Genomic DNA, 575,532 nt, shown 5'->3' on the forward strand with positions numbered 1-575,532 from the left:
GTGGCTAGCTGATAGAAATCCACCGTGCCCTTCTCCATGGTGTGGGGTCACTATCTAGAACAGTTAAGGACATGACCTTTGAGTGCCACTGCCAGGATTTGAAGCTCAGCTCAGCCCATAACTAGCATGTGGCCTGGGCAAATTACTTGGCCTCCCGGAGCCTCAGTCTCCTCTTCTCTAGCATGGGGACCTGATAATACTCTGTATCTCACAGACCGGTGGTGAGGACAAACGTAGTTACGTGAAACACGAGGTCTATAGTAAATGCTAATAAGGGCTACGGATCGGTGTCATTTATGACATGGTGCTCTTGATACGAAATGGACGAGCGAGGTGCACCATCATGTCTGTGTAATTAGTTAATGCTGCCAGGGGAGGAGCGGGTGTGTTTAAGGCGCTGTCTGGGACGACTTGTATAATGTCATCTTCAAGCAAAATGCCTTGTAATTGGCGCAGCTCCGAAAATACACGTCTGCTGGGGCGTGCACACCGGGCGGGGCTGTGGTCCGTGTCTGGTCTGCAAACACCCGCGGGCGAGCCCACGCTGCGCGTCCACTCGGACCGCTGGGTGTGAGGCTGTGTCTCTGCGTGTCACCGACACACACACACACACGCTGATATGAGCCCTGCTTCGACGTGCGTGTCATGGCTTAAAAATAGAGGCTAATCCGTCAGCCGGTCTCGCAGCGGCGGCGGGGGCGGCGGCGGCGGCGGCGGCGGCGGCGGGAGAGTCATGGCCGTGGGGCTGGCTGCGCCTGCGATCTGCCTCCGGGACTGAGACCCCGCGCCGCGCTCGCACCGAGGTACCGGACTGCGGGGGGGTGGTCGCCTCCCCGGCGCCGAGAGGCTAACGGCTCGAGGCTGGGGGCGGGGTGCGGGGCAGGGAGCGCCCAGGCAGGGGACGCTGGAGCAGAGGTGGCTAAGCACCCCCCCCACCCCACCCCCCACCCCCGGGCTGCCTCCCTGCTCCCTCAGCGCCTGGCTGTCTGGGCTGGCCGGGGCTCGGGCGACAGCCATGAACCTGTTACAACCGCCACGGCGGACGTGGGGGGAGGGGTGCCGCGGGCGAGGGCCCCTGGAAGCGGCTGATGGGATTGGAGAAGGCGGAGGGGCGTCCCCCCTCCCCGGGATGGAACGGGGCTTCTCCAGCCCCGGGGAGAATTCGAGTCCCACCGAGCTCTTCCCTACACCTGGTCTCCTTCCCGCTTCCTTTTTACCATTCAGCATCACACAGGCAGCAGAACCTGTTTGGAGAAACCGAGAAACCGTGGTTTGGGAATAAATTGATGGGGTCTTTAGGCCTAAGGAGACAAGGCAGATGATGATGATGGTGGTGGCGGTGGTTGTGGCTATAGTCCCATATTTCTGTGCTTCTTCAGCCCCAACCATTGCAAAATTCTCTCTCCCTGAACACCCTAAGATCCAGGCTCCCCTCAGCGGTCGTGATCCTAATGCCCCTGCTTCCTAAGGCCTGTAGGTACATTGTCTCCCCTGGCCTGGGGGAAAGGAGAGCTGGGGGGGGGGGGGGGGAGGGGGGGCCTGGCTGGCCATGAAGGATGGGTTCCCAGAGTGTATGCATGTCAAAGATGGCCTCTCCCTACCAGACTTTTGGTTGAGGTGTAGGGGGCAGAAGATCAAGAAGGGGGACCCTTGGGACCAGCCCACCATCACAGTGGGAGAGAAGGAGGAGGAAGAGGAGACGGGGTTTTGCCAAGTGGTCTCTCTGCCTGAAGGGCCCAGGAAGAGTCTCCAAGGCTGGCTCTCTCCCCCACGCTGCGCAGGCTTCCCCTTTCAGAAGGGCCAGCTGGCCAGAAGGGCCCTTTCAGAAGGGACAGAGCCCGAGGCACACATGCTAAGCCCCTCACTGCCAATCCCATGCCCTTCCTAGGGGTCACTTGACTCCAACAGCAACACAGATGGTCACTGCAGCCTCTGAGCTCCTGGGCCTGGCAGGATCCCTCATCCTTTCCCTGCCTCCCCCTTCTTCAACCCCCCAGCCTCCACCTCTCCCCAACACACCCAGACACACTACTCCAGCCTCGCTTGACTCAGAAATCCTCACATTAGAGATGAGGTTTAATCAATAATTTCTGTACGCTGATCGAAGGAGGGTGGTTTGTCTGTCGTGCACATAGATCGGCACCTTCTTCCATTAGCTCATGCATCCAGCAAGTGTTTTTCAAAAATGTACACTTCCTCTTCTTTGCTAATCCCCACTCACCCCGTCCCCCAACAGACACTTCCCATAGCACGCTTAGCTCTGAGGCAGTGATAGGGCAGCAGTGGGTTAAAGCAGCCCATCTCTCTGGCGCTGAGGAGACAGGCTTGGCATATGTCATGGCCCCAGCTGCTGCTGCCTTCCTGCTAATTCTCTCTGGGTGGGTCCAAAGCCACCCCTCATTCCCATCCCAGCTCCCTAAGCTCTCTGCCTGTGGCCCCAGGCAGATGAGACCCAGATTCAGGCTGGCAGGAGCTCCAGCAGTGGGCATGGCCACCCAAATATCAAATGTGTGTGTGTGTGTGTGTGTGTGTGTGTGTGTGTGTGTGTGTGTGTTTGTGTACGTGTGTTGGGCGTGGGGGTGGAGTGGCGGAGCAGAAAGCCAGCAGCTGGGCATCTCCCTTTCCCCGTAAACAAGGACATGTGACTCTCCCACCTCCTTGTGCGGCTGAGCCAAAGAGCAGAAAGGAGCTGCGGCAGCTTGAAGGAGAGAATAATTGTGGAGGTCCCCCTGCTAGGGCCAGGCTTCCCTTCCCTCCCTGAGGATCCTCTCCCCGGGGCCCAGTCCAGTTGGCAAGAAGGGGAGCCTCTGCCCTAGGCTCACTCAGGTGTGCCTCCCATCCGTTCCTCCTCCAGCAACAGCCACCTGGAGACGGACGCATCCTCACGGCAGCCGCCCCTGCAGCTGCCGCACGGTTTCTGCCACCTCTAAGATGTGCCCCGGTAACTGGCTCTGGGCGTCTATGACTTTTATGGCCCGCTTCTCCCGGAGTAGCTCAAGGTCTCCTGTTCGCACTAGAGGGGTCCTGGAAGAGATGCCGGCTGTTCAACATCCCTTCCTCAATGTCTTTGAGTTGGAGAGGCTCCTCTACACAGGCAAGACAGCCTGTAACCATGCCGATGAGGTCTGGCCAGGCCTCTACCTCGGAGACCAGTATGTACCTGGCAGCCCTGGGGTCACTGCTGAGCGTGTGTGTGTGTGTGTGTGTGTGTGTGTGTGTGTGTGTCTGTGTGTGTGCGCGCGCGCATATGCATGCAAGAAGGAAGGAGAAGGGTGGAGGGGAGGCGCTGACTCGTGTTGTGGGTTCCAGGTTGAGGACTGAGGGGTAGGGGTGCATGGACAGAGAGTGGAGGATTATGAAGATACCCAACTCTGGACAGAAAGTCTCTGTTCACATGATAATGTCATTGATTTAGCAAAATTAATTATTGAGTGCCAGTGCTACAAACCGGACATAATAGATGACTTCTCTGACCTTCCATCTATTGTGCTGTGATTCTGGGGGAAAAAAAAAAGGCAGGCAGTGGGAGCCAGGAAGTCGGTAGTAAGCTGAAGGGTTGACCAGACAAAGCCACGATGTGTGCAGAGGTTCTGGAAGATGGGGCCCATGGAGAGAAGAGCATCACGGGAAGAGTAGTCCTCCCCTCTCTCTCTCAAGGGCGTTACAGTGTACAAGGAGTTTTTCACATGCATTTTCTCTCTTGATCTTCACAACAGCCTTGTGAGGTAGGTACCACTATCCCCAGGTTACAGATGAGGAAACTGAAGCTCAGAGAAGTGGTGACTGGCCCAAGGTCACACGGGGCGTAAGTAGCAGAGCCAGGACTTGCAGGTTCAAGTTCAGTGCTCTTTCTACTTGAGGAGTTTGCACTGGACAGGGCATTTGCCCTGAGATATGGCCATGGTGCCTGAGAGGTGTCTACCACTGAGCTGAGGGGTGTGGGCCAGACGGACACCTGAAGGTGACATCATAAAACGGTAAATGTGGGCGTGGAGTAACTGGTGAAACATGAGAAGGTTCTGGGTGTCAAAGAGAGCGTAAGGTAACAGGGGAGCTAGGTGTGGGAGCAAGGGCCAGAATCACAGCACCTCAAGGTTACCAGGGAGGTTAAATGTGAGCTGGCCCAACAGCCCACCTGATGTCCAAATTCCCTCTGCCACATCCATGCCTCCACACTGACCTCCTCCCTCTGCTTGAATACCCCGGTGGCAGGAAAATCATTCTCTGCCAATGATTGAAAACCATTCAATCTTTCTTCAGCGTGATTCCATGGCTGGGACAGACTTCCTTACACAAAGTACAGATCCGGTGAATTCTTCCCATAGATCAAGTCAAACCCTGCCGCCTCAGAGCGCTCAATATTTTATCATGTTTGTTGTTCACCCACCCCGTAGTCTTCTCTTCCCCAGGCAGAACCTCCCCAGTGCTCTCAACCCTTGCTCAAGGACAAGACTCCGGGTCATTGCCCATCTTGGGTCCCCGCTCTGGGTCATCAGTAAGTAAGGCAGACGCATGGAGCCAATGACATTAGCTAGGCAGCAGCCAGGGGGGAGACGAGGGCTCCTCGCTCCAGAGCCTCGCTTCCCCACCCTCCCTTTAACCTCTACCCAATGCAGGGACATAGCTAACAACCGCCGGGAGCTCCGCCGCCTGGGCATCACCCACATCCTCAATGCCTCGCACAGCAGGTGGCGAGGGACGCCGGAGGCCTACGAGGGGCTGGGCATCCGCTACCTGGGTGTCGAGGCCCACGACTCGCCAGCCTTTGACATGAGCATCCACTTCCAGACGGCTGCTGATTTCATCCACCGGGCACTGAACCAGCCAGGAGGTAGGAGGGAAGAGAAGGGAGGAAAGAAACAATGGACATTAAGTTAGGGGAAAGCCCGAGGGTTCAAGTATGGAAGAGATTTTAATGACATGACCAAATGCTTAGCGTATAGTATCAAGAAAAGAAAAATGCCCTCAACTGTTTGCAAAAGGCAATGCATGAAAAGGAAGGAAGGAGATAATCCAAAATGTTAACAGAGTGGCGATGATAACGCACTCAGGAAATATCCCCTGGGTCCCCATTCTGGGCTAGACCCAGGCTTCCATCGGTGATGAGTGTCTCCCTGTGAGTTGCTGAGCTGAGCTGCTGTGTTGTCCATCTTATTCTGTCTGGGCCTCCCGGGGGGTCTTCGTTCTTCCCACCGCTAGTCTGCACCCCATCCCGTCTCCCCGCACCCCTCCTTACCTGTCTTCCTCCTCACCTGTCCCTGCAGCTCTCTCCCTAGCCTTCTCCACCCCCCACCAACAGCCCCACAGCTGCCTCGTGTGTATGTCCTCGCAGGGAGGATCCTGGTGCACTGTGCCGTGGGCGTGAGCCGGTCCGCCACACTGGTCCTGGCCTACCTCATGCTGTACCACCACCTGACCCTCGTGGAGGCCATCAAGAAAGTCAAGGACCACCGAGGCATCATCCCCAACCGGGGCTTCTTGAGGCAGCTCCTGGCCCTGGACCGCAGGCTGCGGCAGGGTCTGGAGGCATGAGGGGAGAGGAAAGGAAGTCAGGCCAGGTGCATGGGTCCCTGGCTTCCAGCTGGAGGGAGGAGGCCCAGATGTCCCACCGTCCCCTGTAGGCGGGAGAGCGACAGGGCTGAGGCTGCCACCACTGCTGCTATTTGCTGGGAGGGAATGGGGAGTGAGGTCGGGTGATGTGCTGGGCGCCCAGGAGGGAGCTGACCAGAGAAGGAAGCAGCTATGGTGTAGGTAGATGGCAGTCCTGGGATTCAGACACCCTGGATTCCAGCCAGGCTGCTCGCAGTGACCCAGAGCCCCTTCCCCCCATTGTGCCCAAGTGTCCCCCCTCACTCCCTTATCGAAACAAAAGTGCCATCTCTGCCCCATGCCTGCGCAGGGAGTCGGGGATGCCACAGGCACGAACGTGATGGTGTCCCCTTGTGTGTAGATGGTGGTGTAGAGACAGACGGTGCAGAGAGGGTGTGAAAAGCTGTGAGACCAGAGGGAGAAACCCACAGACGTGTTACTCCAAGCACAGGAAGAGGAAGTGTGGGAGGATTGGCGCTGTGCCCGTGGGCGCTGGCTGCGGCCAGAAGCTGCAGAAGGGCATGGCTGGGAGTCTTTAGAGTGTCGCTCACTTGCTGGCTGCAGGTGTCTCCGGGAGAAATAAAGACGGTGGACAAGAGAAGAGCCTTGTGAAGTCATTGACAGCTCGTAGGGGCTCCCCACCTCCCTTCTGGGAGCCCCCGTCTTGCTGGAGATAGCCACAGTTCCTGACTCCCTCACAGTGGTCATAAACCCCCAGTAGTTCTTAGGGATGGTTTCTTTTCTCTCAAGTCCCATTTTACGTGGGCCACAAGCGAAATCTTGAATTGTTATTTCCCTCCATGTCCACACAGGGGCAGCAGAGGACCAAAAACTTCAGGCTTGCAACCAGTTGGTGTAGCTGCTGGCCGGGCATGCCCTCCTCCGACTGCCAAGCTTAACATAGGTCCCTATTCCCAAACTCAGGGGTGTGGGAAATAATACCTTCGTTTTCAAACATTTCTCATTTCTCTATCAAGTCCCCATCGTGATGGGATCGAATACCCATGTTAAATCAACCCCAGCCTTAAATCCTACATTCAGGGGTTCGGGTTTTGCCTGGTTACCAAGGAGTTGGAGGAGAGGGAAGGAGGCTTGAGGTGATTGCTTCTTCTTGTAATCTTTCCAGGTTTGCCTCATTAGAGTGTAACAACGTCTCCTTAGTAAACTGATAAAAATATAGACTCACCCACCAGAGAGAATAGTATGGTCTTTCTGTTCTCCCAGCTGCCAAACTGCCAGCTCCCACGTCCCTCCTTTTAAAAAAGACAAGTTCCCAGAGCAGAATATCTGCATGAGTAGAAGGAGACAGAAGAGAAAGTGAAAAATGCAGGGAAGAGAAATCGCTCAATATGCCTGAAGAGCATATCTTACCCCAAAGTATAGAAACAGAATCTCAAAGCTGGAAGGTACCTTCCTAAATACTCCATTTCCAGCCTCCAACAAGGCATAAATAAATCGCCTGTTTAAAGTCTTTCGTGATCATCATCAGGCACTTGCTTCGACACCTTGGACACCTTTGATAGCTTCCACCCCATTTTACTAGCTCTCGACATGAAAAGGCTCTGATACTGTGCCTGCGTCACACAGTCCTGCTACAGTGGTAGTGAGATGAAGCCAAAAGTTCTGGCAGCCTGGGCTCCGTGGCTCGGAGGGCCTTTGGGCAAGTCGCTTTGTCTCTTCCCCACCTACTCACAGGCCATAGTTCTGTCTGCTTCCACGGAGTTGCTCCGGGCATTTGATTAGATATGCAATACAAAGCTTGGAGCCCAGTCAGCATTTAATAAGTGTTCTTTCTCTTGCTGCGTCCCTCCCCGCGATTTGAAGCCAGCTCTCTGGTTCTCCTGTGTCCTCTTACTTTCCACCGAGCAGCTCTGATTGTTTCCAAGAGTGCATTTGTCATGAGTTTCCTCCCCAGCCTTGCCACCGGAGGCATCTGATTGTGGCAACCAGCGCTGGTCTCTGTGCGTGAAGCTACACCTAGACGACAGGAGACCAGCAGGACCTAGTAGCTGGGACCTCAAATTTCTATTACCGTTGAGGGTCAAATTATTCTAAGGGGCAGAGTGAGGTCTTCCTTAGGAATGTGGATTCTAATCCAAATGCATCGAATCCCTGTCAGAACTAGGTGCAGGAGGACTCAAGAGTAAGTACAAATAACCCAGAAGTAACGCAGGCTCTCAGAAGGACTGTCAGTGTGACCTGACCAGTACAAAGTACGGTAGAGCTGGGACACCCCCCCCCCCGTTTTAGTCTAGTAGATAGATTACTCTTGAGGTAACCGCAGCCTCGGCTGTATTCCTGCAGGCTGAATCTGCCTCCCGTAAATCCCCTGGAATTTTTTCAAGCTGAACAACTTGAGAATTTATTTCTAACTTCTGGTAGAAAAGGATAGTTACTAAAGTATATTTGACCAAAGATGATCTTCACAGAGGAGGTGGCATATTTTTATCATTTAACAAAGCCATGCTTTGCTTTGCTTAGGGAGTCTTCTGCCTTTGCAGATATTAAGACACCAGCTCATTTAATCCCCATAAAACCCCTGCGAAAGGTGTCATTGGCATTGCTGAAGAACAGGGAAATTGAGGTGAAATACTGTTCCCAAGGGCACACAAGCAGTAAATGTAAGCGTTAGGATTCAAACCTGGCGCTCTGGCCCCAGAAGCTGTGTGTGTGATCATCCTGCTTCTACGCCTTTGGTCCCTAACTCCACCATTTAAGGTGTGTGTGTGTGTGTGTGTGTGTGTGTGTGTGTGTGTGTGTGTGTGTGTGTTGTGGGCCTATATGGTTGCAGGGAGAGAAGAGGCTGGCTACAGCCTGGCTGTTACACAGAAAGAATCAGTGCTCTCTTCCCAAGGGGCTGGCGATGTCTGCTGTCACAGCTGGGTCTTGTGCCACCTGCCAGAACCGACGTTGAACGTCCAGTCTCCCTAATCCTCTTCTTGGAAGAAGTTGACCATTTGAACCCAAGCAAAGGGGAAATGCACAGGAATAAGTGAGCCCTTGTTAGATTCAGCCTGTGCTTCCAGCCGGCTGGGCCTCGCCCCTCGGGAGCTGCGGCCCCAGTCAATCGTGTAATCCTGCTGCGCTCCTGCCCTTGCCGCCTCCAGCCTTGGCCTGTGCGATGTTGACTCAAGCCCTTGTGGCGAGCCCCAGAGCCTGGGCTGCCTCTGGAGAGAAGGAGGAATGTTTGCCCAGTCCGTCACCCCTGTAACTAATCCCAGTTGAGAAGCTCCACAGGGAGAGGAGCTAAGAGAGAACGGCTGCTCTGAGCCCCTACGTAGCAGATGGATCTGCAACCAGACAGGCGGCTGAGAACTGTGTCTGCCGCATGGAGAGGGCTGGGCCCGGCTGGCTGCGCAGAAAGGCCTCCGCCAGAACAGGGTCTTACACAGAAGGAAGCCTGGCCGGGGAGAACGAATCTGGTTGAGAAGAAAGACAAACCCGAGGCGCCTGGGTGGCTCAGTCCCTTAGGCGTCCGGCTTCGGCTCAGGTCATGATCTCACAGTTTGTGGGTTCGAGCCCCGCGTCGGGCTCTGTGCTGACAGCTCAGTGCCTGGAGCTTGCATCCGATTCTGTGTTGTCCCTCTCTCTCTGCCCCTCTCCTGCTCATGCTCTGTCTCTGTCTCTGTCTGTCTCTCTCTCTCTCTCTCTCTCTCTCTCAAAACTGAATAAACGGTAAAAAAAAAAATAATAATAATAAATAAACAAATAAATAAAAACAAAAGGGAAGGAAGGGAGAAAGAGAGAGGAAAGGAAGGAAGAAAGAAGGAAGGAGGGAGGGAGGGATCCAGTTCATCATAGATTCCTCTCCCTAGAGCTTTTTTTGAAGATGGAGCAAAGATCCAAACGTTTAGGGAAGAGCCATGTTCATACCCTAATCCCTGGATCCTATGAAAATGTTACCTCATGTGGCAAAAGGGATTTTGCAGAGGTGATTAAAATACAACTTTGGGGGTGCCTGGCACAGTTGATGGAGGACGCAACTCTTGCTCTTGGGGTGGTGAGTTTGATCCCCATGTCGGGTGTAGAAATTACTTAAATAAATTTAAAAAAAAAACCCAAAACTTTAAACTATAACCTTGCATGGGGAAATAACACTGGACTGTCTGGTGGGCCCCATGAACCCTGAAAATCAGAGAACCTCTTCACACTGTGGTGAGAGATTTGACATGGGGGCTGAACCTTCATTGCTGGCTTAGAAGACAAGGAAGGAGGCTGTGAACAAAGGAAGGCAGCTGGCTTCTAGAAGTGGGAAAAGGCAAGAAAACAGATTCTCCCCTGATCCTCCAGAAGAGAACACCGCCCTGCTGACAGGGCTTGATTTTAGCCCAGCGAGACCCATGCCAGACTTCTGATCTACAAAACTATAAGATAATAAATTCTCATTGGTTAAGCCATTCACTTTGTGGTGATTTGTTACAACAGCAATGAGAAACGAATATCAGCCCCTCAATTCTCCATGAAGACCTTTCCACGTGAGCATCTAACCACTGGTTCCAAATGCTGAGACTAATCTCCAGTATGTTTTTTTGTTGTTGTTTTGTTTTGTTTCAGCTGAGAGCTGGTGACACACTGTAGGGGGAGAAAGATTCATTTGGGAAGGGCTTTACATCAGGGGTAGCAAACTGGCAGCCTGACACATAAATTTACTAGCAGAGGGTATCTCATGATCTGTGCAACGGTTCCACGCCTGGGATTTCTAGTTCCTCCTAAACTTTTGAAAGGAACAGTGAACCTACATTTTCACATGACAATGGTGAGTAGGGGCTGTCCCGTTGGGATGAAGTAATACCTGCTCTCCAGGTCCTCACTCCCCATCACTATGTTCTTACACTGAGCCTGCTTCATTCAAGATCATTTGCCTACACACATGCGCCCCCAATATTTAGAGCAGCGCTTTCAACAATAACCAAATTATGGAAAGAGCCCAAATGTCCACCAACTGAGGAATGGATAAAGAAGAAGTGGTATATTACTCGGCAATCAAAAAGAATGAAATCTTGGCCATTTGCAACAACGTGGATGGAACTGGAGGATATTATGCCAAGCGAAATAAGTCAGTCAGAGAAACACAGATATCATATGTTTTCACTCATATGTGGAATTTGAGAAACTTAACAGAAGACCATGGGGGAAGGGAAGGGGAAAAAACAGTTTCAAACAGAGAGGGAGGCAAACCATAAGGGACTGTTATACAGAGAACAAACTGAGTGTTGATGGGGGCAGGTGGGGGAGAGAAGAAAATGGGTGATGGGCATTGAGGAGGGCACTTGTTGGGATGGGCACCGGCTGTTGTGTGCAAGCGATGAATCATGGGAATCTACTCCTAAAGCCAAGAGCACGTTAGCTAACTTGATAATAAATCATATTTAAAAAAAAAAAAAAAAAAGATCATTTGCCTACAGCCCCTGTGGTAAATCAACCCTATCATGGTGTCTTAATATCTTACCAAGAAATGTGAGATATTCCTTATCCTAAGAAGCCCAGAGAAGTCCATTTTGCCTCATTTTTTCCCAATCTCCACCTCGACCCCTGCCATTCTTGGACTGTTCTGCTCGTGGGCAGTGGTCACTAGCCTGCGAAATGGCCTAGGATTGTTCCCTTGATTTGGCAGACATTTAAGTCCTCTGCCAAACTCTCATTTAAGCGTCTGGAAGCAGCCTGGGAGAACGTGGCTAGTACAGCCCGTCCCTCAGGAAGATCCCTTGGAAGCCAGTGGGGAGAATTTGAAAGTGACCTCGGGAAGCAAGGAGAGGAATGTTTATCAGCGACGTTCTGATGGTCTGCAGACTAAAAGAAAAGGACTCTTGTCCTCCTAGGCGACTTTCCTGGAGGCGGTTTGTACAGTTGAGAATTGAGGGGAGAGGCCTCTCCCTGCTAGTCTCTGGAGTTCCCTCACAAACTCGGTCAGGGCTGGGCAAGTCCACATTCACCACCTATGACCTTGGCAGAGCCTGAGTTCTTAATCCCAGTTGAAGCCAAAAATAGCCCAAAAAAGGCCGAGGCGAGAGGGGTGGTAGAAATATTAACCTGGGAGGAAGACAGGGTCAGCTTCAAGAATTTCCACATCCCCACCTGTGGGACTGAACACAAGGGTAAGGTGTATCGGCAACTTAGAGCACTCCTTCCCAGCTGCACAGCACCTTGGCCCCCGGCCCAGGGATGGGAGGACGCTCACTCACATTAGGAGAAAGGAGAGATGCGCCACGAGATCAGGAAAGGGTTAAAAGGAAGTGAGGAGAGGCCGGACACCTGGAGCAAAGGCTCAGGTAACCTCTGCCAAAAACACATGCATGTACAGCAAACTCCCAGCTGCCAAACAAGACAAGGCTGTGCGATCCGGCCCAGCTCAGGACACACAGGTGAATGATCACAACCTCAAAAATACCAGAAGTGGAGGGAATCCAGGAGAATCTCTCATTCTGTGACTTTTCTGACCCTGCCTCACAGAGCCCTGGCATTTCAAATAGCTTTTCATGGGGCCATCGATGGGGAGCAGGTGCAGGAAGAGAAACCCTATGGTGATTCAAACAGAGCAGATCTGTTTTTATTTCCTTATGTATGCAGTTTCCATTTTTAAATATTATTTAATAGGGCTGTCTGGGTGGCTCGATCAGTTGAATGTCCGACTCTTGATTTCTGCTTGGGTCATGATCCCAAGATGACGGGATCTAGCCCTGCATGGGGCTCCATGCTGAGCATGAAGCCTGCTTAAGATTCTCTCTCTGCTCCTCTTCCCTGCTTTCATGATCTCTCTCTCTCGGAAAAAAAAAAAAAAAAAAAAAAAAAAAAAATATATATATATATATATATATATATATACACACACACACATATATATGTAATAAAAAGATTCTGCTCAAAAAAAAGGTTTGTAATCCACCAATCACTTTATTTTTTGTTTTTATTTTTTGATGTCTAGTTATTTTTGAGACAGAGTGCAAGCAGGGGAGGGGCAGAGGGAGAGGGAGACACAGAATACAAAGCAGGCTCCAGGCTCCAGGCTCTGAGCTGTCAGCACAGAGCCTGACCCCAGGCTCAGATTCACAAACCAGGAGATCATGATCTGAGTCGAAGTCAGATGCTTAACCAACTGATTCTTCATTTTATAAAGGAGAAAGCAGCCCTGGAGAGGTAACTAACCGAAGTCTCAGAGAGGACACAAACACCAGGACTTGGGTAGGGAGACACTACTCACAGACCATTCTCCACCTCTTCCTGTTATTAACAGAACCATCCTGAGCTTCAGCAGGACTCATGACTGTCCATCTAGAGACTCCATTTCCCAACATCCTTTGCAGATAGCTGGAACCATGTGACTAAGTTCTCACCAATGGAATGGGAACAAGAGTAATGCTCCATTTCTTACAGAGAAGACTCCGTCCCCCCACTCTTTCATACCTTCCCTTGGGGTTGAAACATAAGACACGTAGCTGGCAAGCCAGCCTCTAATGTATGAACAAGGAACACATCTCAGGATGAGCCAAGTAGCAAGAGAAAAGAGCCTGAGTCTCTGGATGGCTTTGTGAAGCAGAACTACCTCCTTGCCTTGTACCTCCTTTTCTTGGAATATTTACAAGACAGAAATAAACTAGAGTCTTTTGAGGCTCTGCATTTTTATGTCTCATTGTTACAATAACTGGCCGATTTATCTTTTGTTAAATAGCACGTTACCTCCCCCAAACTCAGTGGCTTCAAACAACAAACGTTTGTTGTCTCATCATTTCTGCGGGTCAGGAATTCAGGGGCAGTTTAACTGTGTGGTTTTGTCCCAGGGTCTCTCCTGCGGTTTGCAGCCAGGGTGCTGGCAAGCCCTGCAGTCACTTGACGTTTGACTAAAGCAAAAATATCTCCTTCCAAGTTCATTCCCATGGCTGTTATCAGAGACCTTCATTCCTTACCACACCGCTTTTGCATAGGTGACTGTCTTTTTGTTTGTTTGTTTTAGTTTATTTATTTTGAGAGAGAGTGTGGGGTGGGGGGAAAAGAGAGAGAATCCCAAGCAGACTCTGCGCTGTCAGACGCGGGGCTCAAACTCACAAACCGTGAGATCATGACCTGAGCCCAAGTGGGACACTTAACCGACCGGGCCACCCAGGCACCCTGAGTGTCTTTGAAGGAAACTGCAGTACACTATTACGACCCAATCTCCAAAGTCAAGGGTGGTCACTTGTGCTTCATTCTACTTGTTAGAAGGTCCACAAGCCCAGCACCATCTCAAGAGAGTGGTAACCAGGCCCCACCTCTTCCGGGGAGGAGCATTCAAGAATTTGGGGACATACTTTGGAAACCACCACAAAGACCCAGCGTGTGTCCTAATTAATACACGAGACGTACTGGCTGTTTGGTCCAATGCTGCTCCTCAGCCATGATACTTCATGATGTAGTTTGGTGGTGATAAGAATGAGCATTTACCGGGGGCTTGAGAATTGAGGGGAGAGGCCTCTCCCTGCTAGTCTCTGGAGTTATTTTGTTCTGTCATATGCCAAGCATTTATCGAATGTTGTTACTCATGTGACCCTCTGTGGTAGATTCTGCTACAAGGTGAGGAATTGAGGTGAGGAACTGAGGTGAGAGCTAAACCTTCTCTCTCTCTCTCCCTCTCTCTCTCTCTCAACAATAAATAAACATTAAAAATTTTTTTTAATTTTTTAACGTTTATTATTGAGAGACAGAGAGAGACAGAGCATGAGCATGGGAAGGGCAGAGAGAGAGGGGGACACAGAATCCGAAGCAGGCTCCAGGCTCTGAGCTGTCAGCACAGAGCCCGACGTGGGGCTCGAACTCACAAACCTCGAGATCATGACCTGAGCCGAAGTCGGGCGCTTAACCAACTGAGCCACCCAGGCGCCCCAACATTAAAAAAATTTTTTTGAAAGAAATAAAAGTTTGGGGAAATGTGGGGTGCCTGGGTGGCTCAATCGGTTGAGCAACAAACTCTTAATTTTCACTCAGGTCATAATCTCACAGTTGTGGGATGGAGCCCTGCCTGGGGCCCTGAGTCAGGCTCTGAGCTAGGCATGGAGGCTGCTTAGGATTCTCTCTCTCCCTCTCCCTCTCTCTTCCACTCTCTCTCAAGAAAAGAAAAATTGGGGGAAATGTCTAACTTTGCCTAATTTTGAAGTATGTTGTGTTCATTTGGGCTGAATTATCACTTTTTAAATTTGTATTTATTTATGTATTTTGAGAGAGAAAAAGAGTGAGTGAGAGCACAGGGGAGGGGCAGAGAGAGATGGAGAGAGAAAATCTCAAGCAGGCTTTGCATCGTCAGTGCAGAGCCTGACACAGGGCTCAGTCTCATGAACTGAGAGATCACGACCTGAGCCGAAATCAAGAGTCAGGTGCCCAACCCACCAAGCCACACAGGTGACCCAATGATCACTTTTTAATTATCAGCATGGTTAGTGTTCTCTTCCAGACCTTAGGGCTGGATCAGGAGGACCACAGAAGAGAGACTCCCTTACTGAAGGCGAAATGGGACGGTCAAGTTTTCTGGCCCCATGCTCCTCCATAGAATGAGCTGTCTCTCCCCGAAGTGGTTCTGTAATGCTTGCAAGGCCTTAAAATAGGGGAACATGGGGTGTCTAAGAGGATGCTGGGGTAGGGAGGTAGGAATGAAGAGAATCTCCGGCTCCTTAAACGTTTTCCTGGAGGCTTAGTATTACCTTTCCCTCTTTCCACGGGAGATTTAGAAACATAATTCTACTTCAGCTTTCTCAAGTAACTTTGAATATATAATCCATCATCTTCTTTACTGTTTCAGTGTCTTCCTCCATAAAGTAACCAGATATATCTTCCTGACTCACAAGAGGCTAGGGGTCTGAATGCTCTGGATGGGGAAGTAGGGGTAAGTTACCTAAATTGTATTCACATGATGTGGGAAATCAGCTTGTCTTTGGTAAGACCTTCAGTCTAGAAAATGCTGGGAGACTGAACTAATCTTTTCAAGGATGTGTAAGACCAAAGCCTTTCAACCTGTATCTCTCAATCTAAGCCATCATCCGAGGCACAGCCCTCCTGGCCATCCCCAGGAGGGGTGAGGGTGAGAGGAGACTGGGAAGGGATGCATTGGGCTTCCCAAATTTGAGTCCTTTAGTGCCTCTGGAGATCTTACTGAATGCTTAAAATATCAGGCTTAAAACATAAGTTGTTATAGAACATTCTGATGACTGTAATCATGGCCCTTATAGGTGTGACCTCAGATGGTCACTGTCCTGATAGACCAGGTCTTTCCCCATGAGAACTTGTGCTGTTCCTACCTTCAAGGTGTCTTCCCACTTTGGGGCTCTTTAAGAAGGGTGGGGAGAGGAGACATTCCTCACTTCTTGTCAATTTTTCCGTCAAAGTTGGAAAATCTGTGCCCTACAGGGACCAACACATAGCAGGAACTCAATGCAGTCAGGCTCACCTATCGACACCTTCCCCTTGAGCCAATGTATAGAAAGAATTCTTGCATAATAATTATACACATTTTTAAATCATCAACACTGTCTGGAACATAGCTTAAATTGTATGGTAATTGATACACATGCTCGCACATACATCTATTCCAAAAGTACTTAGTGAACCAGACACTGGTCCTACAAAAGTGGTTCCTGCCCTTGAAAAATCTCTTTCAAGGAGGGCTCCCGTGAAGGGCTCAAATTTAGGAAATCACTGGAATTATCCCAATAATCCCACAATAGACCACATTTTACATGAGGTGAAAGAAATGCAGAGAGGGACAATGACAGTGGTGAGCCACCGAAGAGATGTATTTTCAGCTGAATCTTACAAAATGTCAGGCACAGAAAGAAAAAGGGCATTCAAACATAAGTGATGCCGTGTACAAAATCACAGTCAAGAAAGAATGTCCTATGTTTAGGGGACAACAGCAATAGCTTTGTGGCTGATGAATAGCATGTGAGCAAGAGAGTATTTGGCATTAGGAAGACAGGCAAAGGCCGGACTGAAACCATCTGAATGCCATACTCTACAATTTGACTTTACCCAGTAAGTAATGGGTACCAATAAAGGTTATCAAGCAAGAGAAGTAAAGGAGCAGATTTACATTTTAGGAAGATAACTCTGGGCCCAGCAGAGAGGACAGATTTGAGAGTGAGATCAGAGCATTATTTCTTTCAGCATAATTGCTTGAGAATTTGGCTGAGGAGGGCTGGGGGAAGGTGGAGACAAAGCATTCTGGAGCCCACCCTTTAACTACTGAATCAGAATCTCTGGGCTCCAGGCCTGGGAGTCTGTATATGTAACATCTCTAACATAAGTGATTCCTGTGGGCTCTAAAGTCTGGGGCAGAGACTGGAGTCAAAGAGGTCAGTTAGGAAGCTTTTGCAATTGCCCAATTAAGAGATGAAATGAGTTGGATCCGTACATGATTCCAATCCCCCAGACCAGCTCTTAAAGAAAAACAATTGTTATAAGACAATTACGTAATTAAGTGCTAAACTGTTTGTTGCATACTGCTGTGTGATCTCAGCCAAGTTATTTAATACCTTAACCATCATGCTTTTAAATGACAAAGCACTCATATGCATAATCTTATTTGAGTGTCACAAATTCCCAAGCGTTAGGGAAAGTGTTTATCACCTTCAATTAACAGATTAAGCTTAATTGGAAGATGAGATTGAGTCATTCTTATTTGTTTGCTTTCGTGTTTACTGTCTGTCTCCTCAGGCACTAAGAATCTCAGGAAGAGTAGAATCCTTCCGTCCCTAGGGACCTAGATGGGTCTCCGGTGTAAACAGCGCTGGGCACTAAGTAGGTTCACGGTGAACACATTCTGTATAAATGAAAGACAGAATGACAGACAGAAAAAAACAAGCGATGCAATGTCAGATAAAAAGAAATTATTTTGGACGGGGAATTAAAACAGTCTTTCTTCCAAGTGCTATTCAATACCTAGGTGGTTCTAGATGCTGAAGATACTGCCCTTAACGTATTGCCCACGTGGATTTCTGGATTTGATTCTGCTACTCTGGAGCATGGAGGCCTTGACAGATCTACCTTAAGCTTACTCTTTGGCTCCTTGTTTGTAAAATGAGGGGCTGACCAAACATGAGAGGACAAACCGACCTCTTTCCAGATCTCATTTTTGCAATTCATCTGCTTTACCCTCTTGCTTCAGTTCCCCCTTTAGCAGTGAGCGAAGGAACGTGCTGCTAGCCACCAGCCAGGACCGAGTCCTGGACCTCGGAGCAGAAATGTAACCCCTCCCTAGAACTGGCTTCTCAAAGAGCTATAGAAATACTAAACAGTAACAGCTCTGGAGGCGGAAAACAATGTGGTACTAATCCTTCGGTTTCCTCCAGGTCCCGGCGGAGGAGGCTGGCCCCCGCCTGCGCCAAGCTTCGCACCGCGCAGCTTGCTTGTCTTTAGAGTTAAGTTTCCCGAGGACCGGGAAGGCGAAAGGGGAGGCGCCCACTGTGCAAAGATGCTCTCCCTTTGGACGGGGGCGGGCCTGCAAATAATACCCGGGGCCAGCAGAAAGACTCTCATTGGCCCGAGGGCGGGTGACGGGCGGGGGGCGGAGTTTGCGGGGTGGGGGGAGTAAAAGGGAGGGGGGTGTGCGCAGCCCGTGTCAGTTTCGGAGTCCTGGCGGCTCACCTTCGCGCCAAGGATCCTGAGCCGAGGCTCCCGGTGAAGCTTTTCCCTCCTCTGCGAACCTGGCCCCCACCCTGTTCTGTAGCGCCCTGCATCTCCCCCAGCTCGGGGGCCCTTCCTGCATTTCCTCGGCGGTGCGTTGATTCTGGGGACTTTCTGTTTGTTTGTTTTCCCCTTTTCCCTCTTTGTTGCTCCGAAACCATTCAAGCCGAACCCCCCCCCCCACCCCGGAGGGCGTTCGACTTGTGAAGAAAGGCGGCTGCCGCGGACAGCACCGGCCCCTCCTGCGGACCCGAAAGCCGGTGCGCCCACCCCGTCTGCCCTACCCGCCGGCCGCCTGCGTTCGTTCGCCGGAGGAAGCCAGCCGAGAATTCATTGATGCACCCATTCCAGTGGTGTAACGGTGAGTTCCCGGGGCGGGAGGGCGAGCGGACGCCCGGCCGGCCGCAGACGCGGAGGGGCGCAAGGCTTATGATCAGACGGAGGGCTCGTTCTTCCTCTTCAGCTAAGTTTGTCATGAAATGGGACGGGCGAGCAGGCGTCCTGGCGCCCAACGAGGCTCTGCACAGCGCGGAATTTGAAACAAAAAAATCAGGTTTAATTCCAGGGGCGGAACGTCTCTGAACGTGCGGGGGGCGTGGGAGCCGAGGGGTTCGCGGCCTTTGTGTGGCGCCTTCGCTCTTCTACCCCCTTCCCTTGCCTTTGTGCGCTCAAACTCTGGTCTTTGTTGTGGTTGTCGGAGGAGAATTAAATCCGCGCTCGGGCTGGGATCTCCTAGAGGGAGCTCAAGTTCCCGGCCTGGAACTTTGCAGGCTATTTTAAATATGTATACAATGCAGCGTGCGGGACGGGGCGCGGAGGCGGCTTCCTCTGTGCCTTTGTTGGCTTCTCACTGGCTGCTAGGGGGCTTTGTGCTTGAGGAAGATGCCGGATTAAAGAGCGTGCCTTTATTGTATTGATAAAGCCTTGCAGATGTCTCAGCGCCCGGGTACCTTTGGGTGCAGAGTTAGGCCAGCAGGAGTCGTGCTCTCTGGCCCCAAGGCCACACTGTGGTACTAGCTTCTGAGCTGTGGTGGTGGCCGCACCCCCTTACCTAAGTCACCCCTCCACCCCATTCCCTACCCACCCGCCCTGGAATGATGCTAAATTCATCTCACCTGAGGCTTTTTTTTCCTTCTTTTTTTTTTTTTTTTTTTGGTATTTCAGGTGATACAGGTTGGTTCTGACTCCTCACCCAAGCTATCTTAAAGGAGGGTCTTTCTGAGCGACTCAGTTAAAAGGTATTGGTGTTAGATACTAACGTTCCAATGGTTTTGGTGTTTTGACTGCGTAGTCCCAAGGCTTGGAGTTTCTGGAGGAGGTGTGTGGGGGCAGGGGGCCTTATCTCTGAGTGTGGTAGGCTGGGTAGTTACAAAAAGAAAAAAAAAAATCCATTCTTGAGGGCAGACCCCAGCCAGATCTTGGATTAATTATTTCAAGTGGCTTTTGTTTTAAGGCAGGGTTTGGACAGCATGTGTATGAACGTCCCCCAACCCCCTCTTCCTCTTGCTGGTAGGATCTAATTTCCTGAAAATGAACCAAGCTGTGTGTGATAGGCGGGCATTGAGGGACGGGGGGTGGGGAAGGACGGTGCATCCCGGCATCTGGGAAAGATTCCCGGCGGCTGGGAGGGGGAAGCATTTCCCAGACCCACCGATCTTTCTTGGCCAGCCTTCTCTTGACGTCATTCCAACTCCCAGCCTGCACACCACCGAGATGAGACATTCTGATGTCAAGGCTTTCATAGGTCAGCTGAGACAATGGAACAGAGACTTCGCAAGAACCAAGGTGGCTGGCACTTTATTCTGGCGCTCCTATTTTCATATCGGGTTTTTAGACCAGCAGAAGACTTGCTCTTTTTCTTTTCACTTCTTAAAGTGGCTGATAGATCCTCTGTTTTGACTCCAGTGAGGAAGCACTCCCTTCCCCCAGCCCCTTTGTGGAAAAATATCTGGAGGCTCTCTTTTCTGGGGTTGGTATTCTGCCCTTACAAGTGTTTCTCACCTACAACTCTTTCTCACATAAAGTTCCAAGCTCACTGACTCCATCCTGGAAGCCCAGGGAAAGTCTGTTAGGAGAGGTAAGATGGTCAAGGTAAACTGATCAGAGGACCACTTGAGACCAGAGTGCAGATACATATCCTCTGTAATAGCCAGTGCTCTACAATTCCCCAGGACAGGAAACCAAATGGGGTTCTCTGGGACCCTAAAGGTAACCAGGATTCATCTCCTAAAAGGTGCATGGAGAGCCAAGACAGATCGGAGGTTAGACCTGCTTAGTGCATCAGTTGTTAGTGAGGTAGGGAGCGGAGCCCAGAAGCAAGGGCTTCTTGTTGAGGATAATAAGGGTAGGAGCTAATTATTTAATCTTTCCAACAAAGTCTTTCAGGACAAGAACTACTTCTACGTTTTGTTTTCCCACAATGTCTAGGTCAGTGCATAAATCAGCCCTCGATTAATACTTGTTGGTTGGCTGGCCATTCATTAGCTGAGGGCAGTTTCTGGGCAACTTTCCCAAATATCACTCTCCTTACTTTGGGATGGGAGCTTTTGCCAAGGGTACCAGGTTGTCTTGAAAAATCAGGAGTTACTTATCTGCTAACTAATTAAGTGAAAGCAAGCCAAACACCAGGCTAGGCACTGGAGGAGCTACAAAAGTCCAAGTTGCTGTCCTGAGACTTGGGAGTATTCGAGCTTATTAGGACTTTGTCATTTCTGATCCCAGTATTCTAGTTGCGTCTCTATTGCCATGCCTCCCTTTGTATGGCAGAAGCCTTTGTGTTCTCTTCATCCCTACACTGTAAAATCACCCCGTGATTCCTTTTTTAATTTTTTTTTATCTTACGCGTCTATCATGGTACTTGTCATATAATCGATGTTTGAGTTAAATTAAGTTGATGCTTGGAATATTTGGGCAACATAACACAATACTAAGTATTCAAGAGCCAGAATGTGTGGTAGAGGCTGTGAGTACTGTAGAATTCAGGGAAGAGAGGGGTCACTGGAATATCATGAGGACCAGGCTTGGTGGGCGTCCAGAAGGGAGGGGGAGTTTCAGGCAGGGAAAGTTGCATGAACAAAGGTATGGAGGCAGGTGAGGACAGGTTGGACAAGAAATAGGAGACTGGTCTATGTTGATGCTGGAAAACTATGAGCAGTGGAGGTTGAGGCGACCCAGTGCGTGCATGTTTAGCAGCACTTAAAACCAGTCATGAGCCTGGGAAATACATAATGGAAACTGAGTGGGAGGATATGTCACACACATGGGCTAAAGTAGAGGAAGGACTTGACATCAATGAGGGTCTGGGGTGGGGACTTGGAATAGAACTGGTCCCGACATCTGAAAGAGGTTTGAAGGGAGGCTCATTATATGATCACTAGATTGATCTAGGGGATGACTGAGGCATGAGATGTAGGATGTCAAAATCGACTTCCGGTCCTTTCAGCCAGTCTTCTGCTGAATTGTAGCACTGGTAATTTTAATCTAGAATTCCCAAGTATATTAATGGGTCCTGGCTTCTAACCAAGCTGTCAGGCAGGTACTTAAAACCCATGTTGAAGACTTGGGTACAGAGGTCTTTGGAAACAAGCCTTCTTAGCTGTTTGACGTTAGACAATTTATTTAATGATTGAGTCTTTTTTTCCTGTAGAAGGGGTAAGTAAATTTCTCAGTGGCATTACAAAGATTAAATTGGTAGCGTGAGAATGTGCTTGGGATATTGCAAGATTCTAGTTTTCTCGTCGCCTCACTTTCTGAAATCTAAGAATTTTATTCTTGCCTTTTGGATCACGATAATATTTTGTCCTGGTTGCAGGACTAAACACTCCACCAGCTTATTGTTTCTATCCTATATTTTTTTCTTACTGTTAAACAGTACAGAACATTTACTAATTCTCAGAACGAGTACTCCCAAAATAGAGAGTGGCCCCAGGACTGGTTAATCCAGCAATTTCACGGACATAAATCATTTCTTTCCCTCTCCCTTCCGCCACCCTCGGCCATTGGCTTTATATTGAACTGCTTTCTTTCCAGCTCTAACTTGGCCGCCACCATTCCAATCTTTCCTGCTCCGGCAGAAGTTGTCTTTGTTTCCTTGGCCAGAACCCTGTCACATACTTACCTCAACACCAAACTCTGGCAAGAGGCAGGTGACAACGATGATTGATAAGCCAATCAGGATTTACCCTCTGAGGATGCTTGGTCAGCCAATCAGGATTTACCCTCCGAGTCACGTGAGAAGGGGAAGCATCTGGTGGCTGGTCAGTGCTTCCCTGCTGCAGGTATAGGAATCTGATGAGGACCTTGTTAAAATGTAGATTCTGATTCATTCTGTCCAGGGTGGGCCGGAGATTTTGCATTTCTAACAAGCTCCAGGGGCTGCCAGTACTACTGTGGCACTGCTTTGAGTAGGAAAGGGAAGGGTGCCCAAAGTAAGCTGCACCCCCCCCCCCCATCTCTTTCTGGAACACTGGCCCAGCCTCAGGGTGAACAGTTTCTATTCTGGTCCTGGTGCAGCCTGTCTCCTGGAGCAGGTGGCTTAATAATGACAGATGACCTTTGCAACTGCACCTTGGCAATTTACAAAGTACATGTCTTACACCAGTTTGGGTCCTCTCTGCATTTTGCTTGTTTTTAAATGACAAAGTGAAGCTTAGATAAGTAAGTTCTTAAAGGTCACCTCTCTAGGGAGAGGCAGTGTTGGAACCCAAGTACCCATTTTCTCACCTACAGCTCTTCATTCTGCTACTGCACTAAATGAGCTTCTACGCGATGGAGTCGAGTTTCCCATTTGCTGAATCCTTGATCCCCTGGATGGGGATGCAGTTTTAAGTACTGTGTGTAGTATCCCATTTCACGGATCGCTGAGTGACCCAAGATAACGTAGCTAGTCAGTATCAGAGCTGGGTTATAAACTTAAGTGTTGGCATCAGAGAGGTTTAGGACCCCAGAGCCTGCCATTTCTCTGTCCGTCCTGCCTGACCTGAGTACCATCAGCCCCAGTGGTCAATTTCCAACTATAATGCTTTCCCTCTCCCTTTCTTTTCAGGGTGTTTTTGTGGCCTGGGACTGGTTAGCACCAACAAGTCCTGCTCAATGCCACCCATCAGTTTCCAAGACCTTCCCCTCAACATCTACATGGTCATCTTTGGCACAGGCATCTTCGTCTTCATGCTCAGTCTCATCTTCTGCTGCTATTTTATCAGGTGGGTGGCACCCTGGGTGACCTGGGGCAGGAAGTCCAGGAAGAGGAGGCTGGGGGGTAGGGTGGGCCAAGTGAGATTACCACAGCAGTCCCTAACTTCCCACTGGGGCCCCTGCTTTGAGGACAAGGCTCAGCCTGTCCTTCCTTGGGCCCCTAAGGCCTGGTGTTTCTATTTTCAGCAGCCTCTGGAGTTGTCCCAGAGCATATAAGGTCACCACTGGTTGGGCTACATCGCATCTCTTGGCCAGTTATTCTAGGGTGGCCTAGAATTACTATCTGACCAAGTAATATCATTGGTCATCCCTTAACCGTGTCTCCACTCCCCACGCGTAACCTCTGGGTGGCCGGGGATAGGTGGGCATCGGTTACACCAACGGCATGTTCCTCTGCCCTCCTGGGAAATCCTGCCGTCAGCCATCCAGATGCTAATATTAGCAAGCTGATGTCTGGAGAGCCGCTTGGTCTGCCTCGTAAGCTCTTCTTTTTTGATAGTGAGAAAAACCCTAAAAACGCCCCTTATTCTTACTGCGTGGAGATCCAGGGGAGGACTTGAGCATGGCAGGGCTAGCCAGGGAGGTGTTTCTTCACCTCCTGTTGAAAGACATGGGAATTGGTGGCTGGTTTTCTACCAAAAATTTAGGGCATGACTGGCATTTAGAGTTGAAATGAAAGTAGTGTTTCTGGCAAGGGCATGCTGTTGGGATTGCCAGTTCCTCATTGTATGGGACTGTCCTGCACACTGGGGGATGTTGAGCATCCCTGAACATGCTAATGGTCTTTAGGGCCATTGTGATAACCACCCCCTACCCCCACCACACCTTACGAAATCTCTACGTAGCCAGCAGCTGGAGTCTTAAATCGTTTAAATTAAAAGGAGGGACAGAGGAGTTCTGGCTTCCTCCTGAGATGTCTTGGTGGGTCTGAATGCTTTGCCCAGAGAAGGGGCTAGGGGGAGGCAGACACTCAGTCTCTATTCCTAAGGCTAGCAAGAGTTTCCTCTAAAAAAGGGGAAGGGCCCTCAGTGCCCCCAGTCAGCTACTTTAGGCCTCTTCTTTCTCAGAACTTTAAAAAAGTTCCTGGGACTGGAGTTTTCCACTTAAAAGTTGATGCAGAGAAGATCGTGGTGTATTTTCCCTCTTGTACAACCGAGCCTAACATTTGCATAAGTGGGAGTGAGGGCAGTTTTCTAGCATCTCCCCACCCCTTCCCCTTTCCCCAAGCCTACGTTTTCTTCCTCAAACATTCTGCCTTCCTGAGCACCAGCCACCCCCATCTCCCCATACCGAGCAATTCATGCAGTTCCCCAGGGACTAAAGATGGAGACATACCAAATACCAAAGGTTTATATATGATACTGGGGGAGGGGTCTCCAAAAGCAGCTCTGGTATACACACACACACACACACACACACACACACACACATAAGCTGCAAAGGCAGTCAAGTGAAGAAAAATCTAGAAAATCACTCTGGGCCAGGATGTGGGTGACCAGGGTTCATTTCCTAACTCTGCCACTAATACGTGCGACCTTGGGTTTTAGTTCTTCTTTACCAAGTGCCTTCTTTGTGCCACACTATGGTTGGCATTTTGTGAAACACCCCTCCAGTTTCTATATTAGCCCACGTTGTAAATGAGGAAATTCATGCTCTGGCAGTTAAGAATTTGCCCAAGGTCCTATATCGAGGAAGATCCAGGGGTGGGCTAGCCCAGTGGTCATTAGCTAGAGTCTTTCAGATTCCATATGTTCACCTTCCCTGTCGGGTTCCCACTCCTTGAATGGAAATAAAAGGAACAGCTGCAGCATCCCTTAGCACCCCCATACGGCCCGAGATGGGGGTCCTGCAGAAGGACAGGCTGGGGAGCTAGATAGGGCTGATTTATTTTTGTCTGGCTGGAGTGGAAGAACAGAGCCATAACCACATGATACCCAAAGCTTTCCTGACTGCGGGCCGCTTGGCGCCACCTGTCCCTTCCGCAGTAATCTGCCCCTTCTGTCACCCCCACCTTCTGTCCTGCAGCCTGCCCAGAGTCAGCTGACCCCAGACTTTCATGGTTCCAGAGGCTTGCTGCTGTGTGGCAGCCTGTGGGTGTCTATATATAGAAAGACACACAGGCACAGAAGCCACTTCCTCTCCCCGCTTCTCAGTTTCCTCCATAGCCAAAATAGGCCCATGACCCCTACTCTCCACCTGGTGAGCTCATTGGCCAACGCCAGCCTCTTCTCCCCTGCTCCCCTCACCCGTTCTTCCCTGTTCCCCAGGAGCTGACCTCTGCCCTACACAGGATGGAGGGGCCAGTGAAGTACAAATAGGCAGGAAAGGAGCAATTATTTTCAGGACCTGGTGGCATTGTTTGCTCCAAAAGGGAAAAGCAGTGAGGGAGAGCCCGCTGGCAGTGGCTAGAAATGGTCTCATTGAAATCGGAGTATTTTTAGTAGCTTTGCTCACCCAACAGCTGAGAGGGCCACCTGTCCAAAGTAGCCGGCACTGCCTCCTCTGCTGGGATGTCCCAGGGGCTTTGCTTTTCTGCTTTGTTTCCCTTGCAACCTTATTGGGTCTCATCACAATGTATACCTTCCTGTTCTGGAAAGTCTGCATGCAGGGCGAAGGGGGTGGGTCTGCAGCCTTTCACTCTTCTGGTGGTACTGGGCTCTGAGACCCAGGCTGCTGGAGGATCCTTGACTGCGACCATCAAGTGGAGCCAGGCAGACACTGGGGGTGAGGGTGGGCAGGGGGCGCCCTGCGCATCCCAGGACATAGCGAGCAGAAAGGCACGGCACACCCTACCTGCGTAGAGCCATGTTGCAGGTGAGGTGGTTGAGATCCCAAGGATGTGTGGCATCCTCTCATTCTCAGGGTTAAAAAGCAGGCCCCTCACCACTTCCTTATTTACTCTTCGGCATCCCCGCGACAGCGACAGTGACTGCCTGAGAATGCGGCTGTGAGCGCTTTGACCGTGAGAACACTTTTTTGCTTCCCCAGCTTCATTCGGTGTCAGCCAGGTGACAGTTGTTCGTTGAAGCTTTGCATGCACCCTGCACCGCCCGTCTTGTTTGGAAGCGGGCACAGAGATGCATGCATCTGAAAAGCTTTCCCGGACTGAGGAGTTCTCTGAGTAAAGGACGGAACAGTGGGAGTCCTGGCTAGGTCTTTGGCCCAACCCTCCAATGACCAGAGACCCTCCAGTGGATGTGCTGCCCTGGGACTTAGCCCTATGGTACAGGAGTCAACCTGGACTGGAGTTCTTTTTTAAGATTTTATTTATTTATTTTTTAAGTTTATTTATTTTGAGGAAGACAGAGACAGCATGAGCGGGGGAGGGGCAGAGAGAGAGAGGGAGAGAGAATCCCAAGCAGGCTCCGCACTGTCAGCACAGAGCCGAATGAGGGGCTCAAACTAACCAAACCGTGATCATGACCTGAGCTGAAACCAAGAGTCAGACGCTTAACGGACTGAGCCACCCAGAGGCCCCTTAAGATTTTTTTCAAGTCCTCTCTACATCCAACATGGGGCTCAAACTCCCAATCCTGAGATCGAGAGTCACATGCTCCACCACTGAGCCAGCCAGGTGACCCTGGACTGGAGTTCTTAAGAGTCTCCAGGCACCCGGCCTCCCAGGGCCCTGACTTGTGCTAGGAACAGTGGAGATAGCTGGGAGCCAGATCCAGATCTGCCCCCCGACTGTGCTTGGGGCATGGCTCTGCTCTGCCCCTCATTGCGCACCTTCCGCTGTTCTATTCAGCTTCTCCACAGTGCCTGTGGCGCAGGCACCTTCTTACCTTCTCGTTGAGGCTCCTGATTTGAGATTCTCTTCCTCTGACTCCTGTCAGCCTTCTTGTTCTGCAAAAGGACAAACATTTGGGGCTTTGGAAGTCACACAGTCTCTTTCTTAATTACCCCCACTCTACTGTGCAAAAGCCGCCACAGATAATATGTAATATTTAATTATTATCACGTGCACACATGCGCGCACTCTCTCTCTCTCTCTCTCTCTCAAAAATAAACATTTAAAAAGTTAAGAATAAAAATCAGTCTTAGCTCATAGGCTCTATTGAACAAGTGGCCCTTAGGCCATCGTCCGCCACATCTATTCTAACTTGACGGGTTTCTGATGTTTCCTTCCAATAACGCAGATCTGGCAGAAGTGCTCAGTGGAGAGAAAGCCCCATGTGGTTCCCAAGTATAGGAGGACACAGAGCCACCTGCTTAATTTGGACAGTTTCTCTCCCTGCAAATAAAGAAGCAGCAATACTGCGTAATCGTGATCCTAGCCGTTCGCTGTAGGCTTGTTGATGAAGATCGGGTGTTTCCCAAGGGATGTGGTCTCCTTCTCAGGACGATGGTGTGTCCCACCTAATAGGCGAAAACAGGCCACACTGTTAAAGCGCTCAGGCCCTATGCTCTGATAGACTGATTCAAATCCGCCTCTTGCTGCCAACTAGCGGGAGGTTTGGGCGAGTTACTTCTTTGGACTCCATTTTCCTCATCTGTAAAAAGGAGGGTTTCTCACAAAGTATGTGAAAATGGTAACACAGGGATGGGTGCACATCAAGTCCTCGATACAACCGCTGCGTTATTGCCGTTAGTAACAACGCACTGGGTTTTGGCTATTGAGTTAGGTTGTGTGCAGGCCACCAGCTGGAAACTGAAGAGAAGAAAACAAAGAGGGCATCCTCAGTGTTTGCCTAGGTGCTGTGAAGGGGAGAGTGTGCTTTGGTTCAGAATATTAGTGTTCCCCTGGGTGGAAAATTCCCCAGAGTCAACAGAGACTCACTTACACTGCTACCCTGGCTTAATGGCAAGATCCCTTGTAAGAATATCTAACTTCTGTATACTCAGGAAGCGGAGTGTTGACCTCTCGACTTGGGGGGCCTGAGGAGACTGACTTTCTGGGAAACAGCAGGGAGTACGAATGAATAATTCTGCCAGAATGTGCTCTGCCAGAATTCCCCGATCTGTGGGACCGGATGGTAAGTTTTGAGGCTGTTGTGGCTGAGTAAGAGTCTGAGTCCTTAATCAACTCTGGGCGACCTGCACAGGTCCAACCACACCATACTCCATGGCTTCTCCAGGACAAGACGCCCCTCTGAGGAGCAGCCTCTCCGCCCCCAGAAGAGGGCCCACGCAACCTGCCTGCCTCTCTCACTCTGAATGGCTCTAATTTGTACAAAGGCATGGTAACCTCTCCTTTCTCTCTCCCCTAGCAAACTCCGGAACCAGGCACAGAGTGAGCGATACGGCTATAAAGAGGTAAAGTGCTACATCTTTCTTTCTTTTAAAAACATTTTTTTCAATGTTTATTTTTGAGAGACAGAGACAGAGGGTGAGTGGGGGAGGGAGACACAATCCGAAGCAGGCTCCAGGCTCCCAGCTGTCAGCATAGAGCCCGACGCGGGGCTTGAACCCACGGACTGTGAGATTATGACCTGAGATGAAGTCAGACGCTTAACCGACTGAGCCACCCAGGCGCCCCAAGTGCTACATCTTCCTGTGAGACTTCCTCTCTGCTACCTGCCCTGCTAGAGAGAGGATAGGCAGCAAGCAAGCTGAACCCCCTCGGCCTCCCTGCTGGCTCCCCCTGGCCAGTGCTTTGTACCGTCCTCGAGTCTGGCCTGGCCCGGCCCAGGCAGTGGCCAAGCCCTCCCCCTTCACCAGAGGAAGAGGAAGACACGCCTGTGCGGGGCTGGGGATTCCCTTGGCTGGATGATAGCACCTGGCCCCTGTGCTTGGCTTCTTCTGACGCCATGCCTCCTCTCTCCTTTTCAGGTGGTGCTTAAAGGTGATGCCAAGAAGTTGCAGTTATATGGGGTAAGTGTCCTGGGCCAGGGTGCAGGAGGGCCCTGGCTGGCAAGGCAGACAGCACCCTCTCCAGCTCTCAGCCAGGGCCTTTCAGGAACTTATCTCCTTGGGCCAAATAAATGTGACTCATTCCAGTAGGTAATCCGTGTATGGAATTCATTATGTCTGGAACCGGCGCAGGCAGAAAACATAACAGGATCGCGGAAGGGTTGGAATGAGCGAGGACACGTGGCCCCGGAAAGGCTGCTGTGCATCATGTTTAAGGGGAGGATGGGTCTACCTCTCCACGCCAGATCCCAGCTACCCTTCCCTGCTTCTAGGTCTCCCGTCTTGGTTTTTCACTAAAGAAGGCCCTTTTTACCCTTACACATATACTCTGTCCTGGCAGACTGTGGACCTGACCAGTGCATCTAGCCCTGCCATTCTTGCCTGTTTGCTCTCCAGTCCCCTGCCCCAAGCAATACTGCCACTCTTTGGGTCCCATCAACACAGACTCTTTAGGAGTGGGCTGTTGCCTCTTCCTTCCCTACTTGTGCCCATGAGATCATCTAACTTTCTCAAGACTTCTGTCCATAACCACAGACACTTGTGCACAGGATGTTTGTGGTGGTTGGGCACCAGGCGGACCCACGGGGATCGCGAGACATGAGACAGCCTAGGAATGCTTCATTTTATCCCTCTTTGATGTGTGCTATCACATCTCAGCAAATTCAGTGTTCCCTGAGCCCTCCTTGAGAGGGAGAATTCAGCTGTGATCAAGAAGTTAGTCCAGAATTACAGAAAGCTAGAGTCCAAGAATATGAACTGAACATTATACCCCCATTTTTACCTTTAGATATAGATGCATGCCTCCTTGCAAAATGTACTAGGCTAGAAAGGTTTAAAAAATACTCCTCTAGAACACTTAACGGTCAATGGAAATTTCTGTGATAGAAATGTTCTATATCTGCCCTGTCCAGTATGGGAGCCACCATGGCCACATTGTGGTTACCGAGCCGCTGAAATGTACCTAGTGCAACTGAGGAACTAAACCTTTAATTTCATCTTCCTTTGGTCTTGTGAACAGTCTGGTGTGGTTAGTGGCTACCCTATGACTCAAGTTTCCGTGGCTAATCAGGAAACTGGGCTAGAGCTTTGTTTTCTTGGATGGGGATGAGCTGATGGGTGAATGCGGTTCTTCCCCAATCTCCTCTCACACCTTCCCTTTCTTCCCACAGCAGACCTGTGCAGTCTGTCTGGAAGACTTCAAGGGGAAGGACGAGCTAGGTGTGCTCCCATGCCAACATGCCTTTCACCGGAAGTAAGTATCCACCGTGGGGGACGTGTGTCCAGGGGATACCTTTTGAAAGGAATAAGTAGGGAGCGTCTTCGAGAACCTGTAATCCCTACCCCCTCCCATCTGTCCCTTGCCAGCGATGCCTGACATCCTGTCTGGACACCAGGCAAGCCGGAGGGGTTGGACCGGGGCAAGGATGGAGGTGTTGCTGTTCGGAGAAGCAGCTGGGCTCTCTGAGTGAGAGACACATGGAACGGGTTGGGGGTCTTAGGGGAAAACTGGTCTTCTTCCGCCCACAGGTGTCTGGTGAAGTGGCTAGAAGTACGCTGTGTCTGCCCTATGTGTAACAAGCCCATTGCTGGGCCCTCAGAGGCCACTCAGAGCATTGGAATCCTATTGGACGAGCTGGTGTGAATGCTGCCTCTACACCAAGGCCTGGAGAAGACCGCTTGCCTCATGGGTGCCTGGCCCCTCCGCACAGCTACGGGTGAACAAGACTGGTGGGTGGTGACTGATGTGCTTACCTGAAGGGGCAGTAATGCAGGGCTGGGCTCCCACCATCAGGGGGAGACCTGAGTCGCCCCACCTTTCTGCCTCCTGAAGCCTTCTTCAGCTACTCAGCACTGCTGCTGAGCACTTCAGCTACTCAGCACCTGCTACTCAGCACTGGCGGTGTCACCCATCAAGAACGCTGTATCCTGGTACCGGACTGTCTACCTGCCTGTCCCTGTGGGGGAAGCTGGGGAAGGCAATCCACCCCTATCTGGCCGAGAACTTGGAGTTCACCCCTTAGGAGGACTGGCTGCCCTGACCTAGAAGAAGGGAGGAGATGGGCCCTGCCCCACCTGTAACCTGCCTCCCCTCTTCGCTCCTTCCACAGGAAGGGGAGAAGGGGAGGAAGGAACCATCAAGGAACCAAGTGCCTCCAGTGCAAGCAAGGGAGGCTCTGTAGGAAATCAGGAAGAACAGGGACACGGAAAAAGGAAAGTCAATGTTTACATGGGGCCTATGGAAATAAAGGCTTGGCCTGTAGGCCTGCTGACCACAGGGTAATGGGGGGCAGATGCCTTCCCTCTGCTAGGATCTGAGGTGCTATCCATTCACTGTCTTCCTCAGCTGATCTCAGAGCGTCCTATTCCGTTTTGGGGTTATAGTACCCCTCCAGAGGAAGGGCTTATTTTACACTCAAATGAATTCCCAGGGGCTTTTTCTAAAGGAGCAAAAGGGGCCTGGGGATGGGGGTGTCTGAAGGTTAAGGTGGCAACAGATACCTTCTTCCCCTTTGTAAATAGTATTTTTATACTTCATCCTCACCATCTCAGGCTTTATACATGGAATCCCCTGAATGGAGGGGGTGGGGTTTCCTCTCTCCTCCTCCCCCCACAGAATAGGTGAGGGTGGGAGAAAGGTATGTATTTAAAGAAAATTAAATTTAATAACAAGTTTCTCTTTTTGCGTGTGGTTGTGGCCTGTGTCTCTTGGCCCTTTTCTGCCAGCAGAGGAAACAAGTTCTCTACCCGCCTCTCGCTTCTCCATACTCAGGGCACACTATGTGCACAAAGGTTCCTAATTCTTAAAAAAAAAAAAAAAACTGATATCAGGTTATTACCCATATAACATAGGGCTCACATCAGTGTACTTTAAGACCAGATTAAAAATATTCTAAAGGCAGGCTTAAAGAAAGTTGATGTATGTCACCCAAGTGTGTGACAGGATGCTGAAATTCCAAAGACTTGAATAGCATCCTATGTTTAATTCAAGCAATTGTGCTCTTAGCACAACTAAAGGTCAAGGTTGCTACCATAGAGGCTTGATCTCTTTCCCTTATTAAGCTTTTCTCTTGCCTACTTGCTGACCATTATGGACACATGCTACCCACTGAACCCACATCTAGAAGTGTTGGCATTAACGAATGTATGCCCCTCTGTGCGCTCAGATCTTGTACCCACACCCTCCAGCTTTGCTCTCAGTGTCTCAAGGGAGCGTGGAACCAATAACGGATACGCAAAATGGATTATGAGGGCCGGGAACAATGTTCTTGGGCATCACAGCATGGAGCCGGTGGGCCGCGGTTGACCCTTGTCGGTGGAACACGGCAGTGGCCAATGGTCGTCCCAGGGGAGCAGGCCCTGGGCACAGTAGGAATATTTGTTGAGTGAAGTCTAATGTAGCCGTGGGTCATGGATGTGCAAGAGCCGCCCATGCACCCAGAGGAGCCAGGCCTAAAGGGCAGGCGTGACCCCCTCCCTCCCCCGCAGTTGTGCCATGGAGGCTGTCGGCACACCGGGTGCTCGTGCTTGACAGACCCGAGGCGATCCTCGTGAGGTTGTCAGCACCTCTCCTTTGCCCAAGGACCTCCTCCACACTGGGCATAACCCCTGCTCCCTGCCTCTGCCCCCTCCTTGTTGTTGCCAACCCTACAAAGTCTGGTCTTTTCCTCATCGGGCACCCGTTCTAGTCCTGCCAGTTTCAGTGTGCAGAATAAATGTATTTCCTTAGCAAAACAGACCCTCCCTCTAGCTCCTGCTGCAGCCTTATGGTGGAGGCAGGTCTGGGACGAGGGGGGAAAGGTGGTCTAACAGGTTGGCTTCACCATCTACATGCTCCTACCTTGCCGTCTCCCCTCCTCTTAGGGAGAATTTACCAGTGCTGGCATATTCTGATTAGAATGTTGGGACTAAAATGTGTTTACAAAATTGAATGGCATTGTCCTGACGTCAAAATGACGGGGTAAAAATGCCTCGGAGCTAGGTAGGTGGTACTACGGTGCGCAGCGGCGAACACGCACTATGTTCTCACTGATCAGACGGGAATGGCAGTAACCAGTCACAGTCCCAGCCCCAAATTCATGGTCATTAGTGTGGTCTTGTTTCTCAGCGCAATGTGTCCAGATCACCTGGGCTAGACACTGCCACGTGCTGGAAGGCAAGACATTCCTTGCGTTGGGAAAGCAACGGTGTGTTTTGGGTGAGCAAGCTCACCCGTGGGGAGGGGATACATGAGCTGAATCCTGAGGGACTATCCTGGATAAAAGCACCCCAGGGATTAACCAGCCTTGTGGGGGTCAGAGAGTGCACGCGAGTCAGTGTGAAGCTGAGGTGGGGAAAGGCTGGGAGAGAGACAGTCCCAGGTGGGACTGGAACCTGAGACTTGATAGAGTAAGAATCCTGAAGTTCCTTGGATCAGGCTTTTAAAAGATCAGAGCACCATTTGGAAGCTAAGCCAATGCTTTTCTTCCTTGCACAAAATGTTCACAGGAAACTACAGTGTAGATAGCACTGCTCCCACTGCTGAAAAAGAATTTGAATCTTAAACGTGTTTCAAAGAGCAAAAAGGGGTGCCTGGGTGGCTCAGTCGGTTGAGCATCTGACTCTTGATTTTAGCAGGCTTGCGCTCTCTAAGGAAAGGAAGGAAGGAAGAGAAAGAAAGTAAAAACCATGGGTTTTTAAAAACGTGGCTGACTCAGTTGATAGAGCATGCAACTCTTGATTTTGGGGTTATAAATTTGAGCCCCACGTTGGGCATAGGGATTACTTAAACCCAAACAAACAAAAAACAAAGTAAAAAACTGAAGGAAGCTGAGCGATAATCACATATACCAGGATCCCAACTCCAATGATCTGTGGCAAAGCAAACACCAATCAATCGAAAGATAACGAGCACTTACCCCTCAGTGTGTTCTTTTATAAAATACATTTTGCTTTCCTTTCTGTATATACCCCCTCTGAGTTTGGGATTAGGAAAAGAGTGTTGAGAAAAGCACCTAAGTAGCCTACTCATACTTACACAGATTGTGCACAGCTAAGTTCAGCGTTGGATTTGCTGACCAAAAACAGCTTTGGAGGCAGACTGCTCTCCATGAAGATTCTGAAAGTAGCAGGTGCTATGAGCTCCTGGGCGGACGCCCTCATGGAAAACACAAACCCCAGATTAGTGTCAAGTGATTTGTGTGATTACCATTATCTAGGACTGGATTTTTTTTTTTAACTCCACGGTAGATTACTTCTTTTAAGGAATCATACGTCGATCCACCATTCACAAAATGGGTAATTGAAATAGGAATGAGAAACTCAGAGCAGAATTTGAACATCCCAGACTTTGACAGATTGGGACAATGGATGCCTTGAAGAATGGAGGCTTACTGTTCCTGTTTCTCTCCCGTCAAGTCTTCTATTCCAACTCAAAGTCACCCTCTACCCACTGGGGCTTTGCCCATTCTCATTAGGGCCTTTTCTGCCTCCCCATTTTGGCCATTCCCCCCCCCCCCCAACAGCCTGTATCTTCCATTCTACCCTCTTCTTCTGTCTCTGGGTGTCAGAATAACATCATGGATGCCCTTGACCACACCACTTACTCACTACAGGTGAATCTTCTGTCAAAGCCATATGGACAGATCCAGAGCAACTGATGTGACCAAATTAGAGACAGGAAGGTCAAATGATGACCAGTCGTGTGGGCTGATATATAGCCAATGTCCCCCAGACCCAAGACCATCAACAGCACTGGATTCCTACTGGTCCTACTCTAAGAAATTATGCCCATTTAATTCTTCCTTTGATAGACTGACAATACTATGTAAACAGGGGGATATGGCCAATGTCACCTTTGTGCTTTGAAGTAGCTTCTGTTCTTATCTCTATGTGACAGCCTCAACGATCCAGGGCATGTGCTCTGTAGACAAAAGGGAAGCTGCCAGCACCAGGAAGGAGCACAAGAAGACGTTTTTGGTGGCTCCTGGTGTTCTTCCCAGTCTTTGTCACTTTCCACCACTGCTATCCATCAGCCCATTTTTCTTATCCTTCTTCTCTCTCATTCCTTTTTTCTCCCTCTTCCTTTTTTTCTTCATCCCAGCCTATTCTCTGATATTACTGAGCACACCAAAGCCACTGCAGACCCCTCCTGATGGCCCATGATTGTCATGAATGGTTCAAAAGATACCACCAATTACTAAAGATTTATACCAAGATGATGGTGTGAGGTCCCCCAGGGACCAGCTCTGAATTTCTAAATGTTTAATATTTATATATGCTCATTAAGTCCCAGGAAGGTAGTTGATATCTTTGTATAAAAACTGAAATCAGAGGCACCTGAGGTAGTTCAGTCGGTTAAGCATCTGACTCTTGATTTTGGCTCAGGTCGTGATCCCAGGGTCGTGCAATCGAGCCCCGCATTGGGCGCCACGCCAACGGCATGGAGCCTGCTTGAGATTCTCTCTCTCCCTCTCTCCCTCTTTCTGCCCCTCCCCAGCTGTTCTCTCTCTCTCTCTTTCAAAATAAATAAATAAACAACAAAAAAACCCTGAAATCATCCTGTTTACTTAATCGTGTGTTTTCGTATCCCTATAGGGATCAACCAGGAAATTCAAAAGCGCCTTTTTTGTACCTTTTCCTTCTTTGAGTTCCCCATTCTAATTAATAGGTAAAACAGTGTTATTTGCTTGTACCTGGAGTCTTTGCTTTTGGTGCTCTGGTGCTGAGGCAAGAAGTGGGCACTCAGGTGGTCCTGGTGGTAAGTTTCACACTGTATATACAAAGGGCATGTATCTCACCTGCACTCCACTGGGTTATAGGATCTCTGGAGACATTTGTATCTACCTGATGAATGGCATTAATTACTTTTCATTTACAAGACAGTATCTTTTCTTGCCACAGTTAATTTGCCAGAGAGGCAATTCATAAGGCCAAGTTATGTTCTTAGTAGGAATTGCTCTTTTCAATTCCCCTGCATTTTTAGTAACTCCCTTGTCTATTTGGTGTCTCAAAAGAAGAACCTAGCAACGGTGACTTTTTAAAAAATACAGTCATAAGTTATCATCTCTTTCCGCAAATAACTGATCTAGTCTGGTTTCTAGATGAAAAGTTGCAAGACCCAGATGCAGAAAACCATGAAGCCATATTTCAACTCTGAAGAAAAATCTACTTCCTGCATCAGTTGAGAAATACTATAATTACAATTGCTCATAAATGCCATACTTTATCTTTCTTTTGACAAATTGCAGAATTCTTGCCAAAATAAATGCCATTATCTGTATGCTTCAGGAAATTCTCCCAATTTGATGAGCGTGTGTGTGTGTGTGTGTCTGTCTGTTTGTCTATGTGTCTGTGTGTTGGGAGTAGAGGTAGGGAGGGAGTAGGTGGGGGATGGAGAGATGGTGAAACATTTCCAATGAAATGAGAGTCCTTGGATGGCATGGATATGCATTCCTTCCTGGTAATAATTAGGTATTCAAGGAAATACAGTGTCATCATGGAAATAAAATTTCCTGTTTTAAAACTTTTCCAAGGAGCAATCCTTGAGATTCTCCCTAGAGTTGATGTGGGTCTATTTCCATTTCATAAAACCTTTCTTCGTTTCAAAGCTTTGGTTGTAAGTCAGAAATATACTGGGGTGCCTGGGTGTCTCAGTTGGTTGAGCATCTGACCCTTGATTTGGGCTCAGGTCATGATCCTGGGGTTGTGGGACTGAGTCCCAGGTTGGGCTCTGTGCTGAGCATGAAGCCTGCTTGGGACTGGGATCCTCTCTCTCACTCCCTCTGCCCCCTCCCCTGCTCTCTCTCTCTCTCTCTTAAAAAAAAAAATGTACTAAATAAAAACAAACTGTTTTGTATTTAATTTATTCATTTTGTTTTTTTTAAATTTTTTAAATGTTTATTTATTTTTGAGAGAGAGTGTGAACAGGGGAGGGGCAGAGAGAGAGGGAGACACAGAATTCGAAACAGGCTCCAGGCTCTGAGCTGTCAGCACAGAGCCTGACGTGGGGCTTGAACTCATGAACTGCGAGATCATGACCTGAGCCACCCAGGTGCCCCTTGCTTTTTATTTGTTTGAAGATTTTTTTTAAGTTTACCTATTAAAAAAAATTTTTAACATTTATTTATTATTGAGAGACAGAGCATGAGCAGGGGAGGGGCCGAGAGACAGGGAGACACAGAATCTGAAGCAGGCTCCAGGCTCTGAGCTGTCAGCACAGAGCCCAACACGGGGCTTGAACTCACAAACTGCAAGATCATGACCTGAGCTGAAGTCGGACACTTAACCGAAGGAGCCACCCAGGCACCCCATAAGCTTACTTATTGTTAGAAAGAGTGTGTGAGTGGGGGAGGGGCAGAGAAAGGAAAAGGAAGAGAGAATCCTAAGCAGGCTCCACACTGTCAGTGGAGAACCAGACGCGGGCTCGAACCCACAAACCATGAGATCATGATCTGAGCTGAAATCAAGAGCTGGATACTTAACTGACTTAGCCGCTCAGGTGCCCCTGTTTTGTATTTAATTTAGAGAAGAGTAAAGGGAAGGGGAAAAAAAAAAAAAACAGTCTTTATGTAATCTCCAAAGTGTTAGGGCTTAGAGGGATTTTCTAGTTTTATGAGAATTTGTAGTACTGATTTTCATATATCCCTGTTTTATTATTTTTCTTAATTTTCTTTTAAGTTTATTAATTTATTTTTGAGGGAGAGAACAAGTGGAGGAGGGGCAGGGAGAGAGGGGAACAGAGGATCTGAAGTGGGCTCTCAGCAGAGATCCTGATGTGGAGATCAAACACACAAGGTGTGAGACCACGACCTGAGCCAAAGTCAGATGCTTAACCAACTGAGCTACCCAGGTGCCCCATATATACCCCTGTTTTAGAGATGAACAGATCTCTGGGGACACTGGTGCATTACAATGATGTTTCACTGTGACCCCTTTCATGTTCAAATCTGTTCTCTAAGCCAAGTGACAGTTTGTCGCTTTGGTTTGCTGTCCTGCGAAAAGTCAGCTCCAGTTTCCCATAAGTTGTGTGTTCATGATGAATCACTGCTTTTCCTCAGTGCAAAAGTTGTCAGCCCTCTTGATTTGGTTATACATGCTTAATGCAAAGTATCTAAATCTGTAGTCTAATCTGTACATGCTCTCCTGTTCATTGTTATTGACTGTTTTGATTATCTTGCTTGAAGAATGTTTCCTACTTTTTAAATTGATAGAAATGAAGGGTTTTTTCCCTGCTTTAAAAAAAAAAAAGAAGAAGAAGGTGGCTGAGTGGCTGATATTCTCTAAGACACAAAGAGAATCTATGATGACTTTAAATGTACGATACAGGGGTGTGTGTGTGGCTCAGTCTGTTGAGCATCTGACTCTTGATTTTGGCTCAGGTCATAATCCCAGGGTCATGAGATCGAGCCCCACATCAGGGGGCTTAAGATTCTCTCTCTTAAGATTCTCTCTCTCCCTCTCCCCTGCTCATGCCCTCCCTCTCCCTCCTTCTCCACCCCCCCCAAATAAAAAAGATAAATTTAAAAAATGAATTAAAAAAATAAAGGCATGATGCAATATGAGAGGGGCCACTACACCCAAAACCAAAAGAAGGAAACAACAGGTTTACTTCAGCTGATAGAAACTGATCTGGAAGCACAGTGGATGTCAAGTTGGGCATAAGTTAGTAAAAATCCCAATAAATCCAAAATGCAATAGCGTGTCTATACTCAGCATCCTCTCCACTTTCTTCAATGTTCTTCAGTATTGACCAAACCTCTATTGAATAACTTTATTCAGATTTTTATGTCTGCGAAAAAACAGAGAGGCTATAAAAAGTCCCATGAGGAAGAAACTGGCGTATCTTAAATCTGCATGGGTAAAGATATAGGGGCAAGCAACTTAATGGTGGTCTTCAAAATTATGTTGTAAGCATGAATCTCCATGACAAACTCAGTCACTCCGGAAATATATTGTTTTCTTCCCTTCAAATTGCCTTCGACCCTGAGCCACCAACTTTCTCCTCATCTTTCCGTACACACCGTGCTTGTCTTCCTCCCCGAATTATTCGGGAGTCTTAGAGTCTTATGCAGATCAACCCTCTAACCCCATCCTCTGTACACCCAATGAAACCACTGATTCGTCTGTTTTCTGGGTTCTGAGACTCCATATCTATCATTCCCGGTGCCCAGTTTGCAGTCTGAGAGGTCTGCTGAGGCGTTAAGGGCCCAACCCACACAGCTTCCTCCACTGACACCATCTCAGGCTAAGGTGCCAGCCCCCATTAACCTCGGGACCTGCCACCATTTTCCTTTTCAGGTTGAAGAATTACAGCGTGAACCACCTGTATTCCACAATCAACATTTTGTTATATTTGTTTTTATCCTATATCTATCCATTTATCCACAATCCATGTATTGTTTTCAATGCATTTGAAAGCAAACTTCAGATTCCAGTACACTTCTTATATTACACTTGACAGTTAGCTTCTCTGTTTCCAACTGAATGGAGAATGACCAGAAATCTGCCTTGAATATGATGAGATGCACTTTTTGATAACTTGCAGATAAATTTTGAAGGGAAGCTCTGACTTCAGGGTGGTTTTAGAAGCGACTCAGGTCATTTTATATTTAAAATGGGGTGAGTAAAGAATTTTTCACTGCCCCTGGTAACTTTTAACCCTGCTCAACGTTATGCTGGTGTCGAGGAAAAAAGAAGGGGCAAGGGAGGGGAGAAATACATCCAGAGTGTAGGACATCCTCCTCTTACTGCTCATACTAACATTTCTTGCACAATTACCCCCGGAATATTCTCATTTTGGACTTTTTCCACACCCTAAATTTAGCAAGCTAGAATTATCTTTTAAGTACTACTTTAAGCAACCTTTTTGAAAAGAAAAATGGCAAAGAGGGGGAAATCTGCATTTCTTTGTGCTTAGAATTAGAATATAATGTCCTCAAACTATTCTGCAAAGCAGCAGATTATTCCTTTATTACATGCTGAAGAGAGAGTAAAGACAGTAACCCCAGCAAATTCATTACAGGTCTGTAAGAGCAGAATCTTCTACATTCAGACTCAGAACAAGGCAATGCATGACAGGCATCTTGTATGTTCTGGTGAGGGTGCCCACAGGATTGAATAGTTGCCTTGAATGTGTCAAGCCTATTTCATTACTTAAGGGAATTCTACCTTTGAGTCTACTGAGGACTAAAAAAAGTCTTTAAAAAGATGTTTAAGGACTTTTTCACTTTTTAATTCCTGAAATTTGAAACACTAAAATCTTCATGTAAAATCAGGTTTTCTTAAAGCAAGGGCTACCCATAGAATGCAACAGAATTTCCTTAAGTCTGGTTTGCAAAGAGAAATGCATGAAGTCAGCACAAATGAAGAGAGCAAAGTTTTGAATGAATGCTTTTTGTTCATTATAGTTTTACAGTGGGGGAAGGGCTCAGTATTGGAGAAGCAAAAGGTTTACAGCAATGAACTGTGGCTTTTTAGGAGATCAGGGGCACCTTCTGTGCTGCTTCTCATTAGGAGGCTACATACATTGTGTAGTGGAACAAAAAATGGGTTTTAAACCCAGCTCTGTCTCTAATTAGCTGGGAGACCTGGCTAATCTAAGTAATCTAAGCGTTACTTTTCTCCTCTGTAAGATGGAGATAATCATACCGCCTCCAGACTGTGGTTAAGAAGAATACATAAAAGAATGTATAACACAGGCTCAAAGTCAGATTCAAATATAAGCTATTTTTGTTTCTAAAGTAATAGGGATTTAGACCCCCAAGTAAGGGGACTAAATGAAAAGTCTGCAAGAAATAAGAAAGCTTCTGTATTTCCTCCAACAATCCAGTAGTCCTTCATCAAGCGTTTACGATGTCACAGGTGCCACACCCAGGATTTGCTTTACTTGACTGGGCATAGCTGATAGACAATGAATCTGCTGTTTGTAGAGAAGTCTGATATGGATCCTTGTACTTAGAGCCAAATATTGAGGAATATGTATTCGAAACTCTTAAATTTATTCATCGGCCAACATATATTAACTGATAAACAAAAACCAAATGGCCCCTACTCCCAAGATGTTTATGGTCTTATGGGAGAGACAGATACTAAATATAATGTATACATGTGCCAAACGTGATAAAGTATGCAGCGCCCACATAAATTAAACGTAGGGTAGGTGTTAGCGCAGGCAGGAAAGACCTCTCAGAGCAAGAGGTATTTAAGCAGAAACAGGAAGAATGACAAGAACGGAGGAAAGACCAGACAGGAGAGCATACGTGAGAACGTGGTGGCAAGACAGAGCCCGGATGACTGGGGAACGAATCCAGTGTGGCTGGAGCTCAGCAAGAGAAGAAGAGAGGTACAAGATGAGATTTAAGGGACACTGGGGCACATCATGTAGGTCCAAGCAGCGACAGTAAGGGGTTTTAAGTTATGATAACAGGGTTTAAAGAGAAGTGACATTATTTGAGTTGAGTTTTTAAAGGAGATGGGATGGTGGACAAGAATGGAAGCAAGAGGCCAACTGGAAGGCTACCAAAATGGATCAGGTGAGGTAAACCTGGACTGAGATGGGGCTAGCAGCAGCAAAGAAAAATTGATGAATTCAACGTACATTTTTGGAGATAAAATCAACAGAATTGCCAACAGATTGCGTGTGGGGAGGGAGGGAATAGGAAGGGTGACAGGTTTCTGGCTAAACGACTTGGTGAATGGAAGGGTCATTCAATCAGAATGAGAATATAGAAAGAAAAGTTTTCGAGGGGAAGATTCTAATTTCGGTTTAGAAATATTAAATTTACTCATGAGACATACCAATGGAAATGCTAGATAGGAATCTGAATGCATGATTTTGTTTGTTTATGTCTTTTTTAAAGTTTATTTTTTGGAGAGAGAGAGTGATCAGGGGCAGAGAGACAAAGAGACACAGAATCTCAAGCAGGCTCCAGGCTCTGAGCTATCAGCACAGAGCCCAACACAGAGCCCGACATGGGGCTCGAACTCACAAACTGAGATCATGACCTGAGTTGAAGTCGGAAGCTTAACTGACTGAGCCACTGAGGAGCTCCTGTTTGTTTGTTTTTTAAAGTTTATTTATTTATTTTGAGAGAGGGAGAGAGAGAGAGAGAGAGAGAGAGAGAGAGAGAGAGAGAAGCCCAAGCAGGCCCCACTCGGGACTTGATCTCACAACTGTGAGATCATGACCTGAGCCGAAATCAATCGGACACTTAACTGACTGAGCCCCCCAGGTGTCCCCTGAATGCACAATTCCGAAGCTCAGTGGCGAGAGTGGGCTACATGTCCACAGTGGGGATTGAACTTACAGGTGGAACTGAAGGCTGCAGGAAGCATGGGCTCACCTCAGGAGAGAAGGCTGGCAATGAGGAAGGGGTCTGTGACAAGCCCTGAGGCACTACAGCCTTTCAAGACCAGGAGGAGGCAGAGGATCCAGGAAAGGAGGAGTGACAGAAGGGGAAGGAGAACCAGGAGAGGTGAGCTCTGCACAAGCTGGAGAAGAGAAGGCTTTAAAGAGAGAAAGATCAAGAGTCAAATGTTCCTTAGCCATCAAACAAGAGATGTATGAAAGCGGCCGCTGGCTTTGGCAACGAGGGGACCATCGGTGGCCCGAGAGCAGTTTTGCTAGATTCGGGGTGGGTGGGTAGTGAAGGTGGAGTTGAGGGTGTCGAAAAGTCAATGAGGAGAAAGAAGCCATTCCTACAAAACTGAAAAGAAACAAAAGTAAGTGAATCGAGTACATGTATATCAGGTTGGTCCCAGAGCCATAAAGACAGGAAAAACATTTTTCAGGTGGCTTGACACACATTTGATTGTGATTATTCACTGGCATATCCTAAACACAAAAAAGAACAGCAAAGAAATCTTAAATCATGTTCAATAACCTTATGTTTAGTGATAACACTTTTTAAATATCTTTATGTGTATATTTAGGATAAAGCAAATAATTGTTAATGTTTTTAGAAAATAAGATTTTCAGTGAAAGAGAAATATGTCTTATACTTCGAAAGCATAAACCTAATACCTTATTTTGAATTGGGATATCAATATGAATTCGTGATTTATTTTCTTTTTCTGAGAAGAAATATTTCAGACGTGCTGAAATATTTCCTAGATGTGTCTGCTGAGGCTGGAAACCTAAAGTCAGTGTTTATTTCTTTATTTTGAGAAAGAGAGAGAGAGAGTAAGGAGGGGAGGGAAAGAGAGACAGGGAGAGAGAATCCCAAGCAGGCTCTGCACTGTTGGCACAGAGCCTGACGTGGGGCTGGAACTCACTAACGGTGAGATCATAACCTGAGTTGAAATAAGTGTCAGACACTTAGCTGACTGAGCCACCCAGGCATCCCCTGGAAACCTAAAATCAATAAAAACTCAGGAGGAATGGTATCCCACTGTTTGGATTATAGCCTTTATTTATTTTAAAGCTTATTTATTTTGAGGGAGAAGGAGAGTGTGCAAGCGGGAGAGGGGCAGAGAGAGAGGGGGAGAGAGAGAATCCCAAGCAGGTTCTGTGCTGTCAGAGCAGAGCCTGATGCAGGGCTCGATCTCACAAACCGGGAGATATGACCTGAGCTGAAATCAAGAGTCAGACACTCAACTGACTAAGCCACGCAGGAGACCCTGGATTATAGCCTTTAAATAACATTTCCTTTTAGAAAGAGCCCAGGCTCCCGAATGGTTAATTCAATCTTACTATTCTAGAAAGCAAGGAAGAAATCCAAGATTTCTGGTCATGTCAAAAAGACACAGGAGCCAACATGAAAAGACTCCCATTGGCCTCAAAAGTGTGTGTGTGTGTGTGTATGTGTGTGAGTGGGGGTGGGGTGGGGGAGTATACAGGAAATCTGTACATTTCCCTCCGTTTTGGTGTGAATCTAAAACTGCTCGAAAAATTACTGTATTTTTAAAGATATTTTCAAGACTCCCTTTGGCAAGAGATAGGATAATGTGAGTATGAAAAGAATAATGACAATGGAATAAAACTCATCAAATATATAAAATTCCTTGAGATCATATGAAACTAACAACAGCAAAATATCAGGTATTCACTGAAGGCTGGTAGGACGCTGGACTCATCCTTAAACTTGGTAAGTAAAGGAGAAGAACCAAGCATTTGCCATGCTTTTCCTGTACAAACTGTATTGAAATATCAAGGGAAAGGTTGATGGGGAACTTTATACCAGATAGATCTCTCATCAATGTAAAGGGGAAGTCACGTGCCTCCAGTGATACAATCAGAAGTACACAACCCTGCCCCTGAGGCTGACCCTGCATTTAATTGTGCCTCTAGATCTAACAATCACTCTATAGGAAATGGGGGAGATAAAGGGGAAAAGTCAATGACACCAAGAAGCAGCAATCTGCTAAATCCAGAGTTTCAGTCCTTTTACAAGACAAATAGCCTTGTTTCTTCAATGGCATTTTTTTAAAAATTTATTTATTTTGAGAGAGAGAGAAAGCACTCTCTCAGAGAGAAGGGCAGAGAGGAGAGACAGAATCCCAAGCAGGCTGGACACCATCATCAGCACAGAGCCCGATTTGGGGCTCGAACTCATGTACTGTGAGATCATGATCTGAGCTAGGACCAAGAGTCTGACACTAACCCAACGGTGCCACCCAGGCGCCCCTTCGATGGCACTTTTTAAAAAATAGGGAAGCTATTATACAGATTTCAAAACTCAAGAGAGATAACCAGGAGGAAAATTTCCATGATAAAAAAAATTCTAGGGGTGCCTGGGTAGCTCAGTCAGTTGGTCATCTGACTCTTGGTTTCAGCTCAGGTTTGTGGGTTCAAGCCCCACATCAGGGTCTGCGCTGACGACATGGGGCCTGCTTGGGATTCTCTCTCCCTCTCTCTCTGCCCCTCCCCTGCTCTGGCTCTAAATCTCTCCCTCTCTCTTTCTCTCTCTCAGAATAAATAAACATTCGAAAAAAATTTTTCTAAGCGAATGACAGAGACGGGGAGTGGGTTTGCTATTTTGTTTTCTGTTTTGAGACGTTTCGCTGAGCAGACAAATAAGGTGGTGGCCGCAGAGGGGCTTGGCATCAGGAAGAACATTTGAACGGTGGAATGGAGGGAGCCCTTTGGGGCACTAAGGGGAATGATTAGAACACAGGAAGGGAATGCCGTTGGAATGAAGTCCTCAAGGAAACACAAGTGAGCAGGATCCCAGCCCCCATAGAAGGAGCAGCCCCTGGGTAAGGTGTTCTTAGAGCCTACGCCACCTTAAAAAGAAACGCGTGTAGAAATATTAAGCTGACGGCACAGATCTGAAAAAGGAGCTAAGCAAACCTAGCGTTTAGGAGGGAGAAAGGCATATTGGAGATGCAGTGGATTTATAGCACAGCGAAAGCGGGCTCATGTAGTCAAATTTTCAACACAGGTATGGCTTTTGTTATTCTGGTGGATATTCGGTGTTTACGGGATTCTTTTGTTTTATAGCTCTCTTGACACTGTTTCAAAGAATTCTGGCTCATTAAAAGCCATTTGGTGCTTACCCTACAAATCTTATGCACGTGTGAACCTTCGAAATAATTCGTATACTCTTTACACCCAAGCCAGCCTTCATTAGGTTAAAAATTTTGTAGCCTCATATGCAAAACGATATAGTGGCCGCCTCGCTCTCCACAGGCATTCAAGGGCTGTAAATTGTCCTCTCCTTTTCCCATTTGGCCGGCAATCAGAAAAGTGGCTCTGCCACGAGCAGTAATGACCTTCAGTGTGTTCCAAACCCTATTATTAACCACACTGAGACCGCGGGAACCCTGAGAGGCGTAGCTGCAATGCTGTCACGCTCTGAACACATCAGCTTTTACTCTTTGTAGCATGCAGGGGAGCGGACCCTTGTCTGTTTGACTTTCTCTCATTTTTGTTTCTCCTTAGGAAGAAGTCTTCTCCTCAAATCGTTAATTATATGGCCTTGGAGAAACTGAGAGGCATTGCTAAATGTTCAGCCACCAAATCTCTGGAATTTATTGCATTCTTCCATGTCTCCTTAAAGGAAATATTTAACAATTTAATCCCTTTACATATAACCACATCCATATGTAATTTTCCGGAAGTCACCTATATGCTTTGTGAAGCGGTGTGGCCAGTCTTTCCTCTCCGTGTTTTTGGTTTGCTGTTGCTCTAGCAGCTTCCTCTCTTCCTCCTTTGCCCTACCAGAACGTCCAAGGCCATCTGTGCCAAGAACCTGGGATGTATCCTTCCGTGTTTTCTCACCCGGGTATTCTTCGACCCTGACACATATTCATGTATCTTACTTACAGAAGCATGCATTTTTTTTTTTTTTTAGGTTATACTCAGTTTTATTTTTTCTTTTTTATTTTTTTTAATATATGAAATCTATTGTCAAATTGGTTTCCATACAACACCCAGTGTTCATCCCAAAAGACGCCCTCTTCAATACCCATCACCTACCCTCCCCTCCCTCCCACCCCCCATCAACCCTCAGTTTGTTCTCAGTTTTTAACAGTCTCTTATGCTTTGGCTCTCTCCCACTCTAACCTCTTTTTTTTTTTTCCTTCCCCTCCTCCATGGGTTTCTGTTAAGTTTCTCAGGATCCACATAAAAATGAAAACATATGGTATCTGTCTTTCTCTGTATGGCTTATTTCACTTAGCATCACACTCTCCTGTTCCATCCACATTGCTACGAAGGGCCATATTTCATTCTTTTTCATTGCCACGTAGTACTCCATTGTGTATATAAACCACAATTTCTTTATCCATTCATCAGTTGATGGACATTTAGGTTCTTTTCATAATTTGGCTATTGTTGAGAGTGCTGCTATAAACATTGGGGTACAGGTGCCCCTATGCATCAGTACTCCTGTATCCCTTGGGTAAATTCCTAGCAGTGCTACTGCTGGGTCATAGGGTAGGTCTATTTTTAATTTTTTGAGGAACCTCCACACTGTTTTCCAGAGTGGCTGCACCAGTTTGCATTCCCACCAACAGTGCAAGAGGGCTCCCATTTCTCCACATCCTCTCCTGATTTGTTCATTTTGGCCACTCTGACTGGAGTAAGGTGATATCTGAGTGTGGTTTTGTATTTCCCTGATGAGGAGCGATGTTGAGCATCTTTTCATGTGCCTGTTGGCCATCTGGATGTCTTCTTTAGAGAAGTGTCAATTCATGTTTTCTGCCCATTTCTTCACTGGGTTATTTGTTTTTTGGGTGTGGAGTTTGGTGAGCTCTTTATAGATTTTGGATACTAGCCCTTTGTCCGATATGTCATTTGCAAATATCTTTTCCCATTCCGTTGGTTGCCTTTTAGTTTTGTTGGTTGTTTCTTTTGCTGGGCAGAAGCTTTTTATCTTCATGAGGTCCCAATAGTTCATTTTTGCTTTTAATTCCCTTGCCTTTGGGGATGTGTCAAGTAAGAAATTGCTGCGGCTGAGGTCAGAGAGGTCTTTTCCTGCAGAAGCATGCATTTTTAAAAGCATTGTTTTATAAAACGGTGGTCATAGTGTCTCTCTTGCATCCTGTGATCACCACTGCACAACACCTTATGGAGAACCCTCCCAGTATTCTGGTTGAGCTCCACTTCATTCTTTTAGTAAATGGTGGAAGAATTCCCCAGTGCCGAGGTGCCACTGATGAGCCTTCACTTTGTGTTCAGCTTTTTGCCCTGTGAAGTCACACAATGAACCTACTTGTTTACCCTTGTGGTCTTAAACCCATATCCTTACATATGGATGTCTGTACCTGACAGGGTCTCAGGAGTCCAGCTACCAGTGAATTCATTCATTCTTTTTTTTTAAATTTCTTTTAATGTTTATTTATTTTTGAGAGAGACAGAGAGAGAGAAAACATAAGCAAAGGAGGGGCAGAGAGAGAGGGGGACACAGAATCTGAAGCAGGCTCCAGGCTCCAAGCTGTCAGCACAGAGCCCGACGTGGGGCTCGAACCCACAAAATGTGAGATCATGACCTAAGCCAAAGTCGGATGCTTAAATGAGCCACCCAGGTTCCCCTACTCATTCATTCTTTTAAGAGGTGTGGCCAGATTTCTTTCCAAAAAACTGGAAGAGGAAGGAAGAGTCAAGGAGAGGACAGCAAGTGTGGACAAGATGCTTACCCTGTGAATTTAAATTGTGTGGGTTGTTGGGACCTCATCAAAACAAAAAGCTTCTGCACAGTGAAGGAAACAATCAGCAAAACTAAAAGGCAACTGATGGAATGGGAGAAGATATTTGCAAACGACATATCAGATAAAGGGCTAGTATCCTAAATCTATAAAGAACTTATCAAACTCAACACCCAAAAAACCAAATAATCCAGTGAGGAAATGGGCAAATGACATGAATAGACACTTCTCCAAAGAAGACATCCAGATGGCCAACCGACACATGAAAAAAAATGCTCAACATCACTCATCATCAGGGAAATACAAACAAGACCACAATAAGATATCACGTCACACCTGTCAGAATGGCTAACATTAACAAGCAACAACTGATGTTGGTGAGGATGCAGAGAAAGAGGATCTCTTTTGCATTGCTGGTGGGAATGCAAACTGGTGCAGCCACTCTGGAAAACAGTATGGAGGTTTCTCAAAAAACTAAAAATAGAACTACCCTACGACCCAGCAATTACACTACTAGGCATTTACCCACGGGATACAGGTGTGCTGTTTCAAAGGGACTCATGCACCCCCATGTTTATAGCAGCAATATCAACAATAGCCAAAGTATGGAAAGAGCCCAAATGTCCATCAATGGATGAATGGATAAAGAAGATGTAGTATACACACACAGTAGAGTATTACTCAGCAATCAAAAAGAATGAAATCTTGCCATTGGCAACTACATGGATGGAACTAGAGGGTATTATGCTAAGTGAAATTAGTCAGAGACAGACAAATATCATATGACTTCACTCATATGAGGACTTTAAGACACAGAACAGATGAACACAAGGGAAGGGAAGCAAAAATAATATAAAAACAGGGAGGGGGACAAAACATAGGAGACTCTTAAATATGGAGAACAAACAGAGGGTTACTGGAGGGGTTGTAGGAGGGGGGATGGGCTAAATGGGGAAGGGGCATTAAGGAATCTACCCCTGAAATCATTGTTGCACTATCTGCTAACTAACTTGGATGTAAAATAAAATAAAATAAAATAAAATAAAATAAAATAAAATAAAATAAATTGTGTGGATTGAATGAGGGCACAGGTACAGGGTAATGACCAACCCAGTTTATATTATTATTACTTCTTCTAAAGACTGGAGGCACCCCAGGTGACCGTCTGGGCCTCTGTGGAGGGACTCTATTCACAAGGTGTGCAAAGTGATCCTCCATGATTGTGCATCTGGGGGTTTAGAAAGGAAGGTCAGAGCCGTGAATAGTACAGACTTAGGGGTCAAACCGACCTCACCTCAAGTCCCCACTTTACCCCTTCCACTGTGGGATCTTGGGCAAGTTACCCGACTTCTCAGCTTTAGTTCCCTCATCTGCAGAATGGAGATAATGGTGTCAGCCTCGGAGGGTGGCTGTGAGGAGGAAACATCTAGAAGGCCCTGAGCAGAGTGCCTGATGCTCGGTATAGGTGACACTCTTTCTCAAATGCCTTCCCCGCAGCCCCCTCTCCATATGTGCCCCCGTGGATGAAAGCCTGCTGAAGCAGGGATTGTATCGGACTCACCTTTGCATCTTTACATATCTAACCCCTAACTTGGTTTTCCTTCCTACCAATGACCACAAGGCCTTTTGCACAGTTAAACCAGCACTGATGAAAAGTAAGAGCAATGACAATTTGTTACTATGGAGAATTACGGGCTCACACCAAAGTAGAAAGACTAACAGAACAAATACCCATGGTCCACCACCAAAATTCAACGTTGTCACCACGGCCAAGATAACCTTTGGCCGTCCATCTCTCAATCACTCATTCTCTCCACCCCCTCCAGGGAGTGAATGTTAAAGTGAATCCCAGATATCGTATCATGTCAACTGCGAATATTTGTGTGTCCTCCAGATAGCAGTTCTCCAAGTGTGATCTGGAGACCCCTGAGGGTTTTCTTATCAGGAGGGTTTTCTTACCAGGTCAAAACTATTATTATAATAATATTAATACACTGTTCGTCTTTTCACTCTCATTTCCTCACGAAGGTACATTGGAGTTTTCTGACACGGACTGAACGCAGTGGCAGATCTGACAAGCCAGCTGTCTTGAACTAAACCCACATGAAAGAGAGTTGCAAATTTTGATGAATCTGTTCATAAAAATATAAGACAATGCCACTCTATTTTTTTTGTCTTCGAATATATACTTCTTTCCTATAAAAATAAGTTTGGAAACATATTTATTTAAACATGTATGCTTATGTTGTTGCTTTCTTAAAAGAATAAAATGGATATTTTAAAAATTTGTCAGTTTGGGGGCACCTGGGTGGCTCAGTCAGTTACGTGTCTGACTTTGGCTCAGGTCATGATCTCACGGTTCGTGAGTTTGAGCCCCATATTGGGCTCTCTGCTGTCAGCGTGGAGCCCGTTTTTGATCCTCTAACCTCTCTCTGCCTCTCCCTGCTCATGTGCTCTCTCTTTCTCTCTCTCTCTCTCAAAAACAAGTAAACATAAAAAAGTGATTTAAAAATCTTTTCAGTTTTAATTTCTACTATAGAGAAACATCTATTTCACATAAAGAAAAGCTCTGGGGGGGGTCCTCAATACTTTTTTAATGTTTTAATTGAGATTTAATCCACATACCAAAAGATTCACCTTTTTAAAGTATATAATTCAGTAGGTTTTAGTGTATTTATGAGGTTAGGCAATGGTCACCACTAGCTAATTCTAGAACATTCTTACCATGCTATAAAGAAACTCCATTAACTGTTACCAGTGAGCTTCCATTCTCCCCTCTCCCCATCATCCCCTTTCTGACTCCAACTTGTTTCTTCTAGACATTTGATATAAATGAAATCTTTTGTGTCTGGCTAATTTCACTTAGCATGTCTTCAAGGTTCATCCATATTGTAGCATGGGTGAGAACCTCATTCCTTTTTATACCTGAATAATATTCCACTGCACGTATATACCACATTTTGTTCATTTATTTATCAGTTTATGGACTTTCGGGTTGTTTCCTCTTCTGGCTATCAGGAATAATAATGCCACCGTGAACATCTGTGTCCAAGTTCTTGTAAGAATCCTTGTTGTTAGTTCTCCGGGCTCTACACCCAGGAACAGGATTGCTGAGTCATGTGTTGAACTCTGTGTTAACTCTACACTTAACTTTCTGAAAAACTGTCAAACTGCTTTCCACAGCAGCTGCATCATTTTACGTTTCAACCACCAATGTATAGGCGTTCCAATTCTCCACAGGTTTCCCCAAATTTGTTATTTCCAGCGTTCTTGATTCTAGACATCTTTGTGAGTATGACTCTCATTTTTAGAAGTGTAAAGAGTCCTGAGACTGAATTTTTTTTTAATTTTTTAATGTTTTTTATTTATTTTTGAGACAGAGAGAGAAAGAGCATAAGCTGGGGTGGGACAGAGAGAGAGAGCAAGACACAGAATCCAAAGCAGGCTCCAGGCTCCAAGCCATCAGCACAGAGCCCAATGCGGGGCTCACACCCACAAACTGAGATCTTGACCTGAGCCAAAGTCGGACGCTTAACCGACTGAGACACCCAGGTGCCCCAAGACTGAAAGTTTAAAGAATTGCTTTTCTAGCTTGGAATGCAAGCTGGTACAGCCACTCTGGAAAACAGTATGGAGGTTCCTCAAAAAACTAAAAATAGAACTACCCTGCAACCCAGCAATTGCACTACTAGACATTTATCCAAGGGATACAGGTGTGCTGTTTCGAAGGGACACATGCACCCCCATGTTTATAGCAGCAGCACTATCCACAATAGCCAAAGTATGGAAAGAGCCCAAATGTCCATCGATGGATGAATGGATAAAGAAGATGTGCTATATATAACACACACACACACACACACACACACACACACACACACACACTGGAGTATTACTCGGCCGTCAAAAAGAATGAAATTTTGCAATTTACAACTACATGGATGGAACTGGAGGGTATTATGCTAAGTGAAATTAGTCAGAGAAAGACAAAAATCATATGACTTCACTCATATGAGGACTTTAAGAGACAAAACAGATGAACATAAGGGAAGGGAAGCAAAAAATATATTAAAATGGGGAGGGGGACAAAACAGAAGAGACTCATAAATATGGAGAACAAACTGAGGGTTACTGGAGGGGTTGTGGGAGGGGGGATGGGCTAAATGGGTAAGGGGCACTAAGGAATCTACTCCTGACATCATTGTTGCACTATATGCTAATTAATTTGGATGTAAATTTTTAAAAATAAAAAATAAAACAAGTTAAAAAAAAGAATTGCTTTTCTAGCACAGAGCTTAAAAAAATAAATAGAATAACATGGTCAGCCTAAAAATTACCAACAATTCCATACAAATGAGTAATACCAGGGCAACCAAGTCTGCCGGACAGACCCAGTTTATACCTTCGGACCCTTTCATTTTCAACATTCCCTGTTCATATGACAACTTATGTGAACACCCTAATAACGAGTCTGTGTTCAAATTTCCCCAATTTCATATTATATACAATATTTCATATTATATACAATATTTCATATTATACATGATATTTCATATTATATACAATATTTCACATTATAGACAATATTTCATATTGTATATAATATTTCATATTCAAAAATGAAGGCTGTCTTTTGGCTCACTGGAAGCTTGGTAGGATTATAATTTTTAGGGTAATGTTTTCTAATTGTAGATGATTTAAATGTCAATCTTATAAATTGCTTTCTTTTGATTCTATTTAGAAGTGTGCTCTTGTTTTAATGTTTTTGTTATTGTTAACAAACCCATTTGAATAATCCAGAATGACCAAAGAATTTTTTTTTTTGTCTTTCTTCTTGGATTTGGTACAGTAATTTTGATTTCTTTTTCCCTTTTAGTTTTATTGCTATTTTCTTTTTTTTTTTATAAATTTTTTTTTAACGTTTATTTATTTTTGAGACAGAGAGAGACAGAGCATGAAGGGGGGAGGAGCAGAGAGAGAGGGAGACAAAGAATCAGAAGCAGGCTCCAGGCTCTGGGCCATCAGCCCAGAGCCCGACGCAGGGCTCAAACTCACATCGTGACCTGAGCTGAAGTCGGACCCTTAACCGACTGAACCACCCAAGCGCCCCTTATTGCTATTTTCAAAGTGACTCTACAATAGCTCTAATGGTAGTCTGAAAGAATTCTAAATCTTAGGATAGTGTTTTATAAATGTACATTTATATAAATGTGAATCCTGCTACTAAATTATATCCTCCTAATTTGATTTCTAGGGAGTCTAGACGTGTCATTGCTACTTCACAAATCTCTTCTGTTGTTCCAGAAACACTGCCAATTTTTTGTTTCTCCTCTAAAGTAATTTTGAATTGTCTTTCATTTGGTTTCACTGCTACAGTCAAGTGATCATACTCAGATGGAAATTGGATAGAATTATAATTCTTAAGATGGTGTTTTAGAAGTGTAATTTATTTGATAGTAAATTTCATGAGTAAACCGTTTCCTTTTCTTTACTTTCTAAGTAGTATAAGACTTGTATTTCATTTGTTGCCATGGAAAAACACCCATAACGTGAATTTGAGTAAGGGTTTTACTATGAAGTCCCACAATTGGAGATAATTGGAACTCAACATTTATCTCTGATACCAAGGGTTGAATTTACTCTGTGTATACGACCAATGTGTTTGACTAAATAAATCTTGATTAAAAAATACTAAGCTAACCCCACATGCAGACACTTTTGGAGGGGAAAAAAAGAAAGCAGACCTATCTAGGTGGTCAATTTGCAGGGTTAGTCTCTATCCAAGAAAAAGGATGAAGATTGTAAAACCCGCTGCCAACAGAGAGAGGTTTGAGTGTAAAGGGCAGGAAACAGATATAGAATAATTCCCAAACAGAGCAGAGTGGATGCTTTAGAAATATCTCATGGGGACCAGCAAGGGCTAGGAAGGGTCAGAAGAGGGGTCCCGTGAGGTTACTCCCTAACATAGGTAAGCCATTTAGGACTGGCCCAGCCCTTTCTTATTGCTAAGGACATCCATGGAATAGTTTAAATGTTAACTGGCATTTGAAAACATGGCTTCAAACACCCCACTCTCTGTTCCTCTTGTTTTGCTTTGCTTGGTATTAAATAATTCAGTTTCTGAATTCTTAACTATGTGACTTCAATTTTAATACTTAGCTTTGATGTCACTGAACTTGGTACATTTGACTCTCCTACATCCTCTTCTGCTCTCTGTGATGTTAAGCTAAACATACTGTTTTGGGGGCACCTGGGTGTTTCTGTCGGTTGAGCATCCGACTTCAAGTCAGGTCATGATCTCATGGTTTGGTTCGGGAGTTCAAGCCCTGCATCACGATCTCTATCAGCACAGAGCCTGCTTCAGATCCACTGTCCCCCTCTCTCTCTCTGCCCCTCCCCTGCTCTCACTCTCTCTCTCTGTCTCAAACATAAATAAATATCAAAAAATTTTAAACATACTGTTTTTGACTCCAACAAGACAAATCTTTGTTAGGTTCTTCCTGGGGAAGCCTACTTTTTTCTGACTGCCCACTTCCTTACTCAATACCCTTAATCCAGACTAAACACTCATTATGTCCTTTATTCTTTTCAGGTTAGGAGGGCTCCTCATGAAATAAAACATCCTATTATGACTACTGCTTGTATCATTTTCATGCATGGTTAATTCTTAGGATTTCATAATGACAAAGATTGTAGGACTACCATCAATGTAATATATTTTTTTCATGGTAGAAAAAAACACTACTTCATATTACACATAATATTTCATATCATATATAATATTACACATCATATATAATATTTCATATCATCTGTAATATTTCACTATATGTAATATTAATATTACCTATAACATTTCATATTATAAGTAATATTTCATATTACCTGTAATATTTCATATTATACATTATATATCATGTTATATGTAATATTTCATATTATATGTAATATTTCATATATATTTCATATGATATGTAATATTTCATATGATATATAATATTTCATGATATATAATATTTCATATCCTGGCATTGGTTCAGGACCTCTGGCATCAGGAGTACATGCAGGTCATAGGATACAGAGAAGGGCGTTGAAAGCTCTCCATGAAGCTTTGGGCTTTAATCTCATTGTTGTCTCTTTCTGTGAGAGCTACAGAGAAATCAGGAGGAAAGCAAAGGGCCACCGGTCTTGGGCACTGGTTTGAGGATATGTCTAGGATGCGGTGTCCAGTAAGATCTAAGAGTGACAGTGTCCGTCTAGAGTCTGTAGCTCAGGGGAGTTAGAAGGACCTAATGTAGAAAATTCAGAACACATCCAACTAAATATGGTTTTTAAACTGTGGGATTAGATGAAAACAGAACACAGGGTAGGTAAAGAGAGGAAGAAAAATGCGTGAAAATCTAGCTTTGGGCAAAACACCCTGTCTGAGAAAACATACATCTACATTGTCTCCTCTTATTTTGTGGTCGCTGTTGTTTGTATACTTAAGGACGTATACAACTGAAATATAACTGAATAACTTATGTGTTACATCTTCATATATAATATTTCATATCATCTGTAACATTTCGTATTATATGTAATATCTCATATCATCTACAATATTTCATATAATCTGCAATATTTCATATCATCTATATTGTTTCATGTCATCTCTAATATTTCATATCATCTATAATATTTCATAACCTCTGTAATATTCTCTATCACCTATAATATTTCATATGATATATAATATTTTTCATAGTATATATATGATTTCCTTTCCTGTCATTGGTTCAGGACCTCTGGCATCGGGAGCACATGCAGGTCATAGGATATAGAGAAGGGCGTAGAAGGCTTTCCATGAAGATTTGGGCTTTAATCTCATTGTTACTCTTTCTGTGAGAGCTACAGAGATATCAGGAGGAAAGAAAAGGGCTACCAGCCTTGGGGATTGGTGTGAGGATATGTCTAGGATGTGGTGTCCCATAAGATCTAAGTAACAGTGACAGTGTCCGTCTAGAGTCTGTAGCTCAGGGGAGTTAGAAGGACCCGATATAGAAAATTCAGAAGACATGCAACTAAACGGTGGGATTAGATGAAAACAGAACACAGGGTAGGTAAAGAGAGGAAGAGAAAATGCGTGAGAATCTAACTTTGGGCAAACCACTCTGTCTGTGAAAACATGCATCTACATTGTCTCCTCGTATTTTGTGGTCGCTGTTGTTTGTATACCTAAGGATAGGTATACAACAGAAATATAACTGAATAACTTACGTGTTATGTCTTCATATATAATATTTCATATAATATGTAATATTTCATATAATGTGTAATATTTCATATCTTATATAATATTTCATATCATCTATATTATTTCATATCTGCTGTACTATTTCATATCATATGTACTATTTAATATCATATGTCATATTTTATATGATTTGTAATATTTCATATTTTATATAGTGTTTCATATCATATGTAATATTTCATATCCTGGCATTGGTTCAGGACCTCTGGCATCGGGAGCACACGCAGATCATAGGACACAGAGAAGGGCGTTGAAGGCTTTCCGTGAAGACTTGGGCTTTAATCTCATTGTTGTCTCTTTCTGTGAGAGCTACAGAGAAATCAGGAGGAAAGCAAAGGGCCACCAGCCTTGGGGACTGGTTTGAGGATATGTCTAGGTTGCGGTGTCCAGTAAGATCTAAGTAAGAGCGACAGTGTCCGTCTAGAGGCTGTAGCTCAGGGGAGTTAGAAAGACCCGATATAGATGATTCAGAAGACATCCAACTAAACACGGTTTTTAAACCGTGGGATTAGATGAAATCAGAACACAGGGTAGGTCAAGAGAGGAAGAGAAAATGCGTGAGAATCTAGCTTTGGGCAAACCACTCTGTGAAAACATGCATCTACATTGTCTCCTCTTATTGTGTGGTCGCTGTTGGGTGTATACCTAAGGAGGTATACAACTGAAATATAACTGAATAACTTAGATCTTATGTGTTCATGTATATAATATTTCATATTATACATAATATTTCATTTTTGTAATATTTCATATTATTCATACATTTCATATTACACATATTTCATATTCATAATATTTCATGTTATACATAATATATCTTATCTATAATATTTCATGTTATATATAATATTTGTTTGTTATATATAATATTTCATGTTATATATAATATTTCATATATATATTTCATGTTATATATAATATTTCATATTATATATTCATGTTATATATAATATTTCATAGTATACATAATATTTCATGTTATATATAATATTTCATATTATACATAATATTCATATACATAATATTTCATATTATACATATATCTTATACATAATTCATTTTATACATAACAGTTCATATTATACATAATATATCTTATACATAATTCATATTATACATAATATATCTTCTACATAATATTTCATATTATACATATTTCTTATATATAATATTTCATATTACACATATTATTTCTCATACATATTTCATATTATACATAATATGTCATCTTATAGATAATATTTCACATTATACATAATATATCATATTCATAATATTTCATATAATATGTAATATTTCATATAGATAATATTTCATATACATATTTCATATTATATGTAAGATTTCTTATACATAAGATTTCATATTATACATATTTTTATGCATAATTCATATTATACATATTTCTTTTACAAAATATTTCGTATTCATATTTCATATTATACACAATATTTCATGTTTATAATATTTCATATTATACATAATATTTCATATAATATTTCATATTATACATAATGTTTCATATACATAATATTTCATGTTCATAATATTTCATATGGGTAGATCCATCCATATTGTGTAAATGGCAAGATCTCATTCTTTTTTATGCCTGAGTAGTATTACTCATAATACATTACATATGTATATGTGTGTGTGTGTGTGTGTATGTGTGTGTATGTACACCACATCTTCTTCATCCATTCATCTATCGATGAACACTTGGGCTGCTTCCATAATTTGGCTATTGTAATTAATGCTGCTATAAACTTACGGGTGCATATATCTTTTCAAATTAGTATTTTTTTATTCTTTGGGTAAATATCCAGTAGTGTGATTACTGGATCATAAGGTAGTTCGGGTGCCTGGGTTGCTTAGTCGGTTAAGTGTCCGTCTCTTGATTTTGGCTCAGGTCATGACCTCATGGTTTGTGAGATTGAGTCCCAAGTCGGGCTCTGTGATAAGCATGGAACCCGCTTCAGATTGTCTCTCTCTCCCTCTGCCCCTCCCTGGCTCGAACTCTATCTCTCTAAAAAGAAAAAAAAGAAAAAAATATATATATATAAAATCATTTAAACACGCCAGTTCAAAGGTAAAAATAGTTTGAGTAGAAAAACAGAACTCAGTTATATGCTGCCTATGAGAAAGCCAGACCAACTTTGTTTGGATTAGCGTTAGCATGTCTGTTTTTATTGTTTTTACTTTAAACTTCTTTATCTCTTTATATTTAAAATGTCTTGCTTCTAGGAGCGCCTAGGTGGCTCAGTCGGTTGAGTGTCTGACTTTGGCTCAGGTCATGATCTCGCGGTTTGTGGGTTCGAGCCCCGTGTTGGGGTCTGTGTTGCCAGCTCAGAGCCTGGAGCCTGCTTCAGATTCTGTGTCTCCTCCTCTCTCTGCCCTTTCCCTGCTCACGCTCTGTCTCTCTCTGTCTCTCAATAATATTTATAAGCATTAAGAAAAAAAAAGTAAAGTGTCTGGCTTCTAGGCAGCATACACGATTAAGAAATAATAATTGAAACTTTTCCAAAACTAATCAAGAAAAGTCAGGTAATCCCAGGTGTGAGGAAGCACAGGCATGTAAAAGAAGCTAATGATAAGATCTAACATTTTATTAAGTGTTTATTATATTTCCTGTACCACAGTAAAGCCTCAGACACTGCATCTGTGACTTGTCACAACTATATTACCGCCATCCCACAGATGAGCTATAGGCATCGCGATCACTGTCAGTCCTTCAGGGAAGCAGAGAGCTGCATGTCCTGGTATTTCTGAGACCAACAGAGCGCACCAGGTCTGTGGGCCAGACAACAGCAGAAAGCCAGCATCAAGAATCCTGAGGATCTGAAAGACAAACATCAGAGGACAGCGGTGGGCAATGTGCGAGCAAACAGAAGACTCTCAGGAAGTAGAGTGAGAAACACCAGGAAAAAAAAAAGGTGGAGAACAGAGCTGGGTCCCCGGGAGGTTTTGAGAGTGGAGCTGTACTTCCATTACCCGCCAGGCAGCGGAAAGGAGGGTTCCCCCAGGGGTGTGCCACCTGTCAGTTCTCCACCAGCATTTCCTAAGCAGCCCATTGAGTGCTGGCTAGGTTCTCAAATAATTTAATCAGAGGCAAATAAATAGATGAAGGAGAAGCACGAGGGAAGGAGGAGGGAGGCAGGAGGGAAGGCACAGAGTTGGAAATATGTATTTCATGATGGGCATGATGCCTGGAGGCCAGAGGGCTTTGCAAAAAAGAAACATTAAAAGCTAGGATTGGAAAGAGAAATGCCAGAATGTGTGAACTCTTGACGTCTGGTCTTTAGGGCAATACAAGGTGCTTGTATGTCTTCGACCATTTCCTGTCTCTGCATCAGGGTCCCACAGTCTGAAGACAGAGCTTTCGACCCATAAGACCATATTTCTACTTCCACATGTATGGCAATTCCATGAAATCACCATGGAGGAAAGGAAGTAAGAAAACTAAATGCACATTACCATGAGTGTTCGAATACCTCTCTTGAATTTTAGAAGTTAAAATAGATTAATATCCTGTTTGATTTTTGAGACATTCAAGACTTCTGAAGCAAACTGACTAAAAACAGCACATAACAAGGCATCCCCGTGTTCTTGAAGCTTCCCATATGAATCAAGAGCCTTACAGTCCTCACCTTTGAAAGAAGCATATGGTTTATAAGTGAAGAGATTAGGTGATTTAAGGTGGCTTAGGATTGTTCAGCTATCTCCCCTGTTTCGCTGAGGCCAGATCATTACAAGTGGCTTTAGAAGTCTTTTCTGCATAGATTCAAGGGACCCAAATAAAACTGCCAACAAGAAAAAATGGATGAGTGCTCTATTTCCTTCCCATGAGAAAATTAACCTGGAATCACTAGTGTGCCTCATTTCAAGGTACCCAGAGGTATCTCCTTTGGGAATTCAGAGCATAACTTAGTTCACCTCATTACAGCTGTATGACAAAGCCCTAATTCTCTCAGCCTGTGAAAGGCAGAGCCAGAATGTTCTTTGTGTTTCAAAAGAACATAGGTTCTACAGTCAAGCTGATTAGATTTCAAATCCTGTGGGGTTGGGGTGGGGGGGGGGGCCTGGGTGGCTCAGTGGATTAAGCATCCAACTCTTGGTTTCAGCTCAGGTCATGATCTCACAGTCGTGAGGTCAACCCCACCCTGGGTCGTGAGGTCAAACCCCATCCTGTCGGGTTCCATGCTAAGCAAGGAACTTCCTTAAGATTCTCTCTCTCCCTCCCTCTGCCCCTCCCCCCTCCTCCTCTCTCTCCCTGTCTCTCTCTCAAAAAAAAAAAAAAGAATTCAAATCTTGGTTCTTCCACTTAGAAAGAACCTGGGCACTATCCTCAATCTCTGAGACCATCGGCAACCTCTGTGAAATGGGTGCAATAATGTCTACCTCATAGGGTTATGGCGATGAGTAAACCAAATGAAGTGAGATGGTCTAAGGGCCATAGTGCATACAGGAGACATCTCAGGTCTGTTTTCTTCTCTGGTTCCCAGTGTAAAATTTAATTTTAAAATTATAAAATTTCCCTTGGGTATTTATAAAAAAATAAACCTGAAATTAAATAAATACCACATATAACATTTCTAGAAACCAAACTAAACAGACATTTAACCTCTATTACCATTCACCTGCAAAGAAGCCACAAAAATAGACCAAGGAAGAAAGTGTGAAGATCTCATTACAAATAAATTTAGACACAGTTTTCTCCTTCCCTAAGGCAAAAATCTCCCATGATCTTAATTAAACTTTTCAAAATTCATCTTGATCCTTCCTTCCATTCCTTGGAAATCTTTTCTTATTCAGGCTTCAGGCTTTCTTCTCTCCCTTATCTACCATCTGGAGCATCTATTAAATATGTCCAACGTACACATTCTGTGTGTGTGTGTGTGTGTGTGTGTGTGTCCCTCCCTCCCTCCTTTCCTTCTCTGAACTCCCACTTCTTGCCCAAAAAATTATTTGAGTCTCTGAAAAGAAATCGTAATTATATTGTATTTCTATAGGAAGTCCCTCCGCTAATTTGCTGCCAACAGATTGATGTTCTGAAAATGGAATTGTGTGATCATTGCCCTGGCAGGCTGGGACTACACTTCTTATCTTTGCAGATTATTAGATGGCTCTTAACTACCTGTAGATCAGGTGTGAATTACTTAGTTTGACATTGGGGCCCTTCCCTGGCTCATCTTCTGCCAGTCCCATTGCAAATGTCATTCTGGCCATTCTGGATAACACACTGTTCCCTAAACACACTAGTCTTCCAGAAAACATTCCTAGAAGTTGCACATAGCCATTGCCTTTATCCATGCTGTATGATCCTCAAAATGTCCTCTCCCCACACTCCTTCCATACCTGGTGACTGCCTCCTTACCCCGAGGATTCAGCTTAAATGTCATTCTCACTCAACCTGAGCTAATGACCCCCTCTTCTGTGCCTCCAGCAAATAACAGCAATGGAACTGATCACCGGTGGCTGTGTGGTTGGTGGTGAGTGATTCTTCCCCAAGAGAACGCAAGTTTTATAGTCCTTTTATTCATGTCCATGACCCCAGTGCTCCCACAGCATTATTACAGTGTCAGGGCACTGGGAAGACAACAATTTTATATTAATGTTACTAATGAAAACAGAAATTAAATTCAATATGATTAGATCCAATTGTTACACACACACACACACACACACAGTCACAAAAGGGTTTATTTTTCTTTCAAATGTCTGAAGTATGTTTGGTGCCTGTGCTGTTAGGGATCCAGGCTTCTGCCCCCATGTATACTTCTTTTCCTATTTTCACCTCAGGATCCAAGATCGTTGACCCAGCTCCAGCCATCCCACTAATGGTCAATCCAGCAGGAGATAGGAAATGGAAGAAAAAGGGCACACTTCTCCAATTAAAAACACTTCCGGGAGGGGCACCTGGGTGGCTCAGTCAGTGAAGTGGCCGACTCTTGATTTCAGCTCAGGTCATGATCTCATGGTTCCTGAGTTTGAGCCCCGCATCGGTCTCTGCCCTCACAGTGTGGAGCCTGCTTCAGATCTTCTGTCTCCCTTTCTCTGCCCCTCCCCCCTGCCAAATAAATAAATGTGAAAAAAATTAATTAAAAAAAAACCCTACTTCCTGAAAATCGTATTGTCCTAATTGCATTTCCTGGTCAAAAATTGGTAAACTGACACCTAGCAGTAAGGGACTTTGGGAAGTGTGGAGTCTTTATCCAAAGTTTCGGGATGCAAACTAAACACATACTTATGAAACAGACTCCCTGCGGCTGTAATGACTTATGATAATTTGAAGTTATGCTCAAGGCAAGTTAAAATGTGCACCACACTTAGCATTAATTAGTTACTCTACATTCAAGCATATATTTTCTCATGTATTTATAGCTAGGGCTGAAACTTCACTCAAGCATGTGAATATTGGGATATTACTGCGGTTCCTGCTTCTGAGATTGCTTATGTCTACTTGTTCCCCAGCTTTGGTTGTTAAGCACAGCACCCCACTACTCCCTAATAGTGTTAATGAGAAATGGCTCATCAGCAAATTATGTAACTTAATTGTAATCAAGAAATCAGCTCAATTATATTACTTAAAGAAATCACATCTCAAATTTCTCACACTCCAAACCGAATCTTTCTTCACGGAAACTTCCCCTCCTCCCATACTCTCATCTTGATGATGGCAGCACCATCTGCCCATCTGCTCAAGCCAGAAACGTGGAAATCTCTCTATTCAGTCACCAAGTTCTGTCGATTCCTCCTGTTTCAATCCCTCCCTCCACTCCCTCACCATCACGTTATTTTTGTTTATTTTGAGAGAGAGAGAGTGCAAGCAGGGGAGGCACAGAGAGAGGGACACAGAATCCCAAGCAGGCTTGGCACTGGTGGCATGGAGCCTGATGTGGGGCTCGAACTGATGAATTGTGAGATCATGATCTGAGTCAAAATCCAGAGTGGGACGCTTAACTGACTGAGCCACCCAGTGTCCCTTCTCACCATCACATTCTTAGTGCAGGCTCCTACCCTGCCTGGTCTTCTTCTGTATCCTCCCCACCAGACTCCTGCTTCTGGTCACAGCCCTTTCCTCGCTGCTAATGGCCTTCCAAATTACAAGTGTGTTGTTCTCTTGCCTTAAACGCCCCATAAGACTCACAGGACCACGCCCACACTGGTTAGTTCCCACCCCTCCAGGCCATGTGAAGAATCCTGCCAGTCCTTCCAGCTCCAGCTCTTGGCAATTCCACATATTAACATAAATCCTTGCTTTGGGGAGCCACTTGTCACTTCCAGAATGCCATGTGACATTCTCACCTTTGCACCTGCTCTTCTCTTGGTCTGGAAGGCTCTCCACTTCTGTCCCCCATTCTTTTCTTTCCATCCTCTGCTGGCCTTACCTTTTCCCAGTTATCCTCCAAAAGTTAGCTTAGACATGATTCCTCTGTGTACCCTTCTTGCCCCCGCCTCCTCCCCCTCCCCTGAAGAGTAAGGCCTGCCCTCTGCTCATGAAGCATATACTTACATTATAGGACTTATTACAATATTTTAAAACTCTGTCTTAGCTAGATTGCAAGACATTTCAGAATAGGAATTTTAATCGTGTTTATATGTGTGTCCTCAGAACCTTGCACAAGACCTAACCCATAATAGGATCTTAGTAAAATGAAAGACTTAGTGCATAAATTAGCATGTCGCTGTGTTTATGCCCATATAATTTTGTATGGTTGAGAATTATCTTGCTTTTTCTACTTAATATTATATAATTTTTTTATTTCATAGGGACTGCTGAATCACACTCCCTATAACATTAAAATTTTTAATAAATATTTATTATATAACTGTTCCCTACTTGTTTTGAGAGAGAGAGAGAGAGAGAGAGCAAGTGTGAGCAGAAGAGAGGGGCGGGTGGGTGGGAGGAGACAGAGAGAGAGAGAGAATCTCAAGCAGGCTCTACACTCAGCACAGAGCCTGATATGGGGACAGATCCCACTATCCTGGTATCATGACCTGAGCTAAAAAAGAGATGCTCAACCAACTGAGCCACCCAGGTGCCCCTTTGTTGTCTACTTTTTAAATTATTTCCCTATTGCTAAACATTTACATTATTTGCATGCTTATATTTAACACTTTGATGAACATTAGTGTTGATGCAGCTTTGTATTTCAGAATATTTCTTTAGATTAGATTTTTAGAAGGAATATACCTAAATAAATGGGTATGGGCATTTTTAAGTGTCATGTTAAATATTGCCAAATGGCTTGCTAAAATGGCCCAACCTATTAGGGTTTAGAAAAGCAGTACATGAGGGTGAGCATCACATTTTAAGAGATACAGGCCAACTAGAAAGCACCTATAGCAGAATGAAACAAATTTGAGGGATTTGTAAACATCACATGCAAGTAATTATTGGAGATACATGGAATAGAAGTAAGGGTGGAAATGATATTTTCAAATCATGAAGACAACATTATGATAACACTATCATTAGGAAGAGGAAACAGACTTTGGTGTCATTTATAGAAAACAACAATAGAATAGCACTAACTACTATTTATTGAACATTAGTCGTGTGCCAGACACTGTGTTAAGCATTGTAGCCATAGTAGTTACTGAATCTTCGTTTTACAGAGAGATAAAAAAGGCTTCCAAAGTTTAGTCACTTACCAAGATTCACAGAGGTAATTAATAAGAGATCGGTATGCATAAATCCAGGTTGCACTGGTTGTAAAGACCGTGTTTTTAACCACTACCCTGGGACTACCCAAACTTTTCCACCAAGTAAGCCTAATGGTAGAGAAGAGTGAAAATTGATCCTTAGGGTTTGTGGAATATAGTAGACAAAGCTAACCTTCTGTAATGTTCATATGCTCCCATCATCGTTATTCACATTAGCCAAAAAGAGGATGTCTACCAATGGATAAATGGATAAACAAAATGTGATGTATTCATACAACGGAATCCATACAATTCTTGAAAAGAAAGGAAATCATGTCCCATGTTACAATATGGCTGAACCTTAACGACTTGATGTTAACTGAAATAAGCCAGTCACAAAAATATAAATATTGTCTGCTTCCACTTATATGTGGTATCTAAAGCAATTAAACTCATAGCCACAGAAAGTAGAGTGGGGGTTACCAGAGGCTGAGGGGAGGGAGAAGGGTAGGGGAGTGGTTTAATGAGTGCAGAGTTTCAGTTTTGCAGGATGAAAAATTTCTGGAAATATGTTTCACAGCAATGTGAATATGTTTAACACTTACTAAACTGTACACTTAAAAATAGTTAAAATGGTAGCTTTTACATGATGTGCTTTTACTGCAATTTAAAAATCTAGGTACATTTTTGTATTGTATTTGATTTTCATATTTACCATAACAAGATTTTCTCCCAACTTTCCAATAAAAATAATCCTCTAAGAAGATGTGAAATTTTTATCTTGTAGCTTTGCATATCCCCATGTGTCACATGCCCAGTTTGAGACACATTACTCTGCATCACACTTGCAAGGAAACCAAACTCAACATTGTCCATGGGGTACTGTCATTTCTATATCTTCATCCAGAGAAATAATTGGCTATTATCTCTCTGGTTTTTTAAAATGTTTATTTATATATATATATATATATATATATATATATATATATAATTATATATATAATTATATATATAATCATTTATTTATATATATGTATATATATGTATATATACATATATATATAGTATATATACATATATATATAGAGAGAGAGAGAGAGAGTAGGGGAGGGACAGAGAGAGGGGGACAGAGAGAATCCCAAGCAAGCTCCATGCTGTCAGCACAGAGCCTGACGCAGGCTCGATCCCAAGAACCACGAGATCACGACCTGAGCCAAAACCAAGAGTTGGATGCCTAACTGACTGAGCCAACTTGGGTGCCCTGTTCTTATCTTTATGCGTTCCTTTCAGTTACTTTGGGGTTAATTTGTTCTTCCCTTTCTAAATTCTTAAGATGGACTTCAGATCTTCTTTTTCTAACATAGGCATTTAAAGATACAAATTTCTCCCTAAGCATTTCTATAGCTGCATCCTATAATTTTTCATATGTTTTTGTTTTCATTCAGTTCAAAATATTTCTAATTTTTCTTGTGATTTATGCTTTCACCCATGGATTAAAGTATGTTGTTTAATTCTTAGATATTTGGGGATTTCCACATATCTCTCTTGCTGATTTCTACTTCAGTTCCATCATGGTCAAAAAACTTATTTTGTATCATTTCCATCCTCCTAAATGTTTTGGAACTTGTTTTATGGCCCTGAATATAGTCCTTCTTGATGAATTCCATGTGAATTTGAAAAAGAATGTACATTCCGTTATTGTTGGATATAATGTTTTAGTTGGTCAAGTTGGTCAACTGATTTTCTTTTCAGTTCTATCAGGTTTTGTGTATTTTGAAGTTCTTGTTATTAGATGCCCATGTATCCATAATTATTATTTTCTTTTGATAAATCGACTCCTTTGTTGTTATATATTTTCTCCCTTTGTGCCTGGCAATAATCCTTGTTCTGAAATCTAATTTGTCTGATATGAATGTGGCCATTCCAGCTCGGTTTTCATTGCTACTTGCATGATAGATCTTAATTTATCCTTTTACTTTTAACCTACCTTTGTATTTATATTTAAAGTGGGTTATCTGTGTCTAACAAATAGCTGCATCTTGCTTTTTTGTCCAACGTGACAGTCTGTACATTTTAATTGGAGTGTTTAGACCCTTTAAATTTAATGGAATTATCAATATGGTATATGTGAAAGTTGTTAAGAGAGTAAATTCTGAGTTCTCATCACAGGAAAAATCCATTTTTTTCTTTTCTTTTTTTTTTGTATCTATATGAGATAATGGATGCTAACGTATTGTAATCATTTCACAATATACGTAAGTCAAGTCATTATGTTGTACACATTAAACTTTTACAGTGCTGTATGTCAATTATATCTCAATAAAACTCAAGGAAATAAATGAAAATATTATTAGTGTGGTTAGATGTAAATAAATCATCTTGCTATTTGCTTTACATTTGTCCCACTTGGCCTTTGTTTCTTTTCTCTTGTCTTGTTTTGGATTGGATTTTTTTTTTAATATTCTATTTTATCCCCAGTCTCGGCTTATTAGCTACACCTCTCTGTTTTCCTGGTTCTCATCTTTCTTGCTGGCGTTGTTGTTTTCATTGTTACTCTAAGGCTTATAACATACATCCTCAACTTACTTCAGTCTCTTGTTAAACATCATAACCCCTCTCCTATAGTATAAAAACCTTATAAATACCTCCATTTCAGACCTCCAATCTTTTGTTCCTTCTTGTAATACATTTCATTTTTATGTGTTAAAAAGCCCTCACTACACTGTCATTAATTTTGCTTTAAACATTTTTAAATAAGAAAACAAATGTGTTTATATCACCCACATATTTATGATTCCTGATACTATTTTACATAAATCTGATAGCATTTTCCTTCTCCTTGAGGAAAGTTTGTTATCATTTCTTTTAGTTCAGATCTGCTGGCAATGAATTCTCTCAGATATCGGTGATCTGAATCACCTTCATTCTCGAAGGATATTTTTGTTGCAGTTATAATTTTTAGTTGCCAGTTCTTTTTCCTTTCAGAACTTTAAAGATTTTGCTTCATTATTTTATTAGTTTGTTAGGGCTGCCATACAAACTACTGCAGACTAGGTGGCTTACCCAACAGACATTTATTTGCTCACAGTTCTGGAGGCTGGAAAGTCCAAGATCAAGGTCTCTGCAGGGTTGATTTCTTCGGAAGCTTGTCTCCTTGACTTGCAGATGGCCATCTTCTTGCTGTGTCTTTCCTTTGTCACATGGTCTTTCCTCTGTACACGTCCTTACCTCCTCCTCTTATGAAAACACCAGTCAGGGGTGCCTGGGTGGCTCAGTCGGCTGAGCGTCTGACTTCAGCTCAGGTCATGATCTCATGGTCCGTGAGTTCAAACCCTGTGTCGGGCTCTGTGCTGACAGCTCAGAGCCTGGAGCCTGCTTCGGATTCTGTGTCTCCCTCTCTCTGTGCCCCTCCCTCGCTCATTCTCTCTCTCTCTCTCTCTCTCTCTCTCTCTCTCTTGAAAATAAATAAACATTAAAAAAAAAGAATAGCAGTCCGATTGGATTAGGGACCACCATACAATCTCATTTTAACTGAATTACTTCTTTAAAGACCTATCTCCAAACACAATCACATTCTGAAGTACTGGGCGTTAGGGCTTCAGCATAGGAATTTGGGGAGTTCATGTTCAGCCCATAACAATTATTTTCTGACAAGAGTGAGCTATCACTCTTTGCTTTGATCCTCTGTATGTAAGGTATTTCTTCCGTAAGCTGTTTTCAAGCTTTTTCTCTTTATCATTTTTTTTTCAGCATTTTGGTTGGGGTGCGTCTTGGTATGATTTTTCTCTGTTTATCCTCCTTGGAGCTTGTTGGGATTTTTAAATCTGATGCTTATACTTGTTATGAAATCTCAAAGCTGTCAGCCATTATTTCTTCCTATGTTTTTCTGTTCCCTCGCCACCCGCAACGTTCTCCTCTCCTTCTGAGACTCTAATTACACATAAGATAAAGCATTTTATCTTGTTCCACAGGTCACTGCTGTCCTCTTCATTTCTTTAGTCCTTTTCATTCCTTGCTTAGTTTTAGATAGTTTTTATTTCTTTGTCTTTAACTTCAAGTTTCCCTTTGCTGTAACTAACCAGCCATTAATATCACCCCCTGTATTTTTTTCCAATATTGTATTTTTCATTCTAGAAAATGCATTTGGGTCTTTTTTTTTAATATCTTCTATTTCTTCTATCTATACTTTCCACTAGTTTCTTGAACATATGGAGCACATTTGTAGAAATCTTAAAATCTTGCTTAATTCCATCACAGCCACCATTTCTAGATTTGCATCCATAGATTTTTCTCCTGACTAAATGTTATAGTGTCTTACTTCTTTGTATGCCTGATGAAGTTTTTTTGAATGCCAGACATTTTGAATTCTACATTATTGGTCCTGGGTTTTGTTGGATTCCTTTAAATCAACTGGGACTTTTTTCTGGCATGCCTTTAATTTACTTGAAAGCAGTATGACTTGCTTTTCAGAGTGGGTTCAAATTAGCCTTTGTCTTTAAGAAGGTGCTGAGTGAGAGAAGAATTGAGTCCAAGGACAGAGTGAATGGACAGGAATAGGACTCAGGAGGCAGAAAAGAGCGGGAGGAATGAGATAGATCAGGGGGCAAATATCAGAGACCAGCAGACCTGAGAAGCTGTACTCCTGCAAAAGTCAGTGAATATTTAAATTGGTGTGGGGGTGGGAGAAGTTGTGTTTATATGTAAAACTGAGCTAGGCTCTGGGCTTCGATAATCATAAAAGGGTTTCTTATTTACATTCAGAAGTTGAATGCTATAGGTATGAGACATTCCCTTGGTTGCAGTCAGGCAGCCTTGGTCTCCATCCATTCAAAGGAAGTGCTCTAAGCCTGTCTTGTTTACCAAATCGCTGCTGCACATTTCCAAAATGCCCTCCAGGGGGCATTCCTGCCCCATTGAAAACCACTGATTTGGGATCTCAGGATTTAAAATACGCCTTTTATTCTGCTCTTCTTTAGCCCCCGTTCCTCATGTTGCACAACATCAGGGGCATCCCAAGGGCCCTTTTCTTTGTATACTCTTCCTGGGTGATGAATTCGTTCACTTCGGCAGCAGCTGCTTCCCAATGTTCATGATTACCAACTCACATATCCGGCTCACCCTTCCTAGGTCTGCCTCTTCCTCTCTGTTCAAAGTTTGCTCATCCTTAAAGTCTCAGCTCAAGTGCCGCCCACTTCATGAAGACTTCTCCCTTCCTCTTGCCTTTGGAAATACTACCTAAGGCTTAGCTCTAAGCTGTCCAGAATTCCTCACACTGTAGTCATGATTGGCACCTAAAAACCTGGAAAGTGGCTTTTCAAAATGTAGGTTCCCAGGCAACATCTTCAAAAAGGTAACATTTCAATAAGCTTGGTAAATTATTTTCACTTACAAACACCCAATGTTTGTAATGTACGTTGTAATATACATTTTAATAAGCTCTCAGAGGCATTTTGATATAAACTAAAAATTTAAGACCCACTGCCTTAGACATTTCATTTGCATCCCAACTGATGCGGAAACCCTTCCAATGTAGGAATCCTTCTTAATGCTTAGAAGCTAGTCCCATGCCGAGCACATAGTTGGAGTTTCCAGCTTTCAATGTCAGGCGCTGAGAATTGGTGGGACCCATCTGTCTTGTTGACAGATTTTACAGTCTTCTACATCATCTGGATCAGCCATATTCTTTGATATGTGCAATTGATAGTATTTTCTGGGTCTTATATACAGTGCTTTAGTAAAATGCTATACAAATGAAGCTTTGGGACAAGTACCCTGGTGTTTCTTTCATCCAGATTGCTGCCCATAATCCCATCCTATGCAGAAATTCTGGAGCGGCCACTGCCTGGGACACAAAGAGTAATAAAACTGGTTCCTGTTTCCAAACAACTTCAAATCTAATAGTTGAGAGACAGAGGTAAACAAATAATTACATAATAAACACAGCCTATAAGAGGTATAGAAATATTGGTGGAGGCAGGGAACTTAATATCTGAGCTGAGTTTTAAAGAATGAGCGAGAATTCATATTCAGCCATGCAGGGAAGAGCAACCCCAGCAAGAGAACAGCCTTTGCAAAGGATGGAGGGGTGGTTATTGGGTTTATCAGGGAATGAATGATAAGCGCAAGAGAGTTGGGGGAAAGACAATAGTGGGAATGAAGCTTCCTCTTGGCCTTGGGTTTTCCAGTGGGAGGATGGAGACGCTGATGGCGTAGATTTGTGGGAATAGACTCTTGAGGCCACTCTTGGTTCCTTCCACTTGGAAGCAGACAGTTCTAGATGGCATAGCCCCAGCTTCTCACTTTCTCAAGCTCAGCAGCTTTGGAGGCCCCTGGGGCTAACCTCTAGTCTCCACATTCACTGGAGAGCAGTGGCTTTCAAAGAGTTTAATTGCAACCCCCAGAAGAAGTGCATGTTATGCTAGAACACACATCAGCAAACATACAATTGAAACACAATTTCCACCAGTGTCCATTGTTTCCTGTGATCACTTTGATGCTTTGTTTCCTAGTCTATTCCATTAAAAAAAATTAAGGTTGGGTGGCACCCACTAAGTTGATTTCACAATCCAATAAGACACAACCCGACTTTGAGAAACCCTATTCTAGAACTCACATGTGAGTTTGGAAGTGTTGAGAAACAGCACAGTACAGTGGCTGAGAACTTATACTCTGGGAGCAAATGGCCAGAATTCAGTTCCCCCACTTATTACCTGTGTGGCTTGGGCAGGTTACTTAACCTTTCTGTACCTCAGTTTCCTTGTCTGCAAAATAGGATAACGTAGGTATAGATAGATACAGATATAGGTAAATATAGATATAGGTCTCCAGAAAATTGCCAGGCATCTAGTAAGTGCTGGTTAAGTGTTAACTGCCATTACCTTCCTCCTCTCCCTGCTCTTCATCATCATCAGTGATCCCTCCTGCTATCCCAACCTAAAATGGAGAAGCCAAATACAGTACCACTGGTGGGTGGGGGGCGGGGGCAATACCAAAAGATTTATTTACAAGGCTGTACAAAACTACACAGTGTGCAGGACAGGGTGGGGGCCCTGCTCTGCAGGCTGTGCCCTTATTTGCAGGGAAGAAGGGGAGGGAGACCCCTTTCTTGCTCATGGTTTAGTGTTCTGGATAAGGTGAATGCTGGCTCTGAAATGATCCCTCTGCTTTCCACTAACAGAGATTTAATTTTTTTGCTCACTTTTTGTGACCACCTAGAATCCCACACCCCCAAAGTGAGGAGAACTTCTTTCTTAGGATGATGTCAGGGACCATTCAAATGTCAACCCATAGCAGGCAAGATGGAATTTCTTTCCTCATCAATTCAGTGAATTCAATCCAAAAATGGACAATCCACAAAGGGGGAAGAAGAAGAAGAAGAAGAAGAAGAAGAAGAAGAAGAAGAAGAAAAAGATGGAGGAGGAGGAGGAGGAGGAGGAGGAGAGGAAGGAGAAGAAGAGGAAGGAGAAGAAGAGGAAGGAGAAGGAGGAGGAGAAGGAGGAGAAGGAGGAGGAGAAGAGGAGGAAGAAGTGGAGGAGGTGGTAGGAGAGGGAGAGGGAGGGAGGAGGGGAGGGGAGGGGGAGGAGAAAAGCAAAAAACGAACTCTTTAATTATGCCAAAGTCTGGCATGTTTAACCCACCTCCCCCAGCACCTCTCAGATGCTCTGATGGTCAAACTCAGGAACAAAAGAGGCAGCTGCCCCCTGATGGGTGGAAACCAAATTCAAGAATATTTTGTCAGTCACTGAAAGGACAAATTCAGGAAATAAAGAACGGGAGACCTGGAGTAAATATTTCGTTGGTCATGATGATCAAAAGATGATGGTTAATACACACACACTCGGACCTCATCCCACCTGTTGCAGGGCGGAAGCAACACGTCCGGGGGCCCCCCACCCTCTCCCTGGGCTTCCCCCGCAGGGGCCTGCAGCCGCTGCCCCACCCCGGACTCTGCCCCGTTTGCAGCCTCCCTCAACATGGTGCCTGGACATTCACCGCGAAGAAAAGCCAAGGACTTGACCTGAGTCTGCGGTGGGCAGGGTTGCAATGTCCGTGAGTCCTTCTCCATCTTCTTTCCCAAGTTCTCTCCTTCTCTCCCCTCTCCCACCCCATCATTGTTCCCCGGAAACAAATAGGATGGCTTCACTGGTCAATTCTTTACATGTACAAACACCAAAAGCAGAGGAAACACCCCTGGCCACCCCCCTCCCCCCCAAACCCCAGTGCTGGGAGAGCAGCCCGCGGCGGACAAGGCTGCCTCGGGAACTGCGGAGCTGCTGGAGCTGTCCGGCTGTTCTGGAAACTTCTTTGGCCTCTGGGCTTTACCTGGAGGCCTCTTCCTTCAGCTCCTTGTTTTTCCGCACCTCTTCCGCGTGCTTGTCCTGAGAAGGAAGGGAGCGAAAAGGGCAGGTCACACAGGCTTCCCCGGGGATAAGGGGATAAAGGGAAGCCAGGGGAAAGAGAACACAAAGTAAAGAATTGCGGCCACAGGAAGTGAAGAGCAAAGTCTGCAAAGACGTCCTGAGAAGGGGCAGAAGGTGGCAGGTGAGACCGGCAGGAGGCAGGTGGAGCAAGCCCACTGGTTCGGCCCCGGGGAGCTCGTTGACTGGGGCCAACCTCCCACGGGGAACCCACGTCCCAGCAACCCCAGAGCCCACCCACCTCTCCCTCCTTCACCTGGCCGTCCTGAGCTCGCACTCAGTGCATTGCTTGACTCAGTGTGAGAAGCAGCTCAGTGTCACTATGCGAGAGGAGCATGTGGCATTACGGCCAGGCCTCATGACAAGTGCCCCCCCGCCCAACACTTGCAACGTGACCACTGCCTTCACTTCTGTCCTTCCCCTCCCTCCATGCAAGTTGTTTTCTTAAGCCCTTTGGTGAAAGATGAGGGCTCTTAAGGTATGAATTGACGGAAGAATTTTTGGAAATGTCACCCAACTCCAGAAAGTGGACTCTCTCACAAGTGGGGTATGAGAACCCTCTTTGCCTCATAGCATAATAGCCAAAAGATGGGATCTGACTTCAAAGACCCATCAGCTATGTGACCTTGACCAATCACATCACCGATCAGGCCTCAGCAACCTGGTTTTTAAAGAGAGGGCCATGAACGGAAAGCTCCTTTTACCTCTAGAATTCTGTGACTTTAGTGTTCACCTCCAGGGCACCTCGTGGCCTGCCTTCTGTCACTGATCGTTGTACATATGCCTGGGTCCCCTATTGAACGGTATCTTTCTTGCAGGCAAGGAGCACACCTTTTTCTTCTTTGTATTTCCCCATTCTTCCTAGAGCACCTCGTACATGGCAGGTGCTCAGTAAATATTGTCTCTACCAGACCTTGGCAATCATCCAGATATCATCATATCCACATATCAAAAATCAGCCTGGAGTAGGCCCGTTAAGTCGGTCCAGGAGTTCAGGATATATCTTAAACTATGAAATCATCCCTGAAGAGGCCCTAGAAATTTCCGTGGCCCTAGGAAAAGTGTGGGTACTGGTGTGTCTAGGACAGTGGTTCTAAACCTCACCCCATAATCAGCATGACCTAAGGAATTTGTGACACCGCCGGGTCCTCGGGCACCATTCCTAGAGAGCCAGTGTCCGTAGGTCTGAAGTAGGGCCCAAGGATCTGTAGCTTTAAACTTAACACCAGGTGAATCTGTCGCAGATGGTCAGTGATCCACACAGAAACTGACACAAAGCATTGGCTTGGGGCAGGGCAGAAGTCATACATCTATCTCTCATTCCACCTCCTGCCTCCATCAGTGACCAAGAGTGAATGGGGTCATGATCCCAAAAGAGTGATGCCCACTCAGATTCTTACTCTGACATTTTGCTTCTTGAAGTCTTACCTCACCTCCGTAGCTATTACACCAGAGTGGGGACCTTCTCAATCTCTTCCCCTCAGAATCTACCTCCACTCAGGTGAGCTCTCTGGGGAGAACCCTAGATTTCTGGGCTCCTTTTCTTTGGCTTCCAATGGTCCCCTCTCTGGCCAAAGGGAAAACAGGATGATTGTGGACTGATCCCCCCGAAATAGGGGTTGAAAGAGTCCCCTAGGTTTATGGTACCCAGAGAACCGGGTTCTGGTCCCAGCTGCACTGCTTAGTGTCTGTGTGACCCTGGCCAAGTTATTTGACCTTCTCTGACATGGTTTGCCCATCAATTAAATAAGGATAACACTGTTGTGCTTACCTCATGGATTTGTTGTGGGGATAGGGGTATGAAAAGTAAATGTGTTTTTGCCATCGTTTAAATACCATATCGTGGCTCTAGCTTCAATGATTTCTTTTGGGTTTGGCCTGACAGCCCACGCCCCATTTTATCGCAATCCCAGGTTTTTGTTTTGTTTTGTTTTGTTTTCCTGCAAGAGTTTGTTCCTAGCCAGCCCTCAGTAACTGGGGAAGCCTAAAATCAGACCCAGATCGCTTCCCTCCCATCCGATACTTGGTGGAGGCCTTACTTCTCCTAGGAGGGTGGAGCGTGAGAGTGGAAGGGTTGCCACATGCTGGCCAGAGGCAGGGCCTACGCAACATTCAGATCCCCTGTGAAGAAACCGATCTTTCTAGTAGCTGTTGCCAAGGGCCTGAGACTCTAGGTGGATGGGCAGGAAAAGAGTGGGGACCACGCTGCTCACCATGGGACGAGGCCACCGATCGGGTCCCGGGAGTCACCGCGCAGCAGGCGGCTCCTGGAAATAAAACACAGAGCTGGAGCTCTCCCAGGAGCTGCAGGAGAAACTGGGGCAGCCTGGAGACTCAGGAAATGAGGCCAACATGTTCTCAGCAGAACGGGCTGTTACTCTGCTGACACGTGGGACAAATCCCAGTCTCTCACGTTTCTCCTATGTAGGTGACACCATTTGGTGTATTGACAAAAGGCAGAATATTGGAAAGACCCGTGACTCACTCAGTCCATATCAAGAGGTTTGGAGAGAATCAGGTTTCCTGCTCAATGGTCAACCCAGCTTATCATGCCCTTGGCTTAGAGCCAAGAGCCCAAATCATCATCTTGCATTAAATCGAATCAGTCCATTGAAGGATGAAGCCGGGAATGTACAACTGCTTATTTGTCCTTACTCCCTTGCATCACACAGGGTTCCTCTAGAAGATCAGAGGTCTCATCTCCCTAAGACAATGAGAAACTTCAATTGTGTAGCTGTGCATCATAGCCCCCACAGAATTCCAAAGCTTGCCTCATGTTTCTTGCCTACGACTTCCCAGAACATTCCTTGGAACTCTCTAAGGATCCAACCTAACAGAAACACCTCTTTCCTACCTGAGGCTGTTTGCTGCCTAAAATAATATGTAGGCCCTTTATACTTGCCATGGAAGGAAGAGAGTTTCCAGGAATCTCTTCTGTCTCCAAGACCACTTACCTTCTCTTGCAGCCGTTCCAACATGGCGGCAAGATGGGCCTCCCGGTTTTCCTTATTGGATTCCATCTTCTGGGCCAGTTTTTCCTTAGCCATCTTGATGAAATTGTTGTTTTCCTCAATGGCTTTTTGGATCACCTCCCGCTCGTGTTCTCGTTTCTCTGCTAGGTGTTTCAGGAGCTCAGCTTCCTGGTACTAAGGAAGCACAAAAGGGAGAGAGAGGCCCTTGAAAGTGAGCATACCAGGGTGAATTTTCACCACCATCACTTAAGATTTGCGCACCCAGAACAGATGCCTCCCTGAGCCTGGCACATTGGCAGGAAGCTGAGACACTCTGGATTCTCCCACCATACCCTCAGTTCTTTTTCTCATTGCCCTCTTGCCTTCCTTCCTTCCTTCCTTCCCTCCTTCTTTCCCTCCCTCCCTCCTTCCTTCACTCCTTCCTTCCCTCCCTCCTTCCTTCACAAATATTAAATGATGATATACCAAGTGCCAAGCACTATCCTAACAACTTGGGGAAGAAAAAAGTCTACTAGAGATAAGACATATACATAAGTCTAACCCAGACTAGCATGTGACATATGCCCTAAGAGGTAGAGAGGAAATGCTATAGGAATTCAAGGGAGAAGATTATTTTCTCCTTCAAAGACGAAAAGCTTATGGGGCACCTGGGTGGCTCAGTAGGTTGAGTGTCTGACTTCAGCTCAGGTCACGATTTCACAGTTCGTGAGTTTGTGCCTCACGTCAGGTTCTGTGCTGACAGCACAGAGCCCACTTCAGATCCTCTGTCCCCCTCGCTCTCCGCCCCTCCCCTGCTTGCACTCTCTCTCTCTCAAAAATAATAAATAAACATTTACCAAAAAAAAGATGAAGAGCTTCCATAAAGATGGGTCAGAGGAATCAATAGGAAACATGGAAGGCACACAAGGGGGTGAAAGTATACCACACCATGACCTTCTTACCCTTTCCCCAGTTAAGGATCCTTTTCCTTAATTGTTTAGCCTTTCCCTAAATCGATAGTGTTTGCCGATGTCTTCCTCTTGTCAGTGTGCATATAAGGCCATCTCTTGGGCATATGTAATTCAGTGCCTTATCCCTCTAACCAAACTGTAAGCTCCTAGAGACCAGTTACCTCACTTCTTTGCTTCCCTCAATGGTTGTTCCATTCTCTGCCCTATCCATGGGAGGCACTGCCGAAATATTTGTACGTTGGTGGTGACCTGACCTCAGCTCAGGGCCACCACCTGTCTTCTCTAAGTCCCTCCCCTCATGCTGAGATAGAGGAAAGAAAGGACAGCACTTGCCTTTCTTCGCTCCTCAGCTGCTTCTAGTTTCTTCTGGATCTCTTCCAGTGATGGGTCTCGCCGCCTGGGTAGGGAGGCATTGAACTCGGGGACCCCATCGAAGGAAGGTGGCTTCAGGATGACTTCAAAGGACTGGCCCGAGGTACATTTGTTCAGCTCAATGACTTCCATGTCGGAAATTACACACCAGTTCAGGTCTACTGTGTCTGCTAAAGAAAGCAATAAAAGGGGCTGCTCACCCCCTGTAAACTAGATTGGTGCCCCAAAAGCATGCACACATGCACACGTATATGGGAGCTCTAGGGTCCCCAAGGCAATCAGTTCTGGGTTGGTCCTGAACTAGGCACCTAAGGTGAATGGGGCTGAAGGGGCTGGTAGCCATGGCAAGGGCTCAGGCTCCAAGAGTAGAGGTCCCAGGCATCGCGGTTTCTAATAATGGCCGTAGCAACTGCTTTCACTTTTGTTTCTGCCACAGGCTCCTACCGTCGTTGAGCTCTTGCTCAAATTGTCCTCAGCGGCAGCCAGTGGCTCATTTGCCCACCACCCACCACCCGTCCACTCCTCGTCCCACTACCAATCTGATGGCTCAGCCTATTGCCACCTCTCCCCTGCTCCCTCCTACCCTGCTCTCTTCTTTCTCTCCAGTCAGCACTGTCTTTCCGCTGGCTTTGATCTTTCCTCCTACACTGTCTCCCACACCAGCCTAGACAGAAAAAACAATCTCAGGTAACCCAAGCAACTCCCATCTCTCGTTTCCAAAACAAACCTGTCCCTTCCTTTTAATCCCACGGAAATTAAGAGGTGACCTGCTCCCCACCCCTCCCTGAGCAGAATGTGGCCACTCAGTGCCCCCTGCCAGTGTCCTGGGACCCTGTCACAGGTCCCAGGCAACATGGCTACTGCACAACCTCCTTGGCTGGCTGCAGGGGGAAGTCCTCCTGTTCGCCCCCGCTCTGGACTCCGTCAGAGCATCTCCACCATTCACTAAGGAGACCTATCAACTGTGGAATCCAGTGATTTGCACTCATCTTCTATTCTAGGTGTTCCCCAAGGGCAGAATCTCTGACTGCCTCACCTCGGCATCTTCCACAGCGTCCGTTTGTTAAATGAATGAAGAAAAGATAAGATCAGGAGGCAGAGGGCCTGATTCACCTTCAGCTGCTACCTAGTCCCCCGGGCTGCAGCCCCACACCAGCCTTTGCCTGATGCTTAGACCCTCAGAATCAGCTGCAGTGGTTTTACTGGCTCTGGGAAAGAAAACTTGACACGGGGAGGAGAGTTTCATAAAATTGGGACAGGAGCGTGCTACTCGTGGATACGAGCCCAGGAATCCTCCACAAGCTACACCCTCAACTGTGGCCCTCACTTACCTTCGTATTTATAGGATGATTTATTCAGAGGATCGGCCAGAAAACAGGAGCAGAACAAGGACACCAGTGGGAGCTCCTTCATCTTCTCTTTGTAGGCTGCAGAAACACCGGCAGAAGGTGGTGACTCCCTCCGAGTCTCCAGAGTCAGCTCCGTGTGAGTCTGGGTGCCTGAGCAGCCAGGGGTCACCAGGCTCCACAGCGGCACCTAAACCACCCAAATCTACCCCTTGCCTGGGGATTCAGCCTCCTTTGCCCTGAGCGGCCCATTTTAGGATTCCTGTGTGTGATTCAGATCCACTTCTGTCCACCTTATTAGAACCTGACCCTTCCAGAGCACCCAGATGACCCCATCTTCTCCTGAGTACATTGTTTCCCTTCTTAGTACCGAATGCAGAATGCCCTCTGGTAAAGACCACAAACCCCAACCTGGCGTGCTGGACCTAGTTCTCTGTCTCCTCACACTTGCCCAGAATATTCCATTTACTTTGCTCCGAGATGCAGGAAATCCACGCTCCATTTTAGTCCAAGTACTCAGCAGTGCTTCTCTGAATGGTAAAGATGCACACCACCATCCCTCCGGTCTTGCCTCTCCCTGGGTGGCAAGGTCAGGCTGTGAGCCTTCTCTGACCTTCCCAGCACAGGTGCCGGTGCCCATAAAGGCACCCCCACCGTCTAGTCTCTTTGTGTCAGGAGAGGATTTGAAAGCCAAGAGGTCACAAGTTAGAGCTGATATGGTCAAGTCCAGCCCACTATTGCCCTGGCCCTGGCCTGTGATCCTGCCTGTCCCCCCACCACCCTGGGGCCAGTGCACCTTGTTTTAAGCTCCACATGCTCAGGCCCTCTCAGTTCTCGGCTAAACCCAGTGTGGTGCCCAGGCACTCTCCTTCTTCTTTCCTTTTACTTGTTGAAAACATAATCCAGTGTGAAAATAATATGTGTGCATTGTAAAAAGTTTTTAAAACACACACAGATGAGTAAAAGAAAAGCTCTGGGGCGCCTGGATGGCTCAGTCGGTTAAGTGTCCGACTTCAGCTCAGGTCATGATCTCTCGGTCTGTGAGTTCGAGCCTCATGTCGGGCTCTGTGCTGACCGCTCAGAGCCTGGAGCCCGTTTCAGATTCTGTGTCTCCCTCTCGCTGACCCTCCCCTGTTCATGCTCTGTCTCTCTCTGTCTCAAAAATAAATTTAAAAACGTTAAAAAAAATTAAAATAAAAAAAAAATTAAAAAAAAAAAAAGAAAGAAAAGCTCAGCTGTGATCCCACCCACCATCTAGAGATAACGCCTTTTAATCCTGGGGTATACTTTCTGTCAATCTTTTACCCTTCTCTGTGTCTATGTAAGCACATATATATGTGTACAGAAACACCCTGCCCTACGGTGCCCCGCTGCATAGACAGTTTTTGTACCTACCAGCGAGAGTCATGTTTTCAGGAATGTGAGGGCTCAATCTGGCTGAAAGTCACAGAGTAGGTCTGTCACCAGCTCAGGACGCTGTCACAAATCTGAGAAAGAGAGCATGTTACCAGTGACAGGTTATTCGCATAAGAAAGGTCTTTGCACAACTGGGGAGGGATTCCCAGGACGCACCTGGTCTGCCCCCACCTCCAGGACCTCTACACACCCACTCTCCCTTTCCCAAACACAGACCCCCCTCTTCCATATTACCGCAAGCAAGTTTAGTTTCCGGGCACTAAGGATAGCTTCATAATTGGCTTTCTAGTCTCAAGCCCCCCTGAGCATCAGACATGGATTTCCCAAAACTGTACATGTCAAGAGCTGTTCATTTGTCTCTGTGCGGCTCAGTGGCTGGGCCAAAGCAAAGGCTAAGGTGAGAGATAAATCTTAAGTCAGAATGGCTTGGGAGGTTTTCACAAAATAACTCTGTGTCCTGAATTTCTCCCTATTCCCCCTCCCAGCCCATTCTGATAGGGGGTGAGAGGGCATTGCACAGAGGCTGTCAAAATCCTAGTTCACATGGCATCTCACTCACTACCCACCAAACACTCCCTGACCCCGTTTAAGACCAACTATGAGAAGAGACAAATATTATTAAGGAATAATGTCATCACAATGCGGTTGGTACAGAGATGGAAATCTGCACGCAGGATTATTGTGGCAGCACAGAGATGGGGCTTCATGCTCAGCACGAGGCCTGGGGAGCCAGCAAGGGACCCCGGGTGTTAGCAGCACCTGCATTGAGTCTTAACTGATGAGTCGGAATTAAGCCTGGAGGGCACTGTGCTAAGGGAGCCATAAGCTGGAGGTGGGGGAGTGTGGTGAGAAATCTACGTCTATGGTTGACCAGAGAGTGCAAAAGAGGAGGGGGAGGTGAAACAAGAGAAGCAGGGAGGGAGAAGGTCAGGGACAGTAGGGGACAGACGTCTACTGAAGGCTGCTATGCAAGGGAATGAGGAGTAGCCAGCAGTAAGTAGCCATCATGGGGAACACTTGATCCTTGGCCGCTGTGGTGGTTAATTTTTGTGTCCACGTGACTGGACTAAGGGATGCCCAGATAGCTGGTGAGCATTATTTCTGGATGTCTCAGGGACACCCCCTCTCAGGGACAGGTTAGTATTTGAGTGGATAGGCCGAGTAAAGATGACCCTCCCCAGTGTGGGTGGGCCTTACTCAATCTGTTGAGGGCCTGAACGGAACAGAAGGCGGAGAAAGAGTGAATTCGCTCTCTCTGCTTAAGCTGGACATCCGTCTTCTCCTGCCCTCAGACGCGAGAGCTCCGGTTCCCTGACCTTCAGACTTGGGCTGGAGTTCTGCCCCCAGCTTTCCTGGGTCCCCAGCTTGTCGGCAGCTGATCGTGGGGTTTCTCAGCCTCCGTAACCGCGTGAGCAATCCGTCACAATAAATCTCTTTCTGTATGCATCCTATTGGTTCTGTTTCTCTGGAGAATGCCGACTAACACAGCCACCCTCAGTGGGCACTGTGCCAGGGTGGCATGAGCCAACAGCTTCCCTGCCTGCATCCTCACAAGGCAAAGGACTCTGAGATTGACTCAGAGTCACTTTCCTTCCTTAATGAGGCATATTCCCAATGGGGACCGGGGTCTGTACTGGCTGGGGGTGGGCAGGGGCGCCAACAGGAGCAGCGGGCTCAGCTTTAGGCCAGACCCATGTGGACTCCAACACAGACTTGACCTCAAATTGCACACGTTAAATGAGAAATGCATATATCCAGCATCCAGCAAAAAGGAGGTACTTAATAAACGTGTTTCCTCTCGTCTGCCTTTTCCATCAGGGTGGCCACCAGCCCCCACACACCTGCTTCGGAGTCACTACCTCTCTGGTCCTCACCATCCTTGCAGTTAAGGACTGTCATTGCCATTTGAAGATGAGGAAACAGAGGTTCAGAGGGTTTATGTGGATTGCTCGGTGTCATGCGGTTAGAGAGTTAAAAACACAGCAACTGGAAGCCAGGTCAACCGGCTCTGGTCAAAGCTCTGAAACGAGGTCAAAAGCACTAAGTTCCCTCCAGCAACTTCATGTTCTTTGGAGCCAGGGGCCCTGCCATGCACCGCCCCCTTCACTGTGCAGCACAATAGGCCTCTTTACTCAGAGTCAAGCTGATCCTGACAGTACCAGTGGGTCCCTGAACAGGGCCTGGAGGGGACATCCCTGGTCATGAGGCTCCATTCCACACAATCTCAGCCCACGACTGGGCTGATTGATGAGGTGACTGGGAGGGTGAGAGGGTCCTTGCCAGGAGAGGGAGCCTCATCAGATTTTAACCTAGGTAATGGATCTGACATAGGGGTCCAAATAAGTGAAGTAAGGCAGAGAAGGGACTCTGAGAAAGAAGGGGGACTGAACTGGGCTTTTTCTCTAGAGGTGGGTACCTGGAACCAGGGACTGCGCCCCTCAGCCTAAGCTGGGAATGATGATCAAGGCCCTCCACTCTTGGAGCACAGATAACAACTGCCGTCACCCACGTTATCCCAATTAATGTTCACTTGAGGCTGAGTTAACAAGACAGGACTCATCAGCTTCACTTTCAGATGAAGAACCTGAGGCTTGGAGAAACTGAGACTCTTGGCTAAGGTCACACAGCTACTTGGTGGTAGAACTGGCTCTGGGACCCAGCTCTTCTGACTTGTAAGCTCTTCCCTTTTGGCCAGACGAGGCCAAAAGGATGCTAGCGGCCAGGTCCTCCATGGTCCTGGAGACTCAGGGAAAGCCGATCTGGCCTGAAGGTACAGTTTAATTACAAATATGAGTGAGTGCTTTCCACACTTCTTGGGAAGATATTGTGCTGGGAGTTATAGAAGCATGAAGAACCAGGTAGAGAACAAAGGTCAGAGAGGCCAAGAAGGAAGACCAGGGCAGGGAACAGGAGACACTCCAAAGATGGGCAGAGGCATGCATAGCCAAGGGAGCTGTAACTGAAAACTGTTTCACAGGACTGGGGCCCACATAATCAAAAATGTGTATTTATAGAGCATCTACCATGTGGCAAATGCTTTCATTTTAATTTTCATAAGAGCCTTATGATGTAAAGATTATCGTCCCTGTTTTATAGGTGTGGAAATTGAGGCTCAGAAAGGGTAAGTGACATTTCCAAGGCTACTCAGTGGGGTGGGTTGAATGGTGTCTCCCGATAAGATACGTCCTCGTCCTAACCCCTGCAACTCGGGAACGTGGATTTATTTGGAAAGGGTCTCTGCGGATTTAATTAAGTGAAGGACTTCGAGGTCAGATCATCCTGTATTATCCAGGTGGCGTCAAATGTAATAACAAGAGTCCTTATAAGGGACACACAGAGGGGAGAAGCCATTCGAAGAGGGAGGCAGAGATTGGATTGATGCATACACAAGCCACCAGAAGCTGGAAGAGACACAAAAATTCCCTCCCCTAAGGTCTTATGGGAGAATGACACATTGATCTTGGACTTCTGCACACCAGAACGGTGAAAGAATTAATTTGTGTTGTTTCAAGTCATAAGTTTGTGGCAATTTGTTACGGCAACTGCAGGAAACTAATACATGCAGTAAGTGGCAGAACCAGGGCTCAAACCCATTCTTCCACCTTATCTCAACTACCAGTGTTTATACACAATTTGTTCCTTAAGATAATTTGTATATTTGCACCTACAGGTACACGGGGCCCTTAGAAATCCTCATGCCATAGTCGTGACATTTCTATTGCCTTCAAGACCCAAAAGATGTTGCTCCCCATGGGACATTCTGAGAAAGGATAGAAGGGGGCAGAGAGGAGGGCCTAGACTCTTCTAGAGAAGCCAGCGGCGCAAAGAGGTCCCAAGCCATTGGGTGGTGGCAGCCACAGGAGGGAGCCCGACTTTGCCCCTAATTAACAGGGAGCATCAGAGTCGAATGGGGTGGGTCTTACCTGCCTCCCCAGTACTTAGCCCGGCTACATGAGGTCTCCAAGTTGGCTGGTGGGTTAGACCCAGATTGGATGCACACCACTTGGAAGATCTGGTTATGCTAACCCGTAGCCTGGAGGCCCTTCAGAATGGCCCTTTGGCCTCTGTTCTCCCATCTTAGACACCAACATCTCAGGCCATTCTCCTGGATACATCCAATCAACCTGAGGGCCCACAAACCAGCCTTGGCCTGGTCCCTACAAGCTTCTCACAATGCTGGGAATCTGTTAAACGGCATGGTGGCTTGGGTTATGTTGTCAGGCCACAGCAAAACACCTGCACTGCAATGGGGCCACCAGGCCTGTCCTAGAACTGCCAGAGAAGGGTGTTAAGCGATGTTATTGCTCAAGTTTACAGAGGACAAAATGCCAGGAATTCAGGGAGGCAATATGAAGACTAAAAGACAATAGGGGCCAGGGGCACCTGGGTGGCTCAGTCAGTTGAGGGTCCGACTTCGGCTCAGGTCATGATCTCAAAGTATATGAGTTCTAGCCCCACATTAGGCTCTCTGCTGTCAGCACAGAGCCCGCTTTAGATCCTCTGTCTCCCTCTCTCTCTGCACCTCCCCAACTCCCTCTCTGTCTCTCAAAAATAAATAACATTTAAAAGAGAGACAACAGAGGCCAGAGTAGACATGAGTCAGTCCCATGGGGGGAAATCCTATCTGAAACATCACACATCAGAGCATCGTAAGGCAAAAAAAAATCTCTGCACTGAGGCAAACCTCTAGCCCTCCCAGAGGCTCTTTGTGTGTTTTCTGTTATGGCGGAGGCCAGTCCCAGGCCTCCCCAGTCCTAGGAAAGACCAGGACAATGACTGTATCCAGCCATAGCAAAGATCAAAGCGGTCCCCAACTGAAGGTAGATGACTCACACTCACTCAGCCAATAGCACAGAACCAGAACCCACGACAGTGGCCTTCTGACTCTTGCCCCGCGCTCACTCCCAAGCATTCTTGATGGGTGCAGACTGCTGGTCAAGAGTCAGGGTCTCCCTGGGCAGCCCCACCCTGGGGCTGTCAGTTATTGATCCAGCAAAGCCCGTAGTGAGGGGACTCAAGCTTCCAATGGCAAAAGTGAGAGTGTGCTGGGTTATGCTGCAATTCAGATTCTGCAGGTGCTTCTCTCGCTGCCATGGCTTCAGAACTTGACAGTGTGTGGGCGTGCAGACTGGATTTTGGGGGGAACACAGAGGACCTGCTGGGTTGCATGCAAGACTCATTGGGACCAGGAATAGCAGTGGGAAGATCAGCGACCTCCAGGCTAGACAAAGCATTTGTACTTTATATTCTATTCAGTAGGAAGGCACTGCCCTCATCGTTTGGATAAGAAGAGAGAGAGGAAATGGTAATGCTGATGATAATAGCAATAATAATAGCTACCCCATCTTGAACACCTGCTTGTACCAGAAAATTCACAAGCGTTATCTCAAGTTATTCCCTGAGGTTATTTGTAAGGAGGCACTTGAAGCTCGGCAGAGTCAGGTTAATGACACCAAGTCCTACAGGTAGTTAAGGGCAGAGCTGGGATTGTCATCCTAAAGCCCATCTCTGCCATTAGCTGCTACTCATGCAAAAATAGATTCTTCTGGCAACATCAGCTTGAGGGAAAGATTAGGAGAAGAAGTTTGGAAGCCAGGACTAGGCACAAAATGGTGAGGAACTGCCTAGAACCAGTAACACCTTGGACTGTTTGCATTCCACCCAGCACTGTTTTCTTATTTGCAAACTGACCTGTACATTTACTCCAGTGCCAGCATCTAAGCGTCTATGTATGAAGATGTGATCACACATTTTTGTTGATGGACTGAACCATTAACGTAACTGGTAGATAATTAGCAGTAACCCCATGGAGCAGAGACCCAGGCCATGAAGAGGTAAGACGCAGAATGAGTACATTTTGACTGGCAGTGAGGGTGGCTGAGAGAGAAGGTCTAGAAATTAAGGCTGTTGACTGAAGGGGATCTCATGTGGCAGAGTGGGGGGCAAGGTGTCCAAAGTGAAGAGATCAGAACCCCCAGTTTTTTCCTAGAATATCAGAATGTCAGCGATGGAGGGGACTGAACTGGTGATCACTAGCCAGAGGGTCTCAATGAGGGCAGCCCACTCCCAGGAATATATGTGGGACTTTTTGGTGGTCACTAGACTAGAGGTGTTCTTGGCTGTTAGTGGGCAGAGGCCACGTAAACCAACACCCTGAACTGCACATAAGATTCCCACACAACCAACAACTGTCCCTTCCAAAGTGCCCAGATGCTCCTCCCAGAGATCAGAGATTCTGAGGTCACACTGAGTTGATGGCCAAGATGGGACCAGGGTCCAAGTGTTTGCCCTCACCATTCATACTGATCCTTTCCCTCCTCCCAACCACGAGGATGTGAGGGAAAAGCTCACTTGGGGGCCACCAGAACAGCAGGGATAGGGAAGAGAAAGGGATGCAGAAGAACTTTTCTACATGACCAAAAATGGTGACCCCTGCTCCCAGGGTTTCTATAATGCAGTTGGTGACCAGGAGCTGATAGACAAGAACACCAAAGTCTCTAATGCCACATGGCTATTTATTGGGCACATGCCGGAACTCCCAAGGCAACTCTGACTGTCCACTGCCCAAGTGAGCCAGCATTTTGTTTGTCACTGCAAGGAATGCCCAGATAAGGCCTTCAGGATGTGTCAAATCTTATGAGGACTATTTTTGAAGCATAGGAAGCTAACACATCCAAGTGGTTTGAATAGAGTGGTCCGGGTCAGGGGTGTTCAGAGACAATAGAGGGACTGTGGAGTGGATGCAGTGAGCTCTGATCCAGGTCTTCTAACACAGGCAGGCCAGGGAGGTGGCTCTTTAGATCTGTGCCAATCACTAGTCCTACCGAAGTTATGCGTGTGCTGGAAATAAGCTGCACAAACTACCTCAATGTCACAAAATCATATCATCTCTGCACAGTGCCCCTGGTTATTTTGTGCTGATCAGAAGATTCTGATGGAAAGCCATATCTAGGTTAACAAAGAGAGAGAGAGAGAAATTATTTTTTTCATGAATGTGGTTCATTCTTTCCACATTATTTATTGACTATTTAATTCTGTGCCAAACACTCAGCCGGGTCCTAAAGTAACCACGGGGGTTTTTGGTGATGAAAATGTGAAACAGGTCCCCTGGGTTGAGAATTCGGGGCCTCTGGAAGTTCTGCAGATGCTCCGCGGGTCTTCAGCAATTCTCCAGCAGTTATAAAGGCAGAAGGAACGGATATTAGAGCACAGGTCAAGACTGGGCAAGTGAGATCCACAGGACACTGGACAGGCACAACAGTGTGTGATTAGCTGGCGTTGGGGAGCTGGCGCTTACCTGAACACCACCTTCACTCAGGTTGCTTCTAAGGGGTTCAAGAATAGGAGAGGTGGGAACCATGCTCAGGAGCAACTTCCAGACAGTACCTAACGGACTCAGAAATGTAGCTTCGGTTGCACTTCTAGGAAATAAGGAGGAGTCACCTGTTGACAAGTGCACACCTCTGGAGGCCTAAGTCGGAGGAACCCCTCCTAGTTGTAATAGCTACATTGGGAGGCAAGCCAGAGAAGGAAAATTAAGTCTGGGGAAATGAGTCCCAAATAATCTACAGCGATAGCACTTTCTGGGCTGCTTTTATTTTCCATTCAACATCTACAGAAGAATCAACATACTAGAAGCAAAGTTCCAATGGAAAGAGTCTCAATGTCCATCAACTGATAAATGGATAAAGAAGATGTGGTTTCTATGTACAATGGAATACTACTTGGCAAGGAGAAAGAATAAAATCCTGCCATTTGCAGCAACGTGGAACTAGAGGAACTAGATGGAATTCACTTGTGCTGAGATAAGTCAGTCAGAGAAAGACAGATACCATGTTTTCACTCATATGTAGAACCTGAGAAACTTAACAAAAGACCATGGGGGAAGGGAAGGGGAAAAAATAGTTTCAAACAGAGAGGGAGGGAGGCAAACCATAATACACTCTTAAATACAGAGAACAAACTGAGGGTTGATGGCAGGGGAGAGGGGAAAATGGGTGATGGGCATTGAGGAGGGCACTTGTTGGGATGAGCACTGGATGTTGTATGTTGGCGATGAATCAAGGGAAACTACCCCCAAAACGAAGAGCACACTGTATACACTGTATGTTAGCCAACTTGACAATAAATTATATTAAAAAGAAAAAAAAGGAAAGACAAAAAACAGAAGCAAAGTTCCAGGGCATGGACTTCCATTCAGGGTCTCTGGGTGGAGTGCAGAGCATTGCGACCCAGGTACAATGAGAGACCCTGGACTCAGATTACTTGGAAGCATCAGCATATGGAAGAAACCCTTGTAATTTGAGTCCTAGTGACACCAATAGCAATATTTTGGAGTACTTTACAGTTTATCAGACATTTTCAATTGCGTATATGTGTATATGTACATTTTATACGTAATGTTTTAATTATAAGCGTATTAATATCCTAGTTTGAAACATCTGTGTGACAGAGAAACGAAAAGAAATCCCTGCCAGGTTGCTACTTTTTCCTGTTGGCACTTCCTTCTAGTTTTTTTCTTTTTTCCTAATGTCCATTATTTTTACATGGTTGCAATCTGGACATATATATTTTATCATTGCATTCTCTCCAAATCCTATAAAATAGGTGCTATTATACCCATTTCACTGATGATCAGTTCAGGTGAATTACTTGATTTGCCTAAAGTCATACAAGCAGAAAATGATAAAGACGGGATTTGAACTAGTGTCTTCTTACATCAAAGCTCCATGGTACTTCCTCATATCCAAGGCCAAGAGAAAATGTAAGTAAGACAGATGATTGCCTAGGGCATGTGGATGAAGGGCACACAAAGGCTCCTGGGCCCCACATCTGCCTTCCCACCATGGGCAGCCCCAGGGCTTAAAATTCTCACTACTAAGTTCTCTCTTGCATCAGGCAATGGCTTCGAAAATCCTGTTAAATAGGGGATGAATCAACTGGAATCTACCCCTGAAATCATTATTACATTATATGCTAACTAACTTGGAAATAAATAAATAAATAAATAAATAAAACTTTTAAGAAATGTTCAAGCTAGAAAATGAAGGAATAAAAAGCCTTTTATGAGAAAAAAAAAGTCCTGTTAAAATGCATACACATGACCTACCAAGTGTAATAAATTAAATCATTTTCACATCAGCAGAGAACAAGCAATAGATTTGTAGACATTCCCAGGGGGCAAGCTCTCTGCCCTTAGATGGGAGGAGCCCTGGAGATCTCTAGCATTGCCCACCCTTTTCAGATGAAGAGACAGAAGCCCCAAGAGGTTCGGTGCCTTTCCCAAGATTAAGTAGGAGGAACAGAGTCAGGTTCCCAACCTACATTTAACCTATAATCAAGGGACAGTCTCACCTTTGGCAATATTATTCTTGTTTTCATTATTCTTTCATTCTTCCCCAATGCTTTGTATGTTTCACATCTTGTGTTTGATCTTTAAGTTAAAATCATTTCTATCTATATTTTATTACTTTAAGGAGAAAACAGTATCTAATGTTTTTCTTCATGAGAGATGAGAGTTTTGCATACTTTAATTTCCTTCCCTACAAAATTTCTGATTTTGTTACAGTGACTGTGTTTTCAGTTCTGGATTATTATTAATGATTTCCTTCTTAAATTATTCATTTAACAAACATTCATTGAGAACCTACTATATGCACTATGGGAGATGCTAAGACAATATACATGTATATATAACGATAAATTTAATAGACACATTCCTTGGCCTTAAGATATTCGACATTTGCATTCAGCTTTGTAAATGCGTTGATTATATTTAGACAAAGACTCTAAATTCTAGTGCTTTCTTTCTTGGTAACCATTAGCAATGTCATATCATTTTTGTATTTGAATTCTTTAATTTGATTAAAAAAAAATTTTGGCTACCTAGACTACTTCCGGGGTAATATATTTTTCAAGAAGGGTTTGTGGAATACCTACTGAGTCCTTGCATATCTGTTTGATGGCAGATGCAGAAGACAAACCTATCCCGGGATCAATAGTCAAGTTGTGTTAGTGTTTCCACATTCTGTGTTTCAACCTTGCTTTCTACCTGGTTCGCATTTCAGGGCACTGACACCCAAATGATCCACTGGAACTCTGCATCTGTCCCACCCCCTTGCCCGCTGGGTCTTTCACCCTGTCGCCTGCACTCAGCTCCTTTCTCTGGATTCACGGTCTCCGGTTTGTTCTCTGAACTCCCAGTTGCCTGTGCCTTGCCATAAATTAGGTCAACCACCCCAGACCCCTGTTCCTTTCAATCTGTTCTGTCCTCTTGCTTCCTACCACCTACCTCTGACAGAGGACCCTAAGGGAAAGGACGCACAGCGGCGATCAGTTTTAATGGATAGAAAAGACCAGTGAGCATGAGAGAAGGAAGGGGGAAAGGATAGATGTGTATGGGGAGGCAGGGGTAATGTACCCATTATCTGTGTATTTTCCTGTCTTCCTAGTGGAACTAAAATGTAAAAACCTAGAAAATGTTTTTTAAAATATCAGAAGAGATTTTCTTTGTCCTTACTCTTCCTCAAAGAAAAACACACAAAGTAACATTTTTCCAGTCTATCACATCTCTAAATATAGCAAATTCTAACTTAATAAGCAAATTCAGTCATACATGATGAATGTTTATTAGTCAAGCCAAAAAAAAAAAAAAAGCGGGGTAGAGTTTGTTTCTCTACAGAGCATTATAAAAATTACATTTTGCATGTTTTATCATTTTTCCCCAAATTCCCATCCCTCTCCCCAAATAAAGGTCTCAGCTCTACCTACCTGTCATTTCAAAATCTCTGGGAATTCTGTGTCTGCAAATGATAGTCTCCAGGTAAGTGGGAAATAAAACAAAGATATCAAGGGGTATGGAGAAAGGATCTTAAGGGTTCAGGAAAAATTAAGCTTTTCTTGGATTAGGAATTTGATTTTGAAAATATCCAATCATTTAAAATCAACAGCACAGGGACGCCTGGGTGGCTCAGTTGGTTGAGCATCCGATGCTTGGTTTCAGCTCAGATCATAATCTCACGGTTCGTGGGATCAAGCCTCATGTTAGAGCCTGCTTGGGATTCTCTCTGTCTCCCTCTCTCTGTGCCCCTTCCCCACTCTCACTCTCTCTCTCTCTCTCTCAAAATAAATATATAAACTTTAAAAAATAAAAGAAAATAAAATCAACAGCACAGAAGATCTGAATTTTCCTGTTCTTTCTATGTGATTGGTTTAATATAAACACTAGGTCCTTCTCTCTTCTCCTCTCTCTTCCCTTCCTTTTCTGCCTCCCTTTCTGTCACACCTTACTCTGGATCTCAGTTCATCAATCTTTATTGTCCTACTTTAAACCTCATCAGTCAGCCCACTCATGTCCCACAGGGCAAATGTGGTTTAAATGGCCTAGTCAGATGAGAGAAGCAGCAACTGTGCTTGGCCCTTGGATTTCTTTTACTGAGCCAAAAGGAAATCTAGATATTAAGCCAAAAAATGCAAGACACTCCCACCACCCCACCAGCCAATAGTATGTCTGTTCAACACTCTGCTCAGGAAGGACAGATTTTTCCATTTTTGATGGGTCCTTTAGAACACAGGATCTCCCTAAAGAGATAGTTTTTCCACTTAAACACAGTACTTGGATTTTGGACACTTGTCATAGGGACATGTTTGAACAAGATAGTTCTCCTTTCAAGAAGGTCACAGTTCTTCGGCTCAGATCGTGATCTCACAGTTCGTGGGTTCAAGCCTCCCGTCGGGCTCTGTGTTGACAGCTCAGAGCCTGGGGCCTTCTTTGGATTCTGTGTCTCCCTCTCTCTCTCTGCCTCTGCCCTGTTCACACTCTATCGCTCTCTCTTTATCTCTCTCAAAAATAAATAAACGTTAAAAAAAAATTTTTTTTTTAAATCAAGAAGTTCACAGTCTACAATATGGGTGAATCTTGAGGACATTATGCTAAGTGAAAGAAGCCAGTCATAAAAAGACAAATGCTGTGTGATTCCACTTATATAAAGTACCTAGAATGGTCAACTTCACAGAGACAGGAAGTAGAATGGGGGTTGCCAGGGGCTGGGGGGGAGGGGAGAATGAAGAGTTAGTGTTCAACGGGGACAGAGTTTCAATTTGGACAGATAAAAACAGTTTTAGGGATGGATGGTGGTGATGGCAGCATGACAATGGGAATATAGTCAACACGACTTAACTGTACACGTAAAAATGGCTAAAGTGGTAAATTTCATGTTATGTGTATTTTACCAAATTAAAAAAAAAATGTCCAAAAGAAGTTCATAGTCTAGTAAGAATTATCCATAGGCTTATAGTCTTAGAAAAGGTCATAAGGGTCCCTTAGCCAATGTTTTTTTTCTTACTGGGACCGACAATAAAGAACTTCATTTTATATCATGAGCCAGCATGTATATGTCCTAATACCGACACACACACACATATATAGTCATTGATACATCTACGTGGATACACATAAATATACACATAACTAAAATATAGGCATAAATATGGGTGTATTTATTTATAAATATGACATTTATTAAATATGTTTATAAACATAAACATAATTTATTTACAAATATTTATATAACTAAAAATACATAATTAAAAAATGGCATAGGAAATATTTACTCTACTATATGGAACGTGTTTTAACTTTTTTTCTACTCTAACTCCATTTTATTTGAAAAATATATATATCAGTTACAACCCCCAAATTTGATTTCACAGTCCACTAATGGATCCCAGTCGGCAGTTTGAAAAACACTAATCTAGCCCAGTCTCCAACACAATGCAGAAATCTCTATAACCGATCTCCTGGGTGATCATCCAACTTCTGTTTGAATGCCCTCAGTGATCGGGAGCTCACTCCCTACAATGCTCTGTGGTGGATCCATCTAGCAGTTAAAGATCCCCGTCCACTCCAAACTTGTTCCAGGAGTGGGCCAGGTGGAGCTGGGGATCGCAGAAGGTCTGGGACCTGCTGACAGGTGTTCTGGTGCTGGTGACAAGTGGGTTTCAAGGAGTTCCTAGCAGCAAGGTGGGGGCTTGGGGCATGCTTGAGAGGAGGGGGCTGGCTGGCCCTAGAGGACAGGGCAGAGTCTCTGGAGACTCTAGCTTTGCTCAGTGGAGCTGCTAATCAGACCTTGGCCCTCTGCTTCCTCACCACTCTCTCCAGCACTATGATTATCTCCTCAACAGAAGGATGATCTCATTCCCCCTAGCACCCTGACTCCCTGCCTGTGGGAGAGATTTCCTCCCCCTAGAGAGGGGCTCAGCGTCAGGAGAGACAGATTCTCCCACATTCTCTCTCAGTCTGCCACCCACCCCGCAGGACTCCAGCGGGCCACCGCTGGCCATCCCCGCCCACTGTTCTCTTGGTCTTGAGACACGAGGGTATTCCTGCCCAGGGTGTTTGGACTCAAGCTACCTCAATATTCTGAGCCCCTCAAGGGATTCCGGGCACCTGCCTTTTTTCAGGACAATGGGACCCCTCCACACCTGTGTCTTCCTGGGAGGAATGAAACAAAGCACCGCCACGTGGGGACAAGGCTGGCCACTGGACAGCAGATCCAGGTCCTGGTCCCCTGGATGAGAAGAGGGCAATGCCTAAACTCCAGGCAAGGGCGGTGGGCTGAGTGAGGAGTGGCCTGGCTCGGCCACCAGCGGGGACCAGGGCGTGGCACTTGTGGGTTCCCGCAGTTTGCAGCCCGACAGCCAGCCGGCCCTGCCCAGGTAGGATGGGTTGACCTCAGGGCGAGGCGGAGCCAGGAAGAGGTGGTGATCTCATTGCATCCTTAGAACCAAGAGCAAAAAGTAACCCAGTGCAGACAGAGGAGAAAGAAAAGGATGATACACAGGGGAAAGGGAGCCAAGAAAAACGGTGGCTGAGAAAGGAAATGTAAAACACAAAGCAGCTTCTAGCCTGAAACAAATCACGGGTCAGAGCCAGCTCCAAGGGAAACCGGACTCTGAACAAAACCTTTCTCCCAAAGCAACAAAACATTTTTATGCAGAAAGAACTCACCATGGACATCTGACCCAAAAGAAACCCTGGCAATTCGCACCTGTCCTCTGAGCTCTGGAACAGAAGGACTGCCTGTAGCCCACCCTTGCCCCTCGGGGTAGCCCCATTCTTTTTACCTCACCCCATTTCTGCCAGGATTTCACAAAGTTTCATTGATTGAATGAAACCAAAAGGCAACACAAAGGGCGCCAGGCCCCTCGCTCCTCCTCCCTGCGGCTGCTAATAATTTTTTCTTTTGTCTGAAAAGCCTCAAAGAATTTGCATTCCATTCCCACTTACCTGCGGTCCTGTTCAGGCGAGGTGCTTCCTTCCTCACTCCCTCAATTAGTGGTACCCTGGGCTTCTCTCCACATCAGCACCACTGCTCGCTCTCGCCATGACATCACCTCTGAGCTCTGTGATTGGCTGACAGGGGGTTGCTTGGCAATTGGACAGTCTCCGCTGGTGGAGCAGGGATTGCCTGAGTGAGTAACTCTTAGCAGGCCAGGGAGTGGAAGATGATGTCAGACAAACAACCTGCTTTCCATGCTGCCTGTGGCGCTGGGGGCCAGAGGGTAAGGGTAGGGATGCAGAAAGAAGGAGGGAGGGAACGGTACGAGAAGGTGGGGGCGAAGGCACCGCCTGCAAGTTCAGCTGTCCGGCCAGAGAGAGAGCACCTGGAGAGGGGGAGCGATGAATGATTTCCAGAATCTTTAGCTCTTTCAGATCTGGGGGTGGGAAAATATGGCATCTAGAGGAGAAATCAAAAAGAACAGATGAACCCTAAAAATAGCTTCCGGAGGGTTTGGTGCCTGTTTCCAGCTCTGTCAGAAGGGCTGGTGGGTTTGAACAGTGAGTCAGAAGGCAAGGAGGGGCTGCAGACACCCCAGGCTTTGGGGCTCGTGAGGGCCTGGCACGCGGGTTCCAAGAGAGCAGGGCTCCCCTCTTGCCACCTGGCTGTGATGTTGGCCACGCCTCTTCTGTGGCAACCTGACTAGAGCTGGTGGGCCCTCACAGCCCACCCAACTCCCCTGGGCCTTCCAGAAGGAAGGAGACCATGACTGAAGCTGAGGACCATCACTACCCTGGTGATGCCTCAAACAGATGGAACCCTGACCGGAGGTGACGGGTCACCCGTGGTGGTTCCCCTAGTTCCCTCAGGGAGGGGAGGCAGGGAGCCCTGAAGCCATCTTCTCAGCCTGCCAGTCAGCCGGAAGTGGCAGGGCCAGGCAGCCTGCCAGACTAGACCCCCTTCTCTAGAATGCTTCTCCCATCAAAGCCTCGCTGAGTGGGCTCTCCATCCCTGCACCCCCAAGGCAGCATCCCACCACCCCGCCTCACCTCACCTCCTTCTTTCCAGTGGGAGAGGGTGGATTTCTGCTGTGGCGATAAAATATACATAGCACGAAACTTACCACTTTAACCATCTCTCCGTATACACTTGGATGGCATTAAGCACCTTCACAGTGCTGTTCAGTCATCACCACCACCCATCCCTCGAACCCTTTCATCTTCCCGCCTTGAAATTCTGTTCCCATTAAACACTAACTCCTCTTTCCCCTCCCCTTGGCTCCTGGTGACCTCTAATCTACTCTTCGTCCTGATGAATTTGCCTCTTCTAGCAAATTCATTACCTCATGTATTACCTCATGCAACTGGGATCATACGCTGTATTTGTCCTTTTGTGTCTGGCTGATTTCACTTAGCATCATGTCCTCCAGGTTCATCCACATGGTGGCCTGTGTCAGAATCTCATCACCTCACCCTTTTTACGGAGGGTTTGTTCACCCACAGTCAATTTCACTGACTCTCACCCTCTACCACCACATCCCTGCTGACCGAGAACACACAAAAGTCACCTTCACTCAGCCCATGCCTTTAAATTGTTTTTAAATTGCGAGAGCACCGAAGAGCATTTGCACATCAGTTTGTGCAGGTGGAGGATGCCCTGTGTATCCACTCTGTAGGCGTGCTGGGGAGGAAGTAGGTTTTTAGGCCCTGGCATGGACCTCACAGCTGGGACCCAGGGTTGGCATCTCACTGTCCAGTGCCCTGTGCTGTCCTCCAGGGGCCCGTGTGGACATATATCTCCAAACCAGCCACTTCGCATCAAGAGAAGAAAGCACCCATTAGACTGCCCCACTCTGGGCCACCATACTGAGTAGGGGTGAGGGAGTGACCAGAATAACGAATGACCCCTGACAGCCTTTGGAGTTCACAATGCTTGCTCACACAGGTCCTGTCCTGTAACCCCCAGCGGCCCTGCAAAGGCACTCGGATGAAAACCCTTCTTTTGTTGGAACAACATGCTTATCACGCACGCCACACGCCATGAACCCAGACCCCCCTCCCCCAGGCCTGGGGCTGTCTCATTTCAAAAGGAATCAAGAGTGCCTATGGGTATCTAAATGGTTTCCTGGATGTGCAGAGATAATAGAGGCCATACTGCCTCCCAGGCTGGTATCAGGAATCCAAATAAACCAGAACCCCATGGCCGCCTTTGCAGGCAAGGCATCCTCTCTCCCCTCCCCCCTCCTCCCTTCCAGCGCTGAGAAGTCTGGAACTCCACAATCTGCTGCTCTGGAAAGGGGGGTGGGGTGCAGGGAGGAGACAGTGAGTTGCCATGGTGATGGCAGCCAATGAGAGATACTCTGCTACTAGGGGAGGGAAGTGCTCAGAGTCCCCCTTACTGACTGATAGGAGAAGGGGGCTGGGACCAGGCGGGGAGGACAGGACATCACAACCGGAGACCAAGGAGGGGGAGAAGGGAAATGCAGAAAGCTGCCTTGTTTCTAGAGTCACTTAGCTACCATTTGAGTACTACATTGTGATGGACTATATATATATATATATATATATATATATATATATATATATGTTTGTGTGTGTGTGTGTGTGTGTGTGTATATTTATATATATACACACCATGTTGTGATGGACCATATCTATATCTATATCTGTATTACCTTGTGATGGACCATATATATATACATATATATATATATATGGACCATATACACCATACACACACACACACACACACACATAATGTATATATACTATGTTGTGATGGACTATATATATATATTTATATACCACCATGTTGTGATGGACCGTATCTATATCTGTATTACCTTGTGAAGGACCATATATATATGGACTATACACACACACACACACACACACACACACACACATATATATATACTACATTGTGATGGACTATATATATATATATATATATACACACAGTACGTTGTGATGGACCAAATATATCATATATATATATAATCAGTAAATCTCACTACAGCTGGTGAGAAAGGGATTCGCCACCCCATTTATACAAGAAACAGAGTCAAATGGTCAAGGTAACTCGCACAGTCTCCCATAAAGTGGTGAGGCCTAGATTTGAATAGGGGGGCAGTAATATTGGAAGAGGGAGGGTGGGCAAGCCACATGGAGCCCCTCTACCAGCCTTACCAGATGGGAGAGTCCCAGAGCCTCCCCAAGATGGCATAAAGTACCCGGGTGGAAGAGAGAAAAAATCACAGTTATTGTAGAAAAGGTGACAAGCATCGAGTCCAAAGGATAAAAAGAGTGAGGAGAGAAATCAGCAAGGCCAAAGCTGGGAGGTTCAGAGGGGTGGGGTTGTCATCAGGGAAGAGACGGCAGGGAAGGAGCTGGACGGCGTGCTTCTTACACCCCAATGTCCGAAGGTGTCACGAGCTCCACTGAGGAAGGTGGGTGAGCAGAGGCCATCCCTGGGCCTGCTGCATCGGCTGCAGGCGAGCCAGCTGTCTGCGTTCAATCCATCTAAATGCAGCAGCTGGACATCAGTCAAAGGGACTAGGGGCCCATGAGGAGCGGATCAGCGACACTGCTCTGCTGTCACTTTTCACAGCTCGTGGTACACTGTGGCAATGACACTCAGATGGGCGCATGAGGCCATCCCCTGGACACACATGTGCGGCCTGGCTGCACTGTGGGACTCCATTCACCCGTCCCTTCCAAGGGTGGAAACGTGAGTGTCTAACGTGTGGGAAAGGGGGCTCCACATCTTCCGGTTGATGCTGAAGTGTGGAAAGAAGCAGCAGCAGAGATGACTGATTATCCAAAAGCCAGGCATATAAGGGCAGTCCCTGTTCAATGACCTGGCTCACCAGGTCACACTTAACACTTCCTGGGACCCAGAGGTCAGTGCCCAGGCCCCCAGGGGGCCCTGCCTGTCTCAGAGGTAGTTCTACTACGAGGCTAGCTGCACATTCGCCTGGGGGACCCTCAACAAACCTCTGGTCGCTTTCCAAACTTCAGGAAATATGGTTCTTGCCTCGTACAACAATTCAGACTATCTGATCACTGCACGTGCAGGCTGCTACACTCACACCGGTGCAATTTCTAAAAACTATACAACATAAAATGAATGAGCTTTTATTTTGTGCCCTTTTTTAGATGAAAGTTTGGGAGGTTTCTTCTATATAATTTATTGAATTGAACATTGTCAGATATTTACCTAAAATGAATAAAAATGTGCGTACTATATAATTTTTAAACAATGTCCGAGCAATGCTATTTCACTTGAGGAATGGCTATCATGACTCGTGCACTCTCATGACATCAGTGGCTTTGATTTTTCTTTTCTTTTTTCTTTCCTTTCCTTTCCTTTCCTTTCCTTCCTTTCTTCCTTTTTTTTTTTAAAGTCTGCTCCACGCCCAATGTGGGGCTTGAACTCACAATCCCAAGATCAAGAGTAGCATGCTGTACAGACTGAGCCAGCCAGGTGCATCTTAGATTTTTCAGTCAACTGAAATACAAATAAAACTTAGCCAGCTCAAATTTAGGCAATCCTGGATTGCCAAAGCTGTTTATGCTGGTAAGTAGTTGTAAACTAATTGTAATGGTGGTTAATGTTTGGAACAACAACATATGGTGTTTATAAAAACAACATTTATCAAGGGGGCTAAACCCTATGAGTCAGAACACTACCTGAGGGGTGCCTGGATGGCTCAGTCATTAAGCACCTGACTTGAGCTCAGGTCTTGATCTCATGGTTTGTGAGTTTGAGTCCCACATTGGGCAAACACAAGCCCCACTTCAGGTGAGCCACGCTTCTCTCTCTCTCTCTCTCTCTGTCCCTTGCTCACTTGCACCCTCTCTCAAAAAAGAGCAAAGAAAAGAAAAACGCAAAGAACAGTGCCTGATGCAAAGTATGTATTCAATAAATGTTAGCTATTATTATGGTTGAATTCAAAGTAGACTACCCACGAGTTTGCAAGTAACAGAAACCTGTTTCAAACTTAACAAAACAGGAGCATTTATATCAGAGCTTAACAGGGAGCGCGCGCGCACACACACACACACACACACACTCTTTAGAGAATGGGGAGGACATACATCTGACTCCCAGAGGAAGGTACTGTAGCTGGGACTATTTCAGGGACCTGAGCCAAACAGTCACCTTCAGAATATAGGCAAAGACCCAACAGACCTCTCCCTTGCCAATGGCACAGCCCTTCAGGAAGGCTTGATTAAAAGGAGCAAGGCAGGTAAAAACCTCCTGAAGAAACAGTCTGATGCCATAACTCCCTGATTTCGACAGACCCTCAAGAAGATAACAGAGACGAAAATGTGATGGGAGGAGCTGCCTCTCACTTGAGAAACAGCAGTGGCGTCAGAGCAAACGCATGGGCCAATGACCACTGGAGGACCCCTGGTTCCTGTCCGCTGGTCCCCGCCCCCCCCCATCCCTGTCCCGCACCATTGTCGGAGGCTGCTGTAGCCACGCCCGTGTGAGCATAGTACTTCTCTCTTCCAGCTTTACAAAAACCTTCACTTACTTTTCCCTGCATGACAGATCTCTGCCCTGTCTGTCCTGGGAGCAGTTCTGCCAACTAAAATGTGACTATGGTATAAACATAGTATGATTTAGAAATGCGTTCTTCCTTTTTTTTTTTTTATTAGCTTATTGCTAAGAATAACAGTCATGTGCTTATGCTCAGATCTGCACATGGGATTGTCATCCAAAAAAAGCTTTCTTTGCAGACATGGAGGAAGCAGGTAGCCTCTCCCGCCCCACCCCCACTTCATGTATCAGTGTTTTACAAATAAGTTTAATGAGATGAGTGTTGAATTTGGGGGTAGTAAGAAATATACGATTGCCAAGGGGAAAGAATGGGGCAAAAGATGTGAAGGGACATTTCATCAATGAGAATATACCAACAACAAATATACGCATGAAAACTAGCAATAAGAGAGATACAATTTAAGACCACAATGAGATTAGCACAAGTAAAATAAAAAAACGACAATATCAAATGCTGATAATGATGAGGAGAAACTGGAACTCTCATATAGATAGCTGGTGTGAATGTAAAATGGTGCAGCCACTCCAGAAAAGAGTCTATTAGTTCTTTGAAACAAAACAAAACAAAACATGAACTCACCATACAGCCCAGCAATTGCACTCCTGGGCATTATTCCCAGAGAAATGAAAACATGTTCACAAAAAAAGCGTAGTACACAAATGCTCACAGCAGCTTTATTTGTAATAACTCCAAACTGTAAAAAACCAGCGTGTCCCTTGAGAGGTGAATGGTTAAACAAATATGGTACCTCCGTACCACGGAACACTAGTCCGCGAGAACAGTGAATGGACGACTGAGACACATAACAAGTTGGATGCATCCCAAGGAATTATGCTAAGTAAAAAAAAGTCAGCCTCAAACTATATGATTCCACTTGTAGCATATTCTCAAATTATGGAGGTGAAAAACAGTTTGGTAGTTGCCAGGGATTAGGAACAGTGGGAGGAGGTGTGGCTACACAGAGATAACAAGAAGATGATTATGGGATGATGGATTAGTTCTGTATCTTGATTGCAAATCTACACATATGATAAAATGGCACACATCAGGAGCGCCTGAGTGGCTCAGCCAGTTAAGCGTCCGACTTTGATTCAGGTCATGATCTCACAGCTTGTGGGTTCGAGCCCTGAATCGGGCTCTGTGCTGACAGTGCAGAGCCTGGAGCCTGCTTCGGATCCTGGGTCTCCGTTTCTCTCTGCCCCTCCCCTGCTTGCACTCTGTTTCTCTAAGAAATAAATAAACATTTAAATTTTTTTATTAAAAAAAATGACACACGTTACACCAATGTCAATTTCCTGGTTTGATGTTGTACTATCATTATGTGAATTGCAACCATGGGGGAAACAGTGAGGGGTAAATGGGACTTCTCTATACTATCTTTGCAACTTCCTCCAGATCTAGAATTATTTCAAAACTAAAAGGTGGATTTTGGGGTTGCTTTGTTTTGTTTTGTTTGTTTGTTTGTTTGAAGGTAAGAGGAGTATCCGGGATATTTCATGGAACCCAAAGCAAAGAGTACCACACCTTCTCCCCAAAAACAAGAACCAGGAAAGCAGTCATGAATCAGAATGTGTCTCCCTGTCTCTGTCTATCTATCTGTCTGTCTGTCTCTCTGTTTCTCTCTCTGTCCCCATCTCTCTCTGCAAAGCCGCGCCCTTCTTTGTAGACTGCAGTCTCTGCTGCACCATGCATGTGGCTTTCTCACAGCCATCAAGGACCCCATTGCCTTCTGCTGGAGTTGGTATCCTTTGCTGTTGGGCCACACAGGGAAATCCATTAGCTCTCTCTCTGATTCAATGCAAAATCCCCAAGAAAACAAAATCAACCAGCCATATCAGGGCTGGGAGCCCCTGCCTCATGTCATGATGGTGTGGTCACATCACACAGCACAGACATGCCCGCCAAGGTGAATGCCTTCACCTCCTCTCATGGAGGCCCTGATCCTACACAGGGCCTCTTTCTCCTCCAACTCAGTCTCGAGCTGGTCCTGTCCATAGAGGAAATGATAAAAATCCACCATCATATCCTATCTGATAGAGAACACTGGGAGAGAGACTGGGTAATTAGCGTGAAGATCCCACTTAAATGTGGACAAGGAGGGAAAAATCCAGGGCGGCATGTGTCGGCGGCTGGGTATCTGACAAAGCTGTGGCCGTCGAGCGCTGACTCCTGCAGGTCCCTGGTTATTCGATGGAGCCACTCCATGCTCTGCCCGTTGGGGATGTGGCCTTGTCCAGGGCCCTCCAGAGCCACCCCTGGGAGAAGACTGGAGAGGAGCTGGCGAGGGGGTCGTGAAGATCTTCTGAATGGAGCCCTTAGCTTCTGAGCTTGGGTCTGGGCTTGACTCGGGGACTGAGAAGCCCTGCGCAGTGGATTTGTGTTGCTCTAAAAACCCTGTGCGGTTTCCCTGGCAGCGTAATGCCTATAAAACCTCACCTGGCAGCCCGCTGATTTAATTTAGGGAAGCTCGATTTGCTGGAAGCCTTTTCTAGACAGCTGGCTAAACTGGACAGCCAGAGGTGGGCCATGTCTGGGAGGCTTCAGTTTCTTAGACGGACACCTGAGGGCTGTGCCTGGCTTCTCCACTTCACGTGTTTCTCCTTAGGGTGGAGAGGGCAGTGGACACAGTCTGTTTCGCCTCATTAGCCCAGTGGAGCACCCCAAACTGGATCCTAAACTGTGCTTCACAGCACAGGCATCACCACTTCTGCCCAACACAAGGGCACAGCAGACGGACTTGGAGAAAGCATTAAAGGCTGAGGGTCCCCCCGTGCCCCCGGTGCGTCCCAGGTGACTTCTTTCCAAGCACCAGGACCTCCCTGTTTCATAAGTGGTGCACCGCATTCAGTTCTCAATGCAGGTTGCTGCACGTGTTATGTGTTGCCACTGGCTGAGTCCACTTTGAGAGTGGACCCGGGTGGTCTCAGCTCCTCTCCCATCAGCACAGAGGACACGCAGGAGCCCAGCAGCATAACCGCCCCGTTTCCCCCCTCCACAGTAAGCTGGGCAGCCGCAGACTGGTCCATGCCTCCATGCACCTCACTGAAGTCCCAGCAAAGAGCCGGCACAGTCAGACATCCTTCAACCTGGCCTTTTGGAGCCTGCTACGGCCTCTGGCTTGGGAGGAAGATTGTCCAAGTTCCCAAAACCCTGACACTGATTTCACCGGCTGGTGCGGTCTGTGCTCCACTCAACACTCCTCCCTGTTCCGGGATGGTGGAATCCTTACTGTTTCCAAGCCCTGAAATGGCCCACTTAGGTGGTTGTGTGCAACTTTCCTGAGGCCCGGGGTGCAACCTTTTCAGAATCTTTTGGATGCAAAATAGCAGGATACTACTCCAAGCTACCTCAAGCATAAACAGGAAGTTCATTCACGTTTACAGGAATATCACACAGAAACCAACACAAAGGGACAACTGGGCTGGAACTGGGTACGGAAGCCAACAGAATCCGAGCAGCCTCCCCCCATCCCCTCTCTCCCTCCCTCTGTGCCTCTGCCCCTCTCTCCCTGCCTCCCCTCTCCTTACATGGATGTGCCCCTCACACCGCCTGCTCACTGCTATCCACATCTGCATCTATATCCAAGGCTATTTCCTTCCATCTCCATGATAGACCCTGCTTCCTGAACCTTGGTCATCCCATGTTTCCTGAGATGAGAGACCTGTTAGCCCCTCTTTCAATCCCAGTTTCAAATATTCAAACAAGAGAATCCATCTGGCCCAGTTTCAATCAGGTGTGGGTATCTGATGTCAAGGATCTGGGCCAGGGCTGGGATGCATGGTATTAATCTGCACAGGTACCATTCTCAGAGTGCGGCCTTTGTGGAGACCTGAGCAGACATCCCACCCAGGTACTCCATCGGGGTCAGCCACCAGTCGTAACACAGCAACATTGTGCTCACTGCAAACAACGCCTTGGGACAAAATTTAATTGCCAATGGCAGAACACTTCCATTGGATTAGGTAAAAAATAAGAAAGCCTGGGACAGGAGAATATTTGCTTTTATGCACATCTTGGCCCCTAGCACTAGAGCTATTTCTCCTCCCGTGCAGAATTCCCAGGGGCTGAACCCCTCAGCGAGATTCCTCCTCTGGTGATTGTAGCAGCTAACAAAAGCACCTCTAACACAGGCAGTCAGAGGGCTGGGGGTTGGGAGAGGGGGGCTACCAGCCAGGCATCCAGTTCTTGTCTGTACATGGAAGTTGCTGGAACCAGGGAGATGGATTCATCTCTGGAGTCACCTGGCACACTGCCTCCTGATCCCACTCAGGAATGTATGGGGGGTGGGAGTTGGGAGAGGAGCAACCAGTACCTCCCTTACAGAATTTAGGTTAAAGGGACACTAGGGACGCAGAAGACTGTAAAGGTAGGTTACAAAGAAAGGCAGAAAAGGAAGAAATACATACAACCTTGCCACGATGACAAAAACCATGGTGAATTTCATTCATTTCGTTTGGAATCCACCTCGTGTCGCTTAACGTCTTTGAAAACATGTTAGATTGATGAGTAGTCCGAATGCAAGCAAAGCAATCTTGAAGATGTATGAGCCCATGCAAAATCAATTTGTATCCAAATCCAAGGAAATTAGACACACCCATAAACAGAATGCCAATAACATTTTTATATTCTAGAAAAATAAATAAGACATCAAAGGAAAATGGAAACAGATAGACTGGAGGAGGGGCGATGGAGAAGGAGGCAGAGATTTTCAGCTAATTGGAAAATATAATCAGAAAGATTATATTTCAGTGGGTTTACTTTCCAGGGAGAATAAATATTGGTTTGAGAACAACTCACATTTTAAACCGACTTTCTCATTTTCCAGAAAGAAATTGGCTTTTTCTTATCTAGACAGATTTTTTTTTCTTGATTAAACCTGAATTGTCATGTACAATTTCACTTACAAGAAGCTCTAGGAAAGACAGATCTCATCTGGAGTATTAGAAAGCAGATCGGAGAGGTGCCTGGGTGGCTCAGTCAGTTAAGCGTCTGACTTCGGCTCAGGTCATGATCTCATGGTTTGGGTGCTTGAGCCCTGCATCAGGATCTGAGCTGACAGCTCAGAGCCTTGAGCCTGCTTCGGATTCTGTGTCTCCCTTGCTCTCTGCCCCTCCCCCGTTCGTGCTCTGTCTCTCTCTGTCTCTCGAAACTGAATAAAAGTTTACCAAATTAAAAAAAAAATAGGAAGCAGATCGGGGTTTCCTGGGGCCGGGCAGGGGTGAGGATTATCTAGGGAAGGGACAAGGGAACGCTGAGGTGAGAGAAACATTCCATATCTTGATTGTGGTAGTGATGGCCATGGGTTTATATATTTGTTAAAACTCACTGAACTTAAAATGAGTTTATTTTATCGTTGGTAAATTACACTAAATAAATCTGATGAAACAACACTGTGTGGGAGTGGCAAAAAAAAAAAGAATTATTATAAAGAATAGTCTCTTCCCCCAAGGCTGGGGTATTGGGGAGCTTTTGTCCTCCTGGAATCAAACAGGTGTGCGGGTGTGGCCTTTCTCTCTCCTCAAAGGAAAGCAGGGGACAAGGAGAGTCAAGAGAGACTTTCTAAAGGAGACCGTGATGAGCTTGCATTTAGATGCAGGAACAGGGTGGGGGGTAGGGGTGAGGAGGACATTTCAGGCTGAGAGGTCAGCATGTGTAAGGCACTGGCTTTCTTAAATGGTGTATTCAGTGAACTAATAGTAAAATCAAAATGCAGTCGGGGTGCTTGGGTGGCTCCATCGCCTTAAGCCTCTGACTCTTGATCTTGGCTCAGGTCATGATCTCACGGTTCGTGAGTTTGAGCCCTGCATGGGGCTCTGCGCTGACAGTGAGGCTCTCGGGATTTTCTCTCTCTCTCTCTCTGACTCTCCCCCACTCATGCTCTCTCTCTTTCAAAATAAATAAATAAACATTTTTTTAAAATGCAAGTGAACAAATATATCTTGTGACAGACAGTCAATGTTCCGGGATGAAAATCCCAGCAAATCCCACAACTTTTCCGTGTACACTCTTCTCAGTTTCTAAAGCAGCCTCAGTTCTAGAATTAGTATGCTCCATAAAGATTTCCAACTTTGTTAGAAGTTACCACTTCTGTCTCCCTCCATCCTGGGGGTGTTTGGGGCCAGGGTCATCTCCTCTCCAGGTCTCTGCCTTGCTTTCTTTCCCCCCTGCCAGAGTTGCAGGGGGCGGGGGGGAGGAGAAGGGTCTTCTGAGGATGCCTCAGTCATGATAATGAATTGTCTTCTCTGGGCCTAGCAGGCGTCAGAACTGGTTTTTCCTTTGGAGCACTTGGGAGGGTTCTTCAAAGAGCGCCCACTCCCATTTCTGGCCATTCTCCCTTGCAGCTCCTTTCTGGTGGGTGGATGGGTGCCTCTGTAACTGATTGCTCTAGCAGCCTCTGGGTAAGGGAGATACATACCAGCTTCTGTATCTCGGGCCCCTCTCCCCTCCAGGCGGCCCCCTTGGATGGAATCTAAGGCAACCCTAGAAAGCTTGTCACGCTGACCACATCACATGTGAGATCCTCCCTTGTGCTTTGTTCTGACAAGCCATCCTGTCCCCCATGCAGCAGCCTCTCTCTGCCATCAGAGGCGCTGGCCAAGTGTGGACCCTCCTAGTCTGATTCCTCAGCAATACTGAGATGCCAGCCCACTGTGACCTCTGGGCTCATATAGGAAGTATTCTAGGGGGCCCCTGCAAAATTCCTTCCCTTGGTCTTGGGATAAGAGAAGGGCACACATAGCTCATTCTCAGTGGTGGTGGAAGCATGAGGGTAGGGGAGCTGGCGGGTTGGGAGGGAGGGTGGAACCCACAGGATCCCCACAACACTCCTCCAAGGAATCCTCCCTCTCACCTCAGCCCTACTTTTTGGTTTCCAGCTTCTCTCACAAGTTGAAAAAGGGCGGTCGGCTGAGGATGGCTAAACAAGGTATCAGTGCCCTTGCATCAGGGTCCCACCTCCTCACCTTAGAATGTGGGAGTGTTTGGGCCTATTGTCTTGGAATCCCAGCCTGAGAGAACACCAGCAACATTGCTACATACTGATTCCTGCGTGAGTCAGGTGCTCTGCTGGGTTCTTGACATAGATTATCTCATTTAACTTTCAGAACAAACCTATCTGGCAGGGATGGCAATTGTTGTTTTACAGATAAAGAAACTGAGTCCCAAGGGGGTTCACTAACTTGGCCAAGGTCACGTTGCTATGTACAGGAAAGAGCCAGACAACGAGCCAAGGCTTGCTGGCTCCAAGACTCCACGCTGCACCAATCCCAGGAGTAAATGTTTTGTGTAGGTTGATATTATAGAAACAAAATTCAGAAATCCAAAAGGCTTCAAGTAGTTTATAATCCAGATGGTGCAGGTCATGACCCCATTCTTCTTCCAGGCCACCCTCTCCTGCTCATTCTTTCTGCCCCCTTATAGGGTGCCCCCTGCCTTCCCCATTTCCCCTCCTCCTCTCTGGCCTCAAGCAGAATGTTGACACTAAACATTCACAATGTATTTTACCGTCTCTCCATTAGACTGTGAGCTTCTTGAGCCCAAGAACTTCTGAAATTTTTAAACTCTGTGAATCTCACTGCCTGGCAGAGTCTCAAACACTATGGGATTAAGGAAGGCATGAATAAACCACGAAGAAACACATGACAGGGAATGAACTGGCCTCAGAAATCCCAGTCTTTGCACAAGAATTTGGTCACAGCACTTGATGCACGGGATTCCTGGGAGTTCCCTCAGAGGGAGAAAGGTAGGAGGATTCAAGTTCCCAGCCTGTGAGATGAAAAGGTTGAGCTGGGTCACACCTAAGACCCCTGACCAGGGCTGTTGCTGTGACTCCTAAGGAGTCCAGAAAGAAGAAAGAAGGAAGACAGTGTATTGTTTCGTCTGCTCCCTTCTTTCCTTTGGGTGGTACATTTCAACAAAACACATGTTGGGGATTAATCCAGCAGGCTGTGAACTCAGAATGTACCAGAAACATCCTGGGAAGAGGGAAGAAGAGAAGAAGGAAACTTTTGGGGATAGAGGCAGTAGATGGATTCATTCTAAGGCAAGAGAAGCAAACTTTTACTACTTTATGGGTTATGTGTTTCAAGTTCTGAACAACTATTCCCCAGATGAGCTGCTAGAATCTGTCATAATTTAATGTCTGCCTTCATGGATTCTGAGGAAGACGAGAAAGGAGTGCACAGAGGAGCCCAACAGGCCAAAGGGAATAGGACCTATGTCAGAAGTCTGGCACAGAAGGACTTACTACCATTTTCCCTAGCAGAGCTGATCTGGAAATGGAGAGATTGGAAGCCACTGTCAACTTCATGTGAAACGTTCAACAAAACATCACAAGCCGCTTCTGGGCATTTACCTCAGCCTGTATCTCAGCTAGTCATCTTTGGCTTTCTTCAGCCTGTGGGCCTGCACTCTCCGCTACAGTGAGAGCTGTCCCTGGGGGAACGACTCAAGTCACATAAAGCATGACATCATCCTGGCTGCTGAGACTCTGAGGACTCCAATGATGCCCTCAGCTCCCCAGGGATGACACCAGGCCAGTCCTTCCAAGGACCATGAGTGACTGTGGTTCTTTAAGTAATGAGCATCATGGCTGTGGAAGCCAAGCCATTATGGCCATTTTTTCCTCACACAGAGAATAACCTCACTGGGCTAGGGGCTGGGGAAAGAGAAAAAGGGGAAACCTGCTCCTGATCATACCTTGACCTTCCTTAGAACCTTCAATGGCTCCCCAGCACCTACAGGAAAAAATCTAAACCTCTCTGTGTGTCCCCAGTGCCTTGCATGCACAGCACTCTGCCCTTCTGCACCTCACCCCTGACACACACACACACACACACACACACACACACACACACACACACTATACACTGAACACCTTTCAAGCTACAACAAAATACAGTTGGCTCCCCAAAGATGCCACACAATTTCCAGCCACTCACCTTTGCATATACTGTCCTTCCTCATGGCTGCAGTGACTTCCACCATCTCTGGCTGGCTGGCTCCTATTTATCTTTTAAATCCCAGCACAGTTGTCAACCCCTCTGAGAGGCTTTCTGTGACTCAGGAAACAATCGTTCTCACTCCTGTATTTCCTAAAGCACCTGATGGAGACAATGATTTAGAACGGCTAACACAAGAGCTGAATATGAATCTAGAATTTTTAAAGGGGAACCCACAGGGAGAGTGGAATTCTTGAACTGGAGGAAGCATATGGTAACATTTCAAATATGGAAGTATGAACCCAGGAAAGATATTTTGAAGGCGGATGGGGGTTTTACCGTAGTCGATATTTTACATCATTGTACCGCCACCCTGCTGCTTCGCACTTTGTTATTATAAGGCTTAGAATTTTGTTTTCTAATTTTAAAATACATGTTCATCGTAGCAATTTTTTTAAATATGGATTTGCAAAATTAGACTATTAACGTTGTTTATAATTCTTGCTCCTAGTTACCTTTGCATAAGGAGAGAACAGTGCACCACCCTAGACACTGTTGAGCGCCCAACTTGCCCCTAACGTAGTCAGCCGCACAAAATGCAGAGCAAAGACACTTCAGTGCAGAAGCAAATGCCCAGTTATGAATAATGAGGGTTCTGGTTCCCTCCTAATCATCCCACCCCAGGCTTTTGGTTCTCTGAACGGGGAAAGAATACATATAGCAAATGAAAACGTTTCTTTTCGTGTTCCATTTTGGTCTGGGTTTTAGAGAACTATACTAAAGCCCATCTTTACTTCTTCATGTATCCTAAATTCAAGCCCTTTGTTGGATTAGGTTTTGCAAATATCTTCTCCCACTCTGTTGCTTGTATGAATACTTTCTTAATGACTTCTTTTGGTGAACAAAACGTCTTAATCTTAACGTAGTCAAGTTCATCAGTCTTTTCATTATAAATATTTGTGTGTGCCTTGTTTATTTCCCTCCACCAAGGTTTTAAAAATACTCACTTATTTTATTTCACATTTGAAAGGACTTTTTGCTTTTTACATTTGACTCTAAAATCTACCCAGTATTATTTTTATAAATCATGTGAAATTTTGACTGGAATTGTGTTGCATCTATAGACCAATTGGGGTAGAACTGACATCTTATCAATTTTGATTGAATATTACAATCCATGAACATGGTATATTTGTCATTTATTTAGATCTTCTTCAATTTTTTCAAAAGCTTTTTTTAATCGGTGGGATTTTTATTTTTTTTAAGTTTCAAAACCTTTTATAATTTTGTGTAGAGTCATCAAAATATAATCAAAATAAATTATATTTATTCCTAAATATTTAATTTTTCAGTATTACTGAAAAAGTCTTTTGTTGAAATGCCTTTTGTTAAATTTCAAATTCTAGTTTCTTGCCAAGGTCATTTATTAATAATTTATATGTAAATTGTTTTGATTACATACACAAATAATTGTATCACCTACAAATACTGAGTTTTATTTTTTCCTTTTCAATCCTTATGCCGTTTATTTCTTTATCTTGCCTTATCCCATCGCCCAGGGCCTCCAAAAAGATACTGAAGAAAAGCAGTAATTGTGAACATCTTTGTCTTGCTCCTGACTTCAGGAAAAAAGCTTTCAACATTTCATCATTAAGCATGTGTTTTCTAGGTGCCTGGGTGGCTCAGTCAGTTAAGTGTCCAACTCTTGATTTTGGCTTAGGTCATGATCTCACGGTTTGTGAGTTCAAGCCACGCATTGGGCTCTGTGCTGACAGCTCAGAGCCTGAAGCCTGCTTCCAGTCCTGTGTCTCCCTCTCTCTCTGCCCCCCCCCCACTTGTACTCAGCCTCTCAAAAATGAATAAGTGTTAAAGAAAAAAATTTTAAAAATAAAAACAAAAGAAAGCAATTCACAGATTTGATAGTTACATGTAAGGATAGTTACTGTAGCATCATTTATAAAAGCAAATATTAGAAAAAAACCTTAATTTAAAAAAAATGATGTAGATAAGTAAATTATAAGTTCCATACAATGGGACAATATACAGTCTTAAAAAGAATGAGGTAACTCTTGCGTGTTATATAAGATAAAATCTTCAAAATATGTTTTTAGAAAGCAAAATGAAGATATTTAGAATCTGTGACTATTTTGTACTTAAAAGAAAGGATGTGCTTTTGTTATTTTAGTATATCTCTGGAAAGATTCATAATAAACCAGTAATGGTGCTTGCCTATGGGAAGAGGATATAGATGTTTGGGGACAGAGAAAAGAGAGGAACTTAACTTGTACTGTCTTCCTTTTGAATTTTGCATTTGTACCCAAGTGAATACTACTAATTTGCAAATGTTTGACAAAGAAATTTTTTTTTCATTTCCAAGATTTTTTTTATTTTAAATATGAAATTTATTGTCAAATTGGTTTCCATACAACACCCAGTGCTCATCCCAACAGGTGCCCTCCTCAATGCCCATCACCCACCCTCCCCTCCCTCCCACCCTCCATCAACCCTCAGTTTGTTCTCAGTTTTTATTTTTTTTAAATTTTTTTATTTTTTTTTAACGTTTATTTATTTTTGAGACAGAGAGAGACAGAGCATGAACAGGGGAGGGTCAGAGAGAGGGAGACACAGAATCTGAAACAGGCTCCAGGCTCTGAGCTGTCAGCACAGAGCCCGACGCGGGGCTCAAACTCACGAACCGCGAGATCATGACCTGAGCCGAAGTCGGCCGCTTAACCGACTGAGCCACCCAGGCGCCACTGTTCTCAGTTTTTAAAAGTCTCTTATGGTTTGGCTCCGTCCCTCTCTAACCTACCTACCTTTCTTTCTTTCTTTCTTTCTTTCTTTCTTTCTTTCTTTCTTTCTTTCTTCCTTCCTTCCTTCCTTCCCCTCCCCCATGGGTTTCTGTTAAGTTTCTCAGCATCCACATAACAGTGAAAACATATGGTATCTGTCTTTCTCTGTATGACTTACTTCACTTAGCATAACACTCTCCAGTTCCATCCACGTTGCTGCAAAAGGACATATTTCTTTCTTTCTCATTGCCAAGTAGTATTCCATTGTGTATATAAACCACAATTTCTTTATCCATTCATCAGTTGATGGACATTTAGGCTCTTTCCACAATTTGGCTATTGTTGAAAGTGCTGCTATAAACATTGGGGTACAGGTGCCCCTATGCATCAGTACTCCTGTATCCCTTGGGTAAATTCCTAGCAGTGCTATTGCTGGGTCATAGGGTAGACCTATTTTTAATTTTTTGAGGAACCTCCACACTGTTTTCCAGAGCGGCTGCACCAATTTGCATTCCCATCAACAGTGCAAGAGGGTTCCCATTTCTCCACATCCTCGCCAGCATCTATAGTCTCCTGATTTGTTCATTTCAGCCACTCTGACTAGCCTGAGGTGATATCTGAGTGTGGTTTTGATTTGTATTTCCCTGATGAGGAGTAACGTTGAGCATCTTTTCATGTGCCTATTGGCCATCTGGATGTCTTCTTTAGAGAAGTGTCTATTCATGTTTTCTGCCCATTTCTTCACTGGATTATTTGTTTTTCAGGTGTGGAGTTTGGTGAGCTCTTTATAGATTTTGGATACTAGCCCTTTTTGACAAAGAAATTTTTTTTTTAACGTTTATTTATTTTTGAGACAGAGAGAGACAGAGCATGAACGGGGGAGGGGCAGAGAGAGAGGGAGACACAGAATCGGAAATAGGATCCAGGCTCCGAGTCATCAGCCCAGAGCCCGACGCGGGGCTCGAACTCACGGACCGCGAGATCGTGACCTGAGCCAAAGTCGGATGCTTAACCGACTGAGCCACCCAGGCGCCCCGTTGACAAAGAAATTTTAATGACATTTTATTTAAAACTTTAACTGAACTAAAATAAAAATTTTAATTTAATAAAGAACAGAATAATTGAATTGAATTGACTAAAATTATGTCAGATAGTTTTTAAGTAGTCAAAGAATTACCTCCAATAATGTCTCTGGTTCTTTAAACTTTCCAGGAGCATACTACATAAACTATTGCACAGCACAGAAAAAACAGGACAGTTGTCCAGATGCACTACAAAAGTACCTGAACACAGAAACAAAAGACTGACAAAATAGCATAATAAAGGAAAACTATACACCTGCTATGCCCTAAAGAAAAAAAAGTCAAGAAAATATTGTCAAGTGGAAATTAGAGATCTTGCAAATGGATTAGAAAAAGACAAACCTCCTGATATAAAAATGGGCAAAGAAGATAATTCAGAAAAGAAACATAAAAGGCCATTGAATACATGAAAACATGGTCAACATCATTAATAACAAAAGAAATGAATTAAGAGATTCATGAGCTATCATTTTGTACTAGATTATCAAAGATGTAAGAGATTGAAAACATACAAGTTTGTTTAGGGTTTAAACAACTGGACATTCCCGTAGACTGTTTACATTTCTAGAGAGCAATCTGAGAACATGTATTGTAATGTTGACACAGGAATTTCACTTCTAGGAATTTCACTTCTAGGAATTTATCCTAATTAATTCATTGGACAAGTGTCCTACAATGCAATGTATATGCAATAGCTCACTGCAGCATTATTTTCAATAGTGGCCTGGGCACTTTTAAAATAAATTATTCTTTATACATACAATACGATTCCTTGCAGCCAGTAAAAATGATAGCATAGATTTATATACTGGTGCACTTATGGAATGTCCATTAAGTTGAAAAGTTTTGCAGCTATTAAATACTATGCATTGGGAGATTATTTAGTAACAAAGGAAAAGTCTTACAGCCAGTGAATTTAAAAAGCTACAAAACATAGCATGAGTTAATTTCCATAAAAATCTCACACTTTTGAGTTTCACTATCTGTCTTTACTGTTCATTTCCAATTCCAATTCCACTTCCTCACCCTCACCCTTCCCTACCCTGGTAAAGAATAGCCATAAGACATGAGTGGCACTGTTTTTGCAGGCTCCTTTGGTTTAGGAAGAGTTAATTATCTCTTTCATTAACTCCTTAGCCTGGGAGGCTCAACTGACTTCAGATTGGCGGATGGTGACATCATGCCAGTAGCAGGAGCCAATAGCAGCGTCCCTGCTTAGGATGTTTCTCCAAGACCCGGATGCCTTAATGAGGCGTCTGGGCCAGCTAGGCGGACGTTTCCCTGGTCGGCGCGGCTGGCACCGTGGCCCCGCCCTGCAAAACATGCCTTGCTCCGCGGTGATTGGTGTGCGGGCTCGCGCCACGCTGGGGTCTCCAAGTCCGCGGGTTCTGTCCCTTGTGGGTCAGCTCTTTGGAGTGCGCTGGCTTCACGTGTTTTGTTTTTTGTTTTTGTTTTTGTTCTTCCTGGACACCTATGCCCCTTGGATTCATTATGAATCTATGTGATTGCTTCCATTTGTCCCGATGTGTCACCCATCCTCTCTCTGGGGACCCAGTCCTGCCTTTGTGCTCCCTCTCTCGTCCGTTCAGGCTGCTCCCGCCTAGCCTTACAGTCCTGCAAATAAAACCCTGCGTCAGGGGCGCCAGTCACCATCTAATAGTCGCCTCTAACCGATTCTTGTTTCCTTAATGTCCCCCTTTCCGATTTTAGGTGCAATGTTTTCTTTCTTTAGAAAACAAGGGAGGAAGCACAATGAGGGAGGAGGAGGAAGAAAACAAAAGTCACATGTAAACACATCATCCAAAGATACCCATTGTTCACAATATCAGGTATTCGTATCAAAAATGTGATATATTTACAAATTTGGATTTGCACTCATTATAGTTTACTTTTTTTAACTTTGACTTTTGTCAGGTAGCATTTCTGCAGGTCTAAATCTAAATATTGTTGGGAGAATAATTTTTTTAGTTGGTTTGGTTTTTAGTGGCTTCATAGTATTCTAGCATATGGACTAATTTATTTTTATGCCCCTTCTTTTGTATATTTGGTTTATTTCCAACTGTCCCCTGTTTAAAATAATTCTGTGATGAAGAAGGAGACTCTGTACATAATTTCTTGTCCCAATAACTGAGTATTTCCTGAAGATGCAGTCCTAGGGATGTGATCACTTTAAAGATTTTTTTTTGCCCCCTTGGGATGCCTGGGTAGATCAGTGGGTTAAGTGTCTGACTCTTGATTTTGACTGAGGTCATTATCTCACAGTTCATGAGCCTCTCCCTGCCACAGCAGGCTCTGTGCTGACCGTGTGAAGCCTGCTTGGGATTCTCTCTCTCTCCCTCTCTCTCTCTCTGCCCCTCCCCTGCTTGCTCTCTCTCTCTCTCTCTCTCTCTCTTAAAATAAATAAATAAAATTTTTTTGAAAAAAGATTTTTTTTGCCCCCAAATATTTTGATTAACCTTGCTTGTTATTCCAAATTAAATTAAAAATCACTTTATTTAATTTCAAAACGAAATCATAGGTGCTTTTATTTATGATTGCTTATTCCTGTTGATTTTAAAAATTAAGTAGTTTTCTAGTTGTTTTAAAATTTAAATCAAGAGGTAGTTTTATACTGTAGTTAATTTTGTGAAATGGAATCATACTTCTATCATATTTCCTAGGTAGATATTGCTGGCAAAGAAAAAAGTGTTGGTTTTTATAAGCTAATGTCATTTGGATTCACTGCTTTTAGTTGATTTTCTTGGGTTTGTAAGTAATTATTACAGCAGCAAACTTGCAGTGTGTGTCCAACCTCTTGTAATAGATGTTGATGCTTTTGTTGGTGTGAAATATCCCTTTAAATCTCACTCTGTCCTTTTCCTCTGAATCTCTGTGTGCAATTAATTGTTGCCAGTCTTGTTTCCTTTCTGTTTGGGTATCTACTTAGAAACCAGACCCCTTACTACTGTGGTTCATTTTCTCATTTTGTCTGAGATGTGTTTTTAACAAGCAGTTGATTGCAGTTTTTACAATCTTATTTACAAATCTTAACTTTTTAATAGGAATATATTTGTTGACTTAGTGACTATTATGTTGAATTTTATGGTTCTTGTTAGCTTTGTTTGCATTTTTGCTGCGTGCACTATCTTTTTTTCTTTCCTGTTTGTTCGTGTGTTGGAAGGAATATATATGCTGTTTTAAAAGTCTCCTAGGGTTGGGGTGCCTGGGTGGCTCATTTGGTTGAGCATCCAACTTTAGCTCAGGGCATGATCTCTTGGTTCATGGGTTCAAGCTCCATACGGAGCCCCACACAGAGCCCCACCTTGGACTTGGTGCTGACAGCACAGAGCCTACTTTGAATTCTATGTCTCACTCTCTCTCTCAAATATAAATAAACATTAAAAAAAAGTCTCCTAGTGTTTTAGCAATCTTCGAATATACTATATTTGAAGTATACACTATACTTATTTCAATATCAAAAGTGCAGAATAAAACAATATATTATCTTAATTCTGTTCTTTCCCACTCCTTTTCCTCAAGTGAGGGATTTAGGAAATTTTACTTCTCTTGCCTCCAATTTTCTGGATTTGGTTAATAGAACCTGGAGTCATATAATCAGATTATTGTTGTTAAATTTCATTTAGCACTATATATTATCTCTTCCAGGAATATTTTTGACATTTGCAACCTAATCCATCTTCAACAAAATTACATAATCAATCAAGCAAGCAGGGTTTATGGGTCGTATATTTTCTGAATCCTTACATTTCGGAAAATGCCATTTTTTACCTTCGTGCAACGTGTGTGACTATAAAATTCTCAAACAATTCAGAATTTGCTCAAGATTCTATATATACTCCCCCGTTATTTTTCTTTTGGTAGCACGGGCTGGTTTTGATTTGTACATCACTGGGTGATTGTTGTGTTGTTTTCCTTGGGACTCATGGATATTTAGAAGAGTTTATTTTATATTCTACAACTCAAAGCGTTTGTCATGAATTTGTCCGGAATGTGATACACACTTTCAGCCTCCAGTTATGCCAGTAATTTAGTTTTATCATTCTTAAGCTGGATTTTTATTTTCTGTCCTCCATATCTTGATTTCTTTTTCTTTAAAAAAAAAAAAATCCCTCACCTCTGTCTTCTGGCATTGTTTCCAAGTCCATTTCCACATTTCTTGCTCAATCATACCCACCTTAGTTACACCTCGGGTCTTTGCTGTCTCTTCTATGGGCTTCAAGTCTGCAGTTACCTTTTCAGTTTTCCTGGGATTCTACCCTCCCTCCCACCTCCCCTCCCTCTGTCTCCACTGGAACGTGCTCCCCTCCTGCTCCCTCTGCTCCTATTGCTCACAAGACTCCTTGTTGAGGAAGACAGTTTTCTTCCGGATGTTGCAGATAGCCTTTTAAAGGGGCATGCGCTCCCACTGAGTCAGGATGATTCTTTTCCTTTGTTCTGTGGTATTTTGTCATGTCCTCTGTTGCTTCTGATCAATAAACTCATCCTCAGGAAGATGGTTTCTAACTGGACGCATGGATTCCCTCCACCCCACACAAGGTCGTCAGGTGACAATGTGTGCACAACGGAGGGCCATTCTGGTGCCCGGGTTCCCAGCACCTCCCACCTTCCCGCAGGTACCAGCAGAGGGCGTTCTGTTGTATGGAGGTGGGATCTTCTAGGCTTACAGCTCTCCTGAGACTACAAAAAAGTGGACTCATACAAACAGAAACACAGCAACGACAAACTACAAACCCGTGTGCACCCTGGTAGGGCCACCTCTTCCCCCCTTTTGTAGGGACACCTCCCTGGTCTCACGACGCTGCCATCACTTCCCCCTCCCTTCTGCCTGGTACTTTTTTGGGATGTGCGGTCAACCGATTGGGTATGGCAGGGTGAAGGACAGAAGAAACCAGTATTCCTGGCCACTTGAAAGAACAGCTTGGGAACGGTAGAGGGTTAGGACAGGTAAGGGAAGTCCCTTAGTTAAAAAAAATGTTGTGATCCTCAGTCTCAACAGTGAAAGCCATCACTTCCTGGTGAGGGGAATGGCTGGGTCTCACCACCTCAACTTTTGTTCACGAAATGCACTTTCCCCTTTGGGGTACTGATTCATTCCTTTACGCATTCGTCCACTCAACAAATATTGATCTCCATAAGCTCCCCAGTCGCTGCTGTGGTGTCACCCATGGCCCTGCAGTGTGGTTTTCCCCTTTTAATCCCCACAGCTGAGACCAGGTTCATGGAGAGCAAAAGGGAATAAAGCAAGGAGGGAGTCAGGGCCATGACCTTGTAGCACCAACAAGCCCACCTCATTTGAACCCCAGAGTCTAACACGAGAACCTTGGTAGGGTCTGGTCCTCACAGTGCAGATCCGGGAGAGACACAAGGAGAGACACAGCAGCTTTGAGATCTCTTGGGAGAGTGTTTCAAGAGGCAGTCAGGGTGGGTGCTAAAAATGCCACCACCACCCCCGGCTTCATAATTAGGGGGCATTCCTCCTAAGTTCTGCCAACAGGTTGGCTACCCATCACTTCCTGATAGTGTGAGTTTTCGTCTTTTCTTCTGTCTTCACTGATACCAGGAAAAGCTACTCCAGGCACCATGATTAAACTGGAGTTCAATCACTTTCTGTGCTCATGTTACGGACTCTCTGGGTCTTTCCACACTTGCCCACTCCCTTCAACACGTTCTTTTTCTTCTGTCACACCACTTTCCCCTGGTTCTGCTTGGGCATTCACTTGTGTCTCTCCCCGGAGACCTCAGCCCACCTCCGAATGTGTCAGTACTCCCCAGGATTCTGCGCCTGCCTCCTCCTCTCCTTCTAGACTCTCCCCACGCGGGAAGTCAGACTCCCGCAGCCTCCACGGGCCTCCACAAGGTGACTCCGTGATGACTCCTGACTCCAGTGTCTCCCATCCCGATCTAGAGTGCTCTCTGATGGCCCTCTCTCTACTTCCATCCCGCTGTCCCGCCACACAACACTGAACCCGGGCGCTCCCCTCGTCCACGCCTCACTGACCACACTCCATCAAGCCAGAAACTGGTGGCCATTGCCCCTGACTTGCCTGATGCTGCCTGGCCGATCTGCCTCCTCCGGTATTCCTGATGCCCATTTCTCCTTATCCCCACTGCTCCTCCTCTAGTTCAGGCCCTCACAAACTCAACGGGCTCAATTATGCCACCCTTACTGCTGCAAACCTGAGATATTTTGGGATTTGAGGACAGGAACCAGACCAGCATTGAGGTCTGGCTCAGTTATTGACTCGTCACGTGACCTGCCGGCTCTTGAGCACGTCTCACGTGGGAGTCAGGATTCAAATGAGCGGGCCTGTGTGAAATGTTCTGGAAGCACACTTGGGAGCTTCCCATGCTGGGTAGAAGTATTTAAGGACCCCTTCAGACAGTAGCTGAGATAAAGGGGGAGCCAAAGAGCAGGGACATTTTTTGAGCTCACAGTACAGACCGTGCCTGTGGCAGGGGCGCTGTGTATGCACAACCTCCATGCATCCTCGGGGCTCCCTGTTGCTTCCTCTCCGATAGGGGCGCAGGGGGTTGGATCCCAGACTCCTGTTCCTAAATGAGGGCTGAAATGGAGCCTGACTTTCTAGGCCCTCCAACTCGTTTCCATGTGCCTTTATGTTCCTCCTGGGTCCACATTGTTCCCAGACTGTTCTCTGAAATGCATTATGCAAATCCCAGCTAGCCCAGTATCCATAGAAACCAGAATCTCCCATCTTCCTCAGTCTGTTCCCTAGCAAAACTACCCCCCCCCCCCACCCAAGTGACACCCACAAACAAGGACAAAGAGCACCCAGAGCAGGGAAGCTTCCCTTTGCTGGGGCATCAGGCTTTAGCCATCACTGAATCCATCTTGCACGGGCCTCCAGTCAGGGCCGGAGGAAGGAGAGGGTGGCACAGGCCAGTGTGAGAAGCTGCATTTTCTGAGACCTTGAAGGCAGATGCTACAATCTCCACCACAGTCATCAAACTTTGCCGGATCCAAACAGCTCTGCTGCCACCAAAATCATCCCCACAGTGGATGTGGGTCAGCACTTGACGCCATCTTTAATCTCGCCCCTCCAAGCATACGAGCCATCTCTGGAACGTGACCATACGGTTTCATTGTGCGTAGCTGTTTACTATTTTTAGCAACATTTCTTCAAGACCCGCTCCCCTCTAGAATAAGCTTTGTTACACTTCAAACATTAGGACACTAGCCTTCGCTTTGTCTAGACTCAAAACATGGGCAAAGCTCTGGGTGGTGCCACACCCGGGTTCTTAAATACTGGTCAGCAGCAGCTGCTACCACGTGCAGGACCCTGGGCTTCTGCTAGTGACACAGATTGTGAATCACAGGATGTTAGAATTGCAAAAGACCTTGAAAACAATTACGCAAGTGTCCCAGTTTCCCTTTTTACAGAAGACAAGTTCAACGGTTTTCTCTAAAGCCTGTTATTTGGTAGCAGAACCAGGTAAAATAACAGTAAACTCTCAACCACAGAATATGTGCCAGACGTGTTCTAAGTGTTTTAAAGGTTAGCTCGTGTAGTCCCACAACCACACTTACGAGGTGGGTTATTATCTCCATTCATCTTAACATATCTTAGTTTTTTAAAGAAATTTTATTTTGGGGGGGTTTGGCGGGGGCTCAGTTGGTTAAGCATCTGACTCCTGGTTTTGGCTCAGAGCATGATCTCATAGTTTCATGAGTTCAAGTCCCACATTGGGCTCTGTGCTGTCAACGTGGAGCCTGCTTGGGATTCTCTCTCTCCCTCTCTCTCTGCCCCTCCCCTGCTCACACTGTCTCTGCCTCTCTTAAATTTAAAAACGTTTTTTCTAATTTTTTTTTTAAGCGATCACTACACCCAACATGGGGCTCGAACTCACAATCCCAGGATCAAGAGTCACAGGCTCCACTGAGCCAGCCAGGAGCCCTTTAGGTATCTTTATCTCCATTGTTCACATGATGAAGGTAAGGCACTAAGGTCAAGTAACTGTGCCCAAGTCACACAGTGGATGGGTCAGACTTTGAACCCAAGCTCTCCAATCCCACATCAAGACCTTGTGACCACTAGACTATTCAGGTCCTTGCCCTGTGAGAATTGAAATTTTAAAAACATGTTGAGGTCTCAGGTTAATTTTCTGATGTCAGGAACTAAATTCCATAGCTTTCCCTTTGCTTTAAAACCCTTGGGTGAGGAGCATCTGGGTGGCTCTGTTGGTTAAGCATCCGACTCTTGATTTCAGCTCAGGTCACAATCTCCCATTTCTTGAGATCAAGTCCCATGTCGGGCTCTATACTAACAGTGTGGAGCCTGCTTGGGATTCTCTCTCTCTGTCTCTGCCCCTCCCTGGCTCACATTCTCTCTCTCTCTCAAAAATAAATAAGTAAACCTAAAAAAAATGAAAATAAAAACCCTAGAGTGAAATATTTAAACAAGAATGGAAAGCTAAATAAATCCACCAGTTGAGCCGACTGCAAGAAAACATCCATGGCAAATCTTCCCCTTAAGGACAGGAAATTACTTTAAACAGCCTTTGAGTTTTCTCTTCTTGGTTGGGTTGCTTAGGGATACAGATCTGAGTATGTGCTCTTACATGACAGTGTATTTGGGGGAACCAGAATATACTCATGCTATGCATGAAATATCACTGGAATGAGTGTTTTAAAAAATGGTAATATGGATTGCTCACAGGAGGGGAGCTGAGTGGTCAGAAGTGGGAGACTGTTCTTAGTACCTTTTGTACCCTTAAAATGTACAGCCATGTAAATGGATTATCTACTCAAACACACACAAATTACAGACAAGATCCTACTGGTCTTTTTGTGTGTGTTGCATGTCTGTAACTCTGAACCCTATTTTTCTTGGTCACTACAACATAACCATTTTCCCGCTGTATGGAAATTTTTCATAAGCCTATATCCTGTATGTATATATCCTTGCTAAAAATCTCAAGAAATTGGAGTACTCCCAGGATAGATAACTTTAAATTTCTCGATTTCCTTTGGGATTCATTAATGTGAATCATGTCAGTATTCAGAATCTCTCATTTCCTGAAGAACCGGCCAACATGTGTTAAGGCTGTACTATGTTTCGAATACATGGCATTTGTACCAAAAAAAATTATCTCAATCCACATGACAATCTGAGGTAGGTACTATAATCCTCATTTTAGATGAGAGCATCATGGTTCCAAAGGCTCCGGTAGCTCATAAATCATACTTAGGATAGGGATCCCAGGAGTCTGGATTTCAGGTGCCAGGCTGCTTTCTCCTTACCAAAGATGCCACCAGTCATGTGAGGCTTTCAGGCACAGCTTGCCTGAACTCCAACGCACACGTCCAATGATCTTGCTTATGCCCCAGCAACAAGGACCCAGGAGTAGAAAGGTGAAGGTGATGTGGTTCCTGCACTCAAAAGTCCCCACGCAGAGAAGGCAGCAGAGGCACTCTGCACGCAGGCGCCCTTCCAGCAGAGTGGACAACGTGAGGTGGCAGCCAGGCAAGCCCTGGGCAGGTCTCAGGAGGCACCATGGAGCCCAGATGACTGAAGGCAAATAAAGGAGGGCAACAGGCCTTGCAGGCCAAGGAAGCAACAGGAAGCAGCTCCCAGGGGCACCCGCGTGGCTCAGTTGGTGAAGCATCCAGCTCTTGGTTTCGGCTCAAGTCATGATCTCATGGCTGGTGAGTTCGAGCACGGCGTTGGGCTCCATGCTGAGTGTGGAGCCTGCTTGGGATTCTTTCTCTTCCTCTCTCTCTGCCCCTCTCCCACTCACCTTCTCTCCCCCAAATAAATAACCACAATGAGGTAACACTTCACCCCCATTAGGATGGCTAAGACAATAACAAGTGTTGACAAGGATATGGAGCAACCAGAACCTTTGTGCACCTCTAATAATATAAAATGGTGCAGCTACATTGAAAAATAGCCTAGGGGCACCTGGGTGGCTCAGTCGATTAAGCGTCTGTCTTCGGCTCAGGTCGTGATCTCACAGTTGGTGGATTTGAGCCCTGCGTTGGGCTCTGTGCCGAGAGCTCAGAGCCTAGAGCCTGGAGCCTGCTTCTGATTCTGTGTCTCCCTCTCTCTCTGCCCCTCCCCTGCTCACATTCTGTCTCTCAAAAATAAATAAACATAAAAAAAAAAAAAAATAGCCTAGCAGTTTCCCAAAGGGTTAAACAGAGTTCATGTATGATCCATCAAAGAGAACAGAAAACCTACATCCACACAAAAACTTGTACAACCCATGTACAAGGCATGTTCACAGCAGCATTCTTTGTAATGGCAACAGATGAAAACGATCTGAATGTCCACTACCTGAAGAATAGATAAAATGGAGTATATCCACACAACAGAATGTGACTTGATCATGAAAGGGAACAAAGTCAAATACATGCTACAATATGGATGAACTTTTGCTTCCAAGGACACAAAAGGACAATGTCAAAAGAAAAAGTGGGTTTTAGCTCAAATATCATTTTTATTTTTTTAAAAAAGAGGTCTAGGCTATCCAAATTGCACTCTTTAAAAAACCCCTTTCACTATCTACGTTGGAAATAAAAAAACATTTTTAAAAGTTTATTATAACTTAAAATAATTTCAGGTCAAGATTTTTGCAGATTCTATTTGATGGGCTAAACACCAAGAGAATGCACACTGGTCTCAGGTGCTGGTCACCAAAGTGCCTTGAGCGTCAATGAGCGCAAGTGCCTTCCCGCCTGCACACGCCAGTCAGCCAACATTCCAACCCAGCCCCCTTCACCCAGTGGCATTTCCTACCACATCCCTCCCCATGGCCCCTACCGATTGTACACATCACATTGACAATGCTTCAGTTCTGAGTCATTTCTGTTTTAAAAGCCCATTTCTGTGAGGCGGGGGCACAGGGGGAAGAAAGAACTCGAGTCCTCGGTCGGGAACGTGCCCCCTGATTAGACCACCACCCCCACGGGACAGTATTTCCTCCTACCACGCCGTTTCCTGGGACAGGGCAAGCAGACAATCAACATTTATCTGCAGGCATGAGCAAGGAAGAAGATGGAGGTGCAAGTTTGTAGGCACGACAGGAATTGAAAGGGGGCAGAAGCAATCAGGATGACAACATGAAAGGCGACAGGGTGTAAGACAAGCAGCTGAGGCCAGGGAGGGCAGCAAAGGCCAAGCGAGGCCATCTCCTGCCCTTCTCACCCCAGACCTGAATGAAAGGGGTCCCTCATTACTTTATGAGGACGAATCAGAGCTGTTTCTTCCACAGCAATCACAGGACATAATTTCCCAGTCCTCCTATCTCATCCCCAGATGAGGAAACTGAAGCCCAGAGAAGGAACGGGTCTAAACTGTGCTTTTTAAAATGTGGGGTTTTTTTCCATTTGCATTGTATAAGTCACTTTTTAAGGCTAAAATGTAAAAAAAAAAAAAAAAAAAAAAAAAAAAAAAAAAGTTTTTTAAGTGAAATAGTCCAAGAAGTGCAAATAGATAAATCAGAGTTAATCTGATGGGCAGCCTTGCCTATTCCCCGGGGACCACAGGGGATCCTGGGGAGCAGTTTTAAAATACTGGTATAAAGTGATAGACAAGTTGAGCCCAGGTCCTGCCCCAAAGCCACAGCAGCAGCCCTGTATGAACTATATTTTCTTATTTTCTGTATTCTTGAGGCTCTGGCATCTGGGGCCTCACAGGCCTGGGGAACCTGTTCCTCCCAGGAGAAAGCAATCAACTCTCCGGTGAGCACGCCCTTCATATGCAAACCAACCCATCCTGAGCTACACCCCCAACCACTTCTTTTACCTGGCTCTCACACTGGGGGCCAAGGTTCCTCTCTGGATCATCCCTGACAACTGGGGACAGCCCCTATGTCCCAGAGCCTGCCAAAATGATTCAAACTAGAAGATCTCAAACCCGTCTACCCAGAGCCCTGCCCCACCTGTTCCTATCACCGAAACCACAATAAAGTCTCCAACCTGTGCTTCCTCAACTCCCCCTGCCTCCTCACAGACCCTGATGCTTCCCCTGACGCTGCCCTGTGTGGCTACTCCCAAAGGTGCGGTGGGGCCCTCGTCTTGGGAGCTGTAAATAACAAACTCTTTTCAACTGCGGCCCTCTCCAGGTCCACTGGCCTCGCCATACCTGGATAATAAAACCTACGTTTTAAAACAGGCCCATTCTAGGGGCGCCTGGGTGGCTCAGTCGGTTAAGCGTTTGACTTCAGCTCAGGTCATGATCTTGCGGGTTCGGTGCGTGGGTTTGGGCCCGCCCTGCGTCCGGCTCTGTGCGGACAGCTCAGAGCCTGGAGCCGGCTTGGATTCTGTGTCTCCCTCTCTCTCTGCCCCTCCCCCGCTCACGCTCTGTCTCAAAAATAAACATTAAAAAAAATTTTTTTTAAAAACAGGCCCATTCTAGAAGCAAATGTCATCCCCAGAAATCCTGGCATTAGGGTTTAGAAAATTCACATCCTGAAGGTGCCATGGCTCTGGGGAGTGAGGGGTCTCCTGGATGACTTTTAACCGTGGGCAGAGAAGGGACCAGAAATGAAGGAGAAGGTCTGGGGCCTGGAGCCATAGGAAAAGGACAAGACAGGTCAGCAGGAAGATGCTGGCAGAGGCAGTCGGTTCAGAGGTACTGAGGTAAACGTGGACTGAGGAAGGGCAGAAAGACAGCAGGACCACGGACCCGGTCCCAGGCGGCATCCATCTGGCTCAGGGCCAACCTCAGCCATCCAGCTCCTCCTTGACAGTGATCCGCAGGGGGCAGATGCGCAGAGGCTCGGCAGGCCCGTCCCGCCGCATGCCCCCCAGGTAGAAGTAGGGCCGCACCTCCCCGAAGCGGGCGTGGAAGGTGTAGAGGTGGCAGTGGCTCTCCGCGTCGTAGAAAGACAGCTCGCCCTCCTCACACTCCAGCTCTACGCGCAGGCGGCGGGGGATGGCCGGGACCAGGGCTGACGTGGCCGGGTCCGAGGTCACGCAGTGGTCTCCCTCCACGCCCTGCGTGCGGCACACGTACCAGAAGCCCGAGCGGGTGTCGTGGTAGCAGCTGTGCGAGTGGCCTTCGGCGCCGGCGTCCTGCTGCAGCCGCATCACACCCACCCGCCAGCTGGGCAGCCCCCCCAGGTCCACCTCCCAGGTGTGGGAGCCCTGCGAGAAGACGCGGGAGCCCAGCAGGCACGGCGCTGAGGAGAAGCGCTCCGGGTTCTCCACCTGCACGCGGTAGCCGTGGTTGGTGACGCTGGTGAGGTCATTGGACACCGAGAGCCAGCCGGCCGCGGTATTGGGATCGAAGCTGAAAGGCACTGAGAGCAGAGGGGGACAGCGGGGGCGAATCAGCAAACCTTAGGTGCTGCCTGCCTGCCACGCCAGCTGATGCCTCCATCCCCCCAAAGTGACCCGCTGTGTCCCAACTGGCCCCAGGGCGTGGAGGGAGCTGTCCAGGGCTGAGGGGCAGGGTTATGGGCTGAACTGTACCCCACCGAAAAAGATGGGGATGTCTTAACCGCCAGTATTTCAGAAGGCATCCTTATTTGGGAGTGGGGTCATGGCAGATGTGACTGAGATGACATCAGACAGGAGCCGAGTGGGACCTTAACCCAACATGACTGTTGTTCTTGCCAAAGAAAGGAGAAGGGACACAGACACAGGAGGGGACAAGGCCAGGTGATGACAAGGGCCGGGATCCAAGGGCTACAGCTGCCAGCCGAGGATTGCTGGCCAACACCGGAAGCCAGCGAGAGGCAAGGAAGACCCTCCCTATAGGTTTCAGAGGGAGTACGGCCCTGCCGACACCAGCACTCTGGACTTCTGGCCCCTGGAACTGCGAGAGCAAGTAAATCTGTCATTTTACGGCACCCAGTGTGCAGTCCTTTGTTAGAGCAGCCACAGGAAACCAACAGGAGCAGGGGCCCCGGGTGCTCACAAAACTCCATGACGATTTGGAGAAGCACGTAACATCCCTCTGGGTTACATTTCTCCCTACAAAATCATGTCTTAGCTTGGGTTGCTACACAAAAATACCCCGGGCTGCGTGGCTTCAACAACCAAAATGTCCCTCTCATGGTTCTGGAGACTGAAGTCTAAGGCTGGGCTGTAGTGTGGTTCGGTTTGGGTGAGGCCCTCCCTCCTCGTGGCTCACAGACGGCTGCCTCTTGAGAGGAAGCCGGCCCTCTGGTGCCTCTCCTTGTAAGGGCACTAACCCCATCCTGGGGCTCTATGCTCATGACCTCATGTAACCCAAATCACCTCCCAAAGGCCGCACCTCAGATGCCATCACATTGGAGGTTGGGGCTTCAACCTACGAATGTAAGGGGACACAAACACTCAGTCTGTAGCGCCCAACACAGTGACTCGCATGGCCTGGTGTCACCTTGGAAAGGCGATCCTGAAAGGAGGAGACCTTCCATTACCTACACGGTCCAGTTCCGAACAGAGAGGGCAGCCAGCTCCTCTTTCTGCAGAGGTGGCCGAGTGTCAGGACCCAAAGACAGGAGCTCTGCCAGAGGGTTTTGAGTGGTGGGGCTGGGGGTGGAGAGGGCACCAGGCACCTGTCTGAAAGACGCTGGAGAAGGTCCGACAGGATGGGCAGCTAAAAGAGAGGAGTGCAGCTGGCTCTGTGCCTCACGTAAAGTACCCCCCCCCCTTCCTGTAACCCTGCCCGCACCCCCACTCACCAGATTCAACGGACGTGACCATCTTCCTCCAGACGCGGTACTGCAGGGAATCCAGGTACTTGCAGACGTCGATGAGCATCCCGGGCTGGACGGGCTCTGGCTCCATGGTGCAGAAGAGGCTGGGAAGGGAGGGAAGGCCTGGTGGGCAGGGCTGGGGCCGTGCATCCTGGGCCTAACTGGGTCAGCCGGCCACGGGCAACAGGACTCATTCCCTGGCCATCCTACCCATGACAAACCTGGGCTGGGCTCTGATGGGAGACGAGCCAGTAGCCAATTAGGCTGCTCCTAGCTCTCTGCAGGATTCAGTATTTGGGCTCAACCTGCCCCAGCTGGGATAAATATATATAGGAGGTTCTCAGACACAGTTCCCCTTCTTGAGGGCACAAAGCATACTTACATATCTGCTCATGGGATGTCTGAGTCAGAAGAGACCATAAGGGTCCCCTAGTCCCAATGTCTGAACGTATCATTGGCCTTCGCTTTGAACACCTTCGGTGCCGGGAAACTCCCTACTCTCCAAAGCATTCTCTTTCATCTTTGTACAGCGGTGACTGGGATACAGTTCATCGCTGTGAGCCCAACAGACATCAACACAAACCAGTGTGTCCCTGAGGCTCTCAGAGGGAGGGGCTAACCAAGAAATAAGCTTAAACGTTGGGATGGCCTCCTGAGAAATACAAGCCATGTGCAAGATGACACATTCTCTCCCCACACAACGGACAGTGATTTTCCACACTCAGAAAAACAACACTTCACCAGCATAAATCGGAAGTGGAATGGCTCAAAGGAGGGCTCTGTCCACCTGGCCAGTCCCCACCACTCCCTCTGGGTCACACCCAGCTGGCTTCATTACCTGCCTGGCCCTGGAGCCACTGGCGCTGGCACCCCTGGTATTTCTGCCTGCTCTTCCCCTCCCCTCCATCAGCTTTGGCAACTTACCGGCGTTTTCGGCTTTTGTGTTTCTAAAAGAAAAAACAAACAAACGAGCAAACAAACAAAAAACAGAGCCATAAGCACAGGAAAAAAAAAAAAAAGTAAGTTTCTGATCTCAAAAGTAGCCCTACATCCCATGTTCATGGACCAGAAGACTTCACATTGTTGAGATGGCAATGTTCCCCCAACTGATTTACAGATTCAATACAGTTCCTATCAAAATTCTAGCTGGCTTCTTTACAGACACTGACAAGCTGATCCTAAAATTCATATGGAAATTCAAGGGAACCAGAAGAGCCAAAACAATCTTGGGCAAAAACAAAGTTGGTGGCTCACACATCCCGACTCCAACACTTACTAAAAGCAAGAGTAGTGAAAACAACGTGGTACTAACATAAGGACAGACATACAGAGCTAACGGACACTGAAAGTCGAGAAGTAAACCCTCATATTTACTGTCAGTTGGTTTTCTACAAGGGTGCCAAGGCCATTCATTGGGGAAAGAATGGTCTTCGGTAAATGGTCTTCAGTGGGACAACCGGACGTCCACATGCAACAGATTGAAGACAGATTCCCACCCTGCACCACACCCAAAATTTTCTGAATTAACTCAAAACTTAAATGTGGAGCTAAGCCTATAAAACTCATGACCCTGGATTATAGTTTCTTAGATATGACTCCAAAAGGATAAACAGCAAAGAAAACACAGACCAGCCAGACTCCATCAAAAGGAAAAGCTTCTGTACTTCAAAGGAAGTTACCAAGAAAGTGAACAAATGACCCACAAAATGGGAGAAAATATTTACAAATCACATACCTGCGAAGTGTGCATAATGCCTAAAAACTGTTACAATTCAACAACAAAAAGACAAGCAACCCACTTTAAAAAATGGACAAAGGATTTGAATGTGCAGTTCCCCCAAAGATATACAAATGACCAACAAGTACGTGAAAAGATGTTCAATATCATTAGCCACTGAAGAAATGCAAATTAAAACCACAGTGAGATACCATTTTGCACCCACGGCAATGGCTATTTTAAAAAACAGTCAGGAGGTGCCTAGGTGGTTCAGTCGGTTGAGTGTCCGACTTTGATTTTGGTTCAGGTCGTGATCCCAGGGTCACGGGATTGAGCCCCACACAGGGCTCCATGCTCAGCACGGAGCCTGCTTAGGGTTCTCTTTCTCTTTCTCCCTCTCTCTCCGTTTGCCCCTCTCTCTCCCCTGCTCACGCTCTCTCTCTAAAATAAAAATTTAAAAATAATAAGACATTTTAAAAGAAAGTTAGCGTTGGCAAGCAAGTGGAGAAGTTAGCCCTCGTACACTGCTGATGGGAATATAAAATCAGTGCAGTTGCTTAGAAAGCAACCTGGCAAACGGTTAAACTTACAAGTTACCGTATGATTCAGTAAATCTATTCCTAGGCACATACTCAAGAGAAATAAAAACATATGTCTACACAAAAACTTGCACATGAATGTTTATAGCAGTATGATTCATAATCGCTAAAAAGTGGAAGCAACCCAAATGTCCACCAATTGATGAATGGGTAAATAAATGTAGCATATCCATACAACGAGTATTATTCAGTCCTGTACTGATACATGCTGCAACAGATACAGTTTCAAAATGTGCAGAGTGAAAGAAGCTGGTCACAAAAGGCTACATGTTATGTGATTCCATTTATAGAAATCATTTATGGAAAATGTCCAGACTAGGCAAATCCTTAGAGATAGAAAGTAGATTAGCATTTGCTGAGGGCTGATGGTGGGGCGAGAGGGGGAGCATAGGAGGGTGACAGCTAAAGAGTACGGGGTTTCTGTTGGGGAGGTAAAACTAATTCTATGACTGATTATGGTGATGGCTGTATAACTCTGTGACTACAGTAAAAACCACTGAACTACACATTTTAAATGAGTGAATTATACAATATGTGAATTTTATCTCAATAAAACTGTTACATTAAAAAAGAAAAAATCAGGGCACCTGGCTGACTCAGTCAGTTAGGCATCTGACTCCTGATTTCGGCTCAGGTCACGATCTCACAGTTTTGTGGGTTCAAGCCCCGTTTTGGGGTCCGTGCTGATAGCACGGAGCCTGCTTGGGATTCTCTCTCTCCCTCTCTCTCTGGTCCTTTCTCACTTGCACTCTGTCTCTCTCAAAATAAATACATAAGCTTAAAAAAAAGGGTCATAAAAGCATCCCTGAAAGCACACTGGTCACTGGGCAAGACGACACTCCCAATTTCCTAAACAGAAACAGCGAGGAATCTAACTATTAGAATCCACCAAATGATTTTATTATCAGGGGCATTTTGGAGACAGGAGACATCAGGATTCAAAGCTTTGTATGAGGCAGAGAACCCCAACAGTCCCTGGTGGGGATGTGACACCCACCCAGCTTGAATGGAAGATGTCCCTGTCCCTTCTCAATCCACTCTACAAAGAGTCCCCTTTCCAGAGGGTTCGGCTGTTCTCTAAGTGGAGGAGATACCTCACCATCCTAATCGATTTCCAAACTAGCTTTCCATTATAGAAACATCTCTATAAAGACCTAGTGACTCATGGGGGGCAGGAGGCAGGGGATGAAAGCAATAAAAAGAAAAAAAATCAACTAAATAGATATTTTTTAAAGAGAGAAAGAGGTCACCCTTTTATTTAAAAAAAAATTTTTTTTTAATGTGTATTCTTTTTGCGAGAGAGACAGAGCGTGAGTGGGGGAGGAGCAGAGAGACAGGGAGACTCAGAATTCAAAGCAGGCTCCAGGCTCCGAGCTGTCAGCACAGCACAGAGCCTGACACGGAGCTCGAACTCAACAACTGTGAGATCATGACCTGAGCTGAAGTCTGACACCCAATTGCCTGAGCCAACCCTGGTGCCCCAAAGTCACCCTTTTCTTAAAACAATAGAGAATATCAAAATGTCATATTTACATTAAAAAGTTAAAATAATTGTATAACTCTAGAATATTCCATTTTGTCTTCTTTGTAAAATCCTATAACCCCTGTCTGATCATGAGAAAAACATCAGACAAACCCAGGTGGGAGAACAGGCCATCTGGCCAGAACTCCTCAGGACTGCCAAGGTCATGAAAAACAGAGAAAATAAGAAGCTGTCACAGACCAGGGGAGACTGGGAGAGGGGACAACTAAATGCACTGTGGGCCCCTGGATGGGACCCTAGAGCAGAAAGAGGATAGTAATGTAAAAAGTGGTGACTCCAAAGAAGTCTGGACATTAGTTAATTACAATGCACCCAGGTCAGCTTCCCGTGGACAAATGTGCCACAAGGTGATGTAAGGTGTCGACAATGGGACAAACGAGGAGAGGCGTATGGGGGCACTCAGGGCTATCCCTGCAACTTTTCCATACATCTAAAATTAATCCAAAATAAAAAGCTTATTTACCAAGTACTCCATTTGGAGCAGAGAGAGAAGAAAGGAAAAGAGAGCAAGAGTGAGTACAAGAGAGGAAGGGCCAGGGAGAAGGAAAGGAGACAGAGGCAGAGAGAAGTGAACTCTGATGAAAACCCTCTTGGCCTCCTGACGGTCAGAGAACTTCCTTCGAGGGCTCTGAGGGCCCAGCACCCCGAGACTATGGGAAGATGGGGTGGGCCAGGGCCGGGAGCCTGTGGCTCCCCACCGGCTCCTGAACACCTGGTCCCTGTCACTGAAGCCAGGCGGCAAGCCCCTCACCATGAGAAAGGAAACGTCATCCTCCTTCATTTCCACCTGCAGCCGCTCAATCTCATGGGCCAGAGCCTCTGTGTCCTCTGCCAGCCGCTTCATCTTCCCTTCAGCCAGACGCTGCTTCTCCCTCGCCTCCTCGGCCATGGCATCTAGGATGGCTTGCTCCTCCACTCTCAGGAACTCGCGAAGCTTGTCGAACTCCTGTCGGATTCGCCCTTCCAGCCAGGCAGCCTCCACCTGCGGCAGAGAGCAGGACGGAGCCACAGAGGGTCAGCCTCGGATGGAAGCCCTCGGCCGGCGCCTGGCCGCGTGACTCGGAGGTTTCTAGCAAAGGAGCTCTGTTTTCAAAGGAAACCATGAGCAGACCCCCCGACAGGTAAAATGCAGGTACAATTTTATCAGCACAGAGTTGTAAGTTGAAAGCACACGGCATAATGAGATTTTCTTGATAAACTGAAATCTCAAATCGAATCACTGCTTCTAGATGACGCCTATAGTCTGGATCCTCCTCAACACACACTAATCTGTATCTTGGTTAGGTGCACAACAGCAAGGGAAATACTGAATCGCAGAAATGAACTGTTGTTGTAAGAACCATTTTTTATTTTTTGAATGTATTTTTAAAATTTTTTGCATGTTAATTTATTTTTGAGAGAGAGAGTGCATAAACAAGGGAGGGGCAGAGAGAAAGGGAGACACAGAATCTGAAGCAGGCTCCAAGCTCTGAGCTGTCAGCACAGAGCCTGATGTGGGGCTCGAACTCACCAACCGTGAGATCATGACCTGAGCTGAAGTTGCACACTTAACCGACTGAGCCACCCAAGTGCCTTGCAAATAACAACGATGTTTAAAACTTATTTGTTGGGAATGCAAGCTGGTGCAGCCACTCTGGAAAACAGTATGGAGGTTCCCCAAAAAACTAAAAATAGAACTACCCTATGATCCAGCAATTGCACTACCAGGCATTTATCGACAGGATACAAGTGTGCTGTTTCGAAGGGACACATGCACCCCCATGTTTATAGCAGCACTATTGACAATAGCCAAAGTATGGAAAGAGCCCAAATGTCCATCGATGGATGAATGAAGAAAATGTGGTAGATATATACAATGAAGTATTACTTGGCAAAAAGAATGAAATCTTGCCATTTGCAACTACATGGATGGAACTGGAGGGTATTATGCTAAGTGAAATTAGTCAGAGAAAGACAAAAATCATATGACTTCACTCATATGAGGACTTTAAGAGACTAAAACAGACGAACATAATGGAAGGGAAACAAAAATTATATAAAAACAGGCAAGGGACAAAACAGAAGAGACTCATAAATATGGAGAACAAACTGAGGGTTTCGGGAGGGGCTGTGGGAGGGGGGATGGGCTAAATGGGTAAGGGGCACTAAGGAATCTACTCCTGATATCATTGTTGCACTATATGCTAACTAATTTGGATGTAGATTTTAAAAAATAAAACAAGTTAAAAAAAATAAATAAATAAAACTTATTTGCCTTCCAATCTTAAGACTTCAAATCTGTCTGATCCAGAGGCTTCCCAACAGAGTAGGAAGTATTTACTTTAAAACCAAATCACTGGGGCGCCTGGGTGGCTCAGTCGGTTAAGCATCCGACTTCGGCTTAGGTCATGATCTCGCGGTTCGTGAGTTTGAGCCCCGCGTCGGGCTCTGTGCTGACAGCTCAGAGCCTGGAGCCTGTTTCAGATTCTGTGTCTCCCTCTCTCTCTCTGACCCTCCCCCATTCATGCTCTGTCTCTCTCTGTCTCAAAAATAAATAAACATTAAAAAAAAAATTTAAAAAAAAAAACACCAAATCATTAACGATACGCACACTCCTAATCGTAACTACGAAAAGCTTTTTAAAAGTTAAAACAAACCCATAAATGCACTCAAAGAAAAAGCAGAGAAATATTTCTCACCTTGGAATGAAAAAGACCTTTTGTACAGCAGTAAAACACTGAGAAGCCTCAAAGGAGATCGTTGAATGGATATAAAAATAAGAAGTTGTTTTTTTTTTTTTTAAAGTAGGCTTCATGCCCAGCACAGAGCCCAACATGGGGCCTAAAGTCATTACCCTGACACCAAGACCTGAGCTGAGATCAAGAGTCAGATGCTTAACCACTGAGCCACCCAGGCGCCCTAAACATGAGAAGTTCTAAATGGCAAGAGACTACTTATAAAGTGAAGTACAAAAATAAAATTCCAAGATGACCACTGGAAAAACAACTCGAAATGTGTGTGGTAGCAATGGTAGAAATGTGTGTGTGTCACTATCTCATCTTGAGATTGAAAAGTTCAGTACATGATGAATAATATGCTCATGGCTCTGACAATATGTGACAAAATATTCACCGAAAAAGTGAAAATGACCCAGAAAAGGTAAAAGTGTTTTACTGAAAAAGAAATGACAAGTGAGGAAAAATATTTGCAACGGATAACAGACTGTTATTCTTAATATACAGAGCACTCCTATGAATCCACTAGAGAAAAGGGCAAATATTCCAAGGGAAAAAAAAAAGCATGTGAACTGGTGTTCACAGAAGAAACACAAATGGCTTTATACTCGTGAGCTGGTGTACAAACTAACTGTCAAAGGCATGCAAACGGGAGGGTACTGCTGAAATACCAGGCCCAAAAGATGGGTTGTGTGTGGTGGGAGAGACAGTGAAATGCAGGAGGATTTCTGTCCCACAGAAAGATAAAAAAGCAGGCAGGAAAACCCTGCCAGTGCAGAGTCAAGTCTAGCTACCCTGCCGGCTGGCAATCCGGAGCCTTGAAGGGGTAAACATCAAAGCCTTCACTTCCCTCATCAGCCTGCACAGACTGGACTCAGGGGGAAAGCATGAATCACATAGGAGTCCTGGAATCTCACACCTGGCCACGCGAGAGTTGCACAGCGCCTGGGACGGGCAGACAGGTGCTAGCACCTGGACCTACGGACATGCCCCAGGCACCTCCACTGTAGTCCCGACGAGGCCAGCCACGTGAATGGATGGGGCTGGCCACAAAGGAGCTCAAGCCACAGAGGCAGAGCTCCAGGATTCCACAGCGACCACAGGAAAAGCAACTCACTATGAGTGTTCTGACCACAGGGTGGGAGGTTCCAGTCACTTCCTGTCTGGATCGGAACAGGGTGGGAGGTTCCAGTCACTTCCTGTCTGGATCGGAAGCTCAACGTGTGTTCTGGCTCTGACGGTATGACAAAACGATTCACTGCAACAGTGAAAACACCTCTCAAATCCAGCTGGATGGTCTATAAGACACGAGAGTTGTTGGAAGGACTTTTCTGTTGGGCACTTCACATGCATCCTCTCAAGTGAACGTTTAACAACATTCTAGTAAGACGAGGCCGCTCTCTTTCCGCAGATGAGGGAATTAGCTTGCAGGGGGTGAGGGATGTGCCTGGAGGACAAGGCTTGGGTTTGGGAGTAGGTCGGCTTTGCGGTTACTGCCCTGGCCACCCACCTTTCACGATCCTTTCTTCTACCTTATTCCACCAGCTCTGCGGCTCGGGGAAACTCCTTGGCCAGATGTTAAGGAGGCTCTTTCTCAAGCCTAGTCCCCTCCCGTGGGCACATGGGCATGGGAGGGGAGTGCCAGGCAGCCCAAGCCAGGTAGGCCTCAGCTGAGCTGTACTTAGTAGAAGTACTCACCCAGGGGGTGACAGAGCAAAGCCAGGACAACCCATCAGAAACCCGGCTGCCAATCTGCACAGGACTCAGAGGAAGAGAGGGTGCCCAGGCATAAACAATGACAGTGGGGAGAGAGGGGAGACCATTCACTCATTCAACTTACAACCCCTTATTGATCACCTATTGTGTGCCAACAATCCTCTCAGATACTACTGCGCTTGCTTTTGTTACATTCTAATGGGAATAAATAAAAAAAAAAAAAAATAGGAAGTTAATTGCAGGTAACGTAGTGTTCCAAAGAACACAAAATGGGGACATACGAGAGCAACTAAAGGAGAAGGCTGCTTGGGTAGGGTAATCAGGGAACGATTCTCCGAAGGGACGTCTGAGCTGAGATACTAATGACAAACTGCACCTTATGGGAGATCCGGGAGGAGACAGCTCACGTGAGGGTCAGAAGGCAGGCCAATGTGGCTGGAGCCAAGCATGGGAGGAGACGAAACCGAGGAGCAGGGAAGGCCGTGAAGGCCACGGTGAGGAGTCTGGACTGTGTGATCTCAACAGTTTTAAGCAGAGGAGTGACGCAATCAACGTATTTTTCTAAAACATCAGTCAACTCCGTGGAGACGGACTGCAGAAGGGCAGAAGGGCAGAAGGCTGGGGCCCTGGTACGCGGCCAGGTGAGAAACAACGGAGATATGGCCAGGATGCTGGAAACAGAACGGCAGGTGGACATGATGTATCTTGCAGTTAGAGGAGACAGGACTGCTATGGAGTGGACCCGGGGAGTAACAGGGAAAGAGGAGGAGCTGAAGAGCCCTAGGTCATCGTTGGCTTGAGCAGCTGGGTTGGATGGTCAAGTGCAGCACGTGTTGAAGTTAGACTGAAAGCACAGTGCAGATGGCACAGGTAGTTTTTCAAGCCACTTCCGTGGCTGCTGGCGTGGCCTGTGCCCAGCTATTTAGAGAGGCCATGGCGGTGCAGCCATAATCAGCAACCTAGGACATGACTGTGCTAGACCCTCAGAGTTAGGGAAGGATGATTCTGTGTCCATACCCACAGCCAGGGTGGGCCCACCCTCACCTCTCCCCTCTCCCCTCCCCCCATATCCCAGGTGTCCCTAATCTCCCCACTCAGCCAGTGCACTCACCTGATTATGCTTGGCGATGGCCTCATAGGAGCGCCGCACAGCCCAGAAGGCCTTGGCTTTCTCCCGCAGCGCATGCTCCATGTTCCTGCACTTGGCCTACGTGAGATACAAGAAGGAGGTACATTAGGGCTGGAGGCCAGGCAGGGGGTGACACACCCCATTTACAACTGGAGTCCAACGTCAGTGTGGGCACAACTCAACCGTTTACTCAACCCAGTCTGTCCACATGCTGCAGGGCACAGCAGAAAGGGAAGTCCTATAGCCCTGACCTCCAATCCGGCATTTTTAGCATAAAGTGCTCTCAGATCCCTTCTAACCGGCCCCTTCGTTTCATACCTGGTACAGATGGGAAGACAGGGCCTGTTCCCTCGCAAGTTGGCCACAGTACAGCGTAGAAGGGCATCCCGCTCAGGCCTAAAGCTGGTCCAGGCAAGCCAAGAACCCCTGAGCTGTGTGCCAGTTCTATAGACCATGTGCTCACAGGCTCCCTTTCCCACTTTCTAAACCGGACTGGCCTGCAGTTAGAAATGAACAGATCTGATGGCAGGTTGGTCCAGTTATTCCTACAGGGCCCGATCTAAACACAGATCTCCCCACATCCCTACCTTGTGGCAATATTCTACGGGTACAGGAGCCATATGAAATACTTTCATCACTGCTTTCAGCAAATACTTTGGTTTTAGTAGTTTTGTTTTTTTAAACTTAACCATTCTTGCTCTGATCTCCTTGGACTTCACTACCAGTTTTAGGTTGGATTCCTACCTTTTGTATTCAAGGCCTATCCATTTCTTTCCATCGTTAACCTTTTCACTTATCATTCTGAGAAAGCTTACCAAGTTTTTTTCTTTAGAAAAATAGTAACAATTCTAATGGCATTAATTATAAATGGCCAGCATTTACTATTTGCCAGGGAAGGTGCTAATTACTTTATAGATTATGTTACTTAATCATAACATTATCTCTGTTAGGTGAATAATATTATTAGCCTCATTTTAGAAATTAAAAAACAAAAACAAAAGCACACAAAAGGGAAGTGACTAGCCCAAGAGCACACAGCTAGTATATGGCAGAATAGGGATGTGAATCTAGACAGTGGTGATAGCCAGCTTCTAAGATGGCCCCTGGTGATCCCTCCCTCCTGTGAGATAGGGCAATTTGTTGCTTTAAGCTTCCAGTTTTGGGGGTGATTTGCTATGCAGCAATAGAAGATACAGATTTGTCCTCAAAAGCCTCATCCCCACCTGGACCTGATTCGGATGATGAGATTCAGGAGCTGATGCTGTAACAAGATGTTTGGGGATCTTGGGAGCGGGTGAGTATATTATGAATGTGGCAGGGGTGGGGCGACAAGAATCATTGGGGACCAGAGGGCAGATTGAAGGAGGCAGCCTCTAAAGTGGTCCCAGCAGGGGCGCCTGCGTGGCTCAGTCGGTTAAGCGTCCAAATTCAGCTCAGGTCACGATCTCTCGGTCCGTGAGTCTGAGCCCCGCGTCGGGCTCTGGGCTGATGGCTCAGAGCCTGAAGCCTGCTTCCGATTCTGTGTCTCCCTCTCTCTGTGCCTCCCCCACTTGCACTGTGTGTCTCTCTCTCTCAAAAATAAACACTTCGAATGAATGAATGAATGAAATGGTCCCAGTAATCCCCACTTCTGGCATTCATGCCATGGTGGAATCTCCTCCCTGTGGGCTGGACCTAGCAACTTGCTTCTGATCAGCAGAATGTTGCAAAAGCAAAGGGAGATCACTTCCAAGATAGGGGACCAACAGCCTGTGCATACCCCTTCTCACCCTACATTGCTTGCTCACTTTGGATGGAAGCCAGCTGCCATGTTGTGATCTAGTCTACGGGGTGGCCCACGGGGCTAGGAACTGAGGATGGCGTCCACCCAACAGCCCGACAGGACCGGAATCCTGCCAGCAACCACACGAGCGGGCAAATAAGCAAGCTTGAATGGTGACCTTGGCCTACTCGAGCCTTCAGATGAGACTGCAGCATCATGAGAGACTGAGGGCAGACACCCCCAGCTAAGTCATGCCCAGATTACAGACCCAAAGAAACTGTGAGATAACATTTTCTGTTTTAAACCACTCTTTTTGGAGGTAATTTGTTATGCAGCAATAACTGGGCAGTCTCTTACTCCATAGCCCATTCTTCTAACTGCCGTAGTCCAAAAGTGATACCTCGTTTCATTTTCTGCAGATTTTGTTTTCTTTTCTATTCATTTTGGTCATTTTTATGATCTCCTTGAGAATATATAACAGACTTTTAAAAATTATTTTCTGTAGAATAACATCTCTAAGGTGAGCCTCCCAGTAGCAAAATAAAATCAGTATGAACCTCCCACAAGACCAGTGAAATATCACCCTAATGTTTTGTGGGACAAGAGGTCTTGTCACAAAGTCACGTAATAGTTCTGTGATGTGCCAAATACGCGTGGATGACAGGCGTGAAGGAACTGCCCACACGTTACCCAGGGGTGTGCTGGTCCCAAAACAACACAGCCCAGCCCTCTGCCTTCTATTACGGGCTAAAAAAGATGGCAGGGGGCGGGGCACAAAAGTCCCTTGTCCTTTCCCAAACTCTTCAACCACTATGAGAGTTCTGCTGTAATGCAGCAAAGAACAACCCCAAAATGACCCTTCTCTGAGGTGTGAGTTGATGAGATCCACCAATGGTTCTATTTGTAACAAGAGTTACTACTGACATGGACTGTGCATCATGCATCAGATTAAGCACTTTATAAATATCATGCTACTTAATTCTTACATTCCTGTGAGACAGGCACTACACTCCACTTACACAAAGGAGAAAAGAAGGCCCAGAGGAGTTGAGTAAGTTGTCAAAATTATTGAGTAAGTTGTTAAAATTTATGTGAAGCTCAAGAATGGTCAGCACTAATAGAAGGTGGCAGAAATCAGAAGGTGGTTGCCTCCGACTGGGAAGAAGAGGGCTCTCCAGGGTGACAGAAATGTTCTAGTTTGTTCGGGGTGGCAAGTATAGTGTGTGGATAATTGTCAGAACTCCTCAGATTCAACATTCAAGATCTATGCATCTTGTTGTATATAAACTCTACCTCGAAAATTTAAAAACCTATAAAATGAAAACATTTCTTGCCACTTACCGAGAGCTTTCCTCCCACAATGAAAGGAAATCCCGGCAATTTCTCCCAGGTTTAAAGAGTTGTTTTTTACCTTTCAATCTCTGTTGTTGACAACTTATTTGCTTTGGCATAAAACATATGTGTGCCTTAAATACACATACATGTGGTTAAGTACAGAAGGTTATAAAGTTATAAAGTGAACACCTCTGTAACCACACCCAGGATGTGTCCTTTCTGAATCGTATCCCCTTCTTGCTGCCACAGCAAACAAGGGTCCTTATTTGCATGTATTTCCCTGCTTCTCTTCATAGTTCTATCCACCCATGTATGCATCCTTAATCTAAACAATATACTTTAGTTTTTCCCGGTTCTGAACTTTGTATTAATGGAACCATTCTGTGTGCATTCTTTTGTGTCTTGTTTTCTTAACCTTAATGTAAGGTTTACAGGATTCAAATCTGTTACTGTATGTAAGTTTACTCATTCGTTGTTGCACTGTATTCCAGGGTATGAATACACATTTACCCATTCCGTGTTCATGGACAGTTGGGTCATTGACACTCTCCAAGTAATACAAATAGCACATATCTTCCTGCATACATCACATATACACATACACTTGTCTCTGTGCAAAATACTCCTGGAGGCAGAAACACTGGTGTGTGTATTTTCAGCTTTAGAAGATTAACGCCAAACCGTTTTCCAAAGCAGTTGTACCAGTTAATACCACACAAGCGATGTTAATGAAGTGTTCATTAACCATTGGACATTTATTTTTTAATATCTGTTCACGTCTTTCAACCATTTTTTAACGGAGTTGCCTGCCATTTTCCGACTGGTTTGTAGGGATTTACTGTAAATGTGCAACGTCTTTCATGGGTTAGATGTGTAATAAGTATCTTCTATTGTATCGCTTGTATTTCTTAACTTCAGTATGGTCAAATGTATCGGTCTTACCCTTTAGAATTAGTTTTAAAAATACTCCCATACCCTAGGGTCACAAAGTTAATTTGCTATATTATTATCATTTTTTAAGCTTTATGGCTTTCCTTTCTCATTTGGGTCCAACGTGGATACCTGGAGTTTATCCTGTGAATGGTATGACCTGAGAGCTCGCTTCCTCAGAACCATTATTTAAGAGTACTAGCCTGCCCCACTGATACACAGGCCACCTCTACCATACATGAAACGCAGATATGTTTCCAGTTCTCTAGTCTGTTTCCCTGGTCCACCTGTCTGTCCTCTGCCAATATCACACAGCCTTAATTTCTACAGCTGTAAAATAAACTTAGACCTAATAAATATCTCCTAAGAATGTTTTTGCAATCATTGTCCCTTAAAGTTTTCGTACGAATGTTAGAATTAGCTTGTCAAATTCCACAAAAGAATCGCATTGGGATTTTGATTAGGATAGTACTGACTCTACACTCAGTTTGGAGATAACTGGCATCTGTAAATAGTGAGTCTTCTCATCTATGAATATGGTATATCCTCCATTTAGTCTTTGATGTCTCTCAATGAAATTGTTCCCCACTTCTCCCTTCCCCCCCCCCCCACCCGGCCAGAGATCTGCATCTTTGTTACCTTTATTGTTATAAACTCAATTTTCTATACCACTGTATTTTTTATTTGATATTTGCTACTGATATACAGAAATATTTTAATCTTTTTGCAACTGGCATTCTGTCTAAACTTATTTATATTCATAATTTATCCATAGCATCTTTTTATTTCCTATGCAACAGAAATTTCTATACAGATACATGTAATCATGTCACCTACAGATCATGCTAGTGTAGTTTCCCTCTTTCCTAACCTTATACCTTTTATTTATGATTCCTGACTTATTTTATTAGCTACAATTTTCAATACAAAATTGAATAGAACTGGCCATAATGAGAAAACTTTCAGTGTTTCACCATTAAATATGGTATTAGCTCTAAGCTTTTCAGGAGTTATATTTCATCAGATTAGTGAGGTTCCTTCTGTTCCTAGTTTGCTAATTTTTTTTTAAGTACTAAAGTATACTGAACTTTATCAAATGTATTTTTTTTCTGTCCATTGTCATAATCCTATTTAAGTGGCACAAAACTAGGTTGTTTTCTTCTCTGACAACTTCTGTCATTTAACTGGAATATTTAACATAACCCAATATGTTTGTCATCCAACCTACCACCTATTTCTCCCACTTGTTCAGTATTTCCTTTTCTTCCTATTTGGGGACTTACTGTGCACGTTTTATTCCGCTTTTTCCCTTTCCGTGCACTTTGTGGTTCATCTAGGAAATATTGCATGTAAACAGTGTAAATTCAAATGAATCTAAACAATACACTTTTCACATTTGTTTTAGATATTCGGATTTTAACACCACACAACATACGTGTATCCAACTGGACTGACCATTCAGGGACCTGCATTATAGCCCAAACAGTGTGTTGAATGAGCAGAAGCTGCTGGCTTCCTAGTGGGGGCTCTGGTGTGAAGCCTGGTCGGGACTCATACGGGTCATCACTGCCCTGGATGGAGCTAAATGGCCTGTGACACATGTGGAGCATCGACCAGGCCCCAAGCCCAAAGGAGCAAATGAGCTCTGATTTTAGTTTCAAATTACAACACTCAAGGTTAGTTATAAACATGCAGAACGGAAAGCTTTTATTTACACTAAAAGGTTCAGAATGTGATTATAAGGTCTACGTCGTTGATTTTAAAAATTACAATTTGTTTCTTTAAGCAGCAATTTTCAATAATATATTTAATAATTAACTCTAAGGATTTTACAAAGTTATTTTGCCCAAATTATCCATTAACACAGGTGCTATGTGGTATAACAGAAAATGGGAAGGGTGCAGGTAAGAGAAAGAATAAATACTATTTCCCAAGATGGTCACAGCGCCCCTCAAGTACTTATCAAAGTGCTAGGGTCATGTCTGCAGCCAGGGATGTCTGCCCCAAGCCAGATTTTCTGTCCTCCGAGTCCCTATGTATGCTGCTGCATCTGACCGATTCCTGTCTGCACCGTCCAACAATCCCAACGCGGCGCTGAAAACTCAGCTCAGGTTCCCCTCACTTCCTCAGGGAGCCGCCTTGATCTCCCCAGCAGAGTTCAGGTACATCCCTTGGGCTCTCACAGCTCTCAGGTACAACCCTATGGTCCCATTTACTACCCTGGATAATCACCTCACTTTCCTGGAAAGGCTGCAGGCTTCCAGGAAAGGCCAGGTTCTCTCGCCCCACACATGGTGCTAAACAAACCTTTGCAGAAGGAATGGACGCTTGCCCTGCAAGGGTAGAAACTGTCTTGTCTCTGCATATCCCCAGGTCTCAGCACAAAGCGGATGTGCGTAACTACCTACCTGCCCAGTCAATGAGTGCATCCAACGTCCATGGTCTTTCCACTACTCCACACTGGCTCCTGGACTGAAAGTTAGGAGACCTGATTTATAAATAGTGTCTTTGTCACTAACCACTGGCGAGAACTTTGGCAAAGCTCTCTCACTGGCCGTCAGGCTCCATACCTTAGAGGGGCACCTGGGTGGCTCAGTCGGTTAAGCATCCAACTCTTAATTTCGGCTCAGGTCATGATCCTGTGGCCGTGAGACTGAGCCCCATGTTGGGCTCAGTGCTGGGTGTGGAGCCTGCTTAGGATCCTCTCTCTCCCTTTCTCTCTGCCCCTCCCCTCTCTCTCTCTCAAAAAAAAATTTTTTAATTAAGAAATAAGGCATGTCTCTGAAATTTCACTGTAAAAATGAAGAACAGTTCTTGGTCCATGTTTACCCAGCCCATTACCAGTGTCCTGGCATCTGCCTCTGGTTCCTGTTACTTTCCCTATTTCAAATGTTTGTTTCCAGGCAGACTGACACAGCAGCTAAGAGCTCTGGCACCCTGCCACCCAAGTTCAAATCCCAGCTCCCCCATTAGGAGCATTCATTTTCTTCTCTCTGCCCCATGGTTTTCTCATGTGGGTAAGAGGAATGAGACTGCCTAGCTCACAGGATTGCTGTGAGGTTCCCACTAGTCAATCCATGTAAAGTACTTAAAAGAGCACACCAGGCATGTGTTAACTCTCACTACTAAGTGCCACTTAGCACCAGGTGACTTAACTCTCCTTCCAGGTTATTTCCCAGGCCTCTTAAATGCATAGGATAAATGCATCCAAGACAACTCGATCTCGTCCAGATCCTTTTCCTATCCAACTCCAACCCAGTCTCCCATTTTTCCTTTCCCCTCGGTGTGCTTATGAAGATTTAGCCAGACTAACTGTAAGAAGGTAATCCCAGAAGGGGAACAGACTGGGGCTGGTGCAGAAGAAGCTGGAGGGCAGAGAATGGCTCTCAAGTCAGTCCCATGTGACGCATAAGAAAGTGATCTGGACAAGGCAGTTCGAGGCCTGGGACTTGGTGGGGGTTCTGCAAGGCAGAGTAAACACTGGACTGGGACTCAGGAAATCTGAGTTCTAATCCTGCGTGTACCCTTTTCATTCCCTGCGACTGTCACGAATTGCTGTATCTCTCCAAGTTTCTGTTTTCTCACTAGTAAAATGGAATCATCTCCTCACAGTGCCCTATGGCTCCGAGTCTGTATATTTGGGGATCTGCAAGTTTTCCAGGAAGAGTTTTCAATTAGTGTTTTCATTCAATAACCTACACAAACAAACAAACCAAAACCAAAACCAAAACACCTAACTAAGGTAAACCTTTTCTGAGTCACCTTATGAACACTGCCGACACACACTTTCAGTTCCTACAACTTCAGGACCAGTCTGTATTTGCTAACAATGTCCAAGCTATATGACTTTCATTGTCTCGGCCTAATAGGGAAAGAACAGAAATACACCTAATAGGTAAAGGATAGGCTAGATCTGATGAAGGCCAATTACATCACAGCCAAGTTTTGGTTCTTCGAAGAGGGAAACTGAGGCTGGCAAATCAAGTCATCACATAGAAGAGGGTAAAGGGGTATCACGAGTATTGCCAGACAAGCCTCAGAGCCACCGAAGGAGCAGCGCTTGAGTTTCAGCAAAATAAAGCCTTGTAATGAATATCTGAACTAGAAATGAATTGATTTTTGTTTTGTTTGTGCTTAATTTGTAAGTTTTGTGTGTCTGTTTTACTGCCTATGTGTGGAATAGGAGGAATTTACACTAGTTTAGTGTTTGTATATAAGGAATATATTTTATTTCACAGTGTTAGAACAGTTTCTCCCCGAAGAAGAACGGGTACGTTGTTCAGGTTTGAGAAACACGTGCCAGTGGATGTCCCTTCAAGCCCCAACATGTACTTTTAGTGATCTGGTTGAAACACTTATGTCATGTGTGGGGCACCTGGGTGGCCCCATCGGTTAAGCACCCACTTCAGCTCAGGTCATGAACTCGCAGTTTGTGAGTCTGAGCCTGGCGTCGGGCTCTGTGCTGACAGCTCGGAGCCTGGAGCCTGCTTCAGATCTTCTGTCTCTCTCTCTGCCCCTCCCCGGCTCGTGTGCACTCATTCCATCTCTCTCTCTCAAAAAAATAAATAAATAAATAAATAAACATTAGAAAAAAATCAAACACTTATGCCATGTTTGGGTATCTCAGCACTTCCTTCCTTCATGCCCCACGTATGTAGGTAGGACAAAATCTCAGATCTTTAACATGCCCTTCGTGCCCCTTGCGATCTGTCCTGGACTGGATGCCCTCATTCCCCGTCCAGACGTCTCTGGGTTACTCTGCATCCCTGCCCCACCACCGGGGCTTGCTGCCCCTCACTTAGCTAACTCCTCCTGAGCCTTCAGGTCTCTTGAAATCACTTCCCCAGAGACTCCTTTCCATGCCCCAGCAGACAAAAGCAGGCTGCCTTGTCACAGTGGGTCACATCCTGTACTGTCCTTCACAGGAATGTTACCCTGAAACTACGAGGGTGATTATATATACATATACTTTTTTAAGTTTATTTATTTATTTTTGAGAAAGACAGAGAGAGCGAGCAGGGGAGGGGCAGGGAGAGAGGGAGACAAAGAATCCTAAGCAGGCTCCGAGCGACTTGAATTCACGGACCATGAGATCATGATCTGAGCTGAAATCAAGGGTCGGACGCTCAACCGACTGAGCCACCCAGATGCCCCTAATTAGTGTGATTGTTATTCAGTTATGTCTGACTCCAAGAAGCCAAGGGCTAGGACTCCTCTGTCCTCTGCTGGACATACTGTGCCTGGCACACAGTAGGGACCCACTGATGGCAGTTCTTACTCACTCAAGCCTCTTAAACTTCTACACATAATCGGCTGCCCTCAGAGCTCCCAGAACAGAGAACCGGCAGGGAAAGTCTTCCCCAGGAACCAGAGAAGTTTCTCACAAAGTCCATGACCAGAGTAGGGGCTGAACAAGGCCCCAGGTGAACTGTATATAGTACTTGCCCTGTGACTTCAGACAAGTTACTTCACCTGAGACTCAGTGTCGCTGTCTGTAAAATGGGGAGAACAGTACCTACGTGTAGCAAGTTGAATAAAGATGTCCACATCCTAAAACTTAGAATTTGTGAATACATTATTTATATGACAAAAAGGACTTTGCAGGTAGGATGAAATTATGGATTTTAAGATGGACGATTATCCTGGATGGTCCAGGTGGGCCCAAGTCATCGAAGGGTCCTTTTAAAAGGAAGTTAGGGGAGTCAGTCAGAGAAGGCAATGAGACAACAGAAGCAGACGTTGGAATGATGGAGAAAGGGGCCTCTAAAAGCTGGACAGGGCAAGGAAATAAATTCTGTCCTGGCCTCCAAAAGGCACGTAGTGCTGCCAACACCTGGATTTCAGGACTTCTGACCTCCAGAACCATAAGAAAATACTTCTGTGCTGTGCTAAACTGCCGTGTTTGTGGCAATTTATTACAACAGCAATAGCAGACCAATATGCAACCTCATAGGGTTTTTGTGAGGATTAAATTGGTTGACATGTAAACACTCAAGAGCACCAGGCACATAGTAAGCGCTCAAAAAGCATCGGCTGGGGGCGCCTGGGTGGCTCAGTCGGTTAAGCGTCCGACTTCAGCTCAGGTCACGATCTTACCATTTGTGAATTTGAGCCCCGCATCGGGCTCTGTGCTGACAGCTCAGAGCATGGAGCCTGCTTTGGATTCTGTGTCTCCCTCTCTCTGCCCCTGCCCCACTTGTGCTCTGTCTCTCAAAGATAAACCAAAAAAATTTATAAAAAAATAATGTCGGCTGGTTCGATTACTATTTTTACCGAATTCCTCAGATGACTGCCCAAGTGATCTTTCTAAACACACAGCTCACCACAAAGTCCCTATTTAGAAGCTTTCAGGGCTGCCCACTGCACACAACAGAAGCCCCTCAGCCTGCTCTCCCCTCTCCAGCCTTCCCATGCTGCCCCCCGCCCAGTCACCCAGCACTTCCCCTACTACAGTGCGAGTTCCACAGGGCGAGGGCTCGGTCTTACCTCTGTGGCTTCAGCACCCCTAACAGGTCCCGAACACCACACAACAGGTCCTTGGGACACGGGTGCCTAACGCACGACTGAGTCCCACCCTGCGAAGGGCTGAGCACACATGGCTTGCATTCTCCTCACATCTTTCAGGACCGGACTCCCTCTGTCCTCATAGGTCACCCTAGGTGCCCATCAGTCTGACAGCATCATCCCTCTGCTTAAAACCCTCCTACTGCTCCCTAAAGTCTCTAAGATAAAGGCCAAGCCTCAAGGCCTCAAGGCCTCTTCTGCGCTCCATTCTCACTCGAACCACTCTGAAATCCTCTTACTGCCTGAAGAGTTAGGCCTCCCAGCTTCTGGACCCTTATGTATGCTGCTGCCTCTGCTGAAATACCCTCCCTCACCCCCTTCACCTGGCTAACACCTCCTCATCCCTCAGGTCTCTGCTTCAAGCTCCCTGAAGGTATGACATGTTGTTTATCTCATGTCTTGCAGTATCCCTGGGACCTAGCAGTACAAGGCATCTGCTGAATGAACAGGAAGTTGTCATTAGACCGTATGTGCTTCCTGGCACCTGACTCACTAACTGTGAATCCCGGCTTAGCCCAGACCTGGGGGTTCTGCCTTAGTGCTCTTGGCCTCGACCCCTGCCCATCTTCCTGCTCTGTACCTGTGCCAGTCCCATGGTGATGAGCCATGACTTGATCCATGGTGCCCCCCCCCCCACCTCAACCCCAGCACCCAGAATGCCCAGTATTTACTTTAGCTGTACCAAATCAGGACCTGGCACTTGTGCCAGAAGAGTATGGGAAAAAGCATTGTTGTGGACCACTGTTAAATACGGCAACAGGCGTTACAGGGTTATCCCTCTGGCAAGTTACTGTGGTATTCAAACATGCGTTCTGTTAACATTCCCCTTTACTTGAACTCTGTCAAAATGTGCAATGGAACTGTAACCAACTTTCAATATTTCTTAAGAAAGGCATTAGGGGTGCCCCGATGGCTCAGTCTGTTAAGCATCAGACTTTTGATTTGGGCTCAGGTTATGATCTCACAGTGTGAGTTCAAGCCCCGCATTGGGCTCTGCGCTGACAGTGTGGAGCCTGCTTGGGATTCTCCCTCTCTCTCTCTCTCTGCCCCTCCCTCCTTCATGCACACATGCTCTCTCTCAAAATAAATAAGCTTAAAAAAAAAAAAAACAAAGAAAAGAAAAAAAGGCATTGAAAAGAAAACAGGGTCTGGAGACCAGCGCACCTCCTTTTCAATACATTCAGCTTCCTACCAGCTTAACCAGTGGGTCTCACCCATGTGTTAATAGCTAAGGAAATAGTGTTTCACACCCTGGGCAATTTTTAAATCAATCAGTAAAAATAAAATAACAGCCAATGCCAGAGTACAATAGACGTTTTCACAGAACTTCTGTTTCAATTGGCACATACATATGAGTGCTCTGGATCACAATGGAAAAACCATGGGCTAAAGGTCAAAAATTGTGAAAACTCCTGAGATGGCTAATCCTTACTTTCTGATCATTTCCCCTTCCTATACCAAAGTATTCTCCATGTTACTTTTGCCCTGTACATTCCTCACTTTATTTACAGCCACTGGAACTCTAGGCATTGGGGCGCGGAGTGTGATCCAGAATAAACCAGTTGGCCAGGGCCAAAAGCCTCTCCACTCCTCCACGATACATAGGGCCAGCTCCGGGAAGTATGTGACCCACTTTGGAAGACCTTATCCCTGGCTCCCCAGGTCCTGGGCTCCCGCACCTCTAACCTGACTGCCCTAAGCTCCAAGATGCTTGGGCTTTACCCACTCCTGTGCTTCTCAAATGGGCCTGAGCCACACCCTGCTGGGGTAACTGGTGCAGGGGCTCGGCCCTTCAGAAGTGGGTGGGGCCGTCCTGAGAACAACGTGTAACCCCAGTTCCCACACTTCCTGTTTACTTTCCCTCTTCTCCCCTCGCAGGCCTCCTGGCCCGACCCCCCTGTAGGTTAGCGGAGTCCGAGGGGGCGAGATCTGGGCACACAGCTCTGACGGGAGCCGCGGGGTCAGGGGTGCCGAGGTCCGGTCGGGACGCGGCCGCCACGTGCGCTCTCGGCCACCTCCCGCACACTGCCGCTCTTACCCGAAAGTCGTGGGCAGTGTCTTTCACTGGCTGCACGCGGTGCCCCTGGTGCCGGGAGTCGGCCTGGCACGAGCAGCACAGCAGCTCCTTGTCGTCGAGGCAGAAGAGGCTGAACTGGGCGCGGTGCAGGCGGCAGAGGCGCGGGGATCGGTGGCCCGCCCAGCGCGCGCCCTCGGACTCCTCGCGCAGCAGTTTCTCTACCAGGTTGTTGAGGGTGTGGTTAGTGCGCAGGTCGGCGAGGGCCGCGCGGTCCTTGCACACCGGGCAGGTGGGCGTCACCTGCACCTCCCAGCAGCGGGTCACGCACCCGCGGCAGAAGTTGTGGCCGCAGCGCAGAGTCACGGCATCGCGGAAGGGATCGTAGCAGACGGCACAGAGCAGCTCCTCCTTGAAGGAGCGGGAAGGCCCGGGGGACACGGCGGGGCCCAGCTCCATAGCTGTGGCCACCGGTTCCCAAGCCGGTAACTTTGACTCCCACCCCTCCCACCCACCTCGAGGATTCGGGACCCGCGCGGGGCGGCTCCCGACCCCTTCCGTCCGGCGCGCTGAGCGACAGAGGCGCCGGCCAATCGCGAGGGACGCGCTCTGGAGGCTCCGCCCTAATTCCAGTCGGCGCAGGGAAACCCCGGAAGAGCGGGGCGGGACCCTGTACTTCGCGGTTCCCGCCGGTCCCGCGGGTGCTCGTCGGCCTCCGCCTGTCCTCTGCGGTCTGGCCCGGTTCAGGGAGAAAGAAGCTGCCCAGTTGTGCTGTAGGGCTTCCGTGTCATTGGAAACCTATTAACGGTTTGAAATGGGAATGAAATTTAAGATCCTTCCTCACCGAATCTCTGGAAATCTCAGGTCGGCGAGGTTGGAGAAGAGCGAGCCCTCCACTTCCTGGTTCTGGAATAATGGTTGAGTCTTAAGCATCTGTTTACCACTTTTGCTTTCGTTGTTTACTTATTTTGGCGAGACTTATTCCTGCTCCCTGGGATAAGGAGGAAACAGGTGAGAGAAGGGGGTAGTGGGAAGACCTCTAAAAAAGACACTTTTCCGGTCCGTGCTTGCATAAGTGGGTATGTCACAATCTTTCACGATTTATTTCGTCTTGAGCAAAATGATCACCATTTGCAGCTCTTTTCTGCATGAGATGAGCATTAAAGTGAAATGAATATGGAAAGTGCTTATGACATTAGGCAGACCCCCCCCCCCCCCCCCATTAAACCAGAGACATTTAAGGATTTCTGCAAAGTTAGCTATGGGAACTAGAATCCAGGCTGAATCTCTCCAACTCCCCATTCCTGCCTCAGTTTGATCACTTTACAGCCTTCAGATGTAGGATCCCTTTCCCCTGACACATTTCCATTTTCTTGGTTTGTGTTGGAAGACAGTTCACGTGTGTCATTTTTCTGTATTTGAGCAGAGGCCTTTTTTGGAAAATCTTTTCAGGGATTCTTCTGTGGTGAAGAGCTTTGGAAGATAGTGTCCCCCTCCAGGCAAAGATCCAGCAGATTTAATGTCCTTTATGCGACATTCATTTTCCCTAAGCTTCTAGTGCCTCTCCTATAATGAAGCCTACCATGGCCCTCATCACCTAGGTTTCTGGTAACTGGGGCTCAGAAAAGTGGCCCCAATGCTTATTCCCAGTAAGTTACCAGTAACTCATATCCCCAGTAAGTTATTCACAGTTACCAGTGTTAGTAACCCACTGCTCTTTGTCTCTGATCCAGGAGTCTCATCTACCAGCATTCTTGATTCTGTGACAGGCTAACTTGTTAATTTGCAAGAAGGCTAAAATCTCAGTCCTTTTATAGTTCTTGACAATTGTCTTCCAAGCTTTACCTCAGAACACCCTCCCCCCCCCCCCCGCCCCCCCGCCCTCCGCCACTTTCCCACGATGCCAAGGGGATGAATACCACTAATTACTGCCTTCTGCAGGGTTTCTTGTACATGGTTCCTGGTCCTCCTGCATTTCCTGGGGAGCTCTCTAAAAGCACAGATCCCTGGCCCACTTTGGTCTACTTGCCTCTCTGAGAGAAAGGCCCAGGAATTTGCATTTTCACATACTCTCCAGTTAATTCTCAGGTACAGTAAAGCTTGAGGCCCACTGTTCCAGAGCTTCTCACCTGAGGAGTCAGATCTGGAGTTTTAGTTATGGATTCAAAAATTAACCTCAGAGGCAATCTCTGGAAAGACCACAAGATGGAGCTAATAACCCTACCCTCCAGGCATCTCCCTGAAAATCTTGTTTTCTACTTCATTTTCTGTCACTGTGTTCTCTTATCTGTGTGTCCCAGTTACTCTGCCAATCTATGTGTTTTGCTATCTGTGTGTTTCACTTTGTTCCTACAGGGCTTTTTTCCCTGTTTATTGTGTCATTGGTTTTCTCAGACTCTCTGAGTGGGGCCACAAATCAAAACAGGTGAAGAGTAGAAATTGAATATATCTTATTTTCTCTAAGCGGCATTCAAAAGTTAGTATTCAACCAGTAAGGTTCTCCAGGTTTTCTGGAAATCCAGAAGACACTTGGTTCTATTCCAAGCCCCATTACTAGCCAGAGGCATGACCCAGGACATATTACTTCACTTTTCTGGCTTCCTTTTCCTGGACTATAAAAGGAAAGATGGAACTAAATGCCCCTAAGTTCTCAGCAGCGCAGACACTCTGAACTTTTTTATACTTTGCATAATTTCAGTAAAGAGGGTGACTAATACTTACCCAGAGACCAGAAAAGAGAAATCTTGGTGACTATAACCAATCTGTCACCAGCTTCTGTTCCTTCTTTCAGTAGAAAGGAACTTTTTCTTAGGACTTTGAAGTTCAGGTCCTCCCTTGTACCTACTAAACTAATGCAAAAGCCCACTGGCAGTTCTCGCTGTTGGTAATTTGCCCCATCTCATACCCCAGACATTCTTGCCAGGCACTGCCACATTCCAGGCCCTTGCTATAACCATGAAAATTAATGTAAGGAATGACAACTATCTTTTAAGTGTTGTGTGAGAAAAAAAATCCTACGTGCAGAAAGATAAGTATTCTTTTTTTTTTCCTTTTTAAATCAGTAGGCTTGAAAATGATTATTGCAAATAAAAGGCAGAGAGATTAACAAGATTAGATTTTTTTTTCTTTTAAAGGCAAAACCCAACTATACGCTGCCTAAAAGGAGCCCACTTTAAATATGAGCATACAAAGAAGTTAAAAGAATAGAAAAAAAGGTATACCATGCTAATAGGAGTCAAAGAAAGCTGGAGCGGCTCTGTTAATATCCTAAAAGCAGATTTCATTTCACAGAATATTACAGGGATAATATATAGGATGGCTGCTGAATGCAATAGTTGCAAAGCTGACAATTGCAAGAACCATTGCCAGACGTAGGCAACCAGACGTGCAGACATAACTGAGCTTATTCAACAGAATTACCAAGGAAATCTTTGAGAAAATCACTATAGTCTGATGCTTGATGTGGCACACAGTGATGGCTTAGGCCTTCTCTTAGGCCTAAACCATGGAAAAAAGGAAGGTAGGAGCTCTTATTTGGCTTGAATAATGCAGGGAGAACTTCCATAAGAAGTAGTGTTAATGCAAGTAGTTAGGAATACACTTAGGGTAGTAAATTGCCTGCCTCTGGGTCAGATTGGGTTGCAGACTTATTTGATCCACATGTTTTTTTTCCCCCTCTGTACCATTTATCATATATGATCTTGTAAGCCTCAACTTTTTTTTTGTTTGTTTCAAGTGTTGATTTAAATTCCAATTAGTTAACACATAAGGTAATATTAGTTTCAAGAGTAGAATTTCGTGATTCATCACTTACATATAACACCCAGTGCTCATCACAAGTGCCCTCCTTAATACCCATCACATCTAGCCGATCCTCCCCTGTTATCCCTCCAGTAACCCTCAGTTTGTTCTCTATAGTTAAGAATCTGTTTTGGAGCACCTGGGTGACTCAGTCGGTTAAGCATCCAACTCCTGATTTCAGCTCAGGTCATGATCCCACAGTTCATGACTTTAAGCCCTGCATCAGGCTTTGTGCTGATAGCATGGAGCCTGCTTGGGATTCTCTCTCTTCCTCTCTTTCTCTGTCTCTCCTCTGTGCTCTCTCTCTCAAAATAAATAAATAAACATAAAAAAATGAGAATCTGTTTTCTGGTTTGCCTCTCTTTTCCCCCCTATGTTCATCTGTTTTGTTTCTTAAATCCCACATATGAGTGAAATCAAATTGTATTTGTCTTTCTCTAAGTTATTTCACTTAGCCTAATACACTCTAGATCCATCCATGTTGTTACAAGTGGCAAGATTTCATTCTTTTCAATGGCTGAGTAATATTCTATTGTATATATATACACCACATCTTCTTTATCCACTCATTAGCTGATGAGCATTTAGTAAGCCTCAACTTTTATATTTTTAGAATCTTTTAAATGTTTATTTATGTTTGAGAGACAGAGAGCATGAGTGGGAGAGGAGCAGAGAGAGACGGAGACACAGAATCCAAAGCAGGCTCCAGGCTCTGAGCTCTGAGCTCTCAGCACAGAACCCGACTCGGGGCTCGAACTCACAAACCACGAGATCATGACCTGAGCCAAAGTCAGACGCCTAACTGACTGAGCCACCCAGGCGCCCCTATTTTTTTTTAAATGTTTGTTTATTTTTGAGAGAGAGAGAGAGAGACAGAATGCAAGTGGGGGAGGGTCAGAGGGAGGGAGACACAGAATCTGGAACAGGGTCCAGGCTCGGAGCTGTCAACACGGAGCCTGACGTGGGGCTGGAACCCAAGAAGGGCGAGATCATAACCTCAGCTGAAGTCGGATGCTTAACCGACTGAACCACGCAAGCGTACATGGCTGTAGACATGCTGAATAGCAGCTGCTCCCTGTGGGAGGGACATTTGTTCTCCAGTTTGCCACAGTCTCTATCCAGCTAGCTTCCCTCACATTCCCTGCCTTCCCTCTGTAGACACTCAAGCTTTCAACCCCTTGCCTGGATTTCCCCAGTGAAGGTTACATCTGGCTGCTAGTCATCGTGAAGGAGGCAGGGTGGTAAAATACTCTAGTATAGACAGGCAACTTGGTAACTTGGCAAAATGAAGTCTAAACTGATTTTCCATTTTTCAGAAATTTCTCTTTAAGCACCCAATTATTTTACTGCAAATATTTTGAGTAGACATTTTTTGAAATATATTGTATGATTTTTCTTTCTCTAAAACCTAGCATGCAGAACATCATTTGGACTTTCCTTCACGATTTACCAAAACAGACAATAATTACTGTGCTATGCTGGGTCATAAAGGGGTGCCCTCAGGAGCCAATGCAGTAGGTAGGGTTGTTTGTCCCTATTCTGTAAATGGCCACAGATGCCTATGTTTCAAGGGTTCTTAGAGTTGCTAGGCACTTTAGTTTTCTTTCTTTTTCAGAGGTTCTTCTTGCTACCAGCACCAATCTGCCTGTCACAGCCTGCTCTCGATCCCTAGTTAATGCTTCCAACCTAGTGTGGGCTAGGAACAGACAGCCACATTTGTTAGAATTGCGGATGTCCATAATGGCAAGACAAGGTTCATACAGTGACGCCTTTGCTTCAGAGCTTATCCATAGGTTGTGGGGACCTGGCAAGCTCACTCACAGGTGGGAGTAAAGGATTGAGGGCCGAGAAGGCCAAAGTCACAGAAGTCACGGAGCTGACTCGAAGTGGGCAGGGTGGAAGGGAAGGCTGCGTTTCCACACGGCAACTCTATGGGAGCACCCTCCAGCCCACTGCCCTGCAGCCACGTTGGGGAGCCACAAAAGTGCCAGACAGCAGTGCCCAGAGTTGTGGAAACTGCCTGGCCTCTGTGGCACTGAGGCTCTGCCTGTTGCTTTTAAAGGGAAAATAAAAACATGCTTCTGACTTCTCCAACTGCCCTCCCTCTTGGGTACCCAAATTAATTTCTCAGTGGATTTAATGTGGCTTTATTTTTCCCAAAGAGATTCACTTTGGCTTATGCCCAGGAATCTGTTTTTTTCCCTCTATGGAAAGATTTTATTTATTTTAACTTTTTCACTATAAACATTTCCAAACACACTATTAGAGAGAATGGTATAATTAACCCCCACATACCCATCATTCAGTTTATGTCAGTTATCAAATTTGCTATTTTTGTCTCACTTCTCCCCTCCACATTCAGGGGGATGGGTGTGGTGGAATATTTTATTTTATTTATTTATTTTTTTTTTTTTTTATTTTTTTTTTAAATTTTTTAACGTTTATTTATTTTTGAGACAGAGAGAGTCAGAGCATGAACAGGGGAGGGGCAGAGAAAGAGGGAGACACAGAATCTGAAACAGGCTCCAGGCTCTGAGCTGTCAGCACAGAGCCCGACGCGGGCCTTGAACTCACGGACCATGAGATCATGACCTGAGCTGAAGTTGGACGCTTAACCAACCAAGCCACCCAGGCGCCCCTGTGGTGGAATATTTTAAACCAACCATTATTTTTATTTCAGGAACACATTTTTTTAAGTTACAACAGTATATAATACCTGCCATTTATTGGTATCTATGAGCCATAGCACTAGCAGGGAAATTTACATGTATTATTTCTAGTCCTTAGACAACTGGGTCAAGTAAATTATTCCCATTTTATAGATGAGGAAATTGAGGTTCAGCCTTAATTTGTATAAAAAAAAATATGCTGAATGATAGTATATTAGGATGCATTTTTTAAAAACTTTTTTTTAATGTTTATTTATTGTTTTAGAGAGAGAGAACACTAGCAGGGGAGGGGCAGAGAGAGAGGGAGACACAGAATCTGAAGCAGACTCCAGGTTTGAGCACAGAGTCTGACACAGGGCTCTAACCCATGAACCATGAGATCATGACCTGAGTTGAAGTCAGACGCTCAACCAACTCAGCCACTCAGGTGCCCCTTAGTTAGGATGCATTTTAAGCTATGGTGACAGAAAAGCCCCCAGTGCAGTAACCTGCACAATTTAAGTGTCTCTTTCCTTCTCATGTAAAAGTTCAAGTAGGCCCAGTGGCACCTGGGTGGCTTAGGTGGTTAGGCGTCCAACTCTTGGTTTCAGCTCAGGTCATGATCTCATGGTTCATGAGTTCAAGCCCACATCAGGCTCCACACTAATAGCACAAAGTCTGCTTGGGATTCTCTCTCTCCCTGTCTCTCTGCCCCTCCCCTGCTCACGTGCATTCTCTCTCTCTCTCTCTCTCTCTCTCTCTCTCTCTCTCTCTCTCCCCTCTCTCTCTCTGTCTTTCAAAATAAATGAATAAACTTAAAAAAGTTCAAGTAGGCCCAGGCCATGTCTAGGGCTTGCTTGATGGCATCATGGACCCAGCCTTCGTTTCTCCACACCACACCAAGATGGCCACTCCAGTTTCCATCAGTAGGTGCAGGTGGAAAAGGAGGTAGTGGAGGCTGTGCCCATTCCTTTGAAATGCACAATCCTGAAGCTGCACACACAACCTCTACTCACCAGCCGTGGCCCAGACCTTCATCACATGGCCATACCTGCAAAGGAGACTGGAAAATGTAGTCTTTATTTTGGGCAGCTTATGACTACAAACCAGGGATTCTATTACAAGGGAAGAAAGGAGGACAACCAGCAGTGTCTTTATGACGGAATAAAGGGTCCTTTTGAAGTCTAGGGCATGGTTTTGAGGTTTGTTTGTTTTGTTTTTGTTCTGGTATCAGCGGTGGTCCATTTAGCAAACCCAGCAGTACCTGGTTTAATTAGAGGTAGATGTCCTTTGGTGATGAAGGATTTCAAGTATTTAATCCTTGTGCCCAGGAGTTGTTTTTTTTTTTTCTTTGCTCATTTTGTTGTTCTTGTTCAGAGCACTTATAACCAGACTATTCTTTTAACATGAAATTTATTCTGATAATAAAATTATAGTATTGATTTTATTCCACTATCCATAATGGAGAGACCCCAATTACTTACCATTACATGCCAATGACGGGTTTAGATTCAGTTCTGCTCTCTCCCACCTGGGTGGCTGTGGACAAATTATTTACCTTTTCCTCCTTTTCCTTTCTACCAAATAAGAATGCTACTATTTACCTCAATGAATTGTGGAGATCAGTTAGATGATGGATGAAAGTTCTAGTCACACAGCAAACACTTGACAGATTGTATCTGTTCGGATACATATGTAATCTCTCCCCACTGAACCTACCCTATTTAATTCCTATTCTTTTTCTTATTTAACTTTATTTTTTATTTTTTAAAATTTACACCCAAATTAGTGTATAGTGAAGCAATGATTTCAGTAGATTCCTTAATGCCCCTTACCCATTTAGCCCATCCTCCCCCTTTTTTTTAAGTAAGCTCCACGCCCAATGTGGGGCTTAAACTTACAACTCCGAGATCAAGAGTCACATGCTCTACTGACTCAGCCAGCCAGGAGCCCCTAATTCCTATTATTTCTAAAAATAAAATCATAGTATGTTATAGCACAATAGCATTTTAATCACCATAGGATGTATTTTTTCATACCAATCAATTTCATACCTATCATACCCATCAATTAAGTGGGGCATCACAATACCCTGTGAAATGGGTAGAAAAGATAGTACTTATTCCTCTACTCTCCTAGATTAGGAAATACAAGCTCAGAGAGATCGATCTGCTTGCCTAAAGTCACGCCTTTCCTCTTGACTGGATCCTTCCCATGTGCAGGTTAACCTGTTCCACTAGCTACCATCTTAAACAAATGACAAAACACACAATGAGACATAGGTAGAATCTTTTAAGAACACTTATACAGAATTCTAGGCTCTGGGAAGCATTTCTGATAGGTTTTTTACTAATACTGCATACAACACAGGCAGTGTATCCAACCCAGGGAGTTTCCCAAGGTCCTCTTTTTTTTTTTAATTTTTTTTTTAACATTTATTTATTTTTGAGACAGAGAGAGAGCATGAACAGGGGAGGGTCAGAGAAAGAGGGAGACACACAATCCAAAACAGGCTCCAGGCTCTGAGCTGTCAGCACAGAGCCCGACGCGGGGCTCGAACCCACAGACCGTGAGATCACTGACCTGAGCCGAAGTCGGACGCTTAACCGACTGAGCCACCCAGGCGCCCTTCCCAAGGTCCTCTTAATAAATAAAACCTATGATTGTACGGTGCTAGGAGCTAGGTTTCAGAGCTTAAAAAAACAAAAACAAAAACAAAAACAAAACAAAAAAACCTCTGAAGAATGCAACATGCTCCAAAAATTTTCTCAATTTTTGGGCTGAAAATTTCTCAAATTACAGCCCAGCCAGATTGTAGATTATGGATTTGGCCACATGATGGCAGCATACACAAACTCACTTTTTCTTAAACCTATTTGGATTAGTTTTGTTCCTTCGTTCCCATTGCCTCCAGCCCAACACAGACCCTCAACTGCTAATGCAAGTATCTAACCTTCACATCATTCAACATTCATCTCCTCATTCCTGTGCACAAGAAGACAGAAGGGCCCCCCATTTTCCGAAGCCCTCTGAGACCTGCAGTGGCGTCCAGGAGTCAGCTGATCACACTTTGAGAGACATTGACATTCTGGCTTTGTGGCCTTGGACAAGTTAAGGAATCTAAGCCTTGGTTTTCTTTTCAGAAAGTGGGGGAAATTAAATGAAATCACGTAAACTGAAAGCTTTCTTAGCAACAGTGGTTGGTGTTGAAACTTGCTCACCAAATGCTAGATTTTCCTTTTGTTCTCCTGGGGTGGCTAATCTATTGAGTTTGGGGTTACGGGTGAGGGAGTATCGGGGGTCATGACATGTGCCAGGCTGTCACCTATAGCTGCACAACTCTGGGGGCCACCATCTTCAGAGACGACCCTGTGAATAGTATCTTCTAGAACTCCGGGAGATCCTAATTCTTCACAGGACACAGGATGAAGAAGTTTGGGGCAGGGGCTCTGGAGAGGAGCTTTGAGGTTGTGGGGGACATTGAGGACACACCAGCTTTGCAACCTTATGCTAAGTCCAGTTCACCTCCTCCTACTCAAGGGAAGTCAGGAATTTTTCTAGCAATAGGGGAAAAGGGTTTCTAAGTGCCCTTGAGTCACTGTCTTGAATTTCACTGCCCTGTTGGCCTGAGTAAAGAGGTGAACCAGCTTCTTTGTTTGGGCAGCCAAGTTAGCTGATATGGAGATGGGGCCAGGTAAAGGCTGCCCAGCTTCTGTGACAATTCTTGTGCTGCCCCTGGTCCTGCCCTCTCACAGCACAAGCACCTGGGTCAGTTCTGCCAAAGCCCCTGGCAATATTCACCTGATCCCAGTGTCCCATCAAGGGGCTGGGGCCACTGTAGAAGTAGGGGGGAGAGGGGGAAGCCCCGGAGGGGCACAGATGCTGAGATTATGGGAGGCAGGTAACAGCCTCCCACTAGGAGGCTAGAGAGGAAACACCAACGTCTAAACGTGGCCTCCAAAAGCTGGCCTGTGGAGTAGGAAGAGGGAGGGGTGGTTGAAATTCAGAGGGGTCAGCCGCTCAAAGGGCACGCAACAGCAGAAGACCCCTTCTGGGGTTGGGAGAGGGCTGCCCAGGTGGGCACGTGCAGCTCAGGGAATTGGTGGTGGCGTCTACTTCAGGGTTTATGGTAAGAGGCTGGAGCAGGCACACACTCAGCACCACAGACAACACACCCCACCCTTTAAGGAAGTGAGGAGGAGAGCAGCAGGGGTGTGGTTAACTAGGAGGAGGAGAGGGGAAAACACAAACCTGTCAGCCCTGTTACTCAGCGGAGGCCTCCGGAGCCACCGCGGATCCCTTACCTGCCGCAGCCCCTGGACCCACCTGTACCTGCCGCTGCGCAACCCGCGCCTCACCTGGCGGAGCCGAGGAGCCGTCGGAGTCGGCGCTTCTCTCGGTGTGAGTCCCCTCCCGCGATCCGGGCTGAGCGCCCAGCCAGAAGTTGGAGGCTGGACGGGGTGGCAGGGGGTGATTCCGAGACTGGGGGTACCTGGACCGGCCTGAGAGTTCCTGGAAAAGGAACTCAGGAGTCGGAGCTGCTGGTGCACCGCATGCCCAGGCTCACTAGCCCTCCCCAGGGGTAGAGGGATTCTATTTTTGGAGTTAATTTGAGACAGAAGGGTGTTTCTCCCTCTTTGTCCTCGTTAAGTATTCGTGGAGGGGAGGCGTGGGATGGGGGGGCGGTGTGCAGATGATGAGAAGGCACCAAAGGGCCACCTGCCGCTAAAGGTTAGACCAGAGAGCAACAGACCAGGGCTTTCAGAATCCAGCCACAGGTGCTGCCTCAGAGCCCCTCCCTGCGTCCTGCCCTCTCCCCTCTCCCCATGCCCTTCAGCACCCCCACCCTGGTCCTATTCCCATGCCCTTCCCACTGCTCTGGCATGGACTTCCTGCCCCCCTAGAGGGCATCTGCTAAATCGAGCCCTGACTGGAAGCAAGCTGGGAGGGCTCTGAGAGGGGAATAGAGGCAGAACTCCAGGGTGTGTGTGTGTGTGTGTGTGTGTGTGTGTGTGTGTGTGTGTACTAAAGTTAGCACTCCCTGCACACTGGTTCTTTGTGAAACTACCTTCTAAAGGCCATGAAAGGGTTAAGTTCTGTGCTGCCTTCTCCTGCTGTCAGGCTGTGCGTGGGCAAAGCCTTGGGTGGGTGAACAAGGAACATATGGGTGATGTTCTGAGCCCACCGAGCCCCACCACCTGCCCTAACCCTCAGCCATCTGACACTGGCATCTCCCCACACCCCAAACGTGGGGCTTAATCCAATTAGACTCTTTTAAAGGGGCCAGGGGGAGAAGGGAAGCAGAGTTTGGACACAGAGGGGGCATGTGCCAGGAGGGTTTGGGAGCCCAGGAGGAAGTTTCTGCTGACCTGTAGCTAGACCTGAGCCCACAGGGACAGTTGGTCTGGACCGATCAGGTAAGGGACATGAGCAGGCGCTCTCTCCTCACCTGAGTCCCGGCCAGGAAATGCCATTGGGGAGCTAAGCCCCAGCTTTTCACAACTCTGAGGGAGGGAGAGGAGGCAGAGATGAAAAAGTGAGTAAAGATGGAAGGGAAGGAGGAAGCAGTCACATTCAAGAGATGCAGCTCTGCCTGAACATTCTTCATTCATTCATTCGTTCATTCAATAAGCATCTGCTGAACTTCCCACCTGAGGTCACATGCTGGTGCTGGGCGTGGGGAGACACGAGTGTATGTGACCCGCCCCTGCTCCCTGGGGCATGCTGCAATGGGAAGGGGCAGTGGTCACAGAGTCAGGGAAGACTTCCCGGCAGAAGTGACTCTAGGTGGAGACGCTAAGGATCCATAGGAATCAGCCAGATAGCGGGAGAGAGGGAAAAAGACCCACACAAAGCACAGTTAGGGCTAAGACCCGAGGCCAGAAGCAGCATGACACGTTCAGGAAACTGAAAGTAGTGCAGTGTGTTCTGAGCATGGAGAATGCAGGGGCGAGGTGAAGCTGGAGAGGTAAGTAGAGACAGCTCCAGAAGGGCCTGCTCAGGCTGCCATGGCAACTCGTGTTGGAGCAACGCTTGGGACCTAGAGCCAGGCGGGAGACTTCCCGGCATGCCTCTGACTCTAGGGTGGGGTTGCTAGATTTAGCAAATAAAAACACAGGACACTCAGATTTGAATTTCAGAGAAGCAATTAATCTTTTTCTAGGATAAGTATATCCCGTGCAATATTGGGACATACTTATACTCAGACGTTATTTATTGTTTCTCTGAAATTCAAATGTAACTGGGTATCTGGTGTTTTATCTGGCAACACTTCTCTACAAGAAGGCTGAAGATGCTACCATGCTGGGGATAGGCAGGTGCCAGGAGAACATATTTATCAGGGCATATTTATCTTGTAACCAATCCTCCTGGATTCCAGTTTGGGACTCCTTCACTGACTGACTGTGTTATTTCTTTTTCTGTTTTTTAAAATGTTTATTTATTTGGGAGGGGGACAGAGAGCGAGGGAGAGAGAGAGAATCCCAAGCAGGCTCCACACTGTCAGCACAGAGCCCGACACGGGGCTTGAACCATGAGATCATGACCTGAGCTGAAATCAGGAGTCAGAAGCTTAACCGATTGAACCACCCAGGTGCCCCTGACCATGTTATTTCTTTAAAACAAAAACAAAAACAAAAACAAAAACAAAAACAAAAACAACTTGGTCCACGTGTTTATCTACACAGCTGAAGGACAATGATGCCTCAGAAAGAAATTGGGCTTTGGAGCCTGACGGACCTGGATTCAAATCCAAACTTGGCTGCTTGCCCACTGTGAGGCTCCGCACAGACCACTTAGCCCCAGTATCTCTTTTCTGAAAGAATACAGGAATACTTGGTTGTCCAGGCTGTTGAGAGGATCAGTGATAATGCATGTAGTTGCCTAGTGAGTGCTAAGGAAAAAGTGGCAGATACTAATTTTTCTAACACCTCCATGGGGATGACCAAAGTGGTATCCACCAAGTTCTTGGGGCTCATTGATTTCTGTTTATATTTACCGAGCACTCCGAGATCCCAGGGGAAATAATGTGGTAGGGTCCTGCTTCTAGTGAGAGAGTGGGTTAGCTCCTGGGCAGAGAGGGAGAGCCCGAATTGGCTTTTGTTTTTCCAGCTTTGCCATTGCCTTCGAGTAGGCCTCCTCTTCGAGGAGAGCCCCAGCTCTCCTCTTGGAGGAAAGTGGGTGGGGGAGAGGCAGAATTAACTGAAGGGAAATGTGAATTAATTAAAAGAGAGAATCCACATAAAACACCTAGCACAGCGCCTGACACAAACAAATGCGCTATAAAATTTGGCTGCCCTTATTCCCATTTTTACAAGTAGCTTATTAGAAAAATAGCTTTCAGGGGTGGATGAAGAAAGGGTGCCTTGTGAACCATGTTTGGACTTTAACAGGAGCATTTGTGAAAGCAAACTAGGGGCCTCCTAAAAGGGAACCCAGAGGGAGTTAAGAATTTGTTAAGAGAAAGAGGAAATGGAAATTGTGTTCCCCTTGTGGGAACCGCTGAGTGAAAAATGGCCCCTCTTTCCAATGGCTAAGCCTCCCCATCTCCATGCCCAGTGATAGGCCTTTTGTCCCCAGCTCTTTAGAGCAGCATTTGCCAAACAGTGTTCAGAGAAACTCTATGCCATGAGATAGTTATGGGTGTTCCATTGGGGAAATGTTCAAATGAGCTGGCTCTCACAGATTTGTCATGCAAATTTACACAGTCAAGGTTATGATAAGTCCTGCAGAAAAAGACTCCTGTATCACTGGGCCTACTAGCATTCTGTAAATTTGACTATAGAACTCTGGCAGGGGTGTAGGGAAACCTATTATTGTTTCATAGGAAATAACATTTCATATCTAGTGACAGTTGATGTGGGTACAGTTCTGGGACCAAGCAGGTCTTTCAGAGGACATTATTCATCCCATAACTCTATCAGGGAGGGATCTAATTTATTGTAGACTCAGCGATGTCCAACTTACAGAAGATCTTCAGGGACTGAGCACTTATGTAGAGCTGTCCCTGTACCACATATCCCCCATGGACAGAAACCCCTACTCGTGTCAACCAAAATCTTACTGCAACTTACCCCCATTTCTCATTGTTCACAGAGAACCCTGGGGAAAGTATGGCTCTTAGCAAGTAGCCCTCCATTCTGATGGCAGTAGCTCAGTGCCCTGAATATGGCTAAGACAGGCACAGTTGGTGCGGGAAGGGAAGGAAGGGAGCATACCTGGGTAGACCCCAAGTGGTAGGTCTCCCAGCCTGTAAATTTCCCCCTGCCCAGGAGTGGCCTTGTGGCCTTGGCCTCCCAGAGGAATGGGGCTCTCGGGTGGTCACACATGGGTGGCTGGAAATACCCAACTGCTGGCATGTTCAGGGCTGCAAGGGTGGTGATTAAGAGAAGTCCTTGCTGGCTCAGTGACTGAGGGTTTCTCCTAGACTCTGGGCCATTTCTAGGGTAGAGGGGGAGGAGCAAGAATAGTGGCCTCCGCAATGCTAACATGGTTGATAGTCCTATGGTCAAGTGCAAAAGCTTGGAGTCAGTCAGCCAAGCTTCCAGCTCCAGTTCCTGGACTTGTCGCTTGACATTAGGCAAGTCACGTAGCCTTGTCCTCCTCATCTATAAGACAGGTGAGAAAGGAGGCAGGCAGTTGGAGGAGGGGGGCTGGGGTAATAGGCATTTATCAACTTACATGGCCTATTTCAATATTTTAACATCCCTTTTGCCTCAACTGCACATAAAAGAAATGCCGTCCTTCGGGGCGCCTGAGTGTCTCAGTCGGTTAAGCATCCGACTCTTGATTTCTGCTCAAGTTGTGATCTCACGGTTCGTGGGTTCAAGCCCCGCATTGGGCTCTGTGCTGACAGCATGGAGCCTGCTTGGGATTCTCTGTCTCTGTCTCTGCCCCTCCCCTCCTTGCTCTCTCTCAAAATAAAAATAAATAAATTTAAAAATAAAATTCAGCCCTTCAACAGGCACGCAGTAGGCATTGAATAAGTATGGCTCTCCTTATCATTCTACTTTTATACTTAGGGTTCACCTGAGCTGGTGGGGAAGCACCTGAGGGAAAAGGCCATCTTCTGAGGGCTGGCACCCATGGCTTCTTGCGTGTGCTGTCTCACCAACCTGCATCACATCTCCAACAGTTTTTGCGTCTTGCCCCCCACTGCACACCCAATTCCCCATGCTTGATGAACAGCCTGGGCCTATTTAACTATTTAACCATTAAAGAGACTTTCTACTACTGCCCGTCAGACAATGGAGTCTGAGTGGTCACTTGAGGTGTTGAACAAGCTGACAAGCTTCATGAGCTAGTGGCTTCACTCTCTTGGGGTTCTCAGCGTCCTGTGCAAAGCTCTGAGCTGTGTGAAGGCATGGCTGTGGGGGAGGGGACCGTTTTTTGAGTCACTCTGCTGTTTCCCAAGGTATAATTATTACTCATGATGACAGTTTGATTAAGAGAGCAGGCTGGAGGCTGCAAATTCTGATGCCCTTTTTATCTAGACACAACGGATGGATTGGTGGGAACACAGGGGTGGTTCCAGGTGGGCTATGGGTGGGCGGCAAGAAAGGACACTCCCCTGGTCAACGTGATTAGAACTAACACCAACTACCGCCAACATCCATGGAAGGGTGATCCCCATTTCTCTCTTGGGGACTGTTCACTAACATCTTCCTTCCAGTGCCCTTCTTGCCTTTTATGTCTTTAAATCCACCTACAAAGAATCTGGCCACATCACTCACTAGCTGGGGCCTCACAGGAACATACCTCTCCCAGTGTTTAGAACTTGACACTGGGTTTAATTGTTATCTCATGAGCCAGTCTCCCTTTCAGTTAGGCCAATTCTCCCAACACCTTTGAGGGCACAGGACCACCAGTCCCCTTTCCTGTGCCCCTTCTTTCTCTGAGGGTCTGCCCACTGCCTGGATCTCTCAGACTCTCCCAGCTGATGCATCCCCACTGGGACAACTGAGGACCCTGGAGGTTCCTTGCAAGCCTTCTGGGAATTCTCTCCCCCACCCCCTCCAAGAGTTTGGGCTTTGTTTGCTCTTGGGGGATGGGAAGGGGCAGGGATCTGTTTCTCACCAGTGAGAGAACAGCCGCTCTGGTCCTGGCCACTGGAACATCACATCTTCTGGTTTCTAAATGATGTAATTTGCCCCGCCCCCTACTTCTTCCCTAGCCTCAAGCACATCTCTGTTCTCCAGGAGCTTTTGCAATGGGAACCCAGCTCCTCTCTTGGGGTGTGGGTTTACACTCTCCCACACCTGTTCCTGCTCCAGGCAGGTTAGCAGAGATCTGACACTCCAGCATCTCAGAAGGCGCCCTTATCAGCAGCCGGTTACCTTCCCTCCTCTATTTTCACAAACACGGGCTACCAATGTACAGTGATGTGAACCTAGGCAGTCATAAGTGGCTTGAGTTCCCAAGCCCCTGGTGCAGGCAAGTTGGGAGGCTGGGTTAGCAGACAGCTGATCAGGAGTCAAAACAAGACATGGCTCCAGTTTAGATCCTGCCATTTGCTAGCAATGTAACTTCGGAGGGGGAGGGTGGTCTCTTCAGTCTTGCAGACCTCCCTTTTCTCACTTAAAAATGATGAAGTACAGCGTCCTTGATTAGATCCTTGAGAGAAATCCTTGACTTGTGTGAAAATGCCCTGGAAAGCACCATAGGCACTCTACCTAGAAAGATGAAGAGTTGTGGGTTAGAGCCTTGACTCTGTCACTTTCTACCTGTGTGTCATTGCTACACAGAGACTTAGTTTTCTCATTTGCAACTTGTTCTAGATATCTGTTTCCTTTTTCTACCCTCTTCACCTCCTCGACTCTCAGGGCCAGTCTTTCTTTCCTTTTCTTTTTTAAATGTTTATTTATTTTTGAGAGAGAGAGAGAGAGAGAGAGAATGCATGAGCAGGGGAGGAACAGAGAGAGAGGGGGGACAGAGGATCCGAAGCAAGCTCTGTGCTGACAGCAGTGAGCCCAATGCGGGGCTCATACTCATGAACCATAAGATCATGACCTGAGCCGAACTGACTGAGTCACTCGGGTGCCCCACGGTCAGTCTTTCTTTACAGGTGAGGGACTGTGTCTGTTCTCAGTGAGTTTACAGACTGGTGGAGGAGGTGGCAAATAAAGATACGTAACTGTAAGACAAGATGGGGACTTGCAGTGCCATAAAAGGCACCCATAAAGTGTGATGATGTCAGAGGATGGAGAGATTACTCTGTCTGGGGAGTCCAGGGATGCTTCCTGGAGGAAGTGGAATTGGAAATGCTCTGAAAGGATGGGTAGGGTCTGGCCGCAGAAACTTGGGATGGTGCTTGTGGATAAAGAAGAGAGTAAATAAAAGCAGGGAAGTGGGAAGGCCTAGTCTGAATGACTCACTTTGGGTGGAGCCGAGGCTGTCAAAGGGCAATAAAGATAAGGGCGGAAAGTAAGATAAGGCTTCAACCTGGTGGCTGAAAAGTTTGAACATTACTCTGAAGGCTGCAGGGAGCCTTTGGACTTTATGCTGAAGGCTGTAAAGAGCTGTGGAGATGTCAACTTGGGTGAAGGGGGCCCTGATCAAATTTGGGCAGTAGCAGGTAAAGGGGATCCGAGAAAAGAGAGCTTGACATTTCAGGAGGAGCAGCTATGATATGTTACAATAATTCATGTCTTAAGAGTCTGGATACATTCAGGATGATATGGGGGTCCTGGAGATATCTGCTAGTCAGTTGGAGGCTTCTCCATTCTCCGAGTTGAAATCGGTCCTTAGTTGAATGGGAAAGCTGTAGCGTTCATGGGAACATCAAATTGTTTACATTATACCCAGAATTTGCCATTCTCCTTAATCCCCTCCTTCTTCCACACTTTTGATTCACAGATAAGCCCTTTCCCACAGCCTTCATCTTTTGCTAGGTATGCGCTAAGTGTCAGCTTGTCTCCAGGTTTAATGGCAACCTCCTTGAGAGTCAGTGAGCAACTTGCACTTAGATCTGCTGCCCCTCCATCCACCCTCATCAGTTCACGTGACTCCAGGGCTCTACTTCCAGCCAGGCCCTCCTCCCTTCAGCCCCCCACTTCCAAGAGTCTATAAGACATTTCCACTTGAGTAATTCATCTTATTTTTTTTTTAATTTTTTTTTAACGTTTATTTATTTTTGAGACACAGAGAGAGAGAGAGCATGAACAGGGGAGGGTCAGAGAAAGAGGGAGACACAGAATCGGAAACAGGCTCCAGGCTCTGAGCGGTCAGCACAGAGCCTGACGTGGGGCTCGAACTCACGGACCGCGAGATCATGACCTGAGCCGAAGTCGGACGCTTAACCGACTGAGCCACCCAGGCGCCCCGAGTAATTCATCTTAAATGCTACATGTAGGAAACCAAGTTCATCAGTTTCTCAAACAAAACCATCTCTTCCTCCAGGCGTCTTTCCTGTTCATGTAGTGGTCTTTCTCCTAGAGTCCCAAGTAGGAAACCTTGAAGTTCTCTTCCCTTTCTCCTCTTTGCTTTTCTCTGCTCGTATCTTACCTATCCCTAATCCTGCAGATTCCTCCTTCATGACTCTCATTTCTGTCTTCTCTTCCCCCATCCCCCTGCAGCACTGCTCTAGTCCAGGCCACGCTGATTAGCTAATATCCCCTAATATTATCTAGGAGCCTCTCTCTTTCCTTCTTCCAGTTCCCTCAGAAGCTCCCATGACCCTAGACAAATCCAGATCCCTTAAATTTAGTCTTCAGTGCCATCAATTATCTGGCCTTTGTCTACCCTTCTAGCTCCCCCATACTTTCCATGCTAAGCTCTTCACCCTAACTAGCCTGATCTGCTCACTGGTCCCCATCAAACATTTGCTCAAGTCCTGGTCCTGCCCGAAGCCCTGCCCACCTTCCCAACTCTGACAGAGCTTCTTTGCCTCCTCTGATCTGCCAGAATTTATTAGCCCATCCCAGTGTGAAATTCTTTGGGGGCAGAGAGGTGCTTTTCACTTTGTTCTCCTTCTTAATTGCCTCAAGTCCCAAAGAGTGGAGATTCCATTTCCCTTCTTCCTTACACACTGATGCCTGGCTCACTGGGCCAGATGTGGATCTGCCTCATTCCCTGTGCTGGCATCTCAGCTGCCAATGGCAACAGAGCAGGAACCTCATTCCCCCCAGGTGTCAGGTTGTGCTCTTTGTCTCTTTGGATTTGTGGAGGTTTCCTCAAGCCCTGGGACAGGAAGTCAGAGATTTGGAGCAGAAGCTCCATAATCTCTTTATAAGCTACTCCTGTGTCCCTCTAATCCCTGGATCCTTGCCTTTGTCTTTTCCCTCATCCTCCTGCTTATTGAGCTCATTTGAACCAGACTGAAGGACAGGAGAAAGACAGGGTATAGGAAAAAATGCAGGGAACTTGGTAGAGGGGAAACTGCTTTGGGAATATGGAAGAGAGATTTGCAAGGCAGAGGCTGGCGGTTTTTAGTAACCCGGACTTAAGCCTGAATGTGCACAGGCATAGGGTTTGCCATGGTAACTGCACTCAGAGCTTTCTGGATCCTGCAGTCCCAAGATTTGAAAACCCTGAGTACACATTGGCTCCTTTATCTCCAGAGAGTGGCCCTCCGTTGGCCCCAGTGTACCTCTGAGCCCTCTCCCTCTTTCTCTTCCTGACTCTCTATGTAGAAAAACTCTTCCTGCTCCCGTTTGCTAAACACTTAGCCTCCAACCTGTGTTCACTCCCAGGGAAAGGCCTGAGGGGCAGAGAGAACCCCACCCTGAGAATGGGAGCCCTGGGTCTGGTCAGTGGCTGCTCTGTCACTGTCCCTCCACATGATCTTAGATGAGTCACCTGGGTAAGCCTGTTCAAGTTTCAGGGTTTTCATTTGTACATACAATAAGGTTTAGGGACTTGTTAACAAGTGGACAGTTTTCCTCAAAACGGATCTTAGGCAAAAGCCCAGTATGTAAACCAGGTAAAAACAGACCCTCCCAGGGTTGAGCAGGGAGGCAGGTGCCTGCTGGACCTTAAGCTCTTCCACAGTGGTCCCTGGGTGGTCTCTGGGCCCTCCATGCATCTCTTGGGGCCTGGGTCATCTTGGATCCTTTCCAGGCCTCCAGTTCTGGAGATCCTTATTGTTTGTGTGTGGTGGGGGCTGGAGAATGGGTCTGGATTCAAGTGGATTCTGTAAATAATGATCTCAAAGTAAGGAATCCAGCCTGGGGTAGGGCATGTGTATGTGTTGGGGTAGCAGGGTACTGTATGCAGAACTGCCTGACAGCAGATGCATAATTTCTCCCTCTGAGCCAATGCACATACATGATAATGGGAAGAAAGCACAGAATTTTCGTCTGAGCTCCCAGGAACCTACGGCACCCCCCAAATATTAGGAATGACCCACAAGGTTTTATGATGTGTTTTACCAACTCTTCACAGAAAGTACTTCAAAATTGAGCTCCATTGCGATTCAAGCAAACTAGGCTGTAAGCTCTGTCGAGGTCAGAGCCATGCACTGAGAGTCCGTGTTATATCCTAAGGATGCAGCTGGTGCCTGACAGTCAGTTGGCGTTTGATATGCACAATGTGTGCCTGAAACTGACCATCTGTGTACCTCCCAATAAGGAGGTTGTTAAAAAAAAAAAAAAAGCTGATGTGAATATGTAAATGTTTTAGAGTAATATTTAATACATTGTTTCAGTGACCGGTTTAAAATCACATACTGTGTAAAATAATACATTGAATTAAAATATGGCTTTTCTCCAATGCCCCCTGGTACAAAACCTTTAACACTCCCCTCACATCTTTGACATCGGTATCCTTCTCACCACTGGAACCAATTTTTTGAGTCAGCAATCCACGTTCTCGCCTGTATCATTGTCCCTACATTCTAAAGAGAGTTGGTTACCTCTTTTTGTTCCAGACTATGTTTGTTTATTTTTGAAGAGCAGCTTTTATGAGACCTAATTCACACACCATAAAATTCATCCTTTTAAAATGTACATTTGGTGAATTTTGATGTATTCCCAGAGTTGTGCAGTGGACACCACTGTCTGATTGCAAAACATTTTTATCACCCCGTAAGAAACCGCATACCAAAATCAGCTGTTCCTTAATTTTCTATCTTCTCTCCCCCTGCCAGCCCCTGCAACCACTCTCTGTTTTTATGGATTTGCCTATCCTGGACATTTCACATAAATGGAGTCATGCACTAACGTGACATTTTTTTTTTTTTTTTGACTGGCTTCTTTCACCTGGCATCACGTTTTCAAGGTTCATCCAGGTCACAGCATGTGTGCCGCCTTCACTCCTTTTTTATTGCCACAATATTCCAGTGTATGGATATACCACATTTTGTTTACCCATTCGTTAGCTGATACACATTTGAGTCGTTTCCATTGTTTTGACCACGTTGAATAATGCTGCTATGGAACATACACGTATCAGTTTTTATGTGGACGTACGTTTGCATTTCTCTTAGTTATCTACATAGGCGTGGAATTTCTGGGTTGTGTGATACCTCTGTGTTTAGCGTTTTGAGGAAGAATCGAACTGCTTTCCCCAGCAGCTGTAGCATGTTACATTCCCATCAGCAACGTGTCACGGCTCTAATTTTCCTGATTCTCATCAATGCTGGTTATTGTCTGTAATTTTGATTCTAGCTATTCTAGAGGGCATGAAGTGGTATATCATGTGGTTTTCACATGTATTTCCCTATAATGACAAATGATGTGGAGCATCTTTTCATGGACTATTGGCCCTTTGTATGCCTTCTTTGGAGAAAAGCTTAATCAAATCCTTTAGATGGTTTTTTTTGTGTTTGTTTTTGCTGTTCACAATAAAACCACTTCATGCATTGCTTTTAAAAAAATGATCTTTTAAATGTTTTCTTTTTAATAACAAAATTCACACTTATAATTGGGAGGCTATGCCCTCAAGAAAAGTTACTGAATTTATATTATAGTACCATGCTGCCTTAAAAAAAAAAAATCAGTTAGGTGACCTTTGTAAGCCTCCTTTGGGAGGCATTGATTGAAGTGGTATCAGGCTAATACTTTTTCTCAAAGAGTATATTTTTATTCAAAATAGAATAACTGAGAGGGCAGCCCATACTGTGAAATATTCTGTTAGGGCTAGAATATGTACTTCCTCTTTTCTGACAGCTAATTTGGGAAAGGGAAGAGCTTTACCTTATATTCAAGCATATACGATACAGAAAAATAGATATATAAAAACAGATGGATGGATGAATGGATGGATGGATGGATGAACAAATGACTTTAAGAATGAATGAATGAATGAATGAATTAAAGAAGGAAGAAGGAATGTAAGCTAGTGAGTCAGTCAATCAAGCAACCACACCAATCTATCCCTCTTGATTCTCTCTTAATTCCTGCTGAGAAAACCAGCACTGGTCTTAATTTACACTACATATAACCATATAGAAAATTATTTAAAAAACAAGTTTGCAGTTACAAGTTGGAAATACGACACTGTATTTTCTGTTGCCTGGAATATTGTTATCAACTTCCTTTAAAATGGGAGAACCTGGGGTGTCTGGTGGCTCAGTCGGTCAGACAACCGACTCTTGGCTTCTGTTTGGGTCATGATCTCATGGTTCTTGGGTTTGAGCCCCACATGGGGTTCTGTGCTCACAATGTGGAGCCTGCTCGGGATTCTCTCTCTCCCTCCCTCTCCCTCTACCTCTGCCCTTCCCCCGTCACTCTCTCTGTCTCTCAAAATAAATAAATAAACTTTAAAAATTTTTAAAAAATGGGAGACCCAGAGAGACAATATACTGGACATGGTGGAGAAACCCAAAGATACCGTAACATGATTGCAAGATTTGACTCAGGGTTGTACTACTGGAACAGTACCTTTAGGAATGTGATTTTGTTTTATTTAATATTTATTTATTTTTGAGGGAGAGAGAGAGAGAGAGAGAGAGAGAGAGAGCTAGTGGGGGAGGGGCAGAGAGAGGGAGACAGAGGGTCCGAAGTGGGTTCTGTAATGACAACAGAAAGTCCGACCCAGGGCTCAAACTCATGAACCATGAGATTATGACCTGAGCTGAAGTCAGATGCTTAACCAACTGAGCCCTCCAGGCACCCCTAGGGATATGATTTTATACCAGGATTTTCTTCAGGCCTGGAGTCCATCCCTACCCTTCGTGCCAGCATGAGGACTTCAGGGTTGCTGGTGTCTTAGGCATGGGCCTGAGGCTTTTCATTCTCCTTTCTCTGGAGAATAGACTGTTCTATCCCACAAACCACACTCACCAGTGATTCATCAGCCAGTTCTACAGAGAGAGACTGCCCCTTCCAGTCTTCATCTTTGGTCCTGTCTCGAGAAGACAATATGAGCTGGAGAGGAGTACTGTGGAGTTTGGGGTGAGAGTGAGGCAAGGAAAGAGGAAGGATTGCAGAAGAGAGCACAAGAATAGAAGTATGTAGTCAGACTTATGAAGAAGTGACAGAGACATGGGTGAAGGCAGGAAGGGTGGCTTTTAAAGACTCAGACCCTGGAGGGGGAATAAGTGACCGATAATACTACTCTTTAGAAAGAACTTCATGGCAGCCACAGAAGGGCAGGTTCCCATGGTGTTTACTCTGGAGTGTGTGTGCTTGGATTTGGGGTCGGGAAGCAAGGCGCAGTGAAGGCATTTGTTGCCATGTTGCCATGGCCTGAAGCTCCTGCTGCAGGGCTGGGGTGTAAAACTGCCCAGAGAGGGTGGTGGTGAGGGCTGGCCCCCAGGAAGAGCCCACTTCCTTCTCTTTTCCCTGTACATCTATGTGGGCTGGGGAGTAGGGCAGGGAGGATGGAGAGGGGCTTGGCCAGATGAGCAACAGCCATCTGTTGGGGGAAAGGTCAGAGGATGAGGCAGTGCTCAGGAATGGGGAATCTGTGAAGACAACACACACCTGGAAAGCAAGGGACACACGGGCATCTGGTTTGCCCCAATAGTACAAATAGGGTATTTCACAGGAATTATGGAACATATAGGATATTTAGGACTAGAAAAGTCTGGTGGAGGGAAAGGAACTGGGCATTGGACAGGAGCTCGCATTCCACCATCCCCAAGCACCCCTCCTCCAGAGCTCTTGGCTGTGCCATCCATCTATTGCCAGGCACATGTTATCTTGAGATAAACTTATTTTTCACAAGTACATGCCTTGCTAACGGAACGGTGGAAGGCAGAGGCCTTGTCTCATGGCTCTCGGTCTCCCAATCATATTCCAGCAAATGTCAGGATGTGAAACCTGTACTCAGGAAACATTTGTTCAGATCTGAGGAGGTTTTCAGGAGGGAAAGTGCTAATTTAGAGACGGTCTCCAAAACCTGTGGGAATGAGGGGCATCAGAGGGATTCACATAAAAACAAAATGTGCAAAATCTCATCAGCTGCTAAGGGATGATGAAGGAGAGATGAGTGGGCAGAGGACTTCCTGATCCCAGGATGAACACACTTGGGGGAACATTCCCAGTGGAAGCAACCTAGCTCGTCCAGGGCTGCACAGAACAGCGCTTCTCAAGTGTCAGCACCATCGGAATCACCTAGGGGGCTTTTGAAAACACAGGTTACTAGATTCCAATTCTACAGTTTCTGATGCAGCGTGCCTGGCTTGGGCCCTAAGAATTTGCATTTCAGACAGTTTCACAGGTGCTGTTAATGCTGCTGGCCCAGGGAGCACACTTTGAGAACCACTCATGTGAAGCCAATTCTGTTACTTAGGGGTGTGTATGAGAACCAACTTCTGTCTGCAGTCAGAGTCAGGCAGCTGTTTCTTCCTCTTTAAGTTTTGCTTTGCTTTGTTCTTAACTCTACAAAAATGTTTTCATGCTCACCGTGGTGGAAATACCTACCATGTCTCCATGGGCTCCGCCATGAAGCCCCAACTTTTATCTGCCCAAGAACGCCTGGGGGGCCTGGTGGACTTTTCTAGCCTCTGGCCTTTGTCCATGGTGTTCTCTGTCAGGATTGCGTCTCCTGGGCTTCCCAAACTCCCGTCTCTCAGACCCCTTCAGGCTCTAACCTGAGCACCACCTCTGCCAGGCCCTTCTCCCCAGAGCCCTCAGTCTGGCGTCACCTTACCATCTTCCCTGTTCCCATAACCTTCTTTCTGACTCTGATAGGACTTTCCTTCCGTCTTGCTTTACCATTGATTTTATGTGTGCCCTCTGCCTTTGTCAGTGCAAACTGCCACAACAAAATGCCATCGCTGGGTGGCTTACACAATAGACATTTATTTTCTCACAAGTCTTGGAGCCTGGAATTCTGAGATCGCGGTGCCATTTCTGGTGAGCGCCCTCTTCCTGGCTTGCAGACTGCCACCATCTTGCTGTGTCCTCTCATGGCCCTTCTTCTGCGTGTGTGTGTGTGTGTGTGTGTGTGTGCAAGGAGAGAAGAGCTCTGGTTGCTCTTCCTTTTCTCATAAGGACACTAAATCTCTCAGGTTAGGGTCCACCGTTACAACATCATTTAACCTTAATTACTTCCATAAAAACCCTATCTCTAGACACCATCATGTTACGGGCTAGGGCTCCAACATGTGGATTTGGGTGGGTGGGGGGGTGGCTGATACATACATTCAGTCCATAACATCATCTTTCCTGATTAGACTATGAATCTTGGAAGACGCCTGAGTGCCCCTCTCAGTGGGTATTGTGGAGGAGGTGTTCAATCAGTGTGTGCTGGATTGCAGTGAAGGTCTGAAAAACAAACAAAAACAAACCGAGACGTGGTTGCTTTGGCCCTTACTGGCCTCTAGTTCTTGAAATGTGTATACAAAGGCTGAGACGATGGAGAGGAGAAGGCATTTGCTGAACCCCATCCATGGGATGACATGGCTGGGTGCCAGAGCTGTCGGTGGGCTCATCAGCCTTGAAAATTATTTGATTACTAATCTGTATCACTCAGGGAACTGCCACCCCCAGAGCTGTATTAAGAATGTTTTCCTCAGGCAAAAATGTGCTGCCTTTGGCATCCATGTCAGGCTCAGGAATCTCATTCTATGATTGATCTCCCTTTTTTCTTCTCCTTCCTGTACTTCTTCCAGATTCTCTTCCTTCCAGATCTCTCAGTTGATACACAGCCAAGCCCTTACCCTGCCCTCTCCAACACTCAAATAACCTCCAAGCATAGTTTCTTTCTCCCAAGACCGCCTTTTAGTTCTTGCTTTTAACCTCATTTCTCTCCAATGAAGCCACCAGGCTAATTGTGTCCCCCGACTTTAGGACTTCACAGAATCATAGAAGCTCCAAGGAACTCAGGTATATCTCTGGGAACTCCGGTCCTTTGCCATTTATCTATAGCTATTTAATGACAAGGTCACCCTGGAGGAGACCCACAGCTCCCAGAATGTGCCTTGAACAGCTCATAGCTTATTTTCACAAAGGTGCTCTTGATAACCCCCTCTCCAACCTCTACCATATCCATTAATCTTGTTGCCTGCCTTCTGGCCTTCTGTGTGTGTGTGTGTGTGTGTGTGTGTGTGTGTGTGTGTTGCTCTGAGTCCTGTGACTCAGAAAGGAAAATGTCCTAAGGTTGGAGAGAGGACTCCAGGACTCAGTTCTTGATCCCACCTTTCACTTTCCAGGAAAATGACAAGCACCTCAGCTTACTATTTTGTGTGCGGTTCCCCAACTCCTTATTCTTCCCTCACCCTCTCCTCTCCTACCACCACAAGCTTGGGCCTGATATGATTGCTCCTTTGAATATGGAGCAATCCAGTCTCCCAGTGGAGGCAGAGGAACATCCGGCTTACACACAAACAATTCACAATCTATCAGCAGGCAGTGTAATGGTTAGGAGCCAGCACTCAAACTCAAGGTGTGGCTCCTTACTTCCCAGCCTCATGGCCTCGAGCACATTCTTAAACCCTCAAATCCTCAGCTTTCCTGCATGCCAAATGGCAATAATAATAGTGCTTTCCTTAAAGAGATACTGCAACGATTACAAGGAGATCACGTATTGATGTACAGAAAACACTCAGCATTTGTGTGTGGCACATAATAAGCATCAATACACTCACCAGGTATTATCAAGACAGAAATATGTGTAACTGCAGTTTCATACAGGGCCCCTGCCCCTTGTCTTCCAGTCAGGCTTAGGATGGAGACACTGCTCCATAGCCCGTGGCAGGTGGCCCAAGGTTCTGCCCCAAACTCTCTGCTGGACCAGTTCTGGACTCCCTGCCTTGTGCTTCTCATCACCTCTGTGCTGCCAGATCTTATTTGCTCACATCACCCCAAGGCACAGAACTCAGTGCCTTCACCAATCACCCTGAGAAGTCTAACCACACAGGACTGGCAGAATTGGAAAGAGAGGAAGAGTGTTCTGAAGAGGGTCCAATCCTGCAGCATTCCACTTTCTCTGGTCTCCTCCCAGTCCTCCTTCCTGTCCTTTTTCTCTCCTTTTCTGGAGCAATGACAAAATACCTGCCCAGACTCCTTAAGCCTCATTCCCTAATTGCAGTGAGTTAGTGGAGTGCTATCCTGGTTCATGTGGGCTGCTATAACAAAATACCACAGACCGGGTGATTTATAAACAACAGACATTTATTCCTTACAGTTCTAGAGGCTGAAAGTCCAAGATCAAGGCACCAATAGGTTCAGTGTCTGGTGAGGGCTCACTTCCTGGTTCATAGACAGTCTTCTTTGGCTGTGTCCTCACGTGGTAGAAGGAGTGAGGGAGCTGTCTGAGGTCCCTTTTATAAGGTGATAACCCCATTCATAAGGGCTCCACTGGCATGACCTAATCACCTTCTAAAGGCCCCACCTCTTAATACCACCCCCTTAGGGGTTAGAATTTTAACAGGAATTTAGGGGGAGCACAAACATTCAGACCATAGTGGGCATATTCCTAAATAAATACAGTTTTCTTCCTGGAGGAATTCTGTTACTCTCTCCTAAGGGAAAAGAAACTTCATCATCTTTGACACAGGTTAAAAGAAAGATGCTACATCCTTGGGACAGGACTGCCCATGTTGATATCTGAGTAAGCATGGTGAAAATGGGGAGCTGCCTACCACTGAGGGGACAGTGTGGCTATTCTGCATGAAGGTTTTAATGGCATGAAGAATAAGGATTGCAAAACAAATGCCTGTTTCCCTGCAAAGACAAACTAGCTCAGGGCTGGGTTTTAACTGCTTGTGAGGGAAGCCGTTGCTCTCCCCAAACTGCAGGCCTGACCTCCTGACAATGGGGTGTAGCCAGCACTACACTGACTTTCAGATCCAACCAAGAGAGGTGGATAAATTCTATTACACACAGTTGAATCAGCTTTGAAAAATAAGCAGAACCTATGATGCGTACATGGGAAGATGAGTCACGTGAAAACACATCCACAGCTCCCCAGGAGCTTGTGAGCCTGGGGGCACACTGAGAGTTCCGGGTTATGGTAGCCAACTTTGAGAACCAAGAGAGGCTCATACCAATGACTGTAGCATGACTGATCTGTCTCTCACCAAAGGTGTCCAAACTTGGTCCCCAAACTGAGGTTCACTTCTCACACCTTTGCCAGGAGAGCTGTGTACTCTCAGCCCTCAGTGGCTTGGGCAGTCTCTGGCATCCAGTAGGTTCTCCACATATCTTTAAAAATCCATTAAGCATGTCAAGGCACCTGGGTGGCTCAGTTGGTTAAGTGTCCGACTGATTTCAGCCCAGGTCATGATCTCATGGTCTGTTAGATCAAGCCCCGCGTCGGACTCTGAACTGACAGCGTGGACCATGCTTGAGATTCTCTCTCTCCCTCTCTCTATACCCCACCCCCCTCTCAAAATAAATAAATAAACATTAAAAAAAATTTAAGCCATAAAGCATGTCATTAAGTGCAGTTCACTGTGATCTGGAAGCTGGAGGACCTGATTCAGCTACAAGTCTAGTCACTCAAGATCATGGTAGGTGTTATAGGTAGTTTGCATTTCCCATTTACATAGAGGGAAGAAAGCCCAAGAAAGAGGTTCTGTGGATCCTTATCTTTGCTTTGTTCTCATAGAACTACTTGCTCTCTGTTGACCATGATGCTGTGTGTAATGGAAGAGTGATGGGGAGTCTCCTTTGATCACAGAAAAGTGGAGCATCCCAAAGGACCAGACATGCCTCCACGAACAGTGAATAGACAATGATTTGGGGAAGCAAGTGGACAGCTGAAGTGGTCTAGTCCAAATTCCTTATGGAGAAGGGTCTTCTTTTCTTTGGGCACCTGGGGACAATATCTCACACAGAGAACTCATCGTTGTTAGAAAACTCAGATTGCTAGAAGGCTCTTCCTTTCACTGAGCTGAGCTATGATCTCTGTCTAAAACTCACTCACTGGTGCTAGAACTGTCCTCTGCAACATCCCAGAATAATGACTGGTTTCCAGTATGATGGCCCTCAAAGAGAGGGACCACCTACCCATTATTTTCTGATCCAGGCTCAACATAAAGAGCGAGATTTCCTTCTATCTTGAATGACATGGGTTTCAGAGGCCCTGCCCTCTGGCTCTCCACTTCTGCATTAATGATTTTATCACCATCTTAAAATGTCATGGTCAGCAGTAGACATAACAATTCCACAAGAAACAAGACCCCTTAGCTATAATTCCTAGCCTCTTCATCACTGTGGGTTCCTATCTTTCCACTCTCCAAATGGGCCTTTTGTTTAGAAATATTTTGCTAATTAAACTGACTATATAGAACCCATCTACAAATAAGTTTGAATTCCTTGGCCTGGCTTTCATGGTCCCAAGATTCTTCTGCATTTTGTCTCTGGCCTCCTCTACTCCCAGCCTTGCTTCTCATCATTCTTGTGTTAGTCAGCTTGGGCTGTTATAACAAATACCACCAACTAGGTGGCTTCAACATCAGACATTTATTTTCTCACAGTTCTAGAGGCTGGAAGTCCAAGATCAAAGTGTTGACGAGGTAGGTTTCTTCTAAGGTCTCTCTCCTTGGTTTGTAGATGGCTGTCTTCTTCCTGTGTCCTCACATCATCTGTTCATTCATGTCTCTGCTAATTTCTTATAAGGGCACCAGTCATACTGGCTTAGGGTCCACCCTAATAACCTTATTTTACCTATCTTCAAATACAGTCACATTCTGAGGTACTGGGGGTTAGGACTTGTACTGTGTATGAATTTTGGCACAACAGAAATCAGTTCGTAACATTCTACCTTACCTTCGTATAGTTAAGCTGGTTTAACCTCATCTGCTCAGAACATACCTTTTATTTTCATCTCTCATGCCTTTGTTCTTGCTGCCTCTTGCCTTGTCTCTCCTCTTTCTCTTTCAAGGTCATTCTTCCAAGAGTCTCTCATGCCAAGTGGTTGTCCAGACTGCTTAGGTACCCACAGAGATGGAGAATCTCCCTTCTCCCAAACCAACCCATTCAGCTTGCTTCAGTAACATTCTACCCTAGCAATGCAGACCTCAAAAGGCCTCAGATTTCAAACACACCTAAGGTGCTTCTCCTTCCAATTCATATAAAATCATCTCCAGATAAATAAAATTATCTCTAGATAAAATGAGCACTGAGTAGCTTATGGGGGAAAAAGCCCTGAAATATCCTGGAAGTTGAAAACAAGTGAAACTAGATGCCTGAAACCTACATACTCTGAGGTACTGTTCTTAGGAACAGTTTTCAACAGAACTTGGTCCTCTTCCTATGTTGTGAATACTCAAGATGTTTCTTCATTTGCTTCATACTACAATTGAGTAGTATTGCAATTTCCTCCTTGTTCCCTCTGCAGGATAGGGCTCTTCTTAACCTCACCTGCCAAGATCTTGCAGTCACAACAAAATCAACAAGCCTACTTTTTTTCCACTCCACTCTGCAGCTCTTCCCCAGCATGCACACACTCTGCCACACACACCTCCTAGAGCTTCAGCCTTGCACATGGCTTAATGCTGTTGCTTAGCAACCAGTAAGGGAAGTGTGATCACACCTCCCAGCACTGTCCATGGAGCACTGCAGACAATACAAACAGTTCCCTGGCTTCTCTCTGCAACTGAGGAAGGTAACTTCAGAGGTGGCCAGCATTATGCTCCAGAGATATTGGCTCATCATCCGGGGGCCCAAATTGGTTGCTGCTTAGCTTTTACTTGGCATTGGGTAATGTCTTTGTGGGGGCGGCTGGGTAGGTGGTTCTTGAAGGGCCGGATCTCTCTGCTTGCACTTGTTCTCAGGATGCCTGTGATGCAGGCAGGGCAGCTTGCAGAATCCTCTCGGCTCCCACGCAGCCCTGCCCTGCACCAAGCCTGCATCCCCTCTCCCAGCCGCCGCGTTCCCTGCAGCCTCTTCCATTTGGAAGTTGTTCTTCAATGTTCTGGCACTGCCCTGCCCACCCTTTCCTACTTAGCCCTCTTGTTCTTCCAGTCCCTGGGCCCCTCTGCCTTTCAGATGCTCCTCCATGCTGCTGGATGGCCCAGCTCCTCCGATCAGCCATGTCCCTGCCCCACCTCTGTCCTTTCCATTCCTTCCACCCTAGCCATAAACTGCTAGGCCAGATGCCACATAAGTGCACTGAGGCCCATCTCTTGATCTTTATTGGTGTCCTGATCAGAAACTGGATGGTTGTGGCTTGGCATCCCCGGGTGTCATATAACATGAAACAGTCTGCAGTCTGTAGACATATATCCCAATTCCAGATCCCATCTTTTTTTCATTCTGTGATCCAGGTCAAGTTTCTTCAACCCAAGTGTTTTTTTCCTATGAAGACTAGAATATTTGCCTCACTGAGCTATTATGACAGTTACGTGAAGTAATCAATAGAAAGAACCCAGAAAAATGTGAAATGTGTATTTGGAGTGCTGAAGGCCTATGGTCGAACTCTTCATTCTTCCCTGGGACCTGCCTCTTTCTCAAGTAAAAACCAGCAAGTTGGCTTTGGATTCTCAAGAGGCAGTGCCATGCAACAACCAGAATGCTAGGTACTCAGTACCTCTGATCTTGGGTCCTGCACTCAACAACCTTGAAATTTCTTTTGTTCCCCTGTAAAATGGAGCAAAGAACTTGTCTAATGCACAGAGTTGTCTAATGCACAGAGTTGTAGTAAAGCTCCAAGGCTTAAAAATATGTGTCAGTATCTTTTACACATGTCAAAGTGTTTTACACATTATAGACATAGGAATGAATTATCTTGGACAAAACTGGTCCCATTTCTTCCCCTGTCAAATGGAGGAGTTAGATTCCAAAATGTCTAAAACACCCTTGAAGACCTAAAATTGTAGCAAACTGAGAGATGACAGTCACTTGCCCTCCAAAGACCTCAGTGGACAGAACTAAAGCCCTCTTCAAAGAGAATATGTGTCTTATGACTATAAGAATACATTGCCATAATACTTCTACTACCTTGTCCCTGGAGCCCCATGACCAAGATGGCTGATCATCTGTTAGTCAAAACCTCAGCCCAGGAATGTTCTAGAGGCTTCTTCTAGTTCTGGCTTGGGAATGCATATAGCTCTGTCCTTTCAATAAGGAAAACAAATGAGTCAGAACTTGCCCAAGCCGTGATAGAGGTACTGGGGAAGCAATCACTGGTGTAGGTGTTCGAAGTTTATGTCATGGATACTTCTATGGTGGTTACGTGTTTACAGGTGGCCTGGAAAAGAGCTGAATTTGCAAACAGGATAGCTGAAGCAAGCAATATTAGAGTGTGTAACATCAGTAATTTACGAGTAAGTTAAATGAAAGTGTGACCAACAAGTAGAATTTGGATATGATGGAAATCTTGAAGACTGGGAGTCTCACTGAGGATGAACAAGCATTTCAGGCACATTGGCATTCTCTTCAGTAAGGCTCTTCCAGGCCATCATAGGGGTCTCCTTATAAAGGGGGTGTCAACAGGAAAGATGGGTGATGCCAGCAGCTCTCGAGGCTCTGGCTTTGCTTGGAAGATCTATTTCCAAACCCTCTGGGGAGAGGTGTGCACTTTCATTCAGGGACTTCACTGTTACCCACCCTCGAATCCCATAAGTTCAAGGCAAAGATGACTAGAGCCTTCTATTATCTGTTAAAAAGTTGGAACTCCTGCTTCATAATGAAGTTGCAAGAGGTCAGATACAAGACAATGTTTAAACATATCACCACTAACGTCTTAAAAATATAAGTCTTTGATGGGGAAGCACTGGGGAGACAGTTTTGATCTATGTTATTTCTGGACCCATGGACTAATTAGTCACAGAATCAGAGAATGTTAAGCCAGTGGGACCTTGGCAATCACACAGTCTAACTGTTTTGTTAACAAATGAGAAAATAGTTCACAACATATTAATAGTGGTTAATTTGGGTTTGTGGAAATGTGGGTAATTGTTATTTTCTCAATTGTCCTTTTTTTTTTTTTTTTTTTACTTTTCGAATAAAAATATAGACATAAGAAAACAGGAAAGTGACTTGCCTAAGGTCCTGTAGCCATGTAGAGGCAGAACTTGCTTCACTCCCAAAACCATTGATTTTTTGTCCTCTGCTTGTCCCTGGGGCATTCTATCTGAGGCTAGGACTAAGTTTCCAAAAAGATCTTTGGCAATAAGAATACAATCATGCTGCTTGTCATCTTCACAGTTTAAACCTTAACTTTGAATTACCAATAGTTTACCTTTCCAGGATAATTTCATAAAGATTTTTCTCTTAATCAAACCTGGACTTATTCTAGGGGAAAGTTAAAAATAAAATGTTGGTTGTAGGGGAGCCCAGGGGGCCCAGTTGGCTGAGCATCCGACTCTTGATTGTGGCTCAGGTCGTGGGATCCAGCCCCACACCAAGCCCTGAGTCAGAGGTTCTCTCTCTCTCCCTCTGTCCCTCTCCCTGACTCTCTCTAAATTTTTTTTTTTTAAATGCTGGTTGTAAGCAAATCTCTCAAAACACACCTGGTTCTATAGAGTTAAAACCACCCACTAAAGGATAATGTGAAAATGGAACCTGTGTTTGATTTTCTTAACCCACATCCCACATAGCCCATCCACAGGAGGAAAGAGAAACACTGTTAATGGAGTGGTAAAAGCAGTGTGAATGCCATCCCCCGCAGAGGCTCCTGTGTACAGCTTTTGTTTTTGTGGTCTCTTCAATAAATATGACTCAGTGTGCTGTTTGGGCCCCACTTCCCCTGGGCAGGGAGCTGACAGCAGTGCTCTGCTGTGCCTGTCATGGGTGACTCAGGGGGCCTGCTTGAGGCCCCTCTGGTCCAGCCACCTACTTCCCCCCCGGCTGACCACGTTCCCTCTGCTCTTCTGAACACTGAGATTCCTCACCCTTCCCAGCTTGCAACATGCTCACCAATTAATATGGTTTGTGGCTTCCCACTGCTCCATTCTTTTTAAAAAGTGCCCTACGCTTATCTTGACAAATTGCCAAAGCGCCTTTTTCATGCACCCACTCAGCAATAGAATTCGTAGTCTCCACCATAGGCATAATACACAGAAGGCCAAGTAAAGGTCAGAATGTGTTCCTGTGAACAACAAATCGGAAGACGGGAAAGGCCTCTCTTCTTCTAAATGCTTGTTAGAGCAAGAATATTGTATACTTCATGTGTATAGGGGATGGATCTGGGCCAGCCCACACTTGTGAACTTGTTTTGACTGTAAAGCATCAAGATAGGAGCTTTAATTTATTTGGATGCACATTATTTTGATGCATGTTATTCAAGGGGATGGTAAAATGCCACAGCATTTTCTAGAACAAGAACAACAGAAAGCATTGAATAAGGAGCATGGGGTCTCCTTTCCTAAGCCAGTTGAGCCACTGTCACCTCAAGGAGATAGAGAAGCAGTGAACCGCATGCTCGTGGGATTACTGATCTAGTCTCAGGATTAAGTGGGATTTAATTCCACAAATAGTGACTTAGCATCCACTACAGAAGAGGCCTAGAGGTCTATAGCACAGAGTTGCCATGGCCTACACATCAATGGGGTTGTTGGTGTTGGAGGTTGTGTGCTATAAGATGCCAAAGATAAAGGCAGTGGGGCAGATGGAGAGCTACTGCATAAAGCCGGTGAGTCACCCTCAGTTTGGAGGATGGCGTGCCCTGTCCAAGAAAGTGGACTCCTTAGAAGCAGTGTCTGTTGCTTGCCAATCTGCTGTAGGATTTTTTTTCCCCCTCCTTGTCTTTTCATCTCATGGGATAGGAAGGGCCCAGTTTGGTCTAGTTGTACATGTTGACCTATGCATATGGGTAGGCAGAGCTCCTAACTCATTCACTCACAAGTGCTCTCTCTCCCTCACCCCCCCGTCCCAACACACACATATACACACGATCATACTTTGGTCACCACAACACATCCCTGTATCTACCCTATGATGGCAGTTCAGACCAAGACCCATGCTGAGACAAATGAGGCCCCTTAGTGATAGGATGGGCCTGAGGGGAGGAAAGGCTACTCTGAGGGGCATGATTTCCCTGCTATCCAGATGCTTAATGATCATTAAACCTTATCAGCCATTTAGATCTAAGAGTGGCTTAGTTAACAATATCAACAGGAAAGAGCCTGCTAGTGAGAATGAAATGAGAAGTGTCACCCACCTGTTATTGTCCTAGTGCATAGTCTTGTGGTTGCAGATGACAGAAACCCAGAGGGGATACACTGGCTCATGTCCCCATACTAAGCGAAGAATAAGGAAGCAGCTGCACTCAGGAACAACTGGAACTGGGAATTTAGACATGGCCAAGTGTCTCCAGGTCTGCCCTTTTGCCTTTCTGGCCCTTGCCTCATGTTGGCTTCATCTTTCAGAACAACTTCTGCAAAAGGCAGGAAGCAGAGCTGCTAATTGCTTCCAGGATCTCACCTACAGCCTTCTTACGCACCAGAGAAAGCCTGTTTCCGTAGGCTAATGTTTTAAAAAATGCAAAAGAAGAACTTGGATCAGTCTGGCTAAGATCTTGTGTCCATTTCTGGACCAATCTCCCCAACCCATGCCAAGAGGGTGGGGTGCCATGTTTGCCCCAGCTTGGGCAATGTGTCCCATGCTGTGATCCAGACCAGGGGGAAAAGATAAAAGAGATGGCCTACCATGATGGGCAGCCTGTAATAAATCACTTGGTTGCTGTAGAAGAAGGAATAGTTCCCTGCAAAGACAGTGAGTGAAATTCTCTGAGAAAGGGGGAGGAGGCATTGCAGGCTGACAGTGAAGGACACCTGCCGTCAGTTTGTGAGCTTTGGTCCTGTAGCAGCTTGTGCTCCGTGGCTAGCAGGTGTGCCTGTTAGGAGACCTGTTACACTTGAGAATTGGAGGGAAATGGTGACATCTATAGTGCTTGGGAACTGACAAGGTATGATTATATTATGGCTGGAACTAGATAAAACTTTGCAGAGAGAACAGGCAACAAGGTCATGAGTTACATGTCAATAAATCATTTCCATACTGCTGGACTGTTTGACAATAGTTATTATATGAAAGAGATAGCTGAGCTTGACTTCCTGGCCATGCTGTCCTGCTTGTAGAATTCAAAAGGAGAATTTGTGTGGGTACTGGTTTTTCTTTCTTGGGCTCGAGCGCAGTGTTAATATCAGTGACAGTCTTCCCACAGAATCATCCCTGATTTTCAAGAATGGTATTTTTATTGTACTGCATATACCTAAAATTGAAAACTCGCCTTGCTGTTCAGTCTTGAGTGAATGGTGTTCTTAGAGTAAATGGCTATTTTTTTATTCTGCCTCTTAACGCTTCAGATGCTACTTTTGTTCAAAAAGAGTCTCAGTGCTTTAATACTCAGCAGGTGGGTGCATACTAATGGCCCCCCAAAGATGTACCTGTCCCAGTCCAAAAGGCTGCGAATATGTTAACTTACATGGCAAAAGAGTCATTGCAGATGTGATTGAAGGTAAGGATCTTGAGAGAGGGAGATATCTGAGATTATCTGGGAAGGTGATGTGACACAGAAGGAAATGTGACAAGAGAAGCAGAAGTCACAGAGAGAGAGTTGAAGGTGATTTTCTGTTGAATTTGAAGGTGGAGGAAGGGGCCATGAGCTGGTGAATGCAAACAGTCTCTAGAAGCTGTAAAAGACAAGGAAAAGGATTCTTCCCTAGAGCCTCCAGAAGGAACACAGCCCTGCTGGTACCTTAATTTTAGGTCTCTGACCTCCTGAACTGTATGATAAATTTGTGTTATTTTTAGCCACTAAGCTTATGATAGTTTGTTACAGGAGCAGTAGGAGACTAATAGAACTACCTTTCTGGAAAGCAACTTGGCAACATGTCCTGGGAAATATAAAAGATTGCATATAAAAAATATGCCTTCTGACTCCATCATTCTCCTTCTAGGGCTGTCTCCTCTGAAACAATCAGATATGCAGAAATGCCCTTACTTATTAAGATGTCCTTTATGGTATTATCTCTGATAGCAAAATCTGGGAACCACCTGAGGGCCCTTCTGGTGGCCTTATCTTTATTAGAGTTACAACAGTGTTTGAGTAAGAAATATAGCCCTCTGGATGATGGCCATCCTCCTTTATGACATTGTTATAGGAACATGTTGTAACCACAGGAAGGGATGGCCTGTGTTAGAAAATGACCATGACTGTGAGAAAGAAAGAAAGAAAGAAAGAAAGAAAGAAAGAAAGAAAGAAAGATGCCATGGTGACAACCTTGCTGTTGATCTACTGATTCAATGATGTTTATTGAGCATACTGGTCCTGAGCCAGAGCTGAGGATATAGAAGCAAAAGACACACAAGGATTATGGAGAGCTGCGGGGGCTTGGCCCAGGAGATGGTTATCGATGCAAACACTTCTCAGAAAAGGTGATATTCTGCTTAAAACTTGAAGGATCAGTAGGAATGAGCCACAGCCAAAAAGTCAATTCATGGACTGCAGTTCTTTCCACATTCTGGGCATGCACATCCCTGAAAGTGGAGGTAGATCCTGGCTGCTCCCTGGGAATTCTAAAGACACTACTACTTCAAATAGGACTAGCCACCCTTTTGTGAAAGAGCTCCAATGAACAGTCAAAAACTGGAAACAACTCAGATGTTCTACAGTGGGTGACTGGTATATCCATACAATGAAATATTACTCGGCAATACAAAGGAATGGACTATGGATGGATGGATCTCAAGGGCATTGTGCGTGGTGAAAAAAGTCAGGCTTCCAAGGCTTCCATTTATGTAACATTATTAAAATGAAACTATAGAGATGAAGAACACATTAGTAGTTGCAGAGGTGGGGGGGCAAGTGTGACCATCAAGGGAATTCTTTCATGGTGGTGGAAACATTCTGTATCTTTAATGTGGAGGTAGTTACACAGCCATATACATGAAGTAAGATGGCATAGAACTATGCACACACACACACACACACACACACACACACACAAACGTGGTGAAAATGGAATTAGGTCTGTCATCTCATCCCAGTATTATAGCAATGTCAATTTCCTGGTTTTGATATTTTGCTGCAGCACGATGGGAAGATGGGTCAAGAGTACAGGGCACTCTGTGTGCTATTTTTCACAACTTCCTGTGAGTTTATAATTATTTCAAAATAGAGTTAAAAATAGCTGCAGACAAAAATTCCTCTGCCTGGTGACACTTTTGCTGTCCCCAAGAATTTTCTTACCACTCAATGGTTACAGGTCAGTTTCAAATGGTGTTTAAATACCTCAGTTTCCTCCAGCATTCTAGACACCAGCTAGCTAATGGCCACGTGGTGTAGGGAGGCGATGCTAGTCGCTGACCACAGAGGATGTCCCCCCAAATCTCCAGTGCATTGGACCACCCTGTGCCTGCCTTCTCCATCAGCAGCTATCAGAAGTATCACTGCCCAACCACAAGCCTGTGAGGAAATTGTCTGTGCTTGCAGGACATCCTGGATATGTTGTAAGAGCCTGGCTTTCTCCTTTCTCCTTTGCCAGCTCTGGATGAAGAAGGGGAAATGGCCAGTGGACAGGCTGGAGAACGGAGAAGGCTTTGTTGGAGGAGGGGAGTTTTGGGTGGAGTTAGGAGACAGATAGCCAAGATTGAGGGAGATGGTAGACTAGGTGGTCTGACATAATGGGGAAGCCCAGGCTGGGAGTATCTGAATTCATTCACCTAGTCAGTAAGTGTCTTTGTTTCTTCAGGCTGCTGTAACAAAAGTACCATACACATGGCTTAAACAGCAGACATTTATTTCTCACAGTTCTGGAGGCTGGAAGTCCAAGAACAAAGTGCCAGCAGATTCTGTCTGGTGAGAGATCGCTTCCTGGTTCATTGATAGTCTTCTTTGACTGTGTCCTTACACAGTGGAAGGGGTGAGGGAGCTGTCTGGGGTCTCCTTTAGGAGAACACTAACTTTATTCATGAGGGCTCCACCTTCATAACCTGATCAACTCCCAAAGGCCCCACTTCATAATACCAACCCCCTTGGGGGGTTAGGACTTCAACATATGAATTTTGGGGGAATTCAAACATTCAGTCTATAGCAGCAGGTATTTATGAAGTACCTCATCTCTGCTAGGCCTAGTTTTACATACTGGGGTTACAGGGTAAAAAAACAGTCCCTGGATTTATGGGGATTATATTAGAAGGTCTGAATTCAATCTCTATTGCTCACTAGTCTTGTGACCTCTGAAAAGTTACTAAACACCTTTGAATTTTGGTTTCTTCTCTGTGAATTGCAGTTACTAATCCAACCTCTTTGGATTTCTGAGGTTGCATAAGATGGTGCATAAGTGCCTAGCATGATGTCTTAAATGTAGTGGATGCTCAGTTTTTCCGTTAGTTCTTATTGTCCTCTCTCTTTGCTCACCATCTATGTAGAATGCTTATAACCATCTGGATCCTGTCAAGGCAGCATCGGGCTGTAGACATGGCTGAGTTTTGTAGGTTCTGTTGAATTGAATGTAGGGGTACCTGCATAGTTCTGTAGTGTTCAGTTCAAGTGACGTTGGGAAAGAAAGAATTCTTTTTATACTTCTGTTAATTTTTGCTTTATGTTTTGAATTCTTTGTGTTTGGGTGTACTTAGTATTATACCTCCTCAGTGAATTTTTCCCTTTTAAAAGTCATTTCCTTATTATCATATTTTTAACTTTTTTTCAAATTTAGTCTGTTACCTTATGTATCTATATCAACTCTCTTTCATTTAGTAATTGTCTGGTTTATACTTTTCTACCTACTTATTTTCAACTTTTCTATGTCCTAATGTTTTAGGTTTGTTTTTTTGTAAACTACATACAGCTGGATTAAAAAAAAAATGAGCCTAAAGGTGTTTGTCTTTTAATATGTCAATTTAAACTTTTTAAAATATATTAAGCCTCTAATGTTTAGCACATTTTTGCTATATTGTTTATAGTTGCCTTTTTCCTACCTTTTGCCCCTCATGAGATTATGTCCTTCTTTTTTACCCTCTGGATTTAGAAGTTATATATTACAATTTTATTATTTTAATTGTTTTACTCATTTTTAACATTCTTGAAAATTTCTCATTGATCACTGTTGTTACCCTTCTCCCCAAAGTGGAAAGACCTCATGACACTCTGACTGTAATCCTTTTCCTTCCATTTTCCAAACTACCTTCGACTCGTGTTTTAGTGTTAACAACTTTTCAATAGCCCCCTCCCCAACTTAGCCATTAGGATTATTATCTTGGACTTCTTGTGCTATTTTTTTTCTCTATTTAAGTATTTCAAATTTACTTTGTATGGTCCTGAATTATTCTACTAGCTTTGGTTCTTGATTTTCTAATCTATAATTTGCATCTGCTGAACCTCCCTCAGCATTGGTTATCTGCCTGCGTAGTTTGCAATTTTGAATTGTATGTATGTGTATGTGAGGGGGCAAGGGATCCCATGTATCTCTGATTAAGCAAGTGTCCTACAGAGTTTTGCTTTTTCAGAGGAAAAATCTGAATCATTTGTTACCATTTCTGGATTTGTTTTTATTTGAATTACTTGGATTGGAATTCACAGCCCACATATGTACAATGGCAAAGGTTTGGGTTTTCAGTTTCCTTCTTTTTTTAACTGGGCCCTGCTGGAAGTGAAACTTTCTCACCTCCGAGGGCCAGTGAGTGATATTTCTGGTGCCCTTCTCATAATCACATAATCAAGGCAGCTATTCATTCTCTGGGCTCAGCCCCTGCCTCTCAAGGATCTGAAGCTGGATGACATCACCCACACGAACATTAACCCCCAACCCCAGTTCCTGGGGTGTCCACAACTTTAGCTGCCACTCCATGTTCTGTACATGAGCCCCCTCTATTTCTGAGACCCAAGAATTTACTCTTTCCAGCTTGGGTGGAATTAAGATTATTTTTGTTATGTTTTATACAGCGTTTCTACACGTTTGGAGAAGGATGGACCTAGGCCACATTAGGTCAATTTCTCACCATTACCATAAACCACACACTCACACTTTCTTACACACAATAAGAAATGAAGGTCACTTTCATTTTATCAGTCAGTAAATGTCATTAAGTCAACTAGATTCTAGGGCTACAGTGCTCAGTAAAGAAACTCCATCTTCCCCGCCCTCCTAGAACTTAGCATCCAAAGAGAGAGGCCAACTTGAATCAGGTCGTCTAAAGAATAAATGTACATTTGCAACTCTGGCCAATGCTGCTAAGGAAGGGCACATTGTTCTAAGGCAGTGGATGTTCCAGATGGGGCCTGACTTAGCAGTAAGGAATGAAGAAGCCAAGATATCACAAAGGCCAGAGGACAGCCTAAAGAGGAGTTGATTGCAAGGGGCAGGCTTGTCACCAGGGCCCTCCCTGACCCCCGACCTTGGTCGTGTGAGCCTGGTGATCTGGGAGCCAACTTTCTCCCTGACCAGGTAGCAGGAGATCAGCATGATTAAAGCCTACAGACTACAGAGGCGGGGGGTAAATATGGGGGTGGGTGGAGGGGGCAGGATTTCCCCTGGCAGGATGCCCTAAAATGCTGTGAACCACCTCAAAAATGATGCCATGTATGCTATGAAATTAAAAAAAAAAAAAAAAAGGATGTGAGAAACTTGTGCGAAGGCCATTTTACCTTGTATATTTTGACTAGCAGGAAGGAGAAAACAAGGTCAGAAACAATGCCCTCTGGGGCATTTCTTCTTCTTCCAGATGATAATCAGGGAAAAAAATGGGGGGCCCTAGATTATTCTTGAAGCAAAACTTTTGGCCATTTAAATAGTGAGTGGAGTGATGAAGGGTGTGGAGGATTTGGCTTTTGAAAGGAAAGAGCTCCGGGCTGGGGGAGCCAGGGGGCCAGCTTTCCCTCAGACTGCCGGGTGAAAGCCAGGCCCCTGCTCTGTAAAATTAGGAGGTTGCACTAAGTGAACTAGAAGGACCCTTCCATCTCTGACATCCCAGATGGACTCCCTAGGAAAGATGGGGTACCCGTGAGGCCCCCATTGCCCTGCATTTCCAGAGTTCCCAATGAGCTACAGTCCCTTGTGCCTCTATACCCAGATTTCCCAGGCTTTGGAGCAACCCTCCTGCCACTGATAACACCCATGATCCAATGCCCTCCATCAGGAATTTCTCTCATCCTCACATCCATCTCTGCAGCCAGTTCTGCCCAGTTGTGCCAAGAAAATGCAGTCTCTGCTCACAAAAACAAGGAGCTGAGTGTGTGCCTATTTGGTGTTTACTAACTGCCTGGATCCGGGTAGTAAGAAGGGGAAGCCCTGTTCTCTGTTTGGAACTTCCTCTTATGGACACAGATTGTGGTCCAATCCCTGGCAGCCTGTTCTAATCCCGGTCAAGCCCTGAGCTTCTATCAATTTGCTGACCCAGTTCATCATCTTGGAGGCGGGACCAGTGGACTTGAAAAGTTAGAGCCTGTGGCTGTGCCTGGAGCTGGTCTGCCCAGGGGCTCATCCCTCCTCCCCTCTCTCACCCTCCTCTGAGCCAACCTGGTCTCTCTTCTCTACTTCCTGGGCGTGATTCACCCTGGGGCTCCCTGTCGGCAAGCATGGCAGGTATGTGTCATTTCCTTATGCTGGTGAGATCCAGTGCTCTCCTCTTCTCACCATGTGACTCCTCTAGTCTGATTGAAAAGAACTAAAAGTGCTGGATCCTCAAGCCCACAGCAGCATCCTAATGGGGGTTTATTGTTGGGGTGAATTTATTACCTGTGTAAGGCTTTCTGCATTTTCACAGAGAGATTTAGGAGGAGCTGGGGACTGGTACAGTCTGTCTCATCCTGTTTTCTGCCACCCCCGCTGCTGTCCCCCAGAACTGTTCTGCTCTCCCCTCACCTTCCCCCCATGGATGCTTCCTTGGGGGTGCTCTAGCCTTACAGGTAACCTCTTTGCAGCAGCCTGCCCTTCCCTGGGGAGACTGGTGGGAGGACACCAAGCCTGGGATTAGACAGGAGGGACCCCAACCTAAGGCCATCGCCGTCATCCTGGTCAGTGCCTCTCTGTCAGACCAGGATGAGAGTTAGCGGCAGGCATAGCCATTCCCATGTGAAATCTAGAACCACTAGGTGGAAATGAGGTTCAATAAGTGCTGGCATGTCACTGCTGTGCCAACACTGACACACTTTAGTGACAGAGCACACCCACGATGCTCACATGGCTGGAGTTTGGGAATCCTTATGATATCAGCCCCCAACACAGTTCACTGGAGGATAGCAGCCACTCCTGGTCCCCTCGGGGCAGAAAATGGGAAAAATTGCAGAGTATCCTACTGGCCCTGGGAAAATCTCCGTACTGGGGAAGGGACAAGGATAAGGGCCAGCGCATTCCATCAGGCCATGGTGCTTCTGTGGTCTTGGACCCTCAACTATGAGGTCCTGCTGGAACTAGTGGGACAGAGCTTGCTGGTTATGCCCAGGGGGGCGAGGGATCTGAAGATCTCATCTTGTGAGGACTGTGTGAAGGTCTGCAGCAGTTTAAAGTGGAAAAACCTGGAGGAGTTGATAAGCAGTTTCCTAACATTGAAGGGCCCTTAGCAAAGGAGAGATGTGTTTTATTACACATGTGTGTCTAGAAGACAGACCCAGGAAGTTACAGAAAAGTGTACTCGGGCTGAATATAAAAGAAGTCTTTCTTGGGACGCCTGGATGGCTCAGTCAGTTAAGCATCCGTCTTAGGTTTGGGTCATGATCTTACGGTTGGTGAGTTCAAGCCCCACATCCGACTCCGTGCTGACAGTGCAGAGCCTGCTTGGGATTCTCTCCCTCTGCCTCTCTCTCTCTCTCTCTCTCTCTCTCTCTCTCAAAATAAATAAATAAACTTAAAAAAGGATTTTTTAAAAAAAGACTTTCTTATCATTGGAGCTCTGAGCATTGGAGCAGGCTGCTAACATCTTGAGGAATTAAGTGCCTTATCCCTAGAAGAATTGAGGCAGAAAGTGGCCAGGAGGGCCTCCTGCATGGTGCTGAAGTCTGGACTGCCTGGCCTCTGACAACTCTTCCCTCGCTAACTAAGCCTAATTCAGGACAAGCACTGCTCTCTCTCCCATCTCCATGGTGCTCCTGGAGCACATCTTCATCTTTCTCATCATGGACCTTCCCTGGGCAAGACAGAGGTGAGGTCTGGCCTGTGCCTGTGTCTGGAGAAGGCTGTGTGATGGCTCTTGGCAGAAGCCCCAGAAAAGTCTGCCATGCGCTGAGCTGGTACAGCCCCTGGGGGAAGTGTCTCTGTTACATGTTTCTGTGGATTCTTACTGGTCATCTCACCCACCCCCAGTCCTGCGGGTCAAGATTACTCTCCCTCGTCCTGCAGAGGAGGAACGAAGGAAATGCCCAGGCCACTGCAGGGCTAAGATTAGACCCGGAGCCTGCCTTCCTGTTCCCATTCATGGAGTGCCTTGTGCCAGTCCCCCTGTGTCTGTACATCTTACATACGACCTCGAGTTGAATCCTTAAGTCAACTCAAATAGCTGCCCATCATTGTTTCATTTTACAAAGGACAAGTTTCAGAATAGCTGGAACTGGTGCCAGCAGGCAGGGTCTGAGGACCCCCAGGGGTTCCCACAGAAAAAGCCAAGAGGGTCCCCAGCTGTGCACAGGACGGATATCAAATGTGAGCCTGTAGGCGGTAAAAGCAGAGCTTATTGAAGGTAGAGAGTGTCTGAGAGACTCAGAAATGAAAGAAGGGAGCCTTGTCTTTGTTTGGGGTCTGGGATTTTTATTGAGGATCATGGGCTGGTATACGTGTCCTCTCCAGGAACCAGTTAGAACAAGGACAAGGGCCCAGGTGTTATCACTTGAGATGTCTAACGCTGGTGGTCTAGAATACACAGATGATGGCTTCCTTGGTCATTCTCACCTAGTCCTTCCTTAGATGTTGTCTATCCTAAAGAAATCATTAACTCCTTGTCCCTTACAAGAGGGCCTATCCCCTTTACATTATGAGGTGTGTATAAAGTGGAGGTGCAGGTCCCAGCAAGAACGGCAGCAGGAAAAGGAGCAAAAAAGCAGATTTTTATGGAGTCCTTCGGTTTCCCTATCTGAGAACTCTGTGTGTGACACGCTAGTAAGGGACAGAGCTGGGCTCCTCCACCATGAGTTGCAAGAGATATCCCATGGGCATGCAAGGAGGGGTCCCACATAGCTGCAGAGCACATACCCCAGGGGATTGGGCTGGGCCATTCAATTCCATACTCTTGACTAAATGATGGCCTACTCTATATATCCCAGTCCTGTGTGAAATATAACTGGGGGCAAAAAGTGTATATGGTACTATTCCCAGGTTACAAGAAACCTGTGGTCCAAAAGAGTGATCATAGCATGTTCACCATAAGACGTGCCTAACAGGGAGGAAGAGCTCATCTTATTGAGGGGTGGGGAGGAAGGCTTTATGACAGAGCTAGAACTGGAAGCAGGCTCTGCCAAGGAGACCTAGATAGGCAGGCACAGGGGACTGTAGAGATGAGGGTCATTGTGTTCAATGCCACAGGCATTAAACAGAATGGGGCCAATAAATTCTTGAGCCATTGTTAAGGAAGCTTGGTTGGCCCTCCCACTTTCTCTATCCATCCAGGAAGGCCCCAGTCTCAAACATAACTTTTCAGCCCAACCTTTTCATCCTCTGACTTGATGAATAGACTCACCAGGCTCCTATTGATTGAAGAATGTTGTAGGTAACATGGGCTCCCCTCCAGTGGCTACCAATTCCTGTGGATTCTACCTCGAACATTCTACCCTTTATCTCCTCCTTATTGTTACCTCCCATCCTGGGCAAGACTCTACTTTTTCTTGTCCTAATCAATGCATCGGCCTCCCAGTTGCAGTCCCTAGGTCTTTGCAAATCTGTCTTATGCAGTTGCCTTTATAAGCCTTGGCACACTGAATCAAGTGTGCCAAGCCTTTACTTTCTGGCTGTTTTGCCCACATTCCTTCTAAATTTTGCTGACAACCTCCCCACCCACCTCCTTTGTTGACAAACCTATCCATATGCCCATGCTGCCCTTCCGCATCAGGTGAGGGCACTCCCTTCTCTTTTGCTGCTTCTATGTGTAATTTGATTTGTGCCTCTCTTGTAGCACTCACCACACTCTGCCCTGTGGAATTCTGTGGAAGCCTCTGCCTGTCCAACTTGGTTGTTGAGTTTTTGCCTCACACTTTGCTTGCCTTTGTATTCTCTGTCCTGTCTGCCCATTCAGTGGGTACTCAATGATGCTTGTTGACTGATAATAATCACAGTCCCTGTGGCCCAGCCCCAGGCTGAAGGAGGACAGAAGGAGAACCTGGGAAAAAGGCTGCACACAGAACTTAACCTTGGCATGGTGAAGCACATGCTTTCTGTGGGGGAGGGAATCATTGTGCAAGAACAGGCACCTGCCAAAGCCATGGCTGCTTTCCTCCACAATGTGATGAAGTCCTATATATTTCCGTGAAAGATGGGGTGGTGCGCTGGTTAAGGAAGTAGGAGGATCTGCCATTTCCAAGCTCCATGACATTGAGAGAGTTATTTTAACCTCTGTGTGCTTCAGTTCCCCCACATGTAGCTTGGCAGGAGAATAATAGTACCAACCTTTTTGCTTTGTTTTGAGAATTGAGTTAATATTTGTGGCTGGCACATTAAAAGTTCCTAATATATGTCTATTAATTTGAAGTTATCATTACTGATAGTCTGTGCCTCCTGGAAGGCAAGAACCACACATCTAAACACAAGAGAGGACAGAGATGCCCCTCATGATGGGGATGGTGTTGAGCCTAGTGGTTGGAAACCCACCTTCCTGTCCAAAGGCCACAAAACGGACCCTTGGAGGGTTGAGATACAGGATAAGATAATGAGAGACTATAGATTTAGTAGTCCGGAGAGAATTCCAAACAACCACCCCAAACATGCCTTATGTTTTTATAGTATTTCCCGTTGATACTGCCCCAGTAATGCGAGAGTTCTCAAGGTCAGTTCTGGAAACGCCTCCCTCATCTCTTTACACTGCCACGTTCCAAACATTCCAATGAAGCTTCTCAGCTTCTTCTCCCCTAAGACAAAGACCCACCTGATAGACTCTTCCTGTGATGAACAGAAAATGGAAACCCAGGCAAGTCAAGACTAGGCACTTGAGCCTTAAGATGACCCAAATCAGAGTCTAGAAAATTTCAAGGTAGTCTGGCCCATTCCTGACCCTAGAATTAGTTCATCCTCCCTGAGGACACCTCCCTCTCAGCACTTCCCACCTCCTCAGTCTCTCAGTCTTCCAGAATCTGAATGCATACCCCCCATGAATTCATATGCTGAAACCCGAACCCCCCAGGTGATGGTGTTAGGAGGTGGGAGGGGATTAGGTCATAAAAACAAAGCCTTTGTGAGTGGGATCATGCTCTTATAAAAGAGACCCCCCCCCCCAGGGCTCCCTTCCATCCTGTAGGACACAGTGAAAAATCTGTGCCCTGGAAGAGCGCCTTCACCTGACCACACTGGCATTCTCATCTCAGACTTCCAGCCTTCAGACGATGAGAAAGAAATGTCTGTTCTTTCTAAGCATCCCGGCCAATGTAATTTTGTTATAGCAGACCTAAGAGACTAAGTCACCATCCCAGGTATTCCAGTGAGCATCACCTGCCCTTAGGGGGAGGCTGCCTACTTCGGCCAGGGCTTTGGACTAATTCCCACCCCTGCTCTTTTTATGCTAACCTAGTTTGTTCATAAGTAAACAGCACAGTCTCTACAGGCAACAACCAGCTTCTAGATTTGGGTGCCCAGGGTCTTGAGGTGGCAGGCCAGCCTTTGCCTAGTTAAGTTGAGGAAGTCTTTCAGCTGGCTGGACCAGGGTCTGCCAGAAATCCTGGTTCATTCTAGGCCAAGATCAGAGCAGGCAGTCTTCTACCCTGCATCCCCCTCTCCCCCCACCTAATCTCACTCCTGGGGAGGCAGGTCCAGAACAAAGTTCCTATGCAGGCCAGGCTTCGCTATATGCAAATAGCTTATGCAAATAGCTTGTGACCGAGCTGAGCTCGTATCCCCAAGGGAGGCAAGAAGTCGCTGAGCTCGTATCCCCAAGGGAGGCAAGAAGTCCCATTTGAAACTTCTGAGCTTGTAGAACACAGGCCGGGAGAGGATCCTGCCAGCTCAGAGGCTCCAGTTCCAGTTTGTCAGGAGGTGTTTGGGTTTGTGGGTCTGTGTGTATGGAGAGGAGAGGGTGCTGCTGGTCAGAAAGTGAGGTCAGGGACTGTGCAGAGGGGCCAGTGGGCGGCAACCTAAGAAATAACACTAGGTGCACAGGAGAAGGAAGGGGAGGCTGGACTCGGGCTTACTGGAATTTGAGTCCTCAGTTCAAAGAGGTAGAGGTTGTCTGAAAATGGGGTCTCTAAAATTCTAGGAAAGTCTAAAATTCTAGGAAAGTCTTTTCCATTTTTCGAGGCTCTCTGGGTTAACCAAGAAGAAATATCAATATAAGGCAACAAATATCATGATGTATTTTAAATGTTTACTTTCACTAATTAATAATTTTAAATACACACACACACACACACACACACACAGAGTGACTTCATGAATGACTCATTTAGAAATAATATCAGGGGCCCTTTGTCCTGTGAGGCCTGAGTCCAGAGGCCCTCTTGGCTTTGAGAGAAGTCCAGGCATCTCTGAGAGACCCTGCAGGGAGCATAGGGAGGCAGACAGAGGGCCTGTAATTCTGGGCAGTTAAACAACAAGTCCAGAGCATATGTCCTGGAAGAGGGAGATGGTGAATTGCTGAACAAACTGACCATGGCTTCTCCAGCTGTCCCTTCTCAGCCAAATATCCAGCTAGACAGAGATACTTGCCCCTGAAAGTGCGGTAGGCATTGATGGGGAATCTCTTGTCAGGGTCCTGTTGACACCTCATCTGGTGCTGGGGGACAAAGAGGGTCCTACCAAATGGGATGTGGTAGAGTCAGGACCAGACTGGGCCTACTTTGTGGGTAGGATTGGCCCTTCTGTGGACCCAAACCCATGCTGTTCTTGTTATTAGTTCCAGGTAGCTGGGGACCATCATTTCACTCAGGTGGTTCTTTTATTTTTTTAATTTTTTTTAATGTTATATTTATTTTTGAGAGGAGAGAGAGAGAGGACAGAGGATCCAAAGAAGGCTCTGTGTTGACAGCTGAGAGCCCGATGCAGGGCTCGAACTCATGAACCATGAGATCACGACCTGAGCCAAAGTTGGATGCTCAACCGACTGAGCCACCCAGATGCCCCCACTCTGTTGGTTCTTATGAGGGCTGATACCCATGTTGGCTTGTTTCCAAGGGAGGTAAGGGAGGGGAACAGCTTTTTCCCCAAATTACTGATCTCTCTGCTTCCTCTCCACTGAACCCTCTTCTCATCTGGGCTTCACCCTTAGCCTTTTATCCTCGGCCTTCCATGCTCAGTTCAGCAAGAGTCCTCCATCCTTGACAGCTAACCAAGTTCCTCTTAGTGATTTTCCAACCATTCCCTCACCTTGCCCATTGGCTATAAACCCCTGCTGGCTCTGCTATAGCTGGAGATGAGTTTAATCTCTCTCCCCTATTGCAATAGTACTGAATAAATTCTTCCTTGTTGGCTTAACTCCATTTGGTGCATTATTAATTTGTGCCTGTATACGAACTCTTAACACATCATGCCTAACAAAGTCTGGTTCTGTTGGGCTGTCTCATTGTCTCTCTTGTGCTCAGAAAGGCTGCGGGGAAAGGATATTCAGGTCTGGGGAGAGGAAAGCCATTTGTCACACCCAGCCATGGGACCATCTGTCAGGGAAGAGCTAAACACTGTCACTGGAGATGCCAGTGACTGAGGGGCCATGCTCTGCTCTGCAGCTGGTCAGCTAGTTGTTATGTCCTGGGGACCCTGCAAAGAGCCACTGCTGCCTCAGGCTGGGAGGAAGGAGGAGGGGAGCCAGCAAGGCGGGAGTAGAAAGGCCCCCAGGAGTGTCTCCCTTCTAGGCTCTTCTCTGCTCCCATGCCTTGAAAAGGGCTGTTCTAACCTTGGCTCCCACAGAAGTACTCTCTGTCATTAGAGGCGGTTCTCAGCATATCTATTTTGGAGCTGCAGCTGGTTGCTTCTCAGAATAAACAGAGCTGTGATATTGGGATAAAAGAAGAAAGGAATATCATCTCCTCTTTATGCCCTCGCTCTTCCCAATGTTTTCCAGCCTCCACTTCCCTCTTCTTAAAGGTCTTAACCTAAGACCCCTTCCCTCTCACCACCTGCCCTATAGCTCCCCTTATACCATCCTGTAATCATGGGATCCCCTCTGAAGCATTTAGGGGCCCCCACTCTGGCAAGTCCTTGTGCTAGGCTCAGGGACTCCAAGGCCTGCAAAGAACTCAATGTCAAGCAGCACAGAGTTCATATATGAAGGAATTCAGCCAAAGGATGTAAGAGCCGATCCAGCCCCCAGTGCTTCAATGGAGTAACTGAGGTTCCCACTGAGGATGTGTTGTGCTTGTGGTCTCAGAGCTCCTAGGGGTTAAGGAAGGAGCTGTAACACCCTGATTGCAAAGCTTTCCTCATACCTTACTATGTCATTATCAGAATGGTTGTGTTGTCCTGAAACCATTGAACTAGGATATTGATGCTTTGGGGGTAGAAAGAGCAATCAGACTGTTGGTAGTTTGGGGCAAAGCAGATGTGGGGACCCTATGTGTTTTTGGACTGAAATGGCTTCTGTGAGGGAGCAAAGCAATCAGGGAAGTTTTCCAGATACTTGGTTGTGGGAGGGTCTGGTTATTAAGGAGCAAATGAAGAAACTTGTGTTGGTGGCTCCATTCAAGATCAAGTTACAAATCATCCCTTGTTGTGCCTTCCACCCTATGTGGGTCTGACTGTGCCCCCATGACCATGCAAGTTCTCACCTTGTTTTGGTCTGTCTGGAGCCCTTCCTTCATCACCTTCACCCTTTTCTCTCTCCCACGTCTTCCGTATACTTGCTGTGTTGTCCCTTTTGTGAGCCATACCTAATTCTACTTACCACCTGTTTTCAGTTGCTGGCCTGCTGTGTGGTTTGACCCACATGGGGTTACAGAGACAGAATGTGAGGAGGTGGTAATTTTTGCAAATCGTGCACGTTTCCTCAGAACGTTCTTAGCAAGGGCCAAGAGAGGTCAGCCTCTGTGACTCTGGCCTCTCAGCTGAGACTCAGCCAGTGTCTCCTATTACCTGAAACAGCTCTGAGAAAAATGGGGTGAACCAAGACCCTGCAGTGGGTTTCCTCTCTTGCTTTTGTCTTTATTTTTAAAGATGAAACTGTGGTTAGACTCTCAAATTAGTCTTTAGAAACCTCAGTGGATGGCTTGGTCACAGACCTATCAGTGTGGGAGTGAGTGAGGGGCACTGGGCCATGAAGGAGCTACACTCAGGGCATCCTTGTTGGCTGAGAAAGCTGTAGGTGTAAATGCCAAGGTCAGGCAGTGGGGAGGGGCCAGGCTCTTCCATGTGCAGTGGGAACAAGCACAGGATCAGGAGTGTGGGTATTGAACTGAAATGAACTTGGGGTTGTGTCTCAGCTCCACCATTTCTTAGTCCTGTGACCTTGGGCTGGTATTTAGTGCCTTTGAGATTCCATTTCCTCATGTGTGATACAGGGATAGTAATAGTATCTATTTAAAAAAATAATTCATTCCTTAATTCAATGCAAAATTTATTGAGTATTTCCTCCTTATAAACACTGGTCCTGGCACAAGCATACAGTAGTGAGAAGGCCCCTGTCCTCATGACACTCATGTGTTCTGGTAAGGGGACAGGGTTTTATGTTGATCAAATAAGAATATATATATTTGATTGACTCAAATAAGAATGTATATATATTCTTATAAATACATATAAATTTATATAAAATATGTAAATTTATAATTATATATGTACATAAATTCTTATGTATATGTAAAACTTACCACCATGCTTATATATATGTAAAACACATATGTAAAACCTATATATATATATATATATATATATATATATATATATATATATGTAAAACTTAACACACAAAAAGTGCTTGACAAATGGTAGCTGTTATTGTTATTCTATTGTATTAAATACTGGAAATATGGTATAAATGATCAGGCAGAGAATAAGAAAAGATATCTTCATTTGGTACAATGTTTAATTTCTTCTTCATATTTATATCTCTCTTTTGGTTAAGGAGAGTGTGTTAGTCCCCCAAAGAAACAGGATCTAGTATATGCAGATCAGCAACAGCAAGCTGGAGACCCAGGGGAGCACATGGGATAGTTCCCTAATCTTGGCAGGCCCAACACTAAGGAAGAGCTGAAGTCTTAATTTGAGTCCAAAAGTCAGGAAACTGCCAATGCTACACTTGAAAGGATGTCAGGCCAGAAGAACTCTCTCAGGTTCAGGAGAAGGTGAGCCTTTTTGTTCTAGTAGGCCTTCATCTGCTTGGCCAAGGCCCACCCACATTAGAGAGAGCAATCTGCTTTACTCAGTCTACTGAGTCAAATGCTAATCTAATCCAAAAACTTTACAGAAACACCCAGAATAATCTTTGACCAAATAGCTGGGCATCCCATAGCCAAGTCTAGCTGACACATAAAATTAACCAGCACAGGGAGCTATGGTCAGAGAATACTATAGCTGAGAAAGCTCTTGGGGAAGAGCTGAGTGACCACTCTGTCCTGAAGTGGAAGGTAACCCTGGCTGGGACTTGGGACAGGATGCAAACTAGTTGTCCTGGGGCTCCATGCAATCCAAAGATGTGTTTTTGTTGGCTTACACTATATTTTGTCAATTTATGCCAACATTTAAAGATTAAAGAGTTCTGGGGCGCCTGGGTGGCTCAGTCGGTAAAGCAGCCAACTTCGGCTCAGGTCATGATCTCATGGTCCGTGAGTTCGAGCCCCGCGTCGGGCTCTGTGCTGACAGCTCAGAGCCTGGAGCCTGTTTCGGATGCTGTGTCTCCCTCTCTCTGACCCTCCCCCGTTCATGCTCTGTCTCTCTCTGTCTCAAAAATAAATAAACGTTAAAAAAAATAATTAAAAAAAAATAAAGATTAAAGAGTTCATGTTAAAAATCTGAATGTCCAGCTTCCCATGAAAATATAGCAGTGGGCATGTGGAGATTAGGCATCCACTCTCACATGACAACCATCAGTGGAGGCACTGCAAGCAGTGTTGGGAAAACTCCATCCCCTCCAACTGGGGAGTAGCCAAGCCATCCAGAGGAATTGGCCTTGGGCAAAGAGCTGGAAGAGGACCCACAGCTCCATGCAGCTACCATATTTCTTAAGTTTGTACCAACATTTAAAAACTAGGGATTTCACATTTGAAATCTCATGAAAAATTAGAGCTGGTCACATGGAGGTCAGGCATCTTTGTAGGTCAGGGTTCTGTCTTCTTCAAACTTAACCCTCAGAGATGGGCCTTAAGATGCAATCTTTTAGAGCCATAGAATCATGAAAAGCCTGATTCTCAACTTCTGGGGCACAATGAAGGAACTTGGGGATGTTTAGACAGGAGAAAAAATGCCTCAAGGGAACCAAGAACTTCTTTGAAATAGCAGAAGGGCTGTCCTATTGAAGTGGAATTCAGCTAATCCTGAATGTCCCCAGAGGTCAGGAGTCCAACCAGGGACCAACAGTTGGGAGGAGGCAAGTTTGTGGTGAGCATCATGCAGACTTTTCCAGCTCCTTAGAAGTAGAAAAGTCTGGTGCATAAGGCAGTAAGGCCCCATGGCTGAGGGGGCCATGGGGGCTAAGAGGGACATTCCATTGCTGGACTGGAAGTTGACTGGGTCAGGGCTTGCAAACCTTTTTCATGGGTGGTACACAGAGACAATGAAAATGTTTGTACATCATACAGGAGATAGACTGGAGGATATGTGAACCCCAAAAGGGGTCGCACACAGGCCCAGAGGGTCAGGCCATGGCAGGCCTGATATGAGGAGACTCAGGATTTGTTTTAGGCCGGTTTGCCAAGATACGCAAACACAGAGATGATTCACGAAGGAAGTTTACACTCGCAAGTCCCAAGAAACAGGAGGCAGAGCGTGCCGTGCAGGGGGACCACACAGAGCAGCACAGAGCAGGTCAGGAGACACAGACAGAGGGGGAAAATGTGGGCAAGAGCCTGTAATGTGGCTTCCTTGGGAAGGATGGACGAAGCAGGGAAAGCAGGTCTAGAATTAGCTAATTGGAATAATTCCAGCAGCTTCTGGGGCATAGAGGCTGTCCCCAGCTGTGTGGCACATGGCCCTGGAGTAATTAGAGTAGGAAGCTCATGCTCGAAGGGTGAGAGCCCAATAAACAAGGGGAATAGGGGTGGTAGGGGGGCTCCAGATTGGTTGGTTTGTGTATAAAGTCATACTCTCAAAAACTGGCTAACACTAGTCCTTCCAGGGTCAGCAAGGCCCTACAGGCCAAAGCGCCAAATGCAGAAACTAGAAAACATGGTTATGACAAGGCCCTGTCCACATGATCCAAGGGGATCGTTTCTCCAGGTGCACCAGGAAGATGTCTTCACGGCCTTCCAGCCCCAAGGTGCTATAATCAGACAGCACATCCAAGCCAGAAGGAACCTGAGAGTCCAGCCTTTCTCTCTCTCTGTACAGAGGGGACCCTAGGCCCAAAGAGGTGAACTGACTTGGTCACAGTCCCAGGGTTAGTTGTACCCATGAGGGTGGAAGGGGCTGGAAGGAACGGCCATTCTGAGAGTCCAGGACAAGATGATATGGACGAGGAAATGCCTCTAGCCTGCAGCATCCAGGGGCCCCGAGGGCAGTGGGAAAGGGGCGGTAGCTCAGTCCCTGCCAGGACAGATGTCCTGATTCCCCCTACTCTGCTCTGGACACACAAAGAAGGCCTAGAGCCAGATGCAGCCCAGGATAAGGAGACTTCACACAGGTCCCGGCTTTGCCCTGCTCCGAGCATCAGACGTGGGCAGCTCATTTCCCTCCCTGGAATCAGCCTCAGCCACTTGATCTGTTCATTCTCATTCTTAATTCCTGTTAAAATAAAAATTCCTACTGTCGCCCCACCCATTTATTCTGAAGGGTAGATCTAGAGTAGGCCTCCTATATTTGCATACACCTGAGAAGCATTCAGAGTTTGGAAGCCACTAGACTGGGTGATCTCCTGGACCCCCCTCCAATGCTAAATCCTACACCATTCTGATCATCTGGGCTGGTCCCTGCGGGTAAATTCTGAGCACCAAACATGGAGGCCATGGAGGACGAGAGTGGAAATGACTTCTCAAGTTTCCAGCCACTAGGTATAGAAGGGGTGGGAGACAGAACTCAGATCCCTTTCCTGTGTTAGTCCTGCTCAAGCTGCCTTAACAGGATACCATGGACTCAGTGACTTAAACAGCAGATATTTCGTTCTCACTGCTCTGGAAACTGGAAATTCAAGATCAATGTGTCAGCAGGCTTGGTTTCTTCTGGGGCCTCTCTCCTTGGCTTGTAGATGACAGTCTTCTTGCTGTGTCCTTACACGGTCTTTTCTCTGTACGCAGCTGGTGTTTCTTTGTGGGTCTAAATTTCCTCTTTTTAAGGACACCACATTGGATTAGGGCCCACCCTAATGGCCTCATTTTACCTTAATCACCTCTTTAAAGGTCCTATGTTCAAATATGGTCAATTCTGATGTCCTGAGCATTAGAACTTGAACATGGGAAGCCCTTACACCTGCCTCGTGGGGCTGTGTTCTTTCCTTTGTTCCACAGGCCTCACCCATGGTGAGCTTCTTCTCCCCACTCCAAGTTATGCACTCAGTGCTGCTTCTCACCTTTGGTGAGCCCTGTGTCTACCAAGTTTACCATGTCCATCCACATCTGGCTCAGTGCTCTGCCCATATGACCTGTTTGTTCCCAGCAGGGTCATGGGCCGTGGCAGCGTGCAGGGTAGCCTCTGTTCTAGGTTCTTTCTTCCCCTCACCTGGCACCCAGCCGTGGCAATTAGACACTTGACAAATGATGGCGATGCTGACAGCCAAGAATAGATTCCGAGAGTGGGAGGTTAGTCTGCTCAGCCAGTGCTGTGGGGACGAAGGGGGATGTGGTTGCCAACTCCGTGCAGGGATAAGCAGAGACCAGAGTTCAGAGTGGACTGAGAGTCCAGCAGAAGCCACATCTGTGATTGCAAAGCTATGGGAGAATATTTTGGGACATGTACCTTCCAAGCCTACATGTAGCTCTACAATCCTAAGAGCTTAAGACTAGACCCAGACAGCTTCAGGTGGACTCAGGCTAGTCAGGTCTAGGCAGGCCTGGGGAGGCTTGACTGTCCCCCCACCCCGCCCCCACCCAAGGCCTCTGCTGAAAGACTGAGTGGGCTCTGGATTATCCAGTTGCCATCACTGGTGTCAGCAAAGCTCATCCAGACTGATTTCTATGGGTTTCTTGAGGTGGGCATTAAAATGTGGTTAAGCACTCAACTCTTGATTTCAGCTCAGGTTGTGATCTCATGGTTGCTGACAGTGCAGAGCCTGCTTGGGATTCTCTCTCTCCCTCTCTTTCTGCCTCTCCCCTGCTCATGCACACTCTCTCTCTCTCTTTCAAAATAAAAAAATAAAAATAAAATGTGTCTGAACTACAGGTTGTCTTGGTATGGAATGATCTAGGAACACCCTACCCCAAATAGTCTTGTGTCTCTGAAGTCCTGTGTTTGGAACCAGGACTTGCTGGGCAAAGCAGGGGAGCGTGGTTCATGCCTGGCAACTCCCAAGGCAGAGCCCATACCCACCAGTAGCAGTTGTAGAAAAACTCCTTTAACACATCATAGGGAGGGACTCTCCAGTACTAAAAATGGTCCAAAACATGGAATGAATGGGTTGTCTTTGACAAGAATGAGTCCCTGTCATTGAAATGTTTGTGTACATGCTTGATGGAGCCAGAGGAACACAGACAATTTGTGATCATGACCAACACTTGACATTAAGGAGTTTACCAAGTGTTATTATATACATCATTTTTGTTCACCTTCATAACCCTTCTAGGGAATGGTATGAGCACATTCAACTTTTGTGAGTGAGCTCATTGAGGTTCAGGTCAGTAACAGGATTTGTCCTAGATGGGTTGAGTGGGCAGGATCGACCCGGAAGACGTGCTTCTTCCAAACCCACTATGATACCAACTCTTCTCTCCTAGAAGCCTCCTTTGGCTGCTAGTTGGGAGGCCTCAGTTCTGATCCTTTTTCTGCAGCCTGTTGAGTGTGGGCCTTTACCTTTTCTGAGCTAGCATCCCCTCCCCTGGAAAGGAAGAGGGAAGAGGGAGGAGACAGGGCAAGTGCTTTGTGAACTGTCACTTGCTACTTCATGTGTGAGGGATGAGTATTTCTACTTAAGGCCACCATTAAAATGTAGATGCCCTGTCTACATTCTGGGCACATAAGAACATAGGCTCAGGTTGGAAGAAGCCTCTCCCAAGAGGACAGTCCATGGTGGGCAGGGTGAAGTTAAGATCAGAGAGGGATTGTATGCAGGTGTGGAAGGTTCTAGAGGACAGGGGCCTCCTCCTGTGTTTAACTCTGTACCTGATTCGTGTTACCTGCATGGTCAGTCTTTATGGGATCACTTGGACTCTTGTACCCACAAGATGGTTTACCATGGGTAACAAGGGCCTCCTGAAAAAGCCTTCAGTCCTGTGGTTATACCCTTCAAAAGATCCCTGCTCTGTTCCCCACAACCAAGAGTTCAGCTCTGTGTGTTTGGGAAGGTCGCTTAACACCTCGGGCCTCATCTATAAAACAAAGGAGGTAAAAAACCAAACAGTTCATTTGTAAGCCCCCTTCAGTGTGATTCTCACCACCAATGAGTTTATAATTTTAGCTGCTCTGTTTTCCCTGATACCAATATCTCAAGTCATTCCCCGCCCCCAACTATTTTCCTGCCCCTCACATTTTGTTTCTCGGCCTCTCAGTTCTCCCTCAACAACCCAGGGGCTTCCCTGTGGCTAATGATTTTACCTCCCAAAATTTTAGATCCAAGAGGGCACTTCAGGAAGCATCTAATCTGGTCCTGCAGCTTTACCCTGGAATTCAGGGCCCCTGAAAAGTGTTTTGGGAGTTCTGTAAACATCGAAGCATTTTCTGCCAAACAAGGCAGAAATAAACCTCCTCCTGAAACCAGGGTATCACTTTTAACAGTTTGAAATATTCATGCTCAAGACTTTGTTGGAAACACATTCCTATCCCCTAATCTCTTCACTTTTTTGGATGAGAAAACTGAGGTCCCCACAGGTGAGGTGACTTGGCCAAGTTATCAAAGGATCATTGTGGCCTTTGAGTTAAATGTGATTCAAAAGAATTACATGCTATAGATTTTGTATGTATATGTAAGGAGTGAGAAAATTCTGGGTCGCCAGAAGGAAAGAGTAGAAGTGGGTGCCTCTGGAGGCTCTCGAGGCCCTGGCGGTGGACATAAGGCCCACACTGCCCTCCTGCCTGAGCCCTGTGGGAGGGGAAGGGCCCCAGGGCTCGCTCCCCTCACCTAGCCTGTTCTGGGCCACAGAGCACTTTCTGGGTTCTGCTGTACTCTCTCCCTTCTGCCTCAAGTCTGTGGTGAAGCTGTGGAGAAGGGGGTTGCTGTTCTTTTTTTCTGACTTCCTGTGTGCTTCAGAAACCAATGAAAGAAGAACAAAACGCAGAAAGGGTTGAGGACCGTTATGCCAAACATAGACTTATACCCGCCATGGGGGGAGCTGGATTCATGACTTTTATTAACGAGAGCCCAGGATTGTGACTTCTCCACTCCCTACTGGGCTGCTAGAGAACACGCTTGGGGCTGAAGTAGGTAGTGGGGACCTCGTTATTTTCAGGCTTGGGTCAAATATATCTATACAGGTAGCCAAAGCGATTTTTGAGAACTATTCATCCTTGAAGCCAAACCCATCAGAAAGGAAAACTTCATTACCTCTCTACTATGACTGTTTTAATTCCTCTGTGTCTCCTTTTCTGCATACAACCTAGTTACAACCACAGCAGTGTATTTGTGTAGTGAGGAGGCATATGATCTTTGGAGTTTTTACATTAAATTTGATTACATATGCCAAGTAGTCTCCTTAGCAATGACCTTTCCAGGCAGACAGGAACCAATGTATGAGTACAGCTCTGTAGCTCAGTGAGAAGGACAGAGCTATGGGAAAACACCCTACATTTCTTTTTCTTTTTTTTGAATCACTCATTGCTGAGCCCATAAACTCCGATTCACAGGGCCTCCTACTCAAATATTGCCCCACAGCAGACCCTACGTGTTCATTCTTTCCTGGCCTCGTCTGGCCACCTGGCTTAGTTTCTATGCCCCACTTTGGATCCATGAGAACTTTCCCTTCCATAGCTCTTTTAAAAGTGTCGAACAGTAACTTTGCCTCCCGTCAGGCTCAGACAATTTGGGGTTGGATTTTCCCTTTGTGTTTTGTTTTGTTGTTCTAACCAGGGAAGAAAAAGATCCTGCACCAGTTCGAGCAGGGGCTGGAAAGATTGTGGAAACAGGGCTCTAAGCTGGGGGGTTTCTCACCTCTGCGCTCAGGAGCCTGACCTCAGACCACCATGGCTGGCGTTTTTAAAAAGAGTTCCCCCCAATTTTCTGAGCTCTGAATAAATGAAACCACCTGCTTCTTCTCTTTCTGTCCATTTCCCAATAATGGGCTTGGGTAACAAAATACTGAAACAGAAACCACTACTGTGCTCTGAAATAAGATACTCAGAGTCACCCAGAAAGGGCCTGCGTGTGAGAATTGACTGCAATGCTGTGAGACCCATCGCTGTACTGAATATTTGTCAAACCCGTCCTGGTAGGGAGAGGCCTACAGCCAGGGAATCGAGAGATCTGGGTTCCAGCCAAGAATCCCCACACACTGTTGTTTCTCTGAAGCTTAGTTCTCACCAGAGAGACAGGGGCCAAACCGGCTGTCCCCCCCGCCCCCCACTGCCCTTGGGCTTGTATCAGAATCACCAGGGATGTCAGTTAAACATATAGAAGGCTGGACCCAGCCCTAGAGGTCTCCACTCACTAGGGTGGGACTGAGCTTTGCATTGTATGCATATACTTAGATCTAGATTGTTACAGAAAAATTATTCAGACACTTGTTACAGATGGTAAGGCAGACTTTATTCAGGAGGACTACAACAATGGGGTTTTGCAGTAGGGGAAAGAAATTGAAATAAAGCAAGAAAAAATAGGCATTTATAGCTAAGGAGCAGCGTAGGGATCAGTGGATGGAAAATTGTGAAGAGGGCAGAGTAATTTTTTTTTAAGTTTATTTATTTATTTTGAGAGAGAGCAGAGGAGAGGCAGAGAGAGAGAATTTCAAGTAGGCTCTGTGCTGTCAGTGTGGAGCCCCAAGCAGGTCTCAAATTCATGACCTGTGAGATCATGACCTGAGCCAAAACCAAGAGTCAGACGCTTAACCAACTGAGCCACCCAGGTGCCCCAGGGGTAGGGTGATTCTTTATGTAAATGGACCTAACAGGATTCCTGTTGAAGGCTGACCAGAGCCATCAAATATTACCTAGTGGATGGGGATGGGGTGGGGGGCAGGAGATTTGATCAGATATCAAGAGTAATCAGCTATAGAAGGTGGGGGAATACTGGCTAAGCCTACCTAGCAGTATTCTTGCTAAAGATGGACTCCTTGAGGATAGAGGTAGAAGCTGAAGCTCAGGTCTAGTCGAGCAGTGGACCCAAAGGAACCCAACTGAAATGTGATCAAGGAGAGAGTCTTTGTCAATATATATACTGACATATGTGCACACAGCCAGGGTGAGGAAGCCATGGGACCAGGTGCTATTTGAGACATGTTTCAGATCCAACAGTCTACTTTTTTAATAATTAGAATCCAGAATCTCAAAGCACAGTACCCTGGGAGTGTCTGGGGGCCAAGCAAGGCCTCCTTCACGGCCAGCCCTGGCCCCACATCACTGCAGGGTGTAGGGGTAAAGAGACCTCACCTGGCGCCCATCTGGGCTCTGCCTGAGCCACAGCTCTGCTCTCTACTTGCTGTATGACCTTCAGGAGGTCACTCTGCTCAGCCTCACCTCCTTCATCTGTAGGATGAATGAGAACAGTACCTACTACCTTTTAGGTGTGTTATTAGGGTTGATTGAACCGACTCAGTGTGCACATGAGGTGCTGGCCCAGGAAGGTCCAGGGAAGTGCTCTGCATTAACTGCTGTTAGTTCCCGGAAGTGAGCCCTTGGTGGGCATGCACAGGGGGAGGGAGGAAGAGGACACATACTCAGGGTCTCAGGGCTGGAGAGGGAATCGGGGTCTTAGGTACACAGGTGCTGCCAATGCTCTGCTCTCTTAAGAGGACTGTCTACGGTTGAAGGTAACATTCTGTAGTCCCGGGGTTCTCTTGGCAGGTATATTATCTCTCTACCCTATTCACCCCTAATCCTGATTGTGGAGAGGATCCAGAAATCTGGATTTCCGGGGACTGTCTGCCCTCTAGTCTAGCTTTGGGGCCGGGAGATTGGCCACTCTCTGAGCTATGCACAGAGCACAGAAAGGAGGACCGTGTTGCGGGGGGAGGTAGAGATGGACAATGGAAAGAGGGCTGCCTTCTATCTGTAGGGAAGCCACTGATTTTTTTTATACATATTTAACCAGTTTAACAGTAAAAGAACTTAATATCTTTTATCTATATGTCATTCTAAATGTAGATATATTTTTACGTCATTATAATCAGCATGTAAGCTTCATTCCCTGTCACTTAACATTTTTATACTAAGATTTTCATGCATCACCACTGCTTATACTTTAATCATAGAGTTTGTCATCATCGATATTGCCTAGAACCCCCCTAAGCATTGCTCTGAGGATTTCGTTCTGATTTTACTCTCTCACTGTTATAAATCACACAGGTATGAACATCTTTGTGCAAATGCTCTGTGATCTCCCCTTTTAGATATATGGGATGCGTTTCCCCAAGTTGGGTGACCAGGTCAGTACACTGAGTTGCTTTATATTTGACCAGCTTGGCTTCAGAAAGCCAGTTCTCAATCAACTCTGCCAGTTGTGACTGTTTCCTTTCAAGGCCATAAACATAAGACTTTATTATTTTTCTCCAGGTTTCTTGACTTAGTTAATAGATTTGTAGTGCTACCTCAAAGCTGTTTTTATTAGCATTTTTACCTGCCCAGGATTTCTCCAACTATTTTTAATTTCCTCAAGTATTTTCACACACAGGTGGCATCCTGCTTGCCTGACGGGGCATCTAAATAGCTCTTCTATCCAATTCGCAGGAAAATGAAAGCTGATTGCTACAGGGTACAGATGGGGGCCATGGTCATGTTTAATGGTTTTGATTTGTGTTTATATAAAGCAAATTTGTATACTGGATTTGTGAAGAGGAGCAGACTGGGGATTGGCAGGTGGAGAGGCTTGTTCGTGAAGATGTTTTAGCTGTTTTCAAGGTGGTCATAGACGAGGGGACAACTGTTGGAACTGGCTTTGTACTTTCTTGTGGGAAGAAAAGTGGGGGCGTTTTCTTTGTATTATTGATTTTTTTCCTGTTTATCAAATGTACCATAAGAGATGACAAAGAAATAAAAGTTTACATCGCCATCATCATTATGCATGTTAATATATCCAAGGCTGCTGTTCCTTGGCTGGTGTTCTAGTTCCTGGCTAGAAACTAATGAGCTTACGTGGAAGTTTTTGTTTGAGCAGAATACTGGGGCCACACAGAAAAGCAGTGTTCATCTGAGCTATCCTCTTTGCATGTGTGGAGACAAAGCCCAGAGTGGGGCGGTGGGGGGATGGGGGGGCTTGCTGAATGGATTTGAGCTGTAAGCACAAACTTGAATTTGTTGGGTTAAAGTGGGAAATCTGAGGGGCACCTGGGTGGCTCAGTTGGTTAAGCGTCCAACTCTTGGTTTCAGCTCAGGTCATGATCTCCTGGTTCCTGTGCTGACAGCACTGAGCCTGGTTGGGATTCTCTCATTCTCTCTGACCCTGCCCCCCTCTCTCTCTAAGTAAATAAATAAACTTTAAAAAAGATGGGAAATCTGAGTTCTGGTCCTGCCTGTGCCACTTAACAAAGGCAAGCTGCTCAGTCACTTTTTCTCCTCCTCCAAATGGGAAGGACACCTGCTTTGGGAAATAATCAACAAGATAGCAAGAGTGCAGATATTCTGGAAAGTGTGTGGTCCTGCAAATGTAAAGACCCTTTTCCCTCCTGTCTCTCCGTTGCAGTTTTTCAATCCTTGACTTGGATGAGCGAGTAGGGTCTGCCTGTTGCATGACCGGCCCTATAACCATTTGAAACCAGCAATTCTGTCCTCACTTCCCAGGACTCCACTCTCCCTTCTCTCCTGCATCATATGACAGAGCCCCCAGGGTCCCAGGGCTCTGCATATCCTCCCCCTAGAATGCATCCCCTCAAACCCCCCGGCTGCCTGGGCCAGCAGTGCTGTTGATGTGGTCATGTCTACGCAGAGCCCCGGGGAAAGTCACCACTCTTGTTTTAGGGATTTTCTAGTAGCCCCAAAATGCATTGATCTTTTTGGCAGCCATGTCACAGTGACTAACAGTGAGCTCACAGATAACTTAAACCCCATTTTTTTAACCCGTGCTGTTGCTAAACTACATCTTCCTCATCCCAGCTTGGGGAAGATTATTTTTTTATCTTCGTGAAGAACTTCACATTTATCCCATTTCACCAGTTGTGTTTCATTACACTTGGCATGTCTTACCAACCTATGCAGATTTCAGGGGTCCTTTGTGGCCTGAAATTAAAGTCCAAATGTCTCCCACTCCTGTGCTTAACTTGGAGCTTCTTGTTTGATAACCACAAACTCCTTAATGTCAAATTAAAAGGTGTGAACAAGGGCCAATTAAAATAGCAGTCGGTCCCCAAGTGAATATAGACACTGGATCCTCGGTCGGTGGAGAAACCATTTGACAGGTTATGAATTCACCTGCTTGTCATCTGCCCTCCTCATTAACCTCTTTTTTTTTTTTAACGTTTATTTATTTTTGAGACAGAGAGAGACAGAGCATGAATGGGGGAGGGTCAGAGAGAGGGAGACACAGAATCTGAAACAGGCTCCAGGCTCTGAGCCATCAGCACAGAGCCCGACGTGGGGCTCAAACTCACGAACCGCGAGATCGTGACCTGAGCTGAAGTCGGACGTTTAACCGACCGAGCCACCCAGATGCCCCCTCATTAACCTCTTAAGAAAATGGGGGAAACCCAGTCAAATACCTAACTGAAGCACTGACTGGTCACAGTGCCAAATTTCCCTGCTCAACAGCCAACTCTGTAACACACACAGACAGGGAAAGGAGATTCACTGGAGTGGAAGGCTGGGAGAAAAGGAAAAAGTTGAGATCATGCCTCAAAGTGGAGAAGCTGGAGAAGAATTTAGTTTCAGGTTAGAGATGACAAAGAATGTGGTTTTGAAAGCTACACCCTTTAAGAGGTTGGACAGTAACAGAAGCCCCTTGGAGGGAAACACACATCTGAAAACCCTGTGCTTCTGTGCACCTTGTATATTGCTATCTCCGGGTGCCAGTGGTGAGGCTGCAGGGTCAGACCCCGAGGGTCGAGGGTCAGAAGCAGCTGGAGGCAAGTCCTGTGAAGTCTGACTCTGAAATCTGCACACCCCTCACCCCCGCCGCGTCTGTCCGAACCACTGTCCAGGCAGTGGTGTGCCGGAACCAGCTCTCACAAGCTGACAGCACCCATTCCTCCCCTAATCCACTTTCAGCAAAGCCACATGGGCAACTGGCAATCAGCCATGGAAGCATTTACACCGGGGAAATTGGCAAATGCTACCAATCAGGTCACCTTTTCGCTGCATTACCAGTTCTGAAACGCTTACCCGGGCCTCATCCAGACTGCTCTGCTGCCTCCCAGCTCACACCTGTGCTTCGTCCTGTGAGCAGCATCATATAAATATACATATTTTAACGTGTATTTATTTGGGGGTGGGGGAGGGGGAGAGAGAGGAGGGCAGAGGATCCCGAAGCAGGCTCTGCACCGCCAGCAAGCAAGGCTCAAACCGACAAACCATGAGAGCATGACCTGAGCCAATGTCAGACGCCTAACCGACTGAGCCACCCGGGCGCCCCCAGAATTATATATTTTAAATAAAAATCTGCTTCTCCACAGGGCAAAGTTCAAATTCCTTAGCACGTTGCCGCCATCTCCTCTCATTTCCCAACACCCCTCACCACCCTCCTCACCAGCCCTGCGTTATGTAATGTGGTTTCCCGATCGTCCTGAGATCCTGGGGCCCCCATAGGCAAGTGGTCTTCTGGGCTCCTCAAGCGGACAAGCATGGACCCCTGTCAGATCCCATATCACGCTGTGCCTAGTTCGTGTTTATCTCTTTCCTCTTGACCAGATTATGAATCTCTGCTGGACAGGGACCCTCTTCCTTCTTCTGGAGCCTGGCATGGCCCCGAAAACATAGGAAGGCAGAAATGGGGGGAGGAGCAGACGGGAAGACCAGGAGAGGGGAGGGAGGAAGGAAGGAAAGGTGGGGGAGGGGGAAGGGAGGATGGGGAGGAGGGAAGGGGAAGGGAGGAAGGAGAGACAAAAGTAGCCACAGCCACTCATGAACTGGCCTACAAGGAGCAAGGTTGGGGAAAGCAGTGGAGCCCAGAGGCCACACAGGAGGTAAGCAGAATCTGCCTAGCTCTAGGGATCAAAGTCCTTGAACTAGTGAAAAGAACAGTAAGGGAGACAGGGTCATGAGTCTCTGTTGCACCCCTCCATCCCCCCGGCTGACAGCCAGCCCCATATCAGCGGGCCTCTGGGCTGGCAGGTGCTGGCAACAGAATGATCCCGAGTGGGTGATGTGTGGGGGGACGGCGAGCTGCAAATGTGTAGAGCCTCAAGAAATGCTTTTTGAATTACATTGAATTATAGTTGGGGATAATCACAACCTTTCTGGTTCCTTCCTTAGAGAGGTGATGGGGAGGGATGCTTGGAGCTGAGGGGAAGGGATTAACCAAGTAACTGATTGGGCGGTCCCAGAGTGGGCACGGCGCTGGCCCCTTGGGAACCGGGGCTGAAAGGGCCTAGGCTCGGAGGGGGGCAGTGTGCTGCGTGGCACCAGCGGGGCCCGACTTGCCCAGAAATGCAGGCCTGGCTCCCTGAGACTGCAAGGTCACTGCCAATTAGTTAAGCGGCTGCTCTCCGCAGGCCTTTGCAGAGGAAAGGCATGTGTTCCCCATTCCGTTGATGTGGAAACAGCAAGAGGAAGTGACTCAGAGACAGAGTGGAAATAAAGCGTGTGTCTCATGACATTCTGGCTTCTGCTAGATCCAAGGGGCTTATGTTGTGACTGTCTCCCATGAGGCTTCCTTCCATGCTTCTGTGGTGTTGTCAGGACAGACGATGGCCCTACGTGCGTGCAAAGAGTGGGAGGTAGGGGTGATCCCTTCAGGTGGGCAGGTGGCTGGAGGAAGGTGGGTGTTGGCGAAAAGGCAGCCTCAGAGCAGTGGAGACAGAAGGGGCTGATCCTGGACTCACTAGGCCAGGCTAATGTTTTACAAGGAGAGACTGGTATTGGGTTTCTGATCCTGTCTTCTGCCAAGTCACAGGCACTTAAAAAATACATGTGCCAGGGAGTTTACAGAGGTAACCTCTGATTCTCCAGAAAATTCTGCAGGATAGGTAGTGTCAGCCTCATAAAACAAGAGAGGAAACTGAAGCTTAGCAAGGTGACCTTGTTCAGATCACGCAGCTGGTAAATGGCAGAGACTTAAGGCCACCATGTTGCCCGACTCTGAAGTGCATTGTGAGTAATGCCCCAGACTTAAATGGCATGACAGCCTCAAGGACATGAGTTTTAAGCCTAGATCTGATGAGTCAGGTGAGTGTGCCTTCTCCCTGATATCATGCAATGGTCTCTCTCCATGCTCCCTCAGATCACGGGCAGAACTTTCAATCCTTGAGAGAAGGATTTTACCCTCAGGACTCCCAGCAGTCGCTCTGACATCTGGTTCTCTGAGAAGCCAAGCTCAATGTCATTCGCCAAAGACTATCCTTGTCACTTGATGAATAAACGAGCATTGGAAAACCAACAAAGGTAGAAAGGCATAATGTTAGAATAAAAGACAGCTCTTCAAAAATAATCCATTGGGCTTTATGATGGATTCTCTAGAGGGTCCTAATTTTTCCCATTTTGCCATGGGCACTGGCATCAAAGGCCATCATCCACCTACCTGCTCCTGCTTGGGAACTCCAACCCCTCTGGACTGATGTCTTCAGGCCTCAGAGCCAGTTGGTGGCAGAGCTGGCTACTACCCCCTAAGCATGGTGGTGGCAGGACGTGACGCCAGCCCTCTAGTCTTTGGCAGGTGACGTTGAAGCTTGGCCTCTCAGAGAACCAGACGTGAGAGTGGATGCTGAGAGTCCTGAGGGTAAAATGCATAGTCTTGAGGATTAGAAGTCCTGCCCATGATCTGAGGGAGCATGGAGTGGGGACCGTTAGTCGGAACAGTGGCATGATGTCAGAGAGAAGGTGCACACATCTGACTCATTTGACCCTGGGTTTAAAACTCATGTGCTTGGAGGCGCCTGGGTGGCTCAGTCGGTTGAGCGACCGACTTCGGCTCAGGTCATGATCTCACAGTTTGTGAGTTTGAGCCCCGTGTCGGGCTCTGTGCTGACAGCTCAGAGTCTAGACCCTGCTTCTGATTCTGTGTCTCCCTCTCTCTCTGCCCCTCCACCACTCATGCTCTGTCTCTCTCTGTCTCAAAATTAAATAAACATTAAAAAAAAAAACTCATGTGCTTGGAGCTGCCATGCCATGCAAGTCTGGGGCATTACTCACAATGGACTTCAGAGTGAGGCAACATGGTGGCCTTAAGTGTTTGCCGCTTACCAGCTGTGTGATCTGGACAAGGTCATCTCACTAGGCCTCAGTTTCCCTTTTGGGGGGTATGAAGCTATCATTACCCATCCTGCAGAATTTTCTGGAGAATCAGAGATCACTTACATAAATTCCTGGCACACAGTATGTGTCCAATAAAGACGTACGGTTCCACTCCAACGTCTTCAAGGGCAACGTTGTATTTTTCTGTGATGCTGATGCCTGTGACCCTGTCAGCTTCCCCTGCCAGGAACACAGCCCTGGGCACAGTGGTAACCCAGAGGCTCTGAAGGGATTTAAACCCTGCTTCAGGACCCCATCCTTTCAGCAGGTGAATGTTTTGCCATTCAGGAAGAGTATCATTAATTTTCTTCCTGACGACTTCAGGGACTCAGAGATTATGCAGGTTCCCGTACTACCCTTTACAGGTTTGGGCCAAGGCATTCTTTTAGCCAATCAAAACCTTTCCTGTTTTAATTTGAGCGCATTTCCTTGTGTTTGTTATTCTTTGACTTGGATTTGGGCAGATCTGGGTTGGGAGGCACGCTGGAGGCCGTGATGGCTCAGGTCCAGAGTTTCCGCGGGTGCCAGAGGACCTTCTCCCCTCTCACACTGCTCACAGGGGCTGGGGCAGGGATGAGATGCAGGGGGGGATTACCAGGCTGGGGGGAGGGGGCCAGGTCTTGACTGGAAGAAGGGATGGCACTTTTGGCTCACAGGTTGAGAGTCAAAGGATTTAAGGATCATCAAAACACAGAGACAAGCTAGTGATGAGAAATTCAAGTAATCAGGCAAGAGCTGGAGAAATAGACAAGTTCAGTTGTCAGAAACAGGGGAGCTACAGTCAGTGGGTTACTCTCATATCTCCCAACTCTGTGTTCAGTGACACATGTTGGTGACTTGAAATCAGCCATAGTGGGAATATTTACACCATGGAAATTGGCCAATGCTGCAAATCTGAATTTCCACACACACACACACACACACACACACACACACCTCTCCCCAAGAGCCTTTGGAAGGGGGAACAAGATATGGGGACTACAGATAGTCAGACAAGGTTTTGGGAAATAGGCAAGTGATAACCATGATGATAAAGCCTTTCATCTGCACTCAGCTTTATTGCTTATGATGAATTTTCATTTACATGTTTGCACTTTGTCCTCACAAACTTTCTATAAGGCAAACAGAGCAGGGAGCATTACCCCCATTTTATAGGTGAGGAAAAGGAGGCCAAGAGAGGTTAAGGAGCTTGCCCAGGGTTTTAGAACTGGCCAGAAAATGAGCTGGAACTGACAAGAAGAGAAACTCGCACGTGATGTTGAGAGCTATGTTCTCCAAGACCCTGAAGGCAGGTGGCTGACGATTCCTTACATCACACCTTTCAGTTACTCTGCTTCAGGGAGTTTTGGGGGGATCCCTTGGCAGTCCATTGCAGATCAGCGCTGACAGATGGGAGTTTGGGGTGCCCTTGAGGAAGTTTCCATGTGTCAGTGGAGATGTGGTACCACCTTTCCGGGCCTGCGTCTTTTGACCAAACACGTGAGTCCCCTCCGGGGACTCTCACAACTGAGACCAAGCTTGGGGAGGTGATGCTCCCTAAGCTGGAGGACATCAGGATCCTTCACAGACTGAGGATATTCAATGCCAAGTTGACACATTCCTCCTCACATGGAGTTTGTGCCAACGTCAGTAATATCAAGAGATACTACCTTTTTCAAAGGCAGATGGGAAAGTGCGAAAAACTTTGTACTTGAATTCAGATCTGCTCTGGGATCCAAGTTTGCTACTCAACAAGCAGGAATCCTTGACCAGATGGCTTAAAAATTTCTCATGTTTTCTCATCTCTAAAATGGGCATACTCATCCATGCCCATCTCCAAGGAGATGCTTAAGTATAAAGCACTTACATTCTTGGAAAAATATCTGGAGGATACTGCTGCAAAGGATTAAAGGCAGACCTGCAGGACTTAGCTCCAGCTGAAGGGAGAAGTAGATCCTGAGTGACTGAAATGGTTTTGCAGAAGCATTTCAACAAGAGCCATGTTGACCACTAGAAATGATGGCTCCTAAACCAAAGGCCTGGAAAAACTGATGAAGATAAGAAACCAGGGTCCTCGAGGCATGTTGGTGGTGGCCAATGCATCAGTCTGGGTGGGCTGTGTTCAGTCAGATGTAGACTATGAATGTTTCTCTTTGCTCAGGGCAGAGGTGGAGGCTGGCTCCTGAATGGGCTGGTCACTGCCCAGTCAGTCTGGGTAATGGGGGTCAACTATCAAGCTGTGGTTTCTCATCATTCCATTTTTTTCTGAATAGACTTTGTTATTTTTTTTTTTTTGGCACAGTTTTATGTTCATAGCAAAACTGAGAGGAAGGGGCAGAGATTTCCCATATACCCCCACCCACACTCATGCACAGCCTCCCCCACTATGGCTGTCCCCCCACCAGAGTGGTACGTTTACTACAACAGGCTTCACATCACCGCCACCCCCAGCATCCATAATTTACGTTAGGGTTCACTCTTGACGTTATACACTCCATGAGTTTGGACAAATGTATAATGGTAGATATCCATCATTATAATATCACACAGAGTATCTGCAGTGCCTTAAAAATCCTCTGTATTCCGCCTGTACATCTCTTCTTTCCCCCAGCCCCTGGCGGCCACTGATCTTTCTACTGTCTCTGTAGTTTTGCCTTTTGCAGAATGGCATATAGTGGAAATCAAACAGTGTGTACCCTTTTCAGATGGGCTTCTTTCAGTTAGATGCATTTAAGTTTCCTCCCCGTCTCCTTGTGGCTTGATAGAGCCTATCTTTTTAGCACTGAATAATATCCCATCGTCTGGATGTACCACAGATTATTTACCCATTCACCTACTGAAGGCCATCTTGGTTGCTTCTGAGTTTTGGTGTTATGAATAAAGCTGCTATAAACATCCATGTGTAGGTTTTTGTGTGGACATAAGTTTTCAACTCCTTTGGGTAAATACTAAGGAGCACTATTGCTGGATCGTATGGTAAGAATATGTTTAGTTTTGTAAGAAACCGTCCAACTGTCTTCCAAAGTTTGCACCAACAATGAATGAGAGTTCCTTTTGCTCCGTGTCCTGATCACATGCTTCCAGCCTCTTGGCTGCTCCAATTTAAAAGCACCACATTTCATTGACTGATGGTAGCTGCATACATTTGATTTTTTTTATGTTTATTTATTAGTTTTGAGAAAGAGAGAGACAGAGCACAAGCAGGGGAGGGGCAGAGGGAGCCGGAGACACAGAATGCGGAGCAGGCTCCAGACTCTGAGCTGTCACACAGAGCCCGAGGCGGGGCTCGAGCTCACAACCAAGGAGACCATGACCTGAGCCATGGCGGTCTAATCCCTTCCTCACCAAGCACCTCCCCCCCACCGCCCACCGCCAGACTTGCCCTGGCCTCTGTCCCATGCAAAGATTTCTAACTCACCTGCTCTATCTCTGCCCCTTGTTCTGCCTGTCAGAACCTCTCCTCTGCTTCACTCTTAACTTCAACCAATGGCTCACAGAATATGTGAAAATGGGGGTGCCCGGGTTGCACCAGATCTTTTGCATTTTACTGACATGCTATTTCTACTTGGCTATCCTCTCTCCAATTCTTCCCCCATGTTGCAGGGAGTCCCTGGGGCATCCCCTGTGTGCTCACTGGCACCAGCACCCTTTGGATGAGAGTGCTGTCTGGGCCAGGGGGCATCTCCTGAAAGGCAGCCCACCCCCTTCATCGTGGACGCCCGGAAGCCAGGCGTTGTGACCTACAGATGTGGGCATAGCCCTTCTCCCCAGCTCGGAATCCATGTCCCCACTAGGCAACATGACAGCACTGATTGTGCCCCTGGTTTCCAAATGGCTTCTGGAATACAGGCCCTTTGACTTCCATCCAGTCCACGGGGATGGATGCCGTGTGCCACTCCATTTCCTTCTTACCCCAACACCTATTTTACAAAACTGCATCATGAAGTCCCTACCTGAACACTAGTCTATACGAATAGATACCCAGTGGTCATGGGGCCCCTGGCTCAATAGACACAGCATTTCCTGAATCTGGGACCTGTTATGTGTATGCCTAGTGCTGTGTGTGTGTGTGTCTCCATGACTAGAGTGTATGCTCTTTAGGGGCACACCTTCCCTCCTCTTCATATCCTGTAGCAGATCTGTCATTGTCCCATCTAATAGCCCCTTGGGCCTTGACATTCCAGTATTGTCCTGCTTACTTCTGCCTACCAACATTTGCATCTTTTTGCCTGCGACTTTCTCTGGCTCCCGAGTCCGCTCTGCCCTTGTGTAGAACTGGCTGGCAATGCTAGGAATGACGTCTGTAAGAAAAGGTGTATAAAAAAAAAAAAAAAAGAGGTTAGAGTGGGAGAGAACCAAACCATAAGAGACTCTTAAAAACTGAGAACAAACTGAGGGTTGATGGGGGATGGGAGGGAGGGGAGGGTGGATGATGAGTATTGAAGAGGGCATCTTTTGGGATGAGCACTGGGTGTTGTATGGAAACCAATTTGACAATAAATTTCATATATTAAAAAAAAAAGAAAGAAAAGGTGTATAAATACCCCCAATCCTCCTCCCTGCCCCTCCGTTGGTGGAGCAGGTCCACAGCACATCTACGGCATGTCCCAGCTCCAAGAGTCCCCAGCAGGACTGCACTGCAGCTGCCTTAGTGACAACTCCATTGAAAACCCTCCTTTGGCTGTCTTCCCTTCCCTACCATGCATTTCCCACTCCCTCAAAGGGCTTCCCAGGGTTGCCTCTCAAGCTATTTCCTATGGACACTTTGTTGAGAGTATGGGGGAAATGGAGGTTCATGCACAGCACATACCAGAGTATTGGCACACAGGACATGTTCAGTGGGTATTTATTGAAAAATAGCACAGGGACACCTCGGTGGCTCAGTCGGTAAAGCATCTGACTTCAGCTCAGGTCATGATCTCATGGTTCATGAGTTTGAGCCTCGCGCTCTGTCCCACAGCTTCATATCCTCCATCCCCTGGCTCTCTGCCCACCCCCCTCATTCTCTCTCCCTCTCTCTCAAAATTATAAATAAATAAACATTTAAAAAAAGGAAAATGGCATGGATACTTCTAGAATATACATACTAGCCTCTAAAATAAAGGAGACTGGATATTCTTTTCTCCTTCTGTCTTGTCTCAAATTCTGGCTGCCCTTGAGGACTGAGACTGGTGTTCTGCCCATTGTCTGGCCACCCCTGATGGAAGGGACATGCCCTGCTTTTCCCTCATCCTCACAGCATCTCCTTTGTGCCCTCATGATACACACTGGCTACTTAAAAAAGGGACAAGTCCTTGAAGCCAATGACTGTCAACATCTTCCCTGCTAGTGTCCAGCACTGTGTGAATGGATTACCATGACTTTGGTTCCGCTTCTAAAATCTTGCCTCCACATTTGTGTTTTCACATTGCCAGTTCCATTCTTTTGCCCCCAACTGCTGGTCTAAAAACGTCCCCCTAGAATTACAGTGTCTTGTTAGAGGGGAGATAATTTTTCTGTAAGAATTAGTTCAGAATGAGAGCTAAGGTTAGTCGAGAAAGGTGGCTCCCGGCCCAGGCTAAATGTTAGAAAAATCCTTGGAAACTTAAAAATGCCAGGTCTCCCCACAGGCCAACTCAGTGGCCATCTCTGGGCACAGAGCCGGATTTAGGCTTTCTTAAAAGCTTCCCAGGGGATGCTAATGCGGAGCCAAGGTTGACACCACCAGCCTGCAGATAAAACTTGCATTGTTTCCTTGGGGTGTTCGTGCTTTAGAGCAATGAGAAGTAAACCCTATAGGGTTGTGTTGGATCAAGAGGACAGGACTATTTTGCAGGGACTCAGAGAGAGCTCAAGATTCCTAGGATTCTCACAGTCTATGGAAGTGTTGACCAAACTGTCATCCAAACGGGGCTGGATCTTCTAGGGTCCCAGCCCAGCCCTCTCCCACCTGGCAGAGGACCTCCCACATTGAGCTGTGGGAGTGCTATTCCTCTTGAATTCTCCTGTGTGCAATGAACCATGTGCTGTATGATGAGTTCCTGTGGGACTGAGGCCTCCTGCCCAGGAAGTTCGGGTTGGCAGCTGCGGGTGGGGGCAGACAATGCCATCAGCTCATGGACGGGCCCCCCACCTGGGCCCTTTCCTGCCTTCTCCATTGAGGCTCCCTCCGGGCCACCCATTCTCCGATTCTGCTTCTTCTCTTGTCCCTGTTTCTCTCCTGCTATTTTCTACTGTCTCGCTCTTTGCTTTTTCTGCTCAGCTGTGCCTTGGAACCATGCTGTGGCCGCCTCCTCCCGCAGCTGTGCTTGCAAAATGTGGGCCTCTTGCCTGGAGTCAGTGTGGGAGGAGAAATGTGATGGAGAGAGGGGCTTCTAGAAGAGAATGCTCTCAGCCCGGGAACTCAAGGTCCCGGGGTTTTATACCCGGATGTTGATGCAAACTGCTCCTTTGTGTTTCAGCTTCCCCCAGTCAATAAAGCTGGATGCCTTTAAGGCGAGTTTTTGAGAATGGGAGCAAGTGTGGTTTGCTGGGTCCTGGAGCTTGGTGGGTGCCCTCCCTGGGGCATGAGGCATGGGGGCCTACTCGGACTCATTTTGGGGCTGTCCCTCTGCTGTCTCCACAGGACTGAGATGTGCCGGTCCTAGCTGCCGCCTGAGAGAATGTCTGGGGTGTCCGAGCCCCTGAGCCGAGTGAAGGTGGGCACGTTACGTCGGCCTGAAGGCCCCCCAGAGCCCATGGTGGTGGTGCCAGTAGATGTGGAAAAGGAAGATGTGCGGATCCTCAAGGTGTGCTTCTATAGTAACAGCTTCAACACCGGGAAGAACTTCAAGTTGGTTAAATGCACTGTGCAGACAGAGATCCAGGTAAGTGTGGCGGGCTCTATCCAATTGTCTGCCTCTGGTCTCTCTGTCCCCTTCCAGGGCAGCTGAACAGCCCTCCTTCAGCCTAGCAGGCTCTCCTGTGTCCACTCTCTGGGATGGGGACACCAGGAGAGACACTCTCAGCCTGTAGCACCAGCTCCCCTCCCTGGGGGTCTGCAACCAAGTTCACTGGGGGGACAGATTTTATAGTCTTCATTTGAACCCAAGATCATTTGCCTTATCTTTAATTCATCTCATTTCAACTTATTGAAGATTTATCACATTTGAAGCCCTGCAAGGGACATAAGAGCCTCCACCCTCAAGGAGTATACACTCTGACAGAATTGGGGTTAGAGATACATGCAAGTGATGACATTGAAAATTGAACAAAAATGGTGTAAGACATATGCTTAGCGTTTAGAGAAAGGAGGTTGGAGGATGATAATGAACTACAGACGCCCTAGACCAGGTGGATGGTCGTCAGGCCCTTTCTAAGACAAGGCTTCAATTGGCTCATTCTCATCCAGGGTCATGGAGCCTGTTTTGCAGGTGTGGGTGCCCACCATCATCCAGGCACCTAGATGCCAGGAAGCCAGTTTACCTTAAGCAGATGTATAAGAACTTGTTGTCAAAGGCAGACCTACAGTACACTAATTTTAAACACATGCATTTATAGAACAATTACTTTGTACAGCCTATATCCATCCCTCAACACACATTATCTCATTGAATCCTCCCAAGAACCCCATGAGATAGATACACTGAGGATATCCCTTTTCACTGCCCAGTGTATCCCTTTCTGATGATGCAAAAGAAAGCCAGATTGGTTTTCAAAATGTGCCTTGGTGGGTTTGTCATTTGAACAAAGGAAACACAGGACTTTGGGGAAAACTAACCAGCTTTGAGAAAGCTGGATGAACTCTTTCCAATCCCTTCATCCCCGATCCTTCCCCTGTCCCAAAAGTCAGTATCCCCCAAACTCAGTGTCTCTTCTAGTTGGTGCTGGAAGCAGCCACTCCACATTTTTCTCCTTACCTGCCTTCTGTCTATTACAGCACAAGCTATGTTTCAACACACCAGAGCAGAATGTAATTGATTGAGTCACTGCCTTGGCCAGTTAGCACAGTTGATCACGGTTCAGTTATTCCCTGTGCTCCCTGTAACTGATTTGAAAGTGCCTTGTTTGCTCATCTTATGGTTCCAGAAATGTAGGTAGTGTTGTGTCCTCAGAATAAGCGCTGGGTACCTTCTTCCAGGGAGATGTTTTCATATCTCCTTAACTACCTGCTTCTTGAGACTTCCTTTGGGTATATTATCTTTGCAGTTGGTTGATGTCATCCACTGTGGGTTTTACTAGTTTAATTTTCAGAAGTTAACCTGCCCTCTGAGTTTGGAGGGGGTGGGGCACCTCCTTGCCCTTTACGCTGAAAACCTAAGAGCATCTGATTGGTCTAGATTAGGACTTGTTCTACGGAGTTATAGTGAAAAGGGACACCAAAAGATAGGTACTTTCCAACAGTAGGGAAGAGCAAGAACAAAAGCAGGAAGGCTGCTAAATAGTGAGTAGTTCAGTTGGGGTAATATGTGTAATATTTTGAAAAGTGTCAAAGTTAAGATCAGAAAGGAAGGTTGATGGCAGTTAAGGGAGGGCTTAGAATGTCAGGCTGAGAAATTTGGACTTGGACAGGCACTAGGGAGAAACACAAAGTTTTTAAGCAAGAGAGGAGCTATCCTGGAGCTGATGATGTGCTGAGTGCATAAGGAAAAAAAAAAAAAAAAAAAAAAAAAAAAAAAAAATATATATATATATATATATATATATATATATATATATATAGTGGGACTATAGAAAAGAAAATGGGACCCAAGCCTAAGAAGAATGGCTAGTACTCAAGGCATTATCTGGGTGTGAGAGCAAAGGTAAAGAAGAACAAAGAAAGAAGTGATGGCCTTCTAGGAATTTATGTCCAAGCCTTAGATTTGCCTATTTCCAATCTGCCCTGCAGGTAAAATGGCACCTGCTTATTGCAAACAGCCATGGCTTTAAAGCCAATTTGGGGCGCCTGGGAGGCTCAGTCGGTTGAGCATCCGACTTTGGCTCAGGTCATGATCTCGTGGTTTGTGAGTCGAGCCCCACGTTGAGCTCTGTGCTGATGCCTCAGAGCCTGGAGCTTGCTTTGGATTCTGTGTCTCCGTCTCTCTCTGTCCCTCCCCTGCTCATGCTCTGTTTCTCTCTGTCTCAAAAATAAATAAAACATTAAAAAAAAAATTTTTTTTTAAGCCAACTAGAGCCTGAGCCAGATACGAGTCCACCTTTATAGGTTATATGACCTTAGGCCCAATACTTAACCAACCTGACTTCAGTCTCCTCACTTGGGGATTATGCCCACCTTAGTCTTGTAAGAACTGAAGTGGTATATGAGAAAAACCTATCAGACAGTAGGAGCTCAATCATTGGAAGCTACTGATTAAGTGAATATTAGGTCATTTCCCCCACTCAGAAGTCCAAGGATTTTTAATTGCTCATAGAATAAAGTTCAAATTGTCTTCTTTTAATGTTTATCCACTTCCCTGTCCTATTTTCAAAGAGAGAAGTAAGATGGCCAGATTGGTGTTTTCGAACAGTATATAATATCCTGCAAGATGTTAAGAAGTATGTCCAGGAGAAGGGGTTTTATGGTCAAAGAAGTCTGGGAAATGCTTGGTTAAACAATTCCAAATAGATTCTTTGTGACAGGACTTTCCAGAACCTTAAATATGCTGATATGTGTGGTAAATCACTAAAAAAGGGCCACAGAGGAGATGTTTTCATAACTAAGTCATTTCTTATTTGCCTAAGAAACCCTTCCTTTAAAAGGTGGGCCACTAGTTCTCTGGAAAATAATTTGGGGATATGTTTTCCCTCAACTCTGATAGCAGCACAAAAAGGGCAGGAGAGAGGAAAGGCTGGGGACATGGATTAGGGAGCTGTGGCCATAGTGCAAGTGGGAAATGATGAGGGCCTGAACTAAGGGAGTGGCATTGGAGCAAAGACAAGTCAACACATCTGAGTACATCTAAGGAGGCAGAGTTAAGAGAATTTGATGATTAACTGGATGTAGGGAGGGAGAGAAAGGAAGGAGACAAGAATGACTCATGCGTTTGCTTGGTTAACTGAATAGGTGTCAGAGCCCTTCATTGAGATACCAACGGAGACAGGAAGGTTATGTTCTGAGATTTCAGCTTTATATGTGTTGTGTTTGAAGTGTTTATGAAACGCCCCCATGGAGGAACATGGGCCTGGAGCTGGGGAGGGAGGAAGGACCCAGAGAGAAGGATTTTGGAGTCATAATGCAATGGGTAGGTATGATGTGAATGGATGGGATCACCCACAGAGAGTGAGTAGAGCAAATGAGGAAGAGTTATAATCAGGAAACCCTGGGAAAGCAACTTCTAAGAGGCTGATAGAGAAAAAGGGTTAGATGAAGGAAAAAGAAGAATTATCCAGAGAAAGATGAAGAGAACCAAGAGATTAGGCAGGGGATACAAAGGTGGAGGAAACTTTGAGGAAAGAGTGGTTAGCAATCTCAGACACTCAGAAAGGTCAAGTCAGATAAGGCTAAAAATAAGTTTGTTGGCTTCAGTAACAGTGACCATGTTCTTTTGCTGGGCAATTTCAGTGGAAAGATGGAGGCAGAAGCCTTTGTGAAGTTAATGGGAGAGTGGAGACAGTGAGTATAACCAATATTTCAGAGGGGTTTTGACCGTGGAGGGAAGGAAAGAGGAGAAGGCAAGAGGAACAGTGTTATCGACAGAGGGAACAGCGTATTTCCAGCCCAGATATATCAGCAGAGGATAGGAGACGCAAGAATGAAGAAGAGGGAGGTGTCAAGAACGCCATCTCTGATTCAGGTAGACAGGACCTGGAAGGTCCTGAAGTAGGAAGGTATATGGCAGGTTTGAGGCTAAGAGATGTCCAAGGTTGGCTATTTAAACTATGCTAAAATTTTTTGGTTTCATCTCATCTTTTGTGTGAGGCCACTGATTTAGTAGTTTAAACATATGAATGGCATGAGATTGCATTTTTAAAAGATCACTTGAGTTACATAGTGGAAAATATGTTGGAAGAAGGCAAGAATGGTTGTGGGGGGATGTTAGGTGGCTATTGAAGTGACCCATAGGAGAGATGATGATAACTTAGATTAGGAGTATAGCCATGAAGGTAACGATGATGACAGTCATGGTGACGATATGTTGATGGTAATGGTGGTGGTGGTGATGGTGGTGGTGATGGTTGCGGTGATGATATTGAGGTGATGGTGGTGATGATGATAGTGTTGATGATGATGGTGATGATGGTGGTGATGATTATAATTGTGGTGATGATAGCAGCTAACACTTTTGAAAGGACATCATATGTATTATCTTACTGACTTCTCAAAGGAACACTATGAAGCACATACTATTATTATCTCCATTTTGTATATAATGAAACAAGGTGCCGAGTAGTTAAGCAAATTGCTAGCAAGTAGCAGACCTGTTTTCAAACCCAGTCACCACATCTCCTCAGCCTGCACTGTTAACCATCATGATCTATGGAGATAAATTATTACTATCTAGAGAATTTAGGAGATATGAATGAAAGGTTTTGCGGATGGACAGGAGATACAGGAATGAAGAAGATGAAGGTGGCAGCCCTCGTTCAGGTGAAGAGGGTCCCACTCCCTAAGATAAAAAACATTTGAAGAAAAACTGGTTGGAGAGGAAGCAGCTCACAAGTTCAGTTTGGGACCTGTGAAGTGCAGTTGAGATGCTCTAACATTTTCACATGAAAATGTGGAGCAGACTTTTTGATTCACGATTCTGGAGGAGAGAATGGGGCTGAAGATGAACAGTTGAGTGTTGTCAGCCTCTGGGTGGTGGTTGGAGACATGGCTATGGGCGAGATCATTAATGAAAGAGTCTTAAATAATGTCTTGGTTCATCCCACAAATATTTGTGGAATACCCCATGCACCTGGCACCATGCTAGTTACGGCCTGGGAGTATCATCATACTGTAAAACAGATGCACCCCCTGCTTTCATGGGGCTTCTAGGCCAAGGGTGAGCCTGACATCGACTCACACTAGTCAATGAACCTTGACAAATGGAGGCAAGTGCTCTGATAGGAAGAAAGAGGGTCTGTGAGAGCATTTTAAAATACAAAAGAGTTTGGTCTAAACATCAAGGAACAGCTCTGCTCTTCAGAACCCGTTTGTGGACACTGTGTACAGTTGCATACAGATCCAGACCCAGCTTTCCTGCCTGAGACTCTTGGGGAGTGCCCCCCCACCCTCTGCTCCCGACTTCTTCCTGCACTCTCCTTCCCTAGTGGGGCTTTGTGCTTTGACGGGTTTTTCTACTTCCAGCTCCTGTCTTCTTTCACCATCCTCCCCATGCTCAGTTAGCCAAGCACTTGTCCTTCCATAAGAACATACCTGAAACACTGACACCCCCACATAGCTGTGTCTGATCCAGTAGAAACAACAGAGCATCACCCTGGCATGGTTCATGTGGTAGCACATTTCCAAAACAGTTACCGCCATGTGCACTTGCTGATTTCATGTTTTCCTTCTTGTTCTCAACATCTTTCTATGCGAATGCAATAGCCTCCTGATGTTTTCTCTGGCCTGTTAAAAGCCATGTAAATAAGTGCTGGCCCTTGAGCCTAGGATCCAGCAGAAAGCAGACAGGTGTTGAAGGGAAGGGAGTGAGTGCCAAATGAGAAATGTATTTTGCTCTTCTTGAGTTTTGGTTTCCCTTCTGTTTGGTATTCATAAGAAATTCTGTTTGTTTGGAAGCTCTGACTCTCTGTTGCAAGTGGAGGCTTATATCATTATATATTTCTCTAACATGCTAATTTGCTTGTCTGGGAAAGAGGTTAAGATAACACTTTGTAAACAACTAGCAGAGTGCCACCCAGGCGTGCCCACACAGGGCGTCTCTCTTTGACTCTTACTAGCTTCTCTTTTATTCCCATTCTCCCTTCCTCTCCTCTCCTCTCTCTCTCTCCCTCTCTTGTTCTCTCCCTCCCTTCCCCTTTCTCCTCCCCCCACCCCATCTTCTTCTGCATAGATTGACCTTACATCCTGATTTATGTCAGATAGTCCTGGTTTACACACACTATCCAAGGATGATCATTAACAGTACCCCTGCCAATCTCAAGAACATCATGATTTGGAGGATAAATTATATGGTCACTACTCGTAAGTGCCATATTCACTCTTGTCTTTGCCGGGCATACTGACTTGCTGGCTCATGGTGTTTTCTCTCTCTGGCTGATGTCGGCTAACCCACTCTCTGCGTAGGCTTTTCTGCTCATCATGGGACTTCTGTGTCTCATACAGGAGGGCCTCAAGCAGAAAAGTAAGTACTTATCTGCAATATGGTGTGGTCACAAGAGTGCTGGGGGGGGCCCACACCTCTAAACTTCTCTCCCTTGGCCAGCCTCTGTCATGCTGAAAAGCCATGTTCAAGATTCATCCTTGTTTTGTCCTGAAACATCAGTCTACTAATAATCCACATTTACATCCCTAGGGAGAACAGAGACTAAGCCAGCAATTGCCCTTCTGCCTGGTCTAGCTGCATCCCGTCCCTCACAGCAAGACTTCTAGGCTACAGGGTTGGCCTGCAGCACGTCTTGCCTGGTGTGTGAGCAAGGCAGAATCTGGCCCCAATGTAACCTGCTCTGTACTCACTGACCTCCCCTATAAATCCAGTGGTCATTGTATATACAATACATTCAAGAATATTCCCAGAAGGATACATTTCAGATATTGAGACCCAGTGTCCCTGCCCTATACATGTTAGTTTCAAGTTTAAACCTGTCACTTAACCAGACACTGGGTACTATGGACTGAACGTTTGTGTCCCCCACAACCCCACAAATTCATGTGTTGAACCCCTAACCCCCAATGTGATGCTATTAGGAGGTGAGGCCTTGGGGAGGTGATTAGGACTAGATGAAATCATGAGGGTGGGACCCCCATGATGAGATTAGTGTCCTTTCAAGAAGAGGGAGAGACACCAGAGCTCTGTCTGCCATGTGAGGACCCAGAGAGAAACCAGCCATCTGTGAACCAGAGAGGGAGCTCTCACCAAAACCCGAATCTGCTGGCACCTTGATCTTGGACTACCAACATCTCGAACCATGAGATATAAACATTTGCAGTCTGCGGCACTCGGTTACATCAACCTGAATGGACTACGGCACAGGGTCAGCAACCCCATGTGGTCACAGGAGGTGTCTCCAGCCCCAAAGTTCATGGTCTCAGGTTCTTTGTTCCCAGAACGAGCCCCGCCGCCCTCCTTCAGATGTCCCTGAGGGTGAGACCACAAGGTTGAAGTGCAAGAGGAAATCCTTGTCCCAGAAAGTTGCCGTTTCTAAAAGAAAGGTTGCCCTAAGGAGAATACACAAAGCCATGCAAGGCTAGTGCACCATACTTAAGGACAGTCCCTGAAAACCTGAGAGGAAAGGGTTCAGCCAGGAGACCACAAAACATTACCACAGAGACTCTCACAGTGATATGAAAAAAGGCACATGAACAAGGACCTCCTCCTTTCTGCATCCCCTCCCCATTTCCTGCACTTGCTTACCAGGCCAGCCCACCCACCCACAGACGCCTGCAGAGGCGAGCGCCAGGCAAGCACGCAGAGTTCTGAGCCTCTCTGTATTTATCTGGATGCCTACATTCATTATATCGACAAATTAGCAGTCAGGTGCCTATGCTTACGTTTCTATTTTTAATCTGGCAGTTGCATTGCCGAGCGTCCCTGTTAGACAGAGGCTTTTGTCACATCAGAATGAATGCTCTCAGAGTGATAAGTTATGCTAACTTTTATTATTTTGTTCTTCGATCACTTTTTAAAAACTATCCCTTAGGTGTGTTGAGAACTCAGAACTTGTATAGCTGTTGTATTTGTTTCCTAGGGCTGCGGTAACAAATTACCACAGAACCAGGGGCTTATTAAACAGAAATGTGTACTCTCTCACCATTCTGGAGGCTGGAAGTCCCATATCAAAGGGCTGGCAGGACTCAAAGGCAGACTCTTCCCTGGCTTCTTCCAGCTTCTGTGGCTCCAGGCTTCCTTGGCTTAGGACTACAGGACTCCAATCTCTGCCTCTGTCTTCACATCCCCTCCTCTTCTCCCCTCTGTGCACCTCTTGTCTGTATGTCTTTTGGAAGGACACTTGTTACTGAATTTAGGTGCCACCCAGGGAGTCTAGAATGATCCCAGCTTGAGATCCTTAACTTAAGTACATCTGCAAAGACCCTTTTTCCAAATGAGGTTATATTCACAGATTCTGGACTGGACGTATCTCTTTGGGGTCATCATTCAACCTATTGCAGCCATCAGTTAGGATCACAGTGTCTGTTGGTGGTACCCCCTTCCAGCGTACACAGATTCATGTATATAGTACACAGGTGAGTGTGAGCACTTTGCACACATCTACACACCCACACTGAAGTGAAACCTAGGTGTTGGGAAATGACAACAGAGCATGGACTGATGCTACCTTTCCCCACTGCTGTCCAGGATGTCCTGTGGCCACCCTGTGCCCTGGAAGGATGTTTCTTATGACACTGTCACACTATGGGATGCCATAGGTTGGTTCCTTGACTGAATCTCACCCAGCCATATAGCTTGAAATTGGTGACCAAATTTATAGCACTGACTCCATGATCTCCTCCCATGCCTCCAGCTCAGGTGTCCACCTTGCTGTCTCCACTGGACATCTGACTTCGGCGTGAAGGATCATACCCAAAATCCCCTCCTCAAACTCTGCTTCTCTTCCGGTCTTTCCTAGCTCCAGTAACTGCAGCTCTGCTCTCTCCGTTGATCGTGTCTCAGGCTATAGACCTCAGAGGCATTTGTGAATTCTTTCTTCCTCTCACACACTGTATTTAGTCTTTCCGGAAATCCTGTCAACCCTACCATCAGAACACCCGAGTTCTGACCACTTCCTTCTCACGACCTGTCACCTGGAATGATGTGCTTGCCTGCTAACTGTTTCTGCCCATAGCCCACTATGGTCCATTCTTCAAGAAGCGACTATGGTGAATCTTTAAAATATCAGTCAGCTGTAGAGATGTATTTCAGATATAGGTTAGAACATTTCACTTCTCTCTGTTATTTATTTTTTGTTTGTTTATATTTATTTATTTTCACTACTCTCCTTTAAACTGTGCCATGGCTACTTTTCTCACTGAAAATAAAATCCAAAAGTCTTACCTTGGCTGACAACCAATGTTGGCAAGCCATGGCCTGCAGGCCAAATATGGCCCACCACCCATTTTTGTAAATAAAGTTTTATTGGGACACAGTCACACTCACTTGTTTACATATTGTCTATAGCTGCCTTTGAGCTGCAACAACAGAGTTGAGTAGTTGCAATAGAGACCACATAGCCCTCAAGCCTAAAATATTAATAACCGGGACCTTTACAGAAAAGGTTTGCCAAGCCCTGGCCTAGCCCTCTCTGCCTTTCCTCCTGTCACTTCACTCAGTCCTCTCTACCTCAACCCACAGGCCTCTTCAGAGTTGCAAAAACGCACCAAGCACACTGGGGCTGCACACTTTGGGACTCTGTATGATACGGTTTCTTTGCCTGGAAGGTTCTAGCCCCACAAAGAAAGCCACTCCTCCCTCCCTTACTTCCTTTGGGGATCATTCAAATTCCCCCTTATCGGAGAGGACTTGTGGGCCATCCCCATTCTGATGACTGTATCTGCTTTGTTTGTCTTAGTACTTATCAGAACCTGAGATATTAGTATATGTATTAACACCACCCTCGGTACAAAATAAGTTCCATGAGAGAGGGACTTGTTTTTGTTTCCCCAATTTGCTGAATGAATTAACGAGTAGTTGTTTAATGATGGATAGATGGATACATTCCATTTATAAAGCCAATAGAAATTTACTGGCTAGAATTCCATGTCTCAGTTCCAAATTCTAGTGGGGAAGAGAGAGCTTCTGATTGATCTGATGTGTACAGGGGGTAATGTCTTGGGTCTGTGGCAGTAAATGTCCAACAAGTGCTGTAAATAGGGCTGGCAGATTGGTTTATATATCCGCTACAATGATCTTCCTAGATGAGGCAGATGATATGAGTCACCAGGGAGTTTTTAAATACCAGGTTTCCAAGTCCCATCCCAAATTCATTGAATTAGAATCTCAGGGGCTGAGACTGGTCATTGCCTCAAAGGACTCAACCTCTGCCTGCAGAATACCCATCTGGCTCAACATTCCCTGGAAAAGGATGATCAGAATCACTTAGATGGTGGGAAGCCCCGGGGTATGAGGTAATGTTATAGGGTCTAGGAATTCACAAAATACTTTTAAAAGATCTATGAAGGGGTGACAGGAGAAGGCTGGATGAGGCAGAGGAGAAGAGGAAGTGTGTGGGTGGGCATCAGGTGGCTGGAGATGGCCATCTCCCATTGTCCCTATCTAAATTTGACAGTAACTGCCTCTTGTCCATCTCGAAACAGAGGTGGCCTCTGGGAGATAGGAGGCCTGTGTCTTACTCACCATTATATCCCCAGTGCCTACGTGGAGCCTAACACAGAGTGGGCAATTAATAGATGTTGTGAATGAATGAATGAATGAATGAATGGACTGATGCCTAGAGAGTACTCAAATGAGATCAGTAATCTTCCAGATCACTTGATATAAAGACCAAATAGGAAGTTGACTGGAAGGGAGATTGCCATTCATAAGTAATAACATGTAGGAGGGGTAATAGAATTTTAGCTGGCCCAAAGTAGAATTCCCTGGATATTCTTGGACAAGTCACTTGACCTCCCTGGGCCTCACTTTCTTCATTTAAAAACAGAGTCACATTAAGGAATCTCTAAATTTACTCAAGGCTCCAAAATTCCAGCCTAAGATTTACAAGCTTAATAAACATTTGAATATTTGAGTGTCTGTAGAATCAGAGATTATATTTTTGTGGCTACATCAGTGAGCTCTGCTTTCTAGGATCTAGAAAGCAAAATATCCGTTCAACTTCATTTTCATCATGTCTTCAGTGAATTTTGGCCATCCTTCTTCTCTCTGGCTCTGTGAAATTTACTGGCTAGCCAGCATTTTAATTTTAGAGTTTTATATTTTACAAGGAGTTTATTTGTCTCTTAAAAGTTGATCTTATACATAGGGTATGAGTTCTCCGCTTGGTAGCATATGAGCCAAACACACAGGCATATACTATGGCATTTGTCTCAAGCTGAAAGATGATGTCTGCTCCTACCATTCGAATACGATTTTTTTAATGCCTAATCTGCACAACCAAGCCTGTTTTAATAGCTGAACTAAAACAATAATTTTTGAAGAGTTTTTTTACAATTATAAAATGAATTTATGAATGATATACATGAAAGGGAAACTACAGACCAATATCTCTCATGAACATAGATGCAAAAATCTTCAGCACGATGTTAGCAAATGGTATCCAACGTTTATAAAATGAATGCATGTTCATCCAATACTACTAATAGCATTTTATTTAGCACTACTGTGCACAGGCACTACACTAAGCTCTCTCTCTACCTACATCATCTCATTTACTCCTCGAGAGAACTCCATGATATAGGAAAATGTTTACAGTTTACAAATGAAGCATCCAGAGCAGAGAAGTTAATTTGTCCAAATTCATAAAGCAAATCAGAAATAAAACAGTTTCTTACTCCTGAGGTCATCCTCTGAACTACCACATTGTATACAAAAGTTCAAACACAGGAAACCTGGAAGAATAAAAACATATGTGTGGCTATGCACCACCCCGAAACAGCACTGTTCACATTTTGATATATTTCATTCTGGATTTGTTTGTTTCAGCTCCTAGCACTATCATTCTTTGTATATGATTTCATATCCTATACCTCCCATTTATTACAATAGAACCATTTTCCAAAAGTTTTCCAATCTCTTTAGATAATTTTTAAAACTAGCATATAAACCTTGTGCTGCCCTCCCATTATTTTCATGGCCCTTTTCAAACTATTTAGATTGGCTTCTTGCTGTGAGGACTTTGCTATTTAAGAAATTTCTACAGTGAGTTTCTTTTTACACAGGGTATTTCTGTATTTTGAGTCATTTTTTTAAAGTTTATTTATTTTTGAGAGGGAGAGAGAGTGTGTGTGTGTGTGTGTGTGTGTGTGTGTGTGTGTGTGTGAAGGGGAGGGGCAGAGGGAAAGGGGGACAGAAGATCGTAAGTGGGCTCTGTGCTGAAAGCAGCAAGCCCAACAGGGGATTAGAACTCATGAACCGCAAGATCATGACCTGAGTTGGATGCTCAAGCCACCCTGGCGCCCCTCTGTATTTTGAGTCATTTCCGCAGTTTATGCTTTGTCCTAGTCTGCTCTGGCTGTTACAACAAAATACCACAGACTGGGGAGGCTTAAACAACGGAAATTTATTTATCACAGTTTTGGAGACTGGACATCCAAGATGGCAGTTGTGTTCTTGTGAAGGCCTCCTTCCAGACCTGGCCACTTTCTTGCTGTGTCTTTACATGGCAGAAAGAGATCTCATCTTTCTCTTGTTGCTCTTACAAGGGCACTAAACTCATTCATGAGGGCTTCTCCTTCATGACCTAATTACCTCCCAAAGTTTCCACCTCCAGATACCATCACATTGAGGATTAGGGCTTCAACATATGGATTTGGAGGTGACACAGACATTCAATCCAGAGCATGCTTCCAGGCATAGAACTCAAAGATATGAACATGTTTCCAATTCTTGATATAGAATGTATATCTCTTTGGTATCAAACTGGGATGAGAGCTCCTCTGGGCAAGGACTTTGTCTTGTCACTGCTATATCCACATATATCCATAGCACTTGGAATGGGGCCGATATGTGTCACAGGCTCAATGCATAATTGTTGAATGCAGGGAAAGGAATCACTGAGAGGCTCTCTTATGTAATGACTTCTCTGTGCAGAAGAAAACAGGTACTGAAGAGATGAGTCAGCAGTTCCCCCTGGGGGTTGTTCCACGCTTCCTGGAAGGTGTTTCAATGTAAGGGCCTCCTTTTTTGATTGTCACATTGTGACACTGGGGCATGAGGCAAAGTATTTTTCAGGCTGCAGCCATGGGTGTTGAATGGTACCACACAACCAAGAATCGTCTGGCCCCAAATGCCAGCTGCACCCATTGAGACTCACAGATGTGAGTTATGGAACATTATGGTGAAATGATCACCCCGAACCCATCACCCTGTGCAAGAAATAAAATTTCACCAATGTGTTGAAGTGACCCGTGTGACCAGCCCCTCCTGTTGAGGCACACACTACATCCTTACAAATGAATCACAAAAATCATCCCTTAGAGCACCCTGGGTGGCTCAGTTGGCTAAGCATCTAACCCTTGATCTCAGTTCAGGTCTTGATCTTAGGGTTGTGAGTTCAAGCCCCGGGTAGGGCTCTGTGCTGAGCATGAAGACTACTTAAAAAAAAAATCATTCCTTGAAGACTTATTTTAGTAGGGTGATTTTTCAAAAAAGTATGTGAAATCCACCTGATACTTTCCTGACTGATCTGTAGTGGTCTTCACTCCTCCCAAATTTCAATTGGACATCAAGAGCCCTTCCTTGTGGTTTATTAGTAAATCCAAACATTTGACAGAATGGTCTTATTTTAACAGAATATTTTTATTTCTCAGAGACACCTCTTATGTTCTATTTGAATCACTTAAAGAGAAATCCTTTCTCATCGCTTCTCGGCCTTTTGGCTAAGATCAAGTGTAGTATCTGTTCTTATCAGTTTAAAGAGAAGGTCTCTTGTTGCCTTTTTGACCTGATTTTTTGTACTTTCTCGGGGTTTTACTTCCTGGCTCTATGTGTGGCAGACAGGAAGAGGAAGGAAGGAGCCTGCTATAGTGAGCTTTTGCCCTGAGAACAGAACCTTTGATGGCTTGCTTGCTCCAAGCAGAAGGAAGTCACTTTTCTCTGCATTATTTCTTCCCAGCCAACTTCTTCATGGCCATGACCTGACATCCTACAAGGCTCATTCTACACTTTAGCCACCTGCTGCTGCTAGTACTGGCTTCGGTTTGGAAACACCATCAGATCCCTTTGCCAGAAACTATTTTCTTCAATCACCTGTGCTCCTTGTACACAGCTAAATGGCTGTTGGAATACCGGCAACCATGGTTCCCTCTTCTTACCTTAGCCACTACCATGGGGTGGGTCTCCGAAGGTGCCAGTTCCCTCTCAGGTACGGAGAATCTCAAGACCCTCTGGCCTAGGCATGCTTGGACTCCATTTTAGGCTCTGAAAAAAAATTTTTTTAATTCTTTTTTTTTAAAGTTTATTTATTTATTTATTTATTTATTTATTTATTGAGAGAGCGCACACACAAGCGAGGGAAGAGCGGACAGCAAGAGAGACAGAGAGAGAAACAGAGAGAGAGAGAGAGAGAGAGAGAGAGAGAACGCACGCACAAGTGGGAGAGGGGCAGAGAGAGAGGGAGACCACGGATTCAAAGCAGGCTCTGTGCTGACAGCACATGTGGGGCTCAAACTCACAAACCACAAGATCGTGACCTACAGGATCTCAAAATCTATATCTCAGTTATAGATTTCTTGAGTTAATTAATCCAGCTCCCCAAGTTGTCTTGACCCTTCTGATCCCATACCTATTTCTCCTCTGCCTGCCCATTATGATAATGGTCACCATTTATTGAGACCTACTCTGTGCCAACCACTGTGCTAAGCTCCTTATGTATCTGTAACCAGCATGAAGCTGACCAGCCTCCTTTTCCCTTGAAGCTATTCTCAGTACAGTGCCATATTGTCACAGTGTCACAAATGTAATTAGTATATCATCTAAAAAGAATTGAAAATCAATTTAAAATTTTATCCTCTTCAGGAGAAAAACAGTATTGGGGTTTCACTTTCAAGATAGCAAAATTTCTTAAAATTCTCATAATCATTTCTTAATATCCATTTAGGTTGGCTGCTATCCAGAAACATCTTTACTTGTACTTTTGGATTCCTGAATTCTGGCCCAGGCAGCCTCTTTTCTTTCTCCCCTCTATTGTTTATTTCAAGATCTGTTATTTTTCTCCCTTCAGTCATTGCTTCTTTCAGTGTAAGTCAAACCCAACTGGATTTAGACCTCTCCACTTTACCCTTCCCATCACCAAGTTTATGCTACAGAAGTCCAAGAATTGGTTGGTGCACATAAACCCCCTTAGAAGATGAAGGAGAAGACAGTTAACATGCTTATAACTTAATATATGCTCTATTTATTTACATCCTATACTACCTTATTTAGTCCCACCAAAAATCCCATAGTGGAAGAGATATGTTCCCATTTTACAGATGAGGAAATAAAGTTAGGTGACCGGGCCAAGACCACACAGCCATGGCCAGATCCAGTAGACACTAAAGCCTATGGTACTAATCACCACACTCCTGATCTCTTGAACATTTTTGACCATGAGTCTCTGTCCTTTGTAACTCCTATTTGTTAGCCAGAGAGCTGGCTCATATTCACTCATTCATTCATCCATTCTTCAAATATCTGTGCCAAGAACTGGGCTTGGGGTAGGGGATGATATCATATGTCAGATTTGGCTTCTGACCTTAGAGTTGAAAAGCTAGAAAGGTCAACGTGGACAAATGCCTTAGTCCTAATTAGTAAATGTCTGTATTGGTTTCTTAAGAGTGCCGTAACAAAATACCACAAGTGTGGTAATTTTAAACAACAAAAAGGCATTGTCTCACAGTTTTGGGGGCTAGGAGTCCAAGATCAAGGTGTTGGCAGGACCATGTTCCCTCTGAAACCTGAAGGAGAAAGATTCCTCCTTGCCTTTCTTTGGTTTCTAGTGGTTTGCCTGCCATCTTTTGGCATTCCTTGGCTTATAGACATGTCACCCACAGCCTTCACCTTCGTACGTGACAGCTTCTCCCTGGGTGCATGCCTCCCTCTACATAGAAACTTCCCCTTCTTATAACGACACCAGTCATATTGATTAGGGCCCACACTAATGACCTCATTTAACTTGATTAGTCTGTAAAGACCCTATTTCCAAACAAGGTCACGTTCTAAGGTACTGACGGTTAGGATTTCAGCATATCTTTTGTGGGGGAACACAGTTCCACCCATAACAGTATCTTACCAGATGTGTATGGAAAGTTCTTTGGGGACCCAGAGCAGGAAACAGACCCTATTAGTGTAGGTCAGGGAAGACCTCACCGTGCTGACTGGGCCCAGCAGCTCACCAGGAGGAGAGGAGAGAGACAGGAGCAAGGGGTCCTCCTGGCTGGGAGAGCATGGTCTGCTTGGCCAGGGAGCCTGGAGCTGACAGCACATTGAGGTGAGAGAGGGAGATGAGACTTTTATGCTTCAGGCTAAAGACTTTGCATCCTATCCTAGCACGTAGCAAATGAGAACCAATGCGGGTTTCAACAAAAGTCATCTGTTTAAATTTGCCCTCAATCTCAAAGTGGAGCCTTTATAAATAGAATTTAAACAGGATATTTTCAAACCAAAGCTTTAATTTATTAAAAGTGTAAATTCAGTCATCTTTAAAAAGAGGAGCATTTGAGGGCACCTGGGTGGCTCATTCAGTTAAGCACCTGACTTGGGCTCAGGTCATGATGTTGCGGTTTTTGGGTTTAAGCCCCACATCGGGCTCTGTGCTGACAGCTCAGAGCCTGGAACCTGCTTGGGATTCTGTGTCTCCCTCTCTTTCTGCCCCTTCCCTGCTCATACTCCATCTGTCTCTCTCTCAAAAATAAATAAATGTTCAAACAAATTTTTTCTTTAAAGAGGAACATTTTGCCTTCCTAGAACAAGGAGTAAGGAGAGAGATCAAGCCAGGAAAACAATGTGAATGTACCACAGGTGGGAGTCCTGTGAAGCAGACCCTGACCTGCAGGTTTGCACCCAAGAGCTGCGTCAGTGGGTCCTGTCATGAAACTCTCCTGGAGGCAGTGACCAAAGCTGGATCAGGCAGAGGGAGAAGGTTGGGTGTGTTATAGACCTACCACAGAGAGCTCCACAGACAGCTCTTGTGTTGGGATGAAAAGACAAGGCCTTTATTTTTTTTTTAAGTTTATTTATTTATTTTAGAGAAAGAGAGACTGTGGGGGAGGGGCAGAGAGCAAGAGGGAGAGAGAGAAACCCAGGTAGGATCTGCACTATCAGCATAAGCCCAAGGCAGGGCTCAAACTCACAAACTGTGAGATCATGAACTGAGCCAAAATCAAGGGTCGAACACTTAACCAGCTGAGCCATGCAATTACCCCAAAAGGACAAGGCCTTTAAGCCTGAAGTGACTGGGCCCTGATGCAGATTGCCCCCAGGAAAGGCTGTGACCTTAGGTAAGGCGTGGGCAATTTAAATGAAGGGCCATGAAGTCATCTCAGTTGTTTCTAAAAACTCAGCCACTACCATGAATGTGTTTAATAAGCTCAAACAATGACAACAAGATTAGGTATTTCATTTAAAAAAAAGAAAAGGTGAACCTGACAAAATCGTGAGCTTACAGAGATTATTAAAGAAGTGATAAAATGTGACTGAGGTACAAACATAGACCTTTAGATCAAAGGAACAGAAAAAGAGAGAAGAAAACAGCCCAATACACATAATCACTTACTGTTAGATACCCTTGTGAAAATAACTTTACTTTAGGCCATACCTCACAATAGATGCAAAAATCTATTTCATATAGAAAAAGAAAATGTGCCCGAATACCAATAAAGGAGTGAGAAGGTGGCCTGAGTCCTTAATTGCTTGGGTGACATTTTCTTTCGGGAAATAAATTATCCTGGATGTGGACAAGCTTTCAGTCCTATCTCTTCTTTGTTTCTGGCTTACAAGAGGAAATGCCCAAGAATAGAGAGGCAAAGGTGGTTTGAGGTCTTTACACTACTTGATAAAGCAAATAAATCAATGTTAGCCAAACAGGAAGAAAAGCCATAGAAATTCCCCTGTATACATGAAGGTGTGAGCCAGGGGCAGTGTGAGAGTTTGCTTTTCAGTAACACTCCCAAGGGCAGAAGTAAAGGTTTTCCTCTAGCAAAAGAAATAAAATAAAAAACATATCCTGGGGGGGGGGGTCCCTGGGTGACTCGGTCAGCTAAGTGTCTGACTCTTGATCTCAGCTCAGCTCTTGATCTCAGGGTCCTGAGTTCAAGCCCTGAATTGGGCTCCATGCTGGATGGGAAGCCTACTAGAAAGAAAAGAAAAGAAAGAAAAGAAAAGAAAAAAAGAAAAGAAAAGAGAGAGAAAAAGAGAAAGAAAAAGAGGGAGGGAGGAAGGAAGGAAGGAAGGAAGGAAGGAAGGAAGGAAGGAAGGAAGAAAGGAAGGAAGGATAACAACAAAAACCATCCTGGGCTTATCTAAATAACAAGTGATAAAATTAAGACAGTTTTTTTCTGTCATGTTACTTATGGCAATTTAGTGAATAGATAAACGATAAACGTCTTAAACTGTTGTTTTTAAAAAGTGATTTATTAATAGAGAAAGAAACATTGACTCACTAGTGGCAATTTATGAATCGTGGGCAGAGGGCTGGTTTTGCTGCTCCCACCATTTGCTTGAGAAGCTGTGAGAACATCAGAGAAGAGGCAGTGAAGTGAGAGGGGCAGGGCTGATACCAAAGCCCCCTTGGTGAGATCAAACTTGACTCTTCACGGAGAAAACCTCCACGTTCCTCTTCTTGTAAACTGATTCCCCTTCCCACAGTGGGCCCCCTCACGATAAGCCTCTGGTTTCCTCCTACCCACTGAACAGATGCTCCTTGAGTGGAGGCTCTGTGTGTGCATTGGAGCTCCCAACAGTGCTTTGCAACATGAGTACGTCAGAGGAAGTTGCAGCTGGTTTGAGAGAAGGAACTTCTGCGACTTCATATGACAAGGGTAGTGAACAGCAGGAAGGAGACTGGCTCTAGGAGCTTGTCAGCCTACTAAAGCATATGTCAGAACTGGGTTAATGTGACCCCAAAGTTAGTGCTCTGTGTTGCCCCTGGTGGGCAGCCTTGTTTCCCCCACAAGGAGCCTGAGGGATTCATTCACTTTGCAGTGCAGTTCTGACACAACACATTTCTGGAGCTCACATACACTTTGCAGGTTGAGGGCACGGTCCCCAGCAAGACACCTCTCCTCAAAACCCAGTCACAGGCTCCAGGGTTCCCAGACCACCCACACTTCTGACCCCCTGGCTGTAAATTTGGGAGTTCCTGCCACCCATCCCCCAGGTTTGTTAATTTGCTAGAATGACTCAGAGAACCGAAGATGATAACAGTTTTATTATAAAAGATGCAAATCAGGACCCACCAAATGAAGAGATGCATGGGATGAAGTAGAAGAGGTCCCCAAACACGAAGTTTCCATATCCTTAGGACATATCACCCTCCAGGCACATCAATGTACATCACAAACCAGGAAACTCACCTGAACTAGAGTTTTTATTGGGGTTTTATTATGTAGGCATCATTGATCAGCTGATTGATTGATTGGTTGACTCGTTGGCTGTGTAACTCTCCAGCTCTCCTCCTCTCCCTGGAGGCCAGGCTGATATCACATGGCTCAAAGTTCCGGAACTTCTAATCACATGGTTGGTCTCATCCTGACACTATCTAGGGGCCCACCATGACTCACCTCATGAGCATATATTCAAGTGTGGTCCAAGAGGCACACCATCAACAACAAAGACACTACCACTTAAGAAACCTCAAGGGTTCAGAGGCTCCCACCCCAGAAACAAGGACAAAGACCAGCCAAATTCTTTATTATACAACATGCTTTCATCAGTAACCAGTGAGGTGATGGTGGTAGTAGGTGGAGATGTCTGTCTCCAGGAACCTCTCTCTCAGGTTTGCCCCTCTGGGAAGAATGCTCCCCAGGTAAGAATCTTCCCAGCACCAGGCAGCCTCCCAAGTAATGCATTTTATACTTAGAAAGCACCAAACTTCTTCCTTATCTGGAGATGAAATCTATATTCCTGTGAAAATCTGTTGGATAGAGTCTCAGTGAATTTCTACTCCAAGGATCTGGAATGAGTCTTACCCTACCACCAATACAACAGAAATTGGTTACTTTTTAGAAAGAAACCTAGGGAAATGTTTCCACAAGCTGTGCCCTGGAGAGTTTCACCACCCACAGAGCAAAGAGGGGGATTCAGTATGGCCCTTCTCAGAGACTGAGTGGAAGAGAAGGGGCGAGGCTTTGTCTTGCCTGAAAGAAATCCTATTCATTCAATGTGGTACCTTTACTTCTCATGTGCCTGGGAATCTCCCTCACCAGAACCTCTCTTTTGATTTTGAAACTACTTTAAACATATAAAAATGTTGAAAGAATGGTACAAAGAACCCCCATAGTACTTTCACTCAGATACTCAGATTCCCCAATAGTTCTGTAGCCCTGTAGCTGGGATGCAAGAGCATCTGGCTCCAGGGAGCCCCAAACAGAGCAGGCTCAGCCACTCACTGCTGACAAAATCCAAAGGCAGAGAGATGGGTGGTGGCAAAACAAGAAAGGAATTGATTTCAGTGAGACCAACACGGGAAGGCAGGGGACTAGCATCTCAAAGACTCTCCACAGTGCTGAAAACACTTCCAGATTTATGTAAGGAGAATGTGGGACAAGTGTCGGTGGGTCCTCACTGGTGGCAGTGAAGGTCAGGTGGATCATTGCCTCAGGATCAGTCACATGGGGTCTGGCTAGCTCAGGGAAGGTCTTATTGCTTGAGGGGTAGTTTCCCACTCCCATCCTGGGATGCTTTGCCCACAGGGTCTTTTGCCTGAGTTAAGAGATAAGCTGGGAGGAAAAAGATAAGCTGGGAAGAAGGACTTAATAAGAAAGTTTGAGGTCAATGGGGCACCTGGGTGGCTCAGTGGGTTAAGTGCCAACTGTTGATCTCGGCTCAGGTCATGATCTCATGGTTCATGAGTTTGAGCCCCAAGTTGGGCTCTGCTCTGGAAGCTCGGATCCTGCTTAGGATTCTCTCTCTCCCTTTCTCTCTTCCTCCCCTGCTCTCTCTTGTGCTCTGTTTCAAAATAAATCAACTTGGGGGGGGGGGGGGAAGAAAGTTTGAGATCAAAATGGAGGTAGCTAAGTCCTCTTTCAGTTCAGATCTATCATGTGCCATATTTAGTAGCTCAGTCTCTTCATAAACACACACACATCCACTGTCATTATTCTTTTTCTTGCTTTCTTTTGAAAGCAAGTTGCAGCAATACCACTCACCCAAAATACTCCAGTGTTTATTCCCCCTGCAAGGGCACTCTCCTACAGAGCTAGCCTGCAACCACCCAAAGGAGAAAGCCCAAACTGCTGTAACACTACCTCTGAACCATTTGAATTTCACCAACTGTCCTTCCAGTGTCTATTTTATTCTATCTGGGCCAGGAACACACATTTACATTTAGTTGTCATGTCTCTGTGGTGTCCTCCAGTATAGAAGAAGTTCTTGGTCTGCAAGACCGAAGGCCTTTTCGAGGAGGTGGAGAAAGGGGAATCCTGTAAACTGTGGGCAGGAATGCAAACTGGTGCAGTCACTGTGGAAAACAGTGTGGAGGTTCCTCAAAAAGTTAAATATAGAACTACCCTACGATCCAGAATTTCCACCTCTGGGTATTTATCAGAAGGAAATGAAAACACTAATACAAAAAGATATATTCATCCCCATGTTCATGGCAGCATTATTTACAAGACCCAAGATATGGAAGCAGCCCAAGTGTCGATAGATGGATAAATGGATAAAGAAGGGTGGTATAGATACACAGTGGAATATTACTCAACCATAAAAAAAATGGAATCTTGCCATTCATGACAACGTGAAGAGGACTTGAGAGTATTATGCTAAGTGAAATAAGTCAGAGAGAGACAAATACTATATGGTTTCACTCATATGTAGAATCTAATGAATAAACAAACAGACAAATCAAAACAAAACAAAAAGCCAAGCTTATAGAGAACAGAATGATGGTTGCCAGAGGGGAGGTGTGACAGGAGGAGATGGGCAAAATGGATGAAGGGGGTCAAAACGTACAAACTTCTAGTTACAAAATAAATAAGTTATGGGATGTAGGTATAGCATGGTGACTGTAGTCAATACTACTGTGCTGTATATTTGAAAGTTGTTAAGAAATGAAATCTTAAAAATTCTCATCACAAGAGGGGCACCTGGGTGGCTCAGTTGGTCAAGCTTCTGACTCTTGATTTCAGCTCAGGTCATGATCTCATGGTTTGTGAGTTCAAGTGCTGACAGCACAGAGCCTGTTTGGGATTCTCTCTCTCTCTCTCTCTCTCTCTCTCTCTCTCTCTCTCTCTCCCTTCCCTGCTTGCTCTCCCTCTCTTAAAAGTTCTTATTACAAGAAAAAAAATTTGTAATGATGTGTGGTGATGGATGGTAATGAGCCTGTTGTGGTGATCATTTCTCAGTGTGCACAAATACTGAATCATGTTGTATGCCTGAACAATATAATGTTATGTGTTAATTATACCTCAATTAAAAAAAAAATGGTAACAGGGGCTCCTGGGTGGCTCAGTTGGTTAAGCACCCAACTTTTGATCTTGGCTCAAGTCATGATCTCCTGGTTTGTGGGCTTGAGCCTTGCATCCAGCTCTGCACTGACAACATGGAGCCTGCTTGGGATTCTTTCTCTCCTTCTCTCTCTCTGCCTCTCCCCCACTGGCACATATGATGTCTCTCTCAAAAATAAATAAACATTTAAGAAAATGGTAACGGTCTTAAAAAAAAAAAGAGTACAGACTTTTTATTCTATAGGTCTGTGAGGAGACCCCTCACTGGGTTATATAACTAGACTTGACCACGAACTCTTGGCAGGAATATCTCAGAAAAGATGCTGTGCTCTTCTCAGTACATCAAGGTGGGAGGTATGCTTTGTTTACCTGTTCTCCTACTGATGATGTTAACCTTGATAAACTGATCATTTGTGTCTGCCAGGTTAGTGTGTGTGTGTGTGTGTGTGTGTGTGTGTGTGTGTGTGTATGACTAGAGTCTGAGGGAAGATACACTGAAACTATGTCAATATCCTATTCATCATCAGATCTCCACCCTCCAGCCTTATCATCCATTGATGAATCATGCCTGAACCAACCAACACTGAGTTTGTTGCCAAATGGTGATTTCCTGTTTCCATCCTTTCTTCTACCATATTTGCTAGTTGGCATTCTATTGTAAGGAAGAATATTCCCTTCTCCCCAGTTTATTTATTTATCTATCTGCCTCAGATTATGTTTTATTCAGTGGGATGTAACCCATTCCTGTCATTATATATTTTTATACTTAAGTGTCTGTCCTATGCCAGCCCCTTTAAGCTAATACTGTTTCCTTGTTATATATCCCCAACATTCTCTAAATACTTCCCTTTTTTTCTAGGACAAAAAGATATTCCAGGCTTATTTTGTACTTTCTTTGCCCCAGACCTGTAATCAGGCATTTCTCCAAGGATCCCTGAACCCTTTTAGTGCAGGAGGGTATTTGGAAACTAAGACTCAGTGTTTGGTACGCAAATAACTATCTTGGTGTCATTGACCTCAGGCTCTTTCAATGTGCTCTCAGTTGCACATGCTCACTCCTCATGGGTACATGGCTTGCAGGAGTGCTCTCTCTCTCTCTCTCTCTCTCTCTCTGTCTCCCTCTCTCCAGCCCTCTAAAACTATGAGTTCTCACCAATACTTCAAATTCCAATGCCTCACCTAAGGGTCCACTCTAGCCTTCTTTCCTTATTTTGAGTACTTTCTCCAACATTAAGAAACCCATTTTCCATTATCTTTAATACATTTACTCCTTTGCTGGATCCCCCTGTAGGTAAATGTTGTCTTCACCACTACAGCATCTCTGCCCCTGGCCCCACCTCCTCCTTTACTCTGTTCCTGGCTTTGCAGCCACTGCCAACCCCTCAGCCTCAGGATTTTGACCTTGGCCATACCATGAGCTGCAAGGGGGCGGGGGAGGGGGGGAGATAAAAAGGTAGAAGAAGAGGACACCAGGATTTGATTTTGTTTTTCAGGGCTTTCTTTGTGTTTACAAAAGCATCAGAATCTCTGATGGAGCTCTAAAGGGAGCTCTCTGACTCCCAACCTTCTTCCATTTGCAGAAAGTACAGATTTATTCATTAAAATAGTACAGAGGTTTCAAAAATGGTGGAATCCCTGGCCTGGACTGATCTTCCTGCTGATAACAATGGCAAAATCTGGACAAGATAAAAAGGAAATGGTCTTGAAAGCCCTGGAGAGTGACCATAACCAGCAGAAACTAGAGGGAAACCTGCTCTTGAGAGTTGAACTGTAAGGAATGAGATTTGCAAATTTCTGGTTTTTTGCCTGAGGGCACTTTCCAATCTGGGAGGGCTGGGAGGGACAGAAAGCTGCAGCCTTACTGGTTTGAGGCATCAGAGGATAGAATTTAGGGCTGACTTGAGCAGCCAGAAGATTAAGAAAAATCCTGGGGAAGAGGGAGCCACCCAAGGGAGTGAACCCCAAAATAGAAAGAAAATTAATTTTAAATGTTTTTAATTTTCAGAAGCATCAATATACGTAAACTATTTAGGAATAAATTTAACAAAAGACCTGCAAAACTAGACACTGAAAGTACAAAACATTGTTGAGAAAAATTAAAAATAAAATTAAGTGGAGAGATATACCATGTTTGCAGACTGGAAGGTTCAATGTTGTTAAGATGTCGTCAATTCTCCCCCAACTAAGCTATAGATTTAACGCAGTCTCAATCATGAGTCAATAGGCATTTTAAATAGAAAAGTGACAAGCTAATTCAAAAAATGTATATGGAAATGCAGGACCTAGAATAACACAGCAATCTTAGAAGGAGATGGTAAAAGGCTTATGCTATTTGACTTCAAAATCTCCTCTAAAGCTACAGTAATGCAGACAGTGTGGTACTGGCAGAGTGTAGACAAAGATCAATAAATCAGAAAGTGAGAGTCCAGAAATAAATCTAAACTTATACCGCCAGTTGATTTTGACAAAGGCAGCAAAACAATTCAATTGGAAAATGAAAGTCAAAAACCAATGCTGAATAACCATAGATCTTTATGAGAAAAAAAAGTACATTTTAACCCCTACCTCACACCATACACAAAAATTAATTCAAGATGGATTACAGACCCTAAAAGGAAAAGTTAAAACTATAAAGCTTATAAAAGAAAACAGGATTGTATCTTCATGATTTGGTGGCAGGCAAAGATTTCTCAGACAGAATGCAGAAAGCACTAACCATAAAAGAAAATTTTGAATAAGAAGACTTTATCAAAAGAAACTGATAAGACAATTAATAATAGACATAGTACAGACCTGGAGAAAGTATTTATAAAACATATACATAGTACTTTTATCTAGAGTGTATAAGGATTGCCTACAACTCAATAATAAAAAGACAACACAGAAAAATGGAAAATTGGAACAAATATTTCACAAAGGAAATTACATGAATGGCCAGATAAAAATATGCTCAATATCATTAGTCATCAGGGAGATGCAAATTAAAAACACAATGAGATACTATATATAACCATTAAACTGACTAATATTAAAAAGACTTAGGGGATGCCTGGGTGGCTCCATCGGTTAAGCATCTGACTTTGGTTCAGGTCATGATCTCACGGTTTGTGGGTTCGAGCCCCACATTGGGCTCTGTGCGGACAGCTCAGAGCCTGGAGCCTGCTAAGGATTCTATGTCTCCCTCCCTCTCTGCCCGTTCCCCGCTCATGTTCTGTCTCTCTCTGTCTCAAAAAATAAATAAAATGGGGGCGCCTGGGTGGCGTAGTCGGTTAAGCGTCCGACTTCAGCCAGGTCATGATCTCGCGGTCCGTGAGTTCGAGCCCCGCGTCGGGCTCTGGGCTGATGGCTCAGAGCCTGGAGCCTGTTTCCGATTCTGTGTCTCCCTCTCTCTCTGCCCCTCCCCCGTTCATGCTCTGTCTCTCTCTGTCCCAAAAATAAATAAAAAACGTTGAAAAAAAAATTAAAAAATAAATAAATAAATAAATAAATAAATAAAATGTAAAAAAAAAGACTTATAACACCAAATGTTGGTGAGGATGTAGTGTAATGAATATCTCATACATCACAGTGGAAATATAAAGCAGAATAATCTTAGCAGCTTCTTATAAAGTTAAACATATATCTTACCTTTGACAAAGTAATTTTCACTCCTAAGTATTTGTCCACAGGAAATGACAACATATTTACATAAAAAGACCTGTATATTAATGTTCATAGTACTTTTATTCACAATAGCAAAAAAATAAGAAACAGCTCAGGTATCTAGAAACAGGAGAATGATTTATATATACTAAATGTTTCAATTTATATGAAGTTCTAGAACAGGTGAAACTAAGTAAAAATGGGAGGAAAAACTGGTTACCTGGAGTTGGGGTGAGCATGGGCTTGGTGGTTGACTGAGAATGGACATGAGGGCACTTTCTGGGTGTCTTAAAATGTCCTGTATCTTAATTTTTGGCATGTGGATTACATACAAACTGTATGCATAAAATGTATGCATTTTAATGTCTGTAAATCTTACCTTTAAACAACTGTAGGGGCACATGGGGGGTGGGGGGGGGTGGGAGGTGCTCAGTCAGTTAAGTGTCAAACTCTTGATTACGGCTCAGGTCTTGGTCTCACAGTTTGTGAGTTTGAGCCCCACATCAGGCTCTGCAGTGAGAGTGCAAAGCCTGCTTGGGATTCTCTCTATCCCTTTCTCTCTCTTTCCCCCTCCTCTGTTCACTCTCTCTTTCTCTCTCTCAAAAGATAAATAAACTAAAAAAAAAAAAAAACTGTCAAAAGTGGTGGTTGGGTGGTCAATGGCATAATAGATGAAGCAAAAATGGCAGAGTTTTGGTAATTGTCGAAGCTGGGTGATGTGTGTATCAGTGTTTATGATACTGTTTTTTTGACTTCAGTGTACTTCATGTATGTTTGAAATTTCCAATAATTACAAGGGTCCCAGCCCTGGAGAAATCAGACATAGGCCAAATAAGTTTCATTTGGGTCAGGGAAGACTCTATATTTAAAAATACCTGATAGCTGGGACTCCAGATGGGCTCAGTGATGACATGGGGTCTCTGGATAATATCATTGTATGAGTGGAAAGAGCAGTACAAGGGTCAGTAGCAGGAGAAATGGGTGGAAATAATGACAAAATGGTCAACTTCACAGCCTTGAGCTCTCCCTCTTGTCTGAGTCCCTTTCACTATAAGTACCATTGATCACAGCTTTCTTTCCCATCCCTGGATGGTAATTCTGATTCCTGAACTGATTTGTGACAACTGTTAATGGGTACTTTATATGCCTCAGTTTCGCTATTTGTCTCACAGAGCAAGAGTTGACTGCTCTGATGGGGATCTGCTTCCCTAATGGGGAAAGGATTTTTCAGGCTTAAGGTTTTTTAGCTTCACCACTCCATGGACTTGAAGACAGCTGGCAGGAGGCAGAGCTGGACAACACATGTGGGTGTCCAGGCAGACCAATAATTTGGTATTTCTTTAAAACATTACTATTTAAATATGGGTTTAATATTTTATTAGTGAAAATAAGAAGAGTTTTTAAAATTTGCCTTTGATGGTACTTTCTGCTCCACTGGGAGTTGGCTCAATTTACCCGTTATGTGTGCAACCATACGAGAAACATGAATTAAACTGAAAATAACGGGATTTCCGAACTAGGCAGGACCTTATAGATGGCTTCCAGGAAGCTGCCCAGTGGGCCTCTTTTTTTTTTTTTTTTTTTTTTTTAATTTTGAGCGAGAAGAGGGGAATGCATGCAGGGGTGGGGGGTGGGGGCAGAAAGACAGGGAGAGAGAGAATTCCAAGCAGGCTCCATGCTGTCAGCGTGGAGCCTGATGCAGGGCTCCATCTCACCAACTATGAGATCATGACCTGAGCCAAAATCAAGAGTTGGATGCTTAACCAACTGAGACACTCAGGTGCCCCTCAGTGGGCCTCTTCTTGATCCAGCTCTAGCTTGAGGCCAGGAAGCTATGGCATCAGGCTATAGGCAGGCTGACTTCTGATCAACAAGAAAGCAGGAATAAGGAGAGTTCCTAATCTCTTGTCAATACTCTATTACCTATGGCCATTCTTCTTATGTGGAAAGTGTGCCAATTAATCCATTAATGTGAATCCTATCCTTCTGCCTTGCCCAGCCCCAGCACCCCATGAAGCAGCTTGGCCCAGTAGAAATCCACAGAGTCCACTAGCCCAGGGTTTAAAACCCCAGCTTAATTCCATGAGCTGTGTAACCTACATCAGCCAAATGGAGATGTAACACCTACTTCCCTGTGTTGTATGGATTCAATGACATAATGTATGCAAGGTGCCTTGAGTGCCTACTATAGATGCTCAGTAATGCTGGCTAAATTGGGAGCCATTCAGAGAGTGCTTTTACATGGTGGATGCTCAGTGATTATTAATCCATTTGGTTGAAATGTGCTGCAGAAGCACAGAATCTGTGTTCTTTGCCTCATTGCATTTTCTCCTTTGCCTCTCCTCTCTCCTCTCAGTTTCTCTATCTCTGTCTCATTTTACCAAATTATTCATTCATCGGATAGAGCCCACTGTACACCAAAACTTGCACTAAGTGCTAGAGAATCAGAGATAAATGAAACATTGAGATGGAACCCCACCCTGGAGAATCACACTTCTGGGGGATGCATGAGGACTGTGGGAGCCTAGAAGGGGTATATCTGAATTGTGTCTCTCTATTCTCCTCCCCAGGAGGTCATTGCCTCCATTCTGCTGAGCGGACGGATAGGGCCCAACATCCAGCTGGGTGAGTGCTATGGCCTGAGGCTGAAGCACATGAAGTCGGATGAGATCCACTGGCTACACCCGCAGATGACAGTGGGTGAGGTTCAGGAAAAGTACGAGTGTCTGCACATGGAGGCTGAATGGAGGTAGGAGAAGAGCCCTGGGCTCTCAAATGGGGGGAGAGGAGTGTGGAGTGGGGAGGCCCAGGGAAGTAATTCCTGGGAGCACTTCCCAACCTCTGAGAATATTCTAGAAAATCTGAGTGGCATTTTAGGCTTAGTTCTCTTGCAGCATCCAATGCATCTATTGGCCAAGACTTAACATGAGCTCACAGTACACCCCCTCTCCCAGGGCAGATATCAGGAACATCCCCAGACAGGATGCTCTTGGTGCTACGGAGAAGGAGGAACAGTAGGGCAGGGAAAATAGAAAACCAGGTCAAGGGCTGATCTGCAAACCTAAAGAAAACAATTGCCATGAGGGGGACAAGGTGGAGAGTCAGGACTAGTATAGACCACCACTTGCTTGCCACCCCTCTGTCCTCCATGGTCTCCCCACAGTCCTCCACCTAACCACAGAGGAGGGAAAGAAGAAACAACTCCTGAATGGGTGGCCATGAGCCTTATGGGAAGACTCTTAAATGACAAGTTTCCCTAAGTCAACCAGAGAGTCTGAATTTCCTGTTGCAGGTATGACCTCCAAATCCGCTACTTACCAGAGGACTTCATGGAAAGCCTAAAAGAAGACAGGACAACGCTACTTTATTTTTACCAACAGGTAGAAGTATTTTTTTCTTCCTGTCCCCAGGGCCCTATTACTCATCCTTTCCTGGGGAGATAGAGAGACAAAGCCCAGATTTTGGAGGTCCCAATCTAGGAAACTTCTCTTGGGGACATGCCTTTGTCCCTAGGCAGCTGTTCCATCTTGGTTCTCTTATGGCTAATTAAGTGCTGGCTTACCCTGCCCCATATGTATAGCTACTTTTGGACTTTGCTGGTGGCTATTTACTTCTCAGGAGACCTGGTGATGGGCAGCCAGAGCAGGTACAAAGAGAATTGGTGGTCTTAGCACACAGACTCTGACATGCCTGGCTTCTGGCCAGTTTGCCAGCTACTAACCTAGTATCCTCCTGGGGCTTAATGTAACTGCCTGAAGCTATTTCCTTTTCTAGAAGATGGAGATGATAATAATAATATTTACTTTATAGGGTTGTTGTGAGGACCAAATGGTATCACTAGCAGGGTGCTGGTAAACCAGCTCTCTGAAGAAAAAAATCTCTGATTTATTGCACTTGCCAATTTCCATGGTGTAAATATTCCCCTATCATGGCATTTTTCAAGCTACCAATATGATATCATACAGCTTGCAAAACTTCATAAAATTTAATAACTGGCTTTCATGAGCTGTTTGGAGCTGCTCCAACACACCACTGGCTGTAATAAATGTAAAGTGCTTAGCACAGGACTTGACACAGAGGGCTGAGGATGTGTGAGAGGCCATCATTATTTTCTGTCTGGTCTCAGCTCTCACCTGTGTCTCCCTCTTGGTTTTCTGAAGACAAAGCCAGACTTTTATTGTGGAGTGAATGACATCTGTCACTAAGTACCAAAAAGACTTTGAATAAATGATTGACTCATCCCCAAATTCTATTTCTTTACCTCTAAAATGAAGAGTGGAAAGAGGAATCTGAACCCCAGCCTCATAAAGCCATAAGAAAATGTGTCTGAAAGTGCTTCAAAAAACCTGAAGGCCTTGGCCTGTGGAGGCATGATTCTAGAGAATTCTAGAGGAAGAGGCAGAGCAAAGGGAGAGTCTCCCCCTCTGCTCTTCATCCACTACACATTTGTGCATGGTGGGCTGTGTGAGAGAGATAGCTCAGGGCAGCAAGATTGTGTTCAAAGCACCCACCATCTCTTGGAGCCTAAGGTCAGGGAAACAGGGAAGGAGGGCATGACTCTCAACCTTGGTCTTTCTCCCCACCAGCTACGGAATGACTACATGCAACGCTATGCCAGCAAGGTCAGCGAGGGCATGGCCCTGCAGCTGGGCTGCCTGGAGCTCAGGTATGTGGCCTCAAGGACCCTCCAGGGACTGGAGCTCTTAGCCAGCTTGGACTTGCCTCCAGGGTGGGAAGCAAGAGTGGGTACATGAGAGCAATGGGGACAAGTGGTGGCTGACAGAGGGTAAGGCGCTCACTGTCTGGTCCTTAGAAAAAAGAGCCAGCCCCATTTCTGGTCAGTGTCCCCTGCCTCCTTTGGCTGCTCTTCCCTCCAGGCTGCCTTTTTCTTCCACCTATCTGCCATTCAAGTGATTCAGTAAATGTTTCTTTGAGCACTAGGCAAAGTCCTGGGAGATATTCGAATGTTGGGTTTCCACTGTGTTCTTCACTGTTGTGTCTTCAGCTCCAGTAGGAGCTGGGACACAGAGCCTGCTGTCTGGCATACTCTTCTCATTCTCTGTTCAACCTGGTAAACTCTTTTTTATTCTGGCAGCTTTAGAAAATTTACTGGGCCAGTGTTGCCTGTTCACCTTCTACATTCACAGAAAACCTCAGGACTTGCCTGTGAAAGGTCCATAACAAGCAGGATGGTGGCCATAGGTTCTTCCCACTGAGCCAACTCAAGGGCCTTTCCATCTTGAAGGCCCCTCTTCCTCATGCCCACCCCATCTACCTTACCCTGTATGGATCCTCTGTACTTAGGAATGAATGGCTCACATGCACTAGATTGTGAAATCCTGTCAAATCCTTGAAATCAGCATTGGTGCTGCCTTCGCCTGGCACCGAATGAGAGCACAGTACATATTTGAATGAATGGACAACCCTGAAAGATCTAAAATCCTCTTCTCTGATGGGCATTTGCCAATTAAATAGGTGCGTACAGCAAGCCAGTTTGTTCAGCTATCTAGGAGTACATTTTGCAGCTCCCTCAAGCCAACGGGAATTGCTGGAGGCCGTGTTGCCTGTAATCCTCACTTCACAGGCTTGCTCTGAGGTTTTCTGTGAATGTGGGGGTCAATCCCGTAACACTGGCTCAGAAAACCTTCTATTTATTTTATTTATTTATTTTTAATTTATTTTTGAGAGAGAGTGAACACAGATGGGGGAGGGGCAGAGAGTGAGGGGGAAAGAGGATCTGAAGCGGGCTCTGCGCCGACAGCAGCAAGTCAGATGCAGGGCTTGAACTCACAAACCAAATCTTGAGATCATGACCTGAGCAAAGTCGGCACCAGCTGAGCCATCCACTCACCCTTGACTCAGAAAACTTTCTAAAGCTGCCATGATTGGCTGTGTGGAAATTTGGGATCTTAATCACCAGCACCTTCAGGTAGAAGTAGGAGGAAAATGACCTTGCGTCCAGGGAAGAATCCTGGATAGGCTCTTCACGTCCTACAACTGAATATCATTGCTGTTTACCTGTTGTTTGGTTTCCAAAGTACAGGTCTACCTTAATCAGCTGGCATACTCCTCCAGGATCTGCTATCCCACTCTGTCAGATACTCTATAGAGAGAAGTGAGTCAGGAAAGAACATTTGTCCTAGATTCCTGAGTTCTCTCCTTGTATCAACCTCCCAGGTTTCTCCATCTCAGCAATAGGGACATTTGGTGCTAGATAATTTGTTTGGAGGGCCATCATGTGAATGGCAAGATACTTAACAGCGTTCCTGGCCTCTACACACTAGATGCTGGTGGGACCACCTTCCTCCCAACCAGATGTGACAACCAAAGATTTCCAGACATTGCCAAATGTTTCCAGGCTGGAGAGGGAGGTGTAAAATTGCCCCTGGTTGAGAACTACTGAATTAATTCATTAGAGGGTCATATATACACTCGGCCACTAAATGCTAGGCCCTCCAACAATCTGCGTTGGCTGCATTGGGTCATTTGTTTTTAGAGGCCAAAGATAGAACCACCATTTTTCTCTTCTGCCCAACAACTGGGAGGTCCCAGAGCTGGGCATCCCAAAGCACAGGGCTGGAGTCCTTCCTAGGAATGAAATTTGGGGGTTTTCTTTTTCTTCGTGGTTTTGTAAATATCAAATTTTTTCACTCTAATATTCTCCCTTCAATTGGTTACTACATTTGGCAGGGGAAAGGGAGCTTCTAGACCAATGTGTGGCTTTGGGTGACCCAACTCTGATGGCCTTGTTCTCCAACCATCAACCTCTCCATGACTTCTCTCTCTCCAGGCGGTTCTTCAAGGACATGCCCCACAATGCACTTGACAAAAAGTCCAACTTCGAGTTCCTGGAGTAAGTCCTGAAACTGGTCGTTGCCTCTCCTCCCTTCCTTCCTCACTGCCCTGCTTCTCCTACTTGCTCCCTACCTTGTTCATCTCCGTACCAAAGCCAGGCAGGACCCATCTTCCTGGTCCTCAGTCCATCATATCTCTTCCTGATTGGTCTGAAGTCCTGGGTTGGGGGTGAGGGGGAGTCAAATGCCACTTTTTCTCCTCTTCTTTCAGGAAAGAAGTAGGACTGGACCTGTTTTTCCCAAAGCAGATGCAGGAGAACTTAAAGGTGAGGAAACCACTGGGCAAGGGGTCCAGAGAGAACCCCTTTGTGCTGGTCTCTATGACTAGAGCCCAATGGCATTGGGTGGGGGATATTCAGGAAAACCAGGGTATCTCTAGTGTCTTGGGCCATCTGGACATAGAGCCACTAAAAATATCCAGTGGGCCCTTTCTGTGGCTGGGAATTAGGAAACCTGGCTCCAGTTCCACATCAGAGGCCAATTATCTTTGTGGCCTGGGGATGCTACCTCCCATGCCTCCATCCCAGGGCTCTGGTGAGCCTCGCTGGAGATAGTAGGTGTGTGGTTTAGTGAACAGATGGCTGCTGCTCTCGTGGCAAAGGCCTGAGGACCACCCTACAGTAGCAGACAGGCTTTTGGTGAGATCAGGGAAGGAATCAGAGCTTGGAGGAGCAGGACCGGCTCACCACTGACCATCTCCACCCCCAGCCTAAGCAGTTCCGGAAGATGATCCAGCAGACCTTCCAGCAGTACGCCTCGCTCAGGGAGGAGGAGTGTGTCATGAAGTTCTTCAACACCCTCGCGGGCTTTGCCAACATCGACCAGGAGACCTATCGCTGTGAACTCATTGTAATGACACATCCTCTTTATTCTCTCCCTGACCCAAATTCCAGGCCTCTCGGGAAAGGGGCCCCCAAGGGGCCCACAAGGCCGACTTGGGGGCAAGAAGAGGCGTGTTGGCTCGAAGTAACACACACAAGCAAAGGTCCTCGAGCAGCTGAGCCTCGCTGACATGCCCTAAAATGCAACTAATGTTAAACTGCTTGCCTGAGGAAGGGAACTGAAATCTTGGCTACAAATCTGGGAAGTGGGCAGAGTAGGCAGGGTATAGGGAGGAGGGGAGTCTGTACTGTAGGGTTATGAGATCGAAGGAGCTGGAGGGCACAGGAGATAGAGTGGCCTGTGTCTAAATTAGTGAACTTTTTGTTTTTCAACTTTCTGAAATATGAGGGAGACAAACCTGAAGCAATAGTCCTCTCTCCTCTTTTATTCCAGCAAGGATGGAACATTACTGTGGACCTGGTCATTGGCCCGAAGGGCATCCGTCAGCTGACAAGTCAAGATGCAAAGGTAGAGAGAGACGGGGGCACGTTGCACCCACCCCTAGGCTGAGCGATCTCCCACTCTCTGCTGCCTCCTACCTTGTCCTGATTACCAGTCGTCCCTGCCCCTTGCTGAGAGCAGAGAGGCCCTTGGTTTGAGTAGCTGTAGAGAGAGTGTTTGGGACATGGAGCAGACAGTTCTTTACTTCCCCATGACTATCTCCTGCACCCTGGGCGGCAGGGTGGTGTGGTGGGGAGGAGAGGAGGGAAGGGCACTATCACTGCTCTTCTGGCTTAGATAAAAAAGTTGATCTTGCAATGGCAAGATGGGACAATCATTCCCTGGGAGGCAGAAGACCTGGGTCCAGTCCCGGCTCTATCACCAATTTGGCATATGACCGTGAGCAACTCCTGGCTCCCTAGACTCCTCTTCTCTTCTGCAAAGTGAGGAGCTTAGACCAGATGATCCCTTCCGCCTTAATAGTCTTTGATTCTCTCTTCACACCATGAAGAGACCTCCTTGCAAGTCTCTCCTCCATGCAGGACCTCCTTGCAGCTCCTCCCCCCCCCCCCATACTGACCAATCTTCAAGGCTTGATCCCAGGAGTGGGATGGTCTGAAGGGACCCCTGCTTTCTTACAGCCCACCTGCCTAGCTGAATTCAAGCAGATCAAGTCCATCAGGTGCCTCCCACTGGAGGAAGGCCAGGCGGGTACTACAGTTGGGCATTGAAGGTGCCCCCCAGGTGAGCGTCTCTGGACACCTGGAAGCTCTAAAACAAGGGGATGCAGCTACAGGTTGGGATTTCTTGCCCAGGCCAGCCTGGTTTCTGGGATCTCACTAAGAAAACTGCACCCATTGCTCAGACGTTATACCAGGCTGACAATAAAATTATAAGGGAGATGTATCAGGAAGCAAAGCTGTTTAAAAATGTCAAGAAATAAGTTGGAGGAGTTTTTAGGGTGGATGAAGTGACCGGAAATCAAGTCACAAATCAGAGATCTAACTCTGAACAAGTGAATGATGACTCAGTAACAGTACCTCTGGGAACCTGGGCTTTTTGCGGGTGGAATAATCAGAGAGAACTCAAACTGCAAACAGATTGTCTATCTCTCCTTTCATCTGACTGTCCCCTATCCCATTCCCTCTTCTCCTAGTTTCTGCTCTTACCTATTGAGCACCTATTGAGTACAAGACATTATGCTACGCACTTAGAGACCAAAATAAGTCCTAGCAAAACTGGCCTTCCCAGGGTTTAATGTTGCCAGTGGGGAGGGGTGGCAGGAGCGCCCCCTGGTGGCTGTGGGGAATGCAATCCCTGGCAGAGGTGCTGAGGGACTCCCGGCAGGGGAAGGAAGGGTGGCATTGTCTGCTCCTTCTGAGCGTGCGGTTTCTTCTCCATTCCTGTGGGGCAGACTCTAGCCAAGGGTCTCAGGTCTCATACTTGGCTGGTCTCTTCTCTGCAGTCTTTGTCCATCAAAACCTCCTCTCTGGCAGAGGCCGAGAACATGGCTGACCTGGTGGATGGTTACTGCCGGCTTCAAGGGGAGCACAAAGGCTCTCTCATCATTCATCCCAAGAAAGGTGAGTTTCCATTTAAAGGCAAACTGGCCCAATGGGCAGATGTGGCACAAGCCCCCAGTGGCAGAGCGAGAGAAGCTAAGCCATTGACCAGTATATGAACAAAGAGGCTTTGGAAGTGTGAGGAGGTGCTCACCCAACCCTCCTGGATACCCCCTGTGGGTCCTTAGGTGCAGGCCCTGGCCAAAAGCAGCTTGAGGAGCTGGCATCAGGAGCAGAGATGTTTGTGGCCCCAGGAAGATCAAAGCTAGTGCTGGAACATGACTTGTCTCTCCTGTGAAGATGTGTCTATTTTGGGATCGGAAGCAGGGGTCCGAGCTGGAACACGTGGGTGGTGGCAGAAGGAAGGCTGAGAATTTCTTTTACTAAGAGCGTTCTAATTCAGGCCAAAGGCCTACTTAGCTTCCGCTCTGACTCTCAGAAGATACAGAATGGCGGGAAGGGGTCTCCCTTGTGTTGGCTCATAGGAGCAGTGAGGTCAGCCATCCATCTAGGACCCTGTGTCCCTGGCTCCAGCGCCCCCTCTTTCTGCCCTTTCCCCAGATGGTGAGAAGCGGAACAGCCTGCCCCAGATCCCCGTACTGTGAGTATAACAGAAAGGCAGCGAACAAGCCTTGCACTCAGCCTGTGTCTTCCTGGGAGAAGGCAGAACAAATAGGGAGCCCCCACCCATGGTTTCTGGTTTCCAGGACCCAGGGGAGAACACTGGAACCCCAGCACACCACAAGTGGCGATTTCTCGCCTGTAAACTTCACCCTGTAAGTTCTTGCTGGGGTAGTCCGGTGTCCTAATGCTACCGGCATCATCTTAGGGAGAATTGCTGCTGTCCTCCGGCAGCCTGGGCCATGCTCCCAGCCTGGTGTCATCAGGACAGCCTGCTCCTGCAGGCAGGCAGGGGGCACAGTGGGGCTGGCCTCTATGAGGGGTGGGCAGGAGAGGGTGGGCTTCCCGGGGGCTCGTTGCCAGGCTCTGAGTTCACCAGGCTCCTGCCCTCTCATCACCTCCTACAGAAACCTGGAGGCACAGCGGCCCCATCTCTCAGAGAGCTGCAGCATAGGTAAGCCGCCCGTCTGCCATTGTCCTCCTGTGCCGGAGCCTCCCTTCCACCTGCTCTTGTGACATGGTCAAAGATTCCCTCCAAGCTCCAGGAAAGCAGACTTCCCCTATGACTTCTCAATGATGGCTTCAAATGTCATGAATCCCAATAGCTAACATGTATTCAACAGTTAGTACGTGTGGCACCGTGTTTGTCTTGGCTTGGGCTGTCATACTAAACACCACAGCCTGGGGGCCTTCCCAGCAGACATGTGTTTCTCACAGTTCTGGAGACCGGAAGTCTAAGATCAAGGTGATAGCAGGGCTAGGTCCTGGTGAGAACTGTCTTCCCGGCATGTGGACGGCCACCTTCTCCGTGTCCCCATATGGTGGATAAATGGAGAGCTCTAGTCTCTCTTCTTCTTATCGGAGAAGTAATCTCACCATGGGGGTGCCATACTCCTGACCTCATCTCAACCTAGTCACCCCCATAAGCCCCACCTCCAAATACCTTCACACTGGTGGTCAGGACTTCAACATAGGAATGGGTGGGGGGGATACAAACATCCAGTCCCTAACCTTGTTAAATATATAATAAGTATTATTTTATTGATCTTTATGGCATTCCCCAGAAACATTCATTTCACAGAAAGAAAAACTGAGATTAAGGGAGACTAACTAACTTGCTTTAAATGATGCAATCTGGCAGCAGTGAACAGGGATTCAAGTCAAGGTGCCCTAGGTTCTGTGGCCATGCCGAAACCTGGGACAGAAGCCCCAGTTCTTGCCTGGCTCCCCTCCCCTCCCAGGGATGTCAGCCTTGGTTTTGCTGGCCTGCATGTGGGAGCCACGTGCCTGATTCCTGGCGGTGCCTGCTGAGGGTATCTTACCTGTAGGATGTTCTCTTTCTGTCATTCCAGAATCAGACATCTATGCAGAGATTCCCGATGAGACCCTGCGAAGGCCCGGAGGTAGATCTCTGACCCTACCACAATGGCCACAGCCAGGGTCCTATGAAGTGACATTGTGGGGACACCACAGGGGACTTTCTTTCCTTCCTGCATCTTCTCCCATGTGTGCTTCAGACAGAGACAAACCTGAGTGAAACACTTTGGATTTGAAAGCTGAGATTATTGTTTTATTCCCACACTATTGACCTTTTGCGTGCCTGTGATGTGTGTGGGGATCCTAAGAGTGTGGACATGGGACCTGGCCTGCAGAGGGAACAGGGTGATGATGGCTTTTCCCCAGGTCAGAGATGATGGAGCCTTCTAAAACTCCTTACCCAGGCCAACCACTGGATCTTAGCTGAGATGTTGTTGAGGGGTCTGGCAATGCCTGGGTGGAAACGGAGCAGAGCCTGGCCTTGGGGCCTGCAAATATTCAGATTCCCAGGGGCACCAGCGGTTTCTGTGCCCTGAGACCATCTGTTCTTTCCATCTGCCCAGGCCCACAGTATGGCATCACACGGGATGATGTAGTCCTGAATCGGATTCTTGGTGAAGGCTTTTTTGGGGAGGTCTACGAAGGTGTCTACACAAATCATGTAAGTTCCAGACTCTTCACTGACATTCCCTTCCCACTTTTCCATAGGACAAAGGGGAGGTCACGTATTGTGAGGTTGGATCGGCCACCATGATGTGTGGCTCTGCATTCACTTGGCATTTGCAGTATTCCTGAAATCCCCAAGGAGTGCTAGATGCAGAGTCATTTCCCAGAAGGATAGCAATCCCAGGGAGCAAAATGGAGGCAGGACCTGGTGAAGGGTTGGGCGAACCTTGGCAAGCAAGAACATGGGGAGGCGTGAGAAAACTCAGCTCTGAGAAGAGAAAGAGCAGGAGCTGAGGGAGGGGCTAGTCTTGAGGCTGCCAGTGGGGCGGAGCCCTGAAGAGAGTGGGGCCAAGGAAAAGAGGAAGCAGAAATGTAAAAGCCAACAACAAAGAGAGAGAAAGAGGCTTTGCATGCGATCTACACGCGACCACTACTGACATGGAGCAGAGCACAAGCCCTTAGCCTCAGTGTCCTCATCTAGACAGCCAGGGGCTCGGGTCTCAAAGGTTCTCTCTGGTCCTGACATACCCTGGTCAAGAAGCGAGGAAGTCAGGAGTGGAGAGAGGAGTGGAGAGAGGAGTGGGGGTGGGGGGGAGAAGGAGGAAGGGGAGGACTGCGCCTTGCAGAGCCCCAGAGGCCCAGATGCTGTCTGTCTTCCCTCGGCTGTCAATCAAGCTTGCGGGACGACCATGGCAATGCCAGGAAGGGGACACTTTCTTCTGGGCACTGGGCCGGCCCAGAAGTAGGGGGGCAGGGGCAACTCTGAACAGAATTTCATTGCAGAAAGGGGAGAAAATCAACGTAGCTGTAAAAACCTGCAAGAAAGACTGCACTCTGGACAACAAGGAGAAGTTCTTGAGTGAGGCAGGTAGGTATGCCCTCGAGAGTGACCCAGCCCTGTGCATGAGAAAAGACCCCTGGGACCACACAGACCTGCAGGATGGGAGAGGGGCCTGGAAGCTGGGATGGGGAGGGTATGAACAGTGCAGGGACCTCCATTGGGAGGAGGGGTCTCACTCCCTGTTTCTCCCAGTTGGGACAGCACAGTGTGTTTCTCATATTGGACCTTAGCACGCCTCTGGCCCCTCCCTCTCACCCCCAATTTCAGTGATCATGAAGAATCTTGACCACCCTCATATTGTGAAGCTGATCGGTATCATTGAAGAGGAACCCACCTGGATTATCATGGAATTGTATCCCTATGGTGAGGTAAGCTGCAGGTGGGGGAAGTGGAACCCTGTGGTGACAGCTGGGCCACAGTTGAGCAGGGCCTGTGGGTGGGATGCATTTAGAACACGGGCCCTAAGCTCCCAGCTGCTGCCCTCTGTATTCAGCTGAAACAACCCAGAGATCGTTTGTAGAGGAAGTTTCTGGAACATCTTAGCAACCTAGGTTTGCCTGGGAAGAGCTTGGAGGCTACCTGCCGAGGTCTTGACAGCACTTTCCCTCTTCCTACAGCTGGGCCACTACCTAGAGCGAAACAAGAACTCCCTGAAGGTGCTCACTCTCGTCTTGTACTCCCTGCAGATTTGCAAGGCCATGGCCTATCTGGAGAGCATCAACTGTGTCCACAGGTGGGCTTGGGGAGGAAGCTGGTCTCTTTCGTATGACCCAGGGAGGCTGGGGTAATGCAGGACTTCGGAGTCACAGAGACAGAGATTGAAAGCCCAGCTTTGGTCCTGCTCAATGGGACAACGTGAGCATCTTCTGGGAACCCATTGCCTCATCTGCAAAGTGAAATGGCGATATGTGTCTCACAGCGTTGTTATTAAGAGTAGTCTAAAGTGCTGGGCATCTGATTGTAACTCAGGGCATCTAGCCCACTTCCCTGTGGGTTCTAAGAAATCACTTCCCCACTTGCATGGAGCTTGCTTTCCTCAGGCTCACCTGCTTGGTGACACATGGCCCGGGCAGGGGACAGGACTTGGGCAGTGTCTGGAAGATCCTGAGGTCTGGGCCCTCCCCAGCCCAAGCAGCTGGCCCCGCACTGGTCCCCAGAACCCCTGAGCTGCCAAGTCCTAGTCTCCCTCTGGCTGTGAAGTGGCCCCTTCTCCACCCAGCTTTGTTCCTATTCCCTGAAAAGAAGGTCCCAGCCAGGAGGGATATGATCCCCTGGAGGAGACAAAGGGGGGTGCTCTCAAAGCATTGGGGCGAGCAGGTGAATTCTTCAATCCCACACCATGAACGTGGGATACGTGGCCCTGTGGGTGTTACTGTGCAAAGCAATGTGTGGGGATATAAACGTTCATTCATTCATTCATTCCATTCACTCATTCAACACATGTGGAACTTCTACCCTGTGCTTGCAGGCGCCGTCCTCGGCTCTGGGATGAAGTCGTAATTAAAACCGACAAAAATCCCTTTCCTTGTGGAGCTTACCTCATAGCATGAGGGGAAAATTCGAGATGTAAATAGTCATGGGGTGCAGGTGGTGGGGTAATGATTTGTTTCCTTTGTTTGTTTGGGTGAAGTCATCATGCTTTGGAATCAGCTTTACGGTAATAAAGACAAATGGTAGGGAACAGAGCCTGCCTGTGAGGAGCAAGCAGACAAGCCGATTTGGGGTTAGAAATGATGCCAGGAACATGAGGTAAACTGAGTCAGTGGGTTCTCCCTGGGGAGGAGTGAGAGCTCAGCTCTGGGGTTAGGCTGCCTGGGCTGACCCCTTTTCGCACAGGGAACCTACTGGGCCAGCTCCTTCCACTCTCTGTGCCCCTGTCTCCCCCTCTGTGCCAGGGAGGCCTGCGGTCTTCATGTCACAACACAGAGTGTTGTGTAAATGTGTAAAGCATTTGGGTGGTCTTGGCTGTCCTCGTGCTCCGTGAAGGGTATTTGCAAGCTGTTGCTTTCTGCCATGACAAAAGCCAACAGTCCTATGGAGTTGCAGAAATGGGAGAATAATTGTGATCAGGAAAGTTGCTTGAAGAACCAGCAGGGCGACTTCCTCCCTGGCAGGGGGCAGGATATAGCCAACAGGGCAAGTGTGTGGAGCAAGTCCTGGGACCTGAAATAAGCTTCACACTGGAGCCACGTGAGAAGGGGTGATAGGAGAGAAAGCTCAACAGGGAGATGGTGGAGGGCTTTGTGTGTGGCGGGACCTGAGGGCCAGTCTAGCCTCCTGCCCGAGCAGGGCTTCAGCAAGTCAACTCAGTGGGTCAGGGAAGGGCTGACCCATAGAAGTGGCCCTGTTCTGCTCCGGAGGCTGGGACTGTGGCCAGCACTCTTCCCCTTTATCTCTCTGTCCATCTGTCTGTCTCTGTCTCTCTGAAACATTCTGAACCTTCACACTTCTCTCCCAGGGACATCGCCGTGCGAAACATCCTGGTGGCCTCCCCTGAGTGTGTGAAGCTGGGGGACTTTGGCCTTTCCCGGTACATTGAGGATGAGGAATATTACAAAGGTGAGGGGAGTTTGGCCTCTGCTTTGTCCCTGGAGAGGTCTCTGCAGCCAAAATAAAAGAAGAGAAAAGAGAAAAGAAAAGAAAAGAAAAGAAAAGAAAAGAAAAGAAAAGAAAAAGACAGGCAAGAAAGAAAGAAAGAAAGAAAGAAAGAAAGAAAGAAAGAAAGAAAAGGGTAAAAAAGGAAAGGAAAGGGGAAAAAAAGGAAAGGAAAGGGAAGAGAAGAAAAAGAAAAAAGAAAAAAAAAAAGAGAAAGAAAGAAAGAAAGAGACTACAGTTGGTCAAGCCCAGGCAGGCCAAGGGTCTCTGGAGAATAGGCTGTATTTCCGGATAATTCTGGCTCTTTCTTCCCTAAATAATCCCTGTTAAACCTCTTTGCCCACCCAAAGCCTCTGTGACTCGTCTCCCGATCAAGTGGATGTCCCCTGAGTCCATCAATTTCCGCCGCTTTACGACAGCCAGTGACGTCTGGATGTTTGGTGAGTGGAGTTTCAGCAGAGTGTGGGAAAGGGTTCTGATTCTCCCCTCCATGACCAGGCTATGAGGGGGTGCTGGGGGCAGGGGTCGGGACCCCCACCCCTGGGTTGCAAGGGTTCTCTGTTGCTGTGGCCCCTGAGAAGTCTCAGAAGTCCCACCACTAGTGGTGGGTTGGAGGCAACATGGGCTAAGGGCCTGCCTGGGCAGTATTGGTTCATCTTCCCGAAAAAGCCTCGAGGGGAGCATGCACTCCACAAACCAGCCCCGGGGACTGATGTGGGGACGCTCTGGAGGGCATCCTCAAAGCCAAACTCTGAGGTTTGTTCTGAGAAGGAGGAAAAGGGAGAGGTAAGAACAAGACCAGGTGATAGATGGACAGACCCTTACAGAGCACACAGCCACATAGATTTTCCCTCTCAGTTCTCCACAGCCAGCCCAATAAATCTCATTATTATTATTCCCATTTTCCAGATAAGGAAACTGAGGCTCAGCAGGCCAGGGGTTGCCCATGATCGTGTAGGCAGCAAGTGTTGGTGCTAGGCTTCAAACACCAGCTTTCACATAGAGGCTTCACTCCCTCCTATGAGAAGGACTGGTGGAGTCCCAATGACATGCCTTTGACTACCCCCTCCTCCTGGCCCCACAAAACCTAATAGCTTCATGAGAACGGGGTGTAGGGAGGCGAGCCCTAGTTCACTTGCAGATGCAGGTGATTGGTCCCTCCATGGACCACCACAGTGAGCCCCCAGGGATGCTAGAGGGGGAAGCTAGGGAACACGGGAGGTCTGATTGCCACAGTTTTCCCTGAGGAGGGTGCACTGGCCTCTCCACGCATGAGTCCTCCCCAGAGCAGGTCCTGAGCCCTCTCCTCCTGCCCTCAGCTGTATGCATGTGGGAGATCCTGAGCTTTGGCAAGCAGCCCTTCTTCTGGCTGGAGAACAAGGACGTCATCGGGGTGCTCGAGAAGGGGGACCGGCTACCCAAGCCCGACCTCTGCCCACCTGTTCTCTACACCCTCATGACTCGCTGCTGGGACTACGACCCCAGTGAGCGGCCCCGCTTCACTGAGCTCGTGTGCAACCTCAGGTGACCATGGAGCAGGGGTGGGGGGCTGCAGGCACAGGGCCCCCAGAGAGCCAGTCTCCTCTAGAGCCCTTCTTACAATGTATTTCCTTAAACAACATGCAGTTGGCCACCTTATGGATGAGAGAATTCAGGTTCAGTGGCAGTGGCGGGTGGGGCTGGGACTTGTCACCAGGACCTCCCCTCTGACCAACACGGAGTCACGCATCCAAGTGGAAATGACTGGTGCTCCCAGCAGAAGCATGGTGCAGTACATGTTACAGAGACTCAGCAGCTTGCCAGAGGCCAGGGGAGGGAAACTGAGTTCACCATCAGACACAGTGAGCCTGGGTAAACCTCACCATCTCGATATGTCTCAACCTCAAGCTCCTAGTAAGTGCTCCAAAAATATTTTTTAGGTTAGAACCCAAAGTCTGAACCAGACTTTCACTGACATACCTGTGCTCTTTACAAAGACATGAGGTGTGCCCTACAGGAGGCCTAGCTCAGGCATGCGACCCGCACCCCCAGCAGCACCCTGTGCCTCTCCTCTGCATTTGATTGTTCCTCCCAGATAGTAGAGAAGGCAGTGATTGATTTTTGACTGTTAAGACAGTGACCCATGGGTCGCCTCTCCCTTCTAAATGGAGCACTGGCAGCCTGGAGGTCTGATCTCTCACCCAAGAGCCATTATTCTCTGGGTACTGGGAGGTCCCTGGTGAAGGGTGCTGTCAGAATACATTTTAGAGGGTCTCCCTGTTTTCTTGGTGGCCTCCCTGCCGACAACTCCTCCCTGGGTGGTCTGACTTTTTTTTTTTGGCATTCTTTAGGGCAGGGGTCAGCAAACTTTTTCTGTAAACAGCCAGATAGTAAATATTGTGGGCTTTGCAAGCCATATGGTCTCTGTTACAACTACTCAACTCTGCCATTATAGCTCAAAAGCAGCCATAGACAATACATAAATAAACGAGTGTAGCTGGATTTCAGTAAGACTATTTGGGGGAACTGAAATTTGAATTTTTATATAATTTTCACATGTCATGAAATTTCTTCTTTTTATTTTTTTCAATCGTTTAAAAATGTAAAAGCCATTCTTAGTTTGGGGCGTTCAAAAATAGGTGAGGGGGCTGGATTTGGCCTGTGGGCAATAGCTTCCTGGCCCCTGCATTAGGGAATCTAGTGTTTCATTAACATTAAAAACACCATGGCTTGAAACACTGCAGTCAACACATTGGCATTTTTTAGAGAAAGAAAATAGTTCCTGGCAACTACTTTTTAGGGAGTTACCCCAAGGGGCATGCTGGAACTGCCCAAGCTAAGGCAGTGGGAATGACACTGAATTTGTCTGCAGGGCATTCCAACACAGTCTGCAAGGCCTTCAGCTTAAAAGACCTCTCTGTACCTGTCTTTCCCTTCGTTGACACTCCTGATTAATTTTAGATTCATCTCTTTGGTCAAATTAGAGAAGCCAAAGTGTTCCAGGAAAAGTATTTGAAAGATGTAATTTGAAAGGGCCAAAGCTCTGGGGTGATGGGGGGGGGGGGGTGTCTTAATTCACCCTGGGGGCTTGAGAACCACGGGAAGCTACGACAGGTGCTTCTCCATGGGCTGAGAGGCATGCCCTATTAGAGGAACAAGGCCAGCCTCTTCCATGGATGGAGTTAGAAGCAGGCTTTCTGGTATAATTGGAAGGATATCTGAAGACCCCAAGGACCCCAGGATATCCCCCCCCCAACCGCCCCTGCTCAAGCTATAGCCTGGCAGTCCTCCATTAGAGTTAAGAAAGGATTTGATGAGTGTTTCCTAATTGGGGGAGAGGGGGCGGAAAGAAGAGCCCATTTAATGTCAAACTTTGAAAATTCCTTCCTGTAACAATAGTTATATTTTCAGAATTTATTGATTGGCAAAATGTATTAAGCTATATAATGAATTTTTAATATAATATATAACATAATGCTTGTACACTTGAAAATACAAAACCAAATAGTGTATATTCAGTGGCACATAATACTTGGTATACATATGAACATGTGGATTCATGGACTCCCTGTAATCACTCCAGAGTCCTCTAGGGTCTGTGACTCTCAAGTTGGGAACCACCAGATTGGGTAAGAAAGGCAAGAAGCATGCGCATAGCTAACCCAGGAATGAATCCATAGCCATTTCTCATTAATATATACCAGGAATGTGTTGATGGGTGATTTAATGAAAAATAGGAGATATAGGAGATATAGAACACAGGCCTTGGTTATGAAGTTGGCTGGGATATGAGAAATCTACATAGGGGGTTGGTGCCAATAATAAGCACAGGAAGGCAAGATGCAGGGGGAGGTGGGTGGGAGACATACTTGCACTACCCTGTTGGACTGGCTCTCCAAGGACTTTTTCCCCACCATAGATCCATTCACGTGATTTTCCCAACTTCACTGTTGGGGGAGCAGCCTCAGGATCCATCTTCCAGCCTTCTCAGAGGGGTCTTCCCTGGCCACTCTGCAGAGGAAACAGAAATGGGATCCAGTGGTCCTTCTTTGGGCCTCTCCGGGCTTCTAAGGAAGGCAGAGAAGAAGTCCCAGGAGCATCTTTAACTTTATTCCTCTTTCTTTATCTGACCTGATTCCTTGGCAGTGACATTTATCAGATGGAGAAGGACATCGCTATAGAGCAGGAAAGGAATGCTCGTTACCGACCTCCCAAAATCTTGGAGCCCACAGCCTACCAGGAACCCCCACCCAAGGTAAACAAAGCCCTGGTCTCATGGATCCTGTAAATCAAGCAGAACTGGGTCCCCATCTAGCCCATCTTGGCCTATGTACCATCCTCCCTTTTCCTCCAGCATAAGCAGGATGTACTCCAATAGTCCTCTTGGCCCTCAACTCAACTGTCCATCAGCACTGAACTCAGCACCCATCACATGGGTCCCCTGGCTGGTTTGATCTGAGACCCAAGACAGCAGACCTCTCAGAGAGAAGCTAGGACAGGGAACCACCCTGTAAACTCTGCCCTTGCAGGGCTGGAGCACTTTTCTTTCTGGTGTTTTTCAGGGACAAATTAGATGTCCCTGAGGGCACATGAATGGGGAGTGTCCCTTAATTCCTTATGTTCAGTTTCCATGTACATGCCCTACATGGTATCTCTAGGCTCAGAATCCAGTGCCCTGCTTGCCATGCCATTAGGTGGGTGGGTTTTGAGGGACCATGCCTATATTAGTCAGCTCAAGTTTCCATAACAATATACAGTAGACTGAGTATGGAGGCTGGGAAGTCCAAGATCAAGGTGATGGCAGATTCATTGTGTGGTGAGCACTCTCTTCTTGACTTACAGATGGCCACCTTCTCACTGTGCCTTCACACAGCAGAGGGACCAAGAGCCCCAACTCTTATGACCTCATCTAACCCTAATTATGTTGCAAAGGTCCTACCTCCAAATGCCATCACACTAAGAGTTGGGGCTTCAATATATGAATCTGGGGGTGGGGGACACAAACATTCAGTCCATAACAAAGTCCTATCTGGTCCAGGACCTTTTCTCACTGTCCCCCTTGCCTGGCATGCCCTGCCCCTTCCCTCAGTCAGGGCCCAGCTCAGTATTCATTTCTTCCATGAAGCCGCTGCAAGTGCCTGAGGCCTCGCTGACTTGTTACCTCTGAAAGTATGTGGCTTTTGATAGCTGATTTGACAGGTATTCCCATATCTAAAGAAGCTACACAACAGAGATTGGTAAACCCTTCAATTAGTGATGGCCCCCAGGAGGACAGGAAGACTGGTTTCTTTGTACCTTCTTATCACTCAGCATATAGTGTGTGCTCAATAAGTGAATGCAAATGGTTTTAATGATAATTTTGCCCCTCATGTCTCCTTCATTCTGAATAAGCCTGACCTGTGTCCAATCTAGTATTCCCTTTGATGAGCATGGTCACTCAGGGAGAGAGCCATGGACTGACTCATCTTTGTGATTTCTCTCCAGCCCAGCCGGCCCAAGTATAGACCCCCTCCACAAACCAACCTTCTGGCTCCCAAGCTGCAGTTCCAGGTAAACATGTAACCAGAGGGCCGGGAAAGTTTGGGGCCATTTCTTATCTCAAGCCATCCTGAAATTCCATTCTTGTGCCTTTGAGGAGTAGCCGTTACCTGCTTGGGTTATTAGGAGATGGCCTGCACTGACTCTTCTTTGGTACCCACAAGAGAATTTGAACTCAGAGTGCCAGATATCAAAATGCAATTCTACCAGGCTGTCCTCAGCTAAGACTTACCTCTGTCCATAGTGTTTGTTGCTCTGTGTGCCTGCCTACAGCTACCTCTCTATGCTGAAGGCCTCTTCGGCCCCCTACCCTGAAGAAAGCTTTCTGAGAAGGAATTTCAGGCAGTTGGGGACAGTTGGTATTCCCCAGGGAATGGAGTTGTTCCCTGGGGCTCCCCTCAGAGGCCCTGAGCAGAACCCAGGTGGGCAGAATCAGTCTCCATCTGAGCTTTCCTCACACCTCCATTATCACCAAACATGGGATCTTCCCAAGCTGTTGGTCCCTGTCTGAGAATGTCTGTCTTGTGTCTCAGTCCTGCATCTCAGTCATAGGGAGCCAAGGCCCATCTCTTTTCTTCTCTTACATCCCTCAGCTCAGAGTCACTGCTCAACAATGGAGCATCTCAACCAATGGAAACAATATCTATTTACCTGGTACTCCTTACAGAAATGTGCTGCCCCATGGTCCTATATTTCTCAAGGAAATGGTCCAGTACCAAAACAAGGCTAACCAAGAACTAGCAGATACATTTTTGTCCTGTAAAGAAAAAAAATCTTGATGCAGAAGACAGAAGCAATATTCCTAAAAAGCATCATACCTTTTTGTGTGATGTTTAAAATAATGATTAAACACACACACACACACACACACACACACACACACACACACATTTCTGTGGGCTAATCATATCTCTCAGTTTGCAACATGACTATGAAACAGAGCTCTTTTCTGAAGAGTCCTAAAGGCAGAGACATGGACTCAGTAGGTCAGTAACATAGGTGGACCCCATGGTATGCAGAGCATCATGGTGGTTGGATGCTAGATGAAAAAGAGGCCACAGCGGTGGTGCAGACGCTAGGCAAGAGCCACGTGTGTTGCCCTATCACAAGACCAACGAAGTGCCTACACCACATTCTTTATTAGCTCCTGAAGAGCAAGTCCTATTTCTCCAATGGTGTCCATTAATGTTTCTCTGTGCTCATGTTTGTAGCAGCTAATCGTCCACCTTCTTGCCTTGTCCTTGTGCCTGGTGCTTCTTTGCTTCTCCTGAATAGGTCCCTGAGGGTCTGTGTGCCAGCTCACCTACGCTCACCAGCCCTATGGAGTATCCATCTCCTGTAAACTCGCTGCACACCCCACCTCTCCATCGGCACAATGTCTTCAAGCGCCACAGCATGCGGGTAAGAGGGCTCTGCATGCTGGGTCCTAACCCGAACTGAGGAGGCTGCTAGAGGGAGGCGTCTGGGCCACCAGAAACCCTACATCCTCAGGGTCAGGAGGTGCCCTCCATGCTTTAATGCACCAGCCAACCCACCAAGGGGCTCTGTGATGCCCTCTCTTTTGCAAACACACTGGAAGCTGGGGGCCAAACCCGGCTCTGCTCTCAAGGACACCCAGCTGGCCTGGACCTGCCCCTGTCCATACTCTGGTGCTGTGGCAATCGTGTCAAATCTCCCCTTTCCTGAGCCCTGGGGTGGTGTGGAGGTTTGTGGGCAGATGGCAACCAAACCTGATGGTGCCGGAGATCCAGGAGGCTCTACCCAGTTCTGCCCTTCCTACATGATTGCTTAGGTTGCTAAATCTCTCCTCAGTCAATGGAAAGGCTTCCTTGTGGCTCTACTTCTGCTGCTTTTGTAAAAGTTGCTGCTGTGTGGGAAGGAGCTTGGGGGTTAGTGTGGGGCTAAGCCACCCTTCCCAGTCATGTCTTTGTTATAACTGCCAGTGAGGTCTTGTGGACTGGCTTCTGATTGCCAAGTCTCGCAAAAAAAAAAAAAAAAAAAAAAAAAAAAAAAAAAAAAGGCAGCTTTGCATATAAAAGTGACACCCACTTGCCCCTTCTCAGCACCCATCTTCTCCTTCAATGGAGCCATGGTCAGCTGGCATGAATATTTGATATACTTTACTAAACTGGGTCTTGATATGTGACAAAACAAACCAAATGCATTATTTTAGTTCTATCTCTGTATGCAAGAGTGATACTTCAGGCTCAGTATACTTGACTCTGAAAGTTTTTTGGGAAAACTACATGTTTATTCCAATAGATTTGAAAAATAGAGGAAAGTATGTTGACATGTTCTGTACTATTATTCTCAAATTAGGGAAATTTTTAAATGCATAAGATAACTTAGAATTCTAGGCAGCAAGATCTATTGTGGACTAAAATTTCCCCTGACCTCGCTCACTTTCCCCTTTTATGTTAATTTAACCAATTTATATCTTAACATATACTTAACAATAATAAAACTGAAGTTTTAAGCATGCACTATAATTTAGAATGTTCAGTTCCTCCACCTTCCTGTCCTTGACTCTATTTGTAGTTGAGTTTTAGCGAATTTTGCTTTAAAGTGTGTCCTTTTAGAAAAAACTACTTTGCACGTTTCCAGGGTGGCACTGCCTTTATCTAATCCCTGCTTCACCATAAGAACTTTGTTCAGTTCCATAAAGACAGACCGTGCAGCAGGAAAAAAAAAGGCCTTTGTGTCAGGGATTTGGAAGTATTTGCCATAAGGAATGTCTGCCTAAAAGAATATAATGAACATTTCTTTCAGTAAACAACAACAAAAAAACTAAAAAATACAAAATCCATTTTATGGTATACATCTAAAAGACTGAGAAAACCTCTTTCAGGTAAAATGCTGGAAAGGTATAACAGGCTTCCCATCAAGCATTTGAAAGCATTTAATAAAAATCAGAGACGGTTTTCCCACAAAAACTATTTTTTGTCCTGACTGACTCTTGCCTTACTCATCTGGGAATCTAGAATTCCACACCAGGGTCAGGATGGCAGCAATCCTTCTCTTGAAGGATTAAACCACAATTGAGGTTTAAATTAATAATAAAATTCAATAAACTACTACTTTGTGCAGGACCGGTTAGCCAGGCACTGTCCTAGGTGCTGAAGGGAGAACGAGAGACTTCAGCCCTCAGTGAGCTTCCAGGCGGCCAGAAGGAATAGGGCGGGTGCATGCACACTTACCTGTGATGCAAGCCATAAAGCTGGGAGTGGCGCACAGAGGTAACGCAAAGGTGCAGTGGGAGATCAAAGAGAAGAACAGCTTCCAGCTTCTTTTTTTTCAGGTGGGCCTTGAAGGATGGGGGAGATTTGGACAGGAAGAAACTGGGATATGGGGGATGAAAGAGTCATCAATCAGTAGGAGCCAAGACTGAGTGATGTGAAGCCACAGGGCAAGTGCGGGAGCTGTTTGGCTAGAACATAGAAGGATGCATTTGGATATGGAAATAAGACTGGCAAGATGGGAGGCAGGTAGCCAAAATATGGAAGGACTCACAGCTTTGCGAGAGTCACTTTAAGGTACCACCAGAACCCGATTCCTTTTAAAAGTGACCAGCAATGTAAGTATCCATTACCTGATAGGAATATCTGAGGTACCGTGTAGGCAAGTAAGCCCTAACGTAATTAATTGTTAAAAATCTAATGTTCACCTTGAGTTTTATTATGCAATTTTAAGTCATAGGAAAAAAATTTCCAATACATGTTAAAATATCTGATGAGATGGTGATCAGACTTGGGGCACCCTAGGTATTTGAGTATTGGGAATTTTCTTTTAATGCTTACAAAACTACACAGTGCTTTCTTGACTACTAACTTCTTCTACCAGCATTTAGTCTCCTCAGTCTAGCCTCGTCTTACCTTGAGATTCCTAGCTTGACAGTCACAATATTTTACACTTAGCTCCTGTGTTACTATTTGCCAATAGCCTGGGGCAGCCATACCATTGTGTTCGCAGGTGTTGACATTTAACCATGGGTATTTATAACCTTCAAATACCCTCATTCTGGAGCATCAGCCTCTGAAATAAATCTTACTTGTTTTATCAATTCTATGATTATAAAATACTCTTATGTCCTGAAACTTGTCTTAAAATAAAGTCTAACTCAATAGCCTCCAGCTGAGGTGATCTTACCTCAGAGGGGACATTTGGAGATGTCTGGAGGCATTTTTGTTACAACTGGGGAGATGCCAAAGGTATCTAGTGGGTGGAATTGCTGGTGAGCAACCTACAATTTACAGGAAATCTTCCTCAATAAATAATTATCTTGGGGCGCCTAGATGGCTCAGTCAGTTGAGCATCTGACTCTTGATTTTGGCTCAGGTCATGATCCCAAAGGTCATGGGATCGAGCTTCACATCAGGCTCCGGCTGATTGTGAAGCCTTCTTAAGAGAGATCTCTCTCTCTCTCTCTGCCCCTCTCCCCCCCCACCGCCTCTCTCTCTCTCTCTCTCTCTCTGTCTCTCTCTCTCTCTCTCACCTCTGTCTCTCTGTCTGCCTCTCTATGCCCCCCTACAAGAAAAAAAAATTATCTGGTCCCAAATGTTAATGGTACTGAGGTTGAGAAAGTCCTGGCTAACTATTCCTTAGTTCTCCCTATGAGAACAGGGACATTGCATATTCTACTACCACTGCCCTCCCAGCACCCAGCCCTATGCCTGCCACATAGTAGTTGCTTAATAAGTAGTTGTTGAATGGATTAACAAACAAAGAATATTTCAGCAAGAAATGTAACTTGCAGCGGAGTGGGGGTGGGGGTGGGGGAGAAGTATTGTTAGAAATTGAGAGCCGTGATTGAAACTCAGTGAGCACTAGGAAATATAATTTGAAACTGTGTTGTTATATTCAAGTGCATTTTAGAGGGTTTGGTTGGAAAAATCTTTTTTAGAGGCTTGGCAGAGATTATGGCTTGCTAAAGTAGATAGAGAATAATTTTTAGCAATTTATGCAAGTGACTTGTATGTAAAATGGCCACTTTAAAAGCAAGGATCTGAGGAGGCTGCTGGTCTGAATGCCATAGAAAGGTCCTGCCCCTGACAAAGCACACCCTGGGCTTTATGCAATCGAAAAAATGACATATAGCACTCATGAGTCCAAGAGGCCAAGGTAATCATGTACAGCAGAAAAAAGCAAAAGATGTAAATGAACCCTGGGGAAGATTAAGGGAAAAGAAGTACTAAGAAAACATGTAACACCTCCTGTTTAAAATGGGTTTTTTTTTAAGTTTACTTATTTGTTTTGAGACAGACCGAGACAGCATGAGCAGAGGAGGGGCAGAGAGAGGGGGAGAGAGAATCTCAAGTGAGAGAGAGAGAGAGAGAGAGAGAGAGAGAGAGAGAGAGAACTCACAACCCTTGAGATCATGACCCAAACCAAAACCCAGAGTCAGTAGCTTAACCAGCTGAGCTCCCCAGGTGCCCTTGTAATACCTTCTGTTTAAGAAATAGCAGGTAAAACTATTGCTCCGAAGCCCTTTAAACAAGTTAAGACGGAGATTAGATTGATGAAGCCAGGGAAAGGAAGCATTTATTGCATATCTATAGATCCATATTTCTTTAAATTTTGTTCTCCACTTTTTTTTAGTTCATACATTTCTTTTAGCCTTTGGTTAAATAACCCAAGCTACTAGCTTAAAAAAAGAGTACATTTTGGGGGCGCCTGGGTGGCTCAGTCAGTTGAGTGTCCAACTCTTGATTTTGGCCTCGGGTCATAATCTCACGGTTCATGAGATCAAGCTCCGAGTAGGGCTCTGCACTGATAGCATGGAGCCTGCTTGGGATTCTCTCTCTCTGCCCCTCCCCCACTCTGTGTCTCCTTCTCTCTCAAAATAAATAAATAAGTAGATGAGTAAGTAAATACATAAATGTTTAAAAAATAGTAAAGAGTATGTTTTCATAAAAAGACGCGGTCACACGGGCGCGGGCCGTTGCCCCTTCCCTCAGCCTGTACCCTGTATGGTACCCTGTATGGTGTAGCTTTGCAGCCACACCACAGCTCCTCAGGGCTTCCAGACCCACTGCCACGGTGTTCGGGTGACGATAAGCACCCAAGGCTTTCCATAAGACTGGCTTTGCATTTTTTAATTTATTAAGTGACAGCAGCCACGACAAGTGCCAACTGAGAAAATACCATTAAGGCGGTAATTTGAAAATAAAATTGTATTAGCAGATCGAGCCATTGTTTAAATACAATGCATGTTCAGTGCTGTGCTCTCGGCCTCCAAGTTACACTGCAGCAGGGGCACGTGCTCGGGGCTGACGGATCCAATAACTGTGTACATATACGGCTGCGGATTTAAGAACTGTCCAATGAGAAAGCAGCTGGCGAGGCCAAGGCTCGTGGCTCCCACAGGCTCTTCTGAGGATTGCCCTTCCTGGGCCTGGGCACGGGCTCACCGGGTCCTCTCCTCTCTCCCCACTGACCTCTCAGGAGGAGGACTTCATCCGACCCAGCAGTCGAGAAGAGGCCCAGCAGCTATGGGAGGCCGAGAGGCTCAAGATGCGGCAGATCCTGGACAAACAGCAGAAGGAGATGGTGGAAGATTACCAGTGGCTGAGGCAGGAGGAGAAATCCTTGGTGAGAAGCCACTGAGTCGTGGGGGGGAGAGACCCCCGCCCCCTCGGCCCCCCCTCCCCGCCCCCTCGGCCCCCTACCTTCTCCCCGCCCCCTCTCCCCCCCCCCCCCGCCCTCCAGCCCCCTCGGCCCCCCAACTTCCCCCCTCCCCCCAGCCCCTCCCCCCACCCCCCTCCCGCCCCCACCGGCAGCACTGCTGAGCACAATTTGATAAAGGCACTTGAATGGGAGCCGTGTTCACACCACCATGTCCATCTGTGTCCTCTTGCCACCCCGGATGATGAGAGTGAATGCCCTCCATGCATCCTTGGGGTTTTCAGTTCTAGAATCCTAAGAAGTCGTTTGCTTTGGTTTCCTCCTCTGCAGGACCCCATGGTGTACATGAACGATAAGTCCCCGCTGGTAAGTCACCGGGAGAGGGTTCTGCCTTAAAGCGAAGGCCTGGGAAGGCATGGGAGACAGCAGGACCCCCAGCCCCAGGCCCCCTGCCTGCCCATCCGTTCCCTTTTTGCCTCTCACCTCGGGGAGCCTGACTTCTCCCATTACTTGGATCTCCACGAACCTCCATTCCTGAGCTCCCTCTTGATCGACACCCACAGTGCATCCTTCCTCTGCCATAGGGCCCTCCCGGCCCCTGGGACAAGAGCTCGCCGGTGTCCCCCTGCAGCTATGACCTCCAAGAACACAGTTGAGGGCGTGGGGAACAGGTCAAGGTGGGGGGGGAGGTGTCCCACGAACCTCATTGGTGACACGTTCTCTCTCCTCCCTTCCAGACCCCAGAGAAGGAGGCCGGCTATAGTAAGTGTCTGCGCCCTTCCTTTTGGCAGGAACTTCTGCTTGACATCTTGCGTGGAGCCCCCATCCGCACTCGCTGCCCACTGCAGACAGCAGCAGAATCTGCTTGCCATTTTAAGAAACTCTGCCTGTTTCAGTTCAGAGTGCGCAGAGAGGGCCCGTCTGGGATTTGGTATTTAGTCCCAGCTCCATCTACCGCCCCCACTGTCTCCCTGCCCAGGCCTCTTCTTGTCTCCCTCTGTTGCCGGGGTCCTCAGCCCTCATTTCAGTGTATCTCCTTCTGCATTTATTTGGAGATGTTAGTGGTTCTTCCTATCTCCCCCTCACTGTGTTGGAGGCTGCCTGCAGGGATAGTAAAGTTGCTCTGCCCGCCTCTCCCAGCGGATGCCTCTCTTCCCTAGGCCCCTAGGATGAAAGAGAGAGAGGGCCCCAGGGATGGAAGAGAGGGGACAGGGGCAGCTAAGCCCACAGGGCCTTTCCAGAAGCTGCTGCTGAAGGGGGGTCAGGAAGAGTCAGCAGTGAGCCAGGCTCATCTTTGTCATTCTAGGGAGGGTGAGGCTGATGATCATGGTGATGGTGATGAGCAACCAGTGACAATGACAACAGTCACAGGAAACTCACCACTAGCCAAGCGCAGGCCCAAGTTGCTTGCAAATGTTAGCTCTGACCCCACAGCAACTCTATCAGATAGGCGTGATTCATCGTTACGCAGGGCGCCAGGCTGGCTCAGTCGGTTAAGTGGCTGACTTTTTAATATTTATTTATTTATCTTGAGTGAGAGAGAGAGAGAGAGAAAGCAGGGGAGGGACAGAGACAGGGAGAGAGAATCCCAAGCAGACTCTGCACTGTCAGCACAGAGCCCGACACAGGGATCAAACTCATAAACTGTGAGACCCTGACCAGAGTTGAAACCAAAAATCAGATGCTTAACCAGCTGAGCCACCCAGGCGCCCCAAGCGTCCAACTCTCCGTTTCATCTCAGATCTTGATCTCACAGTTTGTGAGATCCAGCCCCGCATCCGGCTCTGCTCAGGCAGCACAGGGCCTGCTTGGGATTCTCTCCCTCTCTCTCTGCCCCTCCCCTGCTCACGCTCTCTCTCACTCTCAAGAAACATAAATAAATAAACATTAAAAAAAAAAAAAAAGGTCCTTACGCCCATTTTACAAAGGACAGGAAACCGAGGCATAGGAAGGTCAAGTAACTTCGAATAGTGTGGGTCTTCTACTGTTTCACTTCCTTGAACCCCAAACACTCAAAGCAGACCATTAGGGAATCCTCACAAGTCTACCCCAGGAGCTGCTCTGGCACCAGATCAGGGGCTCCACAGCCACCTGTTACTTCACAGAGTGAAGTTTCTTCCCCGTGACCATCAAGGCCAGCATGTGTGCTGTTCCTCAGGGGCCAGTGTGTGTCCAGCAGGCGCTGGGACGTCTGTGCGAGGACTCCACCTCCGCTGCAACTTTGGCTTTTGCTTTCTATAAAATGGACAGTGGTGTTTGACTATGGGAGGACCAGGGGGACCAGAGCCCATTTACCCAGGCACCCTCCTGGAAACACCTTTGGGCTTAGTTTCCCTGGGGCTCCCGGTAGCAGAAGAGAGGAGGTTGGCTTGGTTGGCAGCAGGTATGAAGGGAAGGGCCAGGGTGCCGAGACCCTCCCCGCCCCCCCCCCCACTCACTCTCCCTCCTCCTTGCAGCGGAGTTCACGGGCCCCCCACAGAAGCCACCGCGGCTGGGTGCTCAGGTACGTGTTGGCTTTGCCGAAGCTGGTGATGAGTTTGAATCAGGGTTCCACGAGACGCAAGGCTATGAAGACTTCAGAAATAATCCAGTCCTGTATCCTCACATAGCTGAGGCCCAGAGCGAAGAAGTGTCTTGTCTAAGGCCACACAGCTAACTCATGAAAAAGCAAGGGGAAACCCAGTCTCCTTGCCTCCCGTGCTCGCTCCCTGATGTACGGGAAGGCTCACTGGCCCAGCCCTAAGAGCAGGACGTGTGGACCCCCTTCCTCTCTCAAGCTGCCCCCTTGGCTTCCCGCACCCACATGGTTCTTACTGTAGCTGATGTTCCTCTTTCTAGAACAGTGGGTGTGAGCCTTGGCTGCCCATTAGAATCATCCAAGGAGCTTTGAGAGCCACCTGGCCCCCAAACCTGGGTGATGGTTTCGTTGGTCTGGTGTGAGGCCAGCCAGCGGTATTTTTTTGCTTTAAGACTCCCTAGCAGACTCTAATCTGAGAACCCCTAAAAGCAGAAGGGAGGGGATGCATCCCCAGGACAGGGCACTGTTATGTCAGAGAAGAATCTTTTCAAACTGGGCTGGCGGCCACGTTGGCATCAATAGCGTCTGCGCAAGAAAGAAGAGCAGTGTCCTCCAGACTCATGACCCTCCCCTCTGGCCACTTACTTCCCCCCGCCCCCAGTCCATCCAGCCCACAGCCAACCTGGACCGGACCGACGACCTGGTGTACCTCAATGTCATGGAGCTCGTGCGGGCTGTGCTGGATCTCAAGAACGAGCTCTGTCAGCTGCCTCCCGAGGGCTATGTGGTGGTGGTGAAGGTGAGAGCCGTGGACGGGGCAGGTGGAGGCTGCTCATTCTGGCCCTGGGCGGAAGGGCGGTGGCGTCGAGCTCCCTCGTCTGCCCAGTAGGCGACTTTCTCAGAAAGACTCCCTTTAGCTCAGAGCGGTCAGAGGGAATTTAGTGCCCCGTAGACACGGAGGGCACATACCAGCCCGGGAGGACTCTTCCCCAGGGAAATACAGCTTTCTCAAAAAGCAAGAAGTGATAGTCCCCCTCCTCCCTCTCTCTTGCAGAACGTGGGCTTGACCCTGCGGAAGCTTATTGGGAGTGTGGATGATCTCCTGCCCTCCTTGCCATCATCCTCCCGGACCGAGGTGGGTGTCCTCATCCCAGACTGTGTCCTCTGCTGTGCTTCACGGAGGAGACTCAGAAGGACCATGTGGGCAGCCTCGTTTCCATCTGCAGGGCCTTCCGCACAGGACATGTGGCTCCACACAGCAAATCTGAGCAGGACCACTAGGGGGCTGTGTTTGCACCCAGGGACATGACCAGGCTCCCAGGGGGAGTCTCCTAGTTTAAGTCTTACAGAGTTGCGGTAATTTTGCATGAGGGCGTGCACAGGTGGACAGACCTTCCCTTTCCCTTTTCCCTTCTGGTGATCCTTTATCTAATCACCCACCACACTAAGGCTGAAGTGAATGTATCATCAAAATAGCAAAATAGTTAAGGTTTCTTCAGTTGATCATTTAAATAATTTCCTTTTTTTTTTTTTTTTTTTTGTAAGTGAGAAACAATTACTGAAAACCAAAATGAAAAGCTTGGTGTTCTATTCTTAGACTGTGCCTGGGGTGGCCAGAATAATGGCCCCCTAAAGTTGTCCCCAGCCTAATCGTCAGAACTGTGACTATGTCACCTTACCTGGCAAGAGGGATTTTGTAGGTGTAAGTTAAGGATCCTGAGGGGCGCCTGGGCGGCTCAGTTGGTTAAGCGTCCGACTCTTGATTTCAGCTCAGGTCATGATCTCACAGTTCATGTGTTCGAGCCCTTGCATTGGGCTCTGTGCTGACAGTGCAGAGCCTGCTTGGGATTCTGTGTCTCCTTCTCTCTCTCTCTGCCCCTCCCCCGCTCTCTTTCTCTCAAAAATAAATAAATAAAAACATTTTTTTTTTTTAAATTTAAGGGTCTCGACATGGGGAGATTATGCTGCATTACCCAAGTGGGTGCAGTGTAAGTCCTTGTAACAGGTTTGGCAGATGCAGACATCCTATGAGAGTCAGAGAAGGAGATGGGATGACAGAAGCAGAGATTGGAATATTGCCATTGCTGGAAAGATCCATAAGCCAAGGCGGGAAACAGCCTTTAGAAGCTGGAAAAGGCAGGGAACAGATTCTCCCCTAGAGCCCGTAGAAGGGGCATAGCCCAGCTGTCCCCTTGACTTTGGCCCCGTAGGGCACATTTCAGCCTTCTGACCTCCAGAAGCGTAAGAAACTAATCTGTGCTGTTTTAAGCCACCCCGTTTGTCTTGGGTTAGGACCACAGCCATAGGAAACTCTGAACGTAGTTGAACGCCGAACAATACCGCCTCTCAACATGTGTTGGTTGTCTGTCTGGAAACCAGCACGGAGCTCAGGAGCACCCCGGGCCCCCTGTCAGGCTGTAGTTTGATTCCCCATCTCGCATTAGTCAGCAACACAGCCTCCACTACCTGTGACTGTTCAAGACAAGACAACACAGGAGAGTTTGGTCATTTCCCGGCCTCCCTCTGGGTGGCGGCAGCAGCCCATAGAGGAGCCCCGCTGGAGCTGTCCCTTCTGATGTGAGAGCTCCTTACCTTCCCTCTGATGGCTCAGGTCATTCATTTCACTTGGTAAATATCTCTTGAGTGTGGAGTAGTGCTCAGCAGTGTGCTAGGCTCTGGGGATATGGCGGTGAAAACAAAACCCTACGGTTCAAAGCACGATCCCCGGTCTCTTGGTTTGACGGTAGACAGCTAACAAATGACTAAGTGCCCTTGTCCCCTGACCATTCACTCTAACCTTGGGCCAGCATGGGGGACGCTGAAGCGAAGGGAGGGTCTGCAGGGCTGCATCATACAGACCCAGCACGAGGTGGGCTGGGGGCTGGGGCATCTGTAATGTCCGTCCACGCCAACCTTGGACTCAGCCCACGCCTGGGCCAGACCTGCCCCCCAGCGAACTTCGGACTGCTTCAGCCAACACCAAAGGGGATGCGTGCATGGCTTAACCTTTGTGGCCCCTCAGGCTCCCAGCCTCTCTGTGCGCTTTTCTTACAGATTGAGGGGACCCAGAAGCTGCTCAACAAGGACCTGGCGGAGCTCATCAATAAGATGCGCCTGGCCCAGCAAAACGCCGTGACCTCCCTGAGTGAGGAGTGCAAGCGGCAGATGCTCACAGCCTCCCACACCCTGGCCGTGGACGCCAAGAACCTGCTCGATGCCGTAGACCAGGCCAAGGTTCTGGCCAATCTGGCCCACCCGCCTGCAGAGTGATGGAGGGTTGGCACCACCTGCCTGCGTCTTCTGCCCCTGCCTGTAGTGTACCTCCCCCGCCCCCACCCCCCGGCCCCTGCCTTGCCTTCGGTCACATGGGTCTTCTCAGGGGGAAGGCTGAGGGGAGTCCTCCCCTTGCCACTTTGCACGACCCCCTCTCCCCACCCCAACCCCCAGACTGTGCTGCTCAGGCTGCAGCTGGAAAGAGGGGACTCAGGGCTACAGATGCCAGGGGGTGACAAAGAGGGCTCAGAGGGAGCCCTGCTGCCACTGGCCACTCCCTCCGCACACCCGCCGGCCCCACTTTGGGGGGGAGAGGGGTCACACTGGTGCCCCTAGTGGCCACGATGGCTTTATGCATGGACACGGCAGGACCAGTGGAACCAAGCTATTCCTTCTTCTTCCGCTCACGGGGGTCCCCTGATGCAGAGGGACTGGGGAGGGGCTTTCCTTTGGGGGTGGGCGGCTGGCGAGATGAGGGACGGGCCTGGCTTCCTTGTACAGTGTATATTGGAATTTATTTAATGTGAGTGTGGTCTGGACTGACAGCCGTGTGCCCCCCTGAGGGGGGACCTGGGACACAGTCCAGGAACAAGCTATTGGGAGTCCGGGCACAAGACGCTGTGTTGACGACACGCCAAGCGTCAAGGAGAGGGGGAGAGATGAGGCCAAAACAGGACTTGGACCACAAGATTGTGCCTCTCTTCCCTGTGCCCTTTCTCTCCCTTCCCTGACTCTGCCCCTTCCTTCTCTCCCTCTTTTCTTACTTCTCCTTTTCTTCCCCTCCCCCACCGCCTTCCCAGCTGCCCCACCCCTCCCTTGTGTTGGTGCAGAATACTCTTTTACCTTCTTTCTAGTTGACTTGTGGATGAATTAAAATTGTACCATTTGCTTTGTGGTTTGATTGTTTTGTTTGCTTGACCTGCTCTTTGTGGGGAGGGGGACACTGGCCTCAGGCCACAACCCTGGAAGAAATCAACGGTGCTTTGTTGGGCGCAGCTCCAGAGCCAATACTGGGCTGCAGCACGGAGGGGTGCATGGTGACGCCAGGGCATGGGGTCAGGTGCGTGCTCCAGCCCCTTCACCCCTGCACCTGACCGAAGGGTGACTTTCCAGTGGGAACCCAGGGCAGCCCCCTCCAGGGCCACACGAGGACCACCGATGACCGTCTCCCAGCTGGGGCTCCAGCAGGGCATGGGTTGTCCTGCGGATGCTGAGGAGGGGGTCCCACAGCTGAAAGAGCAGTGGCCTCAGCCTCATATTTCATCTCTTTACTCACATGCAAGTTGGATGGGAGATGGGCTAGCATGAGGGTACATCACTGCACAGGAGATCGGGTCTGGGAGAGCCAGGAGGGAGAAGGGAGGCTGGGAGGCTGCCCCCACGGGAGCTAAGAGGAGCCAGAAACCAGATGCGTCACCAAGTCTTGGGAAGAACTGAGGAGTGGGGGCTGGGCCGAGGCATTGCAGATTTCCTCTGTGTCTGTCAGGGAGAGGTGAGTGGGGGTTTGGAAGGAGGGTACCCCAGAGCCCAAAGGGAAGCTGGAAGTTCGCCCTGCTCGGCCTCCTCTCCGGGGTCCCCAGGCTGTCTGGAGAGCCCAGTGTCCGTCTGCATCTGTCAGCGGCTGAGGTTCTGCCCTCCAGGGGCTGGACAGGCAGGGGTGAGGCCTGATCCTGGGGCAGGAGCTCTTCCAGGTTCCAGCACGTGGCCGAGGAGTGCAGATTGCCGGATCCCCAAGGTGTGAGGGTTCCATGGCTGCACAGAGCAGCTCAGAAGCCACTGCAGGGCTTCGGGAAGGACCAGAAGGCCAGGCTGGGAAAGGGAAGCAGGCCTGCAGCTTCTGCCTTTACACAGCAGTCTCGAGGTGCAAAGCGATCCAGCTCGTTCCCGTCAGTCACTGGGAGCAAAGGTCCCGAGCGCCGAGCACCACGTGCCCTGTAGAGGGGTGGGGGGAGCAAGCTGCGAGCTTGAGTTAGTCAAGAATGTCTCAGGATAGCTTCCTGGTTTGTTAACATGCATTCAAGGCCAGATGGCACCCCCAAAGACAGGGACTCTCAGCACTGCCAAACGTCTTGGGGCTGCTGGTGCTGAGCCAGTTTGTAGCAGGGGGTGTGGCTAAAGGTGAGGAGAAGCCAGGGGTTCCAATGAGCTTCCAGGAAGATGGGATGGCCCAGCTACCTGCATCCAACCACACATCCCTCCACCACCTAGAGGCCCTAATCTATACCGCCACCTGTGGCCCCACTTCCCCCTTTCTCTCCTTCCAGAAGAGTCTTTACCATCCTACTGTTAGACCTGCAGGATCAGACTGTGAACTTGTTTTTCTACATGGTTCAAAGACACCCTAACCTGCCTTTCCAACCTCCTCCCACTGCTCCCACTCCGGAACCTCATCTCAGCCTGCCCGTTCTCCTAGACACTTCGTGCTCATTCCTGAATCCAAAGTGCTGTTCACAGCCTTTCCACCCCCAGAAGCACCCTCTCCCCTCTTCCCCATGCACCCATCCTTTGAGGTCTGTGCCTCTCCCCGCTGGATCACTCCGCTTGGACCTCCTGTTAGTGTCTTCCTGGCCCCTGCCAGAGAATCTTATGTGGCTTCACACAGTCACCACCATATTGTAATCTTCTTCAAAGCAAGTTCCTTATTTCCTAGCTCGTCAGCATCCAAAGCAGGGCTCTGTGCCCAGCAGATTCTCAGCACATAATACAGTAACGTCAAGTGAATTGACCCAAGGAGTCTTTGATGATTAGGCCAGTGTAGGGACTCCACAGAGAGGCACCTGCAGGCAGATGGTGTTGACCCCAAAGGTGTTCTCTAGAGGAGACAGCGGTTAAAGATGGTCAAGCAGTGCCGCCTTTGGGCCAAAACAAGGAACAGGAAATCAGATCATTCCAGCCAGGAATGGAGGGAGAAAGAGTCCAATGGTCCCCAGGAAGCAGACGATGATAAACAACCAGAGGAATATCCTATCAATGACCATGGCCACATACTTCCAGTCTTCCTTCACCTGCAGGTAGAAAAGGAATCACTGTGACAGAGGTCAGGCCTCGGGAGAGGGGAAGTGTCCCACCCATTCACAGCCCTGTAGCGATGACACTGGGGGCAACAGGGGCCCCACTGAGACCTTGGGGAGCTAATGTTGTCTCAAGACTCAAACAAGCCTCTCCTAGTGATCCCTGTCCTATCCCACCCCTGTGACCTCACCCCAGAGCCTTCCCATAGACTCTCAAGTTCCAGCTAAGGGAGGCTAGAGGTTCTACAACCACCAAGGGGCATGGGTCTTCTCAGGGGCCTACAGTGATTTAAAGTCAACACTCAGCAGTTACAAAATGGTGAAGACTTTGCTGCCCCGACATCACCTCCCACCCAATTCCCCCATCCACTGCAGGAGTTGGAGAGGAGGAGGTAAGCGAGGGTAAGTGTGGCCCAGGGAAAGGAGTGGGGCCATGGGGGGGCGGGGCTATGTGGAATTTGTGCTCAAAGACCAAGCAAACAGTTCTGGATTTCTACCTGCTCCTAGATTAGGTAATGATTAATTTTCCTTATCTACTCAACAAGGCCACCCACTAATAACCTCCCGGCCTTTCATCCTTCCCTAGGTTGATAAGAAATCTGTGATTCTGAGCAGTGGCCTGCTGACCTAATAATACTGGGCACAGCAGGGACCGAGACGGGGAACCTGCCTGGTACAACCCAGGTTCCTCAGGGTTTGTGGGTGAATAGTGAATTCCACAAAATGCCCAGAGCCCACAAAGAGAACTGGGGGGAAACCCATCAGGACAGAGGAAGAAGGCTGACAAAGCAGCAGCCTGATTTATCTGATTTATCATCTCCTGATGATAGTCCCTCCACCTCCCTCTGCCCCCTTGCCTCACCACCTATAGGGTAATGGTGATAAAGGCTGGCGTGAGGATGGCACCGGGAATTTCAGCATCTGAGGACCCTCCTTCTCTGGCCTGCTGTCCCCCAGTGAGCCTTAACCAGAGCATCCTTGGCTGCTGTTCTGCCACCTGCCAATTAGTGTCTTAAGAGCTGCTAGCTAGAAGTTCTTTATCAGTTTAGTCCAGACTCCCAAGGGCCACACTGAGGGAAGTAGGTCCTCATGAAGGAGACCAGGTGGCCCAAACTAACACCTTGGGGTGAGGTGGTTCCCTACCAGGCTGGTGGAATCACCGAGGGGAAGAGCCCCTCTCCCGGCCCCCACTCACCGAAGAGTCAGCATCCTCAGATCGCAGGTGATCAGCAATATAGTGCACACCTTCAAGTGCCTTCTGTATGCGAGGTGACAGCAGAAGCCCGCCCTCCTGCAACTGGACCTCCACCCTGGGCCCTGAGGCCCCCTGATGTAGACCACCGTGGCCACGGAGGACACCCATGGAGGGGGATAAGTGAGCTGCCCACCCCCATCTGTCTTCCTCCTCCTTTTCCTCCTCCGCATCCACGTTGGTCTCCAGCCAGTAATGAGAGGAGCTGGGCTTCAGATCTGGGGGGTCACAGGGCTCCAGGGGGGGCACAGGCCGGTTCATCAGAAGCCACCGGGGCACACAGCCCAGAAAGACCACCCGCACCCAGTGGGGCATAGTGTGGGTGCGGGGGGGAGCGGTGGTGGACATTTAGTACAAAGACCGTGATGACGATGGAGAGCGTGACGAAGATCATGGTGAAGAGCAGGTACTCGCCGATGAGCGGGATGACCAGGGAGGTGGAGGGGATGATGTCCGTGATGAGCAGGAGGAAGACAGTGAGCGAGAGCAGCACGGAGATGCAGAGAGTGATCTTCTCGCCACAGTCGGAGGGCAGGTAGAAGACAAGCACCGTGAGGCAGGAGATGAGCAGGCAGGGGATGATGAGGTTGATGGTGTAGAAGAGGGGCAGGCGCCGGATGACGAAGTAGTAGGTGACGTCGGGGTAGATCTCGGCACAGCAGTCGTACTTCTTGGTGTTGTAGGTGCCCGTGGCATTGATGATGGCCCACTCGCCGCTCTCCCAGTAGTCCTTCAGGTCCACCGTCTGCTCTGTCTGCTCCAGGTCGATCTTGGCCTTGTCGTACGTCCAGGAGCCAAACTTCATCTTGCAGTTCTGCTGGTCGAAGGGGAAGAAGGTGACGTCGATGCTGCAGGAGCTCTTGTAGATGGCGGGGGGCACCCAGTGCACAGTGCCCGTGGAGAAGAGGTGAGCCTTGGTCATGTGGGTCACCGCAAACTCCCCATCTGCACTGGAGACAGGAGAGGAGCTGGAGGACCCGGCACAGCCTGCCTGCCCAAGCCAGGCTGCTCCAGACAGCCAACAGCAGGGGACCCCGAGAACAAAGCCGGACCTGGCCAAGTTGTGGGGATTTACGCAAGCGTGTGAGACTCTTCCCGCGCATATTCAGAGCGACCTGAAGGAGTGTCTTTCAAACGCTATCTTTTTAATTACAAAAGTAGGAATTTTGAGGAATATAGGAAAATACCAAGAATTTTAGGGATGCCTGGGTGGCTCAGTCGGTTAAGCGTCCCACTCTCGATCTTGGCTCAGGTCACGATCTCACGGTTCCTGAGATCGAGCCCCGTGTTGGGCTCTGAGCTGACAGCATGGAGCCTTCGTGGGATTCTCTCTCTCCCTCTCTTTCCCTCTCTCTGCCTCTCCCCTGCAAGTGTGCAAGAGCACACGCACACATGCGTGCACTCTCTCTCTTTCTCGAGATAAGTAAACATCTAAAAAGAGAATTTTTTAAATAACCACATTAACATTCTGATGCTATGTACATCATATATGTTTGACTGACATACAGATCGTGTATGTAATTTTTTACATGTTTATAAACCCATGGGGCATATAGTCTCATTGCCTGCTGGTATTCATTTAGTATGTTAGAGTGATTATGTATATTTCCTCCCCCAGCAGATGGTCAGCAAAGCCATCTGGTGTATTGCCTTCTCCACCTGGGATCCTTAGCTCCTTGCTCAGAAGAGACCCAGCACCTCTGCTGGTGTAGAAAGATACCTCCTTGACTCCATCAAGGAGTGCGTTTCTGCCTGGGCCTCATCCACTAGGGGCCGCACGGGAGCTGTGGGGGGATGGGATGTGGGACACGGGCCTGCCCTTCAGGAACCTCGAGGAAACGAGAGGCAGCCCTGCACACCTACACCACAAAGGAGGCAGTTTGGCAGCAGCACTCCAAGGGCAGTCCAAGTGCTCCCCAAGACACATTGGGGGCAGGGGTGGGAAGACCTCCCCAAGTGAGCAGGGTCACTCTGAAAGTAGTGGGATTGGCAGAGAGATGGGGTGAAGAGCCTACCAGCAGAGCCTGGGCTGGGAACAGAGGAAGAAGAGGGGAAAGACAGAACTCAGTGTGTGCTCAGGTTTGGGGGGCAGGGCATAAGAAGGGGTGGTAGAAGGGGCGCCTGGGTGGCGTAGTCGGTTGCGTTTCTGATTTTCATGATCTCACGGTCCGTGGGTTCGAGCCCCACCCCCGCACCCACCCATGTCGGGCTCTGTGCTGGCAGCTCAGAGCCTGGAGCCTGGATTCTGTGTCTCCCTCTCTCTCTGCCCCTCCCCTGCTGGTGCTCTCTCTCTCTCTCTCTTTCTCTCAAAAATAAATAAACATTAAAAAAATATTTTTTTAAAGAAGGGGTGGTGGGAGATGATGTTTGTGGTGTCATGGGGCTAAGCATCCAAGGACCCACAAAGGCTCAGGGAACACTGGAAGAACAGTGACCGTTCGCTGGGGGCTTCCTGATAGCCTGAGTCCCTGATTCCCTGGGGGGTAGAGGGGGCAGGCGGTGCGGTGGGCTCCACACCCCAGCATTTAAGGAGCCTTCCTTCTCCCTCCAATTCCCTATAAGGCAAGGGAACCAGAAGAACACACGGGAAGACAACCTTCTTTCCCATGGGGAAATTCCAGACCACAGATTGGAAAAACGGGATTGGAAACGGGAACTTCGATAGTAACAAATATCAGGGCAAACTTTAATTTTTTTTAAGGCATTTTTTTGTCACCACGCAGAATTACCACTAGATGGCAACATGTGCCCCATTCTGAGGAAGGAAAAGTGCAATTTCCTTGATCTGAAGGATTTCGCCTGGAGTGGAATGCCTCCATGGAGGAGACCTTTCTTTGAATGTCTGCAAGAATTTGGTTTGAACTTTCATCCTATCAAAAGACTTTCCTGTTATAATCAAGTAACACTGGCCAAAGCTTTATTGGCAATCCCAAACATCAGGTGTAGGATTTTGCTCCTGACTTCTGCCAGAAACAGCGACACGAAGGATCCTGGGTGCTGGCTCGGTGGGTGCGAGGGGAGGCGGGAGGGGGCGGCTCTGGGGCACAAAGGGGTCCGTGAGTCCAGTGACAGCAAACACTAGGCACCTGCAGTGTTAGACCTTCCAGAAATCCGTGCTGAATGTGTGTTTCCAGACGTTCAGGGCTTTGGGTCTGACCAGGGATGGGTGGTGTAAAGGAATCATTGTCGTTCCCCTTTGACCTATCTGAAGACACCAAGACTCCAAAAGTGGATCTGTCTCACTTTGTTTTATTGTTTAAAAATAGCTTTTCCAAATTCAGGCCAAATGAACAGGGAAATCCTAGGCTACATGGGGTTTCTTGGCTGTGCAACTTCTAACATTTAAAATGCTGTCTTGTCCTAACATTTTCCAAAAGACTGGGGCCAGGACAGGAGACTTAACGATATACAATGTTATCCAAAATTATTTGACCACAGGACTACTTTTCATACCTATTTATATTTCTGAGAACTAGCACCCTTTAGAGCCCCACTTTAGAAAACACTGTTAGACAAGCATAATGCCAAACAGCTTTTACGTTTTGATTTCTATAGAACAGTTTTTGTTTAATTTTTTTTAACGTGTATTCATTTCTGAAAGAGAGAGAGACAGAGCACAAGTGGGGGAGGGGCAGAGAGAGAGGGAGACACAGAATCCAAAGCAGGCTGCAGGCTCTGACCTGTCAGCACAGAGCCTGACGGGGGTCTCGAACCCACGAACTGTGAAATCATGACCTGAGCCCAGTCGGACGCTCAACCAACTGAGCCACCTAGGTGCCCCTTAAGTTTTGATTTCTAAATCAAGAATTACCTGACAGCAAACACACAAATGGAAGTATAGATCTCTATACCTTCTTTAAAAAAAAATTGTGGAGACGCCTGGGTGGCTCAGTCAGCTGAGCATCTGACTTTGGCTCGGGTCATGATCTCACCCTTGGTGAGTTCGAGCCCCGCATCGGGCTCTGCGCTGACAGCGCGGAACATGCTTGGGATTCTCTCTCTCTCCCTCTCTCTCTCTCTGCCCCTCCCCTGCTCCCTCTCTCTGTATCTCTTGAAATAAATAAAAATTAAAAACACTAAAAAAAAAATTGTGTTGGTGTTCTTGGTGCCGTCTTTAGACTCTCCTTGGCTTTTATTAGCTTCTCGTCATTATGCTCAAAGACGGCTCCCTTTTGGTCTTGAATACAAGACAACTGTCAATAATACGAGTTTTAAAAAATACCCATACCAAGTGAGTTTGCTCTCTGGAAGGTGTTCCCCACCCCCCACCCCCCGGGGGATGCTGCTTACCTGTTCCATACTGTCAGCCTATTCAGTACTGTCAGCCTGCAAACTGCCAACTCCTAGCCACTGTTTTCAGAGCCTGCACCAGCCACATGTTGCAAATACTACTCAATGTTGGCAAATCTGTGTCCCCCACCACCACCCAGCACAGCACCGTGCACCGATTTAGAGTGGATGCTCACTCAGTAAGTTTGGGTGTCTGAGTGCGAGAACACAAGGAAAGAAATAATGGAACCAAGAGGAAGGGGAAGGGGGTAAGGATGAGCAAAGCAGGAGTTGAGAGGAAAGCAAGGAAGCAGGGACACAAGAAGGTACCGCCCACGTCCAACCCAGCCGAGCCTCACTTTACCTGCCCCCCACCCCAGGGGCCTCCCAGGGGCCTCCAGGATCCCTGGCTTCCTACTTGTTGTAGAGGACAATGTCAGGGATCCAGATCATCTCGGAAGGGACCCGGAGGGATGTGATGTTGCCGAAATCGGCCGGGTTCCAGTGCAGCTTGTAATCATTCCACTCCTGTGCATGGGAGGGGGGGAGGGAGTTACATCACCGGCACCGCCCAGGGAGCCACCTGGGCACACCTAGGGCAGCCTGGGGATGCCCCAGCAGCTGGCGGGAACGTCCCAAGTGCCTCTCCTAGCCCCACAGAAGGGAAAAGTCTGGGAGGCTGGGCCAGGGCTCTGAGCTGGGGATCGGAAGTCCAGCCTAAGATCAGCATCCCCCAGCTTTGCCCCAACTCTAGTACGAGCACACCAAGACCATAGGTCACCCTAGTCCCGCTTTTAGTCCTCATTTTGCCTCCCTAGCAGGAAGACCCTGGAGAGCCACCTCACTCACTTATAAGAACATTTATTAGCGCCCCACAGTTTACGTATTTTTACACCCTCTGTCTGGGAAGACCCTTAGCCAGATAGCCGGGCAGGGAATGCTGAGCACGTGGCAGTATTTCCCCATTTTAATAGGTAAGGAAACTGAGGACCAGAGAGGTGAACACATCCTGCCAGGGTTATGCAGTGACTTCCTGACTGTGCTTCAGAGCGCCCCCTGGGAGTCCCAGCAGCAAGGGGATGTGGGGGGGCCCCCAGCCTTGCTCCCAGCAGCTGATCCAAGTGAATCTTTCCCCCCCAAACCGGGTTAGCATTACCCGCTCTCTGAAATTTCCCTCTTTGGCATGATCATAGTGGTGAGCAATGCGGATTTGCGTATGGGTTTATTGAATGCCTCTGTGAGTTCTATGAAGCCAGGGACATCTGTTTCTCACTCTGGCTCCCTAGCACCACACCCCTGGTGAATGCTCAGTAAACGTGTCTCTGAGCAATGAAAACAATGCCTCCTCCCTCTAAAGCTGTCTGGTCCTATCTCTGGGAGGGCTTCCCAGATCTCTTCTGGACCTGAAGGAAACAACCACCCCCAACAGATGATGACTGGGGTCGACACACAAGGCTGTCCTTTGCCTCCAAGGGCTTATCATAATTAAAATAATGACTACTACCATTTAGAAACCCACTTTTGTCACAGGCCCTCTAGATGGTTCTTTCTAATCTTCACAAGTAATCCTGTGGGTTAGGGTGAGGAAAGGGAAGTATGGAGGGTGCTTGAATCCTGGCCTCCCCTGGCCTCCAAGCCTGCCCTCATTCCAGGGACCATTTTGCTTCTGTACATCTGCACTAAAATAGCGCTGTGATGCACCCTTGCAAAGGGTCTCATGAATGATGCCTTTTCCCCTCTAAGGATAGTCATGTGACGTTTACACAAAGCATCCACCTGGGTAGAAATCCAGGAAGGAGAGAAGGGAAAGACAAGCATTTCCAGGAAGCAGGAGCATGAGCGGAAAAGCACTGGTCTAGCTCAGTGGTTCCCCAACCTCAAACTTCCAAGCCCCATTTTCATAATTTTTTCCAATATATGTGCACCACCTGTCTCATCATGTGCTTAGTATTTCCCTTTAAATTGGTTCGCCGTTTTTAAACTTACATAAATATTGAAATTTTATGTCACTGACGTAACTAGAAAACCAAGAGCATTTGAAAACATCCACTAGAATATAAATACACGACTATTACCAAAAGATTAGCGAGGCAAGTAAAATCATCTCACAAAACACTGCCGTTGGTACCCAAACCACGCTTGGGAAGACACTGACCTAGCTGTGGTATTGACCGCTCACCTGTAGGGGAAGGCTGAGGTGCTCAGAGGAGCCAGACTTGCAAAATAAGAAAGGTTGAAACGTTCGTAAAATTGTCAGGATTTCTCAGGACATTGAATAATTTTGAAAGGGACCGATCTTCAGAAACCTATCCCCTTGTCCCTAGACCATCATCTGTCTAGCTTTTGGGTTCAACCAACACGTGGAGGGCATCTACACCAATGGGTTATATTAATTGGCAATTGGTTGCCGATGCAGGCAACGGTTTATATAAACTATCCCCATTTCACAGATGAGGAAAGTGAGGTTCTGAGGCTGGTCAGAGGTGGTGCTGGTTGGCCTGACTTCTGCTCCAGTGCTCCTCCCTCTGCTTCCCACCCCAGCTCCCGAAGCCAAGGTGACGGGCTCATGGGGACAATTACGGCAGCCCAGGTTCTAGGTCTCCCCCTGAACTTCAGGACTATGTGGCTTCCCAAGTCTCTTATTATTCTGGGCCTCAGTGTGCACATCTGTAAAGATGAGCTGTGTGGCCCCTGACAGCCACAAGGTGAACATTGTCAGAGGGGCCTGCTCCACACCTCCAACCTAAGCATTCAACTATAAATTAAGTGGCCAGCATACCGCCCCAGGGCCTATGGAGACAGGAAGGACACCACTAGCCACTTACAGAAAGTAAGGCAGTCATTCAAAAGACTCAAAATGGAAATGCCAATCAAAATTCTGATTGTTGTGGTTTTCTGGGTTCGAGCCTCTGAGATAGGAGATGGTTAAGTTACCAATGGGGCAGAAAGATGGAGTATGGGGGGAAAGTAGACAGAAGGCTAGGTCCTCTTTCTCATGTGCTCTCACCATCTCCACTTCGGGGCCTGGGGAGGGGCCAGGCAGAGCGCGAGGGGGTGAAGAGGAAAGGAATATATTCAGGCTCTAATAAAGCCTGTGCCCCCCAAGTTCTGCCCCCAAGGACGGTACATCAAAAAGGGTCACACATTCTTTTCCAGGATGGATGCAGGCCAGTTTTCAGACCATAAGAAGCCAGCAGCTTCATCTCCTGACTCTGGGGACCCTGGCTCTGGGGTGTCTGAACCACCAGGTGAGGCGTCCAACTCCCCTGCGGGAGAGAACTCATGGAGAGAACCTAACTATGCCTGAAGAGAAAGAAGGGCCCTGTGGACCCAGCTTCCAGAACCTTCCCGAGCCTTCCAGACACTCCTCCTAAGGAATTGACATGAGTCAAGCGCTCTTAGACCCTCCAGAGCAGACCACAGGTTAAACAGCACCAAGTATCACCAGTAGTTGCCACGCAAAGCAGAAGACATCACCCAAACTCCTGGCCATAAAGCTATGAGATATGACAACTGTTACTTTGAGCCATTAAGTTTCGGGGTAGTTTGTTAGGCAGCATAGACGTGGAACACCCAGCATTCTCCCGCAGAAGGAGCCTGCGGTTCCGAATTGAGCACACCTGGGCCCCCCTTTTCTAGCTGAGTTGCACTCAGCTTCAGGCTTTCCTCAGCTGTAAAAGGGGCAGAATGAAACCTCCTTTGGGTTTTCAGTGACAACTCAATAAACTGATCTCCAAACAATAGGCGGGACGTAGGAAATGCCCATTCCCAGAAAGGGGGTGACTGGGTTCTTGTAGGTGACATTCTCAGGTACTGGACTTGGAGTCTCAGAGCACAGCCCCTACGAGGAGTATTCTGCAATCGGCTGGCTTTGGGAATGTCCCAAGTGGTAACTCTTGGGTGAAACATGAATTCAGAATCCCGCTGAGAGTGAGAGAGTCCTGGGTGGGTCTGGGGTCCGTGGCCTCCCTCCCTTATTCTCACCCCAACCAGTGGAGAGAATCTCACCTGCTTTAGCCAGACATTGGTGGTCATCATTTGGTTCTTCTCATCCTGACCGGTAGAGAGAATAAGAACAGGCAGTGATGGAACCAGCCCCCCAAAACAGGGTAGAGCGGGGTGGGATGATGCAGGCCCCCTACTCACCAGAGGAACCTCTTATGTGACAACCCCAAGCCCAGCCCAATTTACCATTCCCTCCCGATACTGCCACCCTTACTCAGATTCTTCAAGATCACACGGGCCACTTGGGTCCTCTGACTTTGTGTCCAGTGGAACAAGCAGGGCACCTAGAAAACCCACTGCTGCCAATCACTGCCCTCTCAGGAGGGGGTGCAGGGCTGGGAGAGTGGGAGGTAGGGAGGAAGGACCCCGGGAAAGGGACTTGTGGTCTGGGGGCTGATCCCGAGAGGGAGAAGTATGGGGGACAGGCGCACCACATCGATGAGCTGGGCAATGGACAGCCCAAAGCGCACGATCACCACATCTGAGGTGTTGGGTACTGGCCGTGCCCAGCGGTTGTAGCCCCTAAAGAGGTGTTTGAAGAGTCGGTCCTCGGCTTGGGTATGAGAGGCTTGCTGTGCTGACCCTGTGGACAGGAAGGAAGAGTGGGGTCTCCAGGAGTCCATGGTGGTGGGTGCTTGGGTCCCTCCCCCATCAAATCAGAACCACTGAACCTCAGTTTCCTCATCTGCAAAATGGGGACTCTATCCAGAGCTGGGCTCAAAACATTGTTTTGAGGATTCAACATAATAGTGTAAAGTAGAACTTAACAAAGCAACCAGCACATGGCTGGGAGCCCAAAGGGGCACCCAGGTGGCTCAGATGGTTAAACCTCTGACTCTTGATTTCAGCTCAGGTCATGATCTCCCACTTTGCGGGAGTGAGCTCCACGTTGGGCTTTGCACTGAGAGCACAGAGCCTGCTTGGGATTCTCTCTCTCTGTCTGTCTGTCTCTCTCTCTCCTTCTCTGCCCTGCCTCCTCAAGATAAACAAATAAACTTAAAGAAATGTCAGTTACTCTGTGACTATTAGATAAGAAGGCATGGAAATAAGTGCTGGACAGGGAGGCAGAGACAGAGGAATGGAGAAGAAGTCAGACCTACAGACAACATGCAGCCTAGAACTGAGGAGCCCCCAGGGACAGCGATATGGGGGAGACACCTGGTTGGCACGGCGTGAGCTGCAGGGAGAAGGGCTTCACCCATCACAGTGAGCCTTTCATTCCCACGCACCAGTCAACGAACCGCTAATGCTAATCACAAAATCCTCTGCTACTTCAGGCATCTCCCCCATTTTTGCTCCAACCACTGGCATTTGCTCCTTCTTATCAGCCAGGCAAAGTGTCCCAAAATTGTGGATGGAATCGCTCGTGTTTGTTTTCACCGCGCTCTGCACACAGCCTCACTCTTCAAGGTTCCGCCGCCCGAGCAAGCCAAGAATGCTGCGCTGAAATCCAGAAAAGCACATCAGTAACAGCAGTTGCCGTGTACTGAGTGCCCACTGTATCCCAGGGGCTCGTCCCAGACTTGCATCTCACGTGGTCCTCATGACAGCCTGGGACAGTTCGCAGAACGAGGGGCATTTTGCAGATGAGGAACGCTGACCTTCAGGACACTCGAGGTGCCACAGCTCCCAGCATGAAAGCCGCGAGTGCCCCGCCACCTTCCCGCTGTGGGATGAGCTACTCAAGTCCCCTGCAGCGCTGGCAGCCGCCGGGAGCCCACCTGCAGGAGTCTCCTCCATGCGGCACGGGAGCCTACAGGTGTGACATGATGTCCTAGTGATTACACCCACTCACCTGCTGGGCTCAGAAGGAGCCACCACAGACCGAGCCTCATCGCGGACAGGACTGCAGAGTGGGAAGGGCCCATGGCTTCAGAGGATGTGGTCTGGTTTCCCCTGGACATCAGAAGGAGGGCAGGCCAGGGCTTTGCTGTGGGCTGAGGCTCAGAACTGCTTCCCCAGTACAAGGTCCAGTTGCTGGCACGGCAGAGCTTCTGCTGGACGCCACACGGCCCTTCTCGCTATAGAACCTGAGCAGGCCACAGAAGGGGGCTTAGGGCTGTGCATCCCTGACACGGGTGTGTGTACCTGGGTTCCTCACACTTCACAGAGCTGTAAAAGGTGAGCACGCAGGCCTCCCCACGAGTAGAGGGCTCTCGGGCTCTCCCTGGCTTAAGTGAGGATCTAACACCTTCTTCTCTCTCTGGCATCAACCAGCGACTCTGGCCTGAGAGAAACCCTGACGCGCTGGACGGAGGGGGGGTGGGTACAAGATGGGATTGGAGTCCCCACTGCTCTGGCCTCAGTGTTGCACCTGTAAAATGGAGATAATCACGCCACAAGAGGTGGTCAGTGGAAGAACTTGGGTGCTGTTCACCATAGCCAAAATGGAAGCACCCAAATGCCGATGAGCTGATAAAGAAATACACGAGGGGTGGAATGTTGGTACCATGGAAGGGTGTGCTGACCTTCTACAGCATGGATGGACCTTGGAAACATGCGAAGTAAAAGATGCCAGACACACAAAACTACGTGTGATGTGACCCTACATATATGAAATATCCAGAATGGGTACATCTGTGGACACAGAGAGCAGATTAGCTGCTTTGGTGGGGAAAGCAGATTAGCTGCTTTGAGGGGAAAGGAGAAGAGGGAGTGACCGCTAAGGGTACAGGGTTTCTTTGGGGGATGGTCAAAATGTTCTACAAGTACTTAGCGGTGTCTGTTGTTCCGCTCTGCGAATGTACTACAATTCACCAAAATGCATATTTTAAATATTTATTTATTTTTGAGAGAGCACGTGTGCAAGCATGCACGTGTGAGCAGGGGAGGGGCAGAAAGAGAATAGAGAGAGAATCCCAAGCAGGCTCCGGGCTGTCAGCCCAGAGTCCGACATGGGGCTCAATTTACCAACCGTGAAATCATGACCTGAGCCAATATCAAGATGGGATACTTAACCCACTGAGCCACCTAGGCACCCCCAAACTGTACATTTTAAAAGGATGAATTTTATGATATGTTAATTATATGTCAAAAAGCTGTTATTAAAGAAATAAACATTTTCTGTATTAATAAAAAATAGCCAAGTCTCTTTAGACTGTAGGGACAATAATATAGGCTAGAATGTGGATCTCTGATTCACAACATGGTTCAGGGGCACCTGAGTGGCTCAGTTGGTTAAGCGTCTGACTCTTGATTTCGGCTCAGGTCATGATCTCAAGGTTTGTAAGATCGAGCCCTAAGTCAGTCTCTGAGCTGACAGTGTGGAGCCTGTTTGGAATTCCCTCTCTCTCTCTTTCTGTCTCTCTCTCAAAATAAATAAATAAATGTTAAAAAAATGATTCCAGTGGTGACAAGGACACTGATGTCAAAGATGTGAGTGAAGTGTTAAATATTTCACAACAGAGGGAGTTGGGGAAAAGCTGTATTTTTAAGTTAATGTGTTAATATATATAGTATGTGACTTAAAACGTTTGTTACTGGAAAAATTCAATATTACCCTAAAAAGTTTACATATTCAAATTAGCACTTTCTTCTTCTTCTTCTTCTTCTTCTTCTTCTTCTTCTTCTTCAACCACGCTTCTTATTGGCAGAATAAGGATGTCTACTGTTCAGGCACAGTCTGCTTGTGTCAAATGCCAACTCTGTCCGGCACCAGCTGTGTCCTTGGGACACAGTGCAGATAACAGGCATGGGGTTTCCCTTTGGGATGATGAGAATGTTCTAGAACTCGATACCGGTGATGTCTACACAACATTTTGAATGGCACTAATGGTAAATTTTGTGTCATGTATATTTTACTGCGATTTAAAAAGAAAAAAGAACATGAGTGAAAGGGATTTTAAAATGCAGCCCCCGGGTTCATCCTCTCCTGTGTGTTCCATTCTCATCTGCCAGGTGACTCTGCCCCTATTCTTGGAGCAGCGCTTCCATCATTGATGTCCCACCTCTCCTCAAGCCTGTCCCCCCACCCTGCCTGCTCTCCTGGAGTTCACGAATGTGGCTCTGAATCCTGGCCACCACACTCCTGACTCAGGACTTGGGCAGGGCACTCAAGCCTTCTGGGATTATCTGGTGCAAGGATAGCACAGTCTCTGCCTGCCTACCCCTCAGGACGGGTGCAGGGAGGGAGCACGAGGGATCATGACCACCACAGCGCCTGAGAAGTGCAGGGGGCTGGGTAGGAGAAGTGGAGGCATGGGGTCATGGGGACACAAAGAGCCCACAGCCTCCCGCGTTGATGGCTTGTGTCAGCTTGGAGGGAGAGCGCGTGTGGGAGGGGTTTCATGTGAATTTCAGTGTGCTGGCAGTTCTGAAATATATGTATTATAATCTGCTTTTCCAGAATGTGTTTGGGCAGAGAAGGTGCTCCTGTATTGATTTTCTTGGGTTTCAATTCAAAGAATTATTAGAAATTGACAATGACATTTATCTCCTGTTCCCTCAGGAGAATATGGCCCCTGACCACCAGCCACCCTTACCCTCATGCCACACTGCAACTCACCCTTGCCCCAGGTTTCCTCACTGAGCAGTCCTACCCCGCTCAGTTCTTGGATCCTTCCTGCCCCCCGCCAAAACCCCAGAGGGCAGGTGGAAAAAGCTGGAAACCCCCAGAAGGTGGCTTCTCTGAAACATCTAATGAGTATCAAGAGAACAGCGCACAGCTCTCCTGGTGGGACAGGGGGAGGGGTGGGGGGCTCCATGATCCAAGTAGGGTGAAGCAAGGGATCCTGTCAATGGGAAAATGGGAAGCTTCTTCCATAGATAGCTCCCCCAACACAGACTCCTTCTGGAGCCGCTTCTGTCCAAACCACAAATTCTGGAGCCTAATTATTAGGAGTTCTGTAATGGGAGCGCAGCTTTATATATACATGAACTAACATCTCACTACACATCATGCATAATGTTTGCGTGATGCCTGCCCCAGCCTGTGCGTCTATATATAGCTCCTGAGGCACAGATGAACTGCAGCGGCTGGGTCTGGGGGCTCAGGCCCTTGCAGGTACAGAGGTCAGCCTCCTGGAGGCTTCCCTACAGCAGACCCAGGCAGAAGAAAGCACAGCTAATTAATTTCCGGAGAAAGTTATTGTTACCAATACTATAGACTGAATGTTTGTGTCCCCTTCCCCCACTATATTCATAGCTTGAAGCCCTGACCCCCAGGGTGATGGTGTTAGGAGGTGGGGGGGGGGGATCTTTGAGAGGTGATTAGGTCACGAGGGTGGAGCCCTCATGAATAGAATCAGTGTTCTTAGCAAAGAGATCGAAGAGTGCTCCCTCTCCCCTCGGCCATGAGAGGACTCAGTGAGAAGGCATCATCTCTGAACCAGGAAGCAGGCTCCTATCAGCCACCAAATCTGCCAGCACCTTGATCTTGGACTTTCCAGCCTCCAGAACTCCGAGAGATAAATGTCCCTTGTTTATTTATGCCACCCAGTCTGTGGGATTTTTGTTATAGAAGCTCCAGGGGACTCAGACAACCGAATTGCTCTTTTCTAGTCTTTTTTTTCTCTGTACATACACATCATCTGTGTTATCTCTGGGTGCAGAAATTAGAGGCAATTTTTACTTCTTTTTGACACGTTGCTATATTTTCCAAATTTCCTACCATAAGGATGTATTAGCTACTAAATATTATAAAGTATTTTTAATTGGGTAGTGACATCTGCTGGGTGTTTTACATGCCCTCCCCCACAACTCGTGGCCGGGTGTGGGGGGAGCTGCTTTCATCCCCCAAGTAGGTGTCGATTAAAGACTCCATTCTTGGGGCACCTGGGTGGCTCAGTCGGTTGAGCGTCCGACTTCGGCTCGGGTCATGATCTCACAGTCTGTGAGTTCAAGCCCCGCATCAGGCTCTGTGCTGATGGCTCGTAGCCTGGACCCTGCTTCCAATTCTGTGTCTCCCTCTCTCTCTGCCCCTTCCCTGCTCATGCTCTGTCTCTCTCTGTCTCAAAAATAAATAAAAACATTAAAAAATAAATAAATAAAGACTCCATTCTTCCATCTGAATGGAGCACAAGTTTTCAAAGTCAACTGTGAAAAAAGCTGGAAGCAATCCAAAATGTGGACAAATAGATAAACAAGTGTGGTGTGCACATACAGTGCCGTATTACTTAACCTTAAAAAGGAAAAAAAAAAAATCTGACACGTCTATGGACAGAGAAGAACCCTGAAGACAGTGTGCTAAGTGACATAAGCCAAACAGCCTTAGGACAAATATTGTATAATGCAATGATCTGACTACCTAGAGTAATCAAATTCATAGAGTCAGAATGGGGACTGCCACCAGGGGCTGGGAAAAGGGGGGAGGGGAGAGTTAGTGTTTAATGGGGACAGACTTTCAGTTGGGGAAGACGCAAAGTTCTGGAGATGGACCGTGGTGATGGCTGCACAGCACTGTGAATGTACTTGATGCCACTGATCTATACACTTAAAAATGGTTAAAACAGTAAATTATGTATATTTTGCAACAATTAAAAAAGAAATACTTGGGAAAAAACTGGTAATAAATACTCAAAACTCATCCCCCCAAAATCAGCCATGTTCATGGGAATCACCTTAGGGCTGAGATAAAAGAGAGAACAGGAAATAAATCATAGCACTGAACTCCTCGCATGGGCTCCAAAGTTGAGACAAAAGTAGACAGTGGCAGGGCGCCTGGGTGGCTCAGTCGGTTAATCGTCCGACTTCGGCTCATGTCATGATCTCACGGTTTGTGAGTTGGAGCCCCACATCGGGCTCTGTGCTGACAGCTCAGAGCCTGGAGCCTGCTTCACATTCTGTGTTTCCTTCTCTCCCTGACCCTGCCCCACTCATTCTCTCTCTCTCTCTCTCAAAAATAAAATAAACATTAAAAAAAAAAGTTGTCAGGGGCTTTGGAATAGAAGCAAAAGTCACTACCATGAGCTCCTTGTGGATGGGGACTGTGTCTCATCTGCCTGTTATCTCAGCCCCAAGCACAGCCCTTGTAACAGGGGTTTGCCTGTGGGTTCCAGGTATATAGGGTCACCATGAATCGTGCCCAGGAGTGGAAGAGAGCTCGGGAAGAATCTGTGAGGGAGACCCAGGCTTATGGCTTAGTTTAGGGAGCAAGATGACATAGGACACTTGTTCCCATAATCTGATTCTTTAGTCTTTTCTTTACCCATTCACCTTTCCACTTCCTCTTCCATTATGGGGCCAACAGTGTGCCAGGCAGTAGGGGCAAAGAATTGAGAATGTATAGCCCTGAGGAGGACATATTAGAGAAGAAAGGATGGAAGAAAAGTTGTAGACTCTCCTCTGCTCATCCACCCCTGCTGTGAGGCATGACTTTGTTCATTTAGTCCCATTGGCTTCAAAGCCATGCAGAGAGGTCCCAAGTCCCCAGAGTGTTCCTTCTGAGCTTTTTACAACTCCTCACACTGGGAAGTTCTTCCCTGAGTCTGATGTCAGGTAAGCATCTGAGAGACTAGAGATGCTTGAGTTGAGTTGAGTTGAGTTGATTTTAGAGAGCCTGGTATTGCCCAACTAAGACAGATGTCATGAACATCCGGGGGAACTGCAGAACAGGTGAGTTTTTCGGTCTATCTATGCTCATTCAAAACCTGACAATCACAGCACTCCTTTTCTGGTTCCTTTTCTCTCTTTCGTCTTCCACCCCAGATGTCTTCAGATTCTTACGTATCCCATGCCTCCCTAATGGACCTGGAATGTCAGCGACAAATTATTACCTGACACCATCTCCACCATCTAGAAGTTTTATTTGCTTGTTTTAAAATGCAGAGGAGCTATAAAATTAAATTGTTTTTCTCCACCAGGACATAGCCATGAAGATTCACTGCTTTGTTTTCAGTTAGCTATGAGAAAACAGGGCAGGGCAAAGGGGAAAGGCAACAGGGAAAGAGGATGTCAGGGTCCCCTTTGATGTTAATGCCTAGATCTTTCTAAGAACAATCTACAAAGCTTGTGTAGTTTTAAGGTTTACGAGGCACTTTCACACTTTTCCTTCATTTGGGCCTCGGAGGGTAAGGGGAAGAGATTTTATTATCTTTTTTTATGGAACTAAAAGAATAATGATATTCAGAAAAGATTTTCTCAAGGATGTATAGTTCAAAATCAATATGGTCAGGACTCAAACTCGGGTCTTCAGCTTCTATTTTTTTTAAGTTTATTTATTTATTTATTTTGAAAGAGAGAGAGAATGAGCAAGGGAGGGGCAGAGAGAGGGTGAGGAAGGGAGAGAGTCCCAAGCAGGCTCCACACCATCAGCATGGAGCCCAACATGGGGCTCAAATCCCCAATGAACTCTCATGGTTCATCTGTAAGATAATGACCTGAGCCAAGACTAAGAGTCAGGCGTTTAACCCAGTGAGCCACCCCAGAGCCCCTCGAGTCTCCAACTTCTAAACCATAATGTGGTAAATGTCAGTGGCAGATGGGTGGTGAGAAGGAAAGATGTCCCACCTCAAATTCTGGTTCACCTGGATCCAGGGTTCTAGGAGTTTCCTCTATATGCAGACTCACTCATTCCCCCTTCCAACCCATATCATGGCCAAAAATCCCAAAGCTATGACCCGTTTCACCTTTCAATCCAGTGCACTAAATAAAAGATTTTTCTGACAGTAGGAGAAAAAGAAATGGAAATCCAGGCATGCTGAAATTGCAATCATATAAGGAACCAACCAGAGATGTGCTGGACCCTATGGAAGATGTGCAAATAGAAGTCAATCGATTCTAAAAAAAAAAAAAAAAAAAAAAAAAAAAAAAAAAAAAAAAAAAAAAAAGAAGTCAATCGATTCTAGAGGCTATATTCCTACAAGATGTCTCACATTTGCGTCCTTTGTAATTGGCCCCCAAAATTATCTCATTAATTTGTCACTGGAAACCAAAGGGGAAATTATCCCAAGTAATTGACAGTAATTAGAGATACCTTCCACCTAAGAAAGATATTAAAAGAGAAAGAGCCCTGGATTCTTTGATCCTTTAACAGGCTGGATTGGCAGGTTTGGGGAAGGAGGGGGTGGCTGTGGGGTGATGTCCCTGTTTATAGGGTGGGTCTGGGTAAAAGGTGCACGGGGAAATCTACACAAAAGAAATTGTGTATGGAAAGGGCTTGGACACCAACATCCGCATTACTGTTGCTGACACATGAGGGTGTCCAGACCACCCCCTATGCCCATGCCCACCTCCTGAGTCCTGGTCCCATGAAGTCAAGGTGATTTGGGCTCGCCTCTTTGTCCATCTTCCTACTGCAGCTGATTTTCAGCTTCCCACCCACCAGGCTGTATTCTATTCCTTTCGCAAGTATCACCTTCTCCAGAAAGCCTGCTTAGATCCCGACTGCCCCTCTCTGCCATCCAGCATCCCCTCACCTCCCCCACCACAAGAATCCCAGCTCTCTCCCAACTGTCACTACCCCCAAAGAAAGCCCCTCGCTTAGAGGAAATGATACTGTTTCTTCTTCCAAGTAATTTCCTTCCAGTCACTTAGGGGAGAGAGAGCATATTTCTAGCTTGTATATCTGCTCTGCTCAATAAATTGATCAACCACAGAAGCTTCGCATCTCAAGGTCAGGTGGAATCTTAAAGGTCATCTGGATTAGCACATCAGCTGATGTGGGAAGCTTCTCTCACAAATTCCAGCCTCCGTAAAACCTCAACAATGAAGAACTTGCTACCTTCCAAGTCAGTGATGTCTATTAGCCTTCACTAAAAGATATAGAATATTTACTTCACGAATAAATAAGTGACAAACGAAGGAGCAGTAGTCATCAAGACACAGAAGCAGATATTATATAGTACAGCCACTAACTCCCGAGACACAGCTACCCTCCGAGGAAGGGGTTGACCATCACTGGGCTCTGAGCAGCTCTAGCAGAGACAGCCAGAAGACCAACGTTTTTCTAGGGGCAGGCGGCTTCTAGTGGTCGGACATACTCTCCTCCTAAAGTACCCAGAAGCAGCGAATCTGCTAGAATCCCCTCGACCCCACCCCGACAATGTCCCCACACCTACCACCCCCAGAGGTGCTTTGGGGGGCACCCTCCTTACCCGTGGCCACAGAGGAAGAAAGTCCTTCGAAAGAACGCAGAACCAGCCTTGCTTGGAAGTCGTCCTGGTCAAAAGTCCCCCCAAAACGGAAAGGCGGGTGCAGAGCAGAGCTGGGTGGTTTCATCTCGTGGGCAAACAGATGCTGGGGCTGGACATCCCTTGGCGGAGGGCGACCTGATTCTGAGAGTCAAGGGGGCTTTCTAGGGAGGGCTGGACAAGTTCTGCAGGCAGGTCATTGCCTGGGGCTCCCAGCTCAGGCAGCCCGAGAGGCTTCTCAGGTGCTATAGGAGAAGGCAACACGGAGAGCCCAGCACAAGGGCTTCTGCAGGTAAAAGCCAAGCCAGTCCACAGGAGGGACGGCTGGCTTGGCAAGCAAACAGACTCGTGGTCTCATTCTCCTCTCTTTCTCTCTCTCTCTCTCTCTCTCTCACACACACACACACACACACACACCCTCTCTCGAGGGGAGGAGGAGCCTGTGACTATTCAGTCTGTGTCCAGTGGGGACAGACAACAGATTTGCTTTCCCTCTGTCCAGTTATTAAGATGCTTCTTTCTTTGCTCTGAAGGACCCCGTGCTCCGGGATCACTGCCTGGACCCCCTGAAGTCACCCACAGGTGGGGAATCTCCAGGGTCCTGGGTCTGTGTGTCAAGAGAGCCGTAGAATTTCAAGTAGAATAAGACTGAAAACAGAGCCCTCAGTCAGCCGGCCTATGGGTCTCTCCTTCCCCTTCTCCCCTGGAGGAAAACCCCTCTCCCCTCAGGTAGCTGTCTGCAGGACCACAGGTCACCCATGCTGCCACCTGGTCTGGCTGCAGCTTGCCTGTCACCTCCTCAGCCTCCTTGCTGGTGACCTTGCCTTCAGTTTCCCAGAGAAGCAAAGTCATCCTCCAAACTGTAGACCCCTTGCCTCCTTCTCGCACCGTGAGTGTTGTCCCTCCTCCCTGCACGGTGGTCTTGATAGGATCCTCGTCTATTAAATACCCCAGGCTTCCTCATACTTTCACCTCTCCTCTGGCCTGATCCTTCCCCTCAGCCCATAAGTAAGCTCATCCTGGACCCCAACATCACTCTTGGAGGTCTGTTTCCCCCTCAAGCTGCTTGTTACCTTGTCTCCTTTATTTTGTTAAAAGCAAAGGGCCCTGAGCACGACCGCCAAGGTTTGATTTCTGGCTTTGCTCTCTAAAAGCTGTGTGGTTTTTTGAACGGTGAAGGAAACCATCAACAAAATGAAAAGGCAACCTGCTGAATGAGGAAGATATTTGCAAATGATATATCTGATAAGAGGATCCAAGATATACATGGAACTCATACAACTTAATGGCAAAATAAAATAACATAAAAAACCTGGGGTGCCTGGGTGGCTCAGTCAGTTAAGCATCCAACTCTTGACTTTGGCTCAGGTCATGATCTCATGGTTCATGAGATTGAGCCCCACATTGGGCTCTGTGCTGACAGTGTGGAGCCTGCTTGGGATTTTCTCTCTCCCTCTCTCTCTGCCCCTCCCCTGCCCTCTCTCTCTCTCTCTCTCTCAAAAAATAAATAAACCAAAAAAAAACCAAACCTGATTAAAAAACATGCAGGGCACCTGGGTGGCTCAGTCGGTTGAGCGTCTGACTTTGGCTCAGGTCATGATCTCACGGTCTGTGAGTTCGAACCCTGCATTGGGCTCTGTGCTGACAGCTCAGAGCCTGGAGCCTGCTTCAGATTCTGTGTCTCCCTCTCTCTCTGACCCTCCCCCGTTCATGCTCTGTCTCTCTCTGTCTCAAAAATAAATAAACATTAAAAAAAAACATGCAGAGGAACTGAATAGAAACATTTTCAAAGAAGACATACAGATGGCTAATAGACACACGAAAAGATGCTCAGCATCACTAACCATCAGGGAAACACAAATCAAAACAACAATGAGATATCAGTCAGTGTGGCCAAAATAAAAAAGATAAGAAATAGCTAGTGTTGATGAGAATGTGAAAAAAAAAAGGAACTCTCTTGCGCTGTTGGTTGAAATGTAAATTGGTGTAGCCACTGTGGGAAACAGTATAGAGTTTCCTCACAAAATTAAACCTAGAAATACCTGACAACCCAACAATTCTACTTCTTTGTGTTTACTGGAAGAAAATGAAAACATAATTTAAGAAGATACATGCACTCTTAAGTTTATAGGAGCATTATTTACAATAACCAAATTATGGAAATAACCCAAGTGTCCATCAATGGATAAATGGATAAAGAAGATGTGATATACACATACAATGGAATATCATGCAGCCATAAAAAAGAATGAAATCTTGCCATCTGTGACAACAGGGATAGACCTAGAGGGTATTATGCTAGGTGAAACAAGCCAGACAGAGAAAGCCAGACACCGTATGATTTCACTTATATGTGGAATCTAAAACGCAAGACAGATGAACAAACAAACAGAAAACAAAGAGAAACAGACTCATACATACAGAGAACAAATTGGTGGTTGACAGAGGGGTGAGGGTGGGAGATAGGCAAAATAGATGAAGGGGATTAAGAGGTACGAACTTCTAGTCATAAAATAAGTAAGTCAGAGGGATGAAAAGTACAGCACAGGGCCATATAGTCAATAATTTCATAACAACTTTGTACGGTGACAGATGGTAACGACACCTATCGTGGTGAGGATTTTGTAATATATGTGATTGTCAAATCATTACGCTGTAAACCCAGAGTCAAATATAATATTCTATGTCAACTATACTTTTAAAAAAGCTGTGTAGTTTTAGATAGGTCTCTAGAGCTTTCTGTGCCTCGATTTCTTTGTATGTAAAAAAAGGATGTGAATACTGGTACCTACCTCACAGGCCTATTGTGAGGAGTAAACGAGTTAGTATAAATAAAGGGCTTAGACTTGTGAAATAATATATGATATATATGTGATATGTATGTATACAAATATATATGTTTACACATATGCATATGATTGCTAGTGTTATCTTTTGAGGAAAATTAAGGCATAAAATACAAAGTCATTAATTCATTATTGATAATTCATTATCAAAATACAAGTTCATAAATTCATTAAACTCATTATTCTCACTATCTATAATTGACAAATCTTAATATTTCGCCATATGTACTTTCATATTGAGGTGTGTGTGTGTGTGTAATCATAGCTTGTACCAACTAGGGTTCTTGGTGACAAGCAGTAAAAACCTATGAATGATTTAAGCAGAAAACAGTTTTATTAAAGGACAATGGGGAGTTCACAGAAGCACTTAGGAAGCCGGAGAACCCGCTTAGGGCACAGGTGAGAACAAGGGAAACATCAGCCAGACCAGAGCCCGAATCACAAGCCATTATCTGCATGGTGGCCCTGCTGCTGTAGAACCGGATGCAAAACCTTTCAACGTCTGTCACTGGTACCGCTGTCGCTGCTGTCCCTGGAAGCCAGGCACTCCTGCTGCTGCCAGAATTAGTTCTCCTCTATCCCTGCTCCTTTGTGGCACTGGCTCCCAGCACAAAGGTCAGCACAGATGCATGTGACTAAGCATGTGCCCATGAACTAGGGGCAAGGAAGGTTGAGGACGCAGGAATCTGGCATTTTGGGATCCTTGTGGAAAGTGGGTTCCGCCACCTTCAAGGTGGGAACATTCCCAAAATATTTGAAAGGAGTTTAAATGCTGGGAAGCTCCCCAAAATCTAGCTTTCTGGCTCCTAACATCGATGCACACCCAGCTTTCCATAATTACACTTTGGGGAAAAAAAATGCTTACATCTAACTGTTCTAAAAGTTGTACCCAGAATGTGTTTTAATTGGGTATGGCAAGACATGCAGACATGAGAATGATTGTCGTGAAGGAAGAAGTTTATACCCACAGATCCCTAGAAATAAAAACCACAGTTGCCATGCGGAGCCACATGGGGAAGCACCAGTGCCAGCCAGGGGACAGAAAGGCAAAGGAGAGAGCATGGCTCAGGGTATTTATCGGAATTTCTGCAGAAGAGACAAGGCAGGCCAGGATAAGAAGTTTAGGATCGGATAGTCTGAGTAATTTGGGCAGGCTGTGGGCATAGGGACAGCGTCTAATTGTCTGGTACCCGGCTGTGGGGTGCTTTGTGCAGGGGGAGTGTTGGCTTTGTATGCGAGAGAAAAAGGAAAGTGGCTGGGGATGTCGACTCGGGACTGACTGGAGGGTTTGTAATATGATTTTTGTACTTCCATGAAAACTGGATCACAAGGATGATGTAAACAACTTTGCCCATTAGTTTGGCCCTGTGAGTAATGGTGGCCAAGTGGACAAACAGAGAATCTAAGAAAACACATTTTGAACACTAATGTGAGGCAGTCATTCCACACAGAAATAAAAGTGCTCATTCTACTCCCGTATCCCTAGGAGTCATCAGTTACTCTGTCCAGCTCCATATCTAGCCTCTCTGGGCAATGCCCATCCTTGCTCTTATCCTGACACAACGTCATCTTGAAATTCTGTTTCCCATGGAGTAAATCATAAAGTTCATCAAAAGCACACTGCATATAAAGTAATGGGGTTTGCAGAAAATAAAATAAATTAACCAAGTAAGGAAGAAAATATAGGCTGGTACATTCCTCATTGCTATAAAAGATTGTTAGGTTAGAGTTGGTATTTACAGCTTTCCCCTTCACCCATCCTCCAGAAGAAGCATCTATTCCATGAAGGACAAATTGCTACCCCCTCCATTATGGAAGGAGTTCAATGTAATCAGCTTGCCACCAGGTGAATGATTTGAGCCTCTGGGCTCGGGCACCCTATCTAGAGCTCGGGGTTTGTCATTGCTGCTAGAGAGCTGGGCATTTGGCAATGACAGCAGTAGGGATCCCATCAGGAATAACATCTGTAATTAGAATCACCTAATTAAGTTTACAACGATGCATTGACACTCTGCGAGACCCATCCGTCTTAGATAGAGTTTGGTGGTCATCAAAATTACCTTCCCTGCATCATTCTGGTCTTTGATGGTGGTTCTAATGCCATGACCGCCCCCACCACACCGAGACATGCTATAGATTTTATTACTTTGTTATAGAGGCTTCTCCTTGGTTCCTCCTGTCAAGACTGATGATGATGATGTCACATACTGAGAAGTTCCCTTAACTCAAGACTTCAGCACCCGAGCTGCAAACCACTTCCCACAGCTCCTGTAATCAAGATGGTAGCCCTCTCACACCAACCTATTTCTCAAGGCCTTGGAGAAGGGAGTGTCTCATGAGCTTTCTCATACGAGGAAGAAGGTGGAAGGTTGTACATAAAAAAATCCATTCCAACATTTCTATTTTTCCAAGTCTTTCCTTCCACTATACTAATTTGTGATATCTCACAGTAACTTTGCATGGACTACCATTGAACAAACTGTGAATACCACCCTGTGATGGTTAATCTTATGTGTCAACACGACTGGGCTAAGGGAGGCCCAGATAGCTGCTAAAACATTCTTTCTGAGTGTGTCTGTAGGATGTCTCTGGAGGAGATATGCATTTAAATCAGTAGACGAAGGCAAGAGGATCACTCTCCCCAATGCAGGTGGGCACCGTCTAATCTGTAGAGGGCCTGGGTAGAACAAAAAGGTGATGGAAGCATGATTCACTTTCTCTGCTTGAGCTATGACCTCTATTTTCTCCTGCTTTTGGTCACCAGTACACCTGATTCTTCAGACTTCAGACTCAGACCAGGACTTAAACCATTGGTTCCTACCTCTCATTCTCAGACCTTTGGACTCCAGACTGTCAGTGTGTAACACCACCTGCTTTCTGGTTTCCCAGCTTGCAGACAGCAGACTGGGACTTCTCAGCCTCCATAACCATATGAACCAATATCTATAATAAGTCTCATTTTATGTATGTATGTATATATATATATATATATATATGAATAACATATATATGGAATATATATATATGTGTGTGTGTGTAGTATTTTTTCTGTTTCTTGGGAGAACCCTGACTCATACACACCCCAGCTATTCAAATTTGTAGACTAAACCAAAATCTCTAGGAAGTATCCCCCATCAGTCCACCAAATCTTATTTTAACTTTCTGTCCTTTGTCTAGTACCCTGATAATCCATTTCTATGCATGATCACCAGATTGTGGACATCAATGAGCAGAATCTTGTAGGTTTGGTGTGTGTTTGTGTCTCCTCCCAGGTTTGTCCCTGGAACCTGCCTGCTGGGGCATGGTGGGGACCTAGCCCTTGTTCAAGTCCAGAGGCAGTGAGGGGACTTAAGATGGGGCATGAAGGAAGTTGGCTTACCTGGCTCATGATAAATCTTTCAGGTGAGGTTGTTGTGGGGCTTTCCGCTAAGGTAACAACAAGTTCATCAGCTTGCAGGAAGAGAAACGTCTTTCCCTGACAAGGAATCGTTCCTATCTTGGGACTATTCCCAGTTCTTAGAGTCTTACTTCTTCCCCATTAGTGCTGTGAATTGAACTGATGCAATAATGAAGCACATCACAGGATCAGAATTTGAGTTTGGAATTTCACCATCTGGTCACTTATCCATTTATTGCCTGTCATCGCTGAATGTACTTTCAATTTTTGTTTCTTTGAGGATTTCTTCTTTAAAGTATACCCAATACTAAGCTGTCTCAGTGAAGAGCCCTGGAGGGACATTGCAGGAGGATGAGAGAGAGGTTTCCTGTAATTTCTAGCACAGGTGGGGGCACCTTTCAGCCTCAGCCTGGCAATTGCCTCTCTGTAACCATTCCGTCGACATGGAAACCAGAGCCCCAGGTAGCCTGCACACAGCCACCTGCCCAGATTCCCTCGGTGAGCCCCTCTAAGGGCTGTATATGGCTGACTGTGGCCAGAGGGTCACTCATGAGGAAGATTGCAGGAGAAATAATTTAGGGAAGAGAAGACCAGTTGAGATAAGCAAGAGAGTGGTTTTACATGAAGAATAGCAGAGGCCTAGGGACTGACTTTAGAGATGAGGAAAATGAGGAGGAGCCTGCAGAGGAAACCAAGCAGGAGCCATATGCATAGCAGGTGAGACCATCCAGGCAAGAGAGGGTACGAGAGGCCAAGGACAGAGAGTGTCATCAGGAAGGGCCACCGGGCCAGTTGCTGCTAAGTCGGGCATGGTGAGGGTGTAGAATGATCTATGGATTTAGCAACACAGAGGTTTTCTGTGACATTGGGAAGAGGATTTTCACCGAGAGGATAAAGACAAAAGCATGAATCAGATGAGTTCAAAGGAGAATGGGCCAAGTAGGTGTAGAGTCGATGAGCCTCAACAACTCTTACAGACTTTTGCTATAAAAGAAGAAAACGAATAGTAGTGGGAGAGAAATGTGGGCTCTCCATAGACTTATTCATTTTTTTAAGGTTTATTTATTTATTTTGAGGGAGACAGAGAGCACATACATGTGAGTGGGGGAGGGGGGAGGGCAGAGAAAGGAGAGAGAGAGAGAGAGAGAGAGAGAGAATGGCAAGCAGGCTCCACACTGTCAGCACAGAGCCCAATGTGAGGCTTGAACTCACCACCCTGAGATCATGACCCGAGCTGAAACCAAGAGTTGAACACTTAACCAACTAAGTCACCCAGGTGCCCCTATTCATTTATTTAATAAATGAAGTTATAGACTATTGGTGTCTTAGTCTGCTTGAGATGCCATAACAAAACACCACAGATTGAGTGATTTAAGGTACAGAAATTTCCTGTTCACAGTTCTGCAGGCTGGAAGTCCAAGGTCAAGGTGCCGGCAGGGAGGGTTTCATTCTGAGGTCTCTTGGCATGTAGGCAGCCACCATCTCACTTTGTGCTCACATGACCTCTCCTTTGTGTCCATACAGAGCAAGAGAGCAAGCTCTCTGGTGCCTTTTTATTTTTTATTTTTAAATTTTTTTTTAACGTTTATTTATTTTTGAGACAGAGAGAGTCAGAACATGAACAGGGGAGGGTCAGAGAGAGAGGGAGACACAGAATCTGAAACAGGCTCCAGGCGCTGAGCTGTCAGCACAGAGCCTGACGCGGGGCTCGAACTCACAAGCCGCAAGATCGTGACCTGAGCCGAAGTTGGACGCTTAACCAACTGAGCCACCCAGGCGCCCCTCTGGTGCCTTTTTAAAGAAGGACACTAGGGGCACCTGGATGGCTCAGTTGGTTAAGCATCTGACTTCGGCTCAGGTCATGATCTCGCGGTTCACAGGTTCGAGCCCCACATCAGGCTCTGTACTGACAGCTCAGAGCCTGGAGCCTGTTTCGTGGATTCTGTCTCCCTCTCTCTCTCTGCCCCTCCCCCACTTGTACTCTGTCTTGCTCTCTCTCTCAGAAATAAATAAAACATTAAAAAAATTAAAAATAAAATAAATAAGGACACTAATCCCATCATGGGACCTACCCACATGACCTCAACTAACCCTAATTTCCTCCCAAAGGCCCTGCCTCCAAATACCATCACACTGGGGCTTCAACATACAGATTGGGGGGGAGGGGACACATACATTCATTCCGTCCATAACGGTCAGCATGTGAATGGGATGATCCAGGAGAGGAGATAACTGGTGATGGGGCGAGGAGTTGTCCTTGTGCCTACAAGAGTACCAAATTCAGTGTCTCATAGGAAGCGTCAGCCTTAGCCAGGAGCAGAGGCAGCTGCTCAGTGTGGCTGGAAAGGAGATGGAGTTGAAGCAGCCACAGGTCCAGGGTGAGTCAACAGACAGGTGGGAGTTTGTGGAAGTTTTCTGATTGCTCCAATTTTCTCAGTGCAGTGGGAAGCAAAGACACTGGCTGAGAGCGAGGATGGGGGAAAGCATTGGAGACTGAGGGGAGAAAGGAATGTGTCACTCAGTCTCCCGGGAGATCACGTGAGAGACCAGACAAGGGAAGAGTAGTGGAGTAGTTGGGTGTAGTGTAGAACAGTCAGCTGAGTTGAGATTAATATTGTGGGTCTTCGGAGGGGATCAGGGTGCAGCGATGAGGACTGAAAGGTCTTCTCCCCCTCCCCCTTCCCAGTGACACAAGGGGAGGGGGGAGAACAGTGGAAGCAGGTGCCTCAGAGGAGAGCCACATTTGAGACAGAGCAAGAAGAGCAAGACAATAGAAGAGAGATTAGGGGAAGGAGTGAATCTTGCTGATGATGACCCTGAAGTTCCAGAGGGCATGGTGAGTTCCAGAAGGTTCCAGAAGGCACAGTAGAGGGGTTTTGAGAATTGGTGAGGAGTAAGAGGTGCCTACACTGGCTGATCTAGGCAGAGAATATATTTAATGACAGGCTATTGGTGAGGCCCTTTGGAAGCTTAGAGAACCAAACCTGGAAAACTAGTAGTAGAGAAGGCCAACCATCAAAATCACCCCAGACCAGACTTGGAAACACAGTGCTGCTTCTGTTGCTGAATGCTGAGGGTCACATGGCCTGCATCGTCCCTGATGGCTGAGGACCTTGGATATTGCTGCTGCCCCAAAATTGCCAACCAAAACCCTCCTCTCTGTCCCTCTTCCCTCCTGCTATAAAGCCTGGGCTGGGTGCATCTAATCTGCTGAGCCTGACTCACAGACCTTCACCCTAGTTCAAGGCGTGCTCACAGAATCTGAGGGAGGAAAAGAGAAGCAGGCTAGGAAACTGCACAACTAAGAACAATGTAGAGACAGCAAACCACACCATGGTACAATTTTTAGGAAGCCACCCTTGTGTCTCTTCATCCACACCAAGTATATAGGATTAGACTGGGGAAGTTCTATACTATCCTCCCCAGAAACACTAGATGCTTCTGCCACTGCTATTGCTGGAAGAAAGTTCCAGCTCACATATCTGTTGCTTCAAGTTGCTTGTTCTCATACCCAAATCACAGGCAAGAAGGTTGAAGGGCAGAGCCCATGTCACATGAACAACATTACGGGAGCCTAGGAAACAGGGTGTTCGTGGAGTCTATCTTGAGAAGGAAGAACTCAAAACGCGAGAGCTATCACAGTAGAGAGATGATGTTCAAAGGACACTGTGCATCTCTAAATGACAGATGTCCACTGCAGGGTAGAATTCTTCAAAAGTAGGAAGAGGTTATAGATGTTGGGAAGTAAAAAAAAAATAATAATAATAACTAAGAAAAATGACAAGTAGCCACCATAAATATTTCTAATGTCCTCATTCATGGCTCCAGAAGCAACTAGAAATTCCTTGAACTCATCATCCCACTACAATAGAAGCTTCTTAGTCCCTATTTTTGTCTGTTTTATTTACCAATGAAACCCAAGTGCCAGAAAGTGCTTAATATATTATTTGTTGATGAATTAAAGAAATTCATTTGCTGCACTAAAGAAAGACAAAGCTTCAGGTGGAATGTGGGTTTAGAGAACTTGTGGTGCCTGGGTGGCTCAGTTGGTTAAGTGTCTGACTCTGGGTTTCGGCTCAGGTCATGATCTCATGGTTTTATGCTTTATTTATTTTTGAGAGCAAGAGAGGCAGAGCACGAGAGGGGGAGGGGCAGAGAGAGAGAGAGAGGGAGACACAGAATCCCAAGCAAGCTCCAGGCTCTGAGCTGTCAGCACAGAGCCCAATGCAGAGCTCGAACTCACAGACCACAAGATCATGGCCTGAGCCGAAGTAGAAGTGGGACACTTAACCGACTGAGCTACCCAGGCGCCCCTTATAAATATTAAAATTAGCAGACATAAGGGGTAGGATTTACATTTCAGTAAAGATTTCCATAGCCCAGCTGAGTGAGCTCTTACCTTCCTACACCGTGGGTAGCAGAAAACATGGGGGAAGTATTACCCAAGAGAAAGAGCAGAGCACAGTAAAATGCCATTGAGACCTCTAAACCTTGCCTAAGCAATTCAGCCAGGGCGTTCTGTAACTCACAAGGTATTATAGAATATTCCACACCACGTCAATTTACTACTTTACTGCCCCTGAATAAACAAGGGTGCCCGTGATAGCTTCATAACTTCCTATTAACAAGCAATTATTCCCATCTTAAAAGGAAGTCTCAGATTCTGTGTTTCTTACTTTCCTTCTCAGAAGGGGGATTTACAAAATCCAGTTCTGTCAGGGTGTCCTTCCTCTTTGCTTTGCTACATTTACAAACATATATGTATATGTATTCCTAAATGGTACTGCACCAGATGGCAGAAATTACTCTAGTTAATTTAAATAGAAAGAGATGTAATTCAGGCTACTAGGAATCTACAAAATCTTTGCAAGCAGTGGGGAAGTGAGATCCAGGGTGAGCCTTTAAGAAAGACTCCCAAAAAACACCACTGAACCAGAAGCTATTACCTCTGCCCTACTCAACTGGACACCACTGGGACTGAGTTCAAGAATACACAGCTTGGTGGGGAGCCAGAAATCCAGAAGCAGCTCCGAGTTCTTTGGGCTGAGTGATTGAGTGAATGGGGGTGCCATTTAGTAGACTGAGAATGTATTGGGATTAACAGGCTTAAGAGGTAAGAATGTACCAAGAGTTCTGTTTTGGTCATGATAAATTCAAGATACCTGTTGGATATTCAAGGGGAGATGTTCAGTAAGAGGTTGGATGTGTGAGTTTAGAGACCAAAGTAAAGTCTAAGTTGGAGATTTAATTTAAGTGTGTTCATTTAAATGAACCCTGGATGGCTCAGTCGGTTGAACGGTTGAACATCCAGCTTTGGCTCAGGTCACTCTCAAGGCTGAGTTTGAGCCCCTGCCTGTCATCACAGAGCCTGCTTAGGATCCTCTGTCCCCTTCTCTTCTCTCTCTGCCCCGCCCCCTGCTCTCTCTCTCTCTCTGTCTCTCTCTTTCTCTCTCAAAATAAATAAATAAATAAAACTTAAAAAAAAAAAAAGGAAGAAAGCACTACTATCAGTCTCAGGCAGTGTGGGACCCAAGGAATTTAACAAAAATCCCCTACCCCTGGACAAGCAGAGCAAGACTAACTCCATTTTGTGCTACACCCACCATCTCATGTATAACCCCCACATGACCTACTTATTGCTTAAGACACTCCCCCACCCTAGTCAAGCCGCTGAGCACACCCTTACTAGAAACCGGCTCAAATAGGAATGCAGAACCCCTAACCGCCAAAGAATGTAAACCCCTTGAGCGCCAATTCTGACCAGAGTGATAGGCTAGTTCAAACAGTTACTATAGGGTAAATTGTAATTCAATTGGCCACCTGCATGTGGACTAACATGACTATGCAACTTTCTGTGTGTGTTACAATCTCATTGGCCACTGGCCCCTATAAAACTGCTATGCCTTTTAACCTAGGGGTCCAAGTCCCTGCTCCGCTGTGTCGGGTATACTTGGGCCCAAGCTCGAGCTTGCAAATAAACCCTCGTGCGTTTGCATCGGTATCAGCTCCTTGGTGGTCTCTCGGATTCGAAATCGGGGGCATTACAGCAGATCCTGGAAGAGGTTGTAAGACAAGAGAAGTAAGCATGGTCATAGTTCACCAGAACAAAACACCCGAAACAAATTTGTTGTTCTTCTTCACCAGATTGATGATTTGTAGATGCAAAGTATGGTATCGGTCAATACCTCTTGATTTCAGTAAGGAGTCTGATGATCTTTCACAACATTGTTCTAGCCAAATGAGGGAGAATATCTTGGATAAATTCACAAATGGCACATTCAACAGGGAGGTCTCTAGTGTCCGTGTCTTGAGGCGAGCTGTAGGCAAGTTGGAACAACTAGGCCAAAAGCATGGTTTTGTTTTTGTGTTTTAAAAAAAAAAAAAAATTTTTTTTAACATTTATTTATTATTAAGAGACAGAGTGTGAACAGGGGAGGGGCAGAGAGAGAAGGAGACACAGGATCGGAAGCAGGCTCCAGGCTCTGAGCTGTCAGCACAGAGCCCGATGTGGGGTTCCAACTCACAAACCACAAGATCATGACCTGAGCTGAAGTTGGATGCTTAACCGACTGAGCCACCCAGGCGCCCCTGTTTTTGTTTTCTTAAATGTCTATTTATTTATTTAGAGAGGGAGGGAGGGAGGGGCAGAGAGAGAAGGAGAGAATCTCTCAGGACCTGAGCCTAAATCAAGAGTCAGATGCTTTCAGAAACTTGTACCCCAATGTTTATAGCAGCACTTTCAACAATAGCCAAATTATGGAAAGAGCCTAAATGTCCATCAACTGATGAATGGATAAAGAAGTTGTGGTTTATATATACAATGGAATACTACTTCGCAATGAGAAAAAATGAAATATGGCCCTTTGTAGCAACGTGGATGGAACTGGAGAGTGTTATGGTAAGTGAAATAAGTCATACAGAGAAAGACAGATGCCATATGTTTTCACTCTTATGTGGATCCTGAGAAACTTAACAGAAACCCATGGGGGAGGGGAAGGGGAATAAAAAGTTAAGAGAGGGAGGGAGCCAAACCATAAGAGACTCTTAAAAACTGAGAATAAACTGAGGGTTGATGGGGGGTGGGAGGGAGGAGAGGGTGGGTGATGGGCATTGAGGAGGGCACCTGTTAGGATGAGCACTGGGTGTTGTATGGAAACGAGTCTGACAATAAATTTCATAATAAAAAAATAAACTAAACTCTAAAACTAAAAAAAAAAAAAAAAAAGGAAAGAAAAAAAAAGAAAGAGTCAGATGCTTAACTGACTGAGGCACTCAAGGGCCCCATAGGCCAAAAGCATGTTTTAATTCACAGAGCTACACTACAGACGCAGGAGGGGTCCAAGGACCCCCCTTCAGCGAGGACAGCTCAGACACTCCTAAGCAAAGTCCAGAAACAAAGGAGCCAACCAGGAGTGTGGCGTCTGTGATTTAAAACAAAGCCAGGAGGGGTGCCTGGGTGGCTCAGTCGGTTAAACGTCTGACTTCAGCTCAGGTCATGATCTCGCGGTCCATGAGTTCAAGCCCCGCGTTGGGCTCTGTGCTGACAGCTCAGAGCCTGGAGCCTGTTTCAGATTCTGTGTCTCCCTCTCTGACCCTCCCCCGTTCATGCTCTGTCTCTTCCTGTCTCAAAAGTAAATAAATGTTAAAAAAAAATTTTTTTTAAATAAAACAAAGCCGGGAACACTTTTAGGAGTACTAGTACAAGTAGCATGTACAAAGGAGTAATAAGTAAGCCTCGTTCCACAAGAGATTGGAATGGATGTATTCTGAATTGGCATACCATACCGAGCATATTTTATTCTGGAAACACATTTTCCCTTGACAGATAAGTGTGCGACTAGGGGAGCGTGCTCAGGATAGTGAGGGGTCTGTAAATATATGCACCGAAAGGAGGGCAACAAAGCTATTAGTTTAGTGGCTAGGCCAAGGGAAACGCACATCAAAGGATCCAAATATTGAACGCAGCTTTTGGCAACACACGCGCGCGCTTTAAAGTCTGTGGCCCCTGGCTCTTTCTCAGACGTCCCCTGTCTCAGGCCTGCTCGGTCCGGTGAAAGTCTGGCAAATTGGCGTGAAGCGCTCAGCCCCGGCAGGCCGCGGACACAGGTCCGCTTTCCGCCTGGGACGCGACCCCTGCCCGACCAGGACAGGGGGCGGGGCGGGGGCGGGGCAGGGGCGGGGTCCCGGCGGCCTGCCGCTCCAATACCACCCCAGACCTCCGCGCACCCCGGGCGCTTTGTGCGGGGCCGGAGGTGGAGGCGCAGGCCGCCATGGCGCTGCGCGCGGCCGTGTTCGACCTGTACGGGGTCCTGGCGCTGCCCTCGCTGGCCGGGGCCTTCGGCCGCGCGGAGGAGGAGTTGGCGCTGCCCAGGTAAGGGAGCCGGCGCCGGGCCAGAAAAGGACTACGGGCGAAGGGTAGGGGGAGAGGGGGAGGCGGCGCGGCAGGGGGCGGGACCCTGCCGAGAAGCTGCCTCTGGGGACCTCAGGCCGTGCTTTCACATTGCTTAGGGAGAGAGCCCTGCTAAAGGTTAAAACAATTACCCGGCCCGAAAATACCCGAGCATGTCAGTAGACCCATTGTCTTTCTGAATACTGAGTAATTAAATCTCTCTAAAGACTCCACAATTGCCCTGTGTATTGAAGGCTTTTCCCAAAGGGAGGGGAACTGCTCGCCGCGCCATCTGCTGTCCCCTAAGTCTGTGTAATGGAATGGGTCTTAAAAGACGCGCTGAAGTTTGCAAGAGAAAAAAGTTCTGTGCGTTGCCGTTCACGTACTAGAAGAGAAAACTAGAGAAACAGCCCCAAAGCCGAATCGCTGGGAAATGATGGACTAGGAAGCGTCACCTGTGAAGAGAAATGTTCAGAATGAGATTTCAGTAACACCAGAAAAGAAAGACCTGTTGTGATAATTGGGGAAAAGAAACAAACAAAAACCACCCACCAGAATGTAAAACAATTAATACAACATGGTTTCAGTTATGGGGGAAGAAGAGCTATATGCCGAAAAACGTCTGGAAGAAGTATTCCAGAATATCCTTGGGATTGTTAATCCCAGGTGAGATTATGAATTATTTCCTTCATTTGTCTACTTTTTGCATTTTCAAAGTGCAAATATCTGCTTATGAACATGTGTTTCTCCTATAGTGAGAAGGAAGGAAAGTCTGTTTGTTTAAAACATTAAGAAAGAAAGGAAGAAAGAGAGATCACTCTGGCAACACCCACAAAAACGAAATTCTGAACTAGTGGCAAGAATAAGTAGAGGGTGGAAGCTTTGAGAATTGTGCCCTGTTTTGTTTCATGGCAAATTAATGCTCAGAGATTGAGTTTGTTTTTGTCTGCAGTTTATTTAACACTGGTTTGCTGTGGGTATTTCACAAGCCAATAGCATGCAGGATAATGTCCCTTCATAAACCAATAAACAACATACTTGCAAACAATGATTGATTAATCCCATTCTTGTTCCAGTTAAGGAGATCTGAACTGTATCCAAATGAGGTCCAAATGTAGTTGTTTGAGTTTGCACTTGTGGGAGATGGTGTAGCCAATTGAGAGCTGCCCTCCAGCTTGCTGGTGCAAAAGTCAGAGTCCCCTGTTGCCAGAGCATGTTGCTAGGGAACGATGGCACAAGCATTGGTGGGCAGGAGGACTTTCTTCCCCAGCTGGCGGCTATTCCTGAAAGAGTAGCCTTTATCAGGGCAAAAGCTAATTGCCCCAAGGGCTTGGGAGAGCTATTTAGACTAGCAGAGCCCCTCAGCACTGACCAAATACTCTGGAGAGTCCCCACAGACTCTCTGAAGGGCTTCTTCAGTTTTTTTTACTGATTGACATCCAGTGAGGCCGTCAGCAGTTGAGCTACTGAGTGCTTATCAAGGGCATAGGACCAGACCAGTTACTGACTTTCTGTTACAGCTTCCCTCCTTTCAAAACAGCTTCACATCTAACAACTTCATTTTGGGGGGCTGGCGGGGGGCTCTTTGTTGTGGATTTGAAATCATATCAAACCAGTACAAAACATGCCCCATTCTAGAATTCTTGTGATACTAAAGACCAGCAGGACTTTCTGTCCTGTTGTATCAATTATAAAAGACTGGTTAGTGCAAGCATGCCAAGCCAAAAGGGGTCTCAGAATCTAGAGCAGCCCTTACTCCTACAGTATGGAAACTGAAGCTTAGCAGAGGATTCACTTGATCTCTGTAGTAATTAGACACAGGCAGCCATGGAACCAGTTTTTCTGCCTCCCTGTTTAGGATTCTTTCCTCTCTGGTTCATCATGACTTCCCACTCCCTTGGCTATTGTACAGGGAAAGATACCAGTCTGTAGGCGGTGAGTAAGTACACTGATAAGTATGTCAATAATAAATTGATATCAATATGTCACATCAATAATAAGTGTGTCAATAATTATTTGTTGTCAGTAAACACAAATAACACAATAAACTCTGTGCCTACAGAGTCCACAATCAGAATAATCACATCCCAGGTCATTAGGATTTGAGAGAAGGATTGAAAATGGAAGGCCACCTTTGATTCAGGCTTGTCCAATTCAGATCATTTACAGGAGCAAGAAGCTGAGGGAGGATTAGTGAGTTTTATTTTTTATTTTTATTTTTTTATTTTTTTTTAAATATTCATTTATTTTTGAGGGAGAGCGTGAGTGGGGGGCGGGGCAGAGAGAGGGAGACACAGAATCTGAAATAGGCTCCAGGCTCTGAGCTGTCAGCACAGAGCCCGACGCGGGACTCAAGCCCACAAACCACAAGATCATCACCTGAACCCAAGTTGGACACTTAACCAAATGAGCCACCCAGGTTCCCTAGTGAGTTTAGAAACCCTTTTAACCATAGTGTTGTTTTGCTTCCTTTTGACTCATAAATTTGATTTTATTTTTAAAAGGCCTGAAAAGAGAGTAAGCTGCGAGCTATATTTGTGCCTGTGATCTCATCAATGTGGGGGTGAACATGACTTGTGAGGATACAAGTATACAAGTTTACAAATGTGGGGTATTGAAAACAGCACTCATCTCTGAGTCAGGCCCAGATTAAAAATCTCAGTTCTAACACGTACTGCTGGGTAACCTTGTTTAATCTGTTTTAGTCTTAGTCAACTCCTCTATAACCCTAGTCTTCATGTTAAAATAAGAAAATGCCTTCTAGAAATTTTTGTGAGGGTTAAATTAGGTAACATGTAAGGTGGATGGACAGCTGTATTGTGACACATTTCTTTATAAAAGTCTCGTGCATGTGTAAAGTGCTCCATTAGGCATATTCTGTTTATAGTTGCAAAGACTCTTGCACTCCCTCTGTGACCATGGTTAAGATCATTCCCAGCAGTCATAAAACAGGTCATAGCAAAGCTAGCTGGTGCCAGGAGGTCAGAGTCCATAATCTTGACCTTCTTAGCCTTTGGAGTCTGGGAACTAACCGTGAAGGTATTCATTCAGCAGGTAAGCCTGGGGCACCTGGGTGGCTCGGTTGGTTAAGCATCCGACTCTTGAGTTCGGCTCAGGTCATGATCTTGCATGCAGTTCGTGAGTTCAAGCTCCATGTCGGGCTCTGCACCGACAGCCCGGAGACTACTTGGGATTCTTTCTCTCTGCTACTCCCTTGGGCTCTCTCACTCTCTTTTGCTCTTAAATAAATAAACATGGAAAGAAAAAAAAAAAAGGTGAGCCTGAAGAGCCTGCCTTACACTGTACATTTTTCAACGTGCTTGGCATCCGGTATGCAAACTCAGGCATCCACAGATGGCCAGAGCTCAAGATGAAGGGAGTGCCATCAGAGGGACAAAGTTTTTGGGTGGTTCAAAAGAGGGACAGATTAGGCCTAAGCTGGAGAACCAGGAAAGCCTTAGTGGAGGCAGAGCCTGAGAAGACTGGTAAGAGGTTGATGGGGAGAGATGTGAAGGGAGAACCTTCCAGATGAAGGGAGCAGCACGAGCAAAGGCTTGGGGGATGGGGGGTGGAAAGCAGGGAATGTGCACTAGAAGATTGAGTGTGGCCAGAGATGAGGGACGTTGTGGGAGACAAGTAGGGGAGTTGCTTGTTCCTGTGCTGTAGTGAGACAGGAAAGTCAGGCTGAGCGTGTACCTACTTTGATAGCCGGTGACTGTCTCAGGGGTTTTGCGCTGGGGTGGAGGGGAGGTAAAATCACAGGTGCTCAAATGCAAGGTAGCCAGTTGTTGGGGTGATGGGTCAGGTACACCGGTCAGAGGAAAGAGGCTGATGCTCACTTGAGACCCGGGAGTTCGGGCGCTTGCTGGTAGAGCAGGCGGGGTGACGGTGAAGCCCGGCAGCGGTTGGAGCCGAAGTGAGCGAGTCCTTCTCTGAGCGAGGTCACAGGCATGGAAGGTGAGGAAGCTGTGCTGAAGGGCCCAGTGGGGATCCAGGGAGGCCCGAGAGCCTTGTGCCGAAGCCGTGAGGGGGAGAGGGCGGGAGGGTCCTGGACATCCGTACATCCCTGCCAGAGGACAAGGTGATGGCGGCCTGGGAGGCCATCCTGAACACCAGCAGTGGAGACGCCTGAATACCTGGCCTGGAACAGGAGGGTGCAGCTTCTTCCGGTGGGCATCGGTGGCATCACACAGCAGGAGGAGGGACGGGGAGACTCCACTCTTGGCGGTGACCCACTTGGACCAGTGTCCTATGAGGGTCGGGGTGCTAGAGATGGGGGTCACCTTGACAGCTGAGGCTGACATGATCTAGAGGAGCCAGGATGGCGCCCTGAGATCCGGATCCGCTGTGTAGACAGTCGTGTTTTGCGTAATACCTTCGCACACAGCTTTGTTGTGGAAGGTCCGCCCGCTGCACTTGGCCTGAACACCAGGAATGGGGAGAGTATCAGGTCCTTTCAAAACTGTATGTTCAAGGGGACGCTGGAGAGCTCAGTCGGTTGTGTCCGGCTCTTCACTTTGGCTCAGGTCATGATCTCACAGTTCACGAGTTTGAGCCCCACATCCGGCTCTGTGCTAGCTGAACGGAGCCTGCTTGGGATTCTGTCTCCCTCGCTCTCTGCCCCTCCCCTGCTTGTGCTCCCCCCACCCCCTCTAGATAAATAAATAAAAATAAACACACAAAGAAAAATGTATGTGCTAGAACCCGAGGTGCTTGTTGTATGCAGTGCTCAGTAAATGTTTTTTTTAGCAAGAGAAACAAGGGGTCAGCAAATACAGAAAGGGTATTTGAGAATCAGGTCTTCTTATCTGTATCCTGCGTGCTCTATCAGGAAGTATTTGTTGAATGCCTCCAGGAGCTCCGGGGGCAGCTCCCAGATTTGTAGTGCTTTATGCCTGTTACTTACTACCTCTGGGATTTTAAATTATCTCTGAAGCATCTTTCTCTTTATTTTCTTTTACACATAGGTTTTAACTTCACAACTAATACACAGATGCATCCTTGTTATGAAAATTTTCAAACTAACAGAATAGCACAGAACAGTAATGCAAGTCCTGGGGTGCCTGGATGGCTCAGTCGCTTAAATGTCTGACTCTGGATTTTTGGCTTGAGTCATGATCTCATGGTTTGTGGGTTCGAGCCCTGCATCGGGCTCTGCTCTGGCCGTGTGGAGCCTACTCAGGATTCTCTCTCTTTCTCTCTCTCTCTCTCCCTCTCCTTCTGCCCTCCCCTGCCCTTGCTCGCTCGCTTTCTCTTTCTCTCAAAAGAAATAAACTTAAAAAAAAAAAAAAAAAAAAGGAATGCAGGTCCCTCTTCTTCCTCTTCCTCTCCCCATCCCTGTAATTGTGGTTGATACCTAGTTCATTTAATCCAAAACCAAGGGGGTTTTTAGAGGGTCCCCCCGTAATTCTTTTTTGTGTGTGTTTATTTTTGAGAGAAAGTACAAGCGGGGGAGGAATAGAGAGAGGGGGAGACGCAGGATCCAAAACAGACTGTGCTGTGCTGACAGCAGAGAGCCTGACGCGGGACTCAAACCCACCAACCATGAGAGCATTACCTGAGCTGAAGCTGGACACTTAACTGACTGAGCACCCAGGTGCCACCCCCCCACCCCCATAATTCTTTATAGCAAAACCTGGGCCTGACTTCATTTGACCACAAAATCTGACCTCGTTTTGGTAGTAAATCCGAACTGAACAAGTATGGGGCTATTTTTCATTTTTATCCCGTTGCTGTGAGTAGTCACACATTTCACCACAGAAATACTAATGGTTTTGATTAAGAGGGCTGCCCCAGACCCTCCTGGAGGGGTTACTTACCATGGTATATCCCCCAGTTCTTTACCGTTACAGTCTGAACAGTTCTGACTTTTGAAACTCCTCTGGTTCTGAGGTTTCAGATGAGGCCTTGTCTGTCTGTCACTTGCTTATCTGAATTTGCAGGCACATCGATGCACGGTTTGGTAGGTAGGTAGTTTGGTAGATAGCTAGGTTTATTTATTTATTTTTTTTATTAATATGAAATTTATCGTCAAATTGGTTTCCATACAACACCCAGTGCTCATCCCAACAGGTGCCCTCCTCAGTGCCCATCACCCACTTTCCCTTCTCCCCTACCCCCCATCAACCCTCAGTTTGTTCTCTGTATTTAAGAGTCTCTTATGGTTTGCCTCCCTCCCTCTCTGTAACTTTTTTTTCCCCCTTCTCCTCCCCCATGGTCTTAAGTTTCTCAAGATCCACATATGAGTGAAAACATAGGGTATCTTTCTTTGACTGATTTATTTCACTTAGCATAATACCCTCCAGTTCTATCCACGTTACTGCAAATGGCCAGATTTCATTCTTTCTCATTGCCACGTAGTACTCCATTGTGTATATAAACCACAATTTCTTCTTCCATTCCTCAGTTGATGGACATTTAGGCTCTTTCCATAATTTGGCTATTGTTGAGAGTGCTGCTATAAACATTGGGGTACAAGTGCCCCTATGCATCAGCACTCCTGTATCCCTTGGGTAAATTCCCAGCAGTGCTACTGCTGGGTCCTAGGGTAGATCTATTTTTAATTTTTTGAGGAACCTTCACACTGTTTTCCAGAGCGGCTGCACCGTTTGCATTCCCACCAACAGTGCAAGAGGGTTCCCGTTTCTCCACATCCTCACTAGCATCTGTAGTCTCCTGATTTGTTCATTTTAGCCACTCTGATTGGCCTGAGGTGGTACCTGAGTGTGGTTTTGATTTGTATTTCCCTGATGAGGAGTGACGTTGAGCATCTTTTCATGTGCCTGTTGGCCGTCTGGATGTCTTTTTTAGAAAAGTGTCTATTCATGTCTTCTGTCTGTTTCTTCACTGGATTATTTGTTTTTCGGGTGTGGAGTTTGGTAGATAGTTTGGTAGATAGCTAAGATTAAAAAAAAAAATAGGATTGTGCCACACGTACTGTTCTAGGCCTTAATTTTTTTTTTTTTTTTTTACTTAATTTGCTTAGTTTCAATTACTTCAGTTAACAATTGGACATCTTCCTGTGTCTATTTATATATATATCTACTTTTCCTTTTTTTAACCACTCCATAGTATTCCACAACGTGGAAGTGCCATCGTTTATTTAAACATTTTCCCTCTTGATGGACATTTTGTTATTTCTTAATCATCAATGTTACAAACAGTGTCCCTGCAATAGCTCCCTAGGGTAGTTTGCTAAAAGTGGAAAACATCAGGTGAAAGTGCATTTACATGTAAGTTACTGCTGGATTCTGCCAAAGCCTTCTGTAAAAACACTGCACCTTTCCTGACAGCGTATCAGAAACCCAGCCCCAGAGCCTCCCCGCAGCGGGGATGACCCTTTTAAATTTTTGCCATGCGGATGGGTGAAAAATAGCACCCTGCTGTGCAAGTTTTCATTTTCCTCTTCACTATTCATTTTAATTGGCCATTTGTAGCTCTTCCTTTGGTATTTACCTGTTACGCTGTTTTCCCATTTTTGTCCTGGATTGTTTGTCACTTTGATTGATTCCTACCATGATGTTTTATGTTTTCTACTTAACCACCGCTTCTGCTATTTCTTCCTTTATTCCTCTTTTTCCTGTCTGTAGTTGTGTTGACCAAGTTTTCTTTTTCTCCAGTTTAACGGGGGGGGGGGGGGGGGAAACATTTTATTTCTAGTCTTCTTATGGGTACATTTTGTTTCTTATCTCTTTAAGTAAGCTGTAATTATTTTATTTTTATTTATTCTTTAAGTTTATTTATTTTGAGAGAGAGAGAAAGCATGAGGTGGGGAGGAGCAGAGAGAGAGAGAGAGAGAGAGAGAGAGAGAGAGAGAATCCCAGGCAGGCTCCATGTTGTCAGTGCAGAGCCCAATGTGGGACTTGAACTCATGAATTATGAGATCATGACCTGAGTGTCAGTTGGAGGTTTAACTGACTGAGCCACCCAGGCGCCCCCACCTATGATTTTTTAATGTGCATATATAGTAATTTATTCCATTAACAGAACCTTTTCTATCAGAATGCATGTTTATTGGTGTCTTTATTTTTTGTATAATGAAGAATTTGTCTGGTGTTTGTCCTGGGTTCCTAGCACGGAGCTTCTAAAGCCCTCCGAATTTCCTGAGGGAGAGGAGTGCCATTGCTAGGCAATGAGGTGACTCATGGGGGTAGCTTACAAACCTTCATGGTTGGGACTGGTCACCAGGAAGGCCAATGGAGTGACTGGGGTGGAGACCGAAACTCCATTTTTGGGGTGGAGACTGAAACTCCATTTAGGTAAGAAGGAAGTCTTACTGATGTGGGACCTTAAGGAAAGTAACTGTGTTTGGAGCCTGTGGTTTTCTTTTTAACACCAACTGACTTGGGGAGACCGCTCAGAGAGGCCCTGAGACTGCTTGAAAAGAGACATACCTGGTCAGCCCCCAGCTGCTTCAGCCCTTCCCTTCCCCCATCCAGTTCTAGCTGTCTGCGGACACAGAGCGATCCCCAGCCAGAACCTCCCAGCTGAGCCCTTCCCTAATTCCTGACCTGCAGAAACCTTGAGAGATAATAAAATGACTGATTGTTTTAAGCCACAGGTTTGGGGCTGATGTTTTAGGTAGGAGTAATGGCTAGAACACTGTCTGCCTCCTTTACAACTTAATTTTTCTCAGTATCACTAATACTCTGTGTAATTTACCAGTTTATTCTCTTTCTCCCCCCCACTAGAATGTGAGCTCCTGAAGAGAGAGATTTTTGTTCACTCCTTCCATGTTGCCTCTAACAGTGCCTGGCACATAGAAGGTGCTCAGTGAGTGTTTGTTAGTGAATAAATGAAATGGTAGCAGGGAGGGGAGGCACCAGCTCAGCTGTCAGAAGTCCCCGAGTCCACTTTCTACTCATGGAGTTTATTGACAGTGACTTTGAACCTGCCCTGGGACTTCATGGGGAAAGAACAACAGTAGACTTCTTTTCACATGTTCAGGCTCTTGTTTTCCTCCTTTCTCCCTTTTTTTTAGTCCATATGTTCCAAGCTACATCCGTCTTCCAGATTTTCTCATACTTTTTAGTCCGATAATTTACGCTTTCTTGTTTTTCTTAACGATGGAAGTTATTTTTCTTTTTAAATCTCTTAAGGGTATCTTTTGTATACTCTTAGTGGGATTTTAGGCAGAAAGAGAAATAGATACATGCTCAGTGTGCTGTCCTGATACCATCCCCACTCTCTTAGTTTTGCATTTTTCGATGCCATTTTAATCGTTGCATAAAGGTGTGTGTGCCTTATAACTTTATTGCATAGAGGTATGTGCCCTGTGTTGATATCAAAGTGCTTAGTAGGAACTGCCATTTTCTTTCTTTCTTTTTTTTTTTTAGTGTTTATTTATTTTTGAGAGAGAGAGAGAGAATGAGCAGGGGAGGAGCAGAGAGAGAGGAAGACACAGAATCCAAAGCAGGCTCCAGGCTCTGAGGTGTCAGCACAAAGCCCTATGCGGGGCTTGAACTCACGGGCTGCGAGATCATGACCTGAGCCAAAATCGGATGCTTAAGCAACGAGCCACCCAGGCGCCCCAGTAACTGCTATTTTCTAAACTGCTATCAAATTATACTCCTACCAACAGTGGAAGAGAGTTTCACTTTCTCCACAAGGTCATTAGTCCTTGACATTGTCAGGGTGTTTAAATTTAGTGGTTCTGGTGGGTATATAGTGTCATCTCATTGTGGTTTAAAAAAATTTTTTTTTAATGTTTATTTATTTTTGAGACAGAGAGAGAGAAAGCATGAATGGCGGAGAGTCAGAGAGAGTGAGACACAGAATCTGAAACAGGTTCCAGGCTCTGAGCTGTCAGCACAGAGCCCAATGTGGGGCTCCAACTCAAAGGCCATGAGATCATGACCTGAGCCAAAGTCAGAAGCTCAACTGACTGAGCCACCCAGGCGCCCTTCATTGTGGTTTTAATTTGTATTTCCCTGATGAATAATGATGTTGAGCTTCTTTTTATATGCTTATTGGCCGTTTGGTAATTCTCTTGAGTGAAATTCTTGTTTAAGTTGCCCATTTTTCAATAGGGTCATCTTTCCCTTATTGAGAAAAGATTTAGGATTCTTTTTATATTCTTGATAGAAGTCTTTTGTCATATGTATATATTGCAAACATCTCCATGTGTATGGTTTACTCATCACTTTCTTAATGATGTCTTTGATGAACAGAAAGTCTTGATTTTAATGACATCTGATTTATCATTGTTTTGTTTTATGTTAGTGCTTCTTGTGTCCTTTTAAGAAATTTTTGCTTACTTAAAGGTCATGAAGATGTTGCTCTTTCTTCTTTTTTTTTAAGTTTACTTATTTATTTTGAGAGAGCGTGTGCATGCGTGGGGAAGGCATAGAGAGAACGTGAACCTGTTGTGGGGCTGGAACTCATGAACCCTGAGGCCATGACCTGAGCCGAAATCAAGAGTCAGACACTTAACTGACTGAGCCACCCAGACAGCCCATATTGCTTCTTCTTCTAGAAGCTGGATTGTTTTAATTTTCACATTTAGGTCTATGTTCCACTTCAAAACAAATTTTATAAATGGTGTGAAGTCCCCCCCGCCCCCCACTCATGGATATTCAGTTGCTGTAATGCCATTTAATGAAAAAAATCTTTCCTACATTAAATGTTAGTGGTGTCTTTGTTGAAAAATCAAATGACCATATATGTGGAGGCCTATTTCTAGCCTCCCTATTATATTAATTTGATATATATGTCTATGTTTGCAATAATACCACATTGTCATAATTATTATAGCTTTATAACAAATCTTAAAATCTTATAATATAAATCCTTCATATCTATTCTTGAAGATTTATTTGGTTGTTCTGTGTCCTTTGTGTTTCCAGATAAATTTTATAATGAGTGTGTCAATTTTCACACTTACACACAAAATCTGCTGGCATTTTGATTGGAGTGAATTGAATCTTTATATCAGTTTGGTGACAATTTTCCCTGAACCATATTAAGTCTCCTGATTCATGAACTTGATACAGATCTCTCCATCTGTTGAGGTCTTTAATTTCTCTTAGTTTTGTAGTTTTCAGTGTAGAGGTCTCAAACTTCTTTCATCAGATTTAGTTCTGTTTTCTTCTAATGCTATGACAAATGATATTTTTAAAAACTTAAATTTCCAATTTCTTATAAACCGCATTTGTCCTGTTCTCAACTTTTTACTTTGATCTATGTTAAGTTGACTGGAAATCTCTCTTGAATTTTTTCTTTCTTTCTTTTTTTTTTTCCTGGCAAGGCATGTGATGGTAAACATTACTTTTACATGGCTGAGATTTTCTGTTGCCTTCACAAATGTATAATAAATTGTCTGGAGCTAGAAGCCCCTAGGTAGCTCAGTCAGATGAGCGTCCGACTCTTGATTTGGGTCCTGATCTCACGGTTGTGAGATTGAGCCCTGTGTTGGGCTCTGCGTTGACAGTGTAGAGCCTGCTTAGGATTCTCTCTCTCTTTCTCTGTCTCTCTCTCTCAAAGTAAATAAACTTAAAAAAGTTGTCTGGGGCTAGAATTTTTGGGCTGTTTCTTTTTATCTCAATGTCTAGTGAGTGGTTCCTCCACAATCTTCTGACACTTAAAGCTGCAGATAGACAACTAATGTTAGCTTGAATTGTTTTTCTTTTGTGTAAATCTGTTTTTCTGTAAAAAGGTTGTTACCCTTTTTTATCCTAGGAATTGACATAGTTCTCCAACATATGCCTGTTGTGGGGTCTTTTTGTGTTTTTATTTTTCATTAATTTTGCCTTGGTAATTGGTATACTTTTGACCTGAGGACTCAAATCTTTCTTCAGTACTGAGAAATGCTCTCCTGTTATTGCTGTATTGCTTCTCAGATCTATCGTTCTGGAATTCTTTTAAATTAAAAAAAAATTTTTTTTTAATGTTTATTTTTGAGACAGAGATAGAGACAGAGAGACAGAGCGCAGGCAGGGGAGGGGCAGAGAGAGAGGGAGACACAAAATCCAAAACAGGCTCCAGGCTCTGAGCTGTCAGCACAGAGCCCCACGTGGGGCTCGAACCCACAGACCCTGAGATCATCATGACTGAGCTGAAGTCTGACACTCAACTGACTGAGCCACCCAGGCGTCCCTATCCTTCTAGAATTCTTGTTTGTTTATGGAAGGCATTTGGCCTCTCAGGTCTCATCTTTTTGCTCATTAACTTTAATTCATCATTTTACTATTTGTCCTTGAAAAACGTATCGTGCCTTTTGATTCACTAATTTCATTTTCTGTAATGGCCATTTCACCATTCATGGCTCTTATTAGCCACCCTTAGAATTTAGAAATCATGGTTTCAAATCCAACAATGTTCTTATCTCAAATTGCTATTATTATTATTATTATTATTATTATTATTGCCTGATGTGGTTTTAGATACATTGGTACCTCCTTCGTCTACAATTATATTCTTCACTCAGCTCCTTTTCTTTTATCAGCCCACATTCTCTGGGCACAAAAGTAATTTTCCCTTTGCTTTCCATCCTACTCATCCAGCATGTTAGTTATTTGTATATAGGTTGCCTCCCTTGTTCCCCCATAAGCTCCTTAAGAATACAATCCTGTTTTTCCATTTTTATATCACAGCACCCAGCATGATGTCTTACACACCTTAGGTGCTCAATAAAAGGTTGTTGAGTTGAATTGTCTCTTGATTCTTAAAACTGGAAGGCAGGGGTGCCTGGATGGCTGAGTTGCTTAAACAAACTCTTGGTTGAACTCTTGGTTTCTGTTCAGGTCATGATCTTGGTTTGTGGGTTCAAGCCCCGCATCAGGCTTTGTGCTGACTGTGGAGCCTGCTTGGGATCTCTCTCTCTCCCCCTAACTCAAAATAAATAAACTTAAAACAAACTAGAGGGATCTTTTGGGGTGATGGAAATGTTCTAAAACTGGAATGTGCTGATGTTTGCACAACTTTGTAAATTTACTACCAATCATTGAATCATACACTTAAAATGTGAATTTGATGGTATTGTAATTGCCATTTAATAACAGCGTTTAAAAAAAAAAAAAAAAAAAAAAGACAACTGGGGTAGGTGGTGCCTGGCTGGCTCAGTCAGTACAGCAGGCCACTCTTGATCTCAGGGTTGTAAGTTGGGGCCTCACGTTGGGTGCAGAGATTACTTAAAAACACAATCTTAAAAAAAAGAAAAATAAATTACAAAAAGACAACTGACAGCAAAGGTGTGGCAACACCATTGTTATTACTGGAAAGTTGAACAAGGCTGCAAGTACTAGAAATCTATCTGGGTACATTTTGTGCAAAGTTGATCCTTGTTACCTGCAAGAGGGTTAGTTGCATAAAAGGTAGGTTGACTGTTATCAGAAATGAAACTCCCAGATTCGAGATGTTTGTCGTCTTACTTGCGCATGGCAAATAATTTTAACTGGCTTGCCAATTCCAGTCCGTTGTAAATATTTTGCCTGGGGCACTGTATTAAGAAGGATTGCACGTTGGTATTTGGACTCAGTGGAGTAGGATGTGGTGATAGACTATCCACATCAGCCAGGGGGGCGGGGGAGCAGAGATGTGTGTACGTGCCACGTATGTCCCATCCTTCATCTGTCTGATGTCGCCCAGCCAGCCCTGTGAGGGTAGCTCATCCACCACTGGGGGCAGGAAATTATCAGGAAATCGGAATGGAAACTTATATTTTGTAGTATAGGGAAGTGAAAAGGTAATTAGCTGACCTCTCTCCCTCTGTGTCTACTATTCCTTGGGTCTGTGTATAAGGGATGAATGTGAACTGAGGTGTGGTAGATAACTAGGGCTGCCATTATTAAGTACCGCAGACTGGGTGGCTTCCACAACAGTTCCAGAGACTAGAAGTCCAAGGTCAAGGTGGTGGTAGGGCTGGTTGCTCCCGAGGCCTCTCTCCTTGGCTTATAGATGGCTGTCTTCTCCCTGTGTCTTCACATGGTCTTCTCTCTGTCCATGTCTGTGCCTGGATTGCTCCTCGGGACACCAGTTAGTTATTGGCGTAGGGCCCACCTTAATACCCCATTTTAACTTAATCCCCTTTTTAAAGGCCTGTCTCCAAATACAGTCACATTCTGAAGTACTGGAGATTAGGACTTCCAACATATGAATTGGGGGAGGGCACAATTTAGCTCATGACATGAGAAAACTTTTTAAAACTTAAATAAGGTTAAAATGAAATAGGAACTATATGGTTGGGGGCATCTGGCTGGCTCAGTCAGTAGAGTGTGTGACTCTTGGTCTCAGGGTTGTGAGTTCAAGCCCTACATTGGGAGTGGAGTCTATTTAGGAAGGAAGGAAGGAAGAAAAGAAAGAAAGAAAGAAAGAAAGAAAGAAAGAAAGAAAGAAAGAAAGAAAGAAAGAAAGAAAGAAACTCTATGTTCAGAATCAAAACCAGAAAAAATATTTCATTCCCTTTGAAGAATATGTACTAATAAAGCAGTCATTGGGAGCGATGCCGTGTGCAAATGAGCTGAAAACAGGAATGACTGCATATCTGGTCTGATTTTGTCCCTTAAGTAAGACCAGTTGAAGAGTCTCTGCTACTGGTCGCCCATGAGCTGCTTCACCTGTGGGCATATTCATCATTTAGTTTATGGTCTCATGTCACAGTTGGATTGCACTTTCAGACTAAGATTCCAACTTGAACTTTGCATTTCCCCCTTCATGGCAGAATGCCTTTCTAACAGCAGTTTGTGGATATAAATAGCGTCCGTCCCCTACGTGGTGCTGTGATGAAGTCATCAGAACATTCGTGATGTTGTTCCTTTGCGTCTTCCAGAGGCTTTCTGAATGAAGCTTTCCAGAAAGGAGGCCCAGATGGTCCCAGTGCCCGCCTCATGAGGGGAGAGATCACATATTCCCAGGTAAGGGGAAACTTCATAGACCGCCCCCCACCTCCCTGAGAAGGCATTCTGTGCCCACACACCCATTCTCCCGCACTGACTAAAAGCTCCCTGAGGGCAAACTCACGTTTGCTTTACCCATTTACCCCTTCTAGTACTTCCCTCCTGAGACTGGTATGGAGGCCCAGAGACACACAAAGAGATATTTAAGACTGGCGTATTGTCTCTTTCGGCCAGCCAGCAGGATGCACCCCATGACTGGAAAATTTCCAACCCTTTGAAGATCTATGCTAGGGAATTACAACAGCCAGAGTAGCTTTTGTTTTGTTTTGTTTTGTTTTTACCTTAAATTGTGGCAAAATACACATAGTAGAAAAGTTACCATCTTGATCACTTTAAGCATATAATTTTGTAATGTAAAGTATATTCATATTGTGAATGCATCACCACCATGCATCTCCAGAACTCTTCATGTTGCAAAAGTGAGATTCTATACTCCTTAAACAAGAACTCCCATCCTTCTTTTTCCTCAGCCACCAGCAACCATCGCTGAACTTTCTGTCTCTATGTATGTAGCTGCTCTCGCTACATCATCTAAGTGGAATCATGCCGTATTTGTCCTTTTGTGACTGGTTTATTTCCCTTAGCACAGTGTCTTCAAAGTGCATCCGTGCTGTGGCATGTGAAAGGATTTCTTTCCTTTTTAAGGATGGTTCGTTTTCCATTGTGTGGGTAGACCACATTTTGTTTATCCATTCATCTGTCGAAGGGCATTGGGTTGTTTCTACCTTTTGGTTATTGTGAATAATAGTGCTGTGAACATGGGTGTATTATTATCTGTTTGACATCTTGCTTTCAATTCTTCTGGGTATATATACCTTAGAAGGGATTGCTAGATCAGCGCAGGATTTGAATCACAGCTCCCACTTACAGACTTTGTGACCCCAACAAGTTGCTTAACCTGTCAAAGTCTCAGTCAAAATGAGAGTGGTATACTCTCTATTTCATAGGCTGTTAGGAAGCTTGGAGAGTGTCTAGCACAGTGCCTGGCACATAGTAGGTGCTCAATAAATAGTAGTTATTGTTACTACAACCTTGTTTTTTATTTTTTTAATTTTTATTATTATTTTTTTAATGTTTACTCACTTTTGAGAGAGACAGTGTGAGTGGAGGAGGAGCTGTCAGCACAGAGCCCTATGTGGGGCTCGAACTCACGGACTGCAAGATCATAACCAACTGAGCCACTCAGGGCCCCCCCCCCAATTGTTTTTTAACAAAATAATCAGGATTTGAAACCACTTGAATTCTGTTTGTGTCTGGAAGAAGAAAGGCTATTGAGAATCTATTTCATAAGCACACAGAGAACACAGTCTATATTTTAAAACTTTTTAGGGGTGCCTGGGTGGCTCAGTCAATTGAGCGTCCGACTTCGGCTTAGGTCATGATCTCACAGTCTGTGAGTTTGAGCCCCGCGTTGGGCTCTGGGCTGACAGCTCGGAGCCTGGAGCCTCCCTCTCTCTCTGCCCCTCCCCCGCTCATGCTCTGTCTCTCACTCTCAAAAATGAATAAATGTTAAAAAAAAATAAATTAATTAAAAAAAAAACTTTTTACAGATTACAGCTACCTATTAGTCTGTCAGAGAACTTAGAGCGCACTGTAGTAGAAAGCAAAAGCATACCTGTTCTGTGAAGGCACATCTCACACACACACACACACATACACATACACACACACACTCACACTGTGGCCACTGGGGAGTGAAAAGTAATGATACTGTTGAGAATAAATGCTAAGTCAATAAAAAATCTGCAGTAATATTGTTGAAAGATAAGGAAAGAGGGAAGTGCAACATGTTTTCAGTGAACATACTAGAGTGAATATCTTGTAATTGCCGTAAAAACCCTGCACCCATTCAGACTTCTTTAGTCTGTGTGTAGCAGGCCTGAAAAACCAAATAGCAGTTGGCCCTTGAACAACGTGCGTTTGAACAGCATGGGCCCACCCCTACGTGGATTTTTTTCAATAAATACACATACAATGCTGTAAATGCATTTTCTCTTCCTTAGGATTTTCTTAATAATGTGTTCTTTTCTCTAGCCTACTTCATCGTGTGAATACAGTATATAATACATATAACATGTATGTGGTAATCAACTGTTATCAGTAAGTCTTCTGGTCAACAGTAGGTTATTAGTAGTTAAGCTTTTGGGGAGTCAAAGGTTATATGTGGATTTTCGACTGCACGGGGGGTCAGTGCCTCCAACCCCACATTGTTCAAGGATCAATGCTACTCAGATTCAATTTGTCTTCTAAAAAGTCATATCATGGGAAGGAATGTCATCTTTTAATTAATCATTTGTGTGTGCAACACAGACAGAAAAGTACACCAAGTGTACAGCTTAATGAATTTTCACTGACAGCACGTTTTATTTATCCAGAAATAAAACATGATCAACACTGTAGATACCCCACTTATGCCCCTTCTAGACACGCCCCTCTCCAAGAGTAACTACACTTCCGGACTTCTAACCTTAGAGATCACTGTTTGTACTTTATGTAAATGGAACCACTACGCAGCTGAACTCTTTTGTATCTGGTGTCTTTTCCTCCACCTTATATTTGGAGAATCATAGATGTTATTATGCGTAGTTATAAATAGTTTTATTCTCATTGCCGTATGATATCCCATTGTGTGAATATACTCCAATCTGTTTATCCATTCTGCTTTTTTTTTCACCCTGAGATGGAAAGGCACTGGGAGATTTTGAGTGGTGAAGTGACAGTATATATATATGTATTTACAGCAAGGAAAAGGTTTATTCGAGAGGCAGCCAAATAAGAAGATGGGAGGACAAACCTCAGATCCACCTCCTGAATGATACTTTTAAAACCTGACTCAGTGAGAGATGGCGGTAGCTTGGACTAAAGGAATGTTGGTGGAAGCGGTAAAAAGTGGTCTGAGTCTGGAATAGTTTGCCCGTAGATTCAACAGGTTTTCCTGATGGATCGAGTGTGAATATGAGAGAGGAATGAAGGATAAAAGGTTTCTGGCCAGAACAAACCAGAAGTATCAGTTGCTGTTCATCACTGTGGGGCTGGGAAATCAGGTGCCCAGTTTGGGATATTTTAATTTGAAATGCTTAATGATCTCCAAATGGAATGTAGAATAGGCAGCTGGATATGCAAACCCAGAGTTGAATAAAGATGTCCAAGCTGAATATGAATACACACACACACACACACACACAGCATGTAGATGGCACTTTTAATGCCATTGGACTCAGTATGATTGTGGAGAAAGGAAGTATAAATGGAGCATCCAGACCCCCAGGTACTCTGATGTTAAAGGTCAGGTTGATGTGGAAGACCCAGCAATGAGGGATGGAGAATGAATCTTCATCAATAAGAGAAAAATCAGGAGAGTGAGGAGACCTGAAAGCCAAGAAGTTATCAAGTTTCAGATGAAGAGAGTGGTCATCTGTATCAATGCAACTGCTAGGTCAGGTAGAAGCCTGGCGAGTGCCCATTAGATACAGCAACACAACGTGGAGGTCATTGATAACATTGCCTAGAGGAGCCCCTGGAATGTGGAGGTGAAAGCCTGATCAGAGCATGTTCAAGAAAGAATGAGAAAAATGGGTTGAAGACTACATGAAGTTTTCAGGCAAAGTGGGGCAGAAAAATAGGACAGTAGTGGGAGGGGAAAGAGGTTTCCTTTATGAAAACAACATGCTTGTATGCTGATGACAATGATCCACTAGCAAGGAAGGTTGCTGATAGAGGAATAAGGAAGGGAGACCCGATGGAGCCATGTTCTTGAAGCCCAAAGGAATGGAATCTGGATGGAGGGGTTGAACTTGATAAGAGCAATAGACCATTATCTATGGCAACGGAAGGGAAGATGGAGTTCTTGGCCACAGATGCCAGTAGGTGGATATTTGTGATGGTGGGAACTTGTGAAAATTCTAATTATTCTCCCTTCCTCCAACCCTCTTCACTGTTTCCAGGATGACCTCCCTAAAATGCAAATCTACTTACGTAACTCTCCCACTTAACTATATATATTTTTTTACTTGTATAATAGTCTAAGCCTGGAAGAGTTTTATTATTTTTATGGAAAGGTGAATTCTTCCATTATTTTTTTAATTCCCTTAATGGCTTTGGTCTATTTGCATTTTATATTTTATCTTGCATCCATTTTGGTATTTGTGTCTTTTTTTTTAAGTTTATTTATTTATTTTGAGAGAAATAATATTTTAAGAGAAAGAGAGTGCATGAGCAGGGGAGGGGAAAAGAGACGAAGAGACAGAATCCCAAGCAAGCTGTGAGCTGTTAGTGCAGACCCCGACATGGGGCTCAGTCTCATGAACTGTGAGATCATGACCTGAGCTGAAATCAAGAGTCAGACGTTCAACTGAATGCGCCACCCAGGAACAACCCCCTTATTTTTTATCATTTGACCCCCCCCCCATTCATTGCTCCCACTCCTACCCCCACCTGCCTCTAGCAGCCATATTCTCTGTATCTATGAGTTTGGCTTTTTTCGTGTGTTTTGTTTTGGTTTCAGTTTTTAATTTAGTTTCCACATGTAAGAGAAATCATATGGTATTTTTCTTTCTCTGTATGCTTATTTCACTTATCATAAAGCCCTCGATCTTCATATTGTCACAAATGGCAAAGTTTTTGTTCTTCTTTATAGCTGAATAACATTCAATTGTATTTATATATCACATTTTCTTTATCCATTCATTCATCCATTGATGGGCACCTGGTTCGTTTTCATACCTTGGCTATTATAAATAATGCTGCAGTGAACATGGGGGTACAGCTATCTTTTCGAGTTAGTGTTTTTGTTTTCTTTGGATAAATACCCAGAAGTAGAATGTTGGGTCATACGGTAGTTATATTTTTAATTTTTTGGAGAACCTCCATATCATTTTCCACAGTGACCGTACCAATTTACATTCCACCAACAGTGCAGAGGGGTTCCCTTTTCTCTACATCCTCACAAACATTTGTTATTTCTTGTCTTTTTGGTAAAAGCCATTCTGATAGGTGAGAGGTGATATCTCACTGTGGTTTTGATTTGCATATCCCTGATGGTTGGTCATGTTGAGCATCTTTTCATGTGTCTCTGGGCCATCTGTATGTCTTCTTTGGAAAAATGTCTTTTCAGATCTTCCATATGTTTTTTAATAAGATTGTTTGCTTTTTTTTGCTGTTGGGTTGTGTGAGTTCTTTATGTATTTTGGATATTAGCTCCTTATCAGATATGTGATATCTGATATGTTTTTTCCATTCCATAGGTTTCCCTTTTAATTTTAGCATTTTGTTGATGTCTTCCTTTGCTGTGTAGAAGCTTTTTAGTTTGAAGCAGTCCCACTTGTTTATTTTTGCTTTTGTTGCTTTTACTTTTGTTGTCAGATTCCTAAAGTCATCACCAAAACCTATGTCAAGGAATTTACCACCTATGTTTTCTTCTAGGGGTTTTATGGTTTCAGTCTTTTATCCATTTTGAGTTAATTTTTGTGTATGATGTAGGATAGGGGTCAAATTTCATTGTTTTGCATGTTGCTGTCCAATTTTCCCAACACCATTTATTGAAGAGATTGTCCTTTTCCCATTGTGTATTCTCAGCTCTTTTGTTGTAAATTATTTGAGCACGTATGCATGGGTTCATTTATGGCCTATCATTCTGCTATTGGGTATTTAGGTAGTTTTCAACGTGAGCTATTACAAATAGGGCTGCTATCATAGTGCGTAAATGTATCATAATCCATTTTGCTCTTAATAAGTATATTAGTTATACTTATTAGTTACAGGCCCACTGTAACAAAATATCACAGACTTAGTGGTTTAAACAATAGAAATTTATTTTCTCAAAGCTCTGGAGCCTTGAAGCCCAAGATCAAGGTGTGACAGGGTTGGTTTTTTCTGAGGTCTCTCTTCTTGACTTGTAGTGGCCATCTTCCTGTGTCTTCAGTCCTTCCTGTGTGTGTGTGTGTGTGTGTGTGTGTGTGTGTGTGTGTGTGTCCTAATCTCCTGTTCTTACCAGGATACCAGTCAGATTAGATTAGGGCCCACTCCTGACCTCATTTTATCTTAATCACCTCTTTAAAGACCCTACCTCCAAGAGTAGTCACATTCTGAAGTATGAGGGGTTAAGATTTCAACATAAATTTGGGGGAAACACCATTCAGCCCATCACAGGGGCATTTGTGTAGTTTGCAGTGTGGGACTCTTAGGAACAGTGCTGCTACAGTGCCCTAGAATAGTGCATGTATGTACATGTCTTTTGGTGAACATGTCTTTTGGGAATGGTGACATTCCGTTGGGTGTGTGTCTAGGAGTGGAGTTGCTGGATCACAGCAAGGGGTTGTACAGAGGGTTGTACGAATTGATAGTCCCTTATGAATTCATTTTTACAGTGGGTGCCACTCATGGAAGAAAACTGCAGGAAGTGTTCTCAGGACTCTGGAATCCACCTCCCTGAGAATTTCTCTGTAAGTCAAATCTTTGGCAAGGCGGCTGCAACAAAGATCAACCACCCCATGCTTCAGGCGGCTCTTGCTCTCAGAAAGCAGGGTAAGGATCCAATACTGGCCGTTCTCGGAACCATCCACACCAGAACCCTTGGAAAGGTTAGGTCAGAAGACATCTAGATGTGCTCTGAGATCACAAGTCTTCTGGACCTCGATGGAAAGCCATTCTTAAAACATAGCCCCAAAGTAAGTTTTATCAAATGGCAAAAAATAACACCATCAGAATAGCTGGGAAAATGTAAGAATTTTATTTAATAAAGCAATTTGTGCCAGAGACTGCCTTGTGAGCAAAATTCTCTCCCTCTAATGACACTAGTAATGACCAGAATGACCCAACTTCTTGCCACAGTGATTGAAAATCAAGGCCTTTTAAGCAACTATGATTGTCTTGACCTTTGAATGTCAAAGGGGCTGAGCTATGAGCTAGCTGACACGAATTCAGATGGTGTCAAATGGTCTAAGACGTGAGATCATGTTTATCCGATAGACATTTATTCAGTGTCAGGACCCAGCTTTTCGTCACAGGCATATTCGAAATCATTCTACCCGCTCATCAGTAGACTTATCTGGTCACGGCTAAGCCATCCCATGTCCGTATCTCTCACTCATGTTACAGGCACAGGGTCTCACCACTGACTCATCAGTATCTTGTTCCCAGCAGCTCCTGGTTCTTGCCCTTCCAGGGGATAATGCTGTCTCTGTTTACATTCCTCTAGTTTTGAAATGGGAATGCAGTCTCTGACAGTTAAGGCAGGTGTTTCGAACTATAGTTGAGCCGAGTCTTAAGTACTATAGACTGGACGAAGCACTGGCAGGGCAGTTCAAAGGCACAATTCTGAGCCGGCTGGGTTCTGCCTTCACTGTGTGGCTCAGGGCAGCTCATAATTTTTCTGAGCTTCTGTTTGCTGTAAAAGTGGATGGTAAGATCTGTCCCGCCTACCCCAAAGGTGGTGAGGATCATATGAGCTGATGAAGGTCACAACCTCTTGCTCTACAGTTGCAAGGAATTGAGGGATGTAGTGTTTCTATCCAAGCTTCTGGAAGCCCTTAATGTACACAGTTAACTCACTCTCAGGTCTCTGTGTCAGGAGGTGCTAATGGGTGAAGATGCTTCTTTTCCAACCTGTCAGTTTAGACGCTGGGCATCAAGAGGTTGATGTAAATAAACAGAACCCTGCTTGGCCCCTTCTCCGTGGGGTACCCAGAGCTTCTCAGAGCAAAGTCCTGTATCTGGTCCAGTCACTGGTGTCTTCTCTCTCAGGATATACAACCTGCCTCCTCACCAACAACTGGCTGGATGACAGTGCTCAGAGGGGCATCCTGGCCCAGCTGGTGTGTCAGCTGAGGCCACACTTTGACTTCCTGGTAGAGTCATGCAGGATCAGAATGGCCAAGCCTGATCCTCGGATCTACAAGTTTGTACTGGACACCTTGAACGCCAGCCCCAATGAGGTATGTAGACACTTCCTTTTAGTGAAAAAGGATGTTCTAGAGATACTGCAATTAAGAAAAACTGTGGAGGAGTGAGCAGGTGGGGGACATCTGGAGCCTGGTAGGACCTCTAGGTCCAGTGGCAGGGTCCTGTTCTCCCAGGCCAGGACTTATAAAGGACTTTACCCATCCCTTCAGTCTAGAACAGTCTACAAGATGTGGGCATCTGGCCCCTCTCTGTGGCTTTTATTGGTCAAAACAGGTATTGTCAAAACTGCTGACCAGCTGCCTCAGTTTACCTATAAAGGAACATAGACCCTGGGAGACTTTCCCAAGACCACAAGGCTGGTAAGAGTCACCCCACCAAAGGGTGAGCAGAATTGGGCTCCAATATTACAGCTGTCTCTCTAGGCACCCCTAAAATTCTGTCTTTATATTGTCTCTAATTATCTATTTCTAAAACTATTTTCCTTGTATTCTCCACCTCTAATTTTCAAAAAAGGCAATCAGAACAAGATTAAATTCCTTTCACTGATGTTTCTGACTCTTTCTCATTGGCCCCACCTTGTCCACGAGCTCATCAGATGAAACCCTGAACTCTGTCATGGGGAATCCTTATCAGGCTCAATCCCAGAAGTCTTCCTCTCTCCTCTCATACTTTGCTCTTGCTCCCCTTAGTCCCTGGATTAAGCCTTGTAACAGTGCTCTGAATTTTAGTGTGCGTATAAATAAACGTCTTCTCATTTCTGACTTTTGGGTCGTGTGAGCTGCTTAGAATTCTAGACCTGCCGTAATCCAAGATGATGAATGCGCTTACGCTTTCTTCTACAACTTTAAGGATTTTCTTTTAACTTTAAAATGTCCATCTTTGCTCCATTCAGAATTTATTTTGGGATGAGGTGTGAAGGAAGCATCCATTTTTTCCCCCAAAACAGTTAAAATAATTATATAATCTTTCAAATACTATTTTTCCTCATCAGGCAGACAACACGAATTGTTTATATTTGGGTTTATTCCTCAGCTCTCTTCTATTTCACTAACATGTCTATCTTCTAACACCCCCTCACCACCACCACCCCCTTTTTTTTTTTTTTTTTACCTTCTGTGGCTTGATAATTTGTTTTAGTATCTGCCCTTATTACAGTTCTTTTCTACACTTTTTTTTGTCTGTTCGTCTGTTCATACATGTTGATTTCCTAGATTAATTTATTTTGATGTCACCCTGATAAGTTTATATCCTTCCTTAATTTTCTTACAGTTTCAGAATTCAGGCTGAAACCCATAAGTGCACATGGGAATAAGTGTATCTATCTGTATGTTTATGTGTATGCTCATGTAATTAAATGTTTTTAACTTTTTTTAAAAAATGTTTTTCTGTTTTTGAGATAGAGTGCAAGCGGGAGAGGGGCAGAGAGAGAGGAAGCTTCAGAGTCCGAAGCAGTCTCCAGGCTCTGAGCTATTAGCACAGAGCCCGATGCGGGGCTCAAACTCATGGACTGGGAGATCATGACCTGAGCCGAAGTCGGACACTTAACCGACTGAGCCACCCAGACACCCCTAAATATTTTTAACTTTAAGAGTAAATAATTATATGGAGAAAAAGTAACTCTTCATCTTGTCATAAAATAACCAGTGTTTGCATTTTAATGTGTTTCTTTCCGGTGTTGTCCCTCACGCATGAGTTTTGCTTTGGCCGGTGGTGATTCTAGTATCTGTGCTATTTGGATATAGGTTGTATTCTTGGATGACATCGGGGCTAATCTGAAGCCAGCTTGTGACTTGGGGATGGTCACCATTCTCGTCCGTGACACAGACACAGCCCTGAGGGAACTGGAGAAAGTAACTGGGGTACAGGTAACTTTACGGCTGCGCCAGGTTGGGTTTTGGCCAGTCACCAGTGCTTAGGTGTGCAAGAAACAGCAAGGGAGGGGAGAACCGCTTCTGGGAGTTCTTGAACCTCCTGGGTGGGAGGCCAGTACCTATTGTGCAATCAGCATGATGTCCTTGAAGAGCTTTGTATTTCTTTCTTTGCAGTCATGAACAGAGAAACTGCTCTGAGAACGAGAATCCATACTAGTCAGAGTCAGAAGAACCAAGACCCAAGATAAGATTGAGGCTTTCAAACCCACCAGCCTTGACTTTTTAGAGTAAATATTGAGAATTTAGCTGCCAGGCCTGACCCCATGGGGGTGCAGGGCACAGTCCTCACCTGGTCTGCCTGATCATATTGCTGGCACTCAGAGTGGTTTAGTTAACCATCCCTCACAGAGGAGGATGGGATGCCCTTAATGATGTCCGATGGCGGCCTAGGGGTTAGCCTTCTGTGCCAGAGCTGAGGAACCTTTTGTTGTTAGAGAAGTCTACCTGAGATGGCTGAGCCCGCTGAGCCCAGGCGGAACAGTTAATACAAGCCTTTTGCAGGAATGCATTGCTTTGCTTGTGTCAGCATAATGCGAGAGGAGGGAGGGACATATGCCTGGCTAAGCCAGCTGGACGTCACAGCCATCCCAACCATTTTCTCAAAGGGAACTGCGTTCATTTCCCGAGGTGCCATAAAGTACACAGACTGGGTGGCCAAGGCAGTCTGGGTAGGAGGCCAGAAGTCCAAGATTAAGGTGTTTGTGGGACGGTTTCTTCTGAGGCCTCTCTCCTTGGCTTGTAGATGGATGGCCACATTCTCTCTGTCTTCACATGGTCTTGCCCTGTGTGTGTGTCCAAACGCCCTCCTCTTCCAAGGGCACCAGCCAGATTATAGTTTAACTCTAGTAGGCTCACTCCACAATGACCTCGTTTAACGTAAGTGACCTCTTTAAAGACCTTATCTCCAAACACAGTCCCATTCTGAGGCTCTGGGGATTAAGATGTCAACAGATGAATTTGGAGGGGACACAAATTTAGCCCCCATGACAGGGACAATTGATTTGTCATCTTTAACAAATAAATACAAAATGACTAATACTAATACAAAAATACTAATGACTTCACAACCTCAAAGCGTCTTGCCCAGACTTGATTTATCCTTCCACAAGCCTGGAGGTCTTGCGCAGCAGAGAAGAAAACGTGGAATCCCAGCAGCCACCTGCTTGCCCCACTTACTAGTATCCTCTGGTCATATATGAGCCACAGATACCTGTCCTGTAAAATCAGAAAAGTAAACTGTGCCTCACCTGTCTCCTTCTCCAGAGTATGGGCAGGATAAAAGGAAAAATGAAATGAAAATGAAAATTACACCTTTTTAAGTGGAGGAGACTTACCCCTTATCTCTCAGGAAGGCTATGGGACTCAGTTCTGAGCAGGCTTTGTAAATTGTATAAATGGCGGGAGAACTATAAGAACAGGAAACCCCCACCCCCTCAGCCCTGGAAGCAGTGGGACATCTGCTAGGGTGTGACCTAGGAAGTCAGGGATATCTTAGAAGAAGAGTCCCAAGGCACACTGGCCTATGGTCAGTGTCTTGGCTTCCTCAGGCCCGACAAGGCTCATTGTCATCAGAGGCCACCAAGCTGCCCATCCCTCCTGCCACACCCTGAATCCCCTCCAGATGCCACAGAGGTAGGGGGCTTGCCTTCTGTTTCCCACCCTCGGAGGATGCCCAGGCAGACTCTTCCATGTTTAAAAGGGAGGTGGATTTCATAGTTTACTTCCTGCGCTTTAGAGGTCAGAGAACTGGATAGCTGATGGGAGCCACTTCTTCCTCAGTTACAGCTTTGGGACTAAAGATGAGAGATCTAGCAGTACAAGTCACTAATATGTCACTTGTCATGAATAAATTCACTTAGGTGTGCTCAGCATCCTATCCTTTATCATTTGTCTCAAGATACCTGACACAAATGAGTCAAAGGAGCCCCTTATGCACCCTTTGTTCAGGAATTTTCTTCTTTACCCAGATGTCATACAAAGATGGGTTATCTGACCTCCTGGGACTCCAGAGGACAGACCTGGGGACTGCAGGCTGAACTCTGCCCCCTTCCACCTCAAATTCATTCATGTGAAAGCCCCAGGACCTCAGAAGTGACTATATTTGGAGATAGGGCTTTTAAAGAGGTGATTAAGGTAAAATGAGGTCATTGGGGTAGACCTTAAACCACTATGACTGTGTCCTTATGAGAAGAGGCAGTTAGGACACACACACACACACACACACACACACACACACACACACACACACACAGAGGGAAGACCATGTGAGGACCCAGGGTGAAGGCGGCCATCACAAGCCAAAGAGGGAAGCCTCAGGAAGAACCAACCCAGCTTCCAGAACTGAGAGACATAACTGTCTGTTGTTTCTGTCACCTTGTCTGTGGCACATTGTTATGGCAGCTCGAGCAGATGAATACAGAGGCCGAGAGAGTTTGATTTTGGCCATCTTGAGAGAGAATCCCTTCAGCAGTGCCATCCAGTGATGGGACGGTGAACTTTGCATCCCTAATGCTGTCCAAGAGGTGCCTGGGTGACCACTTGAGGAACTGCCACAGAGAAGAATTCTATTAATTGAAGTACAAAATCTCAGTGTTTTAGAGCAGTTGGTTTTTGTTGGTTTTTTTTTCCTTATGTGAAGTTCAGTTGGTGGCAGCCAGGGGCTTTGCTTCATGCAGCCATTCAAGGACCCAGGTTGACGGAGGACCCACCGTCTTCCGCCGGTAGTTTCCCAGGTCACACCAGGCTCTCACCTGGGAGAGGTGGGGTAGAGAATTTAGAGAATCGAGGGGGATTTTAATGGGTCAGGCTGATAGGCCATACCCTTCTGTCAGAGGACTCAGTCATGGGCTACTCTGACCTGAGAGAGAGGGGAGAAGAGAAATGTAGCTGTGTGCCTGCAGGAGAGGGACATGGGCTGGGAAATCCCCGGAGGACCCAGGAGGCCACAGCACAGGCCAGCACTCTGGAGTTCTGGAAGCTCTCTCAGAACTTCTCACAGAAGGAGGCTGCCGCCTCTCTTACTGTACCTCTTTTCCGTCCAGCTTCTCCAAGTTGCCACCGCTCTGCCAATCGCATGCAATCCGAGGGACGTGAGCCATGGCTATGTGCCAATAAAGGTATGTGAGCGCTCTCTCCCAGGCCGCCGCGCCCTCCCTAAATAGGTCACCTACACGGATCTGCAGAGACATTTGTTAAATACCAAGGGTAGCCGAACATCCGCTGCTTGTAGGGAAATAGTACTTCCCACGAGTAGCAGTCCACAGAAGTCGGAAGGCACCACGCCTTAGGATATGCAAAGCAGTGTGACAGATGTAGTCAGACTCCTTTGGAACAACAGGTTATATGGGGCCCTGAGTGGCCCGGAGGTGCTAAAGGGCATGTGTGTCTGGCCTGTGTTCTGGGGAGAACTTGTTTCTATTCCAACACATATTCATCACCCACTGCCTTGGTGTCAGCAAGGGCCAGGTATGAGAACAAGACAGACTCGTTCTCAAGGAACCCAGAGTGAGGACAAAGGACAGAAGTGGTCATTAAAACATCTGGCGGTCAGGGCTATGGCAAAGCCAAGGCCATGTGCAGAGGGGCCTCGACTCCTGAGCCAGCCAGGATACAGAGCAGGGTGTTAGAATGTCCTAACCCCATTCAGTGGATTCACTTTGGGATCTCTCTTAATTTGTCATTGGTCCCATTTAAATGAAAAGGGACCCAAAGCTGCAGGTCAGCTTGTATGCTAAACAAGATGGGATAGTTGCTTTGGAGACAGGCAGAACCAGTTTGAATCCTGGCATGGGCACCAAGTTTGCAAGTTTAGGTACATTTCTTTTTTTTCTTTTTTTAATAATTCTTTTTAAGTTTATTTATTTATTTTGAGAGAGAGAGAGTACAAGCTGGGGAGGGGCAGAGAGAGAGAGAGAGAGAGAGAGAGAGAATCCCAAGCAGGCTCTACAGAATCAGCACAGAGCCTGACATGGGGCTCAAACTCACAAAACCACGAGATCATGACCTGAGCCTAAATCAAGAGTCAGACGCTTAGCCGACTGAGTCACCTAGGTGCCCCCAGGTACATTTCTTTATCACTCTGAATCTCAGTGTACGCAGCTTTATAATGAGGTGATACTAATACCTGCCTTCAACGTTCTTGTGTGGATTACAGTTGACCCTTGAACAACACGGGTTTGAATAGCATGGGTCCACTCATATGAGGATTTTGTAAGAACAGTGCTCTAGATGCATTTTCTCTCCCTTATGATTTTCTCAGATACGTTTTCTTTCCTCTAGCTCACTTTATTGTAAGATTCCAGCATATGAGACGTAGAACACAAAATACGTGTTAATCAACTATTATCGGTAAGGCTTCCGGTCAACAGCAAGCTAGTAGTAGTTCAGTTTTGGGGGAGTCAAAAGTTACATGCAGATGTTCGACTCCGGGTGGGGGTCAGTACCCCTTGTCCCCACCTTGTTCAAGGGTCAACGATAATTAAAATACCGCATGCAGACCACGGGGCGTAGTACCCCCTGCTGCCCTGGAGGACAGCCCCTCCGATATTTACTGGGTATTTGTTATTTGCTAGGCATGGAGAGAAATACCGAGATGAATGGAGGGTCTTCTGTGACCTCAGGAATCTTCCAGTCTACTGAGATAAACATTCACAGGTCCTTGTATAATAGTGGTGCCTGGAGCGCTTGGGATGGGCCCTGTGAGGGCGGAGGCTGCCGCGGTGAATGCTTAGCAGCCTGGTGAGGTAGGCACGGAAGGATAAATGGAAGCCGGATAGAAAGAAAGGGCTGAAGCTACTGGTCAGCGTCAGCGCCGCCCCTCCTGTAACCTTTGGGGCTCCTGAAGGGGTGAGCGTTTCATGAGGTCCCCTCACACCTCATCTCCGGTATTGAGGAGCTAGGGACTCTCCCTGGGGCCTGGGGTCTGGGCTGTATCCTTGTGGCTTCAATGCCAAGGACAGGGTTGTTCTCCTCTGAGGCTTGAAGGTCCAGTCCCTTTCGATACATTTCTCATTTGACCTTGAAGGAGTGTGATCAGAGCTGCCTTATCACCCCCTCTGTCTTCGCTCCAAATTAAAGGCCTGGGGCGGCTACTTCTGGGGCAGAGCTATTCCTTCTATCTTCCCTGAATGCTGGTGCAGTCCAGCCTGGGTTCGATCTTTCTCATTTTCTGGCTTTCTGGTAATTTTATTAACATATCACGTAAAGGATGGGAAAGTACGTGCGTTTGCTGGGCTACTCAGTCAAATATGAAGCAGCGAGAGGGGGCCTTTGAGTTAGGCTTCACTTACAACAGAGGCAGATTAAGATCATTTTAGGGGCACCTGGGTGGCTCAGTCGGTTAAGTGGCCGACTTCAGCTCAGGTCATGATCTCGCGGTCTGTGAGTTCAAGCCCCGTGTTGGGCTCTGTGCTGACAGCTCAGAGCCTGGAGCCTGTTTCAGATTCTGTGTCTCCCTCTCTCTCTGACCCTCCCCCGTTCATGCTCTGTCTCTCTCTGTCTCAAAAATAGATAAATGTTTTAAAAAAAAATCATTTTACTGGAGAACTAAGTCAGTCAGAGAAAGATACCCCATGTTTTCACTCATATGTGGATCTTGAGAAACTTAACAGAAGACCATGGTGGGAGGGGAAGGGAGGAAAAATAAAGGGAGGAAAAATAAAATATAAATAATATAAAAAAAAAAAGATCATTTCACTAGACATCAGTACTAGAACATTTTTCAATATAAGGAGTATAGAATTTCAAGTTAAATCCTTCCCTTTGCCAAGTACCAACCGGAACACTATGGAACATATTCTGATAAGACTGTAGACCATGAAGGAGTATGTGAAATGCCAGCCAAATGCTTTCTCGAGCAAAATAACTCCTTGGGAATCATGAGTGAAACTTCCGGTTTGGAACACGGAGTTTGGAGTAATCGGAGATGCAGCTAAATAGAATTGCTCCAAGTGAATTTCTAGATGCAAAGCTTATTTTTCTCATTTCTTTCCATTAGAAAGTTGGAGACACATACTTTGGGGGAAAATAGAGCACTTTGACTCCATATTGCTTTAGTTCGTGTGCTTAGACCACACGATAATGATTGAAGTAGGTTCAGTACTAAAACAAACAATCCCAAGGTTTCAGTGGCCCAACACCAAGTTTGTTTTCTTGCTTGCAGAGCAGTCCAGTGTGGGGTAGGAGTGGGTGTTCTCCATGCAGTTGTTCAAGCAGCCAGGCTCCTTCTTTCTGCTGGCTCTCACTTTCTTGAGGCTCTAACTATCCAGGAGCAGATAGGAAAAGGAGGAGGACCAAGTGTGGGAGGGTTATACGGGCCCAGGATGTAGCACATACTTCTCCGACTCATATACCTTTGGCCAGAACTCGGCCACATGGCCACATCCATTGCGAGAAAGTGGGGGAGGTCTGGAAGATGCTGTCAGGTGCCAGGGAGAAGAGAACACAGATACAGAGCTCTAGCAGCCTCTGACACACAGAGCCCAGAAAGGACAAGAAGTTAGCAAAGCTTGAAGAAGACTTTATATCTAAGAGATAAATAATTTTTAGGGGCATCTAGGTGGCTCTGTTGGTTAAATGCCCAACTCTTTTTTTTTTTTTTTTTTAACACTTTTTCATTTTTGAGAGAGAGAGAGAAGGACAGAGCATGAGCAGGGGAGGGGCAGAGAGCTGGAGACACTGCATCCGAAGCAGGCTCCAGGTTCTGAGCTATCAGCACAAAACCAGACCCAGGGCATGAACCCACGAACCGTGAGATTATGACCTAAGCCAAAGTTGGACGCTTAACCAACTGAGACACCCAGGTGCCCCAAATGCCCAACTCTTGGTTTGGGCTCAGGTCATGATCTCATGGTTTATGGGTTCAAGCCCCGTGTCAGGCTCTGCAGTGACAGCGCAAGCCTGCTTGGGATTCTCTATCTCCTTCTCTCTTCCCCTCCCTGCAAAATGAATAAATTAAAAAAAAAAAAAAAGATAATTTTTAACAAAGCAATCCTGGTATTCTGTATGTTAACATGAATATTACACTGTGCACAAAATCAGCCCAGTTTAAAATACAGAAGACCTGTCAAACAGTACCAGAAACTCTGACGGTATGAGGGCCTTTCAGGGAGGAAGGCCGAATTGTTTTGTTCTTCTTTCCAACATTATAACCTTCTTTTCAGGCTTCCTATGTGCCTAGGAAAGCTGCCTGTTTTTAATGCACTTTGGCCAGTTGTCTTCTTGAACATCTTCTAGCACTGGGGTCTTGAGCTGAGCAAACTGGGCCATGTGAGGTCTGGCAATACACTGAGAAGGCCTGGGGCAGCCTGCAGAAGGCGTACCTGGTTCTGCCCAGCCTGGTGCTGTGGTCACTACCCGCTCACCTCTCTTTTCTACAGCCTGGGGTGCGTATGCATTTTGTGGAGCTGGGCTCCGGTCCTGCCGTGTGCCTGTGCCATGGATTTCCGGAGAGCTGGTTCTCTTGGAGGTACCAGGTAAAGGAAACTGGGGGAAGGTACGCCTCAGCCAGGGGGAGGGGAAGGGAGGGGAAAGTCTAGGTGGTATGGCCCAGAGTAGAATGCCCTTAAGAAGCTGAAAACTTAACAGTGGAGCATCGTCTTGAACGTGTGACCATGTGATACCTCAGAAGTGTTGGGGCCAGAGTTGGGGCCAGACCTCAGATCTGTGCTAGCCCCATATGCCACTTTTGCAGATTAGAAAAAGGCAGATTCTTCCGGACACTTTATGCCACCTGCTGGGAAGCCTTTGTAATGAATATAGAAATCTGCAAGATCTGTGCTATGCTAAGAAAAATGCTTAGATGTAGCATTAGATGCAGTATACGAGTCCTACCACTGTGCATGGCGGCCCTATGCAGGTGGGCTTGTTCCAGCCTCGTGGTGGTGATTCCAGATAGTGCCACATGGCACTTTGAGTTGAACCATTTACAAGAACGGGGATAGAAGGAAGAAAGAAGGAGTGTCGGCAAAAGACTGATGAGGCCGCACTTGAGTGTACCTGAATTGTTTGTTTTCTAGATCCCTGCTCTGGCTCAGGCGGGTTTCCGGGTGCTAGCTCTGGATATGAAAGGCTATGGAGAGTCGTCTGCTCCTCCTGGTAGGTTAGCTGTCTCACAGCTGTCCTGTGTTGGTTATGCCTTCTGCCTGAGCTCTCCAACCGCACTGACTTTCCCTGGGCCCACGTTGGAGCAAGCAGCCCTTCAAGGGGGTCTGACTTCGCCCTTCCTCTCTCCTTCAGTGATCTGTGTCTGTGCACTTTGGGCTCAGATATCCCTGCTCTGCATTACCTGAAAGAACACAAGAAACCCAGTGGCCTATGCCCTGAGGAAGTCTCCCACTGGTCGGGAGGATATAGGGCATAGGATGTACCATACAGCTATAGAACTTTTTCCATCTTGCAGAACTCTGTACTCCTTAAGCACTAATTCCCCATTCCCCTTTCCCTAGCCCCTGGCAACTACCTTTCTCTCTATCTATGAATTTGACTACTCCAGTCATCTCTAAGTGGATCATACAATATTTATCCTTTTGTGACTGGCTGATATCACTTAGCATGATGTCTTCAAGATTCATCCACATTGTGGCATATATCACATTTCCTTCCTTTTGGAGGCTGAATAATACTTCATTGTAACTATAGATCACATTTTGTTTATCCATCTGTTCATCAGTGGACATTTGTGTTGCCTCCACCTTCTGGCTAATGTTGAATAATGCTGCTACAAATATGGGTATGCAGTATCTGCTTGAGTTCCTCCTTTCAGTTTTTTGGGGTGTATACCCAGAAGTGGAACTGCTGGATCATACGGTAATTGGTAGGCCAGATTCTTAACCCAGGGTCTCTGGATCCCAGATGGGCCTATCTAAGGATGGGCATCAGGGGCCTATGAACCCGAGTCTATGTGTGGATTTATGAACACTTGCCTGGGGTGAGGGAGTCTACTGCTTTATCAGTTTCAGAGGGGTTCTCAGCCCCAAACTGTTAAGCTCCCCAGGTGGGGACAGGAACGTGTTACAGCCAGGCCTGCAGCAGAATCCCTGTCCCTCCCGGTGCCAGCCGTGCTGTTAACCATGGCAGCTCAGTGAACCAAACAAGCTGCTCACCACCCCTTCCCTGAGCTGCCTCCCCCGTGTTCACGTCAAGCCTATTGTGTCGAGTTTGAAGCCAGCTGACGTGAACTGGCACTCAGGTGACCACCAGTCAGACCATTCAGCCTGCTGTGGCAGGCAAGTGCCTCCATGATTGTTCCCTGATTGTCATGGTATCGACTTAGCGGCTACTCACTGCCTCTTGAGTGGTGCAGAGGCACTTTTGACAAAAAGAAAGCTTCTAGTCCAAACACCCAGGAAAGACATTTAAGGGTTTCCCCCTCCCCAAATTTAATTATTAAGATATTTATTTTTATTCATCTCTATTATGATCTTCCCTGAATCCCCTAGGCGTAACTTAGTAATTAATTTATCATTCAGGCTAGAACACTATTAAAAGAAACACAAACTGAACTGTTCTGGATGAATTGGGACTTATACATACCCTAATTATAACTTTTTTTAAGAAAATAATAATTTACACATTAACCGTTGCTAAAGATTATACACAACGTGAATTCTAAAGCCAAGCATGATGATCTGGAATGCATACAAATACATTGCAGATCATTTGTATGTAAATTTCATATCATTTGGCAATAGATTTTAAATAACACATTATTTTCCTTTAAAACCGTGACTCCGTTATCCTGCTATTTTCTCTCTTCCCTTGTCGCTACTGAAAAGTCCCATGCCATTTGGATCTGTGAGGTTTTCTATGTGACCATTTTCTTTTTCTTCACCCTTGATACCTTTAGGATCTTTTTATTTATCTTGCTGTGTTCTAAAATTTTATGATGTTATATACCATGATCTGGGTCTCTTTTCATCCACTTTTCTGGGTACATATATCTTTTAGTTCTTGGAAGTTTTCTTGAATTATTTCTTCGATAGTTTTTTTCTTCTGTTTTCTCTTCTTTTTTTCTTTTTTCTTCTTTGCTTTCTGGAATTGCTATTATTATTAAAATGTTCATACTACCCAAAGTGATCTATAGATTCAGTGGAATCCCTATTTAAAATCCCAATGGCATTTTTTTACAGAAATAGAAAAAACAATTCTACAATTCATATGATCCACCAAAAAAACCCTAATAGTCAAATCAGTCTTTAGAAAGAACGAAGCTGGAAGACTTATACTTCCTGGTTTCAAAATATATTACAGAGCTACAGTAATCAAAACAAGGTGGTATTGGTATAAAGACGGACATATGGCCAGTGGAACTGAGTAGAGAGCCCAGAAATAAATCCACACCTGAACTGTCAGCTGATCTTTGACTAGGGTGTCTAGCACATACCTTAGGGGAGAGGGCAGTCTCTTCAACCAGTGATGCTGGGAAAATTGGATATCCACATGCAAGAGAATGAAATTGGACCCTTACCTTACACCCTACACAAAAATCAACTCAAAATGGATTAAAGACTTAAATGTAAGACCTGAAACTAAAACTCTTAGAGGAAAGCGTAAATGAAAAGCTTTGTGCCATTGACCTTGACAGTGATTTCATGGACGTGACCCCAAAAGCACAGGAAACAAAACCAAAAATAAGTAGACTACAGCAATCTAAAGATTCAATAAGGTATATTTTTTTGGCAAAGGGGCCCTCTTAGTTTGTTGGTAATTTTCAAGTATGTTAATTAATTGTCTTTATTTTTAATGGCAGAAATAGAAGAATATTCCTTGGAAGTGTTATGCAAGGTAAGGAAGATCTTTGGGTAACATTTGTAACATCTTTTCTGTCCTGGTGTTTTCACTGATACCAGATAGAGGTATGGGTATTCATTAAACCCTAGGAAAGCATTTTACAGCATTTGGGTATACAATCTTACAGTTAAGGTGGTATTTCAAAATGATAGCCAACATTTACTGTATATCAAGTACTGTTCCAAACATTTGATGGAAGAAGAAACTGAGTCACCAGAAGGCGAAGTAATTGCCTGAGGTCAACAGCTAGTAGAGCCAGGTCTGACCTCTGCCACAGCTCCCGTGGCCTTCCTCGTAGCCACTCCCCAACTCACCTTGCCATCCTGAGGATTTTATTTTTTATTTTTATTAATTCTTTATTTAAAAGAAAATGTTTTTTAATGTTTATTTATTTGTGAGAGAGAGAGACAGAGCACCAGTGGGGGAGGGACAGAGAGAGAGACACACACAGAATCCCAAACAGGTTCCAGGCTCTGAGCTGTCAGCACAGAGCCCGACGTGGGGCTCGAACTCACGAACCGCGAGATCATGACCTAAGCCGGATGCTTAACCGACTGAGCCACCGAGGCACCCCTATTTTTTAAATTTTTTTTAGAGAGAGAGAGGTACAAGTGAATGAGGGGCAGAGAGAGAGAGAATCCCATGAGGGGTAGAGAGAGAAAGGGAGGGAGAGAAAGAGAGAAGCGGGCTCGTGCTCACCTGATATGGGACTCGAACTCACAAACCATGAGATCATGACCTGAGCCGAAGTCAGATGCATAACGCCTGATCCACCCAGGCACCCTCCATCCTGAAGATTTTAAAAATTATTTTGGTAAAGATGTTGTTGGCCAGACCTAGGGAGTTAGCGTGTGGATTGGTGACTGTAATGGCGCTCCTATTCTAGGTGAAGTGTAAGCACCATCAGGGAGGGGACCCTCATTTCAGGGCTTGCAAGAGGAAGCCAAGGCTGAGGTGAGGAGACTGTGCCCCAAGGCTCCATCAGCCCTTGGGAAAAGCAAGGCGGGGAGCCTTAGCTGGGGGAGCCAAGGGGAAGAAATAGCCTCTTGGTTGGCCGGAAAGCTGGCGATGCCCCTGATGATGCTAAAATTACAAGAAGGCTCCATCTAGGAGTCATAGCTCTGTTTGGATCTCCTCCCAACCAGGCCCACACGTAGGCTTTGGTGCCTTAGAAGAGGAGCATTGATAAAACCTTACTTTCCAGTTGGGGTTGTCCTTCCTTCCTCAGTTTCTGAGTCTTTGCCTCTTTCACTCTGCCACTTCTGATCTTGCTCATATCTCCCCCGAAATCCTGCCAAGATTTCCCCAGCGACCCTGTGGGGAGGGGGGTGGGTTCTCCCCATTCCCCTGATGTCCCCTAACTGGACCCCTACTTCTTTGTGTCAAAATTGGTTCTTAAGACAGATAGATCTGGTCACTTGACATAATTGCCTTCCAGAAGAAGGCAATTCTTTTACTAAAACAAAGAAGATAAAATGTGAGGCTCCTGTCCTCCAACTCCACCCTTTAAAAGTCATTCGTATGTCCACTACTAGGTATTCACACAAAAGAATTTAAAAAAATATGTCCACCAAAAACCTGGATGTGAATGTTCACAGCAGCATTATTCACAAAAGCCAAAAAGTAGAAACGACCCCAATGTTCAATAACTGATGAATGGATAAAAAATATGTGACATATCCATACAATGGAATAGTATTCAGCCATAAACAGGCATGAGATCATGATGCATGCTTCAACATGAATGACCCTTAAAAACATTATGCTAAGATAAGCCAGTCACAAATGGCCATGTATTGTATAATTCCATTTGGGAGAAATTTCCAGAAGAGGTCAGAAATGAAATTAATGGTTGCCAAGGGCTAGAGGAAATGGGGAACTACTGTTTATGGGTACAAGGTTTCTTTTTGGCATGATGAAATGTTCTGTAACTAGATAGCAGTGGTGATCTCACAACTCTGTAACTACACTAAACTCCGTTGAATTGTTTATTTTAAACAGGTGAATTTTATGGTATATGAGTCATAGTTCAATAAAGCTGTCATTTGAAAAATTATCAGCACAATATTTATAATGTAAAATTTTTTTTAAAACCCTCTATGTAATCTTTTTTAAAAAATTACCTGCATAAACTTTAAATATAAGAAACTGAATAAAGAGCCATATACTGCTTATCTTCAAGTGCCCACAAAAATCCTTCTCTCAACTACACCCCCCCCCCAAATATATTGAAAACTTTTTTTTTTCCTCAACCGCAAATCCTTAAATGTATGTGCCAGTTCATCATACAACTGCTATTTGTTTTAGAATAAGTATCTTTAGGGGGCGCCTGGGTGGCTCAGTCTGTTAAGTGTCCGACTTCGGCTCAGGTCATGATCTCATGGTTCATGGGTTTGAGCCCTGCATCAGACTCTGTGCAGACAGCTCAGAGCCTGGAGACTGCTCAGGTTCTGTGTCTCCCTCTCTCTCTACCCTACCCCTCTCCTTCCCTCCCCCCTTCCTTCCCTCCCTCCCTCCCTCTCTCTCTCTCTCAAAAAATAAATAAACATTAAAAAAAATTTTTTCGAATAAGTACCTTTAGGGAACCATGAACGTATTCTCTGTGTGTCTGTAGTCTTAGGATTCCAAATTAGGGGTGTTGGAATGCAACATAGCAATAACATTGAGAGGCTTATCCACACCCAGTTGCCCCTTTCATTGTGATTGACCTTGAGTAAGTCATTTAACCTTTCCAGGTCGTGCTGTCAAGTATAAGATGCAGTCAGAGGGATGTACTTCATGTTCTCAAGACCCCTCCTGATCTGAGTGTGATTCTTAGTTTTGTGGTGTTAAAATAGTAAAAATTCAACCAAGTAAATTATAAAGATCTAATTGGTTTTATGAATCGATTCATAAATCAGACAGTATTCCATCTAGCAAGTAGAGGGGAACTCACTCCAAAGGGCTACAGAAAAGATTGTTAAAGGTAGAGAGGGAGTGGAAAGAAGGTAATTATTAGCAGAGAATCCATTGTTTTAGGCAAGGTGGCCCTTCTAAGGGGAACAGAAAGGGTACTGACCAGGAAATTCCCATGTTGATTGATTATAGGTTACATTTAGGGGTGCCTGGGTGGCTCAGTCTGTTAAGCACCGACTTCGGCTCAGGTCATGATCTTGTGGTCCCTGGGTTTGAGCCCCGTGTGGGGCTCTGTGCTGACGGCTCGGAGCCTGGAGCCTGTTTCGGATTCTGTGTCTCCCTCTCTCTCTGGTTCTTCACCACTCACATGCTCTCTCTGTCTCTCAAAAATACACATTAAAAAAAAGTTTTTTAAAAAGAAGGTTACATTTATAGGAGGTTGAAACTGCAGTCAGACTGTGTATTGAGTGTTGGTTTTCTGACTTGGGGCCTTTACCTAAGTGATGCCATTTTAGGTCTGATTTTCTTTTTAAGAGTAGGATGTGGAAATAACACTGAACTAATCTCCAGTCTCTCCGTGGTTAATTGCAAAGTAAGAAGAAGCTCTTTGGTGTCTCTTATAAGAATACTGATCCTATCTGATCAGCACCCTACCCTCGTGACCTCACTGAACCTTAATTACTTCTGTAAAGACACTATCTTCAAATATAATCACACTGGGGATTAGGGCTTTAACATGTGAGTTTTGAGGGACACAAACATTCAGTCATAACGAAACTTTCTGACAGCATAGTATGGTGCCTTTCAATAATTGTTCCCCTGTCTTTGGGGGGAAAGGTGAAAATAAAAACCATTAAACTAATAACCTAATTATATCAATACTGAGTATCTACATTAAAAGAAAACAACAATAAATTGTGCACATTTTAACCAATGGAACCTGTCATCTGCACTTGCTTTCCAACGTTCTTCAGGGGAGCAGTGAGGGGTTTGCCCGCTGCTCCCTACCTAGTGAGGTTGTCACTGTGACCCCCGGATTTCTGGGCAGGCTTGGGAGCTGGGGTAGCAAAAGGAGCCAGAAAACCTTTAACATTCTTTATCTTTGAAGAATGTTACTGTCACTGGCTGTAGGCAGAACTCTGTGTGTGTCCCCCAACCCCGCCAAAAAGGATGTTCCCATTTGGTGGATGTCCCCATCGGAACTGAGGCCGCAGTGGAGAATAACTGAACACTTTTTTTAATGCTCTTAGGGCTCTGTGGGAAGCCCTTTGTCTTCTATCATGCTATCCTTCTATCCTGAAGTTTCCATCTCCTTGCTTAGTGTAGAAGAACAAAAGATAGGCCTTGCCCAGAGAAGGAAAAAAAGCTCGCCTTTCATTTTGGAAGCACCTAAAACAGGAGGGGAGGGAAATACAATCACATTTATCTTCTAAGTCTTCAAACTTTTATGGTGCAAATCTCCACAGCCTCCAGTGAGGGCAGTGATCTAGGGAATCAAAAACAAATTAGGGACTTCTCAATTGGTAGGGGGGAGGAATCAAGGGACTGGAAAATATTTAAAATAACGCTGTTGGTCCACAGGGCAAACCAGGATAGCTTTGAAGGCTTTGATGTTGAATTTTTTTTTTATGTTTATTTACTTAGAGAGAGAGTGGAAGCACAAGCGGGAGAGGGAGAGAGAGAGAGAAGGAGGGAGGGAGAGAATTGCAAGCAAGCTCTGTGCTGTCAGAGCAGAGCCTGACACAGGGCTCAAACCCATGACCTGTGAGATCAGGATCTGAGCTAAAATCAAGAGTCAGACACTTAACTGACTGAGCCACCCAGGCACCCCTTGATGTTAAATTTTTGAAATCAGATAGACTTGGAATCAGTCCCAGTTCTGCCTGACTAGCAATGTTGGCCTTGGCTGCATTTGACCATTTGGCCGTTGTGAGCCTCAGCTACCTCATCTGTAGAGTGGACATACAGATGCGTGAGGGGAAAGGACGTGAATTGAGTGGCCAAGCTAGGGCTCCAGAGATAGAGCTCCATAGACTCTTTAATTATAGCAAGCAGAGCACAGGCTCAGGTAAATAGGGGGTAGCATTGACAAGTTAGACGGGATCATATAGGAGGAGTGAGGTGGGGAAGCCGGAAGGTGGTGTGGCTTTCTGCAGGGGCTGAATGGCGTGTCAGGTCTCTGATTCATTCTGTCTACACCTCTGCTCTGTCCTACCCTCCCTCCATCCCCAGCAGGATTCCCCTGCTTGCTCATTTTGTACCTGGCCCAATATGGCATCCCCAAGTCCTGATTCTGGATGACCCTCATCTCCAGCACCTCCACACATCTTAGACCCCTTTTCCAGACCCCGAGCTTGCTGGCGGGTGTGGCCAGGAGCCCCCATGTGTGCTGCAGGACAAGGGGCAGGAGCTCACTGTCCTGGGGCAAGGCAAGCAGCCGGCCCTCTGCACAGCAGTTTTCTTCCCCTTTCTTTCTCCCGGGAAGAAGGCATGATTTCTGTCTTATGATGGATGTTGCCCAGTTAGGGATGTGCACCAACATACGCTGAATAATTCACTGTGCTCATCTGAGATCAGCCTGGTTACTGAGAGGATGCTGGAAGGGGAAGGGAGAGAACTCACAAGCGAGGGAAATGACTGAACGTTGTATTCGTGTGCTCAGGGTGCCATAACCAACTACCACAGACTGGGAGGCTTAAACAACAGAAATTTATTCTCTCACCATTCTGGAGGCTGGAGCCCGTCCAGCTCGAGATCAAGGTGTCGGCAGGGTTTCATCTGAAGCTTGTTGGTGGCCGTTTCTCCCTGTGTCTTCACTTGGGCTTTCCTCTGTGCGTGTCTGTGTCGAGACCTTTTGTTCTTTTTTTTTTTTAATTTTTTTTAATGTTTTTATTTATTTTTGAGACAGAGACAAAGAGCATGAGCAGGGGAGGAGCAAAGAGAGAGGGAGACACAGAATCGGAAGCAGGCTCCAGGCTCTGAGCTGTCAGCACAGAGCCCGACGCAGGGCTCAAACTTGCGGACTGTGAGATCATGACCTGAGCTGAAGCTGGACGATTAACCGACTGAGCCACCCAGGCACCCCGAGACCTTTTGTTCTTATAAAGACACTGGCCAACTTGGATCATGGCTTACTCTGATGACCTCATTTTAACTTATCTCTTTAATGCCCCTGTCTCCAAATACAGTCACATTCCAAGGTCCTGGGGTAGGGGTGGTGTTAGGGCTTCAACATGTGAATTTGGGGAAGACACAATATAGCCCATAAAAAGGCAGATACAGTAATTCTAATATTGAAGCAGCTGAGGTGGGTGTATACAATTTCTGATTTTTTTGTCTTTTCTTTCTTAGGAGATGGTAACCTTCCTGGATAAGTTGGTAAGTCATTATTTTAAACTGATCTCTGGAGAATTCTGTTTGTGTGGGCAATTAAAGATGTACCTTTGTTTTGTTTGTGTTTTGAGAGAGAGTGAGGAAGGGGCAGAGGGAAAGTGGGGGGGCAGAGAGAGAGAGAGAGAGATTCTCAAGTAGGCTCTACACCCAGCACAGAGCCTGACGCGGGGCTTGATCCCACAACGGTGAGATCATTACCTGAACCAAAATCGAGAGTCAGACGTTGAACTGACCGAGCCACCCAGGTGCCCCAAAGACGGAACTGTCAAAGGTGTCAGCTGTTAGAACCCTCAAGGAGAGTGGCAAGGGTAGGAATGACACTTTGGGGACAGTGGGAGGCAGGGTAGGTGCTCAGGAGGAAGTATAGACACAGAGATGGCAGAGTGGAGAACAGTGTAGAGCCAAGCTTGTTTTGGTTTTTTGTTTCATGAAAAGCATTTTCCAGGATACTTCTTTTGGCCTTCAACCAGGGTCAAGAGCTTTGTGTCACGAAGTTTGGGAAATATCCTATAGGCTGATATTTCACAACTTTTAAAACCGTGTATCTATCCCTTTGGAAAGACCTGAAGTCAAATTCCTTCATTTAACATCATGTGGAATGTCAAACACAAAGCAGGTCAATGGTGGTGATCTGAGACTATGCTTCTGCTTTTTACTTGTGTAAGTTTGAGATCGCAGTTAGGTAGTATGCTTTCCCTGTCCTCAATTAGGTCACGGTGGCAGGATGAGGACAGCGGGACCTAGACTGAGGCAGAGAAGGGCTCAGCCAGGACAGTGACCGTGGAGGGGTAGTGAAGAGAGAACCCCAAAATGGCACATTTAGTGCCTGTTTGTTGGATATGAGAGAGAGTCAGGAGGAGAATTCAAGATGACCCAGGGGTTCCAGTTGGGCAGCAAGGTATGGTGCCAGCCACTGTAGGAAATGAGGCAAAGGTGTCACTGTCCTCGCCTTCTGCAGATTCTCAGTCCCACAGAATCAGCTTTGGACCTTTTGAGAATGAGGGGGAGGGACATGTAAGAGGACATGGCCCGGTGTGGCCACCCCAGTTCCAACTCTAGAAGATTTCCATCCGGCTGAGAAAGTCTCTTACTCTGATTGTTGGAAGAGAGCCCCGGTGGCTGTCGGCCGCTGGGCTGGGTGTCCCTCCCTGGCCCAGGCATTACTGGGACACACAGGAAGGAAGCTGGACCCATTGCTGGTGAGGAGGTCACCCGCCACCTGGAGGTGGAAGCTGAAGCCATTAGAGTAGTAGATGGGTTCCCAAGGACAGGCCTGAGAGCTGAGCCATGAAGTAACTCCTGTGAGAGAGGAAGAGGAGGGGGTAGACTCAGTGAGTGAGAAAAGAACCTGGAAAGCATAGAGTCACAGAGGCCCAGGGAAGAACATTTTAAAGGAAATGTCTAATGCTGCAGAACAGTCAGAAGAGTGACAGCTGAGAGGGCAAAAAACTGTTACCAGTGATTAATAGCCTTTAAGAGGGAAGTTTCAGTGGACTCAGGGGTAGCAGGGAAGAAGCCAAGTTGTGGGGCCTTAGGAAGGTCGCCAGGCAGGTGACTGGCGTGGATCACTGGGAAGTTGGACACAAGACAAAAGTGTGGCAAGGGAGCTGAGGCAGGGAGCTGCTTTTCAAGATGAAGGGCCCTCATGTGGCTGACTGGGGCCAGCAGGGCTGGGTGGAGGGGTGAGCCTGATTTTAAGTTGGGGAAGCTTGGGTCTGAGTTACCATCCGTGTGGCCTTGGGCAAGTGGCCTAACAACTGCGAGCCTGTCTTCCTATTTGTAAAACGTGTATTCGAAGGTTATTGGGAGAATTCCAGACAATGGGTGCATATGCTACACACAGCGCCTGTCTTAGGAGGTCCTCAATAAAAGGGAGCTGTTGTCATCCATTGTTAGCAGCAGAAGAAGAAAGGAAGATGCAGGTAGAGAGAGAGGGATTAAAGATGTCTCTGAGGTTTTAGTGGTTAGTTAAGGGAGGGAAGATCCCAAAAGAATAGGGAGAGAATCACAGTCACTCAGTGAAAAGTGAACATGGAACACAGGGAGGTAAGTCATACTAACTTGAAGACAAAAAGTAGAGAAAGAGGTGAAACACACTTTGATTTGAGGGAAGGTAGAGAGGGAGAGGATTTGTGGCCAGTGGCCTTAGTGTTCTAAGAAAATGTAGGAGACCAGTCATCTGCAGAGGCTCTGTGGGGCTGGTGTGTGGGAAGGGAGGCCTGAAGAGGGTGGACGTTGGGGGAGCTACTGCGTGGTCAGTGGAGGACAGGTCCTAGAAAGTGAAGGAAAGGATCGCCAGACGAGGGTTTGGGCCTCCAGGGAGCACAAGGCGTTGGGCTCTCAGCATCCCATCCCAGAAACCTGCCCATATTCAGCTCATGTCTTTATCCTTCACTAGGGGATCACTCAAGCAGTGTTCATTGGCCACGACTGGGGAGGCATGCTGGTGTGGAACATGGCTCTCTTCTACCCGGAGAGAGTGAGGTAATTAGGCCGCAGAATTTGGCCCAGAGTTTGGACTTGAATTCCTGTTAGAATCCTTCCTCAGGTCTTGAACTGCAGTCAACTTTTTGAGAACAAATAGATTATCTGGGAAGGCAACATGTAACTTCTTAGTGCCCATTGATGAGTTAATGTCTTAGGAAGCAAGGCCTGTCCCAGTTACCAGTAATGGGACAGATAACTCAGGGCCTGGGTAGCCAGTGGGAATGTAGGAGAATGTAGATGTTTGGGGGGAGTGGGTGAGGCAGCAAGGGTGGTGGGGTCATAGAGCTGAGTGCCAGGAGAAACTTCAGCCCTGGACCAGGAGTTAGGAAATGTGCCTTTCAGTTTTGCCATGACTGGCTGTGTGATGAATCATTTCACCCGTTAGGCCTTAGTTTCCTCAATGATAGCATAGTAATGGTAACTCCTTTTGACTATATAACCTGCAAAATGCTGTGCAGGTGTCAGGTTAGAATGGCATTTTGTGACCACCATCACATTGCTCACAGTCATTCTTAGAATGGCATCAGAGTACTGGCGGGAGCTTTCAAAGGACAGATTTTGAACCCAGAGAGCCAGGTGGTCTTTGTAGCCATCCCCCAGTTGTGCTGGCAACTGTAGTTAAAGCGTGTTGTGTGACCTCCTATTTCAGCTTGGGATCTTAGCGTATTAAATCAACATCATCCTTAGCTACCTGTATTTCCCTAACTAATCCAGTCACTTTTTCTTTCATTGAGTTTATAGTGGAAACACTGAAGAACTTTGTTCAGCTCAACATCAGCTCAAGTGGTAGGATGATATCGAAGACCAACATGAATCAAACACTTCCTGAAATATTTTTAAAGTTTTTGCACTCTTGTCCCTCTGATCTCATTAGCTTCTCTCTCTGTCCTCTCTTTCACTCAGAGTTGAAATAAGAGCTCAGTTCTTAGCAGTTGGGTCACTAGAAAGTTACTCTGTAGACTGTATTAGATGCTTCTTGAAAGGGGTAAAAGGAATGAGAGCAACAAGCTTATGATCTCTACCTTGAAGGAAGTGAAACACCTTCTTGTTGTTTTATTAAACGTAGTCTCTGTCTCTCTCCTGTGAGACTTTGAAAATATTTAACATGAGCCCAGTAAAGTTGTGCCCAGAAGAACATTAGGTCTGGGATACATAAGCATGCTCTGGATTCCTGTTCCTCTTCTCATTGTTCTGCTTCCATCCTGTCATTAGTTTGGTAGTAGTTGCTCCTTTTCCATCTATGCTCATCAAAACAGCCCTGTTGCTGCATTCCTGGAGGAGAGGGAAGGAGCCGGGACCCCCTTCCAGGGGCAAAGCTGGCTTTTAAGAATATTGTTGGCATTGTGGTGCCTGGGTGGCACAGTCGGTTAAGCATCCCACTCGATCTCGGTGCAGCTCAGGTCATGATCTCACAGTTTATGAGTTCGAGCCCCTCATCAGGCTCTGTGTTGATGACGTAGAGCCTGCTTGAGATTCTGTCTCTCCTTCTCTCTGCCCCTCACCTGCCCGTGCTCTTTCTCTCTCTCTCCAAATAAATAAATAAACTTAAAAAAAAATTAAAAAAAAAATCTTTGGCATTGATCTTCACATTTCTAGCCAGATAATGAATGAAAAGGGAAAACCCACCTTTAGTGTGGAATATTTCTTTAAATCCTTAGTTTTGGCATTCTACTGAGATAAATTGCAGGGATCTATTTAATGTAAGAGTTGCTTCACTTGTTTGCAAGAATACCTTTTTACATCCTTTCTGTGACAATTATCTAGAGATTCCGCTCCCAAAAGGAGGCTGTGGTTTAGCTTTTTCCAATCTTAATGCAGTTGGCAGCAGCATTTATATGCTAACATCTCATGTGATGATAATTTTTTTATATATGGAATAAACTGTATGTCAAGGCAATTGAAAAGAAAATCCTATTCAGCTCAGAATGTTAAGCAAAAGCTAGAATTTCTTGACTTGTGATTTAAGTTATGCTTAAAATAGGCTCACTGTGATAACATTGGAAACCTTTAGACATCAGGGTAACTTATTTTGTAGCCTAACCTGCACTGTCTTTGGTGGCTATTGAACATTTGAAATGTGGCTGGTTCGAATTGAGATTACTCTATGTAGGAAATACCTTCCAGATTTCAAAGACTTGATAGCAAAAAAAGAAAAGGTAAAATATCTTATTAATAATTTTTATATTGATGGCATGTTGAAATGATTAATATTTTAAATATATTGGGTTGAATATTTAAGTATTTAAATCAGCATTAGATTTCAAATTTTAAATATTTTCAGTTAATCTCACGTGTTTCTTTTTACTTGTTTTAAGTGGCTAATAGAAAATTCTAAATTATACGTGTGGCTCACATTGTATTTCTGTTTGTTGGCACTGGGAAAACCTCACCACTGCTTTCCCTGATTATTTCAATTGTCCTGCTTATCCTGTTCCTTCTAGTTTTTATCTCCCCCACATATTCTCTCCTCTCTGCTTCTCTTTTGGGAAGGGGTTTCCTTAGGATCACAGTGGGCACAGTGGGCACAGTGGGCACAGGGTTTCCTTAGGATCACTTCACCAGACTAACTGTGCTGGTCGACTTGTCAGTCCTGCCTTCCTCTGGTCGCTCAAATCCACCCATCTCTTTTATTCCCACATCTGCCATCCTGTTCCCCTCGGATGACTTTGTGTATAGTGTAGTGTGCTGGCCCTCTCCTGGCTTTCTGGTGTCCCTCTCTGCATCCATGTCATGTATTCCTGCTTGACCCATCACTTCCTGACTGCAACTTTTGTCTACTCTCCCCTTTTCTCAGAAGCTCTCATGATTGTCTTGGTTTTCTGCAGCATCTAATCCAGATTCGGGGCCCTTCATGTCTAGGCTCCCAGTTGCCCTGGTGGCTTTATTTCACAAGATGCCCCATTAAATGCTTGCCTTTGGCCACATAGATTCTTTGCCCTGTCAAACTCAGCCACCAGCTTTGCCCCCTTCTAGAATTTGCTCATGCTACCCCATGATGTCTCCCTTACAGTATCATTTCCCCTCCCCTGCTCTCTCCGACCCTTAAAAACCAAGTTCAAATGCTCGCTTTTGCATGACATCTTCTATGATGCCCAAATTTAGAAACTCTTCTTCTCCTTGAACTCCTGTGGTGCTTGTGCTAGTCTTATGGCTCATATCACAGTCCATCTTGTAGTATAGTCATGGGTATATTTGTCTAGCCTTTTAAAATTATAATAAGCTCATCAAGTATTGATTTTATATCTTCTCTCCCTTAGTACACAGCATAAAATTAGCACAGAGTTAAAGGAGTAAAAGAAGGAAGGCAAAATGAATGCATTTGAAAACAATTTTTTTAATGCTCGTCTATTTTTGAGAGAGAGGGTGCGAGTAAGGGAGGGGCACAGAGAGAGGGAGACACAGAATCCGAAGGAGGCTCCAGGCTCTGAGCCGTCAGCACAGAGCCCAACGTGGGGCTCGAACCCACAAACAGAGATCATGACCTGAGCTGAAGTCAGACACTTAAGCAGCCGAGCCATTCAGGTGCCCCAAAATGAATGCATTTTTTGAAACTATAATCTAACCAAGGTTGACATGCCACGTACAGTGTGTATGTGTGTCTGTGTGTAAGGCAAGAAGGTGAGAAATACTTCAGTTCAGTGAGGAAAAAAACCGCCGGGCTGGGAGTCAAGCAATTGGACTGCTGACCCCATTCTCCCCACACTGCTGGTATGAGATCTCATGCATCTCCCTTTCCTGCTCTGAGCTTTCGTGTTGATATGTAAGGTCCTTTCTGGTTTTTACATACTGTCTTCTTACAACGTCTACATCTTGGTATCTTCTTTCCACAGGGCAGTGGCCAGTTTGAATACTCCCTTCATACCAGCCGATCCCAGCGTACCTACGATGGAGAAAATCAAAGCCAATCCTATTTTTGATTACCAGCTCTACTTCCAAGAACCAGTAAGTTTGGGCTCCTGAGAGCAGTGATCCCAGCAAGGTTTTTGTTCTTCTTTCCCCTTTCTCTCTCCATCTCCCCATTGACTTGATTTTCTCTGTGCCAGATAATTTCCCATGGCATTAGTTAGAAATGGTTTTATACCTGGGCTCAGGTGAAACTGGTTCCACAGCCAAGCGGGTCCTTTCCAGGTGATGACACGTTTCTGTGTGTGTGCATTTGGGATGGCGGGGGGCAGGGAGTAGGGGTGATGGCGCAGTGGGTTCTCCTATTTCTCTGAAATTGTGGAGTCGGGGGCTGAGCACAGGTCTGGAGGCGCCGTCTCTTAGTTCTGTGCCTGAGAGCCTGCTGAAGCCCTCCTCTTATTGGGGACAGCTCCTGGACTCTTGCCAGGGCCCTCATACCTCACTTGCTGAGGAGTGTGGTTCATGATTACAGGGAGCACCAGAGCCTAAAATCCCTGCACCAGGCCCCAAGTGTGCTTTGAGGAGGTTTCTATGCATCACCTCGTGTGCAGCAAGCTCAAGGTGCCTTTCAGAGATGCTCCCTGGAGCTTGGGTGATACCTGTGATGGGGTGTCACTGCCACCTTTCAGGGGGTTTCGCTGACAGCAGAATTGTGAGCCAGCATCATCTGGCCTCATCTTAGGGAGGTGGGGGGACACCTGCATCTCATCCACTGTGGACTCTGGACCCCAATGTCCAGCTACATCTGGGTACTTCCAGAGAGGATAAAGGACATTTCCTTGACACTCTCAAGAGAGAGGATGGATTGAATTAATAAGGAGTACCAAGAGCATCTCCCCATTTTTCTCACCTAGCCCTTGCCCTTCTGCTGCTCACAGGAGGTACCGTTTCCAACCAAGGGTCGTAAACATCCCGGCTTCAATTTGGCGAGTAGCACTTCTCTTAAGAATGATTTTAATTGATAAGATGCTGCCTTGGAAGAGGAACTTTTCGAGTCAGGCAATGACCCGATTCATTCAGTGAGACACCAGAAGCCTCCAGCAACATCATGAAAAGATGCTCAGTGTATCACATTCTTCATTGAGGCCAGGCCCTACTGTGCCCAGAGTGTGGGAAGTGGTGAGCTCCCTTCTGCTCGAATTGAATCAAAGTGTCTTTAATTTGACGAAGTCTTGACTGGAGGATGGATTAGATGGTGTATTAGCTACGGCCGCCATAACAAAGTACTAATAGACTGGGGGGCATAAACAATAGAATTGATTATCTCACAGTTCTGGAGGCTGGAAGTCCAAGATCAAGGTGTCTACATGGTTGGTTCCTTCTAAAGCCTCTCTCCTTGGTTTGTAGATGGCCTCTTCTTGCTGTGTCCTCAGATGGCCTTTCCTCTGTGCACATGTGTTTCTGCATTCAAATTTCCTCTTTTTATAAGGACACCAGTCACAGTGGATGAGGGCCTCTTCCAAAGATCTCATTTTAATGACCTTTTTAGAGACCTCATCTCCAAATATTGTTACCTTCTGAGGTACTAGGGGTTAGGATTTCCTACGAATTAGGAGGAGACATGGTGTGGCCGGGACAGATGGTAGGGGGAACAGGAACAGTGCCCCTTGGTGGGAGAAGCAGGAGGGTGGGGACAGGATGGAGACAGTGAAGGGGAAGGTTGGGGACTGTGGGAATTGCCCTGTTTGGAAGGAGACTTGGGCAAGTGGGACAGGAAGGAGGTTTAAGTGTCCTTGTGCACCGGCCAATACGCCCGGAGCCTGTAGCTGATGTCGAAAGTCGTAGAGAATCCTCGTAGGTTCGTTGCCATAGATGGCCCCGTGAAAATTCTTCCAGCTGGATTAGAGGTCCGACCGAGTTCTGGTCTCAGGTGTGATGTACTGCCTGCCACCTCTCCCAGGTGTTTGCTTGGCCCCTGTGCATCTCACACTGGAGAAGGATCTCGAGGTGGGGAGAGAAACAAAGTGTTGGTTTCAGCTGCCTCGGTGGCAGCTGCCATGGCCTTTGGGAACTGGGGAGGGAACAGGGCCCTACCCAGAATTGGGAAGCTGGTGTCTGGATTTTTTTTTTTTTTTTTTTTTTTTTTTTTTGGTCTCTTATCTGACCCTTTCTCAATCTCTGGCTCTGCCTGGCACCCACCCCCAAGAGCCCAACCCCCTCCCGTGGCCTTCTGTGTGCCCAGAGGACCCCACCCCACAGGCCCTTCCATCGCCATCACCCCATGCTTCCTAGTTCCTTCTCACCCTCTTCCTTCTTCCCTAACCCAGACCCCATGCCTCTGGTGTGGGCACCAGACCCTTGACACCCGGGCCCCAATTGCCAGGCTGCACCACATGGGGGATCCCGAGGGAGGGAGGAGGACATGGGCTTTCACACCCGCTTCTTTCTCTTCTACCTTTTCAACTTTTTCTTCCTCCTCCTTTTGAATGCAACATGCATAAGAAGACTTGTGTCTGCTGTAAAACAGAGGTGCCCCGTGGTGGGGGGAAGGGCCCGAACATTACATACGTGTGTAAATGTCAGAAATGTTTCGGCTAGTGTTTCTGATGAAGAATCAACAGGCATTATTTCATGTAGCAAATGCTTCTGCATCTCCTGTTAGGTGCCAGTTGCAGAGACGAGTAACAACCTCAGGGTTAAACCGGCAAGTGAACAAATAACTGAAGCATAAGGCAGGCATAGGGGCACCTGGGTGGCTCAGTCGGTTAAGCGTCTGACTTTGGCTCAGGTCATGATCTCGAGGTCATGATCTTCAAGAGTTTGAGCCCCACATCAGGCTCTCTGCTGTCGGCGCAGAGCCTACTTCGGATCCTCTGTCTCCCTCTCTCTGACCTTCCCCTACTCGTGCTTGCTCGTGCTCTTTCTCTCTCTCTCTCTCTCTCTCTCTCTCTCTCTGTCAAAAATAAACATTTAAAAGGCAGACATAAAGGACTATAATGGAGGCATAGCTTACTCTGGGAACTCCTAAGAAAACAGTTAACTTTTTACCAAAGGAGGGGCATTTGAACTGGCACCTGGAAGATGAATGGGATCTGTGTGGGTGGATATGAGAAGGGGGAGGGGGGCCCATACCAGCCTGAGGGGACAAATGGCTGAAGATGCATATGAAATGTGCTTAACCCAGGCAAGTTCTTTATCTCCCATAAATATCATACAAGATAAGAGACTTCCTGAGGTAAGAGACTTCCTAATGAAGCAGTCAGCAATCCTCAAGGTGAGTTTCAGAAGGTCTGGAACACCTTGAAATTGCCCGCATAATTTAATGTATGCATGCACTTTCCCAGGGAAGGAGTTCCTGCCTCACTTCCATTAGAACCTTCAGAATAGAGTACAAGCTAGGAGCTGCTGGAGCAAAGGGCTTGGTGTTTCAGGTGAGGCGCAGGGAACAGCATCGACATCCCCCGAGCACTTGCTAGAAATGCAGACTCACAGGCCCTTCTGCCATCTACCCAACAAGACTCCACTTTAAAAAAAAAAATTTTTTTTTTATGTTTATTTATCTTTGAGACAGAGAGAGACAGAGCATGAGCAGGGGAGGGGCAGAGAGAGAGGGAGACACAGAATCCGAAGCAGGCTCCAGGCTCTGAGCTGTCAGCACAGAGCCCGACGCAGGGCTTGAACTCACGAACCACAAGATCATGACCTAAGCCGAAGTCGGCCGCTTAACCGACTGAGCCACCCAGGCGCGCCCAAGACTCCACTTTTTAACAAGGTCCCACAGGTGATTCATGTACATCAAGTGCCCCAGGAGGTTATCCCAGCTTTGACAGCTCCTGTTCTGTCATTCTCTAGCCTGGCGATTCTCAAACGTCAGCCTGCATCAGGATCCCCTGGAAAGCTAGTTAAAACACAGATCGCCAGACCACACCCCCCAGAGTGTTGATTCAATGGGTTGTGTTGGCATCAAAGGATTCTCATTTCTAAGCGTCATTTTACATGACGCTAATGCTGCCGGTCCAGGGAAGGGGCTAATCTAGCCATTTTCCAGATGATGGTAGGCATCATAGCCATCCTCCTCAGTGAATGACCTCCGGGCAGCTGTTCAGGTCTGGGATTGCTGGAGCGGATCAAGGAGGGCACTGACTGGCTCCCCGATGATAGGCTCCCTGCACTGCAGTGATTCTCCAACTTTCTGGTCCCAGGCCCCCTTTACACTCTTAAAAGTTATTAAAGACCTCAAAGAGCTCTAGTTAATGTGGGTTACATCTATTGGTATTTGCCCTACTAGGTATTGAAATTTTAAAATATTTAACTGGGATGCCTGGGTGGCTCAGTCAGTTAAGCGTCCAACTTCGGCTCAGATCGCGATCCCCTGGTTTGTCGATTCGAGCCAGACGTCCGGCTCTGTACCGACAGCTTGGAGCCTGGAGCCTGCTTTGGATTCTGTGTCTCCCTCTCTTTCTGCCCCTTCCCTGCTCGTGGTCTGTTTCTCTCTCAAAAATAAAGAAACATTAAAATATATATATTTAAAATATTTCATTAAAAAAATAATGTGCCCATGTTGATGTAAGTAACACACTTATTTTTTTATAATATTTTCTTTAGAAACTTTAGTGAACATAGTAGCATTGTTTTGTATTTTCTTTTTTTAATGTTTATTTATTTTGAGAAAGAGCGTGAGCAGGGAAGGAGCAGAGAGGTAGAGAGAGAGAATCCCAAGCAAGTTCCGTGCTGTCAGCCAAGAGCCCAACATGGGGCTCGAACTCCCGAACCGTGATACCATGACCTGAGCCGAAATCAAGAGTCCAACGCTTAAATGATTGAACCACCCAGGCGCCCTTTCATTAATTTTAATATTGTGGTAAAACACTGTTTAAAAGAAAACCACGAGCCCAAAATGGCATCCCTTAGGTGAAGTCTCCAGGTCATTAAACCAACACTCAATACCCAGCCTGACTGCAGTTTCAACCCCCCACAAATTCAACCTTTAACTAGTCAACATGGGAACTTCCTGGTCAGCACGAGGAAATCACTGAGAGTCCCCTTCTGTTCCCCCTAGAAGGGCCCCCTTGCCTAAAACAATGGATTCTCTGCTACTAATTGATTGCTTTCCACTCCCTCTCTACCTTTTTTATTTATTTATTTATTTATTTATTTATTTATTTATTTTTTAATGTTTTTATTTATTTTTGAGACAGAGAGAGAGCATGAGCAGGGGAGGGGCAGAGAGAGAGGGAGACACAGAATCCGAAACAGGCTCCAGGCTGTCAGCACAGAGCCCAATGCGGGGTTCGAACTCATGAATCGCGAGATCATGACCTGAGCCAAAGTCAGACGCTCAACCGACTGAGCCACCCAGGCGCCCCTATTTATTTATTTTTTTAACGTTTATTTATTTTTGAGACAGAGCATGAACGGGGGAGGGTCAGAGAGAGAGGGAGACACAGAATCTGAAACAGGCTCCAGGCTCTGAGCTGTCAGCACAGAGCCCGACGTGGGGCTCGAACTCACGGACCGTGAGATCATGACCTGAGCCAAAGTTGGCTGCTTAACTGACTGAGCCACCCAGGCACCCCATCCTTCTCTACCTTTAAAAACCTTTCCTTTTCTGTTGCCCTTTGAAATTCCCCTCTGCTTGCTAGACAGGATACTGCCCGATTCATGAACCAATTAATAAAGCCAGTTAGATCTCAGAATATACTTGGTTGAATTTTTGCTACTTACCAATACACGTAACCCAAAACTTAACCATCTTAACCATTTTTCAAGTGTATAGATCAATGACATTAAGTACATTCACTTTGCTGTGCAGCCGTCACCACCGTCCATCTCCAGAACTTTTTCGTCTTGTAGATACGAGATTCTGTACCCAAGCAACACTGATTCCCTCCCTATTCCCTCTTCCCTCCAGCTCCTGGCACCAGCATTCCACTTTCTGTCTCTGAATTTAACTACTCTGGGTACCTCATAGAAGCGGAGGCCTATAGTATTCGTCTTTTTGTGTCTGGATTATTTCACTTTAGCTTAACATCCTCAAGATTATTATTTTTTAAATGTTTGTTTATTTATTTATTTATTTATTGATTGATTGATTGATTGATTGATTGAGAGAGACAGAATCCCAAGCAGGCTCCATGCTCAGCATGAGGCCCAACGTGGGGCTCGATCCCACGGCCACAAGATCATGACCTGAGCCAAAATCAAGAGTTGGATACTTAGCCGAGTAAGCCACCCTGGTGTCCCAACGTCCTCAGGATTATTCCGTGTTGTAGCACTTGTCAGAATTTCCATCCTTTTTAAAAATGAATAATACTCTGTTGTGTGAGTAGACCACATTTTGTTTACCATTCATCCTTCCATGGACACTTGGGTTGCGGTTATTCCTTTTTTTTTTTTTTTTTTTTTTGAGCTCTGTATGCCAAGTGGTTCTTTTTTCAAAATTTTTTTAATGTTTATTTTAGAGGCAGAGCACAAGCGGGGGAGGGGCAGAGAGAGAGGGAGACACAGAATCTGAAGCAGGCTCCAGGCTCTGAGCTGTCAGAGCAGAGCCCGACGCAGGGCTCGAACCCATGAACCGTGAGATCATGACCTGAGCTGAAGTCGGACGCTCAACCGACTGAGCCACCCAGGCGCCCCGCCAAGCGGTTCTGTTCACAAGCGCACTGTGTGTTCTCCTGTCTTTCAGCTGAACAGACAGGGGCGCTGGGGGATCACTGACTGGTCCAAGACCAGGTCCTGACTGGGTTTGACCTAGCTTTGACTTCAAAGCCCACATGCCTCCCCCTAAGCCACCCTGGGAGGGAGCTTGGACTTTGTTGTGTGTGTGCCCTGCTCATCCCAACAGAGTGGGAAGCAGCAGACCAAGATAAGCTCCAAGGCCTGATTGACAAAAGTGACCTCGGTGGGGAAAGATGCCTACTGACTTTGTAGGGCAAAGTTTTTGTTTTCAAAGGTTCTTACAGTCATTGTGGAAAAATCAGTACTTCCACTGTTATGTTGTTGCTGCTGGGTTTAAAATCTGTAGGAAAAGGGGCGCCTGGGTTGCTCAGTTGGTTAAGCATCTGACTTCGGCTCAGGTCATGATCTCGCGGTCTGTAAGTTTGAGGCCCGCATCAGGCTCTGTACTGACAGCTCAGAGCCTGGAGCCTGTTTCAGATTCTGTGTCTCCCTCTCTCTCTGACCCTCCCCCATTCATGCTCTGTCTCTCTGTCTCAAAAATAAATAAACATTTTAAAAAAAAAATCTGTAGGAAGAGTTTGGAGAATGGTTTTGTTCTTAAGAACAAAGCCTCTCGGGTAGGGAAATGTTAAATATTCAAATCAGTGATCTGGCTACTGAAAGGCACCCAGGAAGTGGGTTTGAGGTACATTCAGCTGCTGAGGCTGGACTGGATAGGCACAACACTGGGTCTTAAGGAGAAACCATGCCCGGGGGTCCTGCCAGCATGTCCAAGCCTATTCAGCAATGGGGCAAGTCCCTTCATTACCTCTGGCCCTCAGTTTCCTCCTCTGAAAAAGGAGTGCCTCATTGGATGGTTTTCAAATAGGTTTCAAACTTAAGCTGAATTTAGGCCAGTAAATAAAGCATGATGTGTAGACTGCCTGTTTAATTCAGGGATGGGTGCCAGAACCCCCTCCTTCCTACCTCTCTCCTTCCAAACCTGTCCCCACCACTGGGAAGCCCAGGAGGAGTCACCATGAGCCCTCAAGGTCACTCTGGATGCATTCCGCCCAAGGAAGGCTACAGTGTGGACCACAGGGTGCCCATCCCTCCCACCTCTTGTAATGGCTTGCTGGGTGTGGCTTAGGTAAACTTCAAGTTTAGATTCAGCTCCTCTGGCCCTTTGAACCCTGAGCCATTGTGTTTTCTGTCTAGTCCTGCAAATTTGTCAAGTCTGGTGGAGACTAAAATTAAAAGGTGTGCTTTTCTTTTTTTCTCAGCAAAGAGATGATAGGCTTTGCGTTTGTATAGTTAGAAAGGGGGGGGGGAGTCAGCTCTGGGCAGCAAAGACAAATAGAATGGGCTGGGTAATTTGAGTGTGACAAGCTCCATGTTTTAGTCCTTAAGGTTCTTCGGGTCCTCTCTTAGCCTAGGAATATTTTATAGCCCCTCTGCCCCCGAAATCAGCACATGGTCAGTGCATGACCTCTTCCACCTCCCAACACTGGTCCCTCTTTACTCCTCCTTAACAGTATAATGTAGAATGTATTTTTATTTCTTTGGAAAAGGGTGTGTGGCGACACCTGTGGGTGTTGATGAGGTTTTTGGGGGGGTGATAGTGGGGATCACGGGGTCCAGAGCCGATGGCCAAGAAAGAATTCTTGAAGACGTCTTTGGTGCAAAAAGGTGATTTTATTAAAGCACGGGGACGGGACCCGTGGTCAGGAAGAGCTGCCCCGGACCCTGAGGAGAGACTGGGTATATACTATGGGGTTGGGGGAGGTGAAGTCCAGGGGAAGTTTCCAGGGAGATTTTCATATGCTGAAGAAGACTCCCAGGATACTGGAGGCCTAGCTATTGTCAAGCTAAGGTGGTTTTGCCCTTTAGCAAAGCCTTAGCGTTGAGACCGTAAGGAGTTCCTGGAGAAGTGTTTTGCTCTGCCTGCCTCAAGTATTTGCCAGTGGGCTGCAGGTTAGAAGGAAATTTAATTTTATCTGCCATTTCCTTCTGCCTTTGTTTCCCATCGAGGGTGTGGGTATCTGGAACCAGATAGCAAGCTAAGAGGCTGTAGAAGCTGGAGCAAAAGACCAGGGCCCACTTTTAAGTCTGTAACCAGCTGAGAAACTAGGTAATGGAGAGAAAATGTAGGGAAAGGAAATTACAGGTAGCGGTGGAGAAGAGATGGTTTTGCCTGGTGGAAAGGCACCCCCACATGCACAAAGGATTCCTCTTCTCCCTCACAGTGTCCCCAGTCTCCCTTAATCCCCAGAACACACATAGTAACCACCACCCCCCTCCCCGGCTGCCAGGCTCCAGGGACAGCTGGTGATTTGTTCCTCCATTTCTTTTTTGGATAATTTATGCTTAGTACTTTAAAAAAAGTACTGAGTTGTGTAAAATAAAGAGTTAAATCCCTTTTCACTCATCTAGAAGTAGCGACTATGAATAGTTTCGTGAGTATTTCCCAGACTTTTTTTTTTTTAAGCATGCTTTTAAGCGTGGGGGCGGGGAGGGAGCACGCATGGGCGCATATGAGTGCGCATGTAATTTTTGTATAAGTGGAATCGTGCTGCTTTTTCATTTACTAGATCGTGGGCAGATTTTCCTGCTGGTACATACAGATTTACCTCATTCGTTGTAATGGCTGCTTTGTGCTTCACAATCCGGGTGGACCATCATTTATTTAACTTATCCCCCATGGAAGGACATTATTTTGGTTGTTTTTCACAGCTGAATAATACTTTTTTTTTTAATTTTTTAAGTTTGTTTATTCTTTTTGAGGGAGAGAGAATGTCAAATACGCTCCATGCTATCAGTACAGAGCCCAACGTGGGACTCAAACCCGCAAACCGTGAGATCATGACCTGAGCCAAGACCAAGAGTTGGATACTTAACCAACTGAGCCACCCAGGTGCCCCTGAATAATACATTTTTTTTTTAAGTTTATTTACTTATTCTGGTGGGGGGACAGAGAAAGAGAGAGGGAGAGAGAACCCCAAGCAGGCTCTGTGATGCCAGCGCGGAGCCCAGTGCAGGGCTTGAACCCACAAACTGTGAGATCATGACCTGAGCTGGCATCAAGAGTCGGATGCTCAACTGACGGAGCCACCCAGATGCCCCTTGAGCAATACGTTTAAAAGAAAGTGTCACTCTGTGCTGCCTTACTCGCCAAGCCTTTGCTGTCGTGGTTTTAGTACTTGTGCCTTCCGTGGAAGAAACTATTTGCATTTTATTTTCGTTTTCTTTCTTTCTTTCTTTCTTTTTTAACGTTTATTTATTTTTGAGACAGAGAGAGACAGAGCATGAACGGGGGAGGGTCAGAGAGAGGGAGACACAGAATCTGAAACAGGCTCCAGGCTCTGAGCTGTCAGCACAGAGCCCGACACGGGGCTCGAACCCACGGACCGCGAGATCATGACCTGAGCCAAGGTCGGCCACTTAGCCGACTGAGCCACCCAGGCGCCCCTTATTTTCGTTTTCCTAAATGGGTAGTGTTCTCTTATAGTAAGAGGAGCTAAACACTGAGGGTCTGAAGTCTGGAGTTCTCATCCCCAGCTCGGCCATTCGTGACGGGCCTGGCTTTGCAGGAGGTCCCGCTCCAACCTGAGGGTCTTCGTCTGTAAGATGGCCTCTTCTGGGCTCGTGAAAGAGTAGAGGAGCCCACCCGGGGGGGAAGTGGCTTCAGAGTTGCCTCGGCTCTTCTCACGGACCTTCTGGGGCCCGACCCCCTCTCTCTCCTGTGTGCCTGGCTGAACATGAAAAGTAACCCTTTTCTCTTTTTGCCCAGGTTTCGGGTGGCATTTTGCACCTCAGGGACAACCACCCCAGCCGGCCGTGTGTTCTGGCTTACTTTGAGAAAACCCTGCCCCAGAGTTTCAGGGGAATCTGCGCAATTATTTCCAAGGTAGAACGTGAAGCAGAGTTGCCGGCCCCAGCCCCTGATGGGAGGAATGCTGGCTCTCCTCTTCCCTCCAAGACGCGGCTTCTAGGGGCGCCTGGGTGGCTCAGTTGGTAAGCGTCCGACTTCAGCTCAGGTCATGATCTCGCAGTTCATGAGTTTGAGCCCCGCGTCGGGCTCTGTGCTGACAGCTTGGAGCCTGGAGCCTGCTTTGTATTCTGTGTCTCCCTCTCTCTCTGCCCCTCCCCTGCTCATGCTCTCTCTCTCTCTCAAAAGTAGATAAACATTAAAAAAGAAATAAAAAAGAAATCAAAAGGCCAGAGGCACGACAACATGTGGCTTCTAGTGTTGACTGGAGGGGGGACAGAGGCTGCCTGAGCTCAGGCTTTGAGGGCCTGCCATTTGATTTAAGTGGCTGTCTCCACTGTCTCAGCAATGAAACAATAGACCCAATTAAGTGCATTTTCCGAGGAAGACCTGTTGGACCCCTTGGAAGGAACAAACGGGGAGATTAGAGAGGAGGAATCCCACTGGGTCGTGAAGCAGGGGGAGGATGTCTCTGTGAGGACATCTGAGTTCAAGACAACGGCTGCCGTGGCCAGCTGTAGGAACCTCCCTGGCCCACGAGGTGGTTGAGAATTGCTCCCCTGCCAACACTCAGGAGAAAAGTCTAGACTAAACTTGTGTCTTCTTCATTGTAACCTCCATTTCTGGGGTTCCTCTCACAGCGAGTGAAACACGTGCACGGAGAGGAAACTGGGGGTGGAGGCAGGTGAAGAGATCTCGGGAGCCAGATCCCAACGCACACCTGTCATCCTGCCACTGGGTGGGGGGGGGCGGGGCGTCCGCCCCCAAGAAGCCAGAGGTTATGTAGGCCCTAGTCCCTTTACCTCCTTACCCACCCCCCAAATCAAGAGACTTCCTGAAGTGGTGTATTATTTTTCCAGGGCTAACTATTATAAATTACCGCAAACTTGGTGGCTTGAAACGACAGAAATTTATGCTCTTATGGTTCTGGAGGCTAAAGTGCGAAATCAAGGTGCTACTGGGTTTGGTTTCTTCTGAAGGCTGTGAGGGGGAATCTGTTCCGTGCCTCTCTCCTCACTTCTGGTGGTGCCAGGAACCCTTGGCGCCCCTGACTTGTAACTGTCACTCATCTGAGATCCTGATGGTTTCATCCACAGAGACTCCATTGCCAAACAAGGTCACATTCGCAGGTACAAGGCATTAGATCTTGGGCATAGCCTTCTTAGGGGCCACTCTTCAACCCACTATAGGGGGCCGGGGGGGGACGGGGGCGATAACATTGGGGTACGAATAAAAAATATATTTCACCAGAGATTACATTTCCTTCATTGGTTCTTCAGATTAATTTTAATGATCACATTGAAGAGTATGACAAGATATAGCCTCACAGATGTGTTTATCTGACAGTTGGAAATACATCTCAGGAGAAAGGACAAAGCCAAGGATACTGATATGAAGGCACAGAAAGCAGGGAGAAGAGAATTAGAAGTTTCCTCGTAGTTGTGACTTTCTGTGATTTCTTTAAAATAAAGAGAGGGGAGGAGGGGGAGGTGGTTAGTAAGAAAGGCCAAGAAATTCTGATGCATTCTCCAAGGTGGGTTTCACCACCCACACCATAAGAGGTCAGCCTTGAACAGCCTCAGAGTTCTCTGAGCCAGAGCTCCAGGCTGCACGGAGTTCCAAAGGCTTTGTTCTAGGAGCTTCTTTTAGAACCCCGAGTGGTCATCAGTTCTCCTGCCCCCGAGGTAACTTTGGGTCACAAGAGATCTGATTCTGTCATTTGACTTCGTTTAGTAGCTTACAGTTCAGCTCTCCCTCCAGCTGGGGCTGACTTACCTTGTTCGGTGAGGTGAACTCCCAGTGCAGGGCAGAAAAATAAAAGCCACGATCATTTAGAAGACACTCCCACCAAAGTCTTTCTCTCCTATTCCTGCCCCTCTTCTTTCTCCACTCTTCTTTTTCTCCTTCCCACCCAACCCAGCCTTTGCTGGGTACCTACTGTTACCATGTTGTGGCCATGGGACCAAAAACATGAAGACGATACCTTGTGTGTCTAGAAGAAACTCACAGGCTCATGAGCGGACCAGATCCAAAACTAGACATTTCTTTCTTTCTTTCTTTTTTAATGTTTTATTTTGAGAGACGAGAGAGTAGGAGCCGGGAAGGGGCAGACAGAGAGAATTCCAAGCAGGCTCCACGCTGTCATGACCTTAGCTGAAATCAAGAATCAGTTGCTCAACTGACTGAGCCACCCAGGCACTCAAAAACAGACATTGCTGATGCAATCCAATCATTTTTTTGATGGAGATACTAATAATAATGAAAATTACCATTCACTGGCGTTTCTCCTGTGTGTCAGACTTTGTAAAAAAACAGGCATTATGATCTCGTATAATCCTTACAAAACTCCCAACTTGTAGATAAGGAAATTGAGGCTCTGTAAGATTAAGTTGCCCAGTTAGTTAAGTATCAGGACTGGTGCGTGAAGCCTTGTTTGCTGGGTTCCAGAGTCCATCCTTTAACCTCTGCTCAGGAGCACAGAGGGAGGAGCCCCATCCAGCGGGCAGGCGGGAATCTTGTCATTGGTCCGTGGGACTTAAAAATACAGTGTCACCTTTTATAAATCACAGAGTCAGGTGGTATCAGCAGGGCACATAACCCGAGTACAAATGTTACTGTCCTCTCCCCTTTTCTGGCCCTCACCTTTGTCCTCACTCTCTGTTGATCTGATTTACTTTCATGTGGGTTGACAGACTTATTTACCTTTTTGATCCCTTTGATTTTTTATTGACCCATTTGGCATCCATTTGCTCTTTTCAGGGCCATTTGCGGGCCAGAGCCTTGTCCAGAGCTCTGCGCCTGTGGAGACTCCGCCCCAACCGTGGGCTCCTGAACAGCAGCTCTTTCTGGGATGAGAGCGGCTCCCAATAAATAAAAATGATCCGTGTGACATGCGGGGCTGAGCAGGGCTTTTAGCCACCCTTAAAATGCACTTCCTTCCACGGCTGATTCTTGCCTTGGCCTTCATCAGCGGAGCAGAAGGTCACGACTGACTCGTCGTCGTGATCGAATCTTACAAATGTGAGGGGATTGTAATGAACACGTTGGCATTGCTGGCATCAGAAAATCTCAAACCGCAGACCTAGTGCTGCAGATGATAAATGTTTCCTTCCGTGTGTGCTGCCTTCTCACAAATTGGGAGCTCTCACGAGGTTGCCGTGCAGAAGAAATGAAGCGCTCTGTAGCGGGGCCTCTACGGTGTGCAGGACGGAGGGCTGCTGGTCACTGGAAGGCTTTAGTGACCCGGCTTACGGCACCCTCCTTTCTGGGAACAGTCACAGATGCTCCCAAGTGGATGCTTCCCTGCCTCAAAGTGGCCCAAGGGGGGCATGTTAAAGCTCTGCGGGATCCAACAAGAATAGAGTTCTTTTATTGGGATGGCAGGAGGTGGGACTTCCTGGAAGAGGCAGTTTTGGGTACAGGTGTTGAAGGCTCTTTGAAGGCCACACTGAGAGAACGATGTGTTCTTGGTGGAATTTTCAGTGTGTTAAACCAGGGAGGTGAGAAGGTAAGGGCACCCATTCAGAAACACTCTGTAGTCCATTTCAGATGGTGTATGGGTACATTCAGGTGAGCAGTTGGGAAGGAAGAGGAAAAAGTAGATTGGCACTGTGCTGTAGACGGAATGTGTTCCCCCCGAATTCTCAGATTGAAATCCTGATCCTCAGTGGGAGGGAATTAGGAGGTGGGGCCTTTGGGAGGTGATTGGGTCAGGAGGATGGCACCCTCATGAATGGGATGAGCCCCCTCTCCAGAGAGAGTACCCTTGCCCTTTCCGCCATGTGGGGGCACAGACAGAAGATGGCCGGGTATGAGCCAGAAAGACTGAATCTGCAGGCACCTTGATCCCAGACTTCCCAGCCTCCACATCGAGAAATAAATGTCTGTGTTTATAAGCTCCCTGATTTATGGTGTTCTGTTAGGGCAGCCTGAACGGATGGAGACACCCCACCACACTCTCCGTGTCCTGCCACATGGTCTCCTCAGAACCATGTGGGGAAGGATCTTTGTTCCTTCGGAGCAGTTGCCCCCGGTGGATCCCTGCCTCGGGGACAGCTGTCTTTCTTGACACAGGCTTTATAAGAGCTTTCAGGTCCAAGGGCTTTCAATTTCCGGAAAAGAAAGACTGGATGAAAATTTTCCTTTTATGCCCTAAGAAAATCATGTCCTGAGAGACTAGCTAGCAGATCAGCATCTACTGATGGATCTCAAAGCCCCTTGCCACGCCGTCTTAGTGTCTGGACATGCCCCCGGGTGGGGGATTTGGGTCAGAACGAAGGGGAGGTGGGGAGACAGGGATGCAGGCCCAGAGTTCCCAGCAAGAATGTCTTCCCCCGACCCCAGCATGTATTGGCGCCTCCAGCATCTACCTCAGTCTATGCCCCACCCTCGCCTCTGCCCTTGGGACCTCTATTTTGTACATTAGCATCTCTTAGCCCTGTTTGCTGGGGAAGGGGCCCAATATCTGTGGAACTGATGAAGCAAGTTCAAGTCAGAACTAATCCAATTGTGCACAAGCCAGAGACCTGGAAATGACCAGAGCACCGTGTTAGGTGAGGCATTCTGTGTGACAACACTCCCATGAACAGGGATACCTGGTAATTTGTCACCACAAGGGCTATATGTCCTGGCTCTTAACAAGGCAACCTTGCTGTCCTGTCCTTTGGGAGACAGTCCGTGGGCATGGAATAACAGTCAGTCTGTAATAATTTAGGCCCACCTCAAGGAAGTTGGTTCTGAAGTTGCCACAGCAAAATGAGATGCATGAATGGATGAATAGAACAATTTTTGGCTTCTTGGAATCCTTGGAACCGGTCCCTTCTCACCCCCAGCCTACTCCTGTCCAGCCCTCCCCCATTCCCATAAAAGGACGTGTAACAAGTAAGACGTTCTCATTGTAGGAATTTTTAAAAACGTAAAAAGAAAAGAAAGCAACATCCATAAACCCACCTCCCAGGGAAACCACTGTGAGCATCTTGTATTCTATTTCAAGCTTGCTTTTTTTTTGTTTTGTTTTAAACACGTGTTTCAATGTGAAAACCCAAACTAATGCACTTCTGATGAAACTTGGGCTGGATGGGACAGAGGCTGGGGGCTTCTGGCTGTCAGTCGGATGGGGGAGGGCTCGGGTTCAGGATTTCTGCAGAGTCCTTCCTTTTGATTTCTTGTTTGTTTTAGGGAGTGGCTGAGGCTGAACTGGAACAGAACCTCAGCCGGACTTTCAAAAGCTTCTTCAGAGCAAGTGATGAGGTGAGGGTTGGGTGGGGATGGGGGTGGAGCTGGGAGCTGCAGAGGTACAAAGGCCTCTGGAATGTAACCCTGGGAGGGGGCGGGGTTCTGGGGTATGGCAGGGTCTGGAAATGAGCAACTTGGCCTTCTTTCCTTTTTTTTTTTTTTTTAAGTTTATTCATTTTGCAAGAGACACAGACAGTGCAAGTGGGGAGGGACAGAGAGAAAATCCCAAGCAGCTCCCCATTGTCAGTGCAAAGCCCCACACGGGTCTTGAACTCACGAACTATGAGATCGTGATCTGAGCCGAAATCAAGAGTCGGGTGCCTAACAGACTGAGCTACCCAGGCTCCCCAGCCTTCCACCAGGTGTAGTCAGGGTGACCGAGGTCCTCACTCTATCGCTCCCCTCATCACTGGGAAATGTTACGTCCTCCCTGTCACACACAGGTAGGGCTTTGAGACTAAAGATCAAAGAAGGGCTATAATGGCAACAGTTCAGAAATTGTGCCATGACCTGCCGCTACCGGCTTCACATGCACAACTGTTTATCAAAGTCCCAAATCACTTGACATCACTAACCCTTGTCTTGGAAAGGGGCCCAGAATGCTTTAACTCCATAATCCCCACCTGCTGTCTCATGTCTGCTGTCACTGTCTCCACCTTCGTTCAGTCAGTGCCTTGATACGTCCCCACGTTTGCCGGCTCCTCTGCTGGTCCCCGCTGGCATCTTGCCCCTTTACATTTAGTTCAACTTCTTCCTTCCTGAAGGACCTTCTTTGGTAGTTGTCTCTGTAAGAGTCTGTTGATAGTAAACAATTTTTTGGCCTGAGAATATTTCTGTTTTGCTTTTCAGTCTTGTAGAATAGTTCATGCAAATATAGAATTCCGGGTTGCCAGAGACCAGCTCCAGCAACCAGGGGTTCCCGAAGGAAGAACGACGTTGGTGAAAATAAAACAAAACTAAGATAAAAAACTAAAACCAAAATAAAAAACTAACATAAAAACAAAAAGTAAAAATGGGCACAGACAACAGCAGTGTGTTGAACCGGCCGATTTATTGTAGTAAACGTGGCATTATATATGCTAGTGATTTCCTTCTGGCATACGTCTTCTATGTTTTTCTAACATTACCTAATTTTGAAAATGTTCCTATGTGTAAACAACCTTTAAGAAATAACATGGTGATTTTCCTCTAACTTTCCCACATGCCCTTTGATTATAGGTTAATTTCTTACATTATTCCATTATGCATCTGCATTTATCTGTAATCTACAAAGCATTTGCTTTGCTGTTCTCGTGAAAGGCCCTCCATTTCTCAACACCTCAAGTCGAAGGTGATGTTAGGGACATGACCTAAGCACATGAGGCCAGAAGAACAATGTGTTTGCCTCCGTCCGAGGTACCAAAAAAGGGGCTGAAAAAGCTTTAGAAACCCATGCCTCATACATTCTCAGAGAGACAATGCACCTAGGAACTAATGAACCATTAGGTACCTTAACCAACTAGCTTCAGTCCTCATCTGGAATGCCTCCAGGGGCCAGGTGGGCCTAGGGGTTGAAGTCACCTGTGCCCAGAGATACACTCCTTAGTTGCCGGAGTGAGGCTTTCAAAACCCATATGTCTCTCCTTTACAGGCCCTCTTTGCTGGCAAATGTATGAGGCTATCCTTCCTGTAAGTAGAGGAGTCTCCATAGGGGATGGCAAGGGCTAAACGTAAGGCAGCACAATTTCTTGCAGAACCTTATTTTCTTCCCTAATGGTTCTTTTCCCAGGGGCCCTGCCGAGGGCAATTCCCCAACAGACAATACCCCAGGTAGTTTTAAGGCCAAATTACCTAAAAGCGGGATTACAAGAAGCTTTGGGCCGCCTTGCAGTCACCAATCCGTCCACAGCCCGGGGCCCTGCCGTCAGGCTGGGATAGCTCGGCTTCCAGCACCGGGTAGAAGCTTCTGTCATTGCTTATGAAAAATCAGCCTGAGGTCTGCCCTCTTGTATTCAATGGTATCTGATGTGTAGTTGAATACATCTTTGAAGTTTTCTTTTTAATGTCGATGAACGGGGTTTTTGTTTTGTTTTTTTTGTATGAAAGTTGTATGTCGTTCTTTTTCAAATCGTTCTGATCTCTTATGATACAGTCTTATTCTATTCTTGTCTAGTTCCTTCTTTTATGTCTTTAGTGCTTAACATTAAGTATACTCACTTTTTCATTCTCTCTCTCTCTTCAAGTTCTATTATTTGATATTCTTGAAGACTCTTATTTTACCGTTTGCTATGTTTGCTATCTCTTGCAATGGGGCGTGTGAGAGAGAGAGAGAGTTTTACCGTTTTGCTTTGTGAGCTCATCTTCAGCAGCACTGAATCTGCACCAGTCTGCTTCAGCTGGGATTGAGAAAAGACTGTCCTGTGCTTTCGCATTTGCTGCTTCTGCCTGGCATCCTGGTGGCATTACCAGCCTAGGCTCACTTTTCTTGTTGTTTACTTTGTGTCTTGGGGGTTTCCAGATCACGCAGATAGAGCAAACTCAAATCCAGACACCTCTGAAGGCAGGCCTACAGCCATGAGTTCCTCGGAGACCTTTTCATGGTTTCCTCTTAGAACCAAACTGAAATGGAACAACGCCCTTCACGTTTGCTCTGCATGATGGGTGGGTTTTTTTCTAGTCCACCCCTTAACTGAAGACTGCAGATTTACTGGATTCATAGTGGAGGGGCAGGGAGTATCTCTCTTTTTAATTTTGTTTAATGTTTATTTATTTATTTGGGGAGGGGGAAGGGCAGAGAGAGAGAGAGAGACAGACAGAATCCTGAGCAAGCTCCACGTTGTCAGTGCAGAGCCCGACTCGGAGCCTGATCTCACGAACCATGAGATCATGACCTGAGCTGAAATCAAGAGTCAGACGCTTAACCAACTGAGCCACCCAGGCGCCCCAGAGAGTGTCTCATTTTTAACTTCCCGCCCATCATAGATCTCAGGTCTCATCTCTTGTTCCCATTGGTTGTGTCAACCCAAGTTCTTACACTACCAAGACCTGCAGGCACCCAGGGGCAGCCTTGGCACAGAGCCGTGGCCGTTAGCCACCTCTGCTTTGACCCCTGAGGATGTGTCTCGCTCTCCTGGGAGTTTAGTATGTTTGTGTAACCTGATGGCACTTGTAGGTCTTTGGTTGTGACAGGGTTTACAGATGACCCGTTCCAGCATATTTCCTTTCTTCCCCCACGATGACATTTCTAACTCTCCTCCATACAGGCTTTTCTCTCCGTGAGCAGAGTCCGCGAAATGGGTAAGAGAGGTTCTTAGGAGGGAAGGGGGATGGGAGGATCACGGCAGGAATCAGCTAAACGTGACACGAGTGTCCATCTGACCTCTATGAGCAGACGCAGCCACCCACTAGCTCTGAACGGTGACTTGCTTAACATGGGTCCCCACTGGTGACTAGCGCTCACCCTAGCCCTGGGCTGATCACACGGCCTTGGGCCTTGGTTCCTTTCCCCCAGGGGACTTTGGGCCCAAGGTCTTAAACAGCAAGAGCTTAGAGGACTTTTCTTAAAGCTCATCAGGGTAATCCCACTTCTGCTGATAAGGAACCAAGACCTAAGATAAGAACTGACCTTTGCAGGATCACCTGGTGCACACAGGGCTGGGGCTGGAGTCAGGCTGGACTCCCCAAGCCAGAACCCCTCTGTCATAATCCACTGGCCCTCCCTCCATCCCTGTACAGTGTTGCTGTCATTTCCAGTACCCCCACATGACGACCATCCTTGTTCTCCCTCCTGGCTGTATGTAAGTGAAGAGTCAGAGCCCAGAACCGTCTGGAGCTCATCCTGCGGCTCCCAGATCCAGCCCTGCTCCCACAGAACCTTGCCTTGCCAGTATGCACCTGTATTTTCATTAACGATGATGATCGTTGCCACTTGTTTGAGCACCTACTGTGTGCATCCAACACTGGCCCAGCCCCCTTTAGATATTTATGGTCCTCAGGACATCCTTTAAAAATCCCCTTGTTATCACTGTTCTACAGATGAGGAGAATGGAGCTCAGAAGAGTTAAGGAACTCGTTCAGAGTGGCTAGGCTGGGCTTAAAGTCCTCCTACCCTGAAGGCCAAGGTCTTCTCACTGTTCAAGAACACCTTCTCCCTCCCACTCTCCCTCCCTCTCTCTCTTTCCTCTTTCATGCACCTTTTCATGCCTTCATTCCCCAAGCATTGGGAGCCCACGCTTGATGTGAGGCAGGGCAGGTATCCAGACGCACAGAGCATGATCACTGCTCTCAGGGAGCCCACAGTCTCTTAGGGCAGCAGATAGCACTAGTAAAGTGAGGGGAGCAGGTGGGGGCTCTTCCGGAGATGCTGAACGAGCCAGAAGTGCCAGCCTTGCGGGGGAGGCACTCTGATCACGTACCCCTGTGATACTTCTCGCAAAAGCCTGCCTCGCCCAGTTCCTATCCCTTGGAGGCTTCAAGAGCCTGAAAATAGTGAGTCATCCCTCTTCAAGTGCCAACGTTAATAGCCCTTGTGACTGTCCTCTGTGAAATAGCAGTGGCCCCTGGGCTGCCCGTGGTCGTCACAAGGTCACCATCATGGGGACCGGGGACTGCCAGGACACAGTGCACACCTCTGAAAACAAGATAGGATTCCACGCTGCAAAGGACCGTGAGCGCGCAGAAGGCAACAGAATGCCTGCTGCCTGCCCTGGATCTTCCTCTGGGCTGAGAGCAAAATCAGCACACATTTACGAGAGTTCTGAGAGTCAGTGGGGGTATCTAAAGTTAAACTATTTAGAAAAGGTGTAGTCTGGGGGAGAGGGTAGCTGGAAGGGGTTGTAGGGCCTGGGTAAACAAGAAATAGGGTCATCTTGGAGTTACATTGTGAGTTTCTGAACAGAGGGACATGGTTTGTCCTGGAAGGGGAGGTCTGTGTGTGATATCATTGGGTTCCAAGATGACAGGGCATGGATTTAGAGCTTGGGAGGAGATGGGATCACTGTGGAGAAGGAGGAGACAAAGAGTGAATGAAGGAGCATGAGAACCTTCCCTGTGAGTTCAGATGTGACATGAGAGGCAGTTGGGTGCCCAACGTCAGCTGGGAACACGCTGGAGTTAGAACTCAGGTGCCTGGCCCAGAGCTCCGAGAGCAGACAAGTGGCTTTTTGCAGGAGGACTCTTTGTGAGAACCCCAGAGGAGCCCAGCCTCAGCCACATCGTCACCGAGGAGGACATCCAGTTCTATGTGCAGCAGTTCAAGAAGTCTGGTTTCAGGTAAAGAGAACGGGGCCCCAAGCAGCGAAGAGACATGATCAGCAAAGAGGGTTACAGGGTGAGGCCGGCCGTCCCCCTGCGAATGCTCGGCCAGCTTCTGCTTGAACCCCTCCAGTGTCGGGAGGCTCACTCCTGAAAATACTCCACCCGCTCTAGTTTGGGATAACTCAGTTTCCTCCCTCTTATGCTTATGGGCCCCCTCAGAACAGACGGTTAAAAACATTTTTTTTTTTTTTTTTTCCATCATGAGCCCTGAGAGAAGCAGTTGACAGCTCTGGGTTCTTTCTTCAGAAAAACACAAAAGCCTACATAAACACAGACGTTGCATACATCTTCAGGGGAGGGTTATAGACCTCTCAGGTTGTTGGGTTTTGCGTTTGCATTGAGGATTGGGAGAGTGTTCAGGGACAGCCCCTGGCCATCCTTACCTGTCCAGAGAGGCATCATTGAGCCATCTCTCTACGTCCCATTGGAAGGAGGGCACCTCCCGAAGTTTCTTTTCAGTAGGTTCCCCGGGGGCAAGGGAGCGGCTTCTGGATGGTGAGAGCACTAAACGGAGCTCCCCGAGATCTAACCCAGCAGCCCCCCCCCCACCGAGAATGTGGGCCAGTTTCTGCATGTTTCCGGAAGCCCACTTCGGAGGCTGGCAGCCCTCTCAGCCAAGCCCTGAATGCTGGCACTAGGCCTTGCTTGTTAAAACATGGCAAGTGCGTTGGGCCACCAGATGTGACCCCTGGGCTCCGTCCTCTCCCCTCCCCTGCAGAAACCTTTGCTCCCACTGGGAAGACCCTCTGTTCAGAGCTGGCTCCCGGTGGGGTCTGTACCATAGTCATCTACTAAAAGCCTTCCTGTTTTTGTTCCCCTGATCGTCCCCACCCCCAGGGGTCCCCTAAACTGGTATCGAAACGTGGAAGTAAACTGGCAGTGGGGCTGCACAGGTTTGGGACGAAAGGTAAGTGCTGGTTCAGGGTGGTTGCCCCCCCACCCCACCCCGCCCCTGGGCTTCTCATTGGCCCAGTTAATCTGCCCTTTGGTCAGAGTTGGGGGGATGGGCAGGACAGACTGACTTGCTGTCCTCCTTTCTGCCCTTCCCCTCCCTCCACTCAAGGGGGAAGTGAGTGCCTCGACTAGGGCTTTCACTGATGCTTTCCCTAGAATGGTAGAGGGTGGCATGCGGGCAGAGCAGGGGACTGTCCGGGTGCCCGCAGCATCCGTGTGGAAGGCCCACGTCTCCTGATGGCGCCCCAGGTCAGGGCAGATGGTCCAGGATGACTCCCAGAGGTGAGGAGGTTCACACAGAGCCCCCATTTCACAGAAGGAGCCTGAGGCACTTTCAGAGACACAGGCTTTAGCCTCTGGCTGTGTCACCTTTGTCCAAGTCCACCTGAGTCAAGCAGAAGGTCGGTTTCCAATCTCTGGGTCTGCAGAGGGAATACAGGTGTGCCCCACTTTTTTGAAAGATCGCTTTTACGAAAGACCTCCATTCGGAGCTGCTTTCGCTAACTGAAAGAAATCCAAAGAGGATTTTCACCTGTGGGAAAAAAAGCATCCAGCATCTCTTTTGCAACGACTCATTTTAGAGGCAGTGCGCAAGCGAGAGCGGCCCCGCCAAGCCCCTTCCCCAGGAACTCCCCTCAGCATCTCAGCATCAAGCCGCCATAGCCTTGAACCGTGTCTCTGAGCATCTGGGCTTTATGTTGGTCTGTTTTGTGTATCTGTTAGCAAGATGTTTCCATCAGAAATGCCTGAGAGGTTATTTGGAGGGTCTGGGAGTGTTCAGACACTTTTCCTTATACATTAGCGGTGATTGCTTCTTCACTTTACGCCACTTTGGCTTACGGGAGTTTTCACAGGAGTGCTCCACCTTTGGATAGCCGGGGAAACCTGTAACGGCATCCATAGTTTACATTCAAAACATTGAAAACCGGGGCGCCTGGGTGGCTCAGTCGGTTAAGCGTCTGACTCTTGATTGCAGCTCAGGTCATGATCTCACAGGTTCGTGGGTTCGAACCCCATGTCGGCCTCCTCACACTAATGGTGTGGAGCCTGCTTGGGATTCTCTCTCTCTCTCTCTCTCTCTCTCTCTCTCTGCCCTTCCCACGCACACTCTCTCAAAATAAATAAACTTAAAAAGTTAAGAACCTATGGGAAATTGCATTTTCGCATTCCTCAGCTCACTCAGTAGCCCTGGTTTTCTCATCAATTCACTGGAATGTGAACACCCTCTACGTGCTAGGCACTATGGTGGACCTTAGGGATACGATGGCAGATAAAATACATGAGGCCCATCGGGTGCCTGGGTGGCTTAGTCAGTTGAATGTCTGACTTGATTTCAGCTCAGGTCATGATCCCAGGGTCTTGGGATCGAGCCCCATGTTGGGCTCTGCAGGGAGGGTGGAGCCTGCTTAAAATTCTCTCTCTCTCTCTCTCTCTCTCTCTCTCTCTCTCTCACTCACTCAAAACAAAAGAAAACAAAACTAAAAACAGATGAGGTGCTGACCTCATGGGGTCAGGCAGTAGAGCATGGAACATAGTTAAGAGCACATTGGGCAGCAGGTTGGCCTGGGATCTAATCCCTGTGTGCCCTTGGGTAAGGCACTTAACCACTCTGTTCTCCATTGCCACTTACGGGAATGACAGGAATAGTTCCTAGCACATAGTAGTAGTTCAATGAAGGCCCATTATCTTTGACTCCCTCACCTGTGACTGACAAAAATAACAAAGCCATGCGTTGGTAGGCAAAATCTCTTGCAACATGCAGGTGCATAATGGCAGAGTCTTTGGGAAGGTGAACCCCAATGGTGCTAACGTTGGAAACCCATTCTTCTACAGATACCTTTCAGATCTTCCTTCTCCCCCACCTCCTCTCATGCCCCCACAACCAGTTTACTTTTTGACTGGGAATATTCTGGAGTTTATAGCAGCCTTAGGATTAGTTTCAGCAATAAAACCACTTTTTTGTTGGTGTTCATTCAACCTATTCCCTTTTTTTTTTCTTATTTATTTATTTATTTATTGAATTTAATCCAAGTTCGTGAACACGTAGTATAATCATGGTTTCAGGAGTAGAACTTAGTGATTGATCACTTCTGTATAACACCCAGTGCTCATCACAAGTGCCCTCCTGAATGCCCATCACCTGTTTAGCCCATCCCCCCACCCAACACCCCAGCAGCAACCCTCAGTTCTCTGTGTTTAAGAGTCTCTTATGGGTTGTCTTCATCTCTGTTGTTCTCTTACTTTTGCTTCCCTTCCCCTATGTTCATGTGTTTTCTTAAATTCCACAAATGAGTGAAATCATAGGATTGTCTTTCTCTGACTTCTTTCGCTCCGCGTAATACACTCTAGTTCCATCATGTAGCAACAAAATCACTTTTGAACATCGCTGGTCCTTTATCATTTGGCAGTGAGAAGCATGCAGTTCTGTACATTGGTAAAAACCAGTAAAAGTCCCTTAACCAGGGACAAATCGAAGCTGTTTGACAATTATAATGGTGGAGGGAGAACAAAGAGGATAAATGGAGGCTTTCTCCACCCCACAGTGTCCTATCTGTCAGTAGATGAAAGTGAAGTCCTTTCTGCTGCCGCTCATGTTGGGCTGATAACAGCTGTGGCTGACCCATTCACTTCCTGGATTCTTGGCTGACCTTTTAAAGCATCCACTTAATTCAAAGAAAAGGAATATTGATCTCTATCCAAGGCATCTTTCCTCCTTTCTGGTGCCATCTATTCCATTCTGTCAAAAACCAAAATTCAACTGAGTAAATCTGAAGATCCAATTGGCCTTATTAAATGGCTCATGAAATTAGGCAGCATCCTTTCTAGCAAGTAGAGGGGTGCTCAAAGCGAAAGGGTTTTTCGGAAGGAGGGGTGGGGTGAGAAAGGTATAAGCAAAAGAAAAGAGACCATTTTTTCAGGCAAGGTCACGTTCCCTTAGGGGAAAGAGCAGGGGTCTTATACACATTCCCTCAGCTTCCTATGGGGTAAGAGGAGAACCCGTGTGACAGATTACCTCCTTGGTGCTAATCAATAAATTCCTGCCTAACCAGCTAAGACATTTCTGGGGGAGGTTGAAACTGCAATTAGGTATTAAGCTCCAGTTTAATGACTTGGCCTGGCCCAAGTGACACCATGTGGGGCCTATGGTTTTCTTCTTACAGTTCCGTAAATACCAGATACACAAGAGTGGGCCAGTAGAAGTGTTCTTACTTCTACGCACACATGCACACAAAACCCGTGTGGGTCACGACACTGCTGACTCTACTCGTCTTAGAAAAACCTAGTCTTACCCTCCTGTGTGTCTCTTAACACAAAACACTTCATGCTTCTGGTCACCAGATGTATGAGGGTTTTCCTCCACCGAGCAATTCTCTGCATCACCAAAATTCAATTCCGTTCTGACACTGTCTCCCTGGAGATAGCGTGGGATCCCACAGGTAAGGGCTGGGTCCTACAGGACTGCCCCCGCCCCCCTGCCACCCCCCTTCAGATGCCAATCACAAGTCCAGGTGGTTACCTCTGCTTCTGAGGTTCCCGTGCCTCCCTCCTCAGGTTCGATTCATTTGCTAGGGTGGCTCCCACAACTCAGGGAGACACGTTTGCCAGTTTGTTAAAGTAGATGACAAAGGATTCAGATGAACAGCCAGATGGAGAGATACATAGAGTGAGGTCTGGGAGGGGCCCAAGCACTTCTTGGGCTTCTGTCCCTGCGGAATTGGGGTACATCACCCCTCCCACTGTAGATGTGTTTGCCAGTGTGGAAGCTCCCCAAACCCCATCCTATTGGGGTTTTATGGATTTTAATGGAGGCTTACTCATGTAGGCACGATCAATTATTAACTCCATTTCCAGCCCCTCTGTCCTCTCTAGAGAATGGGGGGTGGGGCTGAAAAGCCTAAGCTTCTGATCACGGCTTCGTCTTTGTGGTGACCAGCCCCATGCAGTCCCCACCCAGGAGCCCACCCAGAGTCCCCTCAGTAGAACAAAAGATACCCCTGGTGCTCTTATCACTTTGGAATTTACAAGGGTTTGAGGAACCCTGTGTCAGGCAAGGATAGGATCAAAAGACCAAATATTAGAACAAGAGATGCTCCTATCATTCTTATCACCTAGAAAAGTACAAGGTTTCAGGAGCCCTGTGCCAGGAACAGGGGCAGAGACAAACCTATGTATTTTCTGTCATCTCACACCATCATCTTAGATCCCCAGTAATAGTGCAAAACCTGGGGAAACAAAGCCAGGACCACAGCAGCACCACAGGGGGTCTTTCTGGGGGATGTTAATCATGGGGGAAGCCACAAAGCAGGGAAATGAAGTACCCTGTCCTTGTCCTGGGAGAGGGAAGGCCTCAGCTATGGAGGGGCACAAGAAGGGACTGTTCCGTCCCTTCTCTGCCTGCCTCTGCTTCCTGGTACCCTCCCCTAGATCCTGATTCCGGCTCTGATGGTGACCGCGGAGAAGGACGTCGTGCTCACTCCGGAGATGTCCAAGCATATGGAGGACTGGGTAAGCCAACAGTCCTGCACTGGGGTCATTGGTGCTTCCCGGGAGAGGGCACAGGCCTCTTGGAGGAAAGATGGCAGCTGGGTACACAGAGCCGGAGATCCGGTAAAGCACTTGGTTCTTCGTCAGTAGGATCCCTGCCACCTCATAGGAGCAGCAGTCCTGACTGATGCGTTCTTTCCCCTGCACTGATGTAGCCTGTCATTTACTCACTCGTGCTTTACTCACTCATGCATTCATTTATTCACTCATTCATTTCATGGGCTTTTACTGGGCACGTGTGTTAGCACAGTGCTAGATTCTGGGAAGGTAAGGGTGAATGAGACGCAGACCCCACCCTTGGGGAGCTCGCTGTCCTGCAGTTCATCCCAGACGCAGGAGAGAGGTGAAGAGGGCTCGGTAGGGACGGAGGTCTTCACAGGTGCTGACCACTGCGTCTGGCCTTAGCGAACGACTGAGGCTTGCCCCGCAGAGAGAACAGAAGACAGGGTGAGAGGCAAGGAGCATGCAGGGCTTACTGCGAGAATGGTAGGAGCCCCGTAAGACTGGAAGATTCTGCTGAGCCCACCGGGCCAGACCGCGCTTTGTAGGCCCATAGGCGTGAGCCATTGAAGGGGATTGACAGGTGACAAACCTGCAGTTTGGAAGCTCACTCTGCCACAAGCGTGGAGGTTGGTAGGGACTGGGGAGGCTTGCAGGTGGGGTGGCTGGGCTGGCTCATCAGATCCTGCCTAGCTAGCTGCCTGGAGCGGTCCGTCCGCACTCGGCTGTGGCTTCGTTGGCATCATCAGGCACAGCAGACAGTGTGTAGAGTGGGACGCTGCCAAGGACACGCTTCTGGTGGGCCCTGGACCCAGCTGACAGAGGGGCTGAGCCCACGGGGGGGGCGGGGCTCGTTTTCTCTAGCACCAACCCTTGAAGATTTCTGTAGAATTTCCAGTTCTTTGCCTGGCCCTTTCCTGCCCTGGCCACTGACTGCTAACCTTGCTGAGGCTTAGGCCCGGAAGGGGCCGTCCTCGCCTCTGGGAGGAAAGCCGCATTCCCCCCCAGCATTTTCTGCATCGGGTTGCACAGTTCAAGGCTCGTGTCGGGAGGGAGCTTACATGTGCCAAGGGCGGTGCTGCTGCGCCCTCTCCCTCTTTGGGGCTTGCTACGGTGACCCACTGTGGGGGTTCAGGGTCCAAAAGAGGGGGACTCAGTCATGTCTGTGTGGCGAGAGCCGAACAACCAGGCGTTTTCCAGACAGTGAACAAGCTGCGTCCTGATAATTCTAAAGAGAAGCAACTTGTTTCGATGAGCACAAACAAGTCAGCCCTGAATTTGAATCTTCACTCAGCCACTCTGTGTGACCTTGGATAGGTTACCTAGCTTCTCTGAGCCTTCATCTTACCCCATAGGATCATGGTCAAGGTTAGAGAAGGCGATGCACGTAGACTACCCGGCACATAGTAGGAGTTCAGTGAATGCCCATTCCTTTCTTAAATAATGCAAGGATTTTCGGGGAGGGTGGCCTGTGGGGAGCACTAACCTAAAACGAGAGCCACCTGTGTTCTGCCACTTACTTTTCGGGGGGGGGGGAGGGGGTTTCTTCCAGATCCCCTACCTGAAAAGGGGACACATTATGGATTGCGGACACTGGACACAGATGGAGAAGTAAGGAGATGTGGCGGGGGTGGGGAGACCCCTGGGTCGGGGAGACCGGGACTTCCTGTTTACCTCCAATAAGGGTTTTCCTGGCCTTGCCATTCACTTCATCACCTCTGCTCTCACATGCCTGCGGTGAGTGGGTCCTGACAGGTGTGAATTGCCCTCTATTTCCTTTCCAGGCCCACCGAGTTGAATCGGATCCTCATTGAGTGGCTGGAGACGGATGCCAGGGACCCACCAGTGGTCTCGAAGCTTTAGGGCATGGCGTGTGCCAGCCCCCCAGCAGGCCTGCAAGCCCTTCCTCTGCTGGGCTTGGAACCCAGAGAAAGTCTTTCCGGCACCTCTTGTAACCGGCAGCATCATTCCAAGGGGGTTTACTCTGCAGAGTGGTTTCCTTTAAATGAAGAGGGTCAAATCTGACATAATTTTAGATACAGGAAAAATCACATCTGATTCATTCTCCAGGTATAAAGGTGTTACTTTCTCTCTTAAGAGTGGCTTACAGTGTTCTATAGGGGATGACACGGGATGGCCAGGGGTGATTTCTCTTTGACTAACCAATCATGGTTCGGCAGCAAAATCCGTTAATTTTGAAGCACATCAGCTGAGATTGGAACTCGTTGGTCTAATAAAAGCTCAAACATTCCGTGAGGCTGGCGTTTGTGTTCTGGGAGGAAGGCAGAGCGAGGGTGGTAGTCCTGTCTGTCGCCTTTGAGTGAGTGTGTGTCCTTCTGTTCTTGAGTCTCTGAGGCACTGCGTGATCTAGAGCAGCGGTGTCCAGTGAAACGTTCTCTTTTTCTTTTATTTAAAACACTTTTTTTAACATTTACTTATTTTTGAGAGAAAGAGCGTGAGCACAAGTGAGGGAGGGGCAGAGAGGTGACAGAGGATCCCAAGCAGCCTCCACGCTGTGAGTGCAGAGCTCGAAGCGGGGCCCGAACTCACGAACCTCGAGATCGTGACCTGAGCTGAGATCAAGCGTCAGCTGCTTAACCAACTGAGCCACCCAGGCGCCCCTGTGCAGTGGAACTTTCTGAGATGAGAGAAATGGTCTGTTCTGTGCTGTTGGACGGAGAAGCCGTCGGCCACGTGCAGCAGCCACGTGCCCTCAACACAGTATGCTCACATACATGCACGTGGCCTGAGCCCTTGAATGTGGAAAATGAGCACGAGGAAGTGAATTTCTCCTTTAATTCTAATTAGTATAAACCTGAATGGTCATGTCTGGCAGCAGCTGCCATGCGTCTCAGAGCAGACCCAGAACTTCCCTCCGGCTGTACCTTCCCCAGCCACATCCAGAAGCTGCATCTCACTGGATCTGTCCCCTCCAGTTGTGCCCCCCTGCCCCTCCCACTGACCGGCTCCAAGCCCAGAGCCTCTGGCTCAGAGCCCTGCAGCACGGCCTCCTAACTGGTCTCCCTGCACAAAGTCTGATCTGAACGTATCAGGGCCTCCCGCTGTCCCCAAATAAAGGCCCCTCACCCCCAGCCTGCCCTGATCACTCCCAGATTCCTAAATGCTCTCCAAAGTCACCGCCCCTCAAATCTCTGCATGCACCCTGCCAATTCTCCTTGACCCTGCACCCCGGTGTATGGGTCTTTTTGCCTGCAGGACTCCCGCCTGCCACCTCCTCCAGCAAGTCCCCGGAGTGGCCCGTGTGCCTTTTCTCCCTTCCCCAGAGACTGGTGTGCTCACAGGTGTCTGTGCACCTCCCTCGCTGTCCATTCTATAGGGAGGGCTTGAGGGCAGAGGTGGTATCTTTAAGCTGAACTATGTGGAGTATAAATTAACCTGGCAAAAAAGGGTGTGTCTGTGTGTGTAGAAGGCAAGGGAAAGGTTAGAAACGTTAGCGGCTATCATTAAGTATGTCTAGTGCCTTAGAGCCTTCTATATATCACCTCTTCTTCCCATTTAACAGATGGGAAGGCTGAGGTTCCGATAGCTTGCCCGAGGTCACTTGGCTGGTTGGAGGCAGAGCCTAGATTCAGGCTCACTCTGGTCCCAAAGGCTGAGGTCCTACCAAAAATCTCCTTTCTGAATCTGGAGTCAGATTCCCTGAATGAGACTCCCGATACGTCACTTTCTACTGTGTCACCTCAAGAAAGGCTTTCCTGTGCCTCAGTTTCCTCAGCTGTAAAGGGTACATGAATAGTACCAGACTCTTAGGTGACTGTGAGTACCAAATCAGTTAATGGATGCAGGGACCTGGAACTGCACCCGGCACGAGGAAACGCTGTGGAAGTTTTAGCTGTAAGCTTTCCAGTTTATCCTAGGACGAGGCCTCTGTGGGCTTTAAATTTCCAGCCACACCACCACCACCTCCTTCCTTTTGGATCTGAAAGTTAAAGGGCCCATTTAAAACGCAAATTAGTGGGCCGCCTGGGTGGCCCAGTCAGTTGAGCGTCAGACTTCAGCTCAGGTCATGATCTCGCAGTTCGTGGATTCAAGCCCTGTGCCGGCTCAGAGCCTGGAACCTGCTTGTGATTCTGTGTCTCCCTCTCTCTCTCTGCCCCTCCCCTGCTTGTGCTCTCTCTCAAGAATGGATAAATAAACATTAATTTTTTTTTTTTTAATAATAAAATAAATGGCAAATTCGTGACCTGGGGAAATGACCATGTAAGCCAGATATGTTACTAAAACAGTATGTTCAATCTCAACTAAGGGTCAAATGACTCAGGTCCATAGATTTGCAACAAAAATATAACCAGTCATGCAAGATAGAGGGTCATAAAGGACCCTAGACTGGAAGAGTCTTCAGTTTATTCACGAAAACACTAGAAACATGTGTTTCCCCACTGCCTTGGAGAGCTTTGGCCCACGCATCAATCAGCTCCTTGTAGCTCTGGCAGCAAAGGGGACTGACCTCATTAAGACAGATTTTTCAGATGCCGGTTTAAGTACAACTTGCTGGGAGTGTGTTCAAGTTCTTTTAATTATACAATGTTACTTTCATTTCATGACTGCAAAGGACTTAAATAACAAATGTATTGACCTCTGCTAAGGGAACTAGCCTTCTCAAAAAGAGGCACAGCAGACCCCATATTCTCTGTTAGACCCGCGTATCAGTGGGGTGACGGAGCTCTCTCCAGAGGGGATTATGGTCGCTCACAAATTCTGTCCTCACCCTTAGTGGCTGTCAACTAGCAGTATCCAAGGTTCCCAGGAGAAATGTCTTCTGAGTCTGTTAGAACAGATGGGACAAAAAACTATTTCTGTCTCTCTTGGGGTCCAATGAACCCCTGGTGTTAGGCCTTGAAGTAACTCTAAGCCAGTCTGCATGTTGTTCACATCAACATTACCATAAGCACAAATACAAAACAGACAGATTGCTAGAATATCTAGGTCAGAACCTCAAAGGTTTATGCAACAGGAGTTGGGTGGGAAATACCATGCCTCACGATTCAAAGGAATCCCATCTGGCAACAAATGATAAAATATTTTCTTAGCAGTTGTAGAAGTTTCTCCCAAGTGTTGGCTACTGCACCCAGTTGTGAACTGTCTGCCCCATGAGACTGTAAGGCCTTTAGGATGGGCAACTACCTAGCTAGGTGCTCATCCTTGATCCTAACCCAGCAGATGCCTGGCATTTTGTAGATGCCCATTCGATGTTTGCTGAGTGAATCACAGAATGGAAGCACAGATGAATGGATGGATAAATGAGTGGATTTCAGATTCTTGACTTTGATGCCCTACTGGGTGACATGGATGGCCAATTGCATGACTGTTATCACCATGCCAAGACTTGATGGAATAAGACTGGGGGTGCCTGGCTGGCTCAGAGCATGTGACTGTTGATCTCAGGGTCATGAGTTCAAGCCCCATGTTGGGTGTGGAACCTATAAAAGAGACAGGAAGGCAGGGAGGGAGGGAGGAAGGGAGGGAGGGAGGAAGAAGGAAGGGGACTCTTCTTCAAGACTCCTGGAATATCTGCTAATAGAACTAAATTCAGAAGGAGAAGCCCTCCCAGTTCTAGTCATCCATGAATCTTTGTTAGCATTCAGTGGGTGTCTGCTGCGTAAAATAGAAATGCAATACTTTTTTTAATAACACAGCTGAAGGATTTACAGTTACCGTGGAGGCTTCCAGCTTTGGTATTTATGAGGTATGAGTGGGATCACTTTGTTGGTTTACTTAAGTACATTTTGTCATATGTACATATAAGGGTTTTGAGTCTGGTACCTACTTTTGAAAGAATATCAATGACATTTATACTCCCGTGAGCTCACTTTTTTTTTCACTTTCACTGTGGTAAAATATACATTAAAATTTGCCATTTTAACTACTTTCAAGTACACAGTTCGGTGACATTAAATACACTCACTCTGTTTGCCACCCTCACCTCCACTCACCTCCAGATCTTTTTCATTGTCCCAAACTGAGACCCTACCCATTAAACACGAACCCCTACTTCTCCCTCTCCCCAACCCATGGCAACCCATTACTTTGGGTCTCTATGAGTTTGACTACTCTAGCTAATTCATATAAGTGGAATCATACAGTATTTGTCTTTTTGTGACTGGCTTATTTCACTCAGTAGAAGATCCTCCAGGCGCGTGTATGTTGTAGCATGAGTCAGATATCCCTTCCTTTTTAAGGCTGAGCAATATTCCAGTCTGTGGAGATGCCACATTTTGTGTATCCGTTCATCTGTTGGTTGACACTTGATTGCTTCTACCTTTTTGGCTACTGTGGATAAATGCTGCCATGAACATGGTGTACAGATATCCCTTCGAGTCTCTGCTTTCTGTTCTTCTGAGTATATACCCAGAGGTAGAATTACTGGATCATGTGGTCCTTCTGTGTTTAATTTTTTGAGGCTCCACCATACTGTTTTCCACAGTGGCTGCACCAAACACGAAACAGCATTCCCATCGGCAATGCAGAAGGTTTCTTTTTTTTTTTTTTTTAATTTTATTTATTTTTGAGAGAGTGTGTAACTGGGGGAGGGGCAGAGAGAGGAGAGGACAGAAGATCTGAAGCAGGCTCTGTGCTGACAGCAGAGAGCCTGCTGTGGGGCTCTAACTACTCACTAGCTGCGAGATCATGACCTGAGCCAAAGTCGGATGCTTAACCAACTAAGCCAGCCAGGCACCCCTTCTTTGCCCATTTTTAATTAATATTTGCTTTCATGTTGAGTTGCATGACTTCTTTATATATTGTGGATATTAATCCCTTGTAAGATATATGATTTACAGATATTTTCTCCCATGGGTCATAAACTCATTCTATTTTATTTATTTATTTATTTATTTATTTATTTATTTATTTATATTTTTTTTAAGTAGGCTTCATGCCCAGCATAGAGCCCAATGCAGGGCTTTAACCCATGACCCTGAGATCAAGACCTGAGCTGAGATCAGGAGTCAGATGCTTAACCAACTAAGCCACCCAAGTGCCCCCTGTAAACTCATTTTTAATCAATTAAAAAATGACTTCCTAGCTTAAAGACCTTGGCTAAGACCTACCTTGTGTTTCTTAGGCACTTCGTCACTGTTTTCCATGATATTCATGCCAAACCCCCCAGAATGGGGCAGAATGTATCAGCATGGGAGAGTCGGTGTGACTGGCTTGTGTCAGAATTTCAAAGACAGAAACAATTCTTGGCTTATGTAACTCAAAGTAAGAAAGTTCCAGAGAAGCCGCCAAATTGTCATCTTTTTTGCCATTTGAATAGATTGAGGAGATGGATATTTGGTCTTTGTCTCCATCAATTATCCTGGATTCAACTCTGAGAAGCAGGGGGCGTTTTAGACTGTGTCATCCTTCTTTGCCGTGTGTATTGAGTGAACTTGAATTAGTAGCACAAGAAAGTAATATCTGCAGATCAGAAGTCATTAAACACTCTCCCAGATATTCACACTATTTCAAAGAAGTGTTAAGTTACCACATGTAAGTTGTATATTAAGGACCTCACTCTGACTGATTATCAAGTACGGGAGGGGAAAAGGTCAAAAAAGCTTCAATGACCACTGAAACAGCAGCATTAATTTCCCTTGTCCACAAACGTTAGAAAAAATTAAGACTCAGCAATTACTGAACCAGCTGAGTCCTTCACGCAAGAAAGAATAAGCAATAAACCCATCCACCTTAATCACGGGATGGTGGCATTGCACATTAAATTAACTGATACTTTTTGCTGATGTTTATATTTCTCTCATGTCATTTTCTGTTTCTCCATAAAGGCAATTGGCAAAATTGATGTGACTGGCTTGGCGGGGATAGGGGAGAAAGCGTTCCATTCAAGGGCAGTAGCAAGAGGCAAAGAGAAAATGGTGCGTGATTCTAGGCTGGGAAATCTTCCAACAGAGGAGGGAAGGGAGCCCCTCGGGCAGTTCCAGGGCACAGCCCAGGCCCACCCACACCCCGCAGCGCCTGGCTTCCAGGAGGTCTCAGCATAGAATGCGTTCTCCAAAAGGAGAGACCTTGGGTCTGACTGTGGGTAAGTGGGAAACAAGTTATTTATTTGGGGTGAACCTCCATGCTCACCTCCCCTCCCTGCCATGGGCCTCCTTCCAGGGCTTTGGGACAGTGGCCAACCAGGTGCTTTCTCCACCCCTCAGCCCCAAGGCCTCCAACCACTCTCTCCCTCACCAAGCCCTGCCCTTCCCAGCCAGGGAGTCTGAGACCCTATGGGGAGGTCCCCCCAGGCTCCCTCCTCTCAGACAGTGGAGCCGGCAGCATCGGAGGGCACAGGACCTGCGTCTCCCATCAGGGACAGCCCAAGTGAACCGGGCTCAGAGGCAAGAGCCAGGCCTCGCTCTTCTCTCGCGCGAAGGCCCCCGTGGAGATCTCAGCCTCAGGAGCTTGTAGACACCAGGCATTAATTTTCTCAGGCCGCCCTAACAAACTACCACAGACTGAGTGGCTTCAACAGCGGAGATTTATTTTCTCCCAGTTCTGGAGGCTGGAAGCCTGAGATCAAGCAGTTGTCGGCAGGGGTGGCTTCTCCTGAGGCTTCTCTCCTTGGCTTGCAGACGGCTGCCTTTTCCAGAGTTTTCTCATGGCCTCTCCTCTGTGTGCTCCTCTTATTAGGACACCGGTCATATTAGATCAGGGCCCATCCTGACAACCTCACTTTAGCTTCATGACCTCTTTAAAGGCCCTCTCTCCAAATACAGTCACATCCTGAGGTGCTGGGGGCTAAGGCTTCAACATAGGAATTTGGGAGGAACACAGTTCAGCCTATAACACAGCCCTTCCCCAAAGGATCAGGTCTGTGGCCCTGGGACTCCCCTCTCCATGACTGAGCTGCCGAGTCACCGTATACAGGGGTACCTCCTGAGCCAGGCTTTCCCTGTAAAGAGCACACGCTGCACCCCTACCTCATACTTGTACATTTGCATCTGGGGTGGGGGTACAATCATACACACACACACACACACGCACGCACGCACACGCACTCCGTAGCTTGGCGGAAATCCTGCTCCGGGGGATACGGGTGTGCCTCTGACCCTCCCCCTTGCTAGGACTTTTTGGGCGCATCTCTGACCCCAGCTCTGCTCCTTCAGCCTGCCCTTTCCTCCTCCCCTGCTTTCACACCAGACACCAGCCCTTGGCTTGGAGAGATCTGACAGGCCAGGATTGTTTGTTGCACAAATGCTCTTGGGGCGCTGGCTCCATGCCAGGCACCAGCTCGGGCTGGCGTGTCCGGAGAATCCTGCCACCAGCAATCTCATGGCCGGGGCAGATGCAAGAGCTTGCTGTCATCTCAAGCTCCCGTTGGGTCCCATGCTCCTCATAGATCTGTTCTTACCTTTATATCGACGCAGAGAATTCGGCAAAAGTGCCCCAACTTTATTGGGGAGGAAAATGAGGTTCCCAGAGGTTAACAGGCAGAGCCTGGAGGAGGAACCCATAAAGCCTGGGAAAGGCCTCTGCTGGAAGAGTGCCTGAGCAGAGGGTCCCTCATCTCCCTTCCCCACCCGGTGCTACAGCCACCAGCCTCCTGTCCTGTCTCTGTAGCGATGGGGGGCTCGGTGTATTCATCCCCCAAGTCGGACAGATGAGCTAACACAGATCCTGACTGCACCTGCCCTGGGGTGCCATGTGTGTCCTCCTCCAAGGGGACACCAAGGCAGCCCCTGCATGAAGACCCCCACAGACCCTCCACGTCACAGCCTCTGCTGACCTATGGAATTAAGGATCCAGTTTGGAAGCTGTAGGGTCCTTTGGGTCCAGAATGCCCAGAGCTGGGGTCAGAGCTCAAGCAGCGTCCAGGGACAGAACAGCTGCCTCTTAAACTCCTCTCTTCCACCTCGCTGCCTGAGAAGGGCCCCTGGGGCAGGGGGCAGGGGGCAGGGCCTGCGCTGCTATCTGGCTATCTGTCCGGGTGGAGCTTGTCGCAACACTGTTTACCCACCTTTGCCGCCGAAGCCCCTCGGTATGCAGTAGATACAGAGTCAGCCCTGTGCTCGGAGGCCGCTGTGCTTTCCGCTCCGGACCATCGCCCCACCTTGCCTCTGCACGCTGCTGCCCCGTGCTCTGTTCCCGGAGGGAGCCTCAGTCTGCCAAGGCCACCGACCCACCGCCGGAGCCATGGTAGGATCGCACGGCACAGCCTGTCAGCCCAGCAGGGCTGCATTCAGGCTGGGCCCACGGGCCAGACGTGGGAGGACAGAATTAGGTCAAGTCTAGGGCCTGGGGGAGGCCATGGGGACCCTCTTGCATTGGACTTGAGGCTCTAGGGGCGGCACTGGGGTCTTGTGGAAAGCATGGAAGAGACGGAGGCCTGGGTCGGACTCTAGTGTCTTCATTTGATTGCTGTGTGTGTTTGGGGAAGTTACCTCACCTCTCTGGGCTTCAGTTTCTGCTCCTGAAAATAGGAGTAGTATTACCGATTTTGTGGCATTATTGTAAGGTCTAAATAAGGTACCACGTGTACGGATCTTGTACAGTGCTCGGGACACAGCTCATATCCAACATGTGGGAGTCTTATCCCCAGAGCTCCCTGCTTTGGTTTAGAGGCCAGAAAGGCTGCAGTGGAGTCCCCCAGACTTGGCCCTTCTTGGTGGGAGAAGCCTCATAGGAGAGCTGAAGGCCAGCTCCAAGTCCTTCTTGGGCCACCAGGCCCACTCGCGCAACCCCTTCCCCAGTGTCCCTGCTGGACCGGAGTACGCCTTCTGCCGGGTCCCTCAGAGAGGTGCCCGGGAGGGAGTGGGGGGAGGGGCAGGGGCCCTGAGTCCTGCTTTTTCGGGCTCCACCCCCCAGCCCCATCGTTTCTGCTAAGAATGGACAGCGTCCTCTGTGTGCTCTGCCCACGTGGCCATGAGGGGTCAAGGGAGAGAACAAACAGGAAGTCCCGCAGCTTCAGAGCTTCCGACGTCCGTTTAATCTTCCCACCGGCCCCTGGCTCAGCGCCCCGCCCCAGCCTCCCATCCTGCATTGGCGGGAGCCCGGGATGGCCGTCGGGGCAACGCGCGGCCACATGTCTGTGATGACCCAGCTCTTTTCCTGTCGCAGGTCCATGGGTACAAAGGAGTCAAGTTCCAAAACTGGGCTAGGACCTACGGCTGTTGCCCAGAAATGTACTACCAGCCCACGTCCGTGGAGGAGGTCAGAGAGGTGAGTGTCCCTGCCCCAGACAGGAAGTTGGGTCGCCCTGCCCCCACCCCCACCTCAGAGCTGCCGGCCAGGAGACAGCTCCAGCTCCATGAAGCCTGAAAATTTCCGGGCTCCTGGCCCCCACTCCCCTGCTACAGCTCCACGTTACACCTTCCCGTGCCACCAATGGCTGCCAGCATTTCATTTCCAGCTCAGATCTCTTCTCTGGCCGCAGACTCACATGTGACCTCTCTCGTTGTGTGTCTCAAGGTCATCACAGGCTTACGTGCCCCAGACTACATTTCCAGTGCTTTGAGTCTCTTGTGTTGTCGACTCCACCCTCTTCTACCCCTGTCTCTGCATGGGGCGCCTGGGAAGCCAGGAAGTGGGTCACTGTCTTTTCTTTACCCTTATCCGCAGTCAGCAAGTCTTGCCCCAGAAGCTTCCAGAACCCATCCCCTTCTCTTCAGCACCATTGCCAATCTCCATGCCCACTCCGCCATCCCTTCCTCACTCACCATGACCTGCGGCGGCCATGGCCCTGGTCTCCCTGCCTCAATTCTCACGTCCTTTGAATGCACTTTCCACCTCACCAGAAGTAATTTTCTTAAAATGTAAGTTGGACTGGGCTACTCTCTGCTTAAATCCCTTCACAGGCTCACTGGTTAATGTTTATTTATTTATTTTTGAGAGAGAGGGAGAACACAAGTGGGAGAGGGGGAGAGAGAAAGGGACACACAGAATCCAAAGCAGACTTCAGGCTCTGAGCTGTCAGAACAGGGCCTGAAGCACGGCTCGAACCCATGAACCCTGAGCTCATGATCTGAGCCAAAGCTGGATGCTTAACCAACTGAGCCACCCAGGAGCCCCCACAGGCTCTCTATTATTTGTGGAGTAAAAGCCTAACTTGACTCCCCAAGGCCATGCATCACCTGGCCTTGGTTCATTCTTTGTTCATAAGACAAACTGAACTTTTTCCTACCCCAGGGCCTTTGCACTTGCTGTTCCCACTGCCAGAATGCCTATCCCTTCACTTTTCACATGACTAACTCCTTTTCCTCCTTTAGGGCTCAGGGTAAACTTCAGCTCCTCAGTGGATTCCCAGACCACCTCACCACTGTCCCTAGCGGTCTCTGTCTCAGCTCCTTGTTTCTTTCCTTCATTGCATATTCCTAACTTGCAATTACTTTGTCGACTTGAACATGTTCATGCTTCTGGCTCTCCTTCTCATAAGGATGTACGACCATGCTTGGCTTGTTTCCCATTGTATCCTCAGCACCCGGCACTGTCCCTCGCCACAGAAAGCACTTAAATCATTGTTGAATGAATGAATGAATGAATGGACCAGACCCAAACCGTAGAGACCCTTAAAGGCTTGCACCTCAGTCAAGCATGCATGCAACTAGCTCCAGAGGATGCAGGTGCCGCTCCACCAGCGCCAGTAGGGTACCGAGGAGGGAGGAGTTCACTCTGTGTGCGCGTGTGTGCGAGTGTGTGCACGGGCGTGTGTGTGGGGGCGCACCCGGAGAACAGCAGTCTGGACGATACAGTCCCCGTGAAGTGACCCTAAGTCAGAACGCTGTGCTGCATATCTAGTCTCTCTTCAATTCCATGCTCTCCTGAGACATGGTGATTATTATCTCCATTTCACAGATGGATAGACTGAGGCTACCAGAGGTTTTGTCGTTTTCCCATATTAATAAACATCAGAGCCAGGAGTCCCACAGGGATTGTCTGATTCAAAGCCTCCAGCTTCTCACGCAGAGGAAGAGCACTGAGCAAGAGAAAGTGAGGAACATGCCCGGGGAGCCATCAGAAGCGGCAGAGACGGGGACCCAAGTGCCTGGAGGGGATGAGTGGGCGGAGGGCAGAAGAGCAAGGCTGGGAAGGCAGGATTAGAGGACCTTGAATGCCGAGGCAACTGGCTTTCCTCTGAGCTGAGGGAAATGTTGGAGGTATGCTGATAAGGCCATAAATCAAGGCCGTTCTAAGCTGTGCTGGCCCACACAACTGTGAATTCCTAACAGGCTGAGGCTGCTGCAGGCTGACATTTCCCCGGAGGGCTAGTAGGGTCAGGTGAAAATAAAAATTGGCGGTGTGGCCAAGGGGGCTCACAGAGGATGGTGTTAAACAGATTTCTTTACTGTAGAGCTTGTAGTCTTAAACACGCCATGTACACGGTGGGTGGAGAAAGGAGCTAGGGAGGACAGAACCCTTCCCAGTCTCACTTGCTCATGGAACCCCTTGTGGTACACGCTGTGAGTAAGGCCAGTGTTCTGGGTAGCAGATGTGAGGTTTTGGAGCAGGGATGTGAGGGTAAAAGGGAATGGATTCATGTAAGTGATACCATGCATTTGTTAATTAATTTATTCATTCCGTGATCACTAGAGACGAGGGCTGGGCCCGGGAGAGACACAGTTACAAAGTCAAAGGAAGCTACTTTCACCCCAGCAGCCTTCATTCCAGTCTGGGAGGCCGCTGAGCCCCTGTAGGCCAGGATGAGGAGCTGGGACCTTACTCTGAAGGCACTGGGGCGCCCTCAGAAGGCTTCGTGCTGGCAAAGAGTGTGATCGGGTGTGCCCACCGAGGAGCTCCCAGCCGCAGCAGGGAAGGGGCATGGGAGTCCCACCTTAGCATGATTCCGCTCTGCGTGCCGCTCACTTCCTGGCTCTTCACCCTGGCTCTCTTTCCCGGACTGGACCGCACAGCGGCCTCCAGCCGGGCAGGGGCCTTGGCAGCCTGGGCGGCCCACACCCCTGCAGGCCCTGCCAGGTCTCTGGCCCCCGGCTGACTCCAGCATTGCCTCGGCAGGTGCTGGCCCTGGCCAGGCAGCAGAACAAGCGGGTGAAGGTGGTGGGAGGTGGCCACTCACCCTCGGACATCGCCTGCACCGATGGCTTCATGATCCACATGGGCAAGATGAACCGGGTGCTGCAGGTACTCAGAGCCCTCGACTTCCCCCAGCCTCAGCCTCCCTCCCAGACCTTGGGCGGAAACTCCTTAGCCTCTGCCCCCAGGCCCGATCCCCTCCCTGCCCCTGAGTCCAAAGTGACACCCCAATTTCTGACCTGCCCACCATCACCCCTCCCCGGAGCCCTCCCTGGGCTCGCTCAGGCTTCTTGGCAGCTGTATGCGCCTCCTTGTGGCCACAGAGAGAATGTTCGTCTACTTCCTCCTGCCAGTGCCTCCTCTCTGCTTCTCTAGAACAAAAATGGCAAATCAGATCCCCAAAGGTGGACTCACAGTCCCAGACCGGAAGGATTTACATCTAGCTAGTTTTACACATGGGGAAACAAGATCAGGGAGGGCAAGTGACTTGCCTAGGGTTACACAGCCAATCAGTAGCAGAGCTGGGCACAAACTCAGGGGTCTGACACCAGCGCTGTGCTGGGATGCTGTCCATGCATTTCGGCCAGCACTTGTCAGGCACCTGCCAGGAAGTGGAGGCCAGACAGGTACCCTGCACATCAGCAGGACTCCTCTTCTCTCCTGACAGGGCCGGCTCCCCTGAGCTGTAGTTTTTGCCAAATAACCTCCGCCCCCCCACCCCCCGCTGCCCCCCAGCCCTGCTGGCCGAAGTTCTAGGTTTCTCTCTATTATTTATTTCTTTGCTCAGGCTGACAGTCTCCACCCCATAGAAAATGTTCTGGTCAAGATGTCAGTCATGGCAGTAATGAACTCTGATTGCTAATTAGTGAGGATTGGGCTCCAACAATTGATTTTGCCCAGCTCTGTGCTCAGGGTCAGTCAAATGAGCTTGGGATTTGGAGTCCCACAGATGTAAATTCTCCTTTCAGTGCCACCGATGCTTGTGTCACCTTGGGTGAGCAACTTAAAGTCCCTGAACTTCAGTCTCCTACCTGGGAAAGCAGAGTCTGCTCCCACTTCCCAGGGCTGCCAGGGGTCTTCTAGAACCCTTATTGTGCGTGGCAGGGAACTTCTGTCCCCTTCCAGGCCTCAGTCTTTGCCTAAGACCTCCCCGGTGAGAATAAGTGGAGAATTGGGACTCCATCTGGTAGAATCAAGCCCTTGTAGGAAAAGGCCCTCCTTAGTTGGTGATTATGCACGACCATCCAGGAATCCTACCTTCTGGTCCAGGTGGGGCAGGGTTGGGAGTAAGTGGAGTTATGGCAGTGACCTTGAGTGAACCCCTTCTTTTCCCTGCTCTTTATTTTCTCCCCTGTGGGAAGAAGGGGTTACACAGAATACACTAGTCCCCCCATTATCTGTGGTTTCTTTTCCGCGGTTTCAGAGGTCAACCACCCTCTGAAAGCAGATGATCTGCCTTTTGACATATTATCAGAAGGCCAACAGTCACCTAATCCTAGGTCACAATTCCTAAGTCCTTTATCTCACTTAATCTCATCATCACGTAGGCATTGTATCATCTCACATCCTTACAAGACAAAAAAGGCTGAGGACAGTACAAAAAGATATTTTAAGAGAGACAGAAGCCACATTCACGTAACGTTTTTTACAATATATTGTCATAATTGTTCTATATTATCTTTAGTTATTGTTGTTACTCTCTTACTGTGCATAATTTATAAATTGAACTTTATCATAGGTAAACATATGGGGAAAATATGGCATATGTAAAGTTCAGTGTTAGATGTGGCTTCAGTCATCCACTGGGGGTCTTGGAACGTATTATCCCCTGTAGATAAGGGGGGATGACTGTATTCCCACAGCCCCAGCACTCCAGGGCTCTGCCCACACCCCCTTCAGCTGCCTGCAGCAAGAGGTGACTTGAGCTGACCACAGGCAGGGACAGACGTGCTCATATTCACGGGAATGTGGTTGCTGGGTGAAGGTTGGGCGATAGCCTAGCTCATCCCAGCCTGTGCTGGTCTCTTGCAGGTGGACACAGAGAAGAAGCAGGTGACTGTGGAGGCCGGCATTCTCCTGTCTGACCTGCACCCACAGCTGGGCAAGCATGGCCTGGCCTTGTCCAAGTAAGAACGGCTCTTCCATTCCTGGTGGGCCAACACTGCCCACCACCCCTTGCCCTGGCCTTGGCCGGACACTCAAGGATCTGGCAGGAGAGGGAGAAACACTTCCCAGGGTGCATCCTCTTCCTCTGGACCCCTGTTCCTCCCCCAGGGGGTTTCTGTCTCCTCATCCCCCATGAGTTCAGGGATGAGAATAGAAAGAAACAAGCCAAAGATGGCCAAGCATTAAGCAACAGTCTTGTAAAGGGGCAGGAAAACCATGGATTAAATTTTTTTTTGGTGGGGGGTGGGGGAGGGGAGAGCAAAAAAGGTGAATTTATTAAAGCACGGGGCCAGGATGTGTGGGCAGAAAGAGCTGCTTGTTTTTTTTTTTTTAAGTTTATTTATTTATTTTGAGAGAAAGACAGCACGAGCGGGGAAGGGGCAGTGAGAGAGGGAGAGAGAGAGAATCCTAAGCAGGCTCCACACTGTCAGCGTAGAGCTCCAAGCAGGACTCGAACTGATGAACCATGAGATCATGACCTGAGCCCAAACCAAGAGTCGATGCTTAACTGACTGAGGCACCCAGGTGCCCCTGGATTAAATTTTTCTTAAAACTTGCAACGAACAACAGTATGGACCCAGACAGAAAAATGTGCAAAAAGCGTGGAGGAATGGGAGGGCATGCTGACTTCCTGGGGCACCTCCCTGTGGCTGCACTCCTCTCTCTGTCCGGACGAGGAGTCGGCGATGGCTCAGGTTTAAGATCAGGGGCTTTCCATTGAAATAGGTGGCAAACAAAGCCAAAGGATTGAATGTCTAAGTGTAGAACTTCAACCATTGGAAAAAGGTGACTGTATTTTGGATATACTTTCTTTGCAACCGGAAACTGCACGCATGGAAGCCTGTGGTTTGTCTTGGAGCGGGGGTTGGGGGGGGGGGGTGATCCGTTTGCCTTAGCTCTCTTATCACAGGCCCTGAGGCATCGCTACACCTCTTTTACTCCGGAAACCATCCTGTTCCTGCTTCTCCAAAGATCATGGCAACTCAAACATTTATGGAGCGTCTAGCATGTGCAGGTCTTGCTCAGGCCCTGAAGAGGCAAAGATGAATAAAACCCAGATCCCACTTGCAAGGAGCTGCTGGCGAGGGGCACACAGACACACAAAGTGTTAAGCATAATGCAGGACGATAGGTGCAATGTCAGAGAGGTGTTTGGGACACTTCAGGGCTCTCAGGGGGCCCTGGGTTCAGCCTCGGCAGACAGAGGACGCAGAGGACGCTGTGAGGGATGGGAATCAGCAAGCTTGTAGGAGGGGCCCCTGGACTGAGTCCTAAACGATGATCAGGAAGAAACCAGAAAGAAAGAGGAGAGGAGGGACTCAGGCAGAGGGAACGTTGTGAGCAGGAGCGGGAGGGGCGCCTGGGTGGCTCAGCCGGTTAAGGGTCTGACTCTTGATTTCGGCTCAGGTCATGATCTCACAGTTTGTGAGTTCAAGGCCCACATCGGGCTCTGCGCTGACAATGCAGAGCCTGCTTGGAATTCTCTCTCTCTCCCTCTCTCTCTCTGCCCCTCCCCTGCTCTCTCTCTCTCTCAAAATAAATAAAGTTAAAAAAAAAAAAAAAAGAAAGAAAAACAGGTAGCACTTAAAGAGAGAGAAGTCCAAAAGGGGGAGAGTGTGGGGGGCGTGCAGGAAACTATGAGCAGATGGTGGGACAGAATCTGTGACAAGGACCACAGGAAGAGACATGGTCTATCAACTACGGGCTTTAGCTTCTGGACTCTGAAGCATCTCTGCGCCCTGCTTATAATATGTCCCTGTCCTCCCTGGGGACCCAGTCCTCCTCCAGTACTGCCCACATGGGCCCTTCTGCCACTCAGGAGTCAGGATGTCCTATCCTGCATGCCTCAGGGGAGCCTAGGTCGACAGCTGTAAGGGTGCTGTGGGAACTTCAGGAGTGTCTGTGGCCGGGGGGGGGTGAAGGGAAGCCCCACACTATCAGGCTGCACGCTGGGTGCTCGACAGATGAGGAATATAACCCTTTTACAGATGAAGAAACCAGGGTCTGAGGCAAAGTGGCTTACATAGCCGGAAGGCTCTGGAACGTTCCACTGTGTGGTGAACCAGAGGAGGCAGGACAGCAGCAAGGTGGAGACCCCAGCTCTAGAAGCAGGTGGCCTGGGCGCACATCTTGCTTCAAGTTCCTTGACCCGTCTGGGCCTCAGTGTTCTCATCTAGAAAATGGGTCTTAAAGCAGGGTGCTCAGAGGACTGGATGAGTGAAAGATGCCCCACATAAGGAGCTCACTAAATGGCAGTTCTTGTTCACCTGGCTTTGTCATCTGGCTCCACAGATTCTGGAGGTGACCTTTCCCCTTGGCTTGTTATCTCCAGCCCCTCAGAGGTCAGAGTCTAATCCTTCCTTCCTTGACCCTTCTCCCTGAGGGCCTCACTTTTATCCAGTTTATTTCTCTTAACACAGGGGTCACGAGCCTGTTTCCGAACTGCTTTTTTGTCCGGTAAAGTTCATGGGGAAGAGAAGACACGTTGCAATTCGATTAACCACCCCCTTGCTGGGCATTGTTCTCAGTTTTTCACTGGTCTACCTAATGCTGTGATGAACATCTTTGAGCTATGCCTTTCCACACGTTGGAAGATGTCCCTAGGGCAGGATTCTATGGTCCTCTTTAAGATTCTGGTATTTTCAGAAGTAACCCAACTAATGTGGACAAAGAGACAAGACTAGACACAAAGGTGGTGGAGGTGGGTGGGTACGGGTAGGCTGGAAAGGGTTTTTTTGTGTTTTGTTTTGTTTTGTTTTGTTTGTCCTTTTCCCGTTCTGCCAGGACAGCCCCCAGGTCTCATCCACAGGAAGGTCTGAGACTAGACTTTCTAATCATTAACAGCAGGTGTCCTCCAGCGTCTTTGGGAGGCAGGGCCCAGCCTGCCTCAGGGGCCCCAGGTCTGTGCTGAGAGCCAGGGCGTGTCAAATCCTCAGCCTCCCATTTTGTGTCTGCGAGAGGGTGGGTACATTGCTTTACCTTGCAGAGCCAGGTCTTCAGTATAACTGAGGGGGGCTGGGCTATTGTGAAGATATATCGTGCAGCATACAACGCACCCATTGCCTGGGCACCCAGGGGGCCCTCAGTAAACATCAGTTGCCTTCTCCTTTAAGCTAGGGCTGGGATGTCTCAGAGAACACTCTTAAGAAGTAAGAGTTTTGAACTCCTGAGCCACTCTTTTTCCTTCACCCCGAGATCTGGGCACATCTTTCTAATTCCTGCCCCCAGAGCACAGGTCTCCAGAGCGGTCCTGCTCCCCTTCAGGACCCTGGTCCTTCCTGTGCATGCACAGTTCTGGTATTATTCCTTCCAAGGCCCAGAAGTCTGGGCTGAGAGATGTGGGTTTATCATGGGGGCCCCGAGGAGCCCCTGACTCTTTTCTTTCTTTGTTTCTTTGTTTCTCTCTTTCTTTGTTTCTTTGTTTCTTTCTTTCTTTAATTTTTTAAAAAATGTTTTATTTATTTTTGAGAGAGAGAGAGATAGAGAACGAGCAGGGGACTGGCACAGAGAGAGGGAGACACAGAATCCGAAGCAGGCTCCAGGCTCTGAGTTATCAGCACAGAGCCCGACGCGGGGCTCGAACTCATGGACCGCGAGATCATGACCTGAGCTGAAGTCGGACACTCAACCGACTGAGCCACCCGGGTGCCCCGTCTTTCTTTCTTTTTTAATGTTTATTTATTGTTGAAAGAGAGAGAGAGCGAGCGAGCAGGGGAGGGGCAGAGAGAGAGAGAGACAGAATCCCAAGCAGGTTCTGCACTGTCAGCACAGAGCCCAAAGTGGGGCTCGAACTCATGACCTGAGCTGAAATCAAGAGTCCAGAGGCTTTAACTGACTGAGCCACCCAGACGCCCCCCCATCCCCCCACCACTGACAGTTTCTGAGCCTGGAGGTGATACAGTCTCCTCCCCCTCCTTTCCTGACGGCTCAGGGATGCTCACACCTTCCTGGGACAGCTGTGTGAGCTGTTTGAACCAGCTCACTCCCTCAGGGACTTCGCAGGCCTTGACAGTCTGGGTCTAGAGAGGTGTTAGCAGGTGCATTTGGGCCTTTGGTTGGTGAAGATCTTGTTGGCAGATGGGGGACAGAGGAAGGGGATGTTCTATGCTGTGGAAACCCCAGAGCCAGGCAGGCAGAGCTGAGTGAGCCACGCCCCTACCAGTTTCTCTAATAGGTCACTGTGATGAGAAAACTGAGGCTCAGAGAAGAGAAAGGCCAAGAAGTCAGACAAGCTAAGTCATGGTACATTCGGAGCGAGAACCCGGGCAAGAGATGCATCTATTCTTCTGCTCTGAGGAGCGTCGCACGGCAACCCAGTGGAGGGGGTGGGAATTGTCTCAGGGGAGCCTGACTGGTCCCTTGTGTCCCTTTTGCCCCTCCTGTTGAGCCCAGCCTGGGAGCCGTGTCAGACGTGACTGCAGGGGGCGTCATTGGGTCCGGAACGCACAACACAGGGATCAAACATGGCATCCTACCCACCCTGGTGAGTCCCCTGCTTCTCTGCTCCACTGACTGCCGGGGACGGGGGCGGGGGGTGGGGAGTGGGGGGTGGAGGGGTGGGGGGGAGATGGGGGATAGGATGGGGCCTCTTCACCGAAGCTCCTGGGAAATCAGGGGCTTCATGGGCAGTGTTGGCTCTGCTCCTTGTAAGCCTCAGAGCCACCCCAGCTCTCCCCCTCTGACAGATTTGGCAGGTGCCCTCCAGCCACAGTATCTCCTCTAAATCTCATTCATCCCCCACAGACACAAGTGATGAAGGAGGCACAATGCATGTTGAGGCACCCCTGCCTCTCAGGAGCCTCCTGGCCACCCTGTGGAAAAGGGCAAGCAGGGCAAGAGGTTCCATCCCCCCTGAAAGGTCTGAGCCAGGAGCCAGACAGGGCAAGAGGTCTTTCCAGGTTAGCAAGTCAGGAGGGGCCGGGACGGGGACCGAGGCCACCTGGGGTGGGGTCCAGCACATGTGGGCCTGGATCTGTACCTGACCTTTACTGAAAAGCAGGGTTTAAAAAAAAAAAAAAAGTTTTAACGTTTTATTTGTTTTTGAGAAAGACAGAGACAGAGTGCGAGCAGGGGAGGGGCAGAGAGAGAGGGAGTCACAGAATCTGAAGCAGGCTCCAGCCTCTCAGCTGTCAGCACAGAGCCCGATGCGGGGCTCGAACTCACAGACCAAGAGATCATGACCTGAGCAGAAGTCGGATTCTTAACCGACAGAGCCACCCAGTAACCCCTGAAAAGCAGTGTTTAAACTTTACAAGAATCTGGTTTGGGGAACTGGTTATGAATACAGATTGTCGACTCAGGTCTGCGTTCAAAACCTGCCTCCAGTATGTGCTCGGTATGTGCAGGGAGGCAAGCTCTTTGCTCCTCTGGACATCCCTGTTTTCATCTGTAATCTGGAGAGAATAATCCTCAACCCAGGAGGAGGATATTAGATAGCAGAATACATGGCCGAGCCAAGGACAGTTCATGATTTGTGTCAGAAGCCGCCGTTTGGAGGACAAACTTTTTTAACTTTCAGTATTTAGAGGGACTTCCTAACAAGCCCGGCTGTGTGCCATGAAGCAGGCTGTGAAGTGCCATGAAGCATGGAGGCTGGTTGCTCCCCATCAGGGGTGAAGGAGATCCCCTGTGCCCCGGGGAGCGGGGGGGCCGGGTAGCTCACCATGTGTTTTCACCTGCAAGGGCTCATCCGCCCCAGGGGCCATGGGGCCTCTGACCACTGGAGCATTATGGCTAAACACTGGGGCTTGGGTTTTGTATCCCAGTCTACCACTACTGTCTGTGTGGCCTGGGTGAAGTCTCTGTCTCAGGCTACCTCAGTTTGCTCACCTGGAAAATGGGGAAGGTCACAACAGCAATGCATCTGGGGTGCTTAGCAGAGGGTACACAGTTAGTGCTCAATAAACATCAGTGGTGGGTTTTGCCTGTAGGACAGGGCTCTTTCTGGAGCTCACCCTCTGTGCTATAAAAGAAATTTCAGCATGGCTGGGGGTTGGACCACACAGATCGCTTAAGTCAGCTAGCCAGGTGTATGGCTCTCTCCTGTACGACGTGCTGAGGTAGACGGACACCCCAGCAAGCACTGTCTGAATGTGACTTATGGGAGCTGAGTCCCCTATGCTCCAGTCTCAGAGCAGGTCTGAGATCAGAAGAAAACAGCCCAAAGCAATTTCTAAGAGATTCACTTTGCTTTGTATTTGTTTTCTCCAACACCGCGAGGGAAACCTAGTTCATGGTTTTCCTTAAAACATCACTTGGCTTTCTCATCACCATTGTGCACTGGTTCTGGTTGCTTTTTTCCTTCTCTGCTCCCTCTTTCTACCACAAGAGCCCCAGAGACTCCCCAGGCAGGATAGGGGCATCCGGAGGGAAGGGCGTGAGCCAGGGAAGGGGAAACACTGAGCGCCCTGTGGTAATCATGCTGCTCTCTTCCCATCGGTAAGAGCTGCTGCAGCAAAGCGTGCTGGGTTTGGTGGGACTCGATTCCCAGGTGCTTGGAGCCTTCCGTGGACATGCCATGACCTCCCCCCCACCCCGAAAGCTGGGGTCCATGCCCAGGAGAGCCCAGTGGTAACGGGGCGTGACAGGCAGCACAACAGCCAACCCCCCGCCCCAGATTAGGCCACAGTCGTGGTCTGCTATCCAGGGCTGATGGCAGTTTCTAAAAAATGGTCAGCACAGTATGGAATAATTCTTAGTGGCCACAAATCAAGATGCGCGTGAGATTTACTGGCTCCTTCTCTTGGGAAGCTCAGCTGAGCAGGACCAGCCCCAGGAAAAGCAGTGGGAGAATGCTGCTGTTTTCTTTTATGCATTATGCCGATGGCATGGGTCGGGGGAGGGGATTGACATCTTTAATGTCCACTGTATACCAGACGCTCGGCTGGAAACTTCACACAGTCTCTCTGAGATAGTTATTGCCCTCATTTTACAGGTAAGGAAACAGAGGTTGAATCACATGCCCAGGGTCACACAGCTGGTAAAGCAGTGCCTGCCTTTGTTTGATGCTGGACCCTGCTGAGGGGTTTCACTAGCCAGTTGTCATTTACGGCTCTGGGTCTTAGACAAAATCTGGTGTTTATAGAAATCATTCTGACGTCCTCATGCCTACCGATGGCCAACGCGCCCCATTTCTGCCAATTTCTCCCCTCTGGCCACAGTCTCTGCTAATTAGAATTAGTTCGGCTTTCTCTGTTCTCTCACCCTGAGCCACACATGTCGAAAGCAATTTCCACTCAAATTAGCAGGTAGCAGAGTGTGGAGAAGTACTTAAACAGCAATGAAAGAGGGTTCCTTTGGAAATGGGGCCAAGGGTGAGAGACTGGAGTTAATTATCCGTTTCTTGCTGAGTATCCCACCCTTTGCAGAAACTGACGTTTCTGACTGTGGCCAAGAATCTGGTTCCTGAGGTGAGTGGGTCCCCGAAAGAGAGGATGAACTCTCAGCTCGGCTGAGATGGTGCCCGAGAGGAGCAACAGGCAGAGAGAGGCTGCAAGGGCCCCTGGCCCCTGGGCTGTGCTGGGACAGCGGGGACAGCCCTAGCCCAGATGCACACATATCCTCCCTTCCTTTGCAAGGCACCTTTCTTTTAGTGGCTCTTAACGTCTTCTTCTTCTTTTTTTTTAATGTTTATTTATTTTGAGAGACAGTGAGCAGGGGAGGGGCAGAGAGAGAGGGAGACAGAGAATCCCAAGCAGGCTCCACACTGTCAGCACAGAGCCCAAAGCGGGGCTCGAACTCACGAAACACGGGCTGAAAGCAAGAGTCCGGCACTTAACCGACTGAGGCACCCAGGTGCCCTGCGAGGCACCGTTAACCAGCACCTCACGGCTCACTGGGGCCCTGTCTCACCTTTGATGTCCTCTGCACAGAGGGGAGCCTTGCTGCATCCCCACAGCAAACAGGCAAGGCAGTGGTGAGTTCCCGTGGAATCTCATGGAATGGATGCCCCTCCCTGCTGAGGGCCGATGCTGCCCAGACCTAGCCTTCCTTTCCCCAGTCCCCTGTGGCCAGGTGGCATTGGCCTTCAGGGGATAGGTGATACCTGGCCTCACTTCCAAGGACAAACAGGGAAGGGAGGGCCTCACCCGAAGTCTCCAGGAAATACCCACCCAGATTCTGAAGCGTGACTCTTCTCCCACCGCCAGGTGGTGGCGCTGACCCTGCTGACGGCTGATGGGACCATTCTTGAATGCTCCGAGTCCAGCAACGCGGAGGTGTTCCAGGCCGCGCGGGTGCACCTGGGCTGCCTGGGAGTCATCCTCACCATCACCCTGCAGTGTGTGCCTCAGTTCCACTTGCAGGAGATCTCCTTCCCCTCAACCCTGGACGAGGTACTGCTTTCTTGTTCGCCACCGCTCAACCTCAGGAAATAAATGGAGGATGTGGACAGGTGGGCCGTGTTCCACTGATGACCCCCTGTGGCTCTGCAGGCCCCCTGAATGGGGGAGTGGGCTGACCTTGCCAGCTCTTCCTTGGCCCAAGGATACTGTGGCCAGAACCCTTTCTGAGCAGATCGGTGAAGCTCAGAGGAACTGCAAGGGGTGACAGAGGTACGGGCGAGAAAGGAGGTTAGGTAGAGAATTGCCACAGGAGATAGGGTGCTGACTGCCCCTGGGAAGGCATTGACTCTCAAATACACTGAGCCATGAAATGTGCCCAGGATTCCCTTTATAATGGCTTCTTCCCAGCAAAGTGGGTGGGCTAACTTTCAGTCTGGCTGGGTGCCTAAGGTCATCAGATGCAGGGGATGTGGATCTAGATGATGGAGGGCAGAAAGAATGGCTTCTGATTGATAGCAATGTTTTATAAATGCATGAAAAGCATGTTTGGTTGGCTAGCTGGATGACTGGATTGGACGCATGCATGGATGGATAGATGCATGGATGGGTGGAAGGATGGATGGATGAACGGATGGACGGACAGATGGATGGACGGACAGATGGATGGATGGACGGATGGATGGACAGGTGTATGGATGGATAGATGGATGGATGGATGGATGGATGGATGGATGGATGGATGGAAGGATGGATGGATGAACAGATGGATGGACAGATGGATGGATGGACAGACGGATGGATGGACGTATGGATGGACAGGTGTATGGATGGATGGATGGATGGATGGATGGATGGATGGATGGATGCATGGATGGATGGATGGATGGATGCATGGATGGATTGACAGGTGCATGGATGGATAAGTGAGTGGATGGATGGGTGGACGGATGGATGGACAGGTGCATGGATGGATAGATGGTGGATGCATGGATGGATGGATGCATGGATGAATGGATAGCATGCAGCAGTCCTGAAATGCCTGTGGGCAGGATCTACGCCTGGTAGTCACTAAAGGACTCAAATCTACAGGTCCGAGTTCCTTGGTCTTTGAGTTCCTCCATGGTCACCTTATCATTTGATATGAGTAGACCCTCTGTACAGATGGAACAGTCAGTGATGTAGGCACTACTGATCCAACATGGTTAAGGTGGGATTTGTGATCAAATTGACCTGGCCTTGAGCGTTGGCTCTGCCACTTCTAAGCTGCGACCTTAGCCAGCCATGTAACCTTGTTAAGCTCTGGTTTCTTCATCCAAAAAGAGAGTTAATAATATCTACCTTAAAGTATTGAATTTGATGATTAAATCAGATAACACATGTAAAGTGTCTAGTTCAGTATTAAAATATTCCCCCCATGGCACCTAGTCAATGATAAAAGGGAAACATTGCTCTCTAGAACCAAAATGTCTAATGCATGAAGACCAGGAAAAAGCCTTAACTCCAGAAGGCCCCCTACTCAGAGGCATGGTGTTTGGTGGAAATTTATCCCCAGAACTCCTGGTTGGTGAGAAAGTGCTTCCATGGCTCTAAGGGGGTATAGCATGGACACCTGGAGTACCAATACTGAGCCTAATGGGACAAAATTGGCAAGTGAACTGCATGAAGCCTTGGCCCAAGAAAGTAGGGCTAGTTCTGGACAAGGACATTTCATGGAGTTGTGTGGCAGGGACAAGTTATGGCTAAGCCAGGGAGCCCCACAAGGGTCTGGCCTGCCCACATGACTCTGCCTGGAACCAGCCCAGACTCTGAGCTCTTTGGGGCCATCTTGGCCTGCCTCAAACAGCTACAATCTCTCCCAGACCAGTGCTAAACGGCAGATCTAGACCTGTTGTTCACTCCAAATAGGGTTCGAGAGTGTTCTATGTTCTGGCCAGTGCCTGGCATGTTGGTTGAGGCCTGCTGTGGGGTCGGCATTTGAGACCCGTATGACTCTAGGGCTAACTCCTAAGGCCATGGAATAACAGTCTGAGCACCCACTGCACTCTCTTCTTCTCGGCCTTTCCCTTCTGTACCTCTTAGTGGGGTGACCACTCCATCCTGGTCCTGCAGCAGGATGTGGCAGGGACCCCACGGAGATACAGCTCAGGCATTCTTCTCCGGCTGCAGCTGGGCAGGCCTGGTAGCCCTTTCTTCTCCTCAGCAGACTCTAAGACAGCCTGCTTCTTCCCCCCTTGGCAGCTCCCACCTTCTGTCCTCTGTACCCCTCAAGGTTCTCTTGCCCCTAGACTGGCTGAGAAGAGAAAACAGAGCCCCCAACTTCCCTCATCCCTACTGCTTCTGAACCAAGCATTCCAGCCCTCCTCAGTTAAAGTGTTTTTAACAGACAGAGAATTATAGAAATGCACGCAGGGGTAAGTTACAAAGAGAGACCATTTTGGTCTCCACTCTGAGGTTAACCATATATGCTGACATGGCTAATGAAGCTTGGAGCTGGGGCTCCAGGAGTGACAGACTAGGCAGCCTGCTCCAGGGCTTGAAACTGAAGACATTAGCCAGGACAGATGGCCTGGCCAGGAGCTAAAGAAATAGTTCAGAACAACCATCAAGTCCAAAGGGAACCTGGCAGAGAGATGTTTGACCAGAGTCAGTACTGTGAGGGAGATTCAGAAGAGAATGACGTAGAGTAGGCGTAGCCTGGAAAGGTACCCAAGGGACTGAAATACAGAGCCAAGTCCACTTTTTTAGGGCACAAATTCAAGCAATATTTAAAGTTTATTTATTTATTTTGAAAGAGAGAGAGAGAGAGAGAGAGTAGGGGGGAGGGGCAGAGAGAGAGGGAGAGAGAGAATCCCAAGCAGGCTCCACACTGTTAGCATGGAGCCCGACACAGGGCTCAGTCCCACCAACCACGAGCTCATGACCTGGGCCAAAATCAAGAGTAGGGTGCTTAACTGACTGATCCACCCAGGTGCCCCTCAAGCGATGTTTGAGATGAGGGACCAATACGACTTGGCAGCTGAGCGTGGAGTGGTGGAATGGGAGGCAGGAGGCAGAAATGGTGGCCCTACCACCGGGGTGGAGAGTCCAGGAGGCACAGCAGGTGTGGGGAACAAGATGATGAATTTGGGGTGGGAACTCGAGTTTGAGGTGCCTCAGGTGGAGGTGTTGGAGGGCAGCTGGCTTTGCAGGTTTGGCACTCAGGCGGGAGGCGGAGGCTGGAGATACAGATTGAGGGGTTGTATTAATTTGCTAGGGCTGCAGTAACAAATAGCACAGACTGGATCAAGAGGTCTACAGGGTTGGTTCCTTGTGGGGACTCTCGCCTTGGATTACAGATGGCTGTCTTCTTGCCATGTCTCCTGTCTGTGCATATCTGTGTCTTAATCTCTTCTTCTAAGGACACTGGTCATATTGGATCAGGGCTCACCCAATGACCTCATTTAACCTTAATTACCTCTTTTACGTCCCTGTCTCCAAATGTCATCACATTCTGAGGTCCCGGGAGTTAGGACTTCAGTATGTGAATGTGAATGGGTACAATTCAGCCCAAAGTGATGGTCACCGGTCCCCTAAGTGATTGGTCGCAGGGTGGCAAGGTCACCCAGAGAGAGTGGGCTTGGGTGAGAAGGGAGTGGATGAGAGGATGGAAAGGGTGCCAAGAAGGAGACCGAGGAGGATGGGTTAGAGAGGGCTACAGAGGCAAGGGATACTGGGTGTCCAGGATGGAGCGGTCAACAAGGTTCAATGCCATGGGGAATCAGGGTGTTGACTGGTCTGGTCATCGGAAGGCTGTAGCTGACCTTGGTGAGGATGGTTCAGTGGAGTGTGAGGCAGCTTGAGGGACAGGTGAGCATCACCAACGAGGAGGGGAGATGGGCAGGACAGAGCACTTTCAAGCAGAAAGGGGCTGTAATGTGCTTTATTGTTGAATCTATTCTCCTGCCTCTCATGTAGGGCAGAACTTGTTAAGCTGAAGGTTTTGACCCAGAGATAAAGAGATGGCTTCTTTTTTGCCAGTAGGGTTGGCCCCCAGGTTCCTACCAGGATAGTGTGGCTGAGTGGATGGATGGTCTCCTAAGACCTGGTCTGTCCTCTTTTGGCTCTTCCTTTGACCCGGCTGAGATTGACTGAGACTGATTATGGCCAAGTCCTGGTTCCAGCGGAGGCTGATCTCAGGCCATCCTCCCCCTACACACTCACACAGGCATGTGCGTGCACACACACACTCTGGCTGGCCTCTGTGTCTGTCCAGAGCTCAAGAGTTTTTTTTGCCTCCAACTTATCTCAACATGGAGACTTCTAACTTGGATGTGACATCTTTGAAAATTTCAGGTGACTCTAGCCAATGCGCCACATTCTTCTCAAAGCTTCCAACTTTTTTCTTTCTTTAATGTTCATTTATTTATTTTGAGAGGGAGGGACAGGGAGGGAGGGAGAGAGAGAGAGAGAGAGAGAGAGAGAGAGAGCATGGCAGGGGTAGAGACAGAGGGAGAGAGAGAATCCCAAGCAGACTCTGCACTGTCAGCTCAGAACCTGACGCAGGGCTAGATCTCATGAACCATGAGATTATGATCTGAGCTGAAATCAAGGGTCAGACGCTCAACCGATTGAGCCACCCAGGCACCCCCTCAACTTCTTTGATTTTGAAAGGCTGTGATGACACCTGAAGGTAGCAATTGCAGTTTCCTCCCCTAAAAGACAAAGTAGACACACACACACACACACACACACACACACACACACACACACAATTACACAGCAATAAACACTCAACAAGATGTAATGAAAAGGCTCCAGGGAGGGAGGCAGGGCCCCCGCGGCTGGCTGTGCTGCTACCCTGTGTGAGGTTGAGCAAATCCCTCCCATTTGGGGGGAGCCATTTTCTTTATTTTTTAAAAGTAGGGTCAAAGTCGGTGGCCCCCGAGGTCTTCTTCAGCTCTGACATTCCGGAAGTGAGTGCAGAGCTTGGACACAAAGCTGTCCCACCTCCTCGCCACCCTCTGGAGGCAGAGGGTCACCTCTGGCATCATCCGTGAGGAGAGGCATGAGCCCTGTGGGAACACCCCCACTGCTCCGACATAGACCCCAGCTCACCCCGAGAGGGCTCACGGAGCAGGACGCTGTGAGTCAGCAAGCACTCTGTGGATCCCTCCCTTTCGGCTCCCCGAGAGGCCCAGCAGCTTCTGTCATGCCCTGCCGACAGCCTTCGCCACAGTTGCAGGCCATAAACAAGGACAGAGGGTTGGTGGCATTTGCAGCCCTGTGATTTATTCCAAAGGGTGTGGGCAATAAACGGCCTCCTCTGCCATTTGCTTTTGCTCTCTCCACGCAAAGTAGCCTTTAATAAAGGGCACCTTCGAGAGGCTGTGAATACTGAGGAGGAAAAGCTAAGAGGATGTGCACATCCACAACACAGGCATGCTGCCTTGCTCCCCTCGAAGGAAACAAGCCCACGGAGGAGGAGGAAGGATCAGAAACTCATCATTAGATCAACTTCTCCCCACTCTTGCTTGGCCTGGGATCTAATCTAAAGCTAAAAGGATTTAGATTAAGCTTTTAATCTAAAAGGATTCCTGGACTCTAAAAGGAACAATAATTGGATGTAGCCTTCAGGAGGCATGACGATTTTGACAACCATTAGGAAGACAGCGCACCCTCCTGTTCCTGCATCGGGGTACCTGCTCGTGGCTTCTTACCATTCGGGTTCATAGGAAGTTGCCCCACCTCCCCTGGGGGTGCAAACCGTGCTGCCCTGAGTGTTTGCATCTACATCGGGCCTGCACACAGCTCCCCAGCATCGTGTCCTCTCTGGGCATGGGCTTTTTCCTGATGGCCACGCCCTCCAGGTTGGCCGATCCTGGGCTCCCGAGGAGCATTCGAGAAGTGAGAGTTAGGAAGCCAGGACGAAGGAGGACAATTGCTTCTTGTACATAAAGTTAGGTGTGAAAAGCTAGTGGGGCCACCATTTTTCCTTCCCTTACATTTCTTTCCTTTCCTTTTCTCCTCTTTCCTTTCCTATATCCTGCCTTCTGTGTGGCATGTGTTTATGAAATCCCCATCATGGGCCTTCCAGCCCTGAACTTGGGAACAGAACCCAAGCGGACCCATCACGAGGGGTGCGGTGTAGAAGCTGGAACATATCTCCCAAGTCAGACCACCAGGTTTGAAGCCCGGTTTCTTCACTGGCCTTCTATGAGTTTGGACAAATATCCTCACTCCCCTGAGCTTGGATTCCTTGAGTGTGTGGTGAGGATAAGAGCTTGACTGGCCCCATGGGATTGTTGCCAGGACTCAAGGCAACACAGCAGGTGAACCCCCTGCCCTTGCTTTCTTAATGGCCTTAGTGAGAGGAACCCCCACTGGCTTTATTTCTAGAGAATGCTACCTCCTGACACCTGCTCTGTGAGTAGATCCCAGAATCTGAGTCACTGCTTGACTTTCCAGGTGACAGGTGCTGGTTACTCTGTTTTGCTCATGACCATTTGCCACCGTCTCTTGAAACGGTCCCCCTCCCTTTTGCTACTCGATGATTAGCATTCTGGAGGGCAGGGATTTTATCTGAGGCCTCCAGCTCCCCAGCATCCACAGAACACATGGCGGTGCTCAATACAAGGTTACTCAAGGTCGGTTGATCGGCAATGTATTAAAAATCCATCTTTTTCTGGGATTTTCACCAACTCCTCCCACCTGTGTTGTGCGGTGGTCTGTCAAGTCTGTGCTTCCCATTACTGATTCTCTTAAATACATTGCTGCATGATTTCTGAAGGCTGTTCAAAGCCACATGAGGGGAAGGGGTCATTCCCGGACCCCAGGGAGAGTTGGAATCAGTGTTTCTAGAACTGGAATCCAGTTCTAGAACTGAATCCAGTTTCTAGAGCTGGAAAGAAGTCTTGTCCAGTTTTGTGGTGCCTAGAAAGAGGCCACCCTCACAGCTTTTCTGACAAAGTCTCAGCATTTCTGACTCTTGCAGCTGGGTCGGCATGGAATCACAACCGGTTAGAAGGCATGAAGATTTTAGAAATTATTGTCAACCTTTTGCCCTTTATGTCACCCAAACCATAATGAGATGTGATGAGTGCAGCTGGCTGTTGCCTCAGCCCTCCTGCAGCACCCCAGGAAGCAGTATTGGTCCCAGTGTGTCACCGTCCTTGTCAGCAGCTTCCAGATGCCGACCACTGTCTGGGGTGGCCGTCAGCTGATGCCAGGTAATCCCCGGCTATCACACTGGAAGCCCTCTGCTCACAAGCCTGAGAGCCAGTTCCCGGGAGCCAACTCAGCAGTGCCACAAGGACTAAATCTGGAGGGACAGAACCTGCCAGAACCCTTCATGCCAGTAATGTGTCAAGGAAGAGACTCCTCTGGGACCCAAAGGTCTATGATGGTGCTCCCAGGAGACACAAGTCATATCAAGGATCCTAGGAACAGTCCTCCTCCAGTTAGGGTGGTTTGTGGGTGCTGAAGGAATTTAATCCACAGTGGGGTGGGGCCCAAGGTTGTTCCACCATCCAGCGGCCAACCTGGTGCTAAGTTAGGGGTAATGGAGAGTCCAGAGCTCAATCGTGCATAGTTCGTGCCTCTAGAAGCTTATAATTTTGTGTGTGTGGGGGGGGGGGGGGGGAGACATGCCTTGTTTCTTTACTGTGGGAGGAAAAGAATGACCAGTGTCAGGACAGAGGCACAAAATGTAATGGGGTGACTCTCGTCACTCCATTCTAGGTAAAAGAAGGCTGGACATAAACCTCTTAGAGCTGAGAAGGGCGCCATTACATTTGCTGCTGGATTCTGGGCAATAGAGTGGGATGGCCCAGGATGCTAAACGTGAGGAGATGGGGGTTTTCTCCTTTCCAGTGTCCCAGCCCCACCCTCCAGGCCAAGTCACCAGGCTGTATTCCTGGCTCTCCCAGGGGAACGTCAGCTCTGCCCAGAGGCTTCTCACGGGAGAGTCCTGTGGACCATGGGTCCATTGCCCTGTCAGGATGGAAGTGATAGTGACAGGGGCTCTGGAGTTTCTTCCTCAACCTTTCCTGAGCCTCCAGCATGGCACGAAAGGCCTTTCTCTTCAAATAAGGAATGATAGTGTCCTCCGGCATTCTCTGTACAAGGCATTGTGCCAGCAGCTCTAAGGCAAGGGAAACTAGAGCCTGCAGGCAGACTCTGGCTCACTGCCTGTTTTTGTAAATAAAGTTTTATTAGCACACAGCCACGCTCATTGCTAATGTATTGTCTATGGCTGCTTTCATGCTACCGTGGCAGAGTTAAATAGTTGCCACAGAGACCATAGGGCCCCCAAAGTCTAAAATATTTATTGCCTGGTTCTTTACAGAAAAGTTTTGCTGATCTCTGTGCTGGCAGGGACCAAAGATGGACGAGATAGTCCCTGACCTATAAGAGACTATTGACCAATTTCAGAGACGGATGCTTCAAGAGCTGCAGTGTCATTCTGGGATGGATGCAATATAATTAGAAGCCACTTAGAAGGGGAGGAGATGGCTTTATGAGGAGCATTTAAGTTACATCCATCTCAGTTTGGATAAGTCACTTTTCAGGTGCTCAATGGCCACTTGTGGACAGGGGCTGTTGTATCAGACAGTGTTTGTGGACGGAGGTCCCGGATGCTGAACTAAGTGGTGTGAGCTTTATTCTTTAGGCAGTAGAGAGCTGCTGGGGATTTCTGAGCTGTGTTTTGCGTATGCTCTGTAGAAGTTGTCTGGAGAGATGAGAAAGGGGGCATATTATGAGGCGAATGCAGGAGTACGGGTGATGGGTAAGAAGGGTGTGGACTATCTCACAGCAGCAGCAATGGGTCTCAGGAGAAGACTGGGGAGGCATTTGCAGAAATACAACAGGGTGACCAACAGATTGGAGTGGGGTGGGAGAGGGGGAAGACGACAGGCAGATCACTGGAATGCAACAATCATCCACCCGTCTCCATATCCCCGGCTACACCATGCCCTGGTGAGCTGGTCAGGGGGCCTCCCCGACAGTCGTGGCAGAGACCCAGAATTCCAAAGTTCCACTGCTCTCAGACACCCCACATGTAAGTTCTAGAGGGGCTCATCTCAGTGCTTCATGTTGGCTTCACCTTCCTTCCTGGCCAGACGGTGGAAATGGCCGTTCTACCTCGAGCGTACCAACCTCTTTGGACACCGTCTTGACCCGTGATTGGATCCGGCCATTTTTCTCTGCTGGGTGCCCAATTCCCCACAGTGCATTTGGTCAGTAAGCTGCTGTGTTATTGTTGTTTTTCCTCCATCTTTCCTGCTCCCTCCCTCACATGTTGAGTTTACAGTGCTTTCAAACCCCTGATTTCCCCTGCCCCTCACAAGAGCCCTGGAAGGAAGGAAGGAAGGAAGGAAGGAAGGAAGGAAGGAAGGAAGGAAAGAGAGGTATTACTGTCTTCATTCTACAGATGGAGAGATGCTACCCAGAGGCTTCAAAGGGCTTTCTGGAAGTCACGGCTAGGGACTTCGGGGGGATAGGACAGGAACACTAGATGTGTGTGTGCTAGCGTTGGTCAAATCCAGAACCAAAACTGTTCTTCGGGCACATGCCACATGGCAGTCACTGTCCTGGGAGCTTTGATGTAGATTATCTATTTCATTGCACCAGTGCCCACATGTTATTGACGGGAAGACCAAAGCTCAGGTACATGGCTCCTCCTAGGTCGTGCAGCTTGGTAAGCTGCAGACCAGGACTCGAACCCGGAACTCACCCCAAGACCAGTGGTGCTTTTCCCCAATCCCCAGCTTCCCATCAAATACCAAATCTGTCTACCCTTTGGCTCAGAAATTGTCCTGTATCTGCTTGATGGGTTTTAGGGAGACATGATTTGCTCCGTGATCTCATCTCTAGGAGTGCAATAATGAGCCATATTAGAGCAAGCTTCTCCTGTTCATTTCCTTTTTTTTTTTTTTAATGTTTTAATTTATTTTTGAGACAGAGAGACACAGAGCATGAGCAGGGGAGGGGCAGAGACAGAGGGAGACACAGAATCCGAAGCAGGCTCCAGGCTCTGAGCTGTCAGCACAGGGCCCGACGCGGGGCTCGAGCTCACGGAACGTGAGATCATGACCTGAGCTGAAGTCGGACGCTCAACCGACTGAGCCACCCAGGCGCCCCTCTCCTGTTCATTTCTTTAAGGACCTGTGATGTATTAGGCAGTATGGAGATAAAGGACGATGATGGTGACAGTGAATGACAATGGAAGGGTAATAATAGCAGCAGCAGCAGCAACAGCTTATGCCTATGCGGTGCCTACCATGTTCGTGGCACCATCGTGAGCACTTTCTAGGCATTAGCGCATTTTATCTTCATACCAGTCCTGACAGGGGTACTATTATTAGTCCTCTTTTACAGATGAGGAAACTGAGGCACAGAGGTGTCAGGTACCTTGCTCAAACTCATACCGCTAGGAATTGTTCAAGCCGGGACAAATAAGAAACCATCTCTATCCTCTAAGCTGCTGGGGGAAGTCACCATGCAAAAGGACCACTGATGTCCAGCCTATTACAAGCCACATTCCATGCCATTTGATGACGCTAGGACAATTTTAACTATTTTCTCTTGCTGGGGAGAAACTGAGGCACCCGCGGGCCCTGACTTCCAGTACTTTCCCGCCATCAGCCTGGACCCACGCCGTCTTTCCCTTTGCCTTCTGCCGAGGTCAGGTTCTCGACAACCTGGACAGCCACCTGAAGAAATCCGAATACTTCCGCTTCCTCTGGTTCCCGCACAGCGAGAACGTCAGCGTCATCTACCAGGACCACACCAACAAGGTAGCGACAGCATCATTCCCGTCCTCACGCACAGCCTGCAGAACCCAGGGTGGCTGACCTTTGTCCTTGTCCCGGGTGGTCAGTGAGGTGTGAGAGGGAAAACGAAGGTGGGCATCACTGAGTGTGAGGACAGAAGCAGGCGAGGCGGCAGGGTGGAAGGAGGAAGGAGAGTTGGCCCAGTAAGGGTCTAATGTGACCACAGGTAAGGATGTGCAGGAGTGAGGTCAGGGGACAGCCTAGATGCGGGAGAGGGGAGCAGAGGTGTGGGGAGGCCAGGACAGGATGAGGTAGAGTACCAGGCAGCTGGGCTATCCCTCGGACCACCTCCACCTTCCCTCCAACGCCCGTCTTGCCCACCCCCACCTGGACAGGTGAGGAAAGCAACAGTTTTGTCTCTCCTCCATGTCCTTAGCCAATGAGCTGCTTCTCAGCAGAAAAACACAAAACCATCACCTAGGATGAACATTGATGGGCCACGTCAGGCAAAAGCGATGACACTTACTGTGTGTTACAGGGCTGGCATGGGGTTTGTAAACGGTGATCGCTGGACACCTGCCTCCAGGGCTCAGAAGGGGAGGGACAGATGCACATCGTCATCTTGTGCAAAATAAAAACATACCTAAAGACATAAATATGCAGGAAACGAAAGGGGTGGGGCATGCAAATTGGCTGGGTCACCAAGAAGTGAGGCTTTCGATTGTCCTGGCAGGTGGGTCACCCCCTCTACACACACATGCAGCCACTCTTGGACACACCTCCCTGTAGGGGGACACTATGATAATAGGTCAGAAAGCAACTGAGCTCTGGCCCTGAACTGATTACAGATTCTTCTCCCCAGCCCCCCTCCTCTTCAGCCAACTGGTTTTGGGACTATGCCATTGGATTCTATTTACTGGAGTTCCTGCTCTGGATCAGGTAGGAATGCAAGGTACCTTCTTCCAGCATCTGCCATGTGCTGTTGAGGATGTGGTCCACCAAAAGAATAACACCCTGGCCTTTATGCATGTAAATTAGGGTCTAGGGCAGTGAATTTTCAACCCTGCCTACACATTCAAATCACCTGGGGAGCTTTTTATAAAATGCCAGTGCCCGCGTCCCACTCTTTGGCCCCCAAGTGATGTAAATCTCATAATGTCCTGTTTTCTACCCCCTTCCCAGCCTGACATCTAGGCTTATGCTCAGACTCCATGTCTGCTGGTAGATACGTAACTCTCAGCGATGGGGAAGGTTTCATGGGTTCTTGAATGGTAACTTTATATCCAGCCAAGACATGGAATGACATGATATAAAAATTTTTTGAAAAGTTTTATACAAAATAATATAGAAAACATATTAAAATAATAAGAATAACGTGGGGTGCCTGGGTAGCTCAGTCAGCTGAGTGTCTGACTTGATTTCGGCTCAGGTCATGGTCCCAGGGTCGTGGGATCAAGCCCTATATTGGGCTCTGTGCTGAGTGTGGAGCCTGCCTAAGATTCTCTCTCTCTCTCTCTCTCTCTCTCTCTCTCTCTCTCTCTCTCTCCCTCTGCCCCTCTCCCCCACTCACTCTTTCTCTCTCTCTCTTAAAAAAAAAAAAAGAGTAATATAATAAGCATCCACGTGGTTACCACCACACCAGCTTAAGAAATGAAACAACATGAGTACAATTGGAATGGTCTTTATGTTACAATTTTTTTAACGTTTATTCATTTTTGAGAGACAGAGAGTACAGAGTATGAGCGGGGGGGAAGGGGCAGAGAGAGAGGGAAACACAGTATCTGAAGCAGGCTCCAGGCTCTGAGCTGGCAGCACAGAGCCCGACACGGGGTTCGAACCCACGAACTGCGAGATCATGACCTGAGCCAAAGTCAGACACTCAACCGACTAAGCCACCCAGGCACCCCAGGAATGGACTTATGAAGTCCCAGACCACACTCTCCAAGGGGTAACCAAGAAGTAATCACTACCCTGAACTTTATGTTTATCACTCCCTTGCTTTTATTTATATTTTAGTTTTATGAATCCTGAAATCAGAAATTTGGTAATTCAGCTTCGATAGTGATAATTATCCATGTTGATATGGATAGCTGTGATGAATAATGATTAGTCATTTTTCACTGTATGCATTTATCACAATGCGTTTATCCATATTCTTTTTTTTTTAATCCATATTCCTAATAATGGGTATTTGGGTTATTTCCAAGATTTTTTTTCGTTTTTCTTTTCCTTTCTTTTCTTCTTTCTTTCTTTCTTTCTTTCTTTCTTTCTTTCTTTCTTTCTTTCTTTCTTTTGCCATTACAAACCATATTGCTGTGAGGATTCTCAACCACTGCTCCTGATGCTTTTTTTTTTTTTTTTGTCTTGAGTATACTCATGAGTGGAATTCCTGGGTCATCGAGCATGAGTATCTTCAGGCTTATCAGATCAAATTGTTCTCCCAAGTGGCTATACCCAGTGACCTCGCCGCACACTGTAAGATTCTCTGTGCCCCACAAGCTGGTCGAGATCAAAATTTTACATTTTCATGTGACGTGTATTAAATAGTATCTCACTGTGGTTTTTAATTCTTATTTCCATGCTTACTTGTAAGGTTGTGTGGTTTTTTAGTATATTGATCCTTTAGATTTCTCTTCTATGAAGCACCTGTTCATGTATTTTGCTCTTTTTAAAAATTGGGTGGGTATTTTTTTCTTATTGTGCTGTAGGGTTCTATGTATATATTTTGAGCACTCTGTTTCTGGGCTGCAATACCTCCTTGTTTGTTCTGTCTTTCACTTTTATGGCTTTTAAAAAAATTTTAGTGTTAGATGTATTTAATGTTAGTATAGTGAAATTTAGCTGTTTGTTGTTTTACCTTTGGGACGGTGTCTTCATAAGAAATCCTTGCCTACTGAAAGGGCATAAGAGCCCATCAAAGGTGGCACTGATGACAGGACCTGGGAAACTAGCTGGAGTTCTTGTCGGTCCTGGACGTGGCTGAGACCTTTGGCACCTGGCATCGGGTCTCCTCAGGGTAGGGGAGCTACAGGTGCACGGATGGGACTCACATTGGAGTGACTAACTGCCTGGAAGGTGTTAGGAGAGAGAAACTCAACACAGGACTTAATGCATCTGGGCAGGCAAAGGACAAGGAGGAAGCCGGCCTGGGGACCACGATCCAGCAGATTATGGGTGGGAGTGAGAGTGGAAAATGCCCCACCAGGCTTTCCCTCTAGCTTCTATCACAGCCTCTCGGCAGCTTTATGTGCGTGTGCCTGTGGAGCCCGATCCCAGTGAGCGCGCAAATAAATTGGGCTCTAAATCACAGCTGCCACTTCCTGGCCCGAGTGGGTGCTCTGTGAGAGCTCCACAGCCTCTGAGTTCAGCCCGTGGGGCTTTGGCTTAGCTGCTTCTGGAAACCGTATCCACCCAGACTCATCCCCGCAGCTCTGGGGTGCACACTCAGCCGTGTGCCAGAGGTGCAGGAATGAATGGTGAATAACAGATTGTACTTGGTGGTTTAACGGCTACTTCACAGTAAGACTCACTGTGTCCCTGCAAGGTCAGGAACCCTGCCTGTCCTGTCACACTTGATCCCCAGTGCCCCAAGCAATGCCTGGCACCTAGAGGAGGCCCCTAGATATTTGTGTAAGAAATGCCACATTAAAGGCTTGGTGCCTGTCTTTGAGGAGTTTAGTAGTGGTCCACTGTGGGAGTGATGACGGTGGCCATAGCTGACCAGGACAGAAAGGCAGGCTGTTGGTTGGGAACAGGTCCCTGGGGGTGACCCAGGGCCTAGGCCAAGCTCAGCTCCTGTGGTTAGAACAGCCTACTCCTGGGGGCCAGTGGAAGCCCCACCACAGCCAGCTGGCCTCTAAGACGCCAGAGAGCATCTGCCTTGAGACAGACGGCATCCGTCTCCTACCCCGCCCCTGAAGCAAGTACCCATGTACCCTTTCAGAGTCCCCGGAAACTCGGCAGCTTGGGGCCATGGAAAGAGCATGAGTTTTGGACTCAAGGGGCCCTGGACTCTGATCCATACCTTCACTTCCCTGCTGTGTGACTCTGGGTAAATCGCTCAGCCTCTCTGAGCTGTGGTTTGCAAGTACATAAAGTAGAGCCACTAGCAACAATTGGGTTGTTTACTAGACATCACTTCCCTCCCTTCTCACAAAGGCTCCTGGTGCCCCCACTAAGTGGCAAGATGCAAGGGTCTGGGTCTGCTGTTCTCTGTAACCCCCATGAGGTGCTCTGAGCACCTGGAAAGGATTTTTGACAGACAATGAGGCGGCCGGGATGAGACCAGGGACAGGCCTCTGGGGAGCGTGGCTCTAACAAGAGGCTACCCGCCGGGAGGGAGAAGTCAAACTAAGCCTCGTTACCAGGAGTCTTGAGTGACTCCAGGAGAGGCACACGCTACAGCTGGCATGATTAGAGCCAGTTCAGCTCCCAGGACCCCGAGCTGGCAGGAGCTGGGTTCGTGAGTGGGATGACTGGACAGGCCCCTATAACCAGCCTCGGGGCTGATGTCCTCTTCAGGTGCATCTCTAAAAGAATTGAAAACAGGGTCTCTCTCTCTCTCTCTCTGGTTTTTGTTTTTTTTTTGTTTTGTTTTGTTTTTAGACAAAATGTGAGCAACAGCAAGAGAGAAGGGTAGAGGGAGAGAAAGAGAATCCCAAGCAGGCTCCACGCTCAGTGCAGAGTCTGACATGAGGCTCAATCCCCTGACCCTGGGATCATGACCTGAGCAGAAACCGGGAGTCAGACACTCACCTGGCTGAGCCACCCAGGTGCCCCATGAAAGCAGGGTCTTAATGGCGGCCCTCTTGCACTATTGGTGGGAATGCAAACTGGTGCAGTCACTCTGGAAAACAGTGTGGAGGTTCCTCACAAAATTAAAAATAGACCTACCCTAGGACCCAGCAATAGCACTGCTAGGAATTTACCCAAGGGCTACAGGAGTGCTGATGCATAGGGGCACTTGTACCCCAATGTTCACAGCAGCACTCTCAACAATAGCCAAATTATGGAAAGAGCCTAAATGTCCATCAACTGATGAACGGATAAAGAAATCGTGGTTTTTATATACAATGGAATACTACTTGGCAATGAGAAAGAATGAAATCTGGCCATTTGTAGCAACGTGGATGGAACTGGAGGGTGTGATGCTAAGTGAAATAAGTCAGGCAGAGAAAGATACCATATGTTTTCACTCTTATGTGGATCCTGAGAAACTTAACAGAAGACCATGAGGGAGGGGAAGGGGGAAAAAAAGTTACGGAGAGGGAAGGAGGCAAACCATAAGAGACTCTTAAAAACTGAGAACAAACTGAGGGTTGATGGGGGGGTGGGAGGGCGGGGAAAGTGGGTGCTGGGCACAGAGGAGGACACCTGTTGGGATGAGCACTGGGTGTTGTATGGAAACCAATTTGACAATAAATTGTATTGAATATATTAAAAAAAGCAGGGTCTTAAAGACATATTTACACACCCATGTTCACAGCAGCATTATTCTTCACTTGATCTTAGCCAAAAGGCCGAGAAGCGATACAGCAGCATTATTCTTAATAGCCAAAACGTGGAGGCAAACCCAAGTGTCCAGTGCAGGAGTGGATAAACCAAATGAGGTCTACGCTTATAATGGCATCTTACTTGGCCTTAAAAAGGAAGGAAATTCTGGCACAGGCTACAACATGGATGAACCTTAAGGCCATTATGCTAAGTGACATAAGCCAGTCACAAAAGGCAAATACTGTATGATTCCACTTACGTGAGGCCCCCAGAGCAGTCACATTTATAGAGACAGATAGTAGAATCGGGGTCGCCAGGGGCTGGCAGGGGGAGCAGGGGAATTGGGGACTTGTTTACTGGGGACAGAGCTTCGCTTTGTGGGATTCTGGGGATTCCTTGCACAACAATGTGAGTATACGTAACACTTAGTGCTAAACCTCGTACTTAAAAATGGCTAAGACGGCAAATTTAATGTTAGGCAATTTTTTTTTACCACAATTAAGAAGGAAAAAACCCCAAACACTGAAAACCAGCTAGCCCTCACTAGGAGGGTAGTGGCATGCATGGGGGCGATCCAGAAGTGGCTTCTGGAAGTGTTGGGAGGGTGATTTGGAATGCTATCTGCATCCCCAGGAAGGTTTCCAAGCCGCACGTAAGTGGGAGTGGCAGAGGTTTGGACGGAACCTCCCGCCCTCCCCCCGCCCCCGCCACAAGGTTTGTAAGCACACAGGCGGCACTCACTAAGTGCTGGATTGTATGATTACTGATCATCCCTCTGCCCTGCCCCCTCCAGTTCCTTCCTGCCAGGCCTCGTGGGCTGGATCAATCGCTTCTTCTTCTGGCTCCTGTTCACGAGGAAGAGGGAAAGCAGCAACCTCAGCCACGAGATCTTCACCTATGAGTGCCGCTTCAAGCAGCATGTCCAGGACTGGGCCATCCCCAGGTAGGGGCCGCGCCGGCCGGGCTGCAGGGGGGGGTGGTCAGTGTCCAAGGGACCCCCTTCAAGGGTGCCCCACGCAGCCCTGATGCGTACTCTGCCAACCAGGCTCCTGGTCCTACCTATCCATTATGAGTAGGGGGCAAACTGGAGGCTGAGTCCCCTTCTGGCACCCTTGTGCCAAGCTGTTCTACCTCTGCGGGGACAGCAGCCTGGAGGTGGGTCACGGCAGGCTCGGGCGCGGAGTATGGGGCTTCCTGCCCGGCTTCTTGTTGCTCTGGAGAGCTGTCCCCTACATTCAGTCCCTCGAGGGGCAGCGCCCACCTAGCATGCCAGGGGCTGGGACTCTGCCTTGGGCGGCAGCCCAGGTAAGAACCTAGGTGAGGTCTGTAGCCCCAGCTTTCTCTCTGAATGGTCCCCTCTCTGTCTCTCTCCAGGAACAGGGGGGAAGCGGTGCCCAGGGCTTAGGCGAGACCTCTGTTACAGTGTTCAAGGGCTGGGGCACCACTCTCCCAGCGGGAATATTAGAACATGCGCAAGTGTTGCAATCAGACTGATTTTACTCTGTCAGAAAAGGAAGAGGCCAAGGGTGTGGGGCAGCTGGGGCTGGACACCTGAGAGGAGCCCCTGACTGGGTGGGGGGCCCAGGGCAGGACCAGGAGCAGGAGGCAGCTCTCCAGCGGAGACACTCACAGGCTCCATTTCCACGCGGAGGACTTTGAGAGCAACCGCTAAACGTGGGCCTCCTAGAAGCCGGGAGCCCCCTGTCCCTGGGGGAGGGAGGCAGGCATGCAGAGCCTCGTGTGATGGCTCCCGGAGGCCCTTTCCCAAGGCCCGGGTTCTGCCCCCCTGGGCTGCATGCAGAGAGAAGACCAAGGAGGCACTGCTGGAACTGAAGGCCGTGCTGGAGACCCACCCCAAGATGGTGGCCCACTTTCCCGTGGAGGTGCGCTTCACCCGGGGGGATGATATCCTGCTGAGCCCCTGCTTCCAGAGGGACAGCTGCTACATGAACATCATCATGTACAGGTGACTGGCTCGCTGGGAGCGGTGGGGCTGGGGGAGGCAGCCCCTCAGCTGAGAAAGACCCTCCTTCAAGGCCAGTTCAGATGCTGCCCTCTCTAGCGAGACTTCCTTGATCCTGGCAGCAGAAAATAGTCTCTCTTCCTTGCGTTCCTACAACTCCCACTTCCTCCCCGTAGTACTACAATAATTCATATTAATCAATAGGTAACGTTCATGTGAATAGCCACCCTGTGTGAGATGGATGTCATGCAACGGCAATTGCATGCCGTCTCATGTGCCTACCCTAGTTGATGGTTCTGACAGCCTGAAATGCTGTGTTGAGAAGGATTCTGAAGCCGGGTTTCAGTTAAGCAGAGAAGGGGGCCCCTGGGTGGCTCAGTCAGTTAAGCACCTGACTCTTGATTTCGGCTCAGGTCGTGATCTCATGGTTCGTGAGTTTGAGCCCTGCGTTGGGCTCAGGGCAGGGACAGGGCCTTACCTCCTTCTGCTCCCCACCAGGCCCTATGGCAAGGACATACCACGGCTGGACTACTGGCTGGCCTACGAGACCATCATGAAGAAGGTCGGGGGCAGGCCCCACTGGGCCAAGGTAAGATTTGCCAGGGAGTGGCTCACAGGGCCATCAGCCTGGCAGCTGCTGTGAGCTTGGGGCCCACCAGAGGGCGCCTCTCTTCCCTGTTCGTCTGCCTGACCAAGGCTCAGAAGTTGGGATCCAAGGGCTAAGCAAGTCACAGGAAGGAAGCTGACCCAGGCCCAGCTTCCCCCAACGTTCATGTTCCAATAGCTCAGTGATTGTACTCCGTGAAGTCACCCTGAGAGTTTTCAGAGAAATTTCTCATCTCTCATTTTATTCGATTCTCATGGAAACCTCTGTGAGCAGGGTAAGGCAGGAGTCAGTGAGCCCCTTTAACAGATAGGGAAACTGAGAGTCTTCAGAAGTGATGGGACTTACTAGTTAGCAATAGAATTGGGGGCAGAGCCCTCTCCACTGTCATACTGTGGGGTGGTAAAGGGAATCCAGAGTTTAATGTTAATGCTGTAACACCTTCCGTCTTTACCTTCCAAGAACTTCCTCTCTTCTGTTTGGGTCTTTACATTATGTGTGTACTTGCATGCATGCTTGTGTGTGCAAGCATATGTGTGCACACATACACATGCATGTGTAGGTATGGGTACATGCATTTTGTATGCATGCACGCATGTGTGGTTAAGTGGATACATGTGTGCGCATTCACGCGTGTGTGTGCCTGGGGGTGGGAGGGTCACGTGTGCAGGCATACAGACACAAGGCTGCCTGTTTGCAGCCCCACTGAAACGTCAGCTCTAGGGAACAAGGTCTGTTGTGTCTGGTTGCTTCCACAGGCCCACAACTGTACCCGGAAGGACTTTGAGAAAATGTATCCAGCCTTTACAAAGTTCTGTGCCATCCGAGAAAAGCTGGACCCTACTGGGATGTTCCTGAATGCGTATCTGGAGAAGGTGTTCTACTGAAGCAGAAACAGAATAAATTGAGCGAACCCCATCCCATCCCTCAGGTCCACCTCCAGGAGGTTGAAGGCTCAATGTCCCCACTGGCCCGATGGGGAGCAGACCTCTTTCCGCGGGCCCTCTGCCACGGCACCCACAGCTGCTCCCACCCACAGCCGTGAGCCTGGATCTAGGCAGGGCTCCCCACTCTCTTCCTTCCTTTATCCCTGCAACAACCCCATGCAAGGAAGAGCACCCAAATCTCTACATCTCCTTGCGGCAGCCCTCTTCCCCGAACCTACAGTCACCACATTCTTTCCCAGGAAATAGAGAAACCCTGAAATGTTATGTTTCTTGAAGAGGGCAGGCCTTCGGTCATTCACAGCTTCCACCTGCCGGCTAGTTGTCTGTGACTCCAGGGCCCCCGTTAACGTGTGTCTGGGCACAGCAGTCCTGTGTACTGTGTCCTGCCTCCTGTCACCCTTGAGGGTTTTTCAGATGCCCAGGTGCGTGCCCACCTGCCCTGGGACTGCCCTCTTCCAGTTTCTCCCCGTCCCCCTGACCTCCCATCCCCTGACCTTCAAGCATGGCTGCTTCAGGGGATGTTTGGGGAGTGGGACTCTCCTTGCCTTCTTTTAAATAAAGACCAAGAATTGATTCACTCTCTGCACCCTCCTCTTCATCTCCAGGTAACAGGAGGCTCCCTAATTTCCTGGCTTCCCTCCAGAGCTCATGGGTCTTGAGCCTGCCTGGAAAATGTCCTTCCCATTCCTTTTGCAAACTTAGTTTCAACTTGCCTCTGACCTACCACACTTTGTGATCATTCTTTTGTGAGCATTCATGGAACATCCAGTAGGTGTCAGGTGCTTGGGGGGATTAAGAGAACATTAAGACAGGTTTCTGACCTCAAGAAACTTATATGCTAATCTCCTATCTCATAAAAGGATAATATCCATGGTATGTGAGGATCTCTTAACAACTCAACAACAACGACAACAACAGATGTATGAATAGGCAAAGGACTTGAGTCGACTTTTCCCCAAAGAAGATATCCAGATGGCCAGTAAGCACATGAAAAGATGTTCCGCATCACTAATCATTAAAGAAGTGCAAATAAAACCTCAATGAGATATCACCACACCCATTAGGGTCACTGTTGTTAAAACAAACAAACAAACAAAACCAAAAAAACCTCCAAAAAATAACAAGTGTTGGCAAGGAGGTGGAGAAAGTGAAACTGTTGCACATTGTTGGTAGGAATGTAACATGGTGCGTCCATTCTGGAAAACAGTATGGTGGGTCCTCAAAAAACTAAACATAGAATTACCATATGATCCCGCAATTCCACTTCCGGGTATATGCCCAGGACTGAAAGTCGGGCCTCGAAGAGGTATTTGTATACCATGTTCATAGCAGCATTATCCACAATTGTCTAAAGGTGGAAACAACACAACTGCCCCTAGATGAATGAAGGAATGAGTGTGTAACATACATGCAATGGAATATTGCTCAGCCTGGAAAAGGAAGGAAACTTTGACCTATGCTATGTGGGTGAACCCTGAGGGCATCCTGCTAAATGAAATACACCAGCCACAAAGAGAAACACTGTATGATTCCACTTAGATGGTACCTAGAGTAGTCAACTTCATAGAGACAGAAAGTAAAATGGTGGTTGCCAGGGGCTGGGGGAGAGAGAACAGGGAGTTAATATTTAATGGGGACAGAGTTTCAGTTCCAGACCATTAAAAAGTCTGGATGCTGGTGCTGGGTGCATGACAATGGGGATGTGCTTGATAATGCCACTGAACTGTAGACTTAATAATAAAACAATAACACAAAATGGTAAACTTTATGTGCTATATTTCTTATTCCAGAAACAATGAAGAAATTTATATTCTAGTTCAGGGAAACAAAATTAACATGCATAGGACATTAAATAGCAACAGCAGAGATAAGAAGAAGTGTCAGGGGAGTGGCACAGCCATGAAGACCTGGCCAGGGCACTTGGACTCAACTTCCTCAGGGAGGTTACTTCAGCCAGAACCAAGTTCATGACTATGAGAGCCAGAACGATCCCTTCAGCAGGACCGATTATATAGTTCACAGGTCCCAGAGCAAAACAATTAAAAAATTTCAACAGGTCTCCTGACAGCAGAGAATTAAATTAAACTTAGCATCCTTTTTAAAAAAATATTTTTTAAATATTTATTCAATTTTGAGAGAGAGACAGAGCATGAGCAAGGGAGGAGCAGAGAGGGAACCATAGATTCTGAAGCAGGCTCCAGACTCTGAGCTGTCAGTACAGAGCCTGGCTCAGGACTAGAACCCACGAACTGTGAGATCATGACCTGAGTCAAACTGGACACTTAACCAACTGAGCCACCCAGGCTCCCCAAGCTTAGCGTCCTTCTGAGCACCAACTGGTCCTGCTTGGAAATGTGTATCACAGGTATGGCAGCTAGTTTTATGTGTCAACTTAGTACACTCTAACACTGAGTTATTTAATCTAGGTATTGATCTGAACATGTTTTGTAGATGTGGTTTATATCTACAATCAGATGACTTTATGTAAAGGAAATCATTCTCAAAAATGTGGGTGGGCCTTGTGCTATCAGTTGAAAGACTTAAAAGCACAAACTGAGGTTTCTGGAAGAATAATAAACTCTGCCTCGAAAGTTCCTGACTGAGTTTCCGGACTGTGTGGCTGCCCCACAGATTTCAGGCTTGGGAAAATCACATGAACCAATTTCTTGCATGAATATGAAATACGAATTGGTTCTATTTCTCCAGAGGACCCTGACTGATACATAAGGGATGAGTAAAGTTAATAAAAAGACAAGCATAGGAGGGAAAAGCCTGAGGCTTTGGAAATCATGGAGCCCAATCTCTCATGTTCTACAGTTGAGGAAACTGAGGCTCAGAGAGGTGAAGAAATGTGTCCAACACCACACAGCAAGTTAAGAAAGGCAGCGTCTTCAAGCCTTTCAACCAAAGTATGTCTTGCAGCCCTTTATTTTCGAGAGTTTGAATTTTTAAAATCTATGAATGTTGCATTCTATTTCATTATGTAATTGTTTCAAGCTTTTGAGTAATATTTTACTTCCCAAATCTTTAAATGGCATTTCCGCTCTAGGAAGGAGTACCATGTTTGTTCTGTGGTCTTCTGGCCCCTCACATCTACCCCAGCAGGAGAAGTACAGATATTAAGGGACACACAGTGCAATGGCTTATGTCTGAAACCTTGAGATTCAGTAAAACTTCAATTCCTGGAATGCTAGGGCAAAAGAATATTCTGGAAATAGACTTTCTAATTATCAGAGAACCCAGATGTCTTTTCTGGCTCAGGCTTTGAGGAAGATAATTTACTCTTCCTTTGACTTGGGATCTTTTGATGCCTGAAGGTCATGCTTCCCCAAAATTCTTTTTTTTTTTAAGTCGATTTATTTTGAGAGAGTGTGCATGCACATGCACGTGCACGCAGGGGAGGGGCAGAGGGAGAGAGAGAACTGATGCAGGGCTCAAACTCACCAACCATGAGATGGTGACCTGAGCCGAAATCGAGAGATGGACACTTCACCAATCGAGCCGCTCAGCTGCCCCACCAAGAGATTCTGATTGCAGAATCCTTTTGGCATTGAGTCATGTGTACTGATCCACTTTGCTCTCCTTCCTTGATTCCTCCTTTACTTCTATCCCAGATTCCCACTGGCCGACCTCTCTTCTCCCCCAGCGGCCCCTTATGGTGTCAGTTTCAGGTAGCATGAGCCAGCTCTGCCCCCTTGGCAAACACTCTCATCTCAGGAGACCTGGAAAGTCATGGGTGCTGAGCTTGGGACCTGTGCTCCGAGACTGTGCTTACAACACTGGACAGTGACCGCCTGCACCATCTAAAGAGACAGATGGAAGGATGAGGAACAGCGTCTCCCCTGGGCCAATGGGAAACTAAATTGTAGTGCAGCATCAGGGCTGCTGAGCCATGAGGGCTCTCAAGGTTACATTTGGGGTGAGAGGTCACCAGCCAGAAGAAAAGGTGCATATCCCACCAAGTAGAGCAGGTGAACTGTGGGCAGCTTCTCACCTCGGGCAGCCACCTAGCACTCCATCCCACAGGGCAGAGCCAAGAATGGGAGGGGTCCGGTGAGCTCTGAGGGTCTCAGAAGGATGCATCTCCGCCCAGAAATTCTCCCCAAATGCGAAGACGTGAGACATTTAAAGACCCAAGACAGATGATGGCTCACTTCACTTGCAAATGTTTCTGCATGGGGAGAACCCAAAACTGAGTCAACCTGGTCACCTCATGGGCAGGGCCAAGAGGATAGATAAGGGGGTGGGTAGATAGAGCTGACTCGAGGGAGGGGGCATCGAAGGGCACGGGTGTGGGGGACCCAGGGTGGGGGGGGGGGCGGTGTGTGGAGCTGCAACACCACTTTGGGCTTCCCTCAAGGTCAGCAGCCACTGTCAGCCCCAGAATGGGACTCATGGTGCCCTCCTGTGGCAGCCGTCCTGACCCAGCTAAGGTACCCAGGCGGAAACCAAGCAGCCCGGCCCTGACCTAAACTGCCTAGCTGGCTAGTCCCAAACTAACAGGTGGCCAGAAATGCCACAGAGAAGGGAGCAGACCTTGAGAGAGGCGCTGGGGTGGGGGGGTTGGGGGGGGAGGGGGTTGCTGAGAGGGAAGAGTTGTTTTTTTTATAATTTAACTTTATTTATTTATTTATTTATTTATTTATTTTTGAAATTTACATCCAAATTAGTTAGTATATAGTGAAGCAATGATTTCAGGGGTAGAGTCCTTAATGCCCCTTACCCATTTAGCCCATCCCCTTAGCCCATCCCCCTCCCACAACCCCTCCAGTAGCCCTCAGTTTGTTCTCCATATTTATGAGTCTCTTTTGTGTTGTCCCCCTTGGGAAGAGTTCTTTATGCAACCATAAGTTTCAAATTTAGAAGAGGTTCCTGGGTCCCCTACAAGGAAGATCTTACAAGGAAGGTCTCCAGTTAAAAATGAGGCCCAAGGCAGGAGCTATCCAAGAACGGGGGAATGGAAGCTGGAAACATAGCTATGAGTACCCTAATCCCAAGGGGCCTTGAACCCATGGACGAAAGGAGCATAGAATAAAGCAATCTGAGCATACCCGAGCCTGACTTATCTTAGTTTGACCCTGGTTTTCTTCCCCACGCGGCAGGGCTCTTCAGAGACACCTAGACATTTCCAGAAACTTCCAAAAGAAAATTATCAAAATTTGGGTGTGGTTTTTTTTTCACTGTTGACATCCACAAATGAATGCCTTTACACCCACACGGAGGGAGAGAACGATGTTCAAGATAACTGCAGGGTATTATTTTAAAGGTCAATACCTTGTGCACTCCATGCGGGTGGGCTGGTGACTGGATGCAGGTTTGGATTTGGAGAATGAATACCTTCCTTTGATGCCGTCAGTGCATCTCTGTGATTTTATACACATGCCGTCATATGCAAAGAGGTCAAAAGTCTCTTAATGAAGGTAAGGCTGAAGTAAGTGGCCCGCCTGTCACCAGTTACTGAAGAGACCAAGAGGAGATTGAGGGGGGAATGTCTGGTACTAGTTCAAGGTCAGCGTCTTTGCTCCCCCACGTGCTGGAGGCAAGGGATGAGAGCAGGCAGGTAACGCTGGCATCCTCTCCATCCCCGACCCCAGCCCCAGTGAGCTCTTCCCACCTTGGAGCGACCCCAACAGGTTGAAGGCAAACGTTGGCCGTCAGGGAATGGGCCTCAGAGCGGTGGGCGTGGGCAGGAGGAAGTGGGCAATTTGCTGTTGCCCACACAGCTCTGAGCGATGCCATAAACCTGGAGGATTATGACCGAGGGGTTGAGAATCTCCCAGAGGCAAACAGAGAGTTCATTATTAACCTCGTAAATCTGCTCCATGCGGTCTGGCATTTACTGATAGTACACTACTTGATTTGGTAATCATTAATTCCTTTAATAAGTGCTGCGGACCTGAGTCCTTTTCACATTGCCTTCAGAACGATTTCGTATTTCCTGGGTTTGCCAAGCTGCTCTCTTACAGCTAGAAGATACCAGGCAATGCTGGGTCTGGATAGGTTATGAACGTGGGGGGGCCTGAGCAGCTAGAACGGGGCAGTGAGGCAGAATCAGATCGGGGTTCAATCCCTACTCTGCCAACTTACCAGCTGCATGGCTGTGAGTAAATGGCCCCAATTATCTCTGCAGCCTGACTCTTAAGTGACCTCTCCCCACGACACTCCTTGTCCGGGCCTCATGCTTCATTGTGGATAAGAGCTTCTGGAATCTGTTAATTGTGGAGTTTCAACTCATTTGGGGGCACAAACATGAAATAATCTGATTCATTCTAAGGACTGTGCCCATCACTAAACAACATCTCAAGCAGACTGTTTAACTTCCTGGAAACATCACAGTTAATAAAACAGTCCGTTTTGTTTACTTTAGAATGTCAGTCTAATACCCAAACCTAGACTCTTCTCCTCCCCTGTGAGGGGAGGGGGGGAGGAGGGGAGGGGCACACTCTACCCTCCGGCACACCCCCAGCCCTGGGTTCTGAGAGCCCAGAGAGAACAGGAAGGGGCGTGGTCCAGCTCTGGACCCCTCCCATCCTCCGCTCTCCCTGCTCCAGCTATCTTGAGGTTATCTGAGGTGGGGCGGGGTCTTGCTTGGTCTGGTCACCGAGAGGGTTAGTGCAAGGTGGCCTCTTCTCCTTGTAGACAGGGTGATAGTTTCCTTGGTCGGCCTTTGAACTTCGCTTGGACACCCGTAGAGAGCAGTCCTTCTGTCTGACCTAGACCCCTGCCAAGCAGTCCAAGCCTCCAGCCCCCTCTCAGTGGGACAAAGGTACTGTTATATGGTGAGCATTTTCCTTTGATCCTGTCATCGTGACTCTGTGATCATCTGGAGATGACGTCAAAAGCCTAATTGGAGGCCCTTTGGGAAAGTGAAGCCCGAGCCAAATGGCCTTCCATTGACCCACAACCGCCACTTAGTGGTGAGCTCTGTTCCGCATCATGGGCAGCTTCCTGGCTCTCACCCCTCCTCTATTCCCTGCTACTTCACTGAGAAGGGTGGGCAACCCGAGGTCCCTTACAATAGCCCCTGTGGGGCACAAGGAACAGAGGGCAGATGTTCTTTCATCCAGACCCCTGGGTCACACACTTTTCTAATGAAGGCGACTCCTGGAAGCCTTTGTAATGTGCCTAGAGAGTATCCGTGGGACCTAATGTAATTACATGAAGCAATTGGTCCAAGTTGTAGAGCACTTTAGCTGGCCCACAGCTACTGGTACAGTTGCACAAGCTGCACACTGCGTAATTCCGGTATCATTTCACCATGCAGTGAGCAGATTCCTTTTTGTTACAATTCCCTGGCAGAAGGCCATCAAGTGTCAGCACAAGGCCTAACTGCAGGTTGGTGGTGCCACCCTTTACCAGGCAGATACTAAGCCCTCTCTTCTCAGAACATCTGGCACTGTTCCCACTTTGCTCCAATAATCCTAGAAGCCAAAAACCCAGGGCCGATTAGCACATGGTCCCCCTGCCGGAATTCCCCACATCTCATCCCTGCACCTTGGTGATCTCATGTCCTGCCTTGGTTTTTCTAGTGCCTCAGGCCAGGACTTCTGTCAGGGATGGAGAGACATCCAAGGACCCTCAACAAGGCCACCGTGCAAAGGGGGAAAGAGGATGGACAGATTGGGTCCCAGCAAACTTCAGAGTAGCTTTAGACTATCTTTTAAGGTGCTAGGCTAGGACAGTTAAAAAAGTTTTAATGTTTATTTATTTTTGAAAGAGAGAGAGAGTGAACAGGAGAGGAGCAGAGTGAGAGGGAGACAAACAATCAGAAGCAGCCTCCAGGCTCCAGCTGTCAGCACAGAGCCTGACAGGGGGCTTGAACTCACAAACCACAAGATCATGACCTGAGCCGAAGTTGGACACTTAACTGACTGAGCCACCCAGGTGCCCCTAGCCTAGGAAATTTAAAGTAGACTGCATATGGACGCCTGGGTGTCTCAGTTGGTTGAGCACCTGACTTCGGCTCAGGTCATGGTCTTGTGGTTTTTGGGTTCGAGCCCCACATCAGGCTCTGTGCTGACAGCTGGAGCCTGGAGCCTGCTTCAGATTCTGTGTCTCCCTCTCACTCTGCCCCTCCCCTGCTTGTGTTCTGTCTCTGTCTCTCTCAAAAATAAATAGACATTAAAAAATAATTAAAAATAAAGTAGATTGCATAAAAAGCAACATGTAGATACTGTGGCTGCCAGCATCTAGAGACATAATAGGAAACAAAAAATAAATTTTGAAATCTGATATGTGACATTAATGTGATGTACAATTTACAATGAGGGTCATTTTAGCAAAATGCCTTCTGAGCTTGTAACCCTAATTAATACAGATCATTAAGTGAATCATACTAACTTTACTCCGAATTTCCTTGAGACTAATACTAAAATACCAGCTTCTTTGATGACCTAAGCCTTGCAGTCTGTTCCTTGTGTGGCAGAGGTCCTTATAACTTAAAGAAGGGAGAGAAAAGGAACAGGTGATGTAAGAATATTCTAAGCTTTTAATTTATGACGTAGACTTAGCTACAATCCTGGAATGCGGCCAGATGTTTTTTTCTTCGTGCGAAGTATATTTGATGAAAAGAATTCTATGGCTACAAAATACTCATAAATGGAAATGCTTAGTAACTTAACGTTGAGGGAGGTACCACAGTTAGGTGGGGCCACCTGCTGGTAGCATGGGGTACTGCAACCCAGCCAGCCGGCAGACTAAGAAGTCAGATCTCACCATCAGAAAAAACCCAAGTGGAAGAGAAATCATGGTGGAGGGGACAGATGTAAGTAAGGGTTGTATGGATTGACAGCATACCAACAGTGTCACGGTGAAGGCCGTGCCACAGGAATTCCATGTGAAAAGGAAATCACCCCGTTTTGTCTTTTGGGGACTACAGTTTCCATTAGGAAAATAGCAATTGTATATTAAAATACCCAGTATGCCTTATTAGTACCCTCTCTTCACTCTGATTTTCAAGCTATTCCTTCAGATCTCGCCCCCCCCACCCCCCTGAATCAGAATACATCAACGGTTTTATAATGGAATGGCCAAGATTCACTTTTCAGAAATTTATTTCACTTGGCTGTTCGAACACATTTCTCTCCTCCTAAAAGCAAGAATCCTTCGGTTTAACTTTGTCATGCTCCACGTATTCTCAATTATATGGTATTCCTTATACATCTTTGCTACTGCCTTTTCTATTCTACTTCTTTTTTTTTCAATACCAAAATGCAGGCGTGTGGGAGATGGAAAAAAACAGCATAAAAGGAGGACACCCCAGAGCATTCTGATTACTGGCGGTTTTATTGAGTTAGTGGCACATGGGACTTCTTCCCATGATCAGCGAACGCAGGCATTACAGCGCGGAGTCCAGAGGGAGGAAAGGCTGGGTGAAGGGACAGGAGGGCCTTGAGGCAAGGCCTGGTCACTTGGTGACGTGCAGGGCTCTCTCTAGGGGCCTATCGCTCATCTTGGGGGCAACTGAACTCAGACACCCCCATGTTTGGAGAGGCAATGTTCACATCTCATTTCTCCCTGGAAATAAAATGAAGGAAAACGGAAGGTGAGGGCTCAATATTCACTGACAGGCAGCAACTGATACTCAACTTCTCCTCAACAAAGAAAGAACATCCTTCAAAGGAAAAGTAAAATGTCCACTGATTTTTCTGCCTTCGTGCCTGGGCTCTGGCTACTGGTGCCATCATTCCCAGGCTGGCTATGCTGCCCTGTTTCTGGCTCCTGCGGACCTGCTGGGCCCAGAAGGATGCCAGGTAAGGCCTGCATACTCACCCGTTCTTTTGACGGTATTCCTGAAGGGCCTTCTCTGCCACAGTCTCCATAAATTTAGGATTGTTCCTGGAGACTTCCTCTGGGACCATCACAGCAAAGGGGTCGGAATCAAAGAGCTTCACAACCACCTTAGTGAAGCCAGAGGGAACGTTGGAGTCAGAAGTCTGGGAGCTCACCTAGAAGGAAGAAAGGTAAGAGAAGGACTGAAAAACTGGTCCAGATGGACTCATTCTGCAACAAAAGCCAGGCAGAAATCTGGACAGTGGACCCCTTTTGCTTTTGACTGATTTTGACATCTGGACAACTCCGTGAACAGAAATGCCTGAGTTCAGAGACACTTGTCTGTAGGTACAAACATTGTCTGCAAATGACCAGCCTGTGGGGAGCCCCACAGAGACAAATGGGTCCTAAGCCACCATGTTTTCTTTGGGCAGCCACTGGCTTGGCCAGTGGCAGAAAAGGAATTGGGGAAAGAAAAACAAAAAAAAGGTTCCCAGCACTAGAGAGAAGCTTTCTATCCCTGGTAGAGAATAAGGCCCCAGTTCATGAAGCATCCAACATAGCAAGGCAGCTTTGTGGAAAGAGCACAGGCTTTCTGGCCAAGCACACGAGTTCAAACCCCCAGGCGAGTCACCTACCGGTTATTAAACCTTGGGCACGCTGTTGAGTCTCTCTCACTTTCCTCAACCGTAAAATGGGGCCACGATGGTCTACACCTCACGGGGTCATGAGGCTTCCATGCAACCACGTGCATAAAAGCTCTTATGTTTCCTGCCATGTGACAAATGCTCGATCCAAAGCCTAAGGGCTGCCTTTAATACCTTCATCCCATTTACTCCCAGGGAAGGTTCCCATCGCCTCCGGACCGTGTCCCGGGCCCCCGAGCTTCAGTGCGTGGCCAGGACATGACTCACCGTAGTGACCTGGAGATAGAATGGGTCTTCACTCTGAGTGAGATTAGCCAGCTGGGACACCCAGCTAAACTGCTCGTTCAGCTGCTTCAGCAGAGAGGACGTGTTGAACATCTTCTCCTGGTAGGACCGAAGCAGCTCCTCGTACAGCTTGGTGAACTTCTCTGCCATCTGCAGGGAGTTGTTAAGTTCCTGCCGCAGCAGCACCTGAGAGGGGTTGCTGGCAGAACAGTCTGCCCAGAGATGGGGGGGAAAAAAAGGCAGAAATGTAAAGGGAAAGCTAAAAAAGGATAAAAACATGAATGGAAATCCGTCCTCGGAGCCAGGACCGAAAGCAGGGCTACTGTTAAGTACCGAGCCACAAACCACGTGTTGTCAGTCTGCAACGTTAACAGGGCTCACCCCGGAATATAAACCAGCACGCAGCTTCCTTCATCGATGAAGTCTTGCTCTGGAAAACAATGTCACCTGAACTAAACAGTGTCCTTAGAGACATCATTGATTTACCTTTGGGTGCAAGACCCTTATCCCTTTGGAAGACTGGTGACAAGCAGTGTGGACCACACTTTGAGAAGCACTGATCTCAGTCTCTGTGCTCAGACCCGGACCTGCTCTTGCTGCCCTTGTCCCCGGATGGATCATTTCCGGAGTGAGGGAGGGGTTACTTACGGCTACCCTTTGTGGGGACCTACTCGGTACCAGACACGACATAAGTGCTTTAGATAGCCCCTGTCTCCGATAATCACATCTATTCTGCCTTTAAGTATTACCAGCGATGAAACTGAGGCCCGCAGAAGTAAATCAATTGCCTAAAAGTCATAGAATGAATGATTCATGGGCTTCTCAGAGTAGGCCCTTCCTACTCTGAGTCTATGGTTCTGGAAAATTCTCCAAGCCTGTCTTTGGAGCAAATCTGCAGAGCTGGAAATCCAGTGCCAACAGTCAAAACAGGCAGAAGAGCTGGCCAGGGTCCTTGGGGCACAAAGCACAGCAGCCTGGTGGCTGGGGGTCCCGGCTTGCCCATCTTGGTCCTTGAATACTCACTGCAGGTTTCAGATTGAGAAGAGCTGGCAACTACCCACTATCTCTTTACAAACTACTGATTTTCTTTCCCTAATTGTTTCAAAACTCTCCTAAGGAGGGTGCATCCCCTGACTTGGGGAAGACAGATCTTTGCACACTGCATTTAATATAAGTGATTACCATAGGTATTGCAACTTCAAAAATGTTAGGTGGGGCAAGAAATGAAAGCCAGGTTGAAAAGACAATACAATGAATAATCTCAACTCTTTCACCAGAGAAGAATTAAAAAATAAGGAAAGCCATTGAGAACCCAGACTGTCTGGGGCAGTGGATCTCAACTGGGGGCTCTGCTACCCCCCCAGGGGATATTTGGCAAGGTCTGAAAACAGTTTTGGTTGTCAGGATTGGTGGGGAGGGGAGGCTACTGGTGCCCACTGGGGAGAGGCCAGGGGTGCTGCTAAACAGCCCACAGGGCACAGGACAGTGCCACACGACAAAAAATCATTTGGTGTGGACTGTCAGGAGTGCCAAAGTTGAGACCCCCTGGTCTAGAGTGTTCGGGCGGTGCGTGCTCATTTGGTTCAAGCACCTTCAGTAAGAGGTGCTGACTCTTTCTCCATGCAGAAGAGAAGGCAGTTTAGATAAGCTGCGACCAGTGACCATTAACCTCAGTGCTGGGTCGGGGGGCGTCTGGGTGGCTCAGACAGTTGAGCGTCCAACTCCTGATTTTGGCTCAGGACATGATTTCACGGTCATGGGTTCGAGCTCCGAGTCGGGCTGTGTGCTGACATCGTGCAGCCTGCTTGGGATTCTCTCTGCCCCTCGCCCCACCCTCATGCTCACTCTCTCTCTCTCTCTCTCTCTCTCTTTCAAAATAAATAAATCAACTTGAAAAAAAAAAAAACAATATCAGTGGTAGGGGTGCCAATTTGAGCCCTGGCATCTGTGCGTCTCTCTTCTGGCCCTAAACAGGACTTTCTTGTGGCAAAGCACTATGTGATTTCTGCAACTCTACGATATTTTATGGGAAAAGCCCGGGAGGCTTGGTTGAGTGCTCATCTACACTTCATACATCAGCCTCTCACAGCACTTGTATTTATTTTGCAGTGGCTTCTAAAATTATAGGAGTGAGGCTAGGAATATTTAACTAGACTCTGAAGGCTTGTCCTGGAAAACCCAAATGTATTAAGAACAAAGCCACAAGATTGGTCTGCAATGTACAAGGGGAACAATTAACTCTTTCTGAGCACAGACTATTGTGTGCCAGGAACCATTCTAGATGCTTTGACAGCTGTTACTCAAAGTAACAAGAAACTAGTCAATGAGCAGATCTAACAAAACTGAGGGCAACAGCTGAAGGGAAGTACAGTCGACCCTCAAATGTGTCCACAGTATGGATTCTATACCAGGCAGTACTGTGATGTAGTTTTTCTCTTCTTTATGATTTTCTTTCTTTTCTTTCTTTCTTTCTTTCTTTCCTCCTTTCTTCTTTCTTTCTTTCTTTCTTTCTTTCTTTCTTTCTTTCTTTCATAAGAGAGAAAGCAAGAGTGCGGGAGGGAGTGGGGGAGGGGTAGAGACAGAGGAAGACAGAGAATCCGAAGTGGCAGGGCTCGATCTTATGACTGTGAGATCATGGCCACCGGACACCCCCTCTTCTTTATGATTTTCTTAATCTCTTTTTTTCTAGCTTACTTGAAGAATACAGTACATAAGACACGTTGAATATGAACTACGTGTTAATAGACAGCTTACGTTATCGCCTCCTTTTACCCCCTCGTTGTTCAAGGGTCAATTATATTTCCTTTGCTTCGGGACCAACCACTACTGGTGACCCATGTGTTCTGGGGACAGAACACCAAACACTGGTTAAAAACATGTCCCAAACACCTAGCTCTCCAACATAAGGGTGTCCTATAATCTTAAGAAGTTACTCAACCATCCTGTGACTACGAGCTTTTCACCTCTGTTAAGACAGGGACAATAACTGTACCTAACTCAGGATCATTCTGAGGAAGTGAGTAAATGTTTGCCAAGTGTTTATAGTGGTGCCAGCTGAACACACGGTAAGTGTTTATTAACCAGAATACGTATTCTCTAAAGTTCCATCATCTGCAGGGGAAAATGAGGAGGTCTACCAGGCTGGGCCCTGGGGAAGAAGATAACTGGGGAAATCAAAGAATGCTGTCTCCCGATTTCAGGGACAGCCCTCCATCTTAACCCGTGTCTACAGATGAGGGGCCCAGGTGGAGCAGGGCCGAGGACCGTCCCCAGTGCCACAGCCAGAAGGCAGCAGAGTGGAATTTCAAGTCCCATGTGTCCGACCCCATAAAGGGAGCCCCAGGGAGGGACCAGGGACCCAGGGCTCCCCGACTCACCCACTGACAAGATCTCCTGGCACTTGTCACACTGGTCCTTCATCCTCAGGCACCCCGTGGAGTTGTGACGGATCTCCTTGCACACCATACGGTCTTGGTTGTCTTCTGGAGACACAGGAGGGAAGGGGGAGTCATGCTGATGGCCCACACAGAGCAATATAGTGATGGGCCACCCCGACCTCACTGATCCTTCCACGCTCCCGTTTGCCCCCCTGAGATGCAGGTTGGAAAGTAGTCATCTGCCTGCAGACTGATCGGGGCTCCCCACAGAAGGACCAGGAGCTGGCTCCCAGGGCCTCGCCTCCCACCGTCTCTGGGGGATGAGACCCTCCCGCTGCCACACTGCCGTTAGCTCCACGGGCCTCTCTTTGGCATCAGAACCCATTTTTGCTTTGCATTTCATCTGGCTCGTTTCTCTCCCCCTAGCCAGTCAGCAAGCCCCTTGAAGGCAGGAATGGGATCCTCCTTTGAGCTGCCTTATAACACAGGGCTCCCCCCATTGCGGATATGCAGTAGATGCTGTTCAATTCAAGGTCCTTCTGTATTTCCAGACCATTTCAAGCCAACACACTGCAGCATTTAGGAGATGGTGTTGGCCAACTACGTCTATTAGTTCAACGAAGGAAATCGGTTCTAAATATATTGACTTTTCATGTCCATATTAGACTTCATTCCCTGAAAAAATATTCACTGCATGCTCATTCTCCGCCAAGGCCCCAAGGTTATAGCCATGAACGGTTTTCTAAACTGTAATATGTACTCATTATATAATTGGTCACCAATATATGCATGGCATCCACATAAAGCCACCTGCATTCCCGAGAGAAAGGCTGTCTGGTTCTCTCGAATGGACTAATCAATGTCATGACCACCAGTTGCTGGGAGGGGCATGGTAAACTTGGAAAGAACAAGGTTCCAAGTCTGGCAGGGCTAAGTTTGACCACGTCATACTTTTCCGGCTGTGAATACTTGGACACACTCCTTTACTGTCATAATTTTCTCCTCCTTAAATGGGGATAATACCATTCATGGAGTTGCTGGGGGAAATAGAGATGACACACGCCAGGCTGCCAGCAATGTTCTTAGACTCTACTGAGCTTCTCAATAACCTGCTAGTTCCCATCCCTTAGGAAGAATGAGACATTTTTTCACCTTCTGTGAATTCCATCGGAAAGTGGTAGGGAATTCTCTGGAGGTTGATGTCCATAGCCTGTTGAGCCTGGTGTATCATGTCGAAGAAGGGTTGAAACATGTCGTGGAAGTTCAAGGGTTGGAATGCAGGGAAAGGCATTACGTTCCGGGCGAAGCGGGACTTGGGATTGAAGAAGAAAGGCCTCCTCTGTAATGAGCTGAAGGGTGAGTAGTGGTAAGTATCCTGGGGCTCACGGGTGAAGAATCTGTCCTGGAAAAGCTCGTCCATAATTCTGGATGCCCGGTTGAAGCTGTCCTGCATGACGTCCAGGGCGTGGGTCTGCTGCCGGTCGTTCTCCAGCAGGGAGTCGATGCGGTCGCCGTTAATCCAGAAGTAGAAGGGAGAACTCTGGTTCAGGAACTCCTCAAGCTGTAACAGGCAAAATGGGCAAGTTAGAAGGTTGCTAAGGTCCCAGCCTCCTCCTGGCCTCCTGCTTGTTGAGAAGAGCCGATCCTGACCCCTCACTGCCCTTGGGGCTCCTCAATCATAGCACGTGACCAAAGGTCCTGCTGGGACTGGCTCCCTGGCCCCCCAACTGGGGGCCAATGCCCTTCCATTCTACCTGCCCAATGGGGAAGAATTTAGGAAGGCCTCTGAGGCCACGAGATGCACAGACCCCCATCACCTGAGACTAGCCTCTTCTTTGACCATGAAGGATCCCACACCCCTGTTCAGCCAAGGGCCAACTGACAGCCTTCAGTTCATAAGCTCCAACCAGGCGAGGCCCTCAGGGGAGGATGAGATCAATATTCATGTGCCAAAGTTCTTAACTCCTTCTGCCTAAGCGGGCACAAGGATTTGCTGTACTACAAAGCTGTTACATTACCCAGCTAATAATTTCTAGAGAAGAACCTTCTAACAGATGGCCAATACCTGGCACATGTGCTGTCCATGACTTCACATTTGTGCACTCGTAGCAACTGATGATGGGCGCTCCGGGGGCCCCAGTGCAGCCGCAGCCCGACTGATCAGTTGCATCAGGGCTTGTGAAAGGAAGCTGTGATGCTGTGATTTGTAGTAAGAAATGTATATTTGGTCTTCGTGGGGTTCCTAAAGCCCTTAGAATTTCCTTCCAGGAGAGCAATAAAGGCCTTTTGTTATGTTAATGAGGCGGCTTTTGGAAAACACTTAAGGATGGGGGCTGGTAGCCAGAGGAACGAACCCGGATGCCCCGGATGCCCGGATGAGAACAATTAGAGGGTGGAAGTTTTAATCCCACCTCCTGATGTCGGGGGCGGGGAGGGTGGGGGGGGGTGCGGGGAGGGTCTGGAGGTTGAATCCATCCGCAATGGCCAATGATTTTATCAATCATGACCACTGAAGGAAGATTCCATAAAAATCCCAAAAGGATGGGCTTGAGGAGCCTCTGGGTCGGTGTACATGTGAAAACACTGGAGAGGGGCGCCCTCTCAGAGGACGTGTTAGCTCCCCACCTTTTCCCCACACCTTGCCCTATGCATCTCTTCTGGTTTTTCTGAGTTATAGCCTTTTATCAGAAACCAATAACCTAGTAAGTCAACTGTGTCTCTGAGCTGTGAGCTGCTCTGGCAAATTAATTGAACCCAAGGAGGGGATTGTGGGAACCTCCACTCTGTAGCCAGTCGGACAGAAGCACAGGTGACAAGCCAGGCTTGGGATGGGCGGCTGAAGCTAGGGGGTGGGGAGGACGGTCCTGTGGGCCTGAGCCCTTACCCTGTGGGATCTAATGCTGCCTCCCAGGTGGACAGTGTCAGAATGGAGCTGAAGCGTAGGCTGCTGTGGGGGAATTGCTTGGCGTGAGGAACACCCCCCGCGCGTCGGAACTGGGTGTAGGACCATAGAAGCATATTTCACTCAGTTCTCCGCACCCCCCACTCAGAGCCTAGCTGTCCTCAGTGGCGCATCCCCTTTCACCTGTTGGCCAACCAGGCCCGAGCCGCTTCTGCAGACGCGAGCGTAGAACTTCATGCAGGTCTGTTTCAGGCACGGCTTACACTCCTCCCAGAGGGCCATCATGGTGTCATTGCACACCCCCTGGGACGCCTTCAGCTTCATTTCAGAGTCCTTGGTATCACTTAGGGCATCCTACAGGGGGACACGAGGCCAGGTTAGCCACGCGGAAACCACAGGCTTCACGCTTTCCAAGGGCGCACGGCGATGCCTGGCCCTCCACCGCTCAGGCGGGTCTTTCCAGGGCTGGCCACACAGCGTGCTTATTTCCTCCTCTGGCTCCTATATCCCTCACTCGCCTGGATTTCCCTCCCCACCCAGCTCTAAATACCTTCCCAACTTCAAGACCCTGCTCTTCCTTACAGTTTTGTCCAGCCACTAGAACCCATGTAGATATCCCCTTCCTCTGATGCTGCACTTAGTCTCGACCCCAGGATTTACCGCTCCCTTATACCTAACTTTCTCTTCTCCACTTTTGGGGTTTAAATGTTGTCTTCCAAAGCTTCCACCGATGTCCTGAATCTTATTTGTCTATTGCAGCCACAGTCCCTGGCATGCAATGAGAATAAGCAAGCTTTCTTGATCAAAGTCACTGGGCGTCTGCGTGGCTCAGTCAGTTAAGCGTCCGACTTCCACTCAGGTCATGATCTCACAGCTTGTGAGTACGAGCCCTGCCTTGGGCTCTGTGCTGACAGCTCAGAGCCTGAAGCCTGCTTCAGATTCTATCTCTGTCTGTCTCTGCTCCTCCCCTGCTCTCTCTCTTTCAAATATAAATAAACATCAAGAAAAAAATTAAGGTGGCTCAATCAGTTAAGCATCAGACTCTTGGTTTCAGGTCAGGTCATGATCTCACAGATGGTGAGTTGGAGCCCTGCATCGGGCTCTGTGCTACTTGGGATTCTCTCTCTCCCCCTCTCTCTGCCCCTCCCCTGATTGCTCTCTCTCTCTTTCTCAAAGTAAATAAATAGCCTTAAAAATTTTTTTCTTAATTAAAAGTCACAACAACTACCAAAACTCTCTCGTACATCCATGTCACTTGGTCCAATAATTCTATAAGAATCCATCCCAAAGCATTCCTGCCATAAAGGGAAAATCCCTATGCATGAAGATATTTGTTAAGTATTCATTTATGGCAGAAAAAAAATACTGGAATCAATCCGGATGCTTAAAACTAGAAGGCAAGTGAAGCAAATTGTGGTCCACCCAGAGGCTGGACAAGTAGTTTGGCAGGGATGTTCGTAGTTAAGTTTTAAATAGCGTAACAAGCACTTTTCCATGTTAACAAACCGTGATTTTGAGTATAGCGGCTGTCAAAAGAATATAAAGGGGAAAATGTAGTAAAAAACGAATCACATGTTAACAGTCCTCAGGTAAGAGGGTTATGGAAAACTTTTCCTTTTCCACTTTTCTATATTAAAGTCTCAACAAATGAATGTATTAACACTTCCAAGAAGAATGAAGTAGACCATCCACACCACAAAGCAAATCTACACTGTGAAGAGCTGACCAGGAAGACAGGGACTTCCAAGAGATCCCTCCTCTGTTCCAGGTCCCCTCCACCCCTGGTACCCTGCTGCTGCTGGAAAGGCCACCATACCTCTTACCAAGCCAATTCACGACCATCAACTGCCCTGCCCACTTCCTCTCTTTCCTGTTCACATACTGAAGAACTAAGAAGCAACGTAGTCTTGGGGCACCTGGGTGGCTCAATCAGTTGAGCGTCCAACTTCGGCTCAGGTCATGATCTCACAGTTTGTGGGTTTGAGCCCCTCGTCGGGCTCTGTGCTGACGCCTCAGAGCCTGGAGCCTGCTTCAGATTCTGTGTGTGCGTGTCTCTCTCTCTCTACCCCTCCCCTGTTCACGCTCTGTCTCTGTCTCTCAAAAACAAATAAATGTAAAAAAATAAAATAAAAAATAAAAATAAGTAATGTAGTCTTTTCTTGAACTTGATGTGCTTTTATCACAGAATCTGGATTGTAGAATATCCAACTGTGATCATGACCACAAAAACTCCAGAACAAGACTTGCCTGCCACCTCTACATGAGCTACTTGAGGATTCTCATAAAATGGTGAGAAAAAAACCACTGAGGCCAAGGAAGGGCACTAAGTGTCAAAAGAAAGAGCTGCCTCCAGGCCAGCATTTCCTGAAGCAGCTTCCAGGGAATTGTGCTAAAAGCTATCAGGGGGAGAAAAAAGGATGCTCTGATCAATTCCATTTGGAAAACAAAGGGTTAAGTGAAATTACACAAACTTCTTCGCTGCAGAACTTCTCAGAGCCTTTATTTTATGTATTTAGTTATTCTTTATTATCTTTTTTTTTTTTTTTTTTTAGCTTTTAAAAGTTAAAAAAAAATTTTCTAGGGAGAGAGCACATGAGCAGGGGAGAGGGGCAGAGGGAGAGAGAGAGAGACTCTTAAGCCTGATGTGGGCTCACAACTGTGAGATCATGACCTGAGCCAAAATCGAGTCAGATGCCTAACAGACTGTGCCACCCAGGTGACCCCTCAGAGCCTTTAAAATGCTTTACTATGGGGGCTCTGGGTGGCTCAGTCGCTTAAGCGTCCGATTTCAGCTCAGGTCATGATCTCACAGTTCGTGGGTTTGAGCCCCGCGTCGGGCTCTGTGCTGACAGCTCAGAGCCTGGAGCCTGCTTTGGATTCTGTGTCTCCCTCTCTCTCTGTTCCTCCCCCACTCATGCTCTGTCTCTCTCTCAAAAATAAATAAACATTAAAAAAAATTTTTTTTTAATGCTTTACTATGCATTATGGGTCATGAAGGTAGCAGGTGACCCTGTCTTAGCATTTTGTTCATTAGGGGGAGGGAGGCAATGGGAGTAGGTTTTTAGGGTACACTTAAGGAGACTATTGATTTTTAAAATAAGTTGTTTATTGCATTGTGGTGTTTTAGTTTTGTTGAGTCATTAAGCACAGTCTAGACCCGCTATTTTCACTATTGGACTTAGGTGTCTCTTCATGAAATAGTCAGAACTCTAGAAAGCCGGGGGGCAATACGGGTGTGTGCCTGCCTTAACCCCAAAGGTATTGTCCCTACTAGATAAGCTTCCTGCCAGCAGGGCCCCATCCCCCTCCTGACCTGGGACAGACCTTATCCAAAGCCTACCTTGGAGCTTGCATAGTCAGGGTTTAGAAAAATCTATTAAAGTGAATCCTGGCATCATCAGGCCCTGCGCCAGGCTGGTAAAAAAAAAAACAAAAAAAAACAAAAAAAAACTAAAAAACCAGATCCAAGATCTCACCCCTTGAAGCTTTCAAAAGCAAAGAAACTCTCCCTATTTATTAACTGCAGCCCCAGCATCAGCTGACACTGGCCTGGAAGGGCTGAGGGTCACCCTGGCAACCCAGCAGGGCCCCACAGGAGCCCGGGCCACCCCTCCTCTCTAGCAGGGGCAGCCAAGGGGGAGGGTGCGGTCACCTGGCTGTCCTCACCTCTTTCTTCTTCTTGGCTTCTTCTAAGTTGCTGAGCAGGGATTTGCGCTCTTCGTTTGTCTGTTCTATCAGAGTCTTTATCTGTTTCACGCCCTTGAGGGCATTTTTAATTTCCTTGTTAATGTACTTACTCCCCTCGGTGGACATTTCTGCAAGAGAAGGGTCGGGAGGTAGAAGGAGGAGAGAGGACGAGACTGCGGCGGCGATGGGGCATGTAACCCTAGAACCATCTGGAAGGGTCGGGGAGGCCAGCTGGGTGTAGGAGCTGCTGGGGCTGGCAGTGCCCACCCTGGCAGGCAGCCTTCGGGCCCCAGCTTTGCCCTGACACGGGTTCCCATCCCAGGGCTTATTGTGGACCCAGGGCCCACGTAGCGACTACACCAGCGGCTCAGGAACACAGCCCGCTGGAGCGGGCACACCCCAGAGGAGGGACAGCAAGCAGCACCACGCCACAATGCCCCTTCGGCTCTAGAGAACCAGCCTGCCCAGCTGCAGAAGAAAACTTTCAAGGAAAACAAAAAATCCCGGAAGTAAAATATTATCTTGGATACAAGTGTTTCTGGAATTCGGCTTAGCCGCACGTCTGAACTTCTTTATTCCACGGTTCCAGGTGATGGGGGACACAAAGATGAACGAATGGCACCGTTCTGCGAGGAGACTGCGATCAAGACACAGCACCGAGTGACAAAGGCAATGAGACAGTGTCCCGAAGAGCTGAGGGAGTAACAGCTAAGGCTTGTCTGGCGGTTATCCTGGGCCGGACACTGAGTCCGGCCACTTCACGCGCCTTTTATTTAATACTCTCTGTGCTGGCGTCGTGCCCACTGCATACATGAGGAAAAGGAAGCACAGTGAGGTCAGATACCTACCCCAGGTTATACAGCTAGGGAGTCACAGAGGTATCAGACGCATACCCAAGTCCGATCTCAAAGTCTGAGTTTTCAACTACTGCCTGCAGAGAAGCAGTCAGCTTGCAGGACAAGGGTGGGGAGGAGGGAGGACAGGTTTCAGGAAAGGCCTGGCGGAGGAGGGGACCCCCGGCTGGGCTCTGAAGGAGGACATTTCTCCCTTCCTGGATATGGAGCATTGAGTTTCTAGGTGGACTGGTATCAGATACATACAGCAGGCGCCATGGAAACTCAGAAATGGAAACTCACAAGGCGCAAATGATCCAGGCTTCATAGACCTTTGTGGACAAGGTGGGGGCACAAGACAAGCGGACTGGTGAGGGAACAGCCCAAAAGGAATACAGCAGCATCCAGTGCTTTCTGAGCACTTAAGATACACCTGAAAAACGTCTAGGAGTCACCTGACCACAAAGAACCTAGGCCAGGCAGCTTGGAGAGACGAGGCTCCGGGAGAGGCCGGCCCCAGCCAAGCAGACCTGATGCACAGGAGAAAATGGTCTTTACCACTTGGGGCCCTGACAGTGAGGAAGTGTGGCCTAGGGGAACCCCTGCTCCACTTACCCTGGAGCTCTGCGTCTGAGACCGCCTTGTCTCCCAGAACCTGTCCATTCTCACAGGTCAGCAGCAGCCCCACCAACAGTAAGAGAGTCTTCATTGCGTCCGGCTCTCCAATTCTGGAATCCCAACAGGCCTCTGTTTGTAGAGAACAGGAGACTGTCATGGTAACAGCTAGACAGCCCGCTGGTTTCCGGCCCAGCCTGCAGCCTACAGCAGCTTCCCTGGAGCCCTGCCCTCAGCCAGCCCCTGAGCTGGCAATGCTGTGTTTTTATCCCTGGGGAAATTGGGAGAAAAGATCAGTCTTGCCCCCGGACACCTTCAAAAGAAAGCAGAGGCGGTGGAGGAGCCATAGGAGAAGCAGCCTAAGGCAGAAGAAAGGAGAATTCTGGAGTCAGAGCCCTGGGCTCAGGTCCAGCCCTTCCCCTCCTCCCCACCCTCCTCCTCCTCCTCCTCCTTCCCCTCTTCCTCCCCCTCCTCCTCCCCCTGAATCGCTGACTAAGACTGGACACTGCTTTCTGCATCCAGAAAGGACGTCTATCTGATGATACCTGCTCATATCAAATAAACCCTCAAAACACCTCTCTGGGATGACTCACCCGGCCCTCGCCGTCCCCACCCCTAATGCCCTAACATGGGGATGGCCTCCCAGAGCTCAGCAGCCCCCCTGCTGTGTGCACCACTAATCCTACCCATAGGCATCACCAGTCAATCACAACACCTTTTTCTCCACTGAGCCTTAACACCACCTAAAACTGCTTTTTAAGACTCAGAAGCAGTGACAGCCAACCCTTTGGGTCGGCAAAGGACAATAAATCCCATTTGCCATCCTTGGCATGAGACGTGAGCCAGGCGGCATAGATTTGGGGTATAAATACAGGAGAGCAGAGGGTGGGGCAATTGTGCTCAGAGGGGAGAGAGAGAGAGAGAGAGAGAGAGAGAGAGAGAGAGAGAGAGACAAAGTCAAGGGGTTAAAGGTGGGCCCCCTGCCTCCCCAGGAGAAGTTCCCTCTGGATGGACATGTGCCTCGGCCCTGCCAGGTCTCTTTCACAGGGCTGTTCCCTTTAAGCCCACAGTAGGGTGCACTGCCAAGGTGCCCCTGCCACCACTCAGCTGACTGCTCAGAGCCCAGGACAGCCCAGTCTTACACAATGGACCCTTTCCCAGAAGCTGAAGTTGTTGCCTAAAACAGAACCCCCCTCCCCAGCAGCCCGTCTTCTGGCCTCCCCCTCCCACTGCTTATCTGAACTCACTCATTTCCCATAACAGAGCAGGGAGGTGGGGTTGCCCCCCTTCCTGAAATCGTGAACATCTACAAACTGCCCTCAGCTCAGCAGGCCCGTATGGACACTTGGTAGCACATTAATAAAGGAAGCCTCTCCCAGAAAGTAATTAGTAAAACAGCCAAGCTGTGGTTCCTCGACTGGCCACACAGAGCAAAGGAGCAGCGTGGGAGAAGAGAGTGGGTCATTGCCTTCCCCAAAGACAGGGTGGGTGGCTGAGTCGGGGTGCTATTTCAGGCCTGCCAGAAGGCCCAGGGCTCCTGGGCTCTGCCCTAGCTGCTCACTGAGGCCTGAAACACCTCAGAGAGAAACAGAGCTTTTGTTAGGCCAGAGAGAGAAAGCCAGCAAGAACACCTCTTGGGAAGAGGCCCCTGGATACTTCTCAGAAATTCATACAAGAGCCTCAAAAATAGGTTTGGACCAGAAGAGCACTGAATGAGGAGTCCAGAAACCCAGCAGCCAGTACAGAGACTCCCATCAAGAGCCTGGGGTCCACTGGGGGGCCAGCAAGTCCTGAGCTGAGAAAAAGATCAGTCTCCTGCCCCATCGCTCCATCTCAACGGTGGGGGAGGGGGGAGAGGGGAAGCAGGACTCTGAGACGAGATAGGGGCTCCCCAAGGTCGGCAGCAGGCTGGCCACCCCAGGATGAGAACCCAAGCCCTCCCAGCCTCCAGCCCAGTGTTCTTTCCTTGACACTAAGTCAATTAAATCTGAGCCTTAAGTGTCCTCATCTGTAAAACGTCCCCAACAAGGACCTCAGAGATGGGACTGTGCTCTGTAAATACTGGGGTCTTATATAATCATAGTAAATTCTGACTATGTCGAAATCTGACCCAGGACCAATTGTGGGCTTTAGCAATATCTAACGGGGAAGTGGGGGGAGGTGGCATGTTTGGAGAGGGTCAGAGGGACTGAAACGGGCACCCGTGGTCCCTCCTTGTGTGGCTTTGCTATTAATGCAATGATCAGCTCCTTTACAGTACCTACGAATCAGCCTGAGGTGGGGGGGGGGTGGGCTGGGCGGCGGCGGGGCGGGGGGGGGGGGGGGGGAGGGTGTCTCATTATCATGCTGACGCTAATTCTGAATGTGAGATTGATACCACTAGTTCATGGATGGCACTGGAACGGGGGCTGGACAGGGAACTGCTTGCCCTCAGACTGCCTGCGACTGTCCTGGGGGCCTGGCTGCCGGTTGCTCTGATTGGACAAGCCCAGCCAAGGCCCTCCTTTTCCCCACAGCCCCCAGGCAGGCTCTTTCCCCCAAGGAGGCTTAACCCTAGGAGAGGGAGCCACGGGAAGGACACAGGCACCTAAGTAAGTGGTCACGCAGCTAGTGAGCTGCACGGTTTTTAAAGCCCGAGGCCCAAGCTCCTATCGAACCTCCTCCCCAAATGTAGAAACTAAAGGGGAAAGAAAAATAATACACCTGAAATTTACACCATCCAGAGGCAAATACTAGCACTGTGGTATATTTCCTTTTATTTTCTATGGATTTGTATACAATTAGATCCCTTACACCCACTACCTCCATAGAGTCTTTAAAAGCACCCTTTTGTGGCTGTGTAATAGTCCATTTTCTGGTGTGCTCTATTTCACACGGTGGGGCATTTAAATTGTATGTAGTTTCACACTGTTATTATAATGAACACTCCTGGCAGTATCCTTTCATTGTATCTGTACTTATTCTTAAATTCTTAACGTCTCTCTTTTAAAATCATCATCATCATCATCCTCAGCAGCAGCTTTTTTTTTTTTTTCTTTTTTCCTTTTTTTTTTAGGTCCAGAAATTCTGGAAGATCAAGGCTTCAGTTCTAATCCCGATTCTGACACCTACTTGCTGTTTATCTTGGGAGACGGTCCCAAACCTCTCCAGGCCTCAGATTATCATCTATAAAATGAGACAGTTGGATCAGACGTCTGAGGTCTGATGGAGTATGCCTGACTTTTCTCTGATGCATCCTGGTGCGTTCGGAAGCAGTAAGAGTGGGATTTAAGTGGTTGCAACATGTATTTAAAATCAAAACATAAACACACTATGGAGACAATTAGAGAATTCTCGGGAGCAAACAGGATGCTTCAAGCTGGCTAGCTGACAATCATCACTGGAGATCAGTACCTGTACAAGGAAGATGCTGCAGGCAGGCCCTTTGCGGGCACCCGGCTCCGCCACTCACTAGTCTGGACCACCGGCTTTAGGCATTAGTTCTCCAAGTCTTTGTCTCCCCATCTTTGCAGGAGGGTCATTACACCTGTCCTATTTAGCCCATCCAATTGTGGCTGGAGCTGGCGAGCGCCGGAGCTCCGGAGCCCCGGCCCTTGCGCCACCCCCAGCAATTCCGCCTCCGGCTCGGCGGCCTAGTGATGAGGCTCGGACCACCTCCCTTCCCCGGTTTCCCGACTCCATCCAAAGCGCGGCTGTGACAGCCTTGTGAGTACCAGCGATCTTCCCGTCCTCGCCTGGGTGCCACCCCCGCCCTCCCGTGGGTCCCGATGGGGCTCTGCCCCGGGTAGGCGAGGAGGTGGGGACATCTCACCGGTCAGCGGCGCCCGGCGACGGTGCGCTGCTCCTGGCGACGCGTGCTGAGCACCGCGAGGCGCGCGTATTTATAGCGCTCAGCCTCGTATACACCCCCTTTGGGGCTGGCTGCAAACCTGCATGACTCACGCCCAAAGAACGCCATGGAATTCACCGGGAGCTTTCTGGAAGCTGGCGCCAGAGGAGATGCGGAGGTGGGGGGTGGGGGAGTGCTCCAGTACAGCACCCGGCGGGGGGCGCGTAGGGTGGAGGGGAGGGGAGGCAGGGCATCTGCACCGCTAAAGGCCAGACAGACGCTCTATGCCGCCGAGCACCGCTCCCCAGGGGGTCAGAGGGAGGGGCTCAGAGTTGGAAGACGGTGCCCCCAGGAGGGTAGAGCTTGAGTTAACATAAGGCCGCTGGGCGAACCCTCCACAGGGTTCCAGGGGTGCACTGCGCTCCTGAGCGGTTCCCAGTCCAAAATAAAATCTCACGGCTCTTTTCACATTGAACGTGAGCCATTCCTCTTGTTCCACTGAAGTAGAAGAAGCATCAGAAATAATGCGGGTGGGATGGGGAGGGTGTTGTGCTAGAGAAGAGCACCTAGGAAGAAAGAAACGATTTCTCCAACCCCACAGTGACCAACTCCACCCAACTCCCCCCAACTCCACCACAGTGACCCCCGGTGGTCCTTTGGCAGACCTGCCGGCCAGGAGGAAGAAGAAACGTGTTTTTAGCCATGAGCAGAGCGCTCATTTGGGTAACCAAAAGGCCCCCTGAACCTTAAGCAAATTATTGTCCCCATCGACTTGGGGCCCCCGACAAGCAGGGTGGGCTCCATGGGGTGGGACTCGGCAGCCCCAAGCTTGGTTTGGTGGCCATGGCTGCAGTCTTGAGATTCCTCATTGATGTTAAGGGGCCCCAAATTTTCGTCTTGCATCTGGCCTTGCAAATGACATGTCGTCCTGTTTGCAAGGGGGCTCACTCAGTTCCATCTGTCTCAGTTCTGTCTGCTGACAGGAGCTGACTTCTAGACTCCCTTTGGCAGGGGGCTTTGATGTGAAAGAGAGATGGGAGCCTTCACACGACCCCCTGCCACGGAGGGCACCAACCCAGACACCCCTCAGATATAGGTACTGCTTGGGAAAGAAACAGAGCCACCCACTCTGGAACCCCAGGACATTTGCACACCAGGTGAAAAGTCCAGCTGCCTGAAGGTGGCTCTCACACTGACAGGGGAAGAAGGGTAGGCAGAGAGGGATTAGGCAGCCTGCTTTGGGTGGCCGACTTTGAAAACCATCTGAGATGCAAGGGTTTAGGGGAGAACTGTATGGAAGGGGGCTGAGTTTTCTGCTCCCAACTTCAGAGATGCAGCTTGAGGCTCAGTTCCTGATTTCCCAAGGTCCAGGGACGACTAGCTAGGACCCCACCCCTTTTCAGGAGGGAGCATGGATGAAGCTTCTAGGCCTGTGAAAAACTGGAGACACTGGAGCTGGGTGCATGGATTTCTGACTACAGTCTCAGCTCTGCCCAAAGGTGCTGGGTAACCTTGGACCACCACTTGGCCCTCTGGGCCTCAGTTTCTCCCAACAGGACAATGAAGAATCTGCTATGTGTCATCTCTAAGGTCCCACTCAACCTAACCTGAGACAATACCAAGTGTGGGAAGATCAGCCGAGAAGAAAAAAAGAAAAATCCAGTGAAAATGTAGAACAATATTTCTTTCCTGAGGCTTCCTTTTATTTTTCTTAAAAAAAAAAAAAAAGTCTAATCATTAGTAACAGCTACATTTTCTATGGAAACAGCCTCCTCCTTAGCATATCAATGACTGAGGTCACAGGAGCTGTTTTTGAGCACACTCCTTGTAACTTTTCTGTTCTCTGGCTCCCCCAGCATCCGGCCCAGGAGGCATAAATCTGTGATAATTATATTTGTAAAAATCAGACTTTGGAGGACAGGCAAAGAGATCTGCCTTAGTCAGCTGAAGTAGGGCAAGGGAGGGAGAGGAAGAAAGGATTTGGAAGAAAAGAACACGATTCACAGCCTGGACTGTGGTCCCCTGGGAATGATTACTTGATTACTCCAGCTACTAAGCAAACAAGGCTCGGATGGTTTTTAAGGGGAAAAAGTGCACATTTTGAAAGCACCATAAGTGCATTACTGGAGTTTAAATATTCTGAGTAGATCGTAGAGGTCAGCTGGTTCAGCTCTCGCACCATACTCCGATGCTAACTCCCACCACCAACTACAACGTTCCCCCCAACTGATTATCCTGCCTCTGTTTGAATGCCCCCATAACTGGGAGCTCACTACCTGTATGTCAACGGTTGTCTAGAAAAGCTGTTGATAGCATTAGGTTCTTCTGTTGAGTCAGAGTCTGGCTCCTCCAAGGGCTACCAAGCCCAGCGCTGTCTTTTGGAACCATGTAGGAAAACCCAGTCCATCTCCCCGCTGCTAGTCCTTCAGATATTTGAAGGCAGCTAGTCCCTTCTCCCAGTGATCTCCAGGCTTGTGGCTGCCTGCCCCGTCCTTGTTTGCAGATTCCTCCCCAGCCCTTTGGCCTTCTGGACCTTGCCTCTCGCTTGACACTCTGAGCCCAGCTGTGGGCCTGCCAATACCAGTGGGGGCTGACTACGTTTCCCGTTGCCCCAACGCTCTAGATAAGCTTTCATTCAGCTGCTGAGTCACTTGGCTGATTCATAATAGAATTCATCATCTCTTTGGCAGATGCTGCTATTTAATCATTTTGCTCCCATCTTGGACTTGTGCAGTCGGTTTGGGGTTTGTAGCTTGATTTTTTTTTTTTTTTTTTTTTTCCTGGAGCAGGGGATTATCGGGGGAGGGGAGGCAGTAAAGAGCTTTACGTTTATACATTTGTCTCTGTATGCTTTGCCCCATCATCTCTCCCCTGCTCTGCAATATCTCTGTGATGCATCCACATCACTGCCACACTGTCCAGCTAGTGCCACAAGCTAGTGACAGCTTGGCCACCGCCGGTATAACTCGAACAAGCGAGAAATGGACAAGAACGGTAAGTACCCTGGGGCCTGTTATTAACAATTCCTCTCCAGGCTCGAATTATTAAATGAGTATATCTAGTTAATTACAGACCTATGAAAAAAATCATGCATAATAAAATTATATACAGTAAACTCGGCCAACAGCTGATGCAGAGTATCCTGAGTGCTTTTTCAGGGTCTCCCTAAAGTACAGAAAGTTTCCCTCCATCAGTTGCATTTCCTTATCTTCCCATCTAGGGAATATCTTTTTGGGAAAAGGTATGAAACTAGCCTTTCCCAAGTTGCTTATCATAGGAGTAGACAAATATTACTTATACTATCTTCACTGTTACACTTGTTATTGACTGACTATATCGTCTAGATTTCACTCCAGAGTTGGTCGATTCTGTTTATTTATTTATTTGTTTGTTTATTTATTTATTTATTTATTTATTTATTATTTTAATGTTTATTTTTGAAAGAGAGAGAGACAGAGTGTGTGTGTGTGTGAGCAGGGGAGGGGCAGAGAGAGAAGGAGACACAGAACCTAAAGCAGGCTCCAGGCTCCAAGCCATCAGCACAGATCCCGACGCGGGGCTTGAACTCACAAACTGTGAGATCATGACCTGAGCTGAAGTCGGATGCTTAACCGACTGAGCCACCCAGGCACCCCTCTGTCCTCCATCTTATTTCTAAGGTGCTATATGTTAAATTCCCCTTCCTCTACAAGACAGCCCTTCAAACAGTGGAAAACAGTGGTTCTGTCTCAACTTAGGTGTGTTTCCTTATACGGGTCCTTCACTCCCTTCTAATAGAGTGAGGTTCCCAGATACCTCGCTCTGCTCCTTCCTGCCTTGAGGTGCTCCGTTTTGTCACTGTTCCTCTGGTGTGGCTTTAGGAGCAAACACAAGATCCAGCTTCAGGTGGCCAGGCAGGAGGGCAGTCAGACGCTTACAACCTATGATTTGATACTGAGGTCCCTGTGGCCCCAAGCCACCCTCTGCTTCCTTTTATATTATGTCATAACACATTGTGCTTCTCAAATTGGTTTACACTGTCCCCTGGGGCAGGCTGTGGGGTGAGGAAAGTACACAAGGACACAGAAGCATCTGACTACACTTTCACCCGGATTTAGGGCAAAAAGTTAATATTTAGTGAGTAATCAATCTTCCTTCCTTTTCTCCCTTCCTTTCTTCCTTTCTTTCTGTCTTTATTCATTTTTCCTTAAATCTCATGCTTTGAAAGTAATGGATGTCTATTTATACATAAATTTATATTTAGAATGTATAAATGTATATTTAGAGGTGTAATATAGATACATCATATATTACATATCTAAACAAATAAGGGATTTTGCCTGTTTCTTTTCTTTTTAAAAATAAGTATATAAAATCATATTATACATATTGCTTGTTTTTTTCCACATAATAAAACATGGATATCCCTCCAGGTCAATACACAGATAGATTTAAACCATGCTTTTCTGTAGCTACATATTTTATTCAGTCATTCCCATTTTTTCTGTCGCTATAAATGGTGCCACATTAAATGGCCTTTCACATGTATTCTAATATGGTGGTGCCTTTTCTGGTATAAGGGAGATTCTCAAAGTGGAATTGATGGATAAAAGGGAACATGTAGGATAAAAGAGAATTGTAGTCTTCACATTAATCTATATTGCCTGATGGTTTTCCCAAAAGGTAGTGGTAACTCCCACTCTCTCTGAGAATGTACATTTCCTAGGTGATCATCAGACTGGATGCTGCTGGTCTTTTGCATTTTTCCCAGTCTGGTGAGTGAAAATGGCATCTTTACACCTTAATCCCTTCATCTATTATTGTTTTCAACTCATCATTTATTTTATTTATTTAAAAGAATTTTTTTTTTTTTTTACATTTACTTATTTTTGAGAGACAGAGACAGAGCACAAGTCAGGGAGGGGCAGGGAGAGAAGACACAGAATCCAAAGCAGGCTCCAGGCTCTGAGCTGTCAGCACAGAGCCCTACTCGGGCCTCGAACTCACAAACTGTGAGATCATGACCTGAGCCGAAGTTGGACACTTAACTGACTGAGCCACCCAGGCGCCCCTGACTCATCATTTTTTTAAAGATATTATTTTTAAGTAATCTCTATACCCAATGTGGGGCTCGAGCCCACAACCCTGAGCCAGCCAGTCGCCCCTCAACTAATCATTTTTAAAGGAAGTTTCTTCTTCTGTGATTTGCCTATTCACATTGTTTGCTCATTTTATTGGACTTTGATCCCTTTTTCTTATCAATTTATAGGAGCACTTTAAATAAATAAATTTTATGTGTGTGTTGAAAAGTCTTTACCAAGTTATTTTGCGTCTTTTCCCTTTGATTATGGAGGCTTTAAAATTTTTTATATGGTGAAATTTGGTTTTTCCCTTTACAGTTTCTAGGTCTCCTGTCTTGTTTAAGAATGTCTCACTAAAATATAGACAGTTATTCTCCTAATTTTCTTCTAGTTTCCTGTTGTGTCAATGTTTGTATTTAGATATTTCATCCAAATGGAACGTGGGTGTTTGTGGTGTGTGTGGTGTGGTGTGTGTGTGTGTATGTGTGTGTGTGTGTGTCTTTATGGTGTGTGTGTTATGTATGTTGTGTATGTGTGTTTGTGGTGTGGTGTGTGTGTGTGTGTGTGTGTGTGTGTGTGGAGGAGGGAGGTGAGGCAAGGATCTAACTTCATTTTCTTCCAGATGTGCGGCCAATTATGTCAACATGATTTATCAAATAAACTACCCGATTTGTGCTGAGTTGAAATGCCATCTGTGTACAAAATGCCATTTGTCATCTGTGAACTTTCCCAAAATAAATTTGGATCTATCTTAGGACTTTCTAGTTTATTCCTCTGATTTATTTTTTTATTCATGTATAACATATTGTTTTCCTTACATAGTCTTAAAACAATAATTGATATTGAAAAGATAACCTCCCTCACTGTTCCTTTACAAATTTTGTTGGCTATTCTCGGACGTTAAGTCTTCTGTATGAACTTTAATTTTGTGCAGTTCGGGGAAAAAATGGTAATTGTAATGACAGTTGCATGAAAGGTACACATTGGTTTTAGAAAAATTCACATTTTTGTATTCGTTCTTCCAGTGCAGAAACATTACATGTCTAGAAATAGTTTAAACTATTGTTTTTGTTTCTAAATAAATTTTGCCTTTATCAAAGTGAGATCGGTGTATAATTTGAAAATACCAAGTAGTAGAAAAAGTACCAATGCGACACCCCTCTGCCACATTCCCCACCATTCCTCGATGCCAGGCTGCCCCCACACCCACCCCCAACCCAGACAAACATTACTTCTATATAAAAACAAATATGGTTTTGTTGTGATATGGCATGCAACTTTTACATTGTTTTTAAAATTTTTATTTATTTATTTGTCTGTTTTTTTTTAATTTTTTTTTTTTTTTAGCGTTTATTTATTTTTGAGACAGAGAGAGACAAAGCATGAACGGGGGAGGGTCAGAGAGAGGGAGCCACAGAATCCAAAACAGGCTCCAGGCTCTGAGCTGTCAGCACAGAGCCCGACGCGGGGCTCGAACTCATGGACCGCGAGATCATGACCTGGGCCAAAGTTGGCCGCTTAACCGACTGAGCCACCCAGGCGCCCCTGTTTGTTTGTTTTGAGAGAGAGCACACAGGCAGGGGAGGGGCAGAGAGACAGGGAGAGAGAGAGATTCCCAAGCAGGCTCCATGCTGCCTGTGCAGAGCCCCATGCAGAGCTCGATCTCACAAACCACAAGATCATGACCTCAGTGGAAATCAAGAGTCTGACACTTAATCGACGGAGCCACCCAAGGGTCCCTACATCGTGTTTTTTTGTTTTTGTTTTTTTTAATAAGAGGAAAGGTTTCAAAGGTATTTTTGCTACTTCTGTCATTATGGCAGTGGGAAAGTGAGAGAAATCTTGACTGAACATAGCATACTGAAATGTATCAGATTAGAGTTCAAATGTTTCCCCACTTCCATTCAGCTTTGCGCTCCCATTCTCTAAGACATGGCCTAGCATGCAGTAGGTACTTAATAAATGTGTGTTGGGGCGCCTGGGTGGCTCAGTTAAGCGTCTGACTTCGGCTCAGGTCATGATCTTGAGGTTTGTGGGTATGAGCCCCGTGTCGGGCTCTGTGCTGATAGCTCAGAGCCTGGAGCCTGCTTGGGATTCTGCGTCTCTCTCTCTCTCTCTCTCTCTCTCTCTCTCTCTGCCCCTCCCCTGCTCATGCTCTGTCTCTCAATAATAAATAAACGTTAAAAACATTTTTTAATAAAAATAAATAAATATGTGTTAAATGATCTGAATCCATTTTTCAATGAGTGCAGTCTAAGATCCCAGGTTTCTTTTAGTAGTCTTCTCCTATTTGTGATTCCTGTCAACACTGTAACATCCACAAGGTTAGGGAACATATCCCCAGCACTAGCACAACTCCTGGCTCTGTGTTTGTATAATAAATGAACAAAAGCCACGCACGGCCACATATCAACTACATCGTTTTCTCTGAATTCATCCTTTGTTAGAGCAACTGATGGTGGATCTCAATGTAGGGGTTTCAGTTTATTTCCCCTGAATGTTATCTTTTATAAGTGTACTACAGACACCTGTCAAGATGGTTCTGAATTTTGTTCTCCCAGTTTTGAATGAGAAACAAAGAAATAAGCATGCTTCCTGGGTCTCCTCCATCCAGAATGTAGATAGGAACGTCCATTAGGACCCTTCTTAGCACATTAAAAACTCAGTCTCTTGAAGGCCTGCTATAAAGAAATTCCTATGTACCAAATCCTTTGGGAAATACCTTCTTGAAAAGCATCTGTGTCCCTCCAGCTCTGATTATTTCCATTTTAACATGTATGATTCTTTGGACGCCTGGGTGGCTCAGTCAGTTGAGTGTCTGACTTCAGCTCAGGTCATGATCTCACGGTTCATGGGTTCGAGCCCCGCATTGGGCCCTGCACTGACAGCTCAGAGCCTGGAGTCTGCTTCAGATTCTGTGTCTGCCTCTCTGTCTGCCCCTCCCCCCTCTCATGCTCTGTCTCTCTCTGTCTCTCAAGAATAAATAATAAACATTTAAAAAAAATTAATATTTATGATTCTTTACCCCCCCTGGATACACAGGCTTTTCCGGTCCTCTTTGCACCAATGCAAATGATTGCAGGGATCCTTTTCCATTATCCAGTGGATGGTTTGGCTAAAAGATGCTTCTCCTTCCTACACAGCATTAAGGCTCCTTCTTTGCTCATCTATATCCAGCCCCAAATGAAGTCAGCCACTTTCTTCCTGAGTTTATAATTGATTTGGATGAAAAACCTAAGTACTTTGTCTTTGCTAATACCTTATTATGTTAATTTGAAAGATTTGTTCAAGCTCCGATGCATCTTTGTAATTAAACTGTTTCAGGGGCGCCTGGCTGGCTCATTTGGTAGAGCATATGACTCTTGATCTCAGGGTTGTAAGTTCAAGCCCTATGTTGGGTGTAAAGATTACTTAAAAAATTAAAATCTTTAGGGTGACTGGGTGGCTCAGTCGGGCGTCTGACTCTTGATTTCAGCTCATTATCTTTTTTTTTTAATTTTTTTAAATTTATTTTTGAGAGAGAGAGACAGAGAGACAGAGAGCAAGAGAGAGAAGGAGACACAGACTCTGAAGCAGGCTCCGGGCTCTGAGCTGTCAGCACAGAGCCTGATGTGGGACTGGAACCCATGAACCATGAGATCATGACCTGAGCCGAAATCAGACACTTAACCAACTGAGCCACCCAGGTATATCACCAGCTCAGGTCATGATCTTATAGTTTGTGGGATCTAGCCCTGTGTTGGGCTCCACGCTGAGCATACAGCCTGCTTAGGATACTCTCTCTCCCCACCTCTCTCTGCCTCTCCCCCACTTGCACTCAATCTCTCTCTCTCCAAACAAATAAATAAACTTAAAAAACGTACAATCTTTTTAAAAAACATCAAGATAAACTGATTTCTTCAGAACTTCACCCTTACAGAGTTCATAAAATAAGGTATTAGTATGATAATGTGAGGCCCCTTTAAGAATTTCTCAGGCCAGAAGAATTCATATAATATAGCATCACCCGCTAGTAAAGAGTGGTATTACAGGGCACCTCTTGGCCCCTATGTACATTCTCAAAAGTTCTAGTATTGATAAATGTAATGTAAGGCAAGAATCCACAGACATGGGAGGAAACTTAGGTGAATTTCTGGGAGGAAGCAATAAAAGATAGGAAACTTAAGAATTGTGAAAATATCAGATAGTCCAGAGTATGGGCCAAAGAAGGCCAATTTAACACTTCTTGGGACAAATGTCTTCAACTGAGAATGTTGAAGGGTCCCCCCCCCCGCCGCCGCCCACCCCAGGAAATTCTATTTCTTATTTTAAATGGAATCCAACAGAAAAATGGGATTTATATTTTCCTGTACGGCTAGGGCACTGCTCTGTTGGAACTGGCCCCGCGTGACCTTTCAAAAATATTTTACTCCTGTGCAGGCTGGGTGAGCATACCTGCCTTCTAAAGGTAGTTTACTCTTTGGCTTCCAATGAACGATGATTTGGGTGAAGCTCTGGCATGAACAAAGTGACAACAACCCTGCATGGAGTTTCAATCCACTGCATTGGAGAGCTTACTGGGGGAGTAAGGACAAAAATCTCGCCAAGTTCTGGGTTGCAGACGGGTTTGTTAGTGCACTGGAGGCCTCGCCAGCATCCATGTTTCCCCCTCTCCTCACGGTAACCCCCCTAAGGGATGTTTCCCAGCCCCTGCCTTTGCTTGAGGTCATGTGACTGAGTTCCAGCCAATGGAATATAGCCGATGGTGGTGTGTGCCTCTCCTAGGCGTGTGCCAGGATTACCTCCAACCCACAATCCTCCAATCTCTCTCCCCCTTCTACGTCAACCTTGGGGGCTACTTATTAAAGATGGCAGCCTCACAGGACGGAAGAAGCCCCCATCCCCGAGGCAACATTTGTAAGGGAGCCATCTAACCTGCAATGGATTGTGATCTACGTGAGAGATAAACTATTGCTGTGCTGTCATTCAAATCTTGCAGTTGTTAGAACTAGCATTACTTGCTCTGACTACCGTAGAAGCTGCTATCTTGAAATGGGAGGCCACAGTAATAAAAACATAAATATGTGGCCTGGCTTAGCAATTGGGTAGCAGGATGTGAGGAACTTGATATTAGAGGCCGAAAATACAAAAATCTTTGGGGCCTTCTCTAATCCGTTGAAGACCTTAACAGGAAAACAAAACAAAACAACAACAACAAAAAAGACTGACCTCCCCAGAGAAAGAGGGAATTCTGTCAGCAGACTGCCTTTGGACTTGAGCTGCAACATTAATTCTTCCCTGGGTCTCCAGCCTACCGGCTTATTGGTTCTGTTTCCTTGGAGAACTCTGACAAATACAGTGTTAAGTCTACAAAAGTTTGAAGAGAATGCAAGTTTTGAAAGAGTAATTATCTTGGCAACTAAGAGGAAGGTAGCAATTTTAGCAAGCATTGTGAGTTACAGCTACAGCCTGAGAAGGAAAAGTGGAAGCAAGGTCCTAATGCTGGAGAAGAACAGGCTGCGAGAAGAAAGGATCAAAAGCACAGAGGGAGGAATCGAACTTTCGGAGAAAGAGATGTTTTGTGCCTGAAGCACAAGAGAGAAAGGATGGTCTGGGGGGCTCCCTAGGAGGTTCTGTTCTGAGCAAATCATAGCACTGCTCACAAACTGAGGTGGGACTTTGTACCTCCATTAATACACGGGGAGTTCCATCACTAGTGATTCTTTTTTTTTTTTTTTTCCCTCTAAATGACATCTGTTCTATAGCTACTTCCTTTGGCTTTCAGCAGAGTACGGCTTAAGTGCCACAGTCAAATGTCCTCACCCCCTCCCCAGCCCACACACAAGTTAAAAACAGCATTAAGCATTTCTCCCTATCCCATCCCGCCCCCCCCCCCCTTTGCTGTCTCTGCCTCTGTGCTGAAGTCCCAGCCTGAGCCCCATCCTGATAACACCCCCCCTCCCATTCTGGTCTGGGTGGGGATTTTGTTTCAATTGACCCTGGGTCTATCCCTCTGGCTGTTGGTAGAAAATGCCTGAAATTGCAGCTGAAAGGCTTTCACCCAAAGGCTAGTATGATCTCTTAGAAAATCCCTGTCTCCTCCCTTCTTGATCTGTGATCATCCTTTATTCTCATCATTCTGCCTTCCCTCTGAACTATTTTGGAGCCTTGACCCCTTGTGCCTGCCAACTCATCTCCAGCTCTTTCCTGCCACTCCACAGAGCTAGGTCCCCTCTCCCCTAGAGTCCTTTTGGAACTGGAGTTCATCCTCTGAACCTCTTCAGGGCTGGGGTCCAGCTCTGCTCACCCAGGGCCGATCTGCCACCAGACACGGACATATTTCATTTCTTTGCTGATTCATTTGCACATCATAGCAATACCACAGGGTATGTACATCCTCCAAATCCAAAAGGGTAGGGACAGGGGTTGGGGGAGCACTCCCTCACATCAGGGATAGGCCCTTTTTGTCACCAAACATCTTGGATCAAGCCAATTGAGAAAGCATGGAGAAAACCAAAGGTCATTTGCTTGTTCTTTCTGTCAATAAATATTTGACAGATATTTCTGTCAATAATATTTCTGTCAATAAATATTGCCTTCTATGAGAGGCAGTGTGATGGACTGAAGCTATACACACAGGCACTGGATTTAGCCTGCCTGGGTTCGGCTTTCAAGATCTCCACTTACTAGCTACATGACAGGAAGCACATTATTAAATCGCTCCTTGCCTCAGTTAACCTCCGCTAAAAAATGAGGACAACAATTGTGCTTATCTCATAAGGCTACTACGAGGATTAAATAAATTAATACACAGGTAGCCTAGGTAAGGATTCCTTTGATGTGAATATCTCCCTGGTATTTACCAAGCAATTCTCCGACCCAGGCCACAACGCCAGCAGACGGGAGGTAGACTCGGAATCCAGGTTCAAGGAGGACATTGTGACTGCTGCCAGGGAGGCAACATCCTCTCTGAACCTCAGTCTCTGCGTCTGTAAGATGGGCAGCATGGGACCTGGCTCCCTCGCTGGAGGCTGTGGTGAGGTTGTCTTGAGACCATTGAGAGAACGTGCTTTACAAACTGAAACTTGCCTTGACCAGGTGGAGCAGATTAGAGATGGCTGATTGGCTTTCTAATCGGCTGGGATTGTGAATTGGCTTTCTGATGGCTGGCCCCTTCTCAGCTCCTGGTTTAGAGGAAAGTTCTTGCGTTTTGGCCATACCTACTTTACTCCATGGGCCAAGCCGGGCGTGGGCATGGAAGTGTGGGGATGTGGGAAAAGGCCGGGCAGGGTTGCCCCCGTTCTGTGGTCCCCTCTCTCCCTGCACTGTCCTGTTATAACTTTCATCACACCTCAGCCCCCTCACTTGTCAAATTGTTGGCTTTCGTCACCAGATGCAACCTCTTGGGGCCAGGGCTGGTGTGAAGTATTCCGCACACTCCCAGAGTTTGGGGAGGAACCTGGTGTGCGGTAGGTAGGGATCCATTCATGAAGAATGACAAGTGAGGATCCCAGGTGGGAGCCTAGGACGAGAGTCACAACTCCCTGCTAGAGGTCTGTTCCCCTCCGATGGATGTCACTGTTTATACCAGAGGCCCCTCCACGAACAAAATCACAGAATTTGGGAGCGCCTGGGGCCCAGCTCCCTCCGTCAGAACACGGAGGTTTGGAGACACGAAGTGGCTGCTGAGTCATTTGCCCAGCGTGGCGGGGCTGGGGACCAACCTCGCGGGGTCTTCCCGGGACCGAGGGGCTGCGGGGGAGGGGGGCGGAATTTCAGTGCTAAGGCGGAGACAGTCCCAGGCAAACCGGGGCAGGAGAGGCTGGGGCAGCAACCCGGGGAGCCTGTCTTCTCCCAGTACGTCTCCCCCTTAGACGGACGAGGAGACCGCGCGGTCCAGGGCTGAACCCCGCTCCCGCACCCCAGCCCGGCCACGAGGCGGCCCCCGGGGCGGGCGGCGGCTCGGGAGGCGCCTCCCCCGGGCGCGGCGGCCGCAGGGCGGGCCCGGGGAGCCGGCGGGGCCCGGGGTCGGGGGGCCCCCGCGGCGGCACAAAGAGGCCCGCCGCGGCAGTTTTGAAAATACCGAGGAAGTGGATCTGGGCCGGGGCCCAGGGAGTGACGACGAGGGAGGGAGCGCGCGCCAGCGAGCAGGGGGGAGGCGGGAGGCGGGGAGCGCGGGGCGCGGGCCGGCCGCAGACCTCGCCGGCCTCCAGCGGGAAGCGCGCGGGCGGCGGCGGCGGCGGGATGGGCGGCCCGGCGCCCCCCGGCTGCGACCCCGCGGACCCTCCCCTCGGCGCGCCGCCTCCGCAGCCCGGCGCTCGAGCGGGCGGCGCGTAGGGCGGCGAGCGGGTGCCGGCCGAGGACCCGCCGGCTTCACCGCGCGCGCCAGTCCGCAGCTCGAGCCGCCGCCCCGGGGCGCTCCCGAGGCCCCTACCGGAGGGATCATGAAAGGTAAGCCCCGAGCGCTCGAGGACGAGGCGAACCCCGGCGGGACCCCCCGCGCTCCCCTCCCCGCCCGGGCGCGGAGGGGAGGACTCTCGGGGTGGGGCGGGGTAGCCATGGGCTCTCCTGCCCTTCTGAACCTCCTGCCTAAGGCACTGATATGGGGGACGCATGCAGCCCTGAGTGTCTAGAGGAGGGAGAGTTCACACAGTCACCTTCTCACTCCGCATCGCTCTATCCCTAAAAACAGTTTGAACTTCCAGAGAAGTTTCTGGTCCCTTTAACCGGTCAGCGCAGAAAGATGTCACCAGCCCAGCCTTCTGGGTGGTGTAAATCCCCAACCAGGGGACCCATCCTAGAGCTCCCGCAGCCCCCTACCTAGCTTGCCAGGTGCCAGGCCTAGGTACTGTCCTCCAGGAACTTCAACCCCTTCTTCAGGAGAGACCTGTTTTGTCCAAGTCGCTCAGCCCAGGCCCTGCCCCACCCCAGCCTCTGAACCCTGGCTGACCAGCCCTCTGACCTCCCAGGGACAAAGCATCTGGGAAAGACCAGTGGTCCAGGCCTGAGCTCTCCCCTGGAGCACTGGGTTATCCCCACAGTGGCCCTTCCTTGCAGAGACAAGAACCAGACTTGGTCCCTGGTGCTCATACCTGGGCCTGGCTTTCTTGAGGCCTGGGAAAAAGCACACTTTGCCTTAACACTCATTTTCAGGCTAAGGGCGCAGCAGACTTTGGGATCATCTTATGGGACAGGCAACCTTTGGGGTTTTTAATGCTCTCTCCCATGCTTTCCAATAATCCTTCCACAGCACCTCGGGCAGGTGCCGGTGTTCCTGGTAGTGAGAACCTCATCACTCCTTTGACTTACCGAATGCTGGGGCTGACAAAGACCTTCGAGATCATCTATGTGGCTTTAAATATACTCCCAGGTGTTGTTGAAGTATCAGCTCTGTTTGTGTCTTTTACATATGAGGGTCTAAGGGTTCCTGTGGAGAAAGGGCCCCACAGACAAACCTCTCTGACTGAATGCAGCCTCCGTGTTGTATAGTTGAGGAAACTGAGGCCCAAACAGGTAGAAGCGGCTTCATGGGTGTGCAGACCTGTGCATCTTCACAGCTTCCTGCGCTCGGAAGGCCTCACACTGGGTTCAATGTCTTGAAAATGCTTAGTAACTTTTAAACAAGGGCTCCTAACACTTTACCGGCCTCTACGAATTATGTTGCTGGTCCTAGGGATAGGAGAAAGGAACTTGCTTAAGACTCACAGTGAGTCCAGAGAACCAGAACCCAGCGGCCTGACTTCCAGGCCAGAGCACTGGCCAACGCACCCCTGCCTCTCTGTCACTTCCTTCCCTCTGGCCTCCGGACCCTCTATCTGTGCTTGCTGACGGCCTCACCGTGTCTTGGGCTGTCTGGGATGAGGCAAGCAAGTTATAATCACCTCCAGGGAGTTCCCATGGCAGCAGAGAGGAGCCTCACCCACGAAGCTCCTGCCTTCAGCTACCACATCTGTGGAGACGCACTCACCCCGGTCAGCCGGCCTAGGGCAGGTCATTACCCAGAAGCCTTTGGAAGGGTCTTAGACCACATCTCACCACAGGCTTGGGGCCCATACTGCTCTGGGCCTTCATGACGATGGTGAGATGCTACACATACTCAGAGTGGTGTGGCTCCACCAACATCACCGGCAAACACTGTAAGAGAAAACAGAGTGAGGGGCGCCTGGGTGGCGCAGTCGGTTAAGCGTCCGACTTCAGCCAGGTCACAATCTCGCGGTCCGTGAGTTCGAGCCCCGTGTCAGGCTCTGTGCTGACAGCTCGGAGCCTGGAGCCTGTTTCCGATTCTGTGTCTCCCTCTCTCTCTGCCCCTCCCCTGTTCATGCTCTGTCTCTCTCTGTCCCAAAAATAAATAAAAAAACGTTGAAAAAAAAAAATTTAAAAAAAAATAAAAAAATAAAAAAATAAAAAAAAAGAGAAAACAGAGTGAGGGACAGCAGGGCAGGGCAGGAATCCCCTGGAGTGGAGGAGCCATCTGGCTCCCAGAGAGGAGGGAGTCGGGAGCACATGACCTGCCTTTCTGAAACTCAGCAAGGCAATTCCACTCCTCCGAATGGAAGAGGAAATGAGCTAGTGTGGATGAATATTTCGAGGAGGAGGGACTACTGTGGCAGCAGGTCTCGGGGTCTTTGTGGCCTGCCAGCCGGAAGTCTACAGGCTCCCTCCTTGGGTTCCCAAAGTCTGCCCCTCTCACCTCTTCTTCCCTGTTCTCAACCAACAGCCTCACCACCACGTGGGGCCAAATTCCTCTTCACTGAGGCCTTTGGGGCCGCTATCATGTATTTGTCCTCCAGTCTCCAGGAAACCTTCCGTGATCTCCCATAACATCCCAGGGGCATGGGCTGCCGGGCTGCGGGGGAAGATGAGGGTTGATTCCCAGGGCACCCCCCCACCCCTCCCCGCAAGTGTCTTCCCTCATTCTCCCCAGGAGCCAGGAAGACCTGCCACCTCTACCTGAGATGGAAAAGGCAGGGCAGACAGCAAATATTTGGCCTTTGGATCCATGGCGTGTGAAGAACCAGGGTTTTTTTCACCCACATGGAAAAAGTAAAATGCCCAGCAAAGCAGGGCAGCCCTTCCAGACTGGCCCTTCCCCAAGGGGAACTGGCTTCACACGCTCCTCCAAAGGCCCCACCAATCTGAGAATTACATCTGTTGGCCAAGATTCATCATCTCCCCTCAAAGCAAAACATGGTGATGTTATGCTTTGTGGGGGAGAGGGGTGTTGGTGGGGACGGTACGTAAACCAGAAAACACATTTGCTGAGGAGTACGGCCCCCGGTGGCCAGGCGCCAGGGCCTGCTCCTGCCAGCCAGGCTGTTTCCACCCCGAGGCCCCTCCTGCCTGCCTGCCTGCCTGCCTGCCTCTGGCTGGGCCTCCCAGGCGACCACATCTTCTGATGCAAGCTGGTACCTGGCCCCAGGTGCGGCCCCTTCTCACACCTGGGGGCCACACAGCCGGCCCCGGGCCTTTGGTGACTGGCCCATCTTGGAGCTTCCCACTGGCCTGTCTGAGCCATTAATAGCCACCTGTGGCGAGAGGGTCCGGTCGTGGGAGTTCTCCCAGCTATCCAAGTGATTTGAGAGTCAAAAATAGGGGCTCGAGTCCTGTCCCCACGTGAGGCTCTGGTCAAAGCGTTTCTGTCTCTGGGCCTCGTTTTCCTCCTGGGTGATCCCTAAGGCCCATCCTGCTCTTATGCACTGTGGCTCAGCCCAGGACCTCTGGCCCTGAGTACCACTTGGGGAGCGGAAGTGACTCGGTGGAGGGATGGTTGGAAGCAGGCCCACCGCACGGGTGAGTCTTTGCCCCTGGGAGACTTGTCCTCAGCTGCCACAGACAGGGCAGAGCCACACCCCGCTGTTCCCCAAGTGTGGGAGGGATGGCCCCTCGCCACAGAATCAGAGACCAGTGCCCATGCTCCGTGGAGAAAGGGTGGAGAGGGAGAGAAAGAGCTTCAGAATATAGCAGTGTGATCCCAGGAAAATCCATCCCCCACAGCTTGGCAGAGGGGATCATGAGCGGGCAGACTGGGTCCCCTTGGAAAGCCTGACCTCCATCCCCAGACATTGGGTGCTGAAAGGAGCCTGAGACTAGAAGAAAAGGAGCTGACGTGGCAGAGGTGCAGCGAGCCACTAAACGGCCTGATGTGGGGGGGCCCGGGAGCTTAGATGATGGAGGTCAGCTCCAAACCCTCACCCCGCCCCACCGCTACTCACCTTGCCATCCAGCTGGGGTAATTTTAATAGCTGAAGACTCACATCGCAAAGCCAGTTTGCGAGGAAAAAGAATTCTGCTTCTCAGCAGATGTTTGGTGGAGAGCTTAGCTGTTTCCACGAAAGGCAGGCCGCCGTGCTGTGCGTTAAGACTGGCAGGTTCTGGCATGAGGGACTGTGCCACTATACTCATAGATATGCTGCCCATGTCGGATTATGTTTAACTTAGCAGGTGTGTGTGTGTGTGTGTGTGTGTGTGTATGTGTGTGTGTGTGTGTGTGTGTGTTGTGAGCACTGAAGCCGGAGGTTAGACCTAGCCCCGTACCCGCCAACTTTATAACCACATGGCTATGGTGAAGTCATTGCTACTCTCTGGCCCCCCTCGTCTGCAAGTAGACCGCATCGTCTTTAATGTTCTTTCCCCCTCTAACATTCTACTCTTTTGTTTTTCCTTCTGAGAGGGCTTATTGATTCAGTTATTTAATTTGAGTGCAGCTGACACACCCCATTACATTAGTTTCAGGTGTGCACCATACTGACTGCACAAGTTTAGACATTACGCCGTGCTCCCCACAAGTGTAGCTGCCATCGGTCACCCTACAGCACTGTTACAGTATCGTTGACTGCGTTCCCTACGTGGTGCCTTTTCTTCCCCTGATTCATTCATTCCACAACCAAAAGCCTCTATCTCCTGCTCCCCTTCCCCCATTCTGCCCACCCTCCCACCTCCCTTCTGGCAACCATCTGTTTGTCCTCTGTATTTATAGATCTGATTCTGCTGTTTATTCATTTGTTGTTTTTTCGGATTCCACATATGAGCGAAATCATGTGGTATTTGTCTCTCAGTCTGACTTACCTTCACTTGGCATAATACCCTCTAGGTCCATCCATGGTGGTTGCAAATGGCACAATCTCCTCCTCTTTATGACTGTGTAGCATTCCACGGTATATAGAGCGTACCTATATTTATATCTCTCCATCTGTCTATTGATCCATGTCTATTTTTCTCTCAGAATAAGACTGTAGAGCCCACAGGATAGTATTAGGATGTGAGTGTCATGAATATGGCGATCCTGTCCGCCTTTTTCTTGCCTCACTCCCTCACGGTGCCTGGCACTTAGGAGATGTCCACTGCATTTGCTAGTGGATACGTCTGAGTCCCCTACTGGGCTGAAATCCTTCAAGGCAACAGCAACACCGTGCTCTCTATCCCCAGAATCTAAGGTAAGTATCCCATAAAGACTCATGCTTCTATTTAACATTCACTGTCCAATCTCCAAATGCCAGGGCTTGTGTGTATATTTGTGTCTAAGGGTCAAGATAAATGCAAAGAAGAACTCACTGCCCTTTCGCTCAAGGAGCTTACCCTTTGCTAAGATGCTTAAGATTTGTGCCCAAATCATTCGAAAGAGATTGAAAGTGTGCCATAAGAGAGGTCCTGGGGAGGCCATTTGGGGTAGTTTTGGCTCTTTTCCTGTCTCCCTCTTAGCATAGCATCTGCTATGGACTCTCTGGTTCTCACGGGGCACCCATTCTAGTACAGTCTTCCCTGGCCTTGTGGATTTGACATATGAGGACAGGCTGAGGATACCAGGTTTACGGCTCTGGGCACCAGATTCATATTGCTGACTGTGTCGTGAACACCTCTAGAGGCCTGCGGACACCTTCAAGGCTCAGATGACATACCTCACAGCCACCTGAACCTGAGCTGTGGTTATTGGCTGTGGTTATTGGTTATTGGTTATTGGGATGTTGCACCACACTTTGGTGGCTTCTGCCCTCAGGCAGAGACGAGACATACACACTTAAGAAGAAAACTGGATAATGAAGGGAGACGAAGCAAACAGACAAATGCATGGTATATGTAGTAGATTCAGTGGGAATCCCGGGGAGAAAGAGCAGTACAGGTTGGGGGGCAGTTTGGGGAGGCTTTAAGGAGGAATGAAAGGGTAGGCAAAACTTGGGTCAGGTCACTTAGGGGATAGTCATGAGAGGCAGGAAACAGCATTGTGGAAAGCTGGGCTTTACGTCATTGGGTAAATGTGTTTAGGGGTGATGGGTAAAGTGATTTGCCTAGGGTTGAGAGCTGGGTCAGCGACTCAGGGAGCCACAAGGCCAAGAGGCGTCGAGCACCCTGCCAAGGACTTCCGGTTGTGTCTTGTTGATTTTGGAGAAGCCCTGGAAGGGTTTGTCAGGAGACGGCCTGGAGATGTGCTCTAATGACTTTAGCCCACGTTGGAAAATCTCTGCTTTTAGAGAATGGCGGCAGAGGGGGTTGGGGCGGGAGAAAACGAGCCTGTGAGGGAGCCAGAGAGACACAGGCAGAGAACCGTGCCGGTAATGTCAGGGAAACTGAGAGGAGAAAGTTCCAAGAAGGAGGAAATGGTCAACAATGTTGACTGTTCCTCAACAGAGTTAATTGATCCGAGGAAGCCAGGCGGCACAGTCTGAGAGGGCAATGGCTAGATCTGAAGCAAAGGTACGGGGAGACCTCGCATTAGAGAAGTTCCAGAAAAAGGTAACTGAGTAGTGAACACAGGAAGCAGAGCCAGGCATGAAGGGGTTTTCAAGGTGGGGCTGGCCTGTGCTTATTTAAAGGGAGAGGGAGAGAAGCGGAGTTCTGGAAACGGGCACGTGGTGAGGAAGAAGGTAGCAGTGGGTAAGCTTTGCCTTCGAAAGAAGAAAGGCTCTCTTTTGGGGATGCAAGGGAAGGGAGAAATGACATGTACAGACACAGACTTGTTGCATTTAATCTTTTTATATATAGTACATATGCATTATGAAACATTTTGAAAAATTCAGTAAAGGGGAAAAAACAGCACTTACTCCTACCCCTCAGAGATAATTGACAAGATTTGGATGAGCATTCTTCCAGAAATCTTTGTGTGAATATTGGCACACCGATTTTTTTCATATGGATAAGATTATACTTTCCATGTTATTCTCTGTATGTATTTTTAAAATTCAACGAACTTAGATATCTTCCTTGGGGAAAAAATTTTTTTAAACTGTTTATTTCAGAGAGAGAGAGAGCAGGGGAGGGGCAGAGACAGTGAGACAGAGAATCCTAAGCAGGCTCCACGCTGTCAGCACAGAGCCCAACACGGGGCTCAATCCCACAAACCGTGTGATCATAACCTGAGCCAAAATTAAGAGTCGGACAGTCAACTGACTGAACATTGAGACCCAGGTGTCCCAAGTCTGCATTATTTTTAAAATGGTTGCATAATATTCCATATATGACTTTACAATAATTTATTTAACCAATCCCTTATTGGTGGGCATTTGAGTTATTTACGTTCTTCCTTGGGTTTGTCACAACATACAATGATAATCTTCACACATTCATCTTTGCCCCACTGTATAAGCATCCCCTTAGGAAAAAATGCCTAGAAACGGGGTTGCTGAGTCAAAAGGCGTGCTCATTTGAAGTTTGGAAACAGAGTGCCACACGACTCCAAAAGCATGAGTGGGCCCCTCAGCCCCACTGGGTTTGAGGTGTAACACGTGGAGGAAGTTTAGGGAAGGTGTAGACTTTTGATCTTTGCAGAAAAGGAGGAAGTGAGTTCATCTTTGGAGAATAAGCGATCAGAGAAGAGAAGGAACAGCGAGCGAGGATCCAAGCGGGACTTCATGGAAGCCAAATCCACGCCATTCTCTGACGTCCTCTCACCGGGCTGGGGTTCCCCAGAGCAATGCAGAGGAAACAGGCTGAGGGGGTGAAGGGCACAAGGGCCAGGAGACAAAGCTAAAGGCCCCAGCACGCTGGAGCTTATCCCAGGGAGCTAGACTGAGAGCAGGGTGGAGTGAGGAGTGAAAAGGCTTAGCGCAGTGGAGAGATTGAAGAGCAGTGGGAGAGGTCCTTGAGGTCCAGCAGATGGGACAGCAGTAAACTTTCTGTTCCAGAGGGCACGCCAGCTGAGCTGTGGCTGAGGCAGAGAAGAGACTCATAGATTCCAGGTCAAGGAGCTTGGAGGTCTAGGGAACCAATGGGCTTTCAACAAATGTTGCTTCCATTAAAGTTGATGGCCGGAGACAGTCCAGAACATGAGACGCTCATGCTCTGTCTCTGTCTCTCAATAATAAATAAACGTTAAGAAAAAAAATTAAAAAAAAAAAGAATTACTAAAAAAAAAGTTCTATGGTCAAATAAGTTTGAGAAACATAAAATTAAACGCAGGTTGAAATGGGCTTTTTTTTTTTCTTTTGCTGCCTTGTCAAAATTTTCACTACGTTAATGTGAGCTTCCACGATGGTGATAGAGTACGCAGCACTTTCCAGACTTACTTGATCAAAGAGCTTTCTTTGTTTTGTTTTTCACAAAGAATATTTTGGGATTAGTGTTCCACAGGCCATATTTTGAAAAATGGATTTCTTGAAAGTTGGAAATTGGCCCTGAGCATAAGGGACACTGGGAAAGGATGAAAAATGACAGCAGCAATTCGAGTAGGACCGAAAAAGAGTCCCAATAAAAATGACAGCCACTACCATTTATCAGGTATTTGCCCTTCGCCAGGTACTTGTCATTTATTGTCTCATTGGGTTTCTTTTTTTTTTTTCTTTTTTTTTTTAACATTTATTTATTTTTGAGACAGAGAGAGATAGAGCATGAATGGGGGAGGGTCAGAGAGAGGGAGACACAGAATCTGAAACAGGCTTCAGGCTCTGAGCTGTCAGCACAGAGCCCGACGCAGGACTCGAACTCACCGACCAAGAGATCATGACCTGAGCCAAAGTTGGACGCTTAACCGACTGAGCCACCCAGGCGCCCCTCTTATTGGGTTTCCACAGCAGCTCTGTGAGAAGATGGCGTGCTCTCTAGTTTGCACGTGAAGTTGAGAGAAGGGAAGAGAGGCCCCACAAGAGAGAGAGCAGGGGCCTCAAATGGTGAAACACAGGGAGAGTGAAGGGTTTGAAGATCCAGAAATGACCACAGAGATCAAGCAACTGGTGATTCCCACCCCTCCCCCACCATTTGCACGGGGTTTCAGGGTTCAGGGGCAGCGGAGGGGTCCCTGTCTACACAGAGGAGGACCAGTGTGTATGTGATGGGGGAGGGTTGGGTCTGTTGCATGGAGTGACTAGAATAGGCAAGATTCTTTTCTCACATGGAGGCCACACCGCCCCTTGAAGGGGTTTCTAGAAATGGGGCGGGCATCTGGAGTTATCACAATGATCAGGGATTGCTGCTGGCATTTAGCGGGCTCGAATGCCAGAAGTCTGCACAGCGTGGGTAAGCCCTGTCTAACAAAGAATTGTGTCCCCCAGATGATGGTCCCCCAGTTGGGAACACAGGGGGCAAGAAAAGCAAGGAAAGTCGTCGGGGATAAAGAGGGCTTAGGATAAAGGGTGAGTCTCCCCTCAGCCTCTGTGGTGACCCGGGAGCACAGTGGAAGGCAGGCTGAGGGCTGGCTCCGAGGACTGACACAGAGGTGGGCAGGAGGAGAGCAAAAACCCGTCCCAGAGTACCAAATGTGGATTTTAGGAATGAAGGCGCAGGGAGCAGGTGATCATCACAGGGAAGCAGATCATGACAAGTTGATGAGCCAGATAATCTGAAAGAGAAGGACCGGATTCATTAGAACAGAGAGGGGCAGACGGATTCCCATCGGAATATAGCTGTATCCACACAGGAAGCCTGCTGGGAGGGGGTAATGGCAGGAGGAGTCTAATGAAAACAATTTTGCAACCGTAATTATAGCATTCTGCAACCCTAAACTATAGCCATTCTGCAACTTTAAATATAGCATTGGCTCCTGAGAAGACTCTGAAATCTTTATTTTTACCGGCCCAATTGGCCGTTTTTGAAAACCCACTCTGTGAACTCCATAGAAGATAATCATCAAAATATGTTCCTTGAAGTTCCCAAAGAAAGACCTTTTATTCAGTTCCTCGAATCTCTCCCCCTCGCTGACTCTGATGGAAGATTGCAGTCCCGGAAAGGCTACGGAGTGAATTAACTCCATATTTTTGGTCAACCAAAAGAAAGCCAGTGTCGGTGACCACAGTTGAGTTAGCAGTTGGTTCACAGGTCCAGGCTATTTTCCACCTCCAGGGAGAAGTGAACAGAGCTCAACCCCAACAGAGTCAGCAGTCCCGCCAAAAATGTGCCAAGGCATGAACCTTCAATCACACTTTCTACGTGGCTCTGTGAGAGCAGAGGCACAAAAAGGGGGGGTGGGGTGCCTGGGTGACTCAGTCGGTTAAGCGTCCGACTTTGGCTCAGGTCATGATCTCGTGGTTCGTGGGTTCGGGCCCTGCATCGGGCTCTGTGCTGACAGATCAGAGCCTGGAGCCTGCTTGGGATTCTGTGTCTCCCCCTCTCTAGGCCCCTCCTCTGCTTGCGCTGTTTCTCTGTCCCTCTCATAAATAAACACTAAAAATAAAATTTTTTTAAAAAAAAGTAGTTTCTCTTGTGGCTGTCCTGACACTTGAGTTGGCCATTATGACCTCAGGTATGAGGGGAACAGAGGCTCTTTTCAAATCTTCAGTGGTTGCCACTGCTTTATGAGTCTGAGCTTGCAACCCTGGCTTTTGAAGGCTGTCGGGTTGGTTGTTTGTTTTCCTGCCTGCAATTTGTGTAGAAGTTGCTGGATGAGGAGTAGAGCCTGGCTCTACTGGCTGTGCCTTCGGTAGGTCATTCGTGGTGTCTGGCTTCTTTAACACAAGGACCAGGATACACACCTCATGACAGCGATAATCCCTTGGGGCCTCTGGAACAGGGGAGGCAGAAACCGGCTCATAAAACCTTAGGGGTTTGCTGACTGGAGCAGCTTGCTGCTTATAGTCTAGTCCTAAAGGCTTATAGTCCAGGCATTATCATCTCTTCTCCCGTGTCCTTTCCCAAGCCCACCACCTCTTGTCACAATTTATGCTAGAGTCGGCAAAATGAGGAAAGGAAGGGAAAAAAGGAGAGAAGGCAACAGAGTCTACTTCTGCCTTTATGGAACCTTAGCCCCCCTTCAGACACCCATGGCCTACAGCATTGCCTCTTCCTCAGCCCTCACAGACACCTAGCACCCATGATGTTTGACACTCGGCACTGCCTGGATTTTTGGCATGCCAGGAGTCCTCAATTTCATGGATAACTTATGTATGACCCAGGGAAGAGCCGGGGCCTTGCTTTAGAGAGCCATAACATGCTGGTGCTATTCTAAGGTAATTAATTGGGACACCATTGGAAAATAATACTCCCCCCTTCCCACCAAAAAGAGGTCTTTTAGCTTTAGGAGAGGATTACCATGTCCCTTGTTCTGGTTCTGAGAAAGGGAGGGGAAGCAGACCCTACCTTCCACTATACCCCCCCCCCAAGTTCATTCCTTTTCCTTAAAAAAGTTTTTTTTAATGTTTGTTTTTGAGGGAGACACAGAGAGAGAGAGACACAGAGTATGAGTCAGGGGAGGGCCAGAGAGAGAAGGAGACAGAATCTGAAGCAGGCTTCAGGCTCTGAGCTGTCGGCACAGAGCCCAACGGGGGGCTCGAACTCACAAACCGCTAGATCGTGATGTGAGCAGAAGTTGGACGCTTAACCAACTGAGCCACCTGGGCGCCCCCATTCCTTTTCAATTCAAACATTAGGCCCCTGTATGTGAATGCTAAGCCTCTGCTGCTTTAAGCCTTTGCATCCTCTATGCATTAGCACCCCCCAATACCCCCTAGCCGTGGAGAACTAAGAATACACAAAATTTAAACCATATTTGAAGTCATTCGTCTTTATTTTTTAATAAAAATGAGCTCTTAAATGAAACAGCAGATGTCAAGAATTAACTAAGGATGCAGGCTTTCTCAAAGGATCGGTAAACTCATTTTTTTGAACACCCACTCTGGGCTCAGCCCTGTGCAGACTGAGGCTGGAAAGAGGATTTCAGACCTGAAGGCAATGTAAACAGACATCGGGCCTGGATAGAAAAGACTTATCCCAGATCTGTGGCCAGTCCGAGCTGGGTATATGCGACCCTGCAAGCCCTCTGTGTGTGTGTTTGGATCTTCCTTCAGATCCCTGGACGTTCAGGAACCACGAACTAACTGGCAGGTCACTTGACCTCTCCGCACCTCTGTACCATGACAGGTGGGCTCTGTGACTTCTGAGTTCCTTCCCACTCCCTGTCTCTGAAAACACATTGGAAAGCCGGTGTGCCCAACATTAAGATCACCACAGAAGCCGTAGGAACAGGCAGGCATGGGAGATGGAGAGGAGGAGGAAAATTATCTTCCTGTCTCTTGGCCCAGTGCAAGGAGGGAGTACGGACTCCTGTCTAATCAATCATCCTCTGATCAATCATAGCCTCTGTATCCTCAAGCCAGGCTCTCCTCCATTCTTCAAGTCTGTTTCTTCCTCTGTCCCCTGACCGGAACAATCTTGGTGTAATGTGAATATAATGAGCCTGTGCTTGCAGAGGGCTTGGCTTATAAAAGCCTCCCAAATGCTTTGGATTATGGTCTCATTAAAATGAACAAGGCTAAAGTGGAGAGTTGCTACAGCATTCCAGACATAGGTAAATTAGAGGTCCCCCGGGCCCGCGGCTCTGTGCTGGTGAACAGGAAGTCCAAAGGATTAGAAAGAGGAGGAGACCCCCTTGGGGATCAGGGAGGGCGTGAGCTGCGGAGCTGAGATGTCAACAGAGGGAACAACGCCAAGCACTTGTGAACCCCTCATCTACAGAGAACCAAGTTCGTGCTGGCAACTGTCATTTCCCTGCCCATGGGCTGCAAAGTACCGGAACAGGGTCTTTATTAATTCCCACTTGCTAACGATTGCCAATCTTGGGGGACCTCGGTGGGAGAGCAAAGTTATGACAAAGCTGTGTGCTTTTTGAGGGGGTGTTTGCTGAAGGTCAGTGTCAGCCTTGCTTGATTTAAGTTCTCCCAGATCCCTTGCAAAGGCTATAAACAGCGATGTGATGAAATTGGCCTCAGAGCCAGAACAGGGAGGAGGCCTAGTCACAAGGGAGGGCAGAGAAGCACCATCAAGGGGTGGAGAGAAATGAGAAACGGGCAGGAAGGCCTTGAAGGCATTTCTGCTCCAACGAATGGAAGGAATACCTCCCCTAGGGACCAAGGTGGCGGTAAATCCGGGTAAATCTGACAACCCTCAGCGTGGTTCTGGCTGAGATCATCTGGGGCTGAGATGTTAGGGGGAGGTTTTGGTCAGATGGAGCATAGAGGGCACCAAGGGATCCTAGCCTGCCTCATCTGAAGCATAAATTTATGGGAAAGGGATGGTAATCGTGGTAACCCCCCCGGGCACAGTTACCCTCATAAACTGGTGGCAGATTGATGGCAGCATGACAGCCTAAGACACAACACAGGGCTGAAAAGATGGATTTCTTTTTTTTTTTTTTAATTTTTTTTCTTTAACATTTTATTTATTTTTGAGACGGGGAGAGACAGAGCATGAACAGGGGAGGGTCAGAGAGAGAGGGAGACACAGAATCTGAAACAGGCTCCAGGCTCTGAGCTGTCAGCACACAGCCCGACGCAGGGCTCGAACTCACGGACTGCGAGATCATGACCTGAGCCGAAGTCGGCCGCTTAACCGACTGAGCCACCTAGGCTCCCCGGATTTCTTAGGCTATTTATGAGATGATCAGTGGTACCTGCCATGTCAGCCCTCCTTCTGCCATTGTACCCACTCCCCTCCAAGGCACACGCGTGCACACACACACACACACACACACACACACACTGGTGCACACACCCATGAGAACACACTACCTCTATCAGAGAGGCTACCTGGAGGTAGCTGTGGATAGGAAAACAACCAGGATTCAGGAGGCTTTGCCACTAGCTGGCTCGGTGACTTTAGCCAGGTGTTACGAGATAACCCCCTGGCCCCAACTCACTTTCCTCACCTGGAGAGTGAGGGGAATAACTTCTCACCCTGTTTATCTCTCAGGCTAGTCATAAGGACCGAACACAATAATGGATATGAGGTCTCCAGCCTCCCCCCCAGCTTAGGTCAGAATTGTTGAGAGTGGGGTGCTCACCTGGGGCTCTCGACCAAGCTTCCAGGTAGTTACACACGCGAGCGTAGACCTACTTACTACTGGAAAAGCATAATGTAAAATCATTCCTAGATTCATTTAAAATTGTGTTTGTTGAGTATTTCTCAGTGCCATATACAGCACTAGGGTCTTTGGATAAAGCAGAGAATAAGACAGACATATTCATTACCCCCAGATCTTAAACACTGGGGAAGAGACCTACTGAATAAATAAGAAAAGGTATATTGCCTTCTACAATGGGGAGACACAGAGCACACGGAAGTATGCATGGAGCATACTGGCTATTCCAATTTGGGAGCCCAAGGAAGGCCACTGAGGAAGTGACATATATGCTGTGCCCTGGAGGTCAGGCAGAAGGCATTCATGGTGATGATGGTGGCATCTTTAATTTGGGGTCACCCTCAGTTCCTCTCCTACTGAGTCCACTCATTTGATCATTACTCTGAGGAGGCGGTAGGCATGGTCGAAAAGATGTCTGAGTTCAGATCGCAGCCCCATCACATATTCAGTAGGCCATTAAGCAACAGTCTTAACCTCTCTGAACCTCAGTCTTTTTGTCCATGGAAATGACACTTGAGACTGTAAAGTTTATAGGGTTGTCGTGACGACTGACACAAGGCAAGACCCAGATTTTTATCAAATTGAAAAAGGGAAGAAACAAAAAACTTCGAGCTTCTACTTCTAGTGTTACCGGCTTAAAATATTCTTGGGACATGAAGCTTATGTCCTAGATAAACTACAAGCCAAATGCATAGGTAAAGTTGAAAGAAAACTGAGGAAGTTTACAAAGACCAAGAAAAAGAATTCGAATTAGGAGCTGAAACCAATGGGTCAACACATACAGAAGCTGGGTGTCAGGAACAAGGCTGTGAGTGGCACAGGGAGGGGGCAGCAGGCTCAAAGACCCCCACCATAAAGACTGTCACACTCTGTCACCCTGAGAAACCCTGAGACAGCCATTCTGCCTGGTTTTGGGGTTTTCGTTTTTGTTTATGTTTTTGCCCCAGTCTTTTCTGATTGATCACAGTCTTCCTACTGGTTGCTCGATGCCTGTACCTGAGACATTTTGAAGCTCACCCCAGCGAGTCTGCTCCTTGGAAAAGAGGAGGGGAGAAGCGAGAGGCTGAGCGGGGAGGGGGTGGAGTGGAATACACCTGTCAGAGAGCTGTTGAGGAAACCGGATGTCTCCAGAGAGTCCAGAGGGTGGAAAGGGCTGTGCCAGGGATAGGCTTGCCCTCCCAAGGGTCTGGGGGTCCAGTTTATATTCAGTGTGCACTTGGGCAAGCCAATTTTATTTATTTATTTATTTGTCTACTTATTTATTCATTTAAAATTTTTCTAACATTTATTCATTTTCAAGAGACAGAGAGAGACAGAGTGTGAGTGGGGGAGGAGCAGAGAGAGGGGCCACACAGAATCTGAAGCAGGCCTCAGGCTCTGGGCTGCCAGCACACAGCCCAATGCAAGTCTTGAACCCACAAACCACGAGATCATGACCTGAGCCGAAGATGGACGCTTAACCCAGTGAGCCACCCAGGTGCCCTGGGCAAGCCAGTTTTAAAAAGCAAACTGCAGTGGTCCCAGATTGGTTGTTGTTCCCTTGGTACCTGGTAAAAGTCAAGAAAATTCCCTCTGGAAGAAAGAGTCTTGAATACAGACCCCTCAGGATTCTGTCATTTAATCAGGGGGTACGATATGGATGCCCTTCCACACCTCCCCACCCCGTGCCCTCCCCCTGGAAGACACTCTGGTGGCCCCGGAGCTGTGCACACACAAGCTTTAACAATTTAGAAATAGGGGCACCTGGGTGGCTCAGTCGGTTAAGCGTCTGACTTCAGCTCAGGTCATGATCTCACGGTTTGTGGGTTCGAGCCCTGTGTCTGGCTCTGTGCTGACAGCCCAGAGCCTGGAGCCTGCTTCAGATTCTGTGTCTCCCTGTTGTTCTCTGCCCCTCGCCCACTTGTGCTCTGTCTCTCTCCGTCTCTCAAAAATAAAGATGTTTAAAAAAATTTATAAATAAATCTATTGAAACATCTGCAAGACACGTGATAAAATGTTCTGATGAAAGCCTCGCACACACGCAAAATCCATAGCTCAACAGAAAAAAGAGCAAAGGCTACATATAGACAATGCATGGGAAAGAATGGCTAGTAAGCACTTGATAATGGTCAGCCTCTTAATTTTTTTCTCTAAAAAATTTTTTAAATGTTTATTTATTTTTGAGAAAGAGAAAGAATGCGAGCAGGGGGATGGGCAGAGAGAGGAGGAGACACAGAATCCGAAGCAGGCTCCAGGCTCTGAGCTGTCAGCACAGAGCCTGACACAGGGTTCAAACCCATGAACCATGAGATCATGATGTGAGCTAAAGTCAGAGGTGTAACCGGGTGACCCAGACTCCCCAATAATTTTTGTTAATAATTTTTTTTTACTTTTTAGATAGAGTGAAAGTGTCAGTGGGGGAAGGGGCAGATGCAGAGAGAGAGAGAGACAGAGAGAGAGACAGAGAGACAGAGACAGAGAGAGAGACAGAGAGACAGAGACAGAGAGAATTCCAAGCAGTCTCCACACTCAGCATGGAGCCTGAAGCAGGATTCCATTCCACAAACCACGAGATCTTGACCTGAGCTGAAATCAAGAGTCAGATGCTTAAGTGATTGAGCCACACAGTCGCCCCAATTTGCATGCCCTTTCTAGATGGCAGTTAGTTCATTTGTTTCCAGAACATTAAAATGTTCTTACAATGTGATCCAGACAATTCACTTTCAGGAAATTATCTTGAGAAGATCCTATATGTGCATAACATCTTATGCACAAGGATTTTCAATGAAGTATTACCCACACACACACACATATATGCATATACACATATGTACACATTTTTTTTTTTTGCACATACCTCATGGTCCTTTACTTCTAAACACTTCCGTATGGATTTCTTAAGAATAGGAATATGTCTGAATACAGTCATAAACTTCATGAATTGCTTTAAAACTTTATGTAACGTACAGTGTGTGTCCCAGTGTTACCAGTGGACCAGCAGTATCCTTTGTAGATTTCCTCTCCCCTCCAGCACAGGATCCAGTCTAATGTTAAGGGTTGCATTTAGTTGTCATGTCTCTTCCACCTTTATTGTCTTTTATGACTGATATTTTTGAAAAATACAGTCCTCTCCCACATCCTTTAAAAAAAAATTTTTTTTTGATCTTTATTTATTTTTGAGAGAGAGAGAGACGGAGTGCGGGCAGGGGAGGAACAGAGAGAGAGGGAGACACAGAATCCGAAGCAGGCTCCAGGCTCCGAGCTGTCGGCACAGAGCCTGACGTGGGGCTCAGACTCACCGACCGTGAGATCATGACCTGGACCGAAGTCGACTGAGCCGCCCAGGTGCCCCGTCACATCCCTTTTTTTAATGTGATGATCGTCACTTTGTGTTTTTCTCATGTTTCCTCGTGATTGGATTGCGGTTGTGTGTTCTTGGCCAATAAATAGTATATGTGATGGTGTGTGCTGCTCCAGCTAATACATCTCTAGGCACACAGTGTCCATCTGTCCCTCACAGGTGATGTTCATTTTGATCACCTGGTCAAGGTGTGGCCTGATTTCCCCGATACATAACGAGTGGGCTTTCCCCCCTCCCTCATAACAAATAAGTCATCTGTGAGAAGACACTTTAAGACCATGTGTATATACTGCTCTTCATCAAAATTTTCCCTGGAGGTAGCATCCGTTGATGGTTCTTGCCTGATTCAGTCTTTACTGTAATGAGTGCAGAGTGCTGATTTCCCAACCCCAGCGCTGCTGTAAGAAGGAGCCCTTCCCCTGGCCTCCCTGGCTGCTAAACCTTGGCTGCCATCATGAATGACAGACACAGTAACTATCCAGACTAGGAAGTTCATGACCAACCAGCGACTTCAGCAGAAACAAATGGTCATTGATGTTCTTCACCCCCAGAAAGGCAACAGTACCTAAGACAGAAATTCAGGGGAAAACCTAGTCTAAATGTACAAGACCACACCAGCTGTCATCTTTGTGTTTGGATTGGGAACCCGTTTTGGTGGTGGTAAGACAACTGGCTTTGGCAGGATTTATGATTCCTTGGATTATGCAAAGAAAAATGAGCCCAAACATAGACTTGCAAGACAGGGCCTGTATAAGAAGAAAAAGACCTCAAGAAAACAGCAAAAGGAACACAAGAACAGAATAGAGAAAGTCAGGGGGACTGCAAATGCCGGTGTTGATGCTGGCAAAAAGTGAGCTGGAGATTGGACAACAGAAGGGGTAAAAATTCTGCAGTGACTTTATCTGTGGCATTTGTGCAGATTGTGCAGATTCCCTCATGCAGATTCATGAGGGAATTAAGAAACAGAACTTACAAAAAAAAGGAAAGAGCCCTTCCTTCTATCTATCTAACTATCAGTGGTATGGATTCATGAATTCCTGTTTTTAATGACTTAAAATAGCATTATTATACTTAATTATTTTATGACTCAAATTGTTTTAGATTTGGCCAGTGCATACATCTTCGAGATGGTTTCTGTTTCCTTATGACATCCCCCATCATTTTTTTTAGCATTCCTTTAATTTCTGAAATAACAAGATGTTCCAGATTCATCTTTACCTACCTTTTACCCCAACCCTAGAATCAGCCATTTCTCTAAGAATGCCTGGCTTTTTTTTCTTCTTCTTTTCTAGGACACAGAGTATGAGTGGGAGAAGGGGCAGAAAGAGAGAGAGGGAGAGAGAGAATCCCAAGCAGGCTGTGCACTGACAGTACAGACTTGAGACTCAATCCCACGAACCATGAGACCATGACCTGAATTGAAATCAGGAGTCAGACGCTTAACCAATCGGGGTGCCCCTGCCTGGCTTTTTAAAGTGGGAAATAGTATTAGCCACCAAGACCTGGGGCTGCGAGGGCTGTTCATTGCTATTTAAGTGTCTGCTTTCTGAGCCTTTCAACAAAGTTATACGTGTACACATACCGACACATACAGATACGTATATGTTATATATGCACATAAGCATGAACATATACATACCTATATATATTGGAAATTATGAGCTTATATTGATACCCTCAATTTTAATCCATCCCCAAGGGTTCTTTCTTGTCCCCCCCATTCCATATTTCTGTGTCCCCTTTTCCATAGTGAAAAACCCTGGGCCCAAACCACATCAACACATTTATTCATTTGCTCAGTCTTTTTTTTTTTTTTTAATGTTTATTTTTGAGAGAGAGAGACACACACACACGCGCGCACACACACACACACACACACACACACACACACACGTGGGGGAGGGGCAGAGAGAGAGACACACACAGAATCTGAAGGAGGCTTCCGGTTCTGAGCTGTCAGCACAGAGCCTGACATGGGGTTTGAACCCACAAACCGTGAGCTCATGGCCTGAGCCGAAGTCGGACGCTAACCGACTGAGCCATCCAGGTGCCCCTCATTTGCTCAGTCTTGAATTAATCTAAAGTAATTTCAGAATTGCTTTACCCATACTACAGTAATAAATAAAATTACTTTATAAGTTTCATACATGTTTGCACTTCCCCAATTATATCCTACCACATCCCAGATAGAGATTACATAGTCAAAACTAATTTATTTAGTTTACTTAGATTAAATAATTTTAGCTGATTTAGTAGATTAGTTCTTTCCTTCAGTATGCTTTGTAGTCATTTCAAAATGTAAATTAGGTTCATTTGGTTCTAGGTAGGTGGGTTTTTTTTAACCAATAAAATTTAATGTTTTGAATGTGTAAAATATTAAATGTTTTCGAAAGTCAAAACTAAAAAAGTTTCACTCAGAGAAATGCCACTCTGTCTATATCCCTTTCACCCTATTTCTCCCACCTCATCCTTTGTAGAAAACAACTTTTTGTTTTTTGTTTTTTCTTTCCTGTGTTTCTTCTTTTAATAGTAAGCAGATATATGCATGTTTTCTTATTTTCCCTTCTTTCTTACAAAAAAGGTAGCGTACTATATATTTGCACTTTGCTTTTTTATTTAATATCTCCTGGAAATTATCCATGTCAGTTGATTGAGATTTCTGTATTCATTTGTATAGCTGCATAGGGTCCCATTGTGTGTATATAACCATAGTATATTAACCAATCTCCCATGCTTGAATATTTAGATAGTTCTCAGTTTTCGCAATTACAAATAATTCTGAAGTGAATAACCTTGTCATATATGTTTTCAGATTGTTGGAGGTGTATATTATGGATAAATTTATAGAAGTATGATTGTGGGGTCAGAGGACAAATATGTATGTGTTTAATTCCCCTCCACCAGGTCTGGGCCATTTGCATTTCCACCCCAATTCCCCATAGCCTGGCCAATGCAGTATATTATCAGCCTCTGCATTTTTGCCAATCTGATAGTTGAGAACCGTTTTCACACTGTAGTTAAAAAAAACTTTTTTTAATGTTTATTTATTCTTTGAAAGAGAGAGACAGCATGAACACAGGAGGGGCACTGAGAAGGAGACAGAGAATGTGCAGCAGGCTCCAGGCTCCAAGCTGTCAGCACAGAGCCCAACGTGGGGCTCGAACTCCTGAACTGTGAGATCATGACCTGAGCTGAAGCCGGACACTTACCAGACTGAGCCACCCAAGCGCCCCTCATACTGTAGTTTTAAGTTGCATTTTGTCTTAGAATAAAGCTGAACATCTTTTCATTTGTTTAGGGGACCTTTTTTTTTTTTTTTCAACTGAACTATAGTTGACACACAATGTTACATTAGTTTCAGGTGTACAGCATAGTGATTTGACAAGTTTATACATTATGCTATTCTCACCACAAATGTAGCTACCGTCTGTCACCATACGACACTATTATAATACCATTGACTACCTTCCCTATGCTGTACCTTTTATCCCCATGACTTATTTATTGCTTAATTGGAAACACTTAGGGGACATTTTTTATCTCTTTTCATAATTGCCTGTTCAGGTCTTTTGTCCATTTTTCTATAGGATTTTTGGGTTTAGGTTTTCCTATTTCATCCATCCCTCGACCCCCTTCCTTCTGGTAACCATCAATTTGTTCTCTATAGTTAAGAGTCTGTTTCTTGATTTGTCTTTCTCCCTTTTTTTATCCTTTGCTCATTTGTTTTGTTTCTTAAATTCCACATATGAGTGAAATCATATGGTATTTGTCTTTCTTTGACTGACTTATTTCACTTAGCATTATACTGTCTAGCTCCATCCATGTTATTGCAAATGGCAAATTTTCATTCTTTTTATGACTGGATAATATTCCATTAGGTGTATATACCACTTCTTCATCCATTCATCTGTCGACGGACATTTGGCTGCCTCTATAATTTGGCTATTGTAAATAATGCTGCAATAAACATCAGGTGCATGTATCCCTTTGAATTAGTGTTTTTGTATTTTGTTGAGGGGGTAAATGCCCAGTGTGTAATTACTGGATCATAGGGTAGTTCTATTTTTAACTGTTTGAGGAACCTCCATACTGTTTTCCACAGGGGCTGGAGCAGTTTACATTTCCACCAATAGTGCAAGGGGGTTTCTTTTTCTCCACATCCTCATCCTCACTTATGTTGTGTTTTGATTTTAGCCATTCTGACAGGTGTGAGGTGATATCTCGTTGTGGTTTTGATTTGCATTTCCCTGATGATGAGTGATGTTGGGCATCTTTTCACGTGCCTGTTGGCCAAGTGGATGTCTTCTTTGGAGAAATGTCTGTCCATGTCTTCTGCCCATTTTTAATTGGATTATTCATTTTGGGGGTGTTGAGTTTTATACATTCTTTATATATTTTGGATATTGACCCTCTATCAGATATGTCATTTGCAAATGAATTTTCATTTTAAATTCCATTCTGAATTTATTTTTGTGTATGGTGTAAGAAACTGGTCCGGTGTCATTCTTTTGCATGCTGCTGTCCAGTTTTCCCACTGCCATTTGTTGAAGAGACTTTTTCCCATTGCATATTTTTTCCTGCTTTGTCAAAAATAAATTGACCATATAATTGTGGGCTTATTTCTGCGTTTTCTTTTCTGTTCCATTGATCAGTGTGTCTATTTTTGTGCCATTACCATGTTTGTACAGCTTTGTAGTATAAATTGAAGTCTGAAATTGTAATACTCCAGTTTTGTTTTTCTTTTTCAAGATTGCTTTGACTATTCAGGGTCTTTTGTGGCTCTGTACACATTTTAGGATTGTTAATTCCAGTTCTGTGAAAAATGCTGTTGGTATTTTGATAGGGACTGCATTAAATGTGTAGATTGTTTTGGGTAGTATAGACATTTTAACAGTATTTGTTCTTCCTATCCAGGAGCATGGAATATCTTTCCATTTCTTTGTGTAATTCTCAATTTCTTTCATCCGGGTTGTATAGTTTTCATCCGGTTGTATAGGTCTTTCACCTCTTCGGTTAGGTTTATTCCTGAACATTTTATTGGTTTTGGCACAGTTGCAAATGGGATTGATGCCTTAATTTCTCTTTCTGCTGCTTCATCATTAGGGTGTAGAAATGCAACAGATTTCTGTACGTTGATTTTGTATTCTGGGACTACGGGATTAATTCCACTTCCTGAATTTTTAAAGCTCTTTAGAAACTTGGTATATTGCCTCTTTGTCTATAATATGTGCTATGAATATTTTCTCCCAGTTTGTCATTGACTTTGTTTTGGTCATGCCAAAGCATTGTTATTTTATTGTCATGTGGTCAAATGTATTAATCTCTTTCTTTTATTGCTTCTGGATTTTGAGGCATAGTTTTAAAAAATCCCCTCAACAGATATCTCCCAGGAATTCAGTCATCATGATCAGCTCGTACACCACCCCGCCCCCCCCCCCCCCCCCCCCCCCCCCCGCCACACACATCCACACTTCCCAGGACAGAAGTACTGGGTGGCTCCATCCTTAAACACCCACTCTGGCTCACTCTGCCTATTTTGGGTGTCTTTCTCCTCATCATTTCTAAAAGACCAGGTCCTGGAAGGAGGAGGAGGTATGAGGTGTCTGAGGGAACAAAAGCAATCTTCTGATTGAGGGAATCCATCACCTAGGTCTTACTTAGGGAACACATGGCCCCAGGGAGACCTGCTCCTCCCATGGTCCCTTCCACACCCTGGCAGGTCCCGGATGAGGCAGAGCGTGAGGCAGAGGTCTGTGACCATTTCCACCATTCTGTATTCTCTTTGTTCCCACTTCCTCCTTTCTGCAGCTCCCCCAGCTGGGCTGGATGCAGAGTCTTGTAGATTCACACTTGACCGTGGAGCAGAGGAATTCTGCTTGGGTTACCATGTGCCAGGGAACGGAAGGATGGCTGAGCCGGGTCAGGCAACCAGCGCTTATTCCTTCTGATTCCATCCCAGGGCTTTGAGCAAGGTACAGAGCAAGGAGGCAGCAGAGCTGGCCTGTGGATCTTTACCGGCTTGTGGGAGATCATGAAATCTCCTTGCCCAGAGGTGTTGGGACATCTCAGTTCCTCAGCCACTCGATTCTTCTCTCCCTCCCCCTTCCCCTTTCCTCCGGGTCACCTGGAGCTCAGGTGGGCTGACTTGTACTCAAGGGTGGGGGTGGGCATGGGGTGTGGGGATTGTAAATGAACTGGGCAGCTGGAGAGGGGTGGGCATGGCTCGAGGTTCCAGCCCCGGGTCTGACAGCACTGGCTCCGTCACAGTGAGGTCGGCCACCGGCGACAGAGATGCGTTGTATGTTACAGAAGAGGAGCTGGCTGGTGACGACGAGGACATGCCGACCTTCCCATGCACACAAGAGGGTAAGGGCTGCCCTCTGATCTCCCTGCCCCCACCCCCAGGCTGCTGACTTACCTCTCTACATGTCTTCAAAATCCTTCCCCCATTGCTTCCTGGAGGGGGAAGGGCAGAGTTGCATAGGCCTGGGTTATATAGTGTGGATGATGTCAAAGTCTGACACAAGTGACATCTGTCTCTAGGGCTCCTCCTGAGACCTGTCAGGGACCTCTGCCATCTCCCCCAGGACCCGTCCTCTAGCTGGCCCAGAACTGTCCCCTTCACCATATCCCATGCCACCCAAGTGGTTCAACCACTTAGCCCACAGGACCCACCTTAGCATTTGGATAGTGTCAGAAACCAATGCCACCTGAACTGTTACTTAGAGTAGAATTTGGTGGGTTCTGGTTAGATTAGAGCAGCTGTTCTCAACCTTGGCTGTATTTTTTTTTTTACATATAACATTTATTTATTTGAGAGAGACAGAGCATGAACAGGGGAGGGGCAGAAAGAGAAGGAGACATAGAATCCAAAGCAGGCTCCAGGCTCTGAGCTGTCAGCACAGAGCCCGACGCTGGGCTCAAACCCACCAACAGTGAGATCATGACCTGAGCCGAAGTTGGATGCCCAACCGACTGAGACCCCCAGGCACCCCAGCCTCGGCTGTATATTGTAACCATGCCAGGATGCCTGTGACCAGCCTTCATTAATTCTGATTTCTTTCGGTCTTGAATGCAAAGGAAGCATCAGGAATTTTAAAACATTCCCAGTACTCATAATATGCAGCTGAAGCCAAATCCGCCTTAGAAATGTCACAACCGGGGACATCACTGCATGCCTCCTGGACGTTGGCCATGTGCCCGAGTAGCCAGAACACCTGGCTTCTTTCTTCTTCCATACCAGGGACCCAACTGGTGGACTGGAACCATTCATTCCGTTTCCAGGAGAACTGCTCGTTACCCGAAAAGTTTGGGGACTGAGGGGTTTCCCAGGGTGTGTGACTGGTTTTCCCCATGCTGAGAAATTCCCACAACAGGAGACTTTCAGTGCTAAAGCCCGGAAAGTCGGAGGCAAATTGGAACAAGTTGGTCATCCAGTGGTGAAACAAAGCCGACTGCCCTGTGTTGTGGACCATCGTAAGGCCAATGCACCAGGAAGAGGTGTTTCCCCACACCATGGGCTGATTGACGTTGCCATAAAGGACACTGGTGGCAGTCATGGGCTGTTCTTGGAAGACCCCGATTCTGGTCTCTTCTATTTCTCAAAGCTTAAGCACCTAGAGAAAACACAGGGAGATGGGCAGACATGAAAATGGAGAACAACTCCCTTCCTGGAGGCTGGTTTGATATGTGATGAGACAGGTTAGAGTAGGAACATGAAACTGTCCCTTCGCCTGCAGCCTCAGCCACTGGTCTGCTTTGTTCCCCAACAGGCCGGCCGGGGCCCCGCTGCAGCCGCTGCCAGAAGAACCTGTCTTTGCACACGTCGGTGCGGATTCTTTATCTCTTCCTGGCCCTGCTCCTGGTGGCCGTGGCCGTGCTGGCCTCTCTGGGTGAGTGCAGGCTCCCAGTGGCATCTGGGAGTCCAGCATCTTTCTGGGGATCTTCATGCTTGGTTCAGACTCCAAAGGCTGGCCCCTGGATTCCGGTCAATTTGTAGCTGTGTGGCTTTGAGCAAGGCACTTGCTCTCTAGGGAGTCTGTTTTCCTACTGGGAAAATGAGAGGACAGGACCAGCTCAACGGTTCCCAGTTCCAGCTCCATGTGAGAATCACCTGGGAGCTTTAAAAGCTACCAATTCTGTGCCCCAGCCCAGGTAATGTCCATCCAGGGTTGAGATCACTCTGTTGGCAATGTCTAAACCCCTTCCATGGTCTTTGTGAGTGTTTCTCAAAGTGAGGTTGGATGCCTGCCTGCATCAGGATCGCCCCCCAGTATTTGTTAAAATGCAAATTCCTGAGTCTCGCTGGAACCTATGAAATGAGAGTCCTGTAGGCGAAGCCCAGGGACCTGGAGTTTGGCGGCTCTCATGAGCACTACAGCTTGTATGACCATGGTAGCCAACCCAGATGATGGTGCACAGCCAAGTTTAGGCAGCCCTGCCTCCTGGATGCTAATAGATTACGGTAAACTGAGGGGAACAGATGTGACAGCTTCTCACTGCAGTCCCATTACACTTAGCTTCAGATTTTAAAAAATCCAGATGTTACTAAGGGCAGCCAGTAGGTTTGCTAAAGAGCAGCCAGTAGGTTTGCTTGTTCCTGTGGACTAGATATTGGGGACAAAGCCGGGACGCAGGTGAGACAAGTGAGGAGCAGGGTGGGGTGCCTCAGTCCAGGTGCCGCCCCTGCACTTGTGTGACCCTGAGAATGAGCGCCTCCCTAAATGGGAGCACCTGGTCCCAGTCCTGGCTAAAGATATTCAGCCGCTGGCTCGCTTGGCTTGAGGGCACAAGGTGAGCATGTTAATGACTTGAATGGACACTCTTGTCATAATGCAGGAATCCTAAAGGTGTTAAGGAATCTAACACAAGCCGAGCACCTACTTTGTGCCAGGTAAAGGGAGCACCAGGATGAGGCCCTTACGTTTCGTCATCAGAGGGAGCAGTTCTCAGTTTTGTCTGGACCTTAAAAGGCATTTAAAATGCCTAATGGCAGGATTCCTGGCTCCAGATGAATGAAATCATAATCTCTGGGCAGGACCCAGGCCTTACTAAACTATAGAAGCTTCTCAGGTAATTCCAGAGTGCAACCAGGTTGGAGGACCATTGATTTCAAGAACTTTCCAAGCCTCTCACCTGGGTCAGCCCCACCTTTTCCTGCTAAATCACTTTACGGGGCTTGGCCTCTCAGAAAGTAGCCAAAATCCTGGGCCAGAGGAGGTGGGGAGCTGCGGGCCACCATTCTGAGGTGGCAAACGACATCAGGGAACCTCCAGAGGTTCCTGGTCAGGCCTTTTAGGGCCTCAGCTCCCGGCACCCGCAGGTCCATTAGTAAAGCTCCAGTAGCCACAAACCTGAGGCCAGAGCAGAACACAGGCACAACCACACTTCAGAAGCTATGGACAGTCATCGGTGCCCACCAGTTGCTAGGCACCATCGTATACATGATATTCGTGAGTCATCTTAACCAGCCCCGAAACGGGAGGCTGCCCTCGTTCCACATACCTGGAGAGGTGAAGTGATTTGCCCTAAGATCCAGAATGAATGAGCAGAAGATTGTAATAATTGGGGGCGAGGAGTGCATTTGGGGACTCCAGGGAGAACTTTAGGTTTCCTTTTGTGCTTTTGCCTCCAGCCTGGGCCTTCAAAGTCCCCAGAGCAGGGTGGGCTGGGCATCGTCCTGGCCTGGCTGGTAGGTGCTCGGTAATATTTGTCAAATGAATGACTAGAGATTTGTGAGTACATATGTGGATGGTCCTAGTCAAGGCATTATGGTCAGGACTGTGGATAAAGTCTGGAGGATTGAGCAAAATCCGTCTTCCTTGCAGGGAAATGAAAATGCACTTATTCATTCAATCAAGTATTTGTTGCATGCATACTATAAGCCAAGAACTGTATTAGGCACTGGGCATACACTGCTTAATAAAACATAGGCCTTGTCATTATGGGGATTATAACCTGGAACACGGTTTGGCAAACCTTCTGTAAAGGGCTAGGTAGTAAATATTTTAGGATTTATGGGCCACACATGGTCTTTGTCAAAACCACTCTGCCATTGTGGAGCCAAAGCAGCCAGAGATAATATGAAAATGAATGGGGATGGCTATGTTCCAACAGAATGACATTGGGTTAGATTACATATGCAGATCCTACTTTGCCAGCCCTTGGTCTAGAGCAGTAACCAGTGACCTTTTTTTGACTGTGCACCCCATCAGTAAAAAAATTTGATTTAAAATGCATCAAAAAATTAGATGGGTAGGTGAATGGATAAAAAGATAAAATGGACATATATACAATAGTAAATATAGTAAATATAGTAAAATTTAAAAAAATAGTAAATATAGTAAAATGGTTTTTTGTTGTTTTTTTATTTTTTGAGAGAGGGGGGTGCAAGTGAGCAAGGGGCAGAGAAGAGAGAGAGAGAGAGAGAGAATTCCACAAGGGGCAGTTCCATGAGGGGCCAAGAGAAAGAGAGAGAGAAGTGGGGCTCACCTGAAGCAGGGCTCATGTTTTACCTGAAGCAAGGCTCGTGCTCACCTGAAGGGAGGGGGCTTGAGTTCACCCGATGTGGGACTCAAACTCACGAACCATGAGGTTATGACCTGAGCCAAAGTAAGATGCTTAATGACTGAGCCACCCAAGCACCCTATAGTAAAATGTTAATTATAGAATGTAGGCAGTTGATATATTACTGCCTACTGTGCAAGTAGGATTGTACAAGTCTTTTGATTACTCTTTGAAAATTTTTACAATTAAATATTGGAAAAGAAAAACCCGATAATCTCACACCTGTAAAATATGCCTATTTATTTATAAATTATACATGTATACTCTTTTTAGTATAATTATAAGACTCAATTTTGAAAAGATGAGAAAAAAATAAGATCTAAAAAGTAAGGAAAACTATGTAATTACAGATCATGAAACTCTCTGTGAAGAAATGAACAAGGTGAATTATATGAATGAGCCCTTGGCTATTGGTTTGGAGGGGACTTTATAAAGCATTAGAATAAGAATCAAAGTCTGCACCTCTGTTTCCCTATCTATACAAGGGATTTTAACTTGGGGGAGACTCAAATGGAATGACAAATACTGTAAACTCTAAGTGCTAGTGTAATAAAATGGCATAGAACTGTTCCTAGGACCTCTCAACATGTCACTGTTACTAATTAAGTCTCAACAGCTCTCAGACATACGATATTAAAGCCCAGAGATTCCAAAAAAGTTGGAATCATGGCGTTTTGGAGCTGAGAAGAACATTAGAGGTCATCTAGCTTCATACTTGCCTTTTACAGATGATTCAGTTGAGCTCCAGAAAGGTTAATTGACTTGCCCGAAGTCACCCTGCAAATCTGAGGCAAGTGTGGACGAGAAGTTGCATGACCCAGTTCTCTTGGCGGAGTTCATTCCATCCCTGTGCACTTACCTTCCTAGGCTCTGGGGGAAACATATGGTCTACCTCCATCCAATCCGGGCCCTCCTCTCACTTCCTCGTCCAGCCAGACACTTGCTAGAGAAAGCCAGGAATCCTGCTGCTGCCCAGATGTGCTGTAATCACTGGCCAGCACTGACCCCTGAGAAGGGGGTGAGACTCCCCATGCAGTGTAAGCTGATAAATCCTCTTCTAGGAGTCAGTTTGGCAACATGTATCAAAGACTTAAAAAATATTAATGCCCTTTGACCCATTAATTCTACTTCCAGCAATTCATTCTAAGAGAATAACCATATACACACAACCACCAAATATAAGGATTATTTCTAGGAACAAGTGTTACTCATATTTACATATCAAGTTTTATTTGTAGGCTCAGAAAGGGAGGTGGCTTAGGTGTCCCCCAACCACAGGAGATTTTTATATAATTGCCAAATCATTTATATCGAGTATGATACATGCATTAAAAGTAATGATTTAAATATTTTTTAAAACATTTATTCTTTTTTGAGAGTGAGAGAGACAGAGCGTGAGTGGGGGAGGAGCAGAGAGAGAGAGAGAGAGATACAGAATCCGAAGCAGGCTCCAGGCTCTGAGCTGTCAGCACAGAGCCCGACTTGGGACTCGAACTCACAGAGCCCAAGATCATGACCTGAGCTGAAGTCAGACGCTTAAGCAACTGAAGTCAGTGCTTAAGCACCCAGATGCCCCTAAACGTAATGATTTTAAGGCAATTTAAACCTCAATGGAAAAATGTCCATGACATGATACTAGTGATGCAAAATGAAAGAAAACAGATGAGATGTTCAGAACATTCCATTTTTTCTGTTGTTTTCTAAAAGAGTATACCTATATCTATGTAGCTATAGAATGATTATGGAGATAAGAGTCTAAGAGATGCATGAAGGTATTGATGGCTATTATCTCTCAGTGGTAGGATTAAGAATATTTTTATATTCTTTTTACATTTTTTTCTTAATTTTCCCTATTCTATCCTGTGGGGGTCAGGCCCTAGTTTTAAAATCTGGATGGGGATGGAGATAGATACATATATACACACACATGTATATATATGTAGGCACAAGGATATATATATATATATATATATATATATACACACACACACACACACACACACACACACAAACTTTTAATGTTTGTATCATACTCTATATAAATGATTTGGCAACTATACACACACACACACACACACATGTATGTGCATACATATATATATTTAAGAGAGGTGTATAAACAGATATAGATCTAGATGGATATAGAATGTGTGAACTCTGGCCATAAGAAGCATCTTCCCTTACCACCACTGAAAAGTCCTGTAGAAGGATGAATGGTTTTGGTTGCAGAAAGACTGATAAAAATGCCTTCTCACCAAAAGACTGCTGTTTCTCTGAGCTAAGACCCTGCCCCAGTTTCTCATCTGTATTTCCCATATAGTTTTCAGGAAAGTGGACTCTCTCTCAGAAGACATCTCCCTGGCCCAGGCTGTCTATGACAAGAAGCTGATGTCCATGCAGGAAAATCTTCAAGGCCTGGGTAAGTGTCCAGTGTCCAGATGTGCTAATGACAATGATGGAAGACCAGGGTTAATTGGGGAGGGGTGAGTGTTCCTCCCCAGACCATGGTGCCCTGGAGCAGGGAAGCCTTAAGCCACCCTCTAGGCACAAGGGAAGGGCAGCTATGACTCCCTGCCTCCCAGTTCATCCCGAGTGGGCAGCTGCCCTGGGTTTCACCCAGGACTGGGGCCAGGGTTTCTGTGTGAGGTACAGATCTAGCCAGAGCCTACAGGTAGAGAAGGCTTGGAGGTAGACTTTGTAAAGCATTAGGAGGCAGAGAAGGAACCCAGAGACATTCCCCAGTTATTCTCAAGTATCTGAGATTATTTTCAGGATCTTCTGAAGCCTCTTGGCAAGTCTGCCCTTGCCTCACTACTGCCTTAAAGTGTGCACAATTCAGGATGCTGTCTATCTCCTGCGTTAGCTAGGGACATTCTCGTTCTGAGGCAGAGACAGAGGAGCCATAAGAGAAGGGGTAGAGGTGGTCTGCCCTGATGGAAAGAGAAAGTACAGGCTGAGTGATGTTTGGCAGGCATCTTCTCTGTGCCTCATTTCTCATCTGACACATGGGAGAAATAATCCCTGTACCGTCTTTTCCCCATAAATGTACTGATAAGATAGCAAATATAAAAGTGTTTGGAGAAATGTTAAAATAAAGTTTAAATGGGCAGTTCTTGGCAACCTTCAAAAAGTTACGAAGATATGTTCTCGAGAATTTGGTGGTGAGTTGGAAAAAAAAATGTCCCAAATTCTACATTTCAAGTCATAGTAAAGACATTTGGTCAAAATAAGATTTCATAGAGATGGCAAGATTTTTCCATAAAGGATTTCATAGCAGACTTAGGATAGGAAGAGGGAACAGGAAGCCACTTGACAATTCATTATGCTCCGAAATATTTAAAGAAGCCACTTTTGTCCCATGATCCTTCAGCAACTCAAAATGTTGTCCCTTTCTCCTAAAGATCTGAAAGCCCCAAACAATTGTTCCTTCTGCCATGAGGCTGGGCAGCTGGAGCAAGAGATCAGAAAATTGCAGGAAGAGCTGGAAGGAATTCAGAAGATGCTTCTGGCCCAGGAGGTCCAGCTGGACCAGACCTCTCAGACCCATGAACTGCTCTCCACCACCAGCAGTCAAATCTCCCAGGAGATGGGCAATTGTTCCTTCTCCATCCACCAGGTCAACCAGTCTCTGGGGTTCTTTCTCACCCAGGTGAGAGGCTGGCAGGCCACCACAGCTGGCCTGGACCTCTCTCTGAAGGACCTCACCCAGGAGTGCTATGATGTCAAGGCTTCTGTCCACCAGATCAACTTCACTGTTGGGCAGACTTCAGAGTGGATCCATGGGATCCGGCGGAAGACTGATGAGGAGACCCTGACCCTCCAGAAGATTGTCACTGACTGGCAAAACTACACCCGGCTCTTCAGCAGCCTGCGTACCACATCGGCCAAGACCGGAGAAGTGGTCAAGAACATCCAGGCCACTCTGGGGGTCTCCTCACAGCGCATCAGCCAGAATTCCGAGAGCATGCACGACCTGGTGCTGCAGGTCATGGGCTTGCAGCTACAGCTGGATAACATCTCGTCCTTCCTGGACGACCACGAGGAGAACATGCACGATCTGCAGTACCACACCCGCTATGCCCAGAACCGCACGGTGGAGAGGTTCGAGACGCTAGAAGGACGCATGGCTTCTCACGAGATCGAGATCGGCACCATCTTCACCAACATCAATGCCACCGACAACCACGTGCACAGCATGCTCAAGTACCTGGACGACGTGCGGCTCTCCTGCACGCTGGGCTTCCACACCCACGCCGAGGAGCTCTACTACCTGAACAAGTCCGTCTCCCTCATGCTGGGCACCACAGACCTGCTCCGGGAGCGCTTCAGCTTGCTCAGTGCCCGGCTGGACTTCAACGTCCGCAACCTCTCCATGATCGTGGAGGAGATGAAAGCTGTGGACACGCGGCATGGAGAAATCCTTCGTAATGTCACCATCCTGAGAGGTAAGAGCCCGACCTGGGCCAAACCTGCTACGGAGCTCCCAGAGGGCCTTGGTGATCTTGCCAGACACAGAAGTACCCGGTTTCAGGCAAGAGTCCTGATAGCCTAATACAATCCTGTAGCAAATGCCTAGGGCAACTGGAAGCTTTAAAAACACAGTGGTCCCCCTTTCTCTGCGGGTTCACTTTCTGCCTTCAAAAGGTCAACAGTGGCTTAACGCTACGTCACGATGCCTACATCATTTATCTCACTTCATCTCATTACTTAGGCATTTTATCGCCTCACATCATCACAAGAAGGGTGAATGCCGTACAACAGATATTCTGAGAGAAAGAGAGAGAGAGATGACATTCACAAAATGCCTAATTTATAAATTACACTTTCTCATAGGTAAGTATACATAGGAAAGAAAGGCGATATAAGGGAGTCTAGGAACATATCCACCGCGGATAAGGGAGGACTGCCATACTTACAAGGCTCTTTTGTAAAGGTGTTATGGCTCCTAACTTTGCCTGTCATACAAATCTGGATTTTCATATGTGGGTTTGTTTGATTGGGTCTACACAGAGAAATAGGCAGACCTCGTCTTGGAAACTGTTTTCTGTCTTCCCACACCATCACTGGTGTTCTCAGCCATGTGCCCCTCATATGCCCATCACTCTGATGCTCTCTTCTCCTCTCATCTCATCCCTGCATTAATCAGGGTTCTTCAGAAAAACAGAATCAACAGGAGAGAGAGAGAGAGGTTCTTTTAAAAACTGGCTTATGTAATTATGGAGCTGGCAAGTCCAAAATCTGCTTGGCTGATGTCCCAGTTTGAGTCAGAAGGCTGGAAGCTGCTGTAGAACTAGGAAGAGAGGATGTGTCAGTTTGAAGGCCACCAGGCAGGAGAATTCGGTCTTACTTAGGGGAGGGTCAGCCTTTTGTTCTATTAATGCCTTCAACTGATTAGATGAGGCCCACCTATTGTGGAGAGCAATCTTCTTTACTCAGTACTGATTTAAATATTAATTTTCTCTATAAACACCCCTGTAGACATGCCTAGAATGTCTGGCCATTTGGTGGTCCACTCAAGTTGACACATAAAATTGACCACATGTCAAGCTGGTGCCCATAGACATCTCCTTAAATAATACTTAATCCCCAAATGGAGACAATAACAAGGTTACAATCCTGCCTAAAGCTCATAATGTGAGTATGCTGTGTACAACCAAAATCATACTAAACCCTTCCCCAGAAGAGGAGGTAAAGTCCTTGAGAGATAGTTACTCTTCCCCCTGGATATCCCATAATTTAAATACTATGATATAAAGTTAACAATATTTAAATACTGTGATATAAAATCAATGTTGTTTTTTTTTTTAATTCTCTTAAGTTTCTTTATTTTGAGACAGAGCAAACAGGGAAGGGGCAGAGAGAGAGGGAGAAAGACAGACAATCCCAAGCAGGCTGTCAGCACTGTCAGCATGGAACCTGACACGGGGCTTGAACTCACAAACCATGAGATCATGACCTGAGACAAAACCAAGAGTTGGATGCTTAACTGACTGAGCCACCCAGGTGCCCCTAAAGTCAATGTGTTTTGTGTTTTATGTTACATGATAAGGGGATAAGAGAAGAAAGATAGCAAAGATATTTGCTGTATATATATTTATATATTTATAACACACTAAGGGGGAAATGCTCTTGACAAGTTCAGTCCTTATTTTTGTAACTGGTCACATGGTCATAGCTGGTATTTATAACTGCCTTCTTCCACTACCCGTCTGTATTTTCTTTGCCCCAGGCAAACACCTCAGCTGGTTGTTATTCTTTACCTGGTAGGGTGATCCAGACCTTCATTCCTGAAGGGCCATTCCTGTCCTCCCTAGTCTGGGTTGTTGTAGTTTTCAACTGACATTTATTTCAGGGAACAGTAGCACTAAGAGACACCCTAAGGGAGCTTTTGAATTCCAGACGTGCTCTCCCTTACCCCCGTTGTAGAGTAATAGTCCAGTTTCTCCTTGGTAGTTGGGATCAGTCACGTGGTCAGCACAATAACTTCTTCTTTGTCTATTAATTCAAAGGCATGAGAAGCCCAAAGTGACCAAGCAGCAGTCTTAACTTCCAGTTCAATGGAATCATTGTTGTATCTCCTGGCAAGAACACTCCTTCCTTTGGAACAAAGATCTCTAAGCCAGCAGAGCATAAGGTTGTGGGAATAAGAAGCAAACATTTTGCTACTGGGTCACTAGGGGTAATAGTGAGTCTTTCCCATCTCCATCCCTTGATCCCAGGACTAGTGAATTCTGGCTATTGGAGAAACAGCACCACATACTGGACACTGATTCAGACTATAGACAGCCCTGCAAGGTATTGCCACCTAACTAGAGCTGTAACTGAGTCTTCAAAGGCCATTGCACCCTTCTGTCATGCCAGCTGTTTCAAGATGGTGGGGACCATGGTAACACCAGTGAATTCCATGATCATGGGCCCATTGCCACACTTCATTTGCTGTGAAGGGATTTCCTTGATCAGAAGCAGTGCTATGTTGGAATACCATGGAATACCATGATGGCAGATAATGCATTCTGTCTGGTATTTTTGGCAGAAGCATTTCATGCAGGGAAGGAAAATGCATATCTAGAGTAAATTTCTATTCTAGTAAGAAGACATTGCCCCTTCCATGATGAGAGTGGTCCAAGGTAATTAACCTGCCACCAGGTAGCTGGCTGACCACCCTGGGGAGTGGTGCCATATTGGGGATTTGCTGGTGGTCTCTCCTGTTGGCAGATTAGGCACTTGGCGATAGCCGTAGCCAGGTTGGCCTTAGTGACTGGAAGTCCATGCTGCTGACCCCATGCATAGAACCCATCCCCACCATCATAGCCATTTTGTTCATGAGCCCAGTGGGTGATGACAGGGGTGGCTGGAGAAAAAAGACTGACTGGTATCCACAGAATAGGTCATCCTATGCACTTGTCTATTAAAAGTTTCCTCTGCTGAGCTTACCCTTTGAATAAAATTCACATAGGATGCAAAGGCCTTCACATTTTTTGCTCCTTCAGAGAGGACTATTCACAAACCTCTTCCCCAACTTTTCTTGTAACCAATTTTCCAATTGTGGAAAATCCCTGACCATTCAGCCAAACCATTGGCCATGGCCCATGAATCAGTATATAATCACATGTCTGACCATTTCCTCTTCTGAGCAAACACGACAGCCAGGTACACTGCCAGAAGTTCTGCCCACTGGGAGGATTTTCATTCACCACTGCCCTTCAAGGATGTCCCAAAGAGGGGCTGTGATGTTACAGCTGCCCACTTTCAAATGATGCCTGTGTTTTGTGCAGAACCAATGGTAAACTAGGCCGGAATCTTCTCCTCCTCCTCTATCAGCTGGTCATAGAGAACTCCCCATAATACCACAGGTGCAGGCTGGGGGAGAGAAGGTGGTATACTAGGAGTGGGGACCGTGGGTATTTGGACCACTTTCTCATGTAACTTACTTGTGCCTTCAGAGCCTGCTCAGGCCTAATTACATATACACCACTTCCATTTGATGATGGAGTGCGGCTCTGTGTGCCCAACATTATAACTTGGTGGGTCAGAGAGTACCCAGTTCATGAGGGACAGCTCAGGTCTCATGGTAACATGGTGACCTCTGCTAGTCTCTACTCAAGCCCAAGAGCTATTTCTCAAAAGGAGAGTAGTTATCCCCGGAGGATGGCATGACTCTGCTCCAAAATCCTAAGGGTCTGTAGTGCAAGTCACTTATAGGGGTCTTCCAAAGGCCCCAAACAACATCCCTATCTGCCACTGTCACTTTAAGCACCATTGGATCTGTTGGATCATATGGCCCAGCTTGCACGGAAGCCTGGACCTGTCACAGAGCCTTTTCTTATTCTAGGCCCCGCTCAAAACCAGCAGCTTTTCAGGTCACTCAATAAGTGGGTTGGAGCAACACATCCCAGTGAGGAATGTGTATATGTTACCTCCAAAATCCAAAGAGGCCCACAAGGTGGGCCTCTTTTTTGATTTCAGGAGGGGGCCAAATGGAACAGCTTATCCTTGGGAGGGATATCTCAACATGCCCAAATCACTGGATCACTAGAAATTTCGTTGAGGTAGAAGGCCCTTGAATTTTTGTCATGTTTATTCCCCACCCTCTGACCCACGAATGTCTTCGAAATAGTGAGCTACAACTTACTTGCTCGCTAGGTTGAATCAGTATAATATCGTCACTGTAGTGGACCTGCGTGATATCTGGTGGGGGAGAAAGGAAGTCAAGTTCCCTGTGAACTAAAGTATGATGGAGAGCTGGAGAGTCGAGATCCCCCAAGGCAGGTCCGTGAAGGTGTATTGCTGGTCCTGTCAGCTGGAAGCAGACTGTTTCTGGTGGGCCTCGTGAACAGGTATGGACAAAAAAAAGCATCTGGGATGTGTTGATTCTCTCAAGTAATGAGACTGCATCTGGTACAGGAGCTACAATTGGAGTCACAACCTGGCTAAGCTTATGAAAATGCACTGTCATTCTCCAAGATCCACCTGTCCTCTGCACAGGTCAAATGGGCAAATTTAACATTCTTGATGTTAAAGATGGGGGCACCAATCTCTTCAGTCCCTTCAGGAATGTGGTATTGCTTTGGGTTTACTATTTTCCTTTATGGATATATGTAGGAAAAAATAAATATTGGTTGATTTATTTTGAAAGAGAGAACGAACAAAGGGGGTGGGTGATGAACAGAGGATCCAAAGCAGGCTCCAAGCTGACAGACAGCAGAGAGCCTGATGCGGGACTTGAAGTCACGAACCATGAGATCATGACTTGAGCAGAAGTAGGACACTCAACTGACTGAGCCACCCAGGTACCCCTGGTTTACTATTGTCCTAGGTAAAGGCAATTCTAGTGGCTTCTGGTTGGCCTTTCCCACCATGATATCCCTTACTTCATAGGCTAGGGAACCAATGTGGGGATTCTACCAGCTACTAGGTAGGATGTCTATTTCAATTATGCATTCCAGAACTGGGGAAACAACCACAGGGTGAATTCAGGGAACCAGTGGGCCTCACGTGAGACAGATCTGTGCTAAAACCCCGTTGATCACCTGACCTTCATAAGCCCCTACTCTGACTGGAGGGCCACAGTGACATTTGGGTCTCTTGGAATCAGTGTCAGTTCAGAGCCAGTGTCTAGTAGTTCCCAGAAGGGCTGATTATTTTCTCTGCCCCGGTGCACAGTTATCCTGGTAAAAAAAAAAAAAAAAAAAAAGGTGTAGGTCCCCTTGGGGAAAGCTGGGAAGATTAACAGTATAAATACTAGGGTCTTCCTCAAGGGTACCCAGCTTCCCTTTCATTCAAGTAGTTCTGGATCTGTAAACTGGTTCAAGTCTGAGAATTGACTGTGAGGAGCCATGGCTATTTTTATGATTTGGATTAGACTTTTATTCACTTGACCTGGAACTTCTCTGCTTATACAAAACAAGTAAGAATTTAGTAGGCTTCCTATCTATTTCACTTCTAGGTACACCATGATCAACTAGCTAACACCACGGGTCTGTGCATGTCAGCCTATTCTGATCACCGTGTTGACTTTGCTATTACAGTATCCATGCTCTCCTTGCCTTGGCCAGTTGAGTGCCACCATTAGGTAGCTGCCACCCCAGGACCCAATCACTCCCATTATGGTTAGGTTTCCCAGTTGAGTGACAAAAGTTCCCCCTGTACGGTCTGCCTGCAGAAGAGAGCAATCAGAAAATTCTTCAAGGCTTCTAAGACTCTCCTTACAGATTTATTTCTCACAGTCATGGTGAAAGGCACGTCTTCTGGACCTTCCCAGGATGGGTGAGTAGGTCCCAGATGACAAATCCACTCCAACATCCCAGCTTCTCTCATTCTTTGAATCCCTTTCTTTACATAAAACCAATGAGATCCAGCATTTCTAGCTCACTCACTGTGGGTCTTTTGGCCCATGTCTCAGCCAACCAACCAAACTAACTGTTAGAGCCTTTCTCACTCCCCAAGATGCAATATTAGATGCAGAATCCCTGCTTAGTGAGCCCCTATCAATAAATTCTGCCTGATGCATTGTTATGTTCCTTCCACCATTATCTCCACACCTTTAGGATCCATTACCACAAATATCCCCCAGATTCCTATCTGTATAAATTTAAAAACTCAGGTAGTTCTTTTGGAGTGTAGCACATCTCCTCATAGGTCACACTTTGTGCCTCACCTTTAAGGTCCTGCTGAGAACTGAGTCTAGCTATAGGTCTAGAAGCAAAGGGGGGTGGTGGCAGTGGGTCCTCAGGAGAATCATCATTGTCTTGCTTGGCGGTGCCTCAGGGCAGGCCACTGCCCTTTCCTCAGGCCATAAGGGCTTCAGACAGGGGTTGAGAGGCCACTTTTACTGGGTGTGGGGGGAACTGCTTCCTCTGTCAAAGATGACTTATCAGAATTTAGGGGTTAGTGTCCCCAGCTCCATCAAGGTCTTCCCACATATCCCCATTCCAACTTTCAGGATACCATTCCTTCCCAGAAAATGCCTTTACTTTAAGAGTGGACACCCTGGGAAGCTGGGAATTCAGCCTGCATTGCAATTCAGCCAGTTACAGGATGAGTTTGTAAGTTAGATTTTCAGCAATCTCAACCCCATAGCCACAGGAAATAAGGGTCTCCTTCAGGGCAGACATGGAAGCTTTCAGGTCATTTATGTGACACTTGAGCTGGGAATTTGAATCCCCAAGGTCAACTTTTTATTGCCCCACTTTGTCCAGTAACATTAGGAGCAACCAATCTCATTATACTTGTTACTCTGACAAAAAATGTTCGAAAGTATCAGTCCCCAATACTTTGCATATCTTTGTTGCCAGATCATGCTTTGGACTATTAGGCTGTCTTTACTACTAGAAATAAAGTCATTAGCATCTTTAAATCTTAAATTAGAGTCAGTTCCAGAAATCCCAGATCAATTTAGAACATTCATCTTTAAAATTCTGTTCCTTTATACTTGCTCTTGGTACCACAATCTGTATTAGTCAGGATTCTCCAGAGAAACAGAACCAAACAGCAGGATATATATATCCTGTGTCCATTAGGATCTCTGAAAGAAATTGATTTACTATAAGGGATTGAAGGAGGTGGCTCACATAATTATAGAAACCAGCAAAGCCCAAGATCTGCAGGGTGAGTCAGCAAGCAAAAGACCTGGGAGAGCCAATGGTTTAATTCCAATCTGAGTCCAAAAGCCTGAGACTCAGGAGAGCTGATGGTATAATTGCAGGCTGAAGGCTGGCAGGCTCAAGACCCAGGAAGAGCCAATGGTTTCAGTTCAAACCCAAAGGAAGGAAAGAGCTGAAGTCCCCACTTGAAGCAGTCAGGTAGGAGGGATTCCCTCTTAGGCTTTTTAAAAAAATTTTTTTTAATGTTTTTATTTATTTTTGAGAGAGACAGAGACAGAGAGTGAGCAGGGGGTGGGGGTGGGGGGCAGAGAGAGAGGGAGACACAGAATCGAAAGCAGGCTCCAGGCTCTGAGCTGTCAGCACAGAGCCTGATGCAGGGCTTGAACTCATGGACACTGAGGTCATGACATGAAGTTGGACACTCAACCGACTGAGCCACCCAGGCACCCCATAGGCTTTTTGTTCTATCAAGGCCTTCAACTGACTGAAGTGAGGCTCACCCACATTGGGGATTTCCTCAGTCTACTGATCCAGATATTAATCTCATCCCAAAACACCCTCATAGGCATACCCGGAATAATGTCTGACCAAATATCTGGACACCCTATGGCCCAGTCAAGTTGATACATGAAATTAACCATCAGAGGTGACATCTGAACTGAGACACCTGAAAAAGAAGGAGGAATAAGTTAGATATAGCAGGTTCAACATGGATGAACAGAAGGGTTCCAGGTAGAGGGAGCAACACATGCAAAGATCATGGGGGAAGCCTATGGCATACACATTATCTCCTTTCATTCCCACGATCCCTGAAACCATGAACCCAAAAAGCCTGCAGTGAACTGGATACCACACGAGGTCCAGCCAAGTTCACACAGCTGTCAAGGAATGGACACAGGATTCAAATTCAAGGCAGTTCAGATCCATAGTTGCAAGCTGCCTGGAACGGCCTTCTCCAAAGTCACATAAAACCCTGTCCCTCTAAAAGCACCTGAGCAATTGAAGCACCTGCTTCTTGGTGACAGCAATCTGCCCAGTGTAGTTTCTGCAGTGCACTTCTGTCTAATCCCCATCAATTTCCCCAGCAAGGGGCTGACCTCTTCTTCCCCGTGGGGAACCTCCATCCCCAGCCTACCCCTAGATTCCATACCAAAGGTGGGTTGCCTGGCCCACTCCTTCAAATCATGCTTTATGGCTTCTGCTTATGAGAATTTCATTCTGAAATGAGCACTGTATTAGTCTGCTCCGGCTGCTGTTACAAAGTACCACAGACTGAGTGGCTTAAACCACCGAAACGTACTGTCTCGCAGCTCTGGAGGCCAGAGGTCTGAGTTCGAGTGTCGGCAAGGTTGGGTCCTTCTGAGGGCCGTGAGGGAAGGCTCTGTTCCAGGCTGTGGCTGATAGATGACGCTTTTCTCCCTCATCTCTTCATCTTCTCTCTGTGCATTTCTGTCTCTGTGTTCAGTTTCCCCTTTTCCTCAGGAAGCCAGTCATATTGGAGTAGGGGTTACCTAATGGCTGCATTTAAAATTGATTACTTCTGGGGCGCCTGGGTGGCTCAGTCAGTTAAGCGTCTGAGTTCGGCTCAGGTCATGATCTCGCAGTCCGTGGGTTCAAGCCCCGCGTCGGGCTCTATGCTGACAGCTCAGAGCCTGGAGCCTGTTTCAGGTTCTGTGTCTCCCTCTTTCTCTGACCCTCCCTGTTCATGCTCTCTCTGTCTCAAAAATAAATAAGTGTTCAAAACAATTAAAAAAATTGATTACTTCTGTCAAAACCCTGTCTCTAAGGAGGGTCATATTCCCCAGGGGCTAGGACTTTAGCCTATGAATGTTGAGGGGACACAATTCAATCCCTAACAAATGCTATTACTTTTTCATTCTACTCTTTCACAGCAGTATTTCCAACAGTTTTTCTCCTGGAAAATAATCCCAAAGATGCCTAATCAGAATTCGTTTATACTAGGAATCTGGATGGCTCTACCCAGGTTCCCTGGACCCTTCCCAAGGAATTGTGTGTCTTTGCAGGAAGAGGGTTCGACCTGAAAATATAACCAATCTTGGCTCTAGAGAATAAAATTAGTTAGCCACTGAGATCTGCCAGTTCCAGAATTTATGGCTTACATTTGGTGGGGGGGGGGGGGCAAATATCTGGGCCTGATAATCTAGGGGAGCTTTAAGGAAGAAGGAGGGAGGGCCCCACAATCCCAGACAGCTCTGTTCTCTCTGCAGAGCACAGACTTGGAGCCAACCTCTCTGATTCTCTATTTTGCTTTAATCATTTAGTCTCAAACCTGTATTGCCTTTATTTTACATCATTGAGCATTTCTACTGCCACGAGGGTTAATTTTTTATTCAATCTAAATTGGTGGTGTTGGGGGGGATGGAAGTACATCTTGTTGACCTGCTGTCATATTTTTGCAACAAAGCCAAGTATTGAATGTTTCTTGGGTAACTGAAACATTCCCCCAGTGTTTTATCTAAAATACGTAGCTCTAGGATACATCCTCTAGGCTGCATTGTTCTAGAAAAGGCATTATCAGGGAGTTCTTACAGTTTATCCTCTGTATTTTTGTTGCGTTCAGCCTAAGAACCAATGAAATATAAAGCTTTCCCAATGACAAAGCCCATTCACAGACTTCATTTTGTTTCAGCCTCACAACAACCTTTGTGCAGTAGACAAGGCAGTGTCTTTATTTTACAAGAAGGTGACCTGAGACTGGGAAAGGTTAAGGCACGAGCTCAAGGTCACACTATGATTTTAAATTCTGACCCCTTGTCATGGCTCTGAGGTGCACACGTCCAGGGTGCAGCCAGAAGAGGAGACACTGAGAGCGTAAGCTCTCAGATACCAAAAAGGCACCTCCCCTCAGGTCCTGCCTAGGTGTAAGGTGTGGGGCAGAGAGTTGCAAAGAGGGAGATGATACTCAAAGTGTTGGCAGGGGAACCATTTAAGAACCCCATTCTAAGTATAACCCAACAAGAGTCATGGGAATTTATATTTGTTCCTGTCCTAATAATGGCAGAGTCCTCATCTGAGGACCTTATCTTAGCTGGAGAGCAAGGTAAGATATTTGTTTCAGCTACATCTGACTCTTGGTTCAACCTCTGAATTTCTGTTTAAACTCCTCATGGTTGTTAAAGCACCTCATGTAAAACCTTTCTCATCTGAGAGAAAATTTCAGGTACAAAATGTGCATCCTTTCCTACAGGAGCTTGTTACTCATTCTTTCAGGCATAGACAGGTGCTGACAGTCTCTCATGTTGGAGCTGGCAGTGAGGTCTCCCCCAGGCTGGAACTGAGCTGCTCTCTAGAATAAACGGGGTGGGACAGCAATGACCACAGCCAGTGTGGAAGGTGCCAAGTGCTGACTGAAGGGCTGGAGCTCTTAAACTACATGGGAAAGAAGTCTGACTTCTAATTTGCTCGGAGTCTGTAGGCAGAATCACTTAATCTTTCTAAGCCTCTGTTTTTTCTTTTTGTTCTTCATCGGTAAGTAAAAGGATAAGACCAGCTGTTCTCTGAGACCTCTTCCAGCTCAACTTGCTCAACAGAAAGCCTGTGGTACTTCCATAGTGTGTGTACCTCTCATAGAATATTTCTGTCTTTGGGGCACCTGTGTGGCTCAGTTGGTTAAGCGTCCAACTCTTGGTTTCAGTTCAGGTCATGATCTCACGGTTCGTGGGTTCAAGCCCCATGTCGGGCTCTATGCTGTCAGTGCGAAGCCTGCTTGGGATTCTCTCTCCCTGTCTCTCTCTGCCCCTCCCCTGCTATTTTTTTCTCTCTCTCTGTCAAAATAAATAAGTAAACTTAAAAAAAAAAAAAGAGTATTTCTCTCTTCCTGCTCTGTAGGATGATTTCTGTGTCTGTGTTAGACAGCGTCTGTGCTAGGACTATTATTTGGACATTGAAAACAGGAAACCATCATTGCTTATTAGCTGAGTGACCTTGGATAAGGCTTTTGGCCACTAGCTACTTTCAATTCAACTTCCTCATCCACAAATAGGAATATTAATACCTCCCTTGCTTATATCCCATGGGGTAGTTGTGAGTATCATTGTTAACAGCGGGTGTGAACAATTTTTATAAAATATAAAAGGCTGCCCTAATTTAAGGGATGATTCTGAATCTAATTTTCTTGATGATGGGCTACTTGTCTCCCTCATCAAGTACCCAGCAGAGTGCCTGCTCTTGGAAGGCACTCAGGAAACATTTGCTCAGTGAAGGCAGAATGAAAGCATAAACAAGGCTAGAAGCAGAGGGTGGGCAAGAAAGGTGACGTTTGGCCTATTTCTGATACACTCATGCTCACAGCGCTTGGTCCTAGAGGAGCGTTTACTAGGGCCCTGTCACCTTGTCTGTCTTGAACGCCGATTCTTGTCTCCCCGGCACCATAAGACTAAGTGAATGAAGCTGAACGCTCTGCTCAGTCTCTCTGCCCTGTGCAAATGCACACACGATCCCCTCTTCTCCTGAATCTTGGCATCCTTCTACCCCAGCCCCAGTGAAGCCACTGAAAGCCCTACTCAGCTTCTCAGCCTGACGGCTGCAGCGTTTTGTTTGGCTTCTCAGCTTCTCTGCTCAAACTGATCACTCATCAACAAATGCCTTGAGAAGGAAAGTGCCAAAGACTGCCAGGCTGACTTCCATGAGCCTCCCTTCTCCCTGTGATTTTAGCCTTTGATCTCCCTCCAAAGCCATCAGGAGTATGTCTTGGTATTTGATCTGATGATTCGGATTATTCTCAGTGGGAAGTTTCGTCTGTTACAATCTAGTGCATCACAGAAGTGGAGGTCCATTGTCATTTTTTCAATGTTCCTCAGGTAACAACAGCCGGTATTGAGAGTCCCTGACTTAGGCCAGTATATTCACTGAACAGAGGGAAGCCTGAGGTCCCAAGAGGGACAGAGACTTACCCACGCATCCAATTGGTTAATACCAGACCTGGGACTCAAACCAGGGTCCCCCAAAGCCCAGGCCAGTGTGCCTTCCTTCCATGGCCTTTCAAGAGTCGCCCATTCCGTTTCTGTTTCCTTCCGTCCTCGTAAGCTGACCTGTTGCTTTGGACTGGGAGATGGGCTGCAGGCCCCTCCTGCCCACGCACTACCCCACCCATGGGTGGGGAGTGTTGGGCTCTGACAGACTCAGTACTTCTGCTCACCCCCACCTCCACCTCTTCCGGGTTCCTAGTGCAGACCACCTACTTGTCCCAGACATGCAGTCAGTTGTGGCTCGACCCTAATGGGCCAGGATCGCCTAATTATAGTCCCCGGCTTCCTGAGTAATTATGGGCCTCCCCGGGACTCCAGGGTGCTCCGTTCCTCTCCCACAACCCTGCCCCTCAGCCACACTGCTCACTTTCCTCCTTTGCTTTAAACGCTCCCCACAGCGTTTGAATTCCGCCCAGAGCAGGATTGAGCCCTCCCCTCCTTTGCCCTGCAGCCCTGCTGGTATCCCGATCTGATAATGGGCTGTGTCAGTGGCACGCCTTCCCGCAGAGCAGATACCCTGTCAACCTCTGTCCACATTCCTTGCCCCTAAGCTAACGATGAAAGCCAGGGCTGTTGACTTCCTCCCAGGCTAGACCCAGGTCCCACAGCATGATTCATGGCTGGGAGGGACCAGCTCACCTGGGGAAGACAGCCCTTCATCTTACCCTTCCCCACGCTGTGTGGACCCTCCCTGGGACAGGCAGGGCGGGGGCGGGGAAAGGGCCAGGAGCCCAGCCACAGGGTAATGAGGACCCGAGGCAGTGCGGTAGGGGGACAGAGCATGGGTTTCAGAGCTTCAGGCCCAGCTTTGAGTCCTGTCTCTACCCCTTACTGGCCGATGATCTTGGGTACGATGTCACCCTCTGCACCACATTGTCTCATCTGTAAAATGGGACAACAATCTCAGTATACAAAGCTGACACAGGAGAGACTCAGTAGACAGATGCTGGCACTCTCATTGCCCTTCCCTTCTCCGAGAGAAGGCAGGTCCCAGAGAAGTCAGAGAGTGGGCAGGGATGTCGCAGGGTTGTCACTGGCCCCTGATGCCTTGTCTGCAACAGAGGCTCCTGTCAGTAGTCCCAGACGAGGCCACCCCGCCTGATGTCCTCAAAGTGACTGTCTAGGACCCCTTTCCGTGTGCTCAGAGATGGGGTCGGTGGTGCCAGCCATGATGGGGAGGGGTATGGAGAGTGAGGTCACCCATTTCCCTGAAGTTCTCCTTCCACGCATGCTGAGGGCTGCACTCCTGGGGCAGTGAGGTGCGTAGTGTGACCCAGGCTTCTGCACACACCTTCCACCCAGGCATGTGGACCCCGGCCTTCCCCATCTAGGGAAGCCGCCAAGAGCTTCCCCAGGAAGAGGAGGCCGTGAGGGCAGGTGGGAAGGGGCAGAAGAGAGGGCCTCACCCTCTTTCTCTCCCTCACTGCTGGCATAGAGACCCCTGGCAACCCTCTCAGCTAGCTGCTCTGCCCCTCGAGTAAGGGCGGAGAGGGCACCTGATGCAGACGACACGGGCAGGCCGGGGTCCCGGGGAGAGAGTGAGGGGGCTCCCGCTGGACCTGGGGGCTGTTCAGAGCAGGGCAACTTCATCGGGATGAGACTTCTCATGCTTTTCCTGGGTCGACGCTGGAAATGGGGATCGTGGACCCATTCACCCCGGGGACAAGAGAGGAAGCCATGGAAGTGGTTATAAGGGGAGAGAATGAAGAACCGGGGAGCTGTGTCCTGGGGCGGGCAGCGGGTGAGCCCAAAGAAGCAGGCCAGAGGGCAAGGACAGAGGCAGGGGGAGGGGTGGGGGGGGGGGAAGCTCCAGGGGCCCTCAGGAACTGAAGTACAACTCTCAATTTTATCCATGAGGGCCTGAGCTCCAGAGTGGGCAGGAATTTGCCCAACGTCACTCCAGGGCCCCCTGACTCCCACCCATCCACCCATCCACCGATCCTCCAGGGGCCCCTCCACCTCTGAATGGCTGTTTTTCCAACCTCAGCAGGCCCAGGTGCCAAGGCCAGAGCTGGGGCGGAGACCGGCGCCATGGCTCTGCCGATTCCCAGCAAGTCCTGCCAGGCTGGGGGAGGCAGTCCCTTGGTGGGCACCTCTCTGTACCAGGTTGTTCCAGCTGCCTGGTGCGGGGGAGAGGGGGCTGGGGGGCTCCAGGGGCCTCTGCAGACCAAAGAGCAGGTCCTGCCTCCTGGCTGCTCCCTGGCGGGTCCGCTGCACCGCCAGCCACCCCACCCCCGCCCCCGCTGGCCCCATGACGGAATCCCAGCCTGTGCAGCTGGCACGCCACGTGAGCCGAGCCCACACAGGGCTGCATGCCCCTGTGGGGAGGGAGGTAGGCATGGGCAGGCGGGGGCAGGGAATGGCTGGAAGGTTTTTATTGGCCCTCGTGGGGCTGACTCTGTCTGGGCTCCAGTTTCCCGTTTAGATCCCAGTTTAGAGCTTAAGAGGACGGTATTCACTGATCCACAGAACCCTCTGGGAAGCAGACCCACAGGGAGCAACAGGGGTGGGGAGTGGGGAGAGGGTGCTGGGGGCTGGGGGGCGTAAGCAGGTAGCATCAGCCAGGATTAACAGCAGTGGCATCTTCATTAGCTGGGGCAGAGCCCGGACACCGCAGACCTGGGTCATGGCCACTGGCAGTGCTCCCTGCTCTCTGAGAGGCCCACCTGGGTTCTGGTTTCCACTCAGGGGACCCTGAGGGGACTGCTTCACCTCTCTGGGCGTTAGTTGCCTCCTCTGTGAAAGGCAGGAATTGGACTGGCTCTCACCTAGCTTGAAAATGCCAGAAGTCTTTTGCAAGAATGATGTAGCAGCAGAATTCTCAGGGAGAATTCTGTACCCGTACCCTTTGCTGAGACCACTGAAAAAAGCCAGGTCTCTGCTGTGCCTTTGCTGCATGATCCTCATGAAGCCAACGAGTCCCCTTTCCTCCAGGAATTCAGAGATGCCTTGGGGCAGAGCGACGGCCACACTCTGCTTTGTGCCCTGAGTGTTCGTACAGCTCTGGGAGCTGGTGACTCTCAGATCTAGTCAGAAGCATATTAAAGTCCTCCGACCCCTGGCTTGGGAACTAAGAAGGGCTCTTTAAGGACAGACCATGTCTTCATCTTGGCCTCTCCCCCAGGCGCTAGGCCAGAGCCAGGTGGGAGCAAGGAGTCCACAGCTATTTGGTGAATCATTCTTTTCAAGCATATTCTGAGTTTTCACTGCCATGTGCCAGGCTCCATGCCCAGGGCGGGGGCTGTGAGCTGTGGCCCTCAGTCTCTTCCAGAGGCTCCATAGTCTAGCAGGGTCTGCCAGAAAGGCACTGAGGGTTTGCTTTCACGGTACGGTGACTTCTTTTTCCACGCGTCAATTGAAAGATTCAGCAAGTGGCAGCCTCAGGAGCTCAGAGTAGTCAGGGTGGGCCTCCTGGAGGAGCCGTCCTTTCTCTGGGCTGTTGTGCCCACACACTAACCCTGCAAAGGGGTCTGTTTCTCCTGCCTCACTTTTTTGGTTTTCCTCCCCCGTGTCACTTGACTCCATCCCTGGCCCCAGATGCAGAACGGTCATGGGCAAAAGCCTGAGGTTGAGATGAGGGTGGGGCAGGGGGTTGAGTCAAAGACTCAAGCAGAAGGCCAGGCAGCCTCCAGACCGGGACAGACAGTCCTGGCCAGTGTTGGCCTTTTCCCAGAGCTGTCCAGCTCTCCCAGTTCCCAGCTTGAGTGCACGTGGGGAACGAAGTCCTGAAGTCAGAACAGTGAGTTCTCACGGTGCCCCAGACCTCCCGCCAGACACTTACCCGCGTTATCTCAGGGTCCCCTCCTCACAGGTTGTTCGGCCGACTTAGGGAAGTCACGTAATGGGCCCGAGCTCCCAGAGCTCGCAGGTGGCAGGCCTGGCCTTTGTGTCTAGCTAACTAGACATTGTCACTGTGGCCTGGCCTGTGCTGTGTCTCCTTGGTGGGAGAGCCTCGTGAGAGCTGCCCGTCATGGACTGACTTCTCCCTTCTTCTCTCTGACCCTAGGTGCCCCTGGCCCCCCCGGACCAAGAGGACTCAAAGGAGACACGGGCACGAAAGGGCCTGGTGGCAGCAGAGGACCGAAAGGAGACCCTGGCAGCTTGGGGCCCCCGGGACCCCAGGGTCCTCAGGGGCAGCCTGGAGACACAGGACCCATGGGGGAAAGGGGACCGGTTGGCCTTCGGGGTTTCCCAGGCCTCAAAGGCTCAAAGGGCAGTTTTGGAACTGGAGGCCCAAGAGGACAGCCAGGCCCGAAAGGGGACATGGGGCCCCCAGGGCCAGAGGGGCCCCCAGGGTCTCCAGGGCCCTCAGGGCCTCAGGGAAAGCCAGGGATTGCTGGCAAGACAGGGTCACCGGGCCAGCGGGGACCCATGGGGCTTAAGGGTGAACCAGGGATCCAGGGGCCCCCTGGCCTCCCAGGGCCCCCAGGCCCACCAGGAAGCCAGAGCCGCTACTAAGGGCCCCAGGCCCAGACACTGCTGCACCAAATGCCGGGAAGGGCCTCAGGGCATGGCAAGCCCCCACCCCAGAAAGCCACCCTTACAGACAGTTGTGGTTCTTTGATCCCAAAGGGGCTTCTCCCCAGCCTGCCCCTGCACCTCGGGGCTCCCCAGTACTGACTGTACCACAGAAAGCAGCCCCTCACACGCACACACACACGCACATACATTTCCCTGCTGGCCAGGGGGGCCAACTGGGTGTCCCTGGCTGGGCAGGAGGAGAGGGCAGGAGAAGACCCCCCTCTCCTGTGACTGAGCCTGCCAGGGAGGTGGCTACCTTGGGAGGAAGGTCTTAACTCTATTTCTGAATTGTTGACCAACTTGGCTCTCCAGCTTTTTCGGAACCAGCCTAGCTAACAGTTCCCTGTGGCTCCCAGTGGTTGAAAAGACCCGGAAAACCTTTGAAGGTGATGTGGTTCAAACTCTAGGGACAAGGTGGATTTGATGACCAGAACACTCTCCTCACGACCATGGGAGCAGTGTCCCAGGAGTTGCCCCCTGCCTCACACAGGATGGAGGGACTCCACCTGAGTCACATTCTCAGGCTCTGGGCACCGAGCTCTCATGAGTTCAGCAATTTTTTCTTGTCTCCAGAAAATTCCTCACTTCATCCTTGCCTCCTTCTCTCAGGAGCATCTTGGGAGAAATCCAAGCAGGAGCTTCATCTGCATGGGGAGACTATCTAGGCCCTGGAACATTCTCCCAGAGTGGCGCCCAGCAGCTGGGAAGCTGGAAGAAGGGAGGCAGAGGCGTGAGTGAAGATGCCTCCCTTGCTCCATCTGAGGCTGGCCCGCCTGCTCCATTCCTGGGACGGGCCCCTCTGTGGAGGCTGGAGGAGGGCCAAGCCTGGCGACAGCAGCTCTCCCCTCTTGTACCCGGCTCTCCTGCCCACAGCTGCCTGCTGACCTTACCCTGCCCTGACTCAGAATGGCCCGAGGCCTCTCTGCTTGGGCAGGAAGGCTGGACGAGGAGGGAAGGGCCCAAACATCCACAAGAGACTCGCTAGGACACCATCCCTCGTCACCTCCAACTTCCTGTGCACAAGGGCAGAAAGGAGCCCTGGAAGCTCCCCCAGCAGGGTGAAGGCCGCCCACAGGCTAAACTTGTGGTAAAGCTGCCTTACCTTGGTGTTCGGCAGATCCCAACCACTCCTGGGCTGGGGGCCTGGAGCTGTCCCCTCCCCACCCTGACTCAGAGAATAGCCTCTGTCCTCATTCCAAAAGCCTTAATGCCACCTCCCTTCCTGTAATATGTGCAACTGGTTTGCACTCCCACCTGCCCCCCCCCCAATGCCATGTAATTCTGTCTATATATGATATCATGCGATATAGTATTACTGAGTCAGTAAAGAGCTGTTTCCAGGAGGGAGGTGTCTTCTGGTCCTTTCTGCCCAACCAGGGGCATAATGCCTTCAGGGGCTCTGCCTCACTTGGACTTTGAAGGGGAACCGGTGGACGAAGGGTCCCCTAGATATTCACTGTAGAGTTTGGCCCTAACCCCCTGCCCCTCAATCTAGAGACACAGAGCTGTGGCAGGAATTCACAGCGGTCCTCTGGGGGCCAGGGACCAAGTGCATGTGAGGGAACCACCCATAAAGAGCAGGAACCCAGTGAGAAACAAGGTGAGTTCTATTATTCTTGCAACAGGCTAAACGGAGCCCTAGACAATCTGAGTGACACCTTCACCCTCCCTGTTCTGCAGATAAAACAGAAAAGCAGAAAGAGATCGGGCCAGATCTGCCCCCGAAAGCCTGCCTCTCCAGGATCCACAGGAAACAGAGGACAGCTGGGTCCCCTGTGAATCAGCCAGGTCTGCTCCAGGAAGCCAGAGTGTAGGAGGGAGCTCTGCCCTCGGGGGCTGGCTTTGAAAGCATATGTCTTAGTCCATTTTGGCTATTCTAACTGGATACCACAGACTGGCGATTTACAAACGGCAGACATTTATTTCTCCCAGTTCTGGAGGCTGAAAGTCTAAGATCAAGGTGCCAGCAGACTTAGGGCCTGGTGAGGCCCTGCTTCCTGGTTCATAGATGGCCATCTGTCACTGTGCCCTCACATGGCAGGAGGGGAGAGGGAGCTTGCTGAGGTCACTTTTCTAAAGGCACTAATCCCATTCATGAGGGCTCCACCCTCAAGACCTAAACACCTTCCAAAGACCCCACCTCCTAATTCCATCACAGCGGAGGTTAGGATTTCAACACATAAATTTGGGGGAGACACAAATATTCGGTCTATAGTAGCATAGTATGGTCACTTGCTAATAAAACGCAGCCCAGTACAAGTCCTATGCCCTGTTTCGATTTTGTTTTTTGGAAGGGAGGGGGAAGTGATGCGTGTTAGTAAGGTTTCTCCACAGAAACAAAACCAAGAGGCTATACAATAGTCTCCCATTATCTGTGAGGGGTTCCAAGACCCCCATTAGATGCCTGAAACCACAGATAGTACTGAACCCCATAAGTATTCTGCCTTTTTTCCAAATATACATACCGATGAGAGCGTTTAATTTATAAATTAGACACAGATGAGGCACCTGGGTGACTCAGTTGGTTAAGCATCTGACTCTTGGTTTCGGCTCACATCACGATCTCACAGTTCGTGAGTTCAAGTCCCATGTCGGGCTCTGCACTGACCGTGCAGAGCCTGCTTGGGATTCTCTCCCTCCCCCTCTCTCTGCCCCTCCCCGACTCATGCGTGCACATACTCTCTCTCTCTCAAAATAAATCAACAACAAAAACCTCGTGACTCAATAACGTAAGAATAAAGACGTAAGAAAACTCATGTGTCCTAGACCGTTGGCCACCAGCATCCCCGGCTGTGTGATTTGGAGGGTGAAGTTCAGCTTGATTCGCAGGCGAGGGTGAGGCACGCACCTGAGCCCACCTGTGCTGTCGCCGCCCCCCACAGGTGCATACCTCCACCTTCCCTGTTCAGGGAAGTCCTCTCAAGCCCTACCGAGGAAGGAAGAGAGAGAGTATTTATGAAATAGGCACAGCAGGCAAAATCAGAGCTACAGATGCTGAAGAACAGCTGGGTCTTGGGCTTGCTACCCGTGGGAGGCTGCCAGCCTCTCAGGCTTCTGTCTTCACTGTCAAGGGTGACTGGTCTCTTCTCTTGGTGGCCACTGACCTCTCCTCTCTGCTCCCCTCTGTCCCCTTTCTCCTGACCATCATCTTCTGTGTGCATAAGGCTCAGCTTAACTGGGTTACTGCTCTCCCCTGCAAGGACCCTGTCCTTTGATTGCTCATTCCCAACCCTAGGATAGCAATTGAACTGCCAACCCTGGGGGCCCGTCCAGGATCCACCTTGATCCAGTGGGCTGGGACCACACAGGGAGAGAGTCTTGTGGTCAAATTAGAGGCAGAAGGGCCAGACTGGCTCTGAGCGAAGCTGGCCATAAATCTGTGGTTGGCAATAAAGGAATAAGGAGAATCATAGCAACAATAATAGCAGACATCAGTGGGGGACTTATGCAACAGAATACCATTCTAAGCATTCTACATATATTTTAAAAAATTTAAGTTCATTTATTTACTTATTTATTAAGTAATAATCTCTGCACCCAACATGGGGCTTGAACTCACAACCCCGAGATCAAGAGTTACCTGCTTCTCCGACTGAGCCAACCAGGTGACCCAACACTTTACATATATTCACACATCTAATCCTCACTACAACTTGTAATGCAGCTATTATATCCATATATACTATTATTATTCCCCCTTTACGGATGGGGAAGCGGTGGTTTGGAGAGATTAGCTTCCCAAAGTCACATAGATAATGAGTTTTTAGATGTACCTCTATTAAAACAGCCTTGGGCAAGTTACCCTCTCTATGGTTCTGTTTCCGTCCCTGTAAAATGGAGATTACAATTGCACCTACCTCCTGAGGTCATTGAGGGGATTAAGTAAGAGGATACTATATTAAAAAAAAAAAAAATTCAGCTGATGAAATTTGAAGATCTAGTTGGCTTTATCAAGTGATTCACTGAATCGGGCAGCACCCCATCTAGTGAAGAGAGGGAGACTGTAAGGAGTTGTACAACATGGGAAGTTTTGTTTTGTTTTTATTTTTTAATTTTTATTTATTTTTTTCATTCTATTTATTTTAGAGAAAGAGAGAACATGAGCAGGGGCAGAGGGGGAGAGAGAGAGAAGAGAGACAGTCTTAAGCAGGCTCTGTGCTCAGCACAGAGCCTGATGTGGGGCTCGATCCTGTGACCCCAGGATCACGACCTGAGCTGAAATCAAGAGTCAGACGCTCAACCAACTGAACCACCCAGGAGCCCCTTGTTTTTATTTTTTTTAATGTTTATTTATTTTGAGACCCAGAGCGTGAGTAGGGGAGAACAAGAGAGAGAGAATCCCAAGCAGGCTCCGCACTGTCAGCACAGAGCCCAAGGGGGGGCTCTGTCTCATGAACCGTGAGATCGTGACCTGAGCCAAAATCAAGAGTCAGATGCTTAACCGACTGAGCCACCCAAGCACCCCAAAATGGAAAGTTTTTGGAGGAAGGAGGGTAGGGCAGAAAAATTATAAGCAAAAGAAAAGAAAGGATTATTTCAGGCAAAATCACCTTCCCCTAGTGGGAAGGGCAAAGGGTTTTATTACACAGATTACCTCATCTTCCTTTGGGGGATGGAGAGGGCCCAGGTCCACAGATTACCTCATTGCTGTTATCAGAAAATTCCCGACTGACAGGTTAAGATTTACATTTCTGGGGGAGACTGAAACTGCAATTAGGTTAGGTACTAAGGCCAGGTCTGATGATCTGGCCTGGCCCAGTTACCACCATTTTGGGCCTGGGGTTTTCTTTTCAACAGTGCATTTGGCCAATTGCTTGGTGCACTGGTCAGCTCGGGCCGCCATAACAGAGGCTGGGTGGCTCAACCAATAGAAATTAATTCTCTCAGGGTTCCAGAGGCTAGGAAGTGCCAGAGCAAGATGCCAGCTCTTCCTGGCTTGCAGATGGCTGTGTCCTCACCTGGTCCAGGGTGTGGGGTAGGGAAAGAAGGGGAGGGGAGAGAGGGAGTGAGAGAGAGCACTCTCTTCCTTTTTTCATAAGGCCACAGTCTTAACAGATTAGGGCCCCACCCTTAAGAGACCTCATTTAACCTCAGCTACTTCCTAGTACCTTATCTCCAGATACAATCGCACTGAGGGTTAGGGCTTCGGCACATGGATTTCATGGAGACACAGCTCAGTCCCCAGTACCTGGCAGTGGTGGTCAGGCGATTAGCAGCCGTTATCATGTGCATTATACAGATGCAGACCTTCTTGAGTGGCGGTCACCACTGCCCACTGCAGATGAGTGGTCGGAACGGGAGCCCTTGCAGCTCCCACTGCCACATTCCCTATATCGTTAGAGCCCAGAGAGAGCTGGTGAATCACCAGGCTCAGCCTCTCTACTTTCCAAGAGAGACAGCAAAGGCTGAGAGAGGTGAGGAGTTTGTCACCCACCTGGGACTAAAGCTCAGGTCCTGGTCCCCTCAACTTCTCACATCTCTGGTTGTGCTGTAAACTCCACTTCTCAGGCCACTTTGCCGTTGGTCACGACCATTGGGCTCCTGATGCACATTCCCCAGAAAGTGCCCGCGGGTCTCTGTCTCTATCCCACCTCATCAAATAGCCCTCGCTACTAATGTGACCCTTCAGAATGTCCAGACCATTTTAAGGTTCTGGAAAGCCCGAGAGCCGACAGGTGTTGGTGGGGAGGGCAGTTGGAACCATAAAGCCTGCATCAAACACCATGAATCGATACACTGTTCTGTGCAAAAACTCTGTGATCCACCCGCATCACGTGGGATGACTGGGTGGGCTCCATGATAGAATTCCTTCGCGGACATGGAACTGCAACGGGGCAGGCTTCTACCCCGCTGGGCCCTCCATTTGTAGTGGGATTGCAGGCTGACACCACGCACCTCCGACGTTGGTTCCTCTACCAGGGAACAAAGAGAGTGGCCGGGTCTTGACGCCATCAGGAAGTCACCTGGAATGCGCTGGATTTCTCTATCCTGCAATTCTGACCAAGTGCTCTTCCTCCCGCCCTGCTTGGTTGCTCCCCTGGAACTTGCCAGGGCCGAGGCGTTAAAGTCTGAACCCGGACTAAGAGGTGATAGCCTGCGAGATTTCTCATCACTGGATCAGAATCATGGCCTTTGCCGTCAGGTGTTTTACTCCCCGCCAGGTTTGCAAAGCCTTGAAGGAGCTCCCGGGCTTCCTTCTAAGGAGACAGCAAGGGGGCTTCCTGGGGGCCACAGGACTGGGTTATGTCTAAAAACCCTGGGCCTGCCCACCATTCCTCCCCAGGCCACTTCACCGCCCCTCCAGCCTGGGCTGAGCCTCTGGGCCTTCCTCCGGCTCCTCCTCCCTGGCCCAGGCTGTGCTGGCAACATGTGCTGCGCCAGCCTTGGACACACCTGTCAAAACAGAGCCAGAAATGACGCGAGCAGGGAGCTGACAAACACGGTGGGATCACGCCGCGCTTTCCAGCAGCGCTGGGCCGGGGCTGGGGAGGGCCTGGAGGGACTCTGAGCAGCCTCCCAGGGGATTGCTTGACCTGCAGAAGCACAGGTTGTTTTCCTTGCCATCACCTACCCGGTCCTTTTGTTTTCTTTTGCACACTTCAAAGTGCAAGGCTCTCTGTTTGATGTGGTGGGAGATGTTACAGAGGTTAGGGCAGTGCTCTTAGCAGGGACAACCACCCAGGAGGCCCTAGAAATGCAGGCTGCAGGCTTCCACTGCCCACTTCAGAATCACAGAGGGGACAGCACAGGGAGGAGTGAGGGGGAGAAATCCACAGGGAATTCTGGTGCACCCCCCGCCCACAAAGAAAATGTGAGAACCACAAGTGTAAGAGAGAAAGCATACTATGTTCTTTAAAATTTGTGTGCAGTATCTCGGGGCGCCTGGGTGGCTCAGTCCGCTGAGCATCAAACTTTCGCTCAAGTCATAATCTCACAGAGTTCGAGCCCTGTATCAGGCCCGCTGCGGTCAGCACAGAACCCGCTTCAGACCCTCTCTTCCACTGGCTCTCTGCCCCTTCCCCGCTTGTGCCCTGTCTCGCCAAAAATAAATAAAACATTTAAAAACTAATATAAAATAAAATCGGTGTATAGTATCTCATCCAACTCTCACAAACTGAAAGTATTTTCATTTTATAGGTCAGAAAACAAGGCTGAGAAAAGTTAAGTAATTCACTCAAGGCCATGTAGAAGTTATGCAGATTTGAACTCAGAATGTATGGAAGCCAGCTATGGTGAGGTGCTTCTTACAGAAGGATAGGATTGGGGGTTCAGTTGGGCCTGTGCTTTGCACCTGAGAAAGCTGAGGTCCTCAGAAACAGATTTGTTCAAGGACTCAGAGCAAGCTATTGACACAGCTGTAACAAGGCACCAATCTCAGGGCCTGCTGGGCTTCTCTGGCCCAGTTGCCTTGTCACTAAACATGTGACAAGGCACATATTTAGGATTAGGGATTAAGAAGAGCAATACAGGGGTTAGAGACAGGAGCATAATCTCTGCTGTGAAAGCTGGGGGCTTTACAAAGGAAGCCAGGTGCCCACCAAACTCCCAATGGTCTTTTCCCTAAGTCCAAAATGGGCACCCAACTAAATCCTCTGGGGTGACGCACAAACTATTAAGTATTAAAATGTCTACTACCTGTGTTTCATCTATTCTAAGTCATGCTTTCTTTCCACACAATCAGATCTGACATGAAGTCAGCCAGAAAGTTTGGAATGACCTAGAATATGATTTGAAAATAAATTTATGTTCATTATCTTTAATCCTAAACAGCGCCTTACATGCAATTATGCCTGGAGACATTAGGCAACAATAGAAACATGAAAAATTCTATACAAACTCTTTCAGAAAATAGAAGAGGAGGGAACACTTGCTAACTCATTCTATGAATCCAGCATTATCTTGATAACAAAACCTAATACATATTACAGGAAAAGAAAATCATAAGAAAAGAAAACTACAGATCAATATCCTTAGAATATAGCAGCAAAATTTCTTTAAAAAATTTTTTTTTAATTTTAGAGAGAGAGAGAGCACAACAGGGGAGAAGGGCAGAGGAAGAGAGAGAGAGAAAGAAAATCTTTTTTTTTTTTTTTTGAGAGAAAGAATCTTAAGAAGGCTCCCATGCTTAGCACAGAGCCCAATGGGCAGCTCAATCCCATGACCCTGAGATCATGATCTGAGCCGAAATCAAGAGTCAGAGGCTCAACTGACTGAGCCACCTAGGCACCGCTAGAAGTGAAATTTCTTAACAAAATTTTAGCAAACTGAATCCAACAATATATATGAAGGTAATATATCAAAAATGAGTTTTATCTCAGAAATACAAAGTTGTTTTAACACTCAAAATAAAGATAATTTGCCACATTAATAGAAAATAAGATAATATAATTCTCTCTATAGATGCAGAAAAAGCATTTGAAAAAATCCAAAATTTATATATTAGAAAAACCTCACCACACACTAGGAATAGATTGAGCCTTTCTCAATCTGTTATAAAACATCCTAAAACAAACAACCTAGAGTTAACATCATTCTTAATGATACAAGGCTTAATGCTTTCCCCTAAGACCAGAAAAGAGTCAAGGATGTATGTATGCTTTTACCACTTTGAGTTAACCATGTATTGACAATCCTATCCAATGCAATAACAGAAGTAAAAGATAAAAGAAGATGCCCAGATTGAAAAGGAAGAAGTAAAACTGTCTTTATTTGAGGACCGTGATTGACTAGGTAAAGAATACTAAGGATTTGCCAAAAAAAAAAAAAAAAAAAAAAAAGACTCAGCAATGAGTAAACAAAATTGAGAACACAAGGTCAATAAACAAATATCAATTGTATTTCTATACACTAGCAAGGCACAGCTAGAAGTTGGAATGAAAAACTGTAATACAATGATATCAAAAATGTGAAATACTTAGTAAAAAATTTGGCAAATACATGTAAGACCTGAGATTTAGAAAACGGAAAATCACATTGCTGTGAGAACTTAAGGAAGACCTAAATAACTGTAGATAAATACAATATTCATGGATCAGAAGATTCAATATTGTTACAATATGAGGTTACTCCATATTGATATATAGATTGAATGTAATCCTAATAAAAAAATCCCATCAGGAATTTTTAAAGAAATAGATAAACTTACTCTAAAATTTGTTTGGAAATGCAAAGGACCTAGAAGAGCCCAAACTTTTTTAAAACTATTTTTTTAATGTTTATTTATTTTGAGAGCGAGAGACAGAGCATGAGCAGGGGAGGGGCAGACAGAGAGGGAGAGAGAGAAGCCCAAGCAGGCTCTGCACTGTCAGCACACAGCCGGATGCAGGGCTGAAAACTACAAACCATGGGATTATGACCAGAGCTGAAACCAAGAGTCAGATGCTCACCCAACTGAGCCACCCAGGTACCCCAGAGCCAAAACTATGTTTTTTAAAAAAGAAGAAAGTAGGGACACCTGAGTGGCTCAGTCAGTTGAGCATCCAGCTTTGGCTTTGGCTCAGGTCATGATTTCACAGTTCATGGGTTCAAATACCTCAACAAGCTCTGTGCTGACTGTTTGGAGCTTGGAGCCTGCTTCAGATTCTGTGTCTTCTCTCTCTGTCCCTCCCCTGCTCACTCGCTCTCTCTCAAAAATTGAATAAACATTAAAAAATTAATTTTTTTAAATTAGAAAAATAGAAGAAAGTAGAAAGACATACTACCTGATTTCAAGATGTACAAAGCTATAGTAATCAAGATAGTGTGGTATTTGTATAGAGATAGACTCATAGATCAATGGGACAGAATAGAGAGTCCAGAAATAGATCCACTTATATATTGTCTGTTGATTTTCAACAAGATTGCCAAAGCAATTCAATGAAGAAAGAATAATCTTTATAAAAAGCAGTACTGGAACAATAGTATAATGATATACAAAATATGAATCTTGGCCCTTACCTCTTAACATACACAAAAATTAACTCAAAATGGATTATAAACCTAATTGTAAAAGCTAAAGTATAAAACATCAAAAAACAACATATAAAAATTTTAGAATAGTGAGTTAGGCAACAGTTTCTTAAATATGATATTAAAAGTATGTCAACATGTAAAAGCATACAAACACGGACTGTAAAAGAGATTTTCATATAAACAAAGCTGAGCAGTTTATAACCAGTACACTTGCACAAAAAAGAAATATTTTTTTTTGCTTCTTTTTTTTATTATTATTTTTTTATTTTTTAATATATGAAATTTACTGTCAAATTGGTTTCCATACCACACCCAGTGCTCATCCCAAAAGGTGCCCTCCTCAATACCCATCACCCACCCTCCCCTCCCTCCCACCCCCCATCAACCCTCAGTTTGTTCTCAGTTTTTTAACAGTCTCTTATGCTAAAAAAGAAATATTAAGGGAATATCTTTAGGCTGAAAGGAGATTATACCAGTTACAAACTTAAGTTTCACACACAACACTCTTTTACCCAATGAAAGAAACAATAAGTGTTAAGTTTATGGATATAAAATACTTTTTCTTTTTATTTCTTGATTTCCTTAAAAGAAAATTTATTGTTAAAGGGATAATCACCACAATGCATTGTGAAGTTATTACATACAAAAAAGGAAAATGAATGATAACAGTGGCAAAATGAAAGGGAGATAGATAAGTGGAAAGTTCTTACATCATATGTGAACAAAAATAACATTAATTCAAGGTAGGATAGGAAGGAAGTATATTGTAACTCTTACAGCAACCACTAAAAAATAAAGCCAAGAGGTAGAACAGAAAAGCAAATAGAAGAGGTAAAATGAAATACTAAAAATACTTAATTGAGCTAAAAATAGATGAAAAATAGGAGTAAATGAACATAAAAAACAAGACAAATAAAAACCCAAAAAGAAAGATATGGGCCTAAAAAAATTATATAATAATTACATTATATATAAGTGAACTAAATACTCAAATTAGAAGACAGAGAATGTCAAACTAGACTCAAAAAAAAAAAAAGTAAGACCTAACGATACGCTGTGTGAAAGAGATGCTTCTAGTGCCACACTTTTTCTTTTCTTTCTTTTCTTTTTCTTTTCTTTTCTTTTCTTTTTTTCTTTTCTTTTCTTTTCTTTTTTCTTTTCTTTTTCTGGAAGCTTCACGAATTTGCATGCCATCCTCGCACAGGGCCCGTGCTAATCTTCTCTGTGTCGTTCCAATTTTAGTATATGTGCTGCTGAAGTGAACACTCTAATGCCACACTTCTAATTATATAGGTCAGAGAAAAAACATCGCAAAGAAAATTAGAAAAAAATTTTAACTGGTATTAAAAATATAACATACCAAAATTTGTCAGATGCAGATAAAGTAGTTCTTAGGAAAAAAAAAAATAAAATAGAGCTTAAGTCACTATATAAGTGGGACACCTGGGTGGCTCATTTAGTTCAGCGTCTGACTTTGGCCGAGACCATCATCTTACAGGTTCATGAGTTTGAGCCCTGCATCGGGCTTTCCCTCTCTCTGCTCCTCCCTTGTGCTCTCGTGCTCTCTCTCTCTCTCAAAAATAAACATTTAAATGACTATATAAAAAAAGAAAAGCAATTTTTAAATCATTGATTTATGTTTCTGCTTTGAGAAACTAGAAAAAGAAACAAATGTTAACACAGAATAAGATAAAGAGAGACAACTAAAAAAGCCAAAATCAATTAAAAAAAGACAAACAATAAGGAAATTAACACAACCAAAAGTTAGTCCTTTGAAAATATGAATAAAACTGATATACTCTTAACTAAATTTTCAAGAAAAACAAAGGAAGAACAAATAAATTAACAATATCAGGAATGAAAGAGGGGACATCACTATGGATCCTGCAGAGTGAAGTATAATAAGGTAATATTATGAGCCAAGTTATACTACCAAATTCAACAATCTGGGTGAAATGAAAAAATTTCTTGAAAGACAAAAATTACAGAAGCTAATACAAAAATAATAGAAAAGTCTCCATAGTCTTAAGTGCATTTTAAAAACTGAATTCAGAATTAAAAACCTTTTCCTAAGAAAATTTATTTTAAACATTTACAAAATAAATAGCAATCTTACACAAACTCTTTCAAAAGGTAAGGAGGGAATGAGTAAAGTGCAAGAAGATAAAATCATAGACCAATGATCTTCATGAATATAAATGCAAAAATTCTTAACAAATTGAATGAGGGTACTAGCAAATCAAATCTAGTCATATATAAAAAAGATAATTCATCATGACTAAGCAGGTTTTGTCACAGTAATGCTAGGTAGTTTAACACTTTGAAAATCAATTAATATAGTTCATCATTTATACAGAAGAATAAAGGAGAAAAATCATTTGGTCATCTCAACAGATGCAAAAAAATTGTAACAATTCAATGTTTTCTAATTAAAAGTCTCAGTAGACTTAAGAATCAAAGGAAACTTCAAACTTTGATAAAGTTGTCTTATGAAAATCTTTCGATTAACATCATATTTAAATGTTAAATACCAAATGCTTTCTCTCTAAAATCAAGAACAAGGCAAAGGTATGGACATACCACTTGCATTCAACATTTTACTGGAGATCTTAGCCAGTGAAATAAGGCAAAAAAAGAAAATAGAAAGACAGGGAAAGAAGTAAAATTGTTTCTATCTACGAACAAAATAATGGTACATGTAGAAATTCCTAAGGAATCTATTAAAAAGCAAACCTTACTTTTACCAAAAAACAACTTCTCAAGGGCAAAGGATACAAGAGCAATACATAAAAATCAATCATTTGTCTATATACTAGCTACAAAAAAAAATGAAAAAGGAAATTAAAAAAATATCACAGTAGCATGAAAGAACATAAGATAATTGGGAATAACTTTAACAAAATTTGTATGAAATCTGTATGTATAAAATGACAAAACGTTGCTGAGAGAAATTTTAAAAGACCAGAATAAATGGAGAGATACACACGTTCACAGATTGAAAGACTTAATAGTGGACATTCTCCCCAACTGATCTATAGTTAATGCAATCTCAAAGCTCCTGCACGTCTTTGTTATAGAAATTGAAAGGCAGATACTAAAATGTATATGGCAATATAAATGACATAGAATAGCAAAAAAGAAAAAAAATTCATGAAAAAAAAAAGAACCAATTTGGAGGACTTACATAGCCTGATTTCAGTAATGACTATGAAGATTTAGTATTCAAGATAGTACGGTACTGTCACAAAGACGAACAGACAAGTGTAACAGAAACAGAGTCAGAAATTAGCTCAACATTAATTAGCCCATTGATGTTTTGTTTTGTTTTGTTTTGTTTTGTTTTACAAAGGAACCAAAAGAAGTCAACGAGAAAAAGAAAGATTCTTCAAAAATGGTGCTAGGACAATTGGAAATCATAAGGAAAAAAGTGTATCTTGACCCCTAGCTCATGTTACTCATAAAAATTAATTCAAGATAGATGAAGGCCTAAATACAAATGTTAAAATTATAGCACTTCTAGGAGCGCCTGGGAGGCTCAGTCACTTCAGTGTCCGACTCAATCTCAGCTCAGGTCTTCATCTCAGGGTCATGAGTTCAAGCTCTGTGTTGGGCTCTGTGCTGGGCATAAAGACTTACTTAAAAAAAAAAAAATTATAGCGCTTCTAGAATAAACGCAGAAAAATACCTTCATGATCTTTGGGTGGCAAAGATTTCTCAGCTAAAACAAGAAAAGCATTAACCATAAGAGAAAAATGTGATAAATTTCATAAAAATTAAAATCTGCACACCAAGAGATCCAGTTAAGTATATGATCAGATATGTTACACATTGGAAGAAAACATTTGACAAGTAATTTATAAATAGAATATATAAATATCTCTTGCAACTCAGTAATAAGACAAATAACCCATATAAATGGGTGAAATGTTTGAACGGACTTCACAAGAGACATTTATTAGTGCACAAGAAGATGGTCAACATCATTAGTGATCAGGGAAAAATATAAATCAAAACCACAATGAGATGCCACCACAAACCTATTAAAATTAAAAAGACTGACCAAGTGCTGGTGAGGATGCAGTGAGGATGAAACGCTCATATACCACTGGCAGGAATGTAAAATAATACAACCACTTTGGAAAACAGTTTGGTAGTTTCTTAAAAAGTTGGACATAGGGGCGCCTGGGTGGCTCAGTCGGTTAAGCGGCCGACTTCGGCTCAGGTCATGATCTCGTGGTCCGTGAGTTCGAGCCCCGCGTCGGGCTGTGTGCTGACAGCTCAGAGCCTGGAGCCTGTTTCAGATTCTGTGTCTCCCTCTCTCTCTGACCCTCCCCCGTTCATGCTCTGTCTCTCTCTGTCTCAAAAATAAATGTTAAAAAAATTTTTTTTTAAAAGTTAGACGTACATTTATCATATGGTTCAGTCATTCCACTCCTAGGAATTTATCCCAAAGAAATAAAAACATATATCAAAAAATACATTTATTCATAATAGCCAAAAAGTAAAAACAACCCAATGTCCACCGTCAGGAGAATGTATAAAATGCATACAATGGAATGCCCCCTCAGCAATGAAAAGGGAAATGTTATATTGGACACAAAAATATGAGTGAATCTTAAAATAATTATGCTGAGAGGCGCCTGGGTGGTTCAGTTGGTTAAGCATCTGACTTCGGCTCAGGTCCTGATCTCATGGTTGGTGAGTTCAAGCCCCGCGTCGGGTTCTGTGCTGACAGCTCAGAGCCTGGAGCCTGCTTCAGATTCTGCGTCTCCCTCTCTCTCTGCCCCTCCCCTGCTCATGCTCTGTCTCTGTCTCTCAAAAATGAAAAAAGTGTAAAAAAGTTTTTTTAATAAAAAAAATTATGCTGAGTGAAAGAAGCCATCCATAAAAAAGAGTACATAGTGATGATTCTATTTATATGAAATTCTAGAACAGGCGAAACAAATAAAAAATGATAGAAGTAAGATTAGTGGTTACTGGCAGAAGTGGAGAGTAATCAACCAGAAAGGGGCATGAGAGTTTTCTGAGGTGACAGAATTGTCCCTATCTTGATTAGGGATGGTGATTACACAGGTGTGTACATTTGTTAAAACTCAAGAAATTATACACTTAAAATGTGTGCATTTTAAAATTATACACTTAAAATGTGTGCATGTAAAGTATACATCAATAAAATTGATTTTAATTTTTTAAAACATTTATTTATTTTTGAGAGAGTGGGGGGAGGGAAAGAGGGGCAGAAAAGAGGGAGACAGAGGATCCAAAGCAAGGTCCGTGCTGTGTGGGGCTGGAACCCACAACCGTGAGATCATGACCTGAGCTGAAATCAAGAGTCAGCCACTTAACCGACTGAGCCACCCAGGTGCCCCAAAATTGATTTTAAAAAACAACTAGGATACCATTTTTTACTCACTAGAAGAATTAATATGGAAAAGACTTAAATATCCAACTATAGTGAGAATGTTCCTGTTGGGACTGTATGGTAGAACCTCTTTGGAAAACCAGTTTGGCAATTTCTTATAAAGGTAAATATGCACTCACCCTATGACTCAACACTTCACTTCCATTCCTAGGTATTTACCCAAGAGAAACAAAAACATATTCCACAAAAAGACTTGTACAAAAACATTCACAGCAGCTTTCATCATAATTGCCCCAAACTGGAAATAGGCCAAATATCCACCAACAGAGGAATGGATAAATTGTTACATTTTTGTGCAATGGAATATGAACTACTCCAAAGAAGATGGGGAAGAAGGGGAGGGGGGAGAGGTTGAAGAGGAAGAAAAAAAGCAACAACCAAAATGTATAAGCAATACATTAAAAAAAAAAGAGTCAAAAATACTATATTGAAGAAAAGTAACACACAAAAGAGCATGTACAGTATGATTCCATTTCTGTTAAATTAGGGGGAGGCAAAGCCATCCTATGACACTAGAGAACAGAGTGGTTGCTGCCTCAGGGTGTGCAGGGGAAAAGCAGGAATCGATGGAGAGACCATAAGACAAGTTTCTGCTCTCATGGAAAAATGGTCTGTGTCCTGACAGCTGTGTGACTTCTCCAGATGTATGCGTTTAGGGAAACTCCTCGAACTATGCACATAATCTGTACATTTCACTGAAGGAATGTGAAGTAGCACTCAATTTTTAAAAATTATTTTAAGAAATAGAAATTTATTTCCAAAAGCTCATGAGTCAAAAAAGAAAAAATAAAAATTACATTGAAATAGACATAGCAAGTATTTTTAAGCCGGTTTATTATGAAATGTCTCATAATAAAATCTCAGAAGCTGAGGAGTGTAGTTGGGCAGTACTTGAAGAGAAAATTAATGGTCTTAAATACTTACATTAGAAAAAGAAAGGCTAAAGTTAATGAGCTATGTGTCCAACTTGAAAAGTCTGAAGTCCACCAGAACACACATAAAGTTGAAGGAAGGAAATAATAAAGGCCTAAAATTAATGACATGAGAAAAAGAAAGTTTTGAATGGAGAGGACAGACAAAGCCAAAAGTTAGTTCTTTTAAAAGACTAATACAATTGATAAGCTATATGCAGTATTGATCAAGAAAAATGAAAGCATCAATAACAGACATTGAGAATAAATAAGACAACATTAAATGGAATTGCCATGAACATTTAGTCGCGATACATTTGAAAGCTTTGATGGACCGAACAAATTCATAGGAAAATGTAAGTCATCAAAACTGACTCAAGAAGTAGAAAACCTGAATATTCTGAGACCATTAGAGATGTTGGATCAGTGGTTTAATATATTCCCCCAAAGAAAACACCAGGCTCATGCAGAAAGACTTAGAGGCAAATTCTATCAGAACATTCAAAGACAACTCTAATCCAACACAAATTCTTCCAGAGAACAGATGAAATAGGGAGACTTCCCCAAATTTATTCTATGAGGATAGAAAAGCTTGTTACAAAAATCAGAAAAGGAAATAGATGAATAGATGCAGAAAAATCATTTAGTAAATAAGGCATCCATAAGATGCCTTATTTATTTCATCCTATGTGATAAGAGAAGAAATCTTATCAAACTAGGGAACTTTTAAATCTAAAATGTAGTATCTACCAAAAAAGTCCACAGCAAACATCCTTCCTAAAGGTGAAAAATGGAAACTCTTCCCTTTAAGAAAACCAGACATCACATGCCTCCTGACATGATGTAATAGAAAGTACACAGCACCACCTATTAAGTAGATTTGCCAAAATAAAAAAAAGAAAATTGCCGCTAGTTGTAATCAAGCCTCTAGATCTATCTTCCAGTTTGCCCACAGCATCTCCAAAGAGAGAAACATGTTAACACCATCTTCATGATCTTGAACCGTCAACCTAGAATGACTCACTTCTTCAACAAATAAATGGCATGGGAAAAGTAGCGTGGAGGAGATGTTATAGATCAAAAGAGACATTAACATAAAATAACGTAAAAGTTTATTCAAGAGAGAGGCTTAAACATATCCATCAAATGCAATGTTTGGACTTGGGATTTTAATTCAAACAAATCAGTTTATAAAGAATTTTTGAGAAAATCACAGAAATTTGAACACAGATTTGTTATTATAATATATTAAGAAATTATTAAGTGTAATAATGTATTGTGATTACTGGGGCACCTGGGTGGCTCAGTTGGTTAAGCATCTGACTTTGGCTCAGGTCACGATCTCACAGTTGGTGAGTTTGAGTCCTGCATCGGGTTCAGTGCTGTCGACGAGGAGCCCACTTAGCATCCTCTGTCCCCCTCTCTCTCTCTCTGCCCCTCCCGAGCTTGCTCACTCTCTAAAATAAATGAACATTAAGAAAATAATGTATTGTGATTGCTTTTTAAAAAAAAAAAAACTCTATGTTAAAGATACATGCCTTGATGGGGCACCTGTGTGGCTCAATCGGTTAAGCGTCCACTTCGGCTCAGGTCACGATCTCCCTGTCCGTGAGTTCGAGCCCCGCATCGGGCTCTGTGCTGACTGCTCAGAATCTGGAGCCTGTTTCAGATTCTGTGTCTCCCTCTCTCTCTGACCCTCCCCCGTTCATGCTCTGTCTCTCCCTGTCTCAAAAATAAATAAAACGTTAAAAAAAATTAAAAAAAAAAGATACATGCCTTGAAATATTTAGAGCTGAAATGATTCGATGTCTGGGATTTGCTTTAAAGTATGCCATGAGATAAGATAAAAAAAAAAAAACAATTGGCAAAACATTAACAATTATAAAATTGGGTGATGAGTGGTACCTGGGTACATGGGGGTACATCATCTAGTCTCTTGGCCTTTGGTGGAAACCCTCTGTAATAACAACATAAAAGTCAAATAGCGATGATGGTGGTGGTGGCCACAACAACAAATATTATTTTGAAAACAAAACAAGGAAGGCAATAAGCCCTCCTCCTCCTTCACCATCGTGGGGCTTCCCAGGGAGACCAGGCTGCTAGTTAAACTGTCTCCAGCCCATCTCCATGGCTTTTGCTTACACCATTTCTTCCTCCCAGAGTTCCCTTTTCACTTGTCTTTGCAGACATAAGCCCTGACTTCCCACAAGCCCAGCTCCCAATGTACCTATGGCAGATATCTGCTGTAGTTACTGAATCCCCACCCACTCTTCTTCAAGTAACAACACCCATCCGTCTTTTCCTTGGGATAAACACTTCATGTGGTTCAAAGGTGACCCGACCCGCCCACATCCCCCCAGCGACAGACCAATGACTCAGGTCTGACCAGTGGTAATACCACTGCTCTGTCCACACTCATTGCAGGAATGGACATGTTACCCAGGCAGGGCCAATTAGCCAAAGAATGTCAGCCTCCACGTTTTTGCTGAAAATATTAGAAAAGAGGTGCTTTCTCTTTTTATGGGGTAGCTAGGTGAGCAGACTGAAAGCTTGGAGGGGCTGTGTCCATGTCCCTAAAAACAGGAGGGGATCTTACCTAAGAAGCCACTATAAGAAAGCAGAGACTCAGAGACTCAGAGCCTGGTGACAATTATAATCCCTATATATAGCCACACCTCCTCCTCTCCATCATCTAGTACATTAATTAATAAAACGCCCGCGCACGTATGCGTGTGTGTGTGTGTGTGTGTGTGTGCACATGCACAAAAGAGAGAGAATGCAATACATTCTGTTCAGGATCAAGAACAAGGGTGCCTGCTGCTATCACCACTTGTCCTCAACGTTGAACTGGAGGTCCTATACATTTCATTAAAGTAAGAAAAAGAAACAAATGGTACAAGGCATATAGTGCATATAGTGCCTGAGATATTTTTTGTATTTTACGGTCTAATGAAGTGTTCATTTAGTCAAAATCCTTTATTTTGCCATTGGCCTTCTACCATGAACTGAATAGCCAGCCTGCTATTGATGCTATGATTACATACCCGCCAGTCTGCCGGTCAGTGACCGAACCAGTCAATCAGAAAAGAACTGAATATCAGAAGCAGTGCCTGAAACGAGTGTGTCTGGGCAGCATGAAAGGATCCCGAGAGAGAAATTTGCTAAACCGGTTCTAGAAGTTCTGACCAATGTGAGGTTGATAACTCACTGAGCCATGTCTCATTTATATCTCGTCATCGTCCTACATCACGGAGGAGGGATTCAGGTAGGTCGGGCAGGCTTCCCAGGGCCCTGTCCTTGGAAACAAAAGTCCTATTGTGTTTGGATGTGAGTGTTCAGGCACTGAGAAGGCACTAAATTGCTCTAGAATCTATGTTCAGGAGTAAACTTGTCTAGTCATCTCAGGGCCTCAGGGCCTCAGGGCATTGGGACAAGGGCGGGCCTAGATGTGCTCTCTCAGCTCTGCTCAAGGTGAACCAGACAGACTCTGGGTGGACTCCTAAGGGATCCCAAGGAACCTCTAAGACCAAACTGGACCAGAAAGCTGATTGAGGTTATTTATCATGAAGGACCCATACTTCTAGACATCCTTCCCCTTTATCCAGAGAGATACAACCTTTCCCAGTATTAGGGAACCTGAGAGGCCCACCAAAAGCTGCTCAGTTACTTTGGAATTGCCAGCACCTTGCTAAGCTTGACTCCATGTATGTCCAAGGACGTTTACCGTCCAGTATGGAATAGCAAGAGACTAGAAATTAACCTGAATTCCCATTACTATGAGACTAAATTGTGAGACATCTATAACATGAAATTATGTGGTCGTTAAAAAGTAATAAGGCAGTCCTCTGTGAACTGATTAAGAATAATTTCCAAAATATATTTTAAAAGGTAAAATTTATAAAAAGCGAAGTGCAAAAGAACCTATACATTATGCTATCATTTGTGTGAAAAATGTAAATATGTACATTGCTGTTTTTAAATGTTGAGAATGTCTTTGGAAGGATCTATAAAAGCCTGATGATAGAAGCCTCTGGAAAGGGGAGCTCAGGTAGGGGACAACAGAGGCAGGAGGGAAATCTGCCTTTCCCTGTAAATTCTTTTGCATCTTTTGGACTTTGTGAATGTGTTAAGCAATTGTTTTTATTTTAAAACATAAAAAAGTAAAGAAGCTTCCCAAAGCAAGGAATATTTTTACATTTAATCCAGACTGGGGAGACTTCAGCAAATCATCAGTAGGCCTGTGAGAGTGCAGCCTTCCAAGGACCACATATTTGAATCTCCCAGCTCAGTTTCTCTCCCTTGGCCAGAGGAGCAGAATCTGAGATTCTTATTTCCCTTTACTTTTTTTTGCTTTTTCAAACTCTCAACCCCTTCCTTTCTTCTTGCACTTGTCATGACATCATGATTCATTTCAATATTTCATGGCACGCTAACATTTCCAACCAGACCACTCATTCATCCTGATTATAAATGATGTTGGCACCACTTGCTGAGAGGAGGGGAGCCTGATTGCACTCACCTGGTTCCTGTCAATCCACACGTGAATGACTTCTGGGAAGGCTCTCAGTCTCCTACATTAATCCTGCCCCCTGTGAATTCCTGTAAGTTTCAGTGCCACACTCACCTGGTTCCTGTCACTCTACATATGAGTGGCTTCTGGGAAGGCTGTCTGCTGCATTAAATCTACCCCCTGTGGATTCCTGTAAATTTCAGGGCTGAATGGCCCTTTTGTCCCCTGAGGTTCTATTCTTCCCGCTGACCTCATCCTCAATCCTTTCTCCTCCCAGACCTTGGACTCATTCCCTTGTGAGTCCTATGATTCCCTTCCTGTAGTTTTCAATTATTTTAATCTCTGATCTCCTCCCCACTCTTCTCATTCTCCTCTGCCTGATCACAAAGCCTCCCAGATCACACAAGTTTCTGATGGAGATTATAACACAAGACTCCTAATATCTGACAATTTCCATCCAGGTAATGCTGGACGATTCCGACTTCATGAATTAGGGAACTGCCTGCTTTTTGACCAAATTTATTCACAGACACCTTTCTGGGTAGAAAGTATTGCATAGTGAAAAGAGCCCAGATTCCTAAAAAATAAGTGTAAGAATCCATACCTCACAAAGTAGTAGAGCAGATTAAATGAATTTTGTATGTAAAAGGTTATTTTAGTGTCTTGACTCAGAACCAATGCTTAGTGAATATAGTTCTCTACCCCTGGATGTTTTCCAGCTTCATTTCATAGAAACTATGCCAAATAAAGTCTCACTCATATATGTAGGAATACCTCTCATCAAGCATACATATGTAAATCAATTAATATATGTAAATCAATTTATAAACTGATATAAATTTTATAAATAACACAATATAGAAATAATTGTAGGGGTGTCTGGGTGGCTCAGTCAGTTGAGCATCCGACTCTTGATTTTGGCTCAAGTTGTGATCCCAGGGTCGTTGGATTAGGCCCCACACTGGACTCCACACTGCATGTGGAGCCTGCTTGGGATTCTCTGTCTCTCTCTCTCTCTCTCTCTCTGCCCCTCTCCCCTGTTTGTGCTCTCTAAAATAAAATTTAAAAAAATTTAAATAATTAATTGTAATAATTACATAAATAATATAATATACATTGATTTACATATATAAATTGATTTATACAAAGATATATAGATCATATTCATATGGCCCAAGAGACAATAATTTTTTCAAAAACAGGAAAGCAAACAGAGGAAAACTACATTTAGAAGAAGAAAGAAATGAGCAGATAGTTGGAGAAATGAAAAGCTGAGAAGGTGAGTGGATGTGTAGGAATGAGAAGTAAACATAGCTTTGATCAGTAAGAGGCACACCCCCATTGTAGTTTGGTAAGTACAAGTTATTTGTGACCTAATTTGTAAACTTCACCCATTCACAATAGCAGGAAACAGAAAGAGAAATGGAAGCTAGCCACAGAAAGAGAGATCTGTGCCTATTTATTGCCTGCTGGAAGATGAGCCAAAGTAGTTAAGTACATCTGTGTGTCACCTCAGGTCCCCACAAGATCAAATCACCAGAAGGCAGGACTATAACTGGAAAAAAGGCATACAAAAATAGGAAGGAATGGAAATGGAATGGAAAATGGTGGAGCTGGGTAAAATAATCCATCCTCATCAGAGTCGATCAAGGGTTTTCTAAGTGGTCTCCCTCAACCCTTTACCATAAGATATAGACTGAAGTGATGTTGAGACTTCCTTGTCTGAAATCCACCGATGACTTCCACTTCTGGATATAACAGGGTAACTGGTACCATACCAGCCCTCCCATCATAAACAATCATAACATGGGACAAAATATATGACACAACTGTTTTCAGGCAGTGGATAATGGACTGTGCAAGACTTCAGTCCCCAAGAGAAAGAAAACCCACAAGGTGAACTCATGATCACCCTGGAGACAATTTTGTAAAAGAAGGCAGAGGGTTAAAGTCTAATCTAAGCATAGCAGTCTTGCTGAGCTGAGGAGTCAGCATGCAGAGTTCAGGAGGGGTAGCTGAAGCAGTGGAACTACAGAGCAGGGCAATGAATAAGAAAGGGATGTACATATAAAAGGCCCAAAAGTTGTGTTTGGGTTACCCATGAGGCCTTGGGTGAGGGCTGTATACACACAGGTAAAGACTACAAAGGATTACTTGTGACGCTAATATGGGCTGAGAACAAACAGAGACATGAGATCATGAATTCCTGGAGATATTGGAGATACATAACAGCAGAGTGGAGTGATGTTATTAATAATTTGTCAACATCTTCAGCATCAGGCTGAGACATTAGAAAAGTTGTGCTTTAGGAGTAAGAACTACACTCTAGATCAAGGCTTATCTTAGGCTCATTCTAAAAAAAAAAAAAGCCAAGCTCTGGAAAATGTCCAAGAAAGAAAGTTTGGAGGCTGAGTCCCATAAAGTTCGAAGGTGGGAATAACAAACTTGCCATAAAAAAACATCAAATCAAATCAAGTTCAAAGGGATCAATCAATGATTGAACTGATTATTAGAACATAAATCAATACTCTACTGAAGAGAATAACAGATTCCATAGTCTCTAAAATGTGTCATCCATAATATCCAAAAATTACTAGACATGGCCCCCAAAAAGAACAAAAAAACAACCAAAAAATGTGACCATTGTCAAGAAAAAAATGTGACCATTGTCAAGGAAAAAAAAAGCAATAAATACTGATCCAGAGGTTACACAAGTGTTAGCAGACAAAGATAATATATTAATATGATAATAAATATATTTAAAGAACTAAATGAAAATACAGTTATAATAAATAACAAAGCAGGAAATCCCACAGAAAAGTGAAAGCTATAAAAAATGGTAATTTTAAAACTGAAAATTATAATAACTGAAATAAAATATTCACTGGATGGAATTAACATTGCATTGGAAACAGAAAAGAAAAAGTCAGAAAAACTTGAAGATAAATCAATAGAAATTATCCAAACTGAAGGAAAAAATACAGCAGGAAAAACAAACAGAACCCCCAGGGGTACTTGGGGATAATGGCAAATAATCCAACAGACATGAAATTGGAGAACCAGAAGAAAAATTGAGAATAGAAAGAAAATCACACCTACTAGGCAAACTGCTAAAACCCAAAGATATAGAGAAAATCTTAGAAACATCTAGAGAATAAAACACACATTATATACAGAGGATCAATGATATGACCCTAATTTTTAAATCAGAAGCAACAGACACAAGAAACAATGGAATAAAATCTTTGAGGTTTTAAAAGAAAATATTGTCAACATAGAATTTATATCCATTGAGAACATCCTTCAAAAATGAGGATAAAAAAAGGTATCTTCAGAAAAATTATAGCTGACAGGATTCAGAGTTGAATATCTGCATTAGAAGAGTTGATAAAGTATATTTTTCATACTAACAGGAAATATTAGATAGAAACTCATATCTATAAAAAGGAATGAGAACAGCAGAAATGGTAAATGAGTGGATAAATATTAAAATTTATGGAATTTTTATCTTCTCTAAATTGTGCTAAAAGATAACTGACTTTTTAAGAAAAATAATAACATTGTAGAACATTTATAGTGTATGTATCTGCAATATTTTAAGCAGATATAGCAATTGTACTTCGAACAAGGGGAAACATGTAAATGAAATTGTGCTGTTGTAAGGTTATTACATTAGTGAAATGGGATGTGTGAAGTGGGAGTGTCAGGTGCAAAGTAAGAAATAGGAAATGTGAGTTATAAAGTGAAAAGCAGTATAATATTGAATCTAAGTAGGTAGACTTATAAGTTAAAATGCTTATTATTAACCCTAAGCAAACACTAAAATATAATAGTGAGATGTATGGCTAAGAAGCCAATAGAAAAAGTGAACTAGAATATTAAAAATTATTTAATTAACCATGGAAAGGCAGGAAAGCAGCAACAGAAGAATAGAAGACAAAAGGAACAGATAAACACATGGAAAACAAATACAAGGTAGTAGACTTGCACTCTACCATAATAATAGTTACATTAAAGGCTGAAGGACTAAACACTAATTAAAATTCAGAGATTGTGAAGCTAGGTTGGGTTTTTTTGCTTGTTTTTGTTTTTGTTTGTTTGTTTTCTTTCATTTGTTTGCTTTTTGTCAGGCCAGGTTTTTAAAAAAGACCCAATTAGATACTATCTACATAGAGGTGCTTTAAGTACAAAGATAGATTGGAAGTGACAAATGGCAAAAGATCTACCATGCCTACAGTATGCATAAGAAAGCTGGCAGGGCTATCTTAATACCAGGTAAAACAGACTTCAAGACGTTAAAGGAGATAAAGAAGAATATGTCACAATGATAAAAGAGATAATTCACCAGGAAGACATAACACTGTTACACATGTATAAACTTAGTAACAGAGCTTCAAAATTCAAAAAGCAAAAATAACAGAACCAAAGAAAGAAAGAAACTCACAGTCATAGTTGGGTATTTTAACACTTCTCACTCAGTGATTAACAATAAGTACCCCAAAAAACTCCTAGTAATTGTATAGAAAATCTGAAGCAACTGGAGTTGGTAATTATAGAATGCTATGCCAAATAAGAGCATAATAAACATTCCTTTCAAGGAAATATATGCCATCAAAATAAAACATATATTGGGTCATAAGTTAAGTCTCAGTAAATTTTAATAGATTGGAATCTTACATAAAATATCTCTGGCTATAAGGGAATTGTATTAGAAATCAATGAAAATAAGATGTCTAGAAAATCCTCCAAATAATTGTAAATTGAATATCACACTACTAAGTGACACCTGGGTCAAAAAGATATCATAAGAGATATTAGGAAATATTAGAATGAAAGAGAAAAATGCAACCTATATAAATTTATAAGATACAGCTAAAGCAGTTTTTAGAGGGAAATTTATAGCCTTAAATATTTCTATTAGATAGGAAGAAAGGTTAAAATCAACTTTAAGAAACTAGATATAGGGGTGCCTGCGTGGCTCAGTTGGTTAAGTGTCGAACTTTGGCTCAGGTCATGATTTCGTGGTTTGCGGGTTTGAGCCCTGTGTCAGGCTCTGTGCTGACAGCTCAGAACCTGGAGCCTGCTTTGGATTCTCTGTCTCCCTTTCTCCCTCTGCCATCCCCTGCTCATGCTCATGCTCATGCTCATGCTCATGCTCTGTCTCTGTCTTTCTCTCTCTCTCAAAAATAAATAAATATTAAAAAATAAAATAAACACTAAAAAATTAAAAAAAGAGACTAGATATAGAAGAGCAAATTAAACCTAAAGTAAGTAGATGGAAAAGAATAATAGAACAATAAGAATCAATGAAACAAAAGCCATACAAACAATAGAGAGTGTTAACAAGGCCAAAAATAGGTTATTTAAACAAATTAATAAAACTGATAAACACCTAGGAAGATTAGTAATAAACAAAAAAGAGAACATATAAATTCCAATATCATAAATGAAAAAGGACTATTACCATAGATCAAACAGACATTAAAAAATAATAAGGGAATATTATGAACAATTTTATGCCAATGCATTTGATTACTGAGACAAATTGGACTTATTGCTTGAATAGCACAACTTATAAAAACTAACTCAAGAAGAAATTTAAAATCTGAATAATACTATATGTGTTATAGAAATTGAATTTTTAATATAAGGAAAATTCTCATTAAGTGAGCACCAGTCTCTGATAATTTCACAGATGAATTCTATAAAATTCTTAAGAAGGATATAATATCATTCATATGCAAACTGTTTCAGAAAATAGAAGAAAAGGGGAATCTTCTCAATTTATCATATGAGGCCAGTACTATAGACTGAATAATTGTGTCCCCCCAAAATTCTTATGTTGAAATCCTAACCTCCAAGGTAATGGTATTAGGAGGTGGAGCCTTTGGGAGGTAACCGGTTCATGAGGAAATAGCCTTCATAAACCAGATTTAGTGCCTTTATAAAAAATACCTAAGAGAAGTCCCCTACCCCTTTTACCACCTGAAGACACAGCAAAAAAGAAGACTATGAACCAGGAAATGAGCTGTCACCAGACACCAACTCAGCCAGCACCTTGATCTTGGACTTCTCAGACTCCAGAACTATGAGAAATAAATGTCTCTTGTTTATAAGCTACCCAGTCTGTGGTATTTTGTTATAGTAACCCGAACAGACGGAGACAGCCAGTATAAATCTGGTAACAAAACCAGACAGGGGCATTACAATGAAGATAATTATAGACACATAAACTTATTGAAATTCTTTTTTTTTTAAGTTTATTTATTTGAGAGAAAGAGCACGCGTGCGAGCATGAGTGGGGGAAGGGCAGGGAGAGAGAGGGAGAGAGAGAATCCCAAACAGGCTTTGCACTTGCCAACACAGAGCCGGACACGGGGCTGGAACCCAGGAACTGTGAGATCATGACCTGGGCGGAGATCAAGAGTCGGATGCTTAACCGACTGTGCCACCCAGGTGCCTGTGCAACAATAGATTAAAAAAAAAAAAAAAAAGATAATGTACCATGACCAAATAGGGTTTATCCTAGAAATGAGAGATTATTTTAACATTTGAAAAACTGATCAAGGTAATTTACCACATTAACAAAACAAAGGAGGAAACATACAATCTTTTTAATGGATGTAGAAGAGTAACTTAACAAAATCCAATAGCATTTCACAATTTTAAAAAGTAACTCCAGCAAATTATAAATAGAAAGAAATTTCTTCAACTTGATAAAGAACATCTATAAAAAACACCCTACAGCTAATCCTATATTTGATGGTGAAAGACTACAGTCTTTCTCTAAAATTAGGAATAAGGCAAGGATCTAACCTCCTACCCTTTTATTCAATATTTTTCTGGAGGTCTTCCCCAGGGAAATAAGGGAAATAAAGAAATAAATATTGGAAAGAAAAATGTAAAGCTGTACTTATTCATAGACAGTAGGGTTGTTTATATAGAAAACCCTAAGGCATCTATAAGAAAACAATTATTAATAAGTGAGTTTATCAATGTCCCAAGATAGGTGGCCAATCACTAAAACCCATTGTATTTCTATATACCAGGAGCAAAATAATTGGAAAATTAAATTTAAAAAATTATCTAGCAATAGTAATAAAAACATGATACGTAGGGAAAACTTTACGAAAGATGTGCATGATCTCTATATTGAAAACTATAAAACATTGCTGAGAGAAATTTTAAGCTATCTTTACAAATGGAAATATGTATCATGTTCACATATAGGAACGTTCAATATTATTAAGATGCCCATTCTCTCTATATTCATCTACAGATCCCATGCATTCTCAATACAATCCCAGCAGATTTTTTTTTTAATTGACAAACTGATACTAAAATATATATGTGAAAATGCAAAGGGCCTAGAAAAAGCCAACAGAATTTTGAAGAGGAGTTAAGTTAGAGGTCTTTTAATATTTGATATCAAGAGTTACTCTAAAGTAACAGTAATCAAGACAGTGTGATAATAGTGTAGAGATAAACATACAGATCAATTAAATCACACAGAAAATGCAGATAGACCCATACATACACCACCAACTGATTTTCCTCTAAGACACTAAAGAATTTCGATAAGGGGGCGCCTGGGTGGCGCAGTCGGTTAAGCGTCCGACTTCAGCCAGGTCGCGATCTCGCGGTCCGTGAGTTCGAGCCCCGCGTCAGGCTCTGGGCTGATGGCTCGGAGCCTGGAGCCTGTTTCCGATTCTGTGTCTCCCTCTCTCTCTGCCCCTCCCCCGTTCATGCTCTGTCTCTCTCTGTCCCAAAAATAAATAAAAAAACGTTGAAAAAAAAAAAAAAAGAATTTCGATAAGGAAAGAAGTCTTTTCAACAAACGATTTTTTTCCATATTGAAAAAATTAAGCTCAACATTACCTCATACATACCACACAACAAAAATTTATCTTTTATGACCACAGACATAAATGTAAGAACTAAGTCTATAAAATTTCTAGAAGGATATATAGGAGATAATTTTCATGACCTTGTGATAGGCAAAGATTTCTTAGTATACAAAAGTCACAAGCCATAAAAGAAAAATCTTGGTAAGTTACACTTTATCAAAATTAAAATGCTCTGTTCTTCAAAATATACCTTTAGGAAAACAAAAAGGCAAACCACAGAATGGGAGAAAATATTTGCAATGCATATATTAGACAAAGGACTTTCATTCAGGGTATATAAATAACTCTAACAATTAAATTTTAAAAAGACATATAGCCCAATTTAAAAATAGGGAAAGGACTTTAACAGAAATTTTGCAAAGAAGATCTACGAATGACACGTAAGTGCATGAAAAGTGCTCATTCCTTATCAGAGAAATGCAAGTTAAACCACAATGAGATTTCACTACAATGGCTTAAATTTTAAAAATTGACAATACCAAATCTTGACGAGGATGTGGAGAAACCAGAACCTTCATACACTGATGGTGGGATTGTAAAATTGATGCAACCACTTTGGAAAAGTTAGGCAATCCCCTGTAAGTTTGAGCATACACTTTATTTTTAATGTTTTATTTATTTATTTTGAGAGAGAGAGAGAGAGAGAGGCAGAGAGAGAGTCCCAAGCAGGCTCCACGCTGTCAACCTGAGGCTCTACCCAGGGATCGATCCCCCGAACCCCAAGATCATGACCTGAGCTGAGATCAAGAGTTGGACACTTAACTAACTGAGCCACACAGGTGCCCCAAGTTTGAGCATATACCTAACAAATGATCCAGCAACTCCACTTCTAGATATTTACCCAAGGGATGCAAAGACTTATATGTAATATTCACGACAGCATTATTCACATAGCAAAAAAACTTGGAGACAACTGAAATAGCCATCAATAGGTAAAAGAGTAAACAAATTGTCTTATATCCATACGCCAGAGTAAAAAAAGGAACAAATTACTGACACAACATCTCTGGTGAATCTCAAAAACTGAGCAAAGGAAGTCAGACTCTAAAGAGCACAGACTGTATGATTTCATCTAGATGAAGTTCTCGAACGGGTGAAATGAATCTATAGTTACAGAAACCAGGTAAGTGGTTACCGGGTATAGGATGGACAGGACGGGACTGGCTGCAAAGGAGCACTAGGGAAGTTTTTGGGGCGAAGTAAATATTCTGATTGGTGTCATAGTCACATGGATATATGCGCTTGCCAAAATTCATTGAACTGTACATTGAAGTATGTACATTGTATTCTTTATTAATTATACCTAAATACAGTAGGCTAAAAACAAAAACAAACAAACAAAAAAAAGAAGTCTATCCCTACCTTCCCATTCAGGAAGGTGTCGCCATGGTGAAACTTCCCAGCTCCCCTACCAAGAGCTAGTCTCTACCATCACCAATTCCCATGGCTTTATGTAACCTCTGTTAGATCACTCATCACATGCTATTATGCGCATTGTTTCTAGATCACGAGCTGCTTGAGGCCTGGGACTGACGTGACCACCCACCCACGTTTTCATTACCAAAACTGGGAGAGTCCCAGGCAAATACACGCATGGAGGGATCTCAAGGTTCTGTTTTGATGCCCTCACGCAAACAGGCCCAAAGAGGTGAAGCCAGAGGCAGTGGTAGATCCAGGCCCAAATGCCAAGCTCACTGTCGTGCCCGTGGCTCTGGCCTCTCTACCATGACACTGGGTGTTCCAGAAGGCAGATAAACAAGCCCTGTTTAAGTTTTATGGAGAGCGAACACCTTCCAGGGCCCCATCTCCAGGAAGCTCCACTCCCCACCTCCTGGCCTACCATTTCCCCACTCCGGGGAAGTCATCTGACCCCAAGTAGCCAACCGTTTCCTTTCTCCCCACGCCTCCCAAAGCCACTCTCGAGTGCCAGCGCAGCCTGGTCTTAGTGCTGACCTTCCAGGGAGCAGTTCGGTTGGAAAGTAACTTTATATAAACAAAAACAGCCTTCAGGTTTTCCAGGGGCAGGCTTGTTTTCCTCTTCAGGTCCCGGGTAGAAAAATACCCAGTGGGCGGGAGGAGAGAGCGACGAGGAAGTGACCCTCCCTCCCAGACCTTGGGCCTCTGTCCTCTCAGGCCTGTCCCTCAGGGGCTCCTTTGCCAGAACTCGGTTCTCAGTGGGGAGAGAGGCTGGGGGTTGGGGAGGCTGGGGATTTAAACAATGCCACTGTGTCTGGCAGTGGACTGGATGCTTGACCTGATTAGGCTCCATGAGCCGGGGCAGAGGCAGGGAGGAGAAACTGTTTTCCATTCCCACCCAACAGATTATTCTCCCCTGCATCTCTGCCAAGGCCTCTTCGTGGGTGGAAAACGCTACAGTGTCTCATTTCCCCAAGGTCGGCCGGTCTTTCTGCCCTCGGCCTGCACAAAAGTTTTGACCTGCCTGGCCTCTCTCCCTTTTGTCTTTCCGTCCCACCAACCAGCTCCCCAACAGAGTGTCTTTCACACGCGCAGCCTCCCTCCTCAGGCCCCGCCAGGGTGAAGCCGGCCCGGGAGTCCTGCTGGCGCCCACATGAAAGCCCTTCCTGTTGAGAACCCACATGGAACAGAAAGCTGCCCACACCCACAGCCCTGGCCCAGGGTCCCTGAATGCAGGGCCGTGGAAACTTGGCCACAGCACTCCAGGGGAAGAAACAGCCCTGAGCCGCACAGGAGAGGAGCCTCCCCTGCCTGCTGCCAGCAGGGTCCACCAAAGCAGAAAGGAGCCATGCCCAGGTCCCCTTAGCACGCTGCTTTGCAGCACCTGCGCCTGGCAGAGGACATTTAGAACCGCGGGTAATAGTGCTTGGGGTAGCACTTTGTGTTTGTTAGTGCAGGTGGAGGGAAGACAGGAGCACACTGCAGTTTCCAGTGCGTTAGCAGAAAAAGTGAAAGCTGAGAAGGCAGGGGTGAGGCCCAAAGGGATGTGAGGGGGTGTGTAGCTGGGCCGAGAAGCCAGGTCTGATTCTCAAACTGGTGGCAAAAGGCCACAAGGCTGGGGCTCCCTTGGGAGAAAAAATCTGCTCTGTCAACCTGGGTGTGGTAGCAGGTGGCACAGCTGAGGCCTTTTCCTGCCATCCAGGTGTCGCCTGAGGAAACGGAGATCCAGAGGCGAGCAGGGAGGGCTTGTGATTTGCTCAGGATGGAGCTTCGGCGTCAAAGCCAGGCCTCCTGACTCAAGAACCTCCTACTCTTATTCTCACAGAGAAATCTGGGAGAACACGCACCAAAATGTTAACAACGTGATGACGGGATGAACTTTAATTATCTTGTTGTTTTGGGTCACTTGGACTTTTTTTTTTTTTTTTTTTTACAACAAGCAAGGGTTGCTTGTGTGAGCTATTTCCAGGGGAAAAAAGAATTCTCACCAATGACACGCTACACATAAGACGTTTAGCAGAACGAGGGGCTGGCATCTGCTAATGGATAGTATTAGCTTAAGGTGAAAGGGGGAGAAGAGGAAGCAGGAGGAAAGAGAAAAAGAAGAGAGAGGAACGTCTGAAATGAGGAAGGAATCAAAGGAAAACGAAAAGGAGGGCAGGAGGGAAGGGGGCAGGAGGAAAGCATAGGCATGGAGGGCCTGTCCTCCTGCCAGTTTCCTGGGGCGCCGGACCGGCCTCTCGGAGAGTAAGGCACTAGTGACAGCAAAAGAAACATCAGTCAGTGTTCCCTTCACTTTTCTTAGGGTCGATAATGAAAACCCTGGCCTGGGCTGGACTAGAAGGAAACTTCCCGAACTAGCTGGGGAACCAGTTAACAGAAGCATTTACAGAGCCCCTGCATGGGGTTTGTTTCTGGATCTCTCTCTCTCTTTCTCTCTCTCTCTCTCTCACACACACACACACACACACACACACACACACACACACTCATACTCGCAGCCGGAAGACACTGAGCCAACTCCCTTCGGAGCATCATTACTGTTTTGAAATGAGTGCTCTTCCTGTCTGTCTCCCGAAGGAGCACGAGCTGGAGGTGAGGGAGGGGTGTCTTTGCTGCCAGCACCCCACAGGGTAATCAAACCATCCTTGGTGACATCATGTTTTCTGAGTGGATGTTTGCTTCAAAAGCTGCAAAATAATCTGAAACTTCCAGCCTCAATGTCTCCCCAGAGGGCAGTGTCCTCTGAATTGGGCCAAAATAGAACCCACACCTCTGCTCATTAAGGCACTAATTAGTAAGGGTACCAACAAACTGCCTCTCTCACACTTCCCACCCACTTCCCCCATAAAAATCCTCATAGTCTGGGTTTCTGTGGGTGCCAAGGGCTGGGAAAATGAGTGCTAAGGGTGGTTAAGGAAGGGAGGGGAAAAGGAAGCATAGGTCCAAGGAGTCTGGTACAGAATGGGGAATGGCCCCCCATCTGCCTTCCTCTGGGGCTAGTGTCTTTTATTATGGGCACTTGGCTAGCAGAAATCCATGGCAGGATGTTGGCAGACCCAGGCAGGAGCAACTGAAAATCAATGCTGATGGTAAAGCCACCCCAGAGAACGCTGGAAATTTAATCCCTCCATAGCCAAGGTTAACATACCTGAGGCAGAGGCCAGGGCCTAGGAAAGCAAGTGCAGCTTGAAAGAGGGAGCACCCATCATCAAACAGGGGCTGACAGGCCTTGGAAGAGGGACCTCAATGCAGCTCTTAGCTGGGTGAACTTGAATGATTTGCTTGGCCTCTCCAAACCTCACTTTCTTCACATGAATATGGGAATCTAACCATTTACTTACATGTCTATTTGTTCAACAACTATTTATTGAGTGTCTACTATGTTCAAAGTGCTGTGCAGTGGTAACCAAATTATGTCCCTGTTCCAAAGGAGCTTGTAGCTTACTTAGGAAGGACAAGTAGTGCTGCCCTAGGGCTATATATAGGAGCACATAGTAGTTTGGGGACGAGGAACATCTTTCCCATGGTTATGGCATCTAAGCTGAGTTTGTCAATACAGGAAAAGTTTTTGAAAAGAAAAAGGAAAGCAAAGAAACAACATGTGCATAGGCTTTGCAGTAAAAGAAAGCATGGCTTAAGGAACAGAAATAGTTTAGAATGGCCAGAGATGGAGTGTGTGTGGTAGGAAGGACATCAAGGAGGGGATAAGCTGAAGAGGACAATGGAGGTTGGCTATTCATGCTGGGGTTTAGATTTTATCCTAAGTCTATGCTTTAATAGAGGCTTTCAGCAGGGAAATGAAATGATCATATTTGTGTGGCTACAGGATGAAGAGCTGACTGAAGGAGAGGAATACACAAGAAGGTGAAGAGATTGTTAGAAGAAGCCTGTGGGAGTGAACTGGGCAAGAGACAACAGAGGTCTGACTGCAGAGGTGAAGTGAAAACAGAGAAGGGGAAAATGGGTAAGTATGAGAGGTGACTGAAAGGAAAAATCAGTGGAGCTTGAAGACTGACTGGATGTTGTGGAAGAGGCAGCTTTGATGATGGAAGGGGTAGTAACTATTTTAGCACTGGAAAGAAGAAATGTGCTAGTGGAGAATAACATTAATAAGGAGAAAGCCAATCCATGCCATAGACCCCTGGGAAAACTCAGAATGTGAAGGCACCAGGTAGGGAGGAGGGTAGAATGAGGCATGGGAGAAAAATGAGGACATAGGTTAGAAACTTGTCTACCTTCAGAATTATAGCACCCAGATACTTATTTCTTAAGCAGGAGATAGCATTTATTCTTGGAAGAAAGAGAACTGAAGAAGTTATGTACTTAAGGATCCAGGCACCAAATAATGAGGGTGAGATTCAGGGCTGGAAAGGATTAGTTGAAAGTCTGACTATGGAGCAGCAGATCTCTAGCCCCTTCCTCTTGCCCTACCTGCTAATTGGCATCTTTTTCCCAGGTAGGAAAATAGCATTCTTTAGGGGAACTGAATGGTGCCTAAGGAAAAAAACTTCCGGATGCTAATATTCTGGGGGGGGGGGGGGGTGATGTCTTCTAAAGAAATGGGGAAGTTTCATCCCATTCACCCTAAAGTGATAAGCAACACAGAGCTTACAGTCAATGCTTGTAGTTTCTCATTGTTAAATATGAACACTCAATCTCATACATTCATAGATATGAGAGGCTATAAAACAAGAACAAGGTGCTATGATAAAGGAATAATCATTTGACAAGAAAGAGTTCTTAGAAATTAATAGATAAAAGAAAACTTTTAACAGAAGGTTAGAAGACAAGATTGAGGACATTTCTGGGAAAGTAGAATACAGAAATAAGAAATAAGAGAGAAAAGATAAGAAAAAAAGAGATTAATCCAAGAGGTTCAACAACTGACTAACAGAAAGTCCAAAGAAAGAGAAGGTGGAAAAGAAGAAATTATCAAAGAAATAATGTAAGAAATATTCACAGAACTAAAGAGAACATGACTGGATTAAAAGAACCTGCCAAGAGCCCAGAACAAAGAATTTTAAAAGATCTAAACCTAAATGTTTGATCCTAAAATTTCAGGATACCAAGCATAAAGCAAAGAACTCAAAAAGCTTCCAAAGCCAGAACAATACCAACAAAATACACACAAACGATAAGAATTACATTGGACTCCTCCAGAGTAAATGTATCTTAAAATTATGACAGAAAATTATTTTCTATATCCAGTTCATCTATCAGCTTAGTGTGAGAGGAGAAGAGAAATGATTTCCAAACATGCCAAGATTCAGAAAATTTAGTTCCCAGGGCACCAGGGTGGCTCAGTAGGTTAAGCGTCTGACTTCAGCTCAGGCCATGATCTTGAGTTTCATGAGTTTGAGCCCTGTGTTGGCTCAGGGCACCAGGGTGGCTCAGTAGGTTAAGCGTCTGACTTCAGCTCAGGCCATGATCTTGAGTTTCATGAGTTTGAGCCCTGTGTTGGGCTCTGTGCTGACAGCTCAGAGCCTGGAGCCTGCTTCAGATTCTGTGTCTCCCTCTCTCTCTGCCCCTCACCCATGCTCTTTCTCTCTCTCTCTCTCTCACTCCCTCTCTCTCAAAAATAAACAAACATTAAAAAAGAAAAATTGAAAAAATAAAAAAGAAAATGTAGTTCCCATCCACACTGCCCTAGGAAACTACAGAATAGGTGCCAGCAAAACAAAAAAGTAAACCCAGATAGAAGTCATAGATTCCAGGAAATGGGGTTGCAGCTAGAGGTGTAGCGAAAAAAAAGTCCTAGAGGACACTCTATAGCAGAACTAGTGAGTGACTTGTCCAGACTGGAGAAATATGGAGTGCTCTGAAAGAGAGTTCTCTAGGAAAAAACACAGACCTGATAATGTAAGGGATACAGTAGATTATATAATGGAGCTTCCAAAAAGAAGTATGGACAGTTATGCAAGTAAAAAAAGAACAATTAATAACTCCAGGAAAAAAAAAAAAAACTATGCAGGAAAGAGGATGCAATCAGCGTGCTACTTGACTCTGCCACAAACAGTATTTACAAAATCTTAATGATGTAAACCCTGATTACTGCTATAAAATAAAAAATAGTAATTTAACTATATTGAGAGGATGGGAAGACAACAGGTGGGAGAGATTATAAGAGAGACAATATCATATACTATCATAACAGAAATGTCTGAAACTGATGTTTCAAGAAAAAAACATAATCATATTATTTTTATATTGTAGAGTTAAGTAGCAAAAGAAATGGTGGAAGTGGTTGTCTAGGTGGTTGGTGGGGAAAAGGTTTTGGAACGTAGGGAGAGGTTAAACAGATGGTTACTGTTTTTCATTAGACTTTTAAAACCACACTCAGATGTTTCTTTTATACAACTTTTGTGTTTAGGAGATTAAATGTAAATGAAATAGCAAAAAAGAAATGTGAGTTCTCATTCCCATTTCCAACCATCCCCCCTCCTGAGAGTGTGACGAGAATCCCAGCAGAGTAGCCGTTGCCATTTCAGAGTCAGAAAAGGGGAGAAAGACAACTTGCTGAAAGTATTATTTACAGTCTATGACTGTCTTCTGGTCGGAGAACACAGCGATGAAGTTGGTAAAGTACCCAGCACAGAAATCTCCTCAGGAAATGTCAGTTTTCCTTTCCCCCGACCCTTGAATGAGCACTTCCCATCTATTTGATTATTTAATTAAATGAAAACAGTTCAGAGAAAGGCAAAGGATCAGGTAGGAACAGACTCCAAATAGCAGAAGGAGACTTAGTGACCATGAGGTTGAGCACATGGTTTCTACGCTGTGTGATCAGGAGAATTACCTGATGAGATTTTGCAAGAAAAGTTTTCCCTCCTCAAGACCTGGGGTAACTTGGACCCAGGGAGGAAGAGTAAGTGACCAGGTCACGAAGAGGCAGAACTAGAACAAGGTCCCAGCCTCTTGCCCACAGTGTCATGGCCTCTACACACCAATCTGGGCTTCTATGCCACCTTGGTTTTCTCTTAAATGGATCCCATTAGGTCCAGAAAGCTCCAACCATGCACCTTTTTGGAGAGTGTGATTGACATTCAGTGCTGAGGCAAGGGGAAGTTTTGGGGAACGGTGCTTTGAGTCCCATGGAATTCATCTCAGACTCACCTGCCCACCTTCAGATTCCCCAGACCCAGAGGAGCGGTGGAGCTCCTTTGCCAAATGGACAGCTTCCCCAAATGTCCTTCTGTGCCCAGAAGCATGGAATGCTGGCCCAGGGCTAGAGCCAGAAAATCCAGCTGTGTCATTTGCATGGCCAACCTAGTGCTAATACATGGCTCCAGCCAACTCTGATCCATACACTTCAGCACTTGGGCAAGATCCCACCCACTGTCCCTCCTTTCTTCCCTCCCTCCTGATCTCTCTCCCTGCAACCGGTTGATGGGCTGGTCCAGGTAGCTCTACCACAGGACACAGATGTCAGGATCCCCAGGTTAGCAAATTCAGTGTTATGTGGTTGCAGAAAATCACAGCCTTAGGGTTGTGTCTCTTAGGGTTGAATAATTAAAATTCCCTTATACTCATTTTTTCCTATATTCTTATAGCTTGGGGCCAAGAAAAATTCTTTTCGGGAGAAGGAATTGAAAATAAAAACAATCTCACTTTATGTTTGCATATCATTTTCTACATACAGGCTCTTTCGTGTATATTATCTCAGATATTTGAACCTCACAAGCGATTTTTATGTTTGCTATTGGAGGCTCTAAGTCCAAGGCCCAACACTGCCCACCTCATCTACCTCTTCTCTTGTTTCTGTTCCCTTCTTGTTGGGTGGAGAAAGATGAAAGTTTTCTGTTCAAGGGGATACCATTAACACAACATGACAGAGGATCTCCTGCTCCCCTCAGAAGTGGTTGGAGCTAAGGAAGGCACTAGAGCCAGAACAACCTAGGCGGAAATCAACAGGCACATTGGGTTAGCTACATTTAGAAATGTTTCTTATGGAGAATTTAAAGCATAACAGAATTAGAGAGCAATGAACTGCTATGAACTGATCACTCAGATTTTAAAAAAAGAGATGAACTCATGGCCATCCTTCTTTCAACTGTATCACTGCCCCCTCCATTTCTAATCTCCCCAAATGGATTGTTTTGAAGCAAATCTGTGTTGTCATAAGATAACCAGGCAGTTTCAAACTTCCCCCAAATGTTCACATAGTATTTGGTTGATATGTCTCTTAAATTTCTTTGAAACTATATGTTTATGCTCCCTCTTTTTCCTTGTGCACTTGATTTGTTGAAGAAACCAGGTCATTTTTCCTATAGAGTTTCCCATATTCTCAATTATGCTGGTTAAATTTTTAATTTTTTTAATAAAATGTTGATTTCGGGGTGCCTGTGTGGCTCAGTCGGTTAAGCGTCCGACTTCAGCTCAGGTCACGATCTCACGGTCCGTGAGTTCAAGCCCCGCATCGGGCTCTGGGCTTATGGTTCAGAGCCTGGAGCCTGCTTCCGATTCTGTGTCTCCCTCTCTATCTGCCCCTCCCCCATTCATGCTCTGTCTCTGTCTCAAAAATAAATAAACATCTAAAAAAATTTAAAAAAATAAGTAAAATGTTGATTTATTTAGTTTGAGAGAGAGAGATAGAAAGTGACGAGGGGAGGGGCAGAGAGAGAGGGGGAGAGAGGATCCCAAGCAGGCTCCACAGCTGTCAGTGCAGACCTCGACATGAGGCTTGAACCCACGAACCGTGAGATCATGACCTGAGCTGAAACCAAGAGTCAGACACTTAACCAACTGAGCCACCCAGGTGCTGCTTTAATTTTTTAAAAAAATTTTAATGTTTATTTATTTTTCGAAACAGAGAGAGACAGAGAGAATGCAAGCAGGAGAGGGGCAGAGAGATGGAGACGCAGAATCCAAAGCAGGCTCCAGGCTCTGAGCTGTCAGCACAGAGCCTGACATGGGGCTCGAACTCACAAACTATGAGATCATGACCTGAGCTGAAGTCAGACACTTAACCAACTAAGCCACCTGGGAGCCCCTAAATTTTTTTTAATGTTTATTTATTTTTGAGAGAGAAAAAGAGACAGCATGTGTGAGGCAGGGGAGGGGCAGAGAGAGAGAGGGAGACAGAGGATCCAAAGTGGGCTCTGCACGGACAGCAGAAAGAAGCCTAATACAGGGCTTGAACTCACAAACCACGACATCATGGCCTGAGCCAAAGTCAGACGCTTAACTGACTGAGCCACCCAGGCACCCTTATTCTGGTCACAATTTTAAAACTTATTCCTCTGTCCCAGACATTTCCTATAAACTGGCAGTGAGATGTATACAAGTGAGGTGTGATTTTTGAAAAGAATACTTCATAGGTGATGCTGTGCCATTAAGAGGTGTATAACATCTGATCTTTTTGTGATTTTGGTGAACACTGCTGATCATTATCTAGGTCCACTAGCTCATAGGGGCTTTGATGATTTCAGTACTGTATATTCACTCACAAGCTGGGATTCTTACAGATAGAAGCCTTTAGGGGCGCCTGGGTGGCTCAGTCGGTTAAGCCTCCGACTTCAGCTCAGGTCATGATCTCGCGGTCCGTGGGTTCGAGCCCCACGTTGGGCTCTGTGCTGACAGCTCAGAGCCCGGAGCCTGCTTCGGATTCTGTGTCTCACTCTCTCTGACCCTCCCCTGTTCATTGCTCTGTCTCTCTCTGTCTCAAAATAAATAAATGTTAAAAAAAAAAGAAGCCTTTATCTTCAAATAATGACTACTTTGAGGAGATCTTATAGGATTCTTCAATCCTGTAGGATTGGTATAAAATTCCTACAGGAAAGGCAGATTGAATTCTTTTCTCCCCTTCCTTTTTTATTTTTGTTTTGTTTTCTAGTGTTCAGAATAAGTTGGTCCCCCCACTATATCAGTCAAAGATGACCTATCAGTTCTTTTTATTGTTTTTATTAATATTATTATAAACTCATAGGTTTTAAGAATGTTAATGTGTTTAACCTATTACACTTATTATTCTTTTTTTTTTTTTGTAGTTTATTTATTTCTCAGAGAGAGAGAGAGCAGGGGAGGGGCAGAGAGAGAGGGAGAGAGAGAATTCCAAGCAGGCTGCACACTGTCAGCACAGAGCCTGAAGCAGGTCTCAGTCACATGAACTATGAGATCATGACCTGAGCCTAAATCAAGAGTCAGATGCTTAATGGACTGAGCCACCCAGGCACCCCAGCACTTATATTCTTATTCGGGGCCAAATGAGTCCCATCTTTGGCCTCTTCAAGCTTGTTTCTGAATTTTTCCTACCCAACCTTAGTAGTTGTTGGTAGTTTCCTTGCTGTCTCAGGAGCGATAAAATTTTCTCAGCTTATCTTGTATATTTCCAATATTAGACCTGTATTCTAATACTCTTTAAGGAATTCTGATTCCTTTTGGTGGAAAATGGTATTTAGAATTCATAATCTGGGCACAGGAGACACTCACTGCTACTGGCCGATCACTGTTTCTGATTCTCTTTAATGGATGGAGCTAGAAAATACATCTATTTTGGTGCTATCGTTTTTAGTTTTGAAAAAAATTCAAACTTATGAAAAAGTTGCAAGTAAAGTACAAAGACACCCTCCTTCCCAAATGGGAATAAATTCTGGCATGAATGTCCTCTAACTCCCAAATACTTTAGAACAGTTCTCCATCTTTCCTTGAAATTCATGCCCTTGACATTTCTGAAGATGATAGGGCAGCCTTGTGGAACGTCCTACAGTTTGTGTGAGTCTGATGTTTCCTCATGATTAGATTCAGGTTGAGTTTCCAGGGCAAAAATATCACAGAAGTGACATCACTGCATCTTATTAGGTGACACATGATTTCAATTTGATGAATTATAAATAACATTTGGTTTGGTCACTTGATTAATGTCAGGTCTGGTAGCCTTCTCCATTGTAAAGTAATTCTTTTCTCCTTTGTAATTTAATGTTTTGTTTTTGTTTTTGTGTTGAGACACACACACACACACACACACACACATACAGAGAGAAAGAGAGAGAGAGAGAGAGAGAGAGAGAGAGAGAGAGAGAGAGAGAATCCCAAGCAGGCTCCACACTGTCAGTGCAGAGCCCAACACAGGGCTTCATCCCACAACCATGAAATCGTGAACTGAGTGGAAATCAAGAGTCAGACGCTTAACTGACTGAGCCACCCAGGCACCCCTCCCCTTCGTAATTAATACATATTTTGTAAAGACGTATTCTAAAAACTTTGTCAAATTTTCAATTTAATTATTTACACATTTATATCGTATAGGCTCAAGTTTTCCTATCTTTTTAAATGGGTTATAATCCATTGCAATCGTTATTTAGTTTGGTGCTCAGATTGTCCCAGATATGGCCAGTAGATGCTCCTTCAGACTAGTTCTGTGTCTCTCTGACTTGTATCCATTATGTTCTAGGTTCATCTTGTCTTTTGCCCATCCCAGCTGTGAAATAAGCCATTTCTCCAAAGAATCCAGTTTCTTTTAGTGTAGAATAGTATTTGGAAGCCAAGATCAGGACACGGGATGGGTTTATTGCTTTCTGGGGTGTCTGTATTCCTAGGAATTCTCTCAATGGACATAGCTAGGGGAGATGCATGTGCACACACACACACACACACACGCACCTATATTTGCTTCTATTTTCATAGAGTTCCATTCTAATCTAACACCAGAGGGTTCATTCTGCTTTTTCCTTTCTGTATTTGTAATACGTTTTTCCAATGCTTAGACAATTATTCCCATTATCCATAATGTGTTTACCCATTGGGTCACTCCCCAACAATCTCCCTTAGCAGCTGCCACTTCCTGTCCTATGAGGATCCCTCTGCCCACCCTACTGGGGCACTGGTCCCCACTTCAGGTGCTGCCACTGACTATGTGGACACCCTCTTCATCCTGCCCCCACTCCAATACCCAGTGTGTGAGGCTGCTCCTTCTCACAGCCACTCTCCTTGTCCCATTTGGCTCTGACCCCCCATGCTGGCAGCCCACCCTTCCCCAGGGACACTGTGTACCCCCTGGGCTCCTCTGTCCTGAAACCTCAGCATAGACACTGATTTTACTCCTCAGCTGCACGTTATGGCTTTAGGGATGAATTGTTCAAGAAAAGAAAGGAAGGGATGGGGCGCCAACTTTCTGAAGTTGACTTTGGCTCAGGTCATGATCTCACAGTTCATGAGTTCAAGCCCCACGTTGGTCTCTCTGTTGTCAGTGCAGACCCTGCTTTGATCCTCTGTCTCCCTCTCTCTGTGCCCCTCCCCCCCCAAAATAAATAAACATATTTTTAAAATAATAAAGGAAGAGAAGTGAAAGGAAAGAAGAGAACAAGGAAAAGGAGGAATAGCTACATTTTTTCTTTAAATAAAGAGAAAATAGGGTGCCTGGGTGGCTCAGTCGGTTAAGTGGCCGACTGGCTCAGGTCATGATCTCGTGTTTCATGGGTTCAAGCCGCACATCAGGCAGCTCGGAGCCTGGAGTCTGCTTTGGATTCTGTGTCTCCCTCTCTCTCTGCCCCTCCCTGCTTGCACTCTCTCTCAAAAATAAATAAACATTTAAAAAATGTAAAAAAATAGATAAATAAAGAGAAAACACTTCTTGAGTATATATAACATTTCTAATTCAGATTTAGGAGGTGGACACGATCTTACTTAATTTCCTTGATTGTGTATCTTCATCTTTTTTCTCTTAAGCTAAAAATCTTAGTTTCTGACAACATCAATATTATTACTTATTTACTTTACCTTATGGCATATTTAATTATTTCAGAATAACAAAACCAATACCATTGCAAATAATATGGTGGAAAAAGTTTAAGATCTTTTAAAGTTCTTTTTATCCTTAGGGTATTCCCTGCTAAAACTATACAGCCAAAGTACTGTGCTTTTTGGTCAATTAAAATATTACTCTCAGTGTGATTAAACCTCCAACTCAAAATGCAGTTATGCTTGTAAGTTTCACTTGCCTTTGTATTTTAGGAATAATTAGAGGGAGAAAAGAGAACTGAGAGTGGTAACAAATTTTGGCAGAAAGAACACTCTGGATGAGGCTAGTTCGGGATAGATGCAGGATAGAGGAGAAAGGTCCAAAAAGTCAGGCGATGGTCAGAGAAAAGGATTGAAAAGCCACAAAAACTACCTAACCTATGCTTTAAATTTAAATTTTTTTTTACAGTAATCCCTAACCCAACGTGAGGCTCAAACTCATGACCCCGAGATCAAAAGTCGCATGCTCCGCTGAGCCAGCCAGGCGCCCCAACCATATAACTTCTTTCAAGAGGAACTTGGTAATATCTATCAATATGTACTTGATACTTGACTACCATATAATATTTTCTTACTCACTATAGACTCACCATGTAAATCTCTACATAAGTCTACTTACATGCAGAGTTGCCCCTTGACTCACAAACCCACTTCTAGGAACCTATCCCAAAGACACACCAGCAGCATAAATATGAAAAGATATGTGTTCAAGGCTATTCGATGCAGCACTATTTGTAAAACATTAGGGGTAACACAAATGTCCATCAAGATGTTGAGACAATCATAATAAATGGGGCCAGAAGGGGTCATGATAAACCAAAGTCAGAGGAAGCAGAAACGATGCGGAAACAGAATTATGAGGGAGATATACAGGGAGAGAAGAAAAGAATCGATATCAACTGGAAGTTCCGTTAAGCCAGACAGAAACCTTTATGTCTGAGTCACTCAAGTAACTCAAACACCTGCAATGGTGCTTGGCACATAATGAGTGCTCACTAAATAGTTATTGATAAATAAATAAGTTAGCAAGGTAGGAAGAAAGGATGAAGCTGGCAGAGAGCTGAGGTGGCCAAAAAACAAAAAACAAAACTAAACAAAAAACAACTATGCAAGCCACAAAAAAGAGACAAAGCAAGCTTCCTTTCCCTAGTCTACCGTGTTTGTGTTCGTAGGGTGCTTGATTCAAAGCATGCTGCGATCCAAAGGTCTAACTCAGGGTCACGATAAAATCTGCCCTCTTGTAAATTCTACCCCCTGTAAATCAGAATCAAAATATGTATTCAAACTTCTAGCTTTTTTCTGTTGAATAGATGAGAAATAATACCTCTGCGTAGTTCAATTCGCATTTCTTTTATTAAGAGTAAAGTTGAGGGGTGCCTGGGTGGCTCAGTCGGTTAAGGGTCCGACTTCAGCTCAGGTCATGATCTCGCGGTCAGTGAGTTCGAGCCCTGCGTCAGGCTCTGTGCTGACAGCTCAGAGCCTGGAGCCTGTTTCGGATTCTGTGTCTCCCTCTCTCTCTGCCCCTCCTCCACTCATGCTGTCTCTCTCTGTCCCAGAAATAAACATTAAAAAAATTTTTTTAATAAAAATTAAAAAATAAGGGGCACCTGGGTGGCTCAGTCGGTTGAGCGGCCGACTTTGGCCCAGGTCATGATCTCGCGGTCCATGAGTTCGAGCCCCGCGTCGGGCTCTGTGCTGACAGCTCAGAGCCTGGAACCTGTTTCGGATTCTGTGTCTCCCTCTCTCTGACCCTCCCCCGTTCATGCTTTGTCTCTCTCTGTCTCAAAAATAAATAAACGTTAAAAAAAATTTAAAAAAAAAAAGAGTAAAGTTGATCATCTTTTTATATGTTTTTTTAAAAGTAGGTTCCACACCCAAAGTGGGGCTTGAACTCACGGCCCTGAGATCAAGGGTTGCATGCTCTACTGAGCCAGCCAGGCACCCCTGTTTTTATATTCTGAATCGCCATTTGTACTTTTCCTTTTTGGCCCCTTAATGTCCTTTTAACTTCCTGATTTGGGGGAGCTCTATATTGCCTTTGGAAACACAATAAGCCTGTCTTAATTACTTTATGACATAAATTGCTTTTTAGTGGCACAAAAGTTAACAGCAGTTAGCTACAAGGAGGTAAATGCAAGGTGTAAGTAAAACAACTTCCTAACAAAGTCCATTCTAGGTTCACCCCTGGCCTCGCCCTCCCCTTACAATCCCCAAATCAGCCCAAACCTCAGAAACAGTAGGAAACCTTATTACATTCTTAGCAACACCATCTGGCCAGAGACCTCAATTATTCTCACCTCCTCTTGCCCCACTGCCTACACCACCTTGTCACCATGTTGGGAGACAAATATACCCTTCCCTCCATCCTCACAGTTATAACCACATCCTAACTGGTTTTTCTGCCTCCAGGCTGGCCCCGCTCTGACCCTTTCTTCACAGACTTTCACAGTGGGAAGGCTTTCTAATGGTGACTCAAAATCTAGAAGCCATAAAAGAAAAGATTAACAAATTCAGTTATATAAATAAAAATTTCTGCATGGAAACTATACTTGATGCAAAGTCCAAACGGAAATAGAAAACTGGGAAAAGAATTTGCAGTGTAATCTCCCCAGTACCAGAGGTCCTATCCATCAAGAAGTCAAGAAGGATGTGAACAAAGAAACAGAAAATGAAATACAAGTGTCCTATATGAGAATGATGAACTTCACTCTTAATAAGAGAGATGCTCTCAAAGGGGGAAAATTACAGTGCACCTCCACCTTTATTATTTTTTCAACGTTTATTTTATTTTTGAGAGAGAGAGAGACAGAGCATGAGCAGGGGAGAGGTAGAGAGAGGGAGACACAAAATCCGAAGCAGGCTCCAGGCT

At 46.6% G+C, this 575,532-nt stretch overlaps 10 protein-coding genes, 1 non-coding gene and 2 pseudogenes across 17 annotated transcripts; 8 read left to right on the top strand and 5 right to left on the bottom strand.

Annotated features, from left to right (window-relative positions):
* Positions 1-494: 494 nt before the first annotated feature.
* On the top strand, positions 495-6,774 carry DUSP26 (dual specificity phosphatase 26). The gene is made up of 4 exons (XM_053901087.1): positions 495-803; positions 2,855-3,152; positions 4,617-4,831; positions 5,333-6,774. Exons 2-4 carry the CDS (start codon positions 2,932-2,934, stop codon positions 5,530-5,532), a joined length of 636 nt encoding a protein of 211 aa, XP_053757062.1. The 5' UTR covers positions 495-803; positions 2,855-2,931; the 3' UTR covers positions 5,533-6,774.
* An 11,363-nt stretch (positions 6,775-18,137) lies between these two features.
* RNF122 (ring finger protein 122) lies at positions 18,138-31,952 on the top strand. 2 transcript variants are annotated; one of them, XM_053901088.1, is made up of 7 exons: positions 18,138-18,592; positions 19,396-19,469; positions 23,276-23,432; positions 28,635-28,680; positions 29,197-29,238; positions 30,447-30,529; positions 30,805-31,952. In XM_053901088.1, exons 3-7 carry the CDS (start codon positions 23,323-23,325, stop codon positions 30,917-30,919), a joined length of 396 nt encoding a protein of 131 aa, XP_053757063.1. In that variant the 5' UTR covers positions 18,138-18,592; positions 19,396-19,469; positions 23,276-23,322; the 3' UTR covers positions 30,920-31,952. The 2 variants fall into 2 exon arrangements, with proteins under 2 accessions (XP_053757063.1, XP_019296372.1); XM_019440827.2 differs by lacking the exon at positions 19,396-19,469 and having other exon boundaries at positions 18,139-18,592.
* Positions 31,953-73,059: 41,107 nt separating this feature from the next.
* STMN4 (stathmin 4) lies at positions 73,060-95,176 on the bottom strand. Of its 4 annotated transcripts, XM_019440831.1 has the most exons (8): positions 95,045-95,176; positions 80,737-80,828; positions 79,327-79,422; positions 78,579-78,659; positions 77,957-78,165; positions 76,656-76,847; positions 75,915-75,968; positions 73,060-73,662 (listed from the first exon to the last, which is right to left on the bottom strand). In XM_019440831.1, the coding sequence occupies exons 2-7, from the start codon at positions 80,747-80,749 to the stop codon at positions 75,948-75,950; spliced, it is 612 nt and encodes a 203-aa protein (XP_019296376.1). In that variant the 5' UTR covers positions 80,750-80,828; positions 95,045-95,176; the 3' UTR covers positions 73,060-73,662; positions 75,915-75,947. The 4 variants fall into 4 exon arrangements, with proteins under 4 accessions (XP_019296376.1, XP_019296378.1, XP_019296375.1 ...); XM_019440833.1 differs by lacking the exon at positions 78,579-78,659; XM_019440830.1 differs by lacking the exon at positions 75,915-75,968.
* A 28,676-nt stretch (positions 95,177-123,852) lies between these two features.
* Positions 123,853-150,610, bottom strand: TRIM35 (tripartite motif containing 35). 2 transcript variants are annotated; one of them, XM_019440834.2, is made up of 6 exons: positions 150,115-150,609; positions 137,468-137,563; positions 132,678-132,908; positions 128,992-129,014; positions 128,053-128,171; positions 123,853-126,681 (listed from the first exon to the last, which is right to left on the bottom strand). In XM_019440834.2, the coding sequence occupies exons 1-6, from the start codon at positions 150,547-150,549 to the stop codon at positions 126,104-126,106; spliced, it is 1,482 nt and encodes a 493-aa protein (XP_019296379.1). In that variant the 5' UTR covers positions 150,550-150,609; the 3' UTR covers positions 123,853-126,103. The 2 variants fall into 2 exon arrangements, with proteins under 2 accessions (XP_019296379.1, XP_019296380.1); XM_019440835.2 differs by lacking the exon at positions 132,678-132,908 and having other exon boundaries at positions 150,115-150,610.
* A 10,122-nt stretch (positions 150,611-160,732) lies between these two features.
* PTK2B (protein tyrosine kinase 2 beta) lies at positions 160,733-286,205 on the top strand. The gene is given in 32 exon segments (XM_019440837.2): positions 160,733-160,940; positions 225,212-225,452; positions 254,179-254,357; positions 254,901-254,988; positions 256,195-256,274; positions 258,399-258,461; positions 258,674-258,728; positions 259,171-259,311; positions 259,738-259,812; positions 260,427-260,495; positions 260,497-260,529; positions 261,251-261,368; positions 261,909-261,948; positions 262,376-262,422; positions 263,321-263,371; positions 263,849-263,946; positions 264,735-264,819; positions 265,060-265,160; positions 265,410-265,525; positions 267,251-267,351; positions 267,738-267,827; positions 268,707-268,911; positions 271,513-271,621; positions 272,851-272,916; positions 274,180-274,305; positions 279,346-279,492; positions 279,856-279,891; positions 280,263-280,287; positions 281,982-282,028; positions 282,705-282,842; positions 283,098-283,178; positions 285,098-286,205. Coding segments are annotated over 31 exon segments (3,030 nt in total). The 5' UTR covers positions 160,733-160,940; positions 225,212-225,248; the 3' UTR covers positions 285,314-286,205.
* Positions 239,181-239,300, top strand: LOC128776841 (U2 spliceosomal RNA; annotated as a pseudogene).
* A 364-nt stretch (positions 286,206-286,569) lies between the features above and the next one.
* Positions 286,570-299,877, bottom strand: CHRNA2 (cholinergic receptor nicotinic alpha 2 subunit). The gene is given in 7 exon segments (XM_019440843.2): positions 286,570-288,321; positions 289,523-289,909; positions 289,911-290,529; positions 294,267-294,376; positions 297,857-297,901; positions 298,285-298,436; positions 299,649-299,877. Coding segments are annotated over 7 exon segments (1,548 nt in total). The 5' UTR covers positions 299,758-299,877; the 3' UTR covers positions 286,570-288,195.
* Positions 299,878-322,357: 22,480 nt separating this feature from the next.
* Positions 322,358-399,609, top strand: EPHX2 (epoxide hydrolase 2). 2 transcript variants are annotated; one of them, XM_019440845.2, is made up of 20 exons: positions 322,358-322,534; positions 337,317-337,401; positions 343,809-343,965; positions 345,184-345,374; positions 347,085-347,207; positions 350,315-350,389; positions 354,650-354,745; positions 355,289-355,367; positions 358,021-358,055; positions 364,308-364,334; positions 366,748-366,833; positions 370,667-370,778; positions 386,503-386,574; positions 389,802-389,835; positions 390,292-390,424; positions 391,707-391,809; positions 392,692-392,761; positions 397,234-397,314; positions 398,906-398,964; positions 399,138-399,609. In XM_019440845.2, exons 1-20 carry the CDS (start codon positions 322,434-322,436, stop codon positions 399,165-399,167), a joined length of 1,749 nt encoding a protein of 582 aa, XP_019296390.2. In that variant the 5' UTR covers positions 322,358-322,433; the 3' UTR covers positions 399,168-399,609. The 2 variants fall into 2 exon arrangements, with proteins under 2 accessions (XP_019296390.2, XP_019296392.2); XM_019440847.2 differs by lacking the exon at positions 390,292-390,424 and having other exon boundaries at positions 322,360-322,534.
* Positions 399,610-407,131: 7,522 nt separating this feature from the next.
* LOC109262342 (L-gulonolactone oxidase) lies at positions 407,132-442,105 on the top strand. Its single transcript, XM_019440849.2, has 12 exons — positions 407,132-407,496; positions 408,418-408,519; positions 411,310-411,435; positions 413,359-413,453; positions 417,885-417,975; positions 421,640-421,825; positions 432,442-432,549; positions 433,388-433,464; positions 438,812-438,961; positions 439,820-439,984; positions 440,480-440,570; positions 441,344-442,105. Exons 1-12 carry the CDS (start codon positions 407,494-407,496, stop codon positions 441,470-441,472), a joined length of 1,323 nt encoding a protein of 440 aa, XP_019296394.2. The 5' UTR covers positions 407,132-407,493; the 3' UTR covers positions 441,473-442,105.
* An 8,693-nt stretch (positions 442,106-450,798) lies between these two features.
* On the bottom strand, positions 450,799-467,593 carry CLU (clusterin). Its single transcript, XM_019440850.2, has 9 exons — positions 467,461-467,593; positions 463,650-463,781; positions 462,181-462,329; positions 458,698-458,868; positions 456,765-457,173; positions 455,613-455,717; positions 452,218-452,447; positions 451,304-451,479; positions 450,799-451,048 (listed from the first exon to the last, which is right to left on the bottom strand). The coding sequence occupies exons 2-9, from the start codon at positions 463,741-463,743 to the stop codon at positions 451,039-451,041; spliced, it is 1,344 nt and encodes a 447-aa protein (XP_019296395.1). The 5' UTR covers positions 463,744-463,781; positions 467,461-467,593; the 3' UTR covers positions 450,799-451,038.
* A 12,819-nt stretch (positions 467,594-480,412) lies between these two features.
* SCARA3 (scavenger receptor class A member 3) lies at positions 480,413-531,151 on the top strand. The gene is made up of 6 exons (XM_019440851.2): positions 480,413-480,968; positions 504,398-504,496; positions 505,903-506,022; positions 511,017-511,115; positions 512,098-513,141; positions 529,294-531,151. Exons 1-6 carry the CDS (start codon positions 480,962-480,964, stop codon positions 529,743-529,745), a joined length of 1,821 nt encoding a protein of 606 aa, XP_019296396.1. The 5' UTR covers positions 480,413-480,961; the 3' UTR covers positions 529,746-531,151.
* LOC109262345 (40S ribosomal protein S24-like) lies at positions 497,982-499,111 on the top strand (annotated as a pseudogene).
* A 9,767-nt stretch (positions 531,152-540,918) lies between the features above and the next one.
* LOC128776767 (U6 spliceosomal RNA) lies at positions 540,919-541,025 on the bottom strand. The gene has a single exon (XR_008421943.1). It is a non-coding gene; the product is annotated as a U6 spliceosomal RNA (small nuclear RNA).
* Between the last annotated feature and the right edge of the window lie 34,507 nt (positions 541,026-575,532).

This window comes from Panthera pardus, unplaced genomic scaffold, assembly GCF_024362965.1.
Source record: "Panthera pardus isolate Hobbes unplaced genomic scaffold, ASM2436296v1 HiC_scaffold_13, whole genome shotgun sequence".
Taxonomy (NCBI): Eukaryota; Metazoa; Chordata; class Mammalia; order Carnivora; family Felidae; genus Panthera; species Panthera pardus.

Coding starts and splice junctions, on each gene's coding strand:
- RNF122 (XM_019440827.2), top strand. CDS start 18,568: ATGCACCCATTCCAGTGGTGTAACG. Junction 18,593..23,275: donor CCCATTCCAGTGGTGTAACG/GTGAGTTCCCGG, acceptor CTTTCTTTTCAG/GGTGTTTTTGTGGCCTGGGA. Junction 23,433..28,634: donor TTCTGCTGCTATTTTATCAG/GTGGGTGGCACC, acceptor TCTCTCCCCTAG/CAAACTCCGGAACCAGGCAC.
- TRIM35 (XM_019440834.2), bottom strand. CDS start 150,549: ATGGAGCTGGGCCCCGCCGTGTCCCCCGGGCCTTCCCGCTCCTTCAAG. Junction 137,564..150,114: donor ACACTGCCCACGACTTTCGG/GTAAGAGCGGCA, acceptor TATCTCACGTAG/GCCAAGTGCAGGAACATGGA. Junction 128,172..128,991: donor CACAAAAGCCGAAAACGCCG/GTAAGTTGCCAA, acceptor CTCCCTTCCCAG/CCTCTTCTGCACCATGGAGC.
- DUSP26 (XM_053901087.1), top strand. CDS start 2,932: ATGTGCCCCGGTAACTGGCTCTGGGCGTCTATGACTTTTATGGCCCGC. Junction 3,153..4,616: donor GGCCTCTACCTCGGAGACCA/GTATGTACCTGG, acceptor TACCCAATGCAG/GGACATAGCTAACAACCGCC. Junction 4,832..5,332: donor GGCACTGAACCAGCCAGGAG/GTAGGAGGGAAG, acceptor ATGTCCTCGCAG/GGAGGATCCTGGTGCACTGT.
- STMN4 (XM_019440830.1), bottom strand. Junction 78,166..78,578: donor GAGAGAAAGAAGAGAGCAGG/GTAGGAGGGAGC, acceptor TGCTTTCTTTAG/CAGACACAGTAGACCTGAAC. Junction 76,848..77,956: donor CAGCTGAGGAGCGAAGAAAG/GCAAGTGCTGTC, acceptor GTGCTTCCTTAG/TACCAGGAAGCTGAGCTCCT.
- EPHX2 (XM_019440845.2), top strand. CDS start 322,434: ATGGCGCTGCGCGCGGCCGTGTTCGACCTGTACGGGGTCCTGGCGCTG. Junction 354,746..355,288: donor GGTTCTCTTGGAGGTACCAG/GTAAAGGAAACT, acceptor TTTGTTTTCTAG/ATCCCTGCTCTGGCTCAGGC. Junction 398,965..399,137: donor CACTGGACACAGATGGAGAA/GTAAGGAGATGT, acceptor TTTCCTTTCCAG/GCCCACCGAGTTGAATCGGA.
- CLU (XM_019440850.2), bottom strand. CDS start 463,743: ATGAAGACTCTCTTACTGTTGGTGGGGCTGCTGCTGACCTGTGAGAAT. Junction 457,174..458,697: donor CGGGCCTGGTTGGCCAACAG/GTGAAAGGGGAT, acceptor TGCCTGTTACAG/CTTGAGGAGTTCCTGAACCA. Junction 455,718..456,764: donor TCCGATGGAATTCACAGAAG/GTGAAAAAATGT, acceptor CTGTGTCTCCAG/AAGACAACCAAGACCGTATG.
- SCARA3 (XM_019440851.2), top strand. Junction 504,497..505,902: donor CTTCCCATGCACACAAGAGG/GTAAGGGCTGCC, acceptor GTTCCCCAACAG/GCCGGCCGGGGCCCCGCTGC. Junction 513,142..529,293: donor TAATGTCACCATCCTGAGAG/GTAAGAGCCCGA, acceptor CTCTGACCCTAG/GTGCCCCTGGCCCCCCCGGA.
- LOC109262342 (XM_019440849.2), top strand. Junction 408,520..411,309: donor CCGTGGAGGAGGTCAGAGAG/GTGAGTGTCCCT, acceptor TTGCCTCGGCAG/GTGCTGGCCCTGGCCAGGCA. Junction 438,962..439,819: donor CAGGACTGGGCCATCCCCAG/GTAGGGGCCGCG, acceptor GGCTGCATGCAG/AGAGAAGACCAAGGAGGCAC.